Source organism: Lutra lutra, chromosome 13 (genome assembly GCF_902655055.1).
Source record: "Lutra lutra chromosome 13, mLutLut1.2, whole genome shotgun sequence".
NCBI classification, from domain to species: Eukaryota; Metazoa; Chordata; class Mammalia; order Carnivora; family Mustelidae; genus Lutra; species Lutra lutra.
The window spans coordinates 16,386,334-16,963,049 of record NC_062290.1 but is presented as its reverse complement, the minus strand read 5'-3'; the positions used below and the strand labels follow the sequence as shown (position 1 = coordinate 16,963,049).

Below are 576,716 nucleotides of genomic sequence, written 5' to 3'. Positions count from 1 at the left end.
AAGGATACTCCAAGAAGGTGATTTTTAAGCTGAGACTTGCATGACTAGAATGTTTCAGGAATACAGTGATCTAAAGTGGGAATGAACTTGGTGTGTTAGAGGAATAGAGAGAAGGCTGCTGGCTAGTGAGTGATGGGCAGTTGCAGAGGAGGAAGGCAGGGAATCTAAGGAAATGGGGCTCTGTGAGTGGACTGAATTTTACTTTATACATATAGGATGCTTTGGGGGAGATGGGTTTGTGTAGTAAAATGCTATGAGCTGCTGAGACCCATCGAGAAGCTCAGGAGAGGGTACCACAGTGGGGCAGTTGCAGAATCAGGAAGACTAGTTAGGATAGGAGGCCATTGCAGACAAAGTAACAGCTTGGACTCAGATAGTAGCTATGGGCCGAGGGAGAAGTAGATGGATGCCAGGGATGTTTGGAAATTGGTGCCAATAAGACTCCAAGATGGGTTGGATATTGGAGGTGAAAGGGAGGAATAAGGACATCGCCTGGGTTTTGGTTGAAGCAATTAGATGCTTTGCGGTGACATTTACCAAGATGGATAAAACTGGGGGAGGAACAGGTTTGAAAGGGGGTAGAAATCAATAATTCTGTTTAGGGCATATTAAGTTCCAGATGCAATCCCGTTTTTGTAGTTTTCAATTTTGATCTCAGTGAGCTAGGTGGCAATTCACTGGAGAAAGTTTATCTGTTAAATTTTTAGTGGAAGGAGTGATCACTGGAGAGACTGAAAGGAATGCCTTGGATCTCAAAGAGCACAGGTGGGAGGAGGCAAGGACACTCTCCATTCTAATGCATCCTGAGGCTCACACAGGGGAATTACAAAGCAACTCCCCGAATTCCCTCTAGCTCCCTGTGGCTTTCTCAGAACTATTCCATTCAGGAAAAGAAAAACAAGAAATGTGCTTACACCATATTGCACATTCTTTCCTGGAAAAATCAATCAACGCTGTGTTTATTTCCCTGGCTTGCTGTATATGGAAATGAGAATTCTCAAGTAATAAAAAAAAAAAAAAAAGAAAAAAAGAAAAAAGCCTAAACTGCCTCAGCACATGGGCACCCTGACATTTAACACAACTCCCTAGAAGTTAGTGCAGTAATAGTTCCCAGACTTCGCAATATGGGAGATGTTCTTAATTTTCGATATTCTTTCCAAGCGGATGTTATTTTTTTCTCTGTCTCCTATGGATTTATTTATTTATTATCTAGACACTTTTTGCCCCTCAAAGGGTGTATTCAGCCAAGAGCTCTCAAGCTTCCAAACACTGAAGTATGAAATGTGGACTGCAAAATTCTTTATTGGGCAGAAGGATGACATGCCCAATGGAGAGAGAGGGTTTTTTAATTTACTGAATGGTAAGTAATTCACATTCATCTTTTTAAATCTTGCAAATTTTCATGTTACGCTTTACGTTTATTTCAGAAGTATTTTATTTCTCGTGGCAGATAACAACTTAACAAACTGTTGCTGGCACATGTTTACTGTGACAGTCCCATTTTGTTTTTTAAAGTCAAGCAATGAATTTATGCAAGTGAAACAAAGAATAAAGGAGGAATAGGACTTTGTAAGCCAATCCCAGCTCCCTTCCAATTCATTTCAAGATTTTTTTTTTTCCCATTAGAGTTTTGTTTGAACATATTTATAATAGCTAGCCTAGTATCTTTGACCAGTAAGTCCAACTTCTGGACCTCCTCAGGGATGCTTTCTATTGACTGATCTCCCAACCCTGTGGTGCCATACTTTCTTGTTTATTTATCTCAAAATCTGTTGTCGAAAACTGGATGCTCTCAGCTACCGCCCCTGAGTTTGTTGTCATAATTGCTGCCGTTGTTATCGATCAGTGACTTTTCTAGAATAGTTCTGTGAAGTCTCTGCTCTTTGTGCTCTGTGGTTGCTGAGATCTCTGCTTGGTGACAGCAATGGTCAGCTGCCTTAGTGGTCCAACTAATATTTGGATAGAAATTTCCTTAAAGGCCTGCTATCCACAAGCCTCCCAGCCATTGCTGAGGGGTTCATTATATATATTAGGGTATGTTGCAGTCCTCAAGTTGTTAACCACTCTGCCTCACCCTTCACTCAGTGCCTGAAGAGTCCCACAGTCAGCTATATGTGTGAGTGCTTAAAGCCTTCTCAGGTCCTTCCTGAGCATGCACCAAGCTCTCAGGTCCTTCACGGGTTTGCATGTGGGGCACGTGTACACGGCCCTACACATGGGTGTGACCTTCTAGATTCCAGAGAATATGTGGGGGATTTTCAAATCTCTTTACAGACATCTTATTCTCCAGTTTCTCAACTGTCTTCAGTCAGCTTGCTGTTTGCCCCAACTGTTATCCCTACCTCAAGCCGCTGAACTGTAAACAGTTGTCACCACTAGGGGAAAGTCTGTTCTATTGTTAATGGGCAGAGCTCTGAGTCAGGTCAAATAAAGACAAGCCACTCACGCGTAGTTTTCAAGGGAGGAGCCCATAATGACAATTCCCTGGAAGTAGGACTTTGGAGCACTTTCAATACCTTTCTGTCACCTCCAGAGGCTTCTAGGCTACTGGTCTGAATTCACATGCTTGTGGAATTGTTGGTTTTCAAGGCTGCTGTGAAACCAATGAGGGGGAAGGAGGAGAAAGCCAGTTAAAATGTCACAGAGCTTGTTCTTACTGATATTCAGATATTTTTCTAGAATAAACTATCTCCGTGTTCTTATAAGCCTTTCATTAATTTCTAAAGTTCTAAAAAAGCTGATGCTGACCACTTTTTCCAGTGTTGGTAGTAAAAGTGTTGGGTAAGAGATCCTTCAGCTCAGTCAATGTTAACATAGTGCAAAACAGTCACAGTTGTCCCAACATGGAATGGGCTGCTTTAGCGAATAATGAATCCCCTCATCTGGTGACTTTCAAACAGGAGGTTAACAGCACATGGCCAGAAATATCATGGAGGAATTCTAACAGCAGAAAAATGACTAAAGTAGATCATGATGTTTTTTACTATTGTCAAAAATTTTCAATATCAGCAAAAGCAGAGGAAATAGTGCAATACACCTCTGTATACCTATTATTTAAGCCCGACCACATTAGCTTCATCAATACGTTTTTGATTTTTGCTTTTCTCTGCTGAAGTATTTAAAGGAAGACCTCAGACATCAGGCAATTTTATCCCACCAGACTTCAATCTATGTCTCTAAAATGTAGGTGTTTTTTTTTTTTTACATAAATGATATTACATAAATCATATAAATGATATTTACATAAAGGAGAGACTGGGAATCATCATAGATGCTATGGAAAATAGAAAGTTATAAGGGAACTGAATGAGTTTAGGATAAAAATCTGAGAGGGAGGCTGATGAAACATAATTTCAAGAAATACATAATAACATTCTGAAAAATACTGTGGGGAAAGTTTAAATTCACCATTAAGTCAACACATCAAGATGGAAAATGCCTTCAGGCTTTATCAACTGCTTTGTATATTCCCAAGATATTATCTCAAGGGAATAACCCATGTTTTATTATATTTTAAACCAACTTCGGCTCAGCTATAAATTTTAATGCTTTAAAAAATAAACAGTACAAAGTTCTAGATAAAATTTTATCTTTGCTAATATTTAGGTTTGAGCTCAAATTCCCAGTAACTGCAGAAAGAATTTTGTTTAAAAAAAAAAAAATTCTCTGCTGTTTGGCAATTGAAAAGGACAATCAGGACACCCAGAGAGAGCAAGTTGTGTTTTCCTAAGGACCTTAGCTCTGTCCTCTTTCACATCATCTGTCCACACACAAAGGCCTCTCTCAGGCTGGGCCAGTGTGGATGGTGAGGTCTTCTCGCTTACACACTGTGATTTTTAGGGAAATAAAAGAGTTGAATTTTTTTTTTAAGATTTTATTTATTTGTTTATTTATTTAGAGTGTACTCATGAGCACGGGGTGGGGCAGAGAGAGAGGGAGGGAGAGAATATCAAACAGACTCCTGGCTGAGCATGGAGCCTCACGCGGGGCTTGGTCCCACCACCCGGAATCATGACCTGAGCTGAAATCAGGTCAGATGCTCAACCGACTGAGCCACCCAGGCGCCCCTATGAGCTGAATTCTTTACAGAGAAGACATTATCTTCTTTTATAGCTATTATATGTAAAACAAAACAAAACCCAGTTCTTTCCATGTTTGCAGGGATATCTGTTAAATATCTCCTTTCTCTGAGACCTACCCACTCACTCTACAGAAATGAAGTCCAGATACCCACGCTTATGCCATACAATCCTGTCCCCCAAACTATGTCCCCACATGCACCCTGCTTATCAGACGGCCAGAAGACATCTGTTCTGAGCTCCACGTGGAGGTTTGACTCCGTGAACTTGGAGGTGGGATTCAGAGGTAACTCATAAATTTCTGCCCATGGACAGGACCCCAAGTGATTGTAAGTGAGGGAGCTGGAGGTGTGGCCCCTTCTACTGTGTACGAGGAGATGGTGAAACACTGCCCAGTCAAGAGAGAAGAATAAAGACATACTGAGAGAAGCAGAGATAACTGAGAAAAGAGACAGCTGGATTCCTGTTCATTTTCTACTTCTGGTTGTAGTCACCAGATGGTCCCAGTCTCTTCTGGATTCTGCAGAACTCACTAACTTCCCAATAAATGCATTTCTTTCCCTCTCAAGTAAATTTGGGTTGCTGTCAGTTACTTGCCGTCAAAAGAATGTTGACTAAGACAGTTTGCCTATACTTTGGAGGAAGATGGAATAACTCCAAGTGTCAAGTGTATGTGTAGTTACAAGCAGTCAGTTTCCAAAAGGCTTTTGTGAAAGTCGAGTCGTTTTCGTTTCCCCAGCAAAACCACTAATCTTCTCTTATTTAGATGCTGTCAATAAATGCACTTACTTCCATTCCTCTCAGATGAGAGTCTCAATGTTGTCAGTAAAATCAGTGTGAAGAAAGATGTTGATGCAAACCCCTTTGCCCCATGCTGATATGAAATGATAAGTTTGAAATGACACCCTAAACAAGGTCTTCCTGAATTAGACCCTAGTCTTTTTAAGATAAAAGGACTTTATTAAGATGCCAAATCCAACAAAGCAAGATGGACCTTGGTGACAGAGTGATGGGCAGATCTCCCTTTTTGTGAATTAGCTGACATTTTTTTCTTGTGCAAAGAAGGATGTTGATTCTCTTTTATCTGTACGTTTGTTTACATGGGGCATTTTGTCCCAGTAGATGAATACTGACAGAGAACTCAAAGCAAACCTACAATTCAGAAACTCTGAGAGCTGGCAAGGACAAAAGTGATCACTCTAAGTTCCATGGGATGGTGTTTTATCCATTATTTCAGCAGTGATATTACTTTATAGTTTTTAACTTCTTCTGCACTCTTTGAGGGAGAAAAAGAACTCTTTATTAAAAGACTAGTCTCATAAAAAAAAAAAATGCTGGATGCAAAAATAGACCATCTTTCAGGAGATCCTAAGGGAAACTAGATTCTGCCTGGTCTTGCAAGTTTATTCCCCAAGGTGATGCTTGATTTTTTTTTTTTTTTTTCCCCTCTACTGAAGCACAGCATGTGTTCTACTCAGGAGCCTGGAGCAGGGCCCATGGTTTGGGATGCAGCAGGCACAGCTCAGGGATGAGGATGTGACTTTAGGGCTAGAACATGATTGCTTGCTTCTCATTGAACAATAGTAGCTATTGTTTATTGAATGCTAGCAATGTTCAAACATTGTTTTATCTTTTATAATCTCATTTAACCCTCACATTCCTATGAGGTATGGGTAGGACTGTTATAATCCCATTTTACCAGTGAGAAAAAGAAGGCACAGAGCACTTAGGTTACCGTAGTCCAAAATCGCAAAGTTGGCAGAGCTGAGTTTTGGGCTCAGGTCATTCCTTGAGCCTTTGTGAAAAATCACCACGTCATGGAGGACTTCTTAAGTACATGTTGTTTGCTTTACACATCTTGCTTCTAATATTCTTTTAAAAATACAAGCTGGGTATTGTACCCATTTTACACATGAAAGAAAATGGATGACCAGCAAGTAAAAGTGGGATACTCAATACTCCTTATCACTAGTTTTCCGCAATTTGACTCTAATACTACTTAGCATCTTTTCCTTTGTGTTTATCCTGCTTAAGACTCACCGAGTTCTTGATTGGTGGGTTTAGTTTTCACCAAATTTGAAAAATTTCCAATGATTACTTTCTCAAATAATCTTTCTGTCTCCTCTCCTTCAGGAATTCAAGATATAGGCATGAATTACATAGCCTAATACTGTCTCACAGGCCACAGAGTCTCTTTCGTGTTTCTTTTCTATTTTAAAGCTTCTAGTTCTAGACACTTATAGAAGTTAAATTATGCATAAAAAAGCAGATCTGGGATATGGGGGCAAATTTCACCATCACAAAAATATTGTGTATTGCCCAATAATTATGCTGGTTTCTTTACTTTTTAAGCTATTTGATAGAATTTGAAATTTATAAGAATTTAATGCACATAGTTTTTTCTCCCAGAACTCTCCTATTTTGTAGATTAAGAAATTGATAAATATGCATGGCAAATAACTTTATGTATATTTATAAATATGCTTGATAAATAAGATAAATATAAGTATGCTATCCCTCCACCACTCTGTCCCACCTCTTTGCCTGGACAATCCTCTCCAGGATATTTATTCTGACCCTCTCTCTAAGTTCATGACAGAAATCCTTTTTGCTGGTTCCCATAGATTCCTCTGCATCACTCTTCTATATTGAATACTTAATTCAGATGACAAATATTGTGAATTTATGAGGTGCTAGGAATGTATCAGCAATGGGTTTCCTTGACCACTTAGAGCTTGTATTTTAGTAACTACACCAGTGCTATGATTTTTAGTGACTTTAACTGTTAACACGACTGCCTCATCAATAAGTCTAAGTTCCTAGAATCCAGTGTTATCCAGAGTCTAGCGCACAGTAGATGCTCAGCGAAGGTTTGGTTTTAAAATGACAAATGAGTAAGTAATAAAGAACCCAGTGAAGGATCTAGACCAGGGTTTCTCAACCTCAGTACTCTTGATATTTTGGGTCAGAGAATTCTTTGCTGTAGAATGTTTAGCAACATCTCTGGCCAGAAAGCCTAAGATTAAATAAACTTCTTTTGAGAGGGGAGGGGAATAGTCGCGGGTACTGTGTGTTGTTGACTTTAGCTGAGTGTGATCAGATTAAACATAAGTTTCCAGAGCTTGGACTTCATCCTGTGGCCCAGGGAGAATTGAGTAGTTAATGACCCAATTAGCAAGTTAACTGGCGATGAGCTACAGGAAAACAAAACAAAACAAAGGCAAAAACAACTCAGGCTAAAGTGGGAAAAATCTGTGAGAGAGATCCTACGTAGCCATGTATGGGTCAAAAAATAGGAAACTGTTTACAATATCCTACAAAGCTGATGTTCTAACAGTAACAATCATCAGCTATTTCTCAACTGTTTTTTTTTAAAGACTATGAATTTAGACTATGTAAATTATTATTATTGATTATGCCTATTGCAGAGTTAAAGACATAATTCAAATGATGGGGAAAGTTTGGGTTTTTTTCCTTAATTCTATAAGATTTGGCTATGAAATCAAATGCATTAACACAACATAATTACTTTTTGTTTCCTGACTTTATCAGTTTCCCATGCTGCTATAACAAATTACCATAAACTTAGCGGCCTAAAATAATTCAAATTAATTACCTTCTGGTTCTGGAGGTGAGAGGTCCAAAATGGGTCTCAGGGGGCTGAAATCAAGTTGTCCGTCGGACCATGTTTTTTCTGGAAGCTGAAGGGAAGAATGCACTTCCTTACCTTACCCAGTTTCTAGAAGTCCGCTACAGTTTTTGGGTGGTACCCCTCCTTCAAAGCCAGGAGGGTAGCATTTTCTAGTCTCTTTCAGACTCTGATACTGTGTCCTGCCTCCTCCCTCTTTCACTTTTAAGGACCCTGTGATAACACTGGGCTCTCCCAGATTATACAGGATAATCTCCCCATCTCAAGGTCAAGTCATTAGAATCTTAACTTTCCTTTGCCACAAAGAGTAATATTTTCACAGGTTCTGAGGGTTAGGATGTGACCTCTTAGGGGGATCAATCATTCTACCCTTTACAATAAATATAGTCTTTCAAACTTCAATTCTTATCTCTCTACTGGGCCATAGCCAATTTGAAAGAAAACATCTTAACCTGGTCAAGACTACAAAATAAAAAGCCATGCAGGAGTCAAAGAGCCGCAATGTGGTCCTCCATCTCAAACCCCACTGTGGGTCCTTCACGCCCGCAATCAGACATGCACTCATCAACAAGGGAGCTGAACCACTGGGCCCTACATGTCCAGCTCTGTGCTAAGTGCAGTGAGGCCACAGAGGTGTGCTGGGTATAGCCTCTATCCACAGTGCAAACAAGTATTTTCAAGTCACTGTGTAACACTGGGCCATATCTAGCACCACAGAGTCCTCTAGGAGGGGAAGGAAAGGAGATGAGAGGTCACTTTTGAATTAGGTCTTGAGAGAAGGCTTCTCTCGCCTGATGGTGGAAGCAGAATGCACTCCCCATTGCTCAGATGGAGACTTTCACAGAAAGATGGCTGATGGGGGTGTGGACGGGGTTTAGGGAAAAAAAAACAGTAGAGAGCATGGCTCTGGGTCCCAGGGTGAGGTAAGGAAATAAATTAACTAGAACCCAGTGAGACTGGAAACACAGAGGTGTGGGGGAAAGTATACTGTCAGGAGCTGAATCACAGAAGCATGCAGTCACTGCAGAGACACGGCACCCAAGCAGGGAGGGTTAGGCAGGGTGACCAACTAAACCAGACAGGTGTGCCTGGCGCTGAGGGTTTTCCCAGGATGGGGAACTGTGCTAAAACCAGAAAAGTCCCAGGAAAATTGGGACAATTTGGTCCCCTGGGAGTGGGCAAAAATGCCCGAGCTCTCTCTTCCCTCAGTCGCAGGACCTCGATGCTGCCAGGGAGATGGCGTGCAGCCCGCAGGGAGCGCAGACAAAGAGAATGATGGATTTGGGTGGGCGATGACATATGAAGACCAATTAGTACATAACTTTTAGCTAAATTTCAAAGAAGGGCAGAAATTTATTAGATTCGAAGTAGGCAAAGAAGCTTTACTTAAAGGGGTTCCTTTTTCATTCTTGGGCTTTTCATTTGTTGGTTCTCCACGGTTCTCCACCTCTCCCCAAGCCCCCGGCTACCAAGCACATTTTGTCTCCCTTACTCTCTACACTCCTGCTCTGGCACCTGCAGGGCTCCCATCAGGCTTCTGTGCAAGTGAAATGAACACGGAAGAGACAGGAACAGCGATTAACAAGAATTTGCCAGTGGCTTTCATCCACAGGGCCTTCTACTGCTCTAAGGCTGGTGTGATCTCAATTTGTCCTAAAGGGAAGTATGCTGAACTATCAGACCCCCAAATGAAAAGCACATGACCCTGAACCATTGTACCCCCCAACATCTGTCAACAGCTCTGAGACGCCCCGCTTGTCACAGCTCTCTCTCCAGTGGGAACAACTCCTGCATTACTTCTCACCCTCGGGCAGGCATTCACCATTTTGAACAGAACGGGTTTCTTTCTTTTTATGATTTCGTTCTAGATCTTGATCAAAATACATCCTGTTGCCTACTTTGCTCTACATGGTCCGCATAATATCATGTTTTCAAGCATGGCTTTGGAGTCAGCCCACGTTTAAATCCCAGCTCTGCTATTTACTGTGTGACTATGGCCAGGTTGCTTAGTTTCTCTGTGCTTTGTTTCTTCAATATGGATTCCCAAGTGTTCCTATTCCCCAGGTCGTCCTGGGGATTCAGGAAGTAAGACAGGCAAAGCACTGAAAATGGTGCCTGGCTTAGAGCAAGTACTCAGTAAATGTTCTAGTTTTGTTTCCATCACTGTTCTTCCTAAATAAAAATGTTCTGGAGATGAGGAGCATCACATATAAAGTTCTCTTATCAATTCTCTCTTCTTATGCTTGAAAAAATTTAAAGAAATTGATGAACTATGAACCTGCTACAGACTCTGGTGGTTTCTCATAGATATGTTCTATAAAGCTGTCATAAATGCTGAGTGAATGAATACCAAAAACACTGTTCACAGGAGAAATACAGAGTTGGTTATACATTACTGATTTGTTACTATTATATCTATAATATATATACTTATGTATTACGCATTGGCCAATAATACTATAACTAACGGCTGAATGAAGCACTCTGCATATTTTCTCTGTAAGGCACACCACACCCTTCTTGCCCTGAGGAACAATAGACATCCCTTCGGCATTACATGTGGGGGCTGTTTTAAACAGCTAAGTCATCAACAAAAGCACAAGAATGCAAAAAATATAGTGCTAAGTATATGGCAAAAAAAGGACACTTGTTTACAATACCAGAACTAAAACAAGAAGGGAAAGCCCTGCATCATTTGCCTCAACTGGTGACATACACATTGGGTGACCATTTCCTTTACTCTCTGTGTCTATCTGCAAATGACCACAAAAGTGCCTGAATAGTGTGATTTGAGGATTACAGATCAATTTCTGCAACTAGGCAGACTCGCAAATCCAGAATCTGCAAAAACTGTGATCGATTCCTTAGTACTTGATTCAACATGCCTGCACAGCCAGAGGCTTTATGAGTGGGGGTGAGTATGGAGGAGGATTAAAGAAATGTGAATATAATCATTAATCTGAAGGTAAAGATGGGATGTTCCCAATTTCTGTGTAGATTAATATTTCCCCCAAAGGTATTTAAATGATTGAATAATGCTCAACCTTACCCTGTGTTGCAGAAACCTCCAAAGACTTCAATATGCTAACGTACATTGTGAATTTCTTCAAAATGTAGTGTTTCTTAAATCTGACCATTAGAGCCTTTGGGAAATGCTTCTCTAAGGTACTTCTGACAAAATCACCTGTAATTTCATCCCAGTACTCAGAAATTTTCTATCTGAATAGGAGAATAATTTGCATTGTAAAGGCTCTCATTCAAATCGGCAAATGACTACTTTCTGGAATGCTTCTCAAGGTCAGTGGGTGAATTAAGCCTATTTCCAGATTTTAAGCACATTGTTGTCCCCCTCCCATGTTCTGTTTGATAAAGTTACCGCTATATGGGCTTTCTTGGAAGAAAGGCTGCTAAGAGAACATTTGCATTCTTCTTTTCAGCCTTGTACATTTCAAATTTTAATAAGCAATTAAAACAATTTTTATCAAGAGGCAGAACCTATGCATCTCCACTTAAAACTTTGCTAGGACAGGGGCGCCTGGGTGGCTCAGTGGGTTAAAGCCTCTGCCTTCGGCTCAGGTCATGATCCCAGGGTCCTGGGATCGAGCCCCGCATCAGGCTCTCTGCTCAGAGGGGAAGCCTGCTTCCGCCTCTCTCTCTGCCTCTCTCTCTGCCTGCTTCTCTGCCTACGTGTGATCTCTGTCTGTCAAAAATAAATAAATAAATAAATGAAAATTAAAAAAAAGAACAAAACAGTAGCTGCTGTTATTATATTAAAACTTTGCTAGGACAGAAAAGACTGAGAGCATGATGGTTGAAGATTGACAGCTAAGCCTCAGGTCTCCGGGCATTGCCTGAGAACTACACCATCTTAATGACAGACAGTGATTTAGCCCTTGGAAGTGAAAGACAATTCATTCTTGTAGTTTATTTTGCCCAAACCCATTGCAAGACAGATATGCAGCCTGTTAGTTTAGGGCTTTGTTTAAAGCTTTCGTGCGTCTCTAAGAGAGAAACATCACAAGTGCTTTCTTTCTGAAATAGCTTCCTTTATCTTAAGTTTAGATGCTGTGAAGACTGTTGTAGACAATGACATTTTTGTTTTTCACTACGTTGGAATGAAGGAACTAGGGTGATTGGTGAAAGTTTGAAGAATGTGCAAAGGCCCTGGAGATCTGTAGGAACCAAGCCAGAATGAGCTCAGGTCAAGATGCTGGAAGCAAGTGTCCAGGAGCCACTGGCTTGGGCTCCTAGCTTAGTCTGTCCACCTCCTGAGAGATCTTGGCTAAGTTACTAAGCCACCTTATGCCTAATTTCTGCACTAGAGAGACAGGATTTTAAATAGTACCTACCTCTGTTACTGGACCCTCAACTCTATGGTCAAATAATCTTTGACAAAGCAGGAAAAAATGTACAGTTGAAAAAAGACAGTCTCTTCAATAAATAGTGCTGGGAAAATTGGACAGCTATATGTAGAAGAATGAAGCTCGACCATTCTCTTACACCGTACACAAAGATAAAATCGAAATGGATAAAAGACCTCAATGTGAGACAGGAATCCATCAGAATCCTAGAGGAGAACATAGGCAGTAACCTCTTCGATATCAGCCACAGCAAGTTCTTTCAAGATATGTCTCCAAAGGCAAAGGAAACAAAAGTGAAGATGAACTTTTGGGACTTCATCAAGATCAAAAGCTTCTGCACAGCAAAGGAAACAGTCAACAAAACAAAGAGGCAACCCACGGAATGGGAGAAGATACTTGCAAATGACAGTACAGACAAAAGATTGATATCCAGGATCTATAAAGAACTTCTCAAACTCAACAGATACAAAACAGATAATCATATCAAAAAATGGGCAGAAGATATGAACAGACACTTCTCCAATGAAGACATACAAACTGCTATCAGACACATGAAAAAATGTTCATCATCACTAGCAATCAAGGAGATTTAAATCAAAACTACATTGAGATACCACCTTACACCAGTTAGAATGGCCAAAATTAGCAAGACAAGAAACAACATGTGTTGGAGAGGATATGGAGAAAGGGGAACCCTCTTACACTGTTGGTGGGAATGCAAGTTGGTGTAGCCACTTTGGAGAACAGTGTGGAGATTCCTTAAGAAGTGAAAAATAGAGCTTCCCTATGACCCTGCAATTGTTACTGGGGATTTGAGTTCATCTACACACAACAAGGTGAGTTCAGTAGTTCAGTGACTTATTCAAATAGTGTTTATTTTTCTAGGGAAACAAAAAGTCATAGGTAGACAGTCCAGGGCTAGAGCAATGGCTCCAAGAGAACATCGGTCTTCTGGACTTTTTCCTTAGTTTTGTGTCATCATCCTTAACATTGTAGAGCAAATAAGTGAATTTTAATCTCATGGTGACTTTTGATCTCACGGCTTCAAGATAGTTTCTGTACCTATATATACTCATATTCCATGCAGAATGAGGGAAAAGAAGAGAGGTAAAGGATAAAATCTTCTCTTAGATTGTTCTACCTTATTATCATTTGGTCATGCAAGCCCATCCCAAAACTTGTTTGTATCTCATTGGACAGAAATGCATCATACGACCATGCAAAGGAGGCTGGAGCATTTACTAATTTGGCTGGCTACATTGCCACCTCCCCCAAAACCATGTATTATTTATGTAGAAGAAAGTGGGGAGGTGGGGATGGATGTTCTGTAAGCAAAGAGCAGTATTACCAACATGTAATGCTGTTATATGGACCAAATGAGTTAAAGGAAGAACAAGGAAACACTGAGGAATTCAAGAAGTATCTAATATATTTACAACAAACTTAGAATGAAGCCAAGACTGCATCTGGACTTTTTTCAAAGGAAGAAGAATAAACTCCCTACCTATGTCCACCTCCTGGCTTGACTCCCGAGCCCTCCACTAAGCAGAATGGGTTTCTTAAAAATGTTCTTTATCTCTTGATTTGCAAACACTTGCAGATCCCTCATTTTATGAAATGGTGGCTTTTGGTCCGAGGTCATTGGGGACAATGGTAACTCAGTATATTCTTTGCCTGGAATGCTCTTTCAATTTGAGGCACATCTCACTAGGAGCCAACATGGGGTAGATGAAAACAAAATGGCCACAATGGAGCCAACACCTGGACATGACAAATGGCGTTTCCTAACATCCAAGCAGGTTTTTCTTGCCAATTATCAGCTGAGACTTGCAAAATGCTGCATGGGCAAATACTGGATTTAGACATGGCCATGACTATTGGGGTGTGAGGCACCAGTGTCTCAGAAACCAGTGCCAAATCCATTACATTCTTAAAATAGCAAACAATCTGGTGGTTGCTAATGGCTGTGATTTCCTCTGGAGCCACATTCCTCCCTTGGATGTCTTCAAGAACTTTTCTGTTTATCTCAGCAGCAGCTAGAGGCTTCCAGTCCCACTTTCCTTCCCCTTTTCTTCATCAAAAATTTACTAAGTGTCTACCATGAACTCAATAATAGCCACCGTGCTGGGAAGATAGAGGTTTCTCATGTCCTAAATCGTTAATGAATTTATTCCACAAATACTTATCTGCTTGCTTACTATGTGGCAATGGTGTGCAAAACAGAGGAACAGGCTAAATTCGGAATTTTGAGCTCTACATGGGGAGAGATGAATAAACACAGGACTGTAATGCACTGAAATAAGTCATATGAAGGGACAGGATGCCAAGGTTAACAGCAGATGGGCTGGATCTGGTATAATCTGGAGCACCTGTCCTCTTATCTATATCCCGTTAGAAGAGGGGAATGTTTGGGGCGCCTGGGTGGCTCAGTCGTTTGGCGTCTGCCTTTGGCTCGCGTTGTGATCCTGCTGTCCTGAGATGGAGCCCTGAGTCTGGCTCCTTGCTCAGCCGGGAGCCTACTTCTCCATCTCCCTCTGCCCCTTCCCCTGCTTGTGCATTTTCTCTCTCTCTGCCAAATGAATAAATAATCTTAAAAAAAAATAAGAAAGAAGAAGGGAAAGTTTCATTGGAACGACGTTTAAAAGTAACAGGGAAATTGAAAAATCCTTTCCCTCACTTAGATCTGTGTGATAGAATGGACCCCAAATTGTGTATTTAGGGTTATACACTTTCTTGGCTGAGATGCTTTGAAGCTTGGAAGGTATGAACTATAATAATTTTCTTTCAAGTTATTCTTAAAAATCTAGGCTTTTCTATCAAGTTTTGGCCTAAGACAAACAATTTTTAGCAGAGGGAAGAAAAGATAGGATATGCATGCTATTATTTGTTGCCCAGGGGATGTTTCAATTTTGTCTTGTCTTACAAAAATAAATGAGATTTCAAAAGTATTCATCAGGACGAGAGTGGAACAACAACTGGAGAAGTGATGGGGTGTTTTTTGAGAAAGAAATCTGTAACTTGGGAGAATCATAGAATTATAGACTATCCAGGCTGGAGGGGACTTGCAAGTCCCTGGTAAGCCACGTGTAAGTGGGATGCAGGAATGATGGAAGGGTCAACCGCGGTAAAAGAATTCGGCAACTTGTCTATTTTTTAACATTCAATTTTCACCTTGGAGGGCTTTGACATGAATACGGATGAAGTCAAGTGAGATCATCTCATCTATTGTTGACTGCATTAGTCCAAACACCAAGTTCAGGTGATGGGAAAGGAAGACAGGGTAAATAAACTATACCCACAATTGTAAATTATAGTACCTATTTAGGCACAGCCTTCAGATTCAGTCTCTAGTATGTGAACCAAAGCAAAATATGTAAACAAAAAAAGAGAGCTTGTTTTGTGTTCCTATCCATGCATATGTTAGCAGGAATCACGCACCATGTAACATTAAACTATATGACATAATAGGTAATATAGAAGACTCTGTAGTGTAAATGAGTCACAGGGAATACACTATGTGTACTGTGGTTTAGCTAGAATTACTATGACAACCATAACTTTTGCATTTCCTAATTTTTTTTCAGTTTGAATTTGCAACTTAAATGTCACATTACCATAGGTTTTGGCTTTCCCTTTTCTGTGTAGTTCAAAAAGAAAAGTCACACACCAGTACTCCTGTTAAATCCTCATTTAATTAAGTGTACCTCCTGAACACATCACACTTGTTCAGAGATCAAACGTCTGGGTGGGTATCACTGCAGTTAAAATTTAAAAAGAGAGAAAGGGGAAGGAAAGTCTTCAGTGAAGTCTTAAAATAAAATTTGCAGAAGACTTATACCATGTAGAATCATGAATCAATGTACTGAATTCTCCTATCTCAGATATCTGTCTTCCATGTGATCCACTGGTAGAAGAATATAAGAAAACAGGGGACACAGTTTGACCCTTTTGGCATGAAATCTATGCATATATGACCTCCACAGAAATTTTATTTTGACATTATTCAGAAAGCATTAACAGGGAAGTGTCTCTTTACGATGTTGTTGCTTGACTTAATTGTATCCTACACCAGCTTTATGGAGTGAGCATTTTTCCCATGTTTTTATCGGAATCTGTAGATTTTAGATATCTTTTCTTGGGGCTCAACTGTGTCACATAAAAGTTTATTGACTGTGTTTGCTTGTCCCTTTGATCTCTTTATCAGAGTTCACCATTATTTCTGGTTCTTGCCTATTCCATTTTGAAAATTAACAAATACTAATTTTTTAGTAATGTAAAATATATTGATATTTAATAGAGTCCTACGATGTATCCATGATCTTTGGGGTCAAACAAATATTTTTGGGGGCATCTACTCTGTGCTGCATATCATCCTTCCCTCATCCACCCTCCCCCGCCCCCACGATAAGTTAGAGATACTGCATATGTATCTAGACCTTCTTCAAATGTGGGAGTTGCTGGGGAAGCAAACATCTGAAAGGAGCAGATGGAATATTAGAGATTGAATTCACCTAGAGATTGGCATCGACAAGATAGAACTTGTAGGGAAACTGAGCGTATCCTGTTGCTGACAAGAGACTGAGTAAGGGGGCACCACTGCCTCTGAGTCAAGCATCTGGGGCTGGATTGGCCTGCCATTTTGCCAGCATGGCCAGGAAAGGACTAGATGAGGAGCAGAGGAGAGTCGGGACAAGATGGGAACTGCTGGGCTTCTGTGCATTCTTCCCCAACAGTGACTGCAAAGAAGTCTTTCTGAAAATAATGACTGCTGCTTCATTCTGTCCCCTACATATCATGCAAGTTTCTCCTTTGGCCAACTCTAACCAGCCACCAAAAGAGAAAGAGATCCCAGTTCCTTGGCTAACCAAGGTGCCTAGCATGTGTCCAACACAACACTGGACACATCAGAAATAGTCACTGCTCCTGGGATGCTTACGGACTTCCGGCACAGGTAATGAAGTTCCAAGTGGGAGAGGTGAAGAAGTGAGTCCATGTGGTAGTGCAGAGCTATGTAGAATTATGGAAGGAAGAGTGTTGGAGTGACTCATGGACCTACAGTTTAGGGAAAGGAAAGATAAGAGATGAACAATATAATAATTCAGGTAAAATGTAGGTTGAGTCGAATGTCAAGGTCATATCAATGAGATGAATTTATTTCTATTTTTCATTAAGATAATCAAAGATAGGGAGGTAAGGTGACTTTTCCAAGGTCACATAGCTATCAAATACTAGAGCCATATTGTTTTTAAGGATTTTACCCATTTATTTTAGACAGACAAGAAAGAGAGAGAGAGCACGTGTGCATGCAAATGAGTGAGCGGAGGGAGGGGCAGAGGAAGAGGGAGAAGCAGATTCTGAAATAAGCACAGGGCTTGAGGTGGGTCTCAATCCCAGGACCCTGAGATCATGACCTGAGCCAAAACCAAGAATTGGACGCTTAACTGAGCCATGCAGGTGCCTCCAGAGCCAGATTTTTAACTGTTTTCCTGAATCAAAGTCTTGTGCTCTATCTCCTATACTGTTGCTGCCTTCTGAGGGGTCTCTTGATGGAAAGTCTTCCTTTACTCCATAAACACTTTCTGAATGGTTACTCTGTGCACAACCTCATTAGCTACGGTTGGTTCTGGGAATAGAAAAAATGAGAACATTCTCTACCTTTGGGGAGCGTATGACATGGTGGAGGAGATACACACTAAATTAACTTAAAAGCAAGGCAGTCTCCTTCAAGTGCCATGGTAGCAAGAAAAGTAAGTTTCAGCGGAAGCTCAAGAGAGGGCTTCACTATGGCACCATCAAGTAGCATTTGAGAGCAGAGCTATTAGAATCAGAACACTTGTATCCAAATCCCAGTGCTACTACCTAATAAGCAATTTCTCCTTGAACCATCTATTCACCCTTCCCTGTCTCAGTTACTGCAGTTATAAAATGGGGATGATAGGAATAGTACCTATAACCTGGATTAGTAATAAATATTAGCTGAGGAAATATTTTTAAAGTGCTGAGGTGCTGCTTAGCACATCCTAATAGTACGAACTAGAATTAAGAAAAAATTAAAATTCTAGCACTTGGTTGCCATGCAGAATAAAGGAATAAAAATAAAGGGAAAAAATAAGAACAAAAGAATGTAGTTATGGAAAATTGCAAGGAATAAACCATAGAAGCCTAGGACTAAGACTAAAGATGAAGCACAGAAAGCATGTGACTAGTGAGTAGCCGTGAAAACTAAGTTAAAGTGCCAAGTAGGTACTGGTGGGGTGGGGGGTGAGAGGGCAGATGGACATTTCTAATTATATATCAAACCAGAATGAAGGCAGTTAGAAAGGTTGAGCTAATCAGGATCCAAGCCACAGAGTCACAGTAGGAGAATGGACAAAACACAGCAGGTTGAAAAACTTTTCAAAGTATAAAAAGATGGGAGGTACAACCCATTAAGCAAGGTGGAAGGTCATCAGGACAAGCCCAGAGCTTCTCATGCAGGGCTCTGGCATAGCTTTTGACCGTGATGGTGACATTGGGCAGTAGAGAACGGATAAGAAATTGAGAAAAAGACACCTGTGAGGACCTCAAGACACGTGGTTACATACACTCTCAAGACTGCGATGGGGATTTGAGAAAGGAGAGAAGTCAGCGGAGAGATACATTTTTATCCAACCTAAAGAAAGCAAAGGGAAGCAGCAATGGGGAAGATCCGAAGTCTTTAAGGACAAAGGACATTCATTTCCTATAGGATTATCCTTGATGGTGAGGAGAAAGATGGCTTTTTCCAGTAGGAATCTAAGTAACTTTAAATACCTCCTGTAATTAGAAATTTAAAAATTTAAATAGATCACAATGGAAGATTAAAAATTCTTAAAAATGAATGATATTGAATATTCTGCTTATAAACAATTTGAAAGATTTTACTAAAGTGGAACTTAGAAATTGATGGTCTTAAATGCTTATATTAAAAACTAAGAGAGACTAAAAATTAAGAAGCCAAGTCTTCTACTGAAGAAGTGGGAACAACAAAACTAACACCAAAAAATATAGAATAAAGAAGATAATATAAGAGCATAAGTTAATGAAGTAGAGAAGACAGAATAGAGAAGATGAACAGAGTTAACAGATCTATGAAAAGAATAGATCTTCAAAAAGTATAGTAAGATTAGCTAACATCCAGCAAGAGTAATCAAGAAAAGGGAGTACAAAATAACAAGGATAATAAGAACGAAAAGGATCACAACTGCATAGCGAACAGAATTTTTAAAAATTAGAAAATAATATTATGAAGAATTTATAGAAATAAAGTTACACAATTTTGGCACAATAGTCAAATTCTGGGAAAATACAACTTCCATAAAAGATCTAAAAGAAATATAAAATGTAAATATTGCTCTGATCATTAAAAGAACACTCAAAAATTTAAAGCCTTATTAGAAAGTTATAATGGCAAGGTTTAACAAATCTTGTAGGGTCAAGGATGGAAAATATACACAAATGCTTCTAGAGGATAGGACAAAGGGAAACTTCTTTAATTTTGTGAGGCTGGCATAAACTTGATATGATATTCAGACATGAGGATAATGCAAGAAATGAAAATTTCAGGCCAATCACACTCATGAAATGTGGATGAAATAAAAATATCAGTGAATAAAAACCAGAAATAAATTAAAATGATAATAAGTCATGAATGACCTGATTTCATGTCAAGAAAATATGATTAGTTCAATATTACAAAAGTTACATAATTCACCACACTAGCAGATTCAAGGAGAAACACTTCTGAGAATCCCAGTTTAATCCTTTGGTTAGAAGGAAAACTGGGAACAGAGGGTAACTTTCTAAATTGAAAAAGAAAAACTATGACTATTTCACAGCAAAGATCGCGCTTGATAACGAAAAGATAAAAGATTTCTCCTTAAAATCAAGAACAGAGGTATGCCCACAATCACCACTTTTTGTCAATAGGAGTATGAAGGAAATAGAGAGGAAGAAATAAAGCGCATAAGGATTGGAAAAGAAAAAAGTGAATCTATAATTAAGTCCTGCTGGCATAATTATTTGCCCCAAAACCAAAACAGACCGATTAGTAGAACCAATAAAGGAGTTTAGCAAAGTTAATAGATAAAAGATCAATATGTAAAAATCAATGACATTTCTAACTTGTAACAAAGAGTTAGGAAACAGACTTAAAATATACAACTTGGAAAAAGAACAAAAATGCAAAAGCTTAGGAAGAAACTTACAGTATTTCCAAAAGGTAAAAAATGAAATTAAAAACTTTACTAAGTTACATTTTTTAAATGTACAAATTGAGAAAATTGTATTAATGCATAGGAAGAAGTGATTATCCCAAACTCAATATAGAGAATGAACGTAATTCCAATCATAATTTAAAAGTATTTTTCTTAGTATTATTCTTCTTTCTTGTCAACATGATTGTATAATTTATAAAAATCCCATTGAACAGCCAAATCAATTTTAAGAAATAACTGGGCAGAGGAACTTGCCCTACCAGATTATAAAGACCTTATTATAAATTTATAATAACTTATATAGTGTCATATTGGTTTAAGGATAGACAAATAGACCAACTGTGTCTGATAAAGGTTCTAGAAACACACCTAGGTATATATGTAAACTCACTGTATCACAAAGCCAGTATTGCAGATCAATGGGTTAAAAAATGATTATTTAATAAATTCTGAAAAAAGTAATCATCCATAAGGAGAAACACAAAACAAACAACAGCAAACCAAAAAAGAAATTGAACCCCTAACTCACACCATGTCCAAAAACTAATTCTACATGGCTTAGGGATTTTAATGTGAAGGTCAAATTTTAAAGCTTATGTTATAGAAACAGGTGCATGAGCATACATTTGTGACTTTGGTGTAGAGAAGGATTTAAGACTTCCAAAATGGAAAACACAAATCAATCAATTCAAATTATCCAATAGAAAAGTAAAGTGTGTGTAGATAGAAAAACAGAAGTAAAAGCATTCATTAAATGCATAAAGAAATGCTTAATCTCACTAGCATTCAAACATATAAAACAAAAAGTGTAACACAATGCCATTTCACACCCACCATATTGGTAAAATTTACGAAGGCCCCACTATCCCCAGTGTTGGGAAAGGGAGTAATGTCAAGAACTCTCATGACAATCACTTACAATTGGGTAATGTGACTTCATTCCATAAAACTAAAGATGCATGTGTCTTAGAGCAAGTAAATATATATATTTATACCGTTAAGAATTCTTGCACATTTGCTTAGATGTAGACATAAACAGAAAATTTGTAGTAACCACAATAATTGGAAACAAATCCAATATCCATAATGTAACACACAAAATGTTTTAGTATATCACCAACTGAATACTACAAACAAACAAAAAAGAATAAAATGGAATCTTTCAGAATGACAGACTAAGGAGTCTGGTGGACCCCCTCCTCAGTAAAACAATTTAGTGGAAATTATAAAACACAGAAATTTAAAGTCCTTGGAAATTGTCTTAGTACAAACAGCAAATGAGGAAATCTTCATTCAAGAAAATTGACTAAATCTCAGTTAAGAATCCAGCAACATATAGAAAGCATCACACACCATTACCAAATGAGATTTATCCCAGAAAGGTAAGATTGGCTCAATGTACAAAAGTCAATTAATATAATAATACCCTACTATCAGAATAAAGGGGAAAACATAGATGCAGAAAAAAACATTTGAGAAAATCCAAACTGGGAATATAAATGAACTTCCTTAATATAATAAAAATCATGAAGATTATATATGAAAAACTCCCAACTAACTATGATATCTACTGGTGGAAAACTGGATGCTTTCCCCCTAAGATCAGGAACAAGCCAAGAACATTTGCTCTTCCTACTTTTATTCAACATTATGTTAATGTTGAATTAACATTATGTTAATAATAATTATGTCAACAATAATTATGTTGAGTCCCACATCAGGCTATCTGCTCAGCGGGGAGCCTAGTCAGAGCAACTAAGTAAGTAAAAGAAATAAAGGCTTCCACATTGGAAAATAAGTAGTAAAATGATCTCTATGTGCAAATGACATGATCTTTTTTTTTTAATTTAGAAAATCTTAAGGCATCCCCTAAAAACTATTACCATCTTTAAGATCATAGGATACAGAATATAAAAAATCGATTGTAATTCTATGCACAATGAACAATCTAAAAATGAAATTAATAAACTGTCATTTATAAAACCATCAAAAATCATAAAATACTTAGGACTAAACAACAAAAAAGTATAGATGTGTGCACTGATATCTTGAGAGGCTTCATAAATGAAGAGATATTCCATGCTCAGTAATTGAGAATTTTAATATTTTTCAAACAGCAATACTTGCCACACAGATCTACAGACTCGATGTAATTCGTAACACAATTTCTCTGCAGAAATTAAAAAGCGAATCCTAAAAGTCATATGGAAATGTAAGGTAATGAGATAGGCAAGACAATCTTAAAAAGAACAAAGCAGGAGAAATCATATTCCTCAATTTCAAAAGTTACTACAAAGGAAGAGCAGTGAAGACAGTGTCACACTGGTGTAAGGACAGATCTAGAGATCAATGGAATAGAACTGAGAATCCAGGAATAAACCCTCACCTTTTACAGTCAATTGATTTTTGACGTGGGTAACGAAACAATTCAATAGGGGAAAGGATGGTCTTTTCAACGACCAGTGTGGGGACAGGTGGAGAGCCACATGCAAAAGCCTGAAGCTGGACCACTAACACCATTTAAAAAAATTAACTCAAACTGGACCTAACCCCTAAATGTAAAAGCTAAAACTACAACCTCTTAGTACAAAATGTAAGAGTAAATCATTGTGATGTCAGGTTAGGAATGATTTTATAAATGTGATACTAAAAGCACAAGCAGCAAAAGAGAAAAATCAATCCACTGTATTTTCCTCTGAACTTAAAAGATTTTGTGCTTCAGGGGCGCCTGGGTGGCTCAGTGGGTTAAGCCTCTGCCTTCGGCTCAGGTCATGATCTCAGGGTCCTGGGATCGAGTCCCACATCAGGCTATCTGCTCAGCGGGGAGCCTGCTTCCCCCTGACCCTCTGCCTGCCTCTCTGCCTACTTGTGATCCCTTGTCAGTCAAATAAATAAATAAATAATGTGAAGAAAGTAACAAGAAAGACTCACAGAATGGGAGAAAATATACGCAAGCTGTAAATCTAACAAGGGATTTGTACAAAAAAATAGAAGCACTCTAACAAGTCAGTAATAAAAAGATAATTCAGTTTGGGGGGCCGGGCGGCTCAGCTGGTTAAGCATCTGACTCTTGATCTGGGCTCAGGTCATGATCTCAAACCCTGCTTCAGGGTCCGTGCTCAGTGGGAAGTCTGTTGAGATTCTCCCTCTCCCTCTGCCAACCCCCAACTCTCTCTAAAATAAATAAATATTTTAAAAAGATAATTCAGGTTAAAACTGGGCAATAATTTGAATAGACATTTATCCGAAGAAGATAAGCAAACGGCCAACAGTACATGAAAAGATATTCTACACCAAGTCATTATGGATACATGAATCAAAAGGACAATCAGATACTCTACACACTCACTAGGATAGATACATTAATGATATTTTTTAAATCAAGGTGGGTGTTGGTCAGGGTCTGGAGAAATTAGAATCCTTCATATACGGCTGATGGGAATGTAATATAGCTGAGTATTTTCCACCCAGATTTGTGGAGATGTCCTTGCTTTGACTTCTGACTTTTATACTTACTGATGAAAAGACTGCTATCCATCTCATCATTTTCCTTGTTTATATCATGAATCTTTTACCTTTGATAGCTCATAGGAGTCGTCTCTTTATATTTTTCCTCCCAAGTTTTTGCTAGGATTTGAATTTGGTGTCTCCTCTCTGGATCTGCTGTGGATTTCCGTCTGGAAAGTGTGCTCTTCTCTGAGGTGATTTGCTCTTAGTCATATATTATTGCTTTATTACTGCTTCTCCATTGGTTTTTCTTTCTGGAAATTCTCTTAGGTATATTGTAAAGCTTCTTATTATTTGCTCTATTCGCTTTAATAATTTCTATCTCTACACCTCTTTTGACTTCTTGGTGATTTTTTTTTTAAGATTTTTATTGACTTATTTGACAGACAGAGATCACAAGTAGGCAGAGAGGCAGGCAGAGAGAGAGGAGGAAGCAGGCTCCCTGCTGAGCAGAGAGCCTGATGCGGGGCTCTATCCCAGGACCCTGGGATCATGACCTGAGCCTAAGGCAGAGGCTTTTACCCATTAAGCCACCCAGGCGCCCCTTCTTGGTGATTTGTAATTATCAATGTTTTCATTAGTATTTTCTTCAGCTGCTCAATCATCTCTTCAACCCATATAATGAGGGTTTCTTCTTTTCCAGTCTATGGTCTTCGTCTGTTTGTAAATTGTTTATAAATTGTTCATTAAAAAAAAATAGGAAAAAAATACCCTTGTAGTTTTTATTTCTTCCTTCCTTTCTGAATATTTTATATATCAAGCCATGCATAAGTTTATTTATAAAAATTTTAATTTTAATATAATTCACTTACAGTGTTATATTTGTTTCAGGTGTACAATATGGTGATTTACCGCTTCGGTACACCACCCTGCACTCATCACAACAGGTGCGCTCTTGAATCCCCATCACCTATTTCACCCACCCGTTCTCCCACCTGCCTCCCCTGTGGTAACTATCTGTCTCTTTTCTATAGTTACAAGTCTGTTTTTTTGGTTTGGCTTTCCGTATTTTTCTTCCTTTGTTCATTTGTTTTGTTTCTTAAATTCCATGTAAGCACAATCATATGGTATTTGTCTTTCTCTGACTTACTTCGCTTAACATTATACTCTCTAGCTCCATCCATGTTGTTCCAAATGGCAAGATTTCATTTTTATGACTGAATAATATTCCATGTAGGGGCACCTACATGGCTCAATCAGTTGGGCATCTGACTCTTGATCTCAGGGTCCTGAGTTCAAGCCCTGCATGGAGACTACTTAAAAAATATTTCTCTCATATATATATATATATGTTCATAATTCAGAATATAAATTCATAATATGAATTCATAAAAGATGACTTAAAATATTTCATATATATATTAATTCATAAATATACATGAAATATATGAAAAATATTTAATATACACACACATATATATACATACACACATACATATAATCACACATATATACATATATATGTATGTGTGTGTATACATACACACACACACACACACACACACACACACACACACACATACATCTTCTTTCTCCATTCATTCATCCATGGACATGGGCTGCTTCCATATCTTGGCTACCATAAATGATGCGGCAATAAACATAGGGGTTTATGAATCCCATTGAGTTAGTTTTTGTAGTTTTTAGATAAATACTCAGTAATACAATTGCTGGATTATAGCGTAGTTCTATTTTCAGCGTTTTAAGGAATCTCCATACCATCTTCCGGAGTCGGGGCACCAATTTACATTTCCCCCAACAGTGCATGAGGGTTTCCCCTTTTCTGCAACCTCACCGCCACCTGTTGTTTCTTGAGTTGATCTTTAGCAATTCTGACAAATGTGAGGAGATATCTCATTGTGGTTTTGATTTGAATTTTCCTGATGATCAGTGATGTTGAGCATCTTTTCATGTGTTTTTTGGCCATCTGTTGTCTTCTTTGGAGAAATGTCTGTTCATATCTTCTGCTCATTTCTTAATTAGATTATTTTTGGGTGTTGTTTTTAATATATTTTAAGTTCTTAATATATTTTGTGTACTAACCTTTATCAGATAGGTCACTTACAAATACTCAGTGTATTCTTAATTTTATATACACACACATACTTCTAAAATAGAGAAATAAAGCAAGAAATAGAAACTTCAGGTACAATTGTATATAATATATACGTATGTATAAATCTTTTTTAGAGTGTTCCCTTATCTATAGTTCCTGAGGTCTAGATTTATCTATTCTTTCCATAAACTTTTTGCTATAGTGGATGGTTTACTGATGTTCTTTTGAAAGTTTTGGGTGTGAGGTCCCCTTCAGGCTATGGAAAAGGGTTGTTTCTTAGCATAGACCATTGAATCTTACTTAATTTACGTAAGTGTCATTATGGGACATTCGAGTTCGCCTTTTCTGGGGTCCAAATAGTTTCCCTCTCTGGACCAGTTTTACGCACATTTCTTAGTTCAGAGTTCCCTCCCATTGTGTAGAGTGCAAACCTGTTCCTACACCCTTTTTTTTTAAAGACTTTATTTATTTAAGAGAGTGAGAGAAGGAGAACTGGGGAGGGGGAATCTGGTTCCCCACTGAGCAGGAGCCCCACATGGGGACCAATCCCAGGACCCCGAGATCATGACCTGAGCAGAAGGTAGATGCTCAACTGACTGAGCTACCCAGATGCCCCTACACCCTTTTTTTTTTTTTTTTTTTTTTTTTAAGAAATCTTGAGAGTTCCAATCCCTTGCATGAGATTCTTTTTCTAGTTTGGCTGGATGACAGGTTTCCATGTCATACCCATTGAGTAGCCTGTGGGGTAAATACTTTACTTTCATAGAAAGGCTGGCCTTTTGCATTCCTCATTTTATTCAGGAAGTTCAGTACTGTCTTCCTGCTGAGAGTTCAGCCTGAAAACTAGACTCTTGTATCCAGGCAGGCATTAAAACCTCAGGAATTTGGTCCATGTATTTGGTTCTGTTGTCCCTGTGACCCATCTGGCTTTTGCCACCACTCATATAGCCTTGGCCTTCTTTCCTCTTCATTTATAACATTGAGGGATTTGGTCTCTCTCTTTTTTTTTTTTAAGACATTATTTATTTATTTGATAGAGAGAGACACAGCGAGAGAGGGAACAGAAGCAGGGGGAGTGGGAGAGGGAGAAGCAGGTTTCCTGCTTAGCAGGGAGCCTGATGGGGGCTTGATCCCAGGACCCTGGGATCATGACTTGAGCTGAAGGCTGATGCTTAACGACCCAGGCACCCCAGATTTGGTCTTTCCTAATTTGTTACATGCATCTGGCTTCTATGCTTTCCCCCCCATTTCTTTATATTGGAAAGGAATGGTCAGAAGGAGTTTCCAGTGTCAGCTAAGGCCACCTGGTGACTGTAAGTTGCCCGTCTTCCTCCCTCTCTCCCTCCCTTCCTCTCTCTCTCTCTTTCTGAGAAAGAGAAGGAACAGAGGGAGAGGGAGAAGCATGCTTCCCCCTAAGCAAGGAGTCTGACGCAGAACTTGATTCCAGGACCCTGGGATCATGACCCGAGCTGAAGGCAGACACTTAACTGACTGAACCACCCAGGTGTCCCTGCCTTTCTCATTCTTACTGCTATATACATCTTTTTTTCTCTCAAGTAGCCTTGGAAATGGTTTACCTGTTTAGGTTTACTTTTTGTTCTTTTAGTGGACTTCTGAGTTTAATACTTTGTTCTTTATTTTCACTCATTCTATCATGTTTTAACAAAAAAAAAAAATTAAGACTATAAATGTTTCCCTGGGTAGTTACAGTTATTACTCCATAAGTTTTTTTTCAATATCCTAAGTTGAAATTTTATTTTATCTTTTTTCTTTTTTAAGTTTCAATTTAAATTCCAGTTAGTTCAGAGTATATTATTCCATAAGTTTTGATATAAAAATGTTCATTGTTACTAATTTCAAATAGTGTTTTCTTTCTGACCCAAGTATTATTTATTGCTGTGTAACAAAGCAGCCCAAAATATAATGACTTAAAACACCAACATTTTAATCTCACAGAATCTATGCATTTGGGTATGACTTAGTCTTCAGGCTCTGGGTCGTAGCCAAGGTTGCACTTATCTGGAGGACCCAATGGGGAGGATCAGTTCCTTGCAGGCTACTGGTCAGAGCACCCCCCCACCAGAGCTCCTCACCATCTGGGCTTCTCTGCAAAGCATCTCACAAGAGGGCAGCTTGTTTCTTCAGAGAGAAAATGTGAGAGCTGGAGATGGAGAGCGAAAAAGAACACCAGCGCAGAAGCCCGAAAGCTCTCATCTTCAGTCACCTAATCACAGAGCTGATACCATGTCATTTATCATCATAAAGGAACTTTCTTTGCCCTGTTTAATGCTTTTATTTTAAATTCAATTTTGTCCAATATTAATATCATAAAATCTGCTTTTAAAACGGTATTTGGCTGATAGACCGCCATCTATCTTATTTTCATAGCTGAATTTTGTGTGTCTCTCCCTTAAAAAACAATCATGGGATTTATTTGATGAGAGATTATTTTGTCTTCATAAAAAAGTTTATCTCATTAAAATTGTTTTGCTGTATGGGCTCTTTTATTCTTTTGCTTTCATATTTTTCAATGAAAAATATGTAGTCTATTTTAGATTCTACTAATGGTTACTACTAATTTTTTTTGTTGTAGTTGATAATTTGTTATTAGTGTCAGGTATACAACAATATTTTAAAAATACAATTTGGGAGCGCCTGGGTGGCTCAGTGGGTTAAACCTCTGCCTTCGGCTCAGGTCATGATCTCAGGGTCCTGGGATCGAGCCTCACATCGGGCTCTCTGCTCAACAGGGAACCTGCTTTCCTCTCTCTCTCTCTGCCTGCTGTTCTGCTTACTTGTGATCTCTCTCTGTCAAATAAATAAATAAAATGTTTAAAAAAAATACAATTTGAAAATATTATTTGTCTCGTCATAGGAATCAAGTATAAAGTGCCAACATCAAAGTAAAAGTCACTAAGAAGTTTTGCTTTCTGTTCCATCTCCCCATATGACCTGTTACCCCACCATGTCTCAGCCTGCCTTGCTTTCTTTTTTCTCTTTCTTCTTTCTCTATGGCTTTCTTTCCTTCTTTCTTTCTCTCTCTTTTTCTCTGTTTATTGCTACTTTTCCTTCATTCAAAATACATTTATTAACTGCCAATAAATGTCAGGAAATAGAGCATGATAAAATGTATAGTGTTCAGAACTAAGTATTTCTCTCTCCCTCCCTACCTCCTCCTCTCTCAGATATAGATACACATAAGATCTAGATACAGAGTGACATGTGTTATGAAGGAAGATAATGCAGAATGAAAGGGGTGTAGAGTGTCAAGGGGTGAGAGCTGCTGAAATGACTTATAAGGTGGTTAGGGAGGGCTTATGATAAAGCATCATTTAAGCAGGGGCCAGAGGGAAGAAAGGCAGCAAATCATGTGGATAAGAGCATTATGAGCAAACATTGAAGTTAGAGATTTTTGTTGAAGAACAGCTAGAAGCCAGGGTAGCTAGTGGAGATATAGATACTCTGTCTCTAGAGGAGAGGGGATACTTATAGAATATGAAGTCAGAGTTGATGACAGGAGTGGGGCCTTCGAAGTCATTCTAAAGATCTCTACTCTGCGTTTAAGACAGGAGCCATGTGGAGTTTGAGGTGAGCAAGCAGTGACTGGATCTGACTTTTGTTTTAAAAGTATAATGATGTTGGGGCGCCTGGTTGGCTCAGTGGGTTAAAGCCTCTGCCTTTGGTTGAGGTCCCAATCCCAGGGTCCTGGGATCAAGCCCTACATTGGGCTCTCTGCTCAGCAGGGAGCCTGCTTCCCCCTCTCTCTCTCTGCTTGCCTCTTGATGTCTGTCAAATAAATAAATAAATAAATAAATCTTAAAGAAAAAAGTATAATGATGTCAAACAAACAAAGAAGAAAAGAGTCAAAAAACCAGACTTAAATACGGAAGACAAACTGGTGGTTACCAGAGGTGGGGTGGGTGGGAGAATGGGTAAAATAAAAGGGATTGAGAGGAAAGAAAGAAAGAGAGAGAGAGAAAGGAAGAAGGAAAGGGGGAAAAAAGAAAGGAAGGAAAAAAGAAAAAGTATAATTATGTCTATGAGCAAATTTTGGCAGGCAAGAGTGACAGCCGGGCATTATCACAGTAATCCAGATAAAGGAGGGTGGTGGCAAAGATGGCAAATGCTTAGATTCAAGACAAACTTTGAAAGCAAAGCAGCAAATAGGATCTGCTGATGGTTTGGGTTTTGGCTACAGAAAGTGACAGGATTCAAGACTTACTCTCAGGATTTTGCCCTGAACAACAGAGAGGAAAGTACTGTCATTGATTAAGTTGGTACACACCATGGGAGGAACAATTCTGAGTGCGTTACAGATGGGCTGCCTGTTAGGCATCCTCGTGAAGATGTTGAACAGGCAATCAGATACACAGGCCATGGAAATGCAAATCTAGACTTCCGGGGAAAGTTCTGTGCTGGAAAAATAAACTAGAGGATTCATCAACACCTGGATGTATTTAAAGTCATGATACCACATTTGTGTGCTACCGTAGTGACAGTTAATAGGTGAGTATAAATAGACCAGAAGAGTCAACTTTGCAGCAATTATGTGTTTAGAGGTCGAGAGGATGAGGAGGGACCAGCAAGCAGACTAAGAGGCCAGTGTTTGGAGCAAGAGAACCAAGAATGAGAGGACTCCTAGAAGCCAAGTGAAAAGTGTTCCGAAGGAAGGCAGGATGGCTACGTTAATGCTGCTGGTAAGTGAAGAATGAGGAGAACTAAGGGGGTAAGAGTCAAATTGTGCTACTTGAGGCCCCCATATACCTTTACATGAGCTCCCCTAGTGAATACAGTAGGGACAAAGGCCTGGTGAACATGGATTCAGGAGGGAACTGGAAAGATGATGTGAAGACAGGACGTGCAACCCATTCTATCATGGTTTCTTGCTGTCAAAGAGAACAGAGAAATGGGATTATAGCTGAAGGGAAATAGCAGCCAAAGCTTTTACTTATTTATTGAATGTGAGAGGTCTTCTAGCTTGTTTGCATCCTCTGGAGAATATCCAGAAAAGAGGGAAAAATTAATGATGCAGGAGATCTGGGGGAGGATTGCCATCAGTGATTGAAATCCCCGGCACAACGAAACTTAGAGACAGAGGCGGAATATTTGGGGACAGATGAAGGTGGGCTGGGGTGGAGATGTTGGTGGAAGCATTATAGAAATTCTGTGTTCATTACTTCTGTTTTCTCAGCACAATGGGAATCAAAATAGTGAGAGGAGGTGTTGAAAGTTGGCTGAGCTGGGAGAGGGCGTGACATTATTGTCTTGGAGAGTGAGAAAGAATGGACTACAGAAACGTGGGAAGATTACGAGAGAGGGAAAAGCCCTCTTGGGGTTGGTGGATATGGAATGAAAGTGAGACGGGTCATGTTGGTTGTGTGTTTTCGCCAGCCACGTTCACCCGAGTGCCACCGGGAATAGGCTGAGAACTGAATTTAATGAGAGGCGGTGCTCTGTCTGATCAGTAAAATGGCAAGAGGAAAGGGAACTGGAGATACACACCCGAGTGAATTTGTACAGTTGTTGGAATGAGTATACCAGAGGAAATAAGCTGTAGAGAGACAGACAATGGTGGTTGGTGAATGGGATATCAAGTTTTTGGAGGAGGAACAGTTACTGATAATGATGTGTTCTAGAGTTTGGAAGCAGGTGCTGGAGTTAGGGTTAGGTTAGGGTTAGAGCATTGGTTATTGAAATGATCACTGATGTCCATGCTGTTGAAAACGACAGTTGCTAGCACCCATGGTTATTTAAACTAATTAAAATTAAACTAAAACTTTAGTTCCTCTGTTGCACTTGTCACATGTGAAGTGCTTGTGGTCTAGTGGTTACTATATTAGATGGTGGAGAAGATAAAACATTTCCAACATTAAAGGAAAGTTTATTGACCGGATCTGCACGGATATGGATATTGATGCCATCAATGAGTATGACAAGACTGATTCTGGAGAGGGTGACAGTTAGAAGAAATCTTCAAAGAATGAGGATATCAAGATAGATATCCCTGACACCAGTGGTCCTGACAGGTGTGGGAGAGAAAATAACTACTCTTCAGGAGGGATGATAGGGAGCAGTGTCCCCAGGAGAGAATCAGGTCTTTGAATAAAGAGGTGAACGAATCATTATGGAAAGAGCTGGATGAGTAGATAAGGATGGAGAGACACTGGAAGGTTTTGCGGAGTTGAGAATAGAAGATTGAATTGGTCTAAGGAATTTACACAGGTGTGTGGGGATTAGTATCCAGGTGAAGAAAAATGACCTTAACTTGAGCTTCTTAAAGTGACTTAGGTAGAGAACAGAACATAGGAAGATTATTTCTGAAGGTCTGTGAGGCAGGTGGTGGTGTTGAGGTTGTGAGTACTGGCAGGGAGGGATGAGTGGGTTCCAGGCATTGGTGTTGTCAAAGATGGCAGCAGGGAAAATTACTAGGAGGCACTGGTATATGTATCTGTATATGGTTGAACTCCAGATCTTACATTTTGGTTTTAAGAGCTAGGTAATAGTTTTAAAATTATTTTTTACACATTATAGAGCTTTTTCTGAAATCATTATCTTGTTTTTGCATTCAGTTTTTTAAACAGCTTTACACTACTCAGACATTTTTAAATATTAACGTTGCCCCCTATGAGTTCCCATTTTTTAGCGTCCTTGGTTTTGCTTCATATCATTGACTGCGGTATCACTTTAGTAGTTCTTTTCCCAAGATAGGTATGTGGGCAGCCTATTTGGGGCTTTTTAATACCTGAGAATGCCTGTCTGTTGTCTTCCTTTAAGTATGGCATTTTTTATTATGTAATTTAGGGGCCACAGAATTTCTCCTAGAACTCCAGGTGTTACTCCATTATTTATTTCCTGGAATGCCATGTTACTGAGAAGAGGTTCATGATAAATGGATTATTATTTCTTTGTTAGAAATGTCCTTTTTTTTTTTTTTAAATTCAGCCTGAATAACCAGTAAGGTATTTTGTCTCTACCCTTGTACCTCAAAAATTTTTTCAGTCTGAATCTAGAAATAAGTCTCTTAGTCTTGCCTGGAGTGAGCTTGTTCAATACATCGCTCTTCCCTTGACACAGGAAAGATTTCTTTCTGCTGTTGCATTCATTCTAGGTTCCAGCTCTTCATTTTCTGTATGTAGGATGTTTCATACCTTTTCTTCTTCGTTTTACTTTACAGAAACATATTCAAGTTTTCCTTCTACAGCATCAGATCTGGTTTTCACTGAATCAACTGGGTGTTTTTATTCTGCTTTACTATTTTATACTGTTTTAAAGCTATTACTTAGAACTTTTAAGACATAAAATGATATATTTAATGATTATATATTGAACATGATAAAATGGATACTCACAATGTAACATCTGTCTTAACAGTGCTGATATTTTTGATGGTATGCTGACCGATAATCCCATCTCCTATATTCCTATCAGAGCATCATTTAAAATTTTCTGTTTACTATTTCCCTGATTGTTTTAACTAAATGTTTTATTTTAGAGTGGTTTTATATTTACATAAAATGTTGCAAAGGATGGTAGAGTGTTCCCACCTAACCATTTGCCATTTTACTTAACATGCCACAATTCAGATTATCTTGCAATTCTGAATTTAATCCATCTCAGTTTTTTACCTAGTCTGTCTGTTTCATTTTGTTTGTTTGCTTTTAAGAGAGCCCATTTCTTGTGACAGTCTACAGAGGATGGCAGACAGTTTACCAAAATTTTCATCAGTGTCTAGCATATTATATTTAGAGTATGTTTTTTCTTTTTTTTCTGGACCATCTGATTTAAAAAAACAAAAACAAAAACAAAAACATGGTGATGGTAATGGTAGACTCTTTTCTCTTAAACCTTGCTCTATAAAGCTTATTTTTTGCATTTTACTGTTGTTGGTAATTAGAAAACTATGACCCCCCCCTTTAAACAAAGAAGCATCAATTGGGAAAACTACTGAGCATTACTAGTGTCCTGAATTATTTATTTATTTATTTATTTATTTATTTATTTATTTATTTTTACCACAGACTGTGTGGTTTTAAACAGCAGAAATGACTTCTCTCACAGGTCTGAAGACCAGAAGTCTGAAATCAGTACCACTGGGCTACAGTCTCCCCTGGAGGCTCTGGAAGAGAGTAAGTTCCTTGAGTCTTCCATCCAGCAGAGGTGGGGGGAAGGGAGAGGGGGTGATTGCTCACATTCTTCCCCTTGTGGTTACATCATGCCAATCTCTGCTTGTCTTCATCCCTCTTTCGCCCCGGTGTGTATGAATAATCTCTCCATCTCAAGGTCCTTCACTTAATCATACCCAGAAAGATAATTTTTCCTTACAGGCAAAATGTATAGGTTTCAGGAATTAGGACCTGGAATCTTCAGGGGGCCATTATTCTACCTACCACAGGAACCATGTACTATGATCCAGCAACTCTACACATGTACACCCACATGCACTTTTTTTTCTACCAAAAGACATGTGTAGAAATGTTCATAGCTGCATGATTTGTAGTAGTCAGTCACCGAACAGTCCAAATATCCATCAACAGTAGAGTAGATGGATAAGCTCTGATAGAGTCAGACAATGGACTACTTAAATCAATGAGAATGGAAGCCCTGAAACCAAGTCCAACAATGTGGATGAATTTCACACATATAGTGTGACTGAAAGAAAGTGGATAGAAGAGAGTAAGCCCTAGAAGAGTTCCCATGTGTAATGTTCAGAACAGGCAAAATTAGTCTGTGGTGTTAGAAGTCAGGATAGTGGTCGCCTTGGAGGGGCAGTGACTAGAGGATGGTGAAGGGGGTTTGGATGTTAGGAAGGTTTCTTAGTCTGGGTGCTGGTTACCTAGGTAGTAAGCTCACTTTGTGAGAATTTTTTGAGTCACCCACACACGATTGGAGAATTGTAAGATAATTGTAAAAATAGTGGACAAAGCTAACAACTTCCTCAGGGCTGTGTAGAATCATTGTGGCAATGGCTACATAGTTGGAGCCAGAAGGGGAAGGGGCCTCAACTTGAGGTTGAAGTGAGGGTTTCTGAAGTTTGAGATTATCACAGCCGAAGAACAGGTTGATGATGTGGATATTTAAAGGTATGTGAGCTCCTCTCAAAGTTTTTGAGAACATGTATAAATAAAGAATTCAGTTAATAGATGGACATACGAATTGAGAAAGTAGATGTGTGGCCTGAATATAGGGAATTGGGTCCGTTAAGCCAAATATTCAGTAACAAGAGCTACGCTGTCCAATATGGCAGCCACTAGCCACATAACGCCTATTGACCACTTGAAATGTGGCCACATAGAGTGGTTCTATATGAAGACATAGGACAAAAAAATTGAGTAATTCCTTTTTATGCTGATCATGTGTTGAAATAAACTTGAGGTACACTGGGTTAAATAAAGCCTACTATTAAATTCCATCTTTTTTTTTTTAGCTTAAGATATAGCTACTAGAAAATGTAGAACTACATTATATGACTAGTATTTGTGACTTCCATTCTATTTCTCTTGGACAGTAGTGATCTAGACCGATAAACTTTGACCAACGGTTAATAGGTATGTGAGTAATACATATATATATTTATTTATTTATTTATTTATTTTCCCCCCACACGTGCATGACATGGATGGTCTAACGAAGTTTGGCCCCATAAAGGGAAGACTGAAGTGAATGGAGTTGGTAGCAAGCTATATAGATGAACTATTATTATAATAGGACCATATTACAATTCAACTATTATTTCTGAGTCTCCAAGTTTTTATAAAACCAAATTGCTCTAAACAGTGGGTTCATAACCAAATCATCACTGCTCCTTTGGCTGTTACATAATCTCTTAGGCTTATCAGGTGTTAGATTTGAAATAATATATGAATTTAGTATATGAAGGTCACTAAACCTGTGGTACTTGCTGTTAGTCTTGAGTTTCAAGTGTGAAGAAAACAATAAATATTTCATAGCCCTTGAGGAGAAAAATTCTCAAGGCTTTTCTTTGTGGATTTTTGGACTGCTCTAGACCAATCTTGGGTCATTCTATAACTTGGTGTCTCTAGCATAATGAGGACAAGCTCACACACAGAAAGCCAGGCCCCAGGACGTCTCCTCCTTCTCATTGTGCACATTCAGCTTCAAGGAATTAATGCCTGGACCACAAAGAATTATTCTGCTTTCAAAACACTCAGCAATATCAATCTACTCCATCTAGTCCCAGATGCTGGCGGGCCACCCCATCAATCATTCTCGCAGACGCCCATCAGCGTGTCACCGCCATGTCAGAGATCTGTTTTGGCAGGCTTGCTGCAGGGTACACATAATCAGCCGAGACGCCACACTTAACCGTGATTGATGCCAGTCTTTTGACAATTTCTCCTGCCAGACCCCTCCATCGTTCCATGGCAATGTTTTCCCGAATGCTAATAATTTCTCCGAATTATCACAGGCTCTTTATGGACTGACTTGCAGAGATGTCTTGTTGTCACAGCTGCACTGGGAAGGATTTTCATCTTGTATGTCCTTCCTGGGTTTTTTAACCTCCGATGAGTCTTCCCATGTTTCTATCTCTTTCCTCATTCATCACAGAGGAGGAAAAAAAATTTTTTCTGAGGTAAATAAAAGAGATATTATAGTCAGTGTCAGAAATGCATTTCCAATTCTTCATTTGGCTGGCAGCGTGACCTTGAAAATATAATTACTAGTATACCTGCATTTATTATAACTATGCCTTTGTTATCGCTATGTGTCTTTGACAAGAGGTCATGGTTTTTAAGACCCTGAGATTTTAGATGAGTCCGAAGAGTGTCCTCCTTCTCCCTTATAATCTGGCATTTGGTGTTGGCCATAGAGATCTTCCACATCTGCACTCGAGTGAAAAGATTTCATCCCTTCCTTTTCTTCTCCTTGGTGGTTCTACCCCAATGTAGAACTGACATGGAAGCATGAGTAGATGACATATTTAAATTGGCCCCAGAACCACCTCTGTCATAAGAAGACATCTGTGACTGAAAGCTAGAGATCTGCCAGATAATATTTGATCCTTTCCATGGAAAAATGAATGATACTTTAATTTGATGATACCCAAAAAGTCACTGAAAAAGAGAGATAGCCATGTTCAAATGAATAGGCTACATTCCCAAAACAAAAAGGGAAAAGGCAGGTAACTTCAGCTTCCACATGAAATCAGGCATCCTTTCTTTCTACCACACAGTTTGCCTTGAAATGGAAAGTACCCAAAAAGATTATTTCATCTAAATGTCAAGTTAGTGACATTTTTCCCCTTGCTTACCCTCTTGCACATCCCAATGAATAAAATAACTGATACTAATAAAAATTCCTGGAAAACATTCAATTACATTAAAGAGTAAGGAAATTAGCAAAGAGAATAAAATATAATTTTGTTATTTGCCTCTGATATATTTATCTTTTTTGTTTCAAGATTTTATTTGAGAGAGAGCACATGCACAAGAGCGGGGAGGGGCAGAGGGAGAGAGAGAGCAGCAGACTCCCCACTGAGCAGGAAGCCCCATTCCAGGACCCTGAGATCATGACCTGAGCTGAAGGCAGATGTTTAACCAACTGAGCCCACGAGGTGCCCTATCCTGTTTATTTTCATTCTGAAAATCATTTTGTTGAAAACTATACATTTTGGGTAATATATTATAGTGACTTTTGATATTAATCTCCCCAAGGGCTTGTTTTTCTCATTAGCTTGTTTATTATTTTAGTGATTTTGCTAGACTATTTTAGGGAAGTCTGTTCCTCCCCCACCCCCCACACACACACCGGTGTGAAGCCTCTGATGGTTTTGGACTGTCTCTTCTCTTGATCTTACTGCTAAGCTGTTGGCCTGGTCTGGTATCACACCCAGCTATTAGGCTTGCCAGCTGATCGTCCTATCGTCTTTGACAATGTCCCTGGCATAAACCGCTCCACAGTCCGACCCAATTAAATTCAGGGTCCATTGCAGGGACAGATTTTAAGGCCAGACTTTGAGGTTTGCTCCAATTCCAACAGGGCTTTACTTAGGTAGATTTTTCCTTGGTTCTCGCTGGTAAACTAGCAGTCTTCTGGTTTAACTTGCTGCTCTAACAGAGCTATCAGCCTCTTAGTCCTGTACCACCAGTCTCCATTGTTTTCAAGAGCGCCCTTATACTTAAACTTTTTCCACACCCTGTTTCAAATAAAACCAGTTCCTTTGAGGAAAGCTTCAGAGTCCTCTGTTCTTATGGGTTGCTTCTTTCCTTGCACAACACTCAGAGCTACTGTTCCAGAGCTGGGGGCAGGAATAACATTCTTGCTTTCCAAACAGAGATCTGAGTGGTGATGGCAACTTGTCTCTTATGGAGTGGGACCTGTAGCTTAAGGGCGAAATGGCCTACTATGCCTGAGACAGAGCCTCTGACCTGTGAATGGGGACAGGGTGGAGAAAGAGTGTCCTGACCCCTTGGCCCCACTTCCCAGGAATTTAGTACATGCGACCTGGATCCAGAGGTAATGGCCAATTCTGGTGGCTTGTACCTCCCGGAAAGATATTGTGTTCCTTGACTGATGAGGGAATAGGGAGCCCTGTCCTCTTGGTCATACTTGCTCAGAGTGAAATGTCATCAAGCTGAACTTGGAGTGAGGAAGGAGGGAGTGGGTCACTGCTCAAGTGTTGCAAATTCTTGCTGTTTTAATTGAGATTTAGTTAATTTTCTTGAATAAATCTTCATTCATTCAGTCCACGCCCTTAAGATAACTTCCAGCAACTTTAAATGTTTTTTGTTGTTGTGGCTGTGAATGAATATATACATATATATATATATATATATATATATATATATATATATATATACATATATTTTTTAACAAGTTAAAACAGGTAATTGGCTAGAGTTGGCTTATGCATTGTAGTTTGCCAATCCCTGCTCTATAGTAATAATGCTGATTTCCATGTCATTTAGGGCTCTTGCCTCAAAATTTTACACTCATACATTTACAATTTAAAATATATTCTGCTGAGCTATTAATGAAGGATTCTATTCACTTGGGCACAGAGTCAATTATTCCTAAAGTTACATCATTCTGGACTCACTGGCTGTACTTTTACTGTTCTGGGTACCAACTCTTAGATGTATAGTTAGGGAGAGGAGTAATAAAGGTTAAAAAAAAAATCCTTACTTGCCTGTCCTGGCAAGACTTATGTTCCTTTTCTAATAATTGTCATGGTTGATCTAGCTCACTGTCTATAAACCCTATAAGATTTAGTGACTTTTTTTTTTTTTTTTTAACAAATCTTGATCACTAAGGACTGATTGTCAAATAGTTGTTCTAGGGATTGCGGGTCCCCTGAGAACTCTGATGTCCAGCTGGTGGACTTATTCATTGGTTTCTGATAGCTGCACCTTCCCTTTCTATACTATGAAGATTCTGAGTTGTCCAGAGCCTCCAGGCCCATCAATCTGTGGCCCCAATTTTAGAAAGCACAAAGGAAGAAAGATTCATCTTTTATGCTTCTTGAGAATATAACTCCAAAAGGAATGGTGTTATGGACTGAATGGTTTCCCTAAAATTCATACATTGAGGTCCCAACCCCCAACATGACTGTTTTTGGAGACAGAACCTTTAAAGACGTAATTAAAGTTTAAATGAGGTCATAAAAGTGGTGCTTTACTTCAATATGATGGTGTCCTTATAAGAAGAGGAAGAGACAGCAGGGATATGTGTGCACAGAGGAAAGACACGTAAGGACACAGCAAGAAGGTGGCCACCTGCAAGCCAAGGAGAGAGACCTCAGAAGAGACCAACCCTGCCAACACATTGACCTTGGACTTCCAGACTCTAGAAACGTGAGAAAACCAATTTCTGTTGTTTAAGCCACTGAGTCTGCAGTATTTTGTAATCGCCATCCCTAACCACAGTAAGACAGGTGACATTGCTTGTGTCCATGCCACAGTCCCACACACTCTAGTGGTCTTCCCACTGCTCTGGAGAGATCGCTAGGCCTCACGGTTCGAGAGACACACCATCATGAAGTAAGGTGCACCCCTTTCCTGAAGCAACTATCCAACTTCAAAAGCAGTTATCTTGGAAGTCCTTCCTCTTATCTTCAAGGAGGGTGCGGTGGCAGTTTTGAGGATTCTCTCATACTCCATGGGAAGAAGAAGAAAGACAGGAGAAGAAGAAGAAAGAAGAGGAAAGAAGAAGGAGATACTGCACTTTCCCCAAATGTTTTTTTACCTTCCCAGTCATTCTACATATTAACTGCATGGTTGGCTGCAGCTGTGGCTGCACTGTCCATTCTGCCAAAATGGCATCTCTCAAGAAAACCTATGGGGTAAGGTCTCATTGCCAAAACTTGAGGAATTATCTGGAATTATTATGAGGCACTTGGTCCTTTTTGTTTTCAACTTTAGTATGGAGTCATTTTCCAAAACAACAGGAATACTCCTCATCTACAATATCATTCTAGTGCACAAAATCCTAGCATATTCTTAGACACATAGTGATAACTCTATTAAAAATTACTGGGATGCCTGGATGTGTCAGTTGGTTAAGTGTCTGCCTTCGGCTCCTCTGTGGAGAAACTGCTTCTCCCTCTGCCTCCCACTCCCCCTGCTTGTGGGCGTGCACGTGCTCTCTCTCTCTCTGTCTGACAAATAAATAAATAAAATCTTTAAAAAAATTACTGAGAGCTGTGTTTGTCTAAGATGCATATAGAAGAAACTATCTCTGTTATCTGGTTAATCATGAGTCGAAGATAAAAGGCAGAGTTCTTTGATAGCCGGATGAAACATCTAAGGTAATATAATTCAAAGACAAAACTGAGCTGAACAAATCTTCTCAACCATTTGGTAAGGATTTCTTGCCATCTGGTTGGAAAACAGGTGCACCTATATTGTTGACTGGTTCCAGATCATTGCTCTCTCCTCTGCCATGGATCACTTCTTATTTTGCTTCCAGTTACCTCATGGGTGTTCCGAGACTCCAATTCTTCCTTGAATAGCGGCCTGCAGCAATGGTCTCGAAAAGATGGGATGAAGGAACAGGGGTGGGAGTGAGGATGGGGGTACTGGTTTGGTCTTTACCATGTGCTAGGCATGGACACAGCTAACTCCACACTGTGCTGCCCAAACCAAGATAAAACCCTCTGCAAAACATTACCAAAAACTTGAGTAAAATGGAAGAATGACGTCTCCTATATAATCAAGCCCAGCTAGACATGACCCTTCTTGGATGCTTCCCAGCCCAGCACTGAAGCTGCTGCTACGTAAAGAAAATCTGCCACATGCTCCTGAAAGAGAAAGAGAAAGAGAAAGAAAGAGGTGGAAGAGTGGAAGAAGAGAGGGGAGAGGGAGGGAGTAAAAAAGGGAGAGAAGTTCTAGCCCCTCCTCCCTGTGGTGTTCCAGGCCACAATGGTTGCTTCAGGTCTGCCTTCTGGGAGCTCCCTTTGCACCCCAGATCCCTTCCCTTATGAGATGATAGGCTTTGGGGATGCTCATTTCTTTCATTAAAAAATAAAACAGCAGTCCCCCCTTCCTTGGTAGTTACCCTTGACCTTGCTCTAGAGCCCCTTCCAGATTTTCTGTCATATCACAAATATCCAGGATCAGGACATTCATCAATATCTAGGAAATTTAGTTTGGAATCACACGGCTGAGGCATACAACTTTAATACAGGATTCTACTGGGGTCAGCAAAGTCCAGTGTCTTTACACTTTTTCCATGGGCATGAGATGAAACTATGACCCAGAATTCTTCCTATCATCTTATGGTTTCAATCCTAATTATTTGTGGGTAAATGCCACACACACATACACACACACGTGCATGTGTGCGTAAGCAAACATCTTTGAAAAGCAAATTTCAGGTGAAATCCAATCTTCAGCTACATTTATGAAAAAAAATCCTAAAGGAAGTGATATCTAGAAGTTAAGCTTTGCAAATAAGATAAATATGGTATTTTAATGGAATTTGACTTTTGGAAGTTTTCTTTTTTTTTTGGTGGGTTTTTTGTTTTGTTTTGTTTTGTTTTGCTTTGCTTTTCCTTCTTACTACCAAAAGTCTATAGAAATGGCCTTTGTAGAAAGAATGATTTGTCCCCACTATCATATGATCTCCCTGATATGAGGAAGTGGAGATGTAACATGGGGGGTTTGGGGGATAGGAAAAGAATAAATGAAACAAGATGGGATTGGGAGGGAGACAAACCATAAGAAACTCTTAATGTCACAAAACAAACTGAGGGTGGCCAGGGGGAGGGGGGTAGGGAGAGGGTGGTGGGGTTATGGATATTGGGGAGAGTATGTGCTATGGTGAGTGCTGTGAAGTGTGTAAACCTGGTGATTCACAGACCTGTACCCCTGCGGCTAATAATACATTATATGTTTATTGAAAAAATTTAAAAAATTATTAAAAAAAAGAATGGTTTGTCCTCAAAAGCAAATCTAAGTCCCCAGCTTCTCATAGCACTTGAAAGTTTGAGATAGCAATTTTTCCATTCAAGTTTTGAAACTCCAATTCATTTTTAGGGCACAACTTCAAAATGCCCTTCTCCTTTGTAGTTTCTATAAGGAAGTTTTCCAAATACAAGAATCCAGAGTCCTGTAGATCAGTAGATCAGTATCCAGCAAACCCCAGAATAGAGTACCTTCCACTAGAAGCCTGAACAGACCATCCCTTCCAGCTAGAGCCAGATTCTTCTGACTCCCTCAATTTTCAAACAAAGAAAAAGTGGCCAATGCAGAATGGCTCAGGCCTTCACTACTACATGTGCTGAAACTGTACTTGCTCCCCCTGCAAATTGGGCTTGCATGGAAAAATACAATCTAGTGCATGAAATATTTCTCCAACCATGGTGCCATCTCTTTAAAGATAAACTCCCAAGACTGAGATGTTTTAATAAGTCCAGGCAAACAATTTTTTTTTTTCTAAGACTGTTCAGCCCTGAGTCCAACAGCACCCAGCTGCCTGGTTCTCCAGGGACCTCCATGCCTGAGTGAGCTTCCTGAGGTGCCCCTCTAACCCCCACGGTGAGACATAGCTCGGGGTCTAAGAGCCCAGTTATTTCCAGTTTGCACAATCACACATTTTCCCCCCTAAATCCTCGGTCTCCAGGAACTGCCTTGCAAGAGGAAAAGCCAATTTACCATTAAACATTTGATTAAAAAAAAAAAAAAGGAAAAGGAAAATCGTCTTTTAATCACATTGCATGCTCAAGACAACTTTCCTGGTGAGAACTGCTAAATTTACACAAACAAGGACAGCTTTTAAAAAAATTTTTTGGGGGACGCCTGGGTGGCTCAGTTGGTTGAGCAGCTGCCTTCGGCCCAGGTCATGATCCCAGCGTCCTGGGATCGAGTCCCACATCAGACTCCTTGCTTGGCAGGGATCCTGCTTCTCCCTCTGCCTCTGCCTGCCATTCTGTCTGCCTGTGCTCGCTCTCTCCCCCTCTCTCTCTCTGACAAATAAATAAATAAAATCTTAAAAAAAAAAAAATTTTTTTGGAAACAACGTACTTGTCTGCCCCCCACCCCTACCCCAGTCAATATCTAGTAAGTGTCCACTCTTCACCAGGCACCAACAGGGCTCTGGGTCTGCAGTGAGGGAAGAGTCCAGGTCTCTGTAAGCAGTACACACCATCTTGGAGGAGATGTACCTGTCGTTTCCTCCAGGATCAGGCAGAAGAAAACAAACACCAAATATAAAGAAATACCACGGGCACCCAGAAGTAATAACAATGTCAACAGTGATGCTCGGGTAATGATAAAATATTAATACTAAAACCACCATGTATTTAAAGCAGGGGCACTCTGCTAAATGACTTCTATGTGCTGTAGTATGAAGTCTCCATGACTATATCATGCAACCGGTACAATTATCACCTTCATTTCACAGATTTGGAAATAGAGGCATGCAGAGGAAGGAATGACCAAGCAAATGGGTTTGGGGCAGGCAGGAAGCCTTCACAGACGTTATTATGTAAGTCATAGCCTGGGAGAGACGAATGGGATAGAAACAGATGGAGAAGAGAGAGGGGAGAGACGCAGGGTAATTCTGGCCAAGGAAATGGTGCTAGATCTGAAAAGCAAGTCAAGCAAAATTAGGGGCGCCCGGGTGGCTCGGTTGGTTAAGCATCTGACTCTAGGTTTCATGATCTCAGGGCCCTGGGGCCAGTGTGGAACTGTTTCCCTCCCCCAGCAGGGAGTCTGCTTGAATCCCTCCCTGCTCCTTCACTCCCTCGCTCACACGTGTGCGCACACACACATTCTGTGTCTAATAAATAAATATTTTTTAAAAAAATCAATCCAAACAAAATTAAAAGGAGTATTATGCGGACAGTGAAGGAAGAGTAGTGCTAGAAACAATGTCCACTATTTCGAACATTTGGAACAGTTCCCCGCACCTGGCAGGCCCTCAACACATGAAACGTGGCAAGGTGAAGCAGACAATGGAATGGCAGGTGCCAGACTCGCTTTTCCTTCTGCTGGGCTCCATGAATGGATATTTGCTTCTTACCCGTGCTACGCGCACTTTTACTATTATTTTTGATCTCTGAACCTATTTTACAATCCTTTCCTTTCCCCCTGTGAACAGAAGGGAAATGCAATCACAGCTGAGGGATAGGTGGTGCCAGACAAAAGCTTGGTATGTGAAGCGGTGGCGGTGTGGGGAGGGAGGGGGACACCCGAACTCGTCAGCACATCTGCAAAATAGGATACAAGTTGCCACACGGGGACAGACAGTAAAGTCAGAGGGTCCTTGAGAGGCATGAAACATCAGCTCCAATGACTCCTCTGTTGAGAACACCCGCCTCGGGCCAGCTCTTCACCTACCCTGTCTGTCCCAGCTCCACGGACAAAGCACTATTATTCCCATTCTAAAGATGAGAAAACAGATACTGATGGGTGGGACCTTCTTGCCTAAAGTCACCGCAGTGAGCAAGGGCAGAGTCCACCTTTCAAACCTTGTCTAGCGAACTTCCCATCCTATGTTCTTTCCACAATGATGCGTTGCCCACCCCCACGAGAACGCAGGGTCCTCCAAGGTCTTATGGCACCATCACTCACTCCCTCCCTCCACCTGTCTGTTATATCACAGGACAGATTTAGTATTTAATGTTTTACTCAAAACCATGATCAAATATTGACCCCAGAGAGAGAGTTTTCATGTGCAAATACTAAAGAAACAGAGTGGTGAGTAGAACGGTTATCAGATTGACTCTACTTACCAACCTGTGTCGGTATGTTAAGTGAAATGTATGAAAAACTCATAAGCACTCCTTAGATTGTTACATACTTTTAATACATTCAGCGTCCTTAAATACTGTCTTTAAGTTAAAGCAGCTAATCTTTCCAAACACTGCAAAAGTGGCTTGAGAGAATTTGAGAAAGCCCCAGATCCAAACGGAGGAGCACAGAATTTCCCGATTGCCCACAGATTTTAGTGATTTGCCAAAATGTTATTTTCAGAAGACAGAAAACGGAGACTTTATCAAAATAGAAAGCTTTGCCTACACTGTGAGTTGTTACCGCCGTTTGATTTAAAATTTCACTCAAAGGCATTTACAATTGGTTTAACTTTGTAACTGAAAAAGGAGCAAGGAGAGTCTGATGCTGTTGATTAAACCGTACAAAGAGGAATGATAGATTTGTGCTCTTTATCTGAGACTAATCATGCCTTACATTGGTGTAAGGCTGTGTAAATTTCAGGCAGACATATATATTTATTTTTGCCTTGAATTTGGTCAATATTCCCGTGGAGTAGATAGTGTGGGAAATAGAATCAGCACTTTATGGTAAGAAAACTTGAGGCTTGGAGATAGGAAGCAGTGTTGCTACTGTGTCAGAATTCAGGGTAACTTAGAGGCTAGACTTCTGGACTCTGGGACTCCCATCTACTCTAGCATCTCATGAGACACATAAAGGCACAACAGAGCCCACATCCATCTTGGGGAATTCTACAGCAATGAAAAGGTCTGGAACCTAAGACTCTGGTTTCTTTAAAAATTCTAGAGGACTCTTTGGTCAGCAGTTCTAGGAAACTATTAATTCAGTAAATATCCTAGCTGAGAGCAATATATTGCACAGGACAGTTTTCTTTGAAAATTCAGGCTCCTATTAATTACAGTTAAATTTTCTTTAGTGTTCCGAAAGATAGTTTAACAATTCAATCACAAGATGAATGACTTCAGCTCATGGTTTCAGGGTAAATAAGAGAACGTGATACGTTCATTAAGACGTTGTTTATGAATAGTGCTCTTAAAAACAATACAGTGTGATCACAACTGTGATAGATGGAAAAACAAGTCTAGAGAAAAGTGTTGTTTCGGGTGCATGGATTAACAATTTTCTTTATTTAAAAGGATTATATATGTAATTAAAAAGGCACCGATACCTTTAAGATTTTACTTATTTATTTTGATAGAGAAAGTGCACACACACGCAAACAGGGAGGAGGGGCAAAGGCAGACAAAGAATCTCAACCTAACTCCACATTGAGTGCAGAGCCCAACCTGGGGCCTGATCTTACTACTAAGAGATCATGACCTGCGTCAAAATCAAGAGTCGGTCACTCAACCGACTGAGACACCCAGGTGCCCCAAGGAATGTCAGAAATACCAAGCAGAAGAAGGGGAGGAAAATAGGGACAGAACTGTCATCTCCCCTAGAACTCAGCTCAGAAACTTGGTTTCCGCAATCAGCACTTGACTTGATACTATTATTGACTGCCTGGAGGTTTATTTGGTAATGATAAAGGGAGTCAGGAGTTACGGACAATGACTTCTCACAATTTGTGTATTTATTCATTCAGCAAATATTTGTTGAACCCTTACCACACAGTAGGCACTGTGCTCTAAGCTCGTTGTACAAAGTGACGCCAACTCAGGCTTTTCTCTCTTCGGGCTCCTAATCTACTGGGAGTTATAGACAAAGAAAGTGGTAACTGGAGGCAAAGCAGCTATGAGCACAGGAAGGGAATCCACTCAGATCTGAAGGTCAGACTTCAAGTCCCATCTGAACCAAGATCCAAAGATGAACAACAGTTGGTCAGGTGAAGAATGGGGGGGGGATACTCCAGGTAGAGGAGATATTTGTGCAACACCTTGTAAGTGAAACAGACCCTCAATCATTCAAGGAACTGAAAGAAATTTGGTCAAGTTGAATGGCAGGTTGTTGGGGGGAAGAATGGACTCAAATGAGGCTTAGAAGGTAAGCAACACCAGATCCTTGGAAATGTGGGCACCAAGAGGTTGCAAGCGGGAGAGAGGTTTGATCAGGTTTGTGTGTGAAACATAGCACACTGGCTATGTATAAATGAAGGAGGACTGAAGGAGGGACTGTCTAGAGTTTCACTGGGATGCTGTTTTCCTAGTTCAGGCGAGATATGGACAAGGACAGTGATGGTGGGGATGGAGGGGAGTAGATATACATAGTAGAAACACCAGGACCTGTGAGTGATTGTACACAGGAGTAAGGGAGTTGGGGGGCGTGGTCTAAGGAGAATGGAGACATTCCCGGCCTGAGTCCCTGAGTCAATGATTCTTCCATTTCTAATTCCCTGAGGAGGGAACAGGAAAAAAGCATGTTTTAGGAGGTTGATAGTGATTTTGAAGGGGCTCGTGACATAGCCAAGTAAAATGTGCAGTAGATGTGTCTGAATCTGAATCCAGGTTTGACCCATAGGGCGGAGAGGTCTCACTGGAATTCTGTGCTGCCTCTAGAGATAAAATTCACCTTCCTAAAAACCACTGATTGAATGAAAGATGCCATGGTAGCGGCATAGTTTTTTAATCTAAACACAGGTCATCTCGCCTGCAATGTAACTCATGCCCAGAAGGCGGAAATTTGGTTGGAAGAGCTAGACTTAATCACAGGGCCCATGCTCCTGTGGGCTCTGAGTAGAAGGTCTGGACCTCTTCCCATTTACCTGGTGCTCTGTGTCTCTAGGGAAGGAGTTGCACAGGAGTTTGAACCAGAATAGTTGGTCATCAATAGTGTAGAATGATGACCCCAGACCTACTTTGCCAAAGGCTCCTGAAACTGAGTGCAGTGCTGGGGAGGGAGGGTGAGAGATAGTAGCATGGAGGCTCCCCTTCTAGTGATTCCCTTGAAAAGGTTCATCTCAGACTGGGATCCTTCTGGCAAAAGATAAAAAACATGATACCTGGACCAGGATAAGAAATCCTGAATTTGTGGAGTGAGATTAGAGGACCTCAAAAGAAAACCTTGCTTTTCTGGCTCAGAGATATTATCGTTTGGAAGTTCAAAGAACGTCAGCTTGAGTTTGTCTGCTGTGGTCTCATCATTGGAAGGAGGTTATGCATTTTGGGCAAGAATACCCCAGAAATGGTGTTGTGTCCTTCCTAGTGCATTGGGGCAAGAGTTTTATGAGGTCAGTACATCTTATCACTGGTGACACTAACCTTGGTGCCCCGATTAGGGTGGTGTATTAGTTAAGGTTCTCCAGAGAAACAAGAGATAATACTCTGTAATCTACACTGTTGCATATTATACAATAAATTTTTGTTTTTGACAGCTTTTAGACCTGTCTCACTCCCCTACTTCCTCACTATTTTCTGATATCACCCTCCCAAATAAGTCACTTGCACTTCAATCTCGGCTTTAGATCCTACTTCGGGGTAAACCCAAACTGAGCAGACATCAGGAAATCTACAGCACATACCCAAATTCTGGATTTTTTTCTATGAACATTACCTCAGGGTCGCTATTCCATGGTACCAATGAGAAACAATCATAAGAGCTAATATTTATAGATTTATTTATGCCAAGCACTGAACCAGATTCCCCACATAGATTTTGTCCCCCAGACAAACCATATGAAGTAAGAGTTATCATGACCCCTATTTTACAGATGAGAAAACTGAGATTTAGAGTTACGAAGCCATGTGTCCAAAGTCATGAAGTTAGCAAGTGGCCAAACAAATCTCTATCCAGACAAGTTTACTGCAGATCTGTGTCTCAGGCACAGCGAGTGGTTAAGATTAGGATCCACTTAAGAAACTCAAGGAATGGAGTTGGTACCTGGGATTGAGTAGGAGGCTACCCCACTGGCCTGACCATCTGCTGTAAGGAAAAGCGTGCTAGCATTGGTTCGGCCATCTTGGCATACTGTGTGAGTCGTAAGCAAAGCTCCTTCCAGGGAGTCTTGTGTTTATCATATAAATAAATAATTCAGATGTAAATTGCAATCCTGAATTGCTCTTCTCCTTTTCCCAATGTGGGCTATAAAAAGCATCCACAAACATATGTTCCTGCCAGATCTTTTTTCTATGATACCCTCTCCATGAAGACACTTAAAACAACAACAACAATGACAGAACGACCGCCCACCATCTCTTCAGAGCCAAGGGCTCTAGTATGTCATTTGCAAAGGACAGAAGTAGTTCATGCCTGGTCAAAGATGGTGGGCCAGGAGAGAGGGAGAGAAAGATCCATTCTTTGGCTGCTGGGGTTACCTACTAATGAGGGACTGGGGTTGAAAAAAGGACTTCAGAGCTCTGCCCATGAGAAGTATCCACTTCAGCTAAGTGTTGGATCAAACTGAACTGCGGCCACGGTGACGGGGGAGGAATGTGACAGGTTGCTTTTAAGGAGAGCGTCCCAAAGGGGGACGGCAGAACTCCTTCCCACCCCACTCTTGGCTCTTGTGTTATTACCATTATAATTAACATTAATTATAACATTATGGCGTTTTAAATGCCAATTTCAGTTAGTGTCCTAAATAAAAGCAAGAAGATCACACTGCACACATTCAAGCAGTCGGAAGAATTTTTAATTTGGTCAAGAGCTAGCTTTCTCCTTACTGAGGTTCCAGATCTCTGCCGAACTGCCATAGCAGGAAACAAGCGAATGAAGGAGTGAAAACCTAGAATCTTCCCTTTACTCCCTGGAATTCTTTACGAAGTGGAGAGGAACAATCTAGATATGGTTGAGGTACTGGGTCACACCGTGACTTCTTCTGGGGCCCTTTTCTGTGAATTCCATATCCAAAGCCAAGCAGACAGCAATTCTATGATCTGAATATTAAAGAGTTTATCCCAGCTAGAGGTTTGCCTTAGGGTTTCAGGTCCCGTGAATGACGGGCCTGCTGCCACTCAGCCAGCCTTCGGAATATTAACTCTTAGAGCTTGGGAAGAGTTTCCTGGATAACTAAAGGACCTTTGCATCTCTCCGAAGGAAAATGTTAATTATTGAACTGAACAGAATTAAATGTAAAAGTCTAACTTGTAGCAAGTAAATAACTCTATCACCGTCTCTTCCAAAAATTAATGTGCGATTTCACTTTGTCTGCAGTGCACTCAAATAACCTTAAAAATTAGGATAATTACAGTGCTTCTCTTCCTGAAGACCCTGCCTTCCCCAGAAGAAAATGATTTCGTTTCCCTGTTTCTGTGATGATCAGTAAGGCACTGTATGAAAAAAAGAAAAAAAAAATTGGGTGCTTGCATTTATGGGGGATGAAATTTTAAATTCACTCAGATACTTGTGGAGTATCTTTGGTGTTTCTTTACACTTTGGTGTTTCTTTAACATCTTCTCTATTCAGGTATTTTTAGTTAAGGAACAGACTTTATCACACGTGTCCAGGTCCAGCACTAGGTGGGGTTACCGAGTCCCCTCACGTGCAAAATTTAATTTGATTTAGTGTCACTGTCAGCATCGTGCAAGCGCTCATGCTAACTGCAGGGCACCACCTTGTTACAGTATGGGTCAAACCGGAGTGCCACTTTGCTCTGCCCTGTGACCACGAGCCCACTGCACTGCACTGCATTCACTCCCTACTAATTCACTCCATAAATACTCACTGGGTATCTGATATGTACCAGGTACTATGCTCACCGAACAAAGTTGACAGGATTTCCTGGCTTCCCATTCCCCAGAGGGAATGTGAACAATAAGAAACAAACATGATCACTGAGACAGAGTATGGTATGTCAGAATGGGAGAAGTAGTCTGGCTAAAGAAAGAAAGAAGGGGTAAGGGAAACCAGGAATGACAGAGAGAGCTACGCTGTTAGATGGAGGGGTAGAGATTTATGGGAATCAGTGAGCCTCAGTGAGAAGAAGACATTTGGGCAAGGACTTGAGGGAAATGTGGAGTGAGCCAGGCAGATATTCAGTGGAAAAGCATTCCAGGCATCAGGGACAGTCAGTACAAAGGCCCTGAGGCACGCATGTGTCTGATGTGGTTAGAAGGCAGTGAAAAGGACAAGGTGGCAGAGCAGAGTGAATGAGGGAGTGAGGAACACTGGATACAGTCAGAAAGATCAGGAAGCACAGGCAGCACTTGCTGTGTATTGTCGAGACTGCGGATTAAATTCTGAAGGAAATGAGGACCCACAATGCAATTTTGAGCACAAGAGTGAGATTATCTGTTCTAAGTTTAGCAGAACCATTTGGGCTGCTTTGTTGATGATGACTACAGGAAAGGGCAAATGTGAGAGTAGGAAGACTGGTTGGAAAGCAACAGTGAGGGGCACTTGGGTGGTTCAGTGGATTAAAGCCTTCGCCTTCAGCTCTGGTCATGATCCCAGGGTCCTGGGATCAAGCACCGCATAGGGCTCTCTGCTCAGCAGGGAGCCTGCTTCCCCTTCTCCCTCTGCCTACCTCTCTGCCTACTTGTGATCTCTGTCAAACAAATAAATAAAATCCTAAAAAAAAAAAAAAAAGAAAGAAAGAAAGCAACAGTGATTTTCTAAGCAGAAGATGGTGAGAGACCAGATTACCAGAGTGATGGGAAGCAGATGGATTCTTGGTATATTTTAAAGGTAGAGCCACCAGAATCTCCTGATGGATTAGATACAGGATGAGACAGAAGGGAGTCAGAGGAAACTTTGAGGTATTTATTCTCAGTTACTGGAAGAAGAGCATTTCCATTTTTCTGAGATGGAAAAGATTATAGGTGTATCAGTTTTATGGGTAAAGACCTGAATTTTGATTTTGGATAAATTGGAGATGTGTATAAGAGTTCTAACAGAAGATCTTAAGAAGGAGGTTAAAATATACAAGTCCAAAGCAAGAGAAGGATCCAGGCCTGATGATGAATATTTTGGAGTCATCAGCGTAAAGAGGTTATCTGAAATTCTGAGACTGGATGCGATGCCCACAAAGGGAGAGGAGACACTCATGGGCTGAGACCTGCAGCATTCCAGTGGCAAGAGAAGAGGGAGAAAAGGAATCCACACAAGGAAAACCAAGGGAATGGGTTCTCAAGGAGCCAGGTAATGGTCAAGCTGGGTGAGGCTCAGATGTCCTTAGCAGATCAAACAACATGAAGGTCATCAGGAATTTCTTTCTATCTTTCTTTCTTTTTTTAAGCCCATAGAGGGAGGAATGGTGGGGAGAGCAGAGGGAGATGAAGAGAGAGAATGTTAAGCAGGCTTCACATTCAGTGCAGAGCCCGACACCAGGCTCTATTTCATGACCCTGAGATCATGACCTGAGCTGAAATTGAGTCAGACGCTTAACCAGCTGAGCCACCCAGAAGCCCCCCTCAGTGACTTTTGTTAAGGGCGGCTGGGTGGAGTCAGGCGAAAGGGAAAAGCCTGGTGGGAGCGGGATTGAGGAGTGAGAGAATGGGAGACGGTAAGAATAAACACATTTCTGAAGGCGTTTTGATGTAAAAGAAAGTTAGCAAAACGGTACAGTGGCTTTCAGCAGAATCAGGGTCAAAAAAGTATTTTAAAATAAGACCAGAGAGATAAAAGATGAAAAAAGTAATAGTGTACTTCTTTGCTGATGAGAACTGGCTCTGGTTAATGAGATTTCTCCACTATGGTATTCTGTTACTAACATTCTATTTCACCAGGAATATCCTCATATACACAGCCAATAGTTCAATGCTTTCCACAGAATAAATGAATTTAGGATTATTTTAATAGGCAAAGAACCTGGCAGATGATAAAACACAATTCAGAAATTAAAAAGCAAGCCCCTAAGGCTGGGAAAGTTGGGCAGACATAGGTCAATAATTCAAAGAATTCTCTAGAAAATGGAGGAGATAAAGATATCGGCCAATAAAATAATAGTCGTATGTTAATCCAAAGTAATAAATTGCCATGTTAGAAATTCATCACCACAGGGATTATGCCATCATGGTCCCTAATTCAGTTATTGCTTAAATATCCTGTAAATATACGTGCTAATGTTTTAATGAGTACTCCTCTTTTTCCAAAGAAGTCCCTAAAACAGCAATGAGGTCTCTGGAACCAAGAAAACACAGCAGGTGTGAACCCATAACCACCACAACTGCATGCAAGATATACCACATTAGTTCAGACTTCTGAATCAAAGTTCTAATCTTGTTCCCATTAGGGTTAGGCTAAAACCCTGGAATAGAGGCTTATGCAGTCTAGATCGTTCAGGGAGACCCCAATAGTTTCAGATCTATGACGGTCTTCCACCACATCGTGGTGTTAGGTAGATAAGTAAACGAGGCTGATCCCTTCATAATGGGTGCTCAATTTGAGAAGTCTGAAAGCTCGTAAGACTCACATTTTTTCCTACTTAAAATGCATTAAGCTGTTTGTTTTTCTCAGGTCGATCTTCTATTCGAGGCAGAGAAACGGCAGGGTAGGAGTAGGTGTGGGTCCCTGAGAAAACACCTTTTTCCTGGGTTGGACAATTTCTTTCTCCCCCAGATTGACTGTTTCTGCTTCTACCTGAACTACATTCTTCCCCTTCTCCTCTTTTTCAGGCAGCAAGTTATACGGCAGCAACAAACTCTCAGGGGGCTCACAACACAAAAGTTTATTTCTTCACCATGTTTCTTATCAGTTTCATGTTGGAGATGGCTCTAATTCCTATCTTTACCCAGGTGCTGGCGCTTGCCCTAACCGGTTTCATGAGAAAAAGAGCCATAATACCTCACACCATGACATGACCCTTCAGGTTTCTTTGGAAGCTGCATGTATCACAGTGCACCTTCTGAAACACGTCGCATGGTCAACTTGATGCATGGAAAACTAAACTACCCACTGGGAGAAACATCAAAGAATTGAGAACAAGAGTGCCATCTACCACACTCCCCCCACTCTGGGGACATTTTAGAGAAACAAAATGTCAAGTCCCTTTCCTGTAGGTGAAGTAGCAAGGAGGAAAGAAAAGCAGCTAGCATTTTCTTTCTTAATTCAGTTTGCTGTAATATTACTAATCAGGCTCTGATCACGCATTGAACACATATTCAATCATCTAACCTTTAGAAGAATTCCACGAGGTAGATTTACTCCCTCATTTTGATAGATAAAGGAATTCAGGCATAAAGATAAAGTCACTTGTTAAGAATAAACAAGTAATAAATTGGGGGTACGGGAACAGAATCCCAGGGTCTGAGCTCTTAACTATTGTCCTACAGTATTATTAAGAATTAGACCCAGGCATAGTATCTAGGGGGTCCTAATAAGAGAATGAGTGGCAATCATCCTGTTTCATTCCCCGGGAGTCTAAAAAGGGGATTATTCCCCCCTCTGGGTTTCTTTTGAAATGTAAAGTCTCGCTGTGCCATTTTCAGATTAAAGCCCAATTAAGGAACTAAAATACTTGTGCTATTGATTCTCCAGTAGGGAGGTTACAGCTATAATCATCTACTCCTAGGAGCCAGTTATCTTTCTAGATGCTCAGCTGTGACTTTTTATTCATCTATAGTGATTCCTAGGTCCACAGTCAGGGCCCTAACACGTCTTGCTGTGTGCCAAGAATTACCCACAAATTATCAAGATTGTACGTGCAGATCCCCCAGCAGGAATTTCTACCAGTTGCCCACTTCCTTCCATCTTCCCTTCTTTTCCCTATACCTGACATGAGTAATTGGGGTGACCTGCTGAACTAATGGAGTTTATAAAAGCAACAATCCCAGCATGCACTGTTACTAGGACTCTTCCTCTTCATCACCTTCGATTGTGTGGGACATAGGGGGAGGTCCCTTTTTCAGAATAAAGGGCCTCACTGCCGTTTCTGCACTTTCTCCCTTACTTCGTACATATGCAAACATAGAACTCCCAACATAAACACAGAGAGACATGGACTGATGCACACAGGCGCGCCCATGCATTCCTCCTGATCTTTTGTCTCCTAGAAGTTTCACTTCCTGGAACTTAAATGCCAAGTGGTTGAACATAATGCTAAGTGAGACTGTCCCAAGAAATAGTATCCAAAGCAGAGAGACATGGCTCCAATTCCATATAGCCTATCTTTTCCTTTTTAAGGGGTTTATAATTTAAGTGCTTAACTGGCCAGTTAGAACTTCTATAGAAAGTACTTAGTGAAAATATAAAATAGAAATGTTCTTTCTTCATCCCGTTATACCACAACCTAGGATATGTTCTTCCCAGAGAATGTCAGGGTTTCTCTCACTATTAAACACCCCGTGTTTTATTGCTAGGAAATACAATATTCTGTAATTTAAATATTCTAAAACAAAAGAATTTTTAAGAATGAATCTTGGAACACTGAAAAAAAAATAAAATTAAGATGTTAAAAAAAAGCAAAAGAAAAAAAAATGTTTCAGATTTAGAGAGAAAATAAATCGAATCCCTACTTGGCAATTTCACCAAAGTTGATCTCAGGTGGATCAAGGCTTTAGCTGTGAATGGCAAAAGATAAAAACCTTTGGGAAGAACCACAAAAATATTATCTTTGTGACCTTGGAGGAAGAGAATGGTTGATTGCATTTTTTTTTAAGATTTTACTTATTTATTTGGGGCGCCTGGGTGGCTCAGTGGGTTAAGCCACTGCCTTCCGCTCAGGTCATGATCCCAGGTCCTGGGTTCGAGCCCCACATCGGGCTCTCTGCTCAGCAGGGAGCCTGCTTCCTCCTCTCTCTCTGCCTGCCTCTCTGCTTACTTGTGATTTCTCTCTATCAAATAAATAAATCTTTAAAAAAAAAAGATTTTACTTATTTATTTGACACAGAGATCACAAGTAAGCAGAGAGGCAGGCAGAGAGAGAGGGGGAAACAGGCTCCCTGCTGAGCAGAGAGCCCGATGTGGGGCTGATTCCAGGACCCTGAGATTATGACCTGGGCCGAAGGCAGTGGTTTAACCCACCAAGCCACCCAGGCACCCTGAGAATGGTTGATTTCTTAAACAAAAAGCACAAACTATGAAGAAAAAGTGATCAATTTCACTCATTAAAACTAACAATTTTGCCTACTGAATGATTAGGTTAAGTAGGTGAAAAGATAAGCCCCAAACTAGGAGAAAATATTTGCAATACCCAGCACCAACAAAGGGTCGACATATAAGATATATGAAGAAAATCAGAACTTACTCTGGTACGAACCCCGGAAGCCCTCTGCAAGGCGGCAACAGGAACCGGAGGTCCCAGGACTAGAAGGAAACAGAAGGGAGGAAGAGCAGTCCAGCTAGCCGGAAAGACAGTTCAAACGCGTTGGGCGGAGGAATGCAGCGTGGCTGGAAAGCAGTCGACTGAGAGTGCCGAGAAGGACTCAGAACTAGGCAAAGGCAGAATAAGCAGGATGGTACAGGTGAAGCCAATGAGAAGTTCAACTGCGCACACCTGACTGCTCTGCTCTGTCGGTGGGGGGCAGACAGTCCTTGGGGGTAGACCCGGTACCGGTACCTCCGTAAGCTAGTAGAGAGACCCTGCTGGGATCTCAGAGAGGTAGCCACAGGGTCTTGGTTAAGGTCATGAACTCTGGAGCCGGATTACGTGGGTTGCTATCCTGGCTCTGCTCATTATCAGCCCTTTGACTTTGGGCAAATTGCTTAGGCTTCCTGTACCTCAGTCTCCCAAACTGGGAAATGAGTAGCAATAGTGTCCATTAGGCGTTATTATTCTTTTCTACGCCTTGAACTCCTGGGAAGTCTGGTGATGCCTATGGATCCCTTCTCAGAAAAGAAATACTTTAAATGCATAAATAAAATACATAGGACTCCAAAGGACATCAAATACAAACTTAATAAAAAAAGAAAAAAGAAAAAACAGTTATAGGGGCGTGGGAGTGGCTCAGTGGTTAAGCATCAGACTTTGATTTTGACTCAGGTCATGATCTCAGGATGGGGAGATCAAACCCTGAGTGGGGCTCCCCACTGGGAACCTGCTTAAAATTCTCTCTCTCCTTCTGCCTCCTTTCGTTCCCCACACCCCCATACTGCTCATGTGTGTGCACACTTTCTCTCTCTCAAAAAAATTATAAAAATATTTAAACAGATATACTATTTATTACATATGTGTATATATACACACATATATATAATGTTATATATAAACTTATTAGATAAAAAGAGCTCTTAAGGGGTATGACAACTACCACAAATTTGAAGTTGTGATGACTGAAAATGTCTTAAGGCAAAATAATTGTGATGTGATACAAAGAAACATCAGTATTTATAGGTTATAACATCACAGATGCTGCAAATTCTACTGGGTGGTATGTTGCCTATTCACAACTAAAGGAAACGTTAAATTTCAGTTACAGTTTGAGGAAAATAAGAGTATATACATATATAGATGTCTATCCACCTAGATCCAGCCCTATCTATCTAATCTCCAAGGTGAATTGAAGGACTTTGAATTCTAACCACTAATCCCTTGGACACCCATGGAGAAAACCCCTTGTCTTAGTCTGTCTGGGCTCCTGTAACAACACCATAGACTAGGTGGTTTATAGACTACAGACATTTTTTTTTTTAATGTTTCAGGTTTTCCAAAAGTAAAATGAGGGCCCGTCAAGTCTCTGCTGGGATAAAATTTGTTTCTTGCCTTGCCTCTCATTCTTCATTTTGTGAATATGAATAAATTCCTCTAATCTCTGGTAAAAGCAAAGTGGGTCATGAAACTATGACAGCAGCCCAATGGCTCAAGAAGCCTGTCCTCAAACTGTTCCTTTCAGAACACTAGACTCTTCCAAACTGCTAATTGGTGTTCAGGGTTGAAGTCTTAGGAGCACCATTAAAGGATGGGGAAATGAGACAGGAGAGGGAAGAGAGTCAAGAACATATGTGTTATAGGGTATGTTTCCACTATGAGCATTTGTGGCTTGGTCCCACTGGAGCCCTCTGCGAGATACTAAAGAACATGCTTTCCACCCTATGTCTCCCCCAAGGAGCAAGGAAGCTAGGGTCTTGACTCTCTCTCATCCATCCATGATGCAGGGCTACATCTAGCATCCTTAAACCCCTAGCACTTCCACCTTCCTCTCACCGATGGAGCAAGGGAAAGCTCTTAGCTGCTTGTATTTATGGGCTCCTGCTGGAATTTTTGAGTTTTGAGGGGATAAGGCCAGGGTATCAATAGTGTCACTGCAGTTGGTGCGACATTATAAACAGACATCTGGTTAAATAACTTTGTAGTACGTAACAATAACAGCTAGGTTGCTTAACTGCACATTTTTCCATGTCCCTTTTTTTGTAAAAAAAAATATTTTCTTTCTTTCTTTCTTTGAGAGTGAGAGCACAAGAGGGGGACGGGCAAAGAGAGAAGGACAAGCAGACTCCCTAGTGTGCAGATCCTGATGCAGGGCTCGAACCCAGGACTCTGAGATCATGACCTGAGCCCAAGTCAGAGCTTAACCAACTGAGCCACCCAGGTGCCCCTTTGCATGTCCTTTTATCTGTTAATATATATATTGAATCTCTAATCTCTATCAGCTTTATAGATGCATTATGATCTGAAATTGCCTTATTTTTGTAATTTGTATATTACCTAGTTCACCCTACCAGAATATACATTTCATGAAGAACTATGCCTCTTTTGTCACTATATGTAAGTTATACCTCAATATAAAATATAATTTAAAAATGGGAAGAGAACCACACCCAAATACTGGGGAATTGAAATTTGCACTTCTCAAAAGATAAAAACAATCATAATGGAAATTAAGAATGTTTAGAAGTAACTGACGATAAAACACTACATATTAATATTCATGGGATGTGACAGTACTTAGAGGAAAAACTTAGAGCAAATAAATAAATAAATAAATAAATGTATATATTTGAAAACACAAAGTTTGAAGATTGAAAATTAATGAGCTAAGCATCCAATTCAAGAAAATAAGTTGGAAAAAGAATAATAAAATGATCCTCTTCTCTCTTATACATAAATTGTGAAGTACTGACCTTCCAGAAAAGTCGATGAGACAATTCTGATTTTTTTTAGTCTGCTTAACTGCTGTCCATGTGGTCAATGGCCTTAGGCTGTGGTTCATCTGAAGGCATGCACCATCACTCCCTATAAAAATATGTGCTTAGCATTTCCTCTGGTTATCCTTTTGCTTTTCTTTTTGTCATCTTCTATCTTCACAATGTCTTCTCTAAATAGAATATAGCAAAAGAATTTATAAAAATGGAATATAACAGTATTTTTTTAATGCCAACTGAAACTGTCAGAACTAGCAAGTTTAGCTCATCGACATTTTCTGTGATTAACGGTATATTTGGATTTATCTCTTGCATATTATCTTGTATTTTTGACTAATTTTTTTTTCTTGGCTCTCTTGCCTTTTTTCTCTTGGCTTGAGTGCTCTTCCCTCCCATTTCTACCTGACTCATTTAGAAGTTATACAACCTATGACTGCATTCCACCTGAAAATACATGTCTTTAATCTGTTCTAGAAATGTATCCAACCACTGGTTATTAAATATTCTATTGGAGATTGGCAATACTCATTCTCTCTGTTCTCTCCTTAACTCCTAGTAGATAACATCAGACCTTCTCACCACATACTCTATGGTGCTTTGACTGTCTTACGTTTGTTCCAACTCTTCAGATCTCTGAGTCACTGTCTGGAAAATTGCCCAGATCTCTTTTCAGCCAGGTGTAATCTGCTAATTAGCCTGTTGATTGGGGTTTTCACTGAAACCACTATGTTTTTAATTTCGAGAAATTCTAGCTTGATTTCTCTTCATACCTGTTTATTGTTTTTTTTCAGGGTCTTGCTATTTCTCAATGGTTTCTATCTAGGTCATAATTTCAGATGTGTGTGTATGCACGTGCACACACACCTGCATGATTATATGTGATTTCCTAAGTGCCTCAGGGATTATCCCATTAAAAATAAATTCATACAGCTCTCCAACAAGCAGTACACGAGAGTTATGAATTAGCTTGTTTTGCCAAGTTGCTAGGACTGGAAGTCAAATTAGGCTACTGTATATGCATTTTTCAGTTCAATGCTCTTCGTATTATCAAATCTGTATTTCATGACGGGCGTTACTTGGAGCCATTCTGTGTACACTCAGTTATTTAACTTGGCTAATAAAAACACTTGATTAAAGCATAATGTTTAAAAAGAAAAAAAGAGGGTGCCTGGGTGGCTCAGTGGGTTAAGCCACTGCCTTCGGCTCAGGTCATGATCTCAGGGTCCTGGGATCGAGTCCCGCATCGGGCTCTCTGCTCAGCGGGGAGCCTGCTTCCCTCTCTCTCTCTCTGCCTGCCTCTCTGTCTACTTGTGATCTCTTTCTGTCAAATAAATAAATAAAATCTTTAAAAAAAAAAAAAAGAAAAAGAAAAAAAGAAAAGCTCTGGAGTTAGATAGTCCCATGTTAGAATCCCAGTTCATTTTTTCACTAGCTTGATGATTTTGGCCAGCTTCCTTAATCTTCCTGATCCTTGGCTATACTTCCTGATACTTGGCTATAGAGCTACCCAACCACCCAGCAATTGCACTACTAGGTATTTATCCCAAAGATAGAGATGTAGTGAAACAAAGGGGCACATGCACCCCAATCTCCAGTAAAGAAAGTAAAGAAAAAAAAGTAAAGTAAAGAAGTAAAGTAAAGAAAAGTAAAGAAAAAGTAAAGTAAAGAAAAAAAGTAAAGAAGTAAAGTAAAGAAAAGAAAAGTAAAGAAAAAAAAAAAACAGGATAAAAGATATATCTGATTGAACTGCATAAAACCTGCATGTAAAGCCCTGAGCATAATGCTTGGCACACAGTGTAAATTCAAGGAAAATGACCTCTTCTCCTGAACGGAGAAAACTTTCTTGGTCATCTGGAGCATCTCCAGAGTGATAAGTCATCTTTGTTGTGCTGACCTAGGACCTAAAAAAATAGATTCCAACTCAATTAAATTCAACAAAAACTGATGGAGCACCTACTGTATACCCCATATTATGCTAAGCTCCAATTTAAGTTCTTCTATCTACTAACTGGCAAGTCACATCCCCTCCTAAGGCCAGAGTTTACCTACATTTAAGGAAAGATGATCTTTTGGTTTTTTCTTCTTCTTTTTTTTTTAATGTCCAATTAGCCAACATATAGTACATCATTAGTTTTTGATGTGTTCATTTTTAATTTTCCTTTTTCTTTTCTATTTATTTTATTTTTTTATTATGTTCAGTTAGCCACTGTTTAGGACATCATTACTTTTTGACATAATGTTCAACGATTCTTTAGTTACCTATAACACCCAGCGCTCATCACATGTGCCCTCCTTAGTATCCATCATCCTGTTACCCCAGCCCCCAGCCCCCTCCCTTCTGAGACTTTGGTTTGTTTCCCAGTGTCCATAGTCTCTTGTGGTTCGTCTCTCTCTCTGATTTCTCCTCCTTCAGGTTTCTCTGCCTTACTCTATTGTCCTCCATGCTATTGCTTGCATTCCACATATGAGTGAAACCATATGATAATTGTCTTTCTCCGCTTGACTTATTTCACTCAGCAGAATCCCCTCCAGTTCCATCCATGTCAATGCAAATGGTGGGTAGTCATCCTTTCTGACAGCTGCGTAATATTTTGTGGTGTATGTGGACCATATCTTTATCCATTCATCTGTTGAAGGGCATCTTGGCTCCTTCCACAGTTTGGCTATTGTGGAGATTGGGGTGCATGTGCCCCTTTGTTTCACTACATCTCTATCTTTGGGATAAATACCTAGTAGTGCAATTGCTGGGTGGTTGGGTAGCTCTATTCTTAACATCTGGAGGAATCTCCACACTGTTTTCCAGAGTTGGCTGTACCAGCTTGCATGTCCACCAACAGTGTAAGATGATTCCCCTTGTTCTGTATCCTCACCAACATTTGCTATTTCCTGTTTTGTTAACTCTTAAACATTTTTATGATACAATATATTGTTAGGAAAGTATAATGATCACATTCTATTTATAAACAAACCTATTTCATAAATAGATTCAGGAAGATAGAAACATCCATGATTTTCCTTTTGTGGTACATTCCAAAGACAGCCTCAGACAGAATGGATGGTGAGAACACAGAGCCGGGGATGGAGGGGGGTGTGGGGTGGAGGGGGGGTGGGGACAGGAATGGGGGGGGGAATCAGGGAGCCACTTTGCAACCGAATGACTGCAGAGTGTCCATCTGACAGCAGCATTTCAGAAATCAATGATTCCCATCCGTCTTTTACCTCCAGGGAAGTGTAATTCCTGTCAGTTGTAGCTATGCAAGAAAGGATTGCCCAGATTTTTATAAAAAGGATGAGATACATTTGAATTGTCATGACTGAAAGGGCTCGGATCAACAGGCACTTCACTGTAACAGGAGTTAATTCAAAATAGACATTTATCACCTTTATCACTTGGCTCAAGAGAATTGCAAAGCTACAAAACACGCGAGCAAAATCCCTACCCGAAGAAACAACTCTTCAGCAACCACTGAATTATTTGCTGATGTTTTATGTGCAGAACACAGAAATGTAATTCTGCTCTCCATATCCCCTTGACTGAAATATGTATTATTTGATTTTAATGTAGCAAACCTAATCTATAAGCTTCTGACAAGAAGACAGACCTCTGGCGGGCAGTGTTGTCTTTGTTTTCTTGGAAACATTTGTGTCATTTTACGCTTATGGGTCTGCCCAGCAGAATAATATATGCTCTCATTCTATTCCCAAGAAAAATTTAATTGTTTGTTTAAGTCTTTCAGGGGAGAAAATCATAACAATACAGGTAATCAAAACATGAAACAAGGTTCAATTTCACTATCATTCCCCAAGATTACTCCCAATGTAATTTGTGCCAAGAGGAACCAATTCAGTAGATAAACCTGGCAACTATATTGTGTGTTAGATGCATCAAAACAACATTAGTTTGCAAATCAGTCCTGAACCTTAATGAAATCATTTCTAGTAACACAACGTAGAATTTACAGAAGCTTCTTAGAAGAGGATGATTTTTGTCTATCTAGATTAAAATATTTCCCTAGTTAGTTGTCAGGGAGAATTAATTTATAATGAGTGTTATATAAAAAAGGTTGAAATAGCTCCTCAGAGAGGACTATTTCATGGATTTGTAACCAGAGATGAGCAATTCAAGGCCTTTGCTAGTGTATCAGATTTATAATAAAAGGCAAGTGACAGTCTTTTGGTTTGCAGTATTTCTCAGCTTTGATTGGAAACATATTTCTCTGTAAGATTCTTTTAACTCTGCTAGCACTTTTGTTCCTTTCCAAATCAGGGCTACACACAAATTTTATTTTTTCTGTGCAAGTGTTCTATGCTGCATTTAGCAGTGACCAAATTAAGCAAGTACAAATCCCTCATCAGTTACACAAATGGATCAAAATAGGCAGGCTTGCCATCATCCTTGGGGTTAGATGGTCCCACTCCAAGTTTCTGTTCACCTAAGGATGAATGCACACTGGTGAGTGTGTGCATATGTGTGTGTGTGCATGCACACACACTTGCATCTCTTGGGGGTGGGAAGAAAGAGATAGAAGTGTTTCAAGTAGATGTCCTGATAAATGCAAAGGTTCAGTATCAAGGAAACTCATGGTGTGCTTGAAAAATTGGAAAATTTTTAACTAAACCAGAGTAAGATAAAATTTCCTATATGTATAAGGTAAAACTGAAGAGGTAAATTTGGACTCTAGAGATGTAGGAAAAATCATATTTCTCTATATTCTCTAAATTTTAAAAGGTGGCTCAGTTTTGATCTGCTAAGGATTGAGGAATAGCTATTTTCAGTCACATTTGTATGCTCCTTTCTTCCCCCGTGCACAAATATTCTGGAATATTCATGTTCTACCAAAGTCAATGAGGGACCTCTGATGTTTTCAGCTCTCCTAGCTGCTGCTCTCAGTGCTCTCTGGCTTAGGTTCTTTCCATGTAAGTACCAGAAACATCTCTGACCCATGATGAACACTGCAGAGACAGGCATATTTTCTGTAGAGCCTGAGATGCAACACTCGGGGCCTAACATTCCAGAACACATGCACATCTGAGGACCTGCCATGTCCTATGGACCAGAATTCTGGTCCCTGCCATTCATGAACCCAGAATTCACCTGTACTTCCAGGTTCACAGAAGCTGGAATTGGTTCTTTCTAGGATTATGTCACAATCTTTTTTTTTTTTCCCCTCAAAGTACCTATTTCTATTCTCTCTTACATAGACCCAAATCTTCCAGACAAAGGCATTCAAGGGTATTTTTGGTAACATTCTGGAGAAACAAAGGAATTTTTAATCCCTACTATTAATAGGACAAGCAATCCAAAAGACAAACATTTGGTTGTCCTTTCAGAAGATGAATGGAAAGAATGCTTAGTTTTTCATTCTTTTGAGTTCTCTACAGTAGATGAAACGTAAGACAATAAAGTGATATCTAATGGACTCTCATGCTATATAAGCCATCTTGAGCTTGGACTTTACCTTTAGGGCAGTTCTAGATTGTTAGTATAGAATGAGATGAGAGGAAGGAGCAAAGACCTTGACACTAGGCCCATCCTTTTGAGGACCACATACAAGGGCTTCCAGAAAGCTCCATCTGGAAGGTGAAGGACCATCCAAGGTAATGACAGACAGAAACTCAGGCAAGGAGCCTGCAGCTGGACCTAAGGTACAAGGAGAAGTGAGACCCAACAGAGGAGGACCAAACACAGAACAAAGAGATGTGGGGAAGGGCAACAGTGGGGCACATCAGGAAGAATGAGGGAGAGTTTCAACCCTATAAGCTGATGAAGATGCTGGATAAGTTACTTAGGAATAGGCAGACACTACCTTTCGACTCAGGTGGGAAAAGCACCATCACAGCAAAGGTCTTTGACTGCTTCCTCCAGGATGGGTGGGAGCTCACAGCTCTATCCTTTCTGCTTCAAGCTGGAGTTGTTCCTCAGATCTAGGAGAGATACAGAACCCATCTATGAACCCAGCTACGTCAGATGGGGATAAGAAAGCCTCCGCCATAGAGTATTTGTAAAAATGACAGAGAATGTGGCTCTGGTGCCTCACATCATTCTGGGCACAGAGAGGGCACCTAATAAATGATAGATTGTCTTAGTTTGCTGTGGCAGTAATTGCCCGGGCCCACATACATGGGCCCACATACATAGGCCCACGGCCACGTTCAATTGAATTACAGCATAAAATACAACTTTCTTTTTCTTGTTTTCTTTGCTGTCTTAATAACATGCTCTTCATGTCAACAGACTGGCCAGGAATATGTTCCCTCACAGTAAAAACACTTTTTCTACCAACTTCCACCAGGGATGGTGAGTGGTACCACACCGCCCAGGTCACCGTAAGAGAATATTGCATCCAGCTAACTGGAGCATCCGGGCCCCCATTCCACAGGAGCATGAGAAATGATTTGGGGATTTTAAACTTTTCCATGAATGAGTCATAACTGGATGAGAGATACCGAGCAAATGGACTTTACCTTCCTTGATGCTTAAGGCAGAGATTTCCCATGTGCTTTCTTCTGACTGTTGATTTTTTGTAGGGATTAAAAATCTGCTTCTTGGAGATGACTCCAGGGTAACTAACCAAAGAAGCTGGGAACCAAATTAGGGGAGGGGTGCTCTTCCAATACCCGCCTCTTTGTGGGTGTCATATGACCTCAACGTGTGCTTTGGGGCAGAAAATGGTGCTCAACTCAGCTTTGGGAGCTGCTGAACCACTTCCAAGGACAAACGGACTTCTTCTTAACCCAGTGAACTGTATGTTAAGAAAGAAGAAAAGTATTAATTTGGAAATCCTTCACATTCTCAATGAATGACCACAATGAGTATCAATTACAGTTGCAGAAAGCCTGATAGGAACAATCAATGACTCCTCTCCTGTCCCACCATGGAAGCTTTAACAGCTTTCAAAGCCCTTCCAAAGTTCCAGTTATTTTAATGAAATAAAAATTTTTTTCCATTGTGAAATGTATCATACATATAAAAAGAATATATGATAGAAGTACATTTTAAAGACTTATAACAAGGTAACCTTTCACGATGTTTGCCATCCAGAGGTGAAGCAATAAAACATTGTCACGAATGTGTCCAGCGGTACATTGAAGCGGCTACTGGGAAGTGTGTCCCCTTGGTTAGGCCATGTTATTGCAGGCAATCCCTCCTTGTCCAGGCACAGATGCTTGGAAATTGCCTTGGAAATTGTGGAATTGTCCACAAGCACAGATATTTGCAGGCTGGGTTTGTAGGTTCTTTGGCCAAATTCCCTTATGCTTTTTTGGTTGCTTGCTTCTGGCGAGTTCCATGTTGGAATGACCACAGTCAAAGATCTGATGTAACACAGAGCTATTCAAGCAGTGTGCTGGGCATACAGTTTAGACACAAATTTGGTTACAAACACATCCAATATATTGCTCCCCGGAGCCTCTGTTTGGGATGAGGGGAGAATGCAGGCTGGTCACCATTGGCTCTGAGTAGCCTCATTCATGTGCCCCTATGGGCCACACAAATATTATATTATGTTCTGAGCGCATGATGTGAACAAGGTTGAAAAATACTAATCTAAGCAGTTTTACGGTTCTGGAGTTTTATTAATGATCTCTGTGCTCTGCCAATCCTGCTCGGCTTCAACTTATTGGCAGCTACCTTGAAGTCACTCAAAATAAAGGAACTGAGGGGGAAGGCTGTGTCAGCATGTGAGAAACCTGCCAAAGTATCTGAGCAGACAGATTTACCAAGTGATTTGCCCCAGGGCCCAGATTTTCAGCCTGCCATGTGCTCATTCTCGCAAGCCTGCAGTGTGCCTTCCCAGCACATGTCAGCTAGATTCTGTTTCTGTAGCTCCACCTCCAGGGACCAAATCTGTATTTGTCATCATGTAAATACGGTATCAAAGACCCCAAATAACAGTGGCTCAAAGCAGATAAGAGTTTACTTTCTTTGCTCATGACAGTTGTCACTTAAGCCATCTGAGGTGTTTGTAGTGTCCAGGGCCCACACTCCTTCTACTTTGTTGCTCTTCCTTCAACATATGGCCTCTGCCTCATGGTCCATCTCAAGCTCTTGCCCTCACATCTTCATTCCAGCCAGCTGGTGGGAGAAAAAGAGGCACCTGGATGGTTGGCCCTTTCCTTCCAAGGGCAGGACCCAGAAGATGTACTTATAGCTTCTGTTTTTTCCATTAGCAAGAACTTGGTCACACGACTGAACCTGAGTGTCAGGGAAGTAGGGAAATATAGTTCTTACTCTGGATAGCAAAGGACCTATTTAAAACGAAGAAAAATAAGCCCACATATTAGAATGAAAGTACCTATCTCAGCCCCAATCCTTGTGATTTTTCTCTGTTTGATCTAGTAGTTAATGTGTCTGCTGTTTAAAATGTTCTCTGCTGGTAGATTTGTCAATTTCTCCTTGGGTTCTGTACATTTTGATTTACATATATCTAAGCTATAGTATTAGGTGTATACAAAGTTAGACATGTTATATCTTCCCAGTGAAACTAATCATTTATTAATATGCTGTGATCTTTATTTCTTATAAGAGTTTGTCAAATTCTATTTTATCTAAAATTAATGTTTTTATTTCCCTCCTTGGGGCTAGATTTTGCTTTATATATCTTTTGCTATCACTTTACTTTCAGTCATTCTAAGTTCTTATATTTCTGGTACATTTCTTATAAACAGCATATAGCAAATTTTTTTGATATTCGGTTATCTTCTTTGTACTGTCCTATAATAATTCATTCATCTAGTGCTCTACGAACTTTTAGGTTGTTTCTAGTCTTTCTCTATTACAAATTGAGCTGCAACTTTTACTCATGTGTTGACATCAATTTGTACTTTCTTTCCTGACATATCTTTGGAATAGATTCCCCCAAATAGGACTGATGTGAATTTTACCAGCTATCCTCCTCCAGCAAGATCAAAGCTTTTGTCAGATCATCAGCAATTCTGTTGCTCCAGAGCCTCACCAGCAGTGAAAAAGGAAGCACTTTGGTATCTTTACCAATGCGATAGCTACAAAGCATTATCTCCGTGTAACTATATTATGACCAAAGTTCATCATCTTTCATCATCTCACCCTATGTTAAGCAGTCATTTGCATTTATGTTATCTACGATCTGCTGGCTATACTTCAAATTATATTTTTGGCCTGAGCATCTTTGTTTTCAAATTTAAATGCAAGCACCCATGCTATTCATCATGTCCACATATGAGTGAAATCATATGATAATGGCCTTTCTTTGTTTGACTTATTTCACTCAGCAAAATCCCCTCCAGTTCCATCCATGCCAATGCAAAAGTTGGGTATTTATCCTTTCTGATGGCTGAGAAATATTCCATTGTCTATATGAACCACTTCTTCTTTATCCATTCATCTGTTGAAGGGCATCTAGGTTCCTTCCATAGTTATTTAGGATTACAGAAGGGAAGCGGGGTGGGAGGAATGGGTTAGCCAGTTGATGGGTACTAAGGAGGGCATGTGTTGTGATGAGCACTGGGTGTTATATGCAACTAATGAATTGTTGAACATTACATCAGAAACTAATGATGTAATCTATGTTGGCTAACTGAACATTATAATAAAAAATTATTAAAAAATAAACGCAAGCACCAGTATCAGGGAATTGGAGGCTGTCATAATGCCTCTCAGAGTAGCCTGTTTTAGTTTTCCTGTTCCAGCAAAAGAGCCAGCCAAGGCTGAGCCTGAAGGAGACTTGTTTGGCTGGTTCATGCTGTAGGCTCACTCCTTGGGTCCACTGTCTGTAAACTTCCTAACCTGGAGCTCCTGCTTGAGACCCTTCTTGAGCTCTGGGTATATTTTCTGTCCCCCTTTCACCTGTGGCCTGCCGAAAACCAGTTCTGAGGACAGTAGGGTTGTAGGCCTTGATTCCTATGATAGCTTCTTCCAGAGCCATTCCACCATCTTTCTATCAAGCCTGTCATTTTTTTCTCTTTTTTAGCTACTCATCTACAGTTTGAAAAAGAAGTGCTTGAAAAACAATTTTGGCCAGCATTTTCAAGTCTTTAAAGTTGTATTGTTACAGATAAACATATGGATATTTGATCATAGTTAATGCCCTTTGTTATAAAGTTCATGAAGACAGGAGTGATGGCTTCTTTGCTCACCTCTGTGCTCCCAGGGTCTGACACAGGACCAGTGAGCACTCCACAATAATTTTGGATGAATCTGAATGAATGTGAGCAATATAGAGCCCCTGGAGATGAACGGGGCAGCAGGTGATATCAAGAAGCAAGTTCAAACACTGGGAGCACAGCAGGACCCAAGACAGGCCGGCAGCTCCCAGAGATGTATGTTTGTGCCAGAAATCGATACAAAACTCAAGTAGGGGCTGATGCAGCGATTTATAAGCAACATAGATCAATTGAAAAAGTGAATTACCCATGGTTATTGACTAGAAATAAAATAATAAAGTTATTCCCATTGCCTATTTATTTATGATCTGGAGACGACGTGACCAGGAAGGAAATCTGCGGCTGGCATTGGGAAGGGAAGAGAGGAAGAAGAGACATTTGAAGAATCCCCTTCATGAAGGGCTAAGCAGGAGGCTGGGAAAATCAAAAAGAGACCCATGGCCTGCTTCCCGCCCAGATGGAATAAGGAGGACTGGATTTCTATTCCCTTCCTGAATGCATACTCTTAAGCAATAAATAACCAGAAAAATCTATGGAAAATGTTTTTCAGACTTTAGACAGCACAAGGGGTAGCACAATGGTCTCTGAGAGAGAGAGGAGACAGGAAGGGGAGTTGTGCTATTATCCCAGCTTGCTGCCTAGAGACAGTTTCCAGGCCCGATTGTGGGAAAGAAAAACCCAAGTAGAGTCTCGAGGTCCCTCTGAATTGGGAGATTGAGGAGGCATTTCTGAAGGTCCAGGCAGCTAAAGTTTGTAGCTCACATACCAGAGAACACAGAACAGCATGGAACATGAACTCTGCACATTGGCATTCTAACCAGTTTATGTGTGTGTGTGGAAACTGTGTGAGGCCAGGGGAAAAACTACCAGAAAATTTGTAGGTGGAGCTACCCCGAAGCGTAGACAGATCTGGGATAGAGCCTGCTCCTGCCACCTGAGTAGACAAACCTTGTGACTCACGGGATGTTGGGCCAAGTGCTCAGGATGCCTTGGCCTTAATAGTGGAGCAAAATCTGCCGTATGACAAGGGCTCCTCTGCTCCCGCTCTATAAAGCTTGGAGAGCAAGCCTCAACATGATGGCTGAAGGGCTGCCCAGAACATCATCCCTGCTTCTACTGACACCGCCAAGGCAAGGCTTCTACTGACACCATCAAGGCTATAGACAAGGTCACCCCTGAGCTGAATGTGAAGCTCACTGTTATGGCCTTCCATGTCCCCACCCGCAATGGATCCCACTGGCTGCCTAGAGAAAGCTGCCAAACACAATGACACCAAGAAGACAATGTAGCAGACATCGGAGGGTCCCTTCAAGGGCATTCTGAGCTACACTGAGGACCTGACACCCACTCTTCCACCTTTGATGCTGGGGCTGGCATCGCCCCCCACTTTGTCAAGCTCATTTCTGGATACGACCATGAATTTGGCTATAGCAACTGGGGTATGGACCTAATGGTCTACATGGCCTCCAAGGATTAAGAATCCCCAGACCACGAGCCCCAGCAAGAGCAAGAGAAAGAGAGAAGCCCTCAGCTGCTGGGCAGTCCCTGCCCCAACACTTTCCCCAACACACTGAGAATCTTGGGACCTCTACACAGTATTCATCCCAGAACTTCTGAAAAAGAGGAGGGGCTTGAGGATCCCCACCTTGTCATGTGCCATCAATAAAGCATGCTGTACCCCACCCAAAGCAAACTTGAAAAAGACTCAAGAATTTCCAAGTGAATTACATGGATCCCAGCACAAAGTTCATGGGTATGTTTTTAAATAAAAGAATATCCAGCACCCAGGTTGATAAAATTAAAAACATCTATCATCCAATCAAAAATAATCAATTATTCAAAAAAACAGGAAAATGTGACCCATAATGAGAAGAAAAAAGTAGCTTATCAATGGGGCACCTGGGTGGCTCAGTGGGTTAAAGCCTCTGCCTTCAGCTCAGGTCATGATCTCAGAGTCCTGGGATGGAGCCCCACATCGGGCTCTCTGCTCAGCAGGGAGTCTGCTTCCTCCTCTCTCTCTGTCTGCCTCTCTGCCTACTTGTAATCTCTCTCTGTCAAATAAATAAATAAAATCTTAAAAAAATATTTTAAAAAAAAGTAGCTTATCAAAACTGACCCATAAATAACAAAGAGGATGGAATAAGTACCAAGTACATTAAAACAGTTACTACAACTGTCACTTACATACTCAACAAGGTAGAGAAAATGTAAGCACGGTAAGGAGAGCTGTAGAAGATCTTTTTAAAAAAGACAAATTTAACTTTGGTATGAAAAGCACGAAATTTAAAAATAGAGCTACTTTATGACCCAGCAATCACACTACTGGGTATTTACCCCAAAGATACAAATGTAATGATCTGAAGGGACAGCTGCACCCCAATGTTGATAGCAGCAATGTCCACAATAGCCCAACTATGGAAAGAACCCAGATGTCCATTGACAGATAAATGGTAAAGAAGATGTGGTGTATATGTACAATGGAATACGACCTAGCTGTCAAAAAGAAGTAGTAGTAGTAGTAGTAGTAGTAGTAGTAGTAGTGGTAGAAGAAGAAGAAGAAGAAGAGGAGGAGGAGGAGGAAGAAACCTTGCCATTTGCAAAAATGTGGATGGAACTAGAGGGTATTATGCTAAGCAAAATAAGTCAATCAGAGAAAGACAATTACCATATGATTGCACTCATATGTGGAATTTAAGAAACAAAACAGAGGATCATAGGGGAAGAAAGGAAAAAATAAAACAAGATGAAATCTGAGAGGGAAGGAAACAAACTGAGGGTTGCTGGAGGGGTAGGGGCATGGGGGTATGGGGTAACTGGGTGATGGACATTAAGGAGGGCACGTGATATAATGAGTCCTGGGTGTTATATAAGACTGATGAATCACTGAACCCTACCTCTGAAACTAATAATACATTACACATTAGTTGATTGAATTTAAATTAAAAAAAAAAAAAAGAAAAAAGGAAAACACAAAGTTTGAGATGAATCAGACACCGGATGGGATCAAAAGATAGTAAAGAAGATACCATCTTTTATTTAGATAGTAAAGAAGAAAATATCTGTGAATTTAAAGATACAGCCATAGAAATGACCCAAAGTGAAACATGGAGAGGAAAACATCTGAAAAATAGTGAACATCAGTTGAAGGATTTTATGTGCACCTAATACATGTGTAATTTTAATGGAACTATGGTCCATCTTGATTTATGGTTGTATGATTATACATTTTCAAAATTTGCCAAACCATACACTAATACCAGGTGATTTACTGTATGTAAAGTATATCTTAATAATAATAAAGACTATGAAAAAAGGGACCAGTAGCAAGGAGCTGGACCAGACTGAACGCTGGCCATCTGATCTAATCTAAGAGGGACTTATATCTGGTATAGACCTCAGGTCCTGCATTCAGTGTTACTCCTTTGACTATCTTGTGGGCAGATGAGAAGGCTCTCTGTCCTGGCTCCACCATACTTAACAGGAAGAACTTAGACACATTGGGACTCAGCCTCTCTGGGACTCAGTTTACTCATGCTAAAAATGGAGATAACAGTCATTTATTCACTCACACATGTAGTCCTACCTCGAGCAACAAATACTGAGTGCTGACTCCCCTCAAGGGACTGTGCGAGATATTGGGGGAAAGGGACACCGTATTTGCTCTCAAGGTGCTTGAACACAGAATCGCAGAGTAAACAGAAATGGAACCACGCAAAAATCATTCGGTCCAACATAAGAAAATGAAGGTCCCAAGAGTGAAAATGACTTGCTCAGGGGTTTTGAGTTTGTGAGTGACAGAATTTTGAGTACAAACTAAGTCTCTTCGTCTAAAACACAGACTTCCTGATAAAAAAGTTCTTTGGTGTTTTTTTTTTTTTTCCCTCCAGTGAAAGATATTTCCTCTTTAATCTTGGAATGAAAACTTAAAATCATCGGATGCTTGCGGAATTGAGGTTTTACAGCTGATGTGATGATGATGATTTTACCTGGACGGTGTTTTTAAAAAACTGTAACCAGTCACCTATGTTTTGAAAAGCAGGAATTTTATAGGGAAGTTGAAATGGTTGGTTTTCCTTAAAGAATTTTAGTATCTGCCTCTACTGGTACTGAAACTCATGTTCTGATCGGGGTGACCGTCACTGAAAATGATTAGCCGCTGCCCCAAGCCAGGGTTCCCCAGCACCAAAGCCCTCACCCTGCTCACCTCTTGGATTTCCGTTACCTGCTTGGCGCTTCAGACACATTATATTTTACAATCCCTGCCTTAAATTTATGAGATTACCGGTTTAAGTTACCACTCCATGCAGATTACATTGGGCATCTCCATCTTCCCAGTGGTTTTGCAAGGCAACCATCAACACAAAATCCCAACAAGATGGGCCCAAGCCAGGCTATTGTGATACGTCAAGGAAACTCAAGGCAGCAACCAGAGACATCTCTGGTCTCACTCAAAACTACAGCATGTGAATCGTTATATAAAAATAAATGCTTAGGGCATTGCTCTTCTGTTTTGATTTGCAAATTAATTTTTAGTAAAATTTGGATTATACTTGCCCTTTCAGTTCAAGGGTCTACATAGCAAGAGGTAAGTTCTATTTTCCCCCTTTGACCATTTTTTCTGGCTTTGTGTTAGAGTTCAATCTAGTTCCATAAATCTGCATTACAAGGCAGCCCTAAGCACGGAAAGGTGCCAAGTCAAAGCAATTTGAAGAACCAGGCTCTTCCTTTACTCCTAGGACCAAAGTGTTGAAACCATTGTCAAGGAAATCTGTCCATGTTTTCTCAAGTGTTTATAAAAGGATGCACTGGATTGTGCCTTAGAGTTGATATGCCCTGTCTTGAGTACTTGGATAATCTCAGTGACTTTTAAAACCCATTATTGCAACCAAGTCAAATTGCTTCACCCTCATACCAAAATATGTCCCAACAGCCCATGCAAAGCATGCCGTTCTGGAAAAGGCACTGCTGAAATGTCGGAGCCAGCTGAAAGCCTGACACTGACCCCAGAGGGTCACTGTGCAAATCTGACTTCTGTGTCCACTCTTGGTCATAGACTCAATGGAGCTGGCAATTTTGGGCTGGTGTGGGGCCTCTGGGTGAAGGGAAAGGATGTACTTGTTGAATGGTATGAAGCTGTGTAGCGTATCTCTAAATCTAATTACTGGTGTCCTCATAAAAGCAGATACACAGATGGAGTACCTGAGTGGCTCCGTCAGTTAAGCATCCAACTTTTGATATCAGCTCGGGACATGATCTCAGGGTTGTAAGATCAAGCCCTGGGTCGGGCTCTGTGCTCAGTGTGGAGTCAGCTTGTCCCTCTAGCTCTGCGCCTACCACAGCTCATACTCTCTCCCTCAAGTAAATAAATGAAATCTTAAAAAAAAAAAAAAAAAGGGAAGAGCAGATGCAGAGAGACAAAGAAGAGATTCACACAGAGGGGAGAAGGCCATGTGAAGATGGAGGTGGAAGTTGGAATGACAGGGAAGAACAAATATGGCTGGCTCTGACTCGAAGCTGGGAAGTGGTAGGAAGGAGTCTTCCCCAAAGCCATCAGAGGGAGCACGGCCCTGGCCCTGCTGACTCCTTGATTGGACTGCTAGCCTCCCGAACTGTCAAAGAATCAATCTCTGTTGTTTTAAGCCATCTGTTTTATGGTGATTTCTAAGGCAGCCCTAGGAATGAAAGCAAACTATAACGCAAGCGTGCTTCATGCTGTCTAAAGAAGGGCTGCCAATGCGGTCCAGTAGGGGCTGGGCCTGGAAACAAGTTCAGGATGAAATAAGGTCCTTGGAGAGAATGGGGTAGAATCAGAAAAAACTTAGAAAAATTCATTAGGACGGTGGTAGATAGCACATAGTAGATGGCAATTAATACTCAAAAGCTAAAAGTTTAGGACCTGATATCTGATATAATGCCTGTGTTTCATCACCATTGTCTCAATTTGTGGGTAGAATAATATCCCGGTGCCTACAGTCTATCAATCCATAAAAATTACTTAAAAAAAAAAAAAAACAAAAAAACTTTGAAGAATTGGGTAGGAAGAAGGGGAGAAGTCAGAAGAAAGAAGTGAGAGGAGAGAGAGAGATACCTTTTCAAGAAGAGAAAGGAATGTTTATGAGATGTGATTCATGTGGTTCAGTCTCAGAGTGAAGTTGGAGTTAAAAGAGCACAGTTCATGTAATCAAAAGCAATTTAGAAATAACTCATGTCCTTTATATGTTTCTCTTAACACCAAAAAAAAAGACACAATTTCCAGCCATACTTATTTAAACCTCCCTTTTTTTTTTTTTTCCTGTTCTGAACACTGCCCTCACATGCCACAGTTCCTTTCCTCCACTTGGGATTCCTCCCAAATCCCTCCAAATCTTCTTTTTATGTACCTCTTTCCTTTCTCTTCTTTTTTCCTTTTCCTCTAGATTCTCCACTACGATAGCTTAAGGATCAGTCTGGCCAGGCAGGACCTTCTTGGGGGAAAGTATATAGATCGAGCATAACAAACCATCATCCTCTTGACTAACTAGGGGTTCAGTGTAAGACTAGGGATATCCAGAAATGAGTGATCAGTACATATATTGTCGGGGAGAGGCACAGATTGTGTTTAAATATTAACCCATGCTTCTTCTGCTTCCAAGCTTGAAAGAAAAGGTTTTGATCTTTGACACTAAGCAAGCAGATCTCTAAATGGATGAAATACCAGTCAGTGTATTTAATCCCATCTCCAAAGTGACACAGGTCTTCTGGATTTGGGGTGGAAGAGTCAAAGGGAAAGCAAAATATGCTGGGGAATGATGTTGCCTGAGAGTTTCTCCATCTAGGGTTTGGTTTGGAAAGTGTGTAGTCTTGACCATGGTAATGTCCTTTTGGCCTACCTCTGCTTTCAAAAGCTGTTCTTGAAAAAAAGTACAGAATCAGCTCATAATGGTGGCATCCGATGACCAATGACAAGCTTCCTGTGCCAATCTTCCCACTTTTTGCCTCAAGTCTGTATCTAATGATGTAAAACAACCAGAATTACAGGGAAATATGCTCTCTGAGGACTGAGTCAGTGGTTACCTGGGACAAGCAGACATACCAGAAAGGCATCCAAGACACGGCGCTACACTTGGAATAAACCTAAATTCCAACTGAAGTCTCTTGCTTTTGACTTAGGAATCTAGAAAAGTTGCAGAGAAAAATGAATAGCTCCAAGGGCAATGCTGATTCATTGTGGGGGAGGTGGGGCAGGGGGCAAGGGTCAGAAAAGGGGACCTTGAGTATAGCTCCCTAAATTTTGCACGCTAAGCTTTTCACTTGGCCTACCCTGGTCCTAGTCATACTTAGCTCTCTCTTTCTCCCCATCACTGGGTCCCCATCTTTTCACACCTAGCAGTGATAAAAGTCTACTGTTACCAGCTTCAAAGTATTGTACTTTCTCCATTTCCCTGACATTTACTCCCTGGAATGTAAATACTTCCATTTTGGAGGAAGTCATCAAGAAGACTTGACTGCCAGTTGACCCAAGAGTTGGATCTGGGCAATTGGAGGTGCCTCATCCCTTCCTCTGTCTTTGGAATGTGGGTTCCAGTTGGATTCCCCACTTCTAGAACTTTCTGCAAGGACATAGCTTTGAGATAGTCATGCGGTATTGAGACTATCTGCATGGTATACTTGACTGGGCCTAGTTGAGGCTGCTACATAGACTTTGAAGATTTGATGGGCAGACATGGAGATCTACTCATCTTATGGCCAACCAAGATAAGCCTCATATGTAAGTTCTCTTGTTTCTTTTTTTTTTTAATATTTTATTTATTTGACAGAGAGAGATCACAAGTAGGCAGAGAGGCAGGCAGAGAGAGAGGGGGAAGCAGGCTTCTTGCTGAGCAGAGAGCCCGATGTGGCGCTCGATCCCAGGACCCTGAGATCATAACCCTGGCCGAAGGCAGAGGCTTAACCTACTGAGCCACCCAGGTGCCCCAGTTCTCTTGTCTCTTAAACCTGCCCTTTACCAATCTGGAGCACCCTTCCCCTTTCTTCAGTCTTTCCTGCCCTCTGCATATTGGAGCCAGTTTCAAATTACATCTGGAGGTTGTGAACCAACATTCCATTATTAAATTTTGTTTAAATTACTCAGTTGGAGTGTACCATTTATTTGCTTCTTATATTCTGATTGACATACATATGCTTAGGAAATAATCTTCAGTATTATTTTAGTGGGATAGCCAGTCCCCATGAATGTCCAAGAGTTCAGTCAATTTTATTTTTTTTATTTTTTTTAGATTATTTATTTATTTATTTATTTGACAGAGAGAGATCACAAGTAGACAGAAAGGCAGGCACAGAGAGGGGGGGCGGGAAGCAGGCTCCCCGCTGAGCAGAGAGCCCGATGCGGGACTCGATCCCAGGACCCTGAGATCATGACCCGAGCCGAAGGCAGCGGCTTAACCCACTGAGCCACCCAGGTGCCCATGTTCAGTCAATTTTAAAGAGTGCTCTTCCAACGGATGAACTTCCCCAGCACCTGCCTTGGTCAAGGGAGGCCCAGGACTACTGCTTACCCTCCTGAGGGAAAGCTGACACTTTTCACTCCCTCTGAATTGTAACTGGAAGAATCTCTATCCTACTGTAGGACAAACACAAAGATGGCAGAGCATAGCATCACTTTGACAGATTAAGGAATGTTATAGTTCCCTAAATCAATGCCGTCCCTCAACAATAGAGTTTAACCTTCCATCTTAATCTTAGACAAATACTTTTAAGAGCAAGCTGTATTTGACTGGGATGGGAAAACAAAGAAAAAAATTAACATTATCCACCATGGGATCCATTTTCCTTACTTGCTCTGATTAGTAATCAGTTTGAATAATGCCTTCCAAGGATGATTGATTTTAATTTTATTCATAAAATTGGGGCTTTTATTATGTGATTCCTTCTGAAGCTTTCCGTATAAAGAAATAGCACTGTCAAGTTCGTGGTCCCTGAATGAGACATTACTCCAAATAGGAAACAAGATTAAACTTGACAAGCTTCTCCCTCAAAGTGGTTTGTTCTTGTTTTCATACATATGTAAAAATCGTTATCATGGGACTTCCACACAAACATCAATATAGCAAGCTCCATGATGATACGATAATAGACTAAAGTTATAGAAAACCCTTTGCTTTCAATCTTAAATATATTGTAAACAATTTAGAGGGGCCAGATTAGCTTTATGCATTTGGCTCCTGCTGGAAAAAGAAATCTAAATAATGAATGGCTTATAAACTAAAGTAGCATAAAGATGGTAACACTTAATTGAAAAAGAGACAGTCTATCTGGATGACCACTGATCATATTCACAGAGCTGGGTGGGTCCTCCAGTCCTTGGAGGTGAATAAAGGACAAGTCCAGATCCATTAACCCTACCTCTTTCCTCCGTGTCTTTTCCTTAATAATGTCCTTGACAATTGGTTCCTCAGCTTTCCACAGCTGGCTCTAGCAGTAATGGAAATAGTAGGTTAATTTTGATCAGACATATATGAGAACCCCAGTCTCTCAAGTAACAGGAACAGAACTTGTCTTGTGTTATCAAGCAGATCAGACTGCAAGCTAGCGGGGGGCTGAATTTCTAAGTGCCGACAGCCGTCCTCAGAGGGAGACAGTAGAGCTGTGGTGAGAGGTAACAAGCAAGGGTCTGGTGACGGGATGCCTTGGGTCTCTGTATCATCAATGACATAAACTTCAACGCTCGCCATAATGAGAACCAACGATTCTCCTGCTGGTCTTAAACTTTTTAGGTGCTTTTCTGTAACTTGCAACTTGTAGAATTCTGACTAATCCAAAGGTAGCTGGAGTTTAGGTTTATTCATTCAGTTATGGAGCTATAGCTCAGCCAGGTCTCAAGTGTGTCGCCTGTCTTCTGTACCCTGTTGGGGCCGTGGGATACCATTTCAAGCCTAGTGTTCAGAGAGCTTGTTTCTCTGGTTGCAACAGTTGGAAAAGCCTCTGACATTGGAAATGAAGATACTCTTTTGAGACATAAGATATAAATTCAAAACATAGTGGGCCAGTGTAGAGAAGAGATCATATCTGAGATTAACTTCAATATTAAATTAAACCCAACTGTAAAGGCAAAGGTAGGAAGAGAGATGGACAGAGAGGTAGGAAGGGAGAGCAAGAAGTCATCAACAATTACAAATTGCTGATGTACAATTACAAATTGTACAAAAAAATCAACAATTACTCATCTCTTCTGAGAGTCAGAAAAGTGATGTCCAAAAAAGCTCAGTGTCTTGGCAAGAAGACATCCACTTTTGCAGTTGATCCTTGTTGTATGTATGGAGGCTAGAGGGTCCCAATTTCAAATGACATTAAACATCTCTATTCCATAGTTAACGTTCCATGTAGATGAAACAACTATTTGAATTTTCTTTGCCTCTTCACATGGTTTTTCACCAGGAAGATTATGGGCCTCCAGGTTAAAATGAATAATTCTGCCCCTTGTGAGAGTTACTCTATTCCTTGTAAGTTCTTAAATTATCATTATGTTTCTAATGAACCAGCATTTACGAGTTTAGTTTGGGTGACTCAGCATCCCTGGAGTTTCTGACACTCAAATTGAATAAAATAAAATAAATAAAACTGAGAGTGTGCTTATGTCACCACATTTAAAAGCTGTCAGGTGGGGTCTATTGGCAATAACCACAACCAGACAACCACTTCCCCAGTCCAGCCACATCTGATGCTGCCAGGCACTTTCTTAGAAATTTAACATGTTCTACACAGTGGTCAGGACACTTGTCTTTGATTTGTTAACTGGTGTCATTTTATAATTTACTTTGTTTCTCAGATTTTTTTTTTTAACCAATCAAGTAAATCAAGTAGATTAGAAATACGGTTTCTCCATCTTCCCCATTCTCTTTTGATGGCCTTGGAGGGGCTGTTGCCTTATTTTTCAGGACATTTTACCATCTGCATTCCCATCGGGCCCTAGCCCCTTTTCTATTTCTAGTCCTTTTCTATTCTTGGTAAAAACAGGAGTATTGTTGAAATAAGGTGCTATACAATTGATTGTGTGTGTGTGTGTGTGTGTGTGTGTGTGTGGTTTTAGAAAGAGGCCAGTTAAGTTCATCTTTTCCATTTTTAAACATCATATCGGCATGTCACATGTAATTCGGAACCGTCTGAAATGGAGGCATTCACTGTGTGGAAGGCAGACCCGCTTTGGCTAATAGTCTTCCCGGAACTTCTTGCTTTTGTGTCCATACTAATACTATTCTCTTGAACTGGCTGGTTTGGTGGCATCTTATCAAATGATTCACTGGGGACTACAGGAAGGGGGCGGGATGGCCTTCGAACCACTCTTGCGTCGGTTGGCTATTTATCTTCTGTGCAACTGTAAGATCAAATTAGTTTAGATGCTGCTGGTATGTTACTCTATTAATTTATGAAAATAATGAGGAACAAAAATTGGGAAGATGGGATGAAGAAAAATAATGGCTTATTATAGAGTCTCCGGGAGAAAATAAGAAAGGACAAACAATGTATTTTCACCTCTGCTGGTTTATTGTTTCTGACTTTGAGCTTGTGTCGCAGTTTGATTTCCGGTGTGTACACTGGCCATCGTATGAAAATGAGACTCAATTTTCATCACACGTACACCATCGGGATGTTTGCTCCTGATTTTGCTCCTCTCTAAACACTGGGAAAGCTATGGGGCGCCTGGGTGGCTCAGTGGGTTGAGCCGCTGCCTTCGATTCAGGTCATGATCTCAGGGTCCTGGGATCGAGTCCTGCATCGGGCTCTCTGCTCAGCAGGGAGCCTGCTTCCCTCTCTCTCTCTGCACGCCTCTCTGTCCACTTGTGATCTCTGTCTGTCAAATAAATAAATAAAAATCTTAAAATAATATATAAATAAACACTGGGAAAGCTAAAGATAAGTGATCTGAGTTTTCTGCACCTCTCGTGAACCAAGTCGAATTTGTCTAAAAAGTTTCAGATCTAGCTGACTTTTTGTCAGTAAACCCAACTTTTAGGTTGCATATTAAGTATGTCGTTCTCCCCTATTACAAATCTCCTTCTCCTTTCCCTTTTACAATATGCATGCAAAAGCCCTTTTAAGATAAGATTTATGTTCTGGTTTGTGGCAGTTTTAATTTAACAGGATATTAATTGTTAAGCCTGACTATCTACTAAATGTATCTTTTAAAAGGACATAGAGAAATATTTTATGAAATGGCTAAATAATTCCCTCATGCTTGTTAAGACCCCATTAGATCAAACCTTCTTCAGGGAATGTCTTTGGAGAACTGCTTTACTGGCTGAATTTCCAACATAACAGTGTGTATGATCGTCAAGTGCCCAAGACCAGTGACTCCAAATGGAGGGCTTTGAAACACCAGATCCTATTTCTCACAGTGGGTAAATTCAGAAACAAAAACCTCCACCCACAGAGCATGAAGTTTCTTCCCATAATCTTCCTGCTGATTCTTTTGGGGTAGGTACGAAGTTAACCTGACTTTCAGGTCACAAACATGAAGATGCATGGAGAGTATCAGTAGAAGAGGAAAAAAGACATGAGCCAGACTATCTCGATGGTGTGAGAAGGGGAATGCTAAATGGGTGTGTGGGCCAGCACAGAGTGCAGAGAATTCATGAGATGTGGGAGGAATTCTATGTTCCATACACATTGCACCATATGCAATCTCCAGCTGAATAAAGATGATGGATGGTCACAGAGACATCCAGTTCATTGGCTCATTGAAAAGCAGTTCTGATGACCAAGGGGGGCCAGATGGAGAGAGGTCTCTTTCCAGTAGACCAAAGAGTATTTCCCATTCAGCTGGAAATGGCTTCCTAATTCTTTTTCTCCGTCCCTAAAATAAGGTACTAGTTAGATCCAAAACCAGGATACTTGAGTAGCCAATGGAAAGCACGCATGGTTTTAACAGCAAAACAGTTTTTGTCACTATTAAAAAATGTCGATTTCTTTAAGAACCACAGGTAGACATATGTACCATGATAATTTCCATATCAGGAAATAATCTATATTTCAGAGACTGATGATTGGTTCCTCAAATCTGTTCTGACCTTCTTCCTTGGAAATAAGAACCCTAATATTTAGCAGTTATTAGAGCCAACCTGATTTAAAAAACATATTCTCCATGTGTCATGTGACTTAATTCAAGCCAGTGACATGAAAAGCTCAGTGTTCTATGGAAATGAGAGGAAATATACTGGGTATGCTCTGTTCACCCCTCCAAATCAATTCTACACCATTCTCCATCATGCTTTCTTCACTGGAAAATGGAATTTTATAGAATACATCAATGGGCTTTCTTGATCTCTGACTTCCGTTTGGGCCCATCCAAGGAGACACCAAGAGGAGACTCTGAAGGATGGAAGGGGAGAAAGTTTGGGATACTACTAACTCTAACATTATCAAATGTATTAATGACAAATTTGCAGCTCTTTTTGTCTCCAGGATATATTCAATGAGAGATTTACATTCAAAGTAGTTGGATTTAAAGTCATATGAAAAAAAAAAATTCTTCTCTGTGCCAGGATGTAAGTTGGCATGCTATATTCCTGCACTAAAATTCAAGCCTTCTGTATGATGGCCCTTCATGATAGCTAAAGCTCTCTCTGTATATGCAGATACTTACTTCTCTATCTCCCTGTCCCTTCAAGTCTACCCGTGGTAACAACTCTCCCAGTTGATAGTCCCAGGTAACCAGTTACTTTCCTCCTGGTTTTGCTCACTCTTGTCAATAATCCTTTTATTATAGCTGTTCACTTAACCTCACTTGAGTATATCATTAGGGCTGCATAATTGCCCTCCTCAATTTTTCTTCCCACTGGCTGGAATGCAGACATGATGACTAGGGTTGGGGCAACAATCTTGGACCATATGGAAGGAAGCAATGGATGGCAAAGCAGCAAGCTAAAAAGAACCCTTAGTCTTTGATGACCATGGACTAACACATCAGCTCCTGACTATTTAAATCTCTAGTTGTTTTTTTACACTTAGTCCTGTCCTTGATTGTCCTCTTAGTCACCACTGCTCCTGTACCTCAAGGTCTATTTCCTCCATACTAGACATCTCCACTTACTTAGTGGAAGCCTCCTTAGCCCTGGAGTGGTAAGTCCCCATTTGGTCTCTGACCCTACAGGGCAAATTGGCCTTGTGGCCTTTCTTGCTTCCGTAGTCACAAATAGGAAGTAAAATAAAGCCCTCTCCGCTCTTAGATTTCCCGTTGATTTACCTAAAATACCTTCCTTTCCAGGACCTCTTCCTCTACTTACAGTTTCTTCTTCCCATAATCCATTGAGACTGGAAGGAATTGGCAGAGTTCCTTTGCCTTACATGGTACTTGCAATTTTCTCTACTATATAGCTTATAATAGGGTTCCACGACTAAGCTAGCTAGGTCTTGTGTGCTAATGGGAAAGTAAAGAAATTTAGAAACTCTAACTGATCATCTTGCAATATACTCAGAAAATATTCCAGTCTTCCAGTCAAAGAGCAATCCCCCTTTCTTCGAAAACACCAAAGCCCACTGCTTTAGTTGGTGTAGAGACCTGAGGGCAATAGAATTTAGGTAGGAAGTTGTATCGGAAAACATTTAATAGAAAGTGATCCAATTGTATTAATATCCCTGGAGGCAAGCTCAGTGCCTAGCTGCACTTTATTGAGTGACTATATGACCACCAACCATCAGACTGTGAGCATAGAACTTGGGACACAGGAACCAATGGTCACTCTCTTTAGGAGCTTAGGACCTATTTGGGAAGACAGCTGCTAAATGACCAAATGGCAGAAGCTGCTTTAAAACTGTGCCTCTCAAAATTAATGTTCATAGGAATCATCTGAGGATCTTATTAAACTGCAGACTGATTCAGTAGAGCTAGAGTGGGGCCAGGGAATTTGCAACTCTAACACGCTTTCATGGGATACCGATGCTGTGAGAACATGAACCTCATTCTGGGAACAAAGTTAAAGAGGACCAGGGAAAGCAAGGCTTGGCACAGAAAGAGAGGATTGAATTGAACCCTAAAAAAAAAAGAAAAAGAGAGTATAATAGGGAGAAGCAGAGGACATACAGAGAAAAAGAGAGAAACAAAAAGAATGAATGAGGCAGTCCGGATGGGAGGTGGTGTGAACAAATGTTTGGAGGCAGGACTATCTCTAACATGCCAGAGGGTTGGTAAGCAGACCAATGGGAAGAGAGCAGGTGAGGAGACTGGATGGGAAGGGAGAACAACAGATGTGAATTGGGTGAACCTCACAGGCAGGCTCTGTCAGCAATGTGATCAGGTTAAAGGCCATCAATAACACTTTTGATGTCTTAGCAACACCGTACGAAGGATGTATTGAACTGGTATAGACAGAATCCATACCAAGAAGTCCAGTTGGTCAAGGAGTTCCTCTTAGCCACGCTAAGGGAGAGGGCTTCTAGCTCTCCAGAAGAGAAAAGGAAATCAAGTCCCGGTTCTTTAGCACCCGTCTTTCCCCCTCCCACGTGATCACAGGGCATTAGTAAACTACTTGCATTTTGAAGTCATAGTGACAGCCATCCCCATAAATCCATTCCTGGTGCTTCTCTTCTCTTCGCTTGAAATATCCAGAAGACAGCCAGGAGGAGAGGAGAGAGCGTAGAGTTCTCTGTACAGAAGCACAATACTCAGTTGAAAATCTAAATCCAGGCCATTTTGATCAAAAACACAGGAAACACTTGTCATTATTGCTACCCAGTCTTTTCCACTAAGAGACGGCAGGTGGTTGGCCACCAGTGATTGAAAGAAGTCAGGTAGTTTTATTTTTAGCTCAGTACAGAAGAAAGTCTGTTCTCACAAAGCCCTGAGGACTACTGTCTTGTGTTGGAGGCATTTGCGACCTCTCACACACGGAGACGAGATGACAGAGGACTTCACCTGCTCTCTGCTAGACCACTGGTGAGGACTAGAGGGTCTGTTGTTTCCATTTGGTATAGCTGAAAAGTCAATGTTCCTTACCAGTCTGAAATTCAGCTGCCAAGGTTTGCTCTCCAAAAGAACGCTGGTTACTGGTCTGTTGAAAAATCTGAATGCCCAAGAGGTTCTTTTGTTTATTTCCCCTTCTTGCTTTGCCAAGAACCCTCCCCAGTCTCATTCTCTTTGGGTATCATCCCCTCTCCCCTTACCCCTTTTCCTTTTTTTTTTTTTTTTGAGAAAATAATTCAATAATACAGAAAACTAGATGCATTGCTACTAAGAGGATTATAGTTGGCAATCTCCAGATTTAACCTTGAACCCGAACTCAGCCCCTACCTGCCATTGGAGGAGGTCATTGAGAGGACATGACAACCAGGTGATGCTTGTGCTAGACCCTGGCAACTGGAGGCTCCTTTCTCCCTCCCCTGTCCTTGGAATATCTGTTCTGCCTGCTATTCCCCCAGTGGGAACCATTTCCAAAGACACAGCCTTGAGAGAGTAATGCAGTGTTGAGACCACCTGGAAAAAACTGTGTAGGTGACTGGATCCTTGGTAAGGCCTCTAGAGAAACTCTGAAGATTCCGGTTGGCTGTTGTGGAGATCTACTTACCCTGCTGCCTCCCAAGATAAGCCTCACATGTAAATTCCCTTGCTTCTTAAAACCATCACCCACCAATCTGGAGCAGTCTGCCTCTTTTTTTGGTGGTCTCTCCCCATCCTCTTACAGGATCAGTTTCAGATTTCTTTTTTTTTTTTTAAAGATTTTATTTATTTATTTGAGAGAGAGAGATCACAAGTAGGCAGAGAGGCAGGCAGAGAGAGGGGAGGGAAGCAGGCTCCCTGCTGAGCAGAGAGCCCCATGTGGGCCTCGATCCCAGGACCCTGAGTTCATGACCTGAGCTGAAAGCAAAGCTTAACCCACTGAGCCACCCAGGTGCCCTCAGTTTCAGATTTCACCCCTGGTAAATCTTCAAGTTCACAAGCCAACACCAGCTCTATAACCTCAGACCTGCACTAGCAGGACTCGGGACTCCCACGTGGTTCACGGATCGCCTCTGCCATTGCACCTGCTGTCAGTCCCACTCCGAAGAGGGCACCCTTGACAGGTCACATCTTCCCCTTGCCCTTCCAGCTGCTGTACTGGGTAGTCATGTTACTTGGGAGAGGACAAAAGAAGCAGAGGTGGGAAGAGGAGCTGAAAGTCCTCAAACTAATACCTGCAAGTAGACAGGATGGGCACCTTCTTCCCTGATACAATCAAGGTTCACGAGAGCTTCCAGATGAATCTTTCAATGGCCTGCTCTCCTGTGAGCAGACTGACTCAAGAAAAACCTAACACATTAACACACACACTCTTTGCTGGTATTTCTTTGTCATGGTAGCTAACACCAGACATAGGCTTCCAAGGGATGAGGACAAAGGAGACGTAAGTTTTGTCTGTGAATGAAACTCACACGACGAAGCAGTGTCAGTAAAAAAGGAGGAAGGGTCAAAGCATGAAAGAAAACCTTGCAGAAGACAGACTACTAGAATTCAGGAAATAGATTCCTCCCAATTCAGTGATTACTGACATGTGGGTACAAGATCCTGGTGTCCCCTTCAGAACCTTTCTGCTATCGCTTTCCTTAGTCAATATATTTCAAAGGTAAAGGAGGTCCTTTTTACATACTACTCACTGCATATATCCCTTGCTTCCTGCTGCTTCTGCTAATCATGTCTGGGTTTGCCTGTCTACCACAGGGCCATCGTGGGAACACAAAAGCCCTGGGGAGGAGTAAGGGACAGCTGATGAAATGTCCCTGGGACGGAGACCACCAGGCCTGAAGAGAAGGAGTGTTTGGGGAGGAGAATATGGAAGGCAGTGGAGAAACACTCACTCCTACTGTGATGGCGAAAACCCTGATGTTAGAGTCAAACAAACTTATAATTAATGACCACCTGACTTGAGAATTCGAATGCACCACCAGAGTCACTAAGACTTCAAATCCTACCACTTACTCTCATGCCCTTGACAGCTGATGGATCATAACACGGTCCACATCTGGGTATCTCTCGTCCTAAAGAAGGGTTTCCTGATGCCGTGTGTAAAAAATATAAAGCACCATGCACCTGCAGTTTCAACTTTACATCTAATATCAAATCTAAAATCCAAAAATAAACTAGTATATCAGAAAGTCACTTGCTCAAACCCAAACGATGGAGCTTTAGTTACTAAATAAAGACACTCACTTTATCTTGCTCACACTGATGTCCAAGAGGGTTGTTAAGGCTTATATTTAGAATCTTTTAAATCTGGGATGTAAAGACAGGAAAGCTCTGCTTTCCCCCAAACCACTTCATCAGCTCAAAATATTAGCTATTATTCAACTCTACTCCCCTCCAGTAAAACTAAAAATGTATAGATAATAAAGAAGAAATATCTTTAGTCCCATGTTTGAATCAATTTGGTTCTAGGGGATACTTTGCCAAAAAACAAACAAACAAAAAAAACAACCCTTGCTTAATACATATACTTGAATAGATTCTGGACAAATACCTAAAATAAAACAAAATTAAATGAGTTTATTGAAGGCTCTCCCCAAAATTATTAATAAGCAAATATTCTTTGGTTTCCAAGGCATTTGATGTTACTCTCCATTTTTAGGAAATTTTAACACATATTTTCCTTTTGAAACCAATCGTTGGTAACAAGAAAGAAGGAAGTCATGAGAAAGGTGGGATGGGAATCCTGCCAATTGAAACGATGCGAATGGACCTTGATGGCATTAATAAATGGAATTACTTGAATTATTTAAAAAATCCATTTTGACTCACTGGCGTTGTAACTCTACATTCTTTTGGTGGTTCTTCCCTAACTCTCACAGTTATTGAACTACTTCACGTAAGACATAGAAACTTTGAAATCGCGTAAGTTTTTTGAATCCTGGCAAACTTTGTGCCACAGTGTTTGTACATATAATACTTAAGTACATTTTAAAACCACAAACAACGTTATGATGTTTTGTTTTAAAGAGTCCTATTTATTTTTAAAAAATTAAATTGAAAAAATAATATTTTATGTTTACTAAGACATGGCCATCTGATCCTCTTTATTCCTTCCCAAAGACCAATGTTTTCTTCTTATATCATTTCCCTTCAGACTAAAGAAATTCTATTAGCATTTGTTGTATCAAAGTTCTGTCAGCAGTGAGCTCTCTTAGATTTCTTTAATCTGAAGGGGTTATTTTATCTTCTTTATTGAAAAATCACTTTTTGTTGGACATTGAGCCCTGGATTGCCATGTTTTGTGTTGTTTTGTTTTGTTTCAACACTTTAAAGATGCCATTCTATTGTCTTCTGTCTTTATATTTTCTGATGAGTAGCTTGAGCTCATTAGAATTGCTGTACTTCTATATATGTATTATTTTTACTCTGCCTGTTTTCAAGATTTTCTCTTTGTGTTTTTAAAATCCATTTACCGGGGTGCCTGGGTGACTCAGTGGGTTGAGCAGCTGCCTTCAGCTCAAGTCATGACCTCAGCGTCCTGGGTTCGAACGCTGTGTCAGGCTCCCTGCTCAGCAGGTAGTCTGCTTCTCCCTCTGCCCCTCCGCCACCTTATATGCTCTGTCTTTCTCTCAAATAAATAAAATCTTTTAAAAAATCCATGTACTATGATGTGACTAGACAGTGTTGAACTTTTGAATGTGTAATTTTGTCTTTCATCAAATATGGAAATTTTGACTAATTTCTATTTTTATGTGTTCAAGTTCTCCATTTTGCCAATTAAGTCCATTATTTAAAAAAAAAACAAAACTCAGACACTCTATTATTTCAGTTCTAGTATTTTCATTTGGTTACTTTTATATTTTCTATTTCTATGCTGAGAATTTTTATCTTTTCTCGTACTATGAGAATATTTTCTTTTGCCTCATTGGACATAATTATAGGAGCTCACTTAAAGTCTTTCCTGACAATTCCAACATCTGGGGTAACTTGCGGTTTGTCCATAAATAACCTTTTATGGGTGACACTTCCTTGGTTGGTTGGTTGGTTTATTGGCTTGTTGTTTAATAATTTTGAGTCACGTTCTGGACATGATGGATGTGATATTGTGGAGTCTATGGATTTGGTAATATTTTCCAGAATAATGTTAATTATTTATGTTATAATATTAATATTATAATATAATATACAATTATGTTATAATTATATAATTATTTTATATATAATATACACAATATATATTACAAAATACTATCAACACTATTAATATTAATATAATAATACAATAATTAATATATTTATGTTATAATAAAACAAAATATTATCTTAATATAATACAATAAAAATTAATTAGTACAATAATATTAATAATAAATTTGATATTATGAAATTAGTATTATTATATTAATGTTAATTAGTGGGAAGAGTTGGTTATATTCAGATTAAAAACAATCTCACCTCAGCTTCCCTGCACCAAGTCACAGCCTGCCTGCAGGCTAAGTCGGTAAAACCAGAAAATACTCCCATGTCTTTTCCCAAGTGTTAACTCCTCTCCAAAATCTGCCTGCCTTGCTTCATTTTCTAGAGCCTTTGTTGTTGTTGTTGTTGTTGTTGTTGTATTTTGCCCACATGTGTAGTCTGTGGGACTGTTCTATTAGGACGTCCCCTCATCGTACTGGAAGTAGAAACCCCTAGGGGCTCACTCTTAAAGTCCCAAATAATCCCGAGAAATAGGGTGTAAATGTATGGTAGGGAAGGGAGTAAGATGTTAGGTCATAACCGTATCAATAATGTGTGAGTCTTCCCAGAGAGTGGTAAGAAAATGTCAAGATCAGGGAAGATAAGAATCCTTCTCAAGGGTGTCTAATAAACATCAGTCTCACAGATCCATTTCCCTTCCATGCACGAGCCATGTGATTACTTCTAAAATAATTTACTAAGTGCTTTCAGTACAAAGAAAAAAAAAAGTAGCAGGGGTTGGTGCCCTATACAGCCTACAAAAGCCAGCACCCACATTCCTTTGCCTCCTGTGCCCACACATACAGCACACTGGGGAAAGTGAGTCATCAAATCTTCCAGGAGCATCACCAAAAGACCGGCTTCCCTGGGTGTACAAACACCACAGCTCCCTCGCCCGGGGGCGCTAACTCAGTGGCATCTGCTCTATACTAAAGCTTCTCAACCTATAAGTTGTGAGGTAGAGTTTTTTGCTTGTTTCTGACCCATATTCTTATAAAATGCAATAAAAACTATGTGTATATCAGCAATGTAAACTTGCTATAAGAGTTTATGAATATTGGGAGCACCTGGGTGGCTCAGTTGATTAGGGGTCCACCTCTTGTTTCAGCTCAGGTCATGATCTCAGGGTTGTGAGATCGGGCCCCACGTTGGGCCCTGCAACCAACACAGAATCTGCTTGAGATTCTCTCTCTCCCTCCCCTTCTGCCCCCGCCCCCGCCCAACTCTCTCTAAAATAAATAAATAAATAAATAAAATATTTCTTAGAAAAGCCTATAAATGCCGTATCTTAACTTCTGGGCTTGTTGTTGACTTACTGTGACTTATTGTCACAAATGGTTTATAAAGTAACACCAGCTACAGTTGCTCACTCTAGTAACTGGTTTCATAAACACAGGCTTTATTGGCTTTATTTCCTTCCCTGTCTCTCTTCTCCACTTCCCTACTGGTTTTTTCTGGGATCATCTCCCAAATAAACTCCTTCTTCTCAAATGCCTGCCTCCAGTCTGCTTCTAGAAGAATCCAACCTAAGTCATGAGAAAAATCCAGCTATACTATTAAATGTAACACTAATTGGAGTGGTTAGTACTGAGTCAATAAACAAAACAAAATGTTCTCTTTTGCTCAATGAAGAAGAAACTCATAAACTTTGGATGTTGAACCACTGACGAGAAGAATCTTTGAAGTTGAAAGAAGAAAGAAACTAAAAACAAACATGACTCAAACCCGTAATTTCATTCCAGAGTCGGGCAAAATCTGATCTCAGAATTCTGATTATACGCTGCTACCATCCATCTGGCGAAAGGATGCCATTTTCTTTGTGAGTCAAGTGATTTGATGATTTCTTTCATAATGTCACTGTAGGGTCATCAAAACAATAACTTTTATTTTCCCTTTGGCTTAAATAGTGACTTGTAATTGAACATGAAATGTTTCTACATTAGTTAAAATAAACACAGTCCTTTCCTTTTTGTCCTAAAATGACCTGCTTTATCCTGATGCTTGGCTATAATCCTTCAGTTGGGAAAAGAATGAGCTTAAGGGCCAAAGAGAAAAGAAAAAAATCTAATTTGGTTTTGAGTTTTTAGAGGAAGAGTGACCAGGATGAGTTACTGGCATAGAAGCTATCTTCTTTTTAGTAATGAGGTATATTATATAAGAAAACTCAGCAAGAATTCAACATCATGTAATGGAAATTATATGACTTTTGAGACTTAATCCGGACTGCTCTGGCTGGCATTCTGATCTTGCCAGTTACTAAGTATGTGATGTGTGCAAGTTTCTATAATGGATTTAGTGATTAAATCTATCTCTTAGGGATATTGGAATTTAAATGATACAATGATGTATTTGAAAAGGATGTATTTGGCTCAGTCGAAGACATAAAGAAGTCAAAAATTATTTCAATACCTAGTTCAACTCTGGTTTTTAGAGTTGGGAAAAACAACATGAAAGAGAAAATATCACATGACACTGGGGGTTGAGGAGCAGTATTGAAGTAAAGGTGAGAATAGTCTCATGTTGTTTATCATTGTTCTATGGGATAAAATTTACCAGTCCAAATTCCCTTTTCTCTTACAACCAGAAGGGACCTAGTTTAAATGGAGGACAGCACACTGAACAGGAACCTCTCTGGCTTTCTTTGATTGCGCTCTGTGGGATGAAATGAAGCGTGGAAAAAAAGAAAATCAAAGTAATGTCAACTGCATATGAGGCCACAAGGACACTCAATGTAACCATATCATAAATCATCAAACAGAAATGCCAGGGAAGATCTATGCTTGCAAGACAGCTTGCCTCATTTAATATATCTAATGCTGCCATAATAGCGACTCGTTCGGCCCCCTTTTCCTTTGTTCAGTGGTAATTGTCCTTCTGCTGGACCATTCATCTCTCGCCGAGTTGTCTCCTGACTGGGAGATGTGTACTACTGGCCCTGAATTATGGGTCCTCAGCCTGGAAAATCCTATGTTTCTGTTGGGTGGTGTTCAACGTTAAAGTGAAGAGCGACCACAAGTGCAGAAGGAGAAAAAATGACCCTTGGTGAAGTTGGTTGAAGAAAAGAATGGATGTTGATAAAAATCCCTTCACTTCCTACTGGGCTTCTTTAGCAAAGAATAAATAACGAAAGAACCAGTTTGGGAGAATAATTAAAAGATGATGCCAGTGATGTAAAAAGTCAGGAGGAGACCAAGTTCAGCGCCCAACTGTACTAGTTACCGTCCATCCACAATCATCATGGGGTCCCAATGTAGTTTGAAGCCAGTGAATGAAAATGTCAAGTGTATTTTCACCTGAAGTCGGTGTCCTAAAAGCAGTGAACAACCTTCAAAATTCCTTAGGAATTTTGGCAAATCCACTACGACTACTCACAGCCACGAAGAGGTACTGGAACTTTAAAAGCTTTAGTCCTTCTCAAGTCGGTAATTAAATCTCCCATAGGAGATCTATTCACACACAAAAGAGATTAACAGATTTAGCTGTGAATTTGAGAGGAAAAAAAAAATGAGCAAAATACAAAGGCTCAGCCTGAATAAAAATTATGTGTGAGTAAAAATAGAATAAGCAGCATTAGATTCTGACTTTACTTCACACACTCCTTAGGAGTCCTTCAGAAATAAACACACAAAGAAACATTCCAAGAACACAAGGGATCCAGTGTAAATCTACAAAAGGAAAAAAAATTAGAAGCTAAGAGCAGAAAGAATTACAAAAGGATTAGGTACGCACACGGGGTAACTGGTTAGGAGCAGCAGGTATAATAAATATCTTTCTTGATGAGGAGCACGGTCCAACCTTTTCCTTGATTTGTAGCTACAACAGCAAGACTGATTTCCTTATTCTCATGCACAGTGGTATGCGATACAAAGATAAAACCCAACTTTTCAGAGACTAGAACACACGCCGTCTCTCCAGAACATTCACTTTAGCTTCCAAAGGGCTGGGGTAACAGCATCAGAAAGCCAAGCAATCCTCAGAGGAGCTGAAGGAATTCAAGTTCCCTTTAAAATTCATGCAACAACTCCTGAATTTTTTTTGACTATTCAAGTGGTTCCATCCAAATTCTCTTTTCCTGTCGGGTTGAATCCCTTTGAATTGATAGTGGAGTTAATCTTCACAAGTCAGAATGGGCACTCTGCAAGGGGCGTGACCTAGGGTTTCATGCCTACTCTTGGCCTCCCCTCTTCTTTTAAAAGACACACCTGGCCCCCTCACTGGAAAGCCAGTAGAGGAATTCCTTCTGTCCCATGAGAACGGAAGCTGAGATGGAGCCTTGTTACTGGTAGCTTGCGGTAAAGTAGGATGCTGACGGACCAAATGCAACAAACCCCAAATGAGACAGTCCCCCTTGGGTGGCCCTTGGGTGCGAAGGTCAACCCTTTAGCCTCGCCTACCTCTGAAATCTTTGTCATACGTACAGTCACATGCCTGACCTTCGGGTCACAAGTCTGCATTATTTCTGGTTCTCAGGATGCCGCATTTTCCAACCTCACGTAGAAAGTCCTGTCACACTGGCTATAATTTTTGGCACATTCTAGATACGGTGACATGGACATAGAGGCAAAACATGTACATAGAGGGAAGACTCCAGAGAAGCTCTGTTCAGGCAGGTAGGAGACAAACCCATGACGGAGTGGTTTGCTTTTTAGTTCACAGCCCATAGTTCTTTCCAAAGCTTCAGTCCTCAATGAAGACAAAAAGCCATGGAACACAGAAGCTATGCTTTGGAGATCTTCACACTGGCAAGCCCCTGTTCTTGTCAACCTTGATTTAAATCTTCAGCCCCCTCTATGGTCTAGCTCTTTATACCTCTATCTGCACGGCTACTAGAAGGAATCCAGTGGGATCTCTTGCATTTTCTTGACATGCTTCAAGACTTTGCTATTTTTTTTAAGCTCCTGTGTTCCTCTATTCACCCCAGAAATTGATATAGTTGCTCTTTTGATTTTTTAATTTGCACCCTCCCCTTGGGCACTAGTTCTACAAAGTACATGTGAAAACTCCAAAGAGGAAAAAATGCTACAGAATTCATGTGGGACTTCCTGGGGAAGCCACTGACCTAAGATCATTCTCAGCTTTCCAGAATGAGAAATAATTAAAAATTGATACTGCAGTTTAGAAAGAGAACGAGCAGAGTAAGAATGTTTCTGAGCTAAGAGACGTTCTGGGCTTCTCGTTCCACACTAATTCTTTTATAGACAAAGCATGCGGGGCCAAAAATAGAGGCTTGTTCCCGGATATGTGACAGACCCTTCCAAGTGACAAGATGGGTCATAATTTTAATGAATACTGTGACACACCCATCAATTATCCTCGGATTCGAAGGTGACCCTGTGAGTGTGCAAAAGCCAGAGAAGGGGTAATTTCAGCTCGTGAATTCCTGCACACCTGTCTGCTGTTGTCAAGAATCAAAATGACCCATACTAGGTAAAATTAATTTAATGTTTAAGAAGAATGTCACCTGCATCTTCCAAATACCTTTCATTTGGAACCGTACAGAGAAAATTACAGAGCAACCCACAGTAAAATATGGCATTCAAGTAGAGTAATGGAGAAAGCGAGGGAAAACGCACCTTGCGCTACAGAAGTTAAAACTGTGAAAGGAAACTTGGGTTGTCATGGAAACCTGATGCAATTGAGTGGCCAGGAAAGCCATCTCTTAGCCATATCCATAGATGGGCTCAGATGCTATTCAGAACAATTAGAACTATCTGGCCAGATGACAGCGATGAGTCTAAAAATTACGACAATGACAACAACAATAAGATTTGAGTAATGAAAGTAAAGAAATGAGTACTGGGCCCAGGTAGAGTGGAATGGGAAAAGAATCGACCAGAAAAGAGTAATTAGGACCAGTAGCATGTCCTGATAAAATTAAGGTTAACATTAAGTTGTCTGGAAAAGGAGGAAAACTGTAGAACAAGTAAAGAATATTCTTTACCTTATTAATCACATTATAATATATTAATTGTTAATATAATTATCTCCCTACAGACCAGGAGCTTCTTTAGATAGAGACTGCGGCTGTGTTTATCATTCCCCTCCCCCCACCCAACCATGGTGTTCAATCATTGTTTGGTGAATGGTAATAATTGCTACTATTTATTTAAAAGGGACTGAGGTACAGTTGCTGTAGTGAGTTGTATTAATTTGCTAGGGGCTGCCGTTATAAGCTTGCTCAAACTGGGTACCTTAAATAGCAGAGATTTGTCTTCCCATGGTTTGATTTCTCCTGAGGCCTTTCTTTCTGGCTTAGGGATAGCTGCCTTCTTGACATGTCCTCCCATGATCTTCCTTACTGTCTCTTCCTCTTCTTATAAGGATGCTCCGTCTGATTGGATGGAAGCCCAGACCTAAGGGGTCTCGGCGAACCTAGTCAACCCTTTAAAGACCTTATTTCCCAACATGATGACATTCAGAGCTTGGGGGCGGGGAGGTTGGGACATCAACCTATGGCTTTTAATGTGGACACAACCAGTCCATAATACCAGCCTCTAGCTTATTTCATTGGAACTGTCACCACCATATTCGTATAGCTTTTTTGTAGGAGAAGTCATTTGAATCTTGGAAAGGTAGGGTCAGTAGTCAGTGGTCCCACAATTTGGAAGGGGCCCAATGGGGATTAAACCCAATTTACTGACCTCAAAGCCCAGTTCTTTATAATGTGCTCCAAAGAATGGATGAAATGGAAGTTAGTAGAGCTGAACTGGAAAAGTGAAGCTAACAGTATAGCATTATCGTCATCCTCAAACCAAGGCCAAAGACTTGGTTTAGTCAAGCAGTTTGGTCCCTCAGGGCCCATTTTGTTGTCTTAAATGATCCAGCTCTGTTTACTCCCTCAGTCAGGATCAGGGAAATTCTTCCAGGGTCTCAGTGAAAAACCAGAGATCAAGGGCTCCTCAGAAGAGAAACAACGACACATTGAAGCCAGCCTCGTGCAGCAAAGCACGGTGCGGAAATCCATGCAAAAACTAGACTATCTTTTGCCCCTCAGAGCCTGTGCTCTCATGGCGATAAAAACATGCTTTGTTGCTGTTTTTGCTTGCTCTGAGGTGCTCTTATAATCAAAGTGATCTTTGTCCGTTATGAACTCTGCTCATTTCTTCCTGTTCATTCAAATAGGATATCTCTAGAATCTAGTGGCAAAAATGCTGTTTTTTCCTGAATTGAGAGAGAGGGGAAAGGCTTTAAAAGGCCAAGGCAAGTCACGTGATTACCCTACTAGGAAGTGGTGGTACTTTTTCCATTGCTAGAGATTTAACACCCCGCCCCCCAGGAAATGGGTAATCAGCCAATCACCAGGACTCTCCCAACTGGAATAGGACTCTTGAGGGTCACATTTAGTTCCTGGGTGGCTGAGTGGGTTAAGCATCTGCCTTCGGCTCAGGTCATGAACCCAGGGTCCTGTGATTGAGTCCAGCATTGGGCTCCTCGCTCAGCAGGGAACCTGCTTCTCCCTCCGCCTCTGCCTGCCACTCTGCCTGCTTATGTGTGCTCTCTCTCTCTCTATGACAAAAAAAAAAGAAAGAAAAAAAGAAATGGATGCAGAGAAAATCCAATCTCAGTCCCCGATCATAACATGCTCTGTCCTTTGTCTTTTGTGTATTTCTAGAACAAACCCATTTGTGGAATTCCTCCTCATGAGGAATGAAAGGTATTTAAGTGGTAAGTTTCTCCTGCAGGCTTATAGGCACCTAATGTTCATAGATGGATGGGGAGTCCCTCATATTGGGCTCCATGGAGCCCCACAGCCCCCGGCATCGCTCCTGGCTCCATCAGAAGACCCAACGAATTAACAGGGCATGTTCCTGGAACTCTTGTGCTGATGGCTGGGCTCTTTCCTTTCTGTGGCTTCACTATTACTCCCCTTCTATGTCCACTAGACTCTGACATGGGCTCCAGATGGCCAGCTTCCTGGAGCAGAACAGGGAAGGACCCAAGAATTTGTCTCAAATTAATGCCACCACAGCTCAATGTCAGTTACCTAGCAGATCTCTGCAGAGGCAAGGCAGTTTGAAAAATCAGTACATTCTAGCCGTTCCTTAAAAACGGTCTTGCTAACTTGCAACTCAGGGCACACAACACTCAATGACATGTAGTGAGACTCTGTTATAAAGCACCTGGCCACAGAGGGAGTTAGGTTACAGGCAAGGCCACACAAAGCAATCCTCAAAGTCTCCTGCAGAGGAGTGACTTGGGACGGACGGGAACAAAGAGAGAGGCACCAAAGGAGAAACAGGGAAGCTCCCAAGGAAATTCTGTAAACTCCAGCACTTACTGACCACAAGCCAAGTTCCAGGCAATATGGCAAAGTCCAGCTTCACGCTAACAGAAATATTGCATGGTCCCTCCATTCCTGGTGCTCAGGGTCTCCTTAGATGCTTAAGAAGGAATCTTTGAAGTTCCATAAAATTATTCTATTCTAAATTTATGAGTTATGTGAGAGGTACATATATATGCACACAGACATGTACTCAAGTGTTTCTATACACTGCGTAGAAATAAAAAAAAATGTTTAGAAGTCAAATTTCTTTAAAACACCGTATTTTTTTTTTTTCCTTTTTAACAGTTCAGCTCTTATGGTTAAGGAAGAGAGAGTGGAAACAGAGCAATGGTTTGATCTTCCCCATTTTATAAGAGAAAGGGAGGATTATGCATCCGTCAAGACGGAAGGAAGATCTTGGGAGCAGAGACCCTCTTGCTTTTCTCTTTCTCAGCGGGTTCAGCTTCAGCTGCCACAGGGCTCAAATCCTGTCTATGACAAATAGGACAGGAACAATTAAATAATCACTGTGTCTGCAAGCTCTGCAGAGAAAAAGCGAAATGCTAGGCATCCAAGACACAAAATTGGAATAAAAACGGCTTTCACAGAAATTATAAGGTACATCCTGGTTTTTGTCATCCTGTCCCAGCTATGAGAAGAGACTCAAATGATCCTCAGAGAGAAAGCAAGATGAATGACACTCTCAGCGGTCAGGCCCAGATAGGGCCCCTTAAGAACAAGGACAAGAACCACTTCATGGAGAAATTAAAGTTCCTCTATACAGACTCTGAAGAGTAACTATTAATGCTTTTCTGTTTCTTACAGCCTTGTTCTCGTCTCAAGAGTTCATTTCAGTCCTTACTGCTGCTGTCCCTATTTTTCTTCCCCGCCAAGAAAGCTGGATATTTTAAAAGTCATTTCGGACTTGAAGTTAAAGATCTGTCTTCTCCCAAGTTTTTCCTCACTTGTCTCACGTTGTTGTTTCTCTTTAGAAGGGTGGGAGCAGTAAACGTGAGAAAATTACTCAGGACTCTTACAGGTAAGCTTTTTTGTTTTAAATGAATATTGCCTTTAAAACGGGCACTTCTCGAGGTGAATAACTGGGCTGACAGCATTAGAATTATTAGGGATGATTATTTTAGATAATAATTTAATAAATTTTAAATAATATAAATATAAATCATACATCTTTATTGAGATGTAATCCACATACCATGCATTTTAGTGACCTTTTTTTAAAAAGATTTATCTATTTATTTGACAGAGAGAGAAAGAGAGCACAAGTGGGGGAGCAGCAGACAGAGAGAGGAGGAGGAGCAGACTCCCCACTGAGCAGGGAGGCTGACTTGGGGCTTGATCCCAGGACCCTGGGATTATGATCTGAGCCAAAGGTAGATGCTTAACTGACTGAGCCACCCAGGCGCCCCTCGTTTTAGCTCTTTAAGGAGCACAACTCAGTAATTCTTAGCATCTTAGAGTTACACGGCCATCATACAATCAATTCTACAACATATTTCATCATTCCTAATAGAAACCCCCTACCCACTAGGATCACTCTCTAATCTCCTCAGCTCCAAGCAAAAATTATTACTAATCTACTCTCTGTATGATTTTGCTTATTTGGGACATTTTATATAACCAGAGTCATAAAATATGTGGTCTTCTGTGACCGAGTTCTTTCACTTAATGCATGGCTTTCAAGGTTGAGCTATGTTGCAGCATGTATCAGTAATGCATTTCTTTCTTTTTTTTTTTTTTTCAAGTAAACTCACTCCAAGGGTGGGGCTCGAACTCACAACCCTGTGATCAAGGATTGTGTGCTCTACTGACTGAGCCGGCCAAGCATCCCTGCATTTCTTCTAATTGCCAAATAATATTCCTTTGTTTAGCGCTATCGATTCTTTTATCCATTCATCAGCTGATAGACATTTGGGTTGTTTTCCCTTGGGGGCTTTTATGAATAATAATGCAGGCATGAACATTACATGCAAGATTTTTTGTGGTCATTACTTTCAATTCTCTTGGATACAAATCGAGGAAGGGACTTGCTACCTCCTTTGGTAACTCTAGGTGTAATCCTTTGATGGACTTTGAGAGTCCTTCCAAAGTGACTGCACCATTTTAACCTCCCGCCAGCTGTACGTGAAGATTCTGATCCCTGCCAAGATTTGTTATTAGCATCTTTTTTGGTGTCGCCCGGCTAGTGGGTGTGAACTCATATCTCACTGTGGCTTTGATTTATTCTTTCCTGATGGTTGGGATTATGGTTAAAACTGCTTACTTTGGAGCTAAAGCCTGACCCCAAATTAGAATCTATGAGTCTGCATTTTATTGTTTCTGATTCAGTTATTTATTCCTGTGTAATAAATATTTATTATCTCTCACAATCCTTGTGGGCCAGATATCTAGGAGGGACGTGGCTATTTCCGGTTTGGTGTCCCGTAGGGTTCTGCTCGATCTCAGCCAGGGCTGCAGAAATTCGAAGTCTTATCTCAGACTGGGAGAGCTCCTTCCAGCCCCCTGTTTCGTGGGCTTGCAATCTGTGTAGTCGAGGACACCTCACTCAAAAGGGGTTCACATACTTAGTTGGAGTGCTGCTAAAGCTGTCTTGAAACTCTTAATACTTATTGTCTTCAAACTTGTGCTTTGTCAGTAAGGTCCAGGAAGACAAGAGGACACACATTTGTATAATATGTGTGTCTGTGCTCCCCTGGAGCCTATTTGCATGATGATGGCAATACCCATAGGCATAAAATCCCGGTGAGCTGTAGGTATTGGTCAGTTCACTGTGACTCAAAGAATGTACAAGGTAAACTTGTTACATGCTGTGAAAGTGGAGGTACTCATAGGCCACGCTTTCGCTTTTGGTGAGAACCTAACCTTGTTAGGACCACAGTAAAGATGGAGTATGGCCTTCAAGGTACAGGAGGGAAAGAGAGGAGGGACAAAGCTGGTAAGATGACCAAAATCATGTAGCGTACCACAGCCCCCCTCCCTCTTCCCTTTGAACTCTCTAGGAAAGCTACCAAATCCACAGATGCTTTGTGGAAGTGAGTCCTTTTTGGCGAAAACCAGAGAAAGGATTCAGCTGGGGAGTATGAATGGATGTGAGGGGAAAGAGAAACAGCATCCAAAGGAGCTAGAGTGAACCATGAGGAATCGAAGATCTCATGAAATCATGGAGGAAGACTTGGGACTGCCACTTGCCATGGAGTGGGGAGGGAAGGGGGCATTTAATTTGAGTTGAGATTTTCATACCTCAATTTACACTTGGGTTTTACTTATAAAGTCTGCATGTGGGACATAGGTATAGCCTCTCAATTCCAAATGAGTAATGTTTACATATCATTTATCTCCTCTACTTACACATCCTTGTGATGACAATTTCGTGAGACATATAACACTGGATCTTTATGAGACATGCAAATGATGCTCGTTTTCTAAATAGGAAGACTTAGAATAGTGCATACTCTGAATTCAGGGTGCCATGTTGCTTGGGTGTCCACAAGTTTACAAGTTTGGGTGGCTGTTAGAAGCAGATTTGAACCAGGTTTCACAACGTTGAGCCTAACTGAAATTTATTGATCTCCAACCTCAGTGTGAGCTAAACTGAATGACAGAGAGAAAGGGGAAGTCCTTGCCGGGGCCAGGGGAAAGCCACTGGAAACCAAGGTCAACATGAAACACTGGCATTTGAGGACCATGAGACAAAGGGAAGAGAGAATAGAACGTTCAGGTCTGTTGGTGAAACCACTCCTGGGTCCTGTCCTGACTTGCCCCACAGCCCACCATCATTAACTAATTGGCAGAATTTCCTTGTTGGTATACTGGCTCCATTGAAAGTCTGATGGGGGAGCCACCTTCTTGTCAAAGCCTCATGGCTCCCATGAGGCAGGAGTTCTTCATCCTGAACAGCCTTTCTGCCTAGAAACCAGTGAGGGCACCAGGACACTGTGCAAAGCCAGGTCATGAAGCACGGCATTCAGCGAGGCAAAGGATCTTACCTCCATTCAGTGGCGCCTCATTGACAAGCCCCTGCTTTGCTGTTTCAGATGACGGGCAGAAAAAACACCACAGCACAGCTCAGAACACAATGACTTTCTTCTTGTAAACACAGATTGAAAGAGTCTATTTCTTAGAAAGAAAACTGCTCCCGCAATTCGTATTACATTTCAAAATCAGCGGGTGATTTGGTAGGGAGCAACGTTTACTATTATTTTAATCTATGTTGCATTAAGTTGACTCTTATATTTGACTTCGTACATATTTTTAATGTAATTATACATATACTTTGACCTTCAGTCTGTATCACTCAACATGTGCTTTGGCTTCTAGACTCATCCACCCAATTGTTTACTCACCCCTTCCATTTGGATGGCTAAATGGCATCTCAAACTAAACACATCTAAAACCAAACTCTTCCCTCCCCATACACCCCTGTCCCACCCGTCCCACCAAAGCTGTCTTTATTTCCCTGAACCTACCCATTCATTCTGTTGCTCAGGCCACCACCTGTGATCAGGCCACATACTCTGCACTTGACCAACCTTTGTCTGGAAAGATCCTCACTGAGACATCTACATGCCTTACTCCTCTAGGTCACTCATGTCTCTGGTCAATGTCATCTTATCAGAGAGAGATTCTGGGTCACCCTATATCCCCTACCTTGTCATTTTTCTCCTTTTACCTATACTATTTTTTCATAGCATTATCACCATAAGAGAAGTTATATTTTTGTCGATTTGCTTCTTGTCCCGTCTTCTCTTACTAAAATAATCCATCCTTTGACTCATTGCTATATGTGTAACACAGAAAGGTACTTATACATAGTACTTTCTCAGTGACTATTTGCTGAATCATTTAATGAACAATAAATAAAATAATTGTTTGCATGTAGATCTAAAAGACAACTAACGAGGGTGTAGTATTTACCTGTGGACAAACTGTAGCCGTGCTTTGAGGAGACACAGCAAATGAAATTCAAAGAGAATCTCCTTAGAAGAGTGTTTATATGATGATTTCTTGGGGGTGTTTTCTCTCTGGCTCTTCTCAAATCTAAAGGAAAAATAGAAAAAAAATATATAACATTATGTTTAAGAAACATTTATTGAGCATTTGCTCTGTGTGTGGTGTTATGAGGGATATAAACATAATGCAGACACACTTCTTTATTTCAAGGATACTGCCATTTTACACATTATTACAACCCTAAATTATTCCACTATAGTGAAAAATCCTCAAATGTATCACTGTTCCATTTAGCAAAAACAAATTACAATCAAGTAATTACTTCGGTATCATCTTAAAAAATGAAAACTATGCTATAAATAATTCAAAAAAATACAGAAAAGTATAAAAAAGAAAGCAACCGATCACTTCGAATACCAACACCACAAATAACCAGTGTTCCTGAGTGTACATCTACAGAGACAGAAGAAATCACAGAAGATGTATTAGAAGACAGAGGAAAAGAACTTGGTTGATGAAAATGGGATAAGGATATCCATGGAATTTTGAAAATGAGAAGTGATTCATTTTCCTTGATCAACAGAATAAAAAGAATATGAGGTAAAGCAGAAAGAATTGCTAATTTTTACCAAGAAATCTTCCTTCACTACTCTAGGATTAATTGTAAAAAAATCCTCCCCCCCAGCCTTTTTTTTTTTTTTAAAGATTTTATTTATTTGACAGACAGAGACCACAAGTAGGCAGAGACGCAGGCAGAAAGAGGAGGAAGCAGGCTCCCTGAGGAGGAGAGAGCCTAATGCAGGGCTCGATCCCAGGACCCTGGGATCACGACCTGAGCTGAAGGCAGAAGCTTTAACCCACTGAGCCACCCAGGCGCCCCTAAAAAATCCTTTTAAGTAAGAAGTCCCATCATGAAGACCATGGTATGTGTGTGTGTGTGTGTGTGTGTGTGTGTGTGTGTAACCAGTTAATGGCTAACAAAGCCCTGCTAGGAAATGGGGTGGGGTGGGGGGCATTGGTGTTGCTACCCTCCCCCCATTGCACTTGTTGTTTGTTGTGTTTTTTCATTTCAATTGGTTGTTGGCAGTGGTAGGGAGGGTGGGCAGAGCTTCTAACAGTAGCTTTATGTTTTGTGATCATGGTCCTCCCATTATTCTTATTCCTAGTTCCATATTAAATGGATTTAGTGCTCTTTACAATGACTTCCCAATACCTGAATTCTTTTTTTTTTTTTAATACTTAGGTAGTTTCTACACCCCATGGAGGCTCGAACTCAAAACCCTGACATCAAGAGTCATATGCTCTCCTGACTGACCCAGTCAGGCGCCCCCCTCCCCAGGCCCCCATACCTGAATTCTTTACTCCATCTCTGGTTGGCTGGATTTTGGCATCCAGCTAACTTTTTTTTTCCTACTCATGAGTGCTGTTTCTAGACTTCTCTCATATTTGAGAATTCCCTTTGTATTTGAACTTGAGTGGTAATATGACTGGGCCAAACTTTTCTTTCGCAAAGGACTATGTGGTTATTGCTGCACTGTCTCTGACAGGGAATCCTGCTGTGAGATGTCTAAGGACAACTTGATATTTTCTCCCTTTATTTCCCTTCAAGAATCTTTCTTCATTTTTTTTTCTTTTTAATAGAAGGAGCTGAAATGCCCTTCAAAAGACAAACGGATAAAGAAGATGTAGTCCATATATATAAGGGAATATTACTCAGCCATCAGAAAGGATGAATACCCAACTTTTGCATCAACATGGATAGGACTGGAGGAGATTATGCTGAGTGAGATGAGTCAAGCAGAGAAAGTCAATTATCATATGGTTTCACTCATACATGGAACATAAGCAATAGCACGGAGGACTTTGGGGGAAGGAAGGGAAAACTGAGGGGGGAGAAATCAGAGGGAGACAAACCATGAGAGAATATGAACTCCAAGAAACTGAGGGTTTCAAACTGAGGGTTTCAGAGGGAAGGGGGGGAAGATGGGTTAACCTAGTGATGGGTATTAAGGAGGGCATGGATTGCATGGAGCAGTGGGTGTTATATGTAAACAATGAATCATTGAGCACTACATCAAAAATTAGTGATGAACTGTATGGTGACTAACAACATAACAATAAAAAAAGCAAATAAATAAATAAATAAATAAACTTTATGGTTCAGAGGAGTTTGAGGTTCCCAGAAAAACTGAGGGGAATTACAGAGGATACCCTTTGTCCTAAAAGACCCACAGCTCCCCATTATCAACATGCCTCCCCTGAGTGATACATTTGTTACAACTAATGAACCTGCACAGACACACCATTAAGACCCAGAGTCCATAGTTTACATTAGGGTTCACTCTCAGTGTTGTACATTCTGTGGGTTTAGACAAACGTACTAGGACATGTATCTACCATCATAGTTTCAAATATATATATATATAGTTTCAAAAATACATATATTTTACATATAATGTATTATGGGCTTATAATACTATAGCCCATAATATAGCTATATATAATATAGCTTATAATAGTAAAGCCCATATAATATTATGTTATAAGCCCATAATATATTATATATATTTTTATATATAACTATATATACTCACAGAATAGTTTCCCTACCCTAAAAAGTCTCTGTTTTCTGCCTGTTCTTCCCTCCCTCCCCTCTAGCCCCTGGCAACCCCTGAACTTTTTACTGGTCCCACTGTTTTTGCCTTTTCTGGATTCATACAGTATGCAGCCTTTACAGATTGGCTTTTTTCTTTTAGTAATTACATTAAGGCTCTTCTAGTCTTACCATATCTTTCTATTGCAAAATAATCTTTCTTCATTTTTAAAATTCAAAAAATATAATCAGGAGTATATGAATGTTACTATCCTATATCTTTTTTCTTGCGTGACCCCTAAATTTTATAATTGTAATATTTGGCACATGGAAACATAATAATAAACTCCTCTAAAATTTCCACCTCACCAAAGACCAGAAATTTTCCAGAATCACTGCTTCTATCAATATTTTTCTCTGCTCTCTCAACTCACTGTCTATCCTGACAGAGATAAACAGTGGCTGGAGTTTTGCATTTATCATTCCCTTGCTTTGTATAAAGAACTTTTACCATATAACCATAAATACATCCTTCTAAACTATAAATTGCTTAGTTTGGTGTGGGGGTTTTTTGTTTGTTTGCTTTATAGCAATAAATTTATGAATTTATATCATTTACTAGAACTTCTTTCTTCACTCACTATTATGTTTTTAAGAGTCATCTATCTTGTTGCATAATAGTCTGTTGTGTGACTATGACCTAATTCTCTTCTCCTGTAGAGAGGCACTTACAAAGTTTCCAGACCATTCTTTTATAGATAGTGCTGCCATGATCACTCTTACTCCAAGCATGGTGCACACAGGCAAGCTTCTCCAGGGACATGTACCCAGGAAAACAATTATTGGATGGCGGACCAATGGAAACATTTATTTTTGCAAGATAATTCCAAATTGGTTTGCAAAGAGTGTTGACTAATTTGCAATCCCACCCGCAGTAGAAAAAAAATATACATTTATCCATATCCCTGCTAACACTTGGTATTTCAGACTTCTTACTTTTTGGAAATTGAGTAGATGGAAAATTACATTTCATCATGTTCTTAGTTTGCATTTTTTGGGTTACTAATGGGGTTGGGCACCTTCTCAAATGTTTGTTGGCTATTCAGGTTTTTTCTGGGAAATACCTGTCATTTACCTATTTTTCTACTTAATTGTTTCTTTTTCCATTTTTTTAATGCATAGATCTTTTTAAATATTGCTTATATTCATTGCAAGTATTTTTCTGTTAATCTTTTCACTTTTTATCATACTACTTGAAAGAAGTTCTTAATTTGATTTTTTAAAAAATTTATGTGTTTGTTTGAGAAAGAGAGCACTCAAGTGAGTATGGCAGAGGGAGGGCAGTGAGGGGCAGAGAGAGAGAGAGAATCTTAGGCAGACTCTGTGCTGAGTATGGAGCCAGAGGTGGGGGCTGATTCATGAGATCATGACCTGAGCTGAAATCATGTGTTTGATGCTTAAGCAACTGAGTCACCCAGGCACCCCAAAGTTCTTAATTTTCTTACAGGCAAATATCAATCTTTTCTTTGATGTTAATGCCTTTTGATTTAAGAAGTTTTTCCCTTATCCCAAAATCAAACAGATATTCTCCTATATTTACTTTGAAATACTTCACAGTTTTGCCTTTCACATATAAGCCTTTAATCCATCTGAATCTTATATATACATGACCTTGTATATGGTATGAGGTAGGGACAAGATTTTATTATTTTCCACATTGATAACTGTCTCAGCAACATTATCAAATAATATCATTATAATATATCAAGTATTGATAAATGTGTATGTGTGTGTCTTCTCTAGGTTTTCTCTTCTGTTTGTAACAGAAGATACAATAATACCACATGTCATAATTAGTAAAGCTTTCTGATAAGTATTGATGTGGGGTGGGATAATTCTCCCTGCCTTACTGTCTATTCTAGAAGTTTTGTTCTTTGACATACATTTTAGAAACTTCTTAAGTGTCTCTAAAAATCCAATTGAGGTTGTTTTTGTTTCTGTTTTTTGTTTACACTAGAATGCACTGACTCCATAGATCAGATTAGGAGGAATTAAAATTTTCTGATATTGGAAATTTCTACCTATCTACCTGATAAATTTCACAACTTAAGACTTATTTAATGTCTTTCCATGAAGTTTTATAATTTCTTCAGACAGGTTCTACACAATTTTGGTTAGGTTTCCAAGGATCTTATATGTTTTCATTGCTATTTTAAATGTCATGTAGTTTTTAAAATAACAGTTAGCTGGTATTTTAAAAATGCAATTAATGTTTGTATCTTGATTTTATGTATTTCCATTTTGCCTCAGTCTCTTGTTTATTCTAATAAATAATATAAATCATTAATCTTTAAATAATGCATGTCTTATTCCTTGTTTTTTTTCCTTCTTGTCTTATGGAAATGATTGGCCTTCAATAAAAGTTGCATGTATGTGGTGAATGTAAGCATCCTTGTTTTGGTCTTAATTTTAAAGGGAGTCCTTCCAATATCTTTCCATTAAGAATGAAGTTTTCTCTAGGTATTTGTAAATAATATGTATTAGGCTGGGAATATTTTCTTCTATTGCTAGATTGCTAAGGTATTTTTAACCTGAATATCTTCTGTATTTTATCAAATGATTTTTCTGCTCTCAGATCGATGTATGGCCTCTCTTCTATAATTCATTAATGTGTAAATTACATTTATAATTTCTCTAATTTGAAAACCCACTTGTCATTCCTGAGATCAACTCATTTATATCCTTCATGTAATAGCCTCTTTAGATGCTGCTGATGTTTGCTCAATATTATTTTGTTTAGGTTTTTCCATCTATTTTCACACACACACACACACACACACACACACACAGATACAAACACTAACATGGTTATAAACAACCCATCGGGCTATGTTTTACAGACTAGGTATTGTTGGTTTAACTACAGGATTTGTATGACAACAAAAAGTTAATAGCTACTCGGCATATACTTTTTTTCTTTTTTTAAAGATTTTATTTATTTATTTGAGAAAGAGAGAGACAGAGTGAGAGAGCATGAGAGGGAAGATCAGAGGGAGAAGCAGACTCCCCATGGAGCTGGGAGCCTGATGTGGGACTTGATCCCAGGACTCCAGGATCATGACCTGAGCTGAAGGCAGACGCTTAACCAACTGAGTCATCCAGGCACCCCCAGATACTTTTGATATTGAGGATGAAAGTAATAGAGTTGACAGAGTGTCTTTCTATGTGGGAAAAAATGCCACTTTAAGACTCTGGTTTGGAAGATAAGAGAAAATCTCTGATTACAGAGTCCATCATGGGCCCTTGACTTAAAGCCAGTCCACATGGGTCCAAATAGTATCTATACAGCCAAGAGAGAATAAAAATATTTTCAAAACAAGATAATGTTTCTGAAATACAACAGTGAACATTATTTTGGGGAAATGGGGATGTCCTTGTTCATGGGTAGAATTTTCTGACTTTAAATAGAATAGCCTGTCTCTCCAAGAACACATTTCACGGACAGTCCCTGATGCTGCAGTGGAAATTCAAAGAGACAAGATAATTGATGGCTCCCTGAATTCAGTATGTCATCAGTTACCACAGTAATTCCATTCACTGTCTGCCTTAGATTCCTTGCCTTCTACAGCTTGCCTTAAACATCAGAATTTATATTTGTTTTTTTTAGACACGAACTACAATACGAATCATCTCGTTTTAAGGTCTTAGTTATAACGCTTCCTATTACACCAGTCTTTCTTCATTTTTTCTTTGATTTGATCCTCATTTCAGGGCGTGATATAATTGTTCTCTCCTTCATCAGTTTCTGTACTATGTTATGACATTCCTTTATAACTTGCTTTCACATACAAAATATAGGCAATGAATCCAGACTCAATACTATAAGATGATAAAGCAACTCCAAAATAGATAAATAAATAAAAAGCAAAATACGCAAGGCAGAAAAAGAAATAGTTAGAGCCTGCATGGTAAATACAGTCTGAAGACTCAGACTTTTTCACAAGTAACAATGACCCTGAAATTAGGAAGTGGCAAGAAAAATCAAAAGAGCAAATGGACCATGAAATTTTATCCCTTACAAAAGGAGAGAATCTCTCACATTAATGTCCCCTAGATGTATTATTTTTATCCTTCAGCTCGTGTGAGAATTATGGAGGCTAACAAGTGAATTGCTGGCTCCAGGATAAAAATAGAAGGGGAGTTGCATGGCAGGAGCGTGTCTGAGGTTGTTACTCTGAAGAAATGACCTAATCCCGGAGAGATCAGCGAACGTGGAACATGATGAAAGCCATTTAAATTCTAGTACAGAAACAAAGGCTAAGAGATAAAGAGAAAGCCTTCAAATGAGCTGTAATGTAAGGGTCGGTTTTGTTCATTTCTGGGGTATACCATGTGAAGGGACATGCCACATGGCAGGATCTGTCCTGATCAACTGTCATAGGTAATTTATTTTTAAGGGTCTTGCGCTGTTACCTACCCAAGGATGTGAGTTGCTGTATGGCAACTCTAGTCCTGGGGGCTAAGAAGCCACACTTCTGTCACTGCTATGTTTTATCCATCATTTATCCAACACACTCACTCCTTTCTGACTGAAGGGGAGAACAATGAAGATTATTCCAAGGAGTTGCAATTAAAAAAAAAATTGTTTTAAAATATTGAAGGCAGCTTGAGGCATCCAGCAGAAAGCTCCCCCAAATATCATTCACTTTAAAGAACCAGCTAATGTTGAAGTAGTTTCTTTTCCTCTCTCCACTTCCAGAACCGCTTCAGGGTATTACTAAAACTTCATGGAGAGCCCATGACACTCAACAAAGGACGGACTTTCGAAAGTGTCGACACATTTAAATTAACATTGGCCTTCTAACTCCACAAGAAGCCACAGAATTTTAAGTGAGACTTCATGGGTTTGTTCTGTGCCCTGTACAATTCCCCTGGATTTTAATGAAATATTAGAACTAATAAAATGGTGAAGAGCATTTGACCTCGAAAGAATACTGAAAAGTCCACTTTTGTATTTCTTATTGGTAATACACCTATAGTCACCTAAGCGTTTCATTAATATTTTAGTGAATGCCCCTGAGGTCATATTACGAAGATCAGGGAGAAGATACCCCTACACACTTCTGACACTCTGACACTAGGTAAGCCACTATCCCCCAGACACAGGTGCCACTCTTAGGCAGATGGGAGAGTGAGGGAAAATCCTAAATTAACTGAGTTAAGATCCGAAGTTACTGAATTATTCCAGAATGGATTCATGTTATTTTTTCCCCATAATCAGACATAATGGAATTTAAGACAGAGATTAAATTGGCTTATGGAAAAATACGGAACATTCTTTGCTTTTCCACATCTGAGTAAGTGACTACAAAAATAATACCCACCACCTTTTTCTTTTGAGTTGTATATTAGTTATCTATGGCTGCCTGATGGGTTATCACCCCTCCCCAAGATGGCATCTGTAAATAATCATAAACATTTACTTCACACAGTTTCTGTGGCTCGGGAATTCTAGAGTGGTACAGCTCAGCGCTGGGTTGTTCTGATCAGTGTCTCTTGTAGCTGCTATAAATATGATGCTTGGGATAGCAGTCATCTGAAAGACCGACCGGTGTTGAAGGGTATGCTTCCAAGATGGCTCATCCAACCACCAGCCAGCTGGTACCAGCTGTTGGCGGGACTCAATATCACACCGTGTATATTTTTCATAAAGCTACTGAAGTGTTTGCTGACACGGTGGCTGACTTCCTCCCTAGTGAATAATTCCAGAGAACATACAGTGGAGGCCACAAGTCTTCTACCATCTACCCTAAGAAGTCATACACCATTCCAATTTCCTGTTGGTTACAACTGGTCAACCCTGCTTAGTGGGGGAGGTGGTGACTGGGGTCCCTCAATTGGGGGACCCACTAGAGGATGACTACCACAATGTGCAAACTAGAACTACATGTTTAGAAGGCACTTCACCAGTAGTTATAGACACAGAAATGGTATTTAAAAGAATGGACATTCAGGGCGCCTGGGTGGCTCAGTGGGTTAAGCCACTGCCTTCGGCTCAGGTCATGATCTCAGGGTCCTGGAATCGAGTCCCGCATCGGGCTCTCTGCTCAGCAGGAAGCCTGCGTCCCTCTCTCTCTCTCTCTGCCTGCCTGTATACTTGTGATCTCTCTCTGTCAAATAAATAAATAAAATCTTTAAAAATAAATAAATAAATAAATAAAAGAATGGACATTCAGATCAGCGTACCTAGCCAGTGTGAGAACTCAGTTTTGTTTTGTTTTCTTGTTGGCACAACATCATCTGATAAAAATAACAGGATTTTCCATGGTGCACAGCTCCTTCTTTCCCTCTCCATAGTGTGTGCAAATGTCATTTTACCAGCCCTTATGTCATGCTTAAGTCCAGTTCCTTGTGCAAAGACCCACCATATGTTAGATAGCAGTAAGGCTCTGGCTGAAGTTATTTCATGCACACGAAGCATTACATCTACATTTTGTTGTTACTCTAAACAAGAGCCAATAAAATAAGAGGGATGGAAATAAATGTCTGAATAAAAGGAAAGCATACACTAGTTGCAACTCGTTGGCGGTATTACAACATACAGACATCTTTTCACAAGTAAGGTAAGGGGAAAAGGAAAGTAAAGAAAGGCCAATAAACCAAAAGATGGACCTCCCATAGGGCCTTCTAGTTTACCCCCTTCATTTTACAGATGAGGAAACAAAGGCCTTGCAAATTTAATTGACTTATCCAAAACCGCACAGTAGATTAACCAGTTGTATATTCAGAGTATTTCACAGACCCACCCTTTTTCCTCTTAATTAATCTTGTATTTATGTAACATCCAATGATGAGTCAAAAATCCAAAGTTGAGTTAAATCTTTAGTTATTTATTATCTCCCAGACAAATAAGAAAAGTGCTCGGTAGATTTCAACTATTTGCAGTTTTTTTAGAAACATCAATTTGGTCTAACAGCTTTGTAATACGTAGATGATACAAGCCAATGGAATCTTTCTTTCAGACTCCCAAACTTTAATTCGAGGTATATTTTTATAATGAAAGGAACTTTTTGGCACTCTTGGGAAGACACTGTCACAGCAAACAAACAAAAATCTGTGTTCTTTTCACTTTAAAAAATCATCTCATTTTTTTATATGTAATTAATATAAAGGATACTTCTTTCAAGTAGGAAGCCCACTAATCATAGAAGATAATGTTACATGTGCCAAAATTATGATCAGATGGCACTGGTATGCTTTAGGGGAACTGTTTCCCAAATGGCAGGAGACTCATTGCCCCCTTCCAACTCCGCACTGTCCAGTCCTCCTTAGTGTGCAAAATTTTCTGATTTGTAATTTTATTTTCATGCCACAGTAGCCTAGAAACTGTTCTTCTAAACAAACAATTACTGTCAAAAGGCGGAAGATGCACTATTTATCTTGGATTCTAGTGAATGAAAATAACTCCTAATAGTCAGTGGCTTGGTCTAAAACATGGCCGCTGCACACATTAACTGAATTAACATATGCCAAATGGCAACTCTTAGTTGCTGGGACAAGGAAGAGGTCCTTAGCTTAACTGAGGAGAAAATGTGAACATTAATGAGCTCTGCAGATGGAGAAATGCAGTGATGATACACAGGCCCCTAAATTTCTTTATAAAATCAAACATTTATTGAGTACCTACCACTGATCAAGGTTGATGCCCACAGTGTTACAGTTTCAAGGCTGAGCTTATGTGTCAGGGCTCAAATTCAATTTCTCACCTCTTTAGTCCTCCAGGTTGGATGCAAAATGTATTCAACAGAAGGAAAGATGGCCAGATACCTTAGAAAATTCTTGATAACCAGGGCTCTTGGTGATGAAAAGCAGTAAGAGAGGGGCCTTGGGTTCCTTCTACACAGGAAAAGCCCTGCTCCCACCTGCCTCTGTGAGGTGGGTCAGGAGCACTGCCCAGATGACCCTACCATTTGAGAACAGAGAGCCCCAGGGAAGAAGGCAGGAGACAGAAGTGTGAGCAGGGGCTTGCCCTGAGAAGACTGCCATCAGAAGCAGAGGAAAACATTAGTCACTCATTGGTGTTTAGCCATTCTCAATGCAACGACCCCACCCTCTAGTGAGCTATGATCCAATGAAAGTCAGACACAGACCAAACACACAAACAAACAAAAAAAAAAGTAGAGAGAGAGGGGAACTTTATGGGAAGGAAGTTGAGTTGTAGCCACGGATAGTTCCTTCTGCAAGCCTCTGACTGAGGAAAAGAAGCTGGGGCACACATTCTGTTTTCTTTTGAGATTAAGTCTATGGGAGAAGGAGTCTCCCTTCCTATCAGGTACCACTGGATTCTGAAGGACTCCATCACCATCATCAAGCCAGATAAATGTTGGCAGTTGTCTATCACCCTGGAATCTCATATCTCTTCTGCAAAATGTGTCTCCCCACTCACTGGGAGTGATAAAGACATACTTCCTATAGGTTTACTTAAGGAATTCTCTGGGCCAATCATGAGTAGGCCTGGGAATCTCTTGGCAGTATCTCACCTGCTATGGGGTGGGATGCAGAGGAAAGTTCTAGACTTAGTCATGCAGCATGAAGACAGTATGCCTGGGGTGAGCTATTGACTTCAGTGTGACCACTGAACAACATGTCGAAGTCCTCCTAGGATTTCCCCAGGACTGGCTTCTATCTTGATCCTTGAAGTATGTTCCAGTTTTCTCACGTGGGAACCTCCGTCACCATGGTGTGACTCCTCTCATGGCTCAAAGGAAGAACCCGTGTTTCCCTTGCACTTGCTGACAGGGCCTCACTGCTAAGACAATGCTGCCGCTGGCGAGGCAGAGCAGCGTGTCTGCCAGGAAACATTACCATCATCTCTTCGGTGTCAGCCCCAAGTTCACCACACCCCTGGGTTGGTGTCTCGTGCACTGGGGCTTAGTTTCCTTCAGGGTCAGCTGCACATAGCCCTGTTGGCTCCAGCCCACATGTTTCCAGCTTCCTCTCGGATTCCTCCTGGTCGGCTACTGAAGTCCTAGTGTGCCTCCTGTTCCCACAAAACTGCAGAGGTCTGCAAAGGTGATGGGCCTTCCCGTGATAAACAACCCAAGAGCACCAGTCCGAGAGGGCCAACGGTGGTTTTATTCAGGCTGTGCCCTCTGCCTGTGTGCAGTGTGACTAAGACATGTGTGAGGCTCACCTTTAAAAAAAAAAAAAAAAAAAAAAGCAAGTTTCCTCAAAAGAATTAAAAATAGAGCTACCCGAGGACCCAGCAGTTGCACTACTGGGTATTTATCCAAAGGATATAAACGTAGTGATTCAAAGGGACACCTGCACCGTGATGCTTATAGCAGCAATGTCTACAATAGCCAAACTATGGAAAGAGCCCAGATGTCCCTTGTCAGGTGAATGGATAAAGAAGATGTGGTGTATGGGGCGCCTGGGTGGCTCAGTGGGTTAAAGCCTCTGCCTTTGGCTCACGTCATGATCTCAGGGTCCTGGGATCCAGCCCCGCATTGGGCTCTCTGCTCAGCGGGGACCCTGCTTCCCTCTCCCTCTCTGCCTGCCTCTCTGCCTACTTGTGATCTCTCTCTGTCAAATAAATAAATAAACCCTTAAAAAAAAAAGATGTGGTGTATATACAATGGATATTACTCAGCCAGCAAAAAGAATGAGGTTTTGCCATTTGCAACAAAGTAGATGGAACTAGAGGTTTATTATGATAAGCAAAATAAGTCAGAGAAAGACAAATACCATATGATTTCACTTGTATGTGGAACTTAAATAAAACAGATGGACAGAGGGGAAGGGAAGAAAAAATAAAGCAAGATAAAAACAAAGAGGAAGGGCATCTGGGTGGCTAAGTTGGTTAAGCAACTGCCTTCTGCTCAGGTCATGATCCCAGAGTCCCGGGATCGAGTCCTACATTGGGCTCTCTGCTCAGCAGGGAGTCTGCTTCTCCCTCCAACCTTCTCCCCTCTCATGCTCTCTCTCTCTCAAATAAATACATAAAATATTAAAAAAAAAAAACAAAAACGAAGAGGGAGGCAAACCATAAGAGATTCTTATGTCTAGGAAACAAACTGAAGGTTGCTGGAGGGGAGGTGAGTGGGGGTGGGATAACTGGGTGATGGGCATTAAGGAAGGCACCCGTTGTAATGAGCACTGGGTGTTACATGCAACTGATAAATCACTAAGTTCTACCCCTGAAACTAATAATATACTACATGTTAACACAATTGAATTTAAATTAAAAAATAAAGAATGCAAGCTATTTCTTCTACCAGGCAAGCCCTTGACCTATCCCAAGAGGAGATGTACATCTCCTTTCTATTCAGCTCTCCCAGAGATCTTTGTTACTTTCTTTGTAACAAGTACAGAGTATATATGTCAGCTGTCTCACTGGTCATACCATATTGTAACTATTGCATTTAAGTCTATTTCTTAACTTGTTGCCAGGTTCATAAAGGCCAGGACCCTATATTAACCATCTTTGTACTATCATGACATATAAATGTAAAAGATCATTTCATGTCCATCCTGATGTATCATAATACTTGAGAGATCTCTGACATATCCTAATGTACTGGGCAAAGGGTTAGTTCCAAGACACCGATCCCCCCCGCCCCCGCCCACGTTTTACGCCTTCAAAACGGGTAATCTCCTAATTTCTGTGGGCCAGGAGGCAGTTGGGGGAAAAGCAGCCAAGGTATATGCTGGTGTATCCAAAGTAACAGGGTGGGTATCAGGGGTTTGGAAGGAATTTGTGGAGACGATGAAGGATGGTTTTGAAGAAATGTGATATCACCAACATGTCTGATACCACAGAATACGATAGTATGGGGAAAATCACAGTATCTGCAGTTTTGGGTAGAAAAGTTCTCAGAAGAAACAGCATCTGAATGTCAAGAAGCTTTAGGAATACCTTAACCAATTTCATTTGCTTATGTTCTCCTTTTTACGAATGCACATGAAATGCACTTATTATTCTGTATCATAATAAGCTATGTCTAAGTAGCTCTAAAACAGATTTCACTAAGAAGAAAATAAAAACTCTAAGCGAGAGAAAAATGATATATAAATCTAATTGACAGCATTTTTTTCTTTCTTAGCAATTATAAAGTGAGGGTGGTTCCCATATCACTGACATTATATTCCATGATATATGGGATACTTGCTGTAAAACTAGTGATTTTTTCCCTCTCTTTTGAGAAACAAATGGAACTTGTAAATTGCAACCATTATCTTTGGCTAAATAAAGGGACAGGCAGATCTGCTTGTACTTTTCTTAGGTAAGTTTCACAATGTTGCAATAAACAGAGGTGGTGGGGGTGGGGTAGAATGGCGGCAAATTCCCAGGGAAAGGTTTCTCTTTTCAGACTGAGGGTTTGTTATTGTTTATTGTTACTGCTGAAGAAAAGCAGAGACCCACCCAGGGAAGTCACATTAAAAAGAGTCAACAGCCCTGGATGACTGCCACCCTCTACAATCTCCACCCCAAAAGGAATGCAAACAAAAGGCGATAAAAGGCCACCCTCTTACCCACCCTAACTTTGAGACAGATATGAATTTGTTGCCAAAACCCTTTCTTTTCCCTCAAAAGATGGTCAGTCTATATCTTAAGTGATGAAAAATAAAAGGAAAATGACAGGAACAGAGGAAAGCATCTTGTAAGCAGAGAACTAAACAAAGTGAAGCAGGAAACCCTTTGGATAATCACAGAGTCTCTGCTCTCTTTATATCCTGAACTTTCCACTTTGCTGCTTATTTTAAGAACCAAAATCAGGCCTCACCCCAGCAGACTCCAACCCTGATATTGTGGCAAGGGTCAAAACCACACACATAGTTGCCTGCACCAGCAGCACCAGTCCTACATTTTCTTTGCAGCTGCCCACCCAGGTGGGCCCACACTTTGCAGCTGTCAAGTTCTTCCTCCCCTCCACTCGCCCTCCACACAGTGGGAAGCAGTAGGTGGAACGGCAGAGTGATAGATAGCTCTGACTCTGGACCATGCATTTGACCGCATGGGTCCTAGATATAATGCAAGAAGCACAGGGCCCTGCCGCGGCCCATCCAAACAGAGGAAAGATACAACCAGAAGAAAGGAGAGATTCCTTGCATTCAGCTGTACCCCTGTGGGCAGTTAGAGCAAAGCCTGTAATTCCTGGCACTGTTATATAAAGCCTTGCCTTTCAAGCTTTCATGGTCAATTGCAAAAACGCTGAGTTGCCACCTTTCCTAATGAGTTGTCTTTGGAAACGCCCACCCTCCACCACCCTCCATCCAGCACTTCATCATAAAACATGGGCAAAAGGGTTATAGGTTCATCTCCAACTTCTGGATTGGTTCCTAGAAGAAAACAAAACAAAACAGAATAAAACCCCAAAACTAGTATTTGTTGTTTGGGGTCCAAAAAAAGAAAGCGGAAAAGGGAAAAGAAAATATTTGCTATTCCAGGAGTGCCAATATTCAAAAATTCAAAATTCCCACCGGCAGCATTCCTCAACATCTGGGAGGTGGGAAGGGGGGAACCTCTGAGCAGGTCCCAGGCTACTGTCCCTAATGGCATAAACACGCAGCTTGGTGGTTGTAGAGAGAAGCAGCTACCCATGCCGCTTTTTAGAAGCTTAATGGCTGTATCTCTTCTTGAAACACATGCCAGTTGCCATGGGGGGAGGCCGGCCACCAGCCCGGGCAGGTTACCCACGGCAGGCAGCCGCTCGGAGCCAAGAGGACGGCGTGCGGAAGCCGTGAGGTAGCGTCTGGCCTGAAGGAAATGAAATCCTGCACGCGGAAGCCTTATTAAATGCTTCATGCTTGAAAAATCCATAGTCAAGGCAAGGCTTGGGAAGCAGATGGTTTCCCCCCTTGCCGGTCGTGTTAACTTTATAGTTGGAATTTTGAAGACAATTTTGACATTTGTGTGGACTTCCAAAAAAAGCGGGGGGTGGGGGTAGTGAAGCGTGAAGCCGTTTCTTTATTGAAAAAACAGGACCAAGAACAAAACTCCACAAGTCAGCACCTCGCCCGCGAGAAGGGGCAACGTGCTCTTCTGGGGCTCTGCACGCCGCCCAGTCAAGGCTGCAGGAAGTAAAAATGCAAACAGCATAGTGACGGTGGGGGCCAGGGCTCTCCTTCTCAGCTTTTTGGACCAAATGACTCTAGAAATTTCACCAGGACACCTGAAGGCATCAAACTCCAGGAAGCAGCAACACATGTTCCCGTGTTCTCCAACTTTTACTTAAAACAACAACAACAACAAAACAAACAAAAAAACTTAACTCATTTTTTTTTAAAATTTTAAAAATATATTTTATGCCCAGCGTTTTGGGATAAGTAATGTATGCACATGGTACAAAAAGCAGCAGATAGCATGAACTGACGGCTTCCCAGCCTTCTCCCCAGTGATTCCACTCCCCTTTCCTAGGGGCAGCCCTGGTGACCTTTTCCTGCAGAGCCTTCCAGAATTCTATGGCATACCCTACATATGTATGTAGCCTTTTCTTTTGTTTCTTATATGAGCTTTTTTCCTTTGTTCACTCAAAGAGGTTTAATAAAAGGTAATGAATTTGGTGAAATGGATAATTTTTTGGAACAACCCAATGAAATGAATTATTTTACTGGTTTCAACCCAATTATTTTTGAGTCAGAGTGTTGCAGTGCCTGGGTGGCTCAGGTGGTTAAGTGGATGACTTTGGGTCAGGTCATGATCTCAGGGTCCTGGGATTGAACCTTGTGTTGGACTCCCTCCCTCTCTCCCCACTCCCTGCCCCCCCTACTCAGTGGGGAATCTGTTTAAGATTCTCTCCCTCTCTGCCCCTCCCCCACTCTCTCAAAAATAAATCTTTAAAAAATAAAAAAAGTAGTAGAGTGTTATTAAATAACTCTCCCACTTAAAAATAATTTTTAAAAATATAGATGCATCCCAAATAACCCATACTTGATGAATTACAATGTGAGACTATCTCTTGCTCCTCATTTTTCATGAGATTGTGTCTTCCATCAATGTAGCTTTCTCTCTTCCCTGCTTCATTATGATCTTGACACATTCTCACTGATGTTCATCAGCTTGGCTTTCTTTAAAATTCTTTTAGCAATTTTTTAAGGTTTTCTAAATAGAAATGGCAAAAATCATAATTCTATTTTAAGTTGTCCAAGGGAGGGGCACCTGGGTGGCTCAGTCATTAAACGTCTGCCTTAGGCTCAGGTCATGATCCCAGGGTGCTGGGATTGACCCCCTTATTGGGGCTCCCTGCTCGGTGGGAAGCCTGCTTCTCCCTCTCCCACTCCCCCTGCTTGTGTTCCCTCTCTAGTTGTGTCTCTCTTTGTCAAATAAATAAATAAAATCTTAAAATAATAATAATAATAATAAATAAATTGGCCAAAGGAAATCAAATCACTTTATCTCTGGCTACCTAAGGCTGATCACTGGCAACATGAGGGAAATGGCATTACACTGGAAAGACCGCTTGCCGAGGAGTTAAGTAGATTCGGATCTATTCATTCTAACTTGGTTAGCATCCAGAACACAACCAAGTCCTCAAGTATGTCCAGCTTCCTATTACCTTTTTTTAAATTTAAATTTTATTTTATTTTTGTAAATGAGGGAAAACCACAATTAGAAATTTCCTTCGTAAACATTCTATTTCTTGTCTGACATTTTCCAGTGTTTTGCAGATGCGTTACTGGTCCTTAAGTCTCAAATTGATCAGTGCAAAAAGCTTGTCTCAAGGGTAAAGGGAAAGGATGGGAGCAATCACATTGCAATTTGCTAGCTGTTACGGAGTGAATGTTTGTGTCCTTCCACAAGTCCTATATTGAATTCCTAACCTCCAGCATGACGGTATTTGGGGGTGGGGTCTTTGGGATGTTATTCAGTTTAGAAGAGGTCATGAGGGTGGATCCCAAGGCGACATGAGCAGCCTTAGGAGAAGACAAAGAAACCGGAGCTCACTCTTTCTACCATGTGGGCACACGGTGAGAAGGTGGAAATCTGCAAAGCAACAGCCAGAACCCAATCCTGCTGGCATCTGGATCTGAAACTTCTCAGCCTCCACACGAGGGGAGAAATGGGTATCTGTTTTTTAAGTCACCTAAAGTAGTGTGTAACAGCAGCGCAAGCAAAGACTCTCACTATTTTCCTCATTTCTTGAGAGCAAGTAGTCTAGCAACTCAAAGGTATGGGTTCAACCAATGCCAATTTCTCTTTTTCCAATTAGATAGACTCTTTCAACATTAACACCTCAGAAGCACAGGCTTTATCCTGAATACTTGTCATGCCCTATTTATGGTACAGGTGCTAGCCGCTGGGCACATATCCAGCCTCTGGGTCCTGCTACTGTCTCACTGAAAACTGAAAACTCGAGTGGGGCGGTGACGTCTACCCAAACTCCCTTCGTCAAGGAGCCTGAATTCTGGGCGATTGAATGGAGCTGGGTTATGTGTGAGGACCAAAGCCGAGATGGGACAGTGGGCTACAGAGATGGAAACTGAGAGACACAGGAAAAAATTCTTCCCAGGGGTTAGGTCAAGGTCAAGAACCACAAATCTGGGCTTCTTAAGGAGTGGAATATAAGGTGGAAATCAAATATGAGGCAGCGTCTACGTTTGTTTTTCTGTTACATTTCTACCTTGGAATATGTGTTTCCCTAAACAAATTTGTACTAAGGGCAAATTAAGTGCTAAGCATGGTTCTAGATGCCAGTCATAGAACAGTGAAGAGATCTCTCCCACCCCCAAAAAAAGGTAAAAAGGAAGAAAGATAAAAAAGATAAGAAAAGAAAGATTCTTGCCTTCACAAGCTCACATTCTAACACACTTGCTTACCTCTGTTTCATCAACCTTGTTAGTGTCTCTAACTACTTTTTATAACATAAGAATATCGTTGTTCTAGTCTTTTTTTATAGGTGCACTTTTATTTTGTACATCATCAGGATTTTTAATGTTTCCGATGTTTTTCAAGTATAAATAGGTCTTCCACTCTTTGTCTAAGTAGGTTGATTCTAAAAGTAAAAAATAAAATCTTTAAATGGATTTATGGTATCATAACTATGTAAGTGCCAACAACTACAGAGCCAAGTGATATGCTAGAATTATATTTTTTTCTCTCAAAAGTCTAATGGCATAACTCCTGAGCCAATTAAAGGAGAATATTTTTTTAAGTTGTATTTAAATTCCAGTTAGTTAACACACGTGTACTATTACTTGCAGGTGTACAATGTAGTGCTCCAACACTTCCATACAACACCTGGCACTCATCACAACAGGTACACTCCTTCATCCCCATCACCTATTTCACCCATCCTCCCACCTCCTCTCTTCTGGTGACCAATAGTTTGTTCTCTATATTTAAGAGTCTGCTTCTTGATTTGTCTCTCTCATTCTCTTTTCCCCCTTTGCTCCTTAAATTCCACATATGAGTGAAATCACATGGTATTTAGCTTTATTTGACTGACTTATTTCGCTTAGCATAATGCCCTCTGGCTCCATCCATGTCATTGCAAGTGGCAAGATTTCATTCTTTTTTATGGCTAAGTAATATTCCATTGTAATATACATACCATATCTTCTTTATCCATTCATCAATCAATGGACACTTCTGCTGTTTCCATAATTTAGCTACTGTAGATAATGCCTCTATAAACACAGGGATGCATGTATCCCTTTTCCTTTGAATTAATGTTTTTGTATTCTTTGGGTAAATATCTAGTAGTGCAATTGCTGAATCATAAAGTAGTTCTCTTTTTAACTTTTTGAGGAACCTCCATGCTGTCTTCCACAGTGATGGCACAAGCTTGCATTCCCACCAACACCAATAGTGCATGAGTGTTCCTTTTTCTCTACATCCTCACCAATACCTGTTGTTTCTTGTGTTGTTGATTTTAGCCATTCCAACAGGTATGAGGTGATAGCTCATTGTACTTTTGATTTGCATTTTTCTGATGACAAGCGATGTTGACCATCTTTTCATATCTGTTTGCCATCTGTATGTGTTCCTTGGAGAAATGTCTGTTCATGTTTTCTCCCCATTTTTAATTGGATTATTCATTTTTAGGGTATTGAATTTAATAAGTTCTTTATATATTTTGGATACTAACCCTTTATAGGATATGTCATTTGCAAATACCTTCTAAAGGAGAATATTTATATTCCAATTGTTTGAGTCAAATGAATTGTCTATTCTCATACCAAGTCAATTAAATGCTTAAAATCATGACATGTCACACACACACACAGAAAATCTCTACACATTTTACTTTGTAATAGCTGAACAGTAATTTCTTGCATATGTCCTGAACTTTCTAATCGCTTTCTTTTTCTTTTCTTATTAGTAGGAGGATTATGCACCTTCACTTTATCCCCAGGTTTACCTAGATTATCAATCATGCTGTCCAGTATATGGAGTTCATCTATCCCCCCTCAGAGATGTCTTCCCTGGACTCTGAATTTTCCTTCTCCAGTCAGAAGTAGTTGCTGCATAAGCCCATTGTATAGATTTTATCTTCAACTTTTCACCGTCTCCCTGGGATCTACTGTTTCTTAAATATTACCTCCTTCTCTTTCTTGATTTTTCACCCTTGTCTTCTTGGAGATTATCCCTAAATAACTTTATAAGAAAAAAATCTTAGGAGATCCTGAGATATATACATCTAAAAAATATCTTTTTTTTCCCCTTCTATACTAACTGGACAGTTGGACCAAATACAGAATCCTAGGTTAAATAAAGAAGTGAAAGGGTAAAGCTTCACATTAGGGAAAAATAATTGCAATACACTTATTTAAAAAAAAAAAAAAAACAGTACCCAGAATCTATAAAGAGTTTCTAAAAACAAGTAAGAGAAAGACAAATGGGGACGCCTGGGTGGCTCAGTTGGTTGGACGACTGCCTTCAGCTCAGGTCATGATCCTGGAGTCCCGGGATCGGGTCCCGCATCGGGCTCCCGGCTCCGCGGGGAGTCTGCTTCTCTCTCTGACCTTCTCCTCGCTCATGCTCTCTCTCACTGTCTCTCTCTCAAATAAATAAATGAAAAAAAAAAAAAAAGACAAATGGCCCACCTTAAAAAATAGGCCAATGCTAAATAAGAACTTCACAAAAAAAAGATAACCAAATGCCTAAGAAGGATGTGAGAAGTTGCTCAATATTGATGCTCATCAGGGAAAGTCAGACTCACAGTGAGATATCACTGTACATTGACCAAAATGGCTTAAATTTAAAAGATTGGTAATACCAAGTATTGGCAAAAATGTAGAGCATTCAGAACTTCAAACTATATTGCTGATGGGGGATAAAATTTTTTGATATACTGTATAGCAGTTTCCAATAAACTTACACACCTACCTATGACGAACCCAGAAATTTCAGTCTTGGGTATAAACCCATGAGAAATGGTCAAACAGTTCACAAGAACTTGTGTAAGAAGGTTTGTCATAGCTGTATTTATAATGATTTCAAACCAAAACAGTGCAATGGCCACCAAAAGGAGAAGGGTTAAGTAAACCATGCTATAATAATACAATAGAATTTAATTCCTCAGAGATAGAAAAGAATGAACTTCTGTTATACCCAACAACTTGGATGAATATTAAAACAATTCTGTTGATTAAAGAAGCTAGACATTAAAAAGTATATATGATAGGATTAAATTTCTATAACTTTCAAGAACAGGGAAGTTAAATCTATAGTGATAGATTTCAAATACTGATAATCTGAGGGAGGAGGTGATGTGTATTGACAGGGAGGGGCATGTTCTGGGGGGACAGAAGTCATCTATGCCTTGATCTGTATGATGGTAACACACAAAATCATCAGGCTCTATACTCAATATTTATGTATCTCATCACGAGTATTATATCAGTTTAAAAAAAAAACACATGAGAAAGATATCTAGGTTGAAAATTGTCTTCTTTCAGCACAGTGAAAGTTTTTCCTCATTGTCTTCTAACATCTGCAAGTGACGATAGGAGGTCTTGTACCAGTCTGATTCCCTTTCCTTTGAGGTCCAAGTTTATTCTCTCTGGAAGCTTAAGAACTTTTCTTTAAACCTCTTCTTCTGAAATTCCATGAGGATGTCTCTAGGTAGGAATTTTCTTCTCCATTCATCCCACTTGCCCTTCAGTATGCCTTGTCAATTTAAATACGTGTGTCTATCTTTCTCTCTGGGACAGGTTTCGATTAATTTTTAAAAGAATTTTTACCTTTCTTGGGAGTAAGATCTATGTCCTTGAACCTCCATGAATCAGAAGACAGACTTCTTAAATGAAGCCTCTCTGTCAACTTTCTTTCATTTTTATCTTGTTTTTGTCTTTTTGCTGCCTGTTTGTAGCTTGCTTCTGCTTTATCTTCCAGGAATTACACAGAATTTCTGAGCACTCCTACCTACTCTGTGTTCCTGTTCAACAGCTATTTAATTGTTTTTTAGGACACAGTGTCTTCTCAGATTTCTTTGAGGGTACTTGAAAGTTTTGTAAAAGACCCCTGTGTTCTGAATTATGTCTATTTTCTCTGATTGTTGTGGCCTTTGTCTTTCATGTTACTGTTTTCCTCACATGCTTGATTCTTCTTAGAGGATACACGTTACTAATGAAGGTGTGTGCTTCCTCCTCCTCTCAGGAAGAAGATTTGTTTCCTGCATAGACCTCTTCTTGCCTGGGCATCCTTCTGAGTGATCTGAGTCTAAGGGCAGGGCAAGCTGGGAGACCAGCTTTATGGTAAGTGGGCATGGAGCTCCCTGACAGCCCTGGGAATGAGAAACATCTCCTGCTGAGATGTCAACACTCTGGAGAGCTCCTTGCTTTGCCTGGTTTACTTAGTATCTCTAGAGAAAGATCTTAGAGGCAATGGCCATGGTTCATGCAACCTTCTCCTTCTGCTCACCCCATCATGAGACCAAGTCATTATCATTCCTGTGACCAAGCCATTATCCCCTCCAGGCAGCGGGGTGCGTTCCTTCACTGCAGACCCTCATAGTACATTCTGGGATGTGGATTTTCTCGTCTGTTTCATTGGAAGTCTACAGGCTTCCAACCACTTTCCATCTTCTAGACATCTCACAAAGTCTGCCATCTGTTAATATCTTCCTCCTCATTCTCTTTCCCACCTTAAAAGCTTTTATTTTCATGTAAATGTAGCTTCTGGAGGGAGAAAGGTGAATATCTATATTCAGTCTATCTTGAATTGGAATGCACATTCCCTCTTCTTTTTTTTCTTGGAATGAACATCCTTTTCCTTTTTTCCCTTTAGTACATTAATTTAGATAAACCTGATAAGATCAAGGATATTACCCAATAAAATTGATTAAGGTATCAACCGACCCTTTAGTGCTGGGGGGTTCCCACATCTATACTCCCACCATTTTCCCATGTTTCCATGTGCCTGCCCATCGTTCCCCCTTCCCTGTGCTACTGGTACCTCATTTACACGAATCCAAGCTCAGCTCTATGGACTCACTCCCCATGAAGATCCTCTTCCCCACCATGACTGGCCCCCTTGATCCTTCCACAGGTTCCACCCACCCCCACTCAGATCGAACACTTCACACAAGTCTTTGACTCCTTTTTTTTTTTTTTTTAATGGCCTTTATAGTCAATGGGCGCTCAAAGCCTCTCAGTTCTTCCTGTCTATTTTATTCTATTTACGAATAAATTTTTTGCTTTCCCTTGTCTTGGCCCAGAAAATAATAGGGACTAAAGGTGGTAACAGGGAACATTGGCTGCACTCCTACCTGGGGAAGGGAAAAGGAATCACCAATCCTTACCCAGTGATACCTGTTTCCTCCACATAGATGTATGCAATTCATGCCTTAGCTGAACAGGAAATGCGTGCTGGTTAAATATTTAAAGAAAATAAATGGTGGGGGCGCCAGGGTGGCTCAGCCGGTTAAGCTTCTGACTCTTGATTTTGGTTCAGGTCAGGGTCTGAGGGTCGTGAGATTGAGCCCGGTGTTGGACTCCACACTGGGCGTGGAGTTCACTTGGGATTCTCTTTCTTCCTCTCCCTCTCCCTCTGCCCCTCCCCCTGCTCACTCGTGGTCTCTCTTTCTCTCTCTCTCAAAAAAAAAAAAAAAAAGGAAAGAAAGAAAAAAGAAAAGAGAAATGGTGTTTGTCACAGAGAAGAATTTGTAAATGTCTTTTCAGGGTTGGCTGCAAAATGCATATATTCTACGACCTAAAATTAGTTTTGAGTCCAGTAGACCGATTCCAATCCCTCCTACTCTGCAGCCATTCTGATCAAGCCCCAACCCCATCTCATTTGTTTCTTTTCCTTATGTAAATAAGACACCACAAGCGCATACAGTATCTGAATCATATATTAGCCAGACAGGACCATCTGAGAACTAAAATGCATGTGGGTAGAAATCACCCTTGGGCTTTCTCAAATGCACTATGCTCATATGGTTTATATATGCTGGTCTGATGTTTGCATCATCAGCTGTAATTAGAAGCATTAAAAATTGTAACCAGACTGAACTGTTGATAAACCCAGTTTAGGAGTTTAAGATTTGTCTGCTTGACCTCCTACTTATATCACTGCTGATATGTGATTGTACGGTTTACAATTAGACACTTGAAAAGTTCAACTTGCCTCTAAGTTGTTACCTGCATGCCTTCTTTTTTTTTTTTTTTTTTGTAGAAATGAACTGATTAGAGAGCAATTCTGGGGTCTGCTGGGAGAGATTGCTGTGGCAAAGGAAGGAATGGTGATGGGAGAAAGGGAGTATTTATATTCAGTAAGGTTTTGATGTTAAACAGAAAGGCAATCACAGATGGTGTCTGATTACTGTTGGATCATTGCCAACCACTTGCAGGTAGCTACTGCTAGGCCCCGTGGGAACTTCATTCTCCAGCCCTAGTGCCCTTCAAGGGCTCAGACTTATGCCTTGTGTCACCGTTGCCGATTTTATATATATATATATACACACACACACACATATATACATATATATATGTAAAATATAATACATATTCATATATTATACAAAATATATATTTATATATAATTTATATAGATATAATGAATTTTTATGTATACATGTGTGTGGATGCATGTGTGCCTCTTTTATAACTCATTTTAAGAACCCTCATCATACCAAAACTTGGATGCATTGAATAGGTAGGTACATTAACCGGAACATATTTCCATCCCATAAGAAGGCTTCATTACACAAAACAACTTTCCAAAGCAGAAACTTTTCTCTGTGAGTTTAAAATGTCATTTAAATTTCTTTACAAAATTAATTTCCCATGAAGCTTTCAGTTAATTCTCTGAATCACTCATAAATATTTACTGATAACTGTCCCATTCACATTTGCAAAAATACATCAATTAACACAACAAGACTCATTCGTAAATCAGGACAGGCCAAGGACTTGATTTAACATGGTGTCCCTTTGTTACCTACAAAGGTGACAGTGACTCATTTTTGGGAAGTAAAGGGTGCTGATTGGCAATTGATGTCTAAGCTCATTGACAGCCTTATAACCCTGGGTTTGCATCTTAACGATCTGTGATTCTCCAGCTTGACAACGTCTCCACAATTTCCCTGACAACCTGATGAAAAGTGAAAGTCCTTAAACAGCCAGTTGTCCGGCTATCACTGTAACTAAACCAGCAGGTCTCTCCTGGAACACAGTGGACTTAAATAGTGTCAGTCTTAAGTGGGTTGGATTTCTTAGACCGTGAAAAGAAAGGGCATTCGCTGCAAAAAAGAAATCCAGAGTCCTAAGATGTTCTCTCTCGAATTCGCGGGAGCCACATCTAAACAAAAATAACAAGAGCAAAACTCCCTTTCGTTTCCAGGGGAAGAAAAACCCCAGCTGTCACCACAGCGAGGGGGAAATGAGCATGAAACCATGGAAGGTTCTTCTAACATGAAGAGCACCCATCTAGAAACTGACAGCCAGGACCAGACTCCCTGGGTTTGAATCTTGATTCTGGGTTTAAAAGTGTGTTTTAGGGCAAGTTACTGAACTTTGTTGTGCCTCAGTGTCTTTATCTGTCGAGCGGTGATAAAAATCATACCAATGTCATATGGTCACCTTAGGAGTAAATGAGTTAATACCTAAAGCGCTTGGGAGAAAACCTGGTCCAGACAAAGTATGTATCAGTGTTTGCTACTGGGATTATGACAGGCCAAGCCCTTTATATTCATGACTGCAGTCAGTCCCTCCAGGTGGAGAGTGGATATTATTATCCTCATTTTCCTGATGAGAAAATGGATCTCTGAGGAGACGAGTAATTTTTCCAAGTCCACACAGTGAGTAACTCAGTTGAGCTGCCATTCACCCTTAAGTCTTTGTAGTACTAAGCCACCTGCTCCCGGTGGCTGACTTTCTCACTCTTTAGCTAGTTCTCTGTTAGAGGGTGCTGGCCAGACTTGGACAGCAGCCTCAAATATGCCCCATTGGCTCCAGTCCCCTGTACAGGCAGGGAGGATCTAGGGCAGTCACCCAGCTTGGGGGGTGGGGTGCTGCAGGGGAGCGGGGAGAGGGCAGCCAGCTCTGCAGGGGAGCGAGGAGCAGGTGTAGTGATCACAGAGTCCCCCCGACCCCCCCACCCCCGCCCTATCCCAGACCACTTTCTCTTCCCTAGTATCACACAGGCTCCCTGCCATGGTCGCCAGTCAGTCTGTGGGATTGGCTTGCTCTTTCCCTTTCAAAATGTTTTCATTTTTTCATATCATAGTTAATATTTTATTGTTTCTTGGGGATGAAAGGAGAAAAGCTTGTTCTGAAAAATATAGAACTCCTCCTTCCCCAGAAGAGATCCGTCCTGGAGCAATGTTCACAGCCAGTGCTGCCAACTTCAAAATAAATGGTTCTGGTATCTTCAGAAACCAGATTTTCGTATATTTGTTCTCTGAAGAGCGTACGGTACATTTTTAATAAATTTCGAGTTGTGATAAATCGGAGGCTCAAAAATAGCAAGTGGGGGCTGAGGGGGGGTGCCGTGGCCTGGGAGCCTCCTGGGTGAGTAATTTGACTATAGAAACAGGAGCACCGAGGAGGTCTTTTGGAAGAGGCTCAGCTCATTTTCACAGGGTGACTCCCTTTCCCATGATTAGCTCTGATCTCAGAGAAGGGGATTTGCTTGCAATCTAGATCTGGCAGATTCTGGCACTAACCTACCCAATCTAAGCTCAAATCTAGATCAAAAAGGGAGATACTCATCTTCTCAATCATGTCACGGCTTGTGAAGTAGGACATTAACATGGCCTGGACATAGTTATTTGTGACAAGGCACAGACCTTGGAAGTCCTTTCTGGTTTAGTATCTTATGCACAGTGACTGAATACAGATTAATTTTTATGACTAATGGCAGCATATACACTTAACGTCGAAAGCAATCTCTTGCTGCACTAGTTAGGGCTGCTTCAACGCGATCTGGTGCGAGAAGAGCTTAGTGGAGTCAAATTCGCTATAATAGAAACCAGAGGCAAATTTCATTATCTTACCTCTCTGAACTCATCCATTATACATGTAGTCCAACCGCCTACTGTAGGTGATGGGAGCAGGTGGTCTCAAAAAGAACCCCTTAGGGGCGCCTGGGTGGCTCAGTGGGTTAAGCCGCTGCCTTCGGCTCAGGTCATGATCCCAGGTCCTGGGTTCGAGCCCCACATCGGGCTTTCTGCTCAGCAGGGAGCCTGCTTCCTCCTCTCTCTCTCTGCCTGCCTCTCTGCCTACTTGTGATTTCTCTCTGTCAAATAAATAAATAAAATCTTTAAAAAAAAAAAAAAGAACCCCTTAGGTAAGTAATTTCTTTTTTTTGTTTTTTTTTACTCAACTGCTGCTTGAACCTTCTGAACCACGGGTGGAATCCTCTGGGGCCCTCCTTCTTGTGGAGGAATGCAGAAGTCTCCATATCCCAAGGATGGATTAAGGCAAAGGGATGAGTGACACACCCATAGGATGTCCATCACATGGGCTCTGGGTAAGCAGACAACGGGATAGGTATGAGGATGCTGTCCTCCCTTTTGGGGGTACTGTTGAAGGAATGTCAAACTCTTTTCCAGCCAGAGAACCTGATGTACAGAAGAATGGGGCACCGGGATGGCTCAGTCCTTAAGCATCTGCCTTTGGTTCAGATCATGATCCCAGGGTCCTGGGATCAAACCCTGAATTAGGCTTCCTGCTCCATGGGAAGCCTGCTTCTCCCTCTCCCACTCTCCCTGCTTATGTTCCCTCTATCAAATGAATAAATAAAATATTTTAAAAGAAAGAAGAATGTGGAACAAGGGTCCTAGTTCAACCCTCTCAGCTCTCTGCCTCTTACACACTGACTTGTTGGATCCCTGGGTGTGTTCTGGAGATCACATTCCACTGAAGTGCAAAATGCTAGAAGGTCTTTCTCAGTTCCCAGCCCTGAGGAAGGAGGATGGCTGGATATTTTCTTTTGACCCTCTAGATCTACTCTCTAGCTTCTCTCCTCTGCCCTGTATCCTGGGAGATTGACATTATATGGATTGCATGGATGGGGTCCCTTGCCTTCTGGCTTCCAACTGGCTTCTGTCAATGGGAAGGATTAGTAAGAGAGAAGGACAGAAAATAAGTGAGATTAGGTACTTGACTTCCTGTACTCTTCCTGGTGGGATCACTAGAGTTTGGCTACATCCTTCAATCTTAGGCACAGCTCCTGTCTGCCCCATCTTGTAGGCAGAGATTAACCTCAGAAAGAACACCTTCTGACTCTTCCACTAGGACCAGAGAAGAGAAAGCAGAGACATTTATGGATGCAAGTGTGAGTAGGAGTGGCAGGAAATGCGGGGTTTTCATCTGATGGCCTCCTCTTACTGCGCATGTGCAAAGGAAGGCCATAACACACTCCTGATACACACAAGGAAAAGGCAGTTGTGGAGAGGGCTGGAGGGGTGTGGAAGTTGGAGAACGTTGAGTCAGAAAATGTATACATCTATATCTTTGGAAATTGTATGAAATTAGAGAACAAGAAATTGCAGTGGTACCAACCTTCATGAATAGCACGTATAACTCTGCAAGTGGGAGAAGAAAAGGCAACTCCTTGGAAATCTGTAAAATTAGGAGTCTCCTGGGCACCTAAGAGATGAAAAGAAAAACTGAGAATCAAAGACTTTGGCAAGAGAGTGACTGAAATAATTTGCCTCGCGGTCGTGATGGGACCGAAGATGATGTGAAGAGAACAGTTGAAGAAACAGGAAGAGGAGATGGCAAAAAACCTGAAGAACAGATTCAGGGAGAAAAAGAGACTGAGCGAACGAGAAGACTATGTGACAGGCCGGAAGTATGAGATTTGGTTAGAGGGAAATCATTTCTGGTGATGACAAGTTTGGGGATATAATTATGGAAATGGGGTAGAGGTCTTTAAACTTGAAAAGCTCATGAAGCAGGAAGGGGTATTCATTGAAAATGATAACAAATTAGACTTGGCCCATGACCAAGTCTTCAGGAACTTTGAACAAATGAGGGGTGGGGGTTAACGGCAATGAGAGAAGAGGGTAGATGGTATTAGCTTCAAATAAACCTGTTTTGTGCATAAAAGGGTAGATTAATGGTCTGGAGGATGCCCATGCTACCTCCTGACTTGAAGCTATGTGGAAAATGATAAGCTACCACTCAATAAAGCTGCCAGGGAAGCAGCACTTTGAGGGGAGGTCTAGTCTCAGCATGGACACGACATGAGAAAATATTTAATGATGAGGTCAAGAAAAGAGAACAACTCATTCACTATGAATCTAGGGGACATTACAAAGGAAAAAATAAGTTAAACTCTAATTTATATGGAGTAAATATATGTTGAAACGAATTGTAAATGGAAGCAAAATAGTTTTTTCAATCTAGTCCTATCAGACAGGTCAGAATTTGCATGTCTACATAATTTACACACTTATTAAATAGCTTTAAGAAAAATGTTTAGGGGGGCGCCTGGGTGGCTCAGAGGGTTAAACCGCTGCCTTCGGCTCAGGTCATGATCCCAGGTCCTGGGTTCAAGCCCCACATCGGGCTCTCTGCTCAGCAGGGAGCCTGCTTCCTCCTCTCTCTCTGCCTGCCTCTCTGCCTACTTGTGATTTCTCTCTGTCAAATAAATAAATAAAATCTTTAAAAAAAAAAAAAAAAGAAAAGAAAAATGTTTAGAGTTTGATAATCCAGAACAGATATCCTTTGGATAATGCATAGGTTCATACTGAAATACATTTTTCTTAATAAATTAATATCCATTTAAAAATGTTAGTTGTATCATCAAGTGGGTTTGTTATTGTTATTTTAAAATAACACAATAAATCAATATTTAACCACTTTTCATTATACATTTGCAATATAAATAGATAAAATAGAGAGTTCCCATACAAACAAAAACTCTCTAGGGGACCTCAATAATTGTTAAGAGTATAAAAGGGTATATGACCAAAAATTTTGAGAACCACTTTGGTAAGGACTTAAGAAATTACTTAACCCCCACATCTGCATGCTCACTGCTATTAGGAATGCCTCAAAGGTCAACCAATCCTGTATCTGGTCTAACTTCTCCCAGAGAAAACTGGGCATGTTCCCTCCTCCCTATCCTCCTCCCTATCCCTTACTGCTGTAAGTCAGTCATTCCAGCCACTTAAGGCTAACCAAACCCATAATGCCTTGCACCTCTACAAAGGCTGTTGGTAAAATATATATTACTCTGGTCATCTTTCGATCCAACTTTTCCCTAACTCCTCTATTTTTTGAGGGGTTTTTCCTATCTGTCTGGCTCCCTTATTGATTAATAAGTAGAATAAGATCTCTAACTTGTGTTCATTTCCACACCTGTATGAAAGTCATGATTTTACTTCACTTTTTTTGAAAATTATTTTTTAACAAAGTATATTTTCTAAAGCCAGAAGAAATTATGAGAAGAGTAGTTTTATACTTTTGCAAATCTTTTTAATGTCTGGCACAATAGAGGGCAGCTGGTTTCCCAAATCTGCTTCTGCATTCAATCTGCCATAGATATGTTGTTTTAGCTGAAGTATGAAGAAAATCTGGCCTCACACAGATATGTAGTTGGAAGAGGAAGGAGTATTTTAATACCTTTTTCAGATAGTTGTGGGTATTCTTGTTAATACTCTATCAAAACTTGCCAAGTTGTAGTTTTTTAAAGGTTAGTTGCAATGCAGAATCTAAAACCATTTCAATGAACTTTTGTACTCTTTGAAATTAAAAATTCACTTGTCTGTCTTTGACTTTGAAAGGATCTTTTACCCATAAATGATTTGCTAACATCATGAATTGGTCATTGGGAAAATACTGGTTTCCTGAGTTACTCAGATCTTCCAAACGTTGACACATCTCATGTAATATTTTAAAAAATCACATTGTTAATATCACCACCATTCTAAAAAAAAAAAAATCTTTGACTATTAAGTATCTGTCAAACTTAAAGGTGAATATGTGTTCCAAAATTCTCATTTTCACTTGCAAGCATGAATTTCATCATTAGCAAGAAATACAGTCAGCTGTTTTCCATAAGAGACAAGCTCACTCAGTCATTTTTAAAAAATATTTGCCAAATACCCTCATACGTTTCAATAACTGCAGTTTGCTCATCAGTCAGGCTTTTAAGTAAAAATGGCATTTCACAGAAAGGGGCTACTCCAGCTTACAACTCAAACAGCTGCACAAGTGCTTTCCCTCAAGATAACCATCATACTTCAGTATGCAGCAGAAGTGCCTTCTGTGTACTTCTCATTTTCTCACACAGACTATTAAAAATACTTATGCTGAAGGGTTGAGATTTTAAATTAATAATTTTTACTGATTCCAAAAAGAATTTCTCAAATGAAATTCACATTTTCTTCTTCAGGGAGGGGGTGGAAATGAAGAATCTGGCAACTACTACTTTACTACTACTCTTCTTGGTTCGTTGTAAGGCATCATGAAATTTATCCACAATTGCTTTTATAACATTAGTACAAATATCAATATGGTAGATAAGCGAATACTGTCTTAATGTTATTATGAAATTAGTTTTTCTCCTATGGACCCCCTGAGAGAGTATCAGGGGACCCTCCGCCATCCCCCCCAGGAGTCCACAAATCACACTCTGAAAACCATGGCCTTAACCAGATGCTCTCGTGTCTCCTTTACTAGGAGAACTTGAATTTCTCTGCTGGTGTGTGAGCTGCTTTCATTTTTCTTTCTCTGGTGCTTGACATATAGTAAATTATCAATAAATGTTTTTTGGAAGAAATTCACCAGAGTGGAGCCAAAAGACAGAATCGGGCAAGGTTTGAAGAAGATGACATTAAAGCGGGTTTTGAAGGGTGAAAAGGATTTTGACATGTGGATCTTGCAGGGAACAGCACTGTAGGTAAAATGAACACAATACAAACATGAGAATTTTGCCATGTTAAGTTGATTTGACAGATGAAGACATTGATTATACTGTTGGAAATGTGGTCCTGGTATTTGACACACACATTTGGGTTAGAAGAGAACTGAGAATCATCAGTTAGAATCATGGCAGTGGATGTGATTCCATTGGAAAAGTCTGTAGAGTGAAGGACAATGGAGAATGGGAAGAATTTGGGGAGAATGATGAAAACTTTCATAAATCTGCTTTAAATGTGGTCAGAGAAATTATGCCAGAAAGGTATCTCAGAAAGAACAGCCAGAAATCAGGTTTGGGATTTAGGAAAGTAGTGTCCTGGAATTAAAGGAAGAAAGAGTTTAAGTAATGAAAGAATGTGAAATTTTTTCTAGATAGGTCACCTGAGGCAAGGAAAACAAACCAAAAAGAAACTATTGGGACTACATCAAAATGAAATTCTTCTGCATGGCAAAGGAAATAATCAACAAAGCTAAAAGGCAACCTATGAAATGGGAGAAGATATTTGCAAGTGACATATGCAATAAAGGGTTAGTATCCAAAATATATAAAGAATTTATACAACTGAACACCCTCCAAAAGCATATAATTTTATTACAAAATGGGAAGGCATGAACAGACATTTTCTAAAGAACAGAAACAGATGGCCAACAGACACATAAAGACATTCAACATCACTCATCATCAGGGAAATTCAAACCAAGACTATAATGCAATATCACCTCACACCTGTCAGAATGACTATAAAATCAACAATACAAGAAACAACACATGTTGGCAAGGAGGTGGAGAGAAAAGGAACACTCTTGCACTATTGCTGGGAATACAAACTGGTGCAGCCACTCTGGAAAACAGTATGGAGTTTCCTCCATAAGTTAAAAATAGAACTACCCTAGACTGTGTAATTGCATTACTGGGTATTTACCCAATAAATATAGAAATGCTAAATCAAAGGGACACATGCACCCCAATGTTTACAGCAGAATTATTTACAATAGCCAAACTATGGAAGTGGCCTAAGTGTCCATTGACTGGTGAATGGATGAAGATGTGATATATATATATATATCACATATATATATGTGATATATATATATATATCACATATATATATGTGATATATATATATATATATCACATATATATATATGAATATATGTGATGGAATATTATTTAGCCATTAAAAGGAATAAAATCTTGCCATTTGCAATGACATGGATAGAGCTAGAAAGTATTATGCTAAGCAAAATCAGTTGGTAAGAGAAAGACAAATACCATATGATTTCCCTCATGTGGAATTTAAGAAACAAAATAAATGAGCAAAGGGTAAAAAAAGAAAGAGATAGATAAACCAAAAAATAGACTCGTATCTCTAGAGAACAAACTTAGGTTAGCAGAGGGGGAATAGGTTGGGGGATGGGAGAAATAGGTGATAGGGATTAAGGAGGGCACTTGTGATGAACAGCAGTGATATTTGAAAATATTAAATCCTTACATTGTATGTTCACTAACTTGAAAATGCAATAAAAACCTAAAAATAAAATAAATTAAATAGATAAGAATCTGAGGGAAATTAATATTGAAAGCTGTCCATTAGAGTTGGTAATGATGAAATATTTGGTGGCCTTTGCTTGGATGGTTTCATGTAAGTGGTAAGGACAGAAAATACAGAGAAGGATCTCTAGAAAAGGAGATCTTGAAATTAAAGAAAGGAGGACATTCTAATGAATGGGTCACATCTCGATCTTGGAGAAAGGGGAAGGAGAGTCTCCAAAGCACAGTGAAAGAATTTAGACGTCTATTAGAGAAAGGATATCTTTTCTCTGAGACTGGAGACAAACACATGGGAACGGATCATTAAGTTTACACGTATAAAGAAAGTTGAAAATTTTCACACTTAGTATTCTCTATTCTCCCTATGAAATAGATGGCAAGTTTTCTTTTGAGAATGAAAGTAATAGGACATAGAAAGTATTCTAGCCAGTTTATCCAGTACATGGAGCCTAGAGTAGAATCTTCTTTTCTAATACTTTACTGGGGGTGGTGTGGCACAATTCCAAGGAAGTGGGAGGGAGAAGAAGGGACGCGAGGCTGGGATGGAGTAAGAACAAGCATGAGAAGGCACATTACTGAAATGATTGCTTACCGTCAAGTGCAACAGATTATGTGACACCAGAGGTTCCTCTGCTGAAGGCCATGTGCACTACTGAGGACAGTCCAGGGAAGGAATGAGAATAAAGAGATAAGGATTTTTTTTCTAGTAACTCCTATCTTCACTGGTCAGAGTTTTGTCCCAGAGGGTGTTACCTCCCCTGCACTCCCGGTTCAAGAATATCTGGATGCCAGCAGGTCTCCAGAGAAGCCCCAGGGCAGGTTGTGAGTTACTGGGCCCATGTGAAGATGGCAATTGAAGCATTACTTGGAAAGAGTCATAATAAAGCAGATCTTTGCATTGCATCTGGAGTAAAACAAGTGGTTGAGGGCCCACAGGAAAGGTTAGACCAAAAAATTTCAGCCATTTTGTGTAAAAGGTATCTAAAACCAGAAGTTAACATAATGCTAAGACTTTAAAAATCAACAGCTCCTCATGAACAAAAAAATTCTTTGGTAGTTCTGAAGACATATTGGATACCAACATTCATATAGGCAATAATTTTGCAAGGCTATGTTACTTTCTCCAACAACATTCAATGGACCCAATATAAGAAGAATAAAAGTCCACTGTAAAGTTTAGACTGAGAATTTCTGGGATAGGATTAGTAGAAGGTGACAAGAGGTACAGTTGTGGGTAATGAGCTGAAGTGACCAATCATAAATTTGGACATGGTAAAGAAAGAATCGTATTTAAGGATAAGCCAAAAAGGTCAGAGACCGGGACTGGAATTCCTAACATATTTGGAATCTGGTATAATGGGAATGAAAGAATAAATATGGAAGGATATGAAATTGAGATCATAGACAGCATATTAGAATTTGCTGTTTTGGAAGGGGGACATTTTGGCAAAACAAAAGTAGTCATGTGAATGAATTCATCAAATAGAATTAGAATGAAAATTCCATTTGACTTCATGTCAAGGATCTTGGATGTATCAACCCCATGGAAGTGTCTCAGGATGATAATTAGAGAAGAGGAAGTGAAATGAAGAAAAGATGCAAAATGTCAAAGCTATTGGGGAGGGTAGGAAAGTGAACTAGAGGTTGGTAGACCCAATGACAAGAAGGACTAGGGGATAGCATGCATTCATTCTGTGGTCTCTAGTGGTACTGAATATCAACAGCTTGCTGGGCACTGTCCTAGATTCTAAGATCACAAAGATGAGCAAGATAGTCCTCCCACAGTCTAATAAGGACACAAATGGGAAAGCCAACGTGATAATACAATAAGGTATGCATTTTCTTTTTAGATTTTTATTTATTTGACAGAGAGAGAGAGAGAGATCACAGGTAGGCAGAGAAGCAGGCAGAGAGAGGGGGGGAAGCAGGCTCCCCAGTGAGCAGAGAGCCCGATGCGGAGCTCGATCCCAGGCCCTGAGATCATGACCCGAGCCAAAGGCAGAGGCTTAACCCACTGAGTCACTGAGGTGCCCCAAGGTATGTACTTTAATGAAGTACATTTAACTTAACATGCTCAGGAAGTCATGGCAGCTGATACTGAAATTAAATTTTGAGAACTGTTTAGAGTTTTGTAAATGAAAAGAGAAGGGAAGGAATTCAAAGTAGAGGGAAGAATGTAGTCAGAACCACTCACTGAGAGATTCAGCAGAAAGACCAAGAACTATAGATGAACTTGATCATTTCGAGGACTTTAAAATACATTTAGTATGTGTTGTGTCTTGTGTAGAAATTCTTCCTCGTTTTTAATCTTTATTGCAATGTACAAACTTATATATGAATGTGTAACTGAATTAGAAAGATAATTCACACCTTCAAGTTATTTTCCTAGCATTCACGTTTCTTTTTTTAGCTCCCAGGAAATTATAGAATATTTTTACAGGAGCAAGTCATTACAAGATCATCCATCTTGCCTCCAACCTGGGGGTGTGATAGGAGATCACAGGTCTCTGCAAGACAAAGACTGAGCACTCTGGTCCAGAATCAATAAATTATAAATGCCCACTCTAGAGTACTGAAGACTAGCAAAAGAAAGTCGTAAATGAAAATCAAGAGTATTATCTCTAGAATCGTCTGCTTACTCTACATGATATATTCTGGTTGCTTCCTCTTTCTTTTACTACTTTCGAAGGAAGATTAACTCATTTTGTTTTTATGGCACTGGTTGCACTTCCAATTTTTTAGAGAAGCAACAAAAAAGGGAAATAGCCTCATAAACTATCATTAGGCCTTTAAAATGGCCCTGTGGATAAATGATCAAATGATAAGGGCTCTGAAGACTTTTCTCCTGCCTACAAACATTCACTTGCTGATGTGCTACCCAAGATCGGTCGCTTACATTCAGTTCTAGAGAAAACAGCGAAGGCAGCATAGACGGGTGATGGAGTACAACTGAGTGAAAGTCATGAGCTAGATACTGGCTTCATGGCTAAGCTAGGAACTGGGTGTGTGACTAAGCTAGGCACTGGCTCTAGGCAAATTTTTGTCTTCCCAGATTTTTGGTTTCCTCTTCTGTAAAATTAGGCCTGTGCATAGTTCTGATGTGGTAGACCTGGAATTCCCAAGACCAAAGGACTCAGTCAGCAGGGACACCCTTACAGAGCTTTGAAAGTCTTGGGAGTATCCCATGGAGCTATACCTAGTCCTGGAAGGACCTTCCCAGCTTTCTCCTTGACTGTGGTTTGCCTGGTCCTGGGTCCTCTTCTTAGCTGCTCTATCACCTGTCTGTGTGTCCCTCTATCCCCTTCCCTCGGGAGGCTCCATGGCTTTCATCACATCCCCAAAGGGGCCTGGGATCCAGGAAACTAGCTCTCAACATCAACACAACAGGTTTCCAACCTAGAAGCATGGGAACAGGTGGATGAGAAATGTCTATTTAGTCAGACAATTCTTTTAAAGGACCTTGCGGTTACTTGAGGTCAAGTTGAAAACCAAGAGCTCTCAATTATGAGAAATTAGGAATCTTGTTCATTGCATCTCACTATGTACAAAAATCAAATGTACTATTCTCAAGAATGGTGAAGAGTTATTTTTTTACTAAATCATAATCTCTCAGTAAATATTTCTTAATTCGAGGAAAGACTTGGAAATAATTTCCTTTAATGCAGAAGAAAATTGAAAGGATATTCATGCATTGAACCTCATATCATTAGTCAAGTGAATCCAAAATAAGGAGAGTATTTTAGGATGTGATTGTTAATGTACTTGCTCAGGATGCAATATCTCATCCTCGGAAAGCAGAGGAACACTAATTCAAGGAAGGCTTTCCAAGGATATAAGTTCTAACAATTTCTCAGTAATATTTCACTTCAGATAAGCCACCGACATTTATACCTCTGTTTCCTCACCTATGAAACAAGAAGTTTGGATCAGACTAGTGTTTCTCAAAGTATGGCCATAAACACCCTGCACAGACTTTTCTAGAATTTCTATGTAAATTGCCATCTCAAACATCATACTAAAGGAGAAAAATTAAACACAAAAGGCTAGCTGTGGCATGATTGCATTTATATGGAATTCCAGAAAAGGTGAAATTGCAGGAAAGAAAGCAGACTGCTGGTTGCAGAGACAGGGGCTACAGGTAAGGTGAGGGAGGGAAAAGGAGATGGATTACAAAGGGGCAGGGAGAAACTTGGTGGGGTAATGCAGCACTTGTCCATTATGATTGCAATGGGATTACATGTCTGTATACAATCACCGAAATTCATCACACAGTACACCTCAGGGGAGTGAATTGCACTATACGGGAGTTATATAACTCATCCATCCCCAAATTTTCAAATTCCTGGGCCTTATCAGAATCTGAATTTTTAACAAGCTCCCTCTGTGGATGTTTTATTCACTAAAATTTGGGAGCCACTGAGTTTAATAATTGATTTGTCCCTTACAAATTTAGGATTCCATAAAATTCCAATCTAGGTGACAGTGGCAAAGTGTTCCTTAATGTCAAAGATATATGGCAAAGGATAATTTTAGCTGTTAATGGAGACTATGAAAAATATGAAAGACTAAGAACTCTAGAAGTTAAAAAAAAAAAAAAAAACTGGGACGGGGTCACCTGGTTGGCTCAGTCAGTTGTGTGGCTGCCTTCAGCTCAGGTCATGATCTTGGGGTACTGGGACCGAGCCCTGTAACAGGTTCAACGCTCAGTGGGAAGACTGCTCCCTCAGCCCCTCCCTGCACCCCAACTCATGCTTTCTTTCTAATAAATACATAAAATCTTAAAAAAAAAAATTTAAGGGGCGCCTGGGTGGCTCAGTGGGTTAAGCCGCTGCCTTCGGCTCAGGTCATGATCTCAGGGTCCTGGGATCGAGTCCCGCATCGGGCTCTCTGCTCAGCGGGGAGCCTGCTCCCTCCTCTCTCTCCGCCTGCCTCTCTCTCTCTACTTGTGATCTCTCTCTGTCAAATAAATAAATAAAATCTTTAAAAAAAAATTTAAGCTTAGCAAAAACCTCTGAGGAAGAGATTTAGAAAATTTAGAGGAAGGATTTCACGGGTGGTTCGAGTGGTTGTTAATACCTGGCAGATGCCTCTGCACAGAGTCCCCCTGCCTCTGGCTACATCTGCTCACTCTTACAATCCACAAGAAGGCAGGTTTTGATAGCCAGATGAGCCAAAACAGGCACTCGTATAATTTTGCTATGCCTACCAGCATCGTTCTCATTCCTGCTAGTCTGAGTTTTAAATAATCTTAATAAGCAAATGAATCCCTTTCCAAATCTCCAAGGTCTATTTTACAGTGAGAGAAATAGCACGCAAAGGTCTGCGGAAGTCCGTGGAACACTGCTGATCACCTCCAGAAGAGCTGAGCAGGGAAGGGGTTGGAACCCTAGCTCTTCCGCGCTCATGTGGGTGAGGACGTCATCGACGTTCACGCTAGATAGCGTTGCTATCTACCTTTCCATCTGGGACCACGCGTTACTTGGAAGATATATTTATATATTTTTCTGTTAATCCAAAACAAGACGTTCTCACCCTCTGGAGCAGCGCCCTGGCGCGTGAGATTACGTTCTCAAGGGCAAACTGCTGTCAATGTCAGCTGCTGGGGAGGGACCCCAGACCGCCAGCTGTTGCCTGGAAAGGGCTTCTGTGTGGGCAGAGGAGGCCAGGAGAAGACCCAAAAACAAAGACGATTTCAACAGTCAGACTGCAAGAAATGAATGGGTTCCTCAACAAACAAATAATACAGAAATAAAGAATGCAGGAACGCTAAGATGGGAAGCGACCAGCTAGGAAGCACCATGCTCACAGGCACAAACACTGCAAGCCTCTAAGGTCAGCAGAGGAAGGAGGGAGCCTGGAGTCACTGTCTCCTGCCCCCTTGGCTGCCATACTGCTTGATCTTGTGCTCCTTCCCTCTCCAGCCCTTGCTCCTTGCCTCCCTCCCCCCCTTCCCTGATGCAGCATTTAAATGAGCACCTGCACACAAATCCAAAAAGACACAGCTCCTTTGGAGAAGCTTGTAGACTAGTAGGAGCCTGATGGGCTAAACAGTGACAATCGGGCATAAAAAGGGCTTTAATGAAATCAAGTGCCACAGGAGCCCAGAGGCACCCAAGCAAGAGGGAAGCTTTCTTATCTGACACCCTGTGGCCCTCGTCCAGGGGAGATGTGGCCTCTCAGGGGACAGGTGACAATGTCTGGAGACATGCGCAGTAAAGGACAGGGCAGCGGGAGTAGAAAGAGAGAGACTTCAGAGGGCGATGTAAGTCCGAGGGCGGTGAAAGGAGAAAGGAAAGGAAGGTGGACGGAGCTGGGTGAGCCACAGACTACAGCTGAGGAGTCCCTGAGCACCTGCTGCCCATCATAGCAGACCTGTCAGGCCCCTGGCTGGTGTGCCTGCCACGCTCACGGCCGCTTGGGAGACCGTGGCCTTGGCACGAAGCCCGAGGCAGATGCAGAGTTAGGGCCATGGAAAGTGTCAGCCAACAGGGCTCCTCCCGGGACATTCTCCTGGGGACGGACTTCCATGGCTACCACAGACAGACAGTGACTCCGGGTCCACTACTACGCCAAGATTTAGTAGAGATCGCGTCTTCCTTCCAGAAAGCAAGGCTGCCACCCTGCACTGAAAGAGGAGAAGGTCCAGTAAAGGCCCCGTTTTCTCCTCAATGCCTTTCTGTCCTTAAAGCTGAGGGCCTGAGCTTTGTTAGTGTATCTGTAGTAGGGAGGGATCCACACAATACTAGAAAAGAGACTTTCCCTTTGTGTCACAAGTCAAGTGAAGAAATGTGATTTTGTGCTGCTATGAGACCAAAACCTGTACCCCTGGGATGTTAAAAAGAGGGGTCAGAACACACACCCACACACACCCACACACACAGAGAAACCCTCTTTATAACACCTATTACCTCCGCAGGGCCTCGGCTCTTGGTTTCAGAAACCAACTTCCCATGCAAGCCCCTTCACCAAAGGAGCCCCTCCGACCCCAGGATTCAGGATCGCTCAGACTATTGAAGAGTCCTCTCTTGGCAAATAATGGGGAGTGGGACAGGATATGTCTGATATTTTGTGTCCTTTTATTTGGAAGAATACAATGAGGCAGTGAAACTCATGGACTAGTTTCAACGTCTCCTGGCATCCTGACTGTGAAGCAGCAAACAACATCATGTGGGGAGCCACCTGCCCTGTGTGCCTGCCCCGTAACAAGGACACATGGTCCTCTACCATGTTGTCCATTGCCCTGGAGTCTAATGGGCTCCTTAGGAAATGAGGTGAATGTGGGTAAAAACGAAATCTGTGGTGTCTGCAGCCAGTCAGAGCATGCTGCCTCTGGGATGAACGGAGTCCACACTCAGTCACAAAGAAGACCCCTGTTGTCAATAGCTCTTCTCTGTGGGACCATCACAACCACCCCGGGGCTGTGGACTTAACAGTCAGGTATGGAATCGGGTGCAGTGCTGGGCAGAATTTCTTAAAGCCCAACTGCCAAGAGTCACTCCTCTGAACTAGAAGGGAGAAGGTAAAACGAAGAAAGGGAAGTTGTGTTGATATGAGCTCTTTTGTTCACTTCTTGTCTTTTTTGTGATATTTTGAGGAAAGCAAGCTTACCATTAAACCTCACAGTGAGAATGCTCTGGTTCACACCCGCTTCAGGAAATTGGAAGGAAACAGAACATAGTTTTGTCAGCAAGTTCGTGGCATTTAGAAAATCCTATCACATTAAGTCATGAAATTCTCAAAGGGAGATGACCCCGTATCAGGTGCTTTCCTTTGGGGAACACCACACGCGGGGTGGTTTAATAGTAAAAGTCCTCAGTTTCCAGCTCTCGTGTACCAAAAACAGCTAGAGAGCCGAGGAAGTGGGAGCTCCTTATATTAGTATTTTTCCAGAGGAGTCAGCATATTTGTTTTATCTTGGAGACGATTTCAGGGGAACGACAAGTTAGCGCACCATGCCTCATCAATGTCAGAAGACCTATCATACACAAACACTCAATAATGACTTTAAAAAGTGATTATGAACTAGTTCATTTTTCGATGCAGCACACACTCTAGTAATAATCCAAATTGCCTGTGACTTATGGGTATATCTGGCAACAACCACTAGTTCCCACTGTAGTGTGAAATTAACACCACAGACTGTAGCTGTGGCATTTACAGAGCACAAGGGAGCTGATTATAGCCTCATAAATTCAAAGGCAACCTCTGCTATTACTTAATTAGAATCAGTATCTATGCATAAATTACAGTAGCAATAACTAGTACTGTTATGGTTAAAGATTTGTCAGCTTCCTTATTATACAACAACCCCTTATTTTTCCACGTAAACCCATAATTTAGGGAGGTTGTAAGTTGTCTGTAAAAATGGTTCAGAGGGGAAAATTGGCACACGGTATCTGGGAGGCCACTGGTGTTTTGATTCTAAGGAAATATTTAAAATGTTAATCTTGTGCTGTTGCTTTAAATAAAAAAGAATAAAAACACTAGATCTCTAATATGTCCCTAGTAATGAATTGTTCTAGCTACATATGCATGTTTTTATAGTACGAAATTTTTTTTAATTTTTAAGATTTTTTTTATTTATCTGACAGACAGAGACACAGTGAGAGAGGGAACACAAGCAGGGGGAATGGGAGAGTGAGAAGCAGGCTTCCTGCCAAGCAGCAATCTCGATTCAGGGCTCGATCCTAGGACCCTGGGATCATGACCTGAGCTGAAGGCAGAGACTTAACGACTGAGCCACCCAGGTGCCCCCAAAACCTTATTTTAATATAAGTGTTGTCTTGGCACTTGCCCTCCTAGAACTGCTTTATTTTTAAAACTATTGCAAGCCAAACTTTATACACATATCTACACTCTTAATGAACATTAAGATTATGACCCCTCGAATATATTTTTATTCTTTGCTAATATGTATAATAGTTTTATGTAGTTGTAATCAATGTGCACATTTTTGGGGGGTCTGGATTTTTTAATTTAGGGCTTAAAATTTTTTCAAAAGCATGTGAACTTCATCAATATAGTCCACACATGGCTCAGTATTCTATCAGATTCTCCTTCTAGAATACTTCCGAAAGATAAAATCATCATAGACAAATAATATCTTTGCACCATGCAAATATATATTCCAGCCTAAGAGGTATTTTAATCACAGGGAGAACCAATTGTGATAAAGCTATTAAACTATAAAACTATTTTGGGGAAATAGTTGATTGAGAATGTGGAAGAGGTCCATGAAATAAAAAGAATTCATTTTTTGATGCTATCCTGTGTTTTTAAATATCATTTGGCTAAGCTAGCAGTTTCTCAGCTGGATGTTTTTCTACTCTGTAGATGGTACCTATTTCATTTACAAAATTAGAACCGCATCATTTACAAAATGGGAAATTGCGTATAAGGAAGGAGATAACTTTCTTTTTACTTTCAGTTATAGTCAATCATCTTTTTATTCTCCAAATGGATAAAGTCTCACCTTTAGCAGTGCAATATTTTTAAAAATGACATTTTTAAATTTTTCTCTAGTTTACAACTGTTTTTTGTGGGTTTGTTTTTTTTTTAAGATTTCATTTGAAGTAATCTTTATACCTAACGTGGGAGTTGAACTTACAACCCCAAGATCGAGTCACACGCTCTTCTGACTGAGCCAGCTAGGCACCTCTGTTACAAGTATTTAAAATACATCTTCTTGGGGCACCTGGGAGGCTCAGTGGGTTAAGCCTATGCCTTCGGCTCAGGTCATGATCTTAAGGTCCTGGGATCGAGCCCCACATTGGGCTCTCTGTGCAGTGGGGAGTCTGCTTTCCCCTCTCTCTCTGCCTGTCTCTCTGCCTGCATGTGATCTCTCTCTCTCTCTCTCTGTTAAATAAATAAAAAAATCTTTAAAAAAATAAAATAAAATACATCTTCTTTATCCATTCATCTGTTGAAGGACATCTCAGCATACAATGGAATATTACTCAGCCATCAGAAAGGATGTCATTTGCATCAACATGGATGGAACTGGAGGAGATTATGTGAAGTATGAGCAAAACCATATGATAATTGTCTTTCCTTGATTGACTTATTTCATGTGGAACATAAGGAATAGCAGGGAAGACCACAGGGGAAGGGAAGGAAAACTGGATTGGAAGAAATCAGAGAGGGAGACAAACCACGAGAGACTCTGGACTCCGGGAAACAACTGAGGGCTACAGAAGGGAGCAGGGTTGGGGGATGGGGTAACTGGATGCTGGGTATTGAGGAGGACATGTGTTGTGATGGGCACTGGGTGTGATACACAACTAATGAATCGTTGAACATTACATCAAGAACTAATGATGTATTTATTATATGTTGGCTAACTGAACATAATAAAAAAAAGAAAAAATACATTAGGCAAATAATTTCAAATATGGGGTATACTATTGCTAATATTAAATTATTATCATTATTGCTATTATCATTCATCCCAACAAATGTTTACCAGCCTGTGTTTCCTTGGTTGTTGTGGTGTGGCTGTGGTGTGGGTGTTTTAATGTGAGGAACATAAAGTAAACAAACATTTTTTTTCTCCACACCCAGAAATAATCCTTCTTTATTCGGGTCAAATGAAAGGTTAATAGCTATTCTGAAGCCTGTACTTGACTGCCACCAGGCACAGATTGTACAAAACTTTAAAAAGAAAAATGTCAGGGGCAAGTTTGAGCAAAGGAATCCACTATTAATATCACAGTTCATCTGCTTTGCTATATAGGGTGTTATCTGTTTCCAAAGCTTAAAACTAGGCTGACCCACCCACGCAACATACAGATGACAGCCAGCAAGAATGGGCTTCCGGATATTGTATCACTATATACTGATGCCTGGACTCATGAATTTGGCGGATGAAATGACAGAACTGGGTTGGCTCTGTTGAATCCCATCAAATACTGATAAGCTGTTATGATGATGAGTGGGGGGAAAACACTGCTGGACAATGGCAGCTGTAATAAGTGGGTGGGTACGGAAATGCCGAGAAATTACTGTAGACAAGCTCAATTTATCCTGAGGGAGGGCAGAATGTGGAATACTGCTTGCATGGAATAATTTCTGGGCTTCTGGTATGACCTTACCCATGAAAAAGAAGGAAGACAGCTCTCAGTTCATATTTTACGTTAGAAGTCATCACTTAAGACACTGAAGGACAATATCATTGCAAACAATGCTAAGGGGTGGTATATTTTAAGAAATTTAGATCATCTTAGTTTTAGAGGGCAAGTTAGAAGTTTACATTTCATCTGACTTCCCGGTAAATCAAATAATTACCACTATTTCATCTGTAGTAGTGTTTGGTATATGTATAAAGGGTGGAGGTATGTAAACATAAACCGGTACCCATAGAGTTTCCTCCCTTTTACCTCCTCCTTTCTCCAGATCTGCTGGGATATGTGTGAGGATACCAAAGGCAGGTGCCTGGAGAAGATGAGATGACTGAACATAATTGGGGTGGGACAGGGGTTGGGAGGTCTGGGGGAGGGAGAAAGCAAGTTTGGGAAGAACTTCTTCACAGAGTAGGACTTGGGAGAGACACAGGGGAAAGAAGACATTCTCGAAGCAGGCTTATTGTGTGATATGCTATGTAACCTCAAGGGACTGCCAGGAAAAGATTTTCCTCCCTTAAAGGCTGGTTTCCAGTCAGATTTCTGTTCCTATTGGGGAATACCAGCCAGCTAAGATGGGCCATAAGGACTGCATCGGGGTTTATATCTTAGAATGAATGGGTTTGGGATCTTGTACCTTGCGCATATTTTAGCAGGAAGACACACATTTGAAAAGAATAGGAGGGCACATAGTTTTGGAGAAGTCAGGTAATGCCCTTTATTGTGGGGTTGCCAGAGTCAGCATCTTACATTAAAAAGGTAAGATGTCCAGCTAAATTTGAATTTCAGTATAAACAACAAATAATTTTTTAGCCAAAGTCTGTCCCAAATATCACATAGGACATACTTATACCAAAAAATTCGTTGTTTATCTGAAATTCAAATTTAACTGAGCATTCTAGACTTTTATTTGCTAAACCTAGTGAGCCTACCACAGGGTGAATTCAAAGATAGACAGGGAGGGCGTGCACTGGGCAATATCTGTCTTCTCTGTTTCTAAAATCAGAATGTAGGGGTGCCTGGGGGGCTCAGTGGGTTAAGCAACTGCCTTTAGCTCAGCTCAGGCTGTGATCCCAGGGTCTGGGGTCTAGGCTGCATTGGGCTCCCTGCTCTGCAGGGTGTCTGCTTCCCCCTCTCCCTCTGTCCCTCCCCTCTTCATGTTCTTTCTTGCTTGCTCGCTCTCTCTCAAATACATAAAATCTTTAAAATAAAAATTAAAAATAAAATCAGAATGTAATTTTAGCAATGTTACCACTTCTCTCCCCGGTTTAAAAATAATCAGACCCTTTAAAGTAGGGAATATGAATGTTATTAAGTACTAGGCATCTGGTAAGAAGGATAGCGTGTTAATACGAAATGATGAAGGCCCGAATGCATGCAATTTAGAAGAACAAAAATCTATTTTTTCAAAAGCTGATTCAATACAGTTTATCACCAAGAGCCATAAAAGCTCCAAATGACTTTCTAATTTATATAGAATTCTTTGTGAACTTGCCTAAGTATAAGTCTGCATTTATTGAATTACCAAATCCACACTATACTAGAATTGGTTGTCATGTCAACTTTCATGTACTTTACAAGAGACTCTTCTATTTTTTCTTACTTTTAATAAAGCCAATTACAAAATAAAATCAAATAAACATTGCTGCTGAAAATGGAGAAATAGAGATATTTTGAATGTCTTCTAGTGTACATGGATTAATACTATCCAATCACAACCAGAAATATCCTTTCTGGTACCTTATTACTGAAGATATGACATAGAGAAAATGAACAATTAAAAGATATTGCCTTTGATCTCCCAGTTAAAGAATCATAGTGAATTCATATTCGCTAAGTAGCCACAAAGTGCACCAGGGATGTGAATGTCTTTTAGGTGAGACATGGTTTCTAGGAGCACTTGGCCTGTGATATTTCTGCATAGCTAATGATTTTGGGAGCACCTAGGTGGCTTAGTCAGTTAAGCATCTGCCTTCCGTCTCAGGGTCCTAGGATTGAGCCCCATGTCATGCTCTGTTTGTGGCGGGGACTTCTCTCTTTCACTCTCACTCTGTGCTCCCTCTCTCAAATAAATAAATAGAATCTTTAAAAAATAAAGCAAAATGTTTTCTCATGAAGCTTCCACCCCAACACCACTAGTTTTAAATTGGTAATAATGTTTGCCATAAGTTAGCAAGGATGGTTTTTCCCTCTTAAAAAGGGGGATGCCAACTGTAGGTGCTGTTGTCAGAGATAGCCGTTCAAATTTTACTGTCGAAGGGCGAAATACCATTAGCTTGTAGGAAGCCCTTTTCCCTTTGCTTTCAAATGTCCCCCTTCCCTGAAAGTCAGTGTGGCAGCCAATCACTGATAGGCGTATACTTCTGACAAGAGTAATCATAGTAATGATTGTGATGGCTAATAATGGTAAAGATAATGTAAAAATCAAGGTGATGATGATCATGACAACAATGGTGACGATGCTATCCGTAGCAGATACTGACTGTTTGGTCTACTCAAGCTTCCCTTCCCCCTTCTTTTGGTAATTATACACCCTATCTTTTGGGAGCTCCTGTCTTTCTCCTCCTACAGTTTTAGTGAATGTATGAATCACACTGTGCAACACACTCACACACACGCATATATATTCACCTACCTCAGATTGGCTCAGCAATGATCAAGGGACTCAAAGTAGACCGACCTGAGTTTCCAGAACTTAACGGTTGTAGGGGTTTGCCTTTCAAAGATGCGGCAAGACATTTCACAGACACTGAGAGGAGAATATGTTTTCTCTTTCTTCTGGAGTTGCTAAACTGAGATTATAAAGGCTTAACGTTGCCTCTGGTCATGCCCTTGTCCGCATTTAATCACTTACTTGCAGTGGGATCATAAAGCAAATGGGTATTTGGGAAGCAGAGATGACACTCTCAGAGTTCCTGGCATCTCCAATACCAGTCCTTTTCTCAGTGCCCCATTGTAGCCCCATGACACATGAACCTATAAATTCTACTTTTCTATGCCAATTTAAGATGATCTGATACAGCTACCATTTATCAAGAACTGCTTTAGAGTTCTAAATCATATACTGATATCACATATATGTAAACTTGCAGTTTTCTATGCATATCCAAATTCTAGGTTACAAGTAGCAGGACACAACTAAAACCATTATTCTCAAAATACATAACATGTTGGATAAAACTCATAAAAATAATTCTTTTTTTCCAAAGGCCTATTTAAAGCGTGCTGATGAAAAGAAAATTCCTTTTTGTGGATTGTTTCATCAGATTCTCAGGGAAGATTTTATTGGCTAAACATGGGTCATACACCCATACACAGAACTCTGGCCCCTTAGGTAATGAGGTCATTCTTATTGCCAAGTCACATAGAACAAGAACAGGAAGAGTGATTCCCTAAAGAGATGCTCAGTAGACCAAGAAAATTAGCGGATCACTACAACAGTATCCTTTCATTTATTCCTCTTCTCATCCTTATAAAGTAGATTTACTTTTATAGATTAAAAATAAATAAATAAATAAAAACAGCCAAATAATAAAAATAAAAACAGCCTCATACAATTTCAGTCATTTGCTCAAGTAACTCAGGTAGTATGAAAAGTTGGGTTTCAAACTCAGGTCTATCTAATTCCAAAGTTCCCTCTCTCTTCCACCGCAATACTATCCGGGGTGGGGGGCAATGGAAGGAGGTGCTGGGCTTCGCAGGCACATGATTGCTTCTGGTGGTTATAGCAGAGAAACCGGCACATGACTGCATGCTGGTATGGAGGGAACATTCGAGAAGAATCTGTTCATCAGAGTTGGAACCAATCATTTCTATCCAGAAAAGTGATTGATGTCACTACATGAAAGAAGGACTTTACACCGTCACTAATGAAGACAGGCAAAGAGAACAGGGGAACAGGGAGACTAGGTCACCAGAAAAATAGTCAAATATGAAATTAGTGAGGAGAATGGGTAATGAAAAAGAAGTAGGATGAATCTGGGCAGACCCTAAAGAATTTAACTCAGGAGGCAAATTATAAGCACAGTGCTTCCTAAGATGATCCAAAATGATTATTTTCTTTCCTAATTGTTCCCAAGATCCTCTAAGCATTCATTTCCTACTAAAGTCAGAGTGATCATCCCAAAAAGTTTCCACCATATTTAACAAGAGATGGAGCTCAAGACCCACAAATCAAAATGTTAGACCTTTAGTTGCTGGAGGCAAGAGAGGAACCCGGGAAAGGAGTCAGGTAACCAGGGCAAAGAAGAGGAGTGGGTGGAAGAAGTGGGGCAATGGCTATTTACCAGTTAGTAGGATAGTAGTCCCATATTTGAACAACCAGTAGGACCATCCTGGGTGTTGCCTGATGACTAGAGTCTTTGGTTTCACTCCTTTCCTCGTGAAAACTAGGAACCAGCAGCTACTTTTCATTGCAACCCTCTATTTTCTCCTTCCAGGCCTCTTGGGAATCTGGTTTACCCCAGGTAGACTAGAAAGAGATTGGAATCAAAATACACAAATGTTCATCTGTGGCCAAAGCAGGTTCTCAATATTTACTAGACATGAAGGCATTTCTCTGATGTTTGTTCTCATTAATCTTACCTTTTTCTCTTTTGCTCTGAATATCTGTCTCCATATTTCACTGGAGGCTAAAGTTGAACAAAAGCCTTTCACCAGATGCTCATGCATATCTCTGCTTGTGTACTTTAAAGAAAAACCTTCTAAAGGAAGCAGTCTCTACCGGGCCAAGCCATGGGAGAAGAAAATGAAGCCTGAAAGGTTGAAATGAAGGACAGAGGTAGAGGCAGGTGCCAGGAGGCAGACTTAGGATAAGAGATGGAAAGCAGGTTATGTTGATTACAGTTACTTGGTACAGGCAACAGGTCATGCATGAGTAGATTAGAAAAATCAGTAATGTACAGAATCTGGGAATTATAAAGCATTATCAGGATACAGGAAACTATCTAGAAACCATATTTCTAGGTCTTAAGTGGAAGCAAAAGGGCAGAGGCATTGCACCAGTGCCATGATACTTTATGAGCTGAGCTGCAGACAACCTGGCCTATCAGCCCCCAGTGCACTTAAATTCTTGATGTTCATAGAGGTCTTCCCCCCAAAAAGGTGGATGAGGTCAAATTGGATTAGATTAGATTGGATTGGAGTGGATTGGACTAGACTGGATTGAGTCGACCTCCAGTGGCTGAAGAGATAGGCAGTTTCCAATAACCAAAAGCAGAGAGTCAGAGAAGAAAAATCATATAACTTTCCACACTCTGAGAACAGGTTGGAAGGGGAAAAAGAAAACATTTGATTTCTTAATCACAGGATTTGGCCCCAAGCATCTTGTGTTTAATGTCTGAGAAGACTATCTGGTTTGCCAACTTTCTGTTTTGCATGACTGCCCAAATGGGTTACAGCTGTTCAGCTTAAAAGCTCCTGACTCTAAACCAACTACATATCTTGTTCTTATGATTTGAATGCCATATGAATCTTTATGTTCTTTTTTGGGGAAATTTCATATCTTCCCTTTCAGAAGTTGACTCTTCTTCAGTGAGCCAGAGTTGTGCGTGTCCCTAAATTCACTTTATGACTACAGGAGCAAGTCATGGTAGAATCCTTTAAGGCTTCCATTTCTAGCGCCTACAGAGATGTTTCCCCCAGGATCTCATAGTATGTCTGCACAAGGACAATCCAACAATATGTCCAGGAATGAGTCGAGGTTCACCAGAAATAGAGCGGAAAAGACTTCTCTGCTTTAGTAAAGGTCGCTTTTGCTTTTCTTCTTTCACTTTTTGCTTCTTTGTTCCTATATGCAGAATTCTGCTGAGATTTCCTTACAACTCTTATGAACATGAGATGACTATACTTTGACAATCTACCATATGAATAGGGTTAGAGCTCAGTTGGGCATGACACATGAAATTTTATGGGTGACATACAATCAAATACAGCTAGAAAGAAAGTAAGGCTAGAGCAGGGACTTTATAAAGTCTCATTCCAGAGCCAGGGACTCTGAGACATCAGAGTTGCTGCTGTAGAGGTCATCTGCCATGCAATGAAGGGTGATTTCTACTCTGGAAGTTATTTTAATGGCTATCAGTCCATTCCAGTAGACTGATGGACAGACGAAATAAAAAAGCATAGGGAACTCAGACATATGAGAAAGCCAGTAAACAGAACCAGTTGGGTGACATCATCATCCAGCTCTTTCTATGGATACAGAACTCTTGCCACCTTTTTGAAGGAGAAATCTCATAAGTAAGGAAGTCCAACTGTCCCCACAACCATTCTTTTGGATTCAGAGTAGGGTTCTGGTTAGAATTAGCAATAGAAACCAAAAGAGAAAACCATGAGAGGCAGAAGGCAAGAGCAAGGTCTTAATGTTAACATTGATGCTTAATCTAAAGAAGAAATAAATAGGATTAACATACTAAAATTTGTTTAGAATATGGATGTCTGCAAAGGACACTAGATTCTATGTAGCATCCTAACAACATTCGAATCCCACTTGCGGAAGAAATTTATAATTATTATCAAGACAGGAATTGGCACTATAGGTCTTAATTATTAGAGCACCAATGCTGAGCAATTAAAGAAGTCTGAGACAGCAAAAAAAGCAGGTGCTGCCATTTGGCTCATTCCAAATACTATGACATAAGTCAACACCAAACAAGAAACAGTTAAACATTAAGGAAGCAGTAGACCCCAGAATTTAATAGCGTGTATCTTTGAAATCCGTGATTTTCAAAATTTAACAGGCACAAGAATTATCTGCAGACCCTGTTAAATGGCAGATTCGGATTCTGCAGGTCTAGGGGAGGGTTTGAAATTCTGTATTTTTAAGAAATTTCCAGGGGCTACTGTTGCTGCTAGTCCACAGACCACACTGAAAGTAGGAAGGGTCTAGAGCAATTGTTCTCAACTTAGACTGCTCAATAGCTTTAAACAATGCTGACGCCTGGGTCCCGCTGCCAGAAACTCTGATTTAATTGGTCTGGATTAGACTTTGTTTTTGGGTGGTCTAAAAGCTCCCCCAAGGAAATTCCTTTCAGGAATCCATTTAGAGTCACTTCAGTTCTCCCATGGATATTAGCATAATGTTCTCCTTTATTTCTTTTATTTTTGATCCTACCAATAAGTTCTCTATTCATAGTTCCAGGGGTTGTAAGTATTCAAAGTCCTAGGCACTGGGTATTTTTTCAATCATGAAACATTTCAAGGTAATAAATCTCATTTAACTCTTTGGAAGTGATAGTATTATATAACTCAGAAATTTTTTGGTTCCATTTACCTTTAACTTTTCTTTTTATCCTTACTGCTAAAACAAAACAAAACAAAACAAAACAACCTTTCAAAGTCTTTTCTTGGAGTAATAGGTGGTTTGGATATTTATATTTTCCCATTCTTTTAAAAACCATTTCCTGTCTTCAGCAGTCTTCCCAGCCCTCTTCTGTTGTGTTCATTTACTTGGGCTGCTTGGATTGTGTCCTAATGATGTGTTTGTTCTCTCATTACCCTCATAGGCTCCAGCCAACTCCAATAGCACATTCTTAGGAAGTTGATGTCTTTGTTTAATGCCGCATATTTCTCCCCTTAGAGAGAGAGGGCAAATGAGGACAGCTATCAGTTACAAGATGTGTGGAACACATAGATAATCTAGCACTCTATTGAGAAGATCATTTGTGTGAAGAAGATCCAGTAACTTTCCACTTACATCACCCATTCTCTTAAATCTTGCTCCTTCCCAACCTCCCTGCCTCCTCCAACCCCATCCCACCCCTACTTTCTTTCATCCTAGAACAGAAGGTTTACATCAATTAAAGGTTGGCTTAAGAGACCTTTGATTCTCTATTAGGCTATTTTTTTTTCTTATTTACTGTTGTTTTATAGCATTCAAGAGGCTATTTCATCCTAGATTCTTTGCCTACATTTGGAGTGGGTTGTCACCAAAAGAATCTTGGTTTTGTCCTTGGAGTCTGAACAGCTTGGTTTCTCCTAAGCAGAGATGAGTTAAATGTACGTGTGCTTTTCTTTATAAGATTGTTTTAAAATAAAGGTTTAATATAAAGATCTAAGATTATTTTTCAGAGGACCTTTCAGCAATGTTTTCCAGACTACAGATATTCCTCATTAGTGGATCGTGAAATAAATGATTTGGTGATTCCTGACCAGCACTGTTTTTAGTAGATGGGAAGAATGGAGGAGAGAAGACAAAATATCAGAGAATATCTCACATTCTAAGTGTAATCTTCTTTTTTCTTCTTTTTTGATAGAAATCCCATTTCAATCATAGAACTGTAAATTGTATTACTGTGAGTTGTGTTTAAAAAGATTGAAAGCCACTGACCCAAACCAATCATCTGGCCAGCCCACCTTTATTCAGAATCTTCCAAAAACAATTATAATTTAATGATAATTCATTATGATTTTAAGATGTTCAGATAAGAGATCAGCCTGCTATTTCGGCACAAAAAGACAATCTGCACAAAAATAGCCTTCTCAAAAAAAAAATTGTCCTCTCATAGATTAAAACCTCCAATTTCCATTTTTAATCAGATTGGAACTTTGGGTTTTATTTGGTTCACTTTTGTGCAAACTCCTCTTGGTCTATTGGGCTTCCTAACCACAGATATTTTTCTTGTCTTCAGTTTACACTTGTTTTTTTGAGACCCTCTTTAAAGTTTTTGAAGCTGCTGTGTCCTAACATTGGTGGTTCTGAAAATCAAAGGCTCAAAAGGAACTGAAATCCCATAGTTCAGCACTGTTCTGGACTGCTGTAACCTCTGGGAGTTCACAAAGACTTCCCAATGGATAGAATGATTTTAAGGGAATCAGGTTGGATCTTCACCCTTCACATATTTTTGTTCTTGAAATTGAATGGACTGGGAACATATTACAGTCAAGCCATCCCATTTACAAATGCCCTCTTCCACTTTACAGAAGAGTGACATACATTCCACCGTATCCTATACGGTGCATTGCTCCAGGGTGTGGAAACCCATAAGACACCAAAGGAATTCAAAATGTTGGTAGAGGATTGGGAAAGTGAGTGACCCAAATGGCTGAATAACAAATTTGTGTGCCTACTGGGTAGTTTCCAAGGCATGCTTTAAAAAAAAAAGTGAAAATACAAACCTGTGTTGTTGGATTGTAGATCATTAAAAATAATTTTTCAAAATATATCATGTGATTTTTGACAAATAGCTTGAAAGGAGTTCCCAGAAAATTAGAAAAAGCTCTGTGTACATGAGTGGGGCTTGCCTGCTAGAAGGTTTTGCTTTAGGCTAAACAGATAAGGAGTCAGCTATTATGTTTGGACACTCCCAAATTTCAGATAAGAAGGACTTTGCTCTAGGGTCTTAATAGCCATGTTTAGAAGGTATATTGAGAAAATTTCTAAGAATACAGAACAAAGAGAGACAGAAAAATAGAGGAGAGTAAAGAAAAATGACAATAAGGCTATATCTAGGGGTCCCAATATCTATCTGATGTAAGTTCTATAAAGACTGACTAGAGAAAATGGAAGAGAATATTTCAAAGAAACAGAAGAAGTCAATTTTCTACAGCTAAAGAAGAACAAGGATACCTATACTGAATGGGCCTCTTGAGTGTCCAGCTAAATGAATAGGAAGAAACCCACAGATGTGCCATCATGATATTTCAAAAGATCAAAAATAAAGAAAGGATCCTTAGAAGGTTTCAGGTCAAATCCCCACCAGCCAAAAAAAAAAAAAAAAAAAAAAAAGTCCATCAACAATTAAATGCTAGAAAACTAAGCAGTATTCTCAATGTTCTGAGAGGACTATATTCAGTCAAACTATCAATCCTGTACAAAGGCAGAATAAAGATATATAGACAAATCTTACCTTCTAGTATGCTTTCTAGAAAGTAATTTGAAGTTATGCTTGTGATATTGGGATTTATAATAAGAAATATATATTTGGTCTTTGTCCTGGTTTCTGGCACAGATTTCTAAAACCCTTGAAATTACCGAAATGATAAGAGCATAAAGGTGTCTTCTGTTATGTGAATGAAGTGACTTCTGGAAAGCACTTAAGGAAGGGGGCTGGTTGTCAGGAGAACCAACCATGTGATTAGAGGGTTGTAGCTTTCAGTCCCATCCCACTGACTTCGCTGGGGAGGAAGAGAGGGGTCAAACCATTTTGGAGGGCAAATCATTTGCCAATGACCTATGATTTAATAGCTCAAGTCTCCATAAAAAAACAAAAAGAGAAGTTTGGGCCACTTCTAAGTTAATGAGCATATGGAGATTTAGGGAGACCGGCACACGGTGGGAGGGCATGGAAGCTCCACACGCTTCTCCCATACTTTGCTCTGTGCATCTCTTCCATTGATTTACTCCCCAATTGTATCCTTTTGTAGTAATCTGATAATCTAGTAAATGAAAGATTTCTCCAAGTTCTGGGAGCTATAATAGGAAATTAATCCAATCCCAGGAGAAGGTTGTTGGAACCTTTGATCTATGGCCACTTGGTCGGAAGCCCAGGTGACAAGCTAAACTTACAACTGACTTCTGAAAATGGGGTGGGGGGCAGGCTTGTGGGGCTGAGCCCTTACCTGTGGGAACTGATACTGTCTCTGAGTAGACAGTGTCAAAATTGAGTTGATTTGTAGTACACGCAGCAGGTGTCAGAGAATTTTTCATTGGTGATGTGTGGGAAACTACTCCCTCACCCAACCCATGCACACACATTGGAAATTGCCTCAGAACATCTTTCACATTTGGAAAAAAATGAGAGAGCAAACCCAGAAAATATGAGATCCAGCAAAATGATCAACCTAACCCAGGAGACCAGAGAAGGGAAGTCCTGAGGTGGTAACTTTGCAACAGAAATAGAGCAAAGCTCTGATTCTAGGAGATCTCTGTGGGGAGAAATAAAATGTTAAAAGTTGTCCAGGGGCGCCTGGGTGGCTCAGTGGGTTAAGCCTCTGCTTTCGGCTCAGGTCATGGTCTCAGGGTCCTGGGATCAAGCCCCACATTGGGCTCTCTGCTCAGCATGGAGCCTGCTTCCCCCTCTCTCTCTGCCTGCCTCTCTGCCTCCTTGTGATCTCTCTCTCTCTCTGTGTCTCTCTGTCAAATAAATAAATAAAATCTTAAAAAAAAAAAAGGTGTCCAGTGCCTCTCAACCTTTCTCACATCATGGCACAAATTAAAAAAATGGTGATATGTAATATACATCAGATATACTGAAGTAAAGGGAGAAGGCTACATGCCCCTGGAAGCCAATCTCTCTGTATACTTTGAGCCTTGGGTCCCCATGGCTGACCTGGGGGCTGAGGGATGGAGAACCTGACATGAACATTCATGAAATCAGTCATTGGAAAGCTCTAAATTACACTATGTGATTAACATCTTGGTGTGACTTGATAATATAATAAGGTAATTGATGGCTTATTTTTAAAAGAGAGAGAATCCAAACTTTGAACCGGAATAATTGTCTGGTAGTGACACTGACTCATAGAGAAAAAACATGAAATCTGGGCACACTCTTTGAGTCTGCAGCAAAAAATATTTACATAGTCATAATATATTATTTACTGATTTTCACCTTTTTAGAATCAACAATGGTAAATCAAGAGAAAGGGTATAAAATGTAAATATTCTTAATATTACCCATAATTAAAAGAAAGACATAGTTAATGGAGGCTGTAGGGGTACAAGAGGCTGAGGATCACGGAGAGAGCACTAATGACTTTATTTTATGAATTTGGGAGTCAAGAGATACTGTTCATAAAGAGAGAGCCTTCCCTCAGATTTCTGCCATCTGCTTCTGCTATTGGAGTCTCCATGAAATATTAAGCCTTTCACTCATTGATCTCCTTCACTGAGAAAGAAGCATTGTGAAAAGGAATGCCACCCCAAGGCACCAAAGGGTGAAAATTAAAAGCAACTAAAAAGAGCATTGGAAAACTCCCAAAGACATGAGAAAGATTTCACATTTCTGTTGCCAAATTGCTATTAAGAATCCAATAAATGCTAAATGCTGAGAAGGAGAGAGAATGTGTATGAGTGTTAATCTGTGGTTTATTAAATAAGAAACAAAAAAACAGATTTAAATTCCTATTTGAGGGGAGACTGGGTGTCTCAGACAGTTAAGCTTCCTACTCTTGATCTCAGTTCAGGTCCTGATCTCAGTTTCATGAGTTCAAGACCCACGATGACCAAAAAACAAAAACAAAAACAAAAACAAACAAACAAACAAAAAAACAAAAACAGCAATGGCCACGGTCGCCAAACTGTGGAAAGAACCAAGATGCCCTTCAATGGACAAATGGATAAGGAAGATGTGGTCCATATACACTATGGAGTATTATGCCTCCATCAGAAAGGATGAATACCCAACTTTTGTAGCAACATGGACGGGACTGGAAGAGATTATGCTGAGTGAAATAAGTCAAGCAGAGAGAGTCAGTTATCATATGGTTTCACTTACTTGTGGAGCATAACAAATAACATGGAAGACAAGGGGAGTTAGACAGGAGAAGGGAGTTGGGGGAAATTGGAAGGGGAGGGCAACCATGAGAGACTATGGACTCTGAAAAACAATCTGAGGGGTTTGAAGCGGCGGGGGGTGGGAGGTTGGGGGAACCAGGTGATGGGTATTGTAGAGGGCACGGATTGCATGGAGCACTGGGTATGGCACAAAAACAAGGAATACTGTTATGCTGAAAATTAAAAAAATTAAATAAATAAATAAATAAATAAAAATCTTAAAAAAAAACAAAGAAAGAAAAAGAAAAAAAATTAATTCCTATTTGAAAATAGGGGGAAAAAATAGGTACCATATATATATATATGGAGAGAGGTAGGAGAGATGGCTAATGATATAAAATAGCTAAATCCTTATGATTCATGGCAGGAAGTCAATAGACAATGCCTAAATTTGATATATCAAGAAACTGTACCATAAGCATATAATTTAGTATATGGAGTAACACAAGGAGAAGTAAAAATTGAAATTTCTTACTGTGTCCCCAGTACCTAGAACAGTGCCTGGTTTATTGTACATAATAAATATCTGCTGAACAAATGCATTTGGGGAATAACGTGCAGTAATGGGGGGAGGGGATGGCAGACTTTGATACTGATGCTTAAGTGCTTTCTAAACCTGGAGGAGTTTCATTCATGTGCCTCTCTCCTTGCAAAGAGAATTCAGATTTCTACTCCTCAGAGAATATGATCTATGTCTGACTAAGGGGGAAATCCTGATTAGTCCAACCAATCATGATAATCCTATGCCACTAGCCAGTGATTGGATTAGAGGGTGTCAGGTGGTCCCATTCTGCCCAATGAGATATGAAGGGAGGATTCTTAGGAGATTGCTATCTTCTTCTTTCTCTCAAAGTTGACATGTCTGAATTTGATGCCTGGACTGATACATTTATCTCAAGAATAAGAGGAAGTTAGTGGTGCGGGGGAGAGGGGGCAGCCACAGAATGGCAGGGCCTGGAAGGAAACTGAATGACATCACCAAGCTGTGGGTTAGACAGCCCTATCTTGACATGGTTTGCATGTGACATATTAAATTTCCCTTTTTGTTCCAACTAGTTGAGCTGGGGACTACTGTTATTTATTCTCAAGGCATAGCAATAGATGAGGATCTTTCTGTATCTTCTGGTATCAGTAAACATATGCCTGTGTTAATGTTTCTGAAAATAAAAAATAAAGCTGGGAATAATTTCATCGTATTACAATAGAAGAGTATTTTTAAAGACCTGTATATAAATCATCTTGTCTTCTAAATTTCGGTGGCTGGGTTTCCAGTCCCAGTAACCCTTCCCTTTATTTTCACTATGATTCTTGTTTTCCAAGACAAATTTTACAAAAGTTCTTCTCCAATCTGATAACCTCAGAAGTTTCACCACAATCAACTCTAGTTGAAAGGACAGACCTCTTCCTGGAAACAAAGAGGAGAACAGAGAATATGGCTACATTTGCCTATTTAGTTTTCTTATCATGATATTTAGTCTTTCAACAAAGTGTGAGACAAAGTCAACAGCTGAGAGGGAATGAAAGAAAATGAGTACAAGATACAAAGTGAAAGGAAAAGGCATAAAATAGTCATCTCAGGGACTAAAGGAAATAAATTACAGATGTAAAAGGATTTTAAATGGGATATTTCCTATTATTTCTGAGTTTCACTTAGAGCCCAAAAGCTAAGAGAGGGTCTGCTAGACACTTGTATGAAAGGTTTACGAGAAGTAACAAAATGGCCTAGTAATCATTATGTTATACAGCCTATATAACATGGTCAAAGAATTCACAAAGGAGGATTGTTTGGAAGGGAATTTAGAGAAAAGGAGTTTATAATTAATCAATTGAGGTTAATTTTATTGCCTTCCCAGAGGCAGTAGAAGGTTTATAGGGCCCCAAGGGAGCCATCAGATGGAGTCTCAAGGAAAAAAAAGAGAGAGAGAGAGAGAGCGCCAAAAACCTTGAACAGGTGCTTGCTTCTGGCTTTCACCTATTCATGATGAGAGCACAAGAGTAGAGTTCAGTAGACGAATCATCCCGAAATGTGCTGATCCAGCAGACCAAGGGTGGTACCTTGGTCTGGAAGATGAGTGGTTGCTATAGAGGGGGGTCAGATATGAATATCTTATAGCATTTTTGCTCAAAGAATTTTCTGCCTTTAAGGCACAGGACACTCAAGGCTTAAAGGGACTCCTGGGTGGCTCAGTTGGTGAAGTGTCTGCCTTTGGCTCAGGTCTTGATGCAGGAGTCATGGGATTGAGCCCTACATTGGGCCCCCCGCTCAGCTGGAAGCCTGTTTCTCCCTCTGCCCCTCCCCCTTGCTCATGCCTGTTCTCTCTCTCTCAAATAAATTTTTAAAAATCTTTAAAGAAAAAAAAATAAAAGGCTGTTTTCTTACCTCTTGTCATGGAGGTAGTGGAGGTGGTATAGGGTGTTGAGACTGAGGTGGTAGACTGAGGTGGTAGGTTTCCCTCTGCTGGGGAAAGGAGTCATTACAGACAACAGAAGCACTGGCAATTTGAAGACCTGACCCAACAGAGGTCAACTGGCAGACAAGCAACAACTTCCACTAGCCTGAGCTGAGTGATAAGGTTCTTCCCTATTTTCAATTCATTCATCCTCTCCTGATCTTGAGCCTCCAGGAGCCAGAAGAAACCTGACAAGTTGGGGGTGGGGGTGAGGGTAGGGAGAAGAGAAATGGAAGAGCAGGGTGAAGAGACACTGAAAATACCCACTATGCTCTTCTTCCCCACTGAAAAACTTCACGCTATGGGTTCGTCCTGAGCTGGGGAATAGGAGAAACTCTGAACTGAGTGATAAGCTTGAGTTGTCATTTAGACTGGACTACACTTTTTCCTTTGACCTAAGAATGTGTCTGCTTATGACTGAAAGTGGTCAGACAGCATAGAATATGCCTGAGCTGGTATCAGTGGGTAGGGAACAGAGATCCTACCTACTAGGTTGGAAAGCAGTGGCTGGAGAAATTAAAAATCTCTCTGCTTTGTCCCTGGGAGGAGAAGCCTATTCGTTAAGCCTGCCATGCTCCATGAAGGCATTGTAACAGGAGTGCCAAGCAGTACCCATTTTGGGTTTCTAGTCATGGATTTCAGGTGATGCCAGTCAGCCATATTGTGATTTTCCCCCAAATACCCTGTTCCTCCAGGATAGGCATAGAAGTAAAAAGAAGAAAGCTGGGTTTGACCAAGGTTGAGATTTTGTTATATGAATACATTGGAAGGGAGTGAGAAGTGAGCTGAAGATATTTTCAAGGAAGTAACTACAGTGAGGGATTAAGGATGGAATGCAAATGGAAGGAGGAAGAAAATAGAGACAGCAGGGAGAGGGATAGAGGAGAGGAAATGGAGTTATGGGGCAGAGGCATCAACCAAGACAAGAACTGTTACAGTTAGGAAACTACTGGAAATAACTGGAAGAATGAGTCATGGTGTCTGAGAATGATTTGCTTGACATGGAAACTTCAGAGCCTATACAACTTGTCATGGTGGCAAGATTTAGGATGAGGGTCGTTGGATGAAAAGTCACGGGAGATGAGGCAGTTATGTAACTGAGTGGTTAAAAGTGTAATTGTCCATGTTAGTTAGAACTGGTTTGTTTGAGTTAGTTTTGACTTTAAAAGAGTGACCAGATTTTCAGTCTGAACCAATAGATTTATCCATTTGTAATTATATACTTTATTGGTTTTACCCACCATGATAGAAATACCTAATATAATACCTAATTTTAAAATACTTACATTAAATTATGTAGTACATTAGTATTAAGTATTGTTTTTTACTGTGATTAGTAACTTCGAAGATTAGATTAGCGTGATAGTGACCTTGACTTTATTTAGAAAATCCATGCAAGTGTTAAGGAACATTCCCACTAATTAGAGAATCTTTTTGAAGAACATACAAAATGGTTTCACCAAGTGGGCCAATCCACTGTAAGGATAATAAAAATCATAGGAATCCATCGTGCTTTCTCCTTTTCCAAAATATGAAAATTGCCCTGTAGTTTGAATTTACTCTGCAAATTTTGACCATTTTTCTTATTGTGAAAGACCCTCTACTCAGACTATACCTAATAAGGCTTACTTACATCTCATTTGGTCCATTTGATGGTATTGTTTCTCAGCTATAAGCCTATACATTTGTGATTACCTTCACATAGACAAAAAATACTTTCCTTGTAACTAAAAGAACCTGTTTGTAAACAAATTGAAGCACTGTCTACCAGTGAAAACATATTTCCATCAACACTCTGAGAATCATTTAACTGCGTCATTATTAAGTAAAAATGTGCAAGAAATTGAAGGGGATATGGTTGGACCCTCCTTTCCCTCATTTCAAGTGGGATGGGCCACAACTTTCTGTCCCAACTGTGGGTTCTTTACTGCTATCCAAGCCATGAACACTATGTTTTAAGGTGCAAATACCTCTTCCTGTTAGTTATAATCACAAGGTGATTATAACTCTGCTTTATTATACCATATCCATGAACACAGACCATCCAACAAACACAAATTACAAAGACCAAAAATTAATTTGAAAACAGATTAATTTGCTATAAGCATACTTAACATCTGGATGTCTCATTCCTCCTATTATTGGTGCTTTGACATAAACCAATATTCTTTTCAAGTATAGTTTTAGGAATCTACATCTGAAGCATCTGGGATTACTTTCAAAGTGCAGAATCCAGGATCAAACCACAACCCAAATGATTTAGACTCTCTGAGGGGGAGGGAAGGCCTGGGAATTTGCAATTTCTAAAAATCCCCCAGCTAGTTTTTGCATGGGAGACAGTTTGGGAACTGTCTTTTAATCAAGATTAAATATCCTTATCCCAATAAATCAAGAAAACCAGGCATTTAAGTTACAGACTTTAAAAAGCCCATATATTTAAGTGCACACATGAACTCAAAATCAGATAAATAAAGGTTCTTCAACAATTGTCCTTTGAAGTATCGAAGTGGGCTTATTTCCATAGGATTTATCAATAACGTATCTTTATGGACAAATCCAAACAGAGAGTGGGGAAAAAGTTGGATAATTCCATCTCCCTCTCTCTCTTCCTCGGTCCCAAATTCAAATCCCTTTATTCTTATCATCTGAAGGTTTGGCTCTGAGTCATTGAAAAAAAATTTCCTTAATTCTGATTTTCTATTTTCCTATGCAAATTTTTGGGTAAAAAAAAAGAACAAAATTATTTCAGATTCCTTCTTGGTGAGAAGTGAAAGGTTGCACTGTAAATTAGAATTCAAGTATATTTTTTAAAAAATTTATTTATTTATTGGAGAGAGAGCATGCAAGCAGGGGCAGGGGCAGGAGAGAGAGAATGTCAAGCAGACTCCCCCCTGAACATGGAGCCTGATGTGAGGCTCGGTCTCATGACCTTGAGATCATGACCTGAGCTGAAATTAAAAGTTGAAGGCTTAACCCACTGAACCACTCAGGTGCTCCAGAATTCAAATACATTTAAGGCACTTTTCCCCCCTGGATACTTCTGCTCAAATGATTCTCTTGGTCTCCTGCCTCCTCAGTCTTCATTGGCTCTTTTCAACCTGACTGAGTGAAGTAATGAACATTTCAGCTTTTTCTCATTTTTTGGCTCTAACACTTCTCTTCCTGCCCAAGGTCACTCACTTCATTTTTAACTTGCACAGACCTTCTACTCTGCAGAGATTAGAATTTTTTTCCCTGGCTCCTTGAAATGCTCTTCCTGTACTCATAAGTGTTTGTCTTTCAAGACTTTCAGCCACATCGATTCTCCCCCTGAACCTGAGCAATGCAGATGAGCTACAGAGGGAACATTTGCAGCCAGTTTAGAGATTTTTAAGTCTGGTTCTCTATGCTTTTTAGAGGAGCCATTCAGCTTTGCGGTCTTTTCATTTGGATAGTTGCTCCAGAAAGAGATGGCAGAGTAATTAAGTTTTAGAAATTGGCTCTTCAGAAAGTGGAAAGACTCAACGGCCATTTATATCATCTAAAACAACTCACTTCCCCCCAACAATCTGTGTGTGTGTGCATGTGTGTGTGTGTGCGCGCGCGCACACAGGCCAGTGCACATGTTTATAAACAGATAGGAGAGGGAGAATACGACAGTGAGAGAGAACATCTACTTCTTGTCAAGCACCATGATGATTGCCCTGGGAGGCTCAGAGAAAAAAACATTCTGTACTTTCAGAAGTGTTTTCAATATAAATTTGGACACAGAGAGGTCCACAAACACGAAGAGAAAACTAAAAAACAGAGGCCTGAGTGGGACTGCTGAATCTAGGTTTTCACGCACAGCTGCGTGGAAAGAGCCCAGGGTTGTGGTGGGGGGGGGGGGGAAGCGGTGGAAAGGCACCTGATTTTCTATCCCAGCTCAGCTTTTCTGGGACCCTGGGAAGTGGTTAACATTTGCTGAGCCTCAGTTTCTAGGTCTCTAGAGGACAGTAGCACCTAGCTCCTGGGGTGGCTAGAAGGAACAGAGAGCAAGTAGGTAAGGTGCCTAACGAGTGGAAGGGGCTTCAGAAAGAGGAGTTCTTAGTATGGAAATAGCCAGCAGGTGCAAGTTTGCAGATTGAGCTCTCCCTAAGAGCTCAATACCCGGAAAGCAAACTCCACAGCCCTGGCCCCCAGATGCAAACCTATTTTTTATTTCAGGAGAAGTTGGCTCCAAATTAGAATGTAGTTTTGAGGGTGGGGTCAACTTGCTATGCCCCTTGAAGTCGCATGGCCCAGGTTAGAGACTGGGGTTGCGGAACAGATGGAAACAAAGGGATGACTAAAAACCCTGTACTTTAGAATCAGCTTAGGCTAAACAGATGAGAGGAAGGTCCAGGATAACTTTCCTTGCTAAGAGAGGTTCTGACCTCTAGTTATTTCATCCATATTCAGAAACTGTTACACCTTATTTAAAGGCTAAATCTGCAGGTGCCATAAAGGAAGGTCCATGACACGCTCATGCATGAAAAGTTAGAACGTGTACCTGAGGTTTTTGTTTTACAAATCCGTTGCCTCATCTTCTGACTATGGAAATATATTTTGTCTGAAGACCATCCCTTACCCATTTTCAGTCAAGATGCCTTGGCCAAGAAGCAGGTTCATGAGTCAGGTGAAAGTAACTGGATGCTTTCCCAAGAGTCTGGACCTCAAATGATGTGAACACAAGCCTGAAAAGGGACAGAGCGGATGCATGCCTATGACAGCATCCTGAAGAGACTCCTTGGGCTCCTGCTACCACAATGCAGAACTACTGACTCCTGTCCTTTCCAAAGGTCTTCACCTAGCTCTCCCACCTGTGCTTCAATTCTTTCTGAAGGAAGAAATACGCTTTACTACCTTAATGGCCTTTCTTGTGCATCCCTGACATACAGATAGATCTAATCCCTTAAAATTGTTTCCAAATAAACTTCTTTCCTTTTAAGTTAGCCAGGGGAGACTTCTGTGGCTTTCATGCAGGAGACCTTAAAATACAGTGATAAAGTAATAAACACGGCATTTAGTTTCATATGCATATTTTAATTCATTCACTTTATAAGTTTTGGTACTAAAATTTTCTTGCAACATGTATTTTTGTAAATAAAAAGCACTGAAGATTTCAAAAGAAATCTAGGGAACTGGGAGTGTCGTCTGAGATGGAATAAATTTCTCTTGAATCCTCTTGGCAAGCTAGGAGCAGTCTTCCCTGGGATGGTGAGGGCTGTGTGTATGGCAAACTGTGGGGAAGCGCCAGAGGGAGGTGGGGAGCAGTCCTGATAGGAGAGAAAGGGACTGCATTGGGGGAGGTTCGAGTACCAGTTACTCCATGCTTTATTATTATTTATGTATGAAAAGGCCATCAGATCAAGAGACAACTGACACTGAAAAGAAAGCTGTTATAATTATAGATCCCAAGAAGAGCCTGCCTATCACACCACAGGGGGCCCATATGGAAAGAACTGGGATTGACTGGAGGCAGCGGGGGCGGAGGGATCTGTTGGCAAGAGCCCTTATTGTGGTTTACCTTTAAAAGACACATTTATGGGGGCACCTGGGTGGCTCAGCTGGTCAAGCATCTGTCTTCAGCTCAGGTCATGATCTCAGGGTCCTGGGATGGAGCCTCACATCAGGCTCCCTACTCAGCCTGGAGCCTGCTTCTCCCTTTCCCTCTGCCTGCCCCCACTTGCTCTCCTTCTCTCTCTCTCTCTCTCAAATAAATAAATAAAATCATTAAAAAAATAAATAAAAGACACCCTTATGGACAAACTGTTTACTACCTTTAGGAATTGGCTAGCTCTTGGGAGGGCAGTCCCTCCAGAATCAGCACAGCCTTGGATGTCAGAGCATCAGAACTCAGAACGTACAAGTTGTGGTTAATACACCTCACAGTCTAGATAGGACTGGAACTCCTGCCCCTTCCACAACCCACAGAAGTTCAAAACCCTCCCTGGCAGTTCTGTACATTTTCAAGAATGCTAATATTTTATTCTCAGAGTAATCCCGATCTCTGGGATTCTGCAGTTTGCATGTTGCTTCTGTTCTCTACCATATCATTGCAACAGAGAATGTAGTCTATGAATCGTTGAACACCACATCAGATGTACTATATGCTGGCTAACTGAAGATACTAAAAACATTAAAAACTTAAAAATTTTTTAAAAAATTGTTAACCATTAAAAAAAAAAAAAGAATGCAGTTCTCTCTTTAGTTTTGGGGTGGAGAAGGAGGAGTCAAGTTAAACATGCTTTTGGAAAACTAGAAATCTTTACTCAGATGGGTAAAGGTGGGTGCCCAAAGGGGTTACATCATCTTGGGCCTATCATCCTACTGGTTGTTCTCTTCTTGTCCCCCGCTCCTTGCCAGATTGGCCCCCACAACTCCAAATGTCTCATCTTTTCTTGTACAAAGTGATTTCCTCTCCATATCACGTTTTTCTCTAGCCGGTGGGTCTTCAATACATTTTCTGGCACAGACCAAAGTCGATTCTCATGGTGTCTTTCCAAAAGAAGACAGTTCCTTTTGCTAAGAGGAGTTCTGGTACCACCTGTTAGGAATAAACTTTCCACACCTCCCAGATTCACATGTAACATAGAGCAAGATATTAAGCTTTGTGAAGGAAATATATACTATGCAGTGTCCATAGGGATGGAGCAAGAGGATGGGACCCTGAGATTTTGAGAAGAGAAAAAGGATTTACCAGAAAATTGCCTTAGCCACAGAACTTCCATAACTGCATATCCTTTGTTGATGAATTCCACAAATATTTACTGGGTGCTTACTATGTGCCAAGAGGCAATCAGCTACAGGCTTGGGAATAAATAAGATAAATAAGACATGATTTGAGGAACAAATGCCCAGAAGGAAATATAGATACATAAACAGATAGACAGGAGGAAGTGTTACAATGGGAGGCCATAAAAAGTTGGAGTGATTTGTACGCACAAGCCTAAGCCTCTCCCAGATATTTGGAGCCTAAGCAGAGTACAAATGGAGGTCCATGTATCCTCTTCCTCAATATTTCAAATATATATATCGAGCTAAGAGACTGCTAAATAAAACATACTCTGCTCTTCTCATGTAACAAACAGAACTTTGTAAGACCTGAAAGGCCAGGTCTGAGTTTGGAATTCTCAGACTTCTGAGACCCAATCGCTCCCAGTTCAAGGCCCTTGGCATTCTTCCCACCTTTTTATTTACCAATTCCTTTCCATACCTGCTCCCATACATGTGGACACCCAGGCCATGCGCCTAAGTGCCAGCCTCAGTCTCTACAAACAGCCATCCTTAGTCACCACTTAGTCCAGGCTATACCCACCATGGGGGCCATTTTTCCCTTAGGAGCAAAGCCCAAAGGAATAGACTTACCCAGGCTCTGAAAGCAGGGTCAAGGTCATTTAGACAGAAATTCCAGAGTCCTGGGGCACCTGGGTGGCTCAGTGGCTTAAGCCTCTGCCTGCAGCTCAGGTCGTGGTCCCAGGATCCTGAGATCGAGCCCCGCATCGGGCTCTCTGCTCAGTGGGGAGCCTGTTTCCCCCTCTCTCTCTGCCTGCTTCTCTGCCTACTTGTGATCTCTCTCTGTCAAATAAATAAACAAAATCTTAAAAAAAAAAAAAAGGGAAGGAAGGAAGGAAGGAAGGAAGGAAGGAAGGAGAAAGAAAGAAAGAAAGAAAGAAAGAAAGAAAGAAAGAAAGAAAGAAAGAAAGAAAGAAAGGTATTCCAGAGTCCTAAATATCAGGGGAGGATCTAAAATGGGGGTGTGTATCTTTGGACTGGCCTACCACATTGGCTCCAGGGACTGTAGCCTGCACTACAAGGCACAACAAGATGAGGGCTACCATGAGGCTTTCTGAAGTATGGTCGCTCTCTTGCCTGGGTCATCAAAATGAAATATTGCTTAGCCATTTCATCATACTTTCTCAAGATGAATCATCCTAAAATTCATGCAGCATTCCAATTTTGGATGCACTGGTTTTGTGCAAGGGTAGAACCAGTGTGCTGATTTGATTTTTAGTTCCCAACTGATGGATCCTTGAAGACCTACTATTTCTGGACTCGTGAAGTGCTACAATTCTATTTTCCAATGGCAATGGCAGCTCATGAGCTACCACCAGGGAAGAGAGAATAGGAAGAAATTCTTCTTTTTGACTGGAAATCCCAATGTAGAGTCTAAAGTATAATAGGGCCATCTTCAAAGAAAAAGGGCCATGTGTTTTCAAGCATTTCTTTCAACCAGGCATTTTCCCAGCAACTACCTGTTTTCACTTATGACCATGTGCAGGCCAGACTTGTCCTGAATTGGTTTGTCTCAGGATCATGGGGAAATAACACAGCTCAGATAGAGCAGGGTGATTCCTTCACTGCAGGGGTGCCGCATCTGCTCCCCCGCCATCTTGTCTTCCCCTCAGTTCCTGGTTGTGCTTGACTTTCTGCTAATTTTTCAATAGTTTTTTTGATTTTTCTCAGTGTCTATGGATCTTCTAGATGCTTATCATCCCTATCAACTTCTGGCCACTTGCCATGTTTTGTTCTTTAGTATTTATATCCTCCTGGCTTCTGTTGGCTTCCAGGCCTGATACGTTGCTGTCTTGACCCCTAAGTTTCTTGTGGTTTGTGAAGACCTAAGGCAGCCTCATCACCCTAACAGTTCCCTGACCTGTAGTTACCCAGGCATTACCTAGCGGAGTGAAAGCAAACAACAAGTCATGTCTTGAAGCAAAATCCCCTCCTCCTTTCTTAATTTTCTTGTATCATAGTGCCAGGAACGAGAGGATTTTAGCTTGCATATACTTGGCTGCCTCTTTCCCATTAACATTTCCTCCACTCAGCCCCAAGAAATCTATCACCACCCCATCACACTGTGGATATCAACGTTATGTAAGACCACTCTGTCTTCACATCATGAATCTAAGCACATGACCTTGTGACCATGACCTCACACTCCCAACTATTCCCACTTTGGATTCATCAGAACCTCTAGTCTACTGACCCCTCTCTGCTAAGCAGTCCTCCAGTCTGTTAATCTCACTTCCCTATTTTTCCAGTTTGCATGCTATAACCCTTTGTTTCAAAACCACTCTCTTGGGGTGCCTGGGTGGCTCAGTGGGTTGAAGCCTCTGCCTTCGGCTCAAGTCATGATCCCAGGGTCCTGGGATTGAGCCCCACATCGGGCTCTCTGCTCAGCAGAAGCCTGCTTCTCTTCCTCTCTCTCTCTGCCTACTTGTGATCTCTGTCTGTCAAATAGATAAATAAAAATTTTAACAACAAAACAAAACAAAACAAAACCAGTCTCATTGTTATCTCAGATTCCTCTGTGCCTTTGCATTTTGTCACATTCAACCTGGGATCAACCCAGCTGTCAGGCTTTCACACTTAAGCATCTGACAATTACTGGGGAAGAACACCACAAAGCAAATTGTTATTATTATAAATCCATAATCACTAACCTCAAGTGAACCCTCAACAGTGCCCATCAATCCTACCTATTTCTCCTAGCCAACAGCTCTGGCCCTCTCATTTCACAATTTTTCCCAAAACCGAGGATGAGGCCTACAAAGCCGGACCCTATGTGTGAACAGCCATCTTTGTTCCTTCTTTCATGGAGACAATGGAAGTTGTAAGAAAAAAAATCCCCTCAATTTTTAGTTACCAAATCTACAAACCTCCCTAATGTCCTCAGGATAACAACCAACACACTGACATAGCCTGCCCCACATCCCACAAGCCCTCAGTCTTCATGCTACGGCCACAATAGCCTTCTTTTAGATCCCTACTAATGTCATGTCCGAACTTCCCTGATAACAAGAATCACTCAAGTTATAAGATAAGTTAAAATTTCCAAGCCCACTAGACGATACCTCAACAGGAAGAACCTAAAGAGTGATATACTTAAAAAGAGTTTCAAGTCATTCTTACTGTCAGTAAAGACTGAAAAACACAACCTATAATCTCTCCTTCCACTGGGCTTTTCAAATGTTTTTCACAGTCCTGGGACTCTCTTCCCTCTTCCCTTTCTCTCCCTGTCCCTCTTCCCATCACACCAGACTTAACTCTTACTCACCTTCCAACTTTCTCCTCAAGCAGCACACCTTCACAACTGCCAACTCTACCAGCACCAAGTTCAGGAGGTGTCCTTTCTCATACCCTCTTATTGGACCACATTCCTCCATTCATGACGCTCATCCCAAGTACTCATTGTGGAATTATCTGGTAACTGTCTCTCTCCCTGCCAGCCTGTGAGGTTAGGTACCATATCCATTGTCATTGTCATCGTTTCTACAATAATTCTTAAGAATCATTAGTACTTGAATGAATATAGAATAAATTAATGAATTAATTGACTCAAAATGGATAAGAGGTATTGGAGAGTAACAAATTACAGAATTACTTTCCTCAACAGAAAGTACTCTAGCCTCTACTTGGATATTTTTAATTCTGGGAAATCTGTTCCATTGTTGGACAATATTAGAAAATTCATTTTCTATTAAATTCAAGTCTGCCCCCTTGTAACCTCCCACACCAATACTAACAGTTCAGCCTTGTTGGAAATACAATCTGTCTGTTTCTTCTTAATGATATTCTCTTCCAATATTTGAATACTTTTAGCATGTTTCCCCTAAGTTTTTTCTTCTTCAACATGAATTAAAAATTTTGCTTCAGCAGTTCTTGATTTGAGATGGTTCTCGGACTTAACTATCTCCTCTCCAGTTTGAGCACACTCTAATAAACACAGAAACAAGATAGAGACCACAGAGCCATGGAGCTCTTCAGGATAGTAGCTTTAAGTCATTACTTTGAGATGATGAGGATGTCTCTCCTTCCTTCTGCTGGCCACAGTTTAAATTACAGAGTCATTACAAATTACCAAACTGCATTATCTCCAAGAAGGATGGTATTTATAAGATGATGAATCCACAGGACACATGGGATTTATTACAAGTACTTTTATTGGAGCAATTTGTTGACAAATGCCCAAAGAGAAAGACAGAGTGATCAGTAATAATAAAACCTTATGAAGATCATTTCCGCAAATGCTGAGAGAGAAAGTGAGTCAGATTCCTTAACCGAATCTCAGTTTTCTGTACCCTTCTGCTAGTAGTTTTTATATGTCATCTCTGGAGAAATTTCAGATGTTTCAAATCTAAACCTTTATCAAAGCTGTGATTTATAAACATAGCAAAGAACTTCTATTTATCTCTATTTGTTAATCCTAGCCAGCTGCTGAGAAGAATTGGAGTTTAAATCCTATTACTCTCCTGTGGACCCACCTTCCAAGCCATTATGTCAAGTTGATACAATTACTTTTGGAATGAATGAGGAGGTCTGTCACACTGACTGACCGTTTCCAGCGCTCAGGAAAAGAAATAGTTTGGTCTTCTAGATTAAGAGAATTACATGTCCCCCCTAATAGCTGGAAACCTTTCCCAGGGTCATTCTTTCAGGCTGCCCTGAAAACCAGAGGCAGAAAAGACCATGTCATTGCTTGGCTCCGGCCCAGGGGGCCAAATGCCACCTAAGAGAGTGTTGAGAGCTACTTAATATGGTATGGTTTAAGATAGAGATGCTACTAACTTATAGTAAAATATGGCAATAAATGACAGCCTACAATTTGTGCCTAACTAAATTGCTCTTTGGGTCAGGACGATGCAGGACAATACCGATCCAGTATTTTTAAACCAAGAAAATTAGGGCACTTGCTATGGGGACTGATTTATAAGAAAGAGGATCCACAATCAGAATTGACAAAAACTACAGTTGTGTCTTACTCTATAAACTTCACATTGCCCCATACCCAACCTTCCTTCCTCTCTCCTTCCTTCCCTTCCATTTCATAATTACTTTTAAAAGAAATTTTAAATATTTCCATAATTAAAAAGTCAAAAGTAAATAAAAGGCTATTCTCAAAGAGATCACACTTCTGGTCCAATTCTATGCCTTGGTGCCCACTCACCTCCCATAGTCATTTTCATTTGTTTCTGGCTTATACTTCTAGTATAACTTCTTACCGGGAAAAAAATACATATTTATATTTCACTTATCAACATATCCTGATAATCACTGTATCAGCTCAGAGAGATCGTCCTCATTCTCACAACTGCGGAGTACTCCATTTCGTGAACATCCCACCACTTATTCACTTAATCTCTTAAGAACGGACACATGTTGTTTCCAATATTTTGTTTATATAAACAATGCCACAGGGATGAATCTTCTACATTTGTTTTTTTTTTTTCCCCCATGTTTGCAGAGTGTATCTTCTGGCTAAAATTCCCAAAGGAGGGGGGTGCTTTATAAAAGGACAAATGCATATGAACTTGTGTTAAGCATTGCCAAATTTTTCACCAAGGGTTTGCACCTCTTAGCATTCAAGAGAAGACATAGTTTTGAGTGGCAGAGTGTTTGGGAAGGAGTGGGATGGGGATAGAGACAGGAGAACTCTTTTCTGATGTCCTTTACAAAATTCTTTGCCCTGTCCAGCCTGGCTTTGTGGTTGAAACTCCTTTGCCAAGAATGTTTTCCCCTAAATTTGCTGTTTTACCTTCAGGAAGCTACTGATAACTGAACCTAAAAGTTGGTGATCCCAGCTCTGTTGTACACTCCTAGGAGTCTTCTCTCTGGCGAGGCCAACACAGAGATGAGGAAAAGCCCCAAAGAGCCTTCACCATCTACCGTACCTACTTTACTGGCCATTCAACATGTGCCTCACTCAGGGCTAAGCTTCTCTGTGCTCCGGACCCCACCCTTTCTCACCTTCTCACGGACTTCCTTTCTCGCAGGTCCCTGCTCTATGTTTTAGAGCATCAATTTCCACACCACCACCCTCTCCCCACGCCCACTGGCCATTTGCCATCAGGAGACCAACACTGTATAACACCTTCCAGCTTTAGAAAGCAGAAGAAACCTTCCTTGAGCTCCCATCTGTCTTGTTACTGCCTCATTTTTGCTCCCTTCTTAGCCCAACTTTTCAGAAGTGTTATTCCCACTGCCTCATTTCCTGTGGCATACCTCCATCTGTTCCAGAGTGCATTTCTCCTCCAATTTCAATCTTCCCTGTTTCAAATGACCAGCAAACACCATGCTGCTTGGTCTCATGGAAGTTTCCCGCTTGCTTCCAAGATCCTCTGACAACTGTTGACACTGCTGATTCCCCTCCTTCCTGAGCTGCGCTTCTTTGATAGATCCAAAAAACACAATGTCTTTACTTCCCCTTCCCTTACAGACTTTTTCTGATGGTTGTTTCTGGGGGACCTGCTCTTGTGACTTCCCAGTCATGGAGTTCCCTAGGACTCAGAACTACACCATTTTATTGCTTCTTCTCTCTCTAGTGATCACACCTGTTCTTGTGACCTTTCCTAATGGGGCCCATATTAACTTTTCTCCAGCCAGCCCTCCTCCTTGAGCTCTAAACTCGTTATTTGACAACTCTGCTTTGTGGCTTTACTGACATCTTAGTACAGGGTGGCCAAAATGGAACTCCTGATACTCGTCCCTAAATCTATGTCCCCAACGCAGGGGCCATCCTTAATTTTTTTTTTTTAAAGATTATTTATTTATTTGACAGACAGAAATCACAAGTAGGCAGAGAGGCAGACAGAGAGAGGGGAGGAAGCAGGCTCCCCGCCAAGCAGAGAGCCTGATGCGGGACTCGATCCCAGGACCCTGGGATCATGACCTGAGCCACAGGCAGAGGCTCAACCCCCCTGAGCCACCCAGGCACCCCAGGGCCATCCTTAATTTTGTCATTTCCTTCAATTCCCACAGAGAGTTCATTAGTGAATTCTGCTTTTTCCTACCTTCAAGATGCTTCCCAGTCAGTTGGATCTCCCAGCTTTCCCTGCCTCCACTGTAGGCCAGGGCTCATGACCTCTTGCCTGAGATACTCAACATGCCATTGACTGACCTTCCCTCTTGCACTCCTGCCCCTCAATCCATGCTTCATCAAACAGCTGGAAAGATGTTCTAGACATAAATCGGTCAAGTTCAGTAGCTTTTTTTTTTTTAAAGATTTTATTTATTTATTTGACAAACAGTGCAAGTAGGCAGAGAGGCAGTCAGAGAGAGAGGAGGAAGCAGGCTCCCTGCTGAGCAGAGAGCCCGACACGGAGCTCCATCCCAAGACCCTGGGATCATGACCTGAGCCGAAGGCAGAGGTTTTAACCCACTGAGCCACCCAGGTGCCCCAAGTCCAGTAGCTTTTGCTTGAACTCAGAATAACCAAACTTAAGGCCTTGCATGCCTGGCCTTTGAATAGTTCCCCAGTGGTCATCTCATTCTACCGCTATCTCTATTGACTTTCTTTCTGTTACTCAGATGCACTTAGGCTCTTCTCTGCCTCTCTACATACTTTCATTTTGTCTTTAAGATTGAGCACAAGTGTCATTTTTATAAGAAAGCCTCCCCTGAGTTCCTTATAAAGGACCTAGCTCCTAACTTACTATTCTCTCATTTTCATGTTTGTTTCATTCGTAATACTTATTGCTGTTTGCTGGGGCTTTTTGGCCAACTGCCCCCAACTCTACACATATTTGCTGATGCATCCCCAGACCTACCACACTGGCTGCAGATGATAGGAACTTAATGACATTTTTGAATAAGCGAATGAATTAATGGATGACTGTAAATGCCACAACAGTAGGGACCATTTCTGCCTCGCTCATTCCAAGGTTCTCATCACTCAACACAAGAAAAAAACTCAATAAATATGTGTTGGATTAATTCTGCAGCCCGCATCTTAGAGCCAAGGAAATTGAGTCTTAGCAACCTTGAGCAACCTCCTCCTGATCACTCCAGCAGTAAGAAGGAAGAACCAGGACCTAAAACTGCACATCTCACAACTCAATTCTTGTAACAGTCAAGCTGGAAGGGTCTTTGGAGATTATTTTATCTAACAGCTGAATTCTATAAATGGAGAAGTTGAAGTTCAGGACAGCAAAATGACACATTCAACTCATCTGGTTTTGACCTATTTTGTAGGACCAGCTCTATGATCAACTAGCGTGGTGAACCTAGTTACATTACCTTCCCTGCCCTTCACTGTCCATATCTGTACAAGGAGTTGAGAGGGACTGGATGGCATTATTGTAGCATTCCTAGATTTCAGGGTTTTTCCAGCCCCGGACTTCTGACTCTTCCTTTCTCAGTTTGTTCTTGCTCCACCCCCGCTGTTTGTGTCTCATTTTAAGGTGAAAGAGAAAATTAAGTTGCATGACACGCACTTTGTTCTCTACTCCAATAAGACCATGAGGGAAAAAAAAGGAAAAAAAAATAATAATCATAAAGTTTTCCAATCTTTATGTACCTGAGGAAGAACAAGAGTGCCACCTGAAAACCACCTTAAGGGAAGGTGAAATATATCCTCTAGTTCCTAGCCATAGGTGAAAAAGTCTGTCTATAATAGTCACTCAGAAGAAATATCATTATCAATCCCTGTAATGAGGCAATAAATTAGAAAAGCAAAGGGTAAAATGATGTTCATGGTAATAACTGAATATAAAATTGGTTGGTGTGTATGCAAGAAAATGAATAACCCTACATTTCTGTGGTTTTCACTTTATTTTCACTGCTGGTGAGGAATGACTTATACTGCAAGAGGACAAACCATTCTTATTTACACTCAAAATGTCAAATCCATTTGCACTCAAAATGCCATCACCTTGCATAACTCTACCAATTTAACCTGCACAGAAAATAAGAGCTAAAAGCAGAATATGAGGAGACCTGGAATATTAAATCTGCTCTCTTTTCTTGCAGGCTTGATCAAACACCCTGATTTGCAGCAACCATTCCAAGATGGAAGTGTTTTGAATTCTAAAATAGCTTAGCACCAAATGTGTCATAATTATCTGAACCTATATTTAGAATGATGAAATTTGCCATGAAATCCGAAATATGCTTCAAATGTCAGTCTTATTTTTAATTAATATGCCAATCCACCTTTGCAATAATCAAGTTTTACAGTCTCCCAGTGCTAGAGAACTTGGACGCTGTTTGTATGTGTGGTTTTTTTAATCTCACAATTATGATAATATAGTTCTCCAACAGATCTTTCCTTCTCTACAGATGCATTGCATCCCCATGGTATATTTCATCTATAAAAGCCCAATGATATGAAATGAAGTGTCCTGTCATCATGGTCACAAGTTACCAAAATCACTAACACCATCACATCCACCATTCTTATGATCTGATATTTGTTGTAAGCGGGTAATAGGTGATAGTGCTTTGGTCAATCCATTTCTTTTTACTTGTATTTGAGGGTAATGGTTCTGGAAGTCCTGGATTTAAAAGAAATGTGTCTTTTATTTTTTAAGGCGGATATGGCTTTTGAAAACATGATCAAATATAAATTGTGACAATTCATTTCACACTCCTTTCTAGGTCTCTTTAGTATTTTTCATTGCATTTTTGAATATTTCATATTTGATAGAAACTTTAAAGAACAGTTATGTGGAGTCCTTGAACTGTAACAAGTCTGTTACCGCCTCAAATTATGGTGTATAAATAGAAAGCTTTCTGCTAATACTGATTTTCTTACCTTCACAGACTCATTTGGTGAGAGAGACAACAGTTTTCCAGAAGTGTCATACACATCTTGAGACTCGCCTGCCACTGCAAACAGGAAGACACTGGTTATAGAAGAAGTAAGAATGCCTGAAAAACAGAAGAAATACACAGTGGAGAGTGTCTAGAAACTCTGTTTTATCAACCAGACAAAGTAATTTTATGTTTTTTGTACCTAAAAAAATTTAGGCTTATAGATATAGATAGTTCATTTCGGTTTTAGTTTATTGTACTTTAAAAGATATTCTTTGACAATTTGGAAATTCAGAAACTTGTACTTCCCCAGCGATGGTTTGAAAATCACATCACAGAAGATGTCTTACTTTACATAGAAGATGTCTGTCTTTACAGAACTATGTCACTAGGACTAGAGATTACAAACAGCCCAAAAGCCATTAGTACCTATGAGAAGCTGAGTAAGCATATAAGAACAATGATATTCACTTGGTTCTTGCTCAACTGACCTGAAATGGAACATGCAAGCTTTGAACTCAGGTATCTTGAGACATCACGGTGTTGCCAAAAACAGAAACTCCAATCATTCCATAACGATTCTCCAAATCGTAAGGCTGGAGGGCTTTGTTCTGTTCTTAGGTCATGATGTCGGCCTCATATTTCTCTGATGTGGATGAACACCTGTTCACCCTCTATTACCTTTAGGAAGATAACACAATCTTCATTAGAAGAGCATAGTAGTATTGAAAAGCACCCCATTGGGGATTTTGTGCTTATGAATTTATTTATCAATCAATATCCAATTTATACGTAGCAGATAAGACACTGGGTGGGAAAAACCTTGCCCTCATGGAGCTTGCAGTCCAACAGGGAAGGCATACGGAGCAAGCAACTGTGTAAATACATTTAAGACTCAAATTATGATAAATGCTATTCAAGAAAGGGAAAGGATGACATTTATTGCACAGGGACTCTAACCTAGTTTAATGGATTAGGAAAGACTTGCCCGGGGGAATCATCTTTAGCTGGGACGCAAGAAGAACGAGGACAGCAGTGGAGAGTAGCAGCGTGGACAGTCCAGCAGAGGAAAACTAGGTCTCTTTTCCTTGCTGCCACAGAACCTGTTTTTACTGTGTGTATATTCATTTCTCAGTGGAAAACACTGGCTCCATACAATTATACTTGAATCATTAAAACCTTGCTCTTAAATTCCACAGCTTCCCTGAAGTTTTTTTCCCCCAGTTCTATAATTCTACTTTCTATCAGTGCTATACAGATGTGGGCAAGACTAAGGTTTTCCTTTAACCAAGGCAGCTTCTAAGGCTTGTCCTTCCACAAACCTTCTTTGCCTAAGATTTCAGTTGCTGCCTCTCAAATCTCCCCGGTAAGATCTTAACGTGCAATGAGCATTAGCCTGGCAGTTGCCCTCTCCTCAGCTCTTGCTCCATCGTTCCGAGATACAGGGGTGGAGCCCAAGACCTAGGCTTGCCAAGTAAGCAATGCACTGTCCTGATCCATTGTGACAAGCTTATGAGAACCAACCCAAAAGATGAACATTTCCAAGGTAGGAGAAAAAAGATAGAGATGGAGAGAAATAATTTCTCATTATGTTGTTTTGAGCCTCGATACAGATTTACTGATATATATTTGACACATAACACTGTGAAAATTTAAGGTATACGACGTGTTTGTATACATTTATATAAAGTAAATACATTTATATATTGCAACACGACTGCCATTGTAGTACTCATTAGCACCTCTATCACGTCATATCATTATCATTTCTTTTTAGTGGTTGGATCGTTAAATTTTAGTCTCTTAGCAAGTTTGATGGTTATAATACAATATTTTTGTTTACATTCACTACACTGTGAATTAGATCTGTAGGATTTATTTACAATTCACTGCATGATTATACCCTTAAGCAGTATCTCTCCTATCCCCACTCCTACCTGCTGGTAATCACCACTTACTCTCTGTTTTTACAAGTCCAGCTCTTTTAGATTCCACGTGTAATTGATACCATAAAGTATTTTCTTTCACTGTCTGACTGATCCCACTTAGCATAAAAGCCTCAAGGTCTATCCATGGTGCAGCAAATGGCAGGATATCTTTTATTCACAGACTTTCTTTAAAAAAAAAAAAGGAGTTATCTATTTGAGAGAGAGAGTGAGTGAGAGAGAGCATGAGTAGAAGGGGCAGAAGGAGAGGGAGAGAGAATCTCTAGCAGAGTCCGCACTAAGTGTGGAGCTGACATGGGGCTCAATCCCACGACCCCAAGATCACAACCCGAACCAAACTGGAGAGTCAGACATTCAACCGACTATACAACCCTGGTATCTCCGACACAGATTTTCTTGAAGCCAGACACGTCCCTGGAATTTTTCATTAGATGAGATAATGACTTTCCCCACCTTATATTATTATCTTAGTGAGTTTTTTTTATTTGCAAATCAGAGTCCATATATATATATGACATACACTTATAATTTAGTATTTATTATATATATAAATTTAGTATTTTATATAGTATTTTAAATATATATATTCATGTTAAACATACATTTAATATAAATATACATTTATTTATATATAGATAAATTACATTTATCTATATATAGTATTCTCTCTCGATATATATACATATATATATATAGCCTGTGTCAGTCTTCTATCTGGTTTGTGTTGCGAGCTCTAGCTATGTGCAAAACTCTGCCTGAAGTCGTGAAGCCTTCTACAAAAGGCAAAATCATTCTACTTCAGCAAGAGTGGAATGTCAATTCACTCCAACCAAAGGCCACTAAGAACACACCTAGGGATGGCTAAGCCAAGGGGTTTATTTAGCAAGGGAGAGTGGATACCATGAGGAACTGTGAGTGTCTCACTAAGAGACTGTTAGAAAGGGCTCATGGTCACCTGAAGGAGAGACTAAGGAAGCAGGAGCTCTCTTAGGATTGGAGGCTGTCTGAAAATGGCGACAATTCTACGGTTGGCTCTCTCAAAACATAACTCTTACCTCTAGGAAGGGCAGACTAGAATGACGAGCAAGCTGTACTTGGTATAAAAGAGGCCGCTCCCCATATTAGCCAACAGAGGGGATGGTTGGTATTTTGTGAGTTACACAGTGATTTTATTTTTCTGTGCGCCTGACAAAATTACAAAGTCTTGAAGGTTCTCATGTGATCATGGGCTGAAAGGGAACTTGCCTGATGCTGGCATTTCAGTGAGATGGTGTATGTCCATACAGGAGAACAACACAGTAGGGCTGTGAGCTCCAGGCCAGTGTCTCAAAATACTGAGTCCTGGCTGTGAGCATCAAACTGCTTCCTGGATGTTTGGGGCTGCTGTTTTGTTGTGTGTGGGTTTTTTTTTTTTTTCCCTATCTTTCTTGAAGGTTAAAAGATGTAGAATCACAGTGAGAGCCTCTAGATCTCTTTTAGGTTGAACCCAACCCTTCTATTCCTAGCAGTCCATGCACAGGCAGAGTAGGAAGGTGGTCCCCCGATTCTGTTTGGGAAGAGCTATGAAGGCCTTGGTAAAACCTCTTAATTTCTCTGTGGCTCAATAATGATGCCAGATTCCCATTAATGGAGATCAAAGTCTCTCACTTCCTAAAGAAAGAAATGCCATAAAATACAAATACCCTGAGGAAAGGCAACACATTGTTTACCTTTTCACCTCTCCCAATAAGGACATGGTGACCCACAGACAGAACATATTGGGATCATCATTCCAGAAGGAAGCACAAAGGAATTTTATGTTCCTTTACTGAGCACAACATGGATAGAGGAATCCTAAGTTCTTTCCCACACAGAGGGCGACCTGGTTCCCCTTGATGATTCCCTGTTCTCTTTCATTTACCTCCGAGAAAACCACCAATAGACAGAGGAAAGGCTATTCTGGGTCCAAATTAGCTCAACCAAGAGGCGAAGTTCCCACCTCAAGGAAGTGTAGCTTCATGATCTGCACAGAGTGGGCAGGAAATGCAACAGGCTTGCCAAACCCAGAACCTTCCTCTCACAAAATTTAGGGACCTGTCCTTTACTTCTGTGCATTCTATGAACTGATCTTTTTAATTTCCAAGAACCACCTGGACTTCTTTCCTTCCTGCTATAGAATACATCATCATGCCCTAGTAATTTCCCTCCTGAATCATCCTTTGCCCTCACTAATGACATCAGGCCCGAACAGGTGGGAAGGAACTGAAGGAATTCGATTTCTACCAGAAGGTTCTAGCTATCTCTCTCCTCTCACCAGTCATTATCCTTCTCCTAAAACAGGTATCCATTTCACTTAACCACTTTCTTCCCACCTGCCTGATGAAGAAAAGACTGGCATTGCAAGAATGAAAGTGTGATTTATTTATTCTTTTATTGCCAAAAAGATCTGTTCATACTGAATGACCTATGTCCCCCTTTTTAATCTTTCTTTCCAATTAGTCTCTCCGAACTGGAATAAAAAAGAATAAATGAAACAAGATGGGATTGGGAGGGAGACAAACCATAAGAGACTCTTAACCTCACAAAACAAACTGAGGGTTGCCGGGGGAGGGGGAGTAGGGAAAGGGTGGAGGCTATGTGCTATGGTGAGTGCTGTGAAGTGTGTAAACCTGGCGATTCACAGACCTGTACCCCTGGGACAAATAATACATTATATGTTAATTTAAAAAAATGATTCATTCATTCATTTATTCATTCAGTAACAAAAAACTTATTGAGAACCTCCCACAGTGAAGGAAACTGATATCAGAGAGCTTCCTGATAAATAAAAGGAAGAGAAAAGAGCTCTCTGGAGGTGATGCGAGCAGGAAGTCATGGAGGGAGACAAAGGGCAAAGAAAAGAGAGCACTGTCTTTCGTCATTCCCTCTGTGAAGTTTGGGTCCTGTTGGGATGTTCAGGCTCAGACTTTCTATCACTCCATGTGAGCCAACAAATCCAAAACTCCTAGGGAAAAAATTTAATATGCAACCCTCAGGATATGAAGACCCTGGCCCTAGCCACTTCGGCAGTGACTTGGTAGAATTTCAACATTCTCATTTGAGAGCACAGGACAGTTACTGGGCTACCGTGGAAATAAAAACTAAACACTAAAAAATGCAGCTCTGAAATAGTGTGGTCCAAGAAATCGCTGAGGTTTGGAATGAAATGTTTGTTGTAGGATAAGAATAGGTATGTTAATTTCATGCAATTTTATCCTTTGGGTTTCTCTGGCATTTTTAAGTGAGGTGATCTTATTTTCAATAACCTTAATAAAATTTGAGTTTGAGAGAAGCATAAAAAAATCCATACTTCATCCCAGGTCAATGTTCTGCTCTATTTTAATTTTTAAGGCAATGTGGGGGGAAAAAAAGTGCAAAAAATAAAAGAAAGTCTCTGTTAATGGTGAGGAAGGATGAGCAGGGCGGTATGTATTTTGAAACACATTCATTTCCAACCTGAGTGAGATTTTTGTGGCTTGCCCTAGGTGGGAAAAATGTCATTGGAAAAATTGCTTATGTTGTCTTCAAAATTATGATATATTTAGCAGAAAGAAAATGAAATTTGTACTATAAACTTTTGTGGGCTCGACTGGTATGTTATCTGTGTGCTTTTTTCTGTTTTATATTCTTTATTTTTATAGAAAATTATAGCATTTTCAGTATCTGCATAGGAGAAGCCACAGAGAGCTAAGGTAAGTAATACCCGGCTATCTAAATCAGTTTCAATCTGCCTTTTGCATATATCTGCCCCATTTTAGTCTGCCCATGTTTCTGTTATTCATCTACTGTTGAAGAAAACTCCCACTGGTATCGTACACAATGTCCATAGGTATTATAAATATCCTTTCATTTTTCTCCGCTGAGGGATAAAGCACGGGGTCAATTCAAAGTCAATCTTAAATTTTTAAGGCAGGCGAGTATATCATTTGCATACAGATCAGCAAGCTGTCCTTTAGTTAGGGAAAGATTTACAGATACTTTAAAATCAGGCCTAATCTATAAAACAAACAAGCACAGAGCTAAAGAGAAGCCAGAGAAAGAGAGAGAGAGAGAGAGAACATATCAGATTGTAATAGCTTTGAATGTTGGTCACAGAAGAAATTTCTTCCTGTAAATTGCTTTTGGGTAAGATTCCAGAAGCCCCAGTGTGACCTAAACTGGGGAGCCTGATCTGGGAGGGCTCACGAGCGGCTCCCGGGTGCCAGGCATCACTGAATTGCCACTTAAACTCACCACCATAAAGTGTAGATTTCAGGCACCCCTTGGTTTGGGGTTTTGTTGTTGTTATTTAAATAAACGCCCCGCCCCCCCAATTATCTCTGGCTTAATCAATGCATGCTTGCAATTTGCTTTGGTTAAACAGAACTTAGCCGTAAAGGTCATCCTCTGAAAATCATTCGTGTTCCTCTGGCCACCCCGAGGGAAAAACACAGTATCCTAGGAACAGCCAGGGCAGATGGCCGGGACCCAGGCACGTGTTCTGCTCCAGGACTTAGTCATGGAGATGGCTCTCTCAGATCTCCTTAAGGGGCTGCCTGCGTGGCCCCAAGTCAGAAGATTAGGGACAGGAAGAAATAAAAGGGCAGAAGAGAGACAGTGACAAGACAAACTGCACTTAGCGATGATGTGGGTGTCTGGGAGCCAGGCCAGACCCTGGAGACTCGAGAAGTATTGCTCTCATAGAACTTCTCTGCTCGCATTCTCACCTCCCACCCCCCACATCACTACCTTGAGGTTGACCTGCTCCCTCTTCTCTGGACTCGCACTAGTCCTGATTTAAACCCAATGTGCAGAAAGGATCAGCTCTTCACACTTTCTAAGGTGTCAGTGAGGAATCACAGCTTGGAGGGTAACTTCCCCAAAGCAAATTATTAGTCTCCTAATCATTACAAAGAAATACCCTTCAAAATGATAACTACAAAGTACAAAAACTTACAGTGTTATTTATGGTTAGCTCCCCCAAACCACATAATTACAAAATTATTTTTAAAATTACAAGGAAAAAAAAAAAGGAAAAGAGCCCTGACAGTTTGGTTTTATATGAGGAAAGGGTGGAGAGTCTCTCCCCCAGCATCCAGCAGACACGATCATTGTTTCCTGCACATGCTCAGGAAGCACCATTTGGCCTGAGCTGTTAGTAGGTATTTTACACAGAGATGCACAAAGACAAAGATGATTGAAACTCTAAGGGAAAGAGAGTGCAGGCTTTCCCTGAGCTGTCAATATGTTTAGGTGGACTTTGGGTCTCTAAATTACAGGTAGTACATACATCATTTCCCAAACCTCTTTAACCACAGAAATTGTTTTGAGGCATATATCTAGGTATAATCCTTTTTTTCTGTGGCCATGTCAGCTCAACCATGAGATAATCAGACAAAGTATACTTTCAAGATCCCGCCTTTAATTTTTTAAGATCTCCGTTGAACACCTTATCACTTGCCCTTCCACTCCTACCGCTTTTCCATCTTCTTCCCATTCCCCCTCCCAGCTCATTTCAGCTGGTCACTCCACCTCTGCTTTTAGGACTTCATTCAGGCATGATTTCTTCCAGAAGTGTTCCTTGACTTCTCCCAGCTTCTGCCCTGTATTAGTTTCCTAGGCGATTGCAGCAAATCACCAACAACTGGGTGTCTTATTGCAACAGAAATTTATTCTCTCAGAGCTCTGGAGACCAGAAGTCTGAAATCAGGGGGCTGGGAGGGGCACGCTCCCTCTGGAGCCTCCAGAAGACAGTCCTTTCTCGCCTCTTCCAGGTTCTGATGGCTGTTGACATTTCTTGGCTTTAGAAATAAGACTCTAATCTCTGTCTCCATCTTTGCATGTCCTTTTCCCCACGTGTCTATATCTTCTCCTCTTCCGTCCATCCTAGGGACACACTGTCATTGGATTAAGACCAACCCTAATCCAGGATGATCTCATCCCAGATCCTCAACTTAATTACATCTGGGAAGAGCTTTTCCAAATAAGGTTCTGGATGGACACACCTCTGGGGGGGCCATCATCCAACCTACTACACACCCCAGGCTCCTTCACTTACCTCACTTACCTCCCCCATGCTTTGTCGGTACCTCTGGCTTGTGTTTGCCTTGGCATTTACTATACTGTGTTGTAATGACTTGCATCCCTGCCCCCGCCCCCACATCATACCTCTCTATCCTGTGAGATGCTGGTGGGCAGCATCAGTGCCTTATATGTCTTCAAATCTTTATCACCTGTGCAAATGGTTTTTATAAATGTCTGAACGAGCACACGATTGACCCTTCATGCAAACAGCTTCCTGCTCTCTTAAGGCTTTTGCTATGTATCCTCCTTCCTTTCCCTACATGATAGTCAATGATTTCTAAATTTTAACTGTTCCCCCATAGTTACCTTCTTTATTATTTATTTTTCTTACTTGAGTAGAGTTGGCATACACTGTCCCATTAGTGTCAGGTGTACAAAACAGGGATTCAGCTTCTCTACATGTTATGCTACACTCACCGCAAGGGTAGCTGCCATCCCTCACATCATCAGTTACCTTTTAAAAATTTTGCAAGGGATTGATTCGTAATTTTGCCATTTGGTGGAAAATGGTTACCCTGTCCTAAAAAGGCTGGCATTGATGCACTGACATTGCTTTGGTAACTGGCATCATTATAATTTTTTTTTAAGATTTTATTTATTTATTTGTCAGAGAAAGTATGTGTGTGAAAGGAGGGGGAGCAGCTGGCAGATGGAGAGGAAGAAGCAGGCTCCCCATTGAGCAGGGAGCCCGATGTGGAATTTGATCCCAGGACCCTGGTATCATGACCTGAGCTAAAGGCAGACACTCAACCGACTGAGCCACCCAGGAATCCCTAGCATCATTATTTTTATTAATGTATCAAAAGGACAGTGAAATGCCTTGAAATGTGCATTGTTGTCCAAAGAACCAACTACTGCACTGTTCGCCTATTGTGATTATTATCCTCCGATGGTTTGGACACCATAGAATGTTGGCAAGTTTGGTGGCTGCCTTATTTTGAGGTGACTAAGGTTTTTGCCTAGGTGTCTTTGCCTGGGTTCTAGCCTTGACATAGCAGCCCCCAGTAGGTTCTTTTCTATTGGGAAATACATTTACAAAACCTGTTCTTTGCCCTTCAGAAACTGATCATCAATTTGGAGTGAAGGGAAATATAAACAAAGTTTGGTGCCTAATGGAGAGGTGCCACATGTGTGGTGTGGCCTCTTTTCCATGGAATCCACATAATGCCAATGTTCTAAACCCATCCGGAGCGGAGGCTTCAAGACTCCTTGGTACAATTCAAACACCCTCCCATGATTACAAGGGTCTTTTCCTTCTCTCTTCAGCTTCATCTTCCTCCTCCAAGAACAGGTGTCGGTAACACTGCATTCCATATTCTTCCCAATGTGCTCCCTCCCCCCCCTTCTTCAAGTTTCTGAACATGCTGTGAGCTCTTCCGGTGCCATCATTCATGGCTTTCTCTCTGCTCCCCTGCTCCCCTCTTCTGTCTACACAACTGGGGTGTCACCTGGCTTATTCACCCTTTGAATATCAACCTAGTTTCCACCTCCTCTACAAAGCCTTCCCTGAACTCCCCAAGTCGGAAGTGAACACCCCTCCTGAATACACTTTTAGAGCTCTTACACGTGGCCACTGATTCTCTGTCCCCTCCATAAGACTGTCAGCAACCTAAGTGTTGCCAAACCTTGCTCACCTTCTTGTCCCCAGTGCTAATGAATGCCCTGGTACATAGAAGATACTCAGTACAAACTCATAGAAGGAAGGAAGGAAGGAAGGACGGAAGGAAGGAAGGAAGGATGGATTAAGTGTCTTCCAGAATTAGCTGGGTATTTGCCTGTTCTGCTTGGAAAGTGGCCAAGCCAGCCCTCAACCTCCTCTCCTCCTCCCTGCAAGTTTGAGCTCCCAGCAGGGTGTGGATGTGTGTTAGAGGAGCCCCAGTAACACCCAACAGAATGTAGCCACTCATCTGCTTCTGTATGCTTCTAGCCATGAGAAAACGATGATCTATTTTCTGACTTTGATGCTTGTTGCATTTTAATGAAAATAAAAATACCATTTCCTTTTCTCACACTAACGATGAGAGGAGGCTTCCGGATAGGCAGAGATGCCAAACTTTCTTTCCTGATTTCTTTGCCTCCCTTACCTCATTTAGATTCCATTGCTTACTGCATCAGAATAAATCATCAGAGTCTGCCCAAACTGAAGCAGCTGCTAGCTTTCCCGGTTTTCCCTAAAGGCTGGATAGGTTTTTTGCTAAGGTGCCCTCATATGGAAAAGGCTACTTCGAGATGTGTTCAGCAGGCCTGCAGAATGTGGTTACGCCCCCTAACTGGCACTCCTTCATTTGTTGATTCAACAGAAGCTCTCAGAATGAGTGAATGAATGGACGGATGGAGGATGTCTTCCAGAACTGAGTGCCGTTTCTTTCTTTGCCCCTCCAATACTTAGCCATCTGGCCCGGAGCCTGTTCTGGAAAAGGTTAGAACAAGATATCTATTCATCTTCATGATCCATCATTTTTAAGAACTAAAACTTAAATCACCCTGTTCTCTGACCCTTTGAAGACTAAGCAGGATCTGCAGTTAGTATCCTTTTGTTTCATAATCAAACATGTTCTTAATTCTCTGCGCTAAAAATCAAATTATCATAGATTTTTCAAAAAAAAATTTTTTTAATTTTAAAGACTATTCTCAGAGCACATCCTTGCCAGCCTTTGGTGTGGTCAGCAGCCACTGACCACACTGACCATTCTGGTGATGTGTTATCTCTTCGTTGTTTTAGTTTGCCTTTTCCTATGACATACAATACACACATTTTTCAAGGAAGAGAAGTCTTCCTGCCTCCAGACCCTGCTTAGAAACTCCAGAAAGAAGGTTACCTCTTCAGTTCCCAGCTGCCTGCCTTGAGGGTAAAGATAGGAAAATGGTGATAACAGGATTTTAGATCTGTTTTTTCAGGTTCTGATCCTGACTGATAAATTCCCAGGGAGCAAGATATCCTTCGACAATGGCAAGCATGCTCTGTCAGATGATTCTTTTACATGAAGAGCAAAAATTTTGTTTTAAAATATGAACTTGAACAAGAAATGTTTGGCAATGAGAAAGAAGGACTACAAAACAAGGTAATTGGCCCCTTTATTGCAGTCTCTGGACAGCTGCCCAGAGAGGATTACATTCCATGGGGCCAGAGTTTCGAATCAATTTATGGTCTTGGTGGTCTGGATGGCACAATAGATTTCCTACTTGCTACTCGATCTGTAAAACCCAGACGGTCCTAATTTAAAGCCAGACTTTACCAAAAATCATTCCAATAGACGAACTCCTGTGATCCCAAGTGAAATGAATTTAGACGTCACAGATAAAATGTTTTGTGAAGGTCTATGATAATTAAACATCTAATGAAAATGCAATATGACCTATTGTCTACTGTAGTAAGTGGAAGAAAGATGTGTTTATGTAGGTCTTTAGATAAATAGTACTTTGGGTACCATTCTTAGTGTTAGAGAACCTTATGAGATATACTGAAATGTGTAACTGCAGTAAATATCTATTGGTATCAGCGAAATTGTCTTTAACTTGGGATTTAACTTGGGATCGGTAAGTTTACATCACTTAGCTTTACTTTATGTTCTTCACTAAATTCTTAGCAACTGGCCCTTTTTAATGGGCACCTTGCTTTCTCCAAAGATGAGTGATCTAATCCTCCCACTAGGTTTCCCTTTGGGTGAAGAGAAAATTGCTTGAACTGCATATTACCAGATATCCCTAGCCTTGTCCCAGTGCCATTAGCGCAATGACATCTGTCTTCACACTGTTCGATGGAATTTCTCTCAGCACATGAGAGACATGGTACAATGGAGAGGTGACCTCCCTAGCCTGGGCTCTTTAGAATATGATAGTAGATATTTTCACAAGCTAGTCAAAAATATTTATCCTTATCAAGAATTGACTAAGGGCAAATAGGCCATAAATGAGATAATCCACAATATTCACCATATTATTCTGAACAGAGGGAGAAAAGAATTCCAGCTTCTGTCATGGGTAAAACGAGAGTAGTCTTTTTGAGAGAATGCTAAACTCTCCATACTGGAACCAGGTTTTCCCCTGGGGACTGACAATTTCTAAGTCAGAAAGGAAAGCTAATGACAACCCCTTAGCCAGAGTTCGCCAGGAGCCAGACCAAAATCCGCTCTATGTCACTCCCACTCTCCAGTAGACATAGAGCCACTTAAGACAAAAAAGGTTCATCTTACTTTGGCTGTGCTTGGAAGATCTCAGCCTCATGGATTTAACTAGTCCTTCATAAACTGAGAGGAAACAGCTGTCAGAAGGTTGCCAAATAAATAATAGAGAAGTCACTTGCGAAGAGTTTTAATGCATGTCTTATAGACAAGCTATTGACAAGTGGCAGTAGATACCAGAATCACGCTATATCACCCATCCTCAGAGGTCTTCCATATGCCAGGCACTTACAGCTGCAAACAAAGGTATTCTTCCTGCCCTCAGCAAGTTGAAGGACCAATGAAAATTATACACAAATAATTACGGTGGAAAACAACAAACGATGTAATAGAAGCAGATTCCAACGTCTATAGGTGCCCAGATGAAAGAAGATTAATGTGTCCTTCTTCAGGAAGGAAGGCATTCACCACCAGGCTAAAACTCCCCAAGCTACACATATCCATAGCAACAAGGACGCCCAAAGCCTTGCTATTCGGAGCATGCTGTCCAGGCCAGCCACACTGGCATCACCTAAGAACACCTTAGAAATCCTCCAAACTTCCGAGTCCTCTACTAACTCATTCTGCATTTTAATGAGGTCCACGGGAGTTTCATACACCCATTCATTCCGGGAAGCATTAGTCTAGAACAGTGTTTCTCAAGCTTTAGCATGCTTCAGAATCACCTGCAAGGCTTGTTAAAGACAGATTCCCTTACGCTAACCCCAGCATTTCTGATGCCGTAAGTCTGGGTAGGGCTCTAGTACTGGCACGTCCAGCAAGTTCCCAGAGGATGCTGATGCTATGATCTAGGGATCATCTTGATAATTACAGATGTAGATCATGCTTAATATTGAATCCAGAGAAAGAAGAGAGCATGGAATATCTCTATGGCGATTTAAGAAAACTACCATATGACTCTGATATCTTGTGTACTCAGGAGCAAACATGCTGGTCAGTGGTTCATCAAGAATGATACTTCCATCCCGTGTGCCCTTCCCAGATTATAAGATGTGCAGTGGTAAAGGACAGGACTTTTTTTTTTGTTTGTTTCATTTTTAATTTTTATTTTTTTTTTCAGCATAACAGTATTCATTATTTTTGCACCACACCCAGTGCTCCATGCAATCTGTGCCCTCTACAATACCCACCACCTGGTGCCCCCAACCTCCCACCCCCCACCCCTTCAAAATTCTCAGATCGTTTTTCAGAGTCCATAGTCTCTCATGGTTCACCTCCCCTTCCAATTTCCCTCAACTCCCTTCTCCTCTCCATCTCCCCTTGTCCTCCATGCTATTTGTTATGCTCCACAAATAAGTGAAACCATATGATAATTGACTCTCTCTGCTTGACTTATTTCACTCAGCATCATCTCTTCCAGTCCCAGGACAGGACTTCTTTTGCTTGCCATTTTATCCCCAGACCCTAGAGCAGAGTAGGTGCTCAATAATATGACGTTTTCTTTTTCCATGAGTCAAGCGTGGAAGATCCTGTTCTCTGACAGATTGTCCATCCTTATCTACACCACTGGTCGGAAAAGGAAACACTGAGTCTCCTGGAATAGGCCACATGTTCAACTTGCCAGAAAATCCCAGCAATGAGAGGACATTGAACATTTATCCAGCTATTAATAAAATAACCCTGGGTTTCTCATTTGTTTATGGTGAACACACATCTTCTAACACACACCAGAGAGGGCAGGCCAGGAGTTGATCACAGAAAGTCATCTCAAAAGCTTAACATCATAGACAACAGCCTAGGTCAAACCAAGTAGTTTAAATTCATAACTGTTCAGGTGAAACAAATTGCCAAGGGTTAGAGTCCACTACTTAGAGTGGTCCCTCAAAAGTTCTATTACCTGGAAATCTCCCCTAGATGTTTAATTTATGTTGAATTTTCAGGTCAACTACATCATTTAGTGGTAGATTACAATGGTCAGTATACAGGAGAGAAGCTAAGAGAGCTTTCCCCACATCCTCCATAGACTCTCATGCCTTTTCAAGGGTCTGATCATTTCTACATTAATTTTTTATGCTGAAAATTTCATAAGAAGTACAAATCATGAATCCTTGAATGTACCATTACCCCCATGTGGTGTTTATTCATTGACTCTACTTATCTTGCTTTTTCTCCTCCATTTCCGCTGCCTGTTCTAGTCCACACAAGCTCTAGGAAATAAGAGGCTGGGTTGGAAAGCTTCCGCCTGGCATTCTAGATGTGTCTACTTTGATTATTATTCAATAATTCCAACCAGTCACACATAATGTAATATGATTTATGGCATGTTGAGTGATAAAGCTGAAACATACATTTATCTCAGCAGTTAAGAATCAGTAAAAATAAGAACAAGAAAATAATACCCTCACCACATGAAGTAAATCCATTATTCTAAATACTGTATGTATTTCCCAGGCCCTGAAGATAGAGTCCATCTTCCTTATTTTGTTGAAGAAATACAAAGTTGTTGCTTTTTTTTTCTTCTCAAAATGTTCCAGAGTTGTCAGCAAAGCCTCTAAAAGCTTAAGTTGTGAGGCAGCTATGAACTCTGTTAACACTTATTTATTCAAAATAATTAGAAAAGGCAACTGACTTTTATTCCTTTATCTTATCAAACCTTTAGAATCACCATCTTTGAGGGATGGGCTGATGTCTTAACGGCATAACGGAAAAAAAGAAAAAACTAAAACCGCTCTAGCTACTCGTCTTGGATAACTGCTGACATCCGTGTCAGCACCGACTCCCTCCTTCCAATATCAGAAGGGAAATGCATATGGTAGGTAAGGGGGCTGGTATATAATATGCTCGTGGGCATGTGGGTGGGCTCAGTCAGTTAAACTCCTGACTCTTGATCTGGGCTCAGGTCATGGCCGCAGGGTCCTGGGATGAAGTCTGGGGTGGATTCTCTCTCTCCTTCCATTCTGCCCCTCCCCCCACTCATGCACATGATCACACATCCTCTTTTTAAAAATGATGATGATGAGGAGGAGGATATTCTCAGCGTGGCCATCACCAATATATACACTACTCATCCTACCCCTAATATCATGGAGGTCTAGATATGCCCAGTCTATATGAATATGCGAGCGCGTGCGCCGCGCGCGCACACACACACACACACACACACACACACACACTCAAGCAATATGGATGTTTGTGGAAAGGAAAAGTTAAAAACCAACTTTTCTTTTTATTTCCCCCCTCCCAAAGGAAGAAATTAAAGGCTGAAGAGAGTTTTTACATTATCCATATAATTACCTAACCTGCCCCCTTCTTTTTGCCTGGGCAGAGCTAGCTGTGGGGACCAAAGAATGACAGACCCTTAAAGGGCTTAATTGGTCTCATATTGCCAGAAGTTGCTGCTAGTTGTTAAATGTTACTGCACTTTCCTTCTCTCCCTGACATTTCCTTTTCTACCACTGTTAATTGCTAAGATAAGTTTTCTCTAATGACACACCTTTGTCCTTCACCTTACTCAACGGTGTGAAGAAAATAAAGAGGAGACCCATAGAAAACAGGCGAGACATTGTACCCTGAAGGTTGAAAATATATGATAGTGTCATTTCAATTCTCTCACGACCTTTGTGGTAGATTTTATGCAAAGAATAATGAACAAAAATATCTTAGAGAAATTTCCTGAACTTCATGTCCTATACACATAGACATTTTCTTGCAATATTATGAAGGGTGAGAGGGGGTGAAAGGGGGTTGGGGAAAATCAAAAAAGACACTAAATTCAAGGAAGTGTCCTTTTAATGGAGTCCATTTGGCAATTTAGCAAATAAATCTCTTTACCCAGATCCAAAAGGAAGCTGGATGATGGTGAATTCTGTTCTGCGGGTAAAGTATTAAAATGAGCTTTTAAAGTATGCTCATTTTATATAAATCTATGGACTTAAGTCAGCAGGGATATAAGCAAATTCCAATCTTTCTTGGCCCTTCTGTCTTGGGAACTCTTTCTAGGAATTACCCATTTTCACTGACTATAATATGACCTATTTGGCCACCTGCCTTCAGTTATACAAAAACAGTGATTAAAACTTGCCTGTGAACTTGGTCTGTAGCCTTTATCTGCCTCCTGCTATCCCAAGGTGGGTAGAAGGAGAAACTGGAAAGATTCAGAATGATGGGGAACTATCCACAAAGAGATAGACTGTTTGAAGAGCTGACCCGGAGCCATCCGTGCTCCAAGGCAACAAGTGATGTGTGGAATGTGGAGAGAAATGGATCGTAACCCTCTATCCCAAATTTGCTTTGTAGTCTCAGATGCTCTTTTATTTCTAGTGGAGCTATGCTGCTGTAGAGACAAGAACAGGGAACAGTGAGTCCTTCTACTATTTATTAACTGGATGATCCTTTTGCCTTGCTGAAAGATACCATCTTTATCGAGAAAAGGAAATTAATATTACCCACCCAAACTGGGCAATTCTAGAACTCCAAATTCTCTATGAATGTGAATGTGCTATCCACAGAGCTATCAGTGAACTGAAGTACTCTTGGAATGCAGAGATTTGCAGGGATTTCCTTTCTTCTCTGAGACTTTCCTCAGAGAAGATAAAGGGAGATAATAAATACATTGTGTTCAGTAGCAATAAAGCAGACCGTCAATAAAATCACCTTTTATTGCTACAAAAGCTATTCTGGGCTAACACAACTCTAAGAGACTACAACCCACAAACCCAAGAATTCATATAGGAAAAAAAAATCAACTCTGGACCCCAGTATACATATACATTATTACTTTTGAAACATCAAAGGCACCTGAATATGTAAGGTGGTGATAACCCTTCTGGTACAGAAGGGTTCTAGAATCACTCAGATTCCCAAAAATTCTCTCTGGACCTTGCACTTTACTCATTAATTACAAAAAAATATGGCATTGTATCCCATAGTAACTGCTCTGGTGATGTCTTTATTTAGTGTGTGAAGAGGAAACATGATCATTGATTCAGGTCTCATCTGTCTGTTTCCTCTCATATAATGCAGTCCCTGAATGGGCCCTTCAATGTTCAGTGGTGTCATTTTACATCTTATTTATGCCCTTTAAACAAAGGGAATTCAGGTAAAGTGATGTGTGTGCTGAGCAAAATGACAAAACTATCAGCTTTATACAATAATTCCCATAGTCTAAACAGTATATATCAAGGCATTTTGTCCCTATGAATTCTATTGTCAAGGCCCTCCGTGTGGTCCTCCCTTTGTTGTGGGCTTGTTCATAAAGTTTTAAGCTGTTTATGTTTGCAGAGGAGAGAAGCTGAATAAGATATTAGAGTTGTATGGGAAAATTCTTACTCTCAGCAAAACCTAGCCTATTTATGGGACAATCTTAATGGGCGAGGTATTTTTCATTCTGACCTTTAATGGCACAAGAAAACAAAATCAATGTAGATGGTTTTCCACGGAGAAAAGTGTAGATTTTCACTTTAGTGCGAATTTGGACTTGTGTTTGCATCTTTTCTTATTAGAATGAGTTAAGGATAATGAGTTTCCGGTTTCACCTTTGTGCCATGTTCTTACCCACTTACTCCACTTTTTTAAGCAGAGGATATCTTTCAATGGTGTATTGAGATTTTGGCAATGAAAACATCACCCAGGTCCTTCAAGGGCATTGAGCCAAGGTCAGAACATGCTGCATCACTTTCTAATGACAGCAGAAAGCTAAGAAAACTGCTTTATCCGCTACCAAATTCAGTACTCTTAGGACCTAGCTTTGGTGTTAAGGTTGGGAATTGGGTGGGTAGAAGACTGAATGATGTAAAGTAGAAGTTTATTTGTTTAAAGTATTCCTTATTATTTCTAAAGTGAACTATACTTCAAATTATCAATGAAATAAAAATATATAACTTATATTCAGATAGCATTGAAATCTTCTAAAATTATCCCACCTACTTGGAAATAGCTAATTGCCCATTGCTGGTGAGGCTGTGGGGAAAATGGCAGGCTCACTCATTGCCATGGCAGCAGCAATTGGGAGGGCCATTTCTACTTTCTGACCCACTTCTAGAAATTCATCGTATGGAAGTAATTCAAAATGCAGCTTAAAGCTATAAATGTTAAAATATTTACTGCCATTATTACCTCTGGCTATAGAATTTAAATGAACTTGTGAATCCAACAATAGGAGAATAGTTAAATCAATTTAGTAGTTCAATAGCATAGAATACTATAAAGTCATTAAAAATAATTATGAATACTACGTAACAGCATGGAAAATATTTATGATGTACTATTAACTGAAAAAGCAGAATATAAAGTTACTATGATTGCTATAATTGCAACTATATAAAATATGGGTTCAAAGAGTGAAAGAGGACATAACAAAAGTGATAGAAAAAACATTTTGTGGTGGTCAGAATAAAGGTACAATTTTCAACATTATATTTACTTTAGTGACTTTAAAATTATTTTTTTGGCAATTAAGAATACTTTTTTTTTAATCTGTAAACATTTTTTTTATTATGTTAGTCACCATACACTACATCATTAGTTTTTGATGTCAGGTTCCATAATTCATTGTTTGCATAGAACATTCGGTGTTCCATGCAATACCTGCCCTCCTTAACATCAATCACTGGGCTCACCCATCCCCCTACCTCCCTCCTCTTTAAAACCTTCAGTTTGTTTCTCAGAGTCCACAGAATCTCATGGTTTGTATCCCCTTCTGATTTGGCCCAATTCAATATTCCTTTCCTTCTCTCAATGTCCTCTATGTTATTTCTTATGTTCCACAAGTAAGTAAAAACATCAGGGAAATAGAAACAATCATCAGAAATTATTATCAGCAGTTGTATGCCAATAAGTTAAGCAACCTAGATGAAATGGATGCATTCCTGGAAACCTATAAACTTCCAAAACTTAATCAGGAAGAAACTGACAATCTGAATAGACCAATATCTAGTAACAAGATTGAAGCATGGATCAAAAACCTCCCTAAAAACAAGAGCCTGGGACCTGACCGATTCCCTGGGGAATTCTACCAAACATTCAAAGAAGAAATAGTATCTATTCTCCTGAAGCTATTTCAAAAAATTGAAGCAGAAGGAAAACTTCCAGACTTTCTTTATGAAGCCAGCATTACCCTGATCCCCAAAACAGGCAAAGACCCCACCAAAAAGGAGAATTTCAGACCAATATCCCTGATGAACAAGGATGCCAAGATTCTCAACAAGATCCTAGCTAATAGGATCCAATAGTACATTAAAAAGATTATCCACCATGACCAGGTGGGATCTATCCCTGGGATACAAGGGTGGCTCAACATTCACAAATCAATCAATGCAACAGATCAATAGGAGAGAAGAACCACATGGTCCTCTCAGTTGATGCAGAAAAAGCATTTAATAAGATACAGCATCAGTTCCTGATTAAAATGCTTCAAAGTATAGGGATAGAGGAAAAATTCCTCAACTTCATAAAATCTATCTATGAAAAACCCACAGTGAATATCATGCTCAATGGGGAAAAGCTGACAGCCTTCCCTTTGAGATCAGGAACACGACAAGGACGCCCACTCTCGCCACTCTTGTTCAACATAGTATTAGAAGTCCTAGCAACAGCAATCAGACAACAAAGAGAAATAAAAGGTATTTAAATTGGCAATGAAGAAGTCAAACCCTCTGTGTTCGCAGATGACATAATACTTTATATGGAAAGCCTAAAAGACTCCACCCCCAAACTATTAGAACTCATACAGCAATTCAGTAATGTGGGAGGATACAAAATCAATGTACAGAAATCAGTTGCTTTCTTATACACTAACAATGAAAATACAGAAAGAGAAATAAGAGAATCTATTCCATTTACTATAGCACCAAAAACCATAAGATACCTTGGAATAAACCTAACCAAAGAGGTAAAGGATCTGTACTCAAGGACACTTGAGTGCAGGACAGAACACTCATGAAAGAAATTGAAGAAGACACAAAAAGACAGAAGACCATTCTATGCTCATGGATTGGAAGAATAAACATTGTCAAAATGACTATACTGCCTTGAGCAATCTATACTTTCAATGCTATTCTGACCAAAATTCCATTGGCATTTTTCAAAGAGCTGGAACAAACAATCCTAAAATTTGTATGGAACCAGAAAAGACCCTGAATTGCTAAGGAAATGTTGAAAAAGAAAAACAAAACTGGGGGCATCACATTGCCTGATTTCAAGCTTTACTACAAAGCTGTGATCACCAAGACAGCATGGTACTGGCTCAAAAACAGACACACAGACCAATGGAACAGAGTAGAGAGCCCAGATATGGACCCTCAACTCTATGGTCAAATAATCTTCGACAAAGCAGGAAAAAATATTCAGTGGAAAAAAGAAAGTATCTTCAATAAATGGTGCTGGGAAAATTGGACAGCTACGTGTAGAATGAAACTCGACCATTCTCTTACACTATACACAAAGATAAACTCAAAATGGATGAAAGACCTCAACGTGAGGCAGGAATCTATCAAAATGCTAGAGGAGAACATAGGCAGCAACCTCTTCAACATTGGCCACAGCAACTTCTTTCAATACACGTCTCCAAAGGCAAAGGAAACAAAAGCAAAATTGAACTTTTGGGCTTCATCAAGATCAAAAGCTTCTGCACAGCAAAGGAAAGTCAACCAAAAAAAAAAAAAAAAAAAAAAAAAAGAGGGAACCCACAGAATGGGAGAAGATATTCACAAATGACACTACAGACAAAGGGCTGATATCCAAGATCTATAAAGAACTCCTCAAACTCAACACACAAAAAACAGATAACCATGTCAAAAAATGGGCAGAAGAAAGGAACAGACACTTCTCCAAAGAAGACATACAAAAGGCTAGCAGACACAAGAAAAAATGTTCGCCATCATTAGCCATCAGGGAGATTCAAATCAAAACCACATTGAGATATCACCTTACACCAATCAAAATGGCCACAATCAACAAGACAGTAAACAACAAGTGTTGGAGAGGATGTGGAGAAGGGGGAACCCTCTTACACTGTTGGTGGGAATGCAGGTTGGTGCAGCCACTTTGGAAAACAGCATGGAGATTCCTTAAGAAATTAAAAATAGAGCTTCCCTATGACCCTGCAATTGCACTACCAGGTATTTACCCCAAAGATACAGATGTAGTGAAAAGAAAGGCCATCTGTACCCCAATGTTCATAGCAGCAATGGCCACAGTCACCAAACTGTGGAAAGAACCAAGATGCCCTTCAACAGACGAATGGATAAAGAAGATATGGTCCGTATATACAATGGAGTATTAAGGCTCCATCAGAAATGATGAATACTTTTCAGTCAACATGGACGGGACTGGAAGAGATTACGCTGAATGAAATAAGTCAAGCAGAGAGAGTCAATTATCATATGGTTTCACTTACTTGTGGAGCATAAGGAATAACATGGTGGACATTGGGAGATGGTGAGAAGTGAGTTGGAAGAAATCGGAGGGAGAGAAAAACCATAAGAGACTATGGACTCTGAGAGACAAACTGAGGGTTTTGGAGGGGTGATGGGGATGGGGTGAGCCTGGTGATGGGTATTGTGGAGGGCACCTATTGCATGGAGCACTGGGTGTGGTGCAGAAACAATGCATTTTGGAACATTGAAAAATAAAATTAAAAAAAATATATGATAATTGACTTTCTCTACTTGACTTATTTAACTCAGCATAATCTCCTCCAGTCCCATCCATGCTGATGCAAAAGCTGGGTATTCATCCTTTCTGATGGTTGAGTAATATTCCATTGTATATATGGACCACATCTTCTTTATCCATTCGTCTGTTGAAGGGCATTTCAGCTTTTTCCATAGTTTGGTTATTGTGGCCATTGCTGTTATGAACATTGGTACATATGGCCCTTCATTTCACTACATCTGTATCTTTGGGGTAAATACCTGGTAGTACAATTGCTGGGTCACAGGGAAGCTCTATTTTTATTTTTTTGAAGAATCTCCACACTGTTTTCCAAAGTGGCTGCACCAATTTGCATTCCCACCAATAGTGTATGAGGGTTCCCCAACTGGTATCAGGGGGTATCTCAATGTGGTTTTGATTTGAATCTCCCTGATGGCTAAGGATGGTGAACATTTTTTCTTGTGTCTGCTAGCCATTTGTATGTCTTCTTTGGAGAAGTGTCTGTTCGTATCTTCTGCCCATTTTATGGCATGGTTATCTGTTTTTTGTGTGTTGAGTTTGAGGAGTTCTATATAGATCTTGGCCAATGTTGAAGAGGTTGCTGCCTATGTTCTCCTCTAGCATTTTGATAGATTCCTGCCTCACGTTGAGGTCTTTCATCCATTTTGAGTTTATCTTTGTGTATAGTGTAAGAGAATGGTCGAGTTTCATTCTTCTACACGTAGCTGTCCAATTTTCCCAGCACCATTTATTGAAGATACTGTCTTTTTTCCACTGAATATTTTTTCCTGCTTTGTCGAAGATTATTTGACCATAGAGTTGAGGGTCCATATCTGGGCTCTCTACTCTGTTCCATTGGTCTGTGTGTCTGTTTTTGAGCCAGTACCATGCTGTCTTGGTGATCACAGCTTTGTAGTAAAGCTTGAAATCAGGCAATGTGATGCCCCCAGTTTTGTTTTTCTTTTTCAACATTTCCTTAGCAATTCAGGGTCTTTTCTGGTTCCATACAAATTTTAGGATTGTTTGTTCCAGCTCTTTGAATAATGCCGGTGTCCTTGAGTACAGATCCTTTACCTCTTTGGTTAGGTTTATTCCAAGGTATCTTATGGTTTTTGGTGCTATTGTAAATGGAATCAATTCTCTAATTGAGTGACTTTAAAATTATTAAAAATTTTGGCATTAGGAGAGATATTTGAGTCCACTAAATGATCAATGGATGCAGTCCAGCAGTTACTTAATGAAATCTCTCTCTTTCTCTCTAACTCTCCAACCTCTGGGGCAGGACTATGTGCTTTAAACACCAGACTCTATCCATCTTGCAAGAAATGCTGGGCAAGTCATTTAACCCTGGGGTTCTCAGCTTCCCTCCTTAAAATGGAGATATATCCATTCCTATCTCATAAAATTACTTCGAGGATTAATAAATTTATACAAGTAAATAGCCTGATACCTAGTAACTACTCAATACAGGTTAACAATGATTATCATCTCAATAGAGCTTGGGCTTAAATGCTTTGGGGAACTTGGAACAAAGGTTACCATAGGAAGCGGCTTAATTTAATTTTTTATTACTAAAGCTTCTTCCTTTAGAGTGGTGGGATGCTATAGGAAGTGGAGGGTAATTACATAGAGGTGTCATTCGTAAAACGTCAGCAGTTTCTTACACATTTATAAGCTGAAGGTAGTGTGGATGGACCAAATTAGTCAAGAAAACGTTTTGCAAGGCTAATTTAACCAAAAGTATGATCTATGATGAGATAAACAAAAACGGAAATCTCTTTATACTCCACCTGGGAGTCACTGAATAAAATTACAGATGCAAATTATGTTCACAGTCTGAAAATGCACCAATCTGTTCTAGTTTGCCTTATTGCACTGCTTCTCTCCCCTCAAATTGCTATAATGTGTGGCCTTTCTTGATGACATTGATTAACCTCACTTTATAATGCATGGCTCTGTGGATAGAAACAGATTCACATCGGACATTTATCGTCAAAGCAACTGGACAGTGATGCGGAATTGAGGGCGGGCGATTGCTCTTTCTTGGCGATTTACAACCTGGTACTTTTTTGTAGCTCCCATCACCAGATGGGGGTTTTATTTCTTCCTGGATCTGTAGGACACAATGCTCAGGTCTGGATGGATCATGTCCTTTATCCCCTTGTCTCTGAACAGTGGACTTCACACAACGAGGCTTTTCTTTGCCCTTGAACGAGTAAGACACTGCACTATCTTAGGCCAGTCACCTCCTTCAAGTATTCGCTTAGAACTCCCAAACGAAAGAACACAGAGTGCAGAGGGAAGTGGAAGGGGGAGGAGGACACTGATATGTAAACAATGACACAATATACAATTTTTTTTACCTCTTGCACTGGCAAAAATCTAAAAAGTTTGATGCTATGCTCTGTTGGCAAGGCTGTGGGGAAGCGGGCACTTACATATTTCTGGTGTGAATATAAATTTGCACAACCCATATGGAGGGCTTTTGGCAATAACCACAAAAATTATAAATGCATGTACCTTTTCAGTCAGTAATTCCATTTATGGGAATTTACTCTACAAGGAAGCTTGCACCCTTGTGACATGATGTGTATGCAAAGTTATTCATTACAGCATTGTTCATCAGACAGTTGAGGGGGGTTTGGATAAACCAATGTCCATCAATACTATGCAGCTTAGTAAAAAGGAAGGAGAACACAAAATAATAAGATTTTTAATATATGTTATCAAATGGAAAAAGCAGCATAAAAACAATCAATGTGACATTCTTTCTGTAAAAGGAGGGGAGGATAGGAAAATATATTTGAATTTGCTTACTTTTATAGTAAAAACTCTAAGAAATACATAAGGACTTAATTTTAAAAATAAAAGCTGTTATTCTGTATGGCTAGAGACAGAACTGAATCGTTGAAGGACAGGAGTCTAAGGAGAAATAAAATAACTGGATTAGTGTTTAAAGGAAATCTGAATAGCACTCTTCAGAAAATAATATATGTGTGTGGAGCTAGAACTTATTCTCAAGTAATTGGATAGCCGCCACCAAAGTATCCCAAGCCACTCTTCATTGGCTGCCCTAGGTCATTTTTATGAGTTCATGGACTCATCCCTTCGCTGGCTTGTTGAGACCTTCCTTACTAAGTGTCTACTGTATGTCCTGCACTGCTGTTAGCACAGAACGTGAACCAGGACTTAAGTGACATTCCCTTTCTGGCCCCAAAGCGCACTCAGACTCTGGATCCCATCACCCAAGCAAACCTCAGTTGCTGATCTCAATAGAGCTGAATGGAGCACGTGGAGGGCCCTAGACTTTCTCCTCCTGCTTGAGGCCTAGAAGCACCAGGAGAGAAGAATCACCAAAAGAAGGGATTTCTGGAAGAGAACAGGAGGAATCATTTCCAACACTCCTGAAGCTGGGCTACCGAGTGAAGTCTGGGAATGCTTCAGAGTCACTCATTGAAAAAGAGGATTCCACAGTCTTCCTACCCTCTAAGAGCCAGGAGGCAAATGGGAGCAGGTGCACAGGCCACAGCAGCTATGAGTCCCAGCTTATAGGCACCAGGTGCCGCAGACATGGAGCCAACTCTTCCAGAGTATCCCAATCTGCACAGAGTCTAGGACTGTCTTCATCTCTGGTGGCTCTTCCCCAGTGGAGTCTCCACTGTTTTATTCAGGGGCCATCTCGTGGTCCTCAGTCCTAACACAAATTAAGGGATCTCTACCTTCTCACTGCCCGGAGCTTGCCCCATCCCACAGCCATTCTGCAGGTTGGCTGACACCCACCTCCTGCCTAGGCATGAGCAAGGCTCAGCATCAATCCTATTCTTACTTGTCTTACTTCTTCTGCATTGCAGATTATGGCCCATGAAGTAACTTCTCTGGAGCATTGAATTATGTCTATCACTCCCACCAAAAGTGGTTAAGTAGTTCTTATTGCAAAAGGTGTTACAGAGTTCATAGAATGTATTGCTGATTGTCTATAAATCTTGGGAATCCTTGGGTCTTCTCCTGCTGCTGCCTTGCCTCCCAGACCTGTTTGCCCATTTCTATCTTCCCGGACATTTTACAACCAGTAAAAACCAGAAGGGTTGGCAAGTAACTAGAACACCACCCTTTAAAAAAGGTATGTCCAACATCTGTGGGGTCTCACCATAGGGCTTGAGTGTCCCTGGACCAGGTATGGCTCTGAGGTGAATTATCAGTTACAACATCTCAGTCAAAGAAAGACATGTGTCCTCGTGACCATCTGAGTTTAAAGGAAGGCCAGAGCAGCAAGGATTTGGGGGAGATTGAATTGTTACCCAGGAAATTTTCATGTGAGGGGCCCAGAAGAGTTTCATCTAAAGACACATGGAAGGATCTCAGGCATGACCTAGAGAGGTATTTGACAAATTACGTAACAAGGGGCTCTACATGCTACCTCCTGAAAGGACTGGGGCTGCCCCTGAGAAGGAGACAAGTGACTGCTGAGTCATTCAAGAGGAGGCCGAGGGAATGACCTCTCAGGAGGCAAAGGGAGAACCTCGGCCAGGAGCAACTGGATGAGGCCCAGGTGGTCCATGTGGCAAGAGGCAGAGAAGATCCATCAGGGATGGGCCTCTGTGTGGTGCCTTGTCGTGGCCAGCTGGCCACGTGGCCCACTCTGTTGTTGTTGGCTTCCAGGGAGACCAGTCAGCTACCTCAGGACACTGTCTCCATCTTTGGGGATATTTCCCATTGTCAGAGTTCTCCTCCAGCCCCACCTGAGAAAAAGAGTTTTCTTCGGCTTTGAGAAGGAAAGTTCAGCGTCAGTTCTGCCAGAATGTCTGCTCTGACTTCTAAAGCATGGCCCAGTGCATGGAGGGAGTTGAGAAGGGCCTGGCATACCTATCACAACCCAGGACCTCTTCATTTCTACCTGTTCACATGAACTTGGAGAATTTTCACTTAGAAATTCCATTGGCTCTGGGAACCTGAGCCCAAATAAGCCTATTATTTTCTTACAGCCACATGGGGAGCTTTGGGTTTCTTTAGGGGTGCCAACGGGCAGTTGGGACACTTGGGACAACGGCATTCCCACCCCTCCCCCTGAGAATCAGGGTCTGATCCTTCCTTCTGTTGGAGAGGCTTGGGAAGGTGCGTACTACAGTGGAGCTTCGGGGGTCTGGCCATTCTCCGGTATGGGATGGGGTTTAGATTGACAGTGATGGGAGGTGGTTCTTTCTTTCTTCAGGTATTTCTCATCTACCTTAACCTGCTCCAATAATTTACATTTGTTACAAGTCAACATCCCAAACTACAAATTGCTGTCCTGAGTCTCTGCAGAGGGGACCCCAGGAGGATGAAGAGTTCACTTTTTCCATTCAGTTGCTAGAAAGTTCTGGGCTTCTGGAATTGAGGCTAATTAATTCATGGTGTTTCTTTCTTCTGGTCCTAAACAAAGTGTTAGGTGCTTGCTTTCTATCCATCTCTGGTAGCTGGGTGCTCCTGAGAGAAAGGCGATGGGATCAGAGTTGGGGGGCAGGGTGCTGGCTTGAAAGAAAGAATGATACTTCCAGAGGTGGCAAGAGCTCCGGGGACTTGAGGAAGCCTTGTGGAGAGCAGTTCCAGAGGCAGAAGGGGCCTAAGGAGGTCGCAACAGTTCTGATAGGGTGAGTGGATGTTTTTGCTAGAGTAAATGAGCTGAATAATGTTCATTTTATCCCCAAATGAAAGGAACTGGAAAACTAATGGAAAAGTCAATGCAAAGAAGCAGTGTGTACATGCATTCGGGATGCTTCTGTGAGCTTCTCAGGGTATAGGGTGCTCTGCTTTTGAGGGGGTCTGAGACCAATCTCCCCTTAACATCCCTCCCTGGGTGTTGTTGCCCTGGGTCACATTTCTAGAAATATAAAGACACACCTACCAAAGGCTAGATGCCACTTCAGAGTCAGCTCTGATGTTCCTGCAGGGTGGGTGTCCAGGGTGGAAATGCCTCTTGAGCAGATTGGCTTTGGAAAGACCACACTCACCCAGCTTGTACTTGACTATGTTACTCCTCATTGGTTTTTAAAATAAATTCTTTGTGGACTATCTCTGGCATGCCAGGGGCTGCCAGGTGCTGGGGCCAAGGCCAGCTGCATGGATCACAGGGCCCTGTGTGAAACCAGAATGTGGAGAACCTCATTCAAACAGCAGGAAACAAGAGTGTGGCTGAAGGTACTAAAATAGAGACACATTCCTTTCTTTGTGGTCTCTCAACTTCTTGGGCTATCTTTAACTTTGCTATTTTATATTGTTCCAAGTAAGGAAATATTGAGAATGCTTTTCTAGCATGAATTTTGACATTTGTCTTTATATTTTGCAATTCCGTCTTCAAGGCAGACCCAAGCATTGAACTCACATGCAGAGTCACAGAAATCCCACAGGTATTTGGTAGCTCGGTTACACCTACGTATTTTGCTCTTAGTAGAGTCATGCCAAACCTTCCCACTCAAGGGACTTTTTGCTTATTTTGCTTTTGATGTGCTCACGTTCGACCACTGCTGTACCAGCAGCTCCTGTCGAGTAAGGAGGGACTGATCTGTCAAGGAGTTGGGGGTGTCTTGCCTTTCCCTCTCCTTTTGGTGCCATCATTTTCAGCACAGACAGGTGTCTGATAGAAGAAAAGAGTATGGCCAAGACAGGATGTGAGAGGGTTTTGTTCATTTTCTATGGCTCCTGAATAAACTACCACAAACTTATGGACTTAGAACAACACAAATGTCTTATCTTACAGTTCTGGAAGTCGGAAATCTGGATAGGGTTTCACTAGGCTAAAATCAAGGTGTCAGCAGGACCATATTCCTTCCAGAGGCTCCAGGGAAGAAGCTCTTCCTTTGCCTTTTCCAGGCTTTAAAGGTCACCCTCATTCCTTGGCTTGTGGCTCTTCCTTCTAGCTTCTAAGCCAGAAAGATTGGACCAAGTCTTTCTCCTGCAGTCACATACCAGCTTTTTTCTCTTCTGCTGTCACTCTTGAGAACTCTTGTGGTGACCCAGACCATCAGATGGTCCAATGATGGCCACATCTCATAGTCAGCTGACTAGCAACCTTCATTCCCCCTTTGCCACATAATCTAATACATTCTAGTTTACAGATATTAGGATTTGGCATCTTTGTTGGGGGGATAATGAGGGGACAGTTCTTGTTCCTAAGAATGCCATTGCCTCTGTGCTATATTCAAAGCAAGTCTGGTTCCAGTGGAAACTAAAAGAGTGGCCTCTTGAGGCTGCCAATGTTCCCCCTTGGCCACAGACCTAATACATTGACTTTGTACTCACTTTCAGTTTTGCTGAACCCCCAAGCATGATGGGTCCCCTGAAACTCTGCACCCGTGGGGATTGCAGACACTACACATGCACGGGGCAGCCAGGAATTGTGGGAGATATAGACCACTTTATATCTACACTGCAATGCCCCATTGTCCCATCAGACTTCACTTACACAACACAAATTCCAAGACAAAAGTGTCAAGAATTTTAAGATGGTGATAGCAAACTTTAAACCAGCTAGTTTACACACCCAGGCAGCTGGCCTTGCCCTCTCAAATTCTGGCAGCATTACTGATGAACCGAAAGTAACTTTTCAAAAAAAATCACATTAAAAACAATAAGGTTTGGGCCGTGTGGCTGGCTCAGTTGTTAAGTGTCTGCCTTCAGCTCAAGTCATGATCCCAGGATGCTGGGATCGAGCCCCGCATCGGGCTCCCTGCTCTGGAAGGAGCCTGCTTCTCCCTCTCCTACTGCCCCTGCTAGTGTTCCCTCTCTCACTGTCTCTCTCTGTCAAATAAATAAATAAAATCTTAAAAAAAAAATAAGATTTGAATACGATAACAACAGAAACAGAATTATGATTTGCAGCAGATTTTCAATTACAAATTTTCCCTCCCAGATGCAAACACACATACCTCTCCCCTTTCAGTTGTATATATGTTCAGTGATTCACTCAAATGTTTCACTTATGGATAAAGAGGAGAAATAAATGGTCTTCATGGTACCAGATGAGCTCTCTTTTCAAGTACTGTTGGGACTAGTTAGTAGGGTTTAAAAAAGAAATTTAAATTAGAAATTACAAAAAATACATAAACACCATAAACTTCTTCCTTGGAACTTAAAGTATATAAATCTACATTCATTGGCAATCTTTTGATATAGGATCATGGTCTTTGAGTATGAAAACTCTGTTCGGTCTTCCAGATCTTTCTCCTATAAATGACAGTCATGATTCATATTCTTTTTGCAATTTTGCAATCAACTACTTAACTCTTTTGTATCAGTTCTTTTTTTTTTTTATGATTTTATTATTTGAGAGAAAGAGAGAGACAGCCTGAGCAGGGGGAGGAGGAGGGGCAGGGGGAGAAGCTGACTCCCTGCCGAGCTGGATCCCAGGACCCCGAGATCATGACCTGAGCCAAAGTCAGACGCTTAACCAACTAAGCCACCCAGACATCCCTTTCTCAGCTTCTTTAAAGTGAGACAGACACTTTAATGGAAATATTTAGGGACTGTTGAATACAATTTTGGCATAATATGAGCTCAGAATCTTTGTAGTTTCATAATCCCTTCCCTGAACTGATATAACAGTTGTCCATCATAATTAATTCATCAGAATATTTTTACTTGGTGACTGGTCTTTATGGAGTCTCTTCAAAGCATTCAATTATGTTTTACAAGGAATAATGACTTTTCTTTTTTTACTTACATTTCATTGATCTATTTAATATTTAAAGTTCTAATTACATAAGTACAACAGGCATACATATTTAATCAAATTATGTCATTTGCTAAATATAACTGCCATATGAAGTTTAAGAACAAAGTGAGCAGGTGGTTTACCTGGTGGGAGTTTGGAAGTGCTCAGGCTCCAAGAGATTAGCGGAAGACACATGAAGACACATGAACACCAGTCAGCATATCTTACAGTGGATAATGGAGAATGTCATTTGATTTGGAAGTGCGGTTCAGAGGAAAATAGTTTCAAAATATTTCCATTTCAAAGAAATGCCCCCCAAAGATCTCATTTCCTTACTTTCTTTATGCAAAATTCAGGCTAACCGAGGCCCCTGTTTATTCACTGTCCTCTTAGGGGTCATCTTCCTCTGCTAGGCTCTCCCTCCTCCCCCGTGTATGAAATTACTCCCTGCTTTATCCTCTTACAGTCCGTCTCAGACTTGGTCACATTGTATGCGATTATTTGCCTTTTTGTCTTACTCCCTACTTAGAAGATGCTCCATAAATACCCCACGACATGTCTGGGCTCCCGGCATGTCTGGGCTTAGAGATTCTCTTTTCTAAGCTATGTAGGTTTACTTCATTGAAAAAATTTGATTCTATTATCTGGTGTTTTTTGAATTAACTCTTCTTCATTAAGTCATATTTTAATTTTAATTTAAATTAATTTTATTTTATTATTATTTTTTTTTTTAGAGAGAGAGAAAGCATGAGTGAGGGGACAAGGAGAGGGAGAGAGAGAATATTAAGCAGGCTCCACGCTCAGCGCAGATCCCATCACAGGGCTCCATTTCACGACCTTGACGTCAAGACTTGAGCTGAAACCAAGAGCCAGACGCTTAACCAACTGAACCACCCAGGCACCCCTCACTAAGTGATACTTGAAAACTTGCCAATGTGTATCCAGTGTTTAGAACAGTGTCTGGCACATGATAAGTTCCTTATGGGTCTGATAATATTATCTTTTCACCTCTATATTAACTTTGATCTTACATGTCTTTTTCCATATATTTCCACTTCTAATCAGTTCTTTTTTATTTTGGGGGACTGATCTGTAAGCATAAATGCCATTGCTAACTTGCTAGTATCCTCAGGACTTAGTTTCTGTTGGAACCTATGTGTGTAGCAGCTACCGCAAACCTTTTGATTATGACTTACCATTTTAATGGTCACTTTTATAAGTTGGTGAGAAATGTAGAAAAGGCAGTATCACCAACTGAAAAAAATTGAAAGAATGCAGCATATGCAGTTTACCCAAAGTACATAATGAATCAAAACAGGCAGCTGGAAAAAGAATTCCAAGTAATCTTTTTGTTATTAGACTCTGATTTCACAGGACCAAATATTTCCTTTATATTAAGTGGCACACAGAAAAAGGCATATAGGGCGCCTGGGTGGCTCAGTGGGTTAAGCCGCTGCCTTCGGCTCAGGTCATGATCTCAGGGTCCTGGGATCGAGGCCCGCATCGGGCTCTCTGCTCGGCGGGGAGCCTGCTTCCTCCTCTCTCTCTACCTGCCTCTCTGCCTGCTTGTGATCTCTCTCTGTCAAATAAATAAATAAAATCTTTAAAAAAAAAAAAAAAAGAAAAAGGCATATAAACTCTTTAACTTCAGTACCAATATTATGACAAGTGCTAACAAACTGTAATTTGAGCTATGATCCAGAAGGTCTAGAAGTATATATCTGATTGATTGCATTTCATAGCATTATAGCTCAGCCCGCTTCACCCTCAGGCACATCCTACAGATGCTAAACCCTAAACCACTCTCCAATCTGTGTCTGCACCTTCCCCAGGCCAGTTCCTCACTCCCCTGGCATCATTCTCTGATTTAATACACTCCCTCATCTTGACCACACCTCTGGCTCCTTAGCCTGGAAATATATCCCCAATGACCCCCAATCAAACCAGCTGATCAAAATGATCAAACTATTACAAATCCTTTTGAGGACAAACCTCCTAACACAGTCTACAAGCTATACAACAATGTATGATAGCCCTGGGTGCAGTGTGTATAGTGCAATACATGGACATTACTTGTCCTTTCTGGTGGAACCCTAAAATCCTGATTTTTGTTTGTTCATTTATTTTTGTCTTTTTACTTCTTAGAGAAATCATTATCTGCAAGAACTATTGGGTTGTTTTAATGTCTTCTCATCTGACATTAATATTAGCTTGCATATACAAGTCACAGTAGAAGGGAGAAAGAGATGGATGACGGTGACACAGCCTAGACAACCAGAAAGGAAGACATGGAGTCAAGAGGGAGGACATGGTCTACAAAGTAGGGCCCTGTCCTCAACACTCATTGTGTGGTTACCACCCATCAGTACTTCTTTGACACTTCAATGAGTCATATTTTCATATTTTCAAATCTAAAACATGGGGCAGGAAAGCCATGTAGACAGTAGAACAGAATATTTCAGTCATGATTGGTCTAGAAAACTTGGTGGCCGTACATTTGGGCCATTTACTTAAGTTTGTAGAGCAAAATGAACACTGGTTCCTGATTTGCACCTCTGCCAATTTATACTAAATGACAGTCCTATATCATACTAAAATAGACTAAAATAGAAAATATGAGCACTGAGACCAGAGGGAAAAGGCTGTGTTCCAAGAAAAACTGAAGAAAATCTTATATCATAAGGACAAATACAAACTTAATCTTAATATAATTATGTATATATACATATGTATATCCATAGATCTATCTATCTATCTATCCACCTACATACGTGTGTGTGTGTGTGTGTGTGTGTGTGTGTGTGTGTGTGTATCAGAAATCGAGGATGTTACTTAATGGGAAAAAAAATGGAAGCATTCTTATCAGGGTCAGGGACAAGGCAGGAATGCACACTAACTCCATGACTATTTAACATGATATTAATGTTATTAGTAAGTGCAATCAGAAAAGAAAAACAATTAGAGCTATGACAGAAAATAAATTATCTTAATTTGTAGATGGCAAGATAACATACCTGAGAAACCCTGGAGAATCAATGATAAAATGACTTCAAAAGGTAGAAGACAAAAAAAAAAAAAAGGAAGAAGACATAAAATAACACGAAAAAATAGCTTGCACATACACCAATAATATCTAAATAGAAGAAGTGATGGAAGAGAACCTCAATAAACTCAATACACTAGCAAAAAGATGAATTTAAAAATAAATTAAAATCTTAGAAATAAGCTTGAATAATATTCAAAGATCTGTGTAAAGAAAACTATAATACATCCTTCCTCCTACCTTGTTCTCTTTTGGACATCTGAACTTCACCAAGATACCAGTTCTTCAGAGTTAAAATACCAAGAAGTTGCTTTTTAGTATTGAACAACTAAATTAAGTTTATATTGATTATAAGCATGCAAGAATACAACTATGAAAATGCTGGAAAAGAACAGAGATGAGAGGGGACTAGCTTTACCAGATACTAAAATGTGATAAAGTCACTGTAACTGAAACAGTGGAATGGTACAGGGAGAGATGACCAGACCAACAGACTAGAAAAGAAGGTTAGAATAGACTTAACATTGTATGGAAATCTAGTGTGTAATAAAGATGAGAGCTCACAAGATAAAGGTTACCATCTGCTATGGGGCAAGCACAGACTTTCAAAAAATTATGTTGGTACAATAGGATAACCATTTGAAAAAGATAAAACTTTAAATAAGCTCTATTCTTCACATCATATACAAGAATAGAATCTAAATCAATTAAAGATCTATATGAAAATTTTTCTATAAGTAATAGAAGAAAATAGAAGTAGAGCCTCTATAATTTTGGTGTAGGAAAAGTCTTTCTAACCACAACTAAAAATGCAGATGGAATAAAATACTGATGAAAATACTACATAATTTCTTAACGCATGGCAAACAAAACAAACAAAAACACTACAAGCAGAGTCAAGAGAAAAATGTCAAATTTAAAGAAGATATTTAAAATATGTATCATAAAAAAGATATCCTCAATATATCAAAATTAAGAGGGACAAGACCAAATATGATTTATATATGAGTAAAAGACATGTACAGACATTGAAATGGCTTTTAAATATATTAAAAGATATTCAATTCAAACTATACTTAGATGTTATTTCTTACCCACCAGACGGGCAAAAAATTAAGAATACTAACAATGTAGTCTATTGGAGAGGCTGTGGATAACAAACACTTTCATGCATTATTGGTAGAAATGAAAAATGGCACAATTTCTACAGAGAGAATTTGACAATATTTACAAAATTACATATGTGTTTACCTTTGGAACCAGTTAATTCTACTTCTGGGAATTTACTCCAAAGATACACATCAAAAAGTATGAAAATACATATGTACATAGATTATTCATTGCAACATTTTTTCTAATTGCAAAATATTGGAAAGTACCTAAATGTTGAAATAGGAGATGAGTTAATACATACTGCTATGTTATGCAGTTAAAGAAGAAAAAGGAATGAGGAAAATCTCCGTAAGTTGTTATGGATGTTTTTTAGGCTGTATTAACTGAAAAATAGAAAAGTGAGAAAAATTTAATGGAGAAGAAATAGGAAGAACATAAATCTGCTGGGTTTTTTTCTTTTTTCAGAAAGCAACACAGGGAGAGTTGATTGTCAATGAAGTTGATTACCTATAGAGGTAGTAGTTATGAGCTCAGTTGTGTTCCCCCAAATTCATATGTTGAAGTCCTATCTCCCAGGACCGCAGAATGTGACCTTATTTGGAGATAGGATCTTTATAGAGATAATCATGTTAAAGTAAGGTTATTAGGATGCACCCTAATCCAATATGACTGGTAGCTCTGTAAGAAGGAAAAATTTGGATATAGAAACACGCACAGGGGGAAGACAATGTAAAGAGACATGGAGAAGGTGGCCATCTCCAAGCCAAGGAGAGAGGCATGGATCAGATCCTTCCTCACAGCCCTCAAAAGGAACTAACACTGTTGACACCTTGATTTTGGATTTCTAGCCTCCAGAACTATAAAACAATGATTTTTTGTTTAAGCCACCTAGTCTGTGGTAGTTTATAATGCCAGCCCTAGAAAATTGGTATAGTGATGGCAGTGGTAGTCATAAGAAGGATAGGGTGTGTTATCAATTATCTCTGAACAAACCACCTTCAGTGTAATGCAATAGTTATGTGATCTGAAGAGTCAAGAAGTCTTGCAGGGAATAGTGGGCAATAGCTCCACTCTGTTCCACAACATGTGGCCTCACCTGGGATGGCTTGAATGATTGGAGGGCTCAGACAACTTCACTGAGACAGTATGTCTGGATTGTTCTTCCAGTGACACTTGTTAGAGCTGAGGTATCCAAGATAGCTTCTTCCTTCACATATCTGGTACCTAGAGGAGGATGGCTGAATAAGGGCACGAATAGGATTGTTTTCTCTTCATGTAACCAGCGTGAGCTTCCTCACAGGATGGTGGCCTTAAGGAATTTGAACTTAGCGCATGTCACTGGCTTCCCTCAGAATCAGCATTCCAAGGGGTAGGAAGTGGAAGCATCACTTCCACCACAATATATTGGTCAAAGCAGTCACAAGCTAATCACAACCTAAATTCAGGAAAGGTAGAGAAGTATATTCCATCTTTCGATGAGGGAGTAGCAAAGTGTCCTTGCCGAAGAGCATATGGGATGGAAGATATTGTTGTGACGATTTTTGCACAATATGAGGAATCACAGAGTGGAAGAGATAAGACAATAAGTATCACTTCTCTGTGTATGTATAGGTATATATATACAGTTTTAACTTTGGAAAGAATTTTATTCTTCTAGAATGGGCGTTGGCAAACAGCAGCCCATAGGAAAAATACAGCCTGCATTCTGTTTTTGTAAATAAAGTTTTATTGAAACTCAGCCATGCCCATTTGGTTGTGTATGGCCTATAGGGGCTTTCATGATAAGCCAGCAGATTTGAGTAGTTGCAATAGAGACTCTATGACTCATGAAGCCTAAAATGTTTACTATCTGGCAGATAGAAAAGTTTTTCTTACCTCATTATAGAAACTGAAAATAAATAAATAAAATCCACAGAGATTGGGAGAAAAATAAAATGTAATTGAATGCAAACAGCAACACATGAACCCAGCTGTATTCCAAATGAATAATATGATCAAACGGCAAAGAAGAAAAAATGAATTAAAATGCTTATGGAACTTAATAGTTGGACTTATACCCTCAGCCTACAGAAAAAAGGACATTGCAAACTGATATCAAACTCCTTTTATAGGTTTGTGTTTCATGAGGATATTGGTGCAGATGATAAGTGTCGCTGATGTTATAAGTACCAGATTATCTCTACAGAAGAAGGAAGTTACATAATGGAACAGAAGAAGGCCAGAAAGGGCCCTGCAGGGTTGGACCAAGGCTGTACGTACCCATAGGAATCTCTATCCATATCTGATCTATATCTCGTACATGTAGAAAGCACCTAGGATTGATCAATGACAACTTCATCTCAACAAGCTGACTCAGTGCCTCACATACTAGTTTCTAAACACCACTTCTAGTCAAGGGGTCGGGGGCTTTTTGGAGAAAAGGCAAACTGCAGTACTGGGGTAGGAGAGTTAACAAAAGGAACCTGAAACATCTTGTGCCAGAAAGTAGAGAAGTACCCAAAAAGTAAATAATTGGGCATGTCAGAAGGACAGGACAGTACTCTTCAAAACAAGGATGGTCTGAGAAACTGTCATAGAGCAAAAGAGGCTAAGAAGGCATGGCGACTCAATGTAATGTGGAATCCCAGGTGGGATTTTGGAATACAAAAAGGACATTGGGAAAAAGTAGTGCAACATGAATACATTGTAGAGTTTAGTTCATATTAATGTATCAATGTTGGTTCCTTAGTTAAATGAATCATAGTGATACAAGATGGTAACAACAGGGCAAAATGGGTGCAGTAGACAGGAAACCTGTGTTATCTTTGTAACTTTTCTGTACAATTATTTTAAAACTAAAAGTTTTTAAAAATGTACTTAAAAAAAAAAAACACACCACCAATGATACCCCTCTCCACCTCTCCTGCACTCCTGCACACACACACACACACACACACACACACACACACAGGAACTTGCTTCAAGAGGTTCCCACAGGCCAAATCAAGCAAAATTTCGGCATAAATATTAAGGATAGTGATGGATTCAAATGCATTGAATAAAACAGGAATCCAAGAGTCCATTTGATGATAAATAAATATTCTTAGGGGCAAAAGTATGGCTCTTCCTTGCAGTAGAATGTCAATGGACAAAGTGTGAAATGAGTGCCCAAATTGGAAAGTCACCACCCTGCAAACCATGAGCATCAAGACTGCATCAAATAAGAATCACTAATGGATGATAATCTATTGGTAGGACAGAGGATGCATAGTTTGATGAAGATCATTATATTTACATGGTCTCAAGTGTCTCCCCAGAGACTGAAGATGATGTTCAAGGTGGAAAACTGTTAACTTTACAGTGGCGGCGGGGGGAGCAATCTCTCAGCTGGGGTGATTAACATAAGCAACTCTCGTGATTGACAGATGGATATACCATACATTCAGATGTGATAGCCTAATAAGGACATTTATGTACTTTTTCAGAAATTCTGACCACAAATATAGTCTTTAATCAGGAGGAAGTATTAAAAAACACACCAAAAAAACAAAACCTAAACCAAGGAACATTTTATAAAATAACCTGTCTATATTCTTAAAATATGTCAGCCATGAAAGACAAAAAAAAAAAAAAAAACAACAATGAAAACAAACAATAAAAACAAGCCTAAAGAAGAAGAAAGAGACTCAGTCATCAAAATCAATACTAGATCCTGACCTGGAGAAATAAAGTTGCTACAGAAATTATGGGACAGCTAGTAAAATGGGAATATGAACAGCAGATTAAAATGTATCAATGTCAAATATCTTAGATATGATAACTATACTATGGATATATATAAGCAAATATCCTTGTTTTGGGGAAAGACACATTGGAGGCTATCGGAGGTTAAACTAGTTGAAGGATAAAGGATTATTAGACATGCAACCCACTTTCAATTGGTTTAAAAAAGTAATATGAGAATGAAAGAGAGAAACAATTATATTAAGAGTATATGAAAAGTTGTATGAAAGAAAATTTGAAAAATTATGAGAATGATAGAGAAAGAAAATTATAAAGGCTATTTGGTCAGTTAGAATCTAGGTGATAGGTACTTGGGAGCTTTCTATACTATTCTTGCAACTTTTCCTTAGGCTTCAAACTATTTTAAAATGGAAAGTCAAAAAATACTTCCAAAAAGATATATATGAACATGCCTAGCACAAGAAGGAATTCAACAAATGTTAGTGGGGCTTTTTTCTGTCTTATTAATTTGATCAATTGAAATTCATTGTAGAACGTGACTGTGCTGGAGAGAACATGACTGTCAAAATTTTTTACATTTAGAAGGTAAGGAAAACAAACATTTGATATCCCAGTTTCTCCCCAAAGAAAGGAATATAAATATTTGAGGATTTGGAACATAAACCATGCCTATATTGGCTTCTTTTCCTTGGTAGCTACCAGCTTAAAAATCTTTGGAAGGAAATATGATAAGGAAGCTTATGGTTTCTTAAATAAATGGACAGAATAAATGGAATACTGAAAAAATGTAAAGATTGATGCATTGATAGGTCAATAGAACTAAATGCTGTTTTAGAACAATCTATGACTTTGATGCAAAAGAATATTTAATCTTCATTTCTTTCTTTTTTTAAAGATTTTATTTATTTATTTATTTGAGAGAGAGTGAGAGAGAGAGCGTGCACATACAAGGGGGGTGGTGCTGGAGGCAGAGGGAGAAGCAGGCTTCCCGCTGAGCAGGGAGCCCCAATGCAGGACTTCAGGACTTGATCCCAGGACCCTGGGATCATGAGCTGAGCAGAAGCAGATGCTTAACCTATGGAGTCACACGTGCACCCTAATCTGCCTTTCTAACACACACACACTGCATTAGAACTTAGCTTCCCCTTATCCTGAGAAATACCAGGAAGAGAGTCCTGGTAATTGAGTTAGGCAACTTTCCTTTCCCTACAGAAATCTAGGGGGAGTTGACAATGTTATTCCCTTAAAATACACCAATTTACTTGAACTCAGATTAAAAAATGCAGCAGAAGTCTACATTTTTGGGGCACCTAGGGGGTTCAGTCATTAAGCATCTGCCTTTGGCTCAGGTCACGATCCCAGGGTCCTAGGATTGAGCCCAGCATCAGGCTCCCTGCTTCTCCCTCTCCCACTCCCCCTGCTTGTGTTCCCTCTCTCGCTGTGTCTCTGTCAAATAATAAATAAAATCTTTAAAAAAAAAAAAAAAAGTCCACTTTCAGTTACAGGTGGAACAGGCTCTGTGGGATAAAATCATCCAGAAAAGAAAAACCTCAGCTAAGATAAAAGTTTACAACTAGGTTGACATGGATTGTATGTTCTAAATCTATGAGTCTTTAATAATCCTTCCACACCACATAAACTCCTCCAGAACATTCTTAGATTAAAGTCAGCTTAATTATTTGCTCTTCTCATTTTTGGCCTTACACAAATTCAGAGGAAACTTTCTTAGCTCTAAGCAAGGCGTAATGACTATTAAATCCATGATCAAGAGGAAAAAAAAAACAAACACAAAAACTTGGGTTTTTCTCCCCATAAACATTAATTGGGTAACAAAATGCCAGGCTCTCAGTCTTAGTTGCCACATTCACGTTACTATTCCTAGGTCTGATGTCTCCTTGATAGCTAATAGCTCTGACGCTCCTTTAATATCTTTATATTTTGGATACATAGTGTCAGTAGCGAACACCACCTAAGAACCACAGTATGATTAAATGTCATATTTGCACAGCTTTATTTTACTCACACCAAGCATGTGCAAGTAGGATCTGCATTTCCACTGACACAACACTACTCCAAACTACCATTTTCTTTCACTTGGGTTAAAAGAACTGCCTTCAAACTGATCTCTTGCTTCCATACTTCCAATCGCCCATGCCTCTCATAGCAGCCAGGGTGATCATTTTGAAATATAAATCACTTTCCTGCATCAAACCCTCCAGGGGCTCCTATTCTAATAAAACTAAAACTTGTGACCTCTTTACAAAGAGCTAGAAACTCAGGCTCCTGCCTGTCTCTCCAGCTTCTTCTAAAACTCCCTCCTTCTGGATGCCTGGGTAGCTTAGTGGGTTGAGCCTCTGCCTTCTGCTCAGGTCATGATTTCAGGGCCCTGGGATCAAGTCCTGCATCCGGCTCTCTGCTTGGCAGGGAGCCTGCTCCCCGCCCCTCTCTGTCTGCCTCTCTGCCTACTTGTGATCTCTCTGTGTCAAATAAATAAATAAAATCTTTAAAATCATCAATTAATCCATCTCCCTCTTCATGATAATCTAGTTACACTGTCCTTGCTGTCCTCCAAACGTGTCAAGCCTATTCTGAAGCAAGCCCTCAGCACTAGCTCCTCCCCCTATCTGGGATACTACTCTGCTAGAGCTCTGATTGGCTGCCTCCTGCTCATCATTTAGGTCTTGTCTTGAACATCACTGCCTCGGGGAGGTTTTCCCTGAACATGCCGTATAAAGTATTCTTCATATGGATTCTACCTGCGCTCATTCTCCTTCATTCAAGCTCTATTCAAGCTCACGCTCCTAGTTTTATAGAAATTTATAGAATTTTATAGAATTTATAGAATTCAAAACTTAGGCCAACCTAAAATTATTTTTTGCATGTTTACTTTCTCTCATTTACTAGAATATCAGCTGAGAGCAAGAATTTCACATGAATGATTACCATTGTATTTCTAGTATCCAGAATTCTAAGCAGATATTAAATACTTGAAAAAGAAAACCCATATAATCCAATGTGCAATCACAAATAAAACAATCATCTACGATATCCCCCGTAGACCTAAGATTTGCTCAAAATTATCTGATCTCTAGTAAGTATTGCTCGGGGACCACAGTTAGGCAAGTTGGGCCCATTCTTGCCCACACACGTCTCTACCTGTTTGTCCAAAGTTTGTATTCACTTAAGGTTCTGCTCTATTTCTTCCCCTCAACTTAATAAAGCATTTTTCAACTTTCTGGAAGTCACTAGAAGGCAGGTATATGGGTTGGGTCCCTAGGACCTGTATTTCTTGACGCAGCCCCAACTGGTTAAGTCTTAAATCTACCCTCTTATTTCTATAGTCTCTTGAGCTTTGAGTTCTACCTTGAGTGTTTTGCTTACTGGGTCTTCATATGAGCACTTGTTTCTTCCTTTCCTTTCACCTGTTTTTAAAAAGTATATCTTAATTTACATGTAATTACACAATCACTATTTTCATATTTAATTTTAACATCCAGAAAATATTATACCATTATGGGAGTGGCCATTGTGTGAATTAAATATCAACACGACATTGAGGTTTCACGGGCCTGCCAGACCCTAGAATGGTTGTCAACAACAGTAGTCTCTGCTATGAGGACTAAAGCAGCAGTTCTAGAAGAAATAAAAAACCACCAAAGGGGGGGGAGTTGTCCATAGTTGCAAGGGTTTCAGAGTTTGACCTCAAATGCTGATCTGAGTCCTCACACCTGAAAGAGGCATTAGGCATTTGTGATATTGTAATTTATTATAAGAAATATATATATGTTTATATTTGGACTTCTTCCATTGTTCCTGGCACATAGCTCCTAAAACCCTTCCTTGGAATTTCCTAGTGAAGAGAGAAGTTAAAGTGTCTCTTGTTATGCAATGAGGTGAGTTCTAGATCCCAAATAAAGCTCAGGGTTGGTTGCCACAAGAAACAACCATGTGATTAAAGGGTTGGAACTTTCAGTTCCACACCCTTGACCTTCGGGAGGGGAGTGGAGCTAGGGGTTGAGTGAATCATCAATGGCCTAAAGCTGAATCAACTGTGCCTAAAAGCAACGAAACCTCCATTAAAAGCCCAAAGGATGGGGGCGCCTGGGTGGCTCAGTGGGTTAAAGCCTTTGCCTTCAGCTCCGGTCATGATTCCAGGGTGCTGGGATCAAGCCCCGCATCGGGGTCTCTGTTCAGCGGGGAGCCTGCTTCCTCCTCTATCTCTGCCTGCCTCTCTGCCTACTTGTGATCTCTCTCTGTCAAATAAGGAAATAAAATTAAAAAAAAAAAAAAAAAAAAGAAAAGCCCAAAGGATGGGCTTTGGAGAGCTTCCAGGTTGGTGAACATGGGGATAGTGGTACTCCTGGACGGGATAGAAGATGGGCACCCCTTCCCACGTACCTTGCCCTATGAAACACTTCCATCTGCCTGTTCACGAGTTACATCCTTATAATAAACCATTAATCTAGTAAATGAAATGTTTCTCCGAGTTGTGTTAGCCACTCTACCAAATTAATCGAACCCAGGAGAACTGGGTTCCAACTGTTAGAACCTCGGATCTATAGCTGATCGGTCAGAAGCACAGGTGAGGACCTGACTTGAGATTGGCATCTTAATTGGAGGGTTAGGGGCAGTCCTATAGGATACTGTGTCTGGAAGATTGTGTCGTAACTGTGTTAGATTTGGTAAAATGTAAACTGAGATCAAACTTGAAAATTCCCTGAGCAGACAAATCAAGTTTAGTCATACTAATGAGGGACCAGGAGGCTGGCTGAAGACAAAGCAAAAGCTGGCACCTTGCACCCCCTCTCTATCTGCTCCCCCTCGGTGATATGTGTAGTATTCCTCAGACACCCCTGACTGCCATAAATGATAAACAAATAGTTAACTTGCAGAGATCACAATCCTGCAAGACAGGAGTCTCCCTTGGTTTACAAATCAATAGCCAGAGGCAAATAACTCAGTTCCTCAAGCCCTAATGTCTCCCTCCCCACCATAAACTAACTGAAGGAGGCTGAGATAGAAGGGAATGTAAATATAGTTAAATCTCTTCTAAACCTAAATCTCACTAACAAAGATGATGGGTAGCAGGATTGTGACACCCCACCAAGAATCTCCCAACTATCTTGACATTGATCAAGCCACAAGGGCAAGGCCTCTGGTATCCCGGCACCTTGTAGGCCCTCTTTAGCATATGAAAGTTCCATTGAAACCTCCCTTCCCCTCCCCTTCCCCTCAACCACAAGGTACATAACCTGCCATCCCTCACAACCCAGGGCAACAGTTCTTCCTGCCCACAGGTCCTGTCCCCGTGCTTTAATAAACCACCATTTTGCACCAAAGATGTCTCAAGAATTCTTTCTTGGTCATTGGCTCCGGACCTCAGGCCACCGAACCTCACCTAGGTTCTAGAACTTCATCAATACCAGCAAAGTTTATTTAGCTTATCTTGCAAGGCTAACTTGACCTGATTCATTTCTTGCTTATGCCTCTGGAAATCATAAGCAAACGAACTGTTTCCCAAGGTTGATATGGAGTAACTACTGGCCCATTTTCTATCATTTATATTTTTAAATATTTATTTATCTTTAGAGAGAGAGAGCATGGGGGGGGCAAGGGAGAGATAGAGTTTCAACCAGACCCTGCACTGAGTGTGAACCCCATGTGGGGCTTAATCCCAGGAGCCTAAAATCACAACCTAAGCCAAAACCAAGAGGCAGATGCTCAACCAACTGTACCACTTAGGTGCCCCCAATTTCATATCATTTTTAAAAATTCTAATACTATAACCAATCACCTTGACAGTCACTGCCTTCTCACTATATAAGCTGCTTTGTAGCAATATACCTCTGAGCCTCAGCATGTTTGGGTTTGAGTTCTCCATATTCATAAACTGCTTTGTTGTTGTTCTTGTTGTAGTTTTGGTGTGTATACAATAATATACAATATTTTTAGTCCTTTCTACTTTGGTGACTCATTGGTTTTACCTCTGTTGTTTCTGAACATTTGGCATTCCATGGTGTCAGAGGGTTCAACAAAGAAGATGGACCAAAGACTGAGGGTAGCAAGCAATCAGCTGGTGGTACCCAGGGAGCGCACTGAGGTTGCAGCTTTCTTGCTAACCCTGGAGTTTGAAAGTAATTCTCTCGTAGATCTGAGCTCTGCTGCCTTTGGATCCTGGGTTCACCAATTTTATTGTGCACATTTGCTTTCTCTTTGTCAAACCTGTTTGTGGAAGCTTCTTGGTAAACTAACCTATTCTGTTCAAAGTCTTTAATAAAAGACTTTTCAAGCCATCTGAGCAGGTAACCTTAGTCTATCTGCCAGAAACATAATTTAGATCTAACTGTTCTTTTGAGTTTTTTATTACTGTACCTGAGACATGGCTAAAATTTTTAAAACAAAAGCTAGAAGATTTCTATTTGTGTCTGTCTGTATGTTTATGTATGTGTGCATGTGTATATTATAGATATGTAATATTTTTCTACCTCCAGATCGTATTGCCAAAATTAATTGGTAAAGAGCTCTATTAATTGGCTCAAAGAACATTAAGGATTTATGTAAATCAAGAATAATCTTAGAAATATAGACACTAACTTAAATGTTTTTCAAGTTCACATAATCTGGGATAATCTTTGATAAATAAAAGCTAGTTTAAGTTTGTTGGTTTAATAAAAGCAGGTGTAACCTGGAAATTTGTCAAGAAAAGTGTAAGATGACAGCTAGGTATCCGATGGCTAATCAAGCATAATTCTTAAAAGCAAGTAATTTAAATAAATACAAATAAAATAAAGGTTTATACTAAGCTAAACTAAATAACAGATAGTCCCTGAATATCTAAATCATTTCCAAATAAGATAAGCATTAAATGCTAAGCATCAGCTTGTCGTCTCCTTTTTTAGCTTTTTATAGAGAGACAAAAGATGTGGGGGCCTATGCATAAGCATGTTTTATGCCACATTAAAAATTTTACTATGAGGAAGAAGAACAGAGATTAGAGAAGGTTATGCAGGTGTTCACTACTCTGCCAGCCTAAGGGCTAGCCAACAGGTGGGAGAACAGAATTATATGTTAGAGACCTCACTGTGCCATTTTGCAAGGCTAGGAGAGCCCAAGATGCTATGAATTAACATCCAGGTGGTTAAGACAAAGCCTGATTAGGATGCTAGGAGTTGAAGTCTCTAAGAAAGTAATGAAAATAAAAAGAGGATATTATGGTGATTGATGAGACAATCCATGCCATCCAACCCTCCATGCAAAGGAAAATTTTAAATAGCAAATACCTCAAAATGCCTAGGAGAAAATTCTCATTTTTTCCCTCTGTCCCTTGAAGTTGTAAATCTTATCATGTCTTTGAAATGTAAACACCCCAGGAGATAACCAAAACTTTGCTCACAAAGCCTGAAGAAAAAATACACCTTTGTGAACAAAGATAAAACAATTACTATTTCTCTCTACCTGAGCCTGTTGGAATTCAGAAATTCTTATTAAATATTCTTATTTTTCATGACAATATCTGTGTTTGCATAAATTCAGTAAGACTGTTCTCCTTGCAACAGGATACAATTGAACAAGTCCTTGGCTTAGCTTCCTAGCCAAGGGGCTTCTGAAATTCCAATCTGAGACACCTTATAAAAATTTCCAGGAAAGCAGATTTAAGAGATCTATAGGGTCAATCATTGTTCTGGCTGCATTTATGTAAATAATCAGGCCAAATTTATTAAAACTGGACTTAATTTGCAAGCAAGTCAGTCTTAACTGTGGTTACCTTTGATGGAAATGGAGATGCTTATAGAGAGAAAAATTAAATTTTAGTAATACAACTTTGTAGACACCAGATTCTAGTGCTGTTCATTGTCTTTGAGGTTTGGTTTTCTACCTGTAGACTGGGCTGCATCCTGAATTCTTCCAATTTCCCCCAGTATTTGGGTAGAACTCTCCAAATTATCATTTATAATTTTCCCCCACTCTTTTGACTTGGAATCAGTAGGAAGGAAACCAACACTGCCCTTTTTCCAAAACCACGCCAGCTGAAGCTGGACAATTTAGCATAAACTTCAGAGACATGACCACAACAGCTCATGTGTTGACCACCTTCATGCCCGTTGCTATGCAGCCACTCAGAAAGATCACTAGAGACATTCACTCTGCAAACCAGGACACTCTGATCGATTGCCACCGCCTGCCCTCTCTCTCCTTCTGAAGATGCTTAGAACCTGACATGGCAAATCTCAGCTGGCTGTTCTCCAAACTCAGACACCAAATTTATAATTTGCTACAACTATTCTGTTTTTCTTTCATTTCCATAGAAATACCTCTCATTAAATTATCAGACTGCTCACATCATATGGATATCCTATAGTAAAACCACACCTGCAACATCACCTCTGGAAGGACAACATCACCTCTTGAAGGACAACATCCCCGTATTCATCTCTCCTAAGTAATCCTGAGGCTGTGTGATTGTTCATACATCATGTTGTGCCTGAGTGAATAACTTTTTAAGAAAGTAAAACCCACTTGATTTATCTAATTGGTTGAATCTTGGCTCCAGGGAATTTTTGCTCTGGAGAATTTTTCAGTCCTTGGCTCTTGTTCTCCTTCTAGTCAGCATATGAAACTCTGTGGTATGTTGGATACTCCCAAGGGCTTTCGGTGCCTGCTGGCAGCCACTCACAAGCCAAAAGGTATCCATCAGGACCAGACAACTGGATGAAATCAACGAAAACAACAACCACATCAATAATGACAATGACTACAGAGCCCTCCGGCCTGATGACTCAACAGGAGAAACAATGAATACGTTATTCTTCAGCCTGCCTGCATCAGTGGTGGTGACCAAGAATAATGGTTGGTCTAGCCTACTGAGAGCATGACCAGAAAGAGGGAAAATCCAATCAAAAGCAAACGGAGACCAACCTTGAAAATCCCCTGAGCAGAAGAGGAAACCAGTTTAGTCATACAAGTAAAGTTGAACACCGCTCATTTTGCATGGCTAACTTGACTTGGGTCATGTCTTGCTTATATCTCAAAATTGTAAGCAAAACTTGAACTGTTTCCCAATGTTGATATGGGGTAACCACTGTCCAATTCCATATTATTTCAGAAAATTCTAGGGGTGCCTGGCTGGCTCAGTCAGTGGATCATGAAACTCTCGAACTCAGTTCGAGCCCCAAGTTGGGTATAGCAATTGCTTAATTAAAAAAAAAAAAGCGTTTAAGAAAATTCTAATATTATAACCAATCACTGTGAAGAATAAACAGTCACTGCCTTTTCAATACATAAGCTGCTTTATAGCAATATACCCCTGAGCTTTATGCTCAGTTACAAATTATCTTTCGGTGTGTATACAATAAAATATTACTAATTGCTACTTTGGTGATTCATTGATTTTCCTTTGACAAAATTTAGGACACCTGGTTCATGCTGGAGACTTGCTGAGAGTCAGAACTCCCAGAAAACCCACACATTGAAATTGGTGACCAAAATCGGTCTCATGCAACAATGACTGATTAGGGCGCCTGGGTGGCTCAGTGGGTTAAGCCGCTGCCTTCAGCTCAGGTCATGATCCCAGGTCCTGGGTTCGAGCCCCACATCGGGCTTTCTGCTCAGCGGGGAGCCTGCTTCCTCCTCTCTCGCTGCCTGCCTCTCTGCCTACTTGTGATTTCTCTCTGTCAAATAAATAAATAAAATCTTAAAAAAAAAAAACAAAAAACAAACAAACAAACAAAAAAACCAATGACTGATTAAACAACACTCCAGGATTCCTTAGAACATGGAAAGGAAACCAAGGGAAAAGATACAGGACACTCTGCTAAATTGGTGGGTTAAGTTCTCTGTGTCATTGTAATGTGAGTATTAAATAAAATATTCTCTTCTTTGTGGTCACTGGCAGATAAGATAAAGATTTTAGGACTTCCTTTATATTTAGTAACAAAGTATATTTTTGATCAAAAACAAGGACATGGGAGAAGTAACTCTTAGTGAATGAATGAATTACCTTCCTGAAAATTATTGTATATACTGAAAATACATAAAATGAGAATAATGAAAACATCCTTGAGTCGTAGAAACATCTTTTGGTGAGAAGAAGCCCATGCTTCTCCCTTTCCTCTCACCCCATTGATCTTTAAATCCAAGTTCTCAGTAGGCTTACAGTGAGATTTCCTAAGTCTGAAAACTCTGGGATCTGTAGTATATTAAGAACTCCTGAACACTGCCTTGCCCCTGTTACACATTATTCTCTCAGACATTAATTTACCTCCATTGTTTTTGAAATGCTCGTTATATCATCCTTTGTTGAAATCATTTAACCCTTCTCAAGTGTGGGATTTTCAAGCTCTTTCTAAATGCTATCTTTTCCATTCCTATTTCCACGTTGTTTCACTTACTTTTAAATTTTTAATTATATTTTTCCATATGGAAATAACAAAGTACAAACATGCGGAAACGCAGCCCCAGCTGTGCTGGCTATAACATATTCTGCCATGAGCATAATTTGGAATAAGAAACTTCTATATTTGTAAGCCATAAGCTGGCACTGTGTTCCCTCTTTTTTTAAGTCAATTTTTTTGCAACACATGTACATTTGAAGATGTCCAATATAGAGAATTAGAACATCTTTAGTATGAGTAAATTGCAAATAGTTTGAAAACAAGTCATGGGGAGGCAGGATCGGGAAGATTAGCAGGGTTGCAACAATGCACTGAAAGCATAGTAGAAGAGCTCAGTTTAGATAGTTACATGATTATATTTTTATGACAAGCGACAGATACCCATAAGACTTTCTTGAGCTGGCAAAAAGCTGGCAAAACAAAGCTTAGTATATAAAAAGAGATTATATTCCATTCCATAGAACAGATAGTCGAAGGTTATGGTGATATAGAAGCATATGGGTTTATTTTCCTTTCATATAAAAGGAACCTAAAGGTAGGCTCTCCAAGGCTATCCAAAGGACCCATCAGAGACCTAAGTTTCAACTCTCTTTCTAATCTACCATGTTTGGCACTGGCGCCTACCCTAAATGTTACCTCATGCTCCAAGATAGCTGCCAGAACTCCAGTTATCACAACTACATTCCAGGCAGCTGATAGAAAGAAAAGGGTAAGGGTGAAAGGACATGAGTCTTTGAAGACATTTCTCAGAAATCTTCAGCTTATGTTTCATTGGCTCAGGTAAAGAAATATTGTGGTTGTTCTTACTGTTTTCCCCAGCTGGGCACACTGCCTAGGAAGAAGGGGAGAAATGAATATTGGGTATGCAGTTGGCCATCTCTGCTGAGTTAGAAATGGTAAATAAATGACAAAGTACACTTACTATGATAGACTTGTGGAATTGATTTTTACAGGTGGAAATGCAAATGTTACAGTAATTTCAGTAAGGTATTATCCATTCTCTGAATTACCTATAAATATGTTTTGATTTGCAGGCAATTGGAAAATTACATTCCAAGAAGGCTTTTAAAGCTAATTATTGTCAATAAGCCAAGAAAATTGTTTGAACGTATTTTTAGATCTTTAACTCTGAGTTGCTCGCTAAGAATATTATTAAAACAGTTAAATATAATGAAAGAATAACATTTTGTTTCTTTACTGGTTTACTGAAGAAGAAAAGAATTTTAAAAGCAGAATCAAATCTATAGATACAGAGAACTGATGGTTGCCTGAAGGGAGGCGGTGGAGATGGGTAAAATAGGTGAAGGGGAGTGGAACATACAGGCTTCCAGTTACGGAATGAATAAGTCACGGGAACAAAAGGCACAGCATAGGGAATAGAGTCATTGATCTTGTAATAGCATTGTATGGTGACAGATGGTATCTACACCTGTGGTGAACACAGCATAACATAGAAGCTGAATCACTATGTTGTACACCTGAAAATAATGTAACATTGTGTCTCAACTATACTTCAAAAGAAGAGCTTTGTTTGTTTTTAATCTATGCGTTCTTAGTTGCACAACTTTCAGGTGACAAAAATCAATGTTGATGGGATATTTGCCCAGGGTCCGAGGCCATCCTCCTACATGAGACAAAATTCAAATAATGTCCCTAATTAAAGCAGGATGAAAAGTAAATACACATACACACTGGAACTTATACACTCAAACAAGAGTCATCATTCAAAATAAACCTAAAAAGGTACACAATTCCTTCTAGTTATACATACATATTATTTTAAAGGTTTTTGCCCCTCTTTTCTTCCAGGTGGTTGAGGCAGAGAGGGAAGGCAGGGCAGGCCACTCTCTCAGTGGTTGCTATGAGCTTCATGGAGATTTCTGCTCCAAGACTGGTTATCTAACGTGATTAATGACATATCCATTAGAACTAGCTCCAAATGACTTCCCATTGTTTCTACTAAAGATGTGCCACCATTGAGGACCCTGACCTGGACAAATTAAGGCAAATCAATTCACCTTATCAGTCTTTGTTTCTTCATCTGAAAAATGATGAAGGGGGATTAGGTCCCATTCAGAATGACATTCTAAGACTTTGGTCCCATTTTCAGAATGACATTCTAAGACTCTGTAATCTCCTGTGCTAACCTAATTCTACTTAGATCCTACACCTTGAAAATGTAGAATTCTTTATTTTAAAATCTTAACTCCTTTGATTTCAATAAAAAACATAAATTACTGAAATCTCACATTCATATCATAACAACACATATGTATATACATACATCTTATGTATGTGCATATGTGTGTGTATAAAATAAGTGATTATACATTTATATTTAAAATACATGGGAAATAAGAAATATCTACTAGTCAAAACACAAGTTAATGTGGTCAGTTTATGTTACTTTGTTGTTACATTCTCTCAAATCAAGACCTCTAAGAGGTAAAGTAGGGAAGGAAATTAACATGTGTTAAAATTTTCCTAAGAATGATGGGGTGCCTGGGTGGCTCAGTGGGTTAAAGCCTCTGCCTTCAACTCAGGTCATGATCCCAGGGGCCTGGGATCAAGCCCCACATCAGACTCTCTGCTCAGCAGGGAGCCTGCTCCCCGCACCCGACTGTCTCTCAGCCTATTTGTGATCTCTCTCTCTCTGTGTCAAATAAATAAATAATAAAATTCTTTTAAAAATTTCCTAAGAATGAGTATTCTGTTGTTTTAGGGTGGAATTTTTTTGTATATCTATGAGGTCCATCTGGTCCAATGTATCATTCAATGTTCTTGTTTCTTTATTGATTTTCTGCTTGGATGAGCTGTCTATTACTGAGTGAGAGTGGTGTGTTAAGATCCCCTACTATTAATGTATTCATATCAATATGATACTTTATCTTGATTAATAGTGTTCTTATGTAGCTGGCTGCTCCTGTATTGGAGGCATAAATATTTACAATTATTAGATCTTCTTGGTGGGTAGATCCTTTAAGAATGATGTAGTGGGGGCGCCTGAGTGGCTCAGTGGGTTAAAGTCTCTGCCTTCAGCTCAGGTCATGATCACAGGGTCCTGGGATCAAGCCCCACATCAGGCGCTCTGCTCAACGGGGAGCCTGCTTCCCCCCCTCTCTCTCTCCCTGCCTCTCTGCCTATTTGTGACCTCTCTCTCTGTCAAATAAATAAAAAAAAATCTTAAAAAAAAAAAAGAATGAGGTAGTGTCCTTCTTTATCTCTGACTACTCATTCTTCTCGAGTGCACATGGAACTTTCTCCAATATAGACCACATACTTGTCACAAATCAGGATTCAACCAATATCAAAAGATTGAGATTATTCCCTGCATATTCTCAGACCACAATGCTTTGAAACTGGAGCTCAACCACAAGAAAAAGTTTGGAAGGAATTCAAACACCTGGAAGCTAAAGACCACCTTGCTTAAGAATGTTTGGATCAACCAGGAAATCAAAGAAGAACTTAAACAATTCATGGAAACCAATGAGAATGAAAATGCTTCGGTCCAAAACCTATGGGATATAGCAAAGGTGGTCCTAAGGGGGAAAGACATAGCCATCCAAGCCTCCCTTAAAAAAAAAACTGAAAAATCCAGAATACACCAGCCATCTTTACTCCTTGAAGAATTGGAGAATCAACAGCAAATTAAGCCAACCCCACGCACAAGAAGGGAAATAATCAAGATTAGAGCAGAGATCAATGAGATAGAAACTAGAGATACAGTAGAACACATCAACGAAACTAAAAGCTGGTTTTTTGAAAGAATAAATAAGATCAATAAACCACTGGACAAACTAATCCAAAAGAAAAGAGAGAGGAGGGCACCTGGGTGGCTCAGTGGGTTAAAACCTCTGCCTTCGGCTCAGGTCATGATCCCAGGGTCCTGGGATCGAGTCCCACATTGGGCTCTCTGCTTAGCGGGGAGCCTGCTTCTCTGTCTCTCTCTGCCTGCCTCTCCGCCTACTTGTGATCTCTGTCAAATAAATAAATAAAATATTTTTAAAAAAGAAAAGAAAGAGGACCCAAATTAGTAAAATTATGAATAAAAACGAAGACATCACGATTAACACCAAGAAACAATCATCAGAAATTATTACTGACAGTTATATGCCAGTAAGTTAAGCAACCTAGACAAAATGGATGTATTCCTCGAAACTATAAACTTCCAAAACTGAATCAGGAAGAAACTGACAACCTGAATAGACCAATATCTAGTAACAAGATTGTAGCATGGATCAAAAACCTCCCAAAAAACAAGAGCCTGGGACCTGACCGATTCCCTGGGTAATTCTACCAAACATTCAAAGAAGAAATAATATCTATTCTCCTGAAGCTATTTCAAAAAATTGAAGCAGAAGGAAAACTTCCAGACTCTCTTTATGAAGCCAGCATTACCCTGATCCCCAAAACAGGCAAAGACCCCACCAAAAAGGAGAATTTCAGACCAATATCCCTGATGAATAAGGATGCCAAGATTCTCAACAAGATCCTAGCTAACAGGATCCAACAGTACATTAAAAAGATTATCCACATGACCAGGTGGGATTTACCCATGGGATGCAAGGGTGGTTCAACATTCATAGATCAATCAATGTGATAGAACAAATCAATAAGAGAAGAGAGAAGAACCACATGGTCCTCTCAATTGATGCAGAAAAAGCACTTGACAAGATACAGCATCTGTTCCTGATTAAAATGCTTCAAAGTATAGGGATAGAGGAAAAATTCCTCAACTTCATAAAATCTATCTATGAAAAACCCACAGTGAATATCATGCTCAATGGGGAATAGCTGACAGCCTGCCCTTTGAGATCAGGAACACAACAACGATGCCCACTCTCACCACTCTTGTTCAACATAGTATTAGAAGTCCTAGCAACAGCAATCAGACAACAAAGAAAAATAAAAGGTATTCAAACTGGCAATGAAGAAGTCAAATTCTCTCTGTTCACAGATGACATGATACTTTATATGGAAAACCTCAAAGACTCCATCCCCAAACTATTAGAACTCATACAGCAATTCAGTAATGTGGGAGGATACAAAATCAATGTACAGAAATCAGTTGCTTTCTTATACACTAACAATGAAAATACAGAGAGGGAAATTAGAGAATCAATTCCATTTTCTAAGCACCAGGAACCATAAGAGGTAAAGGATCTGTACTCAAGGAACTACATACAGAACACTCATGAAAGAAATTGAAAAAGATGCAAAAAGATGGAAGAGCATTCCATGTTCATGGATCAGAAGAATAAACATTGTTAAAATGTCTATTCTGCCTAGAGCAATCTATACTTTTAATGCCATTCCAATCAAAATTCCACTGGCATTTTTCAAAGAGCTGGAATAAACAATCCTATACTTTGTATGGAACCAGAAGAGACCCCAAAGTGCAAAGGAAATGTTGAAAAAGAAAAACAAAACTGGGGACATCATGTTGCCTGATTTCAAGCTTTACTACAAAGCTGTGATCACCAAGACAGCATGGTACTGACTCAAAAACAGACACACAGACCATTGGAACAGAGTAGAGAGCCCAGATATGGACCCTCTACTCTATGGTCAAATAATCTTCGACAAAGCAGGAAAAAATATTCAGTGGAAAAAAGACAGTCTCTTCAATAAATGGTGCTGGGAAAATTGGACAGCTATCTATAGAAGAATGAAACCTGACCATTTTCTTACACCGTACACAAAGATAAACTCAAAATGGATAAAAGACCTCAATGTGAGGCAGAAATCTATCAGAATCCTAGAGGAGAACATAGGCAGTAACTTCTTCAACATCAGCCATAGCAACTTCTTTCAAGACACGTCTCCAAAGGCAAAGGAAACAAAAGCAAAAGTGAACTTTTGGGACTTCATCAAGATCAAAAGCTTCTGCACAGCAAAGGAAACAGTCAACAAAACAAAGAGGCAACCCACAGAATGGGAGAAGATATTCACGAATGACAGTATAGACAAAGGTCTGATATCCAAGATCTATAAAGAACTCCTCAAACTCAACACAAAAAACACATAATCATGTCAAAAAATGGGCAGAAGACATGAACAGACACTTCTTCAAAGAAGACATACAAATGGCTAACAGACACATGAAAAAATGTTCATCATCACTAGCCATCAGGGAAATTCAAATCAAAACCACATTGAGATATCGCCTTACACCAATCAGAATGGCCAAAATCAACAAGACAGTAAACAACATGTGTTGGAGAGGATGTGGAAAAAGGGGAACCCTCTTAACACTGTTGGTGGGAATGCAAGTTGGTGCAGCCACTTTGGAAAATAGTGTGAAGATTCCTTAAGAAATTACAAATAGAGCTTCCCTATTATCCTGAAATTGAACTACTGGGTATTTACCCCAAAGATACAGATGTAGTGAAAAGAAAGGCCATCTATACCCCAATGTTCATAGCAGCAATGGCCACGGTCACCAAACTGTGGAAAGAACCAAGATGCCCTTCAACAGATGAATGGATAAAGAAGATTTGGTCCATATATACAATGGAGTATTATGCCTCCATCAGAAAGGATGAATACCCAACTTTTGTATCAACATGGAAGAGATTATGCTGAGTGAAATAAGTCCAGTAGAGAGAGTCAATTATCACATGGTTTTGCTTACTTGTGAAACATAAGTAATATGGAGGACATGGGGAGATAGAGAGAAGTGAGTTGGGGGATATCAGAGGGGGAGACGAACCATGAGAGACTGTGGACTCTGAGAAACAAACTGAGGGTTATGGAGGGGAGAGGGGTCAGGGGTTGGGTGGGCCTGGTGGTGGGTATTAAGGAGGGCACGTATTGCATGGAGCGCTGGGTGTGGTGCATAAGCAATGAATTCTGGAACACTGAAAAGAAATTTTAAAAAATAAAAATTTAAAAAAATTTTCCTAAGAGTTAGGCAATGGCTAACAACTGTTGTTTGTTAATCACCTTGATCTACAAAGGCTCCTGGAGTCATAAAGTCTATTAATTACCTCCCAAACAAAACAATAATTTTTAAAGCAACTTTTAAACACCACCTAGCTTTTACCAACCCACTACTGACTCTGTTCCACTTAATTTTCCCTTTAGTTTTCTCTGCATTTCAACACCTCAATAGGCATACCCAATTTCCAGAGTTTTGTGGATATCAAGTATCAGCAAACAGCTTTTATTCTGCTATGGGACTTCCTACCACGCCTTATCTGAAGAGACACTAAGTGTATACAAATACAAATATAAATTCTAAGCTCTTATGTTCCAAGTATTTCTTTGCCTATTTCCATTGAATTACAAAGTTCATAAGCACAGTTAAGTCAGCTAACCAAGTCTGTAGGACAGGGTGCTCCCCTGTTACTCCAGCTCAAAGCAGTATATTTTGAACATAAAATCTTTGATACTTGAGATAAGTATTAAATTTATCTGAGAGGTTTCAATTTTAAACCAAATCAGTGTTTCATTTCTCACTTGCTGGATTTTTCTAACTGTTTACCGATGAAAAGAACGCTGTGTGCACCGAACCATTCAATCCATTTGGTCAGATGTATGATATTTTCCTTTCTAACAAAAGTGCCTGTAAGACCCAGGGCTGCCCCATGCTGTTTTTTCTTTAATGTAAATTACCACTGTGGACTGCCACTTACAAAGTTCAGTCAATAGATAAATTTCTTATGTCCCCTCCAGTCTTTCTGAGGGTAATTTCTCCAATCTAGCAAAAGCAGCTAGCTATAAACGAGATTTCTACCTTTAAAACAAAACAAAACATACAAACAAGCTGATTTACACTGAAAACAATGGAACTCCTAGGGAATTATGGGCAGCTGAGCTGATGGCTTTAGGGGGAAACTGTTGTTGGTACAATGTTGCCCACATCCAGTTTTTTCATATCTCTGAATTCCTGCTTGTGATGGTAAAGGAGGGACAAAGAGGAAAAAAGATGGAGAAATATTGCATTGCTATATAACCACAGATCAGAAGAAGGGAAAGATGTCAATGAGTCTAATAAGACATAAGCAAACAAATATTTATCTGAGCCTTGAGGAAATGTGCCAAAAAAAACAAAAACAAAAACACCCAGCACATGGAATCGTCAGAAATTCATATCATCCTGGTGAAAGCAAACATTAGCTGTTTGCAATACTAAGAAGATCCACTTGCCCTGTCCATGTCTTGGAAATTCTTAGGACAGCGGCATCCATGATACAACTGAGAATCTTTAGAAGTGTGCTTGGCTCATCATTGACAATTATGATGCCCAATTCTGCTTTTGAGGAGATATTATGATGTTTTTCTAATATACTTGCACTTCTCAGAAATATCTTTTCAATGACAATATCTTAAAGTTCATGAAAGCAAAGCAAAAAACAAAAAAACACCTAATGATTAAAAACCAAAAAAAGAGACATTTGCAAAATTTTGCAAGAATTTGCAATTTTTGTTTGCAAATGATTGTCTACAACAGCTCTTTAAGTCAAACGGTAATTTCCCCTCCCGCAATAAAAGGAAGGGTCAGAAAAAAAAAAAAAAAGGTACCTTTTGAACACCCCCTAGCTAGGACCTACACGCTGTCCCTTGTTCCATTTAACTTTCCTTCCTAAGGCATAGCATTAATCTGAAGAACTCAACCAGGGCAACACAAATACCCATTTTTGGCTCTGAGGAAATGTGTGTATCTACGCCCCTCCCCAAATTTAGGATTAACACAAACCACAAAAAAAGTGAAGTGGGAGAGGACTTGAGAGGGAAAGATACAGAGACAGATGGTGTGATGGGTTGAATTGTGTCTCCCCTCACTCTCAAATTCATAGGCTGAAACCTTAAGCCTGAATGTGACTGTATTTGATATAGGGCTTTGAAGGAGGTAATTAAGCTTAAATGAGGTCATGGTGGGGCCCGAATCCAATAAGGCCCCGTCCTTCTAAGAAGAAGGGTGCAGTGCTGCAGAGGCACAGAGGAGGCTATGTGAACACAGAAAAAAGATGACCATCCGCCAACCAAGGGAAGAGCCCTGAGGAGAAACCCACCCTGCCAGCACCTTGATCTTGAACTTTCTAGCCTCAGAATCGTGAGAAAATACATTTTCTTTTGGTTAAGCTGGTGTGGTATTTTGTTATGGCAGCCCTAGCAGACCAATACTTATAAGGGGGAAAAAAAATGAACAAGCACAAAGAGGGGGAAAATAGTGTGCATTTTTTTTAAATGACTGAATATGTTACAGTAAATAGGAATGGATATAAATCAAAGATAGATTTTTTGACCCTGCCCTGAGAAGTTGGGCTTCTTAAAGAAGATTGATCAGAAAGCCTGAGGACCAGAAGGCTTTCCTCATTCCCGTGCCTGTAATGGAAAGAAGCTAATAACTTCCTACCCCTAAAAACTCCGAGATGTAAGGACAGAATATTCTAGTGAAGACAATCTGCTTTTCACTCTCTTACCGCTGTTGAAACTCTTGCTGCAGTTTGGGAAGTCTTGGCAGCTTATGCTCGTAGAAATGGCCTGAAGCTTGTCAATTCATTGCTTTAAATCACTGAACACCTACTGGGAGGTAATAGAACCTGACAAATTGATGGGCTCTAATAAAGCCCAGCTCTAGAAATAAAAGGGATTTAATTATCGGTCAAGTATGTATGGTTAAGATGAGGTATGTTCAAGCTATTCTATAGGATTTCAGGAGAGTGTCAGAAGTCATTTTCTCCAAGAAACGGTGTTACTAATTTGGGTTTCATACTTAGTGCGATTGTAATATTCTTGTTTATAACTCTATATCCACTTTCTGTGCTATGGGGGCCATGTCCTGTTTATCTTTCCCTTGTCCTCCCAAGGTCCCAATACCTCACTTATTCACAGCAGCTGTACATGCTTTTTCATTCAAACTTTACTCAATTAAAGTTTGTGAAGTGAGACAGTCTATCAATCAATCAATCACATTTAATGAGAACATCTCTGTGACAGTGCATACACCTGAGCCTTCCTTTCCTTCCAGCCAAAGGTGAGTTCCTTGGCAGTTCTGGGATGATCTGTTTAGCAAGCACAAAGATCAAGGGGGCATTCGTATGTGATTGATGCTTATGGGTTCGCATAGACTCATTAGCCCATCATTTAACGGTGATATGATTTCTTCCTGCCATTCACTTAGAGTAGCTTAAGTTTTCCCTTTTATTTCTTTTACTTTTGCCATGCAGATGCAGATTCCCATTTGAGATGTTTTAGTATCTAATTATTAATAAACTTCTCATGTGCAGATCCTGGAGCCAAACCTGCTATAGGTAGATGAAGATTCATCACACGACCCTAGGCAATGTCACTTGCAAAATTTTCCATGTGACATTTATATGAAACAACCAGCTTTTTAAAATGTTCATCACTCTTCCTATAATCAATTTTTTGGGACTGGTTTATATTTGGGACACACAGCAGCATTTAATAATGAAAAACAAGATTCACCTGATTCCTCTGAAATGAATTAGCCTATTTGTCAAATTACTTTATTTCTGATGATTAACATAACTTTCTTAGATTTTTTTTATTACATGCATGTACTTTTGATAGTAAATGTGTATTTACTAAATGTGTATTAAGATAACTTTTCTGCTATCCTATAATCCAGTAATCACACGAGCAGATATTTACCCCCAAAATACAAACACACTAATTCAAAGTGATACACGCACCCCTATGTTTATTGCAGCATTATTTACAATAGCCAAATTAAGGAAGCAGCCCATATCCATTGATAGATGGATAGATGGATAAAGAAGATGTAAGACAGTCAAATAAATAAATAAAATCTTAAAAAAAAAAAAGAAGATGTAAGATAGGTACAGATCTAGATACAGATATGATGGAATGTTATTCAGTCATTAAAAGGAATGAAATCTTGCCATGAGTGATGACATGGATGGAGCTACAGAGTATTATGCTAAGTGAAATAAGTCAGGGAAAGACAAATACCATTTAATTTCACTCATATGTCAAATTTAAGAAACAAAACAAACAAGCAAAGGAGAAAAAGAGAGCAAGAGAGACAAACCAAGAAACAGACTCTATAACTATAGATGAACAAACAGATGTTATCAGAGACGTGGTGGGTAGGGGTGTGGGGGAAAGAGGTGATGGGGATTAAAGAGGACACTTATTATGATGAGCCCTGGGTAATGCATAGAATTGTTGAATCGCTATATTGTACACATGAAACTAACACTGTATGTTAACTACACTGGAATGAAAATTAAAAACTTAATAAAACAATAACTTCTCTGTTTTTTTTAATGTTATATGCATACATTTTATAATGATATGTATAATTAAGTTGAAAAAAAGGTCAAATAGTACAGAAAGCAAAGATTTTCTGAAATGCAACCATTTAAGTTCCCAATCCCAGACACATTACCCAATCCTTCTACCAATGAGATCAACAATCTGTATGTATTTTCCATATATTTCTCCCTGTTCATAAAACCATTAAATAACATGATGGTAATGAGGAGTGGCATTTTTGTTGTTGTTATTTCATGAAAATGGGGTCATAGTATATATACTTCCCTCCCCTTATTTTCCTTACTTGATGATATATCCTGAAAATCCCTTCAAATTGACTACTAAAAATCTCATTCCTTTTAGTGGCTATATAGTATTCCCTGGTATAGATCAGCAAATTTAATTTTTCTTTTACTGACGAATTTAATTTTTCCTAATTTTTTGAGCACTGCAAACAATGCACACTAAATAATATGCACACATAGCCTTACATATATTGGTGTTTTTATTCCCAAGATTGGTATGTGTTTTTAATTTCAGTAGATGGTGTTATAAATCTAATTCTCAAGCATATAAGGATATAAATCTAGGGTCTCTGTTTTAATGATTTTTTATATCTATGCTATTACCATAAGGTTTAATTCCATAAATTTATAGTATGTTTGTACATTTAATTTTTTTTTAAGATTTTATTTATTTAACAGAGAGAAAGAGATCACAAGTAGGCAGAGAGGGAGGCAGAGAGAGGGTCGGGGGGGGTAATCAGGCCCCCTGCTGAGCAGAGAACCTTATGTGGGGCTCAATCGCAGGACCCTGTGATCATGATCTGAGTTGAAAGCAGAAGTTTAACCCACTGAGCCACCCAGGTGACCCTGTACATTTAATTTTTAATCAAATATTCAGAAATTTAATGAGGCAAGTATTAGCCTACCATTCTTTTTCATACATTTCTTGGCTAGTCCAACATTTTTAATCTCCCAAATAATTTTTAACATGCTATTATCTTATTTCAACAAACTACAAATCCATAGGTATCCTAATTAAATTCCACCTAACCCACTTATTTTATAAAATGTTTAAGAGTTATTAAACCATCTCGTGCAAGAACATATAATTTTTTTTCCAAGTGACCACATCTTGTCTATGTCCTTAAATAAGATTTTACAGCTTTCTTCATTTAGACCCCATACTTCTCTTGCTAAGTTTTTATCTAAGTATCACATAGCTCTCAACATATTTCTTATATTTAGAAATAGCACCTGTTTTCATAAAGCTAGGTCATCATCATTATAAACTTCCAAGAATTTTCAATATCCTGCATAAGTAAAATTTCCCCAAAAGCGGGGTTGCCAAATGTTCTGGTTATCAATTACTGTTGTGCAAATTATATCAAAATACAGTAGCTTTAAACAAGTACTATTCTGTCTTTTGTCATGATTTTGTGGGTCAGATATTCTGGAGGGGCTGAGTTGGCCAATTCTCCTGTTCTAGTGGTGTCCAGTAGCATTCTGTAGTGATACTCACCTGAAAACAGGGCTGATTTGAAGGATCTATGCAGGTTTCACTCACAAACTTCTTATTTTGACAAGGATGGCCATCAGGTAGGTCTCAGCTAGGCGTTCTCCCTCTTTCTGTATTTGCAGAGCCTCTCCACGTGGTCTATCCAGTAGGATAGCTGAACTTCATACATGATGATCCGGGTCTGCAAGAGACAAGGATGGAAGATTCCAGTCCTCTTAGAGTAGTCTCCAAACTAGCATCACTTCACATCTGTGACATTCTACTGGCCAGTCCAGGTTCAAGGGAAAAGTAAGCAAACCGTACCTCTCAGTGGAAAAGATGTCAAAGAAGTTATGACCATCCTTCATCCACCACACCAACCTTTTATTTATCCAAATAAACAAAAAGCAAAATGACTAAGAGATCTAGAATCATCAGTCCTGCTTCAAGAATATTCTGGTGAGGTGAGGAAGGGATGCTTAGATTTCAGTTGCCAAATTTCTTAGTCCCAAATTTCTCCTGTAACCTCAAACCTGATGAACACTTTTCTTAGCCATGTAGAAATAAAACCAAAATAAGGTAGCCAATTCAGGCTCCTTCATAGATAAGTACCTTTGTGGTTTTTGTGATAACCTGATTCTTTCTTGACTGCCAATACCATGTGCTAGTGCAATACAAAATAAGAATTCAGCACAGGACAAAACCCTACTTCTAGATCCACCTTAATAGTTGTGTCTAGAAGAAGACATTTGTAGACTCTACCACTGCTGCCTCCTATTTTTGCCTACTGAACACAGCTACAGGGCCTGGAGAAAGGATGGTGATTCCTAACACAACAAACACATATTAAACAGAAATAAACTCAAATAATCACTGGTATGACCCTAGGGTAACTAAGATCATGTGGCTTTGACTACATAAACACAGGCCAAAGTCACTAAAAAATTCATTCACTGCGCTATCACTAACCCATAGTACAGGGAAATAAATTTATCTGAAAACAATTCTATGGACAGTAATGCTTTAAGTAGAGGACATTTGAATAATAGCCTCAGCTGCTCCAGTGGTCACAAGTAGAAGAAAACCCATTTTAAATAAGCAAATATAGGTTAAAAGATTTTACTGGCTGAACTAAATGATAATTTGAGAAATAGTTTGGTGTATTAGGGCACTTTTGGTTACATGTAATGAAAACCCCACCCCAAATGGCCAACACCACCACCAAAAAACCCATTATTGTTTTATATAACCATGAATTTTAAGATAGGTTATCTCTAAGGTAAGTTAATTCAGTAGGTCCATTCCATCACCAAAAATAGTGGTTCTTACATTTTGCCTCCCTTTCTGTTTTCATCTTACTTTATTTTTCCTTTCCTTCCCCTATGTTCCTCTGTTTTGTTTCTTAAATTCCACATCTGAGTCAAATCATATGGTATTTGTCTTTCTTTGAATGACTTATTTCACTTAGCTTAATACCCTCTAGTTCCATCCATGTTGCAAATGGCAAGATTTCATTCTTTTTGATGACTGAGTAATATTATACTGTATATGGATGATGGGCATTAAAGAGGGCACTTGATGTAATGAGCACTGGGTGTTATATGCAACTGATGAATCATTAAATTCTACCCCTGAAACTAATGATACAGTATGTGTTAACTAAATTGAATTTAAATTAAAAATTTTAAAAAATAAAAGGTAAACATACTTCTCAAAAAAAGGGGGGTGGGGTTCTTTTTGTCTTTCCATCAGGTATGTCATCCTTATCATGTCAGCATTCTTCTCTGCTAACTCCTTTTGCAGTCCCAAAGTAGCAACCATAACATCCAGCCAGTACATGTAGATTTTGCAAGATAGTTGATGAAGGGGATTTGTGACCACCTTGTGTCTCTTTGAAAGAATGATAAAACCTTTCCCAGAACTCCCAGCAAACAACCCCTCCTCTTCCATGGAAACACTGGTAACAAGCCCAACATATATCAATAATTTGGCAAAGGGAAGAAGATACCAAGATAGGCATTGAATATTCAGGATTTGTTCCTGAGCTGCAGTTTGGTTTATTTTCCTAGAGGAGTCTATGCCTAATTAAATTGGAATTAGATTAGCAAGAAAGGAGGGATCAGGTGGTGTTTAAAGCACCATCAAAGATAGTTTCTTTCTTTCATCTCTGCTTTTCAAGGTGTAGACTTATTTTCTAAAGCTTTCCTTGCATTCTCAAGATAGTGGCATTCCTCCTAGGGCTATAAGCTTCTTGACTCATGTCCAATGATAAGAAAGAATATATCCCCCTATAGCTCTTCTGAAACGATTCATTTATTTATTCATCAAATATATATTAAGCACCTACTACATTCCTGGGACTGTTCAAGGGTCTGAAAAAACAGCAGAGAACAAAGAAAAGAAGTCCCTTCCTTCAAGGAGCTTACATTCTTATAAGGAAAAACAGACAATTAAAAATAAACACAGCAGGGGCGCCTGGGTGGCTCAGTGGGTTAAGCCGCTGCCTTCGGCTCAGGTCATGATCTCAGGGTCCTGGGATCGAGTCCCGCATCGGGCTCTCTGCTCAGCAGGGAGCCTGCTTCCCTTCCTCTCTCTCTGCCTGCCTCTCTGCCTACTTGTGATCTCTCTCTGTCAAATAAATAAATAAAATCTTTAAAAAAAAATAAACACAGCAATTAGTGGTAATTGCTATGAGGAAGAACAAGACAGGAAGAGAAGGAAGAAAGTAAAGTTTGGGTAAAAGTACAGCTTGTTATTTCAAAGGAGATTATCAAGGAAGGCCTTTCTGGCATGATATTTGACAACAGAACTGAAAGGAGTAAGACTACCAAATGACATATAGATAAAAGAGAGAGAGAGAGAATGGGAAGGAAGGAGATGAATGGATGGAGAGAGAGAAAGTGGGAGGGATAGATGATAAATAGTAAAAAGATCAATCGATTGATCTGGAACAGCAAGTAGAAAAGTCCTGAGGCAAGAGCATTTTTCCTGTGTTCAAGGAACAGCAAAGAGGGCACATAATACATGCAAAGTGTTCAAGAGGAAAAATGATAGGAAATGAGGTCAGAGAATTGATGAGGTGTAAGGGAAAGATCATATTGGTCCCTAAGTCCATTTTCAAATTTTGGCTCTATGAGTGAAACAAGAAGCCATTTGGAGGTTTTAAGTAGAAGGTTGAAATGTCTGACTACTGTAGTAAAAGGGTCATTCTAATTTCCATGTGGGAAATAGATCACAGGAAGTGGACTGAAAGCAAGGAGACCAGTTAAGAGACTTTAGTCAAGTACAGAATGAGAAGTGGTCAGATTCTGCATATATATTGATAGTAGGGTTGGCAGCGTTTGATAGCAGATAGCAGAATGCTGGGTGTAAAAGAGAAAGAATAGCTAAGCATAACACCAAAGTTTTTGGCCCAAACACTTGAAAGAATGGAGTTTCTGTCTTCAGAGATGAGGATAAGTACATAAGGAGCAGGTTTACAGTAGATAAGCTCGTGGATATGCAATCCAGTCATTTGGCTCTATAAATGTTTGAGATGTTTATTGATAACCAAGTAAGGATTTCAAGTATAGAGCTCAACAGAGATATCTGGGGTTGAAACAAATTTGAAAATCCCCAACCAATAGATACCATTTAAAACCATGAAACTGGATGAGATCACCCAATGGAATGGTGTAGATGGAAGAGTGACATCTAGGAACTAAATTGAGGGACACTCTAATAGAGGTCAGGTGCATCAGGAGAAATGAGCAAAGGAGCTGAAAAAGAATATCCAGTGAGAGAGGGGGAGAACCCCAAAGAGTGGGTGGTTTCCTAAAAGAAAAAATAAAATTCTTTAAGGAATGAGAAGGGATAAATGGGGGCAAACAAGATAATTGAGAATTGACCACTGGGTTTGACAAGGCAGAGTGATTGAGAGAAAAGGCTAACTAGCATGGAGAGGAGATACGCAAATAGAAACAACTCTTTTAGGAGTCTTGGTGGAACAGAAAAAAGAGAAATGGGGAAGCCCCTGGAATGAATTGTGGGTGAAGTAAGTTTGTTTTTAAGGTAGAAGACAGTAACACCATATTTCTATGCTGGTGTGAATGATTCAGGAGAGGAAAAATTTGACAACAAAAAGAGAAGAGGAGAATTACTGGAATGATACCATTAAGTGGTGGAGGGTAGGGAGGGAGAGAAGAAGTATAATCTAGTGCAGGAGCTGGTTTTTCAGATAGTTTATCTGATAAGATTTAAGGTTGATTACTTGGTTATTAAGTCTAAAGAGATGAAGTTTTCTTGACATGGGGAACATCTGAGGCCAATTAAGTTATCCTCCCACACAACCAAAGTCAGAAACACGAAGGAAAATACAGAGCTTAGATATGATATTCAGATGTTTATAATTTTTAGTACATGAATTTTCAACTGTATCTCAGTTTCAAGGTGATTGCCCTTGTTGTTTCTTAGCTGGGGCTCTCTACTTTTTCATTACTTTCTAAGAGACAACTCTCCTACCATTAGATATAAAATGGAAGTACCATGAATTGCTTGCCTTGGGCACCTTTACCAAATGGATACAAAAAGGCAGTTCTTTTAAGTTCAGTCATAGAATAATATAAAGTAAGACCACAAGCCATAAATGGGCAGATCACCACTATGTGATCACCAATATGTGATTTTTGCCCTTCAACCCATCAGGCTACTTTAGAAAAAGATAGCAATGGAGGCTGCTTTTCTGCCAGTTCCTAGGAGGTCATTGTCTGTTTTCCAAAGAGTATATCTGCGCAGCAAGCCTACACATCATCTGACCAATCAGTTATTTCTGAAACTTCCCAGTGTTGACTTCCTTTTGAGCTCTATATTAACACATTCAAAAACAAATGGCCAGTTTGGAAGAAGCTTGATGATAACCAGCTGTGAATCCTTCTCCGCTTCTACCTCCTCCTCTTCAAGTCATTTTTAATAAAAACTCTCAGGCATTTTTGGAAACTTGTCTTTATTTTTCCCCAAATAGTATGTTTTCTCACCTCTGCATGTTCTATTTCTGCCCAGAATCTGATAGTCAATGCTATTTAGAAGTCTGCTCTGGGACAACCATACTACTATGCCTGGATATAAATAAGAGCTACCCCTGATTTGCAATGTGAACTTACAAGTGATTTAACTTCCAGATTTTACTATCCCCAGCCAAAGAATAGATAGTATTGCCTACCAACAGCTTGCCACAGTAAAGACACTGGCTTTGTGTCATATGAAAGCAAAACTCAGATTTCAGCTCTGCCATCTACTGGCTGGGTGATCTTAAGCATGCTACTTAACCTACTTGAATCTTTAGTCTCACATGGAGTTACTATGAACTTTAGGACTTAAAGGATGATATAATAGGTCAATATCTCCATGCTTGGCAAACTGCAGGCACGCAACAAGTGTCTTTTAGCAAGTTCTTTATAACACACTGGGAACCCACTGGCCTAGGAGTACTACATAACTACAAGGAAGAATAAAGAAGCATTCTCAGTAGACCAATATGATCCAAAAAGTTTATAGACAGAGGTAGAGTTACTAATAACTATGTCAGTTCAACCCTAGGGAGGGAGAAGCAGAGTGTACCAAAAATATTTTTATCCATGGGTTTATAACTCCTGAAATATTTCCAGAGATCAGCTTTACTGTGCATCAAAATGGCTGCTTGCGTCTCTATCAGATAGACCCAGATTGCTGGTGGGATGAGAAGGGGGAATGCAATAGGTCCTGCTTTGGAAGAGCCTCTGAAGGGAAAAGGAGACTCCCAACACACAGAGCGCCTAATAGGAACACAGTATAGCCATTATGAGTCATGTAAACTTCATCAGTCCAGGAAGCACATGTTCACTCCAAATTTACTAACTTCTGAACTTGCTCAATCGAGACTGCTAAACTTTCTTGGCTTTGGTTCTTAGAAAACGAAATTGTTCCAGCTGTGAATCTTTAAAATTGCAGATTAGTTCTTTACACTTGGCAGAATCATTAGGAGGGCAAGCTTGAAGGAGGGAGAGAACTAGCACTGAAAGTATAGAATGCAGCCCAAGAGAGATTTGAGTTGATGCCATTTCCTATTTTTAATCCCTGCTCTGGTCTCAATTGTGAGTACACTTAAGCATGAGTGTAGGTTGTATAGGATTCTGTTTTCTACCTAGATACATCCTATTACAACCTTGGAATCCTGTATAAATGCCACCTTCTCCATCAAACTTTTCTAGATCCTTCAAAATGAATGTTACCTCTGCCTTCTCTCAACTTCTCTTCAAGTCACACATATTTTTCATCACATATAAGAAGTAGGATACAATAAGGAAGAGCAAGGACTGGAAGTCCAACAGTCCTGAGTTCAAATTCTGCCTCTACCATCGTTTCATATGTGGCTCAAGCTTGCTGAGCCTTAATTACATCATCTCTAAAATGTGAGAGATGATATCATACAAATAGAGTTAACCTGAGCATTAAATAAAATCATGCATATAAAATACTTAGTAGACTCATAGTGAGCACTTAAAACATTGTAATGGTTGTATTATCAAGGTTGTTATTACCATTATCATTCTTATCTCTTCTAGCATGACATAATCTCACAGAGAATAAGAATAAGGTTTCATACTACATTGCTTCCCTTGGAAGACTGGCTTAAAATAACTACTCAGAAAGTGTTTGTTGGGGCGCCTGAGTGGCTCAGTGGGTTAAGCCACTGCCTTCGGCTCAGGTCATGATCTCAGGGTCCTGGGATCGAGTCCCGCATCGGGCTCTCTGCTCAGCAGGGAGCCTGCAAATAAAAAAAAAAAAAAAAAGAAAAAAAAGAAAGTGTTTGTTGAGTGAACATACATTGAATATACAGAATCATTTGTTTTAGTGAGGATGCTTTTGATTATAACTGATGGAGACCATAATAAAACTGACTTAGGCCAAAGGGAAACTTACATGAATAATATTAAATACATCTCACGGAATTGAAGGATATCTGAACAATTAAAACTTGAGCAAGGCAGAAAGTGCCTGGGTTCCAGGAAGAGTTATAACCAAGAACTTGAAAATGACAAGGACCAACATGGACCCCTCTTTTTTCCTTTCTTTAAGTGTCGACTTTAGTTTCAATAACCAAAAACTAGCTTTTCTCACGCAGAGGGAAAACGGTCACCAACAGAGTGTGAGTTTTGCAAATTGTGGTTCTCCTCTGCAGAGAGAAACTAACTCTTCCTCTCTCCCATTCACAAAAATTCCAGGGTGGGATTCCTATTGGCTGATCTTTGTCATGGCCACTATCTAGCCTTGTGGTCAAAGTGAGGCAGAGTCATGGAAGAAGGTGGCTCCTGAGTAACAATATGGCTGGAGCTGGGAAAGAAGCAATTCCCAAGGGAAGGGAGGAGGGAAGCATATAGAACAGAAGAGATCACGTAGATCACTAAACTAGGATCACGGGGTGCCACAATGTTCTCAGAGCACTAGAATGGTATTTGGAGGAGGAGCAAGATGGTGGAGGAGTAGGAGACTGAAATATCATCAGGTCCCAGAAGTTCAGCTAGATATTTATTAAGCCATTCTGAACACCTACAAACTCAACAGGAGAGAGAAGAGAAGAAGAGCAGCAATTCTAGGAACAGAAAAACAACCACTTTCTGGAAGGCAGGATGTGTGGAAAAGTAAATCCAAAGCGACGGGAAGATAGACTGCAGGGAGTGGGGGGGGGGGGGGTGGCTCCTGACAAGCGGTGGAGCAGTGGAGCACAAAATCGGAACTTTTAGAAGTCTGCTCCACTGAGGGATATCGGTCCAGAGGCTAAGCAGGGGGTGGAGCCCTCACTGGGACAGTGTGGTCTCAGGACCCGTGGGGTCACAAAAAGACCAGGGGTGTCTGCGGCAGAGCTCCCAGATATCAGAGCAGGGAAGCTAGCTACAGAGATGGAGCTGAGGAGGGGCTCTCAGCTCAGGGTTACCTTAAACCATGATCTGAGGCACAGTCAGACCACTGCTCTTCGAGCAGGGACCCCACAAGTGGCAGATCTGGGGAAACTCCCTCCTTCCTCCTCCAGGAAAAACAGCGAGGATAAGCAGCAGAAATCTGAAGGGTTTGAAGACTCCAAATGGGGCCATGCGCCAGAGACAGAAATACTCAGTCACAGGCCAGGTGAGCTCAGAGTGTGGCCAGGGACCAGGGACATGGGAGGGACTGACTGCTTTTCTCTGAGGGCACACTGAGGAGTGGGGCCCTGAGCTCTTGGATCCTCCAGGCCGGAGATTGGGAGGCCTCTGTCTTCATTCCCGTACTCCAAAGTTATACAGAAAGCATTCAGGGAGAAAAAGCTTCTGAGAGCAAACCCGAGCAGATTACTTCGCCTGGTCCCTAGCCGGTGCACTTCTGCCCCAGGCAAAGACATTTGAAAATCACTGCAGTAGGCCCCTCCCGCAGAAGATCAGCAAGAACATCCAGCCAAGACCAAGTTCACTAATCAATGAGAACTGTGGAACTCCAGAGATAGGGGAAAGCAACATAGAATTCATGGCTTTTTTCCCATGATCATTTAGTCTTTCAAAGTGAAATGTTTTTAATTTTATTTTCTCGTATTCTATTTTTTAAAATTTTCTTCTTTCCTATTTTAATTTTTAAACTATTTTGTGGATACCTTTATAAAATTTGTTTTAATTTTCATTCTTATAGTCATATTTTACCCCTTCATTGTATTTAGCCTTATTTTTTGTATAGATATACATTGTCTTTTTCTTTAAAATTTTGGGATACAATTTCTTCTAATAGATCAAAATATACCCTAAATCTTTTGCATGGCTTTGTTCTAGTCTCCAGCCTGATCACAGTCTTTGCTCTTTTTTTTTTTTTCTTTTTTCTTTTTTCAACAAACTTCTTAGCAATTCCTTTTTTAGAATCTTTTAAAATTTTCATCTTTACAGTCATATTCCATCACTTCATCATGTTTAGCCTCTTATTTTTGTATATATAGTTTTTCTTTCTTTAAAATTTTGTAAGATAGTTTCTTCTAACAGACCAAAATATACCCATAATTAAGTGTGCGACTCTGTTCTACTCACCAGTCTAATATATATATATATATATATATGTATATATATATATATATATATATATTTTTTTTTTTTTTTCCCTCCTCCTTCTCCTTCTTCTTCCCCCTTTTGGTCCACCCAGTGGTCCCTTCTGATTCGGGTTTTGTATATATTTTTCAGGGATCATTGCTACTCTTTTAGTATTTTGTTTTCTCATTCATCTATCCTTATTTGGATAAAATGACAAGGTGGAAAAACTCACCAAGAAAAAAAAGAATAAGAAGCAGTACATATGGCTAGGGACCTAATCCATACAGGCATTAGTATTATGTCAGAACTAGAGTTCAGCATGATTATTATCAAGGTGCTAGCTGGGCTCAAAAAAGGCATGGAAGGGGGCGCCTGGGTGGCTCAGTGGGTTAAAGCCTCTGCCTTCGGCTCGGGTCATGGTCCCAGGGTCCTGGGATCGAGCCCCGCGTCGGGCTCTCTGCTCAGCAGGGAGCCTGCTTCCTCCTCTCTCTCTCTGCCTACCTCTCTGCCTACTTGTGATCTCTGTATGACTAAATAAAATCTTTAAAAAAAAAAAAAGGCATGGAAGATATTAGAGAATCCCTTTCTAGAGAAATAAAATCCCTTTCTGCAGAAACAAAAGAACTAAAATCTAACCAAGTTGAAATAAAAAAAGCTATTAATGAGGTGCAATAAAAAATGGAGGCTCTTACTGCTAGGATAAATGAGGCAGAACAGAGAACTAGTGATATAGAAGGCTAAATGACAGAGAATAAAGAAGCTGAGAAAAAGAGAGACAAACAACTACTGGACCATGAGGGGAGAACTCAAGAGAAATAATATTAGAATAATTGGGATCCCAGAAGAAGAAAGAGAGAGGGGGGCAGAAGGTATATTGGAGTAAATTACAGTAGGAAATTTCCCTAATTTGGTGAAGGGAACAAGCATCAAAATCCAGGAGGCACAAAGAACCTCCCTCAAAATCAATAAAAATAGGTCCACACCCTGTCGTCTAATAGTAAAACTTACGAGTCTTAGTGACAAAGAGAAAATCCAGAAAGCATCTCGGGACAAGAAGTCCGTAACATATAATGATAGAAATATTAGATTGGCAACAGACCTATGCACAGAGACCAGGAAGGCCAGAAAGGACTGGAATGATATATTCAGAGCACTAAGCAAGAAAAATATGCAGCCAAGAATACTATATCCAGCTAGGCTGTCATTGAAAACAGGAGAGGGGCACCTGGGTGGCTCAGTGGGTTAAAGCTTCAGCTTTAACCTTTGGCTCAGGTCATGATCCTGGGATCCTGGGATTGAGCCCTGCATCGGGCTCTCTGCTCAGCGGGGAGCCTGCTTCCCACCCCCCCACCCCCCACCCCCGCCTGCCTTTCTGCCTACTTGTGATCTCTGTCAAATAAATAAATGAAATCTTAAAAGAAAAGAAAATAGAAGGAGAGATAAAAAGTTTCCAGGACAAAAAAAAAAAAAAAAAAAAACTAAAAGAATTTGCAAACACCAAACCAGCCCGACAGGAAATATTGAAAGGGGTCCTCTAAGCAAAGAGAGAGCCTAAAAGTAGTATACCAGAAAGGAACAGAGACAATATACAGTAAGAGTCACCTTACATGCAATACAATGACACTAAATTCGTATCTTTCAATAGTTACTCTGAATGTAAATGGCCTAAAAGTCCCAGTCAAAAGACATAGGGTATCACAACGGATTAAAAAAAAACAAGATCCATTGATATGCTGTCTACAAGAAACTAATTTTAGACCCAAAGACACCTCCAGATTTAAAGTGAGGGGGTGGAAAACAATTTACCATGCTAATGGACATCAAAAGAAAGCTGGGGTGCCAATCCTTATATCAGATAAATTATATTTTAAGCCAAAGACTATCATAAGAGATGAGGAAGGACACTGTATCACACTTAAAGAGTCTGTCCAACAAGAAGATCTAACAATTTTAAATATCTGTGCCCCTAACATGGGAGCAGCCAATTATATAAACCAATTAATAACAAAATCAAAGAAACACATCAACAATAACATAATAATAGTAGGGGACTTTAACACCCCCCCTCACTGAAATGGACAGATCATCCAAGCAAAAGATAAATAAGGAAATAAAGGCTTTAAATGACACACTGAACCAGATGGACAACACAGATATATTTAGAACATTCCATCCCCAAACAACAGAATACACATTCTTCTCTAGTGCACATGGAACATTCTCCAGAATAGATCACATCCTGGGTCACAAATCAGGTCTCAACCAGTACCAAAAGCCTGGGATCATTCCCGGCATATTTTCAGACCACAACACTCTGAAGCTAGAACTCAATCACAAGAGGAAATTTGGAAAGAACTCAAATACATGGAGGTTAAAGAGCATCCTACTAAAGAATGGATGTGTCAACCAGGAAATTAAAGAAGAATTGAAAAAAATTCATGGGAACAAATGATAATGAAAACACAACCATTCAAAATATTTGGGACACAGGAAAGGTGGTCTTGAGAGGAAAGTATATAGCGATACAAGCTTTTCTCAAGAAACAAGAATGGTCTCAAGTACACAACCTAACCCTACACCTAAAGGAGTTGGAGAAAACAGCAAAGAAAGCTTAAACTCAGCAGGAGAAGAGAAATCATAAAGATCAGAGCAGAATCAATGCAATAGAAACCAAAAGAACAGTAGAACAAATCAATAAAATTAGGAGCTGGTTCTTTGAAAGAATTAATAAGATTGATAAACCCCTGTCCAGACTTACCAAAAAGAAAAGAGAAAGGACCCGAATTAATAAAAGCATGAATGAAAGAGGAGAGATCACAACCAACACCATAGAATACAAACAATTTTAAGAACATATTTTGAGCAACTATATGCCAGCAAATATGACAATCTGGAAGAAATGGATGCATTTCTAGAGACAAGTACCAAAACTGAACCAGGAAGAAATAGAAAACCTGAACAGACCCATAACCAGTAAGGAGATTGAAGCAGTCATCAAAAATATCCCAACAAACAAGACCCCAGGGCCAGATGGCTTCCCAGGGGGAATTCTACCAAACATTTAAAGAAGAATAAATACCTATTCTCCCAAAACCATTCCAAAAAATAGGAAAGGAAGGAAAACTTCCAAACTCATTTTATGAGGCCAGCATCACCTTGATCCCAAAACCAGACAAAGATCCCATCAAAAAAGAGAACTATAGACCAATATCCTTGATGAACACAGATGCAAAAATTCTCACCAAAATACTAGCCAATAGGATTCAATAGTACATTAAAAGGATTAGTCACCACAACCAAGTGGGATTTATTCCTGGGCTGCAAGGTTGGTTCAACATCTGCAAATCAATCAATGTGACACAATACATTAATAAAAGGAAGAACAAGAACCATATGATATTCTCAATAGATGCTGAAAAAAGCATTTGACAAAGTACAGCATCCTTTCTTGATTAAAAACTCTTCACAGTGTAGGCCTAGAGGGTACATACCTCAATATCATAAAGGCCATCTATGAAAAACCCACAGCAAATATCACTCTTAATTGGAAAAAACTGAGAGATTTTCCCCTAAGGTGAGGAACACGGCGGTGATGTCCACTATCTCCACTGCTATTCAACATAGTACTAGAATTCCTAACCTCAGCAATCAGACAACAAAAAGAAACAAAATGAATCCGAATCAGCAAAGAAGTAAAATTCTCACTCTTTGCAGATATGATATTTTATGTGGAAAACCCAAAAAACTCCACTCCAAAAGTGCTAGAATTCATACAGGAATTCAGTAAAGTGTCAGGATATAAAATCAATGCACAAAAATCAGTTACACTTCTATACACCAACAGCAAGACAAAGAGAAATTAAGGAGTCGATCCCATTCAGGATGGCACCCAAAACCATAAGATACCTAAGAATGAACCTAACCAAAGAGGCAAAGAATCTTTACTCAAAAAACTATGACATGCTCATGAAAGAAACTGAGGAAGACACAAAGAAATGGAAAAATGTTCCATGCTTATGGATTGGAAGAACAAATATTGTGAAAATGTCTATGCTACCTAAAGCAATCTACACATTTAACACAATCCCTATCAAAATACCATCCATTTTTTCAAATAAATGAAACAAATAATCCTAAAATTTATATGGAACCAGAGAAGACCCAGAATAGCCAGTGGAATGTTGAAAAAGAAAACCAAAGATGGTGGCATCACAATTCCTGACTTCAAGCTCTATTACAAAGCTGTGATCATCAAGAAAGTATGGTACTGGCACAAAAACAGACACATGGATCAATGGAAGAGAACAGGGAGCCCAGAAGTGCACCCTTAACTCTATGGTCAACTAGTCTTTGACAAAGCACGAAAGAGTGTCCAATGGAAAAAAGACAGTCTCTTCAACAAATGGTGTTGGGAAAACAGGACAACCATATGCAGAAGAATGAAACTGGACAATTTCCTTATACCACAAACAAAAATAGACTCAAAATGGATGAAAGACATCAATGTGAGACAGGAATCCATCAAAATCCTTGAGGAGAACACAGGCACTACCTCTTCGCCCTCACCCACAGCAACTTTTTCCTAAAAACATTTGCCAAAGGCAAGGGAAGCAAGGGCAAAAATGAACTATTGGGACTTCATCAAGATCAAAAGCTTTTGCACAACAAAGGAAACAGTCAACAAAACCAAAAGACAACTGACAGAATGGGGAAGATATTCACAAATGACATATCAGATAAAGGGCTAGTATCTGAAATCTACAAAGAACTTATCAAACCCAACACCCAAAGAACAAATAATCCAATCAAGAAATGGGCAAAAGACATGAATAGACATTTCTGCAAAGAAGACATCCAGATGGCCAACAGACACATGAAAAAGTGCTCCAAATCACTCGGCATCAGGGAAATACAAATCAAAAGCACAGTGAGATACCACCTTACACCAGTCAGAAAGGCTAAAATTAACAAGTCAGGAAATGACAGATGTTGGCAAGGATGCAGAGAAAGGGAAACCCTCCTGCACTGCTGGTAGGAATGCAAGCTGGTGCAGGCACTCTGGAAAACAGTATGGAGGTTCCTCAAAAATTTGAAAATAGAGGGGTGCCTGCGTGGCTCAGTGGGTTAAGCCTCTGCCTTCGGCTCAGGTCATGATCTCAGGGTCCTGGGATCAAGCCCCGCATCAGGCTCTCTGCTCAGCAGGGAGCCTGCTTCCTCCTCTCTCTCTGCCTGCCTCTCTGCCTACTTGTGATCTCTCTCTGTCAAATAAATAAATAAAATCTTTAAAAAAAAAAAAGTTGAAAATAGAGCTACCCTATGACCCAGCAATTGCACTACTGGGTATTTATCCCAAAGATACAAAGGTAGTGATACAAAGGGGCATGTGCAACTGAATGTTTATAGCAGCAATGTCCACAATAGCCAGACTATGGGAAGAACCCAGATGTCCATCAATGGATGAATGGATAAAGAAGATGTGGTATATATATACAATGGAATACTATGCAGCCATCAAAAAAGGAAATCTTGCCATTTGCAATGATGTGGCTGGAACTAGAGGGTATTATGCTAAGCAAAATAAGTCAATCAGAGAAAGACAATAATCATATGATCTCTCTGATATAAGGAATTTGAGAGATCATGGCAGGTAGGGAGGGAAAAAATGAAACAAGATGGGGTTGGGAAGGAGAAAAACCATAAGGGACTCTTAATCTCATGAAACAAACTTAGGGTTGCTAGGCAGTAGAAGGGTAGATATAAGGTGGCTGGGTTATGGACATTGGGGAGGGTATGTGCTATATTGAATGTTGTGAAATGTGTAAGCCTGATGATTCACAGACCTGTACCCCTGGGGCAAATAATACATTATATATTAATTTTAAAAAAACCACACACACGAGAATGGTGATTCTAATATACTCTGATATTTTAATGTCCAGATGCACACAGTATGTTGAAGAGTAGAGTGGCAGTAAAGGTGTAGGACTTAAGCACCTCCAGAAAGACAGAGGCATTACAATACTGTACTTTTTAAAGAAATGACAGTATGTGCTGAGACTTTCATAATATGATATTATCACACAAAGAAATCAAATAAGCCAATATCAATGGATCATTTGACTAGAGCAATATGCCTTTGTGTAGGCTGGTCCACACAACCCTGCCACCAAACACTATAAAATTTAACAGTGTGTTCACACTGGTAAGTGTTGAAAGTGGCTGGATTTTTCTTTCCCTTCTTTTTTTTTTTTTTTAAGATTTTTTTTAAAGATTTCATTTATTTATTTGACAGACAGAGATCACAAATAGGTAGAGAGGCAGTCAGAGAGAGAGGAGGAAGCAGGCTCCCTGCCAAGCAGAGAGCCCAATGTGGGGCTCCATCCCAGGACCCTGGAACCATGACCTGAGCTGAAGGCAGAGCCTTTAACCCACTGAGCCACCCAGGTGCCCCAATTCTTTTTTGTTTTTTTTTTTTCAGAGTCTCTATATTGACCTAAATTTGGTCCTTTGAGTGATAGACGCCTACTCTAGGTTTAAGCAATAGAAAATTAATAAGGAAACAAGTGTAAAATCAAGGAAAGGTGAGGGAAAAGGGATTTTATTTATCATGACAAAAGTAGTACCTCATTTTTTATCCCCCAATAAATACCACAAATAAACTATCCTATGGATTAAGCAAAAGTACTTACAACCTCCTTTCAATACATGACTTGGACCTCACCACAAAATTGGGCATTGGTATATAACATTTTAAGACAGAACTAAGAGAAACCAACCCCTATCAAGAATGTAATGATGAAAAGAGAGGAGCCCTTGTTGTCATTGCAACTGAATGGCATTCCACCCAATAGCTATTTGCTATCTGAAGTCAGGTTTGCCCCCATTTGTGGGACCACGGCAATCCAAGCATGCCTGCTTAATCAGAATCTTGGCAGCAAAAAGATGGCATTCTCAAATTGGGATGTGAAGAAAATTTAATAAAGGGACTATTTCCTATTTGTAGGTAAGGAATAAGAAAAACACAAAGAGAAGTGTAGTAATCCATGGCTGGCAATGATAGGATGCCATCATTTCCCTAGGTAGGACGCAAGGGGTGAGGGAACCGTGGGGCTATTGGAACCAAAGACAGAAAGCTGTGGAGAAGGATTAACTAACAAAGCTGTGGCCTCCCACTGGCCACCTGCAGGGACACAACCAGAGAAACAATTTGCCTCAGTCTCTTCTTTCCATGGATCTCCTGCTGTGGCTCCCATTAGACCATTCCAACTCAAAGCCAGAGGACAAGGGAGTCAGTTGATAAAATCCTTACAGGTCAGTCTCCCAGGGTCCAGGGCAAGACAAAGAAGTGTGGACAGTGGACCCAGTACACCAGAGAATGCTCCCCTTATACACACGGCCCTCTGACTGGGTCCTATCAACACTTTAATACTCTCTCACTGAGATCACTCCAACCACGTGGTTAGAAATTTACAGAACACTCAAAACCTCACATAACTTAATATCCTATGAGTGCTAGGAGAGAGCTGAGAACATGCCCCACTTCAGTCCAGCGACTTAACAAGAACCGTTCGGCTCCCTCCTTCCCTGGAGATCTAGGCTGTCCACTGGGCATCATTGGTGCCACATCAACCGCTAGTGTGTTGGGGAACTGATATCTCTTCAAGACAATGGCTCCTGTAGCCCTGGGGCCAGATTCCCCCAAGCCCACCCGTTCTATCCCTGTGTTACAGTACATGTTTAACAGCTTCCAGGGATCAAGTCCTAACCCCCGCTCCTGTGGTGTGAGGTGTTGACAGAATTATGGCCTCTTGGCTCAGAGTTTTTGAAAATTCCCACAAGGGAACCAAAAGGCTTACAAATCAGGGAGTACAGATGGGCTGCCTTCTGAGTCTCAATGCCTCCTCACATGGACTCCAGAGTGCCTTTTTAGAATATGAAATTAAAGCTGCAAGTGTGTCCAACATAAATTTTCCCGTCTCACGGGGAAGCATTTAAACTGTAACAGCAAAACTAACTCATGGAGTACCAAACTCTAGCACAACTTGCCTCAGCCACCAGTATTTGCTCCGTTCTCTAAGAATCTAGAAGTCTGCTTTGCTTCCCTCCCTTCTACCACACTTCTCAGCAGAATCACACTCAATGTAAATGACCAGAATATTCATTCCCAAATGAAGCTTACGGATGAGTCAATAACAATGTCAGTCCACCATCACGGTCATGACCAGATAAAAAGTGCCATTCACAAAGAAAGAGAAGAAAGACAAGGAAAAATACGCCTGGCTCTGATTTACAAAGCACATACAGTGGATTCTGTGCTCTTCACTGCAACGGTGGGAGGGAGCTGTTACCATGGTCCCTGTTTTAAGGCGATTAACTGATACTTGTCAATGTCACAGAACTTTCAAGTGACTTGGAGCCCAGGTGTTAGACAATCAATGCCATGATCTTTCCCCTGTTTTAATGCTGCTTTCTTGGAATTAGAATGAAGTCATACTCACGAAGGAGCTCCTCTGGGCTACAATGTCACTGAAGCCAACTCATAAATAAAGGAATTATTTCAGCATATTTGTATCGTTGTCATACTTTTTTGTCCCCCAGACAAAAGAAAGATCCCTTGTGCCCTCCGAATATTTTGCCTCTCTACACTAAACATTCTGATATTTGAGAACCAGGTATCCACCATCATTTTTTAGGGTTTTCTTGCCTGGTCGACATACCATTTTGCATTATATCTGAGGAAGAAAGAGGAGGAAGAGGAGGAGAATGAGGGGGAGGGGGAGTGGGGCAGACAGGGGAGAGGAGCGGGAGGAGAAGAAGAAAACCCAGTAATTTTTTTTTTACTCTTCACTTTAAAAGGTCATCATCTTCATTAAGATATAATGGATTGGGAAGGGAATATATAATAATATAAAACAAATAACAGTAGCAAAGAAATGTGTGTGCAAAGCACAAATTCAGGGAGACAGATTTATCTTTCAGGATAGCTCCTTACTCCTTATAAATTCATCAGACACTAAAGCAGCCTGAATTTATTAGTTAATGTGTGATTTAGTCTGCACATGATTTAGAAGGAAGAAAATGTTATTTTTACAATCTCCCCTTGATAATGAGGGTTCAGCAGGGGAATTGGTTCATTTCGTTACGTGATTCTGTTTCTATAATGACAGGAATCATGCCTCAATGATCAATGCTAAATTCTCATTCATGGTCCTTCTGTTTCCCTGTGGCACAAGGCACAAGCTATAACTCAGTGTGTGTGTGTGTGTGTGTGTGTGTGTGTGTGTGTGTGTGTGTGTGTGTGTGTGTGTGTGTGTGTGTGTGTATGCAGTACTGTAAGACTGCGTGATTTAAGGTGCATAAGCTTAAGAATCATTGATCCTGTTTCAGTCTAACTGTGAGAGATTTAGAGACCTCTGACTGTCCTGTTTTTCATAACTCTCTCCTTTCTCCTTGTTGAATAGATCTGCACTTTCTTTTTTTTTTATCCCCCAGCAGCCTTTTTGGCACTGTGCTCTGAAGGTGAAATACCCCTACATGTCCTTCAAAAAAAAATTCTTTTCCCAATAATTTCCTATTGAAACTGGTTGGCTCATTAAGTTGGCTTATTGCATTTTTCTCTTGAGCATTTTTTCAATTCAAGCTCTGCACTCCTTCACATTTTGTTTTCCATCTTATTTTTGGAATAGCTCCACTTAGTTTCCAACCGTATCTGCTTGCTAACTAGGCTGATCTTCTCTACTCGCAAGGGGAGAGGATAAAGAAAACAATTCAATGTGAAATGGAATCCCAGAGAATAAGCAGAAGCAACTAATTAAGATAATCGACTCTATGTTAGCATTTTCGTCCTTAAAAATAGTGGGGTTTAACGGAGTGTCACCCATAGTGGACAAGCAGGCAAAACACCGTGCCTTTCCGTCGTGCTTCTGTCAGAATCAGTCTACTTTGAGCTGTCACCCAGTGCTTTAAAAAGTTTAGCACCTTTAGAAAATGTACACAAAAAATGGCCGGTAGACAGTGGGTTACACCACTATCACTTGTAAATGGATCCTTCATCCTTCTCCTCTTCCTCCTCCTCCCCCATGACCTGCAGTATTCCACATCAGTAAATGGCACTCTCATCCAGCTAGCCAGAATCCCTAGAGTCATCTTTGACCTCTCCAACCTGACCCCCATCACCATCCAATCACCAAGCCCCATATATGCTGCCTCTTTACTATCTTAGGAATATACCTCATTTTCTCCATCCCCATTACTATCACTCCAAATGGACACCAACATCTCACGGCTCGACTATGATAATAAAGGTGTCCACAACTGTCCCCTCATTTTCTACTCAGCAAGCACTGATTGCCTAAAACGTAAATCCCAGGGGTGCTTGGATGGCTCAGTTGGTTAAGTGTCAGACTCGATTTTGGCTCACATCATGATCTTGGGGACGTGGGATCAAGCCCCGCAGTGGACTCCCCACTGAGTAGGGAGTCTGCTTGCAATTCTCTCCCTCTCCCTCTCCCTCTCTCTGCTCACACACTCCCTCTCTCTCTAAAACAAATAAATAAATCTTAAAAAAAAAAAAAAAAAAAGCCTAAATCCCAACACACCACTCCCAGGATTAAAACCCTTCAACAGCCTTTTTACTCTCTTTCTCTACTGTAACTTGTAGTTAGGAGAAAAAAAAAAGGAGGATTTGTACTTATTTCAGGACTTTAAGGTTAACTGAGTGACTATAAATTGATGTGGTAAGTGTAATGGGCCAAGTGAAAAAGAAATCCTGTTCAGAAGGAGGAGAAGAAAGGAGCAGAATAACAATGAATCAAAAAGCGAAATCTAATGCTGGAAGAAGGGAAAAAAACAATACTGAGAAATCAGCTTGAACCCAAAAGTCCAGATTAATGTGGAGGAACAGCAGGTTCCAGAAAGTATGTTACAAAAAAAGGAAAAGGAATACAGGGATTATTTAATACATATGATTATGTTGAAAAGTTTGAGGAAGAAACAATAATAGACTTTTTAAGAAAACAGCAAAATGAGGCAGTTGCTGGCACTAGGAGGAACAACGGTAGACAAAAAAGCAAATGCAGTTGTACAATACCATCACGTCTCAGCTGTAAACATTATGAAATACTCATGTAATAGAAACTCTGAATAATAATTTAACCAAGAATTGTATCCATGACCATAGGAAGATGGGGGAGCAGGTGTAAGTGAATTCTACCATACTTGGAAATCAGTAATATCACCACAATTAGAAAAAAAGTTAAAATAGTATTTTAAATATGGTATTTTAAAATATAAATATGAAACACAGCTAAAAATAATTTTACGCATTTGCCTTGGAGGGTTTTACTTGGGAACCAGTAAGAAAGAGGACTTCAGGTTTTCATTAAGCATTGTAGCACAATTTGGCTGTTTAAATTATGGCCATATATTATTTTTAAGAAAATGTATATAAATACTTAAAATGATGGGAATGGTAAAATTCTCTGCTAAAATATTAACCAATGAAAGCAGCATCAATATCAATGAAAGCAGCAAAATAAAGTTTTGGACAAAAATGTTATTAGAAAAATGAAAGTTTTATTCAATGACGAAAAAGGAAAACTCACCAGGAATTTATTACAATTCTGTACCCGCATCCTTCTAACAACACTAATTCAGAAGGTAGACATTGAAATTCGATAGCTACCCAAAGAAATATAAAATCCGCAAGTGATTTTCAAGAGGAAAGGAATAGAGAAATGCGTTACTCAGCTTACAACCCAGCAGTTTCAGTGCAGGTTATCGTTCATGAGAAATGTTTTGTGCATGATTATTCATACAAAGCACACTTATTCATATTAGCCAAAAACTTGAAATATGCCAATATCCGTCCATCAGCTGGTGAGTAGATAAACAAATTGTGGCATATTCATAAATGGAAAGCTTCTGCAAAATAGAAAGGGAGTAACTCCTGACCCCTTTACATTAATAAACCAAAACCATCATTCTGAGTACAAAAGCCAAACACAAAAGACTACATACTTCATGATTCATTTGTTTGAGATCACGGAATGAACAAAATTAATCTATAGTGACAGCAAGCAGATGGTTGGTTTCCTGGAAATGCGGTGGAGGAGGGAGGAGGGGGCCTGACAACAAAGGGGCACAAGGGAATTTTGCAGGTGACAGAAATGTTCAGGGGCTTGACTGGAATGGTTACACAGGTATGTGCATTTGTCAAGATTCATTCATATACCTGGATGCCTTATTACATGTAAAGTGTAATTCAATAAATTAGGCTTTTAATTTTTTAAAGGTAAGGTATGTGTCTTTCTATAGAAGTTTGCACTGCTATATCAAAATGCCCTGCCCCCGAGGGCTCAAACAGCAAATATTTATTGCCCATAGTTTTGATGGCTGAGGAGTCCAAGATCAAGGTGCTAGCAGATTCGATGTCTGGTAATGGCCATCTTCCTGGTTTGTAGGCAGCCACCAGCCATCTTCTTGTTATATTTTCATATGGTGGAAAGGTGAATAAGGTGGAAGACAGTGAGAGAGAGAGACAGAGACAGAGAGAGAGAGAGAAAGCTCTCTGATCTCTGTCTCTAAAGGCACTAATCCCACATGGAGACTCTACCCTTTAGGACATCACCTAAACCTAACTATCTCCCAAAGGCTCCACTCTCAAATACCATCAAATTAAGATTAGGTCTTTCAACATATGAATGGGGGGGGTTGGACACAAACATTCAATCCATAGCAACATGGAGCCTTTCAAAGGGCATCCAGCCTGGGACCTGGCAACTTGTACACATTGCTTGGCAGTGGGGACTGACTTGACAGAGCCAGGCTACTTTAAGCAATCCAATGAAAAAGTGTAAGTGCTGATAGAAAGGGAGAGAACACTTTTCTGAAATGGGAGAAGCAGCATGAGCCAATCAAGGCCAACAAGCAGTATGTTTTGGCACCAGCAGCAAAAGCAAAATTTAATTAGCTTCTGAAGATGTCGCTAAAAGCTCCAGTGAATTAGTTATGTTTTATTACCATAATTAATATGATATAAGCCCTTAATACTCTCTCTCCCATCCTACAGCTGATGTGTTCTGGGAAGTGAAATGTACATTTTATTTTATGGTGGTGTAATAGGACCCAGAAAAAACATGAGTAAGACTATAGAGACTTAACTGCTCTTAACCTCAGTTCCTCTTTTTTAAAAATGAAAACATTGGTTTAGGTGATTCCCAAGGTCTCCTTTAATTTTATATTCTAAGGCATAGTACCTTCCCTTCAAGATCATGGAAGAGAATGACATTCATACATATAATAACAATAAATAAATATGACATCAGTCCTTACATACACCGAAAACTCAAGATAACCAATTTTAACTATTATGTCATTATTAATTATCAATATTACATTGACATAATTAATGTCATAACTATGGTACTTATAAGTACTTATAATTAAAATATTAAATATTTGTGAGATTTTAGTAAAGTGGATAGAAACAAGATAATTATATTTATCTTTCTATGAAGCCAACATAATTTCTATACACCAGCAATAGCTGGCTAGTAACTAGAATGAGAATAAAAAGATTATATTTAAAATAAGAGAAAAGCATCAGTTAGCCAGGAACAACCATAACAAGAAATTTGCAAAATCCACGCGGCTATAAACTTTCCAGCAGCTATAAAAGATCTGAGTAAACAAAAGGAGAGTCATAAAATATCCCTGCATGGAAATTCTGAATTAAGTTGATCTCACATCTCCTTTTAGCTATCACTCTCTTTTACTCTTCCCTTCATGATCCAAATTTTTCGAGTTGTCATCATTGCCCATCTCCACTTGTTTCCGTCCCATTTACTCTACAACTGACTGCAATCTGTCATGTGCCCTCTCTCCAGGCCACGAAATCTATACCCTTCAAGGTTATGAACAACATACTTGTTGCTAAAGCCAATGACAACTTTGCAATCCTGTTCTTTCCTGATATCATGGAAGTGATTGACAATGTGGTCAGTCCCCTTTTCTAAGAAACCGTCTTCCTTCTGCTTCCAAGAGACCACACTTTTCTGTTTATCTGCCCTCCTCTGGATGCTTGTTCTTTCTCATTCTGTGGCTCCTCATATCTGCCTGAAACTTAAATACTGTGTTCCTTAGACCCTCTTCTATTTTCATTCTGCAGACCTTGTCTGGAAGATCACATCCACTCATATAGATTAACCCACACTTTAAATACCAAAGATACCCAAATTTGTACTCCAGATCATCTCATTCTCATCCAGACTTTGATAGCCTGTTGGAGGTGTAACTTGGGGTATATGACACACATCTCAAATTTAACATATACAAAAACCAGCATCTTCCCATATCACACTTACCTTTGCTGCATCCCCCCCTCAATGAATAGAACCACAGGTACTCAACTGCCAGCTCTGATTCCTTTTCCTCCCTTACTTCATGTGCCTAATTAATCACCAATTTCTGTTCATTTTTACCTCCTAAATAGCTTTCAAATATGCCACATATGTGAAATCCTCCCGTATCTCTTCATTCCTGGCACCACTACCCTAGCTGAGGCTGGCATCATTTTTCTTCTCTTCTGATTTATCAGGAAAACTGATTTCCCTGTCACAACTTTTTACCGCCGCTCCAAATGACCTTCCATATTGCAGCCAAATAGATCATTCCTGAAGGTGAATCTGGTCAATTCACTCTGCTATTTAAAACCTTTCAATGATTCCCCGTGATCCTCAGGGTAAAGGCCATGCTCCTTAACATGGTTAGGCCCCTCTTGACCTGTCTGGAACCAACCCTCCACCCTCTGCCCCAGGTACACAGAATTATTTTAAGTTTCTCAAATGCATCAGGCCTTCCATTTTGCTTACCTACTATACTTAAATGTCATTCATCTAGAAAGCCTCACTCAAACCTGGGGTACACTCTTACCATGTTCCCCTAATACCTGTGCCTCTCTCATCACTCATGTTTCACTGGGTTGTACCTATCAATTACCCTCCTGTTTCCTGCTCTAGAAACCATGAATGTGAGAGCAGGAACTATGTCCATCTGGTTGTCCATCTGTGTCCATCTATGTCCAACTACATTGTATATTCTCAGGCCAGGCACAGTTTCTAACACATAGTAGGAGCTCAATAATTATGAGATAAAATAATTTATTAATTGTGACCTATAAGAAGAAAGGTAGTAATATTAATATAAGAATAGACAGATCAATGAAACACAACCAAAGGCCACACAGATCCTTCGGAATTAGAGAATTTGATAAAATTTAATGGAAGTGTCACTGTAAACAAGTGAAGGAAAATAAGAATTTCTAAGTTGCTATTGGTTAGCTTTTGGGTAAGGAGTAGAGAAAGAGTTTCTAAAATTACGATTTATGAAAAATGCCACCAGAAAGTGTATTTGAGTCCATAGTCACTTATATGACTGTCACAAATGTTATGATTCAAATTAAAATGCAAATTGAAAACTGAGGGCAAAAAATATGTTCATTAAATATGAGAGACAAAGAGTTAAAATACTTTTTTATATAGTTATCTCAGATTTTAAGAAAACATGATAATCCCAGATAAATCACCAAGGGTATAAGGAAACATAAGAGATACAAATTAAAAATGAATCAAAAAATTCAACTTCAGTTATAATCAAATAAGAAAGGCAAATTTTAAAAATGGAAAAACTTTTCTAACCCTCACATTAGTAAACAATTTTAATGTAAAAATCCTAAGTATATGAGACATTATTGGATGAGTGAGAAATTGATACGCCTTTCTCTTAAAAATTTGTGATACATATCAAGACTCCTTAAACTTTCAAGAATCTACAATTATTTGAAATTCAAAGAATCAAGCTTAAAGATATAATCCAATGGGGAAAATTTTCATCCACACAAATATTAATCACAATATTATTTATAGTCATGTAAAATCAGGGAAAAAAGAAGTATTAAGCAGTAAGAAATTGGTTAAGTAAATTCTAGCATATCTACAAATGAGAATGTTTTGCAGCCATAGGTAGATAAGTAGGTGGGTAGGTACATAGATGAAAAAGTACATAAAAAATATGAGATTGCCATTGTAAAATTAAGTATGCACAAACACATACACAAACAGGCTACAAAGAAATAAATGTGTTAAATATACTTCTCTCTACATTAAGAGACTGAGAGGCTATAATTTTCTTCTATATATATATATATATATATATATATATATATATTTCTGCATTTTCTATAATGAGTATTATTTTTATAATTCAGCAAAGCAAAATGATTAAAATGGACTGTGATAGACTCCGATAAAACTAACTTGACCATGTAAAAAAGTGTCTAGACTGATGGAGCCAGGGATTGATTTTTACAGGGGAAAAGTCCTTTGGGGCATAAATGTGGATGAATCCTGGAGTCTAGTAATGTGACTAAGGGATGTCTTGTACTGATTGTCAGCATAGTGAGGGCTTAGGAATTAGAAAAGCATTTAGGGAATCCCTGAGACCCTAGTAGGGTCTGGAAGCCACAAAGAGTGGGAGACAAAGCCTTGGGGAACATCAAAGGGACCCCAAGGGTCCTGAATTTGGGGAACCTGGACTCACAGATAGGGATATAGGTTATGGGCCTGTAGACTTAGGGAGCTGAAGCTTACAACATCCCAGAGCTTCTAGAACATTGGAGGTGAGAACTCGAATGAGCTGGAGATGAGGCTTCTGGGCCACCTGTTACAAGCCTATTTCAAAGTAAAAACATGGTGATCCAGAACATCCCTTAAAAGTGGTGACGCTGGGGGTGGCTGAGGCATAGTCAGTTGAGTCTCAGACTCCTGGTTTCAGCTTAGGTCGTGATTTCATGGGTCATGGGATCCAGCCCCCAGTCAGGAGGCTCTGCGTTCAGTGTGGAGTCTGATTGAGTTTCTCTCTCCTTCTCCCCCTGCTTCTACTCCCTGCATGCTCTCTCTCTTCAGCTCTCTCTCTGAAATAAATACGTCTTTAAAAAAAAAAGTCATGATACTCAACTCTGAAAATAAGAATAATAACTTGAAAAGGAGTCTGGACAAACGGGAGCTTCAAGGAACCTAAGAGAAGACCAAAAATGTCCACGTCTGCTAGGGAAACAGGACCATCAGCAGCCCATGCTCAAAATTCTACATTCATGCGCATGATACTTGCATTAACATGGGCTTTAAAGCACAAAGACAGTGGATTTGTTAGAATTCAGTTCCACTGTGAGTGACAGAAACCCTTAAATAAGAGTGATTTAAATAATCTAGAAGTTTGTTTTTCTCTACACTAGAAATCAAGGAGCGGGCATTCCAATGCTAGGTCTTCTGTGCACAGTATCGGGGATTCAGGGTCCCTCTATCTTATGCTTTGCCCCGCATCAACTCCAATCTCAATGCCACTTCAGGTCTGGGGACAGCTTCTCCAGCTGCAGACATCTTATCTCCATGCTGTGGAAAAGGCGAAAGCCAAAGAATGATAAAGGAAATTTCCAGATGCTGCTACCTGACACTACCTGTCCCATCGGCCAGAACTTGATCCCAGGGTCACATCTAGATAAGAGAAGCTGGGAAATGTAGTATTTATTCTGACTAGCTACAGGTCCAGCTCAATGGTCCACTACTATGGAAGTTGGGGGATAAGGAGCAGTTTCTCCCAAAGAGAGGTTTCAATAAACAAAGTAAGAGGAAAGAATTCCAGAACACAGGAACATTTTGTGTCAAGTCAGAGAGGAAGGAAGAGCGTCTTGTACCCAGGACATGGTGACTACCATCCACCAGCTGGGGGCTGCCTGATTCAGCTACGTGTAAGGCTGAGCTGTAGCGTGAAATGCATATTTGTCCCATGGGGGTGGGTGAGGGACCAATGATACCAGGACTCATCTTACTTTTCTAGTCTCCTTACTTTCTGAATTTGGTGTAATCTGCATCAATTAAGATAGTAGTTAAGAGAGTAGTGTTGTAGTTTGTTTTTTAAAGCACTGACTGCTTCAAATTTGTTCTCATCTCCAGAGGACTATTAAAATGACTCAAACATCCACAAGGATGCAAACTGCAGACTGCTGGGTATATACTTAGCCTGGAATTAAAAAGCACAGGGTTGCCAACGTTAGCTACCCACAAGCAGAGAACTACGCCAACCCGCCTGGCCCAAATGGGTAATTTTTGTCCTCTGCAATATTGCATCCAAGAATACAAGTGGAACAGGCGTATGACATTCAAAGGTGAGACGACCGAAGAGTCATTATCGCATGCCAGATGATTACATCTCCCGGAGCCAGAAAAATAGCATTTTGTGCAGAGTTATGATTGCTTCATTGCTTCGTTTCCAGTAAACTTGATTTAAAACAGGGGAGATCTTTCCCTTAACCCTGTCCCTAAGCCCTGATTCCAGAAAATAAACATGACGACATTTATCCGGCCCTTGGGTGGGTCTCAAAAGTTCTGGACAAACGCCTCTCTATTTTGCTGCCATCAAATGTCTAGAGGAAAGTGGGGTCAGCAATGGGGTGGCGGAAAATGCAATCGACTTGGGTCCACAGGGTCAAGGGTTCTCGTCTGCAAAGTGTAGCGTCAAGGTGAGTTTGTGCTCACTGTCAAAGAGTCTTAGTGATGGGAGCACATCTGTCTCTGAAGAAACCATCAGACAGGTTGCAAATTAGAGCTGTCTTTTGCAATATTCAACGTAGAGCTCCTGAAACTAATGCTACTTTGGAGGAAAGCCTTTGGCAGAGAAGGGCATGGCCAAACAGCTGGAATGAGTTACCTGCTACATAGAAACTGTTGCCAGCCCCGTACACACCGCAAACATCTTTATGCCCTCAGTTTAAGATGCATTATCTACAGCCGATATAATCACCCCTTCTCACCACTGTGCTCTGGCATTTTCTTAGAGTGCATGAATTTGCTGCATTAAAATCTTTGCTCTGGAAACAGCTGGCTCAGCTCAAACAGCTGATCGGAAATGAAAGTCCTACTTATTCCTTTACCAGTTTCATATTTGAGTGAGAAATCATGGGATCAAATCCCCTAGAGGCCTGGAACTTGTCTGGGGAAAAGGTGTTTCTCATAACACTCTGAGTCTTCTGTTGCTAATTATGATACAGAAGAATTAAGAATCAACTTCTTTTGATCATTTCCACAGACCTTCTGTATATGACCTTCGCTCATTGGTGTGTCAGTTACACTCTTCTTGGCCTCTCCAGCCCCATCTCCCAGATGTGTTTCACTGGCAGAAGCAGTGAGCAGACCAGTGGAGTAATGTGCTATCATTTGAGTTTGTGTGGAAGGAGTCGAGATGCCCTTCAATGACAAATGGATAAAGAATATGTGGTCCATATAAACAATGGAATATTACATAGCCATCAGAAAGGATAAACACCCAACTTTTGTATCAACATGGACAGGACTGGAGTAGATTATGCTGAGTGAAATAAGTCAAGCAGAGAAAGCCAATTATTACATGGTTTCACTTACTTGCGGAGCATAAGGAATAACATGGAGGACATTAAGAGAAGGAAAGAAAAAATGAATTGGGGAAAATTGGAGGGGGAGACGAAGCATGAGAAACTGTGGACTCTGAGAAACAAACTGAGGGTTTTGGAGGGGAGGGGAGTGGGGGGTTGGGTGAACCTGGTGGTGGGTATTAAGGAGGGCTGTATAGCATGGAGCACCGGGTGTGGTGCACACAATGAATCTTGGAACACTGAAAAAATAAAATTAAATTAAAAAAATAAAAATAAGTAAATAAAAACCCACACCATGGTTTACATATAATTGCTTTCCACCTAAGTTCTTCACATGGGCTTATAATATTCAAGAGGAGAGACACTAGCCAAAATCAGTCTGGGGTAGCAGGTAGGGGACTTACGATACATGGCTTTTCTACTGAGCCATGAAAAAAGAACGAGATCTTGCCGTTTGCAACAACATAGATGGACCTAGTCCAGCCAAAAACAAATACCAAAGGAATTTACTCATATGTGGAACTAAAGAAACAAGACAAACAAAAAGGGACAAACAAAAACCAGAATCTTAAACACAGCAAACAAACAGATGGTTGCCAGAGGACAGGTGGGTGGGGGATGGGTGAAATAGATCAGAGAGATTAAGAGTACACTCATCACACTAATCACGATGAGCACCAGTTAAAAACAGAAAGGAAAAAAGAAAGAAACATGGTTTTTCATTTGCATGCAGGTGAGGCTACTGACTCAGGACTTGGAGAAAGGGTCCCAGGTTTGAGGTCGGATCTGCCCTTTATATGAATACTGTCAAATTTCTAAATTTCTCTGATCCCCAGTTTCCCGGCCTAGATGAAATGGAGGTGATAATAATAGTCAACATTATTATTATATTATGCTCTCAGAATGGTTGTTAAAATTAACAGAGCGTTTTGAAACTTTCAGGGAGATGTTTAACAAATTAATCAAATACGCTTTCAGTTGTTTGGATTCTACCCCCGATGGTTGGGGGCATCTATCCTAGACCACCTGTTACTTGCTTGGGGGCAAAACCTCCTGCCCTTGATGAAAGATTAGCCGAGACCCATGATGTCATTAGGAGCACATGAGCAGCTTTTCCTCTGCCCCCCCCACAGAGCTTTACCTCCAGACCTTTGTCACATGCACTAAAGAATTGAGCCAACCAGCCACAATGAAGCGGGTATTTTTGGTTCTCTAAAAACATACCCATTTGCAATAAAACATGCTCAAGTTAATAGAAATTGGCATCTGAATTTGTTTGTTTGTTTTTAAGTTTCTAATCTGGCCAAATATACTTCTGGTAAAAACATAGCAAGAGAAAAAAAAGCTTGGCCACTAGGTAAGGAAAGAGGTGAGTACTGAGTTTGTGTCAGGCTGACTGCCTATGGCTTGAATAGGACAGCTTTTCCAGATTGCCGCAATTTGTAGACGGGCTGGCACAGACCTCAGCAAATCAGACTATTGGCATCTTTTTGTTAAATCTACCTTAGCGTTCCGGAGAGAAAGCCATTCGGAAAAAAAAAAAAAAAAAATCCCCGTTTTGTTAGTTTGATTCATGCTCCAAGCTCCTCTAAACCTTCAGGGGATGAAAAGGTTCATTACCACTAGTCCCTCTCTGTAGGTCTCCTCTCTGGTGGGTAAGTGAGGGTCTATTCCTTCCTCTACTTCAAGGAGAACATAAGGAAAAAGTCAATATAAAGGGCAAGAGGAAAAAAATCTGAGCAAAGGCCATATGATTAGACCTTATTTAATTATTCAAATTTTTATTTGAAGCAAAATTTTCAGGAACATATCTTGTTTTCACTTAGCGGCAATAGGAAATAGACAACATGGTGTAAACAGTTGACCAGTCTTCAGTCATCCATAAACCAGTTTCAAAATTGTTGCTATAACTGGGACTTCCAAATACATGTTTGATAGAAAAAAAAAAAAGCAATGTGCAGAATAGCATGACTAGTATACTACCACTTAGGTTAAAAAAAAAACCCTATATATAAACACACACACACACACACACGCTACTATGAACATAATATATCCTTGAAAATACCAAAAAAAATCTGTTGACTGAAGTTGTCCTTGTAGAAATTTGATGGGCAAAACCAAGGGTATACCTGTCTGTAATTTTGAATGTTGTACCATTTGTATATACTATCTGGTCAATAAATATTTTATTGAGCTGTAATTGACATATAACATGATATTAGTATCAAGCATAAACGTAATGATTCACTACATGTATACATTGTGAAATGATAGCCACAGTAAGTCTAATTAACATCCATCACCTCACATGGTTAAAATTGTTTCTCTTGTGAGAACTTCTAAGATCTATTCTCTAAGCAACTTTCAAACATACAACACAGTATTATTAACTGTAGTCACCACACCCTACATTACATCCCCAGGACTTAGGTATTTAATGACCGGAAGTTTGTACCCTTTGACCACCTTCCCCATTTCACTGCCCTCCACCCTCTGCCTCTAGCAACCACAAATCTGTTTCTATGTATTTGGTATTCTATTGTTTTATTTTGATTCCAAGTGAGATTATATGGTATTTTTCTTTCTCTGACTTATTTCACTTAGCATAACGCCCTCAAGTTCCATCCATGTTGTCATGTCAAGATTGCATTCATTTTTTTAAATTTTTATTTTTTATTAACATTAGCCCCAGGGGTACAGGTCTGTGAATCGCCAGGTTTACACACTTCACAGAACTCACCATAGCACATACCCTCCCCAATGTCCATAACCCAGCCACCCTATTCCTCCCCCAACACCCCCCAACCCCCAGCAACCTCAGTTTGTTTTATGAGATTAAGAGTCTCTTATGGTTTGTCTCCCTCCTGATCCCATATTGTTTCATTTTTTCCTTCCCTCCCAAGCCCCCCACGTTGCCTCTCAAATTCCTCATATCAGGGAGATCATATGATAATTGTCTTTCTCTGATTGACTTAATTTCGCTCTGCATAATACCCTCTAGTTCCATCCACGTCATTTTTATGACTGAATCATATTCCATTGTACGTGTGTGTGTACATATATGTCTCACATTTTCTTAATCCATTCATCCACTGATGAATCCTTAGGCTGTTTCCATGTCTTTTCTATTGTAAATAATGCTGCCGTAAACATGGGGGTGCAGATATCTTTTTGAGTTCGTGTCTTCATTTCCTTTGGTTAAATACCCAGAATTGGAATTGCAGATATCTTTTCCCATTCTGTAAGTTGCCCTTTCATGCTGTTGAGGATTTTCTTTACTGTGCATAAGTGTTTTAGTTCGATGTGGTCCCACTTGCTTTGTTGTTGTTGTTTTTGTGGTTTTGCTTTTGCTGCCTTTGTTTCTGGTGTCAAATCCCCCCCCCCAAAAAAAATCATCATTATGAGCCAGGTCAAGTTGCTCCCTGCCTACATTTTCTTTTTGGCATTTTATGGCTTTAGGTCTTATGTTCAAGCCTTTCATCCATTTTGAATTGATCTTTGTGTATGATACAAGACAGTGGTCCATTTCCATTCTTTCGCACATGGCTGTCCAATTTTTGCAGCACCATTTATTGGAAACACTGTCCTTTCCCTGTTGTACATTCTTGGCTCCTCTGTCATAAATTAATTGACCGTATATGTGTGGATTTATTTCTGGGCTCTCTATTCTATTCCATTATTTTAAAAATATTTTTTAATAAAAAGAAAATTTTATATCACCACAAATAGAAGGTGACTATGAAATGAAACTAATACACTGTTTTCTGTGTCCTGCTCTATATTTTATAAAAAGGGAGATATACCAATGTTAAAGGGGTGTTAAGACTAGAACCAGAGACTTTCTCCTTTATGTATTTGGAAATTCTGAAGAAAGAAATGGAGGGGTGCCTTGTGGCTCAGTCGTTTGAGTGTCCGACTCTTGATTTCAGCTCAGGTCATGATCTCAGGGTCATGGAATTGAGCCCCACATTGCACTTAGCACTGGGTGTGGAGCCTGCCTAAGGTCTTCTCTCTCCCTCTGCCCCTCCCCCATTTTCTCTCCCTTTCTCTCCCTCAAATAAATAGATAAATCTTAAAAAAGAGAAAAGAAATCAATCAAGAGAATGAGAAGACCAGCCAAATGCTGGAAGAAAAAATTTGCAAAAAAAAGAAAGTAAGAAAAAGAAAAATACACCTGATAAAGGACTGTTTTCTAAAATATGCGCAGAACTCCTAAAACTCTAAAAGAAAATGAACAACCTAATTTAAAAATGGGCAAAGCCTGGATATCTCACTTTGGTGAGATATACAGATGGCAAACAGGCATATTAAAAGATGCTTCGCATCATATGTTGTCAGGGAAATAGGAATTAAAATAAGAGTGAAACACCACTTGGCATCTATTAGAATGGCCTATTGTAACAAATGTATCACTCTAAATAGAGGAGGCTGGTCGTGGGGGAGGCTATGCATGTGCAGAAGTAGTGAGTACGTGGGAGCGCTCTGTACTTTCCACTCAGTTTCGCTGAGGACCTTCAACACTGCTTAAAAACAAAATTTATTGATTAAAAAAAACAGGACTTGAAACATTTACATCCTTATGACTTAGTGACATTTAATTCCATGTCCATGCCCTACTTAAAATATGCACCCTTTGGGAAACTCCAGTATCAAAGAAAAGGCATTCAACTCGGGAGACATGGTTTTGGGTCTTAGGCGCTCATCATTTTCCTAATCTATTTAATCTATCTACGGTTAATTCCTCTTGGCCTTCTGTTTTCCAAGGATTAAGCGGAACTAAATAAGACAATGCATATAAAAAGTCTTTGGAAAGAATATACAGATAAAAGGAACATTATCTCTAGAATGTCTCAGAGTAAATCATTCAAACTGTTCTTACAAAAACACACACACACACACACACAACAACATTTTGCTCTCTGCAGAGTGTTTGTTGCCTCTTTTGTATCTTCACATAAGTATTTCTAGAAATAGGCTGAGAATAGGGAGAAGCCAGAAACTGGAAAACAGTTGTCCAAATCTCACAATGAACCCATTTAAGAGAAACAAATGGGTGAACACATTTCATATCCTGGCAGAAGCAGAACAAAGAAGGAGAGGAAACGTTACACGCAGCAAGAAAGGGGACTGTTCCAGTGGTTTGTGTGATAAGACGCGGGACTGTGCTTAGTTCTGAAAGGGAAGAAGACTATGCTTAGTGCTGAGGCAGTGAGTGCCTTAGCCAAAGGGGTGTGGGGCCCAGACTACTACTCCACCCTGAGGCAGGATGCGGGGCTCCTCCTGATCAAGCCTTGAGCACGGCAGTGGAGAAACTCGGCCTTAGAGGATTTATTCTTCTATCACCAATATAATCGCATTTTGAGAATAATTGTTCTAGAAGAGGTTGTACTTGTATGACACCACAACCTCTCAGTCAGCCATCTTAGCAATGGAAACAACCCGGATAGCTTTCTCTTGCATTGTGTTCCATGAGGTATATCCGTATTCACTGGGAAGAAAATGGATACCTGTGGTCAAATAAGAACAAAACTCTCTAAACTAAAGAAAGGGAAACACTCATTTTATGGAAAAATACCTCATTGTCTCTAACTAATGCACTTCCTACTTCCTAAAGGGATATAAGTAAGCAATGATTTCCTAACACCTAATCATGGTCTTCTCCATTCCACCAGCTTTCCCTTTTCCTTATTTTTTAATGTAACATATATTAACGATATATTTTCAAAACTTTGAACTAAATATATCGAGCAATACAGGCAGAGATTGCCTTTGGCGGTACTGCTCTGAATCCCCCACAGTATATTCAATAAATGGTGGAGGAATAGATAAATAATTTAGACAAGCCAGAATTAGCTTCTCTTCTATGATTGTTCTCTTAAAGAGCAAAATCTTTGAGGCCCCTTTCAAAAGACTGTACAAAGATCTATTGTTTCATAAATAGCTTTAAGCATACTTATGCAAACACACACACACACCCCATACAAACCCTCATTTTCTTCCAAAGAAGAATGCACACTCTGAGACTATCTCCCCACGCCCCCATGCTTTTCTCTGACAGTGCTAAGAAATGTATCATAAGAGTAAGTTAACTCAGAGAGCACTCCACAGGGATCTTTAGACCTCATTATTTCTCAGCATAATTAAATCTTTATTAGATTAAACTGCACTTTTTCTGGACTTCACAATAAATTTAGCACCCAGCCAACTTTTAATGCACCATTAGATAAAGGCCACAAAGAAATCTGAGGAAGAATATCCCTTACCAATGCATTCAAAATTCTCAAATTTAGATGAATCCCCAGGCAGGTGCTACCCTACGTTGTCATGGCATGACTTTCACAGTGTGTTTGGGGTTTTTTTTCCAAATAAGAAAAGGAAGGAATCAATAAAATTAGCACAAGAAGGTTTTTCGCTGGCGAGGAAGTAAAAGGTAAAAATGGAAAGACTTTAAATAAGGAGGATGTGGTTTCTGACAACCAGACATATTGGCCCAATTACGAAGCCAAGCAAAACGAGCAAAACTACAGCTTTGAACCTACAACACTCTCTTTATGATGCTTGGAAAATAAGTACAATGACCTTAGTGCTCCAGTATTCATTCATTCACCAACCACCACACATCCATACCCCCACCCCAGCACCCTCCCTCCGGCAAAAGGATCGAACAAAGGACAACCAGCCCCTCTCCGTGTTATTCCCCATATGCCTCGGTCTGTGCATTTTTGCACTTGAAGGAAGAAAAACTTAAAATTTACCCAGAATTAATGAGCAGGAAAGGCTGAGGTCTGATGAACACTGAAGGCAGGCTCTGGCTTCAACCTCCCAGGGCATCATCAATAAAATGGCACCATAGCTTTGCTGCCAAGACAGAGTGCTTCTCATTGCACACAGGCGTGGAAGAAAGAACCATAACGGTCTCACCAAATACGTTTTTCTTCACTAATAAGTGAAACTGGCCCAAAATGTTGCTGGGAATCAAAAACTCAGCACGACTCTTCAGCCACTCTGCAACTCCCTTCTCTCCACGTATCACCTGCCTCCATCCAAGTCTGTCTAAGGTAATGTAATCACTTGTAAAGTCAAAAGAATCAAGAAACTGTGTGGGGGACCCCAGTCTATGAATTGACTGATGGTGTGAAATCGGTTTCCATAGGATTCAGAGATTACCCCCACTACAGGATTTCCACATTGCATTAAAATCTGTGTTTCCTCTGTACTACAAACTTCTTAAGGGAAAGGATCATGTCTCAGTCTCCTCTTTTATTCCCCCAAATACACAGCACAATGCTGGGCATGTAATAGGAATTTGGAAAATATTTGTCAAATTGACCTGAAATGACCTCAACTGGTTCTTGTGACTGGGAAATGCAGGCCACTAATATACGCACCCAGAGGCTCCTTCCAGAAGAAGGTTGCTTCTCATAGGACAGAACACAAGTGACATGAAATCAAAGCTTAGACTGTTCTGTGAAACCACTTGTGACTTCCAGGTTCTGGGGCTCCGTCCACCATGGATGGAGCACAGAGAGCTCTCTTCCAGAAAAAAGGGTGATCATTCTCAGATTCTACCTCACTACACAAACCCACCTCATCCTTCCAAGCCCCCACTGGTGCATGGCTTTTCTCTAGAAATAAATATTTGCTAGGCTCTGGCTCATTTTCACCTGTGTTCCAAGAGTTTGCTAAACGAACCTGCACACTGCTGAGCTGAAAATGAGACCAGTTATGCTTCCAAAACATTTAGTCCTTCTTAGAAGAGAGAAGCTCCTTTTTAAGAGCTGGAATTTTAGAGGTAGAATTTTATATAGTTTGGTGCGATTCAGTAATGCTCCAGACAGGAGGATGTTTATCCAGTCCCAAAGTCTGTCTTTGTAACATAAATGTTCCTTTTTACCATTTATGACAACACTTCTAAAACTCAAGAAATGAACAGATTCCCTATAAAACACACACACACACACACTTCCCCTTAACCTCTGGTGTTAATTTTGTTGAATGCTAACTCAAATCTCTATAACCTTAAACTTTTAGATATAAAAGCTCTTATGCTCATAGTTCTTGAGCCACTAAAAAGAAGAAAAAAAGCTTTAAATACAGACAAACTTTGAGCCAATAAATTTTTAAGTAGCCATCCCAATTTGATGTGATGGATGATAGTGGGTTGATGAGGGTTAATCACTTCTTGCGATCTGAATCTGGAGTCTGTATGGGTCTTGGTATGGGTCTTGGTATGGGTCTTTTCAGTTTGGCAGGCTTAAAAGAACAGATGCCATCTGATGATTCACTTCCTTCGACCGGATTACTGCAAAACTTGCATTTACAAAATGTGTGTTTGCATCATTTACATATGAAATTGACCTCTATGATTCTCTTATTAGCTCAAGATAATTAAATAGTACTTCCTGGCACAGGAGATACTGGATAGATAAACACAAACATAGGCAGTAAATTCATCCACATGATCTATGTACCTGTCAGGATTTCTTCCAGTGGTAAATTTTAAAAATATCATCCAAATTGGTTGGTAGCTGAAAGAATATTTGGCAAATACTCCACATTGCTCCTAATGGGTTATGTTCTCATCTCTGAGGCCAACGGAATGAACTGGACTGATCACCATCAGAGATAATGCGAAGAGCCAGAGCCGGCATTACCTTCACCCAACATGTGGGCCTAAAAAAGAGGGAAGTGATTTCTAACGGAAGATGGAGGTACTGTTATCGAGAAAAAATGGTCATGGGTGTGTCACACAACCAACAATGAATGTCCACTATACTCTAGATCTTAAGATGCTTGTATTAACATTTCAGAGTTATTAAAATATGAACCCAACATTTAAAAATTATTGTAAAGAACTCTCAGATGCTGCAGAGTGGTCCTTAGACACGTTCAGAATTTCTCAGACTCTTGTTTGAGAAACATTGACCTAGAAGCCATAGGATAAGGAAAGAGTGAAAAGAAACTCAAAACTTGGCATTAGGGGCACCTGGGTGGCTCAGTGGGTTAAAGCCTCTGCCTTCGGCTCAGGTCATGGTCCCAGGTCCTGGGATCAGAGCCCCACGTCGGGCTCTCTGCTCAGCAGGGAGCCTGCTTCCTCCTCTGCCACTCTGCCTACTTGTGATCTCTGTCAAATAAATAAATAAATAAATAATCTTAAAAAAAAAAACAACAACTTGGCATTAAAAGTTCAAGAAAGCAGGTTCTGATAAGCAGAAGGAATGTGACCAACCAAATGCCTAAAATTCAGGACCCTTTAGGGGGAAGCCATTACTATCTTTTAGATAATCCGATCTGGTAATTTATATAAATTAAAAAAAAAAAAAAGACTTCCATCTCTATCTTATCCTTTTCACATGAAATAGATCTTCACCAAATTCGGAGTTCATATTGGACAGTCTGACTTGAAGCACAGGGTGCAGAACTTTGATGAGATCTGCTCTGGGAGGCTCTCTGGGAGGCATATTACAGAGACCACAGTCTGTCCAGAGAAACCAGACGACCAGAGGTCATATGGCGGCCAATCAGAAGAGGGAGGCCATGGATCAAGAAAACAAATAGCAGTTTCAAATATGAGCCTTAAATTAAAAGTCCTAAGAGCAGAAACTTGGTGTAAGAGGTGGTGATTTGCCCCACATATTTCTCAAATTGCTAACATCCTCAAGGCATAGTCCCAGCCACAGTGACAACATTGGTCTATTTATTCAACAATGGTCAATCCTCTTGGAAAACACAGGGAGGCTACCTGGACTGTAACATGAAATAATGTGGCCTCAGTCACAGCACTCATGGCTTTCCCCAGGCAGGTAGAGCTAACCAGAGCGGATGGGAACTCTGGGACAGAGGTGGGGTCAAAGTCCTCTTTTCTTTGTCTCTTCGTACTGATACTCAGTCTTAGTCTCTTGGAAACTGGTCTTATGGGGAACCTAAGGCTATCAGCAGCCTTTAATCATTATATGTGGCCACAGCTCTTACTACATGGAATCATCTAGGACTTCGATTTTTGTACGAATGGACATCTAGGTTATGTTTCTATCCTTTGGCTTCCAGGCAGCAATGTCCCTGGACCACTTTAGATGCAAATGTACTATTTAAGAGTTTCTATTCCCTGCGCTCTTGTGACTTTCAGTGGTGTGCTGGGAGTCTAGATACCATTTAGGGTTCTCCTCCTGATTATGCCAGAAAACATCGGAGTAACACAGGACAGGTGACTTAATGGTTTTGTGGCTGAATTTCTCTATGTTTCAAAGAGAATTCTGACATTCACTTTGCCCCACTCATAACGTTGGAAGGAGATTAAATAAATGAGATCTCAGGTAAGAAAAATGACATAAAATTCATAGCAACCAATATGCATGGAGCTCTACTCAATTATGCAAGTATTTAACTATCCACCCTCTTCCTAGGACTATTAGTGATTCCCCAGTGTAGTCCTACGTTGAAAAGCATCCAAACTCAAGTTCAGAAAATTATACTTGGAAAAGGTGACCAAAACTAGAGCTTAAGCTTCGTGGTGATCTATCGATGTTAACACACATTTCCCACAAGTAGTCTCATAGAAACACATTTATATGTATAGCAAACTGGGGGAAAATTGAGCTCACTCTCCATTGTTACAATTACTACTGCAATATTGTTATTTTATTACTATACCTTAATTAAATTCCTCTTACTGGAACTTAAAAACCATGAGAACCCAGACAGATTGAATATAGCAGACCATTAAGTCACCCTCTCTTTACTCAGAGGATTCTGTTTTAGGGCACAAAAGGGACAGTATTATAATGTAATTACTACTCTTAGCAGCAGTGAGTAATACCAACCCATCATCCAAGCACCAGAAATTGACAACAACATTTTGTTATGCTCTGTGGCTGCAGGCTACTTTTTCTTTCCCCACCCAAGACTAAAAATCCAATAATGTCTTTCATAATGGGGGTGATGTGGCTCGAGAAATATCTGTTTATGATTCATGCTAAGGAGTGAGCATAGTCTGCTACATGGCAAGCCACTGCCTCAGAGGAAAACATGTTCTATGTTGCCTTATTTCAGCTCTGAGGCAAAGTATCAGAGCCACATCATCAAATTAGAGCCCGAGTGAGCAGCACAATTATCTGCTCATCCTGACATCCCTTTCATACCAGAGACTTGGAAATGAGCTTCTCAATGCCTGTGTGAAAAGTATCATTGATTCCATCTCACAGATGAGGTAGCTGAAAGAGAGCGATGCAGGATGGCTTACATCTTGGTCAGATACTTGCAATTTATACAATGAAGAAGATTCTAGAAACCTAGAGTCTAATTGTAAACTTAAGGAGCCAACAAAAACATTAGCTATGGTCCCATTTTGTGGATTGGGTTCTCCTCTGGTGAACCCTAGCCAATAGATAGATAGATAGATAGATAGATCGATCTTTATATATTTATATCATTTATATCTAGGGATATAAAAATTTATATTTTTTGTCTAGGGATCTTCCATTCCTCCCCACACGTAGGCTGTTCTTCTAATTGCCTGCCCAGGATCATCTCTCTCTACAGGCTTGCTTTCAGGTGGCTGCCCCAGAAGAAAGCAATCTGATAAACATATTGACTCTTCACTCATTTGTTTCATTCCTAAGGGCATTTAGGATGCTACATTCGAGGCACTGTAGTAGACTCTTAGCATTCAGAGAGTAATAGGTTAATACCCTGCCTTTAAAATGTCACAGTCTAATATCATATTGAATAAGTGATAGCACAGTAGGGGAACAGGAGTTAGATTTGATGTGTCACCTGGAAAAAGGAATGCCGTAGGTGGCACTGAAAAAATGGAAAGACTGTTTAAGAAGATGGTAAGGAACGCTAAGGATGAACTTTGTCAAGGCCTGTTCCCCTACCTGGTCCGTTATTTACCAAACCACCCAATCAGCTCTTGGAACCTAAGGCTTTCCACTTGGATCCTGCCTCCATAACCTTCGTTCAACCGCTCAGCATTATTTGGCCCCGACTTAGGGGAGGCATGTGCTTTGAAGTGCCATGTGGAGCCTCCCCTTGAACAGTTCACTATAGAGCTGGGAGACAGTTGATGAACATGTAGCTGCTATATCCTTAGTGTGGAGCGAGCAATACCGGAGGTTTGTACAACACACTATTAGTAGGAGAGAGGGTGCAGAGTAATTTATTCTCTCCGTGGGAGTTAAGAAATGTTGCCCGTAGCAGATATATTTGAACAAAGTTTTAAAGGATGAGTCGGAATCATACAGCATGAACAGGTAGAGGCATATTATATGTCAGGCATAGGCATTCCTTTGGAAAATCGGAAGATTTGGCCACAAATTCCTGCATATGGCAATAATTGCTGGAACTGAGGCAGGTTGTCTGAATGAGGCTTGTGTAGAACTCAAGCCATGTCATTTACTGACACATTTAGTCCTGTGGGCGATTGCATTTGAGATACCAGCCTGGGTACACGTGACCACAAGCAATCAATGGAGTCCATCAACTATATGCAACTATCACTTAATTCTTTTAACTAATTCTTTTTTTTTTTTTAACAGAAATGCTTATTTGCTACTTTGCAGTAACTGATTCCACACTGAAATAGGTATCTTTTGGCTGCATATACCCATGGTCCAAAGTAAAGAATTAAACATTGATGAACAAAGCAATAGCAAATTACACTGTCAATTTAAATTTGTTCCCACAGAAAGAAATAGCCCAAAAGCCCAAGCATCCCATCTACCTCTACACATGTCAAGTGCCACCTTCTTGCATAATATTTCATGGAGTTCTAATTTAAATGTGTATGTGTGGTGGGTATTAAGGAGGCATGTATTGCATGGAGCACTGGGTGTGATGCATGAACAATGGGTCTTGGAACACGGAAAAAATAAAATAAAATTTAAAAATAAATGAATGAATGAATGAATGTATATGTGTGTAGTGAGACAGGATCCCACTCCACATTCTGGTGTGATGTAGTCTGCAGTGGTTGTACTAACTCTGAGAACACAGAGACAGGTTCTCAGCAGCTCAAACTGCAACATTGGCCATCTACTGGACATGATTTCAAGTCTGCATCAAAAATCATAAATCCGGGGGCGCCTGGGTGGCTCAGTGGGTTAAAGCCTCTGCCTTCGGCTCAGGTCATGATCCCAAGATCCTGGGATCGAGCCCCGCATCGGGCTCTCTGCTCAGCGGGGAGCCTGATTCCTTCTCTCTCTCTCTCTCTCTCTGCCTGCCTCTCTGCTTACTTGTAATCTCTGCCAAATAAATAAATAAAATCTTTAAAAAAAAAATCATAAATCCAGGGCACCTCGGTGGCTCAGTGGGTTAAAGCCTCTGCCTTCAGCTCAGGTCATGATCTCAGGGTCCTAGGATCGAGCCCCACATCGGGCTCTCTGCTCAGCGGGGAGCCTGCTTCCTCCTCTCTTTCTCTGCCTACTGTGATCGCTGTCTGTCAAATAAATAAATAAAATCTTAAAAAAAAAATCATACACCTGTGGCTGTCGGACCAGACTGCAATGACATTCTGGCTTCCAGTGCATCCCCCTGCCTGAAGGTAGATCTGAAGTTGTCTGCATCTGAAAACACCTGAGCAGCTGTCTATAGGGTGGGTGGGTAGGTGTGTGTGTGTGTGTGTGTGTGTACCTGCCTTAGAGTCCATATTATTTCCTTATTCAAAAAGTCACATGGGTGTGTTGGAAGGCCTCCCACAGATCTTTCTATGAAATCTGTAGAAAAGTTATAATCTCCAAAGAGAGCAGCAGAGCTTGCTAAACTAGGTTTTGCCCAGCTCTGTTTCTTGATCAGGTGTGGCTAGACAAACAGCCTGACTGACATGGTTGACTTTGAGACATCCTCAGAGTAGAGTAACATGCACCAAGTCTACCATCACACTTTCATTCCAGACTCAATCCAAAGAATCTCCTTGTCCCTTGTTGCTTTATTTACTTTTCTAAAAATCATTCTCTCATGGAAGGCAAGAGCTGAAGAGTGGTTTTAGTATTTTCTTTGTACAAGGACGTAGACAGCAAAGCAAAAAGGATAGTAATTTGGCAGTGAGTTGAATCCAAAAATGGCTGAGAACAGGTGTGTGTGTGTGTGTGTGTGTAATGGTTCTAAGAATAAATATATAAGATATAAGAAAAATAAGTAAGACTCTAAAGTACTCATTGTAAGTAATGGGCTTCCTAAGGAGCACTTTAAATTTTCAGGAAGGTGAGAATATGTCTGAAAATTGTAGTCATTCCAGACATTCTGCCTGATTCATTTTGCCCTGAGTATACTTGTTCACTGTAATATTAGTCCCACCTATGTGTTTGGAGCTGCCAATTTGGAGGATTTTATAGAAAGCCTCTAACTCCATGACTGCCAAATTCAACTGAAGACCAAAGTTGTGTCTACACGACCAGGTAGAGTTAGAAAAACACATATACACATACACACACACAGTTGGTGCACTTTTTCAATGCCTGTCTCTGTTGGGAGAAGCTGTATCCTTAAAAGGCTGGCCTGACATTTCAAAAGCTATCCTAACAAACCAGTGGACTGGACCAACTCAATAGACATCACCCTAAGATAGATGAAAAAAAAAAGTTTGATTTGTATCCATTCAACACCCCCCCAACCCAACAAATCACAGCCTGAAATCCAGTAGTTATCTGTAATGAAACTCAATGATACTGATGATAGAGCTTTTAGCTATTCCAATATATGGCTGCTAATAAAAATTTTTAAATAATTTTTAAATTCAAAATTTTTAGGCAGTGCACCTCTTCCTGCCCACGCGTCCTGTTCCTGTGCTTTAATAAAACCACCTTTTTGCACTGAAAAAAAAGTTTTTAAGTTTTAAATTAGGAAAATAAATCCCAGTTGTAGCATTTCGACAATTTTTCTAATAAGAATTATGTAAACTTACACTCTTATGTTCATCACTAGAGTCTTGTGTTTAATATTTTGCCCTTGATTTATTATGCTTGTTTTTAAGATTATTTCTCACCTTCACAGTAGTTTGCACTAAGCAACGTTAGGAAGAATAGTGTTTATCTACAGAGTAGAATGTACCACTCAATTATTCAAGTTATTTGTTCAACTTTATTTGAAACTGAGAATCATGACATCCATACTTTAAGAAGGTGCCCTGATAACAGAGCTGCTTTATCAGGAAACACAACTAATTAAAAGGAAAAAATATATAGAGCTCACATCTAGAAACTACTAGAACTTACATGGTGCACACCCAACCCTGACTCACTGAATGTAAGGGTGAAGAAAAAATTTTAAAACCCTAAGCCTTAAAAACAAAAACAAAAACAAAACCTCTCATTCCCTTTCTTTTCCTCTCTCCTTCATTAATACAATGTTCATTTTACACATAAGACCTTAGATTTATTTACAAAAGCATCATGTGTAATGAATTCTCATCTACTAAGGATCTGAGAAGACCATCTGGAAGAAAGAGAATGTACATGAGTCAGTAGGTCCCAACAGCTGGCATCAAAGTGCAAACCTTCTGCCACTCTCTGGATTTTCACTGCTAAGTTACTGTATTTCTAAATACACAATTGCTTCTTTAAATAAGCTTCCAACTTCTGTCTTTCTAAAATGTCTTTGGATTTATTTGTCATATGGCACCCAAACAACAACAAAAAAAATGCAAACCCAAAAAAGAGTGCTAATTAAGTGTGGGAGTTGCAATGTTAAATGATTTTTTAATAAACATCGAATTTCTATATTCTCAAGAGAAGGCAGGCCAGCCCACTGGAAAAAGCACGGGCTCTGAAGTGAGAAAGATGATGTGCTGATGCCCATATCTGCCAGGCTTGAATTTCTTTTCTATAAGACTGGGGTGATCATGCCTGCCTGAAGGAGGTGTCATGAGCAGTGAGTGATACAGAAGATGTAAACTGTTAAGGCAACTCTGAAGTCTTGTGTTAGAATGCCACAGAGAAGTGTGTGAAGCGAGTCTTCTTTGAAACCACAGTTTAAGACAATTTAAGAGGGTCTCTATTTCCCTCCAGTTGGCTGACGGCTCCCATGGCAGCTCTTCTGGGAACCAAGGCGTAGGGGATGGGGAGGCCATGGCACCATGCTTTCAAAGGAGAGTTGAACTTCAGAGCTTAGAGAGAGTCATCTCATTAAGGCTTGGCTGGATCTGTGGGAAGATCTGAATGCCAACACATCCAAAGTAACATAATAGTTCTCTGTGCCTTCTCTGAATACAGAGCAACTCTGAGGAGCAGGGGCAGGGGCTCTTACATTTTTCACTGATGAAAAAGGCCTACCCTTATGTACAATAATGGTCTGGGACTCCTGTGGATTCAAGTTTCCCAAGTTTCTTTCAGGGAGGTGTGTTCCCACACACCTGCTGAGAGGTCACTCTCAGGCAGCAGCCCAGATTGCCTAGAATTTGGATTAGATAAACCCACTCACCATTTTCCCCTTTCTGTTGGGCTGGACATCAATGGAGCCCCATGATGTACACAGCAGAACAGTAGCCAGTGCCCTCCATTCTGCAGAAATAACCCAGAAAATCCTGGAGACTCATTACCATGAGAAGAGTTAACCCAAGTGCCCAGTCCAGGCAAATAGAACATTTTCTTCATACCATTGAAGTCAAGAGGAAAGGAAAATCTAATGGAGATGAGAAGTATTCCTGACAAAATGGAAGCAAATGAGAACCCAAGACATTCCCATGGGAAGAACCAAACCAATAAATGCTTATTGAATGCCAGCTTTGTAACCAGCACTCAGCAGGGAAAAAAAGGAGGGGGACTAAAAAGTATAGGATGAAATCCCTGCCTTTGAAAATATTATAATGCAGGTTATAATCTAAACAAAATTTCAAAACTATAGAAAGTGAAATAACAGTACATCATTTATGAAGTAGGAGGACCAATGTTAGGGAGATGAGGGAGAGTGAGAGAGAGAGAGAGGTGAATAGATTGATGCCAGATATATAGATGGATGGATGGATGGATGGATGGATGGATAGAGGGATGGATGGATAGATGGATGGATGGATGCATGGATGGATGGATGATAGATAGGCAGATGAAGGAAGGGATAAGTGGGTAGATAGATGATAGATGACAAATGCAGAGATAAATGATAGCAGTAGAGAAAGAAGCGATAGAGAGATAGATGATAGGTAAATAGGTAATAGAGGAAGAGACAATGGTGGATGGATGGATGGATGATAGATAAATAGATAATAGAGGAAGGGATAAATGATAGAGAGGGAAATAGATGAAAGGTAGATTATGGATGATGGACAGATGGACAGACATGTGGATGGATACATAGATACTAGCTATTATGTGTCATGTACGTGGATGTACACTTTACATATATTTAATATTAGTGGTCACAGTAACTCATCTACTTATAAACAGTTCACATATTTACAAAAAATAAATCTTGGAGAAGTTAAAAAATCTAATGGGGGGGGGTACATGACCAAGGAGGGGTAGGGCTGGGATTTGAAGCCAGGTGTAACTCCAAATACTTTTCCAGAGCTTAACTGATGTTGCATTTCTCTTTACAGCACTGACAGGTCACACAGTGCCAGGTAGTCAGCTCTATCCTTGATGATTGGGATATTTCTGCTACGTAATTTTATTGCAACTGTCTGTTTCATGTTTTAACCCTTTTTTTGAAAGAAGGAGGATCTACATAAACAGATTGTATTAAATTGATTCCAAAGCTCACATTCTGTCTGTTGTCACATCCTGCATTAAAATAACAGGTCTCAGCAACAATTAGAAACTGAAAGGCCAAACAAGGTGTATTGCCAACTACACTATTAAGACTAAAATAATAATAATTAATAATAATAATGGCCATAAGCAATCACAGTGGAGAGATCTTTCACTCTCACTCTGAGGGATTCAAGGACAGAGGAGGTAGAATTCCAGCAGGGTCACTAAAGGCTGAGAGAAGCAGAAGAGAAGCAGGGATAGGTTTCCCACACAGCTCATAGAAGTCTGAAAGAAGATGAAATTAGAATCAGAGAGGAGAGAGAAATTAAATGCCAGCACATAAAAACAATTCAGGCTTGCTGCACTGTCTTCATTAAGTTTCACTTCTTTTGGGGATCCCTGTTTTCTTTTTTTTCTTTTAAAGATTTTATTTATTTATTTATTTGACAGAAATCACAAGTAGACAGAGAGAAAGAGAGGGAAGCAGGCTCCCTGCTGAGCAGAAAGGCCGACGCGGGACTTGATCCCAGGACCCTGAGATCATGACCTGAGCCGAAGGCAGCGGCCCAACCCACTGAGCCACCCAGGCACCCAGGGATCCCTGTTTTCTGTTTGCTGAATTCCAACCAATACCTACTTTTGGGGGGAAGGCTTTCCTTTCCTTCCCTGGACAGCCTGTCCTGCTAGCAACAGCCAATCCTAAAGACAGAGTAGCAGGCTGTCTAGCCATTTCCTGGCCAAAGGAATTGCCCCTGTGTTCATGCATGTCACCCTGATGGTTTTACCTGTACAGATACATTTTGCGAGAGTCCTAGCTGAGAATGCTCAAGTGTTCTCTGGAAAATGAGAAAGAACTTTCCTTCCCTCTCCTTAACGCTCGGCTAAGGATTCTGTAATTCTGGGAAATCAGCAATATGGTGCCGGTAGCCTCACTTTCTCCACCTCACTCTACTTCCCGGATGGACTCGGGTCTGCAGGTGGTGGACAGAAGTAGTTGGTACTGTCACACAGACTCCCCCATATCCTCACTATCCCCACAGGAGACCAGCTCTCAGAGGAGGGGTTTATCTTATGATCTAGCAATCCCACTACTAGGTATTTACCCAAAGGAGACACAAATACTGATTCAAAGGGATACATGCACCCCGATGTTTATATCAACATTTTCAACAACAGCCAAATTATGAGAAGAGCTCGAGTGTCCACTGACTGATGAATGGATAAAGAAGATGTGGTATATATATATATATATGTATATGTGTGTGTGTGTGTGTGTGTATTCATATATATGTATATACATATATATATATATATGAATATTACTCAGCCATGAAAAGGAACGAAATCTAGCCATTTGCAATGACGTGGATGGAGTTAGAGAGTATCATGCTCAGCGAAATAAGGCAGTCAGAGAAAGATTAATACCATATGATTTCACTCATACGTGGAATTTAAGGAGCAAAGGCAGGAAAAAAGAGCAAGAGTGACAAAATCAAGAAACAGACCCTTCACTACAGAGAACAAACTGATGGCTATAGTGGGGGAGGGAGAGCTGGGGGTGGGAATGGGTGAAATCAGTGATGGGGTTGAAGGAGCGTACTTGTGATGAGCACAGGTGTTGTATGGAAATGTTGAATCACTACATTGTACACCTACATCTAATATTACACTGTAGGTTAACTAACTAGAATTTAAATAAAAACTTTTGAAAAAACTGCTCACTTAGCTTCCAGGGGCAATCTCAGACAAGAAATATTAAGGGAGTCCACAGCCCCTGCATAAGCCCATGTGACTCTCTAATCACCAGAGAGTTCTTCTCATTTATAGGTTTCCTGTGCCAGCATCTGCCAGCTCCTCCTCTCACAGGGATTCTTTTCCTCATCACTGCTACTATCAAAAAGTCTTCATTAAATATTCCTCTGCATATTCTGCTGGGTACAGTAGAGCACGGGGCCAATTTCCATTTAAAGTATGGTTCCGTGGGGCCAGCTCATTTACCCTTCTTCCGTCCCCATGATAAACAACGAGTCAGTGTCTACTGCCTACAGAGCAGAGGCCTGAGAATCACCAGCCTGAACAAAGAGTCTTCACCACAAGCCATGAGAAGGGGCACCTCTTCTATCTGGCACCCTAAGATAGTATGGTGCACAAAAAGGCTGGTCACTTAGAGTTTCACAGGGCCCACCCTCCAAGCAAGGAAGCAGGCAGGAGTCTCTTTCCATCGTCCTCTTCTTCACTTTCTGTCCTTTTTTCACTGACTGTTAAAAATCACATAATACATGATATATACTAAAGGAAGTATGTAGCAAATATATGAATTAAGAACATAATAGTAAAACGTATGAACCTGACAATGAATTTAATCCTAGCCTTTACCCTTAGCAATGAATCTACCTGCATGCTTTCCTCCTTCCCTACACTATACCTCTCCCTCCAGAGTTCAACACTGCACTGAATTTGGTGTTCATCATTGATTTGCCATATAACTTCAGTACATGTATTTATAAACAAACAATATATTATTTACTCTTCACGGGTTTTGAATTTTATATACAGAGTCTCAGTTTGCCTCTCCCTGCTTACAGATGAAGTTAAATTCTCTTCTCTTACGCATGTCTGTCATTCATACTGCCTCTTCAGTAACACGTCTTTTCCTTATTTCTTCTGTCGGGTTGATGATCTTTTCTTAAAATGATTTGTAGAAATTTGTAAGGCCTACAGATGGCTAACAGATACATGAAAACAATGCTCAACATCACCGGTTCAGGGAAATACAAATCAAAACCACAATGAGATACCACCTGACACCTGTCGGAATGGCTCAAATCAACAATACAAGAAACCAAAGGAATTGGGGAAGATGAAGAGAAAAGGGGACCCTCTTGCACTGTTGGTGGGAATGGGAACTGGTGCAGCCACTCTGGAAAACGGAATGGAGATTCCTCAAAAAGTTAAAAATAGAGCTCCCCTATGACTCAGCAATTGGACTACTAAGTATTTACCCAAAAGCGACAAAAATACTGATTCAAAGGGATATGTGCACCCTGGTGTTTACAGCAGCATTATCAACAGTAGCCAAATTAAGGAGAGACCACATAACCATCGACTGATGAATGGATAAAGAAGAGGCGGTATATATGTGTGTATAGAGATACAGATACATACTGTGGAGCATTATGCAGCCATCTAAAAGAATGAAATCTTGCCATTTGCACTGACATAGATGGAACCAGAGAATATTACACTAAGTGAAATAAGTCAGTCAGAGAAAGACAAATACCGCATGCTTTCACTCATATGTGGCACAAATGAACATGGTGGGGGGGAATGAGAGGCAAACCAAGAAACAGACTCTTAACTATAGAGAACAAAATGGTGGCTACCAGAGGGGAGGTGTGGAGGGAACAGGTGATGGGAATTAAGGAGAGCACTTGTAGTGATAAGCACTGGGTGATGTGTGGAAGTGTTGAATCAGTATATTGTACACCTGAAACTAATACTGGAATTTAAATAAAAACTTGGATTGAATAATTTGTAGAAATTCTCTAAACAATCCAGAAATTAATCTTATTTCAGTTACATGCCAGACAAATGTTACCTCCTTGTATTTTCATTTACTTTTTGGTGTCTTCAATAAACAGAAGTTCCTAATTGAACATAGTTGATTTTTTTTAAATTTAACTTAGTGCTTTGTGTGCCTTATTTGAATAAATGTTTTTCTTACTGCAGGGTGTAAATTCTCCTACACTTTCTGTGAAAAGTTCTACCATTCAATATATATGCTTTAATCCAACCAGAATGGAGTTTCTTCATGATATGGAGTAGAACTCAAGTTTAATTTTTTTCCCACGTGGATAAGCGAGTCTCTCAGCACCATCAACTGAGTGCTACTTCCTTTCCCAGTCACTTGCCAGCCTCCTGTCATATAGCGTCACCTGCAGATTGGTTTGTGAGCTGCCTATTCTCCTTAGCCCAACACGTAACTCCATGTGAATTATAACTCCTGGTCATAATATGCCGGGTTATCTGGGAATACATGGCCTTCCATTATTTCCTTCTTGAGCAGAGTCTTGGTTCTCCTTGGGACTTTGTTCTTTCATTTGAATTTTAGAATTAGCTTGTCAAGTTCCCTTAAACACACACACACACACACACGGGATTTTGATAAAAACTGTGCTGAATCTATCATTCAATTTAAGGAGAAGGGACAACTATATAATATTGAAGCATTCTCTATATTTTTCTGTTTAGGTCTTCTCAGGGACTTTCAATAAAGTTTTATTGATAAATGAACAATGGTTTTCTTCATACAGATCTTGCACATCATTTGTCAGGTATATTTTGGGCCATTGGTATCCCTTTTTGTATTATATTTCTGTTTGCTGCTAGTTTTAGAAGTTTATTTTATTTTATTTATTTATTTATTTATTTATTTATTTATTTATTTATTTATTTATTTTTTACTCTTACTACACTGGCAAGGAGTTCTGTTACTCTCAGTGACACAGCCCTGAAAATTGCCTAAGGTGGTATTCACCTACCTCTGATGTGAATATCCACCTCCAGCCTCCAGATCTGTGCAGGCTTTGCCAACACGCACGAAGGTCTTGCTCACTGTTCTAGTCTCCCACGCCCTCTTGGAGACTGCCAAGATTTGTAAGAAATTCAGGAATGCATCAAAAAGTGTTTGCTGTGATTTCTTCAGGACATAATTGTGTTTAATGAGAATGTCTGCCAGGGTGTCGATCTAAAGTGCCAAAAGCCCATCTCTGCCTCTTGATCCCCTTGCTTTTCTAATTCTCTGCAATCTGGCTTCAGTCCCCCTTGGTCTCACGATCTAGGAATTTCAACTAACACTTGTTGGCAAAACTAAGTATTTATCTTCATTTTTCTCTTAATTCTCTGCATGACTGTGTTGTATTTATTATACCTTCCTTCTTGTAACTCTCCCCTTCCTAAACATCGATGATTCTATGTTATCCCGATGCAGTAAATAATATTTCAATATAACTTGTTCCTCTGGTATTCACATTTGCCAGACTTGGGACATCTCATCCCATATCACAGCAAGATCAAACAAACAAACAAAAAAAAATCCATACATATATATATGTATTTTCTTAGTCTTAGAGTTTCCAAAGGAAAGTTCCAGGCATAAGACAGAGGTAATTGGAAAGCTATGTGAATAGAAGAGCCATTCTTTCTCCTATTTTCTGATAAACCATGTGAACCATGGAAGGTAGAGAAAGAGGAGACAATGAAGAAAGTTTGGTAGCCCCCATAATGGGAGACGAGGTACAGCCCAGGCCAGAAAGAGTGAGAGGTCTGAGTAGAGTCAATCACCAGAAACTTGAGTGCCTGCCTTTGGGTGTTACCATCTCTTGTCAGTCCCAGGGAGTATGCGTGAGCCCTGCCTATGGTCCAAACCCCCCGGTTTCCATTCTAGTAGACAATGTACATCACCACCCTTGTCACTGGTGTTCAGTGAAAAAACTTCCATCACCGGCAACCATCACTTTACTTAGGATCATTCAGTAGGAAAGATAGCGGTTTCTGTCCCAGAACTTCACTGCTTTATATAAACCACACTTTTTTTTTTTTTTTTTTTTTTTTTTTAAGGAAATCTGAGAGCTACCAAAGAAAGAGTAAGGTTATGACATGGAGAACAATTATCATCCTGCTGAGAGTCCTCAGAGCCTATCAACCCTGGGGTGCTCTGATAACACGTGGCACCCACCTTGAACTCTCTCCCCAGGAAGGGAAGGAGGTGAAACACACTTCCCTTTTGCTGCATCCCTGCTCTCTGACTCTTCCTTGATGCTCTCCTTAACTGGATTTGCTTCTGCCTCCCATCACCTAAATGCTCACTCACTGAGAGTTTACTTTTGGTCCTCTCCAACTCCATTCTCTCTCCCTCTGATAGCAAACCCATACCCATGCTGCCAGCACACATCACATGTTCTAGAAGAGACATGTGTTTAAAAAGTAACACAGATGCACAGAAGAAGGAGAGCTCAAGTTCACCTTGTAAGACAATTCAGATACTTTCCCAGAGAGTAAGTGACAGAGGAGGGGTGAGGGGCAGCATCACACAGAGATACGGCTCAGTGCCACCAGAGAGACAAGGCGACAGCAGTCAGTTGATGAAACAAGGGCCCCATCTGTATGGATAATTGCTTAGTGACTACATTTGATATTTTATGAATATTTCCTCTCCCAGTTTAGGAAAACCACTCCAAAGTCTTTCAAAGTCCCATCAATATGATTATAGCCAGCCATCAGTCTTGGGAGACTTGCGGAAAACTGAGTGAGAAGCTGAGTCCCTGCTCCAACGTAGCAACAAAAACTACCACCCCACCCCCCATCCTGAGCTGGTGCCCAAACGATCTGGTCCCAAGTAAACCAGACAAACTGAGCAAGTCCCACTCTCGCGGATCTGTTCATCTTTGAATCAAAGCATAAAGAATCATTGTCCTAAGTCAAGGGATAAATCAAACTGTATTTAAAGAAAAAAAAAGGACTCTGTGGCCATTTTATAGTTAAAATAACTTTTCCAATATTTTCATTACTTGGAGATTACAGAGAAAACTAAAAGGGCAAGTGGATTCTCAGGTCATTAAAGTCGGCACTAGAGTCTACGGATCACCTCTGAGATGCGTGTAATGGCCTCCAGCAATGGGTACCTTGTCATGTTTTGTTGCCAAAGCTATTAGCTACTCCTCACTGTTTCTTATCAGTCTCCCACTTGCTACAACAAAACTGAGCTTGTTGCAGCCCTGACATTTGTAACAATATCATTAGTTGCTGAAGACAAGACAGAGCGCGGGGCCTCAAAATTTCTGGGAAGCCATGATTCCCAGATGACTCTAGTGAATGGGGGGGGGTGAGAGGATTATTATCTGGAGGTCTGCTCATTAGCTCCCCATCCTCATCACCCTCAAGCCCACATCTCACGGGTTCTCTTCATGCTACAGCATCCCCTTTCATGCATACTTACAGACTCGTACCCCACACACACACATATAGACACATCACAAAGGACTTCAAAGCATGCAAATGGCTCTTCTGTCAGATGGATTAGGAGAGGCCAACACCAACATAAAACACGTCTGGATTGTACAGCACATTTCTTCGTCTCAGACACGTGGGTATCAAGTGTATTTTGCATTGTCAGTGAATTCCCACAGGCGTCGAGCCGAGACAGGTGCAAACCCAGCCGAGGGTGGGGAGCTTTCTTAGGACTGACCTACCAGACCCTACTCCCTGCACACATGGACACACCAAAGCTGTGCTTTATCACAGAAGTTCAGATTCTTGGATTAGTGTGCTATGAAAATTTAAAGTGGGATCATAAAGTTGTCAGAAGATGGATAAAATCCTGACAGTGAGAAGGACATAAGTAAAACAGGTAAGATGAACAAAATCCGGCAAGAAGATGCAGATTTGAATGTTTGTGTCAGCAAGGTGCTCGGGATGACAGGAGATATTGATTTGAAGTCAATGCCATTTATCTGACAGCATTAAGGAAGTCCCTTCTTTTTTAAATGTGACTACCAATATAAAGGAGATTTTTTTTGTTATCACTAAGCAGCAATTCATTGAGACAAGAGGTAGATAACTGACACTTTAATAACCTGTTAAAGTTATGAGTCACTTTTGCAATATTTTAAGTCCAAGTTACCTTTCACAGCTCTTAGATGAGGGTCTTATTTAAGGTGTAATGTGAGCATTAAATACCCTTCTCAACACAGACTGGCAGAGTCCCACAGGGCCAGGGTCCCAGAGAAAGCTCCCACTGAGTACAGGCACTTGCGGCATGAATCTGTTAGAAGGCTTTCAGTCCCAACAGAGAATACTCACCTAAACGTGGCTTCAACAATTAGAAAACTGACCAGAGCACATCTAATATCAGTTAATGAACTGATTGAAAATAAGATTAAAGTTGCACCTTGCCTACTTTTCCGTCCTGCCACCCTCACACATTCTCTCTCGTCCTCCATCCTTCACAATCTCAAAGCAGTTGCCACATTTCTGGCCATCATATCCTCACGTGACCCTGCCCAAAAGCAAGAAGGGGAGTTTGTCCTTTTATGTCTCATTTTATCAAGGAGAAAACCCTTTTCCAGAAGTCTCTGAGCAGAATTATCTTCCATCGTGTTGACCAGGATTAAGTCATGTGCCCATGGCCTTTCTGCAAGGGATGCTAGGAAAAGAGTATTGACTATTTCCAGCTCCCAGAGGGGAGACGAACACTGGTATCAAAGAAGTAGTATGGGGAGAACCACTATAACCCTCCTTCTGAATATTTCTCATTTTTCTCTAAAAAGAAAATCATAATAAAATATAGAAAGGAAAGGAAGGGAAGGGAAGAAAGAAAAAAAAAAGAAAAGATGAAAAGAATATGAAAATGAAAATCACCAGCCAAAACACAGTTCATACATTCCTCCCTGAAATGGTTCTAATTTACATATTCTCAGACAGCTTCACTTTTGGTTCTCTACTTTTTTATTTATGTCTCCTCCTGACCATCCTGTCTTTTTCCTTTCGGTGGTGGTGACTGGTGTGATCTGGGATGCCTGGAGGAGAGCAGGAGTTCTGGCTTCAGGAATCAGCCCCACCCCTCGCTAGCCATGTGGTCAAAGTTCCTGGGCTCTGAGCCCCATCTAAGGAGGAGATCATATCCCCTGCCCTACCTATCTCTGAAAGGAATTGTGGGGGCCAAACGAGGTAAGATATGTAAAACAGTTGCAAGCTCTGGAGCACGGTGCATATTCGGTGAGCTGCTGAGACATCTGAGGAAAGTTATTTATATTGAGAAACACCTACACCTTGAATGGCCATTCTCGTGCACCACACTGAGCTCATTTTGAAAAGTAAAGTTCTTAATGTGAGTCAGAGATTTCCTTGACCTATTGGTCATTCAGGAAACGCTATTTAATTTCCACTTATTTGTGAATTTTAAAATTTTTCTTCATATTAGTATTTGGTTTCATTGTATTTTGGTCAGAAAGATATCCAATGTTATTTCAATCTTCTTAAATTTTGTTAAGAGATTTCCAAACATTGGCTGGAAAGAAGCTAACGTGCTCACACGTGAAGAACATTCGAGCAACTGTACTTTAGGGTCTCTCTCCCCGCTATTAGCCTGGACAAGCTGGGAGGGTTAATTAATTTAATAAGAAAAATCTACAATGGGGTTGGCTACAACTGTAGAAGAGATGATACAGATGGTCAACTATCTGGACCTGGGAACTCTCTTTCCAGAAGAATTCTCCTCCACCCGACCTTTCTGGGTGGCCCAAGCAGCTCACTCAGGACACTCAGCACCTCGAAGGCCCAGGTCCCTCTGATGGCCTGACCACTGGGCTTCCCATGGAGCAGGGCTGACCTTAAGCAACATCATGCGTTTGATTCAAAAACTCAGGCTGGCCCTTCTCCTCTGAGCACTCGCCTACCGTATTTTTAAAATAGGTGTAAATATAAACTACTATTTATTAGAAAGACTGAGATATAGGCCTCACCCTCTGGACTCTGGTGGGGAGATCCTATAAGCACAGCCCCTCAACTCTAGTTCAAGGTATAAGACGGCCATGTGCCAAATGCCAACCCCAAGGGCTCAGACCTATTGAATCAAAGTCAAAGCCAAATGGAATGGATCCAGGCAGGAGCATCAGGAAATGGTATTAGAAAGATGGTGTCATGTTTCTGGGGGGCAATGCTGGAAGAAACAGCATAAACAAAGGTTCAAGCGGGAAGAGCAGGATTGTATTTAAGAACAGAAGCTAGTGGAGGATATAGGAAGAAAACACAGGCAGATTATGGGGAGGCTGGGGTCAGAGGCAAGGGTGTTGAGTGTTAGGCCCTTGTTTTCACATACTCCTTCTAACAGCTTCCCTCACTTTCCCCCTCCTACCCCTTCAGAATCTTGGTGTCATTATCCCTCACCCCCTGCCTCCCTCCCTCACCAAAACTGCTATCAGGAAAAGATCTGCTACAGATGATTTATGGTTCAGCAAGAACTGAAGGCAGACTAATACTTCATTTTAAATCTTGGCTCAGTTATAGAGTCAAAGGCATTGTTTCCTATCAAAGGAATTCCAGGAACCAAGATGTAGAGACACCATAGCCCTCCGCTGAACACAAGCCAGCGAGACCGAAGGAGTATCTGAATTCCAGCCCCGGTTACGTGATTGATTTGTCGTTCGGGCAGGTCGTCTCACCTCTCTTGGCTTCAGCATCCTTGTCTGTTGTAACAAAATACTGTTATACCTACATCACAGAGCTGTTGTTAAGGCTCATGAAGTCATCTGCATAAAGATGAAAACACTGGGCTCTAAGGAGGCTCGCTCCCCCCTGGGATCTCTGGGGGTTCACAGGCACCCTGGTGGCATTCCCACCACAGAGCTAACGGCTCAGCTCGGGAAGGGCAGGGAGCTGCATGACTTCCAGGACATTCCTCCTCCAGCTTAACCTTTCTCCCCGCCCAGGGTTTCCCAAATGCATGAGACTCTGGCCTGGGCCGGCCCAATCTAGGTCCCCTGGCCCTGGGACTCTCTAGGATGGGGTCCACAACAGATCAAACGCTAGACCTTGTCCCCCTCACATGCTGAGTGGGGGAGTGTGTCGTCCAAGCAAGTCTGAAGGAGACCCGATGCAGATCCTGATCTGCCCTCTGGTCCCAGCTCTAACCCTGTCTACTCATGGGAACTGGGATCATCTCTCTACACTTCTGAACATGACTTCTTCTGTGAAGAAGTCCTATTCACCTTGCAAGCCTCAGATGCATTTCTCAAAGCGTGCTATTATTAGTGTTTGGGTTTCCTTCTGACAGAAGAGCCTTTGCCTCCAAAGCATAGGGTGCTCTGAGGTCTATCTCAAAGGCTGTGGCCTTGATGGTGTCTTCCCCAGTTTCCCCAGTGGCAGAATTCCTTTCCATCCCGTGCTCTCTCTACGTACTCTAGTACTTCCTCTGACACCCGTCACAGCATCCTCTAATTAGTGCATGTGTGTGCCTTCCCTGGAGGTCCTGGAAGGAAGGGGATGAGGGGAGGGCTACCTTTTTCACCTTTGAATCCCCAGGACCTGGCGCCGGCCTTCACATGGCGTTGGCGTGAGAAATACCTGGATGAAGGAAAGCGTTCTCAGACAGTGGATTTCGTCTGGACTTCCTTTCTGCCTCGAGGACACCCCAGGCTTGGAGGCGGGACACTTTTTAGATGCTTGGTAAAAGCTGGGCTTAGAGCACCAGAAGGTACATTTGAGAACATCAGGAGAGGATGAAGAAAGTCAAAGGCATCATGAGCTCCTGTATATTTAGTCTTTGTCCCAAGGGCACAAAGGCAGAGATGTCCTGACACCTTCTTGTACTTTCCTATCTTAGAAACTGTGTCCCCACAATATTTTTGCCTGAAACATTGGAATTAGAAATGAGGCCGCCTGGTCATATTGACAGGGCCACTGCGAGTGCCAATAAATGACTTAACCACACACACCGTGGCGCGCTCAGGCTCCATTAACCACGCGATATTCTCCCCCACAAATGCCAAGAGACCGAAATGAGATACTTTCATTGTCCAGCAGAGGAATGTGAAACAGCTAAACCAAAAATTTTGCTTGCGTTCTCTTGCCCCCTACCTCAATGTGATCTCAAGATGGAATGTAATCCAGGATTGAAAATGGAACAGTTTGATGGTGTTTGGTTCCAATGCATGAAACATGCAAAAATGTAGTCTGGAGAATGTGGAGCCAGGCTGGCAGTGAGGTTCACCAAGCCATTCTTGGGTACTTTTTCAGGGGAAGTATTATCGAGGCTCAGCTGAGCTGGGCAAAGTCTCAGGAAATGTTAGCATTGCTTGCCCCATTGCTTCTTGTAGTAAGAAGAACGCAGCGTAATGGTTTGTAAGGCACAATGTTGTGTCTAAAGACATGGTTTATTAAGGAGGAAATGGTCACTGATGGGTCTCTCTATGTAATAAAGCACTTATAACCAAAAGCCACCAGGGCAAACAGAATAGCAAAAATGATGCTGAAGGCTATAGAGAGTTAAAACAAATGGATATCTGTGCTTCCGGTTGGCTTTCTGTGCTTTGTAATAAAATTGTCTCCTAAAGAGGAATGTGTGTTGTTTGAGGTGAGGAGGACATGCCTCTAAGCTTCCCTTCAACAAATCAGAATCTTTTTCATCACTTGCAGTTGCTAGATTTCAAGAAATCATTTACAACACCACGACAGACAGGCAAGGCTTCCATTATTAAGACGACTCATTTAATCAGCTCGACAATATTATCAGACACTATGATTATGTCCATTTTGGGTCATAAAATCATTTTAGGTCCTAAAATTGAGGTTTAAAGAGACTATCTACCTGCCTCGATCTCACACAACTAGTCAATAGAAAAATTTTCTAACTCAGGTCCGACGAACTCCAAAGCCTGCCATTCCCATTTTATGGATAAAGACACTGAGGCTGACAGAAGTTAATAACGAGACTACAGCTGATTAGACTGAGGATCTGAGAGGCAGATAAGTGCAGCTGCCTCCAAAGCTCGCCTCTTTTCCTGCTGCGTTTACCAGGCTTTCGTAAGACACTTTAAGTGAGTGGATTTAGGTTAGCAGTTGCCAGGTTTCTCTGAAGCTTCAATGCCTTTGGGTACTGAATATCTCATAGGCACTCCTATGTGTGCTCCTAACTGCTACAGAAGGGAGCCTCTGTCCTTCCCACAGAGCCAGACGGCTGTGCCTCAGCTGCGCTTAAAGGTCAAAGGTCTTGACGCCTCCACAATAGGAGAGAGAGCACTTGGGTAAGTCTGCAAAGCCCTGGGAATCTCATCAAAGGCACTGATGTTCCTAAGTCCATGATTTACCTTCAGAGAGTCCTTGACCTTCTTCCATGTATATAATGAATATGTTTTGGCACCTTACTCTGTGCCAGTACCGAGACAGGTTTTAGGGACATAAAGAAGATAGAGACAGACTCTTGCCTTGAGTATAAAAATAACAGGCAACATTTGTGGAGCATTTAGTATATGCCAGAAGTCCTCCTAGTGCTGTACATGTATTAAGTCCCTTAATCCTCGCACAGCCCATGATCAGTATACCTAATGGTCCCATTGTACACGTAAGAACACTGAGGCACAGACCACTAAATTATAACCTCCCCACTGCCTAGTATGGGGCACGGACAAGTAGATGCCCCTCCCTGATCCAGTGTATTAGGTGCTGGGTCTGAGGTTATACACGATGATGTGGGCTCTTGGCCTAGCCTGGGATTCAGGAAAGGCTTCCCAAAAACCAAAGAAGGAGGTGGAGTTAGCTAGTGAACAGATGAGACAAGAGCATTTGACACAGAGGGGACAGCATGTGTGAAGAAGAGGACAAGGCGCCTGCAGATTCTGGAAAAGTCTTCATTGCCAGGGCCTAAAATCCTTTTCAAACAGTCAGAACTGGAGACTTTTTTGACATCATGAACATAATCTAGACTGTAGCAAATCAAAAGTAGGAAAGGGTAGTTAATGTCACATTTTCCCACAATACTGCTTTGAAAGAAAGGGTGACATAGTATTTCTTCCTTCAAGTCAGATTAATTCTAGGAGGTCTTGTTTTACCTGCAGCTTTGATATTAAAAGGTGCTGGGGGAAAGCAATATTTTTGTCTCCCAGAATGTCATCCACAATAAGCTGTTCCTGAACTGCTAGACCCAGCAGCCCCATTCTGGGCAGGCTTGACAAGTGGCACACACTTGTTCCCATGCTGACTCCTCTCCAGCCCCACCTCCAAAAGCAGGGGCTCCACTGTTTACTGCTCATGCAATGAATCCCCAGCTTCCTTACCAAAAAAGACCCAATTAAATCCTATTATAGGATCATATGTATTTCATATTTAAAAACAGAGAATTCACAAAATCATAGTCATTAGAAGTCCAGAGCAAAAAAAAAAAAAAAAAAAAGTCACATCTTGATCTTTGTAATCCAAGTACTACAAGACATTTAAAAACCAGCACTATGAGAGTACCTGGGTGGCTCTGTCAGTTAAGCATCTGCTTCCAGCTCAGGTCATGATCCCAGTATCCTGGGATCGAGCCCCATGTCTGGCTCCCTGCTCAGTGGGGAGTTGCTTCTCCCTCTTCCCACCGGCCCTGCTCATGCTCTCTTGTGCTCTCTCTCTCAAATAAAGAAATATAATCTTAAAAAAAAAAAAAAACAGCACTATTGCAGCATATTTACAATAGTCAAGATAGGGAAACAACCTAAGTGTCCATCGACAAATGAATGGATAAAGAAAAGTGGTATACACATATACAATAGAATATTATTCAGCCAGACCAAAGAATGAAATCCTGCTTTTTGTAACAAACATGGAAGGCTCTGGAGGACATTATGCTGAGATAAGTCAGACAAAAATAAATACTGTATGATCCCACTTACATCTGGAATCTCAAAAAACATCTGAACTCATAGATACACAGATTAGTGATTGCCGCAGATGGGGGTGGGAGAGATTGGGCGAAATGGTGAAGGTGATGGAAAGGTACACATTTCTAGTTATACAAGATAAATTCTGGTGATGTAATATACAGCATGGTGATTAAAATAACAATACTCCACGGTTTGTTGGAAAGGTGCTCAGAGTAAATCTGAAAAGTTCTTATTACGAGGAAAAAATGTTGTAACTGTGCAGGGTGATGGATGTTACGTTGTACAATGTTACAAAGTTATACTGTAGTAAGTAAGCATTTTGCAATGTATGCATATATCAAGTAGGGGTCCCTGGGTAGCTCAGTCGGTTGAGGGTCTGACTTGATTTCAGCTCAGGTCATGATCTCAGGGTCATAGGATCAAGCCCTGCATTGGGCTTCATTTTCAGTGACTAGCCGGCTTGAGATTCTCTCCTTCTCCCTCTGCCCTTCCCCTCCCCTCCCTATTAAATAAATAAAATCTTAAAAAACATATATAGTTACATCAAGTCATGTTGTGCACTTAAAACTAACACCACATTGTATGTCAATTATAGCTCAGTAACACTGGAAAAAAAATTTAACAGAAAAGGAACCCGGCAGTCCGTGGTAATAATCGCATGCAAATGAATGTGGTATAAGGGATTAAGCCATCCCTCCAAAGCTCAGGGGTGTCACCAGCCCTGGTCCCCTCATCTACTCATGTCCCTGCCTTTCCTACTTTGCTACAGTCTAGATCATATTAATACCTTTGAGAAGTCTCTGGTTCTAATCATCTGGAGGGGATTTTAGGCCCTGGCAATGAGCCCTACAACATAAAAGGCTCCTCCTTCCCTGGCTTCCTCAGTGGCCATCTCTATGCTTCAAGCACACAATTCTGCCTGATCATCCTTGAGAATGTTCCGCCAGAACTCAACCTCTTCCCTAGCCCAGTGGCTAGTTGTAAAAATAGGGAAGACTCTGGGTTTTTGGGGTTTTTTTGTTTTTTGATTTTTGTTTTTAGATTTTATTTATTTATTTACCAGAGAGAGAGAAAGCACACATGAGCAAGCAGGGGGAGCAGCAGGCAAAGGGAGAAGCAGGCTCCCCATGGAGCAAGGAGCCCAACACGGGATTTGATCCCAGGGTCCTGGGATCATGACCTGAGCTGCAGGCAGATGCTTAATTGACTGAGCCACGCAGGCATCCCAAGACTCTTTTTTTGGCCCCCAAATAGGGATGAAAGAAAAGACGAGGGCTAGTTAGAGGCCTCCCAAAGGAATATCTCAAACCCTTCACCCCTGGTCCCCTATAAGAACCCACTCCTTCCTCATCCTCCAAATGTGAGGCCCATGGGGGAAGGGGACGACTGGATGTGAGGGAATGACTGCATGAAAAGAGTACATACTAAAAACCTAATGTTTTCACTAATTAACCTTCAAAGGTCCTTTTACTGGGTAAATCCAAAATGTAAATGGAGGCTGAATTAAGACTAAAAAATAAAATGTTTCTAAGTCCCACTTCCTTGGTTCCTCAAAGACTTTATTTAGTAAAATCAAGTCTGTAAGTCGAATGGTTTTCAGAGCTCCCCCTGCCAGCACATACATCCCGCCCCCCATTTCTCTTAATATTTTCACCAGCTGAGCACCAGTTCACGTCCTTGGAGTGCCAAGGTAAGCATCACCCTGCCCCCTGCCACAAGCAAGACCTCGGCCATCTTGTATGGATTTGCTCTTGAGGCAGATTCCAGAACCTGCTCCATGGTAGCATGTGCAGAAACCCCAGACACCACTAAGCACTTGGGTCTTTCTCCTCTACTCACTCACACTCTAGAAGGAGACATCAGAAGAACCTCAGAGGGAAAAACAACAAAAAGTTTTGCTGAGCCAGAGATTTTTTTCTTTGGGTGCTTCACCTTCATTCCCACATAAGCATCCCTGTCCCCTCTCACCCCAAACCCTTATGTCTGAATTTTCTGAGGCCCCAGCTTGCTAAGAGCTGTTTCTTCTTAATAAGTTATTTCTTCCTTAAATAAGATATGAAAACAGTTGCCTTCAAAAGACCCCTCATGACTGAATGATGCCTGTGACTGTGGTTTCCTAAGTATTTTTACTTCAGACTGTTCTAAGAATGTCCTAGCGGGACTATTTCATAATAACTGCCTTTGGAAAACATAACAGAGGAGGCCGTATCATTTTCTAAGCACATAAGCAAGATTTTCGGAAGCCTGCAGTTCCTCAGAGCCTCCAATCTCGATCTTTTCCTACCTGGTAGGTATTTCTGAAAACTGAAAATAAAACACTGCTTCCTCAGGCCTAAGAGTTTTTTAACCACAAAGACAACCTCAGCTGCAATTCATATTGTCTGATTCCATGAACACTTCGAAAATGGCTGAGGCAGACAAAATTCTTCAGAATCCAGGCCCCCCTGAATCTTGGAGGGGAGAGCGTGGGGGAAAGGGATTCCTTTCTCCTTTTATAACCTCAAGACAATTGAACTCTGCCAGCGGAATTCTTGCGAGCTAGTCCCAGAGTTTGACCTCGGGCTGTTACAGAAACAATGTTTTCCATGAAGAGCTCTTGGTTAAGAAATTTCCTCTCACCCCGAGAGGCCAACAAAGCGTGGCTTATACACCCTCAGCCTCAACTCAAATGGTCTAGGCCAGGCCATCCGAGCTGGCGAGAACTCTGATTTCCAAGTGACTCTGCACGCTGTGTGCTCAGTTGTCATTTTACAGCTGGGGGATTTTTTTTTTTTTTAATAAAAAATTATGCTTGGGTGAGAATATGCTGAAATTCCCTTTGGAGCATCCAGACAAGTTGCAGGGAAGGCGCAGCTCTGAGGCAGCTGGAGATGTGTGCATGGAGGCTCTCTGCGAGGGCGAGGATGAGGACGAAGATGGGCCTGCTGTCTAACAAAGAACTTCAAAATAGGCTCCTGGTTCTTTTCATGTCTACTCGCCCTCTGTATTTTCTCCTGATAAGCCAAATTGCTACCCGGAAATGACTGCTCCATTCCTAGGGAAAAACTAAGGCAGTGACCTACTGCTGGGTTGTTTTCAAGAAACAGCTGGGGAGAGAGGGAGGGGAGGGAAGGAAGAAAAGGGGCAAGAAAAAGGGGGAAAAAAAATACTGCAAGTACCTGGTTATGGGTGTGTCCCTATAAATAAAATTTTCTGGTTCTGCCACTAAAGACCAAAGTCATTGACTAAATTTGTGTTCACCGAAGAGCCCTGTATTAAATGAGCAACTAAGAGAGCATCTCTCTACTTATGAGGCTTCTCATTAAGAAGCATTCTATAAACCACACAAGCGGATATCCTGATGAATCCGCAGCAAAGAAAGAACGGGTGCTATTTCCAGAAGAATCACTGGGTCCCTTCCTTCCTTTCTGGTTCAGCGTGCAATGAAACAGAATCTGTCGTCTTCTTCCACGTGCCTTGCCAAAGACAACTCAGACAGGCGTCGTTACCTTCTGTTTAAACACTTCTACCTTTCTTTTTTGGAATAGGGGGGAATCCCATCACCCACTTCAGACCTGTTTTCACAGGCTGGGCGTGCTGAGCCTTTGTTGCCTACCTGCCAGGTTGCGTCGCCCTCCTGGGACGTGAAGCCGGTGGCTTGCACACCTGCAGCTCCCCGGCTGTTTATTAGGCTATGGGCGAAGTATCCAACCCAGCCGGGTCACCCTGTCTGTGTGGGATGTCCATCCAGCCTCCAGCCCTATGGTTCTAAGCTCCCTCGGGGCCAAAGTTTGAACTTTGCTCTCCCTCCACCCCACCTCCACATACCCCCTCCCCCATCCCGACCCGCACCCCCGGCCACCTCTGGTTTTGCTAGAGTGGATCGCCCAAAAAACCTCCCGGGGAAGTCCATCCTTGGCTCATAGCTTACTGTTCGTTCTTTTTTTACAATAGATGCTGCTTTCCCAGAAAGCGTCTCTACGGGCGAAAGGTGGGGATGTGGGTGAACTTCACTGCACTTTCCTGGGCCGATGTTACGTCAGGAAGGGAAAAGCTTTTCTTCTCCTTAACAAAACTGAAATACATGCTAAAGTAGAAGGAACAGTGGGGAGAAAACTGGGATAATCTTATCTTAGTTTTTGTGTCTTTTCCTACCTTCAAAACACTTGAGGCTAAACCTGGAGAAAAAGAGATTGATCGATGAGTGATAACAGTAACCCACTCATTCAAAACTGCGAAGTCTCCCCAGGAGAGGTAAATAATTTGAAAACGATCTAGAAGGCCTTACTCAAAGAGCCTTTGTTTCGTGAACTCAGTAAGATGCCAGGCCCTTCCTTTCTGCCTCTCTTCCCTGATAAGGCTGGCTAGCCCTTACAAAGCAAAAACTCATTTTGTGAAAGCAGCCTGGAATGATTTTTTTTTCTTTCTTTGTTACATGTGTGGGCTTTTCAGCCCCGGGATCTTTTAATCTGATACAACTCATTTAAAATAGATGAGAATGTTCTATCACCCAATCTAAATGCCGCTGGGAACAGAAGGGGGCTGTCATAATTGCAAACTGTATGAGGAATGCGGGAAACCGTCCCACAGGATTTGTGCAGCGTGCTTGGGCTGGAGGGAAGCAGGTGCATGCAGAGTCTCCCCAGCCGGGGTGAGCCATCCCAGGCAGAAGTTCCAGGGGTCTCGGGCCAGTCAAATCTGTCACAGGAGCCCTCAGCCACCTCTTTGTAAGTGGAATCATCATGATGATGCTCTCACCTCAGAATCATCCTTGTTGAGTCATGAGACTGTTTTGTGGTCTCCTTGGCGCTGGGCTGTGTGTTTCTTCAGTTTATTTGGATTATTTGGCTTCTTTGGTTGTTATGATCCTGTCTGGCACCACCACCGGCTTTCCCAAGTGTTCATCTGGATTCTTCCTCTGTGTTCAGAACACACAGATTTCCTAGTCCTGCCCTTTTGACCGGGTCTCTGTTCTACAACCTTGGTCCTGAAGAACTGGGTCCCCTGGGTGTTTGACGACATGCCTGGTTTTATCTCATTTCTTGGTCCTGTACTGTATGTGATATCTGTCTAAACTGCTTCTCTGGATTTTGACCCCAAAATCTACACGCACGCTTGATTTGAGTACCTACTACGTGCCAGTTAGCGGGGGTTCTGTGATGAACAAAAAACTTTACTTCCTATCTTTAGAAATCTTAAAATTCAGCAATTAAGACAGATACTAGTCCTACCCCAAATAAGCATATGATTATAAATTATAATAACTCCCATGAAAAGAACAAAGTGCTCTGACGTAAACTAACAAGACTTTCTGAGAACGTGACATTTCAGCTAAAACCTGAAGGATTAGTAGGAGTCAAACAGCTTTCCAGGCAAGAAAAACAACACGACCCAAGAAAGATCTTCTGGCAGGAAAGAGCTTGGCAAATTCAAAGAAATTAAAGTAAGTTAATGTGCCTGGAGACTAGTGGGAACAAGGGGAAAGTGAAATGAGGCTGTAGAATCAGAAAGGGAGTTGTTGAGCATTTGGTGTTCCGGTCTAAGGCAAGAGGAGACATTGCAAGATTTTAAGGAGCAGAGTGACTATGATACCGTTGATATTCTTCAAAGGGCAAGACCTGAAGCAAGGAGACCCAGAAGTGAACAAGGTCACAGACTGTGAGAAGATTGGCTTTCACGCTCTGGGAATCCACGTGGTTCAGTTCTGTTCCCACGTGGCTCTCTAATCCTCGACCACAGTCTGGAACTGGGTCCTTCTTCCTCTGACCGAGCATCTCCTCCCACTCTGCCTAGGTCCTCTGGGAGCTCAGACATCACTGTGGCTTGCCCTCCTTCAACAGAAAAGGCCAACCAGAGACGAGAAACACGTGTCATGTTAGGAAGGAACAAGCTGTTTTTCGACAATTTGTTTTTCTTCCATAAGAAGGACCCCAGGGGTCAGCCATCAGTGTATTTTCAAACTCGTCTCCTGGCCTTCGATATAGTGGAAGGAACCAGCATGGAACCAGGAATTAGAAGAGCAAATACGGGTTCTTATTTCAGAGATTTCCCAGACTATAGAGGTGACATCAACTTAATTGGAAGATAGGATGAAGCATTAAAAAAAGGAAAAAAAAGGTAAGAAGACTGACTTTTGACAAAATGCAGCAGAATATTTCTCATTCAGGTACCCTGTGGAAGGACAGACACTTAAATCTCTGAGAGGTCAAATCCAGGTTTTGATCCAAGAAAATAAATCCTTAAATAGAGCAGAAAAACTAAATGACCTGAACTTCAGCACACTTCCAAGAGATAATCCTAGGTATAAGTTCTCTCTCAAATATCACTGAGTCCTCCCAGATACCAGGAGCTCCTTGGGGTCAGAGGTGGTGAGAAGGAAACATTTATTTATTACAATCCAGGTTTATGGAGGGGACATTTAGTGGAAATCTTTGTCCATGGTCAGGAAATTGAAAAGCGTAGGAATCAGAGTCAGAAAGCAAAGGTTTTTGAATAAAAGCCAGCATCATCTTGTAGGAAGCCCCAGGGCCCATCGGTAGTAAATACTGAGAGGAGCTCGCGGTGAATGTGGCTGAATTTTGTGGACAGCATTTTATTGTCTCCGTGCGCTGGGGGAAAGGAGAGGGGCTGACGAACAAATGTTGCATGTCTATGTGTATTTATATGCGTGTACATGTTTGATTTCTCTAAAAGAAGGGCCATGATAGGTTTTGAAGCCCAGAAAAGATATTTCAGAATGACATCTCTCCCAAAATCCTGCAGTAACTGCCTTCGACTCTTTTTTTTTCCATGCTGAAAGCAAATAAATAACAGCTTTAATTCCTCTACAATGTGGGTTGTAAAAACCAGCTGAGTGCCTGGTTCACTGGCAGTGGGGTAATTTGCTCGCTTACACCGAGTTCCCCCTCTTATTATCACTTTAGACAAAGCCATAACTCGGGAAAGAAAGAGACATTTTTATCTTCACGTCACCAACTCCCCTGTTTAATGCTTTTGTGACATGTCACGTGTTGATTCCAAATCTGAATTTTTCTTGACTTCAGCAGGAAATAGGAAGGAAAATTATGAGGTTTTCGTAGAGGTTATGTTTAGTTCTGATACCAGGAAAGCGTCATAAGATAAAAACACACTGTTACCATCCAGGACCTAGAAGAAGCAAAGACCAAGCACAGAAAGGGGAAGAGAGAGCAAACTCCCTAGCTCAAGCTGACGCATGGTCTTGGTCTCAGAGTCAACGGCATTTGCTCACAAACAAAGAGAATTTAATCATAAGACAGAACATGGAAGTGGAAAAACGTGCCACTCATCCTAGACCAGGAATTCATACCTCGGCGTTACTATTCTTTTGTGAGCCGGTGGCTTCCTTAAGTCAGATGTACCCATTGTCGCCACAAAGAATGTCTCATAATACAAATACTTTTGGTTCACCCACATGGTTACCACCACATTAACTCAGAAAATTCTGAACAGCATATTTATAAAGTTATATGGCATATACCATTTGACAGCCAAAATGACATCCAGGAAAGTGACCACTCTCTCTTGTTTTCCTGGTCTAGATGGCTCCGGCAGATACCACATCGAAGGGAAACACCAACCCATGAAACAGATTTGGAGCTCACTAAATGTCTCCTTTGAAGGAGCTGTTTCCAATAAAATTACTATTATTATTATTTAATATAAATTTTAATATGAATATTATTATTATCATCATTATCATTTCCCAATTAAACAGGGCTCATATTTCTTTTCCCAAAGTTGGGTTAGCAAAGAGTATGAACTAGAAAGAGCACCGAGAGGGCCTCTGTACCTGGCCTACCTCTCTCTGGTGTTGAGTAGCTGGGTGACCTTGGGCATGTCACCTACAAAAGGGGGGTGGCAGTCAGAGATCGAGTAAGCAGACTGAATACAGCCTCTATCATGCAAATGAGTAAAACATAAAAGTCCTTGCAATCAAGTCTGGCATGCAGGAAGCACTCAGAAAGGGTCAAATATTCTTCCTGCTGTTATTCTTACTGGTATCAGCAGTTGTGTGACTTTAGGCCAAATAACGGAGGCTCTCTTGACCCTCAGCTTTACTTATTCAGAAACTGAGCTGAAGAGTTACCATAAATAAGAAATGAGATAATGTTTATGAAAGGGCCAAGCACAATGCTAAGCAAATAGTAGGTGTTCAATAAATGTCTTCTTTCTTTCTCCAAGTTGTATGGGTTTATGACTAGGCAAAAACAAACAAATTAAAAACCTTTCTCCTTGCCATGGCAAGATCCTTGGGGGAATAAAACTGCATGATAGCACCCAGCTCACTATAAACTATTGTTTATTCATTTTTTTTAATCCTTTTTTAAATGAACCAACCAGATTTTAAGAAGCCAAAATAATCTCAGAACTACCATATCTCTTAGCAGATTTTTAAATTGTGGTTAAAAAAAAATTCCTAATGTGAAACTTACCATCATAACCCCTTTCAAGTGTACAATTTACAGTCACATGGTTGTGTAGCCAATCTCTAGAACCTTTTCCTCCAAAACTGAACTTCTATACCCGTTCAACCATATCTCCTCATTCTCCCCTCCCCCTTGCCCCTGGAAACCACCATCTACTTTTGACTAGATACCTCATCTAAGTGGAATCATACAGTATTAGTCTGTTTGTGACTGGCTTATTTCATTCAAAGATCACCCATGTTGTAGCAGGCGTCAACTCTCCTTCCTATTTAAGGCTGAATAATATTCCATTTTGGGGATATACCACACTTTGTTTATCCATTCATCCATGGATTCTCTTGGTAACTTTATCCAAAATCTTAAAAAAAAAAAAAAAATTAAATGACCAGTTAACAATATTGTACCACTTTCTCCCCCATCACTCACCTCCATTCAGCAAATCTGGTTTGCTAAAAAGAATCAAAGTCATGGAGACCTGGTAGTAGGTATTAAGGAGGGCACGTATTGCATGGAGCACTGGGTGTGGTGCATAAACAATGAATTGTGGAACACTGAAAAAAAAATTAAAAAGAAAATCACACACACACACACAAAAGTCATGGAGAAAACAGAGTTCATTTGTGTCCCCTTTCCCACTCCCGTGTGTGGGGGCTATCCTATTAGCAAGGTGTTTTCCTCCAACCTCAGCAGGCTCCTCCTCCTCAGCTCAACCAGACGATCCAAAATAACAGAATTAAGAAAACTCTCAATTGTGTTTCTTCACCCACCAGATGAATATTACTGTGCTTCACTCTGGCCTTATCTCTACTTGTCCCCTACCTGCCTTTGTTTTGTTTTGGTTTGGTTTTTTGGCAGGAGGAGGGTAGGAAGGATGTAATAACGATGCTTCCAGAAGGAATTTACCAGAGGAGAGGAGAGGACATGTGGAGATTGGGAGGTGGAGATACTCAACCTCCAATTCGTCTTGGATCCACATGCTCTATTGTCCATCTGGCTGGGATTTCTTTGGACTGTGGTCTAATAAAGCATGGCCGTCATTCATGATTGGCTTCACATTGCACAGAGGAAAAAGAAAATAAACACCCATGCTACTAGTTTTATTTTTCAGAATATTTAAATCCTGCACACCAAAATGGTGTGCTTAGCAGGAAGGGAGCTGTAAGAACTCTAACGGACAGGGTCTGCTTCTGCCTCATCTTTCAAATCCCTGTGCATTACCAGTGGCTACAATGACTATTACTCAGATGCCCACATCCAAACTATATTCTGACTGAATTTCCAGTTTCTTAGCTCACTAAAATGGATGATGAGGCTGTTGTTTGTATTTTCGGTCCACTGAACCTTCCTCTTCTAATGAAAGCACAACATGGCAACCTACTCTTCTGGCTGTGAGATCCCCTAAAAGTATGTTGCACCGACCTTGCCAGGTTGTAAGCAGCAAAGCCATTGTTTCTTGTATCTCTTTCTAACTCCCGCCACCTGGTGCTGGGTCTGAGGCACGGCAGAGCTTGTGCCATCTCTGCTCTCCCATTCCCTTTCCCCTCGCTGCCTCTTTCCATTACTGTAACTCCAACATACTTGGTGTTCCTACTCTGCCCTATGACCAGTGAGAGGCACCAAAATCCTTAGCATGGAAGGGTGTATACGCTTGTCTCCAGGAACTACCAGAAAGCCAATGGGCCAGGCTACCAGTCTTGCAGGGAATGAAATGGTACTAGTGAAGGAAATTAGTCAGGGAGGTCTGGGACAGAGAAATAAGTCTAGAGGTTGAAACAGAGAGACTCCAGAGTGGTCCTACTCCATACGGTAGCCACTGGTCACATGTGGCTATTTATATTTAAAGTGCAATTAGTTAACACTGAATAAAATTTCAAATTCTGTTCTTCTTCCATTGCCTAAAAGCCACATGCAGCTAGTGGCCATAATATTAGGTATCTCAAGGACATAGAGTTTCCATCATGGCCGAAAGTTCTATTAGACACACTGCTCTGAAGATTTCTAGGTGAATGTCTAGTTGGGAACTCCTGAGAGAAGGATGAGTATATATTATCTGTATGATGACAATATAGCTTATTGTCCAAACAGGAGTACTTTTGAGAGAGAAAAGAGGCATTAATATTTCCTGAGACTACAAAGAAGGAAAAGGAACTCTACAAAAAATTATGCTGGGATGTAGTAGGGGTCTCCAGAAAAACAAAACCAATTGGATACATATAGATATATAAAAGGAAAGTTTTTACAAAAATTGTCTCCTGTGATTATGTAGGCTGAGAATTCCCATAACGTGCCCTTTGTAAGCTGGAGAACAAGGTAAGGCAGGGTGTAAGTCACTCCAAGTCCAAAGGCCTGAGATGGGAGGCCAGTGATGTAAGTCCTGGTCTGAGTCAAAGCCCAAGAACCAGGAGCACCAAAGCCTTAAGGCAGAAGATGGATGTCTGAGCTGAAGCAGAGCGAATTCTCTCCTCCTCTACCTTTTTGCTCTATTCTGACCATCAACTGATTGGATGATACCCACCCACACTGGTGACAATGATCTTTACTCAGCCTACTGGTTAAATGCTCATCTCTTCCAGAGACAGCTCACTGACATACCCAGAAATAATGCTCTACCAGCTATCTGGACGTCACCCACCCTATCAAGTTGACACACACAACTAACCATCGCAGGGTTACAGGCAAATTTGGGAGCACTGTTACCCTGATCATCATATGCTTGGAGGTGCCATTTGGGTAGATTCCAAGTCAAACAGTGCCCCCCAGAGCTGCCTGTGTTTATCTACTACTTTTATAGGCAAAACTAGAACTAGAATTTCTCTCTGAAAGGACTATCACCTAAAAACATAACCCTCTTCCTGTAACAGGAAGACACACTATTTCTAGTGCGAGCTGAAGCCACTCACACGTTCTTGGTGCTAGACTGTTCCTATCTGGAGAGTCCCAGACCACACTCAGATCTGTGTTTACTCAGGTCTCATCCAAAGTGAGCCAAGCGCTAGGAAATAGGATTCTTTCTCAGCTGTATCTCTGATACGAGACTTTACTATGAACACAATTGATTTAGAATCACTTTATCTGTCCCAGGCTACATGCCATTATATCAAATAGTGGTGCTAGAGGGGAAGGAGGAGTGGGAATCCTACAGTCTCTGAAGGTATCTAGGTGGGAGAATCACTTTCTTGTCTCATTGTGTTTTGTGGGGGACCTAAGAACACTGCAAAAGCTTCATTTTCAAAGTATTACCAAATAAGGTATCAAACAGATACATCGAGACCAGTTTAAAGTCAAAAGAAAATCAAAGAGCGCCATTCCCGCTTTGAATTCTCCTCTCCTGGAATGAAGTGCAAAGCTCCAGTCTGAGTCCCATTTGGAGACAGACGTGAACACAAATGCTGGCCGCCTTCTTGCCCAGAGTGAGGCAGTCAGGCCAACAGGATCGAATCTTCTGTCTTCCAGGATCATCAGAGAGGACTGAGTGTTGTCACTAACTTTATGGTACACCCTTCCCAAGACCCATACAGACTCCAAGATGCTCCATGGCTATGGGATTAACCCCAGAAAACAGTAGAGATAATCTAGCTTCTCCGAGCTTCCCCTCTTTGGGCTGGTAGATTTGTGGTTAGGAACTCAGCACCAGCAAAGTGGGTTCAAAGATCCCACCGTCCAGCCTAGCCTCCCTGGGCGGGTCCTGCTTCCAGTGTGCTGGAACATTAGCAAGGATCCAGTCATTCTCAAGGATTGGCACCTCCATCCACACCATAGAGGCCACAGTGTCAAAACCCATCCAACTCAGGAAGGGTAATTCTGACCCCTTGTTTAGGCCACTACTTGGTACCAAAAACAAAAAAAAAATTAGCCCATGCACCTGCAAGGTATCAAGCCCCTCTTATGGGCTTGCAGATGGTGTTACCCGCCACAGAGGAGAAAGGCAATGTGATGGTGAGTAACCAGTGAGCTAGGGTAACTATACCAATGGTGCTGCTGTCCATGGAAGCTTCTGGAGGAGACGCTACTGCACCTGTGACCTGAAGTCTGAGAAGGAACCAGCCAGGCAATGGAGGAGCAGTGAGCTTGAGGTCTTGAAGGGAGAACAGAAAGCTCTACATTTTCAAGGGCTACCTGAAAGGAGGGCTGAGGGCCCGAGCCTTGGGAGCAAGAGAACACAAGTCTGAGAAAGTAAACGGAGCCAAAGTAACCAAGTGAGTTGTTGCAGGCATGGAAAAGCATTTGACTTTAAGCACAGGGGAAAGACACTCAAGGGTATTTTAAGAAAATGGCACAATCTACTTTATATGCTTAAAAATTACTCTGGGTGTGGTGTGCAAATGGATTAGAGTCATGGTTCTCAAAGTGGGGTTCTAGGACCACCAGCAGCAGCATTACCTGGAAATTAGTCAGAAATGCAAGTTCTCAGGTCCCATCCCAGACCTCTCAAATCGGAAACTCTAGGGGTGGGGCCCAGAAATCTGCTCTAACAAGCCCTCCAGAGGACTGTGATGCATGCTCATCTTTGAGGACCACTGGATTAGAAGACGAGGAACCTGGATGGCAGGAAAGGGGTGTAGTTCTCCCTCTGTTCTGCCAATGTGTACGAGGAGGCTTTGAACGTGGGCCTGCAAGTCTGTTCATCTTTACAACTATTCCCAAGCACTGGGAAAGATGAAGAAGACAGAAGCATCCAAACCTTAGGACCCAGAAGCCTGAACTGATGTCCGTGGAAATCCTACAAGAATGTTTTCTCTTTCCCACCAATGAAAGTGACTTCGTAGATTTCTGAAAAGGACCTGAGGCTACTCAAAGTGTAAAATTCTACAAATTAAAACAACAACAAGAAAGAAACAAAGAGGTTCTGTGGCTTGACCAAGGTCATATTATAAGTTAGGTGAGCTTTTTGAGTCAATATCAAGTCTATGTCCCTCTCAAATGGCCCAACTGGTCCAGCCCAACATGTAGGATACAATTTTCCTCTTTGAACAATTTGTCCTTGGAAAGTGAGATGGTCTTTAGAAATTCTTACATTCTCCAGGGACAAAACACTGTATCACTGATTTGAAAATGCTTATATTCTAGAAACAACTGCAATATAGAAGCATTCATTATGCCCCTCAGCAACAAAGACTTGTCCTGCCTTGCCATGTTAGTGATTGATGTTTTATTTGTGGGGAGGCATTCTTTCTTCTGTTGCCAGCCAATATTATTTATGGCCTAATAATTTATTCACAAAATAACCTCACTTATTTGTGTTTCAGATGTATCTTTCCTAAGAGACTCAATATATTTAAGGATAACACAGCACATGCCCAATAGGACAGTGCAGTTTGCAACTTAATAGAGAAAAGTATGCAAACGATATAGTATGGTTTCCGTAGGAAGAACAAAAGAATTTGTTCCAAACGCTTTGGCCCTGAGACACAGGAGGGAGAGGAGCGGGGCACAGCTGCTCACGTGCTCTACAAGGGTAATTTCCCAGAAAGAGCTAAGAGCCGGGTCATAACCCATGACCAGCATCGGTGAAAAACATGTAAAAACTGACAATAATAACATGTCCTTTTTCCCGAATCTGATTTGTCTGCCAGACAGGCCATCCAATGACTGTTTTGTATGGAAAATAAGAACACAAACCAAAAAGGAAAAACACACATACACACAACTTGAAACTTGGGGCCAAGGAAAAAATTAAGCAAATTCTAATGCAGATCCACAGCACTGAAACAAATTGCTCCACACTTTTAAGGTATAATTAGCATCATGTATCTTTTGTTTTTCCTAAATACATTTGTCTGGAGGCCCCAGTGCCAAATCAGTGGAATGTCTGGTACCCTGTTCTGGCCGCCCTCTTTAAAACATCCCAAAAGGGGTGCCTGGGTGGCTCAGTCGGTTAAGCATCTGCTTTGGCTCAGGTCATGATCTCTGGGTCCTGGGATCAAGTCCCAAATCCAGTCCTTCCAGAGGTCACCTGGACCTGCACGGAAAGGGGGACCTGCCCTCTCAGGATGACTTCTGACCCAAAATGTCTTGAGTTCCCAGAACCCTAGCTCAGAGTGCTCAGCTTCTCCCTGGGCAGCCATCCCCACGAGGACCAGCCCCACCTCCCAGCCTGGTCACAGTGGGTCAAGTGTTAGCCTGCTGAGGACAAAGAGCCACTGTGTCCTTTCCTTCCCTGGGATCCACTACGTCTTTCCTCCCTCAAATCAGGCGGCTTTTCCCACCAATCCCAGAAATTTACAAGGCCTCACATATGTAAACACTGTGCGTCCCTACAAACAGCAACTCTCTCCAATGTGCTCCATAAATGTGGTGCAAATGGAGAGGCAGAAAAGACAGAATTAAAAATCAACATGCTTGTTGCAATGTGCCAGGCACGCCATTACTGTTTGTGCCTTTGCTCACATCTATACCGTATACTTGAAACCTCACAACATCCTGGTAAGATCCATTTCATGACGTTCATTTTACAGATGAGAGTGCCAAGGTTCAAAGAGATTGGAAAAACTCAACAACAAATAGCATTTTGTGAAGCCAGAATTTGAATTCCCAGCTTTAAAGGATATGATAAGAAAGAGCTTGGTTTCTTACCTCTGAAAACGGGAGGCTCATACTAAGCTGGAAGAAAAAAGGGGAGTACCCTTTGGGGGGAATGTTGATGCAGATTCGCCCCCTCTAGAATCTCTGGAGACACGTAGTCTCTGTAACCAGAATGCTATAGAAAGCCCAGGACTAGCCTGAGGTCGGCTCATACAGGAGAATGGACATCGTGTTAACAACCCAGCTCAGAGTGATAACTGCAGGGGCAAATAGTGGAAACACAACCACAGGGGAAGCCTACACCTGCACAAAGAGATGATTCATTGAGGGGAAAGTAAAGAGGATTCAAAGACTCAACCAAAATTTACTCCGACTTGAGAGTACTTCATGGTATGATCCCACCAGGCTGAAAACAGAAAGCTCCCCTGGAACCAGAGGGACCGTCTGTCCTAGAAAACAAACAGCGCTTGACTCTCCCTTCCCTCACTCACTGTGTCTATCCCCACATCCCAGCTCAGCAGCTAGAATTAGAAAAACAGAAGTAGGAGTCCTAATGGCAACACTCAGAGTCCTGACTTCCTGTGCTTTTCAAAACCCACTTCACATCTCATGTGATTTGATGTGCTCCTGCATCTTGGAAAAGGGGAAACTAAAATACAGAGAAGGCAAGTGACTGGTCCAGGTGCCCGGCTAGTAGTGATCGGTGGAGGCGTGAGAACTCAGCTCCATGTTCCTGCTGGACAGATGGAGAGAGTGGGCTAAAGGGGGACATTCCTTCTCACAGCACTGTTTTATCCTCTCACCCTTGATGTGTGTGTGTCTCCCTACCCCCAACACACACACAGACAGTGCAAACACACACATAGCATTATGTAGACACTTAGAGCAATGGTTCTAAACAGAAAAATAAGAGCTTCTGGGTGTCGATCGAGGTGGGGAATGTGCTGCACTGAGAATGTGGTGAATGGAATTGGGCTGGTTCACTGAGGTCTGCTGCATTCTGACAGAAGTCTGGGACTTCCTTTAAACCTTTTTAGCCAGGACACAGATAAAGGGGAAATTCCGTCTGCTAACACCTTGGCCAAGTAAAGAAGTAGAAAGAAGTAACTAGAATCCTTCTGAAATTACTCTATTAGAAGAACATGGAATCTTTGTTGTTATCTCTCTATTAGAGAGATAACTAGAGAAAAGTGTGATGGGATCCAGATCTCTGTCAGAGGCATCGTTTTTTTCTATAACCCATATTCAGGCACACTCATGTGCAATTGATCTGTGTGGCCTCTCTACACATTGGTAATGGGAGATATCTAAAAATAAACTTTGGATCTTTCTCTGGTACCTCCCTTTAATCCAGACAAATGGAGCCCCTGCTAGAGGCTCTGTGCTTAGAAGGGCCCCATCTGGACCTCCTACAGAGCAAGAGCAAGGAATCCAGGGGGCCAAGGATTTTCCCAATCTGGAACGCATGCCCTTGACCCTACTCTGGGTACCTGGGACCCAGAATTCCCTGCCCAAATGGCCCAGAATATATCTGGGGGCTTGCATAGCCCCCCTACAACTGTATATTCTTCAGAGGACAGATGTTTCCACAAGTCTGACTGTGATCAAGAGCTATCAGGGGGATGGAACAAGATGGATTTGGGATATGTGGATGCTGTCGCATGAGTGACCCACATTGGAAATGGGAAGAAAAGGGAGGAGGCCTTTGTAGAGTGGGGTCCTGGGAGGAGGGAGGTGGTCTCTGTTCATACTCTTGCCGCAGGCCCTGCCAATGAAATAGATATTGGTGGCCGACTGGCTTCATTACCTCCCAAGAAGCAAAGCCTCGTAACTAGACTCACTGACTTCCTCTTCTGCCGCACCTTATCCTATGCCCAGTGATCAAGATTTTCCTTTAAAGACATAGATAGAGGGTGCCTGGGTGGCTCAGTGGGTTAAGCCTCTGCCTTCGGCTCAGGTCATGATCCCAGAGTCCTGGGATCGAGCCCCACATCGGGCTCTCTGCTCAGCAGGGAGCCTGCTTCCCACTCTCTCTGCCTGCCTCTCTGCCTACTTGTGATCTCTCTCACTGTGTCAAATAAATAAATAATCTTAAAAAAAGAAAAGAAAAGAAAATGAAGACATAGATAGGCATGTTCTTATCAAGTCTGTTTCTTAGAATATCATAACCAAACTCTAGGTACTCAAAGTCCCTTATGATCTGACAAGTCCCCAACCATTGTTCATACCACAATCTCCTCCACCACCATCCCCATGTGCCGTGGCTTACACATTGACCATCTTTAGCAATCTTTTGATCTTTTAAACATGAAAGCCCATGTCCCCTTAATGACGATGTTCTTTTGTCTGGCTAGTATATAGAAAGGACAAAACAAATTTTTGTTAAATCGAGTTGAAATTTATGATTCACTTATTTGACAGAACAATTTTTTGAGATGTTTTATTTACATTTGTTCTCTTTGTATCTCCCATGCTTCCCGCCCCTTCTCAGCAGGCTGTCGACCCTTTCATATTTCATTGTCTTGGAAATGTTTCTTTCAGTGTGGAAAAACATATGCTGCTTCTTCAATGCAAAGATAGCTCTTATCTAGAATAAAAGCCTAAACTCTCTCAAGAGATTATGCTCTAGAGAGGAAGGGTGCTCTATGTGGTGGCTCTGGGAAAGGGCTTTTGAGGAAAAAAATGTAAGGGAAAGAAAAGATTGCCAGAAACTAAGAAGGCACAGAGATTGGCAGGTCCCTGAATTTGGTGTCAATGTCCTAGAGGTGGCAAGGCCTCAGGAACTACAGAGTTAAGATGTTGAGATGGATGTTGAGACAATCTCCCGAAGGTTGGTTGGGCAAACTGTCAAGATGGCACTAAGTCTTCTGTGGCATTAGTCAAGTAACATTTTCTGTCTCCTAAGTACATTTTGTTCACATTGCCCTTTAGTCAACAGAAAAATGCTAGAAAACTTATACAACCGCCTCCTGCTCAGAAAATGGGCATGTGACCCAAATAATGAGGATCATTTCTTGCCACTTATACTAGTACCAAGCTGATGGGCTCATGGGTCCCCAGGTTCTCTAACAGAACTTGAGTGGGATTTCCTCAAGTTATGTCTATAAAAGGAAGTATTTTTCCAGCCCTTTATTATTTGGTCCCTTCATCCCATGGTATTTTTTTCTAAACAACAATAACGTGAGGTCAATAATGAAAAGCAAGCCCAATGATTTCCCCAGAGTTGATTCTGCTGGCTTTATGGAAAACATTCTCCAATGGATACAAGGAAGATCTCCTTACACTAAGGGCCCACGCTCCCCAATATCTCAGTCTCAGAAGTTTAAGAAGGTCTTATCTAGTTAGGATGAATAAGTGTTACTATAGAGAACTATATCGTAGATTTCCCAAAGACGTCAGATATCAACACAAAGTATGAGCAACTACAACCAAACACACAGGCATCTTCTGTCTACTTACAGGCTGTCTCCCAGGTACTGTGGCTTTATTCTCACTGCTAAAAGCAGCTTATAGGCATTTCAAAATGGGTATTTCAAGCTGCCTTGGCTCTAAACCCATCATAACAGCCTTGAACTCATCCCATGGGTATCTGGAATCAGCTCAGAACAAGGTGAGCTGAAACACAAGATCCATGTTTCTTCCTTCCTTCCCAGTTTTTCAACTGGACTGAAGCAGGTCAACCTAACTGACAAAGTCAGTCTATTTGATAGTTTACCAAAAGTCATTCTGCCATTTGCACACAAATCTTCCTCCAATGCACAATATCTTCGGAGACAAAGAAAATTTTTGAGAGAATTTAATTTAATAAAGGAGTGGGAAAGATTAGAAGAGTCTAGTCTGAACATTCATGCTGATTTATTACTCATGGGTCTGTTACCTAATTGCCCCATGAAAAATCTACATACTCATCCTTAGATACTTAGAACAGAGCCAATAAATGGTAAGTAAACAGGGCTCTGGGCCATAAAATCAAAAAACACGTAGCTGTTCCCACTCAGCAGGTGAACGTGTATCTCGCACCTGGAGAAGAAAGATCTGCATTAGAATTTCTTGGAGCTTTGTCACTCAGCTTTAACTTTCATAAATAATAGTGAAGATATTCATGCCACCTTGGGTTGCTCTACTCCCTTTCTTCCTGGGAGGCCAAAATACTTCACCTACACCAGCATTTATCCCTGTTGAGGCAGGAGGATAGAACCAAAATAATAAGCTACTTGGTAGGCTCTCCAATCCCTTCTGTTTCAGATTCTTCCTCAGCCAGAATCTGGTCTCCTGCTACAACATCTCTTAAGTCTCCCATCTGCAGAGAGCCTCATTTAGATGTAAATCCTGCCTGAAATGCTCATAGTTCAGTCAGACGCTGTCCGATGGTGGCAAAGTGGAAACCATTCTTTACAACTCAGTGAGTTCAGAAACTGCTATCTGTGGAAATGGGAGAGAGAAATTAACATTTTAATCCCAATTTAAAATTTTGCCAGTGTTCTGTTTCAGGTTCCAAGACAGAGGCAGGCAAAAGAGTCTCATGCAGAATTCCCCCGAGCTCAGCACAGAAACGCAAATGTTTTTGTTTAACTTTTAAGACTGTTGCATACCCTAAAGATTGGATGTTTCCCTTACATATGAGAAATTAACTCGTGACAGTCTCACTTTTGAGAGCCATGAAAAGTGATAAAACAGCCTTCTTTTGTATATGTTTTCTAAGTGACTTTTTGAACAACCTAACTTTACTAAATCTTGTCTGTCTGTTGTTTTCCCAGGATTTGCCCACACTGTGGCAGAGAGACAAGTTCCCTATCCTTTGGAGTAAAGGAAGATTTACCACTTGCGAGTTCAACAACCACAAAGATAAGGACAGTAACACAGTACACTGCTCCTTCCGTCTATATTCCAAGATGCATACTGAGCCATGTGGATGTCCAGAAGTTAACTTGGAGAGTCAGGCTTTAGAATGCTTTTCTTTTACATAAGGAAATAAGGAGCCCGATCATTCTGGAAGGTAGGGAGACTGGAGCGTCCTTAAGAGGACCTGTGCCTGTGCAGAGCATGCTTCTCAGAGCTTAGGGAGTGACTAGACAAGTAGCAGGAATTTGGAGATGCAGTATACCTCAAGACGCCTTCCCCAGTGCTACTAGGCAGAGCTGCCTTAGGGAGTCAATGTCTGTGTCTATTGAGCCATTCAGTTCCCGCCTATCTCCCAGGTTAGGGGAGTCTCAGCCTGGGTAATAGCACTGCTAAATTTTCCCATCACCACTACTTTCTTCATGCTGTTCCCTCTGCCTAGAAGGTCTTCTGTTGTCATTACCTTATAAAAGAAAGAAAAGGAAAGGAATGAAACGAAACTCATACATCCTACTGGTAATTTCCTTTCTAATGTAGATCTCCACACCAGATAAGACTGAGTTTGCTTCTGAACCACTACCCACCCTCTAGCTTCAACATCCATCACACATTACAGTATTAATTAATTAAGTCTGTGGATCCCTTGTCTTTGCTTCCTGATTGCAGGGACCTTAAGGGCAAGGATTGTACACTTTTTCATTCTCTTATCTGCATCCTCCAACAGCCAGCATACGGCCTTGAACATAACAGCCACTCGATAAATATTGACTAAGTGGACGAATAAATGAATACTTTAGAGTCCCCAGAAGCCAGGGTTGATGTCAGAGAGAAGTAACAAACAACTTCAAGAAGGATTCAGCCAGGGAGGCGGTCAAAGTGAGCCCTAGCTCTAGATGTTACAGTTGGGAGGTTACCTTATAATGAGTATGTAAAATTTTATAATTTGTCCCGAGCGGGCTGCTTCCACAGTAGCATTTCTTCCCAAGGGGCATCTCTTCTAACTAGTGAGGAGGAAAAACTGTCCACGAAACTAGTTCTTAAGACTAAAGAAGAGAACTGGATTCTTCAAGTTTAAACTTCCGTGCTCTGGGACTCAATCAAGGAATGGGGTGAAACCTTTGTAGATCCTGGATGTTGGGCTCAGGAGTGCTCTAAAACTCTTGTAGCTTTTCATATTTTTTTAAAGATTTTTTATTTATTTATTTGACACAGAGAGATAGAGATCACAAGTAGGCAGAGAGGCAGGCAGAGGGGAGGGGAAAGCAGGCTCCCTGCTGAGCAGAGATTCCTGATGTGGGGCCCGATCCCAGGACCCTGAGATCATGATCTGAGTGGAAGGCAGAGGCTTAACCCACTTAGCCACCCAGGCACCTCATAGCTTTTCATATTTTAACTGATTTTTATTAAACAAAATCTTGACCTCCTTAGAAAATGAAGAGTGTAGGTTGGGGGGAGGGGGCAGGAGTTAGGACATCTCCTAATTTTTCCCCAATACCCACTCTACCCTTCCTGAACTTCACTAGACACATGGTTGCCCAACAGAAAACTAAGTTTCTCAGCCTCCCTTTTGATTTGGTATAGTCAGATAACCAAGTTCGATGCCACGGACCATGAGGGGTAAGCTGCATAACTTCCAGGTTATGTTTTTGAGTAAAAACTCTGTCTCCCACTTTCTCTTGGCCCTTCCTTCTGGTTGGGGCACAGACACGTGGTAGTGAGCCATCACTGCCCACACTGATGAAGGGATACCAGACTCACAAAACAGAAAGAATTCTGAGTCCCTCAATAACCTCGTCAAGGGCTGCCCTTCCTCTGGACTCACTGCCAACCTGGACTTTCCCATATGAAGGAAAGAAACTTCTATCTTGTGTGAAGGGCTGGTGTTTTGTTTTGTTTGTGAACATTGTTTCATGGTTTCTGTAGAAGCAGAGGAGCCTGTATTCTGATTAATACAGCATGTTAAGAAGATTCTATGTGCATCCTTATTTTTAGAAAATTGAAGTGAATTTAAATGAGTGGTAAAGTAAGTGTGTGGGGGGGGCGGCTAGTGACAACATAGGTTTTGCAAATCAGCACTGGTAATCAATCATCAACCACTTGTTAATGGTCTAGGAAGTCTCTAGACTATCAAGAATCTTCATGCCATCTCTGGATTTGACAAATTTTACCTAACTGAAGTCTGAGTAAAAGACACAAATGAATAAGAAAGTAAAAAATAGCCAAGAGTCATCTTATGTACTTTTTTTTTTTCAATGTCTAGCACCTAGAATAGTTCTGTAATATTGTACTGTGTTTTATCAAGTAAATAGATGGTCAAATCCTAAGCATGCCTAGAGCACCTCCTAGGTACCAAATATACATTTTCTTTAAGGAGTCTAAATTCACATTGAATGAAATAAAATGCTTCCTTGATCCATTATTAAAAATGACAGCTAATTACAGTATTATATTCGCTGTGACTTCTTCCTCACTTGGAAACCAAAAATGAGGTAAAGATGAAGTTTCTCCATTATACTTGAACTGTACAATATTTCAGACCAGAAACAAGTACATTTTTCCCCACATAAAACCATTATGAAACCAGGAGTCAAGGGATGTCACTATTAAACTTTGTAGCTACGACTTAACTAATATATTCTGAACTAAATTCATCTGCAGTAAATGCACTGAGACAGATTATAATGGGTGTTTTATAAGTTTTGCTTAAATTGCCTGATGAATTGAGAATTTCAGAATTAAGTATATTAAATGGGCATAAAAAAGGAATCATTAGCATCATAAAAGATTTCATACAGGTTTAGAAATTAGCATATAATTTACAAAAGGAAAGGAAAATTGGGGAAGATGAGGACTAAGGCATGACAAAAGTAAGAACTGACTGTTGATGTGATATCCAAAATCATGAAGATCTAAGACGTTTAAAAATATAGATAACATCTGCTCTCAATCGAGTGGGATTCATTTGCTAGGAAATTTGCCAAAGACATAAACAGCCTAAAAATCTACATGTTATAAATGCTTTCTGATTGTTTTGATTGGTTTGGCTTTGCTCAAATACTAGAATTTTTAAAAATTGGAGAACAAATCCCAGGCCACTGTATTTATTACCAACGACCTCTTGGCTGTCATTCGTCTCTTCTCCTTCTGTCTGCTTTCCCTTCTTTTCCTATTCTGCTTTAAGACCCAATTTTCCATTTAATGATGACAACAGTGTAAATGTGTAATAAATATGTTAAGGCTCCAAAGCACTAGTATGATTCTTTCCATTGATCCTCACAACCCTCCCAAGGGGTATAAAGGACAAGTATCAGGAGTCTTGATTTTCCTCAACTTACCAATGACAAAAACAGATTCAGAGAAGTTTAACTTACCTAAGGTCTGACAGATCTAGAATCCAGGGTTCCCAACAGGCTCTACACAGTTGCCTTCTTCACCCACTAGATTGTCAGCTCAATGGAAACCACTGAGACTCCTTAGCTTTGAGAGCTTACCGTTACAACTCAGGACAATGTGAAATGCACTCACTTATCAAAGTCTCTTGAGCACCTACTATGTGCCAGGCACCATGTTAGAGATGAAGTACTAATTAGTGAACAAAATGAACATGGTCCCCTTCCTCCTCAATCTTACCATCCACTGAGGAAGAAAATTATTCAATAAATACGCTAACAAACACAATTTATATGCTCTGATCTAAGTATAGGGAATGCAAAGCCCAGAGGGCTCAAAAACGATAAAGGACAGGATGTTACTTAGATGGGAGTGTGTGTGTGTGTGTGTGTGTGTCCAAGAAGCCATCTGAACGGAGACCAGCAGGAGAGTAAAGGAGATGTAGGGTGAAGATGGGGAAAAGTTGTCCTGTGGGGAAAAAAGTCAGTATGTGCAAAAACTCTGGGTGCCTAAGAAGAAACTAAAAGTCAGTGTAGTTCCCTCTTCCCCGCACACGGGAGAATTTCGTGAGTTCACGCAGAAGTCTGTAGGCCCATGTTGAAGTGTTTGGGTTTTACTCCAAGCACAATGAGAGCTGCTACAGCTCAAGGAGAGACATGATCTGATTTATGTTTTAAAAGATTACTCCAGGGGTGCCTGGCTGGCTCAGTAGTACAGCACTGTCATAAGTTGGAGCTCCACTTTGAGGGTAGAGTTTACTTAATGAAAAAAAATTTGTTTTTTTAAGATTGCTCTAACTTCTTAGTAGATAACTAGCTGAAGTAGGGCAAAAGTATCAGCAGAGAAACAAGCCAGAAGGCTCTTGGGGTAGTTCATGCACAAGATGGCAGTGACTTTGGCTAGGACAGCAGTGAGGATAAGATAATAAATAGCTTTAAGATATATTGAAAGTGGAAATGAAAAGATCTGATCTGGAGAGGAATCAAGGCTGGCTCTCAGGCTTCTAGAGTTGTCACTCCTGAGGTAATTTTAACCACCTGAATAATCTCCTTGCTGCCATATTCACCGTAGGGTCCTCATGTGCACGTAACTTGAAATAATCAGATTTACATCCCAGGCTTATTGACCTATCATTTCTTATTTTAGTCTGTGGCAACCTGGTGGTATAGTTAACAGGAATTCATCCTTCTCATACTCATATTGAGATTGTGTTAGAGCACATGAAGATGATTTATACATCTGAAAGTGTGAGGTAAAAAGAACTAGGTTTTGAACAACTTTCTGCAGAAAGACACAGGTATGATCTGGGGTTAGTTTCTACACAGGGAGGAAAAAGGCATCTCCCCATTCTCAGACAGAAGACGAGTCTAATTCTTCCAACTCATGCAGGTCCTTTACAAAATGAAGACATTCCTTGGAGGAAAACCAATGAAATAGAAAGTCCTCCTGCCTAGTTATTCCCCATCATATATACCCCGTATCTTTCCATTCTCCCATAAATACTGACAGGGCCCTCATTTCTTTTTATACCCCAGGTTGGATGAAGAAAATATTATGGTACAAAAGATAGCTACAGCTAATAATGATAATAGGTAATACGCGTACATGATTTATAGTTTACACATGGCTTTTACAACAATTAACTCACTGCGATCTTTTCATTTAAAAGATTATGTCCATTTGAAATCTAAGGACATCAAGCACTGTCCTTCGTGTTTTTTATGGATTAATTCATTTGATCCTCACAATGGCCTAATGTTCGAAGGGTCTAGGGAAACACAGAAGCGACTATTGACAAGGCTGGAATCAGAGCAGTAGGCATACTGTCTTTGATTCTGGAGCATTCTGAGGAGGGTCCTGTTTGAGTTCATGTAGGGTTGGAGGCTCTTTGAGGTAATAAAAGCATTCTCTTTCAGCACAGGCTGATACCCACTGTTGCTCTTCATAAAGGGCAAGCATGAGGCCCCTGTGGTACAAACAGGTACCCTGAGTTTGGGGGGCAGATGTTTACATCAATTGCTGGGAAAACCAGCTGCCTAACACTTGAAGACCTCAGAAGCCCCTAAGAGTTTGTACCCTAACCCGCCCACCACCACCCCAACCCCCATCTCCACTGGAAGAGGAAGCCACCAATCTCATGAGATTTTGAGACTAGGGGCAGGGGCCTTCTCCTGGTGAGATGAAAACAGTGGCTTCCAGTCTGAGCCAGCCTGCACCAGCCAATGTGGGATGATCACTCAAAGCCAGGTTGGGATAATTCTGTATCATTCCACATATCCCCTATTCTTGAGACACAAATGTCCCTATGTACAGATTAAGAGACAGAGATACAGAAAGATAACAGAGTCTGCCCAAGATGGTTTCAGAGGCTCTATGGAGCCCCACTACTTTGATATCTGCCTTTCTACCACTCTGGGAGAACACAGCAAGGAAGCAACACCCTGCCTCTGAGGAAAATGCCAGATTCGGGCCTGGCCAGGGTAATACCCCATAGTCGTCCTGAAGGGCAAAAGCCAGACCATGAGGACCTGATTGGATGCCCAAGGCTACAGCGCCTCACCACAGTGAGGATCAGCTGGATAAGAAGCAAAGAGGAGGCAAACCAGTTTGACGACCCAACGTTTGCTTGTAGATTTGTAGTCTACACAGCCTTACAATCTGCCCCCCCCCCCCCCCCCCCGCCCAACACACACACACTAGCTTTCGTTCTGCTGCCGTCCTTGTAGGGATACACAACTCAGCTGTCACATGTATGAGCTGAGGTCAGGATTCAAGAAAGAGTATCCTGAGCCAAGTGAGCTTATGACTGAGGAAGGAAAAAATCTTAGATCAGGAACAGTCACACTTTGAGAACACTTCAAATACCATCTTCTATCTCAAGGGAAGCCTCACATAAAGCTATAGAACTTATCTAGAATTTGCCAAGAAGTGGCAATTTGGCCTATGACAAATTTCAGAGGACTTCAGCTTCCGTTCTAGCTGATAGTGTCCTTGGTCAAGTAATTTCACGTCTCTGGGCCTGTTTCTCATCATAATTAAAGGAGGATGATGGATGGACTGATCAACCTTGTTGTTCTGTGACTTCCCACTAGAGGAAAAGAAATGCACACACACACACCCCATATTACTCTTCTAATAAATATGTGATCAAACAGAGCTGGAAAGAAATTTTCTACAAATGTCAACTGTCAAAACACAAAGAGACCTTCAGATAACTGGTCCCAAACTGTTAGTCCTTGGTTGTGCACACATTCCGGGCCATCATTAGCAGACGTAATGATAAGAGGATGCCGCCGTATTAGTCATGAATTACAGAGCTTATTTCCCACAGGCAAAGCCTCCAGGAAAAGTTATCTTAATTAAAAAAGAAAATAGTTGATCAAAATTAAATATTGCCAAGATGCAGCCCATGGGAAACGAATAGGAATATCTTCACTCATGTTTTTCATCAGAGCCCAGAATAAATGGATAGTGCTTTCCAACTCATCTTGGTGAATATGCTCTCTTCGTGTCAAAAGTGATCATACCTTCCTTTAATCAACCCTTTTCCTTTCTAGATCTCTCTCTCTCTGAATTTAAGGATACCCATAATTTAGTTGGCACCACCAGAGACTCAAGATGGTTTTAACAGAGAGAGGCCTTTCCGAGAAGCCGTGTGGCTCGGGAAGCTACTCCCAGATTAAATCATTCCCTCACTGGTCCCTAGATGTGTAGATAACCAGGCAGACTGGTTCGTTTATTTCTTGTTTTTTTGTTTTTTGTTTTTTTTTTCTTAAAGAAAGCCAGATGCCATTAGGAACCTTCCAAAGTTATTAGGACTGCCTCAAGAAGAGCCCAGAAGCATCTACTCAGAAATTCATTAACTGTCAATCCTTTTATGTACATAATAGATCAAAATTGATAGCAATAATTAATTTTAATTAGGAAATTTCCTAATGATAGATTTTATAGTCTCTTTTAAATACCATCTATATATGCATTCACTCATTTATTCAACAAACTTTTTTGAGTGCTGAATATATGCCAAACTCCATACTAAGCATAAAATAACTTCATGAAACACACCGATGACCTATCTAATTTACTCAGGGGACAAAGCGTGGTTCCTAAGAAAATGTTTATAGAGTTTGCTATTCACAAAACATCTCATGCCATTGGGGTATTCCTCATCTGCTTTCCAAAGAGTAGGACCTGGAAAATAATATCCAAGTTTGATCTCAATTTTGTGGACTAAGCAAATACATTCCCTGTCCAGGAAAACAGGTTCTGGTTTCTGATAGTTTGTGTGACTTGGAAGATTTTGAGTTGATTAGCAGGAACTGTGTTATTTTATTATTTGTGCCATCTCTGTTTCAAACAGCATAAAGCTGTACCCCAGGAATGATCAAAACGCCAAAAGTAATTTCAGGCATTCCAGAAGATTAAGAAATCGAAAACCAAATATTTGGGGTGAAGGTAAGTGTATAATAAGTGTTTATCCAAACTTTTATGTAAGAATATTATTGCCTGCACGTGCCAACCCAAGAGGTCTATGTCTCACGCCCATGCTTTTTCTGTACAATCCAACTGCCCATATAATTCTCAAAGCAAAATACACAAGAAGCTGTTTTCTCTTGAACCTCTTTATCATAGATACACACCCTCTTGCCCATCTTTCCAGATGCCCCAAATCCCAAAATAGCTAAGAATCCCTGTGGCCGTCTGCTTTCTATCTTACATGTGGGCAGAACAGGAGTTTTGAAGGGGTTGCAGCTTGCCTCAAGTCACCAAATTAGTGGCAGAGGTGTGAAGAGGTTAGACCTGTAACTTCAAACCACTGACTCCCCACCCAGAGTGGTTTCTGTGGCTTCCCACGATCATACGCAACTTGTAGCTATTGAGAGTAGAACCTTGAAAGAACATTCTACTTTGTCTCTTCCCTCAAGAAGAACTTCTTTTGGAAGAAAAGGTGTCCATATAGTTTTCCCTCCAAAGCTTCCCTTTGCCTCCTTTTTTTCTTTACCAAGAAGGACTGATGCTTTGATTCATGATCTATGGTTCTCCTCGTGGTGTGTCCTCCAAACCAGACCGCCTCGAGCTTCGGTAACAAAAACAATGCAAAGTACAGCATCTCAGAGTCACTGCTCGTGGGCTTCCCAGAGCCCAGGCACTTCTTCCTCCCAGACTTCTTAACTGTCTTTGACACTAAGTTGTAAAAAATGTATCTTTAATCACCACCATCCCCTTCAGGATTTCAAAGGACTAGCCTAGCAGTTCATCTTAGAGATGCAAACAGTTTCCTGACTTGCTCATTTATCTCAAGTCCCATGTAGAAAGTTCCTTGGCAGCTGCTCAGGGGAGCAAAGGTGAAACCTCCAATTAAAAATGACTTATGTGTACCCCTCCAGCCACGAGTCACCCTGCCTTGTTAACTGCCTTTGCCCCACTTTAAGAGGTGGGAGCCCATGTACTCAAAATTCATTTATTCCTGTTATGGGTAATTATCTCAATTTCTGATGATGCCTGTAGCTACTGAAGAGTGATGATATGCCAGGAAGATGTTTCTCTCCACTTGGGAAGAAAATATGAAGGACTGTGGGACACAGATTAAGTCTTAGTTCACAAACATGGTAAATTAATGGGCCTCTTTTAAAGTCTAAGATTCAAATTGAAACTTCCCAACAGGGAACTTTTTTTTTGTCTTGACTGTATTCTTTAAATATAAATGAGAGTAGAGACACAGCGTAAAGAACTATGAGAGCAGGTTTTATGGTATCGAGGTATCACCGTTAGTAGAACAATTACACTACCACCCTGGGTGAATGGGGGGCCTCGGAGATAAGGTCCCATCCCAGCTTTTTCCTTCTCTCTGTCTCTAGCTTCCTGCCTTTCCTAGCTAAACTTCTTTAAAAATTTTCACTGTCCGCCCTCACACCCTTCTGAAGTACACACCACCATTTGCCTCTGGTCCACGTTCTTCACTAAAACTGCCCTCTCCCCGGTGAGTAACATTATCCTTGTGGCTAAAACCACAGACCATTTTTTTAATCCTTCTCTTGTATCATGGAGGCCTCACTGGGGAACAACTCTAAACCTTGAGCTCTGGAAGAAATTGCCTAATCTCCCCTAATTTCACAGTCTGTGGAAGTCCAAAGCCCTTCCAAAGGACTGTATGGAAACAGCCAACGTCTGTGAAGAGCCCGTTGTGGGCCAGCACACGTGGTAACTCACTGAATCCTGACAACAGTCCTATGCACTTAGAAATACTATTATCCTCATTTTTGCAGACAAGGAGACTGAGACTCGGAGTGATTTCAAAGCTGATTAAAGGGGAAATCAGAATTAATGGGCCCAGCCAGGATGGGCCCACCACTGAGCCCAGTTTAATTCAAGTTCTCAGCTGGTCTCATCAAAAATGTGTCTTTCTTCATGATTTAATTCCTCTTCCTCCGTGTTCAGCTTCATTTTCGTAGAATTTCTCCACTTTGATGGCAAGGTAGTCATGGGCAGCTCTAGGATTAAACTCCACCAGTTTAGAAACCCCAGATGAGAGTGCCTTTTCCTGACGATTCCAGCTAAAATCCCAGGAATTCCCTTCACCAGCCACATCGAGATCCTATGTCCTGTCCTGAACCTCCACCTCAGGTGGACACGGAACCTCACTCAAGCCCCCAGGCTGGCAGTGGAAGAGGGCAGATTCCCCCAAGGAAAATTAGGGTGCTGTTCCCAGGACAGAGAGGAGGAGGTTAGAGCTAGCAGACCAGAATTAGATAGACAGACACACCGATATGATAGGATAGATAGGTAAAGAGATAAATGAAGAGAAAAAGAAAAGATAATGTTTAGGCCTTTACATTACCCTTAGAGTAATTAGAGTCATTGAATATAAGAATATGGCTTTTTGTTTCCTTGTTCCTCCAAAGGACCCCTTTGAGAAACACGCAGCTTCGGCTGAAAAAATGTATAGATAGGGAACAAGGAGAATATTGTGAGACTAAATTTCTTCAGAAGATCTAAGCCCTGGCTTTACTCTGTACCTACAGTAGCCACTGAGTTTCATAAGCATTTGTTAAACAAATAAGTGAGAGGGTCAACCCAGCATAGGCAACACTTCCGGAGTGGAATCCTGAATACCCAACCTCTGTTTTCCATCTCAGAGCCATGTGTCTATTATCTCTCGAGAGAAAGACACAGCAATAGGAGACATTAACTTCTAAATAGGTAATAGTGACTTTGGCAAAGGGGTCTTCCCCATTAACACTAAGTGAAGTAACTCAGGGTTCTTGAGAAGTGAAATGTGTGGTTGTTGTCAGACATAAATAGAAATTTTGAAAGAAAAAAATTATTAAAAGAAAATACAGTTTTAAGTGGTGTGAAAAACATAAAACTAAAATTCCTTTTAGAGAAACATTTCCCAAACAGTTTGGGGGGGGCGGGCGGTCACTTCTTTGTTTTTAATATTGTTACGGCAGATAAACTTAAGCTAAGTGATTTGCACTACTGCATTTCCAAGCTGTTCACAGCTCATCTTCTAAATATGGTCCATAAACCCTAGAACCATCATGGAAGGAGTTTCAAAACTGATGGTAATGAAATCCTGTGAGAGTTTCAAATCTCAAGGAATTATAGCATACTAATAAAAAGTATAAATGGGCTCACCAGTCTTTGCTCTCTGATTCCGATAGAATTCTTTGGTTGGACTTTTTGAAAAACAGTCTTGCAAATTATGCTTGTTATAGGATATGCTTAGCATCTTATCCGTTAGTTAAACTGACACAATTCTCTTACAGGAAAGGGGAAATGGTCTTCCATAAAGTTCAAAATTCTATTATATTCATTCAATTGCTTCTGCCTCAAGAAATTTTAGGGGTGCCGGGGTGGCTTGGTCATTAAGCATCTGCCTTCTCCTCAGGTCATGATCCCAGGGTCCTGGGATCCAACCCCGCATCAGGCTCCCCGCTCAGCGGGAGGCCTCTTTTTCCTCTCCCTCTGCTGTGTTTCCTCTCTCATTGTGTCTGTCAAATAAATAAGTAAAATCTTAAAAAAGAAAGGAAGAAAGATAGAAAGAAATTTTTTGTGCCAGAAACTGTCAGGCACCAAGGATACAAAAAATTTTAAGACCTATACCTACTTCTAGAAAGTCACTCTTGAAAGAAAGAGATGTTTAAATACATCCTTGTAATAACTGCATTGGGCAGGGGTGGTCTGTTCCAGACCAGTGGGAGTAGAAGGAAAGGTGTGATCAATTTCACCATGCATTAAATTTAACAAGAAATCAGCTCTATTTTTTAATGGAAATGGTCTCAGCATTTCATGGTTTATTGTAATGTTTGCTATTGGGTTTTGGTAAAAAGAATCTATCATATTTAAATAGTTTCTTTTATTTCTAAATTACTTGGAATTTTTATTAGGAATGGCTGTTGAATTTTATGATGCCTTTCAGCTATCTATTGATATAATCATCGACTTTCTTCATTTAATTTGTTGATGTAATAAATTACATTGATAGATTTCCTAACATTGAACTACCCTTATGGTCTTAGAATAAACTCTACTAGGTCATATTATACTGTTCTCATAATAAGCAGCTGGAATCAATTGTTATATGCTACACAGAATTTTTAGATCTATATTCTTACAGGAAATTATCGTTTTTCCTTCTTATAGTGATCAAATTCTACTGTTCAAGTTATGCTACCATTATAAAAAAGAATCTACTCCTTTTCTATGGTCTGGAATAATTCAAACAGCAGTGAATTTTTTTTTATTTTATTTTAAAGGATAGATACAATTTTGAAAAACCTATACATGTTCTCTCTTTCCCAAACCATTTCTCAACTTGAAATGAAAGAAAATTCAGAAGATACACGTTATTTACAGAATTGTTTAGTTGTTCTTTAGATACATGTTGCTTTGGTTGGATTCTTTGCAATGCAACACAAGGAAGACGTGAGTGCAAGGAATTTATTGGAGGATACTCTTGGGAGTGCTGACCTGTAGTAGAGGAAAAGAAGCAGGATTGAGCATGGGGAGAGAAGGTGACAGGAGCAGAGCAAGAAGATGAAATCAACAGAAGTTTTGGCCCATTTTGCCAGAAGCTCTAGACCTAGGATGGCCCCTCAGGGTTGTCCCTTTTATTAGTCAGTATTCCCCAGAGAAACAGAGCCAATAGAAATAGATGGTAGAGAGATAGATAGATCAATCCCATCTAAAATAAGAAGACAGGAGAGAGAGAGAGAGAAAAAAAATATATAAGGAGGAATTGGCTCATGTGATTATGGAAGCTAAGAAATCCTATGATCTGCCACATGCAAGCTGGATGCCCAGGAAGTGTAATTGGTGTAATTCTGGACCAAGAAGGCCTGAGAACCAGGAAAACTGATGGCATAAGTCCAAGGGCAGGAGAGGACTGATGTCCTATATTCACAATCAGCCAGAGAGAAAGAACCCTCCCTTCCTCCACTTTTTGCTTTATTCATACCTTCAGTGGACTGGTTGGATGATGCCCGCCCACACAGGGGAGGGCAACACGCTTTCCTTATCTACCAGTGCAAATGCTATTCTCTTCCACAGAATCACCCTCACAGATACACTCATAAATAATGTTTAACCAGCTATCTGACCACTCCACCCATAGCTGCCCAGTCAAACACATAAAGTTAACCATCACTTCCCCTCATGAGGCAGGGGGCAGGTCTTTGTACCCTGACATCAACAGGTCAGAGGGTGGGAATTGCCTCTTGGCGGGGAACCCAACTTCGAGCAAGGCCACTCCTTTAGGCCAGGGAAGCCTGTGGGAGAGACTTGATTGTGAGCTCTCCTCCACCAACACTCCCAGCAGTTGAGGGACTGACACGTTGGTCCTGAATGGGTGGGTCCGGGTGGTGAGTGTACCATGACATCTGTTGCATCTGTTTAGTTGAACTAGAATCTGCATTTCATCCCCTAATGGTAAATATCAGCCTGGTCCAACAATTTCCAGATTTTCCAAAACATCCTTGTGCCTTTACAGAAACTAATTATTATTCCACAACTTACCTAGAAACTTGGGTGCCCGAAAGACTTCAACATGGTCATTTTCAAACAGGGTCACCAAAAGCACATGAACAATGATTCCACTTGGCGAATACAGTGATTTTTGCCTTCACAAAGAAGTTCTGAGCCTCTCAGATGAGAGCTTCTCTGCTCACAACTTTCTCTTGTCTCTTAGATATACAATAGGATTCTATAATAACTGCATTTTGTTTTACTATTGCTATAACATAGCCTGTCTTCATTGATCAAATCATATTCTTCAGAATTATGGAATTCCTCATAATATTTTGCCACCTAACATGTCCATTTTTAAGGCAAATTATTAAAATCATGGGTAAATATAGCACATCCCCTTGATATTTACATAATTTTCAGAAGCAGACCCCATTTCTTATGCTACTATGAGAATGTCATTTATCATTTATTAGCAGGAGGTTCAAGGTTCTCCCAAGGTCTGGTCTCAATCTAGTTTTATAACCTAATGTCCTAACTCATGCCTTCCACCGTTACCACTCCCTCGAGCTCAGTCAAGCTAGGTACAATGTGCTTACACATACTGTAGTATATTTCAAAAGTGCTGTCTTGACTCACTTTTGAAATCACTTCTAAAAACTCTCAACTCTCCTTCATGGACAGTTTGCCAAGGCCCCACCTAACACTTCCCTGATCAGGCACCCTCCTTCTGGGGCAATTAAGTATATACCCCAAGTGGACCCCTCATGAGGCTCCCACATCCCTGGGCCAGGTACTAAACAATGAGGGGACAGCCTCTGTGCTTTGGAGCTGTGTAATTATTCAAATCACCAATCCCCAGGAAGCCTGCAAACACTCACGACCATACCCACCCAGACTGCCAGACCCCACCCACTGTCCTCAGCTCTACCTCTCTGTTACCCTGTCCCAGGGTATAACTGTTTGTTTGCCCTTTTAATGCAGCATTCTCTCCTGTGGAGTGACTAGTAACAAAGATTCTGCCTTTCAATGTCAGTGCTGTGTCTACCCATCCCGAGAATCTTGAAATTTGATACATTTCTGCATGTGCTTCTCTGCCTCCAGATACTTACTCATCCCATATTCCCTTCATGTGACACCCTCCTACCTGCCTTCATCTTCGAATGTGAATCACCTGTCCTTTTCATGCAGACCTAAAATCCCCTCCTTTCAGAGACTCTTCCGTGTGTATCTTCATCTGCCTTCTTGTCTTTCTTTGGGCTACTACTAAGGCATACCTCCCTTTGTTTTATATTATGGTGCTTTGTGGGCAGACCTGTTGTCCGCCTTTGGATAAGATATTTGAACATATGACAGTGTTTTAGTTTCTTTAATTGCCCTGCAGTCTCTGGCATAAAGTCTGTTACAAGGTAGCACCCTCAACAAATATTTATTACACTCAATCTGTTGGAGCACACTATGCAACTTGAACCCTGCGTGAAAGTGACAAGCCGCCGGCGTGAAAGTGACAGGCCGCCTGCCTCCCGTTTTGATGTGGTTTTGATGCTCCTTTCGTCTGCTCCTACTCTGATGCCAAGTAGAAGGGCTGCAGGAGTGGGGATGGAGGAAAAGCAAATGCTGAAAGAAAGCTTTGCCATCATGCTCTAGTAGAGAGGAGTGAATAGAGGCAAGAGAATAACAATACCCAGTGACCAGAATACTTTATGACAGCTTCGTGTAGGACACCTAGAAGGTGAACAACAAATATTTCTTAACTGTGACAACCAGATTTCAGAACCTTACACTAACTGCTCTGAGATTAGGTCCCCTATCATCTGAGCTGCATGCCTAGAGAAGACCACACTAGACCCAATTTTTTCCCCGTAGCAGTTAATTTGCCTCTCTGAATTATTCACATGGTAATTAAGGTCACTTGGCTTCTAATTGCATAAGATATTGTTTTAAAGACAAAACCTTTTCTTTAGAACTCATGAGTTGTGGGATTTCTTTTCTCCCCCCTCCCCTTTTTTTTAGCCTGCAAGATCTTTGAAGTCTTGTCCTAAAATACTTCGAGGAAAAAAGAAAGAAAAGGAAAGGAAAGGAAAGGAAAGGAAAGGAAAGGAAGAAAGAAAGAAACAGAAAGAGGAAAGAACGGAATAAAAAAGAAGAAAGAAGAGAGAGAGAAAGAAAACATCTAATAAAATGTTCTCTCTTGAACTACAATTAATGTAAGATACAGGGTGCTTAACAGATATCTCCAAGTAAAAGAGAGTTTCAGTTTGTTTTTAATACAAAGTGCTGTTTGTACTGGCAGCTAGATTTGTAAAACTTGACTATCATAGGGCTAATCAAATGAATTTAATGACAGCAAGTACATATAGTCAAAGGAACTAAAAGTTAACTGTGAATGTGGGCAGATGTCAGGTTGGTTAGTCTTTCTCTTCTCAGTCTCTCCATCTCTCCCAATCTCTGCCTCTATCAATGCTGACTCTGTCCTTCTCCCCCTACCTCTTTGTCTATGGACGTCTCTCTCATTCCTCTCTCATTTCCTATTGCCTACCCTTCATCCCATCCTCTAGCCCAGTTCTGGAGTTAGCCAATCATAGGCTCACCTCATGATGAGCTGACCTACTGAACTCTGTCATTTTTCAAGGTCGCCTCCTGGCCTTGGGCTGCCTGACACCTGACACACACACCAGGTCTTATCAACACCTTTCCTGTGCAAACACTCCAGTCCTGCTCCACTGAGCTCTGGGTTGTTCACAAGGCAGTTGAAACCAAAAAGGGGTGCTGACTGACTGACAAATTCAGCCAACACAATCATTCTTATCTTTCATTTTTCCATGGTGGGAAATAGAAGCTGAACACTTAACAATCACTGTAGGCTTCAAAAACATCTAATCAAACTACAGAAAGCCTGGTGTTTGGTTTATTTTAGAAGGACTTCACAATGAGTCAAACCAATGGAGGTTTCGTGAGCAACCATTTCTGCACAGCACTTTGTCTCACGTTCTAACACACCCAGAAACAGGACAGAACACCAGCACCAGACAAGACCTTAGGAATTCATGTTATAAATGAAGAAAAGTAAAGGGCCTGGAAAAACTTGGCTTGGCATGGCTCAAAAGATCTTGGCAATGTCATCGGAGGGCCAGTCTTGCTTACAGGGAGGTAAGTTTAATGGCCTCTGCCATAAACCAGACAGAGGTTATGACATGTGAATTTCGGACCACGAGGTAAGAAAGAGCAGGCCGACACTGAAACAGGGATGAGACATGGTAACTGAGTAGATCCAGGGTCTGAAACAGAATGAAGACTTAAAGGCAAGTCTACAATACAAAGAATATACTGGGTCCCCCAAAGTTAGCAACTTCAGAGAAATAAATGTGAAACATGAGAAAATGTCCATTTTCACAACTTTAGAGTCAGAGTATCCTTTCACATCTTTCATCTGAGATAGCTATCCCCAGAAAGACTCATGGATTTTACCACTTGTCAGTGTTGCACACAGTCTCCCACTCTCAGGGTTCAATATGGCTTGACTCTTTTCACTCCAACTTGCATATCTGATGACAGCCTCATCAAAACTTTCCCTAGCTGTATTTTTGCCTCCCAGCTTACCTTGGTCCCTCCCTTTCCCTCAAGTCCCCATTAGTTCCCACACACCAGAGGAAATCTCTATCCAGGTGTCAGACTCACCACCTGCAATGTCACCACACTTGACTGCACCTGGATCCAGAAAGAGACTTCAAATCCCATCTCAGTGCCCTCTCAACCAGGGGTAACACTAGTGTGTACACAAGTGAGGCAAGACATGAAGGAGGCTTTCTTCCCTCCCAGCTCAAGACTTGCGACATGAGGGGCTCCTGGGTGGCACAGTGGTTAAGCGTCTGCCTTTGGCTCAGGTCATGATCCCTGCGTCTCGGGATGAGCCCATATAGGGCTCCCTACTCAGCGGGAGGCTGGCTTCTTCCTCTCCCACTCCCCCTGCTTGTGCTCCTTCTCTTGCTGTGTCTCTCTCTGTCAAATAAATAAATAAAATCTTTTTAAAAAAAGAAAAAGACTTGGAACATGAGCCACTGCCTTGACCCTCCCTTCTGCTCATTTTATGTATCCACTCCCCTGTCAAAAAAAAAAAAAAAAAAAAAAGAAGAAAAGAAAAGAAAATCACTGGGAGATGGAGCACAGCCAGGGTTCTGTGAAAATCAAAAGAGAATACAGAGAGAATTACCTACAGCCCTCTTTCTTTGAAGGGCCAATCTCCCATAGGCTTCATTCTCTTCCTACTTCTTTCTTTTTCCCTACTTACTGAGTTTATTCCTATATATTTAGAAACAGATGTATAAATCTAGAATATAAAAAAAAGTCTAGTCCAGATCTTTAATTTTTATGGATTAGGAAACGTAAGTCCAAAGATGTTTAAGTGACTTTCTCAAAGACTCTAAGAACTTTCTGTTTTCACCACAGATTTGAAAACAGTTTATTCTCTTCTATTGCTCAGAATTTAGTCCGTCCTGGGTACCACAAACTGATATCCTACTTAAAATTATTGCACAACCTGAGAAGTAAATGTTTTCAAGGCCGTTTCACAAATACAACATCTGAAGTTCACGGAGGTGATCTATCTACCAACAGTCACTCAACTAGCAAGCACTGGAGACAAGTCTTAAACCCAGATCTTCCAAATCTCTCTTCCTGCCATATTGAACTCCTTCGTCTTCTCACACCAGAGCATGGATGGAAATGTCTATGTATCCTTTCCTCCTACATCTGAACATCATTCAGGACTCTTGTTCATTTGTGTAATTTTTATTTGATTGTCATTATCAGCATATAAGATGAGACTGCCTGGATATTTGTCATTCCCCTCCCTATCCTGCACATATCCTTATTTCTTTTATAATCCACTCGGTCTTTGTTAGAATTCCTGTTGGCATTCAGTAAGTATGCTTTTGCCCACAAGTAACAGACAACCCAGCTCTCAGAGGCTTAAATCATGAGGATATTTAAATTAAACAAGATCACAAAGACTGGCATAGATTCAAAGATGGGTGAGAACAATTGAGAATTGGCTAAAGGAGTTTCATTTTACTATGCCCTTCACTTAATACCAAATTGGGAAAAAAATTTATTTTTATTTTATTTAAAGATTTTATTTATTTGACAGAGATCACAAGTAGGCCAAGAAGCAGGCAGAGAGAGAGAGAGGAGGAAGCAGGACTCAATCCCAGGACCCTGAGATCATGACCTGAGCCGAAGGCAGAGGCTTAACCCACTGAGCCACCCAGGTGCCCCAGAAAAAAAAAAAAAATTTAAAACATGTACATGAACCCAAGGAGAACAGTTAATGATTCTCCAATGCCTCTTCTATCTCTCAAAGATATGTCCTAACTGAAACTAATGTAACATCGTGTGTCAACTATACTCAAATAAAAAATTTAAAGAAAAAGAAAATGTCCAAATTTAGTGTCGATATGAGGAGTCCACTCATTCACAGGAGCTCGGAATGGCGGGCTCACCTCCCTTGATACCATTTAGCTGGGAAAGACGTAATTTTAGCACAAAATGGGTTCCCTGCATCATATAAAGACATCTTGCCATCCCAGTTACTTCTTTCTACGTTCTATTTCTCACTGCATCATCAAGCCTACAACATCCACCTATGAACAGCCATGGGGTAAGTTAGCAGCTCAACAATGTCTTCCAAAACCCAGGATCCAAACAATATAGGCTTCTTACAGAATTAAACTCCATCAACCTCCATATATAAGCTTTTTATCTTCTTCTTTGTCACAAGGTCACAAGTCTCCAATATAGATCCAGTTAGCACATCATCACACCAGCATACCAAGCAGGTGGAAATGGACAAAGGGAACAAGTGTTCTCTTGCAAATCCTTGCATTTTTATCTGAACAGGAAAATACTTCCACAGATGCTCCCTAGTTCCCTTTCCAGTAAGAGGTTATGGGTTAGAATGGAGTCACAGGACAACTCCTGTCCTCAAGAGTGGGAGAGTGAAAATCTGACAAAGGAGAAAAGGAGCTCCATGACCAACTCAGACTGAGGCTTATTCAGTCCTGGGAGCAGGGCTCTTTGCCTCTCTGATCAGAACACAGGTTTGGTTAACAAGGAAGTTGAGGGGAGTAGCTATTGATGAAATCCTAACAACGTCTTCCACACAGACTCTCTATGAAGCAAGCATACCTGATGCCTTTTCTTCCTACATGACTTATGACTTGGGAAGAGATCCTGTGTGCTCATATCATCCTAAATTAAGCAAACGTTCCATCCTGTCAAATGTTTTCTCTTAATCCAGCTTTACAAAACAACCAATCTCTCTCCTTGCTATTGTGTGTTATTTATTTTAAAATCTTCGTGAGGTCTAAAAAGGCAGACCTACCCTAAGGGCAGAGCTACCCTATGACCCAGCAACTGCACTATTGGGTATTTAAAGGATACAAACATAGTGATTCAAAAGGGCACATGCACCCCCAATGTTTATAGCAGCAATGTCCACAATAGCCAAACTATGGAAAGAGCCCAGATGTCCACTGACAGATGAATAGATAAAGAAGATATGATACAACAGGATATTACTCAGCCATCCAAAAAGAAATGAAATCTTGCCTTTTGCAATAACATGGATGGAACAAAAGGGTATTATGCTAAACAAAATAAGTCAGTCAGGGAAAGACAAACACCATCAATTTCACTCATATGTGCAATTTAAGAAACAAAACAGATGAACATAGGGGAAGGGAATTAAAGATAAGATGAAAATTGAGATGGAGGGAAACGATAAGAGACTCTTAACTCTAGGGAACAAACTGAAGGTTGCTGGAGGGGACTGGGTAGAGAATGGAGTAACTGGGTGATGGGCATTAAGGAGGCCACTTGATGGAATGAGCGCTGGGTGTTATATGCCACTGAAGAATCGCTAAATTCTATCTCTGAAACTAATTAAAGAAAAAAAAAAAGAAAGAAAGAACAAGAAAAACCCTCCAAGAGGTCTACAATTTTTTTTGCCCAATTTTGTATTTCACTGTGAGTCATTCTACTGGTTACCACTAAAAAGGTCTTCATAAATTCCCAGGGGGGGAAAAAAAACCAACTTAAGAAAGCCCACTTCCTGATGTCTTATCCCTTTTTTTTTTTTTTTAAGATTTTATTTATTTATTTGACAGAGAGAGATCACAAGTAGGCAGAGAGGCAGGCAGAGTGAGAGGGGGGAGGCAGGCTCGCCGCTGAGCAGAGAGCCTGTTGTGGCGCTCGATCCCAGGACCCTGGGATCATGACCTGAGCCGAAGGCAGAGGCTTTAACCCACTGAGCCACTCAGGCGCCCCTTTTTTTTTTTTAAAGATTTATTTGAGGGGTCCCTGGGTGGATCAGTGGGTTAAGCTTCTGCCTTCTGCTCAGGTCATGATCCCAGGGTCCTGGGATCGAGCCCCACATCGGGCTCTCTGCTCAGTGGGGAGCCTGCTTCCTCCTCTCTCTCTGCCTGCCTCTCTGCCTACTTGTGCCCTCTGTCAAATAAATAAATAAAATCTTTTTTAAAAATTTATTTGAAAGAGCAGGGGAGGGGCAGAAAGAGAGGGAGCGTGGAGCCCAATGCAGGCCCCATCTCAGGACCCCGAGATCAAGACCTGAGCCAAAACCAAGAATTGGATGCTTAACAGACTGAACCACCTGGTGCCCCTCTTCCCCCATAAGCTAAATAATCGATGGCTCTTGTACCAAGCCTGCAGGTGACAAGTCTCGCAGGGACAGCCCAACACGTGGGCAAATCCCTACTTCAAATCAGCACAAGTACAACTGTGGCTGGAATCCATTCTTTCCTGGAGGATTTTAGGTTTTTGAATTTTTCTTCTGACACTTACTTTGACCTTTCAACCTTTACTTTTCCTGCTCATGAAGAGCAAGCCACACAAATTTCCAAATACTTCTTTGCATCCTTTTACTTTCTTCTCTAAATGAATATGAAGCATAAATGATTTTTTTGATTTGTGACCTTATCTCATCTTACCATTTTCCCTCTTCTCTCAACTACTGCCTGATCACTCCCAAGTATTACATAATCCTAGTTGAGAACACCCGTTACTCAAAATTCAATTACACAGACTGAAGTCGTAAGTTCAAAATGAGTTGATTTTCACTGCAACCAGTGAAACCCATGGCAAACATTATACACACAAAACATTGTGACTTTTTTTGTCTGCACCTCTATACAAATGTTTAATGCAAATCATTAAAATTATGGAAGTAGACACAAAAGAAGGGCATAGGAAAAAATCCTGAAAAACTTATAAGGAGTGCAGCCCAATAAATGTCAATTAATTATACAGATCTAATAATTAATAATTTAAGATGTAATGAAAATGACATTTCTCTCAATGTTAGGCTCGACTATGAGAACAGAGACCTCCAAAATACAGTAGCTTAATATTAACATTTATTTCTCCCCCACTGCTTATAGCTCCTTGGCTATAACTTGGTTTGGTGGCCAAAGGGAGTCCATAAGAAAGGCTAAGAAAGCTAGTTTTTTAGCTCATTGTCATTGTGCTCAGCTGGGTGAAGGGAAAGTGTCAGGGAGGGTAGGAAACATACAGGCCTGTATTTTGATGGTGTACTTAGCTAAAAATTTGCAACCACTTGGTTACTTAAGAAGAAGAAAAGACCGGGTATGGGGAGAGGATTGGCTAAATCACTGTCTCTATTAAAAAAAACATAAAACATATTTTAAGTGTTTTCATTGCTTCTTGGGGTTGGAAGAGTCAGAGCCCCCCAAAATCTTACCCTTATTACATATAAAACACAGAAATACATATAATACATAGCAGATATGCAATCTAACCATGGTATTAAAATTTCATGAGGAAGCTTTTAGGGAAAAAAATACCTCAAAAGGCTCTTTGCGTGATAGGATACTGAAAAAAAAAAAAAGTTGAGAAATATTGTTCTATCTAATATAGGAGTTTTCAGAAACCTACCTCAAGGTTGGGACAAAATAACAGATTTATTTTTAGATTTATAAATAGATTTATTATCGTTTTGCAAAGTTTCTTCTTAGTACATTATAGGTTATATAATATAATAAATATAATATATAATATATAATATAATAAATAGAAATTGTAATATTGTAATTGTATTATCAAACTGAGGTGCCAGTCTCAGTCTCTGATTGTTACCATGTTCCCACTCTTCCTGTGCCTCGCCTTTCTTGTATTCTATCGCTCACTAAAATTCCAAAGCTACACTAAAAGGAGTTCAACTTTGTCTCTCTTTGTCTTTTTGTGTCTCTTTGTCTTGGCCTCTCTCTCACTCTGACTGTGGCTCGCTCATATTCTGATGCGCGTGAACACGCGCGCGCGCACACACACACACACACACACACACACACACACACAAAAGTCAGGACACCAGACTCCTGCTCGGTCTACATTCCTACAAGAACTAAAGAAGCCGATCCTTTGAGGAAATGTTTGTCCAAGAAAGTTCTAGTCTCCTGAGCAGAGGGATGGTGACATGAAAGAAAAGCATTTTGATGTCATCTCACTCCATCTCCCAAACTTCAGTATTTCACTTCCTATTTCCTCAAGTTTCTCCACTGGCACTTAGATATTGTCAAGTTAACTTTCTCTCCCCCTCTTCCTAACAAGGAACTTTCTAGCTCTGAGGTGTTTTATGTAAGGCTAGATGACTTCATCCTTTTGTTCTAAAGTTTTGAAAAAATTTTTTGATATGTATTTGTGTGTGTCATCTCCTGGGTCTCCCAACCCTCTCAGTAATGTGCTACAGCACGACCTACAGAGTTCTTGTCCCAATAAATGGGGAAAGTTGTATAATTCTTTAAATATATTTCCTTATTTTCGACCAAGGTGCTGTATCTTATCATCTTATCTACTTAATGTTGGTAGTTTGCCTCTCCCCTCCTGAAATCACCTCTGTTCTTCCTGCTGAAATTTCCAGGACCTGACATTCCTGCAGGACACAATAAACACAAAGAGGATAACAAACCATGGGGATTTTTTACTCAGGAATTGGAACAGCTCTCCTTCCTGCCCCTACTCCCACTCATCCGGCACTTCCATCATGGAAATCTTTTCTACCCATAGCTGGTGTGTGCACAACAGAGGGAGGAAGGGCTCCCCCGTGTTTAGGCACTCTCCTCCTTCCTTCAGGGGCATGACATGCATAACTGCCACTGCCTCCACAGGCTTTTCTCAAAGTCACCCTCAATCAATGGCCTTAAACTTCTCCACTTCTTTACTATGTAAGAACTGGGTTTATTTAGTTCTTCTACTCCCTCTTCGGGATTCATGCTTCCATGAAAACTGTTCCCAGTGAAAATATCCTCATTCATTCTTTATTCACTTCATCCCATTATCCCTTTGCCATCTCCATCTGGTGTCTGTGGTTTTCAGAATGCTTTCCTTGTATATGTCGCAGAGGGACATGAGTTATTAGCAAAAGGAACAATCAACATCCACACAGTGCTGACTCTGGTCCAGACGACGCTGAGCACCTCACTTTTTTTTTTTTTAATCTCTTATCCTCTTCATCAACACTCATTGAGGGGCTATGTCCCCAGACTCTCAGCCCTGGAGTTGAACTCTGTGTGTCTGAATTCCAGCTCTACCACTTACTATCTGTGAGACCCTGCGGGAAGCACCCCTAGCCTTTCAGTCCTTCTATGTCCTTTTCTACGAAATGGAGTTAATGTCAGTGTCTCCTTCATAAGATTGTTATTCACCGTGTAAAATACTCAGAACAATATCTTGAACATACTTAGAATATAAAATACTTAGAACAAGGGCTGACTCAACCAGTATTAGTTACTGATATTATTACTATCCCCATTTTACATATGAGAAAAAGAAGGCATAAGGAAATTTTATAACTGGCCCAAGTTACCCAGGTGTTGGTTACTGGCAGAACAGGTGGTCTGCTCTGTAACGTATGGCTGCCAGAAGAAATTAAGAAACCAAACCACATGACTTCAGAGAGGCAGTAAAAGAATCCAACTGTGGAGTTAAAGCTAGACATTTAATGGTGTGGCACAGGGAGCGCCCAGAGCTGGCTGACATGCTTGAACAGTAGGAAGCCTCTTAATGAGTGCTCAACTTACAAGCCATCTCCCTCCTACCAAAAACCAGGGAAAAAGAAAAGTCCTCCCACAGAGGAGCACAGAGAAGAACACATTTTTAGCAGGCATTTGGAAGTACAGATTCAGAACAATGCAACATGCTCAGAAAACCCAATTTGCACAGATTTGTACAGTATTGTATCAAACATAAACAAAATAGGGAAATCTGACAAATACATTTATCTCTTCCACACGTATTTACGGAGTACCTACTGTGTGCTGGGTAAGGTGCTAAGTGCTAGACATACCGCAAGGAAACAAGACCCTGCTTGTATGGAGCTTAAATTTAGGGGAGCAATGAATACATAAGGCATCTGAAATAGTGAGAAAAGAGTTATAGATAAAATGAAAACGGTTAATGTCACATTACAAAATTCTTATTTTGTAAATATCAAAAGATATCAAGGTAGATACTCAGAATTCTCTGTAGTGAATGAGTATAGCTGTTCTGAGCCAAAGTAGTGGCTAGTATCACAGGGACTGACATGGATCAACATAGAATCAAGAAACAAATCAAGAGACAGTATGGACAAAGGACCTCCAGAGAAGGATCCAGAAAGAAATACTATAAAGACATTTTTCTTAGCCACTTTGATAACGGATCTTCTCTGTGATTACCAGTATATATGTCTGTGCTCCTACATTGTATATGAGCTTTATTAACAAATCCTTCTTTGTGTTTGTCTTCTTTATAAAATGCACAATTAAAATAGCCCCATTCACAGGAAACCTGGCAGGCTTAGTTGGTAGAGCATGTGACTCTTCATCTCAGGGTCCTACGTTCAAGCCCCATGTTGGGTATGGAGCCTACTTTGGAAAAAAAAATAAAAATCAGGAATAAAAGAAAATAGCCCCTTCTGGTATTATTTGATGGTACTTGAACATGACAGGGTCAACTGGCAGTTAACGGTTACAAATCTGGAGCTTAATAAATCCCAGTAAGCCAGTCCCTTCTACACAGCGGTGTCTGGATGGGGATTTTGGCTCCATTGTCCATCAGGCCTTCCTCAGCTTACCCTCCATTTTTGTGACCTTCTCCTGTGTAGTGTTTGACCTATGACCTGCAGAGAGTACACAAAATCTGAAGCTCCCATGTTGCTCAAAAAACCCAGAGTAGACTTAGTTTATTTCCAACTCTTCCATAAGGCTACTTTCTATTTTGTAGCTTGGCCACTGTGTCCTCATCCTTCAAACTCCTGAGGTTGGAGACATGTTTGCTTTCTCTGAGTCCCATACAGTCCCACACAATGCCTTCAACAGAACAAGTTACATCGCTAGAATGTAGTGCTCTATCTAGTTTGAAAGAAGGTGACACAAAATTTGAATTCAAAATGGTGAAAAGACCTAAAAGTAAGGGGTAAAACTAGAAAGCATGTAGAGAAACATGTAGGAGAAGAGCTTTGTGATCTTGTATTTGGTGGTGATTTCTTAAATATGACACCAAAGGTACAGTCCACATATGAAAAAATAAGTTAGACTACATCAATATTGAAAACTTTTGTGCATGAAGGAGACTATCAACGGAGTGAATAGGCAACCCACAGAATGGAAAAAAAATATCTTTAAATCGTGTATCTGACAAGGGGTTAATAACCACAACATATTTTTTCAAGTCCTACAATTCAACAAGAAGACAACAAATAAACCAATTTAAAAATGGGGAAAGGGACTGAATAGACATTTCTCTAAAGCAGATATACAAATGAACAATAATTACATGAACACATATTCAACATCACTAATCATTAGGGAAATGCAAATCAAAACGAAATACTACCTCCTACCCATTAGGATATTATATATTTTTTTAAATAAAAAATAACAAGTGTTCTCAAGCATGTGGAAAAACTAGAGGCTGTGTGTGCTGCTGGTAGAAATGTAAAATGGTATACCAGCAATCCACTTCTGGCCAGGTACCCAAAATGACTGAAAGCAGAGACTCAGACATTTATATACCCATGTTTATAAGCAGCATCACTCACAACAGCCAATAGGAGGAATGCAAGTGCCCATTCACAGAGGCCTGGATAAAGAAAATATGGCATATACATTCCATGGAATATTATTCAACTTCTAAAAGGGAAGAAAGTTCCCTTCTTTTAAAAAATATTAACATATAATGTATTATTTGTTTCAGGGGTTCAGGTCTGTGATTCATCAGTTTACAAAATTCACAGTGCTCACCATAGCACATACTCTCCCCAGTGTTCATCACTTAGCCACCCCATCCCTCCCACACCCCTTCACTCCAGCAACCCTCAGTTTGTTTCCTGAGAATGAGTCTTTTATGGATTGTCTCCCTCTCTAGTTTCATCTTATTACATTTTTCCCTCTCTCACCCTATGATGCTTGGTATTGTTTCTCAAATTCTTCATTTCAGGGACATATGATGATTGTCTTTCTCTGAGTGACTTTTTTCCTTTAACATAATACCCTCTAGTTCCATCCAAGTTGTCGAAAATGGCAAGATCTCACTTTTTGATGGCTGCAAAATATTCCTGTGTGTGTGTGTGTGTGTGTGTGTGGTGTGGTGTGCACGCACATGCACGTGCGTATGTGTGTGTATCACATCTTCTTCATCCATTCATCTGTTGATGTACATTTAGGCTCTTTCCATAGTTTGGTTATTGTGGACATTGCTGCTATAAACACTGGGGTGCATGTGCCCCTTCAGATCACTACATTTGTGTCTTTGGGGTAAATACCCAGTAGTGCAATTGCTGGGTCCTAGGGTAGCTCTATTTTCAACTTTTTGAGGAAGCTTCATGCTGTTTTCCAGAGTGGCTGCACCAGCTTGCATTTCCACCAACAGTGTAGGAGGGTTCCCTTTCTCCACATCCTTGCCAACATCTGTCGTTTTCTGATTTGTTAATTTTAGCCATTCTGACTGGTGTAAGGTGATATCTCATTGAGGTCTTGATTTGTATTTCCTTGATGCTGGGCGATGTTGAGCACTTTTTCATGTGTCTGTTGGTCGTTTGGATGTCTTCTTTGCAGAAATGTCTGTTCATGTCTTCTGCCCATTTCTTGATTGGATTCTTTGTTCTTTGGGTGTTGAGTTTGATAAGTTCTTTATAGATTTCAGATACTAACCCTTTATCTGATATGTCACTTTCAAATATCTTCTCTCATTCCGTTGGTTGTCTTTTCATTTTGTTGACTACTTCCTTTACTGTGCAAAAGTTTTTGATCTTGATGAAGTTCCAATAGTTCATTTTTGCCCTTGCTTCCCTTGCTTTTGGCAATGTTTCTAGGAAGAAGTTGCTGGGGCTGAGGTCAAAGAGGTTACTGCCTGTCTTCTCAAGGATTTTGATGGATTCCTGTCTCACATTGAGGTCTTTCATCTATTTTGAGTCAATTTTTGTGTGTGTTTAAGGAAATGGTCCAGTTTCATTTTTCTGCATGTGGCTGTCCAATTTTTCCAACATTGTTGAAGGGACCATATTTTTCCATTGGACATTCTTTCCTGCTTTGTCAAGGATTAGTTGACCATAGAGTTGAGGGTCCATTTCTGGGTTCCCTATTCTGTTTGATTGATCTGTGTGTCTGTTTTTGTGCCAGTACCACACTGTCTTGATGATCACAGCTTTGTAATAGAGCTTGAAGTCAGGAATTATGATGCCACCAGCTGTGGTTTTCTTTTTCAACATTCCTCTGGATATTCAGGGTCTTTTCTGCTTCCATACAAATTTTTGAATTATTTGTTCCGTTTCTTTGAAAAAAGTTGCTGGTATTTTGATAGGGATTGCATTAAATGTGTAGCTTGGTCTAGGTAGCATAGACATTTTCACAATATTTGTTCTTCCAATCCATGAGCATGGAACATTTTTCCATTTTTTTGTGTCTTCCTCAATTTCTTTCATGAGTATTCTAGAATTTTCTGAATACAGATTCTTTGTCTTTTTGGTTAGGTTTATTCCCAGGATCTTATGGTTTTGGATGCAATTGTAAATGGGATTGACTCCGTAATTTCTCTTTCTTCTGTCTTTTTGTTAGTGTATATAAGGAAGGAAGTTCTGATACATGCTATAACATGGATGCACCATGAGGACATCCCACTAAGTGAAGTAAACCATTCCCAAAAGGACAGATACTATATGATTGCACATCCTACAGTCATCAAATTCATAGAGACAGAAGGTAGAATGATGATTGCCCAGATCTGGGGGCAGGGGGATAGGGACTTATCATTTAACCGTACAGAGATTTAGTTTTGCAAGATGAAAATAGTTCTGGAGACAAGTGCTGATGACAGTCGCACAATGGTGTGAATACAATTAATGTCACTGAACTGTACACTTAAAAATGGTTAAGATGAGTAAATTTTGCATTATATTGCTTTTTAAAAAAGGAACTAAAAAGAAGGCAAAGAGGAAGGAGAAGAAGAAAAGAGAAAGGGAAAGAAGGATGAAAGGAGGGGACAGAAGAGGAATAGCAAGAGAACAACCACAATTGGTATAACTATTTGGAGAAAGCTGAAAATTCTTCCCCTATAAAAGGATCACAAAGGCTTACTGAATGGCATACTTACATTTTTCTCTCCCACTACCCCCAACACGCGTGCGTGCACACTCACACACACATCACTCACATTTCATACTGTTCAGATAGGTAGATAATTTTTCTGACTATGAACCCAACCTAGCAATTCTATCTTCCAAAAAAAATCAAAGAAAAATAGGATTAATCATAAAAACATTAAAAACTTCTGCTTAGAAGGGACCAAATCATTTTCACTGTGGGTAGATAAAACTCCATATATACAGAGTAATTCTACAAAGAAAAACAAGGAAAAGGTCGGTTTTGTGAGGAAAGAAACATAGGTTGCTAGGGGCAAAAAACAGTAGCCTCTCAACTGTCTCTCTGGGGCTTTAAAAATTCCAAGTATGGTGTATTTTTCAGACTGTTTCAGAAAGAACAGCTGATATCTAAACAAGCTGGGTAAAAGCTATGCCCAGCCATTTCTGTGGCTATTTGTGGCTTGTTGTGACATTTCCCAATCCACTTACTGTTTCATGAATCAACCAAACTAGGCTGTTTGTTGGATTTTTCTAGAGAGCTCGCCCTATGTGCTTCATGTTTCCATTCACACCATAAGGGAAGACAAGTTCCTTTGATCCCTTTAGACCCAACCATCCCCAAAACACTGAGACCATGTTACTTTTCTCAGAGCCCTGGCATAATTGAGCAGCACTCAGTCTGGCCTTCCATCTTACCAGAGCCATGCTGGAGACACCATGGCTGTGTGCAGTCGAAAGAGATCAAGGGCAACTTATTAGTGTAAAAGTCCCACAGCTGGCAACCTTCTGGGATCTGTTTTTAGTTCTGCTTCCATTATCCCGGGAAGAAGAGGAAAAACCAGAGAGCCTTTCTTCATATAGTTTTTTTCTTCAAAACTGTATCATGAGGAGGAAAAAAAGTGATGCGAAGCCTCACTTCATAGATGAGAAGTTTGAGAATCAGAGGAAGAGGAGGAATGACAACTCAGGAAACCACTTGAGAGCCTGGATTCCAGCCTGGGTCATAACCAATATCAAATTCAAGCTCCATCACTCACCGGTTGTGTAATCTTGGGCAAGTTATGTAAACTCTCTGTCTCAATTTCTCACTAATAGTACGTGTTTCTGGGACACCTGGTGGCTCAGTCAGTTAAACGTCTGCTTTAGGTTCAGGTCATTATCCCAGAGTCCTGGGATCCTGGGATCTAGCCCCACAGTGGGCTCTCTGCTCAGCGGGGTGTCTGCTTCTCCCTCTCCCACTGCCCACCCCCCCCACTCATGCTTGCTCTCTCTCAAATAAATAAAATCTTTAAAAAATGACAATACAGGTTTCCGTCAAGTGGCTGTGAAGAAGAAGGTGCCGAACATAATGCCTGATACACAGAAAGAATCGATTATTGTTAACTATTAGTATGAGCATTATGATCATTAACAGACTTCCATTATCTCCTAGCTCTCGCAAAGCTACTTATTTCGTGCCAGTCAAGAGGTTCTCAGTGTGTCATACTCACAAGTAACCACCCCCCACCCACCAAATCTCAGTGGCTTACCACAAAAGCTTTTTCCTCTCTCTTGCAATGTGAACATCACAGTCAGCTCTGGCTCTCCTCTCCCTCATGTTCATTCTGCATCCCAGGGGGGATGAAGCAACAGTGCTGGGACCACTGGCCAGAGTTGAGGCCAAAAGAAAAGAGAGTTGAATGAAGTACAAACTGGGTTTTTAAAGCTTCTGTCCATATATGCCATCAGCCACTTGTACTCATGCTCTAGTGGCCAAAGCAAGCCCCAAACTCAGGTGCCCAGAGAAGTATACACCTCCCCCTTGAAGGGGAAGCAGAGTGAACAGTAATAAACCCACCATGGTGGGGGTCCTGAGATCAAACCTCTAAGGGTCTTCCCACTGTGCCATTCTATCCTTCTGTGAATTAAACTTGATGAGATCGGGGTTCTGTAAAATTAAATTTTTGGCAATACACCATTTTTAAAAGACAGAGGGTTGGGAATCTTGTTCTTTTTCTGGGTGCTAGTCTTCCCATAAAATGATGTCACCTTCCTGTCACGCAAGAAGATGAAGCAACCAGAAGCAGCAGGAACACAAGTCTCTGCTCAAGACTTACTGCCCTCTCGGGTCCCCTGATGCTTGGTGAGCCCCACTTTCTTCACGTCTCTGGCTGACGGGTGGTACACTGTCTCAGACAGATATCAAAGGGACATTCTTCCATTCAATTCATCTTGCCATGTCACCTTTCAGTAACTTGAGGTCCTTCCTCAAAGAGAGACTGGCAAGACCATTAGCCCTATCCTTCGAGTTTCCAGTCATAAATTAACTCCCAAAATAAACTGAGTCATAGTCTTGAACTCATATCATAGAACCACAAAAGGTTAGCACTAACGAGTTCATCTTACTCAACTCAACATCTAATGCAGAAACACTCCTTCAGATCGCCAGTAGATTTGAATGCTTGAGAACTTTTCAGTGATCCGGTCTCAGCTTGAATGCTTTCAGCAATGGGAAACTCATTACCTCAGAGACAAATGATTCCACTACTGGAATGTTATGACTTTTAGAATGATTGTCCTCTTGTTGAGCTAAAATATGGCTGGGCACAGATTTCAACTTTTTGTCCTAATTCTGCATTCCAGTAGAAAATTTAAAAAACTATAGTATCATCCCAAGTAAGACCTTCTATTACTTGTAGAAAGTCTGTGGAGTCTTTTCTTGGTCCTCCCTCCTATTTCTCCCACTATTTATCCTATAACAGGGATTCCAGAACCTTCCAGACCTACTTTACTAATTTGGCTGTAATACATCCAGTGAAAAACTCTGGGACTTTTTCATCAGAGGGAAATACACCCCTAAGCCACTGACAAGGAAGGTTGAAATAGGGAAGTCAGGTAAACCCATAAAGTTTGAGAATATCATTTATTGTCTTATTTGTATTCATCAAATAAAGAGTAATGAGATCCTTTCAGAAATACTTGGTGGTGGAGTGCCTGGGTGGCTCAGTGGGTTAAGCCTCTGCCTTTGGCTCAGGTCCTGATCTCAGGGTCCTGGGATCGAGCCCCTCATGGGGCTCTCTGCTCAGCAGGGAGCCTGCTTCCTCCCCCTTCTCTCCCTCTGCCTGCTTCTCTGCCTACTTGTGATCTCTGTCTGTCAAATAAATAAATAAAATATTTAAAAAAAGAAAAAAATACTTGGTGGTTGAGAAGGGAGGAGGAAAAAGACTGAATTTTACATTACATATTCAGCAACTGAGTCTACAATATTAAAAAGAATGTGCTATTTGAGGTGATCTCATTACAAATTCTATTAGGAGGGCCTGCCTTTGAATAGTCTTCCAGAAGTAGGGACAAAGAAGACAAAATAGTTTTTTCCAGATACCCTAGGATGAGCAACCTGCAAGGGTGATCAGCAGCAAGTCCTGGAACAGAGAACTGATTTTCCATCCTCAACAGTGAAGCAAGCTATCATGGGAAATAGAATTTTCATTTGGAATGTCCACTGATCTTGTAAGCCACGATTCACACAACAGAGAACAAGGATGAAGAGAATTAGCCTTTCTTAAATTAAACCATGTATTATCAAGGGTCTATGTCAATTTTCCTTTGCATGTAGAGCTCCCTCTTCACTGGATAGCTTCCTGACATGCTTCCTCCCTCACTTCAGCCCTCAAATGTCACCTCACTGAAGCTGTCCCTGACTCCACTTAAAACTGCAACCCCCTGCCAACAGAGCCTCCATCCTCCTTTGCTGCTTTTTTTTCCATAGCACAAATCACCATCTAATATATTTCTCTCATTTTCTCCTTTATTACAGGTCTTCTCCTATTGTAACATTAGATCTAGAAGGGCAGGGATTTGTATTGTTTTCTTTATTGCCCTATCCCCAGTACCCAGAACAGTACCTGTAACTCAGCATATAGTTTCTAGATTTTTTTAAGAAGACGTAAGAAGTATCTATTCCTCCAGGCCATATGTTCTAGTAGAGTAAATGGTTGATAAAACCAGTAAAATAAGTGGGGTAATATGGGTGATGTGATGGCAAACAAAAGACCTCGTCAGAGAAGGCCTCTTGGGAGTGGTTTCATCTGAGCAATAGTGTGAGCAGTAAATGGGCCACTGGGATAGAGATGGTAGAAAAACATCCAAGTGGAACTTCAAGCATAATGCTCTGAAGACAGAACAAGCTGGCTTAAGAATGGAAAATGAAATAACTGTACACCAACAAACTGGACAACCTGGAAGAAATGGAAAAACTCTTACAGACATGCAACTTGCCAAGACTGAGTCAAGAAGAAATAAAAAATCTGAATAGACTAGTTGCTAGTAAGGAGACTGATTTAGTAACTAAAAATCTCCTAAAAAGAAAAGCCCAGGACCAGAAGGCTTCACTGGGGCATTTTATCAAATATTTAAAGAAGAATTAACACCAATCCTTCTCAAACTCTTCCAGAAAGTTAAAGAGGGAATAATCCCAAACTCATTTTATGAAGCCCCATTATCCTGATACTAAAACCGAAAAGAATACTAGACAAGAAAACTACAGACCAACATCTCTTATGAATACAGATGTAAAAATTCTCAATAAAATAGTAGCAAACTTTATTCAACAGCACATTAATAGGATTATTCATCATGATCAGGTGGGATTCATCCCTGGCATGCAAGGATAGTTCAACATATGCAAATCAATGTGATACATCACATTAACAGAATGAAATAAAAGAACCATGGGATTATTTCAGTAGACACAGAAAAAGCATTTGGGGGCGCCTGGGTGGCTCAGTGGGTTAAGCCGCTGCCTTCGGCTCAGGTCATGATCTCGGGGTCCTGGGATCGAGCCCCGCATCGGGCTCTCTGCTCAGCAGGGAGCCTGCTTCCTCCTCTCTCTCTACCTGCCTCTCTGCCTGCTTGTGATCTCTCTCTGTCAAATAAATAAATAAGATCTTTAAAAAAAAAAAAAAGCATTTGACAAAATTCAACATCTATTCATGATAAAAACACTTAATAAATCAGGCATAGATAAAACATATCTCAATCTAATTAGGACCAAACATAATAAGCCCATAACTAACTTCATACTCAAAAGTGAAAGATAAAAAGCTTTTCCCCTAAGGTCAGGAATAAGCCAAAAATTCCCACTCTCACCACTTCTGTTAAACATGGTAATGGGGGGCGCCTGGGAGGCTCAGTGGGTTAAAGCCTCTGCCTTCAGCTCAGGTCATGATTCCAGGGTCCTGGGATCGAGCCCTGCATCGGGCTCTCTGCTCGGCAGGGAGCCCGCTTCCTCCTCTCTCTCTCTGCCTGCCTCGCTGCCTACCTGTGATCTCTATCTGTCAAATAAAACAAACAAACAAAAAATCTTTAAACATGGTAATGGAAGTCCTAGCTAGAGCAATCAAAACAGCAGAAGCCACCAGAATTAGAAAGGAAAGGGGGGAAATTGTCTCTATTTGTAGATGGTATGATTTTATATGTGGAAAATCCTAAAGATTCAATCAAAAAACTATTCGATCTAATTAATGGATTCAGTAAAGTTGAAGAATATAAAATTAACATACAAAAATTAGTAGTGTTACTGGGTATTTACACAAAAGATACGAATGTAGTGATCCAAAGGGACATGTGCACCAGAATGTTTATAGCAGCAATGTCCACAATAGCTAAACTATGGAAAGAACCTAGATGTCCATCAACAGATGAATGGATAAAGAAGATGTGATATACAGACACACACACACACACACACACACACACACAATGGAATACTATGCAGCCATCAAAAAAAAACAACAAAATATTGCCATTTGCATCGACGTGGGTGGAACTAGAGGGTACTATGCTAAGTGAAATAAGCCAATCAGAAAAAGATAATTATCATATGATCTCTCTGATATAAGAGGCATTTGAGAGGCAGGGCAGGGGGTTGTGGGAGGTAGGAAGGGAAAAAATGAAACCAGATGGGTCCAGAGAGGGACACAAACCATAAAAGACTCTTAATCTCAGGAAACAAATTGAGGGTTGCTGTGGTTTGGGGGGAGAGGAATAGGGTGGCAGGGTGATGGACATTGGGTAGGGTATGTGCTATGGTGAGTGCTGTGAATTATATAAGACTGATGATTCACAGACCTGTACCCCTGAAAAAATAATATATGGTAATAAAAATATTTTTAAAAATTAGTAGTGTTTCTAACAATAAATTTTGTTAAATTAGTAAAGAAATTGATCCCATTTACAATTACATCAAAACTAAAAATATATTTAAGAATAAATTTAACTAGGGAAGTACAAGATCTTTACACTGAAAACTACAAGATACCAATAAAATAAATTGAGGTGGCTCAGTTGGTTAAACATCTGACTCCTGATTTCAGCTCAGGTCATAATCTCTAGACAAACAAATAAATACTAAAAATAAATTTTAAAATTACAGACTGAAACTGGACCCATATCTTATACCACTCACAAAAATTAACTCAAAGTAAAGATTTAATTGCAAGACTTAACTCCTAGAAAAATACATATGAAACTCCTAGAAAAATACATACAAACAAAGTTCTTGGATGTGGGTCTGGTAAGGATTTTTGGGATATGACACCTAAAGCACAAGAAACCAAATCAAAAATAAATAAGTGGAATTACAGCAAACTAAAAAGCTTCTTCACAGCAAGGGAAACCATGAATAAGCTGAAAAGACAACCTATAGAATGGGAAAAAAATATTTTTAAACCATGTATCTGATAAGGAGTTATAATTCATACAAGTCAGTATCAAAAAAACCAAATAACTCAATTTAAAAATGGAGAAAGTAGAGGAATAGACATTTCTACAAAGAAGATATATGAAAGACCAACAAGTACACGGAAAGACGCTCAACAGCACTGGTTATTAGGAAAATGCAAATTAAAGCCACAATGAGATATCACTCTTGTCAGTTAGAATGGCCATTACCAAAAAGGGAAGAGATAAGAAATGCCAGCATGGATGTGCACCGTTGGTGGGATTGAAAACTGGTATAGCCACCATGGAAACCAGTGTCAAGGATTCCCCCCCCAAAATTAAAATAGAACTAACATATGATCCAGCTATTCTGCTCTGGGAATACATTCAAAGGTAACAAAAATAACAAAAAGATACCTGCACCCCAATGTTCATAGCAGCATTATTTACAATTGCCAAGACATGGAAACATCCTAAGTGTCCACTGATGGATGAATGCATAGAAAAGTTATGGTATTTATCTACAGTGAGATAATCGAATCATAAAAAACAAGGAATTCCTACTATTTGTGACACCATGGATGGACTCTGAAGATATTATGCTAAGTGAAATGAGTCAGACAAATATTGTACCATCTCACTTATATACGGAATCACTTTTTTAAAAAGTCATCAAAAAAGAGATCAGACTTGTAGTTACCAGAGGTGAGGGTGGGAGGAAGAGAAATTGGAGAAAACAGGTCTAAAGGTACAAACTTTCAATTATAAGATAAATAAGTACGGGGGATATAATGTGCCATATGATGGCTACAGCTAACACTGTGGTATGATACATAGGAAAGTTAAGACAGCAAATCCCAAGATTTCTCACCACAAAGAGAATATTTCTTTTCCTTTATTCTTCTTTCTTTTCTTTTATTGTACCTATATGAGAAGATGGATGCAAGCTGAACCTATTGTGGTAAATCATTTACAATATATGTAAACCAAACCATCACGTTGTATGCCTTAAACTTATACAGTGAAATATGTTAATTATTTCTCGATAAAACTGGAAAAATACATAAACCTAATTTAGTTTTCCTTAGGATGAAAAGATGGGCAGGGGAGAAAGACTAGAAAGTGATCCAAGGACCCTGGAGGGCTGTGATCTGGAGAAAGGAGGGGGTAAATATGGGAAGATGGACAGGAGCCAAATCCTCATCAATAAGCATAGCATGGTGACCAAAGGAACCTTTTGCACCTGCTTTGAACACCGTTTCTTAGGTTCTCTGAGCTCCTTATTACTCAGGCTTCTCAGCAGAAATGGACTCCTCCAAAAACCTGTGCGTGCGCGCGCACGCGCACACACACACACACACACACCAGCAACCATCTCAAACATTTTCTGTTGCTTTATGTCTTTGACAACTTCATCACCACATTTTCTTTTGTATATTTTCAGCCCCACTCCCCCTTCCAGAAGGCAAGCCCTCTGAGGGTAAGCACCTTTTCTGTCTTATTCACCAGTATTCCTAATGTCTAGAACCATGCTTAGCACATGATAGGTGCTCAAAATTGCTTGATGCATATCTTAAGTCATTGTACCTGGGAAGCAGACCTGAGACAGAGATTTGTGCTCTGAAAGTTTACCAGGAGTGGTCTTGGGAAAAACACGTGTAATCTGGTAAAAGGAGTAGAGTGGGCCAGAGGCAGCTGAGATAGAATGGCCCCATCAGAGATGCTCCCAATAGATACACAGAAGGGCTCAGCCTTGTAGTTCCACACAGACCAGTCCCTGCAAGCAGGCTGTCCCCAGGGAGCAGGTAGGAAATAATTTGAAGGAAGGCATCTCCCTTCAGCCAGAACAAGTCCTGCAGAAGCCCTGAACTGTGATACATCAGCAGCTCACACTCAGGGCAACTGGGGGATTGAGACCTTAGTTCTGAAAGGCAGTATTCAGGCAGCACATCACAACACCTGCAATAAATGAAGGAATGATGAATGAATGCATTCTTTACCTCCAGAACTTAAGTTAAAGCATCTCTAATCTAGTGGACCAGGTTCTTTACAGTCTTATCAACCCTATCATTTGCCCTTACCCCTCTACTCATCTCAGCAACATTGTATTATAACATAATACATACATATATAAAACATATGTACATTACCTTAAAGATACTTCCATCCTAGATTTTTGGGGGGGAGGGGCAGAGGGAGAGAGAGAATCTTAAGCAGCCCCCACGCTGACATGGGGCTCAATCTCATGACCCTGAGATCATGACCTGAGCCAAAATCAAGAGTATGACACTTAACCAACTGAGCCACCCAGGCACCCCTTTACCCTAGATTTTGAAATGTGTTTTTATGTCACAAGTAGTTCTAGCCCATTTCCGTTACATACCTCATCATAGCTCTTGGAAATAAAGATATCTCTTTTATAGGCATGTCACAAACATTCTCATGATGATTTTAGAGTCAGGAAATTCAACCTATTTAAGGTTTTATTTCCATCAACAGAGAAAGTCATATTAGAGCTAATGAATTCTTTACGTTTGTTTTGTTTGGTGCTTCCTTATTACCTGGTTATCTTCCTGCCTTTGGCCATAAGGAAATTCAAGTGATCCTCCAGTTCCTCTGCTTTGTCTTAGAAACTGTTTTGTAAAATTTTACAATGTTTTTTCTGATATGTGAAATGGTTGAAAGAAATAATGGTAATACTAAAGTGGGGCAAGTCAACTGCTGGAAAGTATGGCAGGTAAATAGGGAGATAATAATAAAATGCTCATTTTACTAGAAATGTCCAGGTCTCACGGAGCTATATCTGGGCAAAGAGCTTTGTCTCATGTTTTAGAGAGTTGTTTCCATGCCTATGCTTCATGCAGTAATAGAAGAATTTAAGATTAAAGTGACCCAGCATAATAGCTCTTCTTCTCTTAAACCTTCCTTTTAAAAACACCAATATAGGGGGGAGGGGAGCAGGGAGGGGGTGGCTGGGTTATGGACATTGGGGAGGGTATGTGCTATATATGGTGTGTGTGTGTGCTGTGAGTGCTGTGAAGTGTGTAAACCTGGCAATTCACAGACTTGTACCCCTAGAGATATTAATACATTATATGTTAATAAACAAATAAAAAATTATTTTAAAAAATTAAAAAATAAAATAAAAAATAAATAAATACCAATATGTAGCAGAGTAGCTAGAAAACACAATGAATTATTTTCATGCTTAACTTGGGAAATCTGTCTCTCTGCCATACAAATATGCCTGACATCCTCCTCCACAACCAAAAGATGCCCAGTACTAGGTTTTCTGACTGGATGGAGACTCTAATGTCATCCAAACATAGAACCAGGAAGATGAGAATCATCTGAGCAAGTTACAAATCAACAGGAAGAGAGCAGTCCTGAGTAAATGCCCTTACTATGAGGTTTGCTTTCCTGAACCATCTGGGCCACGGTACAAAAGTAGCCTGGCCTTATCTTAAACATCAAGAAACAAAGGGAACATTAACTATAAAATTGACCAACTGAATTTGTCCATTGGTGCATCCCCTTCACAAAGCAGTATGGAGATTCCACAAAATAAATAAATAAATAAATAAAACCAGAATTACCCTATGATCTAGCAATTCCACTACTGGATTTATCTCCAACAAGGATGAAATTTCTATCTTGAAGAGACATTTATAGCCCTACATTCATTTCCGCATCATTTCCAACACCAAAACATGGAAAATACCTAAGTGTCCACTGACAGATGAATGGATAAATTATGATATATACACAATTAAATAGTATCCAGCCTTAAAAATCCTGCCATTTACAACAGCATGAATGAAACCTGAGGTCATTTTGCTAAGTGAAATAAGTCAGACAAAAGAAAAGCACTGTATGATCTCACTTATATACAGAATCTAAGAAAAACAAAGTCATAGAAACAAAGAACAGGTGGGTGGTTGCCAGGGATGGGGAAAATGACTGAAGACGGTCAAAGAGTACCAACTTCCAATTACAAAATAAGTAAGTTCTGGGGATGTAATGTACAGCATTGTGACTACAGTTAACAATGCTGTATGGCATATGTAATTTGAAAGTTGCTGAGAGTAGATTTTTTTTTTAATTTTTATTTTTTTTTAAGATTTTTTATTTATTTATTTGACAGAGAGAAATCACAAGTAAGCAGAGAGGCAGGCAGAGAGAGAGGAGGAAGCAGACTCCCTGCTGAGCAGAAAGCCCGATGTGGGGCTCGAACCCAGGACCTGGGATCATGACCTGAGCCGAAGGCAGCAGCCCAACCCACTGAGCCACCCAGGCGCCCCGAGAGTAGATTTTTAAAAGGTCTTATCACACACATACAAATTTAACTATCAGAGGTGATAGATGTGTTAACTATCATTTAATGAGGTAACCATTTTGCAATATATACATAATAAAGTCACTATGTTGTAATCTTAAACTCACAATGTTGTATCTCAATAAAGCTAGATAAGTGAATAATAGGGACCACCTTAAAATGACTAGGAAAAATGTAATCAATATTATGAAGTGTAGTGACTAGTGGAAGAAGAGGAAATGGCTTACTTGTAGCATAAAGAATGTGTTTTTTGGCAAACCTATTTTTATTTCAAGGGTGGACATGCACACCAGCTGACCCAGGTCTCGACACAGCATCCTAACATTCTCAGACCAGCTTTCATCTCAACAGTGAACAACGTCATCATGTTCATCCATCAGTATGGCTGGATACCCACTGAACTGAACCTTGTCCACAATCATTATTAGCAGTTTGCTAAAGTTAGAGATAAGATAGAAAGAAAATGTGATGTGGGAAGAAGGAGGAAGAAATTTGGGGAGTTTTGAGGAGTTTGATGACACATAACTTGGAAGCAAAAAGCACTCAGTTCTGACCCCTCCATATATATGAAACTTCTTCCAGACAAGCTTCTTTAGAGAGAATAAGGTTCCCACCTGCATCATATGTGTTTAAGGGCCCAGAAAAGCTCACTGCTCTCTAGAATACTGTTCCATTCATTGGATGATGTAAGAAGTACTACATTCTGGGCTTTGGGCCTTTGCGATGGTAGAAAAGAATGGAAGAATCAGGTAAGAGTGATTTTTTTTTTTTCCTCCCTCACAATTGTCTAGGACCCTTCCTGCCTCTTTGGCTGTAAGCTGATTTTATGGGTGAATGTTGGCATGGGAAAGAATCTTACTAATAAGCTGATATAATGTTCACATTCTGTGAGTGAAGAATGGGGTGGTGGACAGAGCCAGAGGGACCAGATGACATGCTCAGGTTATTTAATGGGATAGACACAAAACTGGGTGTAGAGTGAGGGTTTCCTAACACTAGCCTAAGAACTATCACCCCCTTTGATCCTTCTGCAATGTTCTGTTTCCATCGGACTGATTTTTGTAGATATGTGAAGGGACATACAATAGTACAACATCAAACTTAGTGCAGTATTTAAAGGATTCTTAGTGCGTTAAATCATGGAAGCTTAACCTGATAGATGTTGGATGTGGTATGGGAAAAAAAAAAAACATAGCACAATCTCATCTTTGAAAATTCTACATTTTTTATGTATTACAAACTACAGGACAACTGGACAACGTCTTCTCGGCTGATGACCGTATGGAGAATCCAAATTGTTTTTCTTAATAGGGATAAGGAAAATAAATGATCTGACTTCCTCTCTCCTCACCCAAGGACCTATTAGAATCTTAATGGTTGGGGGGGTGGGGCGGGCAGGGGAGAGCATGTCGGAAGTAAGCATGGGTCCAAAACACTAGTCTAAAGCTCAGTTCTGTCTGATACAGCTAAGGTCATAGGTGGAATGTTCTTAAAGTTTCACTTTACTTATTGAACAAAAGCTTAACCTCTATCTATAACTGACTATACATAAAATGTATGTCGAGAGAGAAAGAGTTATGAAAAACTATTTCCCCTGCTCAGAAAACAATCAAACGCATTTCACTTTCCTAAGGAAGTTCCACAGCATCATTTAGCTGTGTAGAGGACTACAGTCATTTTATTAGGACCATTATAGGATAAAATCAGAAGTTCTCACGCGAACTTCAGGGTTTGTATTCTGACTCTTTCTCCTTACCATCCTCCTTGCTCATTCTGCCCCAGTCATGGTCATGGTCTTTCTGTTGCTCAAATATTTCAAACTCCTACTTGTTCTCAAGCCTTTGCATCTGAAGTTCCGTTCCCCTCTTCCTCAGATCTTTGTACGTCTGCATTGTCTCCTAAGCCAGATATTGGCTTATATATAACATTTCCTCAAAGAGGCCCTGCCTGACTAGCCAATCTAAAGTGGAATGCTCCAGTCATTTCTCTTTTTTACCTCAAAGATTTTAGCAGTGTGTGAAATATTTATTAATGTGTTCGTTGATTATCCTCCCAGTAAGCCTCACGAGGACATGGACTTGATTTCTATGTCCATTGCTATATTCCCAATCCCAGCATAGTACCAGGCCCACAGTAGCTACTTACTACAAGTGAATGAATGACTAAATCACTAATTCAGTTGACATGGTAGTAACTCCCACTCCTTACTCATCCAGGGACACAAAATATGTAGTACAGACCATAGAGATCATAAGTACTAAATCATTTAATAATAAAATTATAAGAGAAGTCATCTACTCAGAGTCTTCTCTTTCAGGCTAACACACATTTGCCGAGCCCACTAAAACCCTATGGGTTGGGTAGTTCTATTATTCATTCCATTTTACAAATGAGAAAACTGAAGTAGGAGAGCTTAAGAAGCTCAAAGTTACATACTTAAATGGTGAAGCCCAGATTTGAACCCAAGCAGTATAACTGCACTTAAAAAACATCTTTATTTTTAACTTTCTGAGGAATTTCCATCCTGCTGTCCACAGTAGCTTCAACAGTTTGCATTCTAGCAACAAGCATGAAGGTTCCTTTTTCTCCATATCCTCACCAACACTTATTATTTCTTGTCTTTTTGATTGTCACCATTCTGACAGATACAAAGTAATATATCTCATTGTGGTTTGGGTTTGCATTTCCCTGATGATTAGTAATGTTGAGCATCTTTTCATGCGTCTCTTGGGCATCTAAGGGTCTTCTTTGGAGAAATGACTGTCCATGTTCTCTGCCCACTTTTAATTGGATTATTAAGGGGGAAGGAGGAGGGTGTTGAGTTTCATATATTTTAAATACTTATCAGTTATATCTTTTGCAGATATCTCTTCCATTTAGTAGGTTGCCTTCTCATTTTGTTGATTGTTTCTTTTGCTGAGCAAAAGCTTTCTGTTTGGTTGTCAACTCAATGGTTTAATTTTGCTTTTGTTTACTTGCCTGAGGAGACATATCTAGAAAAATGTTTCTACAGTCAATATCAAAGAAATTACTGCCTACATTTTCTCCGAGGATTTTTATGGTTTCAGGTCTCACATTTAGGTCTTTAATCCACTTTGAGTTTGTTTTTGTGTATGGTGTGAGAAAGTGGTCCAGTTTCATTGTTCGCATGTTGCTGTTTTGTTTTCCCAGAGCCCTTTATAAGATAAATGGACAAAGAATAAGCTGAATAGATACACACACATACACACACACACAACGGAGTATTTTTCAGCCATAAAAGAGAATGAAATCTTGCCATTTGCAACAACATGGATGGAGCTACAGAGAAATAATAATTTCTCTGAAATAAGTCAGAGAAAGACAAATACCATAGGATTTCACTCATATGTGGAAGAAAGAAAAGATGGGAAGAGAAGACAAGAGAAAGGGAAAAGGAGAAATGAGAAAGGAAAAGGAGAAAGAAAAAAGGAAGGAAGAGAGAGAAAAGACAGACCAAAAACAAAACAAAACAAAACAGACTCTTAAACAGAGAACAAACTGGTGGCTGCCAGAAGGAAGGTGGGTGGGGGAATGGGGAAAATAGATAAAAGGAGCGAAGAGTACAGTTTTCACAATGAGCACTGCACGGTGTATAGAACTGCCAAATCATTCTGTTGCACACCTGAAACTACTATCACATCGTATGTTAATTACACTTCAGTAAAAAGAACTAGCTCTTGCCATGCCTCATCTGTGCTTCAGTTTCAGCCCTCCCTTAACTTACCCTCCTTCTAAAATCAACTGGAGCTTCCTTTGCTCTACTCTGAAGAGCAGCCTTTTTAGAAAATACTCTAACTCATTCTGGGGGACACCACTCTTTTCTACTCCTTATTGTCGTGAAAACAAATATCGTATCTGGGCTGCCCAAAATCGGGGATCATCTGAGCTTTACCACGGAATGCAAATATTTTTTAGACTTTGTTTGTCCCTGCTGCAGTTGCCTCATTTTGTAGTGATCTGCATCCCTGTGTAAACAAACTCCTTAGAAAGTAAGGAAGAGGACTTGCTGTTAAAACACAAGGAGAATAAAAAACAAACAGAATCTAGCTTTTTTTCTGAACCTGAAGTTTCTGCTTTGATAATGCAAACCAAGCAATCAGCTTCAAAGTCCTCTGAAAAATCCTTGCAGGTAAAGGCCCCACACTCTTCCAAATTCCAAATCTTTCTTCAAGACCCGGTTATTCCCCTGCCTTATAGGGAAATTATCTTCAGAGCAGGAGAAGCAGTCACAAGACAGGTCATTTGTTTCCTCTTCTTATTTAAAAGTCTGTTGCAATCCTGGTTGTGAAATATTTCTGAATCCAGATCTTCTACCAATCTTACAGAAACGCCAGGTTATGCCTGGGTGGCGCATTCATTAAGCTTCCCACTGGAGAAATTAAGCTGTCTCAAAGTCCCTTCAGAGGGACTTACTCTTCTAAGTGCTGGACTGAAGGTCTGGGAGATTGGATTTTGTTTATCAGAGCTAATAAAAATAAAATTTCAGTCTCCTCCTAACAAATTTAAAGGAAATCTTTGAATCACATATCGTCCCCCTTTAAGCAGGCAGTCTGTGTGAAATGTTTTATTGTAAAACAAATCAATAAATGCCTTGAGGCAACCAAAGTAGTGTATATGCTTACAGAATTCCCTCTAGCCTTGAAACCTCTTTTTTTATATAGATATAATTATCTTTAAAAATCAAACAAAAAGAATCTCTGGTGTACTACCCAAAACACCAACAGATCCAAAATAAGTAACTGGAGGGATGGCCTAAATCTGATAGTTCATAGAATGAGATAGTGGCTCAAATTCACTTCTAACCAGGATCAGTTTTGTCAACCCAAAAACCTTGGTGAATCTCAGTGGGAATCTCTTTTTAATTTGACAAGTCTAATGTACGTGAAGTTCGGCTTGAAGATGGTTAAAGACTTTTGGATTCAGAGTTGTCTGTGCAAGTATTGTCATCATATCCCTGCCCACAGATTTGTCTAGACAAACAGGACTTGTAGATTTGATCAGATGTAGAGAGAAGGGGTAGAAGGGAGAAAGGAAGAAAAAGGAAAGAGAATGGAAATAAATAGAAGAAAGATGATCTGTGCAATGGTTTGGGCTTAAGGATATAAGGAAACACATACCATACACGTTAGAAGACTGTATGTACAGCCTTGTCTATTTCTTCTTCAAAGTAGTATTCAAATAGTTCTCAAGCTATTTGGGATTGTCCTTGCATTTGCTAGTAGCTCAGAGCCTTGGCCACAGAAAGTTAGCTAAAAGCCTAGATAATTGATCCTATTCTCATTGCCTGAATGAAGTTATAAAGTCTTGTAGTCTAGATCCAGGGAAGTGTTACTACCATTAAAATGCAAACCAGTGTCTGCAAATTGTAGCCCACAAAGCATTTAGTCCCATGTGATATGAGTCCATTTTCTAGGGGGGGATAAAGTTGCATGATCCATTAAGTTTCAAAATCTTGGGTTTCAACAAAATGCAAATCCAGTACATGACTCTTCATGAAGGAGACATTTATGCCAAGTTTTCCAAATGTTTTTGGGTGGAGAATGTCCATTCTGTCCCATGAAATGCGTGTTAGGACCAATTAGACTAGTCCAGTTCCTACTTCACCTTTTCACTGAACAAGCTCTATTCTTTTTCAGGCATAACCAGATGGTTACAAAATCAGAAGACATACTTCATTTTACTGAAAATCAGATGATTAGAAGAGAAGCAAAAGTCTATTTTTCAAATTACTTTAACATTTTGATGACCCCCGAAGTTCCAGGAGGAGCTGAAATCATCCACAATGTAGCAGGAAAACCAGACCCCGAGAAGGAATTGTGGCATAGCATCAGAATAAACTGAGGCTCCGATCTGACCTTACTGACTACTTACTACATGGCCTAGCCTAGGGCAAGGTCTGATCATCTCTGAGCCTCTAACTTTCCTCTTTGACGTGAGGGTAATGATACAAATTTCACAACATTTTATAAGGTTTAAATGAAATAGCACATGGGAAAGCACCTTTCCCAGAGTTGGCCTCAGAGCTCATATACCATTAAAGCATGTTCTTTTCCCCTCTCAGCAAATATTCCACTCTTGAAGCCCTAAGTGAACACTGTAGGAAAACTGATGAAGTAAATAAACATTACTCTTTAGCTACAAAAAAAAAAAAAAAAAAAAAACCTTGAGAAACACTCTTTGGCATTCTGGTCTGGGTGGAGCAGATACATGGGTTTGATCCCACTCACAACTGATGAAGCTCCTAGGCTGTTCCTCCCGAGGCTTCCTTCTGGAAAGGCCTCCTGACAAGAAACACGGAGATCAATCTCGTCCCAAAGGTCAACATGTTTGTCACCTCCTGTCTAGACTCTTGCAATGCTCGCCACCTGGACCTCCCACGGGGAGCTGTCCAGTGACAGCAGATGACCCAGACATAACAGCACGCCTGCTGGTTAGGTCAGCCCACGTCAAGCACAGCACACCCAGGCCGACTCTCAGCCTTGGCTTAGCTGTTCAACATCAAGTCCAACTTATGATCCAGGCTATTGAATTAAATCACTAGGCAGTGATGAGCCTGGCTTTCAGGAAGACCTTTCCATTCCATACAGCTCACTGATCACGTGTTGGACATGGAGGTATTGGGACAAGGACAGATATCTCTTCATTCAGATCTGTTTTCAGTGCAAATAAGTGACCCCACGTGGGCTTCTGGTGAACAGTGTATGTGTGCCAGAGCCAAGAGGAATTGGCATGCAGTTCTGCTTCCCCAGACCAGAGACCAAAGTCCCTTCCCCAGACCAGAGACCAAGGTCCGGGACATCTCAAAGGATTAAAGAAGTAAACTGAGTGCAAAAAAGTTAAACAAAATAGAGATCCAAAAGTAGCTAAAACTAGCATTCTTGCCCCCATTCCAGCTCTTTCCCCAGTTAATGGTCTTGAATTGCTTAGAATTCAAAATACATTCCCACAAATCCTACGCGGAGATGTTTTTCCAGTAGGGGTGGTATTACCAACATTCTCAATCAATTCCTCTTATATCTAGTCTTCATTTAAAAAGACACTGGAGGGGCGCCTGGGTGGCTCAGTGGGTTAAAGCCTCTGCCTTCAGCTCAGGTCATGATCTCAGGGTCCTGGGATGGAGCCCCGCATTGGGCTCTCTGCTCAGCAGGGAGCCTGCTTCCTCCTCTCTCTCTGCCTGCCTCTCTGCCTACTTGTGATCTCTGTCAAATAAATAAAATCTTTTTTAAAAAAATATAAAGACACTGGAAAAAAGCTCTGAGAAAGGACGATTATGTAACATAAGCCTGACCTATAGGAGATTCTCAACTTACGTACCCAGCCTTAGTCTGTGGGGGCAAAGTGGGTCTCTTGGTAAAGAAAGCTGGTCCTTTCCAGGATCCAGCCTCTATCAGCCTGATGGAGAATTAAACTAATTGACCATTGCGTGGGCTTTAGAAATCAGGAGGCTGATCTTTTTATCACTTACACATTTGCCAGAAATATATTTACTTTTATTTAGATGCACGTGGCTGCGAGCAACAACAGCAACAGAAAAGAAAGTAGGCGAAAGGTAAGAAAGAGAACCTGCTAGAATTAGGAAGAGAAGATGAAGGAACAGAATACCCTCTCCCTGAAAGCCAGGAGTAAGAGTATGTGAGGAGGGGAGCAGAGGGAGAATTCATAGCTCTATACCAGATTACCGCAGTCTGCCATGGCTCTCTCAGCACAGCCAAATGAGAAAACATGGCAGACACCAGAGTTTATCCTCCAACCACTAACTGCACAGAATGCCTAAGGCCATTTTTGTTTACAAAAAGCTTCCTTAATTCAACAGCTTCTGACACTCCTTTCCTTGGCGAATTTTCCTCTTCTTTTCATGAAATACCCTTCCTCAACTCAGGACCAGATGGAACATTCCACGTAACAATCTGTGGGACTAAGATTCCATCCGAAGGTATGCAGTCTCTACGGGAACAATTTTGCTTTGAGGTTAGTGCGGGCACACATTTTCCATGTCAGGATTATTCACAGGAACTTGCACGGTAGTGCCCAGGCTGTCTCTGCCCTCTGGGTCCTCCCTGGATAAAACTCAAAAGGATTAAGAGGTTTCTCCATCATTCTCTTTCCGAGCAGTCTGTCATTCATAGTGCATCACCCTCACTTTCCGAAAATGGCACAAAAATCCAGCCAGACTCTTCCAAGAAGGAATTAGGTCATTCTTTAATCCTATGCTGCCACTTACATAACCCAAACAAGCTCTTTTCCCAGGGGAGAAGGAATACACCCTCGTTCTCTTTAGAGGCCAGCAACAGGAATATGGATCTCCTGGCTGGATTGTTCAATGGTATACTCACAGAAACAAACAGAGTGACTTCTCATTTTTTTCTGAATGAACATTTTGGACTGAATGACACCCTCTCAAAAGAACCTCTACGCTGTTGTCTCTTCAACATTTCAACATTCCCTTCCCCTGTGGGTCTCATTGGTTTCTGACTGCTGGATCATTCTAAGGCAGAGCACCTGGACCACAGACATTGGGAGGAATGCAAGAGAAAAATAAAGGGTAACAAACAAGTTGGGCAATCATCTTAAGGGACCAAACAGCAGGTCAGGCTACATGGGCAAGTACTAATTATATGCATACCATGTCTCAGTCCTAGACCTCTACCCTCACACTTCAATAAGCCTTCAGGGCATTAAGGAAGAAGCATCACTTCCTTCATAAGAAATTGAATTTTCATGAAATCCTTTTCTTTTTCTCTTCATTTATTCGGCAGGGTGGTAGGGGGTATATTTTGGGTACAAGAATGATAAGATCTAAGTTCCCCATGTCACAGCACTCTAGAATTGCATGCAGACTGGGGGGGAAAAATCCATACCGAGAAAAAAAAATTTGTTTCTCAAAGAATTCAAGATACAACTGAACCAAATTATCAACACTGAAGGGATGCCCAAACAAAAGTAAACAGATAGTAGGATTCTTCCCCAGGTAGAATGAAGCATGGAAGTATATGAAGAAGAAGTCTTAAATAAATGGAAAAAGGGAAAGTTTACACCAAAAGGATCAATATCTATGCAGGATATAAACTTAAGATAACTCTTGATGTCCTCTTTTGTAAGGCAAATTATTGTATTTTTGAAGATATTCACTCAATAAACATTTTTTGAATATGTGAAATATATAAAACCCACAAAAAATTAATGAATTATACTTCCTAGCTACAGGAATTTGGTAAGTAGTTGAGGAGATTCGACAAAATATAAACTTAGATTGTAAAACTTTAACAGGTAGCTTTCCATCTGCTATCTAAAATAAATCTGGGAGTTACATAGAGGAAGTACTCATTCTTCTGCAATGTGAGAGAAAATGGAGGCTAACAGAAGCTAAATGATTTGCACCAAGATCATGCAAATGTAATAAGATAAAACCCAGGTTCAAATGTAAGTAATCGGACACCAAATATGTTACAATTCAAAGTAAAATATCACAAGGGCCAAAAGGGAGGTGTATACAGGGTCTTACTGGCATGCCTTCTTGGTGAGGAGATCAGAGAAGATTTCATGGAGGTATTTGAGCAGAGCTTTGAAAGAGGGAGTTTTGACAAACAGAGGGGACATCAAAAAAGCTATAAACTGAAGGAAATCATTTTAAAAGAGCAAAAGGTAAGGAGGCAGAAACTAGTGCACATTTAAGAAATGGTGAGCAGTCCAGTTTGGCTGGGGCACAGGTTATGTAAAGGAGAGCACTGGAGATAAGGCTGGAAATTTGGGTTAGAATCAGGTCATGGGAGCGCCTTGAATGTCTTGCTTGCAAAGGAATATGAACACTTTCAGCCAGCAAAGGAGAATTACTGAAGGTTTTTTAATAGAAAAGTGATATAATCAGAATAGAGCTTATAAAAAGATTAATCTGGCACGAAGATGTAGAATATTTTGGAAGAGGCTGAGGAGTTAGGAGGTCAGGGCAATAATCCAGATAAGAAATAATAGGGGTCTGATCAACAATAGTGGGTGTAGAAATAGAAAGAAAATAAGGGATAAATATGAGAAATGTTAAAAATATAGACTCAAAAGGACTCCTTAATCAGATGAGAAAATGCAAATGAAAGAAAGGGAGTTGGTCTGAGTAACAGTAAAGGTAACAATAATTATTGAAATAAAAAATAAATACAAAGAGCATGTTTATAAAGAAATGAGTTCAGATCTGGTCATGTCCAGTGTTCATCACAGGTATTATGTGAGGCTATAAAAGCAAAATGCCCTGCCCTCCCTGTCACACACCTACCCCTGGACACACACCGAGAAACCATGGTGGTTTGATCAAGAACTTAATGGGTCCCTACAGGTAAGTGGTCAGGTGTTTGTGCTAAACAACCATTGAGAAGTATGTGGTCAAATAAGAGGTTTTTAAGTACAGGAAACAAAATGAGAGTTGCTGTAGAGGGGAGGTGGGTGGGAGGATGGGGTAATTGGGTGATTGGGGATGGGGACATTGGGGAGGGCACATGACGTGATGAGCACTGAGTGTTATATGCAACAGGAATCATGAAACTACCTCTGAAACTAATAATATGCTATATGTTAATTAACTGATTTTAAATTTTAAAAAGTGGGGGGAGAAGTATGTGGTCAAAAGAAGAACCATCAGGGATGGAGCCCCGCATCGGGCTCTCTGCTCAGCAGGGAGCCTGCTTCCCCTTCTCTCTCTGTCTGCCTCTCTGCCTACTCATGATCTCTCTCTCTGTCAAATAAATAAATAAAATTTTTTAAAAACTGGAACCATTACTCATTTCATGTTAAGGCAGGTGTTAGGGGAATACTAGTCACCGTTAACAGAAAACTCCTCAAATCTCAGTGGTCTTGTATCTGATAATTTATTTTTCACTCCTTTCAATTTAGTTGCCACTGGCAGGGGAAAGGGATATTCCACACAGTCATTCAGAGACTCAGGAATAACTCGGGAGTATAGATGTTCTTTTGTCTTTAACACAGGTCTCCAAGGTCACCTTGCATTGACATCCAGCTGACAGTGGGGGAACAAGAAAGAGAAAGAAGAATTTCATGAAAGGGTTTTATGACCCAAGCCTTAATACAGAACGCGTCACTTTTACCCGCATTTCTTTGGCCAGAACTCAACCATAGGGCTATAACTTAACATGTAAGGGAGTCTTGGAAATATAAAAATAACCATGAGCCCTAAAGGATAAGGACATAAATGTGTTAAACAGTTAGTCAGCCCCTGCTTTCAGGCCACAAAGTTGAAAGGTTAGGTGAGGGGGTTAACAGTAAGTCAAAGAAACCACTGTTCTCTCTATTAAAAGCATAAATTACAATTGCCACGTGGGAAGAACTTAACAAATCTTAACAAATTATGGGGCAGTTGGCAAAAATTAATCTCCTCTTTCTTATGAGTTTGGGTCTTCTAGCATCTAAGAATTAACCTTTCTTTTTAAAACCTGGGTGGACTGTATGTGTGTGTTTTCCAACAGTTAGATAGACCCAGAAGAAAAAGACATACTTGCAACTCACACCATTAAAGGACCCTCAGCAGAACATGAGGGTAAGCTTCTACCCACCTTAGGCTCTTCCAAAGGACTAGGAGTGGCCAAGTGCGCACTGGGTCCCCCTGTTCTTGCCTTCTCCCACAATTTTTACTTTCCCTCACTATTATGGTGTTTGTCCAGATTTATTATTCTCAGACCTAGAAGAGGAACTTTTGAGAAACACTGTACCCCACAAAGGGTCTGATGGCATAAAAGGATGGAAACTACTGAAAATGAGTCAAAATCCCCATGACTAGAAGATCAGGTTTCCTAATGGAAACTGGAGATTTGTGCCTTGGAAGTGTAAAGAATTTTCCTGAAGAGAAAAAAGGACCTGGGGACAAGAGAGTACATTGAGGAATGGGTTTCATGAGAATAGCTCTTATGAATGGTCAACTTCTTGGGTGATTTTCTTGCCCAGGTTTATTGAGATATAACTGACACATAACATTAGGACTTCAAGGTGTGCAACATAATGATTTGATCTACGTATATACTGTGAAATGATCACCACAGTTAATTACTATTCCATCACCTCACACGGTTACAATTTATTTCTTACGATGAAAACATTTACGATCTATTCTCTGCAACTTTCAAAAACACAATACAGAACTGCTAACTACAGTCAGCAAACAGGACTTTAGATCCCAGAACTTAGATATTTTATAAGGTGGTTTTGTACCTTTTGACCACCTTCACCCATTTCACCCACCTCTAAACCCCTGCCTCTGGAAACCACTAATCCATTCTCTATTTCTATTTCCATGAGTTTGGGGTTTTGGGGGGGTTTTTTGTTTTTGTTTTTGTTTTTTACATTCCACATATAGGTGAGATCATATACTATTTGTCTTTCTGTCTGACTTATCTCACTTAAAATAATACCTTCAAGGTCCATCCATGTCATCAAAACTCACAGGATTTCCTTCTTTCTAGGGCTGAATAATATTCCATTGTTTATATGTATGTGTGTGTACACACACACAGTCTACATTTTCTTTAACTGTTCATTCAGCAATGGACACTTAGGTTGTTTCTTTCTTAACTATGGGAAAAGTTATATATAATATGTAATTTTAAAGTCTTTCATATATTATGAAACTCTATTTTTCCCAACCCCTCTGTAGTTTACGTGGTGTAGGGAGGCCTATTAGAAAAGTTGCCCTACAAAAATGAACTATTGGGATTTCATCAAGATCAAAAGCTTTTGCACAGCAAAGGAAACAGTGAAAAAAACCAAAAGACAACTGACAGAATGGGAGAAGATATTTGCAAATGACATATCAGATAAAGGGCTAGTGTCCAAAATCTATAAAGAACTTAGCAAACTCAACACCCAAAGAACAAAGAATGTAATCAAGAAATGGGCAGAAGACATGAACAGACATTTCTGCAAAGAAGACATCCGGATGGCCAACAGAGACATGAAAAAGTGCTCCACATCACTCGGCATCAGGGAAATACAAATCAAAACCACCATGAGATATCACCTCACACCAGTCAGAATGGCTAAAATTAACAAGTCAGGAAATGACAGATGCTGGCGAGGATGCGGAGAAAGGGGAACCCTCCTACACTGTTGGTGGGAATGCAAGCTGGTGCAACCACTCTGGAAAACAGCATGGAGGTTCCTCAAAATGTTGAAAATAGAACTTCCCTATGACCCAGCAATTGCACTACTGGGTATTTACCCTAAAGATACAAACGTAGTGATCCGAAGGGGCACATGCACTGAATGTTTATAGCAGCAATGTCCACAATAGCCAAACTATGGAAAGGACCTAGATGTCCATCAACAGATGAATGGATAAAGAAGAAGTGGTATATATACACAATGGAATACTATGCAGCCATCAAAAGAAATGAAATCTTGCCATTTGCGACAACGTGGATGGAACCAAAAAACCCCAAACTCATAGCAAAATAAGTCAATTGGAGAAAGACAACTATCATATGATCTCCCTGATATGAGGAAGTGGAGATGCAACATGGTGGGGGGGTTAAGGGGATAGGAGAAGAATAAGTGAAACAAGATGGGATTGGGAGGGAGACAAACCATAAGTGACTCTTAATCTCACAAAACAAACTGAGGGTTGCTGGGGGGAGGGGGGTTGGGAGAGGGAGGTGGGGTTATGGACTTTGGGGGGGGTATGTGCTATGGTGAGTGCTGTGAAGTGTGTGAACCTGGCGATTCACAGACCTGTACCCCTGGGGATAAAAATACATTATATGTTTATTAAAAATAATAATAATAAATAAAAAATAATAATTTAAAAAAAGAAAGAAAAGTTGCCCTAGAGATTCAGTCCACCCCATACATAACCCATTCTACAGCCATCTGTCTGCAGAGACCTCCAACTGGCAGCAGGACCATCACCAGAAAGATGGTTCTACCACAGCCTTCCCCAAAGTGAGGAATGGCCCACCGCAGAGTGGGAGGCCATGGGAACGGGCTACTCAGAGGAGAAGTTATCAAGCAGAAGATTCAAGGTCAACCATAGGACATTTTCACCACCTCCCACTACTAAAGTAATTCTTAATTGGGAGAGAAATATTGACACTGGGCCCACTTTCAAAACAAATGGAGTTATTGGGGCGCCTGGGTGGCTCAGTGGGTTAAGCCGCTGCCTTCGGCTCAGGTCATGATCTCAGGGTCCTGGGATCGAGCCCCGCATCGGGCTCTCTGCTCAGCAGGGAGCCTGCTTCCTCCTCTCTCTCTACCTGCCTCTCTGCCTGCTTGTGATCTCTCTCTGTCAAATAAATAAATAAAATCTTTAAAAAAAACAAATGGAGTTACAAATTTTAGTTAGACTTCAAGTTTAGAGACAAAGATCTAGAAATCTCTAATCTTGTCATGATATAATCACAGGAGTGTCAAAAAGGGACAAAGGAAACCATTTAAAGGAGGTACAGGAAAAGGAAGGCACAACACCACAGACCAATGGGTACTGCTGGCCTCTGCCCAGATTTCCTCAGATCCCCATTACAAACAGCCTGCACTTTTGACTCTCCTTGGAGGACTGAGCCTCAGAGTCACTGGAGCTATTTATCCATAGGCTCGAAAAACCAGAAACATCTAGAAGCTAATAGCCCCCCAGAAGAGTCCAGTGACTGTCAGGTGTGGGAGCATGAAAGCCCAGCTCCCTTTCTCCGTGTCCACAAGCAGTGGCAGAGTGCTGCTGCGGAATCACACAAATATTGGGAGTTCACCTGAGAGTGAACCCATCCCTCACTTGGTCCTTCCCTGTCCTGCTTTCCCTTCTCACTTGTGGTCCTTCTGCAGAGTGCTCCCTCCATAAACCACATGAATCTGAGTTCTCATCTTCAGGTTTGCCTCTAGAAGCACTGACCTGAGATACACACATTAAAGACCGCCACCACCTACCACCTCTCAAAACTATAGTAGTTAGAAGATATAATGGTTTAGATCGAGAAAGAAGCACTATGAAAAGATCACTTGATTTAGCACCTGAGGGATAACCATTGATTCTAATTCTCCCACTTTTCAAACCACATCAACAAGGAAACAGGGAGCAAGCCATGCAAATATCTTAGGCCCAGTCACTGTCCACAAGCATCAATCATCCTTCCCAGTCCTCAGAAACCACATGGATCTACTCCCCACATTGCTGCGAAAACCATAAAAATAGAGGTTTAAGAGGACATGGGATAAATTTGGTGGCTTCAAGGAATTTAAGTCAGACACAGATGAACTCGATCTCAGAGGGTGGGCGCCAAGGCAGACCCAGTGGGTAGGAAGGTATCTGAGAGTTCCTCCTCTCTAATCCATAGCACCTTAGACAGACACAAGTGTACACTTGAATGCTCCAGACCTGAAAGAGATGTCAGGGAAGGCCCATTTTATCCCCATAGTTTATTACAAAATCCATGACATTAAAATGCCAGGAATAAGAGTGTGTGAGGAGGGGGCGGAGATGTGAAAAAAAGACATCACTGAGGCACTGGATTGAGGGAAAGAACACTGGATAAAAAGCTAAGAGATCTAAATATTTGTCCCAGCAAAGTAGAGCCAATTGTGGCAAATGTTTTGGACTTCTGCGTCCAAGTAAATGATGCCTCCCTTAGGAGTATTGCCTCAGAGAACTTCACAATTGTCAGATCAAACAACTGCTCAAGTTATTATTGAAAATCCTCCCTTGAAATGGCCTCTGAGAGATGTACACAGTCCTCTGGTGATAGGTGAGCTCTTTTCCAGAATAAATCCTGGTTCCTGATCCAAAATAATTTTTGCTTTTTATCGTGAGACTTTTGCTGCTCTCCAAGTGTGGTTTGCCCACCTCTACCATGAGGAAACAACAACGCCTGGAGGTAGGACCATGAAGTGAGGGAATATTTATAAATGTGATTTTTAAACTCGAAGACTCCTTATTCAGATAAGACCAAAGTGGGAAGTCAATCTTGGTCATTTTAAATGGGGCAAAATATCCCATTTTGTTCATTACTCACTGGAAGAGATAAATCGTGTAAGAGGTTATGGTGACATTGACCATTCCTGCTTTTTAATTCCCAGAAATATAAGCACCATAATCAAAAGTTACTCAATACCCCAGGCATTACGAAAAAGTTACCTCTAACAGAAAGCATTATGGTGATGCTGGGTGCTTTTCTTTAATTTTCTATTGTTTAGGGGTTTTGCTTTGTTGTCTTAAGAGATGTTTTTGAGCCTTTGACATGTAGATAAAAATAAAACCTCTGAGCCTGAAGACCCACAGGCTTCCCTTTTCTGCGAACAGCACTGAATACACACAATGAAGAATTTACAGCCCACAATGTGAGTCGACTTCTTTGATAAGGGGCCTAAATTTAATTTGCCAACATGTGGCTGTGACCTCCCTAAGCCAATGGCTGGAGACTTGGAGCAATGTGTGTGGGCCAGCTGTGGAATTTGGCTCAGCTCCTGGTTGAAGTCAACTCCCTTCTCTAAAAATTCTTTAAATACTGGAGGAGTTGTGTGTAAGTAAAGGTTTTCGAGGGGAGGAGGTTTGGGGAGTTGTTAACAAAAGACAACAGATGAGCTCATGAAACTTTAACAAGCTGTTGGGGAGAATTCCACGTGTGGGGTTTGAAGGTTGCTCTGCCATCTTCTGTTAACAGTAATAAGCTTATTGGAAAGGACTAGCTTTTCAAATGAGCTTTCTTTTTTGGAGAGGGAAGAGTGTGTGTTACATAGGAAAAGGCCTTGTCATTCCAATCATACTTCATGAATGTCCATTCATGAAAGCGCTTAGACTAGCGGACTTGACAGGTGTACCCACACTCAGCCATGAGCACTCTACACATGGTCATGATTTCCTAGAAATTCCAGGGCCATTTTTTTTTTTAAGAGAAAGAGTGAATGAGAGAGAACAGAGGGAGAAGGAGAAGCAGACTCCCCGCTGGGCAGGGAGCCCAACGTGTGACTCAATCCCAGGACCCTGGGACCATGACCTGAGCGGAAGGCAGATACTCAACCAACTGAGCCACCCAGGTGCCCCTCCAGGGGCTTTTCAAAAGCATGTGGCTCCTAGGTGCCCTCTCAGCCCTTAAAACTTGTACCTAAATATTCTTGAAATATTGGTTTCATACCTACTCACACAACCTCCAGCAGAGGTAAGTGCAACATTTAGAGTGGCCGGTACGGTATCAACGACAACGTCTGAGTTTATATTCTGAGTATGACATGTGAATTCAGTCACAGAATTAATTAGCTGAGAGACCATATTCTCTTTTAGTCAAATCTTGACTTGATTTTCCCATCAAGGAACTGTCTCCCTTAAAACAAATCCTCTTTTATGCGATTCCATGTTATTAACAATGTGGATTCCCTGACAGAGAATCAAAAGATTTGCTCATAGGGTATATGATGCATTTGCTCTATGTTTCTGTAAGAGAATATTCCCGTGATCAAGTTCTTAAACAGAAAAACAGAGGGCTAACTTTCTAGAAAAATACGCCTGTGATCCTTCGTGTATTTGCCCATTAAACTATATCAAAGTTCATTAACTGAACTGAAATGGCAAAACACCATTGTGTCTTTAAGCATTATTAGAACAGAATAGATTATTTTAAACTAAAAATTCTCAGGGGCACCTGGGTGGCTCAGTGGTTAAGCATCTGCCTTCAGCTCAGGTCATGATCTTGGGGTTCTGAGATTGAGCCCTGGATCGGGAATCCCTTCTCTGCAGGGAGTCTGCTTCTCCTTCTCCCACTTCCCCTGCTTGTGTTCCCTCTCTGTCTCTGATGAATAAATAAAATCTTTAAAGTTAATAAATTAAAATAAAAATTCTCAGAGCAAATAGCTCTTAATCCTTTGCAGACTTTTATAAAACTTTCATTGTCTAGAGTCTCTTCATTCCATAAAATCTTCTGTTCTTAATCTGCCTCATTAACTATTTGATCTTGGGTGGGTCATTTATGCCCCCAAATCTGTTTTCTCATCTGTATAAGGAGAAGTATTCCAAATAATTCTAAGTTCCCTTTTAGCCCTAAATGTTCTTGAATAATATGATCCCACGGTCCCAAGTCATTCTACAGAAATTTCTACAGAAATTTTTTCATAGCACTTATATTTAACCATATTATAGCAAATAATGGATTATGTTCTAGAGGACCAGTAGAATTAATGGAACATTGAATAACTACACTATGTCACAAGTCCATAAGTATAGAGAGAAATAATAGAAACTTTTTTTCAGTTACTTTTTTTTATTAAATTTTTTATTTTTTCAACGTAACAGTATTCATTATTTTTGCACCACACCCGGTGCTCCATGCAATCCGAGCCCTCTACAATACCCACCACCTGGATCCCCCAACCTCCCACCCCCCGCCCCTTCAAAACCCTCAGATTGTTTTCCAGAGTCCATAGTCTCTCATGGTTCACTACTAGAACTCATACAGCAATTCAGTAACGTGGCAGGATACAAAGTCAACGTACAGAAATTGGTGGCTTTCTTATACACTAACAATGAAAATACAGAAAGGGAAATTAGAGAATCAATTCCATTTACTATAGCACCAAGAACCATAAGATACCTGGGAATAAACCTAACCAAAGGAACTGTACTCGAGGAACTACAGAACACGCATGAAAGAAATTGAAGAAGACACAAAAAGATGGAAGACCATTCCATGCTCTTGGATCAAAAGAATAAACATTGTTAAAATGTATATACTGCCTAGAGCAATCTATACTTTTAATGCCATTCCGATCAAAATTCCACCCCGTATTTTTCAAAGAGCTGGAGCAATTAATCCTAAAATTTGTATGGAATCAGAAGAGACCCTGAATCGCTAAGGAAATGTTGAAAAACAAATAAAACTGGGGGCATCACGTTACCTGATTTCAAGCTTTACTACAAAGCCGTGATCACCAAGACAGCATGGCACAGGCATAAAAACAGACACATAGACTAGTGGAACAGTGTAGAGAGCCCAGATATGGACCCTCAACTCTATGGTCAAATAATCTTCGACTAAACAGGAAAAAATATACAGTGGAAAAAAGACAGTCTCTTCAATAAATGGTGCTGGGAAAACTGGACAGCTATATGCAAAAGAATGAAACTCGACCATTCTCTTACACCGTACACAAAGATAAACTCAAAATGGATAAAAGATCTCAACGTGAGACAGGAATCCATCAGAATCCTAGAGGAGAACATAAGCAGTAACCTCTTCAATATCAGCCACAGCAAATTCTTTCAACATATGTCTCCAAAGGCAAAGGAAACAAAAGCGAAGATGAACTTTTGGGACTTCATCAAGATCAAAAGCTTCTGCACAGCAAAGGAAACAGTCAAAAAAACAGAGGCAACCCACGGAATGGGAGAAGATATTTGCAAATGACAGTACAGACAAAAGGTTGATATCCAGGATCTATAAAGAACTCCTCAAACTCAACACACACAAAACAGACAATCATACCTAAAAATGGGCAGAAGATATGAACAGACACTTCTCCAATGAAGACATACAAATGGCTATCAGACACATGAAAAAATGTTCATCATCACTAGCCATCAGGGAGATTCAAATTAAAACCACATTGAGATACCACCTTACACCAGGTAGAATGGCCAAAATTAGCAAGACAGGAAACAACATGTGTTGGAGAGGATGTGGAGAAAGGGGAACCCTCTTACACTGTTGGTGGGAATGCAAGTTGGTGCACTTTGGAGAACAGTGTGGAGATTCCTCAAGAAATTAAAAATAATACAAACTTTTAAAACGTAATGCATTAGTGGGATGCCTGGGTGGCTCAGTCGGTTAAGCATCTGCCTTCGGCTCAGGTCATGATCCCGGGGTCGTGGGACTGAGTCCTACATTGGACTCCTTGCTCAGAGGGGGAGCCTGCTTCTCTCTCTCCCTCTGCCTGCTGCTTCCCCTGCTTGTCCTCTCTGACAAATAAATAAAATCTTTAAAAAAAAAAATACTTAATCCATTAGGATAATAGCTTCTACGTGAAAAGGTAACAAGAAAAAAAGTAAAGATAGAATCATTATCCTGATGGAAGAGAGTGAAAAATTGATGCCCAGATAAATAATTTGAGCAAGTTTATGAGCTCTAGCAGAACCAAGACCCAGGAAGGGAAATATCACTAGGAATCCACTGCATTACACGCGGCAGGCTACGTTATTTCTACATACATGACCTCCACAATTCTCCAGGGAAGACACTTTTAACTCCATTTTTAACAACTTGATAACCACAATCAGAGATTGTATGTGTGGCTTCAAATTATTTCGATACTTTCAGGTATAGAATGGAAACAAAAGTGTTTTGGTTGTAAGAGAGTATCTGATTGACTGTAACTTAATCGAATAGTTTTATATTTCTTAAATAACAAGAAGTCCGGAATTAAGGAATCGGGGGATTTGTTCAATAGCTTGACGCTGGATCCACTTCTCTATGATTCTTGTCACCTCCCCCTCACAACATGGCTGCTTGTCTAGATAACTCAGAAGTACTGCAAGAACAAAAGATTCGAAATCCTAGGAGTGTAGGTATATGTACATGAAAGACATTGACATAATTAATGACCTGAAATTATTAAAGCCTAGAATTTCCTGGAGAAACATTCATCATTTGTATTATAGCCCAATTTTATCCAAAAAGGCAACTGCAGAAGTCAAAAGTGAGTACAGAGCCACTTGGAAACACAGCCACCGCAAGGTAACCCATTTAAGAGGCATAGATGAGCCACAGTCATTCAGGGAAGATCAGCTCATGTAAATAAACAAGAAGCTCCTCTTTTTCCAAAGAGAAGTCTTTTTAAAGAAACAAGGAGCTGTTGACGTGATGGGCTCATCTCTTCAACATCTCACAGATGGCATTTGCCACTCATCCACACTGGTAATAGATGTTAATTCTGTGAATCTGTGTTCAGAGTCAGCGAAAAACAGCAAAAGTTTACAGCAGTACACCATGTCACTCATGCCTTGTCCTCACTCTAAGGTTCTGGTGTTTGTTCCTGCTCTGGGTTCAGATGAGCCAGCAGACCCAGGCCACCAACACCTAGGACCTCCAGGCTCCTCGTGCTGAATCTCTGCTACTTGATGCTGTTTCTGCATTTTTAGCAAACAATAGCTTTAAAATCCCTTTTCTTTGGGGCACCTGAGTGGCTCAGTCAGTTAAGCGGCTGCCTTTGGTTCAGGTTATGATCATGAGCAGGGATCGAGCCCCACATCAGGCTCCTTGCTCAGTGGAGAGCCTGCTTCTCCCTCTCCCCCTGCCTGCCACTCTGCCTACTTATGCTCTCTGTCCATCTCTGTCAAATAAAAAATAAAATAAAATAAAATCTTTAAAATCCCTTTTCTTTTCTGAAGACGTTGTGCATCTTTCTCCAATATCTTCCTTGTTTCGGTCTTCTTCTCAACCTCTTCTCTCTTATAGAAATCCCCCCCTTACCTTCCATACAATTTTTGTTCTTTTATGCTAAATTCTTTACAAGCTCATAGTATCTATTGCAGAAGTTATAGACATGTCAAATCTTTGGGGTAGATGTGCCCCTTTACATTCTGCTCAAGTATTCTCCAGATGTCTGTGAGAATTCATATTCCCAGAAAGTCTGGAGAATTAATGCTGGTACATTTCTTGCTAGCCTCTCCGCTCTATGTTGTGCAGGCAAGTGAGGCAGAATAAGCTCATAGCATATTGTCTCAGAAGTGATTTGGAATGCAAAGAGGGCAATTTCGAATATTGAATTTCATCTAGTTCTTATCCCCTTTTGTATGGGAGAAAGTGCCATGACTATATATACTTCGAGAAAAAACAACCACCCAGAATTCCTACATACCTTCTGGATTTGTAAAAATTTCATAGGGTTCCTCCTCCTAAAGCAGTGGGTAAAAAAGAGAGACCAATAATACATAACCTGCTGTTGATAAAAACACCATCACTCTCAGATCCTGACCTTAGGAAAAACAGCTAGACATATGAATAGAACCATTTTTTAGTGTAGCCTGGTGTGCGGAGACAGCAGATTGGATGCGAGGACTGGGTACGAGGGCTCTCACAAGCTTTCCCAGGGATGAATATATGACTATGTAACATTATCAACCCAGTGGTTAGATTTGGGGTTTGTGTGTATTTTCCCTTTGACGTGTCATAGGAGACTTTAGCTCCCTAATGGCCCATCCCAGACAGGCAGAGCAATAGTCCCCTGTCCTCACCAGCAGCCAAGCCCCAGTAGCATATAAGGATATGCTTGAGACACAGAAGAGATGAGTGGGATCTCCCCTTCCCCGCCCCCAGATACAGGTGTGGTCTCAAACCCAACATTGTCAGTGTGACCTTCCAAAAATCCTCTCTAGGTCTGTAAAATGAGAAAGTTCAAATAACCAATATGAGAGCATCTCTGAGTTCACTTTCAATTCCAGAATACTATAGATCAGCATTATGTGCTCTGAAATCTAACCAATCCACCTACGGCGGGGAGAGAAGAAACAGCAGGCTTGGCCATTTATTTCTGTGCATCTTCTCCTCTGATTTTCCTAGTACTGTCTTTGAATCTCACTTTAGCATTTGTATATACCTACCTCTGTGGGGGGCAGGATAGAATTTTCTTCTCCTTGAATCCCCATCCTTTCTTTCCCCACTTCCCCTACCACCCACTGACATTCATACCTCTTCCCTCAAAAGTAGTCTTTGGGGGGCGCCTGGGTGGCTCAGTGGGTTAAGCCTCTGCGTTTGGGCTCAGGTCATGGTCCCAGGGTCCTGGGATCGAGCCCCACATCGGGCTCTCTGCTCGGCGGGGAGCCTGCTTCCCTCCCTCTCTCTGCCTGCCTCTCTGCCTACTAGTGACCTCTGTCTGTCAAATAAATAAATAAACTCTTAAAAAAAAAAAAAAGTGGTCTTTGGGCAGATGGAAGAAAACAAAAGAGCATCTGATTCCAGAAACATATCAAAGTTATGCCCCCCAAAAAGGTGATTGATGTTATAGGAAGAACACTTTTTTTTCCTCAAAAATGGAAGACCATGTAAAGGTTGTCCCTCCTTCCCATGGAACCTAAGGAATGTGCTTCTTTCCCTCCAGCTCAGAGTTCTCCATCCTTTTTCAGTCTGAGGCTCCCTAAATGTCAACTGAGGCCAAAGCAAATACCAAACAGTTCCACGTTAAAAAAAAAAAAAAAAAAAATCACTAAATCCAAACTCTTAATAAGCACATTAGGCAGAACAAATTAGAGCACTTTGGAAAAAAAAAATACTATGCATAAATTGAAAAAGAAGTATATTTTTAATCACTTAACTGATAGGATGTGTATGCCTGTTATACAGCACACAACTTCTTAAACCCTGGAATTAGGTTATACTTCACCACCCTCGTTTCCTATCACACATTGAGTTTCAAGAGCATTGGCTTTTTATCACAGCAACTACGAAAAACCCAGCTTTGCTAAGAGATGCCTTCCCTAAAAGCAATGTAGCACTTGATGTTAAAACCATAGTTCACACAGTGTGCGATAGAGGTCAAACACTTTTCCTCAAAAATAAAATATCCATGGTGATAGAGCCCCCTTTGAATTCGGGGCTGTTTCCCAGGGCACCTTGGCACTGGGTTTGGGACCCACAGCCCTAGCTCTATTCAGAGGGAAAACAGTTGTAATTGGAACCAATCTGGTACTAATTGCCTGAATTCCAGAAAACCCAACAGGAGGAAAGATGGGTAAAAATATGGGGAGAACCTTAAGCATAACAGAGGGAGGGAAATCAGAGAGAGAGAGGAGGGACTCTAAGTTGCCCACCCAACACAGTCTCGATGAATAGATAGTTGACTCAAGAGGACACGTAAAGTCAAATATTCTACTTTCCTATGCCTCAGACATGGTGAATGTAAGAGATTACATGTGTAGCCAGCTCCCTCTCTAGATTAAGACACAAGCAACAGATCTTATTCATTTCAGTATGCCTCCCAATACCTAATTCAATACAGATTGTTGTATTGAATTCCCTTACCCGGAACACTGAACTTGAATCTAATTGCAGTAGAATGTGCTCATTAATTTGTTCTGATTTATTTTACACCTCTAGAGTTAGGGCTTGTTAGAATTCAATACACAGATTAATGGAGAGTATGAATGTATTTCTACTGCTCTGCTCTGGATCTCTTCATGCCCCTGCTGGAAAGCTAAGAAGAGCACGGACTTTATGGTTTATTTTGTATTTCAGACTAAGTACTTAAAGGGAAACCACGGATGGCAAGGCAGGAAGTCCAAAGTGTACATGCACTTATTTTACCTCAAAAATGACATGTGCGAGAGTCGATTCTATGGCTTTCTACTGTGTGAGCGATAGCATCTGAGAGAACTGTTCCATAACTTCTTGTAGTCTTTGACCACCACGATCAACAAAATCCCAGCTATGCCTGCATCATCATTTTTTTAAATATTTATTCACTGAAGAGAGTATGTGCAAGTGGGGGGGAGGGGCAGAGGGAGAGGGAAAGGGGAATCAGACTCAGCACTCAGCGGGGAGTCCTGAGATCATGACAGGAGCCAAAATCAAGAAGAGGACGCCCACCCAACTGAGCCACCCAGGCTCCTGGCATCTACATCATCATTTGTCAGGAAAACATATGTCAAACCATTGCTGCCCAGGGAGATCAAAAGGGTATAGGGTTCTCTAAAAATACTTTTGGTGATGGGTGCCTGGGTGGCTTGGTCTGTTAAGCATCCGACTCTTGATTTCAGCTCTGCTTATGATCTCAGGGGTGTGAGATCGAGCCCCACCTCCACCTCTGAGCTGGGTGTGGAGCCTACTTAAGATTTTCTCTCTCCCTCTGTGCCTTCCCCCTTCCTGCCTCTAGGAAAAAACAAACAAACAAACTTTTGGTGATAAGGACAGATTAAGGAATGGAATCAAGTGACTGAATGTGGACCAGAATAACTGGTTTATGTTCCTTCTGTGTTTGGAAACTTTACTGCTGTTTCAATTGACAAGGCCTTGAGAGAGGGTATTTGTTTTCTCCTTTGGGTTTTAATATGGTTACATCATTTTGTTCACAGTACTAGAATTAATCATACTTTGCATTTATCTCTCATCTTTTATCAGAAAATTGCCGAGCCACTGAAAACCTGTGTGGCCAGATTCTTCCCCAGTGCAAGCTACCTCCTTAAAAATCAAAGGATAAAAGAATTCAGACTACTAGAATCAGTCATCAAAACAGCCTACCAGGAAAGACACCTCCTAATATAATTTACAGGTAAGGAAGGAATGGGACAGAATCTAATAGAGTAAGGAAAATAAACAATTAGCATGGACCTAGAAAAATACTGCAGGCTTATCAACTTTATCTCATTCACTCGCATTCACAAGAAGAAGAAACTGAGGCCATCAGATTGGATAAAAACTTTCCCTTGGTCAAGGGCAGAACCAAGACCTAAACCTTGGTGGGATCAAACATCAATACTACTTGCCACACTAATTCTCTGTGTGAGAATGGCGGGGCCATTCCTGGTGAAAACTAGAGAAACTGTACTGGGTTCAAGGGAGAGTAATAAAGGCCCCAATTCTTTTTTCCATGTGAAGTCAGGAAAGACCTTTTAGCCTCACCCACCCATGTCTGGAGACAGCTGACTGACTGGTAGGGGAAGGCATATCAATGGCAGCTAGTGACAGGTCTCATAGAGTATGAGCTGGCTAGAAATACATTTTTTGGAGTATTTTTTTAAATTTAAATACAATTAACATATAGTGTATTATTAATTTCAGAGGTGAATTTCCACGATTCATCAGTCTTATTAAACACCGGATCTGAGTATCCCTGCTTCCCATGAATCTGACCACCCCACCCCACCCTCCCCAGTCATCTCCATCATAAGCACACATCTCTTCCCCTCCTGATTTTCAAGATTTGTTAACCTGACCTTATTAACCTTTTCCCATGGCTAAAATTTGGCCTGATCAGCTTCATAGTTTCTTCCAATTTTCCATCAGTTGGAACTAAAAATGTTTCAAGTTGAACAAAGCAGATATTAGTCTTTAAAATGTGTCTTGAACACAACAGTCCTGCATGCTAAGTGCATAGGCACTTTTTCGAGTATTAATGTTTAATGACAGAGAAAGAACAATTAAGCAGTGAACAGATCCCAGTAAACAGCTTTTATTTGAACCTACAAGGCTCCAGAGCAGACATAACCTGAGACAAGCCCCAAAACCCAAAGTCTACATTTTGCTATTTTCTTAGGCTGGGGTAACCCTAGAGACAGAGTTAAAGACAGGGATTTTAGACACCAGAGATTTATTAAAGGTCTTTTTGGTTTGGTTTTGTTTTTAAATGAAAAACCTACCAAAAAAAGTGAAGGAAACCGGGTAAGGAAGGAGAGCAGCGTTGGTAACAAGAGGGCTGTAGGAGGGGACCCCTCTGGGCTCAGATGATATTGAAGGGTTGTCCTCCCTTCAGGAAAGGGGCCAGGCTTTGGTCGGCCCCCATCAGTTAGTTTCTCACTGCTGGAGGCATTGGGGAGGAGGCTGCTGGGAGGCAGGCTGGCAACCTTCCAGGCATCTCTATGAAAGCAGCTCCGTCAGTTAAGGGCAATTTTATGAGGAAGTTACCAGGTATGTATTGTGAACAGCAGAGGAAGGGAGGCGCCAGCTGGGAAAGAGGATCTGGTTGGACATCAAGATCATCTACTAATGCAACCTGGAGTATGGTTTGCTAGAAACTTAGAAAAGCAAATTCTTGCTCCCCACCCCAGACCCACCAAGTCAGAAACACTAGCGTGAGAGCAACGATCTACTTTTTAACACACCTTCTGGGGATTCCATGTACTCTAAAGTGTGAAAATCACCTGATGACAATATAAAAATTTTCCACCTAATAGTATCTATCACAATACTCGTCACTAACAGACTTAAGTCAGTGCAAGTCATGTTGAAACCAGGAACCCCCTGAAAATTATTTTGATTCAGGTATCTACAAACGATGACCCTATACCTAGATGCCTAGCTTCAATGAGCCATATACACTTCCACTTTCACTACCTTTCCCCTAGTTTTCTGGACTCTTTCCATGATTGAGTGCTCTGTGAAATCTCTTCCCTGGAGTCTTTTTAGAAAGCCTTAATTAGTCTCATACATTTGCAGGTCACCAACTCCACCTGCCCCCAAAGGAAGGGTTTATGGCCTAAGAAAGGTTTTGTGTTGCACTATATCCTCCTCCTTTCTGGAATAAAACCTGTGAATACTAAGTTGATATTCTGCAGTCATTCTGCCCTGAGTAAGAGCTTATTATTTTCTCAACCAAGCAAGGTGAGAAAAAATTAGGCAACACATAATCAAATGTCTGTGATCCAAGAAGGTAGGATTTCAGACTACTTTTTTCCCCCCACAAACTTTCCTCTTAACCATTGAAAACTAATATTCAAGTATCATCTTAAATATTGTAAAGTAAACACTTCTTACAAAACTGCTTTGGGGGGGCTGATTTCTCTTTTATTATTGCTACTATTATCATGAGCTCTTTTAAACATAGAGGAAAGTCTAGAGTATAATGTAACATCTGTAAACTCACCACGTAGATTTTAATTATTAATATTCGGTCATATTTTCTGCAGAGTTTTCCTTTTAAAAGAAAAGCCTTTCTAGACATTGTCAAAGCTCTCTTGACCTGCTTGGAAGGCATGTAGGTGTCAAGGGATAAGCACTTTGTTACCTCGTGCAGATACTGGGGCACTATTTTTGGCATTATATTTTGCAATAAAAGTGTTTTAAAAGATATTATCTTTTATCTCATTGTGTTATCCTCTAAAATGGTAAAACCTAATGAAATGAAGAAGTTAAGACAATTCAAGGGATAAAAGAGAAACTTTTCAAAATAAACATTTCAAAATAAAAGTCATAAAGTTATGAATATAAATTTTTGTAGTGAATATAAAGATAGAACATGCTTATCTTATAAGAAGAGTAGACAGATGGGTTTACGATTTAAGAAAAACAATATAGAAACAGAATCTAACACTAAAGAAATGGAAGATTAGAAAGTAATAATGATTAAACTGCAAAATCTAAAACAGAAGCTTTGTAATTTTAGAGGCAATGAAGCCTTCTTAAAATAATAAGTGGCCCTGGGAGGCCCAGCCAGTTAATGTCTGACTCTTGATTTCAGCTCAGGTCATGACCTCAGGTGGTGAGATGGAGCCCTGCACCTAGCATTGATCTCCTTAAGACTCTCTCTTTCCTTCTCCCTGTGTCCTCTCCCTCACCACTCTCTCTCTAAAAAAAGAAAAAAAAAAAAAAAAAAAGAATTATAAAAATCCAAAATGTCTAAAGAAAATTTAAAAATTAAAAGCATCAAAAGTATCTATTGCAAACATTTGTTGGATAATGGTATCATAAACCAAACTGGGAAACAATATTCTCAACATATCAGAAAAAAATTAAAATACAGAATATAGAACAATTTCATATAAAGCAGTAGAAAAAAAAAACTACATAATTCTCCCTTCATCTCCCCAAAAAGTGTCTCAGAAAAAAATACTAATGACCAAAAATTAATATAGGACTGCTCCTAAAAAAAAAATAAAAAATAAAATTTAAAAAAGGCAGATTGCTTGAGGTATGAAATAGCAACGCATTTAAGTTAAAGAGTCAAAATGTATCAAAATACCTGTGGTATAAGTATACATATACACATACAAATATATGTATGTGTGTATATAGATTACAATGTATTAGTTTTCTTTTTTTTTTTAAGATTTTATTTATTTGTCAGAGAGAGAGGGAGAGAGAGCAAGCACAGGCAGACAGAATGGCAGGCAGAGGCAGAGGGAGAAGCAGGCTCCTGGATGAGCAAGGAGCCCGATGCGGGACTCGATCCCAGGACGCTGGGATCATGACCTGAGCCGAAGGCAGCTGCTTAACCAACTGAGCCACCCAGGCGTCCCAATGTATTAGTTTTCTATTGCTGCATAACAAATTACACCAAAAATTAGGAGTGTAAAACAAAACAAAACAAAAAACGTTTATTAACTCACACAGATTTTGATGGGGAAGAATCCAGGACTGGCCTAGCTGAGCTGAGCCACTGTGGCTCAGAGTCTCTTATACGGTTACAGTAAAGACATCAGTCAAGGGCAGAACCATCTCAAAAGTCAATTGGAGAATCCTCTTTCAAGCTCGCTGGCTGTAGGCAGACCTCAGGTCTTCACTGTTAGTAAGAGGCTTCAGTTTCTTGCCATAGAGGCCTTTCCATAGGACTGCTAACATAGCCACTTACTTCCCTCAGAGCAAGTGATTAGAGAGTGAGAGAGAGATACCCACAGAAGTCAGTCTTTAATAGCCTGATTTCAAAAGCATCTATCACTTCTGCCAAACTCTGTTAGCTAGAAACAGGTCAATAGGTCCATCCCATGCTCAAGGAGAGGGAATTGTGCCCAGAGAGAGAGGGGAGGATTATGGGAAGCAGTCTTAGAGTCTAGCTGTCACAATTATATATAAATTTAAATGCACTTACAAATTATGTATGGCCTTTATATATTATCATATGGTATATATATATTTTTAAAATACATGGTGTATGTATATTTTAGCTAAAATTTTTTCAAGCCTAGGACAGTTTTAAATGTTTATGCAGAATTTTTCCAAGAGTATCCACAGGAATGATCACTTCAATTTGGCAAATGATAGGTTTATATTACTGTAAAGATGTGGAGTATCTATACCAATAGAATACTATTCAAGAATGAATGAAAGCAGGAAATGAATGAAACCTTGGCATTTGCAACAACATTATGCTAAGTGAAGTCAGTCAGACAGAGAAAGAAACTGTGTATGATCTTGCTTGCATGTAGAATACTAAAAAATAAACAAAAAAACGAAAAACGAAAAAGCAAGCTTGTAGATGCAGAAACAGACTGGTGATTGTCATAAGGTGTAGGTGGCTTGCAGGTGGGTGACGTAGGTGGGAAAAATAGATGACAGGGGTCAAAAGGTACAAACTTCCAGTTATAAAATAAATCATGAGGATGCATGGTGACTACGGTTACTAATACCACATTAAATATTTGAAAGTTGCTAAGGAAGTGGATTTTTAAAGTCCTCATCACACGAAAAAAGATTTTGTAACTATGGATGGTGACAGATGTTAAGTAGGCTTCTTGTAAATGTATTCCAATATCAAATTATCACATTGTACAGCTAAGGCGAATGCTACATATCAGTTATCCTTCATAAAAAATTAATAAAAATAAAATCTTTCAGTACTCTGTTTTTCAAATATGATTATGGTTCCCCCCCCCCAAATCCCAGGAAATAATTATGAAAAAAGGACAGCATTTTCTTAAATGTTTTCCTCAGGGGAAAAAATGTTAATAATAAATAATAGTCTATGTAATTTAAAATACAAATGTAGACCCTAACTATATTTATGCGGATCTCCTACTTTCTTCTCAGAGCAGAAGACCTCATTCAAGGATTGGATAGGGGGACAGGTGACAGGGATGGGTGTTAAGAGAGATGAGAGATGGAATAGTTTAACCTTACCATCATTGTTTGCCTTGGCCATATATTCATGGGAAGTTAAGTTACTAAGGGAAGTTAGTTACTAAGCATTCTCCCCGAAAATGACATTCCCACTTACTGATTTGGGACCCTGGAACAGAATTCTATCATTCATCTTTTATAAATGATGAAATCCGAACTGTATCTGGGTTAAAAAGTTTGTTAACATAGCTTATTTACAATATTTTATGACACTGTCATATATCGGCATACACTGGAAATCCATGTATTTCTGCCCTTACTGCCAACATTATAACCTGAGCGATGGAGATTCCAGTTTTTGGTTTTTGTTTTTTTTTTTTTTACTTCCCCTCTCTAGCCACAGCAGATAAAATCCTTATGTCTGGGTGTATTATCTTTGTTTAATTCTTGAAAATGATAACTGGTTTTGCATTCTTTCTAAGATCTCCTAGATTTGGGGCACCCAGAAGGTGCTCAATTAATGTTTATTGGATGAATTAATGGATTGATGAATGTCTACTCTAGATTTATGCACTCTTCTATCCAGGTCCTGATCCAGATCATGGTGCTTTGAACCTATCTAATCTTGATATTCAGTAGTTATACCAGATCTTTGAAACAAATCATCTAAACCTTAGTTTCTGTATTTATAAAACTTACTCTACCAAGTATTGTTAAATATGAAAATATGGTCATGTATGTGAAAAAAATTTACAAACAGTAATATTTATAAAGTATTAATGCATTTTTATGGTCATCAATCATCCCAGATACAATTTATAACCCATTATACTAAACTCCAACAATTTTTCACCACAAAGGAAGCTCATTGCAAGAAGTATTTATGTAACAAATATATAATGACCTGAGGCTTGGGAATATCAATGCTCGTTCAAACTACAGAATACTTTCATTGTAATATATTTATAAAACCACCTGATTGGTAGTAATGTAACCAAGATTAAATCTCAGAAATCTTCTATATACTAGTTTTAAACAATCAGTTTGAAAAGGGAAGTGGAAGGCACCAGACATGACATTCGAACAATGAACAAGCATTTGGAAGTATTACATCCTTTAACATGGGATGTATCCAGCTGTGGATAAGACATTCTAGGCAGCAGAATGAGAGTGAGCCTTAGTCATTGCCTCTTGAAATGCCTCCCTTAACAAGGTACTTTCTACTTCAGTTTCATCACCTGTGAAAGGCATTAGATTAGATTTCTGTTTCTGAATTACATTTTGTAGGGCTCTATGAACTCAAGGACCACTCCAGAGGGTCAGAGCAGGGTTAGGGCACATTGGATTGGTAGCACTCGGAGACCCTGGTGCTTGCTTCATTCTGATCCCCATTTTGGGAGAACCCATTAATTTTTATTTGAAAAGGGACTCATTTTTTTGCTGTTCTTTGTGCCACAAGTACGTCAAACTTCATGTCCAAAATTGAACTCAGCATTTTCTTCTCTTCTCCATCAGATAACTGTTCCCCTATCCCAACCATCTATGGGGCATTCTTGGTGAGAAAACTCAGTTCATCCTAACTCATCCCTTTTCCTCACCAGATATCCCCCCTAACATCTGATCAATGACCAAGTCTTACCCTGAAGAAATTAAGGATATGGATAGCAGAAACAGAAAAAAAAAAAAAAAAAAAAAACAGGGTTGTAGTTTCTTGCACTGATCAAAGTCATAAAAATGGAAGTTACAATTATATTTGATGAAAATCTTGAGAAATGTAATCAAGTCCTGAGCTGGTAATTGCTCTTCACAATAAGATAAGGAGGGAAGAATTATATTTACATTTTGATCACAGAAACACACAAAAAAAGGAAAGCACTTTTAGAGAATTATTATGATAGGTCTCTGTGCTCTACTTCTTGATATGATCAATTATAACTTCTCTTTTTATTGTTCAAAGTACTCTAAGATACACAACTATTAATCACAAATAATTTGTTTGTTTTTTATCTATTTGATTTCCAAGGAATACAATTTTTCAACTTTAAGTCTATGATGTCCACAAAGTTTCTTTGTATGGACAACTGGTTCTGTTCCCTTCATCATAGGATATTTTCAAATCAGAAGTTTCATTTGTTTGCGTAATCTGTAAAATATTTATGATAAGCTAAAGAATATGCTTTTTTAGAGAAAACCAAATTTTTTTGCTGTAAATGAATTTGCCAACCATGGTTGTAATTATTTTTTTTAAAGATTTTATTTATTTATTTGACAGAGAGATCACAAGTAGGCAGAGAGGCAGGTAGAGAGAGAGGAGGAAGCAGGCTCTCTGCACAGGGCTCAATCCCAGGACTCTGGGATCATGACTGGAGCAGAAGGCAGAGGCTTTAACCAACTGAGCCACCCAGGCGCCCCCATGGTTGTAATTATTAACCCACCCCACTGCAAATGAAATTATGAGCCTCGTGATAACTAATCCTCCATTGTAATGTGTTGAATATGATCTCGTGAAACACATAAAATTTTTTCTTAAAAAAAAAAAAAAAGGGCATTTTTTTCCTGGATCTGTCCTTCAGCTACAAAAAAAATAAAAATCCTCAGATCTCATCCAAAAAGAAGCCTAAGTTTGAGTTTGAGGTCTTCCACAAACTTGCACAACAGCTTAAACATATGCATGGAGTCATGACTTGTGGACAAAAGCCTGTTTGGAGTAAAGAATATAAATTTTGTGCCTTATTTTTTCATACTGTTCCTTTTACCTAGAACATACTTCCCCTCACATTTCTATCTGGCAAACTGAATCAGCCATTCAAGAGTGTGTGTGTGTGTGTGTGAGTAAGTGAGTGTGCATGTGTGTGTATGTTTGTATGTGTGTATCTTGAAATTCTGTCTCTCCAGGAAGGATTTATTGCTATCTCTTTCATGTTCGCCTTGTACTTAGAACATTTCTCAGGCACCTGGGTGGCTCAGTGGGTTAAGCCTCTGCCTTCGGCTCAGGTCATGATCTCAAGGTCCTGGGATCTAACCCTGCATCCAGCTCCCTGCTCAGCTGCCCCTCCCCTGTCTGTGCTCCTGCTCTCTCTTACTCACTCTCTTTCTCAAATAAATGAATAAAATCTTTTTTTAAAAGAACATTTTCAACTATGGTACTTGGAACATTATATATGGTATTTACTTATAGGGTCTTTTTTTTTTTTAATGTTTTTTTTTTTTTTAAAGATTTTATTTATTTATTTGACAGACAGAGATCACAAGTAGGCAGAGAGGCAGGCAGAGAGAGAGAAGTGGAGGCAGGCTCCCTGCGGAGCAGAGAGCCCGATGTGGGGCTCGATCCCAGGACCCTGGGATCATGACCTGAGCTGAAGGCAGAGGCTTAACCCACTGAGCCACCCAGGTGCCTCTTATAGGGTCTTTCTATCAAACTAATCCATAAGGCTTTTATGGAGGATTCCATGTCTTATTATCTTTGCAACTTCAGGATCAAGTTCAGAAACTTGAATATAGAAGACATTCAGCCAATAGCCACTGAACTGAATTTAAAACAATTAGATAATTACAATGGAGTCTATTACAGAGAATTTGAAAGTTAGGCAGAGGAATTTAGACTTGATGGGTAGGCTTTGGAGAGCTATCACAGGAGTAAAATCCTATAGGATATTAACTAATCTCCCAAACTCCTCCATGAGATCTTATCAACTTGAGATATATATATACAAAGTGATTAAAACAAGTTACTATGTTTATGTTCTAAGCACTAGGATCCTTGATAAAACTGGAATAGCTAATGCAGCTCAGATCTGTGGCCAAAAATATTCATGCTAGCCCTCCATCTCTGAAATGAAGTTACTTCCCCAATTGTAAGAGGAGATGACAGAATCTTTGAAGGGGTGGGGGAAGGAGACACATGGCCAGAAATCTATGCCCCAGTGTGTTTACCGTGTGAGAGGTGAAAAAAAGAGAGAGAGAGCGAAGAAAAAATGTCATTTACAGAAAGACCTAAGAAAGAGCAAGAGCCAAGAAGTAGGGCCACACAGGAGGGAAGACTTTTAATATATTATCCTTCCCATGAAAGAAACTTGGTCCGGTAGATTTTTCCAACTCTATATCCAATTAGGCTATTATCCCATAGAGAGGGCTAAGTGAGGAATGTTGTCATCCCTCAAACAACTACTATGTCCTAGAAGGCAGAGGAAAACACCTTCATGAAAAAAAAGGAGAAGGTGAACAAGGCTTACTTTCTGGTATTAGTGCCATCACCCCAGAAGGAGAAAGTTCTAGAGCAGAAAGCAGAACTTTCTGCACTAATGGAAGGCTTCTATCTGTATTCCCCAATATGGTAGCCACTAAACAAGCATAGCTATTGGGTATTAAGGAGGGCATGTACTGCATGGAGCACTGGGTGTTGTACATAAACAATGAATCTTGGAACACTGCATCCAACACTAATGATGTATTTTATGGTGACTAACATAACACAATAAAAAAATTTTAAAAAGAGGTTAGATTACATGAGAAGCCAAATGTTTAACTGTACTTTTAATTAATTTAAAGTTAAATAGCCATTGAGGGCTAATAGTAGCATCCATATTGAACAGTGTGGTTCTCTAAGAAGAGCTTTTAAATTATTCTGACAATGGTAAGCAGAACTGAGTTAAAGCAGAGGCATTTAGGAGGGGAATAGATTAATAAAATCTACCATTCCCTTGACACTTCCTGTGTGCTGTTGCTAACCATTTAACATCAATTAACTAATTTAATCTTCACAACAACCCAGTGAGGTCAAGGACTTCATCGTGCCCCTCTTTCACAGATAAGGAAATAGTTGGTGAATGGCAGAAGTGAGATTTTAACCCTGGAAGTCTGGCTATGCTTGGGAGGGATACCACATCGAATGTGGCAGTAATGCAAATATCAGAGGAATAGAGCAGGGGGTAAAGTCAAGATTTTGAAAGAATTAATAGGACATAGCAAATGAAAAAAAAATGATGTGCCTACAATCATACCATCGCCAATGACATTTTTCACTCCCTATTGGGCTTACAGCAAGATTAAGGTGACATTATGGTCTATTTTCACATCTGAAAAAAGCTTTGAGAATAAAGTCCCATTAGAGAACCAAGTCACTCTATTTCTAGAGAAGTAACAGATAACAATCTAATGACAGCACAATAGATAAGACTATTACAAACTGAAGAAAGAGAACATGGAAACAGTGCTCTGTAGAAATCACAAGTAATGAGATCATTACCCAGCAGTATTTCAAGGCTTACAATAGCAAGGTTTCTCTTCATTTATTATGTAGAATCAGAGGATAAATCTTCAAATTTTAAAATAAAAGAAGACCCTAGACATGATCTTGTCCAGTCCCTTGGAATAAGTTTAAAAAATTGTACTGAACAGGCAATTTTTAAGACAACTTGAGCACAGACTGGACATTAGATAAAAGTAAAGAATCATTAGTAGTTTCATTATGTATAAAAAATGGTATTGCTATCATGTGTTTTCTTGAGTTATAGGTATTAGAGTTACATACTGTATTCTTTCAGATGAAATGATAGGATGCTTAGAGTAAGAGACATGGAGCAGAGGAGTGTAGCAGATGACATAATAGTGGCTAAATGGTGACAACTGACTAAGCCAGATGTTAGAAATATAGGAGATCATTAAGTGGTCTCTCTACTTTTGTGCATGTTTGAAAATCTGCATAATAATGCTTGTAATTAAAATGTAAAAAGCCCTAAGGAGTTTTTAAATGGCACATAAACACATGAAAAAACATTTCACTTCCTTTGCAATAAGAGAAGTAGAAATGCTGGTTTACAGAGCCCCTGGGTGGCTCAGCGGGTTAAACCTCTGCCTTAGGTTCCAGCCATGATTCCTCATCCTGGGATCAAGCCCTGCATCTCCCCTCCCAGTAGGGAGCCTGCTTTTCCCTCTCCTTCTGTCCTTCTCCACCAGCTCATGCTCACTCTGTCTCTCTGTCTCAAATAAATAAAACCTTTAAAAAAAAAAAAAAAAGGAAAAGAAAACAGAGATGATGACTTACTGTCTAGGCTCCATATGTTTGGCAAATATTCAAAAACTCATCAACACACTCTTTCGGCAGGAACACAGGCAAGTGGACATCTTACACGTTCACAATGGTATCAAAGGCTGAACTGTGCCTGCCAAAAAGTATGTTCAAGTCCTAATTGCAAATGTGACCTTATTTGGAAACAGGGCCTTTGCAGATGTAAATAAGTAAAGATGAGGTGTTGAGTCCCCAGTGTTGGGTCCCCCATTAATGGGTCTGTGATTAAAGGAGCAAGACTGATACAAAGCGAAGGTCAAGCAAAGCTTTATTTCACGCCAAGCATCAAGAATCAAAACGACAATCAAACAGACCGGTCGGGGCCGCCCCTTACAGAGAGGGCAACCCTCCCCCAGCTTCACGGACTAGCTGTTATAGAGCAAAGGCCATGTGGTTGGGCCTGGCCACATACAGGTGGCCAATGAGATTGTAACACACAGAGAAAGCTGCAGTCATGCTAGGTCACACACAGGTGGCCAACTGAATTACAATTTACCCTAGTAGACATTTGAACCAGCCTATCACCTTGGTCAGAATTGGCACCCAAAAGGTGCCCAAAGGGTGGGGCCCATACTCCTTGGTAACTAGGGAGACAGTATGTGCCGTCCCCCACCCCAATTGGATGTCTCCACCTGGCCTGACCCACCCTTGTATTTGGGCTTTGTTACCTGGGACTGGTTTCCAGGACTTGTTTTTAAGTAAGTTCCCCTGGGGGAGGGGGGTCAATTTAAGTTTTACTGCATAAACTACAAAATCGCAGTTCAACTGGGGTGGGGCCCTTACAGAGGTCACACTGTTCTTATAAGAAAAAGGAAATTTGGACACACACACACACACGCACACACACAGGAAAGGACACCAGTGAAGACAAAGGCAGAGGTTGGAGTGATGAATCCACAAACCAAAGAACCTAAGGACTGCCAACAACCAGCAGAGGCTACAATAAGGCAAAGAAGCAACCACTCTTAGGATCTTTAGAGAGAGCATGACCTCATTAACACTTTGATTCCAAACTTCTACAAAAGAGATGAAGAACTTCTGGGATAATCACAGAAGGAACTCCAGAGACTTACTGCCAGTGAAACAAAAATAACGATCAGGGGTGCCTGGGGGGCTCAGTTGGCTAAGTGTCTGCCTTTGGCTCAGGTCATGATCCCAGGGTCCTGGGATCAAGCCCTGCATTGGGTTCCCTGCTAGGCAGGAAGACTGCCTCTCCCTCTCCCACTCCCCCTGCTTGTGTTCTTGTTCTCTCTTTCTGCCAAATAAAATCTTTAAAATAATAATAATAAGTGATCAACATGTTTCAAAAAATTATCCTAAGGGCATACAGCCAATGAAGAAAACACTTATTATTTATTCAAGAAAAACTACTACAATTTGATAAAAACTAGGAAACTCTGTGTTAAGACATGACCTACTCCCTCTCTTCCCCTCCAACCCCCAACTCAGTTTGACACTCTCAGTGGGTATGGCCGAGAATGTGGTTTCCCTCTCCCTCAGTTGCCAATAGAGAGATACAGTATCTCACCCACAGGGACAGGTCATTCACATTTCTCACTCCCTCCAACTCTGAATCTAGTCAAAGCTGCTAAATTCCCAGTAGATGTGATGAGGGAACAGAAGGCAAGCTGAGGACAAAGCAGAAGCTGACACCCCACACCCCCCCCACACACACAATCCTCCCACCCCATATATGTGACATTCCTCAGGCACTTCTGGCTGCCCTAAAGGAAAAACAAACAGTTAAGTTCTAAAGATCACAATCCTGCAAGAAACAAGTCTCCCTCAATCTACAAATGTCTTAGCAATTTACAAGAACAAAGCATTTCTATCACCAGTTTAGCTTCCAGAAGGGAATGTAAATACAATTAAATTGACAGATACTTGAAGTGGGCAGAGTGTAATGTTCCTCCAGGAAGCTCCTACTGTTAACGCCTTACTAGAGGGCTAAATAACCTTAACTTGACAATGGCAAGGCCTCCGGTATCCAGTGAGTCTCCTTTAGCATATGAAAGTTATTTTTGAAAGTTAAATCTCCCTTTTTCCTTAACTCTCCCAACCCCATAGTATATAATCCAACACCCCTCACAACCCTAGAGCAGCAGCTCTTCCTACCCACTGGTCCTCTCCCCGTGCTTTAATAAACCGCCATTTTGCACCAAAGACATCTCAAGAATTCCTTCCTTGGACTCCACCCCCTGAACCTCACCTATATGCCAAACCACATCTAATGCAGCCAAAATGTCAGTAGTGTAGGGGCCGCTTTTAAGCAAACAGACTTGAGCCGTGTGATGTAGAAAGGGCACATGGGGACCCCATGGCTGAATCCAGACAGGCCCCTCAAGTGACCACATCAAAATATCCACAGGCCCTAACTGACCAGGCACAGATAACCAGGCACAGACAGCAAAATAGGGAGAATTCCATACATTGCCATACCTCCTCATCTGACCCCTTGAAAATAGCCCCGACCCACTACCTCCTGGCCGAGACCCTCTCCTCTGCGGTCCTGCTCACCGCTCCCTTGCGGTGTCTTCAATAAACTTCTATCTCCTTCGTTCGGCCTCGGGTGAATTCTTTCCCCTCCTGTACCAATGACTTCCACTGCCCATTGCCCCACATTTGGGGGCACCCACCTGATCCAGAGACACCCCATTTAGACACAAGAAGATCGCTTCTTCTACCCAACACCCAAGACAGAGAGACAACACGTGCATCAGACCAAGAAAACTAGGGCCTCAATCATCCTCTCACCAGTTTATTACAGGTTCCCCATCAGAAGAAACAAGCCAAGAAGATCAGACTATGCCACCTTGTCCAGCTCCCAAAATAGTGACTCAAAGATATTATGCTCCACTCCCCAGCAAAGAAGTGATTCATAATAATAATTCTAAAATTCTACACAAAGGAGATGGCTTTATCTGAAACAGAGGGTAGAGAAGTTCAAGCATCAGAACGTTCTCAAAAACAACAGCTTCTTAATTAAGAACTACAAGTCATAGGTCAGCTAATCCACCAGAGAAACAGGGAAAAAGCTAAGAGTCCTCCTGAGGTTAGAGCAAACCTCCAAGACTGGCCTCAAAAACTACCTTGTTCCAATTTAATTGGATCAGAGTGTGGAGCAATTTATGCCCCGGGGACATTGCCTAGAAGAATAGAGCAATCATCTGGCAATTAGTGGGGCCCAATATCTTGCTGCAATAACAAATGAGGACATGAGCATAACAGAAAGATCAGAAAAAGAGAAATCCCAGAGTGACCGTGCACATACCCAAGGCTGCCCTCTAAGAGGAGCAAAACCAAATCTTCCCATTATGGGGGATACATAATTCACTAAGATAGTCTAGCCAAGTTGTTAAACAATCAAGCTAACAACAAAATGAAGTCCCAGAGGCAGTGGAGAATCAGAATCTAGGGTGGTCTAGTTTTTAATCAAAAAATTATGAGACATGCAGGGAAGCAAGAAAGAGTGACCCAGACATGGGAGTTGGTGGGGGGAAAGAAAGAAGGAAGGAAGGAGGGAGGGAAGAGGAGAGGGAGGGAAGAAAAGGGAAAAAAAGGAAAGAAAAGACAAGACAAAAATCTGTGAGATGGTCAAATATGAAATCTAACAATGATATCATATTTGCCTTTATAAGTATGTTTTAAGAACAAAAGGCAAACATACTTTAAGATGTAAAGGAAACTATGATGAAAATGTTTCATCAAATTGAGAACATGGGAAGAAATTATTAAAAAAATTAAAAGAACCAAATGCAAATTCTGGCATTAAAAATTCAATAACCAAAATTTAAAAATCACTAAAGGGGCTCAACAGTATATATGAATGTCAGAAGAAAGAATTAGAAAACCTCATGATAGATTGATGGAAAATAAACAGTCCAAAGAACAAAAAGAGAAAAAATAAGAAAAATGAACAGAGCTTCATTAAAAAAATTTAAAAATGAGGAACAGAAGTAAACTATAACATAATAAAGGAGATACATGAAAAACCTACAGCTGAAATCATTCTCAATGGTGAAAGATTAAAAGCTTTTCCTCTAAGGGAAGAATGTCCACTTTTGCCACTTATATTCAACACAGTATTAGTAGTCCTAGAGAGAGCAATTAGGCTCCTTTCTAAATTGAAAAGGAAGAACTAAAATCATCTCTATTCATAGAAACATGATCTTATATGTAGAAAACCTCAAATGTTACACACACCCATACACATACGCACACACAAAACCAGTTAGAATAAATGAATTCAGTAAAGTAGCAGGATATAAAATCAACAAACACAAAAAATCAGTTCTAGGTTTCTATATACTAACAATGAATCATCCAAATAGTGAATTATGAAAATAATTCTATCTATAACAGCATTAAAAAGAAAACATTTTGGAATAAACTTAAACAAGCAGGCCAAAGACATACATTGAAAACTATAAAACATTGCTGAAAGATAAAGAAGAAACAGGGCTCCTGAGTGACTCACTCAGTTAAGCATCCAACTCTTAATTTTGGCTCAGGTCATGATCTCAGGATTGTGAGATCAAGCCCCATGACTGGCTTCGCAGATGCTTAAGATTCTCTTCCTCTCCCTCCACCCATCCCCCTTACTTGCACACATGCATGGGTGCTCTAATAAATAAATAAATAAAAGACACCAAAAAATGCAAAGACATCCCATGTTCATGGACTGGAAGACTTAATTCCATAGTAGCCAAAGCTATGTAGACATTTAATGCAATCCCAGTCAAATTTCTAGTGGCTTTTTTTTTTTTTTCAAAATAGAAAAATCCATCCTAAATTCATATGAAATCTCAAGGGGCTTCAAGTAGCTTAAATGGTCTTGAAAAACAAGAAAAAATTTAAAAGTTTCATACTTCCTGATTTCAAAACTTATCACAAAATTGCAGTAATCAAGACAGTGTGGTAATTCCATAAACACAGACACACAGACCATTAAAATAAAACAGACTTCCCAGAAAAACTCTCACATCTATGGTCAAGTGACTTTTGGCAAGGGTGGAAGACTATTCAATGGGTAAAAGATGGTCTTTTCAATAAATGAGGCTGTGAAAACTGGATATCCACATGCAAAAAAATGAACCCTTACTTTGAACCATATATAAAAATCAATAAAAAATTGATCAAAAACCTAAATGTAAAATCTAAAACTATAAAATTCTTAGAAGAAAACAGAGGGAAAACTTTGTGACACTGGACTTGGCAATAATTTCTTGAATATGATAACCAAAGCATTGGCAACAAAAGAAAAATGGGTAAACTGAACCACATAAAATTAAAAAATGTATCAAAGGACCCAATTAAAGTGAAAATGCAACCCACAGAAGGGGGGCAGGGGTGGGAGAGCAAATCCTCTATCTGATAAGGAGTAATATCCAGTGTATGTAAAGAACTCTTAATATTCAACAACAAAATACAAGCAACCCTGTTCAAAGTTGGACAAGGGACTTGAACAGACAGTGCGATTATTGCTAACAGAAATGGTTACAGAATGATATGTAACAGCTGAAGGCCTAGAAGGAATGAGAGTGGACTGAGTCCAGCTTCCATTTAGAAGCACCTCTTCTTCAGCTGTGCCCATTGAACATCCATTGATGATATACAAATGGCCAACAAGAGACAAAAAACAAAAAAACAAACCAAAAATGGCCAACAAGCATGTAAAAAATGCTTAAAATCTCTCATCAGGGAAATGCAAATCAAAACCACAATGAGATACCACCTCACACCTACTAGAATAGCTACCATCAAAACATAATAATATGTGTAACTGACAGATTGAAAGTGATAAATAGAAAATTCAACAGTAAGAGCTGGAGACTTTGATACCCCGTCTTCAACAACGGCTAGAGCATTACAATTAGTAAACATCAATTTAATAACTAAATCAAGGATCATCCATAGATAATAAAACCTTTGGGTGTAATTTGTTGGAAAATAAAATACTTACATGGGCTCAAAGAATGACCCCTGTATTTCTTATTAACTAAAAAGGGAAAAAGGTACTTTGTGCATTGGAGAAATCTGGTAGATACCAACTCAACCATCTGGTCACAATAATACCAACAGTGAGACAAATTTGTATTATGTGCCTCCTAATGGGATACAATAAGAAAAACATAATGTCATTTATGGAGCATTCCTTTGCCAAAAAATGATTTGCTTGAATCTACTGCTCAGAAAACAGGTTAATTTCAAATTGAGGTACTATCTACAAAACTACTAGCTTAAACTCTTTAAACTTATCAATATTATAGGGGACAAAATACTTCTGTAGATTAAAAGAAATGAAAGGGGCAGGACAACTAAATGCAATAAATGATGTTTGTTTAGACTCAAAATGGGGAGGAAAATGCTCTAAAGGACATATTTGGAGCAACTGTGAAAATATAAATATTATAATATTTCTATATTAATGTTAAATATCTTGACAGATAAGGAAGGTGGTTATGAAGTTACATAAAAGAATGTTCTAAGTGATATATGGCAGCATATTTAGCATGTCATGTCTGCCACTTATTTTCCAATGGTTGAGAAAAAAATTATAAAGACATAGAAATACACATATGGGCAGATAATAAAATAGAAATGAAACAAATGTGAGGAAAATGTTATCTATTGGTGAATCTAGAGAATTATAGGAGTGGTGACTATATTTTCTGAGGGGCTGAAATTTTTCAAAATGAAAGAAGTGGGGCACTGGGTGGCTCAGTAGGTTAAGTGTCTGCCTTTGGCTCAGGTCAGAATCTCATAGTCCTGGGATCGAGCCCCACATGGGGCTACCTGCTCAGTGGAGAGCCTGCTTTTCCCTCTGCCTCTCCCCACCACTCCCGCTTGTGCTCCCACACAATCACTCTCTCTCTCTCTCTCTCTCTCGCTCTCTCTCAAATAATAAAATCTTTTTTTTTTTTTTTTTAAGAACTGGGGACAGGAGGGATTAAAATCTTAGAAAAGTAGGGACTTATCCTGAGGCCCCAGGGAAAGGGGAAGCATTAGCATAAATTCTTCGGCTTTCCAGCAGAGGAATGTACATACTGTACCACTAACCTCCCTAAATATCCACATTTTACAGTTCTTTTTATCTTCCATGGTGCATTCTACATCAGGGTTTTCCTTAACAAAACGGCAGAATCAAGTAAAATGGCAAATTTGCATACCTGTTGATGTTTTCAGTGCACACCCAGAAACTATAGTTTAAATTTCAAGCCAGTCCGTAAACTTCCAGGCTCAAATATTTTGAATACCAGTAAGATAAGTGTTCGTCTTTCAACCCAATGCCTGTAACAAAATGTCTCTTTTCATGCCAACTACTGAGGTTTCCAGACAGGAATGAGTACCCACATAAATAAAGCATGGAGAAATAAAAGGTTTTCCTCAGTGTTGAAATTGTATAAATATGTAAAAATATACATTGAACAGCAACATATGAACTCCTTCTGGAGACAAGTCATACCTTATCTCTCTGATCTTAAACACTAAACACTGTCGGCACTAAACACTATCAGACATACAGTAAAAAATCGCATTTCACTATTATTTGGTAATGAATCCTATAAAATTCAGAGTACTAAATTCAAAGTACTACAGAAGCTAACATTCTGTCAGCGTGGAACACAGGTAGACAGACCTCCAATACACACCATGATAGTTTTATGTTATCACGAGCCTGTTTTTCCCACATTTACAAAACATACCAGCTTGCCTCTGCCTAAATTTACAGCTAACATTGATTTTCTAGAGGATGGTTGGCATTTTTCTTGGGGAAAATACATATGAATAGGTTATTTCTCTTCTTCGGGTCTGCCTGACCACTGTTCTTCAACTATTCAGCCATCCTGACCTTCCCTTGCCACCACCACCCCCTTTGTTAATCACTGCTATCCATTCGCCATATTAGGACGTAGCCCTTTCTCGCTTTTTCTGAAACCTACCTCTCCTCTTCCTCCTAATCTCTGTAACCATGTTTTCTTTCTTCCACACTGCCTCCAGGCTCTTCTCTGTTTTCTGTCCTGCTTACTTTGGTCTTTCCTTCTCCTATTCTTTCCACTCAACCACTCTTTCCTCACAATGGGGAGATTGGATGAGCCTGACTTCACCTTATTTGCATACAAACTCATACACATACTACACACCCCATCGGCTATCTCCCTGTTAATAAGCTAAATTACTATTCCCTACCACAAATTTATATGTTGAAGTCTTAACCCCTAGTACCACAGAATGTGACTAACTGTAGAGACAGGATCTTAAAGAGGTAATTAAATTAAATGAGGTAATTAGGGTGACCCTAATCCAATGAGACAGGTAATTTTTTAAGAAGAGATTAGGAGACACACAGAGAGAAGACAGCCATCTACAAGCCACTTAGAGAAGCCTCAGAAGAAACTAACCCTGCCAACACCTTGACCTCAGACTCCCAGCCTCCAGAACTAAGAGAAAACAAATTGATGTATTATGCACAGTTTTTGGTTGTTTATTATGGCAGTTCTAGCAAACTAATAGACTCTACAATCCTAGCCCATAAGAATCTCATGGTGCTGTCAATGGACAACTAAACTGGCTCAGGCTACTCTGTCTCCACATTGCTCAATTCCAGCCTTGCTTTTTTGTTACAGTCCTTTAGCTCTGTCCTGAGAGCATGAGTCCTAAGCCCATGGGACTGGATATATGACCCAATATATGTATAAGCAACTATCTATCCAATACCATTGGCTGGGCACTGGAGATTCTACCACCCCACCCCCAATATTCTCCTCTAGCCCTATTGCATATTTCCTGTTAAAACACTGAAGACACAGTTTTGTTTTTTTTTTTTTAAGATTTTTTAAAAATTTATTTATTTGAAAGATAGAGGTGCAAGCAGGGGGTGGGAAGAAGAGCAGAGGGAGAGGGACAAGTGGATTCCATGCTGACCACAAAGCCCGACATGGGGCTCTATCCCATGAGCCTGAGATCATGACCTGAGCCAAAAGCAAGAGTCGGAGGCCCAACTGACTGAGCCACCTTGGTGCCCCTGAAGACTTGAGTTTCAATGCAAATGTTACCTAATAACAGAGCAAGTCATTTGGGACATTTCAGCTTGCCCAGAATTAGTCTATCATAAGGTCAAAAAAATATAGCCCATGGGCCAAATCCAGTTGGCTGTTTTGAAAAATAAAGTTTTATTAGAACAGAGTTACATTCATTTATGTACATCTGTTGATTTTGCACGCCAACGGTAGCGTGAAGTAGCTACAAAAGAAACCATATACCCCATAGAGCGTAACCTATTTACCATCTACTTCTTTACAGAAAAAGTTGGTAGACCCCTGATCTAGAGGACTCAAAGCTCCTCTGGTCAGGGGGTAGGGGCTGTGTTTGGGAATGAAGGGTGATACCTAGGGGATATTTCCCTATGAGTGAACCAGCTGGTGACTTTATGAGCAGAGCAATAATGGGTCCACTGCAGCTGTTAACATTTTGTCCCAACTTCTGTGAACTTTTCATTGTCCTAATATAAAGTAGCTCAGAAAGATACTTATTTCTGCCTTTCAACCTTATCTATCATGACTCCCTCCTTCTACAAATCCAGAGTAAAGGCTGTCCTGTCGCCATGCTTTGTACTTTCCAACCTTCCTGTCTGTGTCCACAGTGTTTCCTCTGCAAAATTACTTAGCCTTAGGTCCCATCTTGCACAGTTCCTCACAAGAATTCTCTCGAGTCTACTTTGGAACCCTGCAGCACATTCCTTTTAGATTGCAAAGTGCTGACCTCTGCTTTCACGTATATGCGCTTCACTGTTACTAGACTGCGAGCTCTTGGGAGATGGGGGCAAAGGTCTTATTCCAACTTTGTGTCCCCTAAAAGAGCTTCATGCTTTTCATGTTATAACTGTGGCATATAGCCTTCTTCCATTGTTAACCACATTTCCTCGTGGTGACTCACAAAATAATGCTTCTGATTGCCCAGATGGTGGTCTGGAAGTACGCTACATACTAAAAAGTGAAATTGAAAGAGTAGGAAAGTAATTTAATAGAATGATATTTTCGCCTAGCCACACTTTTAGTACACAATGTAAATCTAAAGTTAATAGTAAGGCCTACGTTTTAGGAAAGGAAAAGACCTTTTTTTTGACTTAACTTTCAAAATAGAGTACATGATCCCTCATTTAGAGGTAGAGTCTGAAAAATCTGTAAAGCTTTCATGAACTTGTGTCCTAGCTGTCTTGGTTTGGGCTGTCCAGAAGACGACCCTGAGGCAAGGTTTTAAGTGCAAAGGGTTTACTGCAGAAGTCACAGGAAAACAGCAAGGAACTGGGAAGTGAAGCCAAGAAGGAATGGGGAGAAGCTTAAAAAGGGCATTGACTTGGGGCAGCTAGCACACTGCATGATCGAAGGTTAATTCTGCTGCAACAACGCAGGAACCTATGTAAAAATGCTTCAGTTATCCCACCCAATGGACCAAGGGAACTAGGGTATCTCAAAACCAACTCCAGTCAGTGGTTGAGGGCTGCTCCCAGAGTATGTTTCTTTCCAGGCCCTCTGAGCCCACTGAATGGAAAGCATAACCCAATGGCAAAGAAGAAAAAAAGCCCTCAGGTAATAAGGTGCAGGTACTGGCAGTTGAAGAGCGTCGGGCCTTGCAGTGACAATGGCAAGCATTGACATCATCTTCTAGTCTAACTTTGAGTATTTCATAAATGCTCATTCATTCATTGAGCAAGTAATTACTGGGGCCTCTGTGTCTCAGGCACAGGGTTGGATATTAGGGAAGAGTGGTGAACAAAGGCCGACCTTATAGCCATACTGATTCAGCCTACATTCTAGTGGAAAAAGAGGATAATAAACACGTAAACCACCAAATAAGATTATTACAGACTGGAATAGATAATTTGAAGGTAAGAAACAGGCTGCTATAATAAAGAATAATTGGAGTATGAACAAATTTAGTGTGGTCAGAAAAGACAGACTCCAAAATAAGACAGCTATAACAGGTGAAACCAGGATTAATTTTCTTGTTTCAAAGGAAACTAGCACAGATCCTTTCTCCCTAGGTAAATGGGAGTTTACAGAGACTCAGGACCCTTGGGTGTTATCATCACAAGTAAGTCAAGATGCTACCTCCTTGTCTTAGTTTGTTGGGGCTGCTCTAACAAAAATACCCTAGAGTAGGTGGTTTTAACAATGAACATTTATTTCTCACAGTTCTGGAGTCTGGGAAGTTCCAGGTCAGGGACTTGGTACCTGGTGAGATCCTGCTTCCTGGTTGCAATCTTTTCATTGTGTCCTCACATGCTGGAGGGGTGACGAGCCCTCTGGGGTCTCAACTAGGGGCACTAATCCCATTTGTGAGAGGTCCACCCTCATGACCTAATCACTTCCAAAAGGCCCCACCTTCAAATACCATCACCTTGGGGATGAGGTTTCAACAAATGAATTCTGGTGATGGATACAAACAAACTCTTAGTGGAGAAGAAGAACCACCACCAAAATGAGGGTAATCATATCAATGCAGATAAAGGGGATATTAAATGGCAAGACAGGGGATAATGCTCTAGTAAAAAGGTATTATCCATCCAGCACAACCAGTTTCCTATAGACCTCCAACATCTTATCTCTTCAAAAATCTTTTGAGTGGGCCACCATCATCCTCACCAATTTTGGGTGAAGGGTAGAACAATATTTTTGTATATTTTAAAACCCAGGACCAACTCTCAAAGAAGCGTGAAAGCTGATACCAACTGAATTACACCGAACTGAACCTGACATCCTAAAATACTTTAGTACCATATGGTAGTTGAACACCTATCATTACACTCTTGAATTAAATCAGAATTCCGAAGGTCTACACAATGACACAGGGCTTTAAATAGGTAATGGTCTTTGCCTCGAAGATACATCTTCGTGGCTAAGCAGTGACTTATAAGCCAGATGAAACACTATCAGGTTATTAAAACAAACTGTAGCTGACTTGGTGAATAAGCATATTCCTCCCTTGCTGGGGAAGAGAAAGCAGGTCTCTGCTGCAAAGGAGCTTCAGTGACAGTCTCCTCCTGGCTAAAAAAGAACCAAAATGTATTACTAAGGTGTCAGCACACTAAGGTATGCTGCAAGCCTTAAAATGGCTTCTTTCTCAAAAACAGAGCTCATTACTCTGTGGTTAAAACACAATTTCCTCCTGTAACTTCACCGGGTCATTTATTTTTTCCAGTAAGATAGTTAGCAGGTTAGAGGTCTGTTCTCACTATGTGATCGGGGATAAGGTTCCGCTCTGCCTTGGTCAGCCCCCATGCACAAATCTGGGGCTCCTAGGACTTCAGTGTGGTGAAACACAATCAAGCCAAGGAGAAGACCCAGCGATGAAACTCAAGCACCACTAAATTAAGTCGCCTTGGGTTTGCCACTCAATTTCTCTTAGGCTTCCTCTGTAAAATAGAAATAATAATGCAAATGTTGTTGTGGGAAAGAAGTAAATCTGCCTAGTGCCTTGTCTGGGGTAAAAAGTTAATTCGATTAACATTGTCCAATAAACACTGAGACTGAAGGACAACCGCTTTAGACTAATAGCTGCATTCATTTTTAAAGGAATTCTAACCAGACCTCGTTTTCTTACTGCTATAAGATAGGGAAGGTTATTACAGGTTTATACGAGTAGAGATCTATCTATCTCATCTGCCTTGACAGAAACCCACCAGGGTCAGTGTATCTTGCATCCACTGTCTGCTTGGATATTACATGTCCATGTGTACTAACCAGCCTCTAAGAGGATCTCCAGAAACTCCTGTGTCCTGGTATTTATGCCCTTGTGGAGTTCCCTCCCATGTTGACTAGGACTGACCTGGACAGCCAAGAGGATACTATGGAGATGGGAGTGTGACAAGGCTGGTTCATAAATGAAGGTGCAGGTTCAGCTTGGCTCTGTCTTGGATTACTTGTTCCAGAGCAAGCCAGCTGCCATGGCAGGAGGCCACCCAGCCCCCTGGGGACGTCTACCTGCTGAGGAACACTAAGCAGGACTAACTTGCCAGAAATACAAGTGAAATCACCTTGAAAGCAGATTCTCCAGTCCCAGTCAAGCCTTCTGATAACCACCTCCCTGACCATCTTCCTGACGAAAATCTCTCTAAGCCAGAATCAGCTAAGCCATTCCTGAATTCCTAACCCACAAAAGCCAAAAGAAGATAAAAAAAATTTTTTGTTATTTTTAAGCCAATAACTTTCAAGATAATTTGCCACTCACTCAACAAAAGAGAACTGATAAACTACGCAAACATTTTATTACTTCAACCAACAAAATCAATGTATGTTTTCCATCAATAGTGAGGGATGTGTACCAATGCCGCAAAGCAATTCAGAATATAACTGGTATTTGAAATGATGTAAAAGTCACGTAAGAGGGAAAAGATCGTAATTGCTTCATCCTGTTCCTCTGGGCTTTGTCAGAAGGCAGAAAGCATTGATCTTTCATCATCACCAAATAGAGGATTTCCAAACATTCATAGCCCTATTAATAATATTTACATATCTTTACTATGATTTTACACAAAATTCTGCCTCCGACTGTCTTTAGGAAGAGCACAGAAACCAGTTAAAACACCAGATAAATCGGGGCGCCTGGGTGGCTCAGTGGGTTAAGCCGCTGCCTTCGGCTCAGGTCATGATCTCAGGGTCCTGGGATCGAGGCCCGCATCGGGCTCTCTGCTCGGCAGGGAGCCTGCTTCCCTCTCTCTCTCTCTCTGCCTGCCTCTCTGTCTACTTGTGATCTCTCTCTGTCAAATAAATAAATAAAATCTTAAAAAAAAAAAAAAAAAAAAAAAAAAAACACCAGATAAATCACTCACTAGTTGCATGACCTTGTAATTGTTACTTAACTCTTCCGGAGCTCCTACTCATCTACAAAGTGTTATTCAGTTCACATCATACAGAACTATTGTGAAAACCAGGATATAACTCATAACACAAATTATATGTTCCACGAGTAGAAGCAAATACCATCATTACTTCCAAAACCAACATAAGAGTTCTTGCAGTAGATAATGCCTTTGCTTTTGAAACTTGCAAAGATTAAATAAATTGATAATACTCATTGTCAGTGAGGCTTCAGAAACACGCCTCTTTTACCCACTGTGGCTGGGAATAAAACTGGTATAACATTTTGGAGGGAAGACGTGTCAAAAGTCGTAAGAGATGTCCTTTCGCTTAGCAATTGTGTAACTAAAAATGTATCGTAAGGAAGTGGTTGGAAATGTGCCCCCTACTGTATGTAGAAGATGGACAGTCACAGGAATGTCCAGTGACTGTCCACTGTAAAGAAAATTAGGCTTAACTGAAGTTTCCACAGAATTGATCGATGTGACCAAATTTTAACCTAACTCAAAAGAAAACCCCTGCATAGACAGGCAGCAATCCCAGACCTATGTGACCTGACTTACAAGATGAATTGGATCAGAGACTTCTGGTTAGAGTTTGGTGACCCGACCATGTGTTTTTCTTCTTTATCCCTCAAAGATCCATTAAAATAATATTAAAATATGAAAAGGGTAAGGGTACCTGGTTGGCATGCAACTCTTGATCTCAGGGTTCTAAGTTTGAGCCCCATGCTAGGTTTAGAGAATACTTATATACATATATATTTTTTTAGGAGGGTTTAATTTTTTTTTCAAGATTGTACATTTTGGGGGCGCCTGGGTGGCTCAGTGGGTTAAGCCGCTGCCTTTGGCTCAGGTCATGATCCCAGGTCCTGGGTTCAAGCCCCACATCGGGCTTTCTGCTCAGCAGGGAGCCTGCTTCCTCCTCTCTCTCTGCCTGCCTCTCTGCCTGCTTGTGATCTCTCTCTGTCAAATAAATAAATAAAATCTTTAAAAAAAAAAAAAAAAAAAAGATTGTACATTTTGCTAAACAACATGAATAAGTAATATTCATAACACTCTTTGTTAGGTTTTGATAAGAGGAGATTTATAAAGTTAAATACAACTGAATATGAAAATGCTATATTATAGTCAATACTAAGAAAAGGAGAAAAAACATTTTTATGTAATTAAGAATTTTCTAATTTTTTTATGTAATTAAGAATTTGCACATTACCAAAGACATTATCAAGAGGTTTCCATTTTTAGAGAAAAGCATCCTCCATGAACATTCTTTTCACTTCATCTGTATCTTTGGGGTAAATACCCAGTAGTGCAATTACAGGGCCATAGGGTAGCTCTATTTTTAATTTCTTAAGAAATCTCCATGCTGTTTTCCAAAGTAGTTGCACCAACTTGCATTCCCACCAACAGTGTAAGAGGTTTCCCCTTTCTCCATATCCTCTCCAGCTCATGTTGTTTACTGTCTTGTTACTTTTGGCCATTCTGACTGGTGTCAGGTGGTATCTCAATGTTGGAAAGAGCCAAGATACCCTTCAACAGATGAATGGATAAAAAAGATGTGATCCATATATACAATGGAGTATTATGCCTCCATTAGAAAAGACAAATACCCAACTTTTGTGTCAACATGGACAGGACTGGAGGAGATTATGCTGAGTGAAATAAGTCAAGCAGAGTCAGTTATCATATGGTTTCACTTACTTGTGGAGCATAAGGAATAACATGGAGGACATTGGGAGATGGAGAGGGGAAGTGAGTTGGGGGAAATTGGAGGGGGAGATGAACCATGAGAAGCTGTGGACTCTAAGAAACAAACTGAGGGTTTCAGAGGGGAGAGGGGGTGGGGGGTTGGGTGAGCCTGGTGGTGGGTATTAAGGAAGACATGTATTGCATGGACCACTGGGTGTGTGGTGCACAAACAATGAATCTTGGAACACTGAAAAAAATTTAAATTAAAAAATAAATAAATAGATAGATAGATAAATAAATTATAGAAACTTTTAAAAAAAGCATCCTCCAAATATCTGTTCATATGGGAATGTCATTTGTGGGAGTAAATGAATTTCAAATCACCTGATGTAATTACAAAGGAATGTACATATTAATAAAAGTTTATATCTGAATCTCATTTCATACAAGAAAAACCTTTTCTATAATTCAGTCTTATTTAAAACATTATTTAATTCATTTGCACTTTTTTTTTTCTTGACTTTTTCTTTTTTTAATTTTTATTTAAATTCCAGTTAGTTAACATGTAGTGTGATACTGGTTTCAGGAGAACTGGTTTCAGAAGATTCAGCACTCACATACAATACCCAGCACTCATCACAACAAGTGTCTCCTTTATCCCCACCACCCATCTAGCCCATCACACACCCACCTCCCCTCCATCAACTCTCAGTTTGCTCTCTAACATTAGGAGTCTCTTATGGTTTGCCTCCCCATCTAAAACATAAAATCTTAAAAAAAAAAAAAAAAGAAAGAAAGAAAGAAAAGAAAAGAAAAAGAAAAGAGCATAATCCCACAATAGAAAGGAAAATTAGGGGATGACATACATGAATGCAGAATTTCAACAAATTTGAAAGGTAGACTGTAATATACATGAAAACTGTGAGACTAGAAGAAAAACCTTTGGAAAGCTTCTGGACTCAGAGATGAAAGGTCCAATAAGATATGGAAGTAAGAAATAGAGATCAAAACAAGGGGGGCACTGGGCTGCTTGGGTGGCTCAGCTGGTCAGGCATGGGACTCTTGGTTTCAGCTCAGGTCATGACCTCAGGGTCCTGGGATCAAGCCCAAGTCAGGCTCCCTGTTCAGTGAGGCCTCTTTCTAAGGATTCCCTCCTCCGCCCCTCCCTTACCCGCATTCATTCTCGTGTTCGCTCTCTCTCTCTCTCTAAAATAAATAAATCTTAAAAAGAAAACATAAAGAGGAGTACATTAAGATCTGTATACACTGCAGTAGCCTCCCTACTCGCAAACTCCAATCTTAACACAGGCATCCTAGAACATACTTACAGGCAAAAATTTCTTCTACTGGTCAGGATAGCTTTTGAGGGTCTGTGTGTTAGGACCTCCAGAAAATGTCCTCCTTCTTCACACCCTGGCAGCTACTCTCCCTATAAAATCGCTTCCATTCAACCCAAAGAGAAGTCCTTTGTGTTGGTGACCACTCTAGCTGCTTATAGATCTTCCTTTCTTAAATATAAGACTAACTAGATTTTTAAGAAAAAAAAAATACATCATCAAAGAGGATAAAGACAAATAGAAAAAAAAAAAAACAAAAAAACGATTCCAGATGAACAGATATTTCAGGGAAGAAAAGAGAACTTTTAAAGTCCCTAGCTGAAACCCTCTACAAGACTCAAGGAGTTATTACTTTCGTGGGATGACAGCACATTATTATGGAAAGGAAACATCACAGAACATGAAAGAATTCTTCAATATTAAAATGATGGCTGCAAGTGCTAGAGGACTCTGACTTTTTGTTCAGAACCCAGAAACAGTCAAAAAGATAGATTAAAATTTTGACTATATGAAAATTTTTAAATATCTGCATGAAAAAAAGCACTATAAGCAAACTGAAGAGAAAAACTGCAAGCTGCAAGAAAATATTTACAACATATATCACAAACAAGAACTTCTCTCCCTGTTATCTTAACCACTTTTCACTATCAAGAAGAAAAAGGCAAAAACACATAGAAAAAATGGGATAAAGAGACAGCGCATAGAAAAAGAAAGGCAAATGACCTTGACACCTACGATAAGAACCTCAATTTCACTATAATTTTTAAAATACACATTAAAACACACTGAGATGTCATGTCTTTTGTCATTCTTATGGAAATGGTGAAAATTTAAAAAGCTGGCAACACACTCAATTGGCAAAACTGAAGAGACACAAACCCAGAGATAAACAATAAATATTCAAAATGGTGATTCACTTTAGTATTTGCAACAACAACAACAAATGTTAGAATCAATCCCAACGTCCATTAGCCTAAGATAGGTGGAACAACTATGGTGCCCCCACCCAGTGGAGAATGAGCTTTAAGAACAAATCTGGAAGGACTTCCAAGACTTAAGACTTAGTGAATAAGCAAGGTACATAGCAGTATATATGTGTGAAAATGAATAAAGGAAATTTCATTCAAAATGGAGAAAGGGAAGAATTCTCACACCCATGGCAGTGAATATCGGACAGCGTTAAGCAGAAGTAGGAAGATTTCCTCTCAATCTGTCTTTCCTGCACCCAGTGAGAAATGCCACCATTCAGAGCCCTCATTTTCCTCCAAAGCACTTTTGTTCAGAGCAACCCCTTCCAGCTTGCTCCTTTCCTCCATGAAGGGACGCTCTTCTCCTTTGTTCTTGGACCTTGTCTATGGTTGCCATAGTTTGTGTGTCCCCAATTGCAATTCCTCTGCTATTCTCAGGTAAACTCATCTGCCTATTAGTAACCTTTGCCGTTCGATGTTTAAGGTTGACCTAGGTTACACTACTTTTTACACAGAGAACACACTACCTCTATATAAGAGAAAGAATGTTCGTACATGCATGCATGTGTGTTTGATTAATTTTGTCAAGATGGTCAACAATACAGTGACTAATAAAATTATTACCTCAGGGGGGGTAGGTGGTAATGGGTTTGAAAGACTTGGGATGGAAAAAAGTCTTTGAGTAAAGATTTTTACCGAGACCATGTGTTTCAGTCATAGTTTGGTCAGGAGACAAAAGCACGCCAGTCATTTGAACAGAGGGGATTTAATATAAAGCATTGCTAACTAGGTATAAAGTTGTTAACTAGATGGCCAAAAGGATAAAAACAAGAGCATAAATGTATCAGCAAGACCGTGACCACAGGAAGCAGCTACCACCTTTAGGGTAAGAAGATAATGAGCAGATGTTGGAAATATTAAGACTTGGAAATTATTAAACTTTCAAAGCTTCACTAAGCTGAAACTTAGACCTTTGAGGAGCGGTCACTTGCCCATGCTGGGGTCACAGGGTTCAAAGGAAGGCTCTGTGGGCCAGATCTGTGGGGAGAGCTGGGTCTGCAAGTATTCGGAGGAAATGCAAACTGAATCAGGCCGCTTCTGTGGGGAGGCACTCAGCCTGCAGGAGTAAAAAGTATGGCTCAGGTGGTATGCATGGGGACAGGAAAGAGACAAAGAGCCTCACAGGGAAGACACAGGAGAGAACAAGTTCCTTTTTCTTCTTCCAGCCTTGCAGACTCCCTCGCTCTCCCCCTTTGGAAGATCATAGTGGCTGGGGGGCTGGGGGGGGGGTTGCGGCAGTGGTGCCTGGATGGCTCAGTCAGTGAAGCAGCTGCCTTTAGCTCAGGTCATGATCTCAGGGTCCTGGGATCAAGAACCTGGGATTGAGCCCCAAGTGGGGCTCCTTGCTTAGCAGGGAGTCTGCTTATCTCTCTCCCTCTGCCCCTCCCCTGCTCATGCCCACACATGTACCCTCTCTCAAAATCGGTTTAAAAAAAGGGGGGGGGGGGTGCCTGGTGGCTCAATGGGTTAAGCCTCTGCCTTCAGCTCAGGTCATGATCCCAGGGTCCTGGGATCGAGCCCCCCATCAGGCTCTCTGCTCAGCAGGGAGCCTGCTTCCCCACCCTCTCTACCTGCCTCTCTGTCTACTTGCAATCTCTGTCAAATAAATAAATAAAAATCTTAAAAAAAAAAAAAAAAGATCAGAGCAGGGAACTAGCTGGAAAAACAGAAATGTAGTTTGCAGGGTCCCAAGCTTGGCATCACATAGCAGGGTACAGAAGGTGGAGAGATAATAGCTTAATAACCAATGCACCCTATAAAGGTTTTCTATATTTGAAAAATTAAATCAAAAAGAGAAAAGCAACCCAAAACATTGAACACCAGAAACAAATGAACCTAAGTGTATAAAATCAATAACCACACAGGGAAAAGAATTATTTTAAGTATAGGAAACTGTTTATTCTTACAGTGATACATTCCAAGGACAAAAAGAACTGCAAAGATTTAAAGTGTACTCTGTATGTTTATTGTTGGTAGTAAGATTGTACTTTAGAAATTATTTTAGTATATCATAGGATAAAGCAAACCAGTACATTAGTGGTGTTAAGAACAAAGATTCTCAGTGTTAAATGTAAATGTCAAGTGTAAATTCTCAGTGGAAAAAAGATACCAGTATAAAATAAGGGTTTTTTTAAAAAACCTTATAAGGTAAAGTTTGAACTGAAAATAGTATGAAGTTTTTTAAAGATTTCTCCAGTTCTACTTATAGGAAGGGCCTAGCACCAATGATACCTAGTAGCAAGGAACAAACCACGTACTCATATCTTGGTTTCTAAATACCATACCCCACTGAAAGGAACTAGGGCTCCTTGGAGAAATGCTTGATTCCATCTCTGGGGCACGGAATGTACTAGCCAATGTGGGCCATGCTGGGTGAAAATGTAAGGAAGTGTCCAAAGAGCCCTGAGTCATGACAAAAGGATGCAGGAAGCCAGCTTGAATCAGATCCCCATGGTCAGACTTGGAACAATTTGGCCATTGAATAAAATAGTAATTATAATTTATTACAACATTTTAAATTTAAAAAAATCATTGTATACACAGTAAAACTCAAAATGAGAAAGATTTTTTAAATCTCTTCTCTGTAAAGATGGTCTATTAATAAATGTACAAGGAATTACAGAAATAGGAAATCACTATTTTGCAACTTCTGATGTAATAATGGACAGGTAAACATAACCAATCAATGCTTAAAACCATCAGATGAAAGATCTTTGGAACACCTAATCAACCCAGAGATAACCTGTTGATTGCAAAGGAGAAAATGTACCATTTGAGGGGGAGACGGGCAGATCTTAATAAAACGAGCATACCTAGCAATATTCTTACAGGACAGCCTGACATAATGTACCTTCTTATGTGAGACATAGTGAAGTGTACAACTTAACCTACAAAATTTTCATGGCATAATATTTAACCTGAACATAATCAGTTCTCTGAATCAAAACGAGAGGAAATACAGAGGATGGGGAAGCAGGTAAAATGGTACTGTGAGGACGAATCAGACACATCTAGAATATGGGACACTCTACAAGAAAAAGTTGGTAGCATTGTGGGAGTAGGAAGGTCAGTTCTAAGTTAAAAAGAGTCAGTCATAACAACCAATGCAGAATGTGAACCTATGTTTTTCTAAATGTGAAAGATAGTCTTCGGACAACTAAAGAAATTGAATATGGTAGAATATTATAGGATGTTATTGAATATTTACTAACTTTCTTAGTTGTGATAATGGTATTGTGGTGTAGAAACAAATATCCTCATTCTTATGAGAATATTTAGGAGTAAATGGTTATTATATCCACAATTTCTAAAACATTTAGGGGTAAATGGTTATTATATCTGCAATTTACTTGCAAATGGTCCCTGGCAAAGACATACATGTAAATATGAAGAGAGAGGCAAATGTGGGGAAAAAGTTAATATTTGTTAAATTATTCTTTCAGCTCTGTAAGAGGTTTTTAATTCATTATAATAATGTTAGACTAGGAACTTTATTACTACAGGAAAGAAGCACAGTTGTGAAAATAAAGAAAAAAAATACAGTTCTCAAAATTCTGTGCAAGCAGAACCCAAGAAACTGGAATCAAAAAAAAAAAAAAAAGAGAGAGAGAGAGAGAGAGAAAATATAAAGACCCAAAGGATCAGAAGATGCAGAGTTTTAAGGTCTAACTTGCAGATATAGCAGAAACATAGAAATGAAAAATATTAAGTAGGAAATTGTCAAAGAAATAATGAGGAAAATATTCACAACATTGAAAAATAGGTCTTCAAATTAAATGGTTCCAATGACTGCTAAGTGGAAGGAATGAAAAGAGATTAACCATCTAGACTTATCCTGGTGGCATTTCAGACCTCCAAAGACCAAGAGAAAAGCCTAGAAACTTTGGTAGGAAGACACAACAATCAAACTAACATTAGTCTTCTCAGAGCAACAATGAATTCCAGAAGACCATGGAGTAAGTCCTCTAAGTCCAAAGGGAAAATAATTTCAAAAATAAAATTCTACAGCCAGGCAGGCTATCATTTCAAGTACTAATGCAAAGTATAGTCATTCCCAGATATGCAACTCAAATATTTACCATCCATTTACTCTTTCTTAGGAAGTATTTGAAGATGTTCATCAATAAAATACAAATAATACCAAAACAAGAAGAAGATGTAGGATCTAAGAAATACTGTGAAAAAGTAAATCTCAGGTTGATTGCTATGAATCAGGCCTAGAAAGCAACCAGGAAATTAAAACAGGAAGTCACAGACCTCTGTGATAAGTGCCTTTAAAGAGAGTAATTTTAAGCAATAAACAAATTAGTCAAAGATGGAAAAGACACATGAAGAGAAAGGGAGAGGACAAAGACCATATAACTTTCCTCCCCCATAGAAGAATAATCAAAAATTGAGATTAATAATGCATTTTCTTTCACAGTAGCATCAAAAATAGACTATATAGAAATAATGATAAAGTATAATACCTACATAATGACAACTATAAACATTATGAAGAGAAATTAAAGAATATCAATATAAAAATGAAAGTTAACCCATGGTCACAGATTATAAGACTCAATATTGTTAAGATGGCAATTCTCCCCAAACTGATCTACAGGTTCAAGTAATCCCTATTGAAATCCCAGGAGGTGCCTCTGTAGAAATTGATGCGCTGATCTCAAAATTTATATAACATTGCAAAGGCCCAAAATGGTTTTGAAAAAGAACAATGTTGGAGGAAATAGAATATTTGATTTCAAAACTTATTATATAGCTAAAGAAATCAAAACAGCACGGTATTGGCATAAAGATAAACATATAAAGATCAATTGAACAGAATAGAAACCAGACATAAACCATTACACTTGTGGTCAATTGATATTCTAGGTAGGTACCAACACAGTTCAACTGGGAAAAGATGGTTTACCTTTAACAACCTGTGCTGGGACAACTGGTATCTGAGCAGTAAAGTTTTGACTCAGGGGACCTAGGTTGCCCAAACCTTGCACACTCCAAATACCTTAGAACTGGCCCTTGACCAACTTCTAGAAAATAAACTCTGAGGGAGTCTTTGGAATACCACATCTGGTAAGAGTGTGTTTGTATATCTAGACCTTTGGGTCATACCCAACAGTTTAAACTAAAAGTGATACGTGGTGAACACCAGTTTTTATATGCCTGAATTATGCTGTATCTGTTGGCCTCTTGAGGATGGAAGACTAAGAACCTAAGGTCAGCCACGTAGATGTTCCATGCCTATGTGAGCTGATACCCCAATAAAAATGCTGAACTTAGGTGAGCTTCCGTGGTTGGCAACACTTTCCATGCATTGTCACCCATTTCTGTTGGGCCAACTGAACACATCTATGCAAAACTAGCAGAGGACTGCACTTGGATTTCCTGAAATGTGCTCCAAACATCCTTTTCCTTTGCTGATTTTAGTTTTAATAAATTTTCCTGCAACAAATTATAACCACAAATATAATAGGTTTTCTGCATCTTGTGAGTCCTGAATCCATCAAAACCAAGGGTGGTCTTGGGGCCTACACACACACACACACACACACACACACAAAACAACTAAAAAAAAAAGAGAAAGAGAAAGAACTCAACTTTGCTTTATACTCATAAAAAAAAAAAACAAACCTCAAAATGAATAACAGACCTAAATGTAAAAGGTAAAAGTATTAAACTTCTAGATGAATGTTGGAGAAAATCTTCATGACCTTGGTTTAGGCAAAGATTTCTTATAGAACACTAAAATAATGATCCTTAAGAGAAAAGAGTTGATAAATTGAACTTCATCAAATTTTAAAACTCTAGCTCTTCAGAAGGCATCATTAATAAACAATCCACAGACTGTTTTATATGAAGATATAAAAATATGACAGAAGAAGATATGAAAAGGTCTTAAATCATATATCTAATTTAAAAAAGCTCCTATCTAGAATATAGGAAAAAAACTCTACAGCTCAATAGTAAGAAAAGAAACAACCCAATTTAAAAATGGGCACTTGGGTGGTTGAGTTGGTTAAGCGGCCAACTCTTGATTTTGGCTCAGGTCATGATCTCAAGGTCATGAGATGGAGGCCGATGTTGGACTTTGCACTCAGCCTAGAGTCTGCTTGAAATTCTCTCTCCCTCTTCCCCTCCCCTTGCCCACACCCTCTAAATAAATTATAAATAAAGATTTTATTTATTTGACAGAGAGAGACACAGCAAGAGAGGGAACACAAACAGGGGGAGTGGTAGAGGGAGAAGCAGGCTTCCCGCTGAGCAGGGAGCCCGATGCGGGGGCTCGATCCCAGTACCCTGGGATCATGACCTGAGCTGAAAGCAGACGATTAATGACGGAGCCACCCAGGCACCCCAAATAATAAATAAATAAAATCTTTTTTAAAAATGGGCAAAATATCTGCACAGACATAAGATGAAAAGATGCTCAACATCATTAGTTATTAGGAATATGCAAATTAAAACCATAATGAGATACCACTACACACCCACTAGAATGGCTTTGATCCAAAAGAATGACTTAGTATTGAGGATATAGAGAAACTGCAATTCTCATGCATTGCTAGTGGGCATGTAAAATGGAAAACGGTGGCTTCCACTTTCAAAAATTAAATATATACTTACTTACCATAGGACCAAGTGATTCCACTCAAGACTCTACACAGAAGAAATAAAAACCTATATCGACACAAAGACTTTCATGCAAATGTTATGGCAATGTTATTCATAACAGCCCAAAACTGGAAAGAGTTCAAGTGTCCCTTGGCTGGTGCTGAATTTGCGAAAAATCACCTAACGTACACTTATAGTGGGTGAGCTTTATGGTATACAGGTTGTATTTGAGTAAGTCTTTAAAAAAAAATTCCAAGAAAAACAAAATTCCAAATGAGGATATCCTGGACCATAGATGAAGTAACAAAAATGAGGCGTGATTTTGATTCATTGGTGGAACATAGAAAAGGAGAAACTTCCCTTGAGTGGAACAGGATTTATATATATTGGAATATAGACAGAATCGCAATCAGAGCATTTTTGTTCAGATTAACGATTTTACAAACCACAGAAATGCAAACATTTTGGTACACTAATTTTAATTTTTAGAATCAACCTATTGACACAGTTTTGAAGACTTGAACCCTGGTTACAAAAAAAGGTAGACAAAAGTTCTCTCTCTTCTGATATTAAACTGTGGCACAGCTGACCAGAGTTGGGGAAAGTTAGAGAAATGGCAGGTGGTTCATGGGCTCAGCTTTAAAAAAAAAAAAAAAAAAAAAAAAAAAAAGGATGTTTAGAGTTTGGAGTTACAGTTCAAAGTGGTTTAGTTCTAATGGTAGAAATACAAAGGTAAGTAATCATAAAACTAAAAATACTGACTTCACCATCAAAAAATTAGGAGAAAAGACTATGCTGAGATGACAGAGTAAACTTTCCCCCTTGTAGATTATTATAAGATCCCAGAGAGTGACCCATCTGTGAAGTTGTCTTCGTTCTGGTACCTGGCAAGCTAAAAGAGTTGGGGTTTTGGATTTCTGTAGACTCCTCTGCCTTTTTTTTTTTTTTTTTTTTTTAAAGATTTTTATGTATTTATTTGACAGAAAGAGACACAGCGAAAGAGGGAACACAAGCAGGGGGAGTGACTGAGCAGGGAGCCTGATGCAGGGCTCGACCCCAGGACCCTGGGATCATGATCTGAGCTGAATGCAGATGCTTAACTGACTGAGCCACCCAGGTCCCCCATCTTCTGCTTCCTTCCTATAACTGTCTTTGTCACTTTCTCATTTACACTCACTTTTAAATTTTGTACTGGAGGGACGCCTGGGTGGCTCAGCTGGTTGGGCAGCTGCCTTCGGCTCGGGTCATGATCCCGGCGTCCTGGGATCGAGTCCCACATCGGGCTCCTTGCTCATCTGGGAGCCTGCTTCTCCCTCTGCCTCTGCCTGCCATTCTGTCTGCCTGTGCTCGCTCTCTCTCCCTCTCTCTCTCTGACAAATAAATAAATAAAATCTTTAAAAAAAATTTTTTTTTTACTGGATTCCATCAAAGGGACATGCAGTAAAGGACTACAGGAAGGTGGGTTATTGTCATGATCTAATTAATTATATGAAGTCCATCTAGTAAGAAGTCTCAGTATTAAGAAGTTCTCCCGACTGCAGCTATAAAAACACCCTCCAATCTTAAGATTCTATCAGTAATTAATGTGCTATTTTGACCTCCGTTTGCATTAAACCTTTGTTGCTAATTCTCAATTCAAAACCTCTGGGAAAGAGGGACGCTATTTATTTAGTTCCCATAAAGATCACATACGACCCCTATTGCATTCCCATTTTTGAAAAATATGCATGTGAGAGCGCGCGCGCGCGCGCACACACACACACACACACACACACACACACACAGCTGGAAACAGATATGGTCACACGTTATCAGTAATTATGGATCGTGGCACAGATGAGGCTTATTTTTTCTTCCTTACTCTCCTTGGTTTCTTGAATGATTTTCCCAAAAATCTGCATTAATTTTAAACTGAGAAAAATACTGGGGTTTTGGAAATATAAAAATCTCAGGCCTCCTATCAGGGAAAGGTAAATTCGGGGCACCTAGGTGGCTCAGTTGCCTTCAGCTTGGGTCATGATCCTGTGGTCCTGGGATCGAGCCCCACATCGGGCTCCCTGCTCAATGGGAAACCTTCTTCCCCCTCTCCAATTCCCCCTGCTTGTATTCCCTCTCTCGCTGTGTCTCTGTCAAATAAATAAATAAAATCTTTAAAAAGGAAAGGAAAAGGTGAATTAGCCAAAGAAGGGACAGAAAGCAGGTGCATTCTCTCATCAGCAGCCAACTTAATTACAATTCTAAAACATTCTTGTAAGTATTAGGAAAGACCTCATTTGGGGGCCAAAATCGTCTTACATGCTCAGAATGCTTACACCCAGCAAACCCGAGGCCTGGATTAATTCCAAGTACTTCTTTAGACACAGCTAGAAACTTGCTGATAACGTTTCCGTAGCGAACTCTTGAAAAACTTCGGAGAGGATAATCACCTTTCAATTCATTATCTGGAGATCAATAAAGAGAACTAGGAATAGCACATAATACAAGCTGAGTAGAGTCTACCCTGCTGCTAAGTTCCTTTCTCTTTTCATTGACCAACGGCACGGCTTGCACCCAACCAGTCACTGCTTGGGGCCAGAGTTAGAAAATATTCTCTTCCTAATTTATGTTCCATGGACTTTTTATGGTGGCAAGTATTGATCTCCCCTTATGCCATCAGATCAGATGCTGCAGCCCGACTCGGGGCCAGGATCAGGACTGTAGGTTACCAGCCTTTAATGGGCAGGAGAAATGGAGGTAGAAGATGATTTATTTTGCTTTTGTAGAGTCTTTTATTACAGACACAGATGTTGGGAGCCTTCCCAGCTAAAATCAGGCACAGAGTGGGGCAGGTGAGCTGCGCTGCCTTCCCAGAGTGCCACAACCATAAAACAAACTGCACATTCCAGGAATGACTCATTTGATTAGAGGAGCCAAAAACAGCACCGCAAGCAAAAGAAGAACAGAACAAGGATCATTTTTCAATAGGGTTCCTGATGGACTCTAGGCATGGACAAAGAAAGGATGGAGGAATGATTGTCTGCTCATTATGTCAAATTGTATAGACTTGAAGATCATTAATATCTTTGCTCCAGAGCTGATAGCAATGGTGACTTGGCTTGGCTTAAGCTGTATCCTTCTGTTACATATACTTCATTGTTTTCTCCAAGGATTTTCTAAAGAGATGGACTTCGTTGTTAGAACAGAACCACGTATGCCAAATCCCATACAATGCATTTTAAGAGACAGACAACGTAATTCTGTTGAGCTGGAAAGCTGTTGCATCAAATATGCTGGCTATAGGAAATATGTGGGCCACCTGAGCCCTAGAGATGGTGTAGTCAAGTTAACTCCTTGTGGTCTTTGGATTACTAGAGGCAACTCTCACTGCCTTGTTACATGTGGGATGTGGAAGCTAAGAAAGAGAATGTGACATTTTAGAATTGTGCATTCCTGAAGAACAGGAATGATAAGGGGAAATTTAGGTTTCTCGGATTTTCATCTGGAACATGAGAGAAATACAGAACACACCAATAATATTGGGATAGGAAGACACAGGTCTTGAAAGCTTTAAATGATTCCCTGAGTGATTCTGACATGCAGCTAAAGCTGACAACCATGACTCTAGGTCCATCCCTTCCCCGAATGTTCTGAATCGGACAGAGCAGTTGCTTCAAAGACCACGGTCATTAACATGTCAAATATTTAAAAAGGAAGATTTTTAATTCCCTATAGAGAAATAAATTCTTAGAGAGCAGGAACTGTTTTAGCTTTCCTTTGGATCATACCAGTACCTGGGTATGCAAATAATAGATCTTATAGACCTATTTGATGAAATAAATCACTAGTCTTAGCCTCTGACTCATGTCACTCTGGGGCTTAAAAGGTAAACAAGATTTTCTCAATCCACCAGTCCCCATCCACTGCCTTTACTAATATTTGTATAAATGTCCAGGAGATTCATATCCCCAAAGTCACGTCTGGTGTTAATTTTATGCCCCTGCTGAATTTTTTATTTCCCCAACCCCAAAGCATCAAGACACGTTAAGATCTTCAACAGGGAAGGATTTCCTTTTATATTCAACGACCAACTAAAATCCCATATTATTCTTCCCTGTTCAAATTCTTTGTTATCCGGACTCCAACCATTTCTTACGTTTTGCCACCCCAGGTAACCTACCTATCTCATCATCTCTATGGCGCCTTCTCCCACTCCTCCCCCACCTCTCCCAACTCACCTCCTCAGCCCCCACCTACTCTAAATTCCCAGGTCTTTCCATTCTTAGGACAGATCTGCTCCCAGGGCCCTACTGCTAAACAGCTTCAAGCCCAACTTCACTTTGGTCCTCCGCTTAATGTGGTCAGTATCTGAATCCTTTTCAGCAGCACAGACGCACAGGGAAATTAGTTTTTAAGTTTTCAAGTGGGGGCATTGCTGCCCCCTTGCGGGAAAAACAGTAATGGAACCCCGGTTTTCCAGTATTACTCTTCCAGATGGTAAATACGTGTAAAACACATAAAACTCAAAACTTGGTTGGAAATACTAGTACTAGTCTACCTTTAATTCAGACCTTTACATGGATTTTTCTAAGATGCTCCTAAACTTTGAAACCAAAATCAAGTAAAAAAAAAAAAAAAAAAAAAAAAAAAAAGGAAATAATGGTCATGTGCTAATACTGGCTGTGTGGTAATTTTTTTTTTTAAAGACTATTTATTTATTTGACAGACAGAGATCACAAGTAAGCAGAGAGGCAGGCAGAGAGAGGGGGGCGGAAAGCAGGCTCCCTGCTAAGCAGAGAGCCTGATGCAGGGCTTGATCTCAGGACCCTGAGACGATGACCTGAGCCGAAGGCAGAGGTTTAACCCACGGAGCCACCGAGGTACCCCTGGTAATTTACTTTAAAACAGACTGTATGGTGTCTGGAGGCATCGGTTTAGTACTTGAAAAATGATTATGAGGAATACCAACTTCCAGAGGATTTTAGGAAAAATTTCAATTATGATTCTCAAAATCAACTGCAGGACAGTTTATTAGTGTTAAAAATTGTTAGGCATCATTCTTCTCTGGTAAAATAAATGTAAATATAAGGAATTTAGGATAGATCATGGGCTAGAAAGAGGGTTAGGGCCTCAACAATCTTTCTGGAACCAAGAAAATAAAATCAGCAACCCCAGTATCCTAGTCCTTGGGACAGTCTCGGGCTCTTGCATGTCCTCTGTCCTTCCCACTTTACAGAGGATGATCATCTGACCAACATGGGGAGTGAGCAGGCAGCCACGAGAGTGATGTCCTTTCAGAGAGCCTCTCATTTGAGATGCTTCTAGAAATGGAAAAATCAGAGACTTATGGACCTTTCTGTGCTTACAAGAATGGATAGTGGGGCTATTCCGGTACCTCCTTGCTAACCAAAATGAGAAAATTTAGCAGAATTTGGTTTAAGGCTATTTTCACTACGAAACATCACCTAGTAGAAATATTATAGGGGGAACATAAGGAATTTGGGGGAATTTTAGCCAAATGGGCGTGAATATTTCTGAATGGTCAAATTAGCTAAGATCAGTTCACTCTACAGAGCTGTCCTCTTTCTAAACAGAAAACAGAGGCAGCATTTTTCAGGACAGACTGGCTCTCAGTTTGAAGAATCCCTGACAGCCTTGAGGAGTCTCAGATACTTGCCTAGGTCATGCAGCCAGTTGGGCTGGGGGGTGCGGCTCAAAGCCCATGTGCTTCTAAACCCCAACTTCCTGAAATTTCTAAGATCTTGAGCAATTTTCACCACTCTTCAGGGGTTGTTTTGCATTGGTTTTGTCTGGAGAAGGACAGTGTTCTACATTGTTGTAGCAGCATCTTTAAGCTATGATCCTCAGCCTTCGGGTATGCACAAAAATTGGGTCAAGAGAGTTCCAAAAATTCAAGTTTTATTCCCAAACTTTACTCCCAGTATTTCAGTGTATTGGAAGTAGAACCTAAGAATCTGCATTTGTTTTACTCCCACTTTCAGGGGACTTGGATCTGAATGGCTTGGAACTATCGCTGAATAAACACCTTCTAGAATGTTCACTTGGGAGAGTCATTCTGGTAGAGGAATCTAATGAGAAGGCTTTGGAACACCTGCTCCAGAAAAGAGGCTAAGTATTAACCTTCAGAGAATGAAGGGACCATTCAGTGCATGAAGCCCTTAGAAGCATTAATTAAATCTGGGATATGTTATTTATTGAATATTACATGTATCTGCTTTCCTCACAGTATCTATTTACTCTTAATATTATTGCTCTGCTTAGGGTGTTGCTTTTCTAAATCCAAACATTAAAACCCATATATTCCTTCCTTAGTCATTTGGTTAGGAGATTTTATACAAAGATTTTAAATCTAATTGTGATCTTCCTTTCAAAAAGCAGTTCTCAGATATGAGCATATATAGAACTCAACAGGAAAAAGAGAGATGCTTCCAAATGCGATGCCTCCTCTATTAAGGCTACAAAAATAACTGGCATAAGGGAACCGTGAGTGCAATCCATGCCCCAGGACAGAAAGAACAAACTGCATAGGGGGTCATGCAATACGAGTCCTGGGCCCAGAACACTGTATCCCATCCAAGGAGCCATTACATGACACCCAACAACAGGAGTGTCCTCTTGCATGAGAAGCACCAGAGATTACTGACAGAAATGCAGATTCCGGGGCACCTGGGTGGCTCAGTGGGTTAAGGATCAGCTCCGGTCATGATCCCAGGGTCCTAGGATTGAGCCCCACCTCGAGTTCTGTTCAGCGGGGAACCTGCTTCTCCCTCTCCCTCTATCCCCCCCAACCCCGCTGCTTGTGAGCGCTCTCTCAAATAAATAAAATCTTTTTTAAAAAGAAAGAAATGTAGATTCCTGGGACACGTCCCAGATCTATTGAATCAGAACCCCCAGAAAATAGGTCCCAAATATGTATCTTAACATTGTTGGTGATTTTTATTGATACTAAAGCTGGACTACAACCCCCAAAGAATTTTTGCAATTAGATTCATACCATTCACAAAAATCTCTCACCTGAGTGCCTGCCATTGTACTTAGATGCCCCCTCCCCCTTTTTTTTTTTTTTTTAAGACTCTTGGTACAGCCAAATGACATTCAAGCAGCAAGACACAAGAGTAAACAGATGGGATGCTGGGGAGAAATGCAGACATACTCCAGGAGGCTTAGAGTAAACAAGTGATTTCTCTCTATGGTAAGGTGCTGTGGAAAAAGCATGGTTTTAAAAAGATAATTATGGTGTCAGAAAGTTGCCAAATGGGTTTCAGTCTATGTATTTTCATAATGTATAGGTTTAAAGGTATAAATGATGTCATTAAAGTACAGATTCAGGGCACCTGGGTGGCTCAGTTGGTTAAACAACTGCCTTCGGCTCAGATCATAATCCCAGAGTCCGGGAATCGAGTCCCACATCGGGCTTCCAGCTCCATGGGGAGTCTGCTTCTTCCTCTGACCTTCTACCATCTCATGCTCTCTCTCACGCTTTTTCTCAAATAAATAAATAAAATCTTTTAAAAAAATAAAATACAGATTCAGGACAAGCAAAAGGAGTCAATGTGCTGTCTGATGTGCAGATTCTAACCACGGACTATTTAACAGGAGCACAATTGCTAATCACCACGTATAGAAAACCAGAAGGATAAATGCTCTGCTCTGCTGAGGGCCACGAACCAGAGCACAGAAATCCTCTTTCGAACCAGGCAAGATTTCCCACGAGGGAGGAGTTTGCAAAGCACAATTTAAGCTGCTAGGACTGGAAGGAGAGTCTAGTGATCAGAGTGGAGAGGGCGGGGACAGGAAGCACAGGCTGGTCTCCCCAGATGCTCTCCCGTACATATCATAAGCAGTAGCATAATCAACAAAAGCACAGATCATGGAAGCCTGCAGAATGCTCCAATTGAAACGAATTTTTTTTTAAGATTTTATTTATTTATTTGAGAGAGAGAGAGAGAGAGTACAAGCGGGGGGAGGTGGGAAAGGGCAGAGGGAGAAGCATGCTCCATGCTGCACAGGGAGCCCAATGTGGGACTCAATCCCAGGATCCCAGGATCATGATCTGAGCTGAAAGCAGCCACTTAACCCACTGAGCCACGCAGGTGCCCCTGAAAGCAAACTTAGATCATCAGGCTGAACGATCTAATTTTATAGGTGAGACGCCAAAGCAAATAATTTAGCCTCCCTGGGCTTTGACGTCATACCAGCTTATTTGCGCCAAGGCAAGATGGCAGCCCACACAAGCCTTCTCACTCAGTGACCTTTCTTCTACACGAGTTCCCAAAATGGGACTGCTCTGGTAAGTCATGACAGACAATAGAATTTTATGTAACGTCAGCCTCAAAATCTTAAAATCAGATTATATAAATTATTCTCAATTTAAGCCTCAATTATTTATTGAATAACTCCTATGTGTGAAATATTTGTTAGATGTTGGAATTAATCCTTTCCTCTAAAAAAAATAAAACCTAGCAAAGAGGTTTCACGGGAGCATGGTTATCCTGGGGTGTCAGTTCCATTTTGTACGTGTCAAATGGTTATTGTATGCTAAGGTGGTAATGGATTTTGATACCAGTGTACTTGCACTTTGTGCCTGTTGTCTACCGAGATTTTCATGAGAACTGGAAATACATTTCTCAAGGATCTCCCTTAGCAACGACGCTAAAGATTTAACAAAAGGCCCATGTTAAGACTGGGTGGCTCTGTCAGCCATTGCTGCTACTACAGAATAAAGACAGCTCAGGGACAGAGGAGGCAAACGTTTACCCAGGTGTCTTTTCAGAGAAGAAAGGGGGTCCGTTTTCACTCCAGAGAATTCTTCTATAAACTCTACCCAACAGGGTAATCGTTTTCAAGCTGTGTAGAGCCCAAGACTTCCCAGAAAGGTGCTTCTGAATAGATATTGGGGGTTGGGGGGCAAGGACCTACAGACATGGGGTGTGGGAAAAGCAAAGTCTGGATCAACTGAAATAGTTCCTTTTAGTAACTCACAAACTGGGGTACCATATAAGCTTTCATTCTCCCCTCCCCCCACAACTACCACCACCAGTCTCTGCTGCTGCTAAAACATCTGAAAACTTCACACTAAGTCACCACATACATCCAAAATTCTAATTTCATAGACTGGCATATAGAACACTTTGCAACAACCAAAAACCTTGGTTTAGGACTATATTTATTTCAAAGATACTGGCCTTCCGTCTTGGTATACGAATGCGTCTTAGACCAGAAGAATTTCTAGAACTCTTTCAAGGAGATCAAAACAAAAGAAACATTTTTATAATTGGTTTCCGTGGGGTATATACTTAAACGTGAAAGCCCTTGATAGCTCTCAGGCATCTTTTATTTCTCTTCTTAAAAAACTCAATAATTTCCTGAATCCTGGTCTCTTGAAACCTCTCTTAATTATACCCTCCCTAGTAAGTTTTCTACACAATGGTAATCACAGATGTCTATAATCCTCGTCTAGTGAAAATGTCAAAGGAAACTCTGCGTGATCTCTATTAGCACCACATAATTAAAGGTCCTGATATATTCTGGGAGGGTCTCTGTGGGGATTTTAAGCAAGGCCTCTTTGGACACGCAGCTAGCTGAATAGATTGGGCCTTGCTCAAACTGAACACAACTTCATCATTGTTGAATGGATTAGCGGAACAATAATCAGCAATAAAATGCTACAGGGATCTGAGAAGTTAAATACATGGTAATAGTCATCCCAGTAAAACTGTTCTGGCAACGACTAATGAATCACCCCTCGACTTAATCATGTCTCCGTCATGCTAGGAGAGCAACAGAAATGGAGCCAAGCCACACAGGAGAAGCTACTTGAAGTCTTTGTGAACCGGTTCCTTCTTGGGTTGTTATTAGACAAGCTCGGCCCGCAAAGATTTACGCATGTCTGCCAAGTGCGGGGCACGAGGGAGGCAAGGGCCCCTCTCCAGGCTGTTCTCGAAGTGGTAAGAGGCTGTATTTCTCTGCCTTGCTTCCGTCAGTTCCCCCCACCGCAGAGCCCGGATTTTAGATCGTTCTGGGGTCACTGAGGTCAGGAAAGGGACAGAGCTCAGCTCCCCAGCTCTGCTGACCCCCTGGACTTAAAGAAACTTCACAGAAAGCATCCTCTCCTGTCATGGCCCCATCGCAAAGGTCTAGCTTAAACTTCAACTTTAAGAATCCAGGAAGGAAATGCTTTTAACAACCAAATCAGGAAGGCAGGAGAGAAAAAGAAGGTATTTTTCAATCACTGCCTTAATAAAAACGGAAACACAAACTGTGAGCATCAGCTGTGTCGAGATGATGTGTTGGGTACAAAATTTATAAAAAGAAAAAAGAAAAAAAAAAAAGAGTGACCAAGGTTCCTGCCAGAGAGAATTTAACCATCTGAGCGGGGAGAAAAAAGTACTAAAAAAATATGACATTGCCTTGAGGAGGCAACAAAGCACTTCAGAAAAAGAGAAAAAACAATGCTTAACCCAGCGGCAGGGAAGAGCAGGGATTCACAATGAGGGGACACTAGGTACAGAGGGGATGGCTGGCCCCCACTCCCAATTGTATACCGAGCAGGTAGAAAGGCGGAGGAAGCTTCCGTGGATTTTCCCCCTCTGGGTGTGGCTTCATATTTTTTCCAAAAAACCTTCTAACTGGGAATCCTAAGCCTCACAAGATCACATTTCCATTTTTTTATTTTTTCCAGATCCAGGGAAATGAGGGCTGACAGGGGCGTTTTCAGGCCCCTTTACAAATGGTAGAAAAGCCACTTTGAGAAGGCTGAGTGCTGGGGAAGGTCAGACTCCTACCGGAGAGTCAGAATCAAAGCATAGAGCCTCTTATCTCCAAAGATCCATCCTGACCCTCTGTTACCTCTTACTCCTCCAGCTAAGAGGGTTTTGGTTTTGGTTTGGTTTTCGTTTATTCCATGACGGCAGCATGAGGATTTTTGCTGAAATCCCAAGCGTGTGTCCCTCAAGGGCCCAGGAGGCCCGTGTGGAAATCGGCGAACTCCCACATCATCCCCAAACACCACCCTCCCCTCTGCTATTGACTTGCATCTTACCTGCGATTTCCTGACGTGGGAACACGGACTGGCAGAGACCTTTCATTCCCAAGCTTAACTGAAGAAGCCCCAGAGCAATGAGCAGAAGGACGACGTGGCCACCTACTGATGAAACACTACGTCACTTCGCTCTGGTCATAGACTGGGGCGCAGCAAAGGCGTCTCTACATGCTGGGCGAGAGCACGAGAACATTCCCGTGCAAGCCCTGTGTGAGGGAGATGCCTAGCATCCAGTAGCCTTCAACGCTTTCCCAATTCCTGAGGGCACCTGGGGGCTTTTGTAAATGACCCTAGCCCCACCTCCGACCAATTAAAAGAGAACATCTGAAAGATGGCGCCAAGGTGTTGTCGTTCTCTAAAGCTTTCCAAGTTATTCTAATTGGGCTGCCAGGAGCAGCAATCCCATGGATCCTTAACACGGAACAAGACTTGTTGACTTCAGCTGCAAATGATCTCTTCCTGGCTTTCATTCAGTGATGCTAATACGTTGCGGGGCGGCGGGGGGCGGGGGGCTGTTAGAAACTAATAAGAAAGGAGGGTAGAGAACCCAAGTCCCAGGACCCTCTCAGATGCTGATGGTGGTTTTTGAAGTGAACATGCCTCTCTCCTTGTTAGGAGCTGCAGAAGATGTATTTTCAAGTGAATAAAAATACATGCGCCATTCCTCTGACAGCCAGACTACCGTCAACCTCAACACGGTCCAAAAACAGAAGTCCTGATAGTAATCGTGAATCCTGTGCTAAGTACATCCTACATCCCAGGCTCTTCTTAAAATAACAGTCATAGATTGACTCACTGAGCTCCCAACAGCCCTTGGAGTGGATGCTACTATTTCCCCATTTTACAGATGAGGGAAAAGATGCACTGAGTTGCCTACTTAGCTGCCTGAGAACACACAGCGAAGCTCTGATCACCTTCAGAGCCACGATTCGAGCCCAGGCCACTGGCTCCAGCTCCCACGTGCGCAACCACTCCTCGATAACCACTATTTGATAATGTGTGAGAACCAAAGACTCTGAGCATTAGTAATAACCACCCCAAAACGCTGTTCAACATCCACGTTATGATTTCTTAAGCTTCACTTGGAAACCTCACTGATCCTTATTTAACAGCTCATTTCCTTACAGCTTTAGGAAACACTTACAAGGTCAGCAAAAGTTGGCACCTGCCTAGAGCTCCGCCTTTGTCTCACCATGCTCCAGTCTCACAAGCTTCCCTAGTACGCACCTCTGGGCTTTTGCACCTGCCATTGCCTTTACCTAGAATGCTCTTCCCACCATCCTATGCCCGACAACCTCCTACTCACCTTTCAGACCTCAGTTCAAATGTCAACTTCTCACAGTACCTGGATCACTCAGTTGAGCATCCAACTCTTGATTTTGGCTCGGGTCATGATCTCATGGGTCCTGGGATCAGGTCCCGAGTGCGGCTCTGTGCTCAGTGGAGGTTTTTTAAGGATTTCTCTCCCTCTGCCCCTCCTCTCTTTCTCTCTCTCTCTCTCTCAAATAAATAATTTAAAAATAAATAAATAAATAAACAAATGTCACTTTCCCCAAAAGGTTTACCACCATTCTACTTTTCCATAGCACTTTTCTATCAAAACACTTAACACAATTAGTAATTATTGATTCATTTGTGCGATTACTAGCTTAACAAGGACGATTCTGCTCACCCCTGTGCTAACTAAGCCTGATAGCTTTCTTCAGAACACAACAGATGTGGAGGACACATTTGCTGGAAATATTGTTTCATTAATGGCATTCTTTCACACACAGGCATACTTGAGAGATGCTGGGAGTTCAGTTCCAGACCACAGCAATAAAGCAAATATCACAATAAAGTGAGTCAAATGAATTTACTGGTTTCCCAGCGCATTGTAAAACTTCTGCTTACACTAACCCTGCAGCCTATTAAGTGTGCAACAGTTTTATGTCTTTTAAAAATGTGCACATGCCTTAATTTAAAAAGTACTTTGTTGCTAAAAGAATTAAAAATAAAATAAGTAAAAAAATAGCTGATTGCTAAAATCTGCTAACCATCATCTGAGTTTTCAGCAAGTCTTCATCTTTTTGCTGGTAGAGGGTCTTGCCTTGAGATTGATGGCTGCTGACTGATTAGGAGGTGGCTATGGAAATTTCTTTCTTTTTTTTTAGAGTGAGAGTGTGAGCAGGGAGGGAGGGGCGGAGGGAGAGGGAGAGAGAGAAGGTTAAGCAGGCTCCATGCTCAGCAGACGAGCCCGATGAGGGGCTGGATACCACGACCCTAAGCACATGACCTGAGCTGAAATCAAGAGACACATGCTCACCTGACTGAGCCACCTGGGGAAATTTCTGAATAGAAGATAACAGTGAGTAACAGTGTTCTATGATGGCAGACGGTAGCTACACTTACGGTGAGCACTGCATAACCTATAAACTTGCCCAGGCCCTGTGTTGTACAATTTAACATTGTCTCAACTGTCTCCCAACTTCAAAAATTAAAAAAGAGAAAGAAAGAAGGATGATGGATCAGGGGATGGAGTGTGGGGGTGGGGAGGGGGAGAAATGGGGAGATGTTTGTCAAAGGGTACAAATTTTTAGTTATAAGACAAATAGTCTTCAGAGACCTAATGTACAGCATGGTGACTGTAGTTAATTGTAATGTATTGTAGGAGCGCCTGGGTGGCTCAGTAGGTTAAGTATCTGCCTTCTGCTTGGGTCTTGATCCCAGGGTCCTGGGACTGAGCCCCTCTCCCTCTGCTACTCCCCCCTGCTTATGCTCTCTCGCTCTGTCAAATAAATAAAATCTTTTAAAAATAATAATAATAATAATGTATTATATACTTGATGTTTTCTAAGAGAGTAGATCTTAAATATTCTCTCATATAGGAAAAAATGGTAACTATCTGAGATTATAAATGTGTGATATAGTTTGATTGTGATAATCATCTCACAATGTATATTATATCAAAACATTATTCACAACTTATGTGTGTACATTTATACATATATGTTTATAAAGTTTTATTAATTACACCTCAATAAAGCTGGGGGTAAAAAAATTTTTAAAAACTAAGGTAACAGTGAAGTTTGCCACATCAACTGACTCTTCCTTTCATGAACAATATCTCTGTAGTGAACAATATTACCTACGATAGAACTTCTTCCAAAATTAGAGTCAATCCTCTCAAACCCTGCCCCTGCTTTGTCAAATACATTTATGTAATATTCTAAATATTTTAAATCCTCTGTTGTCAGTCAACAATTTTCACAGCATCTTTACCATCTCAAAATACCACTTTCGGGACACCTGGGGGGCTCAGTCAGTTAAGTGTCTGCCTTCGGCTCAGGTCATGATTCCAGGGTCCTGAGATCAAGCCACAAATTGGGCTCCCAACTCAGCGAGGAGCCTGCTTCTCCCTCTGCCTGCTGCTCCCCCTGCTTGTGCTTGCTCTCTCCTCCTCCCCATGTCAAATAAATTTTTTAAATCTTAAAAAAGAAAGAAATTGTAGGGACACCTGGGTGGCTCAGTCAGTTAAGCCTCTGCCTTCAGCTCAGGTCATGATCCCAGGGTCCTGGAATCGAGCCCCGCATCGGGCTCCTTGTCCAGCAGGGAGCCTGCTCATCTCTCGGCCTCTGCCTGCCTCTCTGCTTGCTTATGCTCTCTCTCTGACAAATAAAATCTTTTAAAAAAAAAGAAAAAAAAAGAAAGAAAAGAAAAGAAGTTGTCATCAAAAAAGGAAAAAAATTGAAAAGAAAAAAAGAAACCACTTTCTTCGCTCTTCCATAGGAAGCAACTCCTCATCCATTAAAATCTTAGCAGGAGATTATGGCAATTCAGTCACATCTTCAGGCTTCACTTCTACATCTAGTTTTCATGCTATTTCCACAAACCTTCAATTTGTAAAGGACACAGTATTTGTGAAGCACAATAAAGGGAAGCATAATAAAACAAAGTATGCCTGTAATTTTTATAACTCTAGCAGGTGGGGATGCAAAGATGCATTAAACTCATTTTATAGACGACAGTTTTTAGGACCAGAGAAGTTTAGGGTGATTTCCATATCACCCAATGCTGCCTCCATCCGCTCCATGAGAAGAGTTAAAAATGAAGCTGTCCTTTATTTTCAACCACAAATAAACTACATGCTCACAGGGTCAGACAAGGATGCTGTCAAAACCAGCTCTGGGCCCGTTCACCTTTCTCATCTACCCAGCATTAGAGAAATGTACTGCTGCTGTCTGAGAGCCATTACAAGTCCACAGTGCTCTAGGCACCGTACAGAGCAAACTTTGGGTTCCAAACATGACCTAACAACACAAAAAGTCAAAACCAAGCGATTTTGAGTTGTCCTTAGAGGTTAGCCCAAAAGCCTGAAAGAGAGTTATTCAGTATTTGTTTGGAGTCAACAGAAACAGTAACCAAGATCCATGCGACCTTCACCAGGTCATCAGCCCTCTTGGGCCCTTGGATTCGTCCTGTGAAAAATGAGAAACATGGACCCGGTGATCACCAAGGTCTCTGCTTCTCTGAATGCATGCGTCTCCTCAACACACTTGTAGATCTGACTGCTCACAATTTGGCAGAACAATGTCGTGACTAATTATAATCTTCTTATATTTTCCTCTTTCTTATTTAAGAGGGTAGAAGTTAATGCATCCACTCTTCAGAGGAAGCCTGGGGCAGGCTAGAAATCAGAAGTCGCCTATGTGCAATTTCCTCCCTAGCTTTTATTTTCAAAAGAACCAAGACTATAGGAGAAAAGAATTCAAAAGACGAAAGTTGAGGAGAAAGAGGTCTGCAAATACAGGAAGCAGATGACTTGTAGACTATTCCCTGGAAATGCCCAGAAGGGGATGGATGCCAAGAAAGAAACTCACAGGACATGATTAAGGCTAATCTCCTCGACTGGGGGTTCCCAGACTTGCCAAAGCTCAGCAGGAATGAAGCACAACCTGAAAGCCCCAGGGAAGCTGCACCTGGAGGGACCATGTGGTCTGGGACAATGGTGTTCTCACAGGTAACCACCGTGTACAAGGACAGGTGACCAAACAAGGTTTTCCAGAATGTTGACTCTTGCCTAACATTGCAGAAATGGGATGGGGGTAGGGGTTGTATTTTCCTAATTTTTTTCTTTTAAAAAGAGTATCATCTTTTAGGGAACTTCTGAATATTTTGGAAGACCTCTAAAGCTATCCTGTTTGGAAGACCTACAGGAATGTATCTTTTATTTACATCAAGGTAAGGTAATAATCCAGTCATTGCTTTTAGAGGAAAATGGGAGGCCACATGACATCTGAATGCAAAAAAGTACTGAGTGAGATGTCATTTGTTGAGTCTAAGCATGTAAACTAAGGGTTGGTTTAACTGAACTATGCCCTTAAGGAGGGAAAAGGAAAAGATGTCCCAGGAAAGATGATGATTATTATATACGAGGTTCTCTGTGTTCCTCACCTCCCCTGTAGGAGACCTACATACAATCATCTTGGGGGATTTAAGGCAGAATGACCCAGACTTTGAAAACTGTGCTGTGGACTACTGTGATGCCCAGGCTCAACCAGAAAATGTACACTGGACCATGATTTGAAGCAGTTAAGAAAGATAGCTATGTTTGCATTTGGAGCAAATTGGAAGAAAAAGGATAATCCTGGACATAAAAAAGCAGATGCTGGAATTGTTTTTGATCTAGATCCTGAGGAATGACTGCATGACCAGAGTTACGGTACATAGGTCCTCAACCACCATGATGATTTCTGCCAAGGGCCCAGTCTTGTTCATACCCTGGATCATCTGATCTTGGAGGTAACACTACTTCCCAGCAGAAGCAAAACTAGCAGCAAAAATGCTGGACTCTTCAGCAGCCTAAACTTTTAATGATAGGGCCCATTCCTGAACACTTTGGACTTAATAAATAAACCAAAGGGTCCCAGGAAATAGCAAAGAGAAGTTCTGAATAAAAATGAACTTTTCTGGGGCATCTGGGTGGCACAGTAGCTTAAGCCTCTGAATTTGGATTTTGATTCAGGTCATGATCTCAGGGTCGTGAGATTGAGCCCCATGTCAGACTCTGTGCTCAGCATGGAGTCTACCAAAGATTCCCTCTCCCTCTGCCTCTCCTCCAATAGCACTTGCTCTCTCTCTCTTTCCCAAAAAAACAAATAAATCATTTTAAAAAATGAACTTTTCTATGTTAGGATGAGATACAAAACCATATTCATTTGGATATTAAATACGTTGTGATCTTATTATATCCCAAGCTAATGAGATGGATATATATAGCAGTATGTTTTATATTGATGTTGTTATAAACTGGGGAGAATGGGGTATTTTTTAAAGAACACCTTTAATCCAACCACCGAGAATCAAACACTGTTAGTGTTGGGGGACATATACTTTCAGAAATATTTCCTGAGTAAATATACAAATGCAGATATGAGACAGACTTAGTCTCATCAAAATTAGGTAATACTATAGAAACTGTTTAATGGTCTGTTTCGTCATTGTAAAAAAATGTGAATAACTGGGGCATTTGGTCAGCTGGGCATCCAACTCTTGATTTGGGCTCAGTCATGGTCTCAGGATTAAGCCCTGCACATTGGGCTCTGTACTCAGCAGAGAGTCTGCTTGTCCCTCTCTCTCTGCTCTTCCCCCTGCTCATGTTTGCTCGCTCCCTCTCTCTCTCAATTAAATAAATATTTTTAAAAATATGAATAATTTCCCATATCAAATAAAGATTTGCATCACTTATAATTCAATTATTTTCCATTGTATGAATGTATCATAACTTTTTAATCAGTTCCTTGTGAATGAAGAAGTTGAGCATTAATTTAATATATAATAGACAGCCTTGTAGGGAAAATCCATTATGTCCAGTCCTTGTACAACGACTCTCATTATCTCTCCCAGAATGGTTGCAATGGTTTCATAAATAGTATCATTTTGTCTGGCCTTGGCTCTTCCAAAATGATTCTCTATTAACTAACAGTCTCTCTACACCAGTTTTCTGAATTCTGAAAGAATACGGAATTCTTCATGAGCTAGCCTCTGCTGACATCACTTGTAATTTGATTTGGAATGCAGTATTCTTTTTATCACCTGCTGTGAAGAGCGATCTCTGTTTGCAAAGGACTACCCTCTCCATCATTAGAGAAACTGTAGTCTTGAGTTATAGAAAGCATTCGTTAGTTATACAAGGCCACAGTGCTGTCCACTAGGGCCACCCCCAGGCTGTGTGGGGCCCTCAGGATGATTTTCAAATGCACTGCAAAATCCATGGGCCTATATGAAGCATAGTGATTATTTTTTTTTTAAGATTTTTATTTATTTATTTGACAGAGAGATCACAAGTAGGCAGAGAGGCAGGCAGAGAGAGAGGAGGAAGCAGGCTCCCTGCCGAGCAGAGAGCCCGATGCAGGGCTCGATCCCAGGACTCTGAGATCATGACCTGAGCTGAAGGCAGCGGCTCAACTCACTGAGCCACCCAGGCGCCCCAAGCATAGTGATTATTAATCACAATAATGGATAGAGAAAAATACTTAGGATTAAATTATTGTTCAGTCAGTGAAGATTCTTCAGAATGTCTTTTCTTCCTATTCAGGTCCATTTCTTCCTATTCAGGTCCATCATTTCTTCTTTTTTTTACCTGTCAAATGTGTCAGGAGTATAAAATGTCCTAGGAGAAAAAACAGCCACACACTTGTTCACGATACTCTAGATCTTCAGAAGCTCTTTGTATTGGAATGACATAGATCTTCTTGTCTTCACCGTTCCCAAATACCATTTTTTTTTTTTTGCTGGGTATTTCATTACTCACAATGTGGGACCATGCACTATACTGCCCATGAAGTGGCTTCTAATGATTCTCTCAGAGGTTGTTACTGTGCTTCATTGGTGAAGACCATAAACACAAGATTTACCCAGAGTAGTAAGGGAAAATGCAGACAATGATTTGTTTTCTGGCTATGTTAAATTCATCATCCAGAATTTGATAGCATAAATGAAACAATATATCTTCCAGCCATGTCTTCCCTATAATTACTGGATTCTTAATGTATAAATTCTTTCCATGTTAACCATACATCTGCCTTCCATATCCTGCCATGTTTAAGGAGGACAGGCAGGGTCCCAAGTTTGCTGTAAGAGAAGGAGACCCATTCATGCAAGGAAATGTCATCCCTTATGAACAACCTGAGAGAGCACAGAATCCCCGTATTGATTAGAGGCAAAAGAGGACATGGACTGGAAGGGTCCACTGGTGTCACTGAACGAAAGTCTTGAAGTTCCTGGAGAATGTCAGCACATCACACCAGGAAGACTGTCTGACCAGTGGTGTGGAGACTGCAGAAAGCTGGAGTGACCACCAAGGGTGTTAATGGCTAAAGGACACGTGACCTCATCCCTGCCATGATCACGTTCCTGTAGGCATTGAAGTCAAGTTGTGCAGGTGAAAAGAGAAGACACGCAAGCCCACACACATGGCTCAAGCCCAAGGTGGACTCTCAGAAGCCCAGACTCGTCCTGAGTCTGATATGATGAGAATCACCCAAAGTCAGCCAGCCTCAGCATTATTCTGGTGGCCCAATCTCACATGATCTGCAGTGGGACCAATCGGCAGGAGCAATTAGCTACCCTCCAGGAACAAGCCTGGCCAAAGGGCCCCAGGACAACCCCACAAGCATGAGTTCAAGGGTGCACATGGTCAATCCCATGTGTACTCTGACCCTGGCCAAAGTCAGGCCTGAGAGAGTTACAAATCTTCGATGAAGGCATACTGAAGTGTGGGGCCCTCTGAGGCCTAGGACCCAGGCAGTTGCCCTAGGGTGAATACTGTTGTTCATATTCTGTATTATATCTCATTCATTTCACATACTTTAGTTGAGCACCTTTTTTTTAAGTTTGCCTAGTGAGTCATCAGATGAATCCAGCACAGCTAGTGATCTAACCAGCATTACGGATAGAAATATTTGCCCAAAATTTGAAGTAAAAAATTCTGTCCCTCAAAAATTACCCATGGAATTAGCATATAACCCAGCAATTCCATCCTAAGATATATTCCCAAAAAAATCCGAGAGCTACTCAAAGAAGTACACACACAGATGCGTGTTCATAACAGTCTTATACATATTTGCAGTATGGTGGAAACAATCCAAACGTGCATTGATGGGTGACAGATAAACAAACTGTGGTATATCCACACAATGGCATATTATTCAGCCATAAAAAGGAATGGAATACTGATTGTGCAGCAATGCAAGTAAATCTCAAGAACATGTTCAATGAGGGGCACCTGGGTGGCTCAGTGGGTTAAAGCCTCTGCCTTCGGCTCAGGTCATGATCCCAGGGTCCTGGGATCGAGCCCCGCATCGGGCTCTCTGCTCAGCAGGGAGCCTGCTTCCTCCTCTCTCTCTCTGCCTGCCTCTCTGCCTATTTGTGGTCTCTGTCTGCTAAATAAATAAAATCTTTAAGAAAAAAACAAAAAGAACATGTTTGATGAATGAGAAAGATACAAAAGGATAAATACTGTGATTCCATTTACATAAAATACCCAGAATAGGTAAATCCACAGAGACAGAAGGCAGATTGGTCATTCCCAAGCCCAGGGAGGAGATGGAAGTGGAATGTACTGGATAACAGGAAGGCGTTTCCTTTTTGGGGTGATTAAAACGTTCTGGAAGTAGACAGAGGTGGTGGTTGGACAACACAGTCAATGGACTAAGTGCCACCGAATCACTCACTTTAAAATGGCTTACTTCATGTTATATAAATTTCACCTCAATTTCCTTTTTAATCTCAGCTTTGAAGATATTTATCCCTAACATAGCTGACTGTACATAGTTTTACTCAAACATAAAATCAAGTCAACCATGATAATTGGGGCCATGTTTATGATTATTATTTCTCATAGAATAAAATATCACTGAGAATATATCCCAAAATACATCCAGCTGGGATAGTTTCCAGAGAAAGGAAATAATGTTGAGGGGGAAAGATGCTGAAAAGGGGGAAAAAAAATATCTATAGGAACCAAAGACCTGAAAAGAAAGACATTATATTTGTTTTTTTACTTAAGAAAGTGATCTTTTAATCAAGAATTTTTATATACCAAGGAAAAGAAACATGCCCCAGCATTTGGCCTTGCAAACTATTATCAGAAATCCATTTTATAACCAGAACCTTAAAAAGAGTACCTTACGTGGTAGTCCTCCATAAAGATAATTGCTATCTGTTGAACCAACAAATATTATTACAAGCAAAGATATAAAAACAAGCAACAAATATACTACAAGCCAAGATCTAAAAACAAACACAACCTACAAATGTGCTGTGTTGTTTTGTATGTTGTTCAAGAGAATTTTGCTGGAAAGATGAAGCGGCAATATGATTAATTCACATAGGAGTTTAATCTCATTACAACCATTACCTTCTAAGTGGAGATATAATACAAACAATGCTGTATTTCTTTTTAGACTGCTCTTATCAATTCCAGATATTAAAATAATTATTTTAAGCTGTTATAGCCCACAGGCGAAACAAAATAGCATAGAAACTATAAAGCTTTACAAAACAGAACCTATAAGTCGTCCAACTGGGCTTATCACACCCCTGCCAGATAAGGAGGCTGATCACCAGTCAAGAAAAAAGCACATTAATCCTGAAGGAAGGAACATTTGCATTTCTATAATGCGAAATTACTCCTGCACTCAAAGATCTGTGTTGTTGAAGGAACTTAATGTATTTCTCCCCAAAACAATTTTTTAAAGTACTTCAATCCTGGGATTTCTTTTGCAGAAAAATGAAACAAAAATCATCTACTTTCACAGTATAATAAATTTTTAGGAGTAATTGTTCTTCCACGGAGATAAAAAGCTTCACTATTAATGTGCATGATTTTTCTAGATAATATTAAAAGCAATGCAATTACAGTTATGGTAATTGATATGGCTCTTACCTGATAATGATCGGGGGTCAAGAGTTTAAACCATAAAGCAGAACCTGCTTTGCACTTTTAAAGTCAAGTAAGCGATTTGAAGGTTGGCTTTGCTATAGGGAAGACTAGACTCTCTGCCCTAACCGAGGTAGGAATGGGAGAGAAGATTACTATGAAATTCCTTGTCCCTTCTTCATTATGGCTGTTATCTCCCCCACACCAGAACTGCTCTTTCCTTAGGAAAAGAGTGTAATTCTCAGTTATCTGGCCAAATGAAAGTCATGCGTAACAAGGCCAAATTAATTTCATGGTTAATCTCAAACCCCAGTTTCAACCCCCTTTTATTAGTGTCCTAGGCTTCCTTCCTAGAAGAAACAGAATCCAAATAAGCAAATAATCTCTTAATTCATTCAGATTGAGGACACCTTATAAATTGGGGAGTCCTCTCAAGGTCTAATGGTACAGTTTTGAGCCCACCATTTTGTCCCTGCTGCTAATGGATTCCCTGACTTGGAGTCCCAGGCTATGCTTTCTGACAGGGGAGGCTGAATGCATCACAATTTAATTAGACCATTTGGATTTTCATTTACTTGGGTATTTATGAACCCAATTCAGTGGAACCAGAGAATTTACCCAGGTGTAAGAAATGAGTAGAAAGATCATCACCTTTACATGACAGACCTTTGATGTGACAGATAACAGGAAACTTAAGGAAAAAAAAAAACTCAAAGAAAACTCAATTTCTCCATAACCCAGAGATCACAGTTTAATATATTTATGACTATACATCAGATCGCTTTTGAGCCTTTAATGATGAGATGGGATTCCTTCTATGAATCAGAAACAAAAATCTATGTTGTTATTGCCTTAAACACTGGTGTATTTAAAAATCAGTGTGTCTCCAGGAAAATGTTAACAGTGTTGTAAATCAAAGTTATCTTGGGGTACTGAGATTATAGTATTATCTATAGTTATCTGAATTTTTAATTTTTCCCCAAATAAACATACATTGCTTTCACAATAAAAGAAAAATGAATGATAATTTGTTTGTTAATTTTTAAAAGTAACTAAGCTGGCATTTCTAACTGGATTTCAGTCTTCCCAAGGAGGGAGGCAGAGGGGGCAGATATCCATGATCCTTGTTCAAAATTCAGTTTTATTTTGTATTATCAAGTTTCACTTAAGATTTTAAAAAAAACGATTCCACTGATTAAAAAAAAAATGGTGGTAGCCATTTATCCATTTCCGATAGTTTCTCTAAATTTACCATCTACAAAGTTCTGTGTTGAGAAAACTGAATCACATAAAGGTGGTGATTTCCTGTTGTACTCTTGCCAACCCCCTACAACACTTATGCCTCTACATTTTTTTAAATCACTCTTCTTTTCCTCCCCCTTTTTTTTTTCTCCCTTTTTGGGGCCATTTTCCTCCCCTTTTTCTCCTGGAGTTAAGCCTCCCTCCATCTTGGTTTTTCCAGTTCTTACCTTGATTGGGCATCACAAAAGCCAAGAAACTGAGTAAGGCAAAGACAGAACTTTCCCTAGAGAATGAGAGAGGAGGGGACACTATATATATTTACACACTAATCAATTACTTGTCTCCCTTGTGTCCTTGGGTATTTGGAGTAGAGGGAGAAAATAGTTAAAGTCAACTGAAAGGATTTTCAGGTGGTTAAAAGACTGATGTGGAAGAAAGGTTTTTAAAACGCATAACTGTGCCTTATAAAAAGGATTCCTTTTGATGTTATCTTGAGAAACTCTAAGATTTGATTGTTATCATTACACCTGCTATTTCTGCCAGTCTGTGCTTAATAAAGACTGGTCCTCACAGTGCTCTTGTTATATATAGGTTCCAAGTATGTGGGTGGTAGGAGCAAGACACATTAAATATATAAATATATAAGGACTCCAAAATTAAAGAAAATATAGATGGGCCTGGACATAAAACTATCTTGGTCCTTGGCATAAATCTTAATGGCAATGACAATTGGTGAGGTTGGCATCTAAGGAGAGTTAGTGTGCCTCTGTACCTATGACGGTGACAACAATATATACTGTATACTGGACTCTTCTGCGGTCAAATTTGAGGTCTGTTACTCCTATTTGGGATAACTTCCACGGTTCCTTTTAGAACACTGACTCTCTCGTACACACACATACACACACAAACTTTTTCTCCCATGTCTAGCTAGTTTCAAGGAAACAGAGAGTTGAGCTATTTAATTTGTGAGACAAAGCATGGAAAGTTGGAGAGTCTGCATCTGGAATTGTCAGCAAGTTCAGGCCAAAGGGGAAAGGTCTGATAGAGGTCATGAGAAAGAATGAAGAATAGACAGTAAGCCTTACCTAAAAGTCATTTGGAGTGTGGTTCTTTGTGGCAAACCGTTTCCTAGAAGGTGAAAGGGTATGGGGATTCCTTAACTGCTGGTGTTTTCAGGGCTCAGAAGAAATTTGACATCATCAGACTCAATGAACTTCCAAGGGGAAAATATAATTGGGTACCTGAGACTCTCATAGGAAACACACAACTTCATGATATCACTGGTTACTGAGTTAACTTCTAGTTAATCTCTAAAAGTAAAACTCATCTGAGTCACAGTTGAGCATTTTACCCCTTGCAGAAGTTGAGACAACTTTAGATGACTTTCTTTCTACTGCTTGGCAATAACAGCAAATGTGATGAAATGTGAAGGTATCTAACAGGCAAAAGGGCATGTGACCAAACTGCATCATAAATGTCACACAGTCAAAAAAAAAAACAAAAACAAAAACAAAAAACAAAAAACAAACCCAACAACAACAAAAACTTTTTACCCAAGCACCACAGTGCAGAGGAAAGAGCACAGATGGTCTTGGGGGCCAAACCCAAGGTCTACCAATCACTTTCCAGCAATGTGACTGTGGCTAATTTAACCTCTTTGAGTCTGATCTGGAAAGGGAAATGAATAAGACTTCCCTCACAAGCGCCATGATTGGAGATGATGTATGCACATCCCTGGGCAGAGCCTGCCCTGGAACATGGTGGGTACCCAGAGGTGGAAACCTACCCCTGGACAAGGTCAAGGCTCCCAAGCTAAATCGATGAGTGCCTTCACCCAACTTGGGGAGGGTTGTGTGTATCTATTCTGTAACTCCTTGAGTCCATGAACGTTAAGCCAAACTCTCTCCAATGAAGGAAATTAAAGATATAAAACTTGGGAACAGTCAACGGTCCTATCTCCTGCCCTGTAGAGAGAAGATGTGTCCAGAAAGAACAAAGCTGACACCCAGTGAGAAGGTGAATTTCAGGGTAAGAGAATCTTGCCATTGTTCATCAAGTCCTCAGTTCTACATATCCTTCTGCCCAACCTCACCCTTCCTACAGCTTGGCTGTGCTGTCACTTCCTTCCCAGAATTTTGACTGATATAATTAGAACTGTTATTCTTCGGGGCGCCTAGGTGGCTCAGTGGGTTAAGCCTCTGCCTTCAGCTCAGGTCATGATCCCAGGGTGCTGGGATCGAGCCCTGCATCAGGCTCTCTGCTCAGCGGGGAGCCTGCCTCCCCCTCTCTCTCTGCCTGCCTCTCTGCTTACTTGTGATCTCTGTCTGTCAAATAAATAAAATCTTTAAAAAAAAAAAAAACTGTTATTCTTCGAATAATAGGCAAGGTGTCATGAGGAAAAGAGGAAGAGCTGAGAACAGATATTCTCCTCCCAATTTCATCTCTTACTTAATAATTTACTCTGTCACTCATTCTTCACTTTTGATCATCCAATGGAAATCCAAGAATATTAAATACAATTGGTAAGTATTTTTTCAAAAGATGCTTTTTCCCATATACTTGGCTTTACCTTGTTAGGATTCTTCTTCAAAGAGTAAGTTTCATCCTGACTCAAGTTCTTATCTTCCCAGTGGAGCTTTTAAAGGAAGCTAATGGGTTTTGATATATGTCCAACTTCAGCTGCATAATATACTATTATATTGGCTGTTCCATCTGGGAGACACTTAGAGATAAAGGAAATAAGCTGATTAGTGGCTTCATACAAATGGCTGCTCTGAAAATTAGTTTTTTAATGTAGAAAATAAGATCATATTTAATGCTTCTTTTCTGGCTTAGTCCTTTTTGATGTTCAAGGGACACCAACTGAATATTGACATGTAGCAAGACACTAAAGAATATGTAATAAAAAAATAATTCAGACTATACAAACAAGAATACATTTATTTTACTATCCTGCACCCAGAGTTCTTCTTAAGAGTTGTTTTCAAGGCGAGGGGCGCCTAGGTGGCTCAGTGGGTTAAAGCCTCTGCCTTCGGCTCAGGTCATGATCCCAGGGTCCTGGGGTCGAGTCCCACATCAGGCTCTCTGCTCAACAGGGAGCCTGCTTCCTCCTCTCTCTCTGCCTGCCTCTCTGCCCACTTGTGATCTCTGTCTGTCAAATAAATAAATAAAATCTTAAAAAAAAAAAAAAAAGAATGAGGCACTTTAATACTTTCTGGGAAATAGTGAATTCATCCTATACCCATTTTATATGCTCTAGGTACCACTGAATGGTCGTTGTGTACCATGAACTAAACCACAGTAAAAAATATATATATTTTACTGTGGTTTATATATATATATATATATATATATATATATATATGTGTGTGTATATATATATATATATATGTGTGTGTATGTATATATATAGCCTACATACAGAATCCCAGAAAGAATAACAAAAACAAAAACACAGATTTGTACCACTGTATACCGCCATCACCCATAATAGATCACCTCCAAAATGAGAACCCTGCTGTCCTTGATGGCACTTGATTTTAAGAGCTCAAAGTTGTCCAGCTTTATACTTTTGGCTACCTTCAGAAAATACTGAAACAAAATGTTTCCCACATTTCAGTAAACTTATTAAAATGTCAATCTGTTTCTGAATTAAAATAAAATACACAACACCAACAAAACTTGGTCTTTTTTCAAAAAGCCGTTTCAAATGACTGCCATGATGCCCATCCAGAAGAAATCAAGCAGACACACCCATGCGTCATCTCAAACCCTCCACCCACCCAGAAGTCACTTCCATGTATCACCTCCCACGCATCACCATGGCTTCCTGCAGTGTCTCCTACTTTCAGGGCATCCTCTGACCACACAAGGGAGGAAGAGCACAGACTGGAGGTACCAGGAAGTGAATGCTCCAGGGCAGCCATTAACTAATGAGGGTGGGAGTTGGAGGATAATCTCAAATTCCTCATCACTCATGGTGACATTCAGAGACTCATCCATCCTCACAGTGAGACTGATCTTTTCTCCCAGCCCTGGCTCATTTCCCCGATTCCCTCCCAGTACCTCCCAGGGCCACCTCCCAAAGAAACTACCTGCACCCAAATCCTTGTCTCAATATGTGTTTGGGGGAAAATCAAAACAAAGACCACCTCCAAGCAGGTTGTTTTTACCCCACATGGCTTCCTTCCCTATTACCACCTCCTTCTTACTTCCAACCACCAATTTATGTAAAGAGTTTATCTCCATAATTCGCACACACACAAAGGAAATAGTTGAACTCTATTACATTGAGAAGAGAGAACCTGAATAATGGACTATCCCCTATGCTATTCAAGGACTTTGCTGTCAGCAGTGTACCCACACAAACACAGCCACATACACTCAGAAGTCATGTAATAAAAGAGCAAGTAGGATTAGGTTGTTCTCATAAATATAAAGACTGACCAGGGCGCCTGGGTGGCTCAGTCGGTTAAGTGTCTGCCTTCAGCTCAGATCATGAGCGCGGGGTCCTGAGACTGAGTCCCACATCAAGCTCCCTGCTGAGTGGGGAGTCTGTTTCTCCCTCTGCCCTTGCCCCCTTCCCCCCAATCATGCTCTCTCTCTCTTGCAAAAATAAATAAATAAAATCTTTTAAAAAAATAGACTGCCCCATTTTATCTGTGAAGCTGAATTAATGTTAAAGGCATTCCTAGACAGAGATGCTCCATCAATACTTACTCATGGATGAAAACATAGGGGGAAGAATGGCTACCTTCCCATTGCAGAATTGAGCACACAGGTCATGAAAGCAAGATAAATATTGGAAAGGCCATTGTACAGGATGTGAAGATCCAAGAAGACCCAAGCTCCAGCTCTGTCCCTGACAATGTAACACACAGAGTCTCCATCACATTACCTCCCTGCTCCAGCCTGAATCAAGAACGTCAGCTGTGCCAGCATGAAGGGCTTTGGCCCACAAGCCCGGACAGCTGGACTGGAAATCCAGCTCCCCAGTAATTGACACTTGACATTTGGCAAATCACAATCTCTACTGGAATAAATGCTGGGGTGATACTTGTGTTTACAGATTACTATTAGAATGAAATGGAAACTTGGCCTTGAGAAGGTAGTTAATTAGGTTCTTTGTTCAGTATAATTACCTCAGGGCCTTCGGCTGTATTTCTTTTTCTTTTTTTTTTTTTTTTAAGATTTTTATTTATTTATTTGACAGAGAGAGATCACAAGTAGACGGAGAGGCAGGCAGAGAGAGAGAGAGAGAGAGGGAAGCAGGCTCCCTGCTGAGCAGAGAGCCTGATGCGGGCCTCGATCCCAGGACCCTGAGATCATGACCTGAGCCGAAGGCAGCGGCTTAACCCACTGAGCCACCCAGGCGCCCTGTATTTCTTTTTCTTAAAGAAAGAGAATAATCCAAACTCCTGGTCTGGGAACTTTTGAAGTTTTTTGTTTTTTGTTTTTTGGGTTGTTGTTTTTGTTTTTGTTTTTGTTTTTGTTTTGTTTTTTGTTTTTTTGACAGTAGAAACTCTTATTCAAAATGCACTCTTAGGTAGAAGCTTTTTTATATTTCTTCATTTATTCCATCAACAAATATTTATTGTGCACTGGCATTGTTTGAAGTATTGGAGATACAGTAGTGAGCACAACAGATGTAAAACTCAGACCTCAAGGAACTTACAACTTAGGAGAAATTCTCTGGTTCAAGGGTATACAGCAGCTGGGAGAGGCAAGGGGAACAGTTCCTGGGGTTCTTCACTGTGCTTGGGAATCATCTGGAACCCTTGTATAACCACAGGTTTCCTGCCTCCATTCTTCCAACAGCTGATTCTGTACGTCTGAAGAAGGGAGATCAGAACTGTCCACATGTTGCAAAGTACTTAATACGCATGTGACATGGACAACACTGTGAAACCCCGCCCGAGTTTCCTAGAGCACAGGCTACAAAGCACAGCCCTGAATGATTTCTCTAAGCCTTTCTGTCCTGATTCTCAGATGGTTATCACGAAACACATCTACGGAGGGCCTTGGTGGCTCAGTCGGTTAAGCATCCAACTCTCGCTTTCAGCTCACGTCATGATCTCAGGGTCGCGAGATCGAGCTCTGCATCAGACTCCACGCTTAGTGGGGCGTCTGCTTGAGATTCTCCCTCGGCCCCTTCCCCTGCTTGCACTTCTCTTTCTCTCTCTCTAAATTAATTATTTAATTAAATCATTTTTAAAAAATCATATTTGATGGATGCCCCCATTGAACTAGAACCTGGGAAAGTTATGAAGGTAAATTAGAAATATGCTTTGTGCCAAAGACACAGCTAAGAAAAAACAAAGTACTAAGCCTCATCACTAAGCCACTAAGCATATTCATAACATATTCATAAACTGGACAAATGAATACGTTTTAGTTGCTTTTCCACCAAGTTCCCAGAGCACTTGGCACAAAACTCCACACACCCACTTACCCAGAGTCCTACAAATATCTGTTTCTGCCAGTGTTTCCTTCTCTGGAGCCATTCCTCAAAGATGAGAATGGTGACTTATGTCAGTCTTTGTGTCCTTGATGCCACCACAGTGCTTGTCACATGGTGGACAATGACTATTTGGAAGCCCTTGACTAAACGGGACAATGAATTGATGAACAAATGAAGTGAAAAGTAAATAACCAGCTTCTCTCACTTTAGTTTTCTCACCTGGCAGATGATCTCTTTCTACATGACATCCAATTTCCCTTCCAGATCTCTAAACCCTAATATTGAAAGAACAAAAAGCAGGAACAAAGAAAACCAGCCACATATGAACTGCTGCTTCCAAAAATTTGCCCCGCAAAATTACAGACTGCCCTTTACCCATGGCTTATAAGTCCTGGATTTGGCTACATTTCAGATCAAATCTGCAACAATGTAACCACTGAAAAGAAAGCTTGATATAATGCGGTTGATAAGAGTCTGCTGGTCCTCCAACACCACAGTTATATGAACTTTCCACCGCAAAAACTTTTAACCTTTAAAGTAACTCCAAGAATTTGATGATGAGGACGATGATGGATGAGATGGCAAGTACCCAACTGTTTACTTAGGTATCACTGCCCTCTGCTGGATAGAACTAGAAGTTTCCATGTGAACAGACTTGATTTTCCAGATTCTCTGGGTAGGAAGAAACTATTCAAGTTATTTTTATTTGTTCAAACCCAGGGCTAAGACTAAAGTTTAGTATTTGATTTTTCCTTCTGCCTAAGTCTCCACGATGGCTCAGCACAGTACTATTACTAATCCCTAATCCTTTCTTTATTCCAAATTGTGATGTTTTATTCATTATATAGTATTATGCACTAATTTTTATGCATTTTATTTTTTAAATATTGCATTAAAATGTTGTTTATCTTGATTATTGAGTCTTCTGCGTCCCCATAAGTCTTGCATCTGAAATGAATGCCTCTATGACCTCACCTCTGTCCCCACCCTGATCAAACTGTCCCCTGGACACACTTTCCCCAGGCAGTTGGCTCCTGTGGTTGAATATTTCAAGGATACCTCCCTTCACTAAACCAGGCTGCTTGAACCAGGTTCCCATGGGGACATGTACCTCTCCTTGCAGAACTGCTGGATAAATATCCCTTACCACCCTGGACTCTGAGCTCTATGAAGGTAAGAATCATACTTGGCATTTATTCTAAGCATGGGATTTTCAGCCCCTAGCCCAGACCTGGCAGATCGCAAACTTCCATAAATATAAGTATATTATAATGAAATATAATATTATAATGAAAGAATAAGCAACTAACCCCAGGGAAAGAAGGAAGAATTGATTAACAGATTTTTTCCATCCTTGGACAGATCTTCATCTACTAGGAAGATCTTACTATGGAGTAAGATAATAAGAAGAAGGACTTCCATTTCCTGATCACTTCCTGCTTTGTGCTACATAATGTAGGATCTCACCTAATCCACAAAGCAACCTAATGAGCCATGTATCATTACCACCCCATTTCAGAAGAGGAGGCATCTAAGGCTTAGAGAAATAAAGAAACCAGAAACATTTCTTCCAGTGGCTTTCACATTGGGTCTAAAATTTTCCCTTGATCACACTTTCACATATCACATAAAAATAATTCCAACCCCCACCAAAAAAGGGTTATATATCTGTTATGTGGCAGGTCCCATAGTACGATCTTCCATGGATAGAAAGGAAAAATAGAACCTATTTCTCTCTAAGAGCTTTAGTCTAAAAACATGAAGACGATTGAAAAATAACAGTTGGCAAATGATAGTTTAAAATATAAGACTCAGTAGGGTCAAGGTCATATGAGGACTAAATGGAAGTTCAAATAAGAGAACGATTATAATCCGGTTGGCAGGATCGAGAATCCCTTCATAGGAGGTGGCAGCATGTCAAATATGCCTTGAAGGAAGGATAAAATATTAACAAGCAGAATCAAGGGGAAGGAGAGAGGGAGAAAAATTCAGTAAGAGGCAACCGGCCAAATGCAGTCAAAAAGGCGAGACCCGGGGCGCCTGGGTGGCTCAGTGGGTTAAGCCACTGCCTTCGGCTCAGGTCATGATCCCAGGTCCTGGGTTTGAGCCCCACATCGGGCTTTCCGCTCGGCGGGGAGCCTGCTTCCTCCTCTCTCTCTGCTTGCCTCTCTGCCTACTTGTGATTTCTCTCTGTCAAATAAATAAATAAAATCTTAAAAAAAAAAAAAAAAAAAGGCGAGACCCTGTGTGTATGCGTCTGTGTGTGTGCGCGCACGCACTTGGGTGTGCGCGCATGTGTAAAAAGGAGTGATCCGGAGCGCCTGGGTGGCTCAGTGGGTTAAGCCGCTGCCTTTGGCTCGGGTCATGATCCCAGGTCCTGGGTTCGAGCCCCACATCGGGCTTTCTGCTCAGCAGGGAGCCTGCTTCCTCCTCTCTCTTTGCCTGCCTCTCTGCCTACTTGTGATTTCTCTCTGTCAAATAAATAAATAAAATCTTTAAAAAATAAATAAATAAATAAATAAAAAGGAGTGATCCAGTTTGCCTGCAATACAGGGCACGTTTAGAAAACAAAATGACACGGAGCAGTGAGACAGACTGGAACATTCCATAAAGGGCTCCCTAGGCCACCCTGAGGGGATTCGTATTTAAGTATTTCCTACCAGAAAGAAAGAAGGTTCTTTAGCAGAACCTTCCTCTGCTACTGAAGGCTTGAGTGTCCCCCCCCCACACACTGAAAGCCACCCATTCAGACGCTGGTACAGAGTTACTTCACCCACTCTTCATTCCTACATCTAGGCTTGTTATTGCTGGGGCCACAAAGGCAAGAAAAGGGTCTAGTGAGGAGCCCTGGAGGCTCCGATGGTTAAGAGTCTGACTTTGGCTCAAGTCGTGATCTCAGGGTCCCAGGATGAAGGCCCGTGTCTCTGGCTCCCCACTGAACTGGGAGTCTGCTTCTCCCTCTCCCTCTGCTGCCCCTTGTCCTCCTTCTCTTCTCTCAAATAAATAAATAAAATATTTTTTTAAAAAGGGGCTCCTGGATCACTCGTCATTAAACCTCTGACTTCGGCTCAGGTCATGATCCCAGGGTCCTGGGATCTCGCCCTGCATCGGGCTCCCTGCTCAGCGGGAAGCCTGCTTCTCCCTCTCTCTCTCCCCTGGCTTGTGTTCCCTCTCTCTTTGTCTCTCTCTCTGTTGAATAAATAAATAAAATCTTAAAAAATAAACAAAGATTCTGGAAGCACAGATGGGGCAGGGAGGGGTGGCCCCAGGGAGTCAAAGCACCAAGGTCCCCTTTCTCCGCACGGCTCCGCATGGACCTGGGCTGGGACACCAAAGTACATGGGGCCTTGTGGGTGGGGCCGGCACAAGGGCTCTGCAGGTCCCACCACGCCACGTGGGAAATGCTGGTAGTTGGTATGCACCCAACCTGGGCACTTCCGGCTACACCAGAGGGGCTGAAAAAGTCCTTGAAAGGCCTCTATGTCACTCCCTGTGTTAAATCATAGCTCAGACAGAAACATGAGTTACTCGGTTGCTGCCAAAAAGTATTTTTTTTTCTAAAATCAACAAATACTGTGGGAATTATTAAAATAACTAGATAAATTATTTACACTAGAATTTATACCTCTTCTTTTATGACATAAACTTTAGTTTAGTCAGAGAATAAGAAAGATATTTCTCGAGGTACCTGGGTGGCTCAGTGGTTAAGTGTCTGCCTTCGGCTCAGGTCATGATCCCAGGGTCCTGGGTTTGAGGCCCCCATCAGGCTCCCTGCTCAGTGGGAAGCCTGCTTCTCCCTCTCCCACTCCCCTGCTTGTGTTCCCTTTCTCACAGTCTCTCTCACTGTCAAATAAATAAAATCTAAAATATATATATATATATATATATGTATATATATATACATATATATATATTTCTCCTATTCTTATTCATTTATTTATGTATATAAGCATTGTAATTGTGAAATGTTTTCACTATCATTCAAGTTTGTGGCCATTCGTTTCCATGGAGGCAGAGAGCCGTCAGGGAGGGCCTGGGAGTGGTGAGAGAGGAGGCCAGGGTGGCAAGCAAGGCCCAATTTACAAAGGGCCTTGTGAGCTGGATTTAGGAATCGGGACTTGTGCATGAAACGGAGAGGCATAGGAACCGTGTCAGAGAAGAGTGATGTGATCAGATTTGTACCTTAGCTGCAGCACAGGGACTAGAGGACACAGGGGTAGACAGGAAGCTGGGAGAGGAGGAAGGAGGCCTGCCGTGGTAAATGGGGAAGAGATAATGGTGCTCAGAATTAAATTCATGATGGGAGGAGGCAGGGGAAGCAGGTGTTTCAAACACTTTATTAGGAAGACTTGAAAGACGTTGGTGATAGATGTGTCATAGACCAAACGTTTGTGTCCTCCTCAAAATTCCTATACTGAAAGCCCAAACCTCCAGTGCAGCTAGATCTGGAGATGGAGCCTCTAGGAAGTAATTAAGGTCAAATGAGGTCATAAGCCTGATCTGATGGCTTTAATATCTTCAAAGGAAGAGAATCCAGAGTGCTCAGACTCTCTCTCTCTCTCTCTCACTCTCCGCCATGTGAGGACACAGGGAGAAGCCAGATGTCTGAAAGCCAGGAGAGGAATCTTCACCAGAAACCAAATTTGTCAACACCATGATCCTGGACTTCCCAGCCTAAAGAAATGGGAAGGAAAAAAATTCCTATTGTTTAAACAGCACAGATGATGGAATTTGGTTGTAGCAGTACAAATAGGCTAACACAGATGGGGGATTCAGGGAGGGGAAGGAATCCAACAGAATATGCGGGGCTCTAGCTGGTCACTGCGTCACCTGGGGTACCCAGACCCTGAGAGAGGAGAGGAGAAACAGGTTTGTGGGGGAGGGTGAGTTTAGTTCTAGGCAGTCAGTGTTTGAGAGACAATGGGGATCCTCATGAAGATGTCCAGTAAACAGCACGATACATGAGTCTGCTGCTCCGGAGAAAAAGCTGTATTAGAGATACATGTTTGGGAATAATCAGCTTCTAAATGATCACTAAAGACTTGAAAATAAATGACATTTCTCAGGGAAAGTATAAGTGAAAAGAAAAAAACCCTGAAGATATAAGTTGGAGGATGGCCAATTTTTAAGGAATGGGAAAAGGAAAGAGGAAAGCTCTTAAGAAGGTTTAAGAACAATAGTGCAGGGAGGGGGGGAATCCAAGAAAGCACGGGAGACAAAACAGAGGGGATGGAACATCAAGACGGAGGGCATGATGGGGCGCCTGGGTGGCTCAGTCTGTTGGGCATCCAGCTCTTGGTTTCGGCTCAGATCATGATCTCATGGTTGTGGGATTAAGCCCCAGGTCGGGCTCTGTGCTCCGTGCAGAGTCTGCTTCAGATTCTCTCTCCCTCTCATTCACTCTCTCTCCCTCAAATAAATAAATAAAATCAAGAAGGAGGAGGAGAAGGAGAAGAAGAAAGGCATGAACCATAATGTCAGATGTCAATGGGAGATGAAGTCAGATTAGGACCAAGCAGGGATCCACGGGTGAATTCACCAGCAGCCAGGATGATGCTGAATACCCAAAAAGGAGGACTTCCCGTGCTAGAGTAAGAGGTGGCAGCAGCCGGGGAGCAGAGAGTTACGGGCTGCAGCAGCAGAATGAACTGGGAAAGAAATGAAGGCAGAACAACACAAGAAATAAGGTCAGTGCATATTTGCAAATTTTTTACCCTGGAGTTGTAATTTTTTTAAATAGATGTAAATAGTAAGACAGAATTCATCACTAAAAGGCATAAAGAGATACTTTATTTGTGCAATGCTATTTTTTAAATTAGGCTATTTGGCAGGTTAGAAATGAAGTCACATTTCAACCTCATGTGGAACTAGATTGGTATATTTTGTTCAGATTAGGTTTTAATAGAAACAAAGCCTCGTGAATCTCTGAGCTTTCAAAACTGTTACTTTTGTTTATTTGTAAAGTGGCCTGAGAGCAACTATAAACACATTCCGAAACCAGGCAAATTCCAGGAAAGTTATCTTTGTGCATTGCAATGTTGGTTGCCATTATTACTATTTGAAGATAATATTCTATACATTACTAAAGATAATATTCTATATATTACTATTACTAAAATCAGATGACCTGTATTGACCGAGAACTTCACTAATCCATTATTGAGATGGAAATCTCTGGATTATTGTCAAGAGTCTAGGATGAAACTAGGCCTGTCCCTTTCCCTCACCTTCTCCCTCTTTCTATCCCTCAATAATCATCCAAATGTGACGAGGTCTATGGCAACATCTCACAAGAGCATAGCTTGTGTTATTTTAGGATGTCCCTGTTTACCTGGGAGTCTGAATTCCTCTGCAAGAAGTTCTTTCCTGCTCTGAAACCATCAAATGTATCGGAGGATTCTATCACTTTCCTTCCCCCCAGATTCTGAACGTGGCCCATCTAGGACCCATTACCTTCATGTTTTCCCTGATTGTCTTCTGCCCCGCCAAAGTCAAGGCAGATATCCAATCTTTATGCAGCAGAAACTGGCTCTAACTGCTCATACGGTCTTCTAAACTGTGTTTTTGCAGGCCTTAACTTAAAAAATACAAAAGTTAAAAATCAACTACATGTCAGCCCAGCCCTGTGGCATGAAGGTAAGTCTCATAAAGCATTTGGGGAATAAAATCTATGGGAAGTGGGGAGGGGGGTAGTTAAGATCTCAAAATATTCACTTGCCACTTAAGCAAATAAAAGACAGAAGGAAGCAGGTACAAACCAGCTGGATATGATTCAAAGAATTAAAGCACCCATAACCAACACCCTAATCACCCATAACCAACACCATAATCACTGGGAACAATTTATATGTGTATGCATATATTTCTACTATGTCTATCTGCTGCTACCTGTAGGTTGCAACCTGCTTTGTTTAATTTAATCATTCACCTATCCCATGTGCAACATTATTTAGTTCTGGAAAACCTTGATAAGTGAGAAAAACAGTAATTTTTAAGTTTTCATTGATTTCAATGGGAAAAATCATGACACATTTCATGCCAACTTATGATACCTAAACAACTTCCACATTGCTAACTGAAAAATGAAATTAAGTTAGATAAGCAACACAATAATATTTGAAGAGATATGATTTGGTTTGTACATTGATTAAAATAAAAATATAAGATTATTCTCTCAAAATGAGGAAGAAGGATGTTGATAGTGGGTGTCAGTGAGGGATAGTTGGGAAAGAGTACTCTTTTAGAAGATAAATTCTGCGGGTACCATTTCTTTACCAACTTTTTTTTTTTTTAAAGATTTTATTTATTTGTCAGAGAGAGAGGAGAGCGAGCGAGCACAGGCAGACAGAATGGCAGGCAGAGGCAGAGGGAGAAGCAGGCTCCCCGCCAAGCAGGGAGCCCGATGTGGGACTCGATCCCAGGATGCTGGGATCATGACCTGAGCCGAAGGCAGCTGCTTAACCAACTGAGCCACCCAGGCGTCCCACTTTACCAACTTTTTAAAGTTGAGGGGGATTTGTGGTTATTATTTTGCACTGAAATCAGACTTAGAAATAAGTTATAATACTGAAAGCCACTTTTAGGGCAAAATAAAGGCTAAAGCTACTAGCCCTTGGTGACATACGGAAAGAGCATACAGAAATGCTATATCTTTATCCCACTTGACTAGCGAACTTACACAAAGCAATCACTTTGGAATCAACAAATATGGTGCCCACTTCACTGTTCCATATGGTATTATTTGATTAGAAACTACTGTGTTGAGAAAATTGGTGAGTGTTCACTAGTCTAAAACCATAATGTTTAGGATGGCACATTCATTTAGTTTTCCTTCCCTGGTGGTCTAGTGGTTAGGATTCGGCGCTCTCTCTCATTTAGTTTTCTTTCAGTGAAAAATAATTACTTTTTTGAAAAGAGTTTTCTGGAAACTGATAAAGCTGTTTAACAGCCATTTGCCAATATATATATATTTTTTTTCAATGAATAGTCATTATATGAAGTAATCTACTTCTATATGAAGTATATGAACTCTACCACTATATGAAGTATATGAACTCTATTACTATATGAAGTAAACTCTACATATGAAAACATTATCTCATAGTAGTATATATGATTCTACAGCAATATTTTAAGTAGCTGCATAAATTCCATTATGTAGATATACCAAACATTATTGAACAATTCCCAGTTGTTAGAAATTTAGTGATTTTCCAAATTTCATTATTATAAACAATACTGTGGATGAACATTTCTGTGGGTAAGTTTCCTAGAAAGTTACTCATATGCAAGAATTAGCTTTGACCTGGAGCTAGATTCCTAATTCTCATCCCAACTAATATATTTTTCTCTATGTCAAATTGGGGAAACTCAGATCACAGTAGCTCTGTTAGAGATAAATTCTGCACAAACACAGAAACGAACACATAAGATTCCCATAAACACACAGAGAAAAGTTTACATTGATGGCCCAATTCAAGTGAATATAAGTCTCATTCCAGTGTAACTATAATCATCATAATAATATTAACAATATTATTGTAACAATAATAATATTATTAAAATAATATGCCTTTCAAGACACAGAGTCAAGAAAAAAAAATCTAGTCCTTGTTCAATGTACGTTGTCCTGATGGCTTGGAATGGGAATCCCTTCCGAATGACCTAATTCTTGTGGACCAGAGCATTTTTGAGGGTTTTCCAACTTTCCTAACTTCACCAATTTAAGGGAAAACTGTGTTGTCCTGAAAAGAACATGAGACTTGGCTCTGATTCTTCGGCCTTTATCTTTGTTTCTTCATTGATGTGTAAAGTAATTAATATGGAAAAATTGCAGTGAACCACATGGGCACAGTACTCAGCACTAATCATGTTACATAGTTAACACACACACACACACACACTCTCTCTCTCTCTCTCTCTCTCTCCCTGGATAACAGAAGGAGAAATGAATCTGGTGACTAATATTGAAGCCAGACTCCATGGCTTTTGAAAGGTATAATCTACTATGGATAGAGAGTAAAACTAATATGTTTTCATACACAGAGAAATAAATGGCCTCAAATCTGTATTTCCAATTCAGATCTGACATTTTCCTGCTGAAGCACGGGTCTTGGCCACGTAAAATATTGTGTCATAAACAAGTTTTCTGTAGATGCTACCAATCTATTTCAAATTCAACAAGTTCCCTTAGCTTTTCTCTCCAGTAGTTCATGTAAAAAACAGTACGTAAATGTAATTTATCATCTTATTCAAGAATGATAGAGTAAAGTTTATATAAATCCTGTCAACACAGTCCAGAATTGGTGAGGTGAACTGATTTTCCATCTCCTCTCTCTGGACTTGACTTCCTTGAAAAAGAGTTGTGTTGGGATATAAACTTCATAAACAGCAAATCAATGAGCCTTTCACTTTCCTTTATTCTCTTTACAAGATGGCAGCCTACGGCGGCAGGAGGCTCCCCAGACAAAGCAGAAGTGGAAATACCAAAGAGGTGCTACTGCTGCTTCCTGGGCAACTGGTGTGCAACTGCCACAACCCCAAAACCCCCAGAGCAATCACGGGTAACCCCCAGCAGTTGCTACTGTGGAAGCCAGAGGCAGAGAGTGTACCTTTTCTGCCCACCTCTGAACTCTCACAAACACCTCTTAATGACAGCACCTAAGAAGGAGCCCGTGGGCAAAGGTACCTGGGAAACATAGTTTGCAGACTCCTAGAAAGGAGGAAACAAAAGGAAGAAGCAAGCCATGAAGTCACAGGATCCAAGAAACAAGGAGTTAAACACTGGAGAGTGGTGAGGGGAATTTGCAAATGAGTGGTCCCTGAATGGCCACGGCCTGGAGATGAACCAGCCCAGATTGGAGCAGTAGGATGATAGGTTCTAAGAAAGTTGTTTCCAGGTGGGGAATAATAGATGATTAATAGATGATCTAATAAGTGTGGCTATACAGAATGGACATTTACCATTCTGTCAGAATATCTGAGGAAGAAGTAAGTATATGAAAAAAATCAGAGCAATTATAAATTCTGGGGAGGACAAAAATTATGAAAGAAAGAAATTGCAATTATATTACACTATATTACATTATATGATAATGCTGTGAACCATAGATATATAATCAAAATAGTATAAATCCTGAATACTGGTTTCAGAAAAATACGTGATATTGGGAAGATGGGAGCAGAAGCTTGGATGGGATTGGTGGGGATACTGGAGTTGAGGGAGTCCAAGAGAGATAAAACTTCAACTTCTCTGGTAGAAAATCAATAAAACGTGCTTAAAACGAAAATAGTGAGGAATATCATTAAAGCATGAGGATCCACTTCACGTATAATAAAGCAAATAATTTAAATTGTAACTTGCCACAGGTCATACACGTAGTACTGACAGCGGGAGGCTTCCAATCCAGGTCTGTTTTACAAAATCTGTGGTTTTTTTTCACTCCTCTATGTGCCGACTCTGCCTTGCTGGCAACGTCTTGTTTTATGTCTTGGGTGTTTAAGCCATAAATCCTACCCCACAAAATGTGCATTTCTAACACCACAGAGTCCCAGGGCACCATGTTCCAGATATTCCCCAGAACTTACTGCAGAGAAGAGTGGGACCAAACCCTTTGTCTCCACCATTTGGTGACAACAAACAGCCGCAGGTCCTCTGACCTGGATCCTCTGGGAATGAACTGTAATATCAAGATCTTTCCACAATTTTAGGAAATCATTTTTCAAACAGATTATTTTCGTTCCTGATTTCTTAGAAATAAAGCAATAAGCGTTGCTAACTTATTCATGGTCCCATGCCATTGCGTTTACGGTCTCAGAAAGACCCTTTTTCCTACCACAGGCTCCTCTGGAGAATTTTTTCAGGTAAATGGCAGGTCTCAAGTAGTTCGTTGTCAGCTATAAATTAGCATCTGGGTTGGGGGGGGTGGCTTTTAAAAGTCCTGATCCCTCGGTCGCACCACATACTAATAAAAAGTCAGAAGATCTGGGTATTTTGAAAGCATCCCAAGCGAGCTTGTCGTGTGAAGCCCGTGTTGAAAACCATAGGTTGAGAACGAAGCGCTGTTCCCAGACCAGCAGCACCGCCATCCCCTGAGAACGTGTTAAAAATGCAAAATCTTGGCCCCAACTCAGACCTACGAATCCCATACTCTGGGAGCCCGCGGCCGGCCAGCTGGGCTTTCACAAGCCTCCCAGGGGAGCGTGATGCACCCTTGAATTCGTGTCTAGGACGGTCCTAGCAGATTACCAGAAACCAGGTAGCTTATTTAAAAAAAATTTTTTTTAAATTAAAAAATAAAAACCTTAATTTCTCACAGTTCTGGAAGTGTGGGCAGGGCAGCACTCGCTTCGAAGGCTCCTTTCGCCTCTTCCAGCTCTTGCTGCCGCGCTCCTCGAGGCTGCCCCGCTGCGGCGTCTGCCTGGTCTTCACAATGTCTTCCCTCCCTGCGTCTGCTCATGCGCCGGTTCTCCCAAGGACGCTCGTCCCTGGATATAGCGCCCCCGGCTGGAGACCCGCGCGTTATTACACCTGCAAAAACAGCCTATCCGCTCACCTTCACAAGTTCCGGAGACCTCTCTTGGCGGAGGCAGGGAGGGCACCATTTGACCCGTTACCACACTCAAGTTTAGAAACTCTGGTTGAGGACAAGTGAATGAGGAAATTGCACGTCAAAAGATGCACTGTGGGGGGCATCTGACTCTTGATTTCAGCTCGGGTCATGATCTCAGGGTGGAGATCGAGCCCTGCGTGGGGCTCCACACTGAATGTGAAAACTGCTTGTGATTCTCTTTCTCCCTCTCCCTTTGCCCCTTCCCCTGATCGCGCGCTCTCTCAAATAAACAAATAATAAACAGGGCGCCTGGGTGGCTCAGTGGGTTAGGGCCTCTGCCTTCGGCTCGGGTCATGATCCCGGGGTCCTGGTATTGGGCCCCACATCGGGCTCTCTGCTCAGCGGGAGCCTGCTTCCTCCTCTCTCTCTCTCTCTCTCTGTCTCTCCCTGCCTCTCTGCCTGCTTGTGATCTCTGTCAAGTAAATAAATAGAATCTTTAAAAAATAAATAAATAAATAACAATACTTTTTTAAAACATCCACTTTTTTCATTTTCTCCTCTTCATAGTTGCATGTGTGTGTGTTAAGATTTTATTTATTTATTTGACAGGGAGAGACACAGCTAGAGAGGGAACACAAGCAGGGGGAGTGAGAGAGGGAGAAGCAGGCTTCCGGCTGAGCAGGGAGCCCGATGTGGGGCTCGACCAGGACCGCGAGACCATGACGGGAGCGGAAGGTAGGCGCTTAGCGACTGAGCCACCCAGGCGCCCTCGTTGTGTTCTTTTGATTATGTTTTTCTACTCCTTTTCCACTATCTAAACTTTTTTTCTCTCTCTACATTCCCTGATGAAGATCTGACTCTTCGCCTTAGAGCCTCCTTATTCACGCTAGAAACTGCAATTCTGTTAACAGCAAAGTCAGAGTAGTCCTCAAATAAACCTGCCTTTATCAAAGAAATATCAGAAGTCACATTGCACATAAAGTGTGATGAAAACGGATTTTAGAATTAATACTACAGATAACAATTAAATGCTATATATAAATTTTTAGGAATTCTAATTTTTTAATCGTTGCAACTAGCGCCCTCTAGTGTCCAATATAGGAACTGATAGAAAAAAACGGAATCCTTTTTCTCACTTACTGATTATATAAAAACATACTGAGTTTCTAATGTGTGTCAGACACTGCAGATGTCTAAATGAGGTACCTAGACAAGTAAATTGCATACCCTGTTCTTCAGTTCAACTTTTCTCCACATTATTTCAGAAATGCTAGAATATCATATGATTGAAATATTTATTTCACTAGAGAGTCTATATGAACTATTTCAAGTTCATCGGGGTAACGATGCAGACTTTCTAGGGAAGCAAGATTTTTCCTTCTGAAAGGTTAATTACAGAAACTTCATAATGCATGAAAATGAATGAAATTTATAACTGTAACTTAGAAACCCTCGGTGTGATGTTATGAATCATACAGGTAGATATGGAAATTTTAGCTCTTTGAAATTCCTTTACTTATAATGGAATCATTACGTACATTTTTGCCTTTGAAAACTAGAAGTTAGTTTAAAATAACTAACCAAGCATACCCTTCTTCCTCCCCAATCCCATTAAAATAATTTAAGAAATATAAACACCCAAATTAAGCTGTATAGAGTTAACTAGTGGAAAAGGTGGCATCACCAGACCAAAAGAGAGTTCAACTTTGACAAAATGTACTGAGCATGTGTGTAGAGAATTCCTGTCAAGCATGCAAACGTATGGTTAGTACTGGGCCTTCTAAAAGTCATATTGGTATTTATAAAAAGAGGAGGTCCTCTGGGAAGAAGTTGTAGCTGGAAAGGAATGAGGGGGATTCAGAAGAAACAGGAAATTAAAGCAGGCTGTGCCCTGAAGAAATAGAAGTTTCTAGAGATCTCTGGAGGTACTGGGGAGAACACTGGATTTCCAACAGCATATGGGATGAATGTTGGAGCAATTCTACTAGTTATTAAAGGATCAGGCAATCTCCAAAGTCTGCAGGATGTAAGAACATGCAGACCAACAACTAGTTGGGTTTCAAATAGCTAAAGTTTGCAAATTATTTGGTTTTGTGTTAAATGAAGCACCATGGTCTCCCTATCCCTATAAGATCACCTCCATTTACCTGAGTTTGATACGCTTCATTTGGCTGAGAAAAGGGCAGTGAGAGGTACCCTGAGGGTGATAGGGACTGACTACTGGACGTGTTGAACTTGGCAATATTATTTCTTATTTGTATCACATTGGCGGGGGAAGGGGGCGAGGAATCTGGATGGTGCCCTTCACAGAATTTGCTCAGGGAACCTGTCCATGATTCATCAAATGTGTTGTTTACAAGCCTCAAGCTGAGGGAGGTTTAATCAAGGTCTAGCCCACACTCACCTGAATGATGGGAGTAGAGCATCAAGGGGAAAAGACCACTCCAGTACCCTGCATCCCAAGCCAGCTTACCTACTGGAAACAGACCCTAAACATCCACATTCCTTGTTATGGGCTGAAATGCGTCCCTCATAGTTTAACCTGTTGAAGCCCCACCACCTCAGAATGTGATGTGTTTGAAGACAGAGGCCTTCAAGAGGTGATTAAGTTAAAATCAGGCCATTGGGATGACCCCTCAACTAAACAGACTGGTCTCCTTATAAGAAGAGGAAATTCAGGGGCACAAAGAGATGCCTGAAATGCACACACACACAGCTTGCAAGGGTATAGCAAGAAGGCAGCTGTCTACAAACCCAGGGGAGGTCAACAGCTGACACCTTGACCTTGGGCCTTCTACCTCCAGAACTGTGAAAACCCAGTTTCTGTTGTTTAAGCTGCCGGGTCTGTGGTGCTCTATTAGGGCGGGCCTCTCAAGATAATACATTTCTCGAGGTATAATGTCTGATTTTTAAGTTTCTGTTACCTAAGCTAGGCTTCCTTGTATCTTTTCTTCCGCTACTAAAGTCTACCCACCAAAGATCACCAAAATACACCTGTTGCAGGGGGGAGGTTTGGTTTCTTAGCTTCCTGTAGCAAGGGGAACACATGGCATGGGAATTGTGACGTATCTCAAACATTTGGGGAAGGATATTTATAGGGTTTGGGGGGCCAGGCGTTTGTCATCAGGTGGTTTAAGATAGTCTGGTTTAAGGTGGTGGTTTAATGAGGAGGTCTGCACAGGGATGGGTCAGAATTCGTAGACCAGCGGTTTTTACTGCTACAAGATATGAGTCCTTATACAGTTAATATTAGATCAAGTTGATGACTTCACTTGAACACAGGGGTCTGAATGGGCTGGGGTTGAAGGGGTCTGTGCTTAAACGGTTTGTCTTGTGTGTTGTGGTTTGGTACAGGTTGTCTCTTTTGCAAGTTATGGTTTCTGTTTCATTTCTCACTAGTCAGAACCTCTTTGTGTTTACCTCTGTGATCTCAGATATGATCCAGAGGACGGATATGGATAAGCGAGCACCTTATCAGGGAAAAGCAAATGCTTATTTCTGCTAAGGATTCCAAAAGTCCTTACCTGTTTAAGAATAACCATGATCCTAATATTAAAAAGAGGCCACTTGGTGTCTGAAAAACTAAAGTCTCCACACACTCAATTAACCCAAATTTATTTTTTCAAGCTAACTGAGATCCAAGCAGGGAAATTATATGAACAATTTGGCTCAAACATTTAAAGTGGGTCTGTGGGGGGTCAAACAGTCCTCAATTCCATTCCCATCTCCCCAGCTTGTTAGTTGTAGGATCTCAGGCAAATTATTTAACACTTCTGGGTCCATTTCATCACCAGCAAAATAGTATAACTAAGAGTACTTCCCTCAAAGGGTAAATGTGAGAATAAAATAAGTTAATACATGCCAGTCTAGTTCTCTGGTGCTACATTAAAAAGCAACTCAAATTTAGAGGCTTAAAAGAGCAGTTTTATTTTGTGGGTCAGGAATTTCATCAGAGTTCATCCCCACAGGCATCAGTTGAAGTGATTACATTGAGGCGGGAAGACACACTTCCAAGATGGCTGCCAGGTGGGAACATCTCCCGGGGCTGTTGGCCAAAAACCTTGATTCCTCTCCAGTGAGCCTCTCCACAGGGCTCTAGGGAACTAGGTTCCAAGAGTTCATGTTGTAAGAGGCCTAAACTGAAGCTAGAAACTTTTTTTTAACATAGTCTCAGATCCCAGATTATCACCTTTATTTCATTCTACTGGTGAAGCATATCACAAAAGTCAGCATAGATTTGAGGGGTCAAGAATTAAACCCTCCCTACCTATCACTGAGTGGAATGGTAAATAATTTGTGGTCTTCTTGATCCTACCACACACGAAGTGTTTTATACAGTAACCACCACATTCTGTGAGCTACTACAACCTTTTAGAGTCATTACTGGACACAACATAGGATACAAAATAGCTTCAGGCTCCTAAAATAAACACAGAACCACAAAGTAAATATATATTTTGATTTTCTGATATAAATTTTGTCATTTTGATTAACCCTATATTGCTTCAGGGAATGTTTTCCCAGCTTTCTTCAATAATCATAGCCGCTATAGGATTGCAGGAGGGGAGGTAGGTGAAGGATGGGGTAACCAACTAGGAGATGAGCATTAAGGAGGGCACATGATGTAATGAGCACTGGGTGTTACACACAACTGATGAATTGCTAAATTCTACCCCTGAAACTAATAATACAGTATATGTTGACTAAATTGAATTTAAATAGAAATTTTTAAAAAATCATAGCCACTATAGATAATAATGATAATTTTGCAGAGATGTTGAATATATTTCAAATAATCGTTTGTCTCCAGATTTCTCAAGAGGCATGTTATGAACCATTCCCCCATACCAGCTATTTCTTGCCATGGCATCAGGCAGAAGACAGGAAAGGACTTTCCCAAATGCAAGTTAAAGACTTTCCTCTCATCCCAGCCCCTACCTAGCATACTCCACTTCCATGGGATCAAGACAAAAAGTTGCTGATCTAAGGGTCTGAGAGAGGAGGGATAACCTACTAAATTACTTTCCATTTTTTGAAAGGGGAGAAGAGAAGATTCAGGGTAACAATAAAATTGTTCAGATATCTGAAGGGCTGCCCTATAAGAAAAGCAAACTTAATCCCAAAGTAAAAGCAATTTTTAAAACAATTTTAAAGGGTGTATTTATTTTTGACAGATCACAGGTACGCAGAGCAGCAGGCAGAAAGGGAGAAGGCGGGGGAAGCAGGATCCCTGCTGAGCAGAGAGCCCGATGTGGGGCTCAATCCCAGGACCCTGAGATCATGACCTGAGCTGAAGGCAGAGGCTTAACCCACCGAGCCACCCAGGCGCCCCTAATCTGTAAAAAAATTTTAAATTTGAGTCACAGTACATGGAAGCCGTAGGGCAGTAGATCTTGGTTTAATAAAGACAAACATTTTCTTTCTGTTAGAATTGTCAACCAATGGAACAAGCTTCCTCCGGGAGTAGCATCCTTCCACTCCCTGGAGGACCGGTAGCAGGTCTGGATCATGGCTTGGTGGGAATGTTACAGAGAGGATTCCTGCAACCATTAGTTGTAAACAACTTAGTCATATGATATCAAGTACCCTCTAACTCCAGGATTACATAAATTCTGAACAAAATTCAGTGCCTGTTTTTCTGACTTCTTTTATACTCTACAATTCTATAATCTACATGCAAAAAATATATTCGTATAAAATCTATTACCCATTCCTTCCCAGGTGGCCAATAGCCTGTCAGTTCAGTAGACCCACCCAGCAGAATTTGGGAGAGAAACCACTCTTGCAACGTGTGTTGAGAAGTAATTAGTGAAATGGCCATCCCACAGAACCTCCATGTTTGTACCAAGGTGAAAAGTCTAAAGGTACCATACAAAGAAATGCAGATGGAGATAACTGGACACCAAAAAAATGAGACATCTATTGGTTTGGGGCCATAGGAAAGTTAATGCACAAGCTACAATATTTTAAAGCAGAAAAAAGTAAATGAATGGTAGGAACTTTGAACTTAGTAGTATTTAGGCCATACCTCCAAAACTCTGCATTGGATGAGGCAGGACGAGGTAAGAGCCGGTATTGGCAGGTAGATGGGAGTGCTTGGGCCATCAGGCTGGGAAAGAACTTTGGTAACTAAGGGAGAGATTGCCACAAGAAAGAAGGTCACCATTTCCACAAAGATCATTTTTCCAGGAAGTGTCTTAATTTACAGGAAAAATATTTAGAATCGTAGCCACAAGGTCACCAATTACCTCTCTGTTGCCAAAGCCAGTCACCACCCTCTGTCCACATTTTAGTGTAGCTTTCAGCAGGTTTTCACACAATTAGCCATTCTTCTCACTTTCTTTAAACACTTTTCTCATTTGGTTTCAATAACTCCACATTCTTCTGGTTTCCTCTACGCTCTTTATCTACTCCTTCCAAGTTAGTTTCCTTTTCAAGGCCCCTCTCCTTGACATCACCTCTAAAGGCTGCAGGTCCCCAAGCTCCAGTAATGGCAACCACTTTCTTTCCATATCATTGAATACCATCTATACAACACCTATACACTTACACTACAAAATGTATGTCTTGTGACAAGAACCTCTCCTCAGAGCACCATCATATATCTATCCAATTGCCTACTTGACATCTCTACTTGTGTACTTCATACATCTTAACTTCAACATGAGCAGAACACGGTATTTGATTCTGCCCCGAGCAACACTGCTCCTTGTGCACCCACTGCCCCACCCCCAAGTCTGTGGCCAAGTCTTCCCTTCCTCAGTAATGATGTATCACCACAGAACCAGTTACTCAGTCAGACACACAAGAATCATGCTCAACTCCTACTTCTCCCTCATTCCATCATTTCTGACCTTTATCAACAGTTCTGTTGTTGAGTCCACATACAAAATATATCTAGAACCCATCCACAATCTACCTCTTCACTGCCAGAACCCTAAGACAAACTACCCTGGACATTGCAATGGTCTTCCTAACCATTCTCTCCAACATCACTTTGGTAATTCTCAACCCACTCTCCCCACAGGAACCACCGTAGCTCTTTAGGAAAATAATTTGCTTTTCTTTTCTTTTTTTTTTTTTTTTTAAGATTTTATTTATTTATTTGACAGAGAGAGATCACAAGTAGACGGAGAGGCAGGCAGAGAGAGAGAGAGAGGGAAGCAGGCTTCTTGCTGAGCAGAGAGCCCGATGTGGGACTCGATCCCAGGACCCTGAGACCATGACCTGAGCCGAAGGCAGCGGCTTAACCCACTGAGCCACCCAGGCGCCCCAATAATTTGCTTTTCTTATCTGTATTTCCATTCTTCCTTCCCCAAAGAAGAAAAAGACTTAACAGAATTTTTAGGCAATTGTAACAACAGCTTGGTTTTTTATCCTTATTACTTCTAAGAGGCAATGTTTCCATTCTCACTATTCTTCTTTCCTATTGTTCTTTTTCTTTTCGTAAGTCAATGAAACACCTAAGGAATATATCCCTCATCTACCAAGGGAGTCCACCTTTTGACACATGTGCTGGACAAACTAGCTCCATCGTGGTCACAATTCATGTGACTCTTCTGCTTAACATTTTTCAAGGACTTCCCTCCGGAGTGAAAAGAAAATCTCACTCTATTTTGGAGTCTTCATCAGGCCCCCACATCTTCTCAAACTCTCCATGGTAAAGGGCCAGTTTTCTTTTTCTTTTTCTTTTTTTAATTTCCAATTTCATGCTGGTGGATATTTTTATAAGATGTAATAAAAATGAATTACTAGAAAAGATAAAACCAGAAAAAAAATATCAAAATATAAGTCCAATTTTTTATTAGATTGAATAGATATAAAATCACTCTGTCAATTGTTTGAAAGGTTTAAGGGCTTAGTTTCAGTTTCTCTATTTATCCCGACATGGACCAGTTGAAGGACTGGCGCTGACCTAGGTGATGTGGCTCCTGCCTCATTCTCCCAGCCCTACTTTCTGGATCTTAAACAGAACAAGCTCTTTCCAGTTCCAAGGTATATCCCTGTTCCTGGAGCTGGAAACCACCACCACCAACCACCCCCCTCTGCCTGGAGGTCCTTCTAACCCAGTCTCATTTTAACTTCATCTTCTCAGATGACTCTTTCAATCTAAGTCATCCTGTTTTTCTCTAACAGGGCACCTCAGCCAAATGCATCCCATCTACCACCATAATTCACACTCTTGGTTTCCTTATTTACTCTTTGTCTCCTAAGTTGGGCCTTGGTTCAACAAAGGCAAGAACCATGCCACCTTTATTCACCACAACCATCTAGAGTATGCCAGGTGCACCATAAATATTTGTTGAGTGACTAAATGAATTAATAAATAAGTGAGGGGTTTTCTGATGGAGAACAGCCCTAATAGCCAAGCTATCCATCCTTGAATATTCAGCATTGGGGCCAGGCCAACTCAGTCAGCATGCAACACAAAAGTATACCACTATTCCGTGGCTGTGTGCAACTATTTATTTAAATTCAAAATTCTCTGAAGGATAGGACTAAATCCAAAATTATTTAATGGCAAAATTGTCTGCTATTAACTGGTCTTAATGGTGCTTTTTGCAAAAGAAAAATCATTCTGAATCTCTCTCATCCCTGTAAATAACCTCACAAATATTCTCTTACTCAGTGTAAACGTGTGGGATTTATACTCAATTGAGATAATACCATCAACCCACAGGAGTCAACATTTTTTTAAAGATTTTATTTATTTATTTGTCAGAGAGAGAGAGTACAAGCGCAGGCTCCCCACTGAGCAAGAAGCCCAATGTGGGACTTGATCCTAGGACCCTGGGATCATGATCTGAGGTGAAGGCAGAGGCTTCACTGACTGAGCCAGCCAGGCATCCCAGCGATCAATATTTTAAAGTTAAGATTTAAATTAGCACAACTAGAGTAAGAGGGGACACCAGCACTATATTTTTTATTGTTGTTTCATGACAGTTTTGTTTTATGGTCTTTATTTTGTCTGGTTTTTTTTTTTTTTTTTGGAGGTTGTTGTACAATAATCTGAATATAAAAGACAAGTCAATCAAAAACGAAATGCTCTAAGCATATAGGACTTCTCAAAACCTTTGTTGAAACAAAGGCTTGACAAACACAGGGTGCTCTAGCCAACTACTCTGGAAAAAAAAAAAAGAATTCAATTTCCCTATTGTTACCTTGAAGAAATTCAATTAATCATTATGCATGCAGAGAGTATTTTTTAAGATATAATAATCCACATTTGAAATATTAAATAAGAGATTAGGAGATCCTTAATTTAGAGGCGGGGTTAGAGAAGAAGTGTGGAGATAAATTACAGAAGCATCAAAGCCAAAGCTCAACATTGGGTGGGAGCCAAGAATTGGATTTCAGAGTCTCCAACCAAATAACAAAGGATCTGGAGAACTAAGAGAAATTCCCACTTCAGTACTTCCTTGAATGTCTAAATATCCTTTTCCCAGGTCAATGACTTCAGGCAGGAATGAGAAAGAGGAGAGGAGTTAGTTCTAGATTCTCCCACAGAGCCTAGTCTTAGACTTCCATTACATAAGAGGTCACCAACAAAAGAAACCGCCCCCTCCTCAACCAAACACTAACCAACTTGTTGCTTTGCTTCAGGATGTATTGTCTGTCTTCCCTCATTTCAGATGCAAGCTCCTTTAGAAAAGAGACTTTGTGTCTCAGATTTGCACTTATAACTCAGCTAGAACATTGCTTCAAATATAAGAGGAGGTCAGTGAATACTGTTGAGGGAATGAGTAGCCCACTTACTGCTTGAGTGTTCGGCAAGGGATGTATACAGCTCTGTTCGTGTGGAACATGCATTCAATCCAGGTTCATACACAACTGTACACTAACTGCTGAGAGGGAGATAATCATAAAAATTAACCACTAATCTAAGCAAAAAGGATGACAAAAGTACCTGAGGCAGGGAGGTGGGGGGATTGGATGAAGTGATCAAAAGGTACACACTTCCAGTTAGAAGATACATAAGGAGTGGAAATGTAATGTACAATACGAGGTCTAGAGTTAACCCCACTATATGGCGCATACACCACTTCTTTCTTCCTTTTTTCTTTTTTTAATATCTATGTGAGATGACAGATCTTAACTAAATTGATTGTGGTAATCATTACACAATATATGTGAGTCATGTCATTATGCTGCACACTTTAAACTTACCCAGTGCTGTGTGTCAATTGTATCTCAATAAAACTGGGGCAGGGACGCCTGGGTGGCTCAGTTGGTTAAGTGCCTGCCTTGGGCTCAGGTTCTGGGATTGAGTCCCGTGTTGGGCTCTCCTTCCCCTCCCCACTCGTGCTCTCTGTCACTATCTCTTTCTCTCTCAAATAAGCAAATAAAATATTTTTTAAAAATCAAAATAAAATCAAATCAAACAGGGGGTAAGGAGATTAACCACAGCTCCTACCCTCTAAGGAACATACAGTCCAGTTTAAGAGTGAAACCTGTGCAGTAAGTGGCATCAGTAAAATAGTGGAGTTGGAAGCTCAAAGTTTTCATTTACCACAGAAACGCTGAAGAGTAAGCAGAAACTATCAGAACCAACTTTGTCAGGGCTTTACCAACATAAACTGAATCATGAAAAGAAAATGATAAGTCGAAATGGTAAGTCCATTTTGTGGCACTTTTACGTGCCCTTGCATCAGCTCCTCCCTGACTCAGCAGCCATTTTGGTCCTGAGGGAGAGGCTGCCTGGGCTCCCACCCTTTTCTCTAGCTCCAGAGGGAGCCGTGCAGACCTTATCTATGAACTGTGCATAGCTGTTGGAAGCAGTTTGGGGACTACCTGACTGACTGATTCCAGGCAATTGTCTGTTTTGCTTAACTCAAGAATCAAGCCAGAAAAGTGGTACCGGTTGCTCCAAAACACTGCAAGCCAAACTAACAATTTTCCAACACCTGGGACAAAGATTACAGTCCAAATATACGACAGGCTGCCTAAAGCCAAAATTAGGGAAAGTTTCGGGGGGTAATTAGGACATTCAAAAGCAGACATGTACACTGGAATTTAGAAAACCACATGTGTGCCCAGGGCAAGACACATGCAGAGAAAAAAATATGAGAAGATTGTAAGCCTCCACCTTGGGCTGGTCCCTAGGTTAGGAGCCAACCTGGCCAAAGTGTTGAAGGAGGGCCCCAGCACAGAGCACCTCATCTCTCTCTCTCTCTCTCCCTCTCCCTCTGCCTACCGCCCACCCCTGCTCTCCTGTTTGCTCTCTTGCTCTCAAATAAATAAATAAATAAAATCTTTCAAAAAAAGAAACTAAGAAGAACATTATATATTAATGAAGGACTAATCCACTAAGAAAATATAACAACTCTAAACATATATGCAACAGACAACAGAAACCCAAGCATGTGAAGCAAACATTTACAGAACTGGAGGGAAAAGGACAGTTTTACAATAACAGCTGGAGACTTTAATATACTTTCAGTAATAGATAGAATGTGTGCAGAGAAGATCAGTAAGGAAATAGAGGAATTGAACAACTCTATCAATCAATTAGATCTAACTGAGATATATACAACACTCTACCCAGCAACAGTAGAATACACCTTCTTCTGAAATGCACATGGAACAGTCTCCAGGATAGAGCATATGTAAAGCCACAATATGTCACAGTAGATTTTAAAAGGCAGAAGTCATACAAAGTGTCTTTTCTGATCATGATATGGGGATGAAACCACATTAACATAGAAAAACTGGAAATCTCACAAATATGTAGGACATAAATAGCACATTCTTGGTTGTTGTTTTTTTTAAGATTGTATTTATTTATTTGAGAGACAGAGTGAGCAAGAGAGTGAGCATGAATGGGGAGGGCGGAGCAGAGAGAAAGGGAGAAGCAGGCTTGATTCCAGGACCCTGGAATCATGACCTGAACCTAAAGCAGATGCTTAAATGACTGGGCCACCCAGGCGCCCCAAACAGCACATTCTTAAACTATCAATGGACTAAAGAAGAAACCGCAAAGGAAATTATAAGAAAATGCTTATGAACAAAGGACACACAATATACCAAAACCTATGGATGTAGTGGAGGCAAATACTCAGAGGGAAATTTATAGTTATGACCAATTACATTAAAAAAGAAAAATTATCTTATCAATAACCTAATCTTACGCTTTCAAGAACAGAAGAACATACTAAATCCAAAGCTGGCAGATGAAAGGACATAATAAGGATTTGAGTAGAGAAAAATAAAATAGAGAACAGAAAGATAACAGAATAAACAAAACCAAAAGTCAGTTCTCTGAAATAATCAACCAAATTCACAAAATTTTAGTTAGACTGACAAAGAAAAAAGAGAAGGCACAAATAACTAAAATCGCAATGAATGTGGGAACATTACTACTCAGAAACATTCAGAAAAACATTCAGAAAACTAGGAAGAGAAGAAAACTGCTTTAACATCATGAAAAAGATTTATGGAAAACCCAGAGCTAACATCACACCGGATAATGAAAGACTGAAAGCTTTCGTCCTAAGATAAGGAAAACAATAAAAGCATACTCACGTCCATCACTGCTACTCAACATCATACTGAAAGTTCTAGAAAGAATTAGAAAAGAAAAAGAAATAACAGTAATCCAAATGAGAAAGTAATAAAACTCTCCCTACTCACAGACATGATCCTAATTACAGAGAATTCCAATCCATAAGAAAGCCACTAAAGTGAATGAATTCAGCAAAATTGCAGGAGACAAGATGAACATTTAAAAAAAAATCCATTGTGTTCCTATACATTTGCAATGAACCATTGAAAAAAGAAATTAAGCAAGCAATCCTATTTACAATAGCATCCAAAAGACTAAAATACTTAGGGGTTGAAATAAATTTAAGCAAGGAGGTAAAAGGCCTGTGCACCAAAAACTACAAAACATTGCTGAAAAAATTTAAAGACCTTAAATAAATGGGGAGATATCCCAGCTTAATGGGTAGGAAAACTTAAAATTAAGATGTGAACACTATCCAAAGCAAACTACAAATTAATGTAATTCCTACCAGAATCCCTAGGGCCTTTTTTGCAGAAGTGGAAAAGTCAATCGTTAAATTCATATGGAATTTCAAATAGCCAAAACCATCTTGAAAAAGAATAACAAGGTCAGAGACCCCACATGTCCCAATTTAAAAACTTACTACAGAGGTATAGTAATCAAAACAGGGTGGTACTGACAAAACGGTAGAATATAGAACAATGGAATAACATTGAGAGTCCAGAAATAATTTCAAGCATGTATGGCCAATTCATTTCTGACAAAGTGTCAAGTTCATTCGATGGAGAAAGCAGGCTTTTCAACAAATGGTGCTGGGACAACTGGTTTCCCACATGCAAAAGAACCAAGTACAACACACCATATACAAAACATTAACTTAATATGGGTCAATGATCCAAACAGAAGAGCAAAAACGATAAAATTCTTAAAAGAAAACAGGGGTAAATCTTCATGACCTTAGATTTAGTGATAGAGCTTTAGATATGACACAAGCAACAAAAGAAAAATAGATAACTTGACTTCATCAGTAGTAGAACTTTTGTGTATCAAACAACATTATCTGGAAAGTGAAAAGACAACCTGTAGAATGGGAGAAAACATTTGTAAATCACATATATGTAAGATTTAAATAACCAGAATATATTCTTAGAACTCAATATTAAAAAGACAAGCAATGCATTTTTAAATTGGAAAATACTTAGACATTAAACAGACATTTAAATGGGAAAGTACTTAAATAGATATTAAATAGACATTTCTACAACAAAGACATACAAATGGCCAAGAAGCACATGAAAATATGTTCAATATCCTTCATCACTAGGGAAATGCAAATTAAAACTACAATATGGCAGCACTTCAAACACACTAGGATGTCTACAAAAAATGGAAAATGACATGTCTTGGCAAGGATGTGGAGAAACTGAAACCCTTAAAAATCTACTGATGGGAATGTGAAATGGTACAGCCACTGTGGAAAACAGTTTGGTGGTTCCTTACAAAAGAGAATTGCCATATGATCTAGCAATTCTGCTCTTAGTTATAATACCTAAAAAGAATTTAAAAGAGGGACTCGGATCCATGTGTGACAATGTTCATTGCAGCACTATTCACAACAGTCAAAATGTGGAAATAACTCAGGTGTCCATCCATCAACAGATGAATGGAAAAATAAAATACGGTATGTACATCCATCTAATGGAAAATTATTCATCCATAAAATGAATGAAGTTCTTAAACGTGCTACAACATGGATGGATCTTGAAAACAGTATGCTAGGAGAAAAGCCAGACAGGATAACTATTACATGATTTCACTTATGTGAAATATTAGATAAGTCAAATGCATAGAGACAGAAAGTAGGTTAGAGGTTACCAACAGCTAGGAGAAGAAGGAAATAGGGAGTTATTGTCTCACGGTTATAGAGTTTCTGTTTGAGGTAATGAAAATGTTCTGGAAACAGAGTGTGATGATGGTTGCTCAACAGCATGAATGTAATTAATGCTATGGAGTTGTACAAGAAAAAACAGTTAAAATAGTAAATTCCGTGTTCGTATATTTTACCACAGTAAGAAACCCATATATAAATAAATAAAAACACATGTACACCAACAAAAGAATGTGCCCAGAATATTTGCCTTTTAGTAGGGGACTGTATTTATTTAACTAACATTTCTTGGTACAGACTCTGTGCTAATAAACTGGTCAACAAACATTAAGTTGAGGTTCTTGATCTCAAGGAATTTACAACCTTCTGGAACAGGCAGACAAGCCCAATGCCCACTCTGATGAATTCAGTGATGGATGTATACGTGGAGAGCAAGACAGGGCACAAAAGGAGCTCCTGACCCAAATTGGAATGAGTAAAGAAAGCAGACTAAAAGGGGTCGAAGTATTCTGGGCAAGAACAGCAGGTTTTGCAAAGGCAGCTGGTGAGACAGAAATGGGACCTTAGAGAAGAACCATTAATTGTTGAGCAAGGTAGGTGCAGAGTTGGGGATGGAGTGGTGGACACTGAGGGGTGGCAAAAGATGAAGTTAAAGAGATAAGCAAAAACCAGACTCTGCCATGCAGAGAAATCTTCATCTTATCATATGGAGTAGCCACTGAAAGATTTTAAGCAAGGTAGTAAATACAATTATGGGCAGCTCCATGAAGAATGATTTATGGGTGATAAAACTAAACAGAAGAATTCTGTTCTTGAGCTTGAAAGAAAATTTTTCACAAGACACCAAACCTATCAAGAAGGCCTTAAAATCACAAAATGTTTGCTAAATCCTCTGTTGATAAGGCTTTGGGTAAACAGGCATTCTCATGCATTGCTGATGGAGAGTGATCCAAGTGTCGGGGTCATTGGACAATATTTATGAAAATGCATAAATATACTCAGCAATTCTTCTGGGAGTTCTTCCTAGAGACAAACATGTGTAAACGGCATACATAGAATGTTTATTTACTGTTTGTAATCATAAAAGACTTGAAGTAATTTAAATATCCATCATTTACAATCTGACCAAACAGGTCATGGTGCAGCCATACACTGAAATACTATTTGACAATAAAAAATATGTGATAAAGCTCAGATGTACACACAGAGAATAATTACCAAGATAAATTTTAAAAAAGATTTTATCTATTTATTTGAGAGAGAGAGAGAGCAGAGCACAAGCAGTGGAGAGGGAGATGCAAGCTGCCCATTAAGAAGCCTGATGTGGAGCTCAATCCCAGAACCCTGGGGTCATGACCTGAGCCGAAGGCAGATGCTAAACCAACTGAGCCAACCAAGCACCCTGATGATGTCTTTTTAGATACAACACCAAAGACCTGACTCTTGAAAGAAAGAAATACTAAACTGAACTTTATTAAAATTAAAAACTTCTGCTCTGTGAAAGACAATGTCAAGAGAATAAGACAACCACAAACTGGGAGGAAATATTTACAAAAATCATACCTGATAAATAAGTATGACCCAAAATATACAAAGAACTCCTAAAAGTCAATAAGAAAACAAATAACTGGATTTTAAAATGGGCCAAAGATCATGACAGACACCTCACCAAAGAAGATCTATAGATGGCAAATAAGCATAAGAAAAGATTCTCCAGGGACACCTTGGGTGGCTCAGTGGTTTAAGCCTCTGCCTTCGGCTTGGTCATGATCTCAGGGTCCTAGAATTGAGCCCAGTAACAGGCTCTTTGCTCAGTGGGGAGCCTGCTTCCCCCTCTCTCTCTGCGTGCGTCTCTGCCTACCTGTGATCTCTCTCTCTCAAATAAATAAATAAAATCTTAAAAAAAAAAAGAAAGAAAGAAAGAAAAGAAAAGATTCTCCTTGTTAGATGTCATCAGGGAAAGGAAAATTACAACAACAAGATATCACTACACACCTACTTGGAATGGCCAAATCCAAAACATGGACAACAAATGCAGTGGAAATACTCTGTACAATACCATAATGGGGGGAGGGGGAGAAGGGTACCTGGCACTATCCATTTGTCCAGACCAGTAGAAAGTACACACCATGAGTGAACCCTACTGTGAACTATGGACTTTGGGTGATTATGAAGTGTGACTATAAGTTCATAAGCTATAATGAATGTACCCCTTGATGGGAGATGTGGATCATGAGGGAGAATGTGGGGACATTTACAAGGTAATTTACAAGAAATCTCTGAACCTTCCTCCTATTTTGGTGTGAATCTAAATCTGCTCTAAAAAAAATTAAGTCTTTAAAAAAATCAAAAGGGGACTTCAGACTGAAAATTCAATAGAGCCATTGGGAATCTTCGAATTTAAGGTAAAACACTTAATGCCATTATTCCTTATTTTTTAAAAAATGTTATTTATTTATTTGACAGAGAGAGAGATCACAACTGGGCAGAGAGGCAGGCAGAGAGAGCGGGGGAAGCAGGCTCCCTGCTGAGCAGAGAGCCCTATATGGGCCTCGATCCCAGGACCCTGGGACCATGACCTGAGCCAAACGCAGAGGCTTAACCCACTGAGCCACCCAGGTGCCCACCATTATTACTTATTTATCAAAAAGTTATATTCCTTAATTTGGAAGCCTGGATCTCTGCAACGAGGCTTTCTCCCCATACCCCCTCAAAATAACTTCAGATAGAAACTTCAGATAGAAAAAAGTTCCTAATCATGAAAATGTGGGACTAAGACCAGATGATTTATAAACTTTTTCCAACTCTAGACTTTTTTCCACCTGTGATTGGGTGAATTACAAAAAGGGACATCTTCTGGGCACACACATTTCTAGATCAAGTAAAATATTATGTCCTACATCCTTTTTTATACTCCAGTTTGACCCATACTAGATAGCTGAAAATCAAATTTTAAAGATAAAGATGTAAAAGTTCAGAGAAGAGGTGTGTGTGAGGAAGCAATGTGACAGAGGACTAGGAAATGGAAATAGCATTAGGTCCCAGGAGTTCAGCTAGGTAGTTCTCAAACCATTCTGAACACCTACAAACTCAACAGGAGATCAAAGAGAAGAGCAGCAGTTCTAGAAATAGAAAATCAACCACTTTCGGGAACTTAGGACATGTGGAGAAGTGAATCCGAAGCTATGGGAAGATGACTGTGGAGGAGAGGAGCCGGCTCCTGGCAAGTGTTGAAGCAGCAAAGCATAAAATCAGAACTTTTAGAAGTCAGCTCCACTGAAGGATGTCACTCCAGAGGCTAAGCTGGGGTGGAGCCCTCGCGGGGACAGTGTGGTCTCAGGACCCACGGGGTCACAGAAAGACTAGGCGTGTCTGAGTGTAGCAGAGCTCCCAGGTATCGGAGTAGGGAAGCTGGCTAAAGAGACAGAGCTGAAGAGTGAGGTCTCAGCTTGGGCTTACCTTAAACCATGACCCCAGGCACAGTTGGATCACTGCTCTTCAAGCAGGGACCCCACAAGTGGCAGATCCAGGGAGACCCCTTCCTTCCTCCTCCAAGAGGAGTGGCATGCAAGCGTGGGGCAGGAATCTGCAGGGTTTAGAGACTCTAAGTGGGGCCATGCACCAGAGATAGAAATGTTCTGTCACAGGCCAAGTGAGCACAGAGCACAGCTGGAGACCAGGGAGACAGGAGTGATTGACTGCTTTTCTCTGAAGGCGCACTGAGGAGGGGGGGCCTGAGCTCAGCTCCTTGGGGCTGGAGATTGGGAGGCCACCATTTTCATTCGCATCCTCCAAAGCTCTAAGGAAAGCTTCAGGGAACAAAAGCTCCCAAGAGCAAACGTGAGCAGATTACTTAGCCTGGCCCCTGGCAAGGGTGGCACAATTCTGCCTCAGGCAAAGACATTTGAGAATCACTACAACAGCCCCCCCTCACCCCGCCCAGAAGATCAGCAAGAACATCCAGCAAAGACCAAGTTCACTGGATCAACGAGAACTGCGGAACTGCAGAGGAGGAGAAAGCATAACATAGAATTCATGGCTTTTTCCCCATGATCCTTTAGTCTTGCAAAGTTATTTTTTTTAATTTTATTATTTTCTTATTCCATTTTTATAACTTTTCCTCTTTCATCTTTTAACTATTTTATCTTATCAATATCTTTTTAAAAGACTCTTTAAATTCTCATTGTTACAGTCATTTTTTTAAAGATTTTATTTATTTATTTGACAGACAGAGATCACAAGTAGGCAGAGAGGCAGACAGAGAGAGGAGGAAGCAGACTCCCTGCTGAGCAGAGAGCCTGATGCGGGGCTGGATCCCAGGACCCTGAGATCATGAACTGAGCTGAAGGCAGAGGCTTTAACCCACTGAGCCACCCAGGTGCCCCTATAGTCATATTTTATCCCTTCACTGTATTTAACCATATTTTTTGTATACATATAGGGTTTTTTTCCTTTAAAATTTTGGGATATAATTTCTTCTAATAGATCAAAACATACTCTAAATCTAGCTCTACCCTGATCACATTCTCTCCTCTTTTTTTTTTTCTTTTTCCAACCAACTTACTAATTCCTTTTTCAGAATCTTCCTTTATTTTCATCTTTACAGTCATATTCCATCCCTTCATCATATTTACCCTTATCTTTGAATATATATAACTTTTTCTTTCTTTAAAATTTTGAGAGGTAGTTTCTTCTAAAAGACCAGAATAAACACAAAATCAAGTGGGTGGATCTGTTCTACTCACCAGTCTAATATATATGCACATATTTTTTTCATTTCTCCCCCTTTTATCTCCCCCCCCCATTTCAGGTCTCTTCTGATTTGGTTAGTGGATATTTTTCTGGGGTCTTTCCAACCTCTTAGTATTTTACTCTATTCATATAGTCTTATCTGGATAAAATGACAAGGCAGAAAAACTCTCCACAAAAAAAAAAAAATAATAATAAATAAATAAATAAATAATAAAAAGAACAAGAGGTAGTACCAATGTCTAGGGACCTAATTAATAACTAAAGTTCAGAATGATGATAATCTAGGTGCTAGCTGGGCTCAGAAAAGACATGGAAGATATTAGAGAAACCCTTTCTCTAAAGGGAGAAATAAAATCCCTTTCTGGAGAAATAAAAGAACAAAAACCTAACCAAGTTGAAATAAAAAAATTTATTAATGAGGTGCAATAAAAAATGGAGACTCTTACTGCTACAATAAATGAGGCAGAAGAGAGAATTAGTGATATAGAAGACCAAATGATTAAAAATAAAGAAGCTGTGCAAAACAGAGACAAACAACTACTGGACCATGAGGGGAGAATTTGAGAAATAAGTGATACCATAAGACAAAACAATATTAGGATAATTGGGATCCCAGAAGAAGAAGAAAGAGAGAGAGGGGCAGAAGGTATATTGGAGCAAATTATAATAGAGAATTTCCCTAATATGACAAAGGGAAGAAGCATCAAAATCCAGGAGGCACAGAGAACCCCCCTCAAAATCAATTAAAAATAGATCCACACCCCATCACCTAATAGTAAAACTTACAAGTCTTAGTGACAAAGAGAAAATCCTGAAAGCAGCTCGGGACAAAAGGTCTACAACATACAATGGTAGAATTAGTAGATTGACAACAGACTTATCCACAGAGACCTGGCAGGCCAGAAAGGTCTGGCATGATATATTCAGAGCACTAAATGAGAAAAATATGCAGCCAAGAATACTATACCCAGCTAGGCTGTCATTGAAAACAGAAGGAGAGATAAAAAGCTTCCAGGACAAACAAAAACTAAAAGAATTTGCAAACACCAAATCAGCCCTACAGGAAATATTGAAAGGGGTCCTCTAAGCAAAGAGAGAGCCTAAAAGTAGTAGACCAGAAAGGAACAGAAACAAAATACAGTAATAGTTACCTTACAGGCAATACAATGGCACTAAATTCATATCTTTCAATAGTTACCCTGAATGTAAATGGAATGGATGCCCCAATCAAAAGACACAGGGTATCAGAATGGATGAAAAAATAAGACCCATCAATATGCTGTCTGCAAGAAACTCATTTTAGACCCAAAGACACCTCCAGATTTAAAGTGAGGGGGTGGAAAACCATTTACCATGCTAATGGACATCAAAAGAAAGCTGGGGTGGCAATCCTTATAGCAGATAAATTAGATTTTATGCCAAAGACTATAATAAGAGATGAGGAAGGACACTATATCATACTTAAAGGGCCTGTCCAACAAGAAGATCTAACAATTTTAAATATCTATGCCCCTAACATGAGAGCAGCCAATAATATAAACCAGTTAATAACAAAATCAAAGAAACACATTGACAATAATACAATAATAGTAGGGGACTTTAACCCCCCCTCACTGAAATGGACAGATCATCTAAGCAAAAGATTAGCAAGAAAATAAAGGCCTTAAATAACACATTGGACCAGATGGACATCACAGATATATTCAGAACATACCATCCCAAAGCAACAGAATACACATTCTTCTCTAGTATACATGGAACATTCTCCAGAACAGATCACATTCTGGGTCACAAATCAGATCCCAACAGTACCAAAAGATTGGGATCATTCCCTGCATATTTTCAGACCACAATGCTCTGAAGCTAGAACTCAATCCCCAGAGGGAAGTTGGAAAGAACTCAAATACATGGAGGCTAAAGAGCATCCTACCAAAGAATGAATGGATCAACCAGGAGATTAAAGAACAACTGAAAAAATTCATGGAAACAAATGGAAATGAAAATGCCACTCTTCAAAATCTTTTGGGTACAGAAAAGGCAGTCCTGAGAGGAAAGTATATAGGAACACAAGCCATTCTCAAGAAATGAGAAAGGTCTCAAGTACACAAAGTAACCATACACCTAAAAGAGCTGGAGAAAGAACAGCAAAGAAAGCCTAAACTCAGTAAGAGAAGAGAAATTATAAAGATCAGAGCAGAAATCAATGAAATAGAAACCTAAAGAATAGTAGAACAAATCAATGAAACTAGGAGCTGGTTCTTTGAAAGAATTAATAAGACTAATAAACCCCTGGCCAGACTTATCAAAAAGAAAGGAGAAAGGACCCAAATTAATAAAAGCATGAATGAAAGTGAAGAGATCACAATGAACACCAAAGAATACAAACAATTACGAGCAACTATACACTATACACCAGCAAATTTAACAATCTGGAAGAAATGGATACATTCCTAGAGACATATAAACTAACAAAACTGAGCCAGGAAGAAATAGAAAACCTGAACAGACCCATAACCAGTAAGGAAATTGAAGCAGTCATCAAAATCTCCCAATAAACAAGAGTCCAGGGCCAGATGGCTTCCCAGAGGAATTCTACCAAATATTTAAAGAAGAATTAATACCTATTCTCCCGAAACTGTTCGAAAAAATAAAAATGGAAGGAAAGCTTCCAAACTCATTTAATGAAGCCAGCATTACCTTGATCCCAAAACCAGACAAAGATCCCATCAAAAAGGATGATTACAGACAAATATTATTGACAAACACAGATGCAAAAATTCTCACCAAAATACTAGCCAATAGGATCCAACAGTACATTAAAAGGATTATTCACCAAGACCAAGTGGGATTTATTCCTGGGCTGCAAGGATGGTTCAACATCTGCAAATCAATCAATTGTGATATAATACATTAATAAAAGAAAGAGTAAGAACCATATGATACTCTCAATAGATCCTGAAAAAGCATTTGGCAAAGTAGAGCATCCTTTCTTGATCAAAACTCTGTAAAGTATAGGGATAGAGGGTACATACCTCAATATCATCAAAGCCATCTATGAAAAAAGCCACAGCAAATATCATTCTCAATAGGGAAAAAAAATGACAGCTTTCCCCTTAAAGTCAGGAACACGTCAACATAGTACTAGTCAACATAGTACTAGAAGTCCTAGCCTCGGCAATCAGACAACAAAAAGAAATAAAAGGCATCCAAATTGGCAAAGAAAGTCAACCTTTCAACCCTTGCAGATGATATGATACTTTATATTGAAAACCCAAAAGATTCCACTCCCAAACTGCTAGAACTCATAAAAGAATCCAGTAAAGTGTCAAGATAGAAAATCAATGCTCAGAAATCAGTTGCATTTCTATACACTAACAGCAAGACAGAAGAAAGAGAAATTAAGGAGTTGATCCCATTTACAACAGCATCCAAAACCATAAGATACATAAGAATAAACCTAACCAAAGAGGCAAAGTACCTATACTCAGAAAACTATAAAGTACTCATGAAAGAAATTGAGGAAGACACAAAGAAATGGAAAAATGTTCCATGCTCATGGATTGGAAGACAAATATTGTGAAAATGTCTATGCTACCTAGGCCAAGCTACACATTTAATGCAATCCCTATAAAAATACCATCCATTTTTTTTTTTTCAAAGAAATGGAAAAAATAATCCTAAAATTTATATGGAACCAGAAAAGACCCCGACTAGCCAGAGGAATGTTGAAAAAGAAAGCCAAAGTTGGTGGCCTCACAATCCCAGACTTCAAGCTGTCATCATCAAGACAGTACTGGCACAAAAACAGACACGCAGATAAATGGAACAGAATAGAGAGCCCAGAAATAGACCCTCAACTCTATGGTCAACTAATCTTCGACAAAGCAGGAAAGAATGTCCAGTAGAAAAAAGACAGTCTCTTTAACAAATCGTGTTGGGGAAAATGGACAGCCACATGCAGAAAAATGAAACTGGACCATTTCCTTAAACCACACACAAAAATAGACTCCGAATGGATCAAAAGACCTCAATGTGAGAAAGGAATCCATCAAAACCCTTGAGGAGAACACAGGCAGCAACCTCTTCAACCTCAGCTGCAGCAACTTCCTCCTAGAAACATCACCAAAGGCAAGGGAAGCAAGGGCAAAATGAACTATTGGGACTTCATCAAGACCAAAAGCTTTTTCACAGCAAAGGAAACAGTCAACAAAATCAAAAGACAACTGACAGAATGGGAGAAGATATTCACAAATAACTTATCAGATAAAGGGCAAGTATCCAAAATACATAAAGAACTTATCAAACTCAACACCCAAAGAACAAATAATTCAATCAAGAAATGGGCAGAGGACATGAACAGACATTTCTGCAAAGAAGACATCCAGATGGACAACAGACACATGAAAAAGTGCTCCACATCACTCGGCATCAGGGAAATACAAATCAAAACCACAATGAGATACCACCTCACACCAGTCAGAATGGCTAAAATTAACAAGTCAGGAAACAACAGATGTTGGAGAGGAGGCAGAGAAAAGGGAACCCTCCTACACTGTTGGTAGGAATGCAAGCTTGTGCAGCCACTCAGGAAAGCAGCATGGAGGTTCTTCAAAACGTTGAAAATAGAGCTACTGTACAACCCAGAAATCGCACTACTGGGTATTTACCCTAACGATACAAATGTAGTGATCTGAAGGGGCACATGCACTGAATGTTTATAGCAGCAATGTCCACAGTAGCCAAACTATGGAAAGAACCTAGATGGCCATCAAACAGATGAATGGATAAAAGATATGAGATAGATAGATAGATATATGATAGATAGATAGATATATCTCATATCTTCTTTATATATATATAAAATGGAATACTATGCAGCCATCAAAAAACCTGAAATCGTGTCATTTGCAATGATGGATGGAACTAGAGGATATTATGCTGAGAGAAATAAGTCAATCCAAGAAAGACAACTATCATATGATCTCTCTGATATGAGGAATTTGAGAGGCAGGATGGGGGATTGTGGGGGGTAGGGATGGAAAAAATGAAACAAGATGGGATCGGGAGGGAGATAAACCATAAGAGACTCTTAATCTCAGGAAACAAACTGAGGGTTACTATGGGGTGAAGGGGTAAGGATAGGGTGTTTGGGCTATGGATATTGGGAAGAGTATGGGCTATAGTGAGTGCTCTGAAATGTGTAAACCTGATGATTCACAGACCTGTGCCCCTGGGGAAAATAATACATTATATTTTAATTAAAATAATTTTTAAAATTAAATAAATAAATAAATTGAAGAAAAAAAGTTCAGAGAAGAAGGCAGGAACTTAACATTTACTGAATGAATAATATCACAAGCAGTTTCTGCATGTTATCTCTTTTTTTTTTTTAAAGATTTTATTTATTTATTTGACAGACAGAGATCACAAGTAAGCAGAGAGGCAGGCAGAGAGAGAGAGAGGGAAGCAGGCTCCCTGCCGAGCAGAGAGCCTGATGCGGGACTCGATCCCAGTACCCTGAGATCATGACCTGAGCCGAAGGCAGCGGCTTAACCCACTGAGCCACCCAGGTGCCCTGCATGTTATCTCTTAAATCTGCACAATAATCCCGTGTGGTAATCAAAAGTACTCTCACTTTCAGAGATGAGGAAACATGCTCAGAGAGGTTGGGTGACCCGCCTGAAGTGATTCAGCAACTTTGTAGCTAATCTGTGACTCAAATTCAGCTCTCCCTGAAAGTGAATGCACTCTTCCCTTTGCCATACTTTGTAAAGCATATTGTCTTCTGTTAGTAAAAGGGGAAGTCAGGATATTTTGCACTATTTTTACTTTTTCTGAGAACATCTTGCTCTGTTTGAAATTTCCAAGAACGTCGACAGTGATAAGTTCTTAAGAAATCTGTATTTAAAGTGTTTGGTATTTCTGAATCATTGGGAATGATTCTGTCAATGATACAAATTGATAGTTTGGACTTCTCGTGAACATTTCAAAATTTATAAATTCTATGTAAGTCACAAAATAAACAAATCTTTATGCAAGTTTATGTGTTTCCTTGATTCATACTGTCAAGCATCTGTCCGGGAAGCATTGAGTTCATTTCAGAATTCAAATAGTATTAATTATATGTGACACCCACAGCTAATCCTACCTTTTCCTGAAATCTGAAAGGATATGTCGATTTTAGAATGACTCATCATGTATAAACACACATCATTTGCATATATATTCTTCAAGTATATATAGAACACATAACACACAGTAAGAAATATACATATAGTCTTCCCCTTTTCCTGGCACATCATTCCTAAAATCCTTGGAATCTCCTAAGTAATACGTGTCTTTTTGTATAGTAATGCTATGGCTAACAGCTGGGGGCTCCTGGAGAGCCTCAGGATGGAAGCTATTTGACAGAAGAACCAACCCTGTGATCAGAGGGGACAGAGACCAGAGGTTGAATTAATCATCTACAGCCAATGATTTCATCAATTGAGCTTGTGTAAAGAAGCCTCTGTAAAAACCCCAAACAAAGGGTTTTGGAGAATTTCTGGGCTGGTGATAACAACCCAGAAGGTGCCGGGAGGGGGGTGCACTCAGCGCATCAAGTTCCACACGCTTACCCCATACCCTGCCCTATGCGTCTCTTCCATCTGGCGGTCAAACTAGTAAACTTACTCCTGAGTTCTGTGAGCCATTCTCACACATTATCAGACTTGAATAGGGGTTCATAGGCACATCTGATTTATAAGCAGCCAATGAGAAGCACAGGTGACAGCCTGGCCTTGTGACTGGCCTCTGAAGTGGGGGGTTGGGGGTGGTGGTGAAGACGACAGTCTTGAAGGACTGAGCCTTTCATCTGTGGGGTCTGGCACTAACCCCAGGTAGACTGTTGTCAGAATTGAATTGTAATACAGGACACCCTGTGGGTGTCGAGAGACTTGGAGAAGGCTTTATGTAGAAACTCCACACATCGGTGTCAGATGAGTAGACAGTAGAGAAAGAAGGGGATTTTTAGCCTCTACTGAGGCCTATCACAAATTTTGCTTACCTATGCAGTCCGTAAGACCAAATGTTGAACCTGTACCAATCCTGTGTTCACCAGCTTATTCAAAAAGCACTCGGAAGGGGCGCTGGCACTGGGTCCAGAGGCCCAGCAGGGTGGGGGGGTGGGGGGGCAGGCATGAAGAACGCTGGCAGCCAGGAGACTGGCCACGGGAAATGTTGCAGCAACAGGGATGCGGGCTGCTGCGGAGGCACAGAGGAGCACCGACACTGATCGTGGGGCGACCGGAGTCTTCCCGGTGATGAAGGAACAGCTTTCTCATGCTGCATTTGGTGGAGCGAGACCTCTTTGACCAGGTCTCTATCGGCTCAGTGGGAGAGAGGACAGATCCGCTCATGTGGCTCCTACCCCCAGCGGTGCCCCGTACCCGTGGGCGTCCCGGTCCTGGTGCCTGCACGGATCTGCAGTCAGAGCTCAATGTCTGATTTGCTCTCAATTAGGGAAAACAACAACAACAAAAAAGTAATTTAATTAAACAAGGACTTACTAAACCTGTACATAAATGTTTATCGCTTTTCATAATTGCTGAAAACTGGAACCAACCCAAATGCTCAGCAAGAAAACGTGTTCCATTCATAGACGGCAGTATCAGCAACAAACCTGGATCATCTCAAAGGCATTATGGTGAGGGAAAGAAATATGTCCCAAAACGTTACATGCTCTATGATTCCGTTTATAGGCTATTCTGGAAGAGACAAAACTAGAGGGATGAACAGATCAGGAATTGGCAAGGGCTGGGGGGTAGGGGAGCACACAGTTATTTGGGGTGCCGGAACTGCTGTGTATCCTCATCATGGTGATGGTTATAAAACTCTGTATGTGTGCTAAAATACATAGAACTTTACACAGAAAAGAGGGGTCCGTTTTATACAGAACTTTGTTGTTGTTTTTTCTAATGTAAGCACTATGCCAGGCATTATGCTATGTGAGGCAAAAGCAATGGTGGACCGTTATCATCAAAGAGCTCCATAAAATAAGGCATGGATATAAGCACAAAGTACGGCACAAAAATATTTGCTCTATGATAACTGAAAAATAAAGTAGCAAATGTTATAAGCAATGAAAGAGGAAAGAAATCTCTAGTTTAACTCAGCAGAAAATGCTTCAGGGAGGGGTGGGGGGAATGGAGCCACTGGGGGATGGGCATTAAGGAGGGCACGTGAAGGAATGAGCATTGGGTGTTATACGCAGCTGCTGAACTCTACACCTGAAACTAATAATACACTCTATGTTAATTAATTGAATGTAAATAAAATTAGATTTAAAAAATGCTTCAGGGGCGCCTGGGTGGCTCAGTGGGTTAAGCCGCTGCCTTCGGCTCAGGTCATGATCCCAGGTCCTGGGTTCGAGCCCCACATCAGGCTTTCTGCTCAGCAGGGAGCCTGCTTCCTCCTCTCTCTCTGCCTGCCTCTCTGCCTACTTGTGATTTCTCTCTGTCAAATAAATAAATAAAAAATCTTAAAAAAAAAATGCTTCAGAGCAGAGATGGCATTCGATCTGTTTCAAGAGCAGAAGGCAGCTGATCATTTAGAGATATTGTCATGTCAGTAGTGTGCGGGAGGGATGGGACAGAAGCACCTGAGGACAGAAAGTTTGCTTTGTTAGAAGACAAGGCATTTGGGGAGAGCCTGAGCTGGGGTGCTGGCCGTCTAGCACAACAAGGCTTTGCAGGCAGTGGAACCCACCCCCCAGTCTGCAGGCGTGACCTAGAGACCATGTGGAAAATAAACCTGGTCCACTTCTTCATTTTATTCCCACCATTTAAGTTTTGGGGCCTCATTTACAAATACAGGGCATATGTTCATCTTCCTTGCTACAACTTTGGCTCTTCCTCATTTTAATTATGCTGCCTCTTATCTGCAGTATATCCTGAAATCTGTCGGGATGTCCCTGCTCAGCTTACGTTATTTTCCACCAACCTCTGCACAGATGGTGCCCCCCAAAAAGGGACACAAACTCCAACTTGAGAATCCAGGCAGTTGTAGTGGGAATGGGAGGGAAAGCACAGTTTGGAGAGACATGGTTTTGGAGTTAGCATTAATTAATAAGACTGGGTTGCAAATCGCATGGAAGGAATGAAGGAGCTGGGAAGAAAACAGATTTGGAAACAAAGTTCTAAAGGAAATGTAAGCTTGTTGATTGCTTTATTCTTGTCCAACTGCATTTATTTATTTATTTATTTAAAGACTTAACTTATTTACTTGAGAGCCAGCATAAGCAGGGAGCGGCGAGGGGCGGAAGGAGAGGGAGAGCAGGCTCCCCACTGAACAGGGAACCCTGATGCACTCCCAGGACGCTGGGATCATGACCTGAGCTGAAGGCAGATGTTTAACCAACTGAGCCACCCAGATGCCCCAAACAACTGTATTTAAATATTAGTTTGCCTTAATCGATATTTGTCAATGAAATGTTTCTTCATTTAAGAAATACATGCTGGGCAATTAAATAATATTTGAGAATAGACCACTCTAACTTCAAATAAAAACTTAAAGGTATTTCAAGCAACAGCATGATGTAATCCAATTTTGAGAGATCAAATAAGAGACAATCTTTCAAATCACAATTAAAAACTCCTTACTGGGGAACATTATGTGGCTCAGTTGGTTAATCAACTGCCTTCAGCTCAGGTCATGATCCCAGGGTCCTGGGATCGAGTCTCCCATCAGGCTCCTACTCAGCAGGGAGCCTGCTTCTTCCTCTCCCTCTGCCTGCTTGTGCGCACACACTCTCTCTCTGTCAAATAAATAAAATCTTTAAAAACAAACAAACAAAAACACTACTTACTGGCATGGAGAGGAGGAAAGAATTATCATGGATTTTACAAAATAGAGAGAAAGAAAATAATATATGATTGAAGAATTCTTTAAAAATGAGAATCAGCTTTTCTCACAGTAAAGAAATTAGGCTGAAAGAGAAATGAGAATGACATACAGAGAATAAAATTTCTTATACAGCTTGTAGTAAAAAGGAAAACTTGATAGTACTAAATGTATATTGCTATAGTTTTAGTATTAAACCACAGCTGTATGCAATATAAGCGACCCACTGACAGATTTTTTTTTTTAAAGATTTTATTTATTTATTTGACAGAGAGAGATCACAAGTAGACAGAGAGGCAGGCAGAGAGAGAGACAGAGGGAGCTCTGCTGAGCAGAGAGCCTGATGCGGGACTCGATCCCAGGACCCTGAGATCATGACCTGAGCCGAAGGCAGCGGCTTAACCCACTGAGCCACCCAGGCGCCCCCCCCACTGACAGATTTGAACACAACATTCCTCTTGGTATGAATATATGTGAAGTCATTATTAACACTGCAATAAAAAATATATGCAAACCATTAAAACAAGCAAGGCACATCAATGAAAACCGAGCCTTGTATTCCTATTCATTTGAAGTCATTACTGAGTTTACAGGGCTCGTCATTCAAAGGAAAACACAAGAGCCACAAACCTTGAGTGAAACACTGCCTACTTACCACAGTTTCATTTCTTAGGATTTGTCCGTGGGTCAAAATGATGAGGCTGCTGGACTAGTACTAAGTCAAACCGTTCAACATAGTTATTATTTTTCAATTTAAAGAGAAGGCACCTTCAGCATACAAACGTTAACAGGTATTTCCTAAATACCCAGTCACAGTCCTTGCTGATGGACGAGACAGAAAGCACAATGAACGGGGACAGCCTGTGACCACACATACTCCACAGAATGCAGTCGTCTTATTATCGTAGTGACTCAGACACTAGAAAAATTAGGACACAAGAATTTTAACTCCTTTTTATCTAGGACAGCTAACAGAGGCCAGTCACAAAACAGGGCTAATAAACTCAATCATTTCAAATTTTATTTTGGCTAGTTGTTCAATTTCTCCCCCTATTAACCTTTTAGTGGGAGATAAAAGTATAAAAAAAATTAGTTGACGCACTCAGAACTTTCCTATTTCTCTGTGTGTGGCTAAAATGCAGTTGGGGGGTGGGCAGCAAAAAGGAAAGATGGTGAGAGAGGTGAATATACAGGACCTGGAAAAAAGAAAGCATGTCTACAGTGGGAAAACAGTCTCTCACAAAACAACACAATCTGGAAAGAAAAGACCCATGGCAATGATCTCAAATCCTGTATGATTGATTTCTCATCAATGACCATTTCTGCCATAACCTTGCTGTGTTTCTAATAGAAAGTCAACAGGGAAAAGGGTGCCTAGGTGGCTCAGTTGGTTAAGCATCTGCAGTTGGCTCAGGTCATGATCTCAGGGTCCTGGGATCGAGCCCCACATCAGGCTTTGTGCTCAGCGGGGAACCTGCTTCCCTCTCTGCCCTTCCCCCACTCGTTCTCTCTCTCTCTCAGATAAATAAAATCTTGAAAAAAAGAAAGAAAGAAAAAGAAAGAAAACCAGCCACTTCTGGACCTCAGGCTCTATCTATTTAAAAAGGAGACAGGCCAGACATTGGACTGAATAAATCACATCCAAGGACTGTTCAAGGACAAAATTTAAGAACAATTCTTATATAAGCAGTTCCACTGTTCTTGCTGAAATTTCCTTGCAGGGAATAAAGGCTCAATAGCTTGAGGTAGTATCAGCAGGCGTAATTAATGAATCCATGTAACAGTTCAGAAGAAAGACACTGCTAACTGATAAGGGAAAATGGAGCAAGAGAGAAATAAGGCACCATTTCCAATTTTAAGACAAGAACGGCATCCACAAGTTTCGTGCCGTTACCTGTAAGTGACGACCCAAAGGTTAAAAACATAACGAAAAGGGTCTGACTCACAGAAGGGCAAAACCTACAGCTCTGACCAAGGCAGATGGAGAGATACAGTGAAAACCTCCCACCGTACCACATCCCACTCACAAAAATTCCACAGGGGCAACGTGGAGGAACCCCAAGTATTCTTCCCCACCAAGGTCTGCTATCCGAACCCCCGTTCTGAGATTAAAGGCAGGGTTCATCACATGTCCAACTGCCGATGAGGGGTATCCCGTGCTGGAAAGCTGACACAGCAACACAGTGGCTTAAGCTCTAACCTTAAGTCCTGGGAAAAGGCCTCTGATCGAGCTCCTCTTAAAGATGGATGGAGCTTGGGGCGCCTGGGTGGCTCAGTGGGTTAAAGTCTCTGCCTTCGGCTCAGGTCATGATCCCAGGGTCCTGGGATCGAGCCCCGCATCGGGCTCTCTGCTCAGCGGGGAGCCTGCTTCTTCCTCTCTCTCTCTCTGCCTGCCTCTCCGCCTACTTGTGATATCTCTCTCTTTGTCAAATAAATAAATAAATAAAATAAAATAAAAAGATGGATGGAGCGATGACACTTTGAATTCACACAAACCAGTGTCCCCCACCCCCGATCCTCATGACCGGTGCATCAAGGGGACGGAGAGGCCTGGCCAGTCACCGGGCTCCGAAATGGTGGGTAATAGCCGCAGGATGGGTTTTTCCTGAGCCATGGGGTCGTGGTGGTGCAAGCCCTCTACTGAAGAGCCCTCAAGAGCTGTCAGCTTCTCTGAAGCTACTTCTCATCAGTCAGTCAGTGACCTTCACACCAGCCTGTCCCCCAACAGGCCTCACGTCCTCATCTTAGTCTTCACTTATAAGAAAGCATTTTCATGGGGACCCACAAATTTCCCTTCTAAAATGGGAAATGAAATAGCCAACTGAATTCTTCCAATGTAGCCTTCTTGGTCACAGTGAGGGAGGATTGTATGACACTTCACTTCTCATGTCTTAGATTCTTGTCATTGTCGTTAACACCCGCAGACCCACGTCTTGAAGCTTAGACCTTGTCAGGGAAATGTATGAAGTTAGGAACCTGATCCATTCAAAAGATGGGTTGTTCATAGTTTGAAGACATGTAAGGGCATTTTGAAATCATGATGTACCAAATAGTAGACTCATCCATGGTCTTTCAAGCCCATCAAACCCCCCATCTGGAATGGTTCAAGCCCATTCAAGCCCCCCATCTGGAATGGTTATTCCAGAGCAACAATGTAAAACTGAAATGGTGGCCAACATTCTCCCCACCTGACCTTGAATTATTTGAATAGTAATAACAAGGTCTTTTTTTTTTTTTTTTTTAAGATTTTATTTATTTATTTGAGAGAAAGTGAGAGAGAGCATGAGCTAGGAGAAGGTCAGAGGGAGAAGCAGACTCCCCATGGAGCTGGGAGCCTGATGTGGGACTCGATCCCGGGATTCCGGGATCATGACCTGAGCCGAAGGCAGTCGTCCAACCAACTGAGCCACCCAGGCGTCCCATAACAAGGTCTTTTTGAGTTATATATGTCTTCCCTGTAACTCTCAATCAATCAGTAAATTTATTTTTCTAATATTTTTTATTTCTACGGTTTTTATTTGACAGAGAGAGGGAGCACAGCCAGGGGGAGGAGCAGAGGGGGAGAGAGAGAAGCACCCTCCCCACAAAGCAGGGAACCCAACACAGGGCTGGATCTCAGGACCCTAGGATCATGACCTGAGCCAAAGGCAGACTCTTACCCAAGTGAGCCACCCAGGCACCCCAATAAGTAGATTTATACTGAAAAATGCTCTACTGCATGTAAGCATACCTAAAGGAGCGGAAGGCTATATCACTGTCCTCTACTCATTTTTAATGTATTTTAGGAAATCTTAAAATGATGGCCATGTTTTTGAAAAAACATGTTTGACCCAACCTTCATACACACGTTTATTTAATGAAAACGTCCTCCTTTGGGCTTATGGGTACAGCCAATGTTTATGAGGCGATCATTCTGACAAGCACTCTTAAGTCATTTACAGAGATCACTACATTTAATCTTCTTAACTTCAGTATCTATAAGTAATAGACACTATTACTTACCTGTGTTACAGCTTATGAATCTAGATGTTTTACGTAATCTGTCCAAGGTCACTCAGCAATGAGCAGCAGAGCCACACCCGAATCCACAGGTCCTCCCCAAAGTCCATACCCTTAGCCACTTCTCGAAGCTTTAGGATTTCGTATCAGGACCATGTGTAACTCAGAGGGGGGCGCCATTTCTCCTTTGCTGCTCACCCCCTTTCCTCCTTGTCTCTTCTCTTACCTTCCTTCCTCCTCCCACTAGGGCTTTCAAACTCATACTTTTGGATTTCTTCAGTTTTCTTTTTCAGCCGTAGCCAGGAACCTGACCTCACCCTGGCCCCCCATTGGCAACAGTGGAGTGTAGGTGGAGGGCTGAACGTGATGGGAGTCCCACGCAGATGGCCGCTGGCAGGAGACAACAGCAGAACTCCCTGGGAAGTGGGAGAGAACCAACACGTCCATGCGAGGTCCCAGACTTGGGTAAGACAATATTCCCTGACCCTTTCCCAGGCACACAGTTCTTTTCATGATTACATGGAAATAAGTCAGAAGCTCTTAGACTATCTGAGGGAAATGCTGAAGTTAGCAGTACAAACTCTGAGCAAGGTGATCAGCTGCTGGCTGAGGCTCTCCTTCTTTGGCACTTATTTATAGTTTTGCGCAGATAGGGAAATTGGGAAACTTGTGCATTAAGTTGTATTTCTTCAGGATGACTGGGAACCAAAAAGTTCTGCCAAAATTTTCCGGGACGAGGTAGGGTGGGGAGGGGAGGGAGAAATACTTTATTTAAAAAAAGACAGAAAAAAATCTCTTAGGGTTGGTTTACATAACACATGTAAGTAAATTGGCAGATATGCTGAATTTATTAGATGCTAGATCCAGGGCTCAAGTAGGAAAGAAGCTGGTTCGTTTCTGCCTATTTTTCTGGCCGAACGGGAAAGGCATCACCGGCCAGATGCAGGAGGCTGCAGGTGCGCTAGCTCAGGAGTTGACCAGACCTGCACTTACAACTTCGCAGGGTGACCTTGAGCTAGTTACTTAACTTCTTCAAAACTCAGCTTTTCTGTAAAAACACCGGGGCATTAATGTTCCCCACCCGGGGTTGCTGTAAAGATCAAATGACATCATGTCTACGAAACTGCCTGGTATAGGAACTGGCAGGGTAGGCATTTAATAAATGGTAGTTTTATGTAATTTTATGTCATTTGAAGGGACGGGCAGATGTAAAGGCTTGTTATTAAGAAATAAAGGGAAAGCAACCATAAATTTGTGGTCTACAATTTTTCCTTCATTTGAGAAAACTTCACTGAAGCTGTATTTTCGGTTAAAATAGGGAGAATAGACTCTTTTCCAATCCTTCTCCCCCCAAAACCTCAACTTTCAGTACAGACTTTGCAGTTCGGGTGTCCGTTGAATGGTTGTCTGTGCATTACCACGACCAACCTATTTACAACATAAAATTCAGGAGAATAAGCACAAAATCAAAGCCAACAGGGAAATGCTGATGTTAAGCGTTAGACTCCATACAGCCTAACAGAGAAGAAATTATCCTTCACAAACGTAAGAGGCACAGGGCTCACAAGAAGAAGAAATGCCAGTGAATTAGAAATTACACAATAAAGAAACCTTATGAAGGAAGCTTATATAAAAAATTTTTATTTTCCTCTACCTAAAATTATCTGAGCTTTCATTTTCAGCATTATTTCCAATTCGGTTTTTAAGAGTTAAGAAAAAATAGGGTCACCACCACTTTGTTCAACATTTCCCTTTGGGTAACAACATGGCCACACTGTTGAAAAAAAACAAGACAATGGGGGGAGTGAGCTCACCAGAGAAATACAGAAATTGACAAATGTAATGCCTACAGCCCAACAATAACAAAAATTTGCCACAGACCAGTTCCAGAAAGGAAGCTAAAAAGGGAAACTGATAAAAACCGTTCTTTGCATGAGGATTTTGGGTATAAAGCTGGTCTATCTCACGCCCCCACGGGCTGGGAGCCATTTTCTATCTAAAGCACACAATGGACTGGGAAGGCATTCAGGCCACAGGGACTGTCAGAAAGCTCAGATTACAGCAAAACCTCCAAAGTCATTTCCAGAACATAATCAAAGCTCTCCTCTGCACAGAATTAGAGGAGTGACACGTTCTTAGAGATGATTTCTGCTGCTGAGTTCAGCATTCGACATCTCTGAAAAATCTCAGATCGGCAAGGCTGAAGAACCAAGAAGCAAAAGTAAATCTTCCCATGAAGTTTCAACCACAGCAAAACGTGTTGTCCTTTTTTTGTTTCACCAGCAACTCATGCATATACCTAAGTCCACCCGCCACCCCCCAAAAATTCTGGTTGGCCAACTTTCTAGAATTTTCATTAAGTTCAGTAATGTTAAAAGCAATGTTAGTGAAGCCACTCACTGTTCTTTTCTTCAAAGACATAAATAATATACCCACATCAAGCACACAGCATTTTCATAAAAATTATCTGTATTTATATAAACTGTATTATCTCGGCCCCTGTGAAAATATTAAAAGTGTTTAGTTGGCATCTATCCTAATCACACCAGTCCCAAAGTATGCAGGAACAAGAAGTCAGAGATTTCCAAAAGCTTTTTGTTAAGGCACAAGCCCTGTATTTTATTTTATCATTTCATTTTAAAGATTTTATTTTTAAACAATCTTGACACCTACCATGGGGCTCAGACTTAAAACCCCAAGATCAAGGGTCACACTTTTCCAACTGAGCCAGCCAGGAGCCCCACACAAACCCCATTTTAAAGAATGAATCCTTAGAGGCGCCTGGGTAGCTCAATCAGTTGGGCATCCGACTCTTGATTTCAAGTCAAGTCATGGTCTCAGGGTCACGAGATCGAGCCCCGTGTGGGGCTCTCGGTGGTGAGCGTGGAGCCTGCTTAGGATTCTCTCTCTCCCTTTGCAACTCCTGCCCCCGGCTCGTGCTCTCTTCCTTTAAAAAAAAGTTTAAAAATAAAGAATGAATCCTTAAAGGTTCTATGGTTCAAACAGACACAATTTCAACAAGGATTTCCTGTCTTCAAGCTTGTGCTTATGAAGGAATGCAAATCCTTAACTCAAGTTCCATAAACATATTTATTTTGAGGATATCAATTTCAGATTTTGTTGTCTATCTCTGTTGTCGCTACTTATACAGATTTCTTTCTATTAAAATTCGGTTGGGGTATTTGAAAGACCTCAAACAGGCTTCTCAGGATACCCTTCCTCAAGGCACCCACAGAGGGAAAAAAAAAAACAAACCAGTCACAGACAGAAAACTCTTACAGTTATTCATTTCCTGAGCTAACCCACTTCCTTCTTCAAACATTTCCTTCTCCGCACCAATGTGTTTTTTGAAATCAGCATTTAAGTCTTCTTACAAAATAGGGTTCTGGGCCGAGGGCCTAGAATCTAGGCAAATGGCAACAGTGATGACAAAATTAGGAACTCGAATCGCAAATCAAGGGTCACTTCAATATTACAGAAGGCTCCCTGCAATATTAATTGACGTTTTAGTAAAAGAATCTGAATTGTTATGAGCTAGAGGCACACTCTGGGAAAACAAATGCTATCAAAGTGAAAAGCTTACCACAAAAAAATTTCATGGCTCCTGGCTACTCCATTACAGGAAATGATGACATCTTCCATGATAAGGAAATCAATTTTTTTAATCTTTCAGACCACAAGCAAACTGTAATGAGTTGCTGGACTTCTTCATACTACGTATAACCTTGGAGATAAAACTGGAAGTCTAATAATTACTGAAGTTATGTATTTCATTATAAATGTATCTTCTCCATGATTATTGTCTCGACTTTAATCAGGTTAAAGCAAATATATAAAGTTGAACAGAAATGTGGCTACTTTGATTCCTTTGTGCTAATAAATATGAAATAGGACTTAAAAAATAAAATCAGCCTTTACCTAAATATAAAGAGCTTTATTTACCAGCAAATAGTGATCCACAAAAACAGACAAAAGGAATACAGTCTCTTAAATGTTTATTTTTGTCAGAATAGCTGACGATTTTCTGTTAAGTCTTTTGGTTCATTATTATAACAAGCATTTCTCCCTTGAAAAATCCATTCAAAATATTTCAATCCTTGAGGTAAAGAACTTAAAAAACAAAAATAAAACGAAACAAAACAAACAAACAAAAAACCAAAAACCATTCTGATTTTTTAAAGAAAAAAAATTTTAATTCCTTTAAAACTTGATAAATAGAAATAATCTCTTCTTGTTCTACTCTGGTGAACAAAAATGTACTTTATACAGCAAAGTATCCAGTCACTTATTGGCAAACTGAAGGTGAAAACCTACCCATTTATACGTTCTACGCAAACGCAGTGCAATACTTCCATGTTCATATAGAATTAAAAAAAAAAAAAAAGACAAAAAACAGTTACCAACACTCTTCTGGCAAAGACAAAGGTTTTGGAATGGCAAAAGCAACAGATGTTTTAGCTCTCGAATCTCCAGAAGGGAATTAATCGGAGTCTTCATCATCAAGATATTCCTCGGCATTGCTTAATGTTCGAACAGCATCTAAACGGAATGGAGGGCAGAGCAAAACAGAGACATTAAAGTGGCTCAGTGAGTTAAGCCCACTGCCTTCGGCTCAGGTCATGATCCCAGGGTTCTGGGATCGAGTCCCGCATCGGGCTCTCTGCTCAGCAGGGAGCCTGCTTCCCTCTCTCTCTCTCTCTCTGCCTGCCTCTCTGTCTACTTGTGATCTCTCTCTGTCAAATAAATAAATAAAATCTTAAAAAAAAAAAAAAAAAACAGAGACATTACAAATTGCTCAGATTTTGTTTTCCCTTTCAAAGCTCCTGATAGCTCAACAAACTGTAATCTTTCCTCAGACCCTGGGACTATACTGCCCCCAAGGATCTTTTTCAACTTTTGCTCTCTTGCCTAACTGCTGAGGATTTGCTGCCAGAGAGGCTGACAATTACAGATGTCTGCATGTTCCTTAGACATGCAAAAAATAAAGCATGTGATGCTAAGGCACCATTAATCTACCTTGCACAAAATGCAACCAGCCCCATGCACCATGACCAGCATGGAACACACGGGAAGCCCCTCCACTCTGACCAGTGTACTTCCAACCTCCTCTCCCAAAGACAAGTGCACACACGTGGCTTTGGTCAGTCGAGAGCCCGCGAGGCCTTACCTGAGGGCAAGGTCACTGGGTAGAAAGATAACTAATGTGGGAAAAAAGGAAAAGAAAGAGAATGAAAACACAGAAGCTTCAGTTTCATTTTTAAAACTACGGATAAAGTAGGCTCAGAAGCAAAAGAATGAAACAAAATAAAAGTGTGAAACGGAAAGAACAGTACCCCACCATATGTTAAATCAGGCTTGGACAGGGTTCAAAAAGAAGGCATCTGATCTTTAACTGTTCACCTATTCAAGTGTCTAGTTAAATGCCTATAAGCAACAGGTTACATGAGGTATCATTTTAGGGGGAAACGGAAATGGAAGTATAAGAGCTGTTAGAGTTCAATAAATGCATGTGATCATAGTTTCTAAACACTCAATCCCTTTGCTCACTGGAGATGTCACTGATCCCAAGACTGGGGCAGAAAACGTAAAAGATTCACCTGGAACCCAGCATAAAGCAAGGATGCTATCAAAGAGAGCATCATTTTAAAAAGACTCATGATCCAACCTGAAGAGGCCTCCACTAGCCAAAGAGGGACTATCAGTAGGGATACTAGGGGTGCCTGGGGGGCTCGGTCAGTTAAGGCAGAAGTCTGCCTTCAGCTCAGGTCATGATTGTGGGATCCTGGGATCGAGCCCCACGTCGGGCTCCCTGCTGAGTGGGGAGTCTGCTTCTCCCTCTCCCTCTGCAACTCCCCCTGCTTGTGCTCATGGGCTCTCGCAAATAAATAAAATCTTCAAAAATTTTTTTAAAAAAATAAGGATACTGGAGCGCCTGGGTGGCTCAGTGGGTTAAGCCTCTGCCTTCAGCTCAGGTCATGATCTCAGGGTCCTAGGATCAAGCCCTGCATTGGGCTCTCTGCTCAGTGGGGAGCCTGCTTCCCCCCATCACCCCGCCTGCTGCTCTGCCTACTTGTGATCTCTATCTCTCTCTGTCAAATAAATAAATAAAATGTTAAAAAAAAAAATAAGGACTAAATATAATGGATTGAAACACAGCACATATTTCGACATACAACAAGGAGAACACCAGACCTCTTTGGAGAAAAATAGGGAACCAGTAACTTATTTTGAAAATTCATTAACAAAGGATAAAAGTCAAGCCTTTATTCTGCCCTACTGCACAAACTATTACCTCTGAGTAATCAAGTCATAGATGAAGGGAATTTTTTTTTTAACAGAATGTTCCGGCTAGTAACTGAGACAGGAGTGACAGAATTCAAATATCACCATTTTGCAACTGTTTGTGAAATAGCAGGTCCAGACAATGATTATCGATGAATGTTAATGTCACAGGACAAGTGACAGATACTCTGTGTCTCTGATGAAACAACTGTCTTCATGAAATATGTTTCCCTCTAACCCTTAGGTAGATGGATAAAGTGGAAAATCTAATCAAAGCTCTAGATCTACACCAAATGACAAAAATACAGAGGAAAGAGGAACATGACAAACAGCACCATGGGGAGACACATATGCACGTATGCCGTCTAGACTGGAAATTTCAGGAAAAGTGACCCAGCTTCTTTAATAAGTAAGTCACCAGGCTAGCAAAAGAGAGGAAGTGGAGAGGAAGAGAAAGCAATGATTTAAGAGACATATCTACTAATCGGAGCCTGACCTTATTCAGACCCTGACTTAAATTATAAACAAATAAGTAAACACAAAAATAGGTAAATAAAGGGCGCCTGGGTGGCTCTGTGGATTAAGCCTCTGCCTTTGGCTCAGGTCATGATCTCAGGGTCCTGGGATCAAGCCCCACATCAGGCTCTCTGCTTGATGGGGAGCCTGCTTCCCCCCTCCCTGCCGCCTACTTGTGATCTCTCTCTCTCTGTGTGAAATGAATGAATAAAATCTTTTTTAAAAAAATCTTTAAAAAATAGCTAAATAAAGCATAAACAAACATGTATGAGGAAAAAGGGGGAAATTTGGGCAATGACAAGATTTATTTGATGATATGAAGGCATTATTAATTTTATGCATGCTGATGATACTATAGTTTTTTCAGTCATTATCTTTATAAATTTAGAATTATTGGGAAGAAGGAAGGGACAAGGGAGAGTTGGTACAAGGGAAGTTGAACTGGATTTATCTACAAGAAGGAAAGGTGAAAGAACAAGTGGATATAAGCAGAACAGAGGCAAACTTCAAAGATTTCACAGCAGCTTTCAAACTCCTAGAAGTCTCCAGGTTTCTGTATTCATGTCCATCCTCCTTATGAGAAGTTCTGGAGACCACAGAATATACTCTGTCCTATCCCACACACATCCATGAACTTCAGACTGGCTGTAAACTTAGGAAAAGCAGCTTTTTGAGCTACAGACAAAAAGACAATAGCAAAGCTCTTTCCTACTCTACTTTATTACTACAATCCTATGTTTTGCCACTTGAGATATTCTTTGTCCTTCCATGGTTACTTCTGCATTTTATTTCAACCTTGTTTCTCCTGTTAGCAAGAGAAGATGGCTCGCCATGGTGCAAATGTTACTGACAGGAAATCAAGAGACAGGAATGAGCCAGGCAAATAAACTCCTCCACCTTCCTTCCCTTATGGATTGCGCTCAGGCACAGTTTCTCTGGAAACTTCTCACACAGCCAATCGCTGAGGAGTTATATCTCTTCACGGCCCACCCTGGGCTGTGGCCATGATAATAATGTATCTCCTAGTGATACATCCCCTTCTTCCCTACGTCACTTCCATTTCTCCCCAGTGTCAATGATCTGGATCTGCACATTCCAAATCAAGCACCAGTACTTAAGACAAACAAACAAACAAACAATAAAGAAATAACTGGTAGAAAGAAAGACACAGTAACCTAGATATATCTCATAGACAGAGTATTAAGTGAAAAGAAGTTAGACACAAAAAAGTACATACTGTTTCGTTCCATTTAAATCAAGTTCAAGCACAGGCAAATGATGAGAGAAAGGGAGAATATGGAAGGGGCTTCTTGGGTATGGAAAATATTCTCTGATATCCGGGTTGTGGCAAATAGGTGTGAGCACAGTGAAAACACACACACTCACACACACACATCAAGATGTAAATTTGGGATTTATATACTTACTTAATACAAATTATACCCCAATTTGTAAAAATTGGAAAAAGAATTTACAGGGTGGAACCCTTAAGGAGGGGTTGAACCCGGTCCCACACTCATATCCCAAAGTTACCCAAGGTAACTACAAAATGGGACTTGTTTTTTCTCTATGGAAAATCCAAGATGTGCTCTTAAAAGTGGGCAAAAAACATCAGGATATACTTTTTCCAGTGCAGAGTTTGTGCTCTTAATTACCTATATGGCCCAAGAGTCAACTCTGATTCCAACTAGGATCACAATACAAATTCAAACGTTTTACTGGATGATTATGAAATGAAGCAAGAAAAAAGAGAGGAAAAAGATAACATGAAAACTGAAATGAGAAAATTCATTTCTTGCCTCTGTGTGCCAGGCCCCCAGATTACCTCTTTAATGAGTCCATTATCTAATCAATACAAATTTAGGAAAGCAGCCTAAAGACACTTGGCATGAACGGAGAAAAAGAGACTTTCCTCCCAGCCCCATTCTACAAAGACTGTAGAAAGGCGAGGGGGAAGAGAGCAGTTTGCCATCTGCCTCCCCCAGCTCCCGCTGCCCACATGGAGGCTTCTGGGTACTCCAAGTGGAGCTCTCTGGGGTCTAATGTAAGTGTGGCATTTTCCTTGTCTACCATGATCAAGCTTATAGTATACATGAGTCTCTGATAACCTTCAGCTCATAACAAGTCTTACTCCGTGATCAGGACATTCTGAAGGGACCCACATAGCAACAGGAAGTCAGTGGCAGAAAAAGGAAGTTAGGCCATAGTCCGACTTCAGAACCAACCAAGGCAGCAGGAAGGTGGTGGAGACAGGCTCCAAGTAAAAGTATTTCTCCCTCATAGCTCCATATATGGCTTCTCAATCAAAATGTAGGATTGCTAAGGAGCACCACTCAGCTGGTAAATACTTTCTCACTCACTTAGCATACCCTCAATCCATCTATGCATGAGTAATTAAAGAAACACTATCTCTGCCAGTGAGAATTCATGGCTTAAATAATCAAGGAACCCAAGTTTCTTAATGGTTTAATGGTTTGCACTGTATCTGAACTGAAAATTAAAAGAAATAAAAATCTGGAACAAAGACCTATCTGGAGTAAAGAACAAAGGAACAGCAGATTCGTGAGGAGGGCTGTGATGGGAATTTGGTGATGGACAGACAAGACAAGGAGGATAATTCTGGTGGCTTCCTTGGTAAGTCATGAAGAGACAGGCTCTGTTTGCGATTTCTGATTGACTAAAGCAGGAAACCAGAGGACTGACTTTATTTTGTTGCTTCTGCTGGAACTGGGCTGTAAGACAAGATAACATTGCCTCTTCTCATAAAACAAAGGGTACTTAGCTAAGGAAGAAAAATGCTTTCCCAAAGTTCAAAAATCAATGCGAGTGTGATTCACGTGATGAAACAGAAATCAGTACCTCGTTACACAAGCTCAGAACTCTGACAGCGAGAGGACTCTTCAGCTTAAAATGGAAACAAATGCACTGAGCCTCTCTACCGGAAATGCATCAGAAGCTGATCTGGTGATCCTCCACCAGCATGCATCAGTCTCAACTTCCGACTCCAAAGCAACACAGAGAAGGGTTGGAATGGTGAGTAGCGATGTGAAATGAAGACTTGTGAAAAGTGAGTTCTCCATTATACTAGCATCCATTCTAGAAAATGGAGGGAAAGATGCATCAATCATTGGCTTCTCCTTCAAAGTGGCATTAGCCAAACATAAGAGTACAGGAAGGCTTGAGAAGCGGAGGGGGGAGACTGAAGGTGCCCTCCAACCAAATCATGTCCTACTTTTCTTTTTTCTACCTCTGAATTCCTCATGGGCCAGGAGGCTAATGGCAGATGAAAGGGAGAGACAGGACAGGGGAATGCGAAGGAGAGTTAAAGCACATCCTCCCAGCATTTCTTTTAGGGGGAATGGTTCGTTCAGTAGGTTATGTGCTGAGAGGTCTCCGAATAGTAATCATGAAGGATGCAAATGCGTTTAACACCTTTTCTTTGACACCTTTTCAAAACAACCACACAAACCTTTCATTTTTTTCTTTCAAACCTATTCTCCCACACCAACAGATATTTTTATCTTTAAGGATGTATACCTAAACTTTACTTTTAAAAACCACCCAGAGTCTGTAAGTAAACACCAAATTGCTTACCAAGTCTAGAATATTCTGATTATTGTTTATTGATACTCTCACTTAAAACAAAAACCAAATAGAACCATGGAGCTCTTTAGTGCTTAATTGAAAAAAATATATTTAGAGATAACCACTCGTAAAAACCTCTCTGAAAGAAGGATATGGAGACCAGGGCTCTCTGATAAGGGCTCTAATGGAAGGCAAGGTGATTACAACCTGATTGTAAGGAACAAAGGAAACATACAAAAAAAACTAAAAGGTCAATGTCTCTTCTACTTATTTGCATGAAGGGATTTCTTCTAAGGCGAACGTTCCAAATTAGACCCAGGAGATAAAACCTAACTTCAGAACCACATGAAGAGTTTCCTGAGAAGAGTGGTTTTTTGCCCATTCTAAGATGATAACCTTTGGTCATGATGGTGCCAGAGGAGAACAAAGAATGAAAGCTGAGGGATGCCTGGGAAGCTCAGTGGGTTCAAGCCTCTGCCTTAGGCTCGGGTTGTGATCCCAGGGTCCAGGGATGGAGCCCCACATCCGGCTCTCTGCTCAGCAGGGAGCCTGCCTCCATTCCTCTCTCTCTCTGCCTGCCTCTCTGCCTACTTGTGGTCTCTGTCAAATAAATAAATAAAATCTTAAAAAAAAAAAAAAAGGGATGAAAGCTGAATACCTGTGCCCTGTTTCTTTTTCAGGAGAGACGCGCAGGCGGCATTCGTAGCCATGTCCAGGGCCAGCTTCTTCTCATTGTTTCTTAAGTCTGTTCTCGCACCTTTTCCGCAACGCAAGAAAAGCACATCAGGTGTTTCTGAAGAATCTAGAGTAGCAGACAATCTTCCTTCCACTCGAACTAATCAGTTGGGGCCAAACGAATGAGAAAACCCCTCTGGTGCTAAAGTCAGCTTTTTCAGAACAGTAAAAGCCCACTTGGCATCTTTAATCCAGGGGCCGGCTGCTGTACCCCTGATAAATAGGCACCATTAAAATTACCCTTTCCTTTCAAGTGCCTAGAATACTGCGTGTGAGTTTGCAGCGGGGAAAGGGCCCTCCCCAAGGTGAATCCTGAGCCAGTCAGACTCCACAGTGTCTTGGCACTAGTTTTTGGAGACTCAGTATAATACACCCGTTGCTTCTTGAGAAAATACACATGGCTGGTGCCTGAGGGGATTAATATTTTATATCTGTAAGTGGACTCCTGTGCAAATTAGAAAAGTCACACAATAAAACCTAGAGGCAATCCATTGTTCCCACAGCCCAGCTTCTACTTGTTTTCCCTCGTCTTCACGATGGTAAAAGTTAAATCAGAACTCAAGAGTACATTTTCGTTGTTGGAGATTTAAAAATATAGAGGTATGCTGAATAGAAGCAGACGTCCCACTTCATCCTCCAACTCACCCATCCCTTCCCCTTCTTCTAGCTTGTCCACAGGAAACCATTCCCACCAAGTGGGCATCAACCCTCATCTCCCTTAGGTGCGTGAATGCATTCACAGACATCTATGTATATATACACAAATTCATAGCACATATATTGGCCTGTAAATTGATTTTTTAACCTAACAATACATAGTGGTATTCCTTCATACTATTCCTTATTAATACACATCCTTATAACTCAATCTATTTAAACATTTGTAAGTATTCAATTTTGTGGACACTGCAAAATTTATTTAATCACCCCCTTTACTGAGGGGCACTTAGGCTGCTCCTTTATTACAAACAGCACTGCTGTATACCTCCTTGAACATCTTTCTGAGGTGTGGTTTTCTAGAAGTGATGCTGGAATGTAAGGATAAGTACATTTTTCATTCTGCAAGGTACTGTCAGATTGCTTCACAAGAAGGCTTTACCAATCTGCACTTTCTGCCACAGTATAGGAGAGCGCCGTTCTCTTTGTAACCACATCCTCTTCCATAAACAAAAAAATAAATGTATGAAACTCAAAGGCACAAAAATAGTTAAGAAAGCTTGGCCTATTTAATTATGAATATGGCGACTGTGTATAAAAATCTCCCTCATGAGCAGATTCTGATCTACCCATAGCGAAGGGTCTAGAAACCTCCTTTTCTTGTAGTGCTACAGGTTAAAAAAAAATCCTGAGGGTTAAGAGTTCTGTGGCTAATTGTATCCTACATTAAATTACACTTTAGAACTCATGTACATGATTTCTGTCAGGACAGGAAATGTTCAGAGCCAGCATCGCAAGAGAAGAAATAACCATTTCCTGTGTCCCTCTCCACCCGCACTACCCAGCAGAAATGCGATGTGAGCCATATATGTCATTTCAAGTTTTCTAGTAGCCACATTTTCAAAAAAGAGGAATTCGTTTTCGTAATACATTTTCTTTAACCCGGTATATCCAAAAGGTGACTGGTCTATCATAGAACCAACATAAAAATGATTCTGATGCTTTACATCTTTTTTTCACCAAGTCTTTGACATTCGACGTGCATTTTACACATGCAGCACATCTTAGTTCAGATGAGGCTCATTTTCCCAGCTTAGTGGCAGAGGCACAGAGGGCGCAGTTCTAGGCATAACCTTAAGGGGGCGCTATAGTGGTCCTCACGCTGATCTTTTTTACACCTGAGGTTTACATCACCAACACACTTTAAACCAGTTAACATTTTCCCTCATATATCCCACAACATTGCTCCGAGGAGCCCTAATGACAGCGCCATCTATAGGACACCTTGGAATTCAAGCAACTTATAGCCTTCTGGACCAGGGTACAGCATGGTGGGGGGGGGTATGCCTGGCCCTCTGAAACTGTTATAATGAATATGTGCGGGACAAGTGGATGGACAGATGGATGGTCAGCCCATAATTTCACTGTCCCTTCTGACTGGTAGAGAAATAGGGAATCGAGGTATCTTCTCATTCTTCGTCCGTCTAGCATTTGCTCAGCTCAAAGCTGGACGTTATAGCTCCAGCTTGCTTTCTTATCTATCAAGACTTTCCTGTGTGAACAGAGACCTCAGCAACTTTACCCACACAGCCTTCAGAGATAGAATCTTCTCTGCGCACGCACGCACACAGGCACACACACACACACACCTTTCTTCTAAGACCCTTTAATCCTGCAGAAATAGACAATAAACAAGTCCTGAAAGTAATATATGTAACCTTAAAGCTTACCAAATTTTCAATTTAATACTAAAAGCTTCACACAAATCACCTCAATATTGTAATTTCATCTTATTGTTAACAACCCTGTTCTACAGACAGAGTGAAAGTTAAAATCCCAGTTTCAAAACACAGAGCCTATTATTCTTCCTACTATCTCAAATAATATAACTGAATGTAGCCTATTTTTCCAGGGTACGTGAAGGCTGGATAAACTGGGCACACCCTTTACCTTTTTCCAGAAGCAGCTGGACAATATCTGCATAACCCTTCCAGGCGGCAGCGTGTAAGGCTGTGTCTCCCAACTTGTTCTACAGTGAAGTGAAAGAGAGAAAGCAGCATTTTAAAAATAGAGTGTGGATTGAAAATGTGCATGAGGGGCACCTGGGTGTCTTAGTGGGTTAAAGCCTCTGCATTCGGCTCAGGTCGTGATCTCAAGGTCCTGGGATCGAGCCCCATGTTGGGCTCTCTGCTCGGCGAGAGGACTGCTTCCTCCCTCTCTCTCTGCCTGCTTCTCTGCCTACTTGTGATCTCTGTCTGTCAAATAAATAAATGAAATCTTTAAAAAAAAAAAAAAAAAGAGAAAAGAAAAGAAAATGTGCATGAATTCAGGTTCACCCTGAGTAAACCTACAACAAGAACAAGTCGCAAAATCATATAAAATTCCAGAGAGAGAAAGAAGAGTCACAAGACGACAAAAAAGTCATGTGGGGGGAGGGGATGGGCTGGAGGAGCAGAAACCGACCGGGCAGAACACCAGGCAACCTGCAGGTGCCCGCAGAAGGAGACACCAGGAGGAAGCAAGCAGATCTGTCCCTGCAGAAACCCTACATGAATTAGCAACTGGAGATGCCCGGAGACGCTGGAGCGGGCAAGAGGCATGGGAGTGAAAACAAGAGGACTGGGTGAAAGTGTTTATGGAAGTAATTAGATCACCCTCCTCACTCCTTGCTGTCAGGTGACCCCGTGCAGATGGCAGACTTACCCTGTCAAGAAATTAACCAGATCATTTCCAAGCCCATGGGACCTAGAGGTACAAGGTAAGGTGGCAATGAGGCCAGGACCTAAAAGCAGTGGCTAAGCTTGAAACCGACAAGCTGAGCAGTAAGCTGCCCCAGAGTGCACGGTCTAGCATCTACCCCCAGGCAGGAGGCTGCAGGACAGTTCTCCAGTGGAGCTCAACAGCCCCACATGCAGAGGAGGAAGAGGGTATTCATGCTGACATCTGGGTATCACCCAGCGAACAGACAAGATCTTACGTCGCCCTACAGAGAAGCCCCGTGAGCAGGCATCTATCACACTTCAGACAGTAGGTATTTGGGAATACTAGGTACTAGCAAAGCCTCCATTATTTGAGAAAATATCAAACCAAAATTAATGGAACTCAGGGGAAAAAGACAAAGTACAGTGAATGGCAGAAAATGTTTTAAAAAGCTCTAATTCATAGATCTGAGATATAACATGAAAGAGCATAATGGAACAAAAAAATGCTACTTAAAAATAATAATCAGAGTAAAAGAAAAAGCTCTTAGTGGGCAGAATTCTAAGACGGTGCCTAAGGTCCCTGCTTCCTGGGATCCACCCTCTGAAGAATCCCTCCACCTTGAGTATGGGTGAGACTAAGGAATACAACTGGATATCACTCCCCTAATTAGGTTTCTAATCGGCTGATGCTGACTTCATCAAAAGGGATATTATACCGAGTGGGCCTGGCCTAATCAGGTGAGCACTTTTCCAAAGGGGGAGCATCAGAGACACAATCTCCTACTGGCCTTCAAGAAGAAAGCAAACGGCCATGTTGCACAATGTCTGTGGAGAAGGCCACAGACACTTCGGGCGCAAGAAACTGAAAGCTAAGGACCAGAGCACTACGGGCGCAAGAAACTCAATCCTCCTGGCAAACCTGAGTGAGCCTGGAACAGGAACTGAGCTCCAGAGGAGAACCCAGTCCAACTAATCCCTTGATTCTGGCCCCTGAGACCCTGTGCAGAGAACCCAGCTGTGCCACGCCCAGAATTCCGGTCTATCTACAGAGAGTATAAGGCAAATGGGTGTCATTTTAAGCTGCTGAGTCTGTGGTGTTTTGTTACACAGCAACAGAAAACTTACACAGGACAGAAAGGAATTAAAGAGGTAACCAAGATAAAACACAAAGGTAAGAAGATCTCTGAGAAAAACTAAAATAACTGGAGCCTCAACGTTAAGAAGTCCTACCTCATTACGAACACGCATTCCAGAACCAAAGAACAAAGACAATGATCAGTAAAAACTAGAAAAGAAACACCAGACAATATTTTTCCAGGCTAGGGGCGCCTGGGTGACTCAGTGGGTTAAAGCCTCTGCCTTCGGCTCAGGTCATGATCCCAGGGTCCTGGGATCGAGCCCCGCGTCGGGCTCTCTGCTCCGCGGGGAACGTGCTTCCTCCCCTCTCTCCCTCTGCCTGCCTCTCTGCCTGCCTCTCTGCCTGCTTGTGATCTCTCTCTCTCTGTCAAATAAAAAAAAAAAAAAAAAAATTTTTTTTCCAGGCTGAAAGAGTCCACCACTGTTACTGGGAAAAGACCCACATCATGGTAAAATTTCAGACCACCACGGACAGAGGGACAATTCTGGGTGAGCGAAAAAGCAGACCACATGCAGAAGAATGGGAATCAAAATGGTATCAAACCTCTCGAAAGCAATCCTAAAAACTGAGTACCCTAGAGGCCTGCCTGCAAAATTCCAAGGGAAATCATTTTCAACCTGGAATTCTCTCAGCCAAATCAATCCCTTGGACCCCTTTCTTAGCAATCTGCTTGAAGAGGTTCTTCAACAATAGGAGGACAGACGCGGGATGCAGACAGGTGAAGGCATATCACAGGAGGGAGGTGAAGGAAAGGTTTCGCAGGAAGACAGCAAAGGGCAGCAGAGACCACGCTGCTCAGATCAGAGAATGAGGACGAGGAGAGAATGAGGACGAGGACGTCGGGAGGTACCAGTACCATTCCCGGGCGGGGTGGGGCCGGGGGCGTTATCTTACACACTTTGGAAAAGCATGTCAAGAGAACATGAAACAGTGTGGAAGTCTCCAGTGAGATACAAAAACTAAAAAGCAGCTAAATAAAAGGAAGGCCGGAAACAGAAATGACACAAACAGTGAGCAATATTTAGCCATAATACTTGTAAGCATTACAATGTTACTCTACAGAGTAACATACCAGAAACTCTATAGGATACTTGGCAGATGACCAGAGGAGCAAAGGTTGGGAGCTGGCAGATCAGAGTGGGGTCAGGGAGAAGCTGAAGCCTTCAGACAGGACACCAGAACATTATGAAGATATTGACTTAGGGGACAGCTCTATAGGCATCTTCCTTAGTAACATGAAGGCAAGAGGAAAGCGCTAACAGCCAGAAGGAGTGAGTGGGAAGGATGGAGTACGGTACACATTTTGGGCTTAAACAATGTGGACTTCAGGACAATAGTAATTTTTTAACTACGTGTTTATAGTGTTTTGATTAAAAAGTGTATGAAAGAAGGGCGCTCTGTTGTTAAGTGTCTGCCTTCAGCTCAGGTCATGATCCCAGGGTCCTGGGTTCAAGCCCTGGATTGGGATCCCTGCTCAGCGGGAAGCCTGCTTCTCCCTCTCCATTTCCCACTCCCCCTGCTTGTGCTCTCTCTCGCTATGTCTCTCTCTGTCAAATAAATAAATAAAAATCTTTAAAAAAAAAAAAAAGCATATGGAAGATATGAAATGAGAAGAGGTCAGTTCAAGGCACCAAGACAGGCCTTTGCACGCCCATAAGCCGCCCATAAGCCACCCACAAGCAGCCGAGAACAAGGTAGGTGTGTTATGACCACCGACTTCCATGTAAACGATCTTACCTGTTGGTTCAGTTCAACGTTTGGTTGAGTAAACAGCACTTCCACTACATCTGAAATTAAAAAGGAGAGATATTTTTTAAGAATGAAAAGGAAGGGGCGCCTGGGTGGCTCAGTGGGTTAAAGCCTCTGCCTTCGGCTCAGGTCATGATCCCAGAGTCCTGGGATCGAACCCCGCATCGGGCTCTCTGCTCGGCGGGGAGCCTGCTTCCTCCTCTCTCTCTGCCTGCCTCTGCCTACTTGTGATCTCTCTCTCTGTCAAATAAATAAATAAGAAAAAAAAAAAAAAAGAATGAAAAGGAAAAGGCTGATAAGGCTAGGCATAATAGTTTTAAAAGAGAGGATTCTTTAGAAGAATCTTCAAGAACATCTGTAAAACAAAATTGTTTAAATGTATGGAAGTACAGGACTTAAGAACTTAAAAAGGAGAATTATCTAGGGAAAAGTTGTTTTCAGATAATCTGGCTTCTGCATTTTGACACAGCAACCACTGTAGAAATATCTCTACATTTGCTGTGCTACTTAATATTCATTTAACTAATCTGTGTTTATTAGCTAAAATAAGATTGGCTTCCTTTTGGGAAACAGCCAGAAACTTCTCCTTTGGCTCTGCTATTTAATCTGCTGGATGCTTTGTTTCTGGTTGTTGTGTTTGTTTTGTGTGTATGTTGTAGGGAGAGGTAAATGGGTGTGGGTCAGGTTGAAACAGATGTAGAAATTCCACTTGTCATATTACCGATTGTAACTGAGAAGGTTACCAACTTGATCACTAACTTAAGCAAATGCCATCCTTCCCCTACATCTAACAGCGTGCATTCAACTTAAAATGTAAATCAAGAAAGTGTATCTTGGGAGAAACTGAGACAGAGGAATCCCTGTTGCCCCTTTCTTCTGTAAGATCAGATCGTGGGGTTTGTTTTTACATGACTATTGTTTTCCTGTAGCCTTTCCAAGCCCGGGAGAGGAAAGGAAGTTTCCAGGCTTTCCAGTGAGGGAGGTCCATGCAGTGAGCATTCTACCTACTGCTTCCCAGACCTTCCAGGAACAAGGCTTTTTGGCCGAAGTTCTAAAGGACTTGAAAAGAATTGATTGTTTTTTCGTTTCTGGAAATCCGTCTCCTCTCTATGGTGCACGGTTTTGGTAGCGTGGACGGTGAGGACAGCACACACAAGCTAGTACCTTTATGGCCCCCGTGGCAGGCCCAGTAGAGGGCGGTGCTTCCAGCCTTGTCTAAGCCATTAACGCCGACTCTGTTGTCCAAACACTCTCTCAACCAGCTCAAGTTGCCTGAAAAAATTTCACATTGACAAAAACATGAGAAAAAGGGTTTTTTTGTTTTGTTTTGTTTTGCTTTGCTTCAAAATCAATTTCATCCTCCACAAATTCCCATCTACAATGGATTCGTCAGCAAGTCTGAAATTAAGACCCAACCCACAATGCATTAATTATGGTACATTTTCGCTTCCAGTTTATTAATGAAAAGCATTGACAATGACTTGGGGGTGGGGTAGGGGGAGGGTCGGAAGGGCTTAAACAGCACAAATTATTTGTCACTGTTCTGAGACGCCCGGAGTCAAGGTGCCAGCAGATTCAGTGTCCGGTAAGAGCCTGCTTCCTGGTTCACGGACACTGTCTTTCTACCCCTTGGACAGAAAAGGCAGGAGAACTCCCCGGGGTCTCTATGGGCTTATTTAAATTCCAGTTATTTAACAAAGAGTGTAATATTCATTTCAGGTACTAATGATTTTTTAAATGTCATTTTTGCAGTTCTATAACATATGCACCATTCTAAACCAATGATTTCCTTTTGTACATTCACATTTCAAAAAGATCTGGGGTACCTGGTGACTCAGTTGGTTAAGCAACCGCCTTCGGCTCAGGTCATGATCCCAGAGTCCTGGGATCAAGTCCTACATTGGACTCCCAGCTCCACAGGGAGTCTGCTTCTCCCTCTGACCTTCTCCCCTCTAATGCTCTCTCTCTCTCTCTCACTCAAATAAATAAATAAAATCATTTTTAAAAAATCAGAAAGATCTGGAATAGAATGGAAGAGAGCGCCCTGAGGACTTATTAACAACTCCCCTTGTCTATGGCAGGGTTTCTCAACAGCAGCCCTATCAATGGCGGGGCTGCAGAATTCCTTGCTGTGAGGCTAACCAGTACCCCATAGCAAGTTCAGCAATGTCCCCAGCATCTACTACCCAAAAGGTGCCAGGAGCATCCCCAAGTCTACAGTCAAAATGTCTCCAGGCATTGCCGAATATCTCAGGGTTTGGAGGAGGAAACCACAGATGTATGGGACCAAGGCCCATCCCTGTTGCTCCCTCCCTCCCCAACCTCAACTTCATCCCACACACAGGCACTACAACAACACTCTCCTAAATGCTAACGCCCACAAGAAATCTCCACCCCCCTGCCCTCCGGTTACTCACTGTGGCCTCTATAACCTGCTTAACTTAAACATACTTCAACTGCTTTTCTTCTGACATCATCTTGTAATGATCTGTTACACACAGGGCACCCCGGCCAGACTCTGGGCTCCGGGAGTCACAGGCAATGCCTTTCCACCTGCCACTGAGCACAGACTAAATAAAGGACTCAAAAGTGTTTGGCGGCTGACATTTTAAAAATTAAAATCACAGGGGCACCCCGCCAGCTCAGTTGGTAGAGAATGGGATGCTTGATCTCGGGGTTGTGAGTTCGAGCCCCACACGGGGGTGGAGGGCTTACTCAAGGAAATTAAAAAAAAAATTAATCACATTTTCTCTCTCGAGGGTGCTAGAAGGCAGAACAGAGATCGCCTCTGGAGGACATGGGGGTTAACTGGAATGGGAACATTTTAGGATGACACAAGTGCTCTAGATCTTGCTCTGGGTGTTGGCGACACGGGTGTATAAACCAGTCGGAAGTCATCAGATGATATAATTAAAAATCTGTGTTTTGCTCTACTGTGTATCTCAATCAAAAACGGTCACACCTACCTCTTTTTGCAGCTTCGTGCAATGGATTGTCAATGGATTCTGCCTGCTCAGCCACTAGATTGAAAACAGAAAGAGCAAAGGCAACATTGAGAGTGCCACCCTGATGACTCATGACTCACTAAAGCCACTTCACAGCCCCCCGGCTCCCGGAGTGCCAGGGCCTTTCACCACATGGCAGCCCTTTGGGTGTGGATTTAAAAAAAAAAACAAAAACAAAAAACAGCAGAAAATCAAACGGATGCTTCCTGCTTTAAAAGAAGCTGAATTATTTGCAAAGGAAACCAAACTGAGCAGTAAGGCAACACCATGGCAAGGAGCTGGCGTATAAACGAAGCCACGCGCGGTAATGAACTGCAAGGATAAGCAAAAGCAAACAGATCACAGCCTGCAAACCAGCACACCCAAGTCTGTCCTAAACGGAGCCACAGAAATGCGAAGGAAAACATTCGATGTTCATTTGTACATTCTGTAAAAACACCCAACTTGGAAGACGGCCGAAAATAATTGTTTCCCTTGTGTGTGTGCACGTGGGGGGCACGCATGAGGAGGAAAGAGTTCACTTCCCGTATTTACAAAGGGCAAGCAGCATCCCTACCTGCCTCTGAGGAAGGTGTAGAATTCTCTGCTGTCCCACGATCAGCAGGAGTGAGCACATGCAGACTGCGGTCCAAAACAGACATCAGACCCGCGCCCTCCCGCCATAAAGAGCTAAAACAGGACATGGCCTTGGCTACTGGAGGTGCAAAGCAACACGGGGGAGCATTTTACATGCTCACTGTCTGTGACTTGCTGGAAATGGAGCGCAAAGGTTGGAGGAGAGTAGAAATGTTCCAAGTCTTTTTTTAACCCAGAATGGTATCACCTTTAGACCAGGGCAAACAGGGACCCTCCGTGGGGCCCTCCCTACCTCTCCTTCCCCTCACCCTCTTCGCTCCCCACGAACTTTCCAACAGTCTCTTCCTTGAAATATTCTAAGTCCTGTGCCAGTGCTTGGAACTGGGCCTGACGCCAGCCAGCTCCACTGGTCTCGAGACTCATCCCATGCTGAAGTCAAAAGGAATCTTGGAAGTGACTGAAATCAAACCTTTCATGACACAGTGGGGAATAGTCGCAGAGTCAGCGGAGAAGGGCCTTGGCTAAAGCCCCTTGTTATTAAGAAGTGGAAGAAAAAGGATTAAAACCCTGTTTACCCATTCTGTGCTCTTTTTACTCTACTTTGCCATTTTCTGCAGAAGTACTTTGTTTGCCCCCCTTCCAACTGATAGTGTCTTCAAGGCAGAGGCTGCCTCTCACTCCCCAAGCTCCTCACACAGCCTGGACACCCACCTAGTAAACACAACCGCCTCAGACATGAATGAAAAAGGCAAGGTCACTCCGTCACCAGAGAAAGGGCTAGGCTAAGAAACCACCTGAGATTTGGTTTAACAGCAAAGGAAAAGGGAAAAAAACGAAAAACACCATGCTAAGAACTAGATAAAGGAAAGCCAGAAGCACTTCCTTGGAAACCTGGGGTTCTACTGAGAGTGCGACAATGCACTTTCTTAAGCCAAAGAGTCAAGTTCAAGTGCCTCCAGTGCCCATTCCCCCTTTTATTAAGGAGAGCTTCATGGAGTACAAAATGTCCTATCCTGGCAATGACTCCATTGATTTCTCAGCTAGGGCAGCAAGCAGAAAGGCTTTAGGAAGTGCAACACTGAAAGTCCACAGAGTAGAAACAAAGTAATAACCAACCAACCCAGCGAAGCTTACCATAGTTGCTTGGGATGAGTCCAGTCCTGCCTTTGGACGTGCCTTTCCACCAATTGGTATCACTCTAGTGAAAGAAGAGTTAGATTAAGTGGCACCAAATTTATATTCAATCACTTTTAAAACCATCTGGCTTGGGGCGCTTGGGTGGCTCAGTCAGTTAAGCATCTGCCTTTGGCTCCGGCCATGATCCCAGGATCCTGGGATCAAGCCCCATATCAGGCTCCTTGTTCAGCAGGAAGCCTGCTTTTCCCTCTCCCTCTCCGCACCCCCCCCCCCGCCTCATTCTCTCTCTAATAAATAAGTAAATAAAATCTTTAAAACAAACAACCAAAACCAAACAAAAAAAAACCAAAAAACAAAAAACCCCATCTGGCTCATGGTCTGCCCTGCCCTACAGAATGTCCATCGGCCCCGGTCACTTGAAGTTTCCTCACCCCCTAGTTACGGATGCCTGTTCCCGCTCTCATTAAAGTACAAATGTACCCTCATCGGCCTGCGACACACACAATACACTTCATCACAGACCCTCAACAACCACACACATCAGAGATCATGGGAAAGGGAAGAAAACAATTACAGCTAAACTACCCATAGAATTTTTTTGTCCAGAGTCTAATTTCTTGTAGCTGGAAGATTTTTTTTTTTTCCTAAACAAGTCTTTATTTTAGTTTCATTTGGAGGGAAACTTTATTTTAGAAAAATTCAGACCTATACAAGGTAGGAAGAACAAGATAATGGACCTACATAAACTCAGCTCCCACCTGCATAAATTATTCACTCCTGGGCCAACTGTTTCCTATATCGAACCCACAACCTCCCTCCCCTTTGGATTATTTTGAAATAAACGGCAGACATTGTATTAGCTCACCTGTACATATTTCAGTACCTATTTCTGAAAGATGATTTTTTTCCAAAGACAGAAAACCATTATCATCGCTTAAAATTTATTTCAATAATTCCTTAATATCATCAAATTTCTAGATCAATATTCAACTCTTCCAGTTGTCCCACAATTTAGAATTCAAGTAAGGGCCATTCAACATGATGGATTGATTTGTCTCTTTGGTCCCTTTTAGTATACAGGTTTCTTCTTTTTTTTTTTTTTCATTCCTTGATTATACACTTGTGGAAGGAACCAGTTTATTTGGTCCACTGAGTTTCAAACAGTCTGGATTTTGCCTGTTCCCTCTCTGTCTTACCAAAAATGTGTTCCTTTGTTCCCCCTATTGCCTATAAATTGGTTGTTAGCTCTAGAGGCTTAATTAGATTCAGATTCAGTTTTCTGGGCAAGACTATTTTATAGGTAGTATCGATTTCTTCCATCAAGAGATACATAATGTCTTGTGGTCTCTCTTTTTGTAAGGTAAGTTAGCCACAGAAGAGCACCAGCTGGGTCCATAATTTCCTGGGAGCTGCAAAATGGTAACATTCTATCACTCCTTTCCCACTTAAACAATCAGAGTATCTCTTTAAAGAACAATTTTCCCTCATCAAGTCTCAGGTTACCCAGAGATGAAGTTCATAGAGAAAAGGCAGAATCAATGCTCATGATTTTCCCTAACTGAATGGAATAAAACATCGGTTCCCTAGATCTGCTCAGGGTTAAGAAGGATGCTTGGGTTTTTGGAAGTATCATTGACAGCTCATGGATTTAAACACCGTAAATGTGCTTCAATTCTAGGGGACTGCTGCCCTATTTAACTGCTCGAATTGTCCTATCTTTGACTAGTGGCAGCCTCTTCGACTTCATTCCTGCCCTTCTACTGTGACCCTTGTTTTGGAGGCTTTCCTACTTTCTGTTTTTAATTTAATTGAATTTTATATTTTTAAGATTTTATTTATTTGACCAGAGAGAGAGAGAGTGCACGCACAAGTAGGCAGAGCAGCAGGCAGAGAGAGAGGGAGAAGAATCCCACCGAGCAGGGAGCCCAATGTGGGGCTCGATCCCAGGACCCCGGGATCATGACCCGAGCCGAAGGCAGCCGCTTAACCAACTGAGCCACCCAGGCGCCCCAGCTTCCCTGCATTCTAATAACAAGTGTTTTCACTTGTACCTCGGCTGCCCCCAACCTGGTCACAGGTATTTCTCAACAGAGCTTTGTTCCTTTGAAGGCAAAATAACATATTATTATTAGACTGGTCATTTTTTTTTCCTAGGCCTTTACAAAGGACAGAGCAGACCCATTTTTATTTTATTGTAGATGAAGTACAACGTACTTGCCATACAGATGCAGAGCTACGGGGTTTTCGTTTAACCTCCTTGATCTTACATCTGTGTACCTTTTCCTGCCAGCTGAAAATCCCCGCGTCAGTATCACTGACCTAATGACTCATTTGCTCTCAACCACAATACAATGCAGCAATCTCAGCACAGAAACGCCAATGCTTCTGCTAGAGGACCATGACTGAAACCAGGGTATAGTGATTCTTCCTGCCAGTCCTTTTTGTCCTTCATGTTCATCCTACTGGAGATGTTTCCTGGAACTGCTGGGTTTTAAGTTCACTTGGAACAGTTCCTTTCTGTGTGGTTATGCCAATTCCCCGGGGTATAACTAACTTCATTTGATTCATTCTGCTTTTAAATTTCAAGGATTGCTTTTTTACCATTTCATTTCATAACTATGCAAAAGTTTATGTGACTCCAAAGTCAGATCTCCAAAACAAGGTGTGATTTTTTTAAAAAGGCTATATTCCAAATTTCCTCTACCCTATTTGCCTTCCCTCACATAGAAGAAACTATTTTTTTAAATTTTACTCGATGATTCCTCCTTTGACCTTTTGTTTTAAACTGAAGAAAACAGTTATACATATCACCTCTCTTAGGTAAATAAGGCATATTGTTCACCTTTTTTTTTTTTTTTAGCTTGAGTTTTTTCACTTAAATTACTCCATAATAGCATTTGGATATTGCTCATTCTTTTTTATAAATTCATAAAACTCTGTTTATGGGTATTTCAAAGCTTATTCAACTATCTTCCTACAGGTAGACATAAGGGCTACCTCTAATTTTATGCTATTATTACAAATTGTGCTAAAATGAACAAACCCGGGCATACGTATTTCTATACAAAAAAACATTTAAATGCTGTACAATATTACAGCTACACAAAATAGTCTTATGTATCTTTAGTTCATATGTAGTTATTACAAAATATTAGCTGGGCTTACCATGTCAGTAATGTAGATAATATCACCTTCCTCAAAGTACAACTCATCTGGCTGAAAGAAAAAAATATATACACAGTTTGACTTCATGTGATTTTTCACGAATTAGAACATAATGACAATGCTAATAATTACATGAATTTCAAATACTAAAGTACCTTACAGACAATGTGGTTTTAGATACTTAAATCTGCACACAGACCACTTAACGAAACATCACTGACAAACTAACATATGTACAGAAAGCTGAATTTTTCCTGTGATGAACTTCAAAGAATTGCATACATGACATATAAGATTCCCCCTACGCACACATCTTATATTCTTTCACAATGAAAGCAAGGCATTTTCTATCAAAATAAAGAATTAATAAAACTCTTCTCATAAAAAGTCTAAAAGGTGATACACATTTTTTCCTAAGAGGATAAATGTCTAGAATTTAAAACCAGGCAAAATAGTCAGGAGCTTGGCTCTTATCTAAGAGATTAGGTTCAATCTTTAAATACACTTTCATTTTTTTTTTAAGATTTTATTTATTTATTTGACAGATCACAAGCAGGCAGAGAGGCGGGGGCGGGGGGCAGGCTCCCCGCTGAGCAGAGAGCCTGATACCGGGCTCGATACGGGGCTCAATCCCAGGACGATACGGGGCTCAATCCCAGGACGATACGGGGCTCGATCCCAGGACCCTGGGATCATGACCTGAGCTGAAGGCAAAGGCTTTAACCCTCTGAGCCACCCAGGCGCCCCTTAAATACACTTTCAGATCAATATCTGCTACCTGCTTATTTTGAGAAAACAACTATCCTATCTTTTCATGCTCAGAGAGAATGAACATTTCCTATATAAGAATAGTTAATATGTTATTCAACCATTAATAAGGCTAAAGAGTGGGGAAAACAGGAAGCAGTAACTTGGTCGGTCCATACCGTAAGCAGCTCTCAGGGCTTAGCTGACCACACAGACAACATGCACTCCAGCTTGTCCTGCAAATGCCCTGAATACAGCCACGTGCTTTAATAAGCATCTTTTTTCTATCACGACATTAACGCTTACCAGCATGACTCTGTAAGTACATAGGACCTTGCCTATTAGGATCAAGTTTCAGATACTGGGAAATAGTCACGTTGTCATGTTGAATGAAGAATGTGGAGCACAGAATTTGATGTAGGATAAGATCACAATTATGTATGAAATATGAAATATGTAGAAAAATTTTTCCAAATTTTCTATCATGAGCATGTGTTACTTTCATAATTTGGGTTGGAAAAATATTTTTTAAACAGGCTTTGATAGTTCTGATTATAGTTATTGTTCCATACAAATAAAACTCAAACAAATAATTTCATCGACTGATTTTTCCATTTGTTTATCTCCTCTCTGTTACACACCACGGTGGCAAATATGACTCTGAACTACTAATTTATTTAGTTTCTAAGCTGATCTGTATTATTATAACTATCTCCTCCTGAATATAAATGAAGACTATATCAGCTACACCATGCTGAAACCAACCACACACATAAATACTCAGGCACATTATGCATTCACATATAAAAATTACCAAATGGTAATTAATGATACTAAAAAATTGCTGAGTTCCTTTATTTTTTTAAAGATTTTATTTATTTATTTGAGAGAGAGAGAAAATGAGCAGTGAGAGGAACAGAGACAGAAGGAGAAGCAGACTCCCTGATGAGTAAGGAGCCTGATGTGGGACTCGATCCCATGACCCTTGAGATCATGACCTGGGCCGAAGGCAGATGCTTAACCCACTGAACCACCCAGGCGCCCTGCCTAGTTCCTTTAAAAGGAACTAAAACAAATACTCCTGAAGTATTTGTTGCATTTACTGAATCCAGACTTAACACATAGCACAAGCTATGCAAAATTAATTGAGCCTGTGTTGACTCAATGACATAGATTTTTAAGATTATTAGAAATAGACATGGGGCACCTGGGTGGCTCAGTGGGTTAAAGCCTCTGCCTTTGGCCCAGGTCATGATCCCAGGGCCTGGGATCGAGCCCCACATTGGGCTCTCTGCTCAGCGGGGAGCCTGCTTCCCTTCCTCTCTCTCTGCCTGCCTCTTTGCCTACTTGTGATCTGTCTGTCAAATAAATAAATAAAATCTTTAAAAAAAAAAAAGAAAGAAAGAAAAGAAATAGACATTTAGGGCAAAAAAAGTAAAGCCCCCTAATCCTTTTCTATCATATTCTGAGGATCTATGATCAACAGACTACCAATGTATGATAGATATAGAAAGTGACTAGGGAAACGTACTACTTTTTTTTTAATATTTCCCTGCTGCAAACTGGATCACTCCCAGTGAGGCCATAAAGGGTTCACACTGCCCACCCAGCACCCCAGCTGGACTCAGTGGCCATCCCTGTAATAGGAGGGACCACCTTCGCTGGCAATTTCAACACCTTTTGACTGCGTCTCCTTGAGATGACAATACGGGTTAGGAGGAGAGAATGAGGAGAATGTAAAGAAGTAAGGAAAACAGAATACATGTGTAAGCTTGGCATTTTTCTGGAGGGACTCTGAGTTTCCCAGAGTTTCGAAAGAGTGCAACGTCTTGAAGAGATCTTTCTGGTCCTGGAGTCATCCAAAGCACATCTTACCCCGTCCCTCTCCAAGACCTAACCTTGCCACTTATGTCTAGCAAGGGGCTTTCACGGAAGTTAAAAGATCTACTTATGGTGTTGGCCTCCTTTTAAAACCACAAGTCAAGTTCGCCTAAATTTCAACACGTAGTAAGTTCATTCACCCTTGAACTAAAAAAGATGTGTTCTGAAAAGGAACCGAACAAACAGGTTCAAAAAAGCACACACACACACAAAAAACCCTGTGATGAGTCCTTCTCATTAAAACAAAACAAAAAACAAAAAAACAAAAACAAAAAACCCGGAACAATGGACCGTAAGTGCTTAATGGGCATAGGGTTTTCTTTCAGGAAGATGAAAATGTTTTGGAACTGGATAGAGGTGGGGGTTGTACAACACTGTAAATTTACTAAATGACACTGAACTGTTCCCTTCAAAACGGTGAATTTTATGTTATGTGAATTTTTACCTCAATTTTTCAAATGGCAATAAAAAATAAAATAAATTTAGAGGCAATAAAAAACTCAGAACAGTTACAATTCTTATTGTCTTTTAAGTAATTCTCGTCCTTTACAGTTTGGTAAAACGCATCATTTGGAAAATGTCACTCGGCACCGTCATTTCGATATTTCTCAGTGCTGCTTTGGTTTTTAAAATAATGGCTGTTGTTCAAACACTGGTGCCTGCCACAAGCCACCTATTAGGTGAGACTTTTTTTTTCAGCTGAGGGAAGGACAACGGCTGTCGGTTTCAGTCAGGGGAGAAAAAGGTCTCACTATTTTTCAACCCTAAGAAAGGAGAATGGACAGTTTATTTTCTTTTTAATCAATAGCTCCCAGACGGACAGTGCTACTGCCCATAAAATAGCTTCTTCCAAAGGAACCAGGGGCAGTTTTTCCTAAACTAGCCACCAAATTCTTCACACTGTTGCTAGCTATATAGACAATAAGGTCATTATCATGATTTTAGAACTTAAATAGATTTTACCTACAATATTCACACTTTCCATTAAGAAACCGCCTGTAGGGCACTTAATGTAAATGATTTGATGAGGGTCTACTTTTAAACTCCTGGCATTATATTCACGGAGCAGAAATGGGAAAACAGCGACACAATCAAGCAAGCACTATATTTCTAGACTGTTCTTTGGTTTCAACCACATTCCTCTTTTCCCCTCTCCTTGAAGAACCACAAGGTATCAGGACAAGCAAATTGTTGGCCACTGGAATGTTAAGAGCGATGAGTACAAACTTGGTAATATATATTCTCATTCCTGTTTCATATATTCTTGGTGACATGTAATTCCCAAGGCATTCGTTTGGTTGGTTTATGAAAAAATATATTTTATGAAAAATTTTAGAGACTATAACATCCTTATGAAACTTTTCAGATGTGTCAACCTGGAACCCCAAGAACTGATAAAAATATTTTTACAAATCAAATTTTCTGTGGATGTTTTTATTTACCATTTTATAGGACTACAAAGTGCCAGGCACTAGCCTGGACATGTACAAATATTAACACATTTAATCCTCACCAGCAACCCCATGAGGTGGGTGTTACTCTTATCATCACCCTGTAGATGAGAAGCTTATCCAAGGCCATAGAGCAGTTATACGGTAGACACTAGACTTGAACCACGACAGTTAGAGTCTGGAATCTTCACCAGCACCTATGCTTTCTTATGGGAGGGTCATGTATAGCCATTACTGGTCATCACACTATCAAGACCAGGTTAAAAGGTGGTGGTTTGCCGCTACTCCCATCCCTACGTGATGCAGTACAACAGAACCAACAGCAACCCCTTACACTTGCAAAGCATGCTTAACCTCGTTTAATCCTCATGATGACCCATTAATTAGGGCAGGGCTGAAAAACGGGTATCATCTCCATTTCATAACCAGGCTCAGAGGGGTGTTGAAGAACTTGCCACAAACCACACAGTGTGCCACCACAGAAGTGGCAGGGCTGGGCTCCTGCTTCAGCCTTTGCAGTCCCATTCTAGGGTTCCTGCCTCTCCATAGAGTGTGATAAACCTAGTGAAGCCCAGAAAACGTGACACGACAGAGTGGGGTCCTGCTGCTTTCCCTTTTCCCAATACACCACCAACACACAGAAAATGCTGTTCCCTTTCTCCTGGTGCATCTTGACACTGGTCTATCCAGTCCAGCCAGATCTCTGTATGAGACTTTACTGGATGGGGGGTTGAGCAAGAATTAAGAACCAAACATGTATGGGTGGCGCCAGGACTCCCCTCCCTTCAAGCAAGACTGAACAGAAATGGGTTGGCAGGAAGAACCAGAAGTGACAAACTGCCCAGTGTCATTGCCAGCCCTATCCCCTGAGGAGAGAAGAGCAGCTAAAAGCTGGACCCAGGTCTTCCTGGGGTGCCACACTTGTCAGCAAGTGTCCCACAGAAGCCAGCTCAGCCCTTGCATCTTGCCTGGTCCCAGTGACTCTGAGAAGGCCAGCTCTGCATCCATCCTGCCAGGGGTGGCTACTGGGGGAGATGGGAGAGACAGACAAACTGAGCTTCCCGCATCGTCCAACAGAACTCCTTACTCAGAAAAAGAATGTAAAACTAAACTAGCACTGGGATGACATTCAAAATACCGAGTAACTGGTCTAGCACAGGCACTTCAGCAGCAAGGAAGGCCGGGAGCTGGCTCCTTGCCCGGCCAGCCACATCCCCTTTAACATCTGCATCAAGGGGAGGTGGGAAAGGGCAGACTGTGGGGGCAGCAGGCGCAGGATACTCATTACTGAGCACACAGTACATCCCGGATGGATTAGCAAGCAGCCTGCGCCACAGCTGAGGATCCCTGGGACCAGGGATATTAAAAAAAAACCAAAACATTTTAAATATGGACTCTTCAAAAACCCTCGTGAATTAAATACCTTTTTCCTTCTGCACATTCAATAATAACAAAGATTTTTTTTTTAAAGATTTTTTTATTTATTTGAGAGACAGAAACAGAGAGTGCGAGCAAGAACAGGAGGGAAGGGCAGAGGGAGAGAGAGAAGAGCAGACTCCCCCACTGCGCAGGGAGCCAGTCGTGGGGCTCAATCCCAAGACCCTGGGATCATGCCCTGAGCCGAAGGCAGATGCTTAACCTACTAAGCCATGCGGGAGCCCCAATAATGAAGATTAAAAAAAAAAAGTAGTAGAGAATTCCATCCTGCAGCAGAACTGGAGGTGAATTAAAATAATCAATATGTCAACCCACCAAAACTATTAGCTAAATGTATAAAGACAGCAACCACTACCTCTCCTAACAGTAACAGCAGCTTCACACATTACTCTCACCTACTTGCATTAAAACCCCGTGAGATTATTATTATTCTCACTTGACAGAGGAGCACGGTGGTGCAAAGGTTAGGGAATTACCAAATTTCCCAGGTCACACAGATGCTAAAGAGGCAGAGTGGGTCCTAAAACCTACGGCCAGCTCTGAACAGTCCTGTGTTCTGCCCCAGACCCAGACACGTGTTATGGGGAGCTGGACAAAAATGCCAAGTGTAAATGCCCGCTCTTGGCTGGGTTAATCAGAGAGTCTTTATGGAAAAGGAAGTATGTTATTAGAGCCTAGAGAGGGGCAATACTATGAGTCTAGAAAGGGTTCAGAGATGGGTTCTGCTGTGCATCAAATCCAGACTAGAATGGTCTAAGAAGGGAAAGGAGCAGAGGACTGCAGGGCTAGAAACACGCTGGAGTCTAGGGGACTCTATCCTAAGTCAAATAAAGAGGTGAAGCAGATAATGGGAGCAAAGCTACATTTTAGGAAAATCAATCAGGAAGAAGAATGCGGATGGAATGGAGAGAAGCTGGAGTCCTTGGGCCAGAAGCAAGAAAAAGCACAAGAGAACCAAAGGAGGAGGAGGTCAGCGAGGAAAGGACAAAGGTGATGACCAACAGGATATTGGGAGGAGAGTCAGGACTCATGTCTGGTCTCAAACTGAGCACATGCAGGTCCCTTCCTAGAGTGAGGGAGGCTTTAGAGAATGATCTAGTATTTATTCACTGACCAGCCCAGGAGGGCAGCTGATGCGCACACCCCAGCCCCCACTTCCATCAGCCTCAGGGGGCTTGCAACCTAGGAAACCATCAATCAGGACAACGAGATGCATGAAATGACAGCCTTCCTGTGAGCAAGGGACAAACACAAAGACAACAACTTCTGGGGCTCATACTTCCTTACCTTTTTGTGCCCCACCCCCCGCCCAATTCATATGGTGAAGTCCTAACCCTTAGTACCTCAGGATGTTGAGAGTATTTGGAGACAGACTCTTTAAAGAGGTAATTAAATTAGTATGAGGTCATTCAAGTGAACCCTAACCCATATAGGACTGATGCCCTTTTAAGAGCAGACTGGGAAACTGACAAGCACAGAGGAAAAACGACCCACTTGGGGACACCAGGAGAACACAGTCATCTACAAGCCACAGAGAGAGGCTCTGGAAGAAACCAACCCTGTCCACACCTCCATGTGACTCTTTGCTTCCAAACCTCTAAGAAAAATTTTTGTCCGTTAAGCTACAGAGCCTGCAGGACTTTGCTCTGTAGCCGTGGCCAGCTGACATGCGGCCCGTTCATGACCGCCTCCTCCAACACAGGCCAGATGCCACTGGAACGTCCCAGTAATAAGAATGAAAACCTGAGATCTACCTCTACCACCCCACCCCTTTCTTGGTCCAGGAACACTTTGTTTATTAAGTCTCAGGAGGATTCATCGGAGCATGAGCACATCCCGTATTAGTGTACTCCCTGCTTCAAATATCGATCCCATTCCCCGCTCATAGCCAAATTCTGCAGGTTGGCTGATAAGGACACAGATGGTCACAGAGATCTGGAATTTGAGGGCCGGCTGCCTCCTGATGGCAATGAGCCAACGCTTGGCACCATCTGGTTCTGTGTTACCTTCTGAGATGCTCAGCTCTGGGGAGGTCAGGGTCCGGGGGAAAACCAGACAAAGCCAGCGGCAAGCTAGCTGCCCCCAGCATGAAGGCTCCCATCTCTAGTGAGTAGGAAGGGGAAGTAGAGAGGGTGGGTTTCCTTGCTCAGTCTCTCTCCTCTGCCTCCTAACTATCTGGACATTCTGCTCCCACTCTCACTCTGCTGGATAGTTTCCCACACCGCAGGAGAGTGGCTCTTCTAAAACTTGTCTGATCAACCCTGGACTCAAAACCGTCCATCCTCCCCAACGAAGCCCCTACGTGATCTGCCCTCTCTCTCCTCCCAGGCTCTCTGAACCCATCTCCTACCTCCCTCTTCTTTATGCGCAACTTTCTAAGCTGCTGTCCTCCCTGTTGTTTCTAGAACCCACCAAAGATGCTCCTTGCTGTTCCCATGGCTCTCTCACTTCCCTCAGGTCTCCACGCGAACGTCACCTTTATAGAAAGCTCATCCCCAAAAACACCCTGCTGAAAAGAACTCTTTTCTCCATGAACCTTTTGGCCCCATACCCTCTGTATTTTTCTTCATCGCACTGATCAGACCTTGACAGCCATGTTCATTTGTCTTCTTACTGTCTGTCTCCCCCCACTGGGAGGGGAGCTCCATGGGGCCACCCTTTCTATTGACGTGGCACTGTCCCCAAGGCCTGGGCCAGGGTCTGGCACATAGTAAGTGCTCACTAAACCAAGGATGGATGGGTGGATGGATGGATGAACACCAGAAAGAGCAAAAACAGAAAAAATTGTTTTAGATAGTTGGTTAAAGGTACCATTATGAGGTGGGCTGAGGTAGAGGGTCAACAGGAAGAAGAGGAAGGTCAGCGTTGAGATTCACGGGAAGGATGACTAAGACAAGGTCATGTGCTTTACATGTGGGTCACTTGGTGATTTTTAAAGTGAGTGATGTGACCCTAGGGGAAAAGGCAAAATAGTATCGACTACATGACCTCAAGGTGGGGAACACTTTCAGGTCAACCCAAGGGATTTAGCTCTCACACCTCTGGACCACCTGGGAAGTGACTGACCATCCATTCCTGTGAATCATTTACGTCTATCAGAGAAAAGACAGGCCATTTAGGCCAGAGGAAGTATCTAAACGAAATCACCTTAAGTTTTTATGACAATTTTGAGGTTAAAGATTGAATACTTACAGTTCTGGGTTCAAACGTATAAAGAGCTCTGAACACTTTAACTTGCCCTAAAAGAGAGGGAATAAACAACACATGATCAAATCTTTCATTTTGAGTTTACTCTAAATAATACTATCCATTATAGTCTTCAGAATTCCCTAATTAAAAGCCCATGTGAGAAATTTATTTTGGAATTAAATGCTTTTTTCTGCATAGAAGATATTTTGTAAATATGTATTAAAGGAAGGCATGAAACAACACACATCTCTGGGGATGAATTTGTTTCCCCTTCTCAAACAGGAGCTACAAAATTATTTGGACTTCATTTCTGTCCTATACAGAACCCTTCCAACCCTAAGATCTAAGTTTAAAAATCGAAAGGTAAGCGATTAACATAAAGAGGTATTTAATGTGACAGTCAACAGTGGTTTAATATCCTTAAACTGATGATTTAGAATTTTATATTTTTCAAAAGAAAATACCATGGAGAAACACGGTCATCTGTTGGAGAAATACGCGATTCCATTAAGTCCCAAAACAGAGTGAAGTAACTCAGCAAAGAGGTGGTCGTGAAAGCTGTCCTTCATTCTCGTGAACAAGCTCTCTCATTATATGCCCCTTTCTTGCGTTTCCATAACACCTTGCATTAGAATAAATGCTTTGCTGGCCTGACTCATTTGAGAGCCGGAACCCTGACCTGTTCAATTTCCTGGCATCCACTAGCATACAGTAAGAACTTCATAAATGCTTAGTAAATGAGTATGTAAATAAAAGAACAAATTCAAACTGTAGGAAAAAGCCTACATATAGGAAAAAAAGAGAGAGAGAGGGCATCTGGGGGGCTCAGTCCTTAAGCATCTCAGCTCAGGTCATGCTCCCAAGGTCCTGGGATCGAGCCCTGCATCAGGCTCCCTGCTCAGCGGGAAGCCTGCTTCTCCCTCTCCCACTCCCCCTGTTTGTGTTCCCTCTCTCGCCGTGTCTCTCTCTCTCTCTCTCTGTCAAATAAATAAATAAAATCTTTAGAACAACATAAAAGGATACATTGGGAGTGAACACTCAAAACCTTTTGCTGGTAGAAAGTTAAGCATTATGAGGACAGGTATTTATGTTCTGTGAGTGAGACATCCACGTACCAAGCACGGCGCCTGGCACATAGGAGGCACTCAAGAATCATTTGTTGAATGGATGAATAAAGGAATGGAAACATGTACTTGAAAAAAAAAAATCTGAAAACCAGCAGTTTAGAACAGCACTGTCCAATATAACCTCACCCCACGCTGGGGAAGTTCCTCCTCGGTGCTAGCTAGCCATGTACAGCTACTGGGCACTTGAAATGTGGCAAGTCTGACTGCAAACTGATTTTTAAACATTATTTGACTTTAATTAAGTTAAACTGCCACACGTGGCTGGTGGCTACATATGGAACCAAGTATGTTTAGAATATTAGAAAGGGTGCCTGGGTGGCTCAGTGGGTTAAAGCCTCTGCCTTCTGCTCAGGTCATGATCCCAGGGTCCTGGGATCGAGTCCCGCATCAGGCTCTCTCAGCAGGGAGCCTGCTTCTCATCTCTCTCTCTGCCTGCCTCTCTGCCTACTTGTGATCTCTGCCTTACAAATAAGTAAATAAATAAAATCTTAAAAGAAAAAAAAAAGAATATTAGAAAACAGGAAATGACCATAATGTCCACTGAGCGGGATTATGCAAATCAACTCTGACTTATCCTAAGAATGCCCTGACGTAGAGAAGATCCTGCAAGGTATTCAGTGGAAAAAAAGCGGCTACAGGACAGTATGCCAAGTACCATTCCATTCCTGTTGACAATACACACGCACATATACTCCTCAAAAAACAGCACTACGGGGAACCTTCTACTTTACAAATACTGTTTATATTATGTTCAGCACGTATTACTTTTATAATCAATAAAAACAGATACTTTCATGGCAGGCGGTGGGGTTTGGGGGATGTGGGGATCCTTGTGACTTACTTAGCGTGTTTGCAAAAAAACATGATTTTTGCGATCTGAGTTCTAGTGCCACTCCTTCCCTGCTCTTCTAGGAGGAAGGTAAACAGGCAGAAGCAAATGTGAAACCTCTTTTCTTCTGGAGTATGTTTTTTACACACGCCACAGCCCTGAGAAAGGAAACACCAAAAAGAAGGAAGAGCTGCCAGCACAGACAGCTGCTGACCTGACTATCTCTCCGAGAGGGGAGATCCGTTATCTGGATTACTTCAAACTTCCCAAAGAGAAGTTACACGAGGAAGCAGATCCTGGTGACCAAAATCAATAATGACAGAACTTTCTTGTTGCTTTGAGGGAATGGCAGCAATGAGATGGGCTATGTATGGCTAACTGTGGAAACCAGATCCTATAGGAACTTAATGAACTTAGATAAAATTCAATACAACTTAAAGAACATGAAAAAACATACTTGGGTTGCCTGGGTGGCTCAGTCTGTTAATGTCTGCCTTCAGCTCAGGTCATGATCCCAGGGTCCCGGGATTGAGCCCCGGCACTGGGCTCCCTGCTCAGTGGGGAATCTGCTTCTGTCCCTCCCCCTGCTCCTTCTCTTTCTGTCTCCCTCCCTATCTCTCTCAAATAAATAAATAATCCTTTAAAATAAATAAATATTTGGGAGTGTGTCTAAGCCGATTTTTATAACTGTATCTTTTGTGACTGTCCAACTTAAAATGTTCACAGCTAAAAGGAAGTGGGAGATTTATTTACATTCTGACTTATACTACACATTGAACATCATGCCACTCTTTTAGGCCATTACACAAGGGAACGTTCTCTGTGCGAAGCTGTGGAAAACACTCTCACCTCCACTATCCTATTTATTGACTAATGTTGGAACATTAGCCTCGTGAGACTCCCTTAATCCTTAAATTATAAAAGTTCTGGGCCTTAATTTATTCAGTTCTCAACCCTGACTCAAACAGAAATGGAAGAACGCCAAAGAAACAGCCAGAGGATAGGAAAGAGCCTCATACAGATGAAAAACAGATGACTTTCATGATTACAGTCTACCAACCCTGGATGGTCTCTCAAGAGAGTAATAATCAATAGGAGATCATTCACTGAGCATTTTTACATCATATTTAATTTAACTATTCTGTGGGGGCAGGGGTTCACACAGAGCCGTGAAGGGAAGGAATCAGGGTACTCTAGGTTTCTATCATAATGTCCTGGCAGACATCTAAAAAAGTATTCGTAAACATCACGAATCACCAAGAGCAAGCACTGATCGACTGCAAATATATGTAAAGAAGGCAGATTCAGAAATGTAAAATCACGGTGTTCCTGGGTGGGCGGGGAGGCTCAATCATCTAGATGCCTTCTCCCGGCACCCTCCACCTTGACCATTTTCTCATGGAAGCCTGGAGACGCGACAAGGAGAACGTGGAACTGAGACGACCGTACGCATCACCTGACATCACCCTGGAATTCACCCTGAATGGAGACTGGGAAGAGACCCAGTCTTTTGTCCAATGTTTTCAGGGAATCTCCAGTGAATGGTCTTCGGAGCTTCAGGAGGACTGGCCTCCTGACGTCAACAAGATAGGCAGATTCCCCTTTTCCTCCTGCGGCAGCTGGGCCTGCTGGCTTTTCCCTTTGCGGGCCCCTCACCTAGTCGGCCACACCCTTCCCTTTCCCCTCAACCCCACCCTGGCCCGGCAGAGCAGGGCTGAGAGCGCGAGCCAGCAGCCAAACACCGGAAGGCTGACCCCGGCGACAGTAAAGGAATCCTAGTCCTCAGCAAGCAAGGCAGAGAGCAGGAAGGGGCTCTGGGACAGGACCCTGTGCCGGCAAAGGGTACGAGACTCTTCTGTGTCTGAAGTCTGCCAACAGATATGTACACATATGGCTCCCGCGGCCCTGGTACTGCACTTGGAAGGACCTGGGATGTAAAAACTCAAACATACGGTTTCCAGTCTAGTGTATCCTCTGCTGGTGACAGGGTAGAGAAGCCTGCAGAGTGAGCCGCGAGGACAGCATTGACAAAGGACCGCTTATTATAACGAGTGGACATACCATCAACAGCAAAAGGAATGACCATTCGAAATACCCAAACCTAGTGATCTGCGACAGATTGACCATTTCGTTTACATTCTGCTTAAAGAAATGTGAAGGCCCAACACATTTTAGAAGGACTTCATTTAAAAGAGCCATGACAGGGGGTGCCTCGGTGGCTCAGTCGGTTAATCATCTGCCTTTGGCTCAGGTCATGATGACAGGGTCATGGGATCGAGTCCTGCAGGGGCTCCCTGCTCAGAGGGGAGTCTGCTTCTCCTTCCCCCGCTCCCCCCCCCACTCCTGCTCACTCACTCTCTTCTGCACCCTCTCTCAAGTAAATAATCTTTTAAAAAATTAAAAATTAAATAAAAGAGGACGCCTGGGTGGCTCAGTTGGTTGGACGACTGCCTTCGGCTCAGGTCATGATCCTGGAGTCCCGGGATCGAGTCCCGCATCGGGCTCCCAGCTCCACGGGGAGTCTGCTTCTCTCTCTGACCTTCTCCTAGCTCATGCTCTCTCTCACTGTCTCTCTCTCAAATAAATAAATAAAATCTTTAAAAAAAAAAAATTAAATAAAAGATAAAATGGCCACAACAACCACTACATACCCACTATGACAGCTAAAATGAAAAATACTGGCAACGCTAAGTGTTCAGAAGGATACAGAACAACCAGAATTCTCAGACATACTGTCTGAGTGGGTGTCTAAACTGGTACGACCACTGGAGAAAATTCTTTGGCAGTGACATTCATTCCTTTGTTTGGAAGTCCTCACATGCCTTTGACATCTTAAATTACATTTCTGGGAGAGGAACTTAACGAGGAAACCCTAGTCTCATCCTTTGTGGATAAAATACTACGTACAAAAATGACCCCTCCAGGATGGTGTCACCCACCCCCCACCACCAAGGACAGGGAGTCTCCACGTTTTTTTAACTGCACATCAAGAAACTCATTTAGTGGCTTTCAAAAATATTAAATAGAACAGAAATGACCATGGTACAGTCCACATGACAGAAATAATTATGGTTTTGTGAGATTCTTTCGTGGGGGACTGGACAGATGGATGGAGAGATTCATGTTTATTCTAGCAATCTTACCATATATACCTTTTGGCATACTGCCAAATGGCCAAAATATGAAAATCCGTATTTGCCAAAGCCAGAGACTGCTTTACAAAAGGGACTTCTGGGAAACAAGAAGAATTCTGAAATGTTGTTGAAAAAATTCATTACGATCACAATTTTATTATTAAAAATTCTGGCAGACCCATTTTAAACGTTTGACATAAAAGGGCAGGAGCCGTAATTCCTCAGCATGACCAACTGCGGCCTGATGAGACTCCTGCAAAACTGAGTTAGTGCTTTAAAAATTAGGTCTGTGTAAAAGCAAGATCTTCGGGTGCCAGCATAGCTGTTGCCTGGGAGGATTCTGCCAGAGAGTTGGCAAGCCTTCCTTCCTCCCTGACAGAAACAGTAAGGTCAAGACGTCCCTCCTCTTCACCTTCTGGGCCTGAAGACTTGCTTAATGCTGATGGTGCAATTTCACTGAAGCCTATCCCACAAAGGAGACAATGGTTTCCCCAAAATTATTAGCAACTGTCCTCTCTTAAGGCTAATTCTCAATCTACACCTGTACTTTTTAATATTTATAGCATCATTTTCAGACTCCTAGAATTCAGTGCCTCACCATCGTCAATGTTTGCAATATTTACTCTCCAATAAAAATCAGACATTGATACTCTCGGTTGACTGAACTTCCATACACAGAACATAAAACGGGACACCGCCACAGTTACATTTAGAATATCTACCTGCTTTTCAAAGCAAATATTACGGTAACAAATCCAAACGGCATGCCCTATTTGCCTTACTTACATGGTTAGACAGGAGAGTTAGTTACCTGTGCAATCTACAATCCTTGTTCAAGTCTAGGTGTACCAGAACCAACCCTGAAGTGAGGCTTTCCACCATTTGACCAGTTAGCCGAAGCTGACTGGCAGATTTACAAGAAATTTGAGGCTAACATGAACTTCAGGGTTGTGTGTGTGTTCAGCAGGGAGCCTGCTTCCTCTCTCTCTCTCTGCCTGCCTCTACTTGTAATCCTTGTCAAATAAATAAATAAAATCTTAAAAAAAGAAAGAAGGAAAGGAGAGGAAGAGAATTATTTGAACAAGGGAACATCCTAGAAAAATAAGAATTTACCACATGCACAGAGTTCTTCCGTTTGTCCAAGAGAAAGGTACAATTTACCACATACACAGAGTTCTCGTATTTGTCGAAGAGAAAGGACTATCGCTTCTTGATTTATACCCCATGGGTATGAAACACCCGTCACCCCCTTCGAATATTATCAGGGCAAATAAAAATATTGCTATTTCTACTAGACATATTTAAATGATTCTATTAAACATGCATGATGAAACAGGATGTTTTCTGCTCAAAAACAAAACAATGTGATAACATCCAAGAGTCAAGGCCATCATTTCGACTGCGAGGTAAGAGGAAACAGCTGTGCTCTGTTGGGCCAACACGGGTTCCCCTGGGCTTTGTGGATTCCAATACCCATAAAGGAGGTAGTTAACTCAGAACAGGCTTCTGGGTGAACATCTCTATTCATGTCATTCCACAAAAGTACACTGCTCTTTAAGAAAAAACCCAGAGGCTATCAGCCTTGCAGAGACAACCATCTTGTGAGAACAGCAATGCCTAAGAGTTTCCAATGTAAAGGGTAAGTCTCTTCCCTCATACTTCTATTCTTGGAGTAATAAAATCAAATCCAATGAATCCCATTTGCATATATACCTTAAAAGATATAATAAAAAAGAATATGAACATAATATTTCCATCCCTCCTTACACCAATACCACCACCTCTTCCCTGCTGCCTCCCCTCATCCAACCTCCCCCCCAAAAAAACCACAAAAAAAAAAAAAAACACAAACCCTGAAGAATTTGAAACGTGTCTTGATTTCAGCTGCAGGAATGGCACGCTCATTAAAAACAGTAGCCAGTGTGTTTTCAGACAAGAGGGTTCTGTTTATTAACACTGTGCCTTTCTTGTCCATTTTTTCCTTTGCTTATACTTTTTCAGTGCCTTTCAGCAAATGCGGTGACTTTTATGTCTTCAGGAGCCATAACTGCTGGTTATTTTTATTTCTTCTCGTGGTCTAACATAAATGTCCCAAAGAGCAAAATTTCAAATGACGCGCTCATTGTCAACTCTGTACGTTTTGACTGGCTAAACATTAGAGAGGGAGCAGTGGCCTGTAAGTCCCTTTTACTCCCAGACAAACTGCTTCCAAAGTCACTCTGAGGAGACCCACGGGAAAGAATGTTAGAAAAATCTTTATTTCAATCCTTGGAATTTAACTAAAAAAGGCAACACAGGTCACGCCACTTTCTTGCAAAAGCAAGATGAACCCGAGGGCCGACCCATGACAGCCAACAATTGGTTACTCTGTGACCCAGGAACTAAGACGGTTTTGCATTTTTTAATGGTTGGGGGCAAGTGGGAGGGTCAAAGAATATTACTATTTCAAGACACATGAAAATTATCTGAAATGTAAATTGCAGTGTCCGTAAATAAAGTTTTATTGGAACAGGGCCCGTATTTGCACACCATCTATGGCTGCTCTCGCTCTGCAATGACAGAGTTGAATCGTTGCAACAGAAACCATCTGTGACCCACAAAGCCTAGAATATTTCCCAACTGGACCTTTACCGAAGAAAGTCTGCGTCCCCCTCTCCTCTGGTCCCTTTTCCTGTTGGTAACAAGTCAGACCACAGGAGCATCACAGCATGAAGGGCTCAAATCGGTCTCTCACAGACCACAAGCAGTGTGGTTCTCAGCCCCATCCTATGTAAAATGACTGGTCATCTACACACCCAAGGTTGAAACAGAAGATCCTCTGACACTAAAATCTTTCATCCAAAATGGTATTACCCATATGAACTCACTCATATTTATGGGACACCTACCATGTGCCAGGCACCATACAAAGTGCTGACTTGCCACAACTCATTTGATCCTCAAAGTAATCCTGGGCCGAAAATATTTTATGTATTTATTAGCCCATTTTACAAATGAGAAAACTGAGGTTAGAGAAGCGAAGTAGCTACTCCAGGTCTACACAGCTAAAAAGGGGGGCAGAGATGGGTGTAAACCCAGGTCGTCTGACTCAGAGCTCATGCTCTGAACTCTGGATGTGGCTCAGAGATCTGAACTTTCGATGCCCAGACGCTGGGATTCAGCGAGACAAATCAATGTACATAAAGCACTGAGTGCTGTTCCTGAGGCACTTTCTGTGCCTACAAGTGTTAGCTATTACAAACTGCTACAAATCTTTAGCTAATCTGGGGGGGCTATTCCTTGCGTCTTTATCCCCACTATCAAGGCAGTCATTTACCCAAATCCCATTCCTCTAGATCTGAGAATTTAACATTTACAACACCCCAGCCAAGAAATCTTCATGCTTTTGTTAAGCCAACAAAGCATGGTATGTAATATTATTTATACCTCTTATGGACAATTTAAGGATTCAGTATGAGTTTAAAATTGTCATTTTTGAACCGTACAGCTACTGTCTTTAATCTGCTCAAGCCACCGTTAACAAAACGTCACAGAATGGGTGGTCTGAACACCATGACATTAATTTCTCACCATTCTGGAGGTTGAGAAGTCCAACATCAAGATATTACCCAATTTGGTTTCTGGTGAGAACCCTCTTCCTGGCACGCAGACGGCTGCTTGCCCACCGTGTGCTCACACGGCCCTTCCTGTGTGCAAGGACACACAGAGAGAGTCTCTCTTACAAAACCACTAACCCCGCCACGTGGGCCCCACCTTCATGGCCTCCTCTAAACCTAATGCTTCCTGAGTCCTGTCTCCAGATACCATCACACTGGGGGATAGGGCTTTGACACAGGAACTTTGGGGGCACACATTCAGCCCACATTCAGCACCTATGAATACAGAATTATAGAAAAAACAGAACATGTAAATAAAGGTGTACATATGTTGGAATCGAGGTCCAACAATAGTAATTTAAAAAGGTTTATTGTGACCTTGAAAAATCGGCTTTTCGGGAGGGGGGGGCTCTTGGGGAGTTTGCTTTAGAATCTTTCTCGCCTTCCCCCCTCCCCCCCACACACACACCCCTTCTCTCTCCAAAAAAAAAAAATCAGCTTTTTGGGGATGTGATTATGCTTTAGTGTTACATAAAAAAGGCTGGTAGTAATATTACATTTATGATTACCTGTGCAAAACGAAGATACGCATGGAAGAAACAGTTGAAGAAAATATCAAAATGCTAACAATTACTTTGGGTGATACTACTATGAGTCACGTTTATTTTCTTAATTTTCTCAGTTGTCCATAAAGATTAAGAATTCCATATATTATCAGGAAAACATGTTTTCTTTTAATTCCCTATTGAAATGTAAGTTATAGGTTACTTGAACTCTAGCCACAGGGTATTTTTTTATATTTTAGATATTATTTATTTGAGAGAGCATATGTGTTTGGGGAGGGGAGGCAAAGGAGAGAACTCAAACAGATTCCATGCTGAATACCGGCGAGATGCAGGGCTTGATCTCCGAACCCTGAGATCATGAGCCAAAACCAAGAGTCAGAGGCTTACCTGACTGAGCCACCCAGGTGCCCTAGCAGGGTATTTTTTTTATTATGAGTCCTCTTTGTCTCCTTGATCTCACCACACACACACACACACACACACAATCGCTGGGGAGACTAGCAACCACATTGCCAACTGTGCTTAGAGGGGTGAGAATTCAGGTGGAGGGAAGAGTACGTCATGCCGACTGTGGGGAGACTCGTAGGTCAGTGCAGGCTGTACCAGAGGCGGCATCCACTTTGTTTTTGGCAGGATAAGAGGAGTTGCCAATGAAAGAGGGGAAGGGCAGACCCAGAATACAGGCCCAGAGGGCTGGAGACCAGGACAAGCGTGGAGGAAACACGTGCCTGAGGCCGGGCAGGAGAAACGCTGACTAGGGACATGAGCACAGACAGGGCACAGGTTTCTCAGACATTTCTGAGACCCACATTAAGAAATATATTTTACATCAGGGCTTAGGAAACACACACACAATGAAACACTGTTTCACAAAAAAATGCTTATCCTTACTTTAAATGATCCCCTCTGAAATTTTCTATTCTTGCTCTATTCTCTTTCCTTCTTTTTTTATTGAGATGCTAGTCATGACAGGGGTGCCTGGATGGTTCAGTCAATTAAGTAAGTATGTGACTCTTGGAATTTGCTCAGGTCTAGGTCATGATCTCAGGGTTGTGAGAGTGAGTCCCCTCGAAGAACTCTGTTCTGCTGAGAGTCTGCCTTTGATTCTCTTCTTCTCCTCTGTCCCTACCCCCTGTGCTCATTTGTGTGCTCGCTCTCTTTCTCCAAAATAAATAAATCCTTAAAAAAAAAAAAAGATGCTAGTCGTGACAAACTATACTGACTTCATGACCTACCACTGGGTCACCACTCACAGTCTGAAAAAAAACAGCAGGCCAGAACATTTAATTTATGTGTATAACCACTGTCCAGAGACCAAATGGGAATTTATTCAGATTTAGGTATCTGGTACTCATGGCAATAATGAAACACTCTCTGAATACAAAATACTAAAAATGGCCTTGGAAATTATTTTTAATTCAAGAGAATTTTTTTAATTTGAGCAAATAATAAATGGACAAGCTTAAACTTCAGACTTCATGAATGCCCAATTCATTGGAAAATTACGGTTGTATTTAGGAAATAAAAAGCTGCTAAAAAAAAATGGCCTTGGTCTTAGCCCTCTAATAAAGACTCATGCCAGGAAGACAACAGGATGATAAAAATGTCTCCTTTATTTAAAACAGAATCCCTTTAAAACCTGATACGGGGGCGCCTGGGTGGCTCAGTGGATTAAGCCGCTGCCTTCGGTTCAGGTCATGATCTCAGAGTCCTGGGATCGAGCCCCGCATCAGGCTCTCTGCTCAGCGGGGAGCCTGCTTCCTCCTCTCTCTCTGCCTGCCTCTCTGCCTGCTTGTGATCTCTCTGTCAAATAAATAAATAAAATCTTTAAAAAAAAAAAAAAAAACCTGATATGGGGGGGCGCCTGGGTGGCTCAGTGGGTTAAGCCTCTGCCTTTGGCTCAGGTCATGATCCCAGGGTCCTGGGATCGAGCCCCACATCGGGCTCCCTGCTCAGCAGGGAGACTGCTTCCTCCTCTCTCTCTGCCAGCCTCTCTCTCTGCCTGCCTCTCTGCCTACTTTGTGATCTCTATCTGTCAAATAAATAAATAAAATCTTAAAAAAAAAAAACAAACCTGATATAGGGACAAAGAAATATACTCTAAGAAAAAAAAAAAAGAGAGAAACTCTCTAGAGACATAGACCCAAGCTTAAACAAGGTGCTTACTTGAAGTTTACCTGACAGACACACAGGGGCCAGAGCTGTAGCTGAGAGCATTTTTCTAATTCCACTCAATACAAAGGCTCTCGTATACTAATACAAACTCTGGATGAATGAGAAATATTATCAAACACAGCAGGAAAAACTAAGTAGAGAGCAATGAATAAGCAATAACCTTGAAACTGAGCTCCTCTCATTCAGGAAATGAAAGGATTCAAATTTTCTGCAGCATATACAAGAAACTGCCAAAACCCATGTCCCGGGCGCCTGGGTGGCTCAGTTGGTTAAGCAACTGCCTTCAGTTCAGGTCATGATCCGGGAATCCCAGGATAGAGTCCAGCATCCGGCTCCCTGCTCCACAGGGAGTCTGCTTCTCCCTCTGACCCTCCCCCATCTCGAGCTCTCTCATTCTCTCTCTCAAATAAATATATAAAATCTTAAAAAAAAAAAATCCCAAATTACAACAGAACCCAAACTAGGGAGTGGGTCTAGAGAGGACGTCGATAGGAAACCAACAAGAGGTCTATGATAGTTACTTCTTCATCAGCTACTTACTAGGACAACAGCCTTTAAATTGGAAACTATTGGGGCACCTGGGTGGCTCAGTGGGTTAAGCCGCTGCCTTTGGCTCGGGTCATGATCCCAGAGTCCTGGGATCGAGTCCCGCGTCGGGCTTGCTGCTCAGCGGGAAGCCTGCTTCCCTTCCTCTCTCTCTGCCTGCCTCTCTGCCTACTTGTGATCTCTCTCTGTCAAATAAATAAATAAAATCTTAAAAAATAAATAAATAAATAAATTGGAAACTATTTCCCTAATTTCAGCCTGTCTCAAGACACACAAGGGTGCCCCTTCACAAGGTTCACTAAGTGTTCCTGAGGGCTGCATTCCGATGGACTGTGAAAGTGCTGAGCCTCACTTGGTGGCCCTGGACACGCTGGCCAGGACACGCTGGTGGAAGCTCCACCCACCACCATCCCAGGGCCCCACGCATGTGGCACCTTGCGGAAGGTGTGGCCCAGGCAGGGGGATGACCCAGGTGACTGACCCATTCTTCCTCCCAACTTGCCTGGGTCCCCAAAGTCCAGACTGTTTATGGGAGGGAGGGGCGAGACAGAGGTCTAGAGGTCTGGAGGTCTGGGAAGACCCAAAGAGTCCAAGTAACTCCAGAAAAGGCCAGGGGAGAATGTTAAACCCAAACAAATGCTCAGGTATTTTCCCAAACCAGAATTAGACCTGGGGAGGAGGAAGAAGGGTGTGAGAGAATGACTTGGATTTCCCCTGAAGAGCAGCAAGGCAGGACAAATGAAAAGCTGTGGCTTTCTGGGGTTGTAATTAAAATAGGGTAATTACAGGACCATTCTTATGAAAATCTCCCTAACCTCTGGGCAGGAGCCATGATGGCACTCCCCAGGGTCATACATTCACATTCAACAACTAACCTCAGCAGCTCTAAGACAGACCCACAGCACCTTCCACACCCATTCCCGGGGCTGCAATGGAGCTCCCGGAACTTGTGTGTGTTGTTAACTCTTCATTAACGGATGTCCAGAAGATCATTTATCATTCTCTGAATGTGGGGTCCTCGGTGGGGGGAAAGCAGGGGACTGAGACACTGGAATTTTCCCTAAAATGTCTAGGAATACCTCAGCCCCCTCCCAAATCCTTGAGCCTGAAGAAATTTTTGCTGTTTACAATGTGGATGGGATGACAGTGAAAATCACTTCTGCCCCCAGGGAGAGAAGAGGAAAACTCAGTGCTCTCAGGGACAGTAGCTTCCCACCAATATGCAGCGGCTGTGTAAACTTAAGGCTTTCCTAATAATTACTAGGAATTTGCTCTCCTTCAGTTCCCACTGTCCAGCTGCAGGAGTAAGGGTCTTTGCTCATCATCTGTTCTAACAAATTGCAATTCTTTGCCTATGGTCTTAAGACATTTGGCAGAAAATGAACATTTGGTTTTTAATTATGAACAGAATTCTTTTTGAGTTCTAAAATTATAGCAATATTTATTCCCATCAACACAATGCTACATTCTTAAATTTGTCATTATAACCCTATGAGTATATAAATGTTGTTTCCTTTAAAAAAAAAAAAAAAAAGAGTGGCACCTGGGTGGCACAGTTGGTTAAGCATCCGAATCTTGGCTGCAGCTCTGGGTTGGGAGATCAAACCCCACTTGGGGCTCCGTGCTGAGCACGGAGGCTGCCTGGGATTGTCTCTCCCTCTCCCTCTCTCCCTCTCACTCATGCACTGTAAACTCGTCCTCAATCTCTCTCTCTCAATTTTTTTTTTTAAAAGGCTTCTGGTTTCTGTGTGAGCCCTACATAACTTACAAAGTGATGGGTGGGCTAAGAGAAGCTCTGAAACCTTCCTGAGACTTTCTACCAAGCAAGCTCTGAACTTGAATCCATGGCTTAAAACAGTCACCTCCAAAACGGACAGGAAAAAGATGGGAAAACAGTATTTTGCAGAGACTTAATTTCAAAAAACTAGCAGAATATATATATTCTTAGAGCTCAAATCTACAGGCTTGATGTTACTGAGTTATAGTTAACTTTACATGTTTTCCAATCATTAAAAGTCCTCAACGGGGACGCCTGGGTGGCTCAGTTGGTTATGCAGCTGCCTTCGGCTCAGGTCATGATCCCAGCGTCCTGGGATCGAGTCCCACATCGGGCTCCTTGCTCATCAGGGAGCCTGCTTCTCCCTCTGCCTCTGCCTGCCATTCTGTCTGCCTGTGCTTGCTCTCTCTCCCTCTCTCTCTCTGACAAATAAATAAATCTTTAAAAAAAAAAATAAAAATAAAAAAAAATAAAAGTCCTCAACGTCCCAATAGCCGTTCATGAATTACACAGACACACACATTTTTTTTTTTTTGCAATTGTCCCAACTGGAATCTCATGCGACACACTTCATGCAAGGCCACCCAAGGTAATCTTCCTCCAGGCAACTGAGGAAAAAAGCAGAAACAACAGACAAAAACAAACTCCCCTGCCCTTTGTAGCTAGAGTCTAAGTGAAATCAGAGCAGGTGGGGCACCTGGGTGGCTCAGCCAGATAACCATCTGACTCCTGATTTTAGCTCAGGTCCCGATCGCATGGATCACGATCCTGGGGTTGGGGGATGGAGCCCCACAACAGGCTCAGCATTCAGTGCGGAGTCTACTTGAGATTCTCTTGCTCTGCCTCTGCCCCTCCCCCTGCTCATGCTCTCACTCTCTTTCCCTCTCTCAAATAAATAAAATTAAAAAACAAAACAAAACAGTAGACACAAGGCCCATACTAGTCTTTCGGTCCCAGTACATCAGAAAGGCTCACGTGTGTTGGCCAAAGGTCCATGTGACAGGGAGCACGTATCCAAGAAGGGAAAAAGCAGCCAATGACCAGGACTCAGGAGAGACTAAGGAGCAGATTTCCCAGTGCTGCTAAACACCGAGACTGCTAGGCCAGATGTCAAGACCCAGGAGAGACCTGGTACCGAGCAAAAATCAGAAAATGGGCAGGAGCCCACTGTGGAGAATAGAGCTCCTACCAAGCCAGGGTCAAGTGCTGGGCACCCTTCCGAGCCCTAGTACTTAGGTACAGAACTGGTCCTCGAGAGTAGGAAGGCATTGGGCAAGGACAAGAGGCAGCCCTGTCGAGGGGACAGGCTTCCTGAAAGACAAAGTAGGCGGTCACCCTAAGCAGTGACTCCCATTTCTCAGAGGCCCAGGTCCCAGAGGGCAGCTGCTTGGGTGACTCTAATGAAGAACCTGAGTGCGGAGAAATCCTAACGTCATCATCATCATCATCGTCTTATTATTATTATTATTCCCTATTATTATTATTATTATTATTATTATTCCCTAACAGAAAAATTAGGTTGAGAACAATGTCGAGCTGACACACCATTCAGAGATGATCTCTGGAGAGACAGGTTTCTGTTGCAATGCTCCACAGACAGCTTCCTTAACAAAAAAAAAAAAAAAAAAACCCCAGCAAGAATACCTTCTGTTCCCTGGGTTACGATCGACAAACTCACACTGACTCATCAAAACAAGAGGCCCAAATGCAGCCGTAGAATCCTGTAAACCTGCGTAAGCAACATTTTGGAGAACATCTTCAGACTCTGGTGTTTTCAAGCAAGGAAATCTAAGACTCTCTGGAACCTTCCAAATCTGGAGTCTGAGATACCTGCCAACTGTGGCAAAAGGCGAAAGGGACTTTGCTCAGCCTGGCTGCCCCTAGCACACTCAGAGACCTAGGACTTGGAGGCAGGTCCCTGCACTTAATGGATTGGGTCAAGAGGTTTCTAGAAGACAGAGCCACCCCAGAATACTCTCCAGGAGGAAGCCATTTCCTTGTCTCATGCAAGTGAGTTGATTTAAGTCTCTCCGCCTTGATGAAGGATTCCCTTAATAGAATCTCCAAGTTTCCCAGAATCAAGCAAAACCCCTGGAGTGCAGGGATGCCAGAAAGACTTCAAGGTTGCCTGCAGATCCTTGTAAGGGGCCCGAGACAGACCCTCCAGCGGGAGAGTAAACCAGCTAGTCTCTGAGGCCTTTCTTAATTTAAATTCAGATCACCTCAGGCTCCCTGGAAATCAGGAGCAAGAGACTAGGAAAGGACTCCTGTTCAGGGCATTCTTTGGCCCCAAGAATATGAAATCAGAGTAGTTTATCAAATTCTAAGGGATGCTAATGAGTTTTAAAATCCCATGCCAACCAAAATCAAATACAAAAACTCTCCCCCCAACTCGGACCCTAAGAGCAAGTTGAGGAATTTGCCCTGTGACTCACTAAAAACTCGACAACCACCCAAACATAAAGTGGGAAACAACAAGGGAGAATCCATTAGGAGGAAGTGGCCACAGCAGTCCCACCAGTGACTGAAGTGACTTTGAGCTGTGACCCTAACACATGGCTTCCCCCTAAACACCACAGCTATTGTTGACGTCCTGACAAACGGATACGCCCATGCGAACACAGAGGACCCACGGGCCGGCACTCCAAGTCTCGCTTTCTGCGTGGAAAGTACGGTTTTCCACAAACTGTTAGCACAAGGCAAATGGCTCTCTCTTTAATTCAGAACAAATTTCTCCAGGTCACAGCTTCCACGTGTGTCCACCCTGTCTCCCTGGCTTCTCTGAGAGAAGCCAAGCCCTATGCAGTCAAGCAAATGAAGAGAAGAGGACATCAAGTGATAATCATTTTGCCCCAAGTGATCTCATTTTGCCTGAGTTCAATGATGGTCTCCCCTCTTCTGCCTACAAAACTCCGACACAGCATTCCAGATTCTGCTTAAATTTCCCCTCTTAGATGACACCCTCCCAACTTCCTCAAACTCTCTGCCTTGGCCTGCCCAGCCTCTCGATTTCCCATCTCCTAGCCCATGCATCATGAAGTTTCTGTTTAAGGCATGCTCACACGTTTTTGGTAGGGAGGTCTAGTGGTAAAATCCTCTTTGGAGAGCATTTTGGAAATGTCTATGAAAACGACATTGCGGGGCACCTAGTGGCTCAGTGGGTTAAAGCCTCTGCCTTCGGCTCAGGTCATGATCTCAGGGTCCTGGGATCGAGCCCTGCATCCGGCTCCCTACTCAGCCAGGAGCCTGCTTTCCCCCCTCTCTCTGCCTGCCTCTCTGCCTACTTGTGATCCCTATCTGTCAAATAAATAAATAAAATCTTAAAAAAAAAAAAAAAGGAGGGAAGGAGAAAGAAGAAAGAAAACGACATTGCCCATACACTCTGGTACAACAATCCACTGCCAGGACCGTCCCTCAGGGATTTACTCCCACCCTAGTAAGGAACAAGGCTGTTGTAACTAACTAAACAGGGAAATAATCTAGATGTGCATCAATGAGGATCTAATTAAACAGACGCAATGCACTGTTAAGCCTTGTTCAAAAGCACACGGGGAGCTCTCTCTGTGCTGTTATCTACAATGTTGTCCCCAAACTCCTTTAATATACTTGAGTATCTCTTTTTTTTTGGGGGGGGGGGGGGGAACGGGGCTTTTTTTTTTTTGAAGTTTTTTTTTTAAAGCTTTTTTGAAGTTTTTTGTTTTTTTTTTAAGACTTTATTTTTGCAAGGCAGAGAGAGAGAGAGAGCATAAGCAGGCAGAGGGGAGGAGGGAGAAGCAGACTCTGCTGAGCTGGGAGCCTGACAAGGGGCTCGATCCCAGCACCGTGGGATCATGACCTGAGCCAAAGGCTGATTTTTACCCGACTAAGGCACCCACGTGCCCAGCTTTTTTAAAGTATTGACAAATTGACAGAAAATCTTTTTTTTTTAAGATTTTATTTATTTGTCAGAGAGAGCAAGTGCACACAAGCACACAAGCAGGGGGAGCACCAGAGGGAGAGGGAGAAACAGGCTCTCCCCTGAGCAGGGAGTCTGATATGGGGCTCCATCCCAAACCTGAGCCAAAGGCAGACACTTAACCGACTGAGCCACCCAGGCAACCCAAAGTGATAAGAAAATCTTGATGTGACAGCTCACATCAGTCCACTGAAAGTTGCTTCTGCATCCCTCTCCTGCTTTCCCTCTGCCTCTCTCTTTCTCTTTCTCTCATGTATTTTGTCTTCCCCTGAGCATTAAGCAACTGAGTACTACTTTGGCAATGGTTAATGGTTTTCACTGGACATGAGGTATGAAGTAAATGGGGATCAGAATATGCCACTGTCAGTATGCCACTTGGTGTAAGAATTATTCTGACCCGAACTGACCTCTACTGAGAAAAAGCCGACACAGAAGAACTCTCTACCTTCCCCTCACTTGCCTAAAAGCAGGGCATAAATTCCCCTTGTGAAGGAGTTCTGCTCCATACAAGAGAACAACTCTTACTATCAGATGGAGATGACATCTAAATGTGGCTGCATAAAGAAACCTTACTAAAATAACCCTTAGCTTCCACTAGTTTTCCCCATATATTTACCTTCCCACAATTTACTGCCTCTAGAAAACAAAACCCCTCTTTCCTTTCGTCACTTCTCCACAATGTATCTCCCTTTGTTAAAATGGCCAATAAGCTTCCAAATCTACCCCTTCTTTGGATTTTCACCTCTTTTCTGCACAGCCCCTGTGCAGGTAAAACTGAAAACATCAACTAAACTTGTATGCCTTTTCTTCCTGTTAATCTGATTTTGTGTCAGCTTAATTTGCAGGACCCAGAAACAGAACATAAGAGGGTAGAGAGGAAAGGTTTTTTTCCCTCCCTTACACAAGTATGTCAGAAAAGCTCATGGCACTAGTCACACTGGAGTCAAGCTGTGCAAATGTTGAAACATAAGAGGGAGGGGACCCCACTATTTCCAGAACTAGTGCTGATGGATACTGCCTGCAGCCTTTACTGCTTTATAGTGAAGCTTTAAGAGGTACCCAACCATGGCCTACCCCACCTTCTTCCAGACAAAAACTTTGTTATATATCAAAACTTTGGATTTATTTGCCATGAACAAAAAAGTTTAGTTGCTGCAAAGTTACAAGAAAACAAAAGGTTATTCTACTCTCAAAAAGTGTCTAATAGCCTAATACAGATGCACTGAAAGAGGGGAGTTAAACAACAAAATTGCAAATAATATAATCACATAAGTTAATGAAGGTGACTGCCCCCAACGAAAGGCGGTCCAATCTAATGGAGTCTTCATAGACCTCTCTGCCCAAAAAGCACAGCTTCCATTTAAAGTTTGTGCTCCATTCCCAGGTCAAACCAACCACTTCCTAGCTCTGAGACCTTAAGTGGTTTACTTAACCTCACTAAGTCCTACTTCACCCATAAAAATGGGGATATTAGGACCCACCTCATAGGGAAGTTAGAATAATTAAATGAGATGGAGCATATCAAGCACTTTGCACAGTACCTGACACTCAGGGCCAAATAAATGTTAAGTATTACCATTATAATCATCACCATCATTCTGGAATTTCCAAAATGCTTCCTGAACCTTGATGCCACCAGGCATCCGTGGAGCATGAAGTTTAAGAAGGACACTACCCATATATATATTTCCAGCCAATCCCATACTCTCGCCTTTGACTAATTCATTTATTCAGAGCGGAAAAAAATACACAAAAGCTCAGATCATTTTAGAGGAAGCCTTTTTTTCCTCTCAAAAATGTTATATAAGCAGCATATGGGTGACATCTTTGAAGTTTACGATATTTTTACTGTAAATACAAAAGAACCCAAAATACTGGCGTTTGCTTCTTCAAAGTCCCATGAATTTATTTTCCTAAGACACATAAAATATTTATGATGCTTTACTTCCACCACCAAAATCAATAAGCCATTTGAAAGAACTGGTCAAGGTCAGACCTCTGGCTTCCAACTACAGTGGAGGGTTATCAAACTGACTTAGAACGAGATGATTCTAGTCCAAATCTCACTCAATATCCTTTGGCCATTTTTATAGGATACAGTCTCAGAATAAAGTCTCTTTTAAAAAGAAGAGTTTTGGGACACCTGGGTGGCTCAGTTGGTTGGACAACTGCCTTCGGCTCAGGTCATGATCCTGAGTCCCGGGATCGAATCCCGCATCAGGCTCCCAGCTCCACGGGGAGTCTGCTTCTCTCTCTGACCTTCTCCTTGCTCGTGCTCTCTCTCACTGTCTCACTCTCAAATAAATAAATAAATAAATCTTTAAAAAGAAGAGTTTTTGTGAGAACACAAGGTGCCATCTACACTCTACCATGCACTGCGGGTTCACCCTAATTGAACTGCAAGGCCTGAGAGGGTGGCCGACAAGAACCAAAGTGCTTGATGTATAATCCTGAGAGGCCACATTGGTCCCGAAGAAGGAGGAGGGTCCCATGAAGAATGAGCTGAAGACCATGAAACATGACACTTTTTAGCAGGCTAAGCACCTTGGTGGCACACCTAACAATGAGAGGGGAGAGTTTCAATGACAGATCTTGAGTGGCCAAAAGTGACCCTACAGAAAGACCTCAGTAGGAGGGGCGCCTGGGTGACTCAGTGGGTTACTTAGGCTTGGGTCATGGTCCAGGGTCCTGGGATGAAGCCCCACATCGGGCTCCCTGCTCGATGGGGTGGTTACTTCTCCCTCTTCCCCGCTCATGCTCTCTCACTTTCTCGCTCTCTTGCACTCTCTCTCTCTCTCTCAAATAAATGAATAAAATCTTAAAAAAAAAAAAAAAAAAGACATCAGTAGGCAAGGAAAGGTCAAAAACATGAAAATTGATTTTTCAAGCAGAGCTTCAGCAACAGTATACCCACTACAGGAAACAAGCCAATCAACAGTAAAACACTTGAAAATTGAAACTGAGACTCCATTCTGAAAATAATTGTATTTTCTTTTTTTAATGAAAATTTGACGAAGAAAAATAACACCTGAGAGAAAGCAGTGATTATCACTAGATAGGTAGGGATAATATTTATATTTTCATACATTTTTCTATATGTATTTTCTAACTTTCCCATAAAAAATATATTACAAGGTTTGAAGAAAAAAAGAAAGAAGAAAAACATATTACTTTTATTTTTAATGACGAGATTTTTTCCTAACAAAACAGGTAAAAGATCAGCCATCCAATTACGGATAGGGGTCAACTTAAGTTATTATCTATAGATACCTAAATCTCCCCATCAGACTCGATATTTTCATGGACGAGACCTTATTTTATTGTTCCCAGGAACCCCAATGTCTAGCACAAGGCCCAAAACATTAGCTGCATATATCAAGAAATGTTTAGCAAATGAATTTTGGATGTGGCTACAAACCCAAAGTCTGGTATAACCTTAGGAAGGTACTAAAGAAAACAGTCTCTTTATGGGATATATGCCAATCATCCCAATAGATATACTACTCTTCATCATAGTTTAATGTCCCTTGCTACTGAAATCTTCCATTAAGTCCTTTGTCCTCCCTCCCCTAGCTCCCCTCCCTTTGGCACAGCCTGTGGAACTGAACCATGCTGTTCTGCCCAGGTCTTGCCCTGCAGGAAGCTAGAGGGACCACCACCAGGACGTCGCGCTTGTGTTTCTTACAGAGATGTGCAGTCGGCTCCAACACTTTGAGAGGCCCCATGGGAAGTCTTTTGGATCTCAGTCCCATCAATATATCTCTTCTCTGAGACAGTAACACATTTTATCGTTACAAAGAGTAGGAATCTTATTGATTTTTTTACCTTTATGAAGGAAGCCAAGAGCCGAATCTATAGCCACTCTTCAGAAACCTTGGTGGACCTTAGGACACACGTCTGTAAGTTTACCTTTTCTCTGGTTCCCTTTTATTCTTCCCTCTATATGGCCCTTTCTTTTCTTTTCTTCTTTTCTTTCCTTCTTTCTTAACTCTCATCTGGGATGAGGCTCAGTATAAACAAACCAGGAAATCAAAAATTTAATACAACCTTCTACTCCCAATTCCAAGCAGCTTCAGACACTTTTCACCCATGCATCTTGCCTGCAGGACAAGAAAGTAAAGCTCACTCTCCTCACGGCTACCAACCCTTTCTGTGCATCTGTGACCACAAGATCTGACTGAGGATGAGAGGCATTTTCCTTTCCACTTCCACTCACTAGTTCTAAACTACATAAGACCTCACGCAGGAATGGTGATATAAGGCAGAAGAGCATTATGACTAGGAAGGCAGATTCTTTTTTTTTTTTTTTAAGATTTTGTTTATTTATTTAACAGAGAAGACAGTGAGAGAGAGAGAACACAAGCGTGGGGAGTGGGAGAGGGAGAAGCAGGCTTCTGGCACAACTGGGTGCCTGTGTGGGGCTAGATCTTAGGATGCTGGGATTATCATTTGAACCAAAGGCAGATGCTTATCGACTGAGCCACCATGGAGCAGGAATGCAGATTCTTAAATCAGACAACTTGAGTGCTTACTAATCCTGCCTGTTCCTCCCCACTGGGCCGCTGACTCTGGGCAAGTGACTTAACCTTTCTGTGCCGTGCCTTAATTTCCCAACCTGTGCAATGGAAACAATAATGGTCCTGACCTCATAGGGTTGTGGTGAGGAGCAAATGAGTTAATATATGTAAAGTGATTACATCAGGGCCGGGCACACAGTAAATGTAGACCAGTACTATAATAGGACAGTTTTGTTTTCAATTAAGCCAGGCCACCCAGTGTTTCGAGTCGGACCGAAAGTAATATTTCTCATTGTAAATTCGTAAACTAACAAACCGATTTCTATGGTGACCTTGAGTTTGGATCTCATTTATAAATCAGTATGGGGTCAAGGCCATCTCTAAAACAGGAGACATTTTCGACCCTTTGCTTTCTGATTTGCTGAAGAGAAGGAGAAAGCAGCGGGGTCCAACTGCGAAAATGGTTTCCTGGGTGTGTATCCCTAACTGGTAACAGTACGATCCTTCAACCAAACCAGTGTACGCACAAGTCATGGACACGCTTGCACACCACAGTTAGTGCCCCTCCCGCAGCGCTGACATCACTTAAAGTCTGGAGATGAAAAACCTCTTGAACAGCTAACTTCTCGGGACATTCTTTAAAATAGAGTACTTTGTTTAGCCAGCAAAGAACAACTCTGCTTTGTTGGGTGCTTGAGGTCCTGATTTACATCCAAATTGAGAAAGCTGCCACCTCCTACACATGCACTTAAAAAGCAAACCCCTCATCAGATTCCACTTATAAAAAAGCAGGGAGCCCAATACTAGCCACACCCCATCTCTGCTCACCGCAAAGCCAAAGTCCCGGCAACTTCCTTCACACCCAGCCCAACAAAAAAATTTCAGTCCCCAGTGAATGACTGTCAAGTATAGGAGTATGTACTTAATTTTCATATAAAATGACTTGAAACCGCCACTGTGTGATGATAAAGAAAACTAGAAAATCATGAAAGGTGTAGTGCCTGCAACCAAGGTTACTTCGAAGTTTGATGTTAAGTGGATACATTTCAGCTCGTGCTATACTTAAATTAGGGGAGATTATAAGGAAACGCCCCAAAGTGCATCAAAGCCATTTATCTTCCACATCCTACGTTTCCCGAAATTACTCACCAAATGAATGCACGAGTTTGTTACAGTATTGAATTGAAATACGTCACTCTCGAGTCTCCCTATCACAGAAAACATGCTAAGAATAGAATAAAAAATGCACAGACTATCGGCCACGACCAGCGCTTTGAAGGAACTGGTCACCTCACCCTCTCCAGTTTCGCAGGGCAAACTCACTGGGGGAAGCGGAGGCAAAGGACTTGGACTGCACGATAAAGGGACACTCCCGAAGAGCAACAGCGCAACAGCCGAGATTACTCTGCCGCAGCCTACATTTTTCTCGCCGCGAGATCTCGCGCACAGAGTTTTCCAAATGCTTTCCCCAAGATCCCGAGGGCAATTTCATCCGCGGCTCCTCTCGAAAGTCCCAAAGGAGACTCGCTCCCCCACCCCACACTGCAAATAGCGCACTTCCCGTTCGCTCCGGCCGGTCAAGAACTCTAACTTGACACTGCACACACACGAAAAAAAAAAAAAAGAGGAAGTGGCCAAAAGACCATTACAAGGCATATATATAATTTTCCCCCTTAAGGGAATCAATATACCCGTCTTCCAGTCAAGCTTCAACGGGACATAACCATCCCACCCACTAGAAAGTTGCAGCGAATGACAATATTGCAATATCGAGGGCGACTCCCCTTTAAACATAAAATTTAAAAAAAAAAATCCTCGAAATCCTCTTGCTATCCTCTTGCAGCGAACGCAACAAAGCGACCCATCCTGGCGGGTCGGTTCCCGAGAGCGAGGCTGCAGGCCGGGTACGTGCGCGGTCTGCCCTGCCAAGCGGCAGAGGAAGCGCAGGGCACCACGGCGGCCAGGGGACCCGGCGAGCGCCTCCCTTACCTGGTTTGACCGGTTTGGGTGGCGGCTTCGACATCGCGCTTCCTGGAGCGGCTGAGCCTCAAGACCAAGCACGAAAAGCCGGCCGAACGCCCCGCCAGCCGGCACTCCGGGGACCCCAAAGTTTCTTTTTGTCGGATTCGCAGCGGAGCGCCTTCAAGGATCTGCGCCCACCCTTGGCCGTCGGACAAGCGGACGCAGGCAGAGCCGCTCCGCGCGATGCCCCGCCCCGCCGCGCCGCCGCCCGAGCCTCCCGAGCGCGCGCCCCCGCGACAAGGAAGTGGCCGCCGTCTCGCCGAGCGCTAATTGGCTCTCGGGCTGGCAGCTTCGGCGCGGCGGGAGCGCGGGCGGCGCGCGCGCACTACAGCGCGCGCGGCGGCTATGGCGCCGGCGGAACCAGCCGGAGCCGAGAGAGGGCGCAGCAAGCTCACGCCGGGGCAGGCCCAGGCGCGCGCGTCCCCGACGAGAAAGGGCCGGACTCTGCGGGGGCGCGCCCGTGGGGCCACGGTCGCCGGAGTCGCGCCCCGCCTCGCCTCGCGTCGCCTCGCCCCGCCCCGGTCGCTGGATCCCGCGCCGCGTCCGGCCGGGGTCGGACGGATCCCTAGGTTGGCGTCTTCTACCAAGGCCGCCTCTGACCCTGTAGGGACGCGAAGTGGGGGGCTATGGGCCTCTAGGCTGGAGAGCTTCGGGGGTCGCGGCGGGTCGGCGAGAGGCGCAGGTTCGGCCCGCGGTTCTGCCGCTTTGCTGGGGAGGGGTCGAACTGGCGCCCGGTGAGTACCTGCGGGACCCGGCCGCTCGGCGCCGCCTCGCCGAGGCCTGCAGGTGCTCGCGACGTGCGGCTGCGCTGGAGCCTGAACCGGGTTGCGTCTTGCAAGCCTTGGGGGGACTCTCACTGCTCTCAGCGGGCTGGTGGATGGCCTGCCAGGGAGTGTGTGCTTTTAACGCCCCGTACCGATCCTGAAAATGGGAGGCTACCTCCACGAGACGGTACGGGTTGTAGAGAGAAGTCGCCAGGGCTCGGGGTCAGGTCTTGACCCCTACGGGATGAGGCAGGCTTTTATTCCACCAGTATGAGGGTGCACCGAGTACGACCCGCCTGCCACCTGTTAACCGAACGGCCTGCCAGCGGAGGATGGCTTTACCATTTCAGAGGGTTGCAGAGCTATCAGAAGATTTTTGTGGCACGTGGGAGTGATAAGAAATTCAAATTTCGGCGTCCATAAAGTTTTGCGAGAGCACGGCCACGCTTATTTGCTAATGGCCGCTTTCCTCTTCCCAACACGCTGCCCTCGAAGCCTAAAACATTGACTCAAACGAGGTCTGCGGACCCCTGACCCAGCAGATTGGTCCCCCAAGGGGAGGCGAGGGAGCGAGCCAGAAACGCAGCCGCGCCTTCAGTTCGAGATAGCTCGGTGTTCCGGACCCGTTGCATGTCTGAGGGAAGACAAATGGAAAAACCTTGGCGTGAGAGTCTACCTAAAATGAACCCTGCAAGTTTTTGTTAGGGGTCAGTGAGAGATAAAAGTGATTCCACGGGGAAGAGGCATGGGTTGAGGGATTCAGAAATTCTAACCGTGGGAGATTTCTGTTTACTGAAAGGGAGCAAAGTTGAAACAATAGTAGAAAAAGACTTGCCTGGTGGGTGGAAGAAGATAATCAAAATACCTGTTGAATAAGGCAAGTGAGTGAGAAGTCCTGAAACACTTCGCTGGTTTAAAAATACCAGGCTGCTCTGGGGAGTCAGGGACAAGCACAACAATCCGTTAGCATGTTGTCATTCCATTTGTGTTAGAGGGCTGCTGGCTTCCTTATCATCTGCTGACTTCGCACACACCACCCCTGACCGTTTTAAAGTCCAAAACAGTACCTTGTTTATTAGAGGAATCTGCATAATAAGCACATACTAGTAATGAAACAAAGGACTCGACAACCTCTCTTACTTAGGGTTAAAAAAAAATTAAAATATTCCTTTTGGGGTTTGCCCCCCCCCCCCCCCCCCCCCCCCCCCCCCCGCGATCTTCACTTGTTCTCCTGCCTCTATGCAAATAACTGCTGTGGAGGAAAACTTGGCACTTATGGGGAGGATAAGGTACATAACCCCCCCAAACGAGATTGTGGGGGGAGTCTATATTCCAAGTAATCAGATGCCCCAGGTTGATAAGACTGCAAAGTTCAGATGGTTGTCTCTGGAGACGCCCAGTGATTGAGTGTAGTTGATGAGGCTTGTCTTTGCCTCATGGAGTCTGTTGCATGTATTTGGAATCTGACAGCTCCTGGTTGTAAGTTTTTCAGTAAGTGTGATTTTGAAATAGTCCCCGAAGAGGGCAACAGGGGGTGTCATAGCACCAAGTAGTATGGAGGTAGAGGATTCCAGTCCTGAATTTGGAGTTCGCCTGGTACTGCCCGGTGCATCCGAAAAGGTTTTTGAAATGAATGACTTCATTCATTGCTAGGCCCGCCCTCAACCCAGCACCTGCCCTGCTTTGGCTTCTCCCAGTTCCCCACCCCTTCCCCCACAATTGTCACCCCTTTAGGGCTAATAGACTGAGCCCAGCGTTTACCCAAACCCTGTCTTGGGCAATAGCTCTGTTAGCTAACTGATATAGGACCGAGGGTTCCTGTTTCGGTTAAAAACTTGCCTTTGATGGTAGGAATTCCCTCCTGAACCCAAACAATTTTATAAGTAGGTTCTTGACTCTCCTTCAGTCTTCATTTCAGAATTGCTAGCTTCCACCCAAATAACCCCCCCTCAAGGATCTTTCCAGTGCCACAGCCACATTCGGTATTTGCATGCTATGTAACTGATTCGGTATCCTCCCATGTGTGCACAGATGTGGCACGAAGCAGGGGGACCCTTAGTCCTTGCCATTCAGTGTGCTCAGCCATTAATAATACATCAATAAAAATGGCGTCCATTATACATGAGAGCCTCACAATTAAGCCAGCCCATGTGCAGCACTCTTTCTTTGCTCTTGGCAATAAAGTGCTTTTTAACAGGCTGGAAAGAAGAAAGAAATTAACTCACTAGGACACAGATCAGGGATAGGAACCGGGAGGGCCGTTGGGGGTCTCCAGCCCAGGAGCCACTCACCCCGGAGGCCCAGCTTAGGTCCCTGATCACTCAACTGGAGCAGTCTGGAATAAAGAGCAGCCTTCGGTCAGGCAACCCTCAGGAACCTCTGATCTGAGGTTCCCTCCAGCTGAGCCCCACCTTTTCTTCGCAGAAAGAGGTGAAAATGGTTCATTAGAATATCCCTAGGACTGCTTGACTGGACCTCAGGGGGCCCTGTGTGAAACTGCCCTCAACCTCCCACCTCCCCAGAGCCAGGGGTCAACAAACAATGGCCTGTGCCTAAAATCTGGCCCTCAGCCTGAACATTTGCAGTCACGTGTCTGATTTGAGAACACTAACTCTGAAATCCAGTAAGAGAGATACTATCCCAATAAGAAAGGAATTCCATCCTTCTCATAATACATAGACATATATTACAACAACCACCAACAAAATCGTACTCAGTGGTTACATTTTGACTTTCGTCAAAAACATTGTGGAAATTTGTTTTCTCTCTCGTTACATAAGTACCTCCGTAGTAACTTTCAGTTTGCCTCTGGACCCACAAAACCTCAAATATTTTACTACCTGGCCCTTTTTGGAAAGAGTTTGCCTGCCCTGGCCCTGGACTTAGGTTTCTGAATGAGGAAATTGCGCCCTTAAAGAGAATTAACTGCCTTTTGGCTCCGGCCAGCAGTGATGTTTTCCCCATTTCAGAAGAGGAGAGAGGCAAGCTCTGTGGTGTTCCCTGGCATTGGGGAAATAAATGGGTTGTCCCCAGGTGATTGAATCTTGAAACTCTTGAGTTTCAGAGTTCTGAGACACAGTGGTGTGGCCTACTGAGCACAGACCCTCTGTTGGATTTAGCTATGGCGTCTAGCGGGGAGAGCATCTCGCAGAGGGAAGCTGGTACTTTGTAAAGTTCTTCTACGGACTGTGGCTAATCCAGGAGCAGGGGTTCCCCAGAGATCATGGTCAACTTTCCCCCTCAGCTGGCTCTCGTAACGTAGGACTCTTTCTTTCTTTCGACATCTCACTGATAAGCATTCGATTTGTTTTCTTTTGTCTTTAATTTTAGGAAGACGTGATTTTCAAAGCTAATTATGAAAACATTTGTCATTGGAATCAGTGGGTGAGTAATTTTGCTACAAACAGCTGGTAGAGATACTGCGGATGTCCCAGGGCTGTTGTAGGGGATGGAGGGTCAGGATTTCTGAGTCCTCAGGAAGAGAGCAGGCCACTGGATATCAAACAGGGGGCCGCTGGCTACAGAAATGGCAATAGGAGATGAGAGAGTCTCCCCTAAACAGAGACACAGGGCCATCAGTAAGCAAAATCTGCCTGCCTTACCATTTCTTTTCTGGGGTTGACACCAGACATGTTGTATCCTTATTATCCTGATGTCCTGATTGCCCTGGCATAATTATTAGTTGTGTGCCCCTCCCTCTCAAAAGTGTCCTAAATTATAGGGTAACCCTCCCCGTGGTACCAGAGGTATGCATGCAAATAAGACACCAACAACAGCTCCAAAGGACTTTGTTTGTTTGGCTGCATTTTTGTGTACATCTTTCTTCTGAGTACCTTCCTACTTGGTATGGTCCAATGAATGAAATACTTGAGACTGCTAAAATTAAACATTTGTGATTTGGGGGCGATCACTGTATTGTTGTATTATGTTACTATAGCAAGTAATCAGAGGTAAAAGGGAATGAATCCAGTGTCAGAACTCTGCCTCGTTTTCTCCCACCTAACCAGAACCAGAGTTCTGTTTTTCTCTGCCTTGCTTTTCTTGGACAGGCTTTCCCTTCTGCGCTCACTGCCACCATTGTAAATCAAGCCCTCGTTCCCTAATTCCAGCCTCCCCCTCTTATCCTTTCCTAGGTACCTCTCCACCAGTTGAATCTTCTTGCAGAAATGTTGAAGTATTCTCTCACCTAGTGAACAATATACAGTGGTTATCAGTTATCTAGAACAAAATCTGAATATCCGGGTATGTGTAGACCATCGTACATAGTAAAAGAAATGTATTAGCTTCGGTGGCATGGAGGCTGTAGGGAAGGTTTGATCCGGGAGCTCAGTGGTATCACCAAAGACTCCATGACTTTTCGTCTCTTCTTTGTGTCTTCCTAGAGTTGGCTGCACTTTTGGGGCACAAGGGGTTAGTAGAGGTTCTTGGCCCTGCTCTGGAGCCCAAAACAAGACCTCAGAAACCAGGGTAGAATCTGGGGAGACAGCTACCAGGTCAACTCTGGCATCCAAACCAACTTTCATTCTGCATGTGTAGGAGGAACATTCCCTTCTCCTCCGTGTTCCAGGTGTAGAAACCTGCCTCGTGCTTTTTTGCCCCATGCATTAGGTGCTAACCACACTTCCCTAAGAAAGCCTCCCCTTCACTATCTTTTCCTCAGCAAGGGCCAGGATTTCCTTTCAGGGCTTCATAGAAGCACCTACCACCCTCAGCCGCAGTGACCTCTGCTCCTGCCATTATTCCTTCGTCCAGACTCTGTGGAGTCCAGACTCCTTGTATACTTACCACTTGCTACGCTGCGGAGGGGTCATTCAGTTAAAACATCAGGGAACAACAGGGATTCCAAAGGATTCCAAGATCATTCAAGATCCTCCCGAAAATGGAATGCATGTGTGAAGATGTTCATTTTTCTGGGGAGGGGCATATAATCTTCATCAGAGGCTCACAGAATTCTGTGATGTTAGAATATATAACTTTCATGGGCTTTGGGGGAAAAAAAAAGATCCATGGGCTTTGGAGTTAGACTTTATATCCCATCCTCATTACTTGCTAGCTGTTACCTTTGGCAAGTTTTATGAGTATATAGTCTTTCAGTCCTTAGTTTCCTCAACTGTAAAATGGTAATATTAATACCTACCTGCTACAGAATGGATTTGCCTCTAAAGTACCTGCAGACAGGCTTTTTAACTTCCCCTGTCATGTTCCGAAAACATTCACCCTTCCTGTCTCTTGGCACATAAAAAAACAAATGGACAGGACTTGTGCATTCATGCTGTAAGGGAAGAGTTAGTTTTAAGGTGTCACCTGACCAGAATTCCAAGTATAGATCATAGGCTTGAACTTGCGCCATTCTGACTTGTTAAATTCTCATTAAACCCCTCTCTTCTCCCTGACCTGTACTACCTTCTGTCTGGTCTATCTCCTCCAAGTCTGTGACACTGGAGTGCTTGCTTCTCATTGTCTCCAGCTAAGTCAGTGAGAAGGGATCTAAGTACGGTTGGTTTGACTATATCATCTGAAAGAGATAAGTCTAGAAAATGACACATTTTCTGGCCAGGTTGTTCAAAAAAGTTAGCCCTGTTTACTCTCCTTCACTTTATTTTTTTTTTAAGATTTAAAAAAATTATTTATTTATTTGACAGATAGAGATCACAAGTAGGCAGAGAGGCAGGCAGAAAGAGAAGGGAAAGTAGGCTCCCTGCTAACAGAGGGCCCGATGCGGGGCTCAATCCCAGGACCCCGAGATCATGACCCTAGCCGAAGACAGAGGCTTAACCCACTGAGCCACCCAGGCACCCCATACGCTCCCTTTTAAACCAACGTTCAATATCTGAACTATGGTAACGTAGTATGAATTACAGACATTTTTGTTAAAAGGGAGAAATTTTGTACCAATATTTTCTCAAGGCAAAGGGTAATACCCACCACTTCCCTGTCTTTTCTTTAAAAAAAAAAAAAATTGATTTATTTGTTTGAGGGGGCAAGGGAAGAGAGAGAGAGCTGGAGCAAGGGGAGGGACAAAAGGAGAGGGAGAAGGAGGAAGCAGACTCCCCACTGAGCTGACAAGCCTGCTGGATCCCAGGACCCTGAGATCAGGACTTGAGCCAAAATCAAGAGTCAGACGCTAAACTGACTGAGTCACCCAGGCACTTCTGTCTTTTCAAGGAGATGGCCCGTATCCTATCCAATTGTGTATTCTTAGTTTAAGTGAAATAACTTTACGGAGGCGCCTGGGTGGCTCAGTCAGTTAAGTGGCTACCTTCAGCTCAGGTCATGATCTCAGGGTCCTGGGATTGAAGGCTCTGCCCTCTCCCTCTGCCCTTCTGCCCCTTCCCCTTCTCCCCCACCTTGGGCTCACTTTCTCTCTCTCTCAAATAAATAAATAAAATCTTTTTTAAAAATTAATGAAAAAAAGCTTTGAATCAAGTTCCTTGTACGTATGAGGTATTTAGGTAATAATTGAATTACAGCCAGTAAACAGTTTTGATGAATGAATATTTGTTTCTTTTCTGGATTATGAATACATTGCAATCTGTCATCTGGGATTAAGCACAGGTTCCTGCATATAAATGTGCAGTTAAGAGGTTTTTTTTGTGCCGCCAACATTCAGTGGCATGATGAAATCTTGATTTAGAGTAATGGTTTTAAATGCACAAAATAAAATACAGAAATACAAAAGAAACCAGTTGTGTTGAAATACGGTTATAAAAATATTTAAAAAAAACAAATTGTTGCTTTGTGATATGTACAGGGTTAGTTATGAAATAACAGTGTCCAGGGGTGGGTCTAAAAACCGCCATCAATTTGAAATAATAGTGAATATCAATCATACTTCAAGATCTCTGCACCCTCTGCACCAGGATATGAAAATACCTGTGATTTCTAGTGGTGATAGAGCCACAGGTACTGTTACTACTACTGTTTGTTACTTATAATGAAAGGGAAAGCTAAAATTCTGTTAGAATGTAATATACATAAAGATGTAATTTCTTTCCCATTCAAGTTCACAAAGTCCACAGATGGGTCCACAGACCCTTTGAGGCAGCAGCCTCGGGATAAAAAAAAAAACCTCTGACTGAGCGACTGACTGCAGAACCCCCTCTCGGGTGCCATGTGTGGTTCTGGAAAACTAGATACACAGGGGAGTTAGCCAAGATCCCCCTTCTCCCCACTGTCACAGTCCAGCCTGGAGGGATAAGTAACTGACTCCATAAGGAGGAAGGGAGCCCCACAGTGGAGATGGGAATACATGCTGTTTGGCTTGTCATAAGCCCGTCCTCCCTTTTGCTCCATGGCACACTGAAACAAAATCACAGTGACCACGAGCGGGTGGACAGACTTGCCCTAAAACATGCTACTCGTATTCTCAGTGTTGCTCATGAGCCCTGGGAATTGCTCAGTATAGACGGAACATTCTTTTGCTTCCCACCCGGTAGCTGTAATTTTAAGTCTTAGTATCACCCAGTCTACTTGCCCAGTACGTAGTGACCTTTCTCCTCCATCCTTTCCAGTTTATTTGTCCTCATTTACCACAGTAGATCTACTCAGGCTTATGCTGTTACCAACACATCTATGAAAGAAATAATTTCTTCTTAGGTATTACATATTGTTTTAAATACCCTTTTTGTGGATCACTTTAAAATGCTTTAGGGATGCCTGGATGGATCAGACGGTTAAGGGTCTTCCTTCAGCTCTGGTCATGATCCCTGGGTCCTGGGATTGAGCCCCACATTAGGCTCCTTGCTCCACGGGGAGCCTGCTTCTCCCTCTGGCCTAGGGCTCCCCCTGCTTGTGCGTGCATGTGCGTGTATGGGTGTGCTCTCTCTCTCTCTCTCTCTCTCTGTCAAATAAAAATCTTTTAAAAAAATAAAATAAACGTTTTATATTAAATGCATCTTCCTTCCTGGTATATTCAATTTTTTTTTTCTTTTCCTTTTTCTGTTCAGGGTGACAAATGGCGGGAAGACAACACTGGCTAAGAAGTTGCAGAAACATCTCCCAAACTGCAGTGTCATATCTCAGGATGATTTCTTTAAGGTATCTATAAAAACTTCTTCGATAATTCACTTAATACAACAAAGTCCTAGTAGCAAAGCTAATGAAATTACATTTTTTAAAAAAGAAAAAAGAGGGGCGCCTGGGTGGCTCAGTGGGTTAAGCCGCTGCCTTCAGGCTCAGGTCATGATCTCAGGGTCCTGGGATCGAGTCCCGCATCGGGCTCTCTGCTCAGCAGGGAGCCTGCTTCTCTCTCTCTCTCTCTCTCTCTCTCTCTCTGCCTGCCTCTCTGTCTACTTGTGATCTCTCTCTGTCAAATAAACAAATAAAATCTTAAAAAAAAAAAAAAGCAATTTAAAAAAAAAAGAAAAAAGAAATTACATCCAAAAAGCCTTTGCTGAGTAATAGTTTTTGTAGTGAAGATAGGTTCCATGCAGTAACGTCCCTTATCCACTAGATGGCATTACTTATTGGCGCGGCTCTGATTTTGTCTCCTGCAGAGCATTTAGTAAAAGTTTCTTGCCCTCTTCATTTTGTAATTGTGTTATTTCTGCAGTGCACAGTTTTGATGGGTGCTTTGTCCTTTTTTCCAGCCACAGTCAGAGATAGAGACAGATACAAACGGATTTCTGCAGTATGACGGTAAGTAGATGAGTTTGTGACCCATTCGCCAATGTTCATTTTCTTTTCCAAACCTGAATACCTTTTCTGTCTATGAAGACAGTCTCAAAAATGTGCTTAAATATATTGCTGTACTTTACACATACCTTTGTAAAGTTCTCTGATTTATATCCAGCTATTTAAATAGATGAAACCTTTTCCCCGGTTTTATGTGTAAGACTGGAAACATTGAAACAATAGATTTTTCTTCTAAAGCTAGAGCAAGGTAAGTTTGCTGGTACTCCACTCATCCCTGCCTGGGGCACACAAAACTAGGATACTTCCCTCACCCCGTCCCTGTAATCTCCCCTGAAGCAAACTCTAAGCTCCTCCTCTGGGCTTCCCTTCCCAGTGACCCAGGGGCACTGGACAGCTGGTTTCTTCTTTCCGCTGCTCCTAAAGGTTAGTGGATGTTTTTGAGATGGATTCACCTCTCTCCCTTGCCCAATCTAAGACTGAAGCCAGAAGAGTATAAGGTCCATGAGAAGATACTTATTTTGCTACAGAGAATATCATGCTAATAAACTACATTTAATGGTCTTATCAAGTTTTATGACGAACAAGATGATCACTGAGTGCTTATGCAAACTGGCAACAGAAACATCTCTCTTAAAAAGCCATAAACTACGTTATTTTTAACTTCGACGACCTTTAAGAAAAAATGTTGTGTAATCAGTTCTTACAGACACTTGATAGTTTTAGAAGAAGCAAAATCCTTGACTCACTGCCTGTTCTTGTGTCTTGAGCTCCAGCCAGAATAAACTTTTCTTTTCGTCCCATGTCTAACGCCTCGTGAGGACGAGTCTTAAACAGTAAGCGTTAAACAAGGAAAAACTGTTTTCAACAATTGACAAAGAATTATTTATAGTTCAAATGAGTTCTTATAAGCTGATTAAAAAAAACACTAATATTCCAATTGAAAAATGTCCAAGGATATAAATAAGCTATTCATAAAAGCAAAGTTTATTTGATTAGTAAATATTACAATAAAAAGTCAACCTCAGAAGTAGTCAAAGAGTTGTAAATTACTTTCTCTCCTCATTTACCTAATAAACAGATTTTTAAAGCGATGATTATCTAATGATGGCACAGCTGTCTAATTATCTAACGATGGCTCAGTAAAACAAAAACTCTCTTAGATGGAAATATTAATTTACATAACCCTTCTGGAAGAAGATTGAGCATATATCCCAAAGACCTTAAAATACTCATGCCATGTGTCAAGTGTCCCACTTCCAGGAATCTATCCTGGGAAAAAATCTGAAATTTTTAGGTAAGTGTACAAATTTAAAGTAAATCAAGGTAATGCTGAAACCTTATGATAACCACCATAAGAATAGTTTAAAGATGTATTGCTATCAAGTTTATAAATAGATGGAGTCATTAAAATGTAGTTGATAAAGACAAAAGTCAGAAATAAAAAATAGAGAACTTAAAGAAGTCAAAAGATGATAGAAAAGTAGAAAATGAGATTTAAATGATAAATTTAAGCCAAATATATCAGTAGCTGTATTAAGTTAAATGAACTAGTACTTAAATGAAGTACTCCAAAGATTGTCAAGTTTATTAAAAAAAAAAAAAAAAAAAGAAGGAAAGAAAGAAAAGCCCAAGTATAAGTACCTTACAAGAGATGTATTTAAATATTAGGACAAAGAAAAGTAGACAAGGCTAGAAAAAGGTCTACCATATGAACACCTACTGAAAGAATCTAGTGTAACTACTAATATGAGACAAAGTAAACACAAAGAGTATCACTAGAGATACTGTTATTAGAGATAAATAGAGATAAATGGGTTAATTCAACAGGAAGATAAACGATCTAAAATTCGTGTGCACCTAATAACAACCTCACAATACATTAAGCAAAAACTGACAAAACTAAATGGGGAAATACACAAATCTTTAATTATTGTGGGAGATTTTTAGTACAAGTTCTTCAATAACTAATGGAAAAAGCAGACAAAAGTTTTAAGGGTATAGCAGATTTGAACAACACAATTAACAGAGTTAACTGAATTAACATATATAGAACATGTGGCCAGTTATAGCAGAATACACATTTTTGTTTTCTTAAAACAGGAACATTACATTTTTTAAAAAAGAAAAATGTCAGGCACACGCAAGGGCATGGAGCAAGTCCTAGTACATTTCAGTAGATTAAAGTAAAATAGAAATATCCTCTAACTACAGAGAACTGAATTAGAAATCAGTAACCAGGGGCACCTGGGTGGCTTAGTGGGTTAAGCCACTGCCTTCGGCTCAGGTCATGATCTCAGGGTCCTGGGATCGAGTCCCGCATCGGGCTCTCTGCTCAGCGGGGAGCCTGCTTCCCTCTCTCTCTCTCTCTGCCTGCCTCTCTGCCTACTTGTGATCTCTCTCTCTCTCTGTCAAATAAATAAATAAATAAATCTTTAAAAAAAAAAATCAGTAACCAAAGAGTAAATAGAAAATTCCTGTTTGGAAATTAATCAGTACCCTTTTTTTCCTGGAAAATTTTATTTATTTTTTTATTATTTTTTATTTTTTTTTTAAGATTTTATTTTTATTTATTTGACAGAGAGAGAAAGATCACAAGTATGGAGAGAAGCAAGCAGAGGGGGAGGGGGAAGCAGGCCCCCTGCTGAGCAGAGAACCTGATGTGGGACTCGATCCCAGGACTCTTGGGATCATGACCTGAGCGAAGGTAGAGGCTTAACCCACTGAGCCACCCAGGTGCCCCTTTTTTCTGGAAAAATTTAAACATACACAAAAGTAGGCAGAAAAGTGTTATGAGCTCTCATGAATTTCTCATCCAGCTTTTAAAATGATGCACTCTTGACCTATTTATATTTCATTTATGCCCTTAGCCACTCTCTCCTTCTGTATTTTTTGAAGTAAATTCCAGATGTCATCACGTTTCTTCTGAAGCAAAGCACTTCTGTATATCCTGTGGGTTAGAGAATGAATCACGGTGAAAGTTAGAAGATACTTTTAATTAAACAATAATGAAAATATATTAGAATTAATGATAGTTCTGGTTCCAACTAAGATGGATTGGCCCCATTCCTTACTCTTGCTCCCTCTTATAATTGAAAACCTTGGATGGAGCACAGCAAACAAAGGGAGACACAAAGATGAAAAGAAAACAGACTGGCTAGGCCTTTGGGACTTGAGGAATGATGTGGCTGTGATGCTCTAGGTTTTCTTCTCACCTGTCATATATCCAGGAAGGAGTGCTGAAGGGGTGTGGAACATGATGTCATCAATGTACAGACAAAAAACCCCCAAGAAGACTGTTCCCTGGAGTCAAAGGATCAGGAAGAGAGTGGCACACCAAACAGAAAATCATCTTGATAATATCCAACTTACTGTAGCCAAACACAAAAAGGAAAACCATCCTCCTTTCATGGCGTCAGCAGGGCCAGGTGGGGAGCAAGACTTCTGGACCCACGTGGTACCAGCCAGGCAGGGACCCCCACAGTGATCCTATCAGTAGAGCCAGATGGCAAACTGAATTTCCACACCCGTCTAGCAACAGCGGCAGAATGAGGCAGTATGAGGTGGTGCTAGTTGACTCTCCACTCTCCTCACCCAGAGAGCATCAGCTGCTAGCGGTCCCCACCAAGTGAAGCCACACCAACATTCCACCTGTCTCTTCCTCCTCCCATGACAACCTCCCCCTCCATGTTGGTGGGGCTCAGCAGGGGGTGACCGTCCACGCCCTCCCGGACATGCGTACTACAGCTAAGCAGGGTAACTGCCTATAAAAAAGAAGATTAAATGAGATCCAGAGCCTCATAACATGATACCTCAACTATCTAGGACGAGACTGAAAGTCACTTGTCATACCAAGAACCAGGCAACTCTCAACTTGAGTGAGGAAAGACAATCAACAGACACCAACTCTGTGACAACAGAGATGTTGGAATTATCTGACAAGGATTATAAAAGCAGCACTCATAAAAAGGCTTCCGTGAGTGATGGTGAACATTGTTGAATCTAGTAAAAAGTTAGAAAACCTCAGTAAAGCAATAGAAGATGTAAAAAGAACCAAATAGAAATATTTTAATTGACAACATACAGTTACCGAAATTTTAAAACTCACCAGAGGGACTTAACGCAGGATAAATGTGATAGAGGAAAGAATCTGTGAAATTTGAGGACAGAACAATAGAAATTACTCTATCTGAACAACAGAAAGACTGAAAAAAAAGTTAAGAGAAATATGGGACAATACCAAAAGCTGTTACATTTATATCATTGGACCCTCAGAAAGGAGAAAAGTAAATGGGGACACCTGGGTGGCTCAGTCCATTAAGCACCTGCCTTCAGCTTGGGTCATGATCCCAGGGCGTAGGGATGGAGTCCCACATCAGCCTCCTTGCTCAGTTGGAAGCCTGCTTCTCCCTCTGCCTGCTGCTCCCTCTGCTTGTGCTCTCTCTATCTCTCTGTCTCTCTGACAAATAAAATCTTAAAAAATAAAAATAAAAAAAAAATAAATGTGTGTAAAACATTGCTAACTTGGCATAAGACATAAGCTTACAAATTCAAGAATCTGACTGATCCCCAAACAGATTAAACAAAACTGACCAAGAAAAAAAAGAGCAGGCACAAGTTACAGATATCAAGAACAAAAAAGGTAATACCACTACAGATCCAACAGACATTGAAAGAGTATATTATGAACAATCAGTGCAACTAAATTAGAAAACTTTAATGAAATTGACAATTTCCTAGAAGAACACAACTTACCAAACTAACACCAGATCAAAGAGAAAATCCTAATAGTCCTATGTCTACTGAGTAAGTTAATCCATAATTTATAAACTTTCCACTAAAAAGACTCTAAGTCCAGATGGCTCAATACAGTAGTTCTGGAGTAAGGCTCAGAAATTATAATTCTTTTTTTTTTTAAGATTCTATTTATTTATTTGACAGAGAATAGCAAGAGTGGGAACACAAACAGAGAGTGGGAGAAGGAGAAGCAGGCTTCCCGCTGAGCAAGGAGCCCAATTCGGGGCTTGATTGCAGGACCCTGGGATCAGGTCCTGAGCCGAAGGGCAGACACTTAACAACTAAGCCACCCAGACACCCAGAAATTGTAATTCTGGTAAATTCCCAGGTGATAGTAACGCTGCTGGTCTAGGTCCTACACTTTGAGAATCGGTATTTTGGAATAATCTTCTAGAACTGTAATTGTAAGCTCAAAAAGTATGTACATTTTAGAGTTTAAAAAGGACATATTTGTGTCCTTTATAAAATTTTAATGATTTTTCTCTTATTTACTTGTAAGAGCCATTTATATATTAAAGATATTAGCTCTTGGGGTGCCTGAGTGGCTCAGTTGGTTAAGCGCCTGACTCTTGGTTTTGGCTCAGGTGACGATCTCACAGTCTTGGGATGGAACCCATGTCGGGCTCCATGCTCAGTGCTGAGTTGGCTTCAGATTCTTTCTCTCTTCCCCTCTACCCCTCTTGCTTGTGCTCTCTGGTTCTCTCTCTCAAATAAATAAATCTTTTTTTTTTTTTTAAGAGAAATTTTTTTGTTAGCTCTTTGTGAAATACATTGTGGATATTTTCCCCAGTGTGTCATTTATCTTTCTAACTAATTTATAGATACTTTGTCATCCAAAAATATTGAACTTTTATATAGTCAGGAGGGAACAGACATCTTAGGTAAAGCAATATTGGCCATGAGTTTATGATTGTCGAAGCTGGTAGTGCAGACATGGGAATTCATTGTACCCTGCTCTCTACTTTTATATATAGATTTGAAATGTTCCATATTAGAAATGTTTCAAACATACCAATTTGTCTAAAATATTTATTCCATATTTTGAAGGGTAAGTAAAATAGCGTTATTCTATATATTTTTAGAGCCCTGGATATACTCATCATAGAAAGCCACATCATAAACCTTTTGTTATATTGACTTCATATTCTTTTTTTTTTTTTAAAGATTTTATTTATTTATTTGACAGAGAGAGATCACAAGTAGACAGAGAGGCAGGCAGAGAGAGAGAGAGAGAGGGAAGCAGGCTCCCTGCTGAGCAGAGAGCCCGATGCGGGCCTCGATCCCAGGACCCTGAGATCATGACCCGAGCTGAAGGCAGCGGCTTAACCCACTGAGCCACCCAGGTGCCCTTGACTTCATATTCTTGTATGTTTGTTTGAAGTGCTTGAAGCGCTTAACATGGAAAAAATGATGTCCGCCATTTCCCGCTGGATGGAAAGCCCAAGACACTCACCGGTATCAACAGACTCCAGAAGCACTGAGGAAATTCCCATATTAATCATTGAAGGCTTCCTTCTCTTTAATTATAAGTAAGTGTCCTCAACCTAATACTGACTCAGAATAAATGGGGGGGGAACCTTGTGAACTAAAGATGCTGTGATTTTAGGCCCCTTGACGCTCTGTGGAACAGAAGCTACTTTCTGACAATTCCTTATGAAGAGTGTAAGAGGAGGAGGAGGTGAGTGTTGAAATCAACTTTGTGGATCCTAATTCAGAAGACAGTTCACAAAGGGGTGCAAATCACAGCATAGGGTGTAGGGCCAGTAGTATTTGTAACAACACAGTGTGGTGACAGAGGGTAGTGGCTACACTCACGGTGAGCATAGCCTAACGTATAGAGAAGTTGAATCTCTATGCTGTACCATCAAAACTAAAGTGACGTTGTGTGTCCGCCATACTTCAATTAAAAATGAAAAATTTTTAAGTAAAAAAATATGTTGATTATGATTTTCCATTCATGAGCCATAACTCTGCTACAGACACAAAGAACACCAATTAATTGAAAGCTTAACCCAACATAGCAAGTTCTCTGTCATTATTTACACTGACATTTGTCTCTTAATTCTCTACTGAAGGCAGGGGAGATAATCATGAATGATAGTGAATTACAAATGTAATTTGTTTGAGTCAGAAAATTAAATCCATTTTGTTGTCTTTGTAACTAGTGTTGAATCTAAAATGTATACCCTTAATTCTGTTTAGAGTTAAGTCTCAGTGATTTTTCCCATTATCCTGACCATTATTATTTTACTTTTATCAATTGTACATTTCTGTCCACATAAAGTTTCCTCTGTGTTTTGATAGTACAAGGGTCTACGAGCCCCCAGATGTCCCAGGGTACTTTGATGGCCACGTGTGGCCCATGTATCTGAAGCACAGACAAGAAATAGAGAACATCACGTGGGAGATTAGTAAGTACCTTTTCTTCCTCCGCAGAAGGCCTTCGCTTGTCATTGCTCAAAGTCCGCAGGAGAAAGGATTTTTAGGAGGCGTTTTTCTCATGGATTACATTATAAAGGAACACTTTAAACCAGAATACTCCGGGCCCTTCCACAATGGACTGTCCTGGTTTCTGTTTCTCTCTCTAAGGCTCTTGTCAAAGCCTGTCAGCTTCTAGAGGGTCCTTCGTGAAACAGATATTAACTGAATGCCTTCTGTGTACAAGGCACTGCCCTGGTGATATTGAGGAAAATAAGACAAACCCAGCCACTACTCTTTTGAGCCAACATTCTCTCAGGGAAACAGGCATTAGGGACACTAGCTGCATGAGCATGTCCTTTCTAGCTATGCTAAGTGCTATGACACCAAGTTCCAGGGGGACTACAGGAGGCCCAGCAATCAGGGAAGGCTTCCTTGAGGAAGTCACTTAAACCACACTCTGAGGGGTTTAACTGGACAAAGGGAGGTAGGTTGGGTAGACAGCAAATCACCCCAAACAGTGCACAAAAAGGCCAGGGATAGGTAAGGAATGAATAGCATCTGAAAGAAGGTTGGTGTATTTTTGGTAGAGAACCAAGAGGAAGGAGTGATGCTGGAGACATAATGAAGATCTAAACTCTACAAGGCCATAAGCCAGTTAAGGACTTCGGTCATTATCGTAGGAGAAATGGGAAGCCCTCCACAGAGAGGTTTTAAACAGGGACATGGTAAATAACAAATTACTGTGTTAGTGAGATTCCCCTAGCTATGTGAGCGTGGATGCAGGTGCTTAATAGAACAGAATGAGAGAAGAGATTTGGAGGGTACCCCTCTCTCCCTCTCCATCTAAGTTACCAATCTGGGGGTGCCAGGCTGGCTCAGTCAGTGGAACATGCAAGTCTTGATCTCAGGGTTATGAGTTTAAGACTCGTGTTTGGTGGGGAGATTGCTTAAAATGAAACCTTAAAAAAAAAAAAAATGCTGGGCGCCTGGGTGGCTCAGTGAGTTAAAGCCTCTGCCTTCAGCTCAGGTCATAGTCTCAGGGTCCTGGGATCAAGCCCCGCATCAGGCTCTCTGCTCAGCGGGGAGCCTGTTCCCCCCGCCCCCGCAACCCTGCCTACTTGTGATCTCTCTCTCTGTCAAATAAATAAATAAAATCCTAAAAAAAAAAAAAAAAAAAAAAAAAGCAGATCTAACCACACTCCCACTTTGCTTAAATACCTACAAAGAGTCTTCAACTTTTTGGGATAAAATCCAGTCAGACTTCAAGGCCCCTAAAGACTAAGGCCTAGACAGCCTTGCTCTAAAATCTCATCTCTCTAGTGTCCCTGGCTCCCACATTCTAGCCCCTCCAAACTGTGCATCCCTTGCTGAACAAGCAAACTGATCTCTTACCACCAGTTTTCTGATTAAAGTGTTCTTTTCAGGGCGCCTGGGTGGCTCAGTGGGTTAAAGCCTCTGCCTTCGGCTCAGGTCATAATCCCAGGGTCCTGGGATCAAGCCCTGCATCAGGGCTCTCTGCTCAGCAGGGAACCTGCTTCCTTCTCTCTCTCTTCCTGCCTCTCTGCCTGCTTGTGATCTCTGTCTGTCAAATAAATAAATTTAAAAAAATTAAAGTGTTCTTTTTTTCCTTTAACCTATATAACTTCCACTTTTTCTCCAAAATTACCTGTGCCAGTTTGGGTAAAAATGCATATCTCCTGGGCCTGGAGAACATGGCAGAGCCCAGACCCCTGCATGGTTCTTTCTGCCCACAAGTCCTATCCCTGTGCTTTCATAAAATCACCTTTTGCACTCTCAAAAAAAGCTCCATGAGGATCCTGATGCATAAGGCAGTTGGAGAACCAGCCCCTGGAATGATTCCTCAGGGCTGCTAAAGGACCACATACCCAATGCCATTTAACTCTTTCTTTTTCAAAAAATAATTTCCACACCTGTTAACATGCATTTCCCCCTATTAAACCAATTTTTCTTTACCTATTATTCCTGACTCTAATCTATTTCTGTCTTTAATGGCTATTAATTTCTTTTTAAGTGTCTAAGGTCCTGTATTCTTTATTTAAACCTGTGAATATTCTCTTTTTTTGAGAGGGTAGTAGCAGAGCAAGAGGGAGAGAGAGAGAGTCTTAAGCAGGCTCCATGTCCAGCGCAGAACCCACCGAGGGGCTCAGTCTCAGTACCTTGCAGTCATGACCTGAGCTGAATGAAATCTAGAGTCAGACGGTTAACCGACTGAACCACCCAGGCGCCCCTGAACCTGAACCTGTTAGTATTCTTAAGGGATGTCAGATGGCAGAGTAAGAATCCACGGCTAAGAGGCCCCCTGGCATTTGAACCGCTCTCCTTTCTCCTTCTTAGTTTACCTAGATGGAACCAAATCAGAAGAGGACCTCTTTTCACAAGTGTATGAAGAGCTAAAACAAGAACTAGCAAAGCAAAAGTGTAAGTGTTGTGGACGGTGAAGGAACAGCCAGGAAGAAGCGTGCATTGCACACCAAAGAGTGGCTTCCCAGAATGCTCCTGTAGGAGCGGTTGTATCCTTTCCCTCGTTGCTTTGAAGACAATTTCAAATCAGAGACTCTGAATGGGTTTGAGGCCTTGATTATTTTGTTTATGAGGTTTTGTTTTTTTTAAGGGTGAAAATGCCCACCCAATGTTACAGCCCTTAATGATGTTTATGTTACATAGTTTAAATTTTCTAGTAGATGGCTGTCATTTCAGTGGGACTGACATTATCCTTTGAGCAGAGTGAAGTTAAAAGGCTAATGATCCCCTTTTAATTATGTCTCGAGCTCCCCTTCTGCTTTAGTTCTCTTGAAGATTTCCCATGAACTTATTTTTCCCAGATACCTCAAAAATAAACACAGGACGTTAAAAATATATATATTTATGGAGTGTTTCTTTAAGGTTTTCATCTTAGATGACCCATTTTTCAAGTACCGGAACCCCTCCTCCATCTGGCTTAAGTGGGAAGAAAGTACAGGGTAGCTGCGGCTTCAGGCTCAGCCGCACTGAGCAGCTCAATGTAGCCTTCAAGGCTCTGCCACAATTCCACTTTGCTCTTTGGGTTTCTTCTGGAGGCAGACTCTCTCCACCGACAGATTCGATGGCTGTAGGCAGCCCCGGCCTCCCAGACGCAGCATCCCCAGTAGAGAAAGACAGTTCATCCTTTCTCTAGCTTTCCCAGGAGTTGATAGATGTCAGGGCTGAGTGTTGGCTTCCAAGGAGCTTGTATATAATTTTCACTACTTTAGCATTTGTTTAAGATTCTTTATTTTAAACACTTTTGTAAAAAGCCGTTTTGCATTTTAACCCAACGGGAGATTTTGATTGGTCCTGCTTGGGTCGCAGGGCTTGTGCTAACCTAATCACTTCGTCCAGGGAGATGGGATACTCTGATTGGCTAGGACTGGATCACGGACTCATCTTGTCCTTGAAAGCCTCTCCTCAGGCATTAATGCCTCTCCTCCTGTTTAGCAGGAGAAATTCCCCAGAAGGAAAACAGCAGGAGGTAGAAACCAGGAGGAGGTTGGAAACGCATGCTGGGAAAGCAAAACTATAGACCCAGCTGCTGTTTTGTTATGGGTTGTTTTTTTTTTTTGTAAGAGTTTATTTATTTATTTGACAGTGAGAGAGGGAATACAAGCAGGGGGAGTGGGAGGGGGGAAAGCAGGCTTACTACCGAGCAGGGAGCCCAAGGTGAAGCTCGATCCCAGGATCCTGGGGTCATGACCTGAGCCAAAGGCAGACAGACACTTTAAGGACTGAGCCACCCAGACGCCCACCCCACCCCCCAGCTGCTGTTGTCTTCGAACTATTGCAACTAAAAGGGTTTTCACAGTTGACATGTGCAAAATGTAGTCATTCGCTCCTTGAAGAGGAGATAGTGTGAGTCCCAAGAAGCAACTCCCCTAGGCCAGATGTAATCATCTCTTAATAAGAATTAGATTTCGGGACACCTGGGTGGCTCAGTTGGTTAAGCAGCTGCCTTCGGCTCAGGTCATGATCCCGGCGTCCTGGGATCGAGTCCCACATCGGGCTCCTTGCTTGGTGGCGAGCCTGCTTCTCCCTCTGCCTCTGCCTGCCACTCTGTCTGCCTGTGCTCACTCTCGCTTCTCTCTCTATGACAAATAAATAAATAAAATCTTTATAAAAAAAAAAAAAAAGAATTAGATTTCCTGGGGCACCTGGGTGGCTCAGTGGGTTAAGCCTTTGCCTTCTGCTCAAGTTGTGATCTCGGACCTGGGTGATCGAGCCCCGCATTGGGCTCTCGGCTCAGCAGGGAGCCTGCTTCCCCCCCACCCCCCTGCCTGCCTCTTTGCCTACTTGTGATCTCTCTGTGTGTCAAATAAATAAATAAAATCTTTAAAAAAAAAAAAGAATTAGATTTCCCTTGTTCTCAGTAAATTCCTATGTTAACAAGGGGACGGAGCCCAGCCCGTGCACTGACCCTACACACTCCTGATTCCAGCATCAGCCCTTCATGTAGCCATTCCCATTTGGAGAAATTTCAGGACCATTTTAAAGTTTCTTGTAAGTGGAGCTTAGAGTCCTTGGCTGATACGCCTGTCCCCCCACCCCACCCTTATCGTCTGTTTCTTTGGTGAAACCCAGGGAAGCTTGGGGCGCCGACGTGAAGGGCTATAGAGTGTAGAGTGAAGAGAGGAGTCCAGCCTCTGAGCCAGAGCCACTTTGCTGGGAGTGGCTGGCTCCCTTTCTGACCCTGATGAGATACTTCAGGGTGTTTCAGCTGCTGAACACCCATGCCTTTCCATCCCTTGATAATGGCCAGCACTGAAGTCCATTTTTAAGTGGCTAAGTCATACTCTGGAGTTTGGCCTTGCGGCCCATCTACTGATAAAGATGAAAGGAGCCTTCACCAAGTAGCTCAGACCGCAGCTCGTTCCATATCAAATGCCGGTCTTTCCCATCTGTTCCAAGACCCGAGAACAGCAGGTCTGTTTTGACAGACACTGAAACCCCATGAGGGAGTCCGTGTGCGGGCGGCAGCCCTCTCCTTGCTCACGTCCTAGGGGCTGCTGAGAAGTGTTCACCTGGGCCTTTTCGGTCTCTCTTGCTTAGGTTCTAGATATCAGATAAAGTTAAGTAGGAAAAAAAATCATAACAAATATTAGAAGAGACATAAAATCCAAAGCAGATCTGCTTTTCTTACCTCTTAAGATCTATATCAGCTTTTTTTTTTCCAGTTGCATAAATAAGTTACAGTGTTATTTATAGTAACCCACCACCTTTCCCAGTTCTCACAACCTCGGTGCCTTGGCAGAGCTGCCTGGAGGGCTCCTCAGCATGGCCTGGTTTAACCCACACTCGGGGGCTGAGCGAGCAGGGAGGCCTTTCCTAGGTTTCCACGGACCACTCTGTGGGCTCCTCAGAACCTCTCCTAAACCTGCTGCACCAACTTCCCATTCTAAGCACATAAAATCGTAACTGTGATCAAGTCACAATAATGGGAGGGAAACAGAGATCGAATTTAATGATTAATGAAGCAAATGACCCAAAAGAGTAAGAACATAAAGTTATATGTTTAATTTAATCCTTACTTAAATTCAGTGTTTGGGGCAAGATTTAATCATGGCCTCTTCCTCACAAGGACAAGGCCGTCTAGCTACCAGAACTTTTAGACCCCTTTGGAGAATATTTATTTTCATGGTGATGGCTTGCTTTCTGGCATGCTAGTTACGTTTTCAAGGGAGTCTGACTCAGCCACGTATGCGAGATAGAAGCTGGCAAGTCTTGATGGGAGATTGGCTCCCACATGTAGAGAGGAAAAGGGGGAAAAATGTCTATTACCATCTCATTAGAAAAGCATATTCATTATGAAAAACTTTTAATATTAAAAAGAAAATAATCACTTGAATTCCCCCCAATCAGCAATGTTAACATCTTAGCGAGTACACAATCAGCATTTTTGCTGTTCACATCAGCCTCTTACGTGATTACATGGTTAATCGCCATACGCATTTCTTTTTTGCAATGTTTTTACACAGGAGCTTTATAGAGCTTATTATATAATGAAACTGAGTAAAACTAAACAGCTCTTCCAATTAAAGGAGTCAAGGCCGAGTTCTGTTTTGCTCATTAAGAATGAGTTACAAGACTTG

General features: G+C 40.9%; 2 protein-coding genes, 2 long non-coding RNA genes and 1 other non-coding gene across 11 annotated transcripts; 3 read left to right on the top strand and 2 right to left on the bottom strand.

Moving 5' to 3' along the window:
* Positions 1–101,524: 101,524 nt before the first annotated feature.
* Positions 101,525–462,985, bottom strand: LOC125083960 (uncharacterized). Its single transcript, XR_007122421.1, has 6 exons — positions 462,520–462,985; positions 240,079–240,256; positions 179,041–179,230; positions 178,551–178,666; positions 102,451–102,573; positions 101,525–101,619 (listed from the first exon to the last, which is right to left on the bottom strand). It is a non-coding gene; the product is annotated as an uncharacterized LOC125083960 (long non-coding RNA).
* On the top strand, positions 356,513–363,699 carry LOC125083961 (uncharacterized). The gene is made up of 3 exons (XR_007122422.1): positions 356,513–356,551; positions 361,077–361,243; positions 363,666–363,699. It is a non-coding gene; the product is annotated as an uncharacterized LOC125083961 (long non-coding RNA).
* Positions 462,986–499,701: 36,716 nt separating the features above from the next.
* On the bottom strand, positions 499,702–554,207 carry OSTF1 (osteoclast stimulating factor 1). Of its 2 annotated transcripts, XM_047699593.1 has the most exons (11): positions 553,952–554,207; positions 529,744–529,790; positions 521,036–521,086; positions 517,868–517,931; positions 516,119–516,172; positions 514,317–514,424; positions 513,141–513,190; positions 509,514–509,592; positions 506,830–506,928; positions 500,956–500,986; positions 499,702–500,327 (listed from the first exon to the last, which is right to left on the bottom strand). In XM_047699593.1, exons 1-11 carry the CDS (start codon positions 553,983–553,985, stop codon positions 500,288–500,290), a joined length of 657 nt encoding a protein of 218 aa, XP_047555549.1. In that variant the 5' UTR covers positions 553,986–554,207; the 3' UTR covers positions 499,702–500,287. The 2 variants fall into 2 exon arrangements, with proteins under 2 accessions (XP_047555549.1, XP_047555550.1); XM_047699594.1 differs by lacking the exon at positions 500,956–500,986 and having other exon boundaries at positions 553,952–554,204.
* Positions 554,208–554,475: 268 nt separating this feature from the next.
* On the top strand, positions 554,476–573,474 carry NMRK1 (nicotinamide riboside kinase 1). Of its 6 annotated transcripts, XM_047699598.1 has the most exons (10): positions 554,517–554,639; positions 554,703–554,718; positions 558,079–558,132; positions 562,695–562,785; positions 563,201–563,251; positions 563,337–563,385; positions 569,558–569,705; positions 569,783–569,854; positions 570,481–570,587; positions 572,953–573,474. In XM_047699598.1, exons 3-10 carry the CDS (start codon positions 558,104–558,106, stop codon positions 573,054–573,056), a joined length of 651 nt encoding a protein of 216 aa, XP_047555554.1. In that variant the 5' UTR covers positions 554,517–554,639; positions 554,703–554,718; positions 558,079–558,103; the 3' UTR covers positions 573,057–573,474. The 6 variants fall into 6 exon arrangements, with proteins under 6 accessions (XP_047555552.1, XP_047555557.1, XP_047555551.1 ...); XM_047699596.1 differs by lacking the exon at positions 554,703–554,718 and having other exon boundaries at positions 554,476–554,587; XM_047699595.1 differs by having other exon boundaries at positions 554,497–554,718.
* Positions 573,475–576,260: 2,786 nt separating this feature from the next.
* LOC125084190 (small nucleolar RNA SNORA12) lies at positions 576,261–576,374 on the top strand. Its single transcript, XR_007122538.1, has one exon. It is a non-coding gene; the product is annotated as a small nucleolar RNA SNORA12 (small nucleolar RNA).
* The last annotated feature ends 342 nt before the right edge of the window (positions 576,375–576,716 follow it).

Coding starts and splice junctions, on each gene's coding strand:
- OSTF1 (XM_047699593.1), bottom strand. CDS start 553,985: ATGTCGAAGCCGCCACCCAAACCGGTCAAACCAG. Junction 517,932..521,035: donor TTATCTACATTACTGACATG/GTAAGCCCAGCT, acceptor TTCTTTCACTAG/AGTGATACCAATTGGTGGAA. Junction 500,987..506,829: donor GAAAAAGAAACAGGGCACAG/GTATTCAGCTTT, acceptor TTCCCACATTAG/TTATCTTTCTACCCAGTGAC.
- NMRK1 (XM_047699596.1), top strand. CDS start 558,104: ATGAAAACATTTGTCATTGGAATCAGTGG. Junction 563,386..569,557: donor CGGATTTCTGCAGTATGACG/GTAAGTAGATGA, acceptor GTTTGTTTGAAG/TGCTTGAAGCGCTTAACATG. Junction 570,588..572,952: donor GAACATCACGTGGGAGATTA/GTAAGTACCTTT, acceptor TCTCCTTCTTAG/TTTACCTAGATGGAACCAAA.